This window comes from Epinephelus fuscoguttatus, linkage group LG23 (assembly GCF_011397635.1).
Source record: "Epinephelus fuscoguttatus linkage group LG23, E.fuscoguttatus.final_Chr_v1".
NCBI lineage: Eukaryota > Metazoa > Chordata > Actinopteri > Perciformes > Serranidae > Epinephelus > Epinephelus fuscoguttatus.
In genome coordinates this window covers 17,844,099-18,420,814 of record NC_064774.1, presented here as the reverse complement: position 1 = coordinate 18,420,814, position 576,716 = coordinate 17,844,099, and the positions used below count along the sequence as shown (strand labels likewise).

Sequence of the window (576,716 nt, the reverse complement as noted above, 5' to 3'; positions counted from 1 at the left end):
ATTGTACTGGTTGTGGTAGTGGGCATTGTACTGGTCGTTGTGGTGGTGGGTGTTGAGCTGGTTGTGGTAGTGAGCCTTGTGCTGGTTAATGTGGTAGTGGGCATTGTGCTGGTTTTGGAACTGGGCGTTGTGCTGCTTGTTGTGGTAGTGGACTTTGTGCTGGTTGTGGTGGTGGTGGGTGATGTGCTGGTTGTTGTGGTTGTTGTGCTGGTTGTGGTGGTGGGCGTTGTGCTGGTTGTGGTAGTGAGCTTTGTGCTGCTCAATGTGGTAGTGGGCATTGTGCTGGTTGTGGAAGTTGGCGTTGTGCTGGTTGTGGTAGTGGGTGTTTTGCTGGTTGTGGTAGTGGGCTTTGTGCTGGTTGTGGTGGTAATGGGTGTTTTGCTGGTTGTGGTAGTGGGCTTTGTGCTGGTTGTGGTGGTGGGCTTTGTGCTGGTTGTGGTAGTGGGCTTTGTGCTGGTTATGGTGGTGGGTGTTGTGCCGGTAGTTGTGCTGGATGTTGTCATGGTGGGTGTTGTCATGGTGGGTGTTGTGCTGGTTGTGGTAGTGGGCATTGTACTGGTTGCTGTGTTGGTAGGTGTTGTGCTGGTTGTGGTAGTCAGCCTTGTGCTTGTTAATGTGGTAGTGGGCATTGTGCTGGTTGTTGTAATGGGTGCTGTGCTGGTTGTTATGGTTGTGGGCATTGTCCTGGTTTTGGTGGTAGCGGGCATTGTGCTGGTCATTGTGGTGGTGGGTGTTGTGCTGGTTGTGGTAGCGGGCGTTGTGCTGGTTGTTGTGGTAGTGGGCGTCGCGGTGGTTGTTGTGGTGGTGGGCGTTGTGCTGGTCATTGTGGTGGTGGGTGTTGAGATGGTTGTGGTAGTGGGCGCTGTGCTGGTTTTAATGGTGGTGGGCATTGTGCTGGTTGTTGTAGTGGGCTTTATGCTGGTTTTGGTAGTGGGCATTGTGCTGGTTGTTGTGGTAGTGGGCACTGTCCTGGTTTTGATGGTAGCGGGCATTGTTCTGGTTACTGTGGTAGTGGGTGTTGTGCTGGTTATTGTTGTGGTGGGTGTTGTGCTGGTTGTGGTAGTGGGTGATGTACTGGTTGCTGTGTTGGTAGGTGTTGTGCTGGTTGTGGTAGTGAGCCTTGTGCTGGTTAATGTGGTTGTGGGCATTGTCCTGGTTTTGGTTGTAGTGGGCATTGTCCTGGTTGTTGTTGTTGTAGTAGGCCTTGTCCTGGAAGTTATGGTAGTGGGTTTTGTGCTGGTTTCGGCGGCCACGGGCATTGTTCTAGTTGTTGTGGTAGTGCTGGTCATTGTGGTGGTGGGAGTTGAGCTGGTTGTGGTAGTGGGTGCTGTGCTGGTCGTTGTGGTGGTGGGTATTGTGCCGGTTGTGGTGGTCGGCGTTGTTCTGGTCATTGTGGTAGCGGCCATTGTTCTAGTTAGTGTGGTAGTGGGTGTTGTGCTGGTTGTGGTAGTGGGTGCTGTGCTGGTCATTGTGGTGGTGGGTATTGTGCTGGTTGTGGTGGTGGGCGCTGTGCTGGTCATTGCGGTAGTGGGTGTTGTGCTGGTTGTGGTAGAGGGTGTTGTCCTGGTTTTGGCGGTCGCGGGCATTGTTCTAGTTGTTGTAGTAGCTGACATTGTCCTAGTTACTATGGTAGTGGGTGTTGTGATGGTTGTTGTGGTGGCGGATGTTGTACTGGTTGTTGTAGTGGGTGTTGTGCTGGTCATTGTGGTGGTGGGTGTTGAGCTGGTTGTGGTAGTGGGCACTGTGCTGGTCGTTGTGGTGGTGGGTATTGTGCTGGTTGTGGTGGTGGGTGCTGTGCTGGTTGTGGTAGTGGGCATTGTCCTGGTTTTGGTGGTAGCGGGCATTGTTGTAGTTGTTGTGAGCATTGTGCTGGTCGTTGTGGTGGTGGGTGTTGTGCTGGTTGTGATAGTGGGTGTTGTGCTGGTTGTTGTGGTGGTAGGTTTTGTGCTGGTTGTGGGCATTGTGCTGGTTGTTGTGGTAGTGGGCGTCATGTTGGACTTGGTGGTAGTAGGCATTGTGCTTGTTGTTGTGGTAGTAGGCGTCGCAGTGGTGGTTGTTGTGGTGGTGGGTGCTTTGCTGGTTTTGGTAGTGGGCGTTGTGCTGGTTGTTGTGGTAGTGGGTGTTGTTCTGGTTGTTGTAGTACTGGGCATTGTGGTGGTTGCGGCAATGCCTGATGGTGATGTAGGACAGTTAAAGTTTAAGTCACTGTCCACTCCTGAGGAGATGTAGGTAACAAAGCCAGGTTCGCTGCTGCCAATGATGTTTCTGATCCAGTCTTGGTACCGGGACACACGTGTGTAACCTCCAGGACTCATAGGCCTAGCGCAGCCCTCACCAAAACTCACAACTCCAATCTGGATCCACATTGAATCTTTTTTGGTCACCAGTGGCCCCCCTGAGTCTCCCTGTGGAAAGAAACAGATAGTTGCAGAGATAGCATAGAGTATCTTTTAGCCTCAGTTCCATCATGAATCCTGTAATGATGTTTGGCAACTGTGAAAGTCTGATCTCCTTGGAAATGATTTCATAGAATACCATTTAAACCAATAAAGCACCCAGCTGGCCACCTATGTGGCTGGACATGGATATGTGGTTAAATTAAGGTTGTGACGTCGGGTGACCAAAATTCAATGTAAAGACAATGCCTAATGCCAACGTCAATTTGATGTAAAGAATTGACAACAGACAACATTGATATTTTGTTGGTTTTTAGGTTGTGCTGTTAGGTAACCAAAATCTAGCGTCTTGCAAACATCTCATGCCAACAACATCTTGATGTAGCATTATAACATTTAGTCATGAGGTATGGAAAACAAAACTCAACATCTGCAAAACTTCATAATGGTAGGGTTCAAACATTGTGAAATTCTAAACATTGTTAGACATTTAAAATATAATCAGTCTAATATTCAGTGCAACCAAAATTAATATACACCGATCAGCCAAAACATTAAAACCACTGGCGGGTGAAGTGAATAACATTGATCATCCTGTTATAGTGTAGTGTTCCATTGGGAAACCCTGGGACATGGCATTCATGTAAATGCTATCTGATGCGCTCCGCCCACCAAAACACTTTTGCAGACCAAGTAAACCCCCTTATGATAATGGCACTTGTTGATGGCAGTACCCCCCCAGCAGGACAATGCACCATGCCACACCACAAAAGCTGCTCAGGAATGACCCCAGAAATGGGACAAAGGGTCAAGGTGTTGACCTGGCCTCCAAATACCCCAGATCTCAATCTGATCAAACTTTTTAGGGACGTGCTTGTATCCCATAGGTACCCCCAATCCATGGTGGGTTCTTCTTGGACCGGACTTGGCTCTGACCTGTCAAGGCATGAACACCGGACCTCTGGGGGGTGTCCTATAGTGTCTGGCACTAACGCGTTGGCTTCAGATCTTTTGGGTCCTGTGGGTTGTGGAGTAACAGCATGTCCCACAGATGTTTGATCAGACTGGGATTTGGGGAATTTGGAGGCAAGGTCAATGCCTTGAGGTCTTTGTCATTTTCCTCAGGCTACTCCTGAGCAGTTTTTTTTTGTCATAGCCAGAAATTTTAGCTAACAGTTCTTACAACAAAGAATCAGCAACAAAACAACGGTACAGTCCATGAAAGCTAAGGTAAGCTAATGCTAACATAACTAAAAGTATCCAAAGACTCAAGTGAGACTAAAATTGATACACATTTTGGTTTCAGTTGGATAAAGACAAGCTAGTAAAGAGGTGCAGCATGTGCCCTGAAACTGAAACTGGAATTACATATTCTTAAGACATTGTTCTGCACCTTGCTGTAAAACTAATTTCACCCCTGGCTGTCGTCAAGGCATTACATAACAAGTGCACAAACAGTGGTGGTCACCTGACATGCATCCTTCTCTCCAGCTTTGAGCCCAGCACAGATCATGTTGTCTGTGAGGTGGCGATGGGTGCACTGGCACTCATTGTTTCCCACCACTGGTAAATTCACCTCCTGCAGGATGTCGGCTTGGGTAAATGAATCTAATGGGAGATATTTCAAAGGTACACTTGAAATTGGTGTGCAATAAACGACATGACGCATCTGTCTGCGTCCTTATGTGATAAAATTGTTCAGTGTGTGAGCTTACCAGCCTGAGTAGAACCAAAACCAGTGACCCAGCTGCTAACCCCCGTGTGGAAAGTGCTCTCTGCGGAGGCCAAGCAGACCGGTTGTATGTAGTCTGTAAAATTCACTGGCACCGACAGCCTCAGAAGACATATGTCGTTGTTTTTGGTCAGAAATTCATATGATTGATGGCACTGGATCCTGTCAAGTCGCCGTGACACTTCATTCAAGTTTGGACCTGACTGGCTGTGACGGCCCAGGAACACTTCTGTAGTTCGAAGGTCATCTCTTCAGGACAACAAAGAAAAAGACTCAATTTTTTTACTGTTTGGCATCCAGAGTGCCTGTTCAGTATTACAAATTGGGGAGTGTTAGTACTTTAGGCCCCATAATGGCTGTGTGATACTAACAATATCAGTATCCTAATATGTCTGATCAAATACCTCAATATCTGTTTTGTAGGGTTGACTATTGGAGCTTTCACAGAATATTTACATAATGACATTTTTTTTTATAAAGAATCATCAATAATGTGGAAATAATGACTGACAGCTAGATCGGTCTTGTGAGTTCAGAAGATTACATCACGTTATTGTAATGCAAACTTTAAAACCAGGAAAAGACAACAATATTACGATATCTAAAATCTAAGGCGTTATCAAGTCTCATATCAGGATATTGATAAAATATTGATTTTATTTTGCCTCATCAGTTGATTTTGTTTGGTTATAGGCACAGTGGTAGGATTTAGAGGCATCTATTGGCAGAAATATTATATGATATTTATAATTATGTTTTCAGTAGTTTACTGTAAAACTTATTTAATATCTCTGACCATTATTTGGTTAAATCATTGAAATCAACAGGCCTAGTTTTGGGACAGGGCTTTAATTCCTTTCACACAAAACTGTTGCCCAGCAAAGATCAGGAAAAACAATCAAATTGTTTATCTAAAGCAGTGTCAATACTGTTGTGACTTGTTTAAAAATCAGGTTTCAGATAACATATCTCATGAATTATTCATTTGATCTATCTCCGACAGACAGCACATCAGAGTGTCAGTTATGGCACTCGAGGATTACTGCACCCGCCATACCGACAAAACACCACTTTGTCTTGTTAAAATAATACTCACAACTTTAATTTTTATGAAATACTCTTTTGATTGTTTTGATCTGAGGACTCTTACTGACAAGAGGAATATGAATAACTTATCGGGTAATCAAGGAATGGACACATAATTTGAGGTAGCCAACAACCCGGTTTTATACATCTGAAGAACTTAAATTAAAAAAACAAACAAACAAACAAAAAAAACTGCTTGGCAACCAGACCAGGGGTCTAATTGAGATAAGTGTTTTTTTTTTTTTTTGTCAGAAATTGCTGATAGCATGTTAATCTTCAAATACTTTAATCACATAGATGTTAATCAAATCATTCTGTCCCTGATGTATGTATGTAAAATAATGTACCTGTGTGAAGTAATGCTTGAAAATGTTTCTTGACTTATGTTGTGTATTGCATATCTCTGTTAAAAGCTAACAAACCAAATTCATAAAATCTATAAAAGAAAACTTGCAACAGTGATCCCTTACACTGTCAAGCAGTGAGCAGCCGTCAACACCCATTGGTTGTTAATCAGGGACCCTGAACAGTAGAGAGTGCCATTCGAGATTAAACTGACTTGCCAGGGCCAACTTCCCGGAGATGCATTTTCACCTCCCACAATTCTGGAGTTTCTTACAGCTCGGCCACAAACTGACAGAAGAGAAGAGAGGGGAGTTAAACATGGAGTATAGGCAAGAAGTCGTGCATAGCTGACGGGCAGAAACAAAACTTGTAATGCTCTTGGATGCTTACCTGGCCCATGCTGTGACTGACATCCTGAAATTTAAAACACAAAGAGACATGTTAAGTAAACTCAGTCAAGGTGAATCACATGATGACGGCTTGCATTTGTGAGCACATACCAAAACCCAACAGGATATGCGGAAATTTAACTGGGGCCTACTTCTAAAATTTTTGTGGGATCATCCCAAAATCGTGTTTTGTGTCGTGTTTTAATCGTGTGATTCAACTTTTTTCATCATACATATGTCAGGATAAGAGGCCATGAGTATGCAAGATTTTGCATTGGGCTCCCTAATCTCCGTCATTAGTATTGGGGGGGGGGGGGGGCATTTTACATTGTATAAATCAGCTTAGCAGCTAGGGGACTTTCCCTCTACTCGTATAAAACCAGGGACAACAGCAACAGTTACAAAATTCGACTCCATTACAACTCACAAGGTTCACTGACAAAACAACAAAACAACTGTCTTATACTAAAGTTTTCCAAACAAATGTAACATGCTAACGTTATTAGCACAAGCCTATGGGATTTTACATTGTATGAATTAGCCTAGCCATGAGCGGAGATTTCCTCTGGTCATATGAAGCCAGGATGAATCCTGAAGTATAAATCCCTAAAGGATAAATGACACACAAGACTTAAAATGCTTTTTTGTGGAGGCTTTATTGTCTCCACAATTTATTGTTTATCTGTGAAATGACAGTAAATAAATGCTTCGTTTCCACTGAGGGAAATGGTTTCAGCTTACAAAAATAGACAGGAGGTCTGCGTCGCTGCGACATGTAGTTACATTTCTGGGGAGGTGCACGTCAGGTTGGGAACAAGATGTGGGACCTGTATCTGAGGACCTATTCTTTCAACAATACATACATTGTCACTTTGCGCAAGACATTGCTTATAGCAATTTAAGGTGGTCCATAGGGCCTACATGAGAGAGAGAGGTTGAGAGTGAGGTTGAGAGTGAAGTCAGATGTGGAAAGACAGGGATATATATATAATGATGTTAATATTTCTAAAACTTTTCAGAATACTTGACTACACATAGTGCTACGGTTGAAAGGCCTTGTTTTGCTGCCCCACAAGGCCGTGAAACAACGGCTGATAGAAGATCATTGGAGAAAATCTGATTCAGAATAATTTGGCTCTGCACTCTACTGATGTTCCACTTGCAGGTAACATTTCCAAACAGTAACTTGCATAATTATTCTCTTTAATTAATCATAGTTTAATTTAGAGGAGTGGAAAAGACAGAGAGGGTTTTTGAAATGAAGCACAGCTGATTACCAGCACTCTACTGACACTTTAGGGACTTTAATTGATTAGCTTTCACATTTCACACTGGAGCTTTTATGAAGATTTTTTACAAAAGAAATTAGAGACTTATCTTGTTAATTTGGCTTTTAATTTGGGTTAATTTTACTGGTATTAAATTTTGTTGTATTGTGACCAAGTTTTATTTATTTTTCTCTCACTTATTGCTATAACTATAACTAACTTTTTTTTCTCCTTTTTTTTTTAATTATTAATGTTTATTTTCATCTTATGCTGCATCTTCTCATGAAATGTGCTACATAAATACAGTTATCATTTAAGTTAGTATTTTTGATTACATTATAAAATCAGGAATTTTGCGCTTTTTACTTGAAGTATTTGCTCTGTAATTTGATGGACATATTTAGATCAGCTATTAAAGTCCCCCTTTTTTCCCTCATACAACAAACTGTGGAAAAGCGTTTCCGATATGAAAAAGATGGTCATCGCTTTGAGGTACATGGCTGAGCTGGAGAGTGAGTGGTTAGTGTAATGTATTCATATTACAGGGAGGGTGCCACAGGGGGCCTTACACAGTAACCACATGGAAAAATCTTACTTTAGAGCCCTTTAAAGGAGACCTATTATGCTTTTTGGGATTTTTATTCTTCTTTAGTGTGTTATATAGCATTTTCTGCCTCTATAAGATCTGCTAAGTAAAACAAAAAAAGTCCAGGCTAAAGGGAATTCTGTCTCCCCACATACACACAGTTCCTGAGCTGCCTGAAACAGCTCATTTGAATTTCCCGCATTTATTTCCGCGAAGGCATTTACTACAATGTGCAATTTGCATGGCACACAGTGCCCGCCTGCTGCCCACTGAGCTGCACCCCCCAAGCCAGGGTTGCCAGGTCCGCTTTATTAGCAGCTTCTTTTGGGCTTGTTGCCATAGCCCTGGTTGCTTGTTTCTCTCCCAATATCTGGCAACACTGCCCCAAACACACCTGTTCCAAGCAGAGGCTGAGGAACAAGGAAGTGGTTGGAATTTATTTTTGATACAATTCCTCCACAGTACAACCCAGACATTTTATTCTTTTCCCTTTATTTCTGATGGATTTTCACTGCAGTTACTCCTTAAAGATGGGGACGTTCACTTTGTTGGACAAATCTGGAGATTCAGGATCACAACCTGTAAGTATGCTTTATGAGTTGTGAATTTGGTGTGTAAAAACAAACTGGGAAACTGCTACCAAGTGTGGAGTAGATGGCTGTAGGAGCTAACGTTAGGCTGTAGGCTGTTTTAAAATGCTTTTGCTACTCGGCGTACAGTAAGTTACACTGCTAGTCTCAGTAAGATGAATTTAACGATTAAATTGTGGAGAATCTAACAGAGCTAACAATGTGTAGCATGTCCATATTGACAGAAGTTTCAACATGTCTATCTGTGATGCCCGATCTGAGTAGCTAACTGCTGCTAGCTCGAACGATTAGCCGACAGGCAGCAATCAGACCTCCATTTATTTGTCAAAATGTGTGGCTGTACTCGGAGTTTGATTGTGAATCAGCTTTTATCGTGCATTTTATGGAAAATGTGCAACATGTTTTTTTACTTAGAGCTCTGTTACATGGAGGCCGTTCACAGTAGTGTTACTAAACATTGTAGTTAGTCTGAGTTATACAGCTGAGGAGGTATTTGCGTGATGAAAGGACGTTGTGTGTGTCTGTCTCTACTGCTAACGGTATTGGTTCTTTTATCATACAGTTTTTACTATAACATCAGATAAGTTAGTTATTATGTTACAGCTGAAATATAAGATGACTACAAAATAAAAACTTAACCCTGTGAAACGTCCTGCTCCAGTGTTCGTCGCAAAGCTGCCTCAGAGTTTATCGGTTCGTGTTTCTTCACTCAAATTGATAATGGTGGACGGTCGCCGTCGTTAGCTTAGCCTCTGTTGTTTTGCGGTAGCCTCCGGAGGTGAAGTCAGGTAAGGTAAGGGGAGTGAAGTTTTTGAGATACGTTTTAAGTGCTGCACCAATCACAACAGACTGAGTGAGCTGACCAATCAGAGCAGACTGGGTTGCTGGGGAGGCGGGACATAAGCCCAAACACAACGTTTCAGATGGAGGTGCTGCAGCAATGAGCAGTGCAATTTTACATATTTATATCAATATGACCCTGTAAATAAGCACAATGATCTCCTTTAAGACCCACAAAAGTAGCATGATAGTCTCATCCACCTTTAATATGAGCCAAGAAATTAGAAAAGGAAAAGTTATATTATAAAGAAAAATTAAACTGGCTTTCTTACCTTTTGACGACAGAATGATCATCACAGTTAGACCACACAGAAGCCGGTAAAGAGACATTTTCACTGTGCCTCCTTGTCTTTGTCCTCACATTAAATACTATGGTCATTACACTCAGCTCCACCCACTGTGTCATACCTGCCATTAAAGCATCATTTGTTCTTCCCGTGGATTGACTTCCATGACATATAATAAGTCATGCTTTAGGAGGCTCTGCAGGAGACAATAAGACAAAGTATCAAGTTAAACATGTTTGTCTTAATATTCAGTAAAAACTAAACAAAAACAGTCTCTCGTTTCTTTAGTTTGTAAACAACAACAGTAACTCCGAGTGAGATTCAGATTCTGTATACAATATTAATAGTTCAACAAAATAAAATCTACCACAAATTACACATTTAAACAGTTTCCAAATACAAAAAAATGTACCCTGGGATCTATATATATAAATCAACAGGTGAATTCCTTCTTTTAGTAAAATCCTAAATGATTGAGCTCTGCCATTTCTCCTCTAATCATCACGCAGTAACCTGCGACGAGTCGCGAGCATCACATAGGTTTACATTACCAAAGGTTTATGACAAAATCACTTGACCACACCAACTCCCATGCGCGCATGGCGAGGGAGAAGAGGGAGAGATGCTGTGCTGCTGCCAGAGGAGCCGCTGAATGAGTTCCCTTTGAGCAGTAACTCACTAAAAGAGTCTGAGAAGTCCGGGGCTGTTCACAAAACATTCAGGATGCCACAGTTTATTCCACACTACTGAAGCTGCTCCTCTTTTTGGAACCACTGGGGAGTCTGTGATAATTTCGCTTTCAGCCATGCTCGTTGTTGCCGTGGGTAACAGTATGATGTCAATACGTTAACAAGTCGAAATATTGTGAGTGTCTTTCTATCTTTCTTTATTTTTCATATGATATTAAAAATTATACCAGCATTATCGTGAACAATATGGTATGGTACACCTCTAATTAGTGCAGCAAAATAATTTGCGGGGTTCATTGTATTTATTTTCTACTTGCCATCAGCAACTCCAAGATAAATAGATGGCTTCCGGTTCAATTAATGTAAGAGGCTAAAAGATTCACACATAAACACTTTAATGGCTGTGTTACATTATCCAGTGATGGAAGAAGTACTCAGATCTTGTACTTAAGTAAAAGTCCTGCAGTAAAAGTTTTACTTAAGTACAGAAGTATAAACATCAAAGTAAGGAACTAAGTATAAGTACTTAGTATGTTAAACGGCTCATTTCGGAATAACCTAAATAATGTATTATTGAATCATGATTATGGATGCATTAATGTGATAGTCACTTGAATGTTGTGGCTGGTAAAGTGGAGCTTATTTTTTACTTCATATCCTGCCAGGTAGATTGTGAATTTAATGAAGGGATCGATAAAGTTTTATCTTAATTCATAGTAATGTATCATTATTTATGTACTGAATATATTTTGGAGGCGGCATGGTGTTGGAGTGGTTAGCATTGTTGCCTCACAGCAAGAGGGTTCCCGGTTTAAACCCCAGGTGGAATCCCTTCTATGCAGAGCTTGCATGGTCCTCTCGTGTCAGCACTGGTTTTCTCTGGGTACTCCAGCTTCCTCCCACAGTCCAAAGATATGTAAGTTAACTGGTGACTCTAAATTGTCCGTAGGTGTGAATGTGAGCGTGAATGGTTGTCTGTCTCTATGTGTCAGCCCTGTGATAGTCTGGTGACCTGTCCAGGGTGTACCCTGCCTCTCACCCAATGTCAGCTGGGATAGACTCCAGCCTCCCCATGACCCCCTATGGGATAAGCGGTGACGGAAAATGAATGACTATATTTTGTATTTAATCTGAATCTGCAGAGTAACTAAAGGTATTAAATAGACGTGGTGGAGTAAAAAGTACATTGTTCCCCTCTGAGATGTAGTCGAGTAGTGAATTATTAAGTAGCTGGAAATGGAAATACTTAAGTACCAGTATCTCAAAATACTACAGTACAGTACTCAAGTATATCTCCATTATCAAGGTTATATAAGTAATTAATTCTTCTGTTTTGACCTAAGTGATAATAATTTCTTGAAAATGAATAAATAAAACCAAAATCTGACTTCATATTTGCTCATATAAAAATATGGCTGTGTTCTTCAAGCTTTAAGTCCGAGAAGCTACAATTATGGTCATCTGTCTTAGGAGTTGTCAGCATAGTGACCTAATAATGCTAAATCAAATCAGTAAGCCTTCTCTAAAAAATGCAGCCATTGTGAAAAACACCACAAAAATACGCATATTATGTGCAGGATTTGGTAGTTAAAACAGATATTTGAGCATTTACTGTAGATTTAGTCACCTTTGTGGTAACTACTGTAGTTGTAATGGTTTCCAACAGGACATTCAATGCCTCACTGTTTCAGCTTAATAAAACATTTTACTGTGCTTTGGCAGAGCTATACCTGACCCCCATTTAATCATAGTACTTTCTAGGATACAAGCCACAAGATAAATTTGAAGTTGTCTTATATAAAGCTAAAAAAAAAATACAAAGGTAGAATCACACAGGAACTTGGCTTGTTGTTTTCAGTGTAGTATTTTGTATGCTGCTTTTGAGCTCCAGATGACTCATGCTTTCTTTGTATGAGAAACAAAATGTAGGATCCAACTTTGAGAATGTTCACTTCTGAGGCGCAGAAAAACACCTTGTCACCACAGCTTTTCCCTCTGCTATCCACGTTTTATTTATTTATTTTTTTCTTTAGCTACCTTATGGCCCCAGCTGTTTTCATTACCTGCGCCTGCTACATGATTGACAGTAGCCCATTCTGTGGCTGCCAAACAGAAGTAAAATGTTTCTTGCTCTGCTGCCTGTGCAGACTTCAAAGTAAAGAGCAGTGCACCTTGTGTTTAAGACTACGGAGTGTGTCCAGTGTTACGTTTAATTCTCACAAAGGAAAAGTTCTCAGTTAGAAGATACTGTTGTTCTGAAAAGGTAACACTAAAGTAGTCAATTAAAGGTGACTTTGTCTTCTGTGACACCCTTCCCAGAGTCCAGAGGGTGCCACACTTTCAAAACTAACTCTCCGTTGTCTCTATTGTTATTTATTTATTTTGAATGCTGCTCCAGTTTAGTAGATTTAAGTCTTACATAATGTTCGTCAAGCTGCCAACATGTCTGTCTGCCTATCTGTCTGAGACCTCTTTTTAGGACTGTGTGCACATTTGTGTAATGATTTTGGCTAATTGACAAATTACAGACTCCTGGACTCAGTTTATTGTTATATAATTGCCACGATTAGAGGTTCTGCTCAGGGATGAGAAATTAATCTGCACAAATGCTTCGCATCAAGTTTGACCTTGTTGAACTTTGACATGTAGGCTATAGCAAGCTGTCTTGACAGTGCTGACCTTTGAGAGCTGGGGAGTGCAAGACACAGGACGCTACTGTAGCCATGGATTCATAAAGAATTAAAGGAATTCCTTTTAATATACGCCCTTAAAAAGGCAAACCCATCTCCATCTTGGTTTTTGTAAAAGAGTATTAAAACCGGTGCTATAAAACGTTAAAAAAACCATTTGGTTAAACTAACAATTTCCTGTTTTCTTTAGTAGTTTTTGTCATATACAGATATATAATGATGTTTGCTGGGTAATATGTATGCTGAAGTTGTCCAATATTGAGTCTCTGTTTAATCTTGTAATGAGACGATACGATTTCCAGTAGCTAGTTTAGATGCAAAATCTTTCAAGTCTTACAAGCTGGGCACATCTGCAAGTGGATATAACAAAGCGGCAGTAAGACACCCTGTTGATAAAATATACACCTAAAACTCTGTATGTGTGTGTGTGTGTGTGTGTGTGTGTGTGCACTTCATACCTAGTAACTGAGCGCACAAGGGCCCGTCATCATAACGTGCACTTTGGCCCATCATACCTACCCTACGCCACTGACTCTGCTTACTTGAATGGGCATAAAATGATTTAATTGTACAGCTTTTCCAGACTTTCTGAATGTTATTGGACTGAGTAAATCCAATCATTTTTCAAGGGTTGTGTGAAGTCTTTTTGGACCACATGGCATAATCTGATGGATGTAATTCCACTGTTTGGCCACTATGAAAATTGGCATCAAAGCCTGGCACACTTCCTGAGAGCTTGATCGTAGCCTATTAGCTAACCTCCTTTGCTAACGTAAAGACTGCTCCACAAAAGAGGAATCATTTGAGACTGTTATGAGGCGAGGGATATAATACAAAAACAGATTTGTAAATTTTAAGTTATTTTAAATAGTAAAATATTGTCTGTTAGCGACCAAATAAAGCTAACAGGTTTGGTAACTGATGGCTAGCAAGCTCATTAGCATAGAGAGTTTTATTTTCTCTATTAAATAGCTTTTTGTTGAACAAAATGGTTTGCAGTAGTGAACAAAGTGCCAAGGGGAAGTCAATGAAATGGTGGAGAGAAAAAAGATATTGTGACTGACTAGCGTTAGCTTGGAAAGGCCAGCTAGCAAGTTAACAGTTAGCTTCCCAGCCACCAGTGCCAAGCCTCATTTATTTTGCGTGGACGACTGAATGTCTCTGTCGCTTTATATAATTTTTAAACAACCTCTTGTAACCTCAAATATTTTGTCCCAGCTTCAGGGTGAGCCAGAAGAGAGAACATCTGTGTGAGGTGTGTAGGGCTTCAAAAATATTTTATACTTCTAAAGGAATAGCAACTCAAGTGTCAAGGCAGTTGCCCCTAGGCAGGCCTCAGGAATTTGGATTCTCAGTGATTTCTCACAAAGTCAAGAAAGTCTTAAAAACCAATCAGACTAGAAAACTCAGTGGTTATGCCAAGGATTAGGCCTTTTTAAAGTGTCTTCTTATTGCCTGCTTGTAATGTGTGACTTGTCACCCATTTACTGGATTGCATCCAGATATGCCTGCCTATTGTTCTAATCTTTTGGCCTCCGCACCTGAAACTAAACACACCCACATAAAAAAAGCAGTGATGCGTGAAGTTGTTTTTGCCTCTTAACGCTGAACTTGCTTTTCATTGTTGGGTCACCAGCAGTAGCCATCAGCTCTTTGGCTCCGCATGTCATAAAGTAGGCTGCTACTGTTAGGATAACAACTGAATACAACAGGAGGGATTTGTTTTCACATCCAGCAGCGACCTCATTGCTAAAATCAGCAAATAATAATAGCGTGCATTGCAGATCCACCCGTCGCTGCCATTTATCAGAGGTTTACAATTATGACGCACACAAATTTGGCAGCAGGTGTAGTGAGTTGGCAGCTTTCCTACTACTGCATGTTGCAGTCTTCTGTTAGTATGCAGGTACAAAATAAAACCAGCTTTAATTTCATGTGAACATTTTAGGCACAAACTGAAAAAACCGACAGACAGAAATACAACATAAGATAATTGTTGTGTTGACCTGATGGGTGGTGTTTGAATGAAGAACAACATGTTCCAGAAAGTTGTGAAGGAATGAGGAAGATACTGGTTACGCCCTTCAATGTTGCATGACACTGAAGGCCTTGTTTTTAGTGCAGATGTAGAGCACAACTCTGCGCCAGTGAAAAGGTCAACCCTGGCTTATGTGTGGCACACCTGAGGTCCAACACATTTTAATCACCTTAGTTGGCGGAGTGCCGTAAACATGGAGCTCCAGAAAATTACATGGATACTTTTCATGGATATTTTGCTTTTCTATTTTAAATGATTATACATGTCACTGGCAAAAAGTAAAGATCAATGTCTAATTCTTTGGAAGAGGGACCAAGGGTGCACCCATCCAGGCATAAACACTTAGGTGCAAGACAAAGATTACTTCACTGCAGGTCTGAACACTGTAGGCTCTGAATAAATAGTTAATTTCTTTTTTCTTTGAAGGCATTAACATTTCGATCGATAAGATCCTTCTCATGCCCATGGATCGAATTTTTGCCTTAAAAGAAATGAGGAATAAACCACTCGGGGTCTACAGTGCGCAGACCTCCTTTGTGACCTGCAGTAATGTCTCTTCTTCGAGTCATCTAAAAGCAGCAGGTAATACACGTTTCATCTGAACGCTCTTATTTAAGTCAGGCTGATTGTCAAACCACAGCCACGCATTGCAAATCTAAGTGTTAAATCTTTCGTAACAGCCATCAAGGTATTGCAGAATAACTGGATGAACCTTTGTGCTCTGTGCATACCAGACTGATTAGTCATTCTTTACTGATCTGCACAGTTTCTTGAGTTATGAAGTGCAAATCAGCTGGAAAAGTTTTAATGCACTGGTTTCTAGAGGAATGGCTACATGCCTTCACTTCTGTTTTAGTCTGGCAGAGTCTTGCCAGAAGTAACACCTGGGGCATCACATTTTTTATGACAATAGTCACCAACATTTGGCGGCAATCACTGGTGTTCAAGTGTCTACAAGTGTAGTTATGTTTTGTCCAAAATTAGGTAGGTAGGGTCATACATCATATTATGGATCTTTACCATAGACTGTATAAAATAATGGACAGAGCTACGGTAACCACACCCATTGGTTTGCGGACTCCTGTTTCAAAGACTCGAGTTCGGCATCTTGTTTTTTTGGAACCAGAAGTGACCAAATTTTGATGAGAAGGTGGAGCTGTGGAGGAGCAAGGGGTGGATCTCACTCAGACTGTTGTGACACTCGCAGACTGCCTGTCAGTCAAAGTGGCCTGCCCTTAATTAGTCGTAACTTTAAGCTTTACTAAAATGCAAACGACAGAATTACATAAATACCATCCTTTGTACAGTTGTCACGAAGGAGGAAATTAGCTCTAGCGACCGAAACCATTCTTGTACCAGGGTGTAAACATGTTTATTTCTCCTGTGAAGTTGGGCATTTTAACATGGGGGTGTATGGGGACTTACTCACCTCTGGAGCCAGCCCCAAGTGGCCATTAGAGGAACTGCAGTTTTTTGCACCTCCACGTTGGCCACATTTTTCAGCCCTGGCAGTTGCTAGCTGATCATGACATACACTTTTAAGACCAGATTAAAAACTCAGTATCACATTAAAAAAGGTTTACTAATCGTCATGGTGTAGCTTACATTAGATGTTGTTGTGAAAAATCATTGTCAAGGAAAAAGGGAAGAATAAAAGTGTCCTAGTGTCAATATGGATAAACACAGGTATATCAAAGGCAAAGAAAAGAGTAAAAGTATGGGTATGTTAATGAAGGTAAGAAAAGATTGACAGGTGGAGGGTGTGACGGGTGAGGGGAGGTTGATTGTGCCACGATATGCAGCAGCCGGACTCGTCTGATACTGATACTGATTAACTGATGCAATCACATGAAACCTTCTCATCCCTCTCAATCAGACGGACAGGAACAGAGGGAGGAATATTGATCGGAGGTGAGGAATGAATAGGGCAGGTCTCTCTCTATATGTGTGTGTGTGTGGATTTGTGTGTGTGAGAGAGAGAGAGTTGGAGGCAAAGTTAAGTGGACTGTGGTGTGGATCCCTGTTATTATTTTCACCTTCTTTTTTGCATCATGTTATTTCTGTCATACTTAGTGACGGAAACAAAGGTCAGCAACATCCACTCATCATCCAGCTGCATTTATTATGAAGCTTAGTCTTTGACTGGTGACGCATGATGACATGTGATGAGTTCTCCCGGCTTAATGGCCACGTATGACTCAAGAATTATACTAACCAAGCTGTCATGCAGCTTGGACCATTAATGTTTAATGAGACACTTTTAAAAGCCTGTTGGTGCACGTGTTGAACTAATCGAGCCGGTCACACAGCTGGGGAAATTTTCATATTCGACTAGTTGAGAATTTAGACCGGCTGCTGCAGTTACATCCCCCTTTTAGACTTTTGTCGAAAAAGTTTTCAGCTCTTGAGATTTTTTAATAAAATAATAAACCCCCCCAAAAAACTTAAGGATGATCTCTTAGTACAATCATTCATACTGTTTGGCTGCCTCCAAAATTGCATACTATGCACTGCATAGCCAATGTGTACTATTGCTAATACTTTCGTGTCTATGTCAGTAGTATGTATGTTTTTGGATGCATTAGTGCAGTTATCACGTCGCTTCCTGAGAACCACCTCAACTCTATAGGCATCTGCAATACCTGACAGCGGGCCTGCCTGCTTCTTGTTTTTTTGTGTCTTGTGTGTAAACACCAAGGACCATGCTGGAAATAAGTATTTTACTTTAGCATGTCATCCTTAGGATTACTGTCTTATCGTCTTCCAGAAATCAATCAATCAATCAATCAATCAATCAATCAACCAAACCACCCCCTACACCCTCACCCGACCCACTTTTGCTCTATTTCTGCGTTCGCGCGGAGGGTTGGCCACATTAAGTGCTGTCCCAAACCAACTACTGAGGAGTTGAAGGGAGATATAAACCCTCCAAGAGTGAGTCCGCATTGATGCTGACTTACTAACCATGTGCAGTGCCGTATTGTGTTCGCCATAGAAAACACTCAAATACAAATAAAGTACACGTACAAATAAAGCTCTGCAACTGTCCATACAAACATAACCTGCTGTAACTAAGATAAACATTTATAGGTGTATGGATGTCATATAGACGTTAAATCTTAAAGGTTACATTGTATAAAAGATGAAATATATTTTTCTCTCAACAGCAGCAGCACATACAGCTTACATGTAAGTGCTACAAATGCATATGAAGAACACAAAATTGGATTAAGTTTTTTTTTTCTCCATGGTTACAAAAATTTACGACAATTTCTCTTTCCACCTCAGAGAGGGAAGTTTGTCCCAAAGTTTGCCGCTGTGTTTATCCCCTACACCTCTATGGTGGAGGCTTAGTTCAGCTGTGAAGGTGACTACTAATGGATAGGGTTGGGTCTGTTCTCGGTAATACCAATTCGGTTCGGTACTCCGTCTTGGACCGGGTTTTTTTTTTTTTGAGACCGACCGGACCGCATACTCGGGCAGAATGTACGTGGAGTGGACTCTGCGGAGGTCCGCCCGGTAAAAGTGGACTCCGCTCCGCACACCAGTGTCACACAAAAGACTGTTCGGCATGTATTTTTTATTTTTTTTATTTTTTTTATTTTTTTTTTTTTTTACAAAAACCAGACCATTTTTTTTTTCTCATAGCGACCCAACCCTACTAACGGAGAGAGAGTAGGATCTAGTTTTGGAAAGGCCTGGTGAGCATGATGCTAGCTACTTCCCTGGTCCCCTCTCATTTATGTCACATAACGTTACCAATGCTTGCCTTTTAATTAGCATTAGCTAGCTCCTTAGTTGCTTAATTACCATTACAGCTTAGTTGCAACATTAAATTATGACCATTGCCCCGTCATTGATCTGATTTTCCTTTTCATTATACACATATGATTATTATCACACATGTATACTGCCAGATAATAATATATACTTTCAACATATTGTACCACAGTAGCCAGAACTATAACGATAATGTTATTACTTTCATTAATGTTGTTGTAAGCTACTGTAATTACCGTCTGTCCTGCATCTCTCTCTCTCTCTCTCTCTGTCTCTCTTTCTGTCTCATTGTGTTATACGGATTACTGTTTTACTGTTAATTTATTATGCTGATCTGTTCTGTACGACATCTATTGCACGTCTGTCCGTCCTGGAAGAGGGATTCCTCCTCAGTTGCTCTTCCTGAGGTTTCTACCATTTTTTTTCCCCGTTAAAGGGTTTTTTTGGGGAGTTTTTCCTTATCCACTGCGAGGGTCATAAGGACAGAGGGATGTCGTATGCTGTAAAGCCCTGTGAGGCAAATTGTGATTTGTGATATTGGGCTTTATAAATAAAACTGATTGATTGATTGATTGATTCATCTAGCACCATAATAAACTCAAAGATTCAGTTTGTCCAACACTTTATTTCAGAATAAGTGTCTGCAAAACTGATGACATGAAAATGATGACTCATGACTAAACTAAGAGTTTTTTTGCATGCTGACAATTGTTTTTAAAATGTCCTACCTTCAGACCAGTTTTTGGCAGGCAGAACTTTATTTATCATGATGGTAGAATTATTCATAAAACCTTAAATGACACTGCTGTCATCTATTATTGGATATCAAAGGTGAGTATTGCTCTTTCCTCTACGAGTTGATGACATCTCAACGCTTGTAGACAGATTTTTAATGGTTATTCTGCTTCCCACAGTAACAAAAACATCAGGCCATCTATTGTAATTGTTTACTGTAATTCCAATTCAGTTACACAATTCCCTAAAACTATTTGGCAAAGCATCCTACATACACCCGTCATCAGAGCAGAGCATGCAGCCAAGTTTTAATCACATACATTGCCCAGTTCTTGAATAGTCTGTACCTTAGGCAGACATCAGCCTGTCGGTGCTGATGAAACGCATCCACTGCCAATTTCTCTCCCCCTCTAGTTTCACTCAGAACAGCATCATCATGATTGAATCATTTTTCAAATGCAAATGCTGTCTTTGCTGTTCAGTAAATGAGGAAATCATAAAGGATGCGAATTACTGCAAAACATTAGCTGCTCTTTAGAGGTTCTGGACTGTAACGCGTGAGAAACTGACAGGGTAGTGCAATCTGAGCAGCTGGTGCAAATTACATCATGTGATTAAGACTAAAAAAGAGCACACGTGCATGATGACCGCTCTATTGAACTAAAGCTGAAAACAGACTGGTGCTGTAGCAGCAAATGACACATCAAGTGCCACCCCAGCACACACTGTATGCGTCACACTGCAGCTTGTCAACCGACGACCACACCAAATTTTTGTCACTGAAAGATCTGTACCTCTTCGATCTCTGCATTAGCTCAAGATCACGTTTCACTTATTAAAGTTGATTTCTCACCTGAAGAGTTAATCTCTACAGCTATGACTTACCAGGATGTATCTTTTTGGCCATTGTCTTTATAATGACATGATTGTGAGTAGTTAAGCTTGGGATATTTTTCAACCTCAGCAACAGCTCTCCTCATTCATTCTTCATCACATACAAATCACAGCAACAGAGTTCTCTTTATACATCCATGGTGTGGAGAGGGGTCGAACTGCTATGGGAGCAGAGAAAAAGAGCTGCTACAGGAGATGATATGTACAACCAGAGAGCAAGTAGGGGTAAAATGCATTTAATTCCGGGGGTGGCGAGGCTAGAAATAGGACAGTGGTGTGAAGGGCTGAAAGGAGGTGCATCCAGCTGCTGCTGGTGTGCTGTTGTACATCGAAAATAATAGTAGCATATGTTTTGAAGTCTGTCATTCCCCGCTGATGTGTTTTGGCCTTTAGGGTGTTCTCACACCTTCCTTGTTTACTTCGGTCGAATTGAACACTGGAGCGTTTACCCACTTGGTGTGGCTTGTTTGGGCAGTTGTGAACACATTAACCCACTTGGGTATGGAAACAACCAGACTGAGACCTCATTGAAGAGTTGGTCTTGTTTTGGTGGCAAATTAATTCTGGCACAGTTAGTTTGTGGTGAGAACATTCGACCTCGATCCAACCCAATTGGAGGAAGCATTGCACCTTTTTCTTGGATTAAACCAGCTCCTGAACTGTCTTGACATGATTCTTTGGCGACTTGAGTGCAATAACACATTACTTCCTTTGCCTCCATCGTCACATAGAAATGTGGTACGTAAATCTGTTTCTGGAACAGAAATTCTTTTACTCTTTATTTAAGAAGGTGGAGTACCCGAGGAAAGTCACGCTAACAAGTGGAGAACATGCAAACTCCAAACAGAAGGACTCCCCACCCTGGGTTCAAACCAGGAATCCTCTTGCCGTGAAGCAACAATGCTAACCACTGCTCTTCCTGCTATGGCAAGTCAAAATGTTCTGCCATCAGAAAGGTCTGTAGGGCATTGCAAGTTGTATACTGTATACAAATTTCCAAGTATCAAATCTTTGATCTCTGGTCACTCTCTCTGTTTGTCGCTGCTGAAATCAGCTCACAGTAACCCAGACTTTAAATATGGTTTTGCTAGTTTTTTAACTATAACTTGAAACTTGTATTAAAGTTTTTGAAATAATGCAACACTGCAGTTCAGATTATTGAAAAAAAATCAACTCAACCTCCTTCTCTACCCTGATGAAACAGCACCAAGATCACTTTGTTCTCCTGTGACACACCATACTTGAATATCCGCCTTCATTTCCAGTGCTCGTGCAGCCTCAGTAATGTAATGGAGAGCGCACAGCCGCAGCTGTTGGCTCATTTATCTCAGCTTGTACATTTGTCTGGTCAATATATTGACAGCGTCTTTACCCATGCAAACAGCGGCCATGCTGATAATCCCCAGGCTAACACCCGTATTCAGAGTGCAGTGCTGACTCTGAGTGTGTGTCTGAGTCTGTGAATGAGATAGAGGAGGAGGGAGAGAGAAGGTACACGTGTGTCTGTTTCATCGCTTGGCATCTGATTGCTTTTTTTCACTGAAATGAAAATGTATGCATCAGGAACTGACAGTCAGAATCTGCTGTAAGAAATGCAGGGGCACTTAAAAAATATACTCCCCAGATAAAGATACCTCTTTGCTCTGCCTACAGGGAAGGTGACCGCCAATGTCTGTAGGCTGCAGGGGCCGGTCGGTTGTTTCTCTCCTCACCAGATAAAGCTTGTTTAAAATACCTGTTTATTGTGACTTTACCAGGGGCTCTAAAAGACTGTCGCAGAGGCTTAGTGGCTTGATTTGGTTGTAATACCTTAAGACTACAGATTGTTTCTTGTTTTTCCATCGGCAAGGGCTTCTTTTCAACCTTCCAGCTTGTCCGCGGTCATTTCCTAACCTTAGCCACCTTGTTTTGTGCCCAAACTGAACCAGACCTTCACCATAGTAATGGAAGATCATAAAACAGTCATATTAATCCTTTGTTTTAGCAATCATTGGTAATGATGTCCTAATGATAGCAGCCTCTGGAGCAGCAAACCCATTAGCTACAGCTAAATAAGGAGAGATTCATAACAATATTTATGGCCGTTAGCAACAGGAAAAGACTTTGGCAACAATTAGGGCTGTCGCAGATACCAGTTTTGGGCATCACTGCTTAAGTTTCCTTTGATGTTTCAGGCACTCAACTTTTGGGGGTCGTCTTCACAAATTTTGAACCTATTCCATACAGCTTAAGTTTTTGACATCTTGCTTGTGTATCTGTAAGGGCCCAGACACACCAAACTGACTTCAGAGAACTAGCGCCGACGAAGGCCCCCTGCTGTGTTGCCTGACGTTGCCGTGCCTTGGCCAAAAAGTGGCACATGAGCACACCGTACAGACCAGCACATACGCCTGTGTGAGAGGAAATAATTCTCCACCAGCAGACAGCGGTGGTCTTTAATCGTCATACAAAAAGGAAAACTGGAAACTGGTCTCAAATCTAGTTAGCCAGTAGCACATTACCAACACAATCCAGCGCTGAAGGAATGAAGCATATTTACCGTACACCAATGAGCAAAAACACAGACCATCATGAAATGTTTCTGTTGAAGAGCTCAGTGGCTGAAGTAAAATAATCGTACGTTTTTTTTTTTGGTTTCACTTCCTCTTGTCTTTGGCTCTGTTTAATTTTCTCACTTCTGTCTCTTGTCTGGCATGCTGAGCTGAACTGCCAGTCAGAGTGATTTCATTCACAGACGAGCTCTGCAGTGGCCACCACAGACTCAGCAATGGAAAAAAAGCTGACTAGCGCAGACAAGGGCGTAAGGTCTGTCACGTGGTCAAACTGTCCCAGTTTCAGAAGTGCTGGACTTCCAGTGACTGACATTAGATGGGAATGAATCAGAGTCACGAAACTATCACAGAGTTTCAATGTCTTTGTCTGATGTCTCTAAATGTCTTTGTCATTTCTACAATTGATTGATCACAGAAAAAAGAAGGCGTTAAAAAATTGAGTTCTCAGCGCCCTTTGACCTGGTCATTGAAGACCACAGTTACTTTGTCACGATGGAGGGTCGATGCTGCTTGGCCAGCCTCATCAAGCCTCACTCGACCATGCGATGAGACGCAAATTGAGTAAGTCTACCTGTGACCAAATGACCTACTCCCTTGCAAAATGGATTGCAAATGGGCTGCAGACCAGTTTTGGTGGTGAAGGACAGGGGGACAATTGTGTCCAAAATTTTGCTTTACTATGACACATCTGCCAAAATTCATTTGAACTGACTTTTAAAAAATGATTTCACAGCAAATATTGATGTATTTAGATGAATTAATCACAAAGCACGTATTTAATGAGATTAATTATTTTAATCACTTGACAGCCCTAGTATATATATATATATATATATATCATTGATTGCTAAATTCTGATTTGGGTCACCCCTAGCAACAGACATCTTGATAAAGTGTAGGCCTATATGGTGAAAAGGGGAATTAATCTCCTGAGTCCAGATGGTGGTGGTGGAGTAAAGCCAGCCGGTGGACATTATGGGGGGAGGTGATGGGTTACATAATGTTTGACAGACAGGATTGCAGTGATATTGGAACAACAGCAAGGACCCAGGAGAACGGAGGCAGAATATGTGATTGGCCAGATATGGTGATGTCAGAATTGTGAATGGGGGGAACATGAAGGATAAGATCTTCCTTGCCAAAGCCTCATGTTATATTAATCATCACTGTGTCTTTCTGTTAAGAAGAAGAAGAAGAAGAAGATATACTTCATTATTCCTCAAGGGGAAATTCAATTTTTTTCCAGTCTTTTGTCATATCGAAGGACCTATACATGCATTTAATGGAGGGATGTCAGACCAGGGGGCTGCCTTGGACAGGCGCCCTAGGCAGTTGGGGTCTAGTACCTCGCCAAGAGGTGAACTAGCACCATACAAGCTACCAGTCAACACTCCATACTTGGTCCTTACAAGGACTTGAACCGGTGACCCTCCAGTTCCCAAGCCAAGTCCCTATGGACTGAGCTACTGCTGCCCTTATTTATTATTTATATTCACAAGATACAGACTAGGACATTAAAAGGGGAAACCCGAATAAATGAGTGGAGAAACATCAAGAATGCACATATGAGGGAATGACAGGTCACTAATAAAAACGGTGTGAATCATATGCTGTGTCCTTCAGTCACCAGATCTGAACCTAACTGAATACCAATGGGACTAAATCAATTAATTATGACAAGGGACATTTAAATTATTCTAGAGGCACAGAAGCTTTAGTGTGCCCCCACATATTTTTCTTTACAAGAAGACAAAGTTTTCTTAGGATGCTTTATGCAAAATAAAGCTAGCTCAAAAAAAAAATAAACAGGAAGGCGAAGTAAGAATCACAGCGAGCCTTTTCTTGTTATTACCTGATGAGGCAGCTATATATTTCACAGTTTGCTTCGTCAATAACATTTATAACAGTCAAATGAAAATTAATGACAAACCTTCTCACCGATGATCGTTTAAGGGGCATTGTGTGTGTGTGTGTGTGTGTGTGTGAGTGTGCGTCTGCTGCCGAAGGAGCGTAGTACGATATGTTGCAGTTGTTATGCCCCCTCCACAGCTTCCTCTTCACATCTGCTGGCTAAAGCTTCCTGTATTTGAAACGCCCCGACAAGAACAGAAAGCAAAAAGAGCTGAAAAAGCTTGGTGAAAGTTATTTCTGGATCAGTTTGTTTTTGGCCTTTTGAGGCGGAATGCAATCAGATTAGCAGCTAACAAGCTATTTCATGCTGATTAGAAAGTACAAATGGAGAAACCTTTGCCTTCATGCCGGCTGTACAGGCTCAGCCTTCTGAGGAAGACATTTACATAAACAGTGGAATAACGGAAGTGAGTGTGTGGGAGAGTTGGTGGGTAAGACTGTGTGATTCGTTTGAAGGTGTGAGTCAATGAGTGTGTCTGTGAGTGTGCATGTACTGGAAGTGAGCTGATGAAAATTTGTGAATATGAGAGAAAAGATATGAATATGATGTGTGTGTGTGACCAGAGGTTGTTTTTCTCAAGTTTATCTGTTTGTTTGTTTCAATGTCTGGTGAGTCATGTAAGCATGCAACACGCCTCAGAGACTGGTCCAAGTACGCATGTGATTGTAAATGTACGGGTGCACTTGCATCACTTGATGGTCTGTTACAAGGAAGCTGAAATAGTTCAGTTTAAGACGTTAAAATCTGCCACAATTTGCCACAAAGGTCAAGGTTATTGTGACCCTGTCTCTCTCATTCTCGTGAACTCGATATCTCAAGAAGGCCTTGAGGGAATTTCTGTAAATTTGGCACAAATATCCATTTGGATTTAAGGATTAACTGAGTAGAATTTGGTGGTCAAAGGTCAAGGTAGCTGTGACCTTGCATCCATCTCATTCTTTTGAACACGATATCTCAAGAACACCTTAATTGAATTTCTTCAGATTTGGCACAAATGTCCACATGGACTTATAGATGAACTGGTAGTTAAAGATCGAGGTCACTGTGACCTTGTTTACTTCAGTGTCTGGTGAGTATCTGAATAGCTAAAATAGTTCAGTTTAAGATGTTCAAATCGTCAAATTTGCCACGAATGTGCACTTGGCATTAATGATAAACTAATTAGATGTTGGTGATCATAGGTCAAAGGTCAAGGTTACTGTGACCTCAGCTGTCTCATCTTTGTGAATGCGATATCTCGAAAACACCTCAATGGAATTTCTTCAGATTTGGCACAACAGTCCACCTGGACTCACCAATGAACTGATTCGATTTTGGTAGTCAGAGATGAAGGTCACTGTGACCTCATTCACGTGAATGCAATATTTCAAGATGATCTTGAGATAATTTTCTCTAATTTGGCACAAACGTCCACTTGGACTTAAAAATGAACTGATTAGAATTTGTTTGTTTCAGTGTCTGGTGAGTCATGTAAGCATGCAACACGCCTCAGAGACTGGTGCAAGTACGCTTGCATCACTTGATGGCCTGTTCCAAGGTTGCTGAAATAGTTCAGTTGAAGACGTTAAAATCAGAGCACACAAAGGCAAATCTCAAATATTGGTTTTACTTCTTCTGACAGATCAGAATTTCTGTTTAACTCTGAAACACACACACACACACACACACATACACACACACACACATACAAACATAATTTCATTCCTGGGAGCACGCGGTTACGTGATAGAAGCTGGAGCGATCACTACCAATTATGAGTCTCCCCTTTCTTTCTCTGTAGCCCTGTGACTCCTAGTGAAAGTTGGTATGTTCAAATTTGGATTTAACAGCGGGGAAGCATTTGGATGGCAGCCTCACAGAGACACATGCACACCAAAGTGCATTGACATTCTACTCTTTTCACGGCTAATTAATAATGTTCAATATAATCTTTTTTAAGACTGTTCTGCCCGTTCGCTGCTGCAAAAAAAGCCTAACAAGTTACCCGCACGAGGGATTCAATGACACTTTTTCTTTTTTCTTCCGTTTGTAGCCTCTCTAGTGTGATTACCCCCTCTCTTTGCCTCTCCTTCTCTCACCCGCTGTCTCTTCAGGCTTGAAGTGTGAATGAAGTGTTCACATATATTACAGTTTCCAGATTGATATTTGTATCAAATTTTTAAAGGGAATATGTGGAGCCAAAAAGTTTTTAGCTTGCTCTTTTGTGGGATGTATGCTAAAGAAAATAGCATTATAATAACTTAAAATGACCTTAAGAAGCCAAATAAGGTACGTAATGTAAGTGAGATGTGTCATAACCTGGAGCTTACACCTCTTCAGCCTGTAAGAAAATAGTTTATGATTTTGGTGATCATAGGTCAAAGGTCAAGGTAACTGTGACCTCATCTGTCTCATCCTCGCAAATGTGATATCTCAGGAAAGGCCTTGAGGGATTTTTTGTAAATTTGGCACGAATGCCCACTTGGTGTTACAGCTGATGAACCAGGTGAGAGTGGAATCAAATGCACGACTCTGGAGACAGTTAGGGTAAAGTAACATAGTCTTTACTGGTCAAAAGGCAGGTTCGGTACACAGGAAAATCAGTGGAGGCAAACAAATCAAATAGGGATGAGGCAAAAGCAGAGGCAATCAACAAGCTAATTCCAAAAAACCAAGAAAAGGACACTGGGAAACAAAAGGCTGGAACGGCAAACACAAGGAGCTATGACAAACTGGCACTAAGAAAAAACAAGACACACACTAAATACTTTGGCGAGAGGAAGGATAACGAGATACAGGTAAGGCTGATCAGGGCGGGTCTGACAATCAGACACATCAAAAGGGCTGGAAAACGCGCATGGGCAGGAAGTGATATGATCAAGAGGAAATGTGCATTTCAAGGTAAAACAGGACACAACATAAATGAATGAAATAAAAAACATAACTTAAAGTTGAGCTGTGACACTTGGGCTCAAGGATAAATTGATTAGAATTTGGTGGTCAAGGTCGCTGTGACCTTGCCTCCATCTCATGCTTGTGAATGCAATGTCTGAAGAACACCTCAATCAAATTTCTTCGGATTTAGAACAAATGTACACTTGGACTCATTGATGTACTGATTAGCTTTTGGTAGTCAAAGATCAAAGTCACTGTGACCTTGCGTACATCTCACTCTCGTGAACGTGATATTGCAAGTTGACCTTGAGGGAATTTCCTAAAATTTGACACTAACGTCTACTTGGACTTAATAATGAACTGATTTAGAATTAGGTGGTCAAAGGTCACTGTGACTTCACAAAACATGTTTTTGGCCTCAACCCAAGAACTTTTACATTGATTATGACAAAATTTCAAACAAAATACTAATCGCATAAAATGAAGAGATGACATTATATATCCAAAAGGTCAAAGGTCAGCTTCACTGTGACATCATAATGTTATACAAAAATGTCATATCTCAGCAACAGAAGTGCATATTAGGTGCATTGGTGACACTGTGCTGCCCAGGTAAAGATGTGCGTGACGCATCTGTGTTTTCACAGACATGGATGTAAACTGTTAGTGCAGCTTGACGAGTTCACAGAGGCATACAACCGCAAAGCGGTGATTCTAGTTTTGGTAGTAATTGAATTAGTTTGTAATAATTTGTTGACAAAAAAGCAACAGAAGCAGTTTGGAACATACAGAGGCTGTTCCTTTAAAGTGGAGCTCCACCATTTCTTCACATCAGTCTGTTTAGAGGTTTTGTGGGAGTAAAACTGCATATGTGAAACAAAGTTGTATAAAGCCTTTAGTGTCTCCAGAGGGAACTGCCTGAAATCTGATAAATTGCCTGAGGTGATTTCACTTGAGTCAGCATTGGCTGGGGCTGAAAACTACAAGTTTGAAAATTGAAAATTTGGAGGTATGGAGTTGGAGAGGAGCGCCCTGACCAGACCTCTGTTGCTCGCTCCTCATCTGTGCTGCAGGCTACAGGCTTGAGGCTACATTAGCCACTACAAGCATAACAAACCTGACTTTGACTGAACTGTCAGCAGTTTAACCACATAGTGGGTAGTGTTGGGAGCATGTTTTGATAAGGAATAAAAAGGTGACGTATTTCCTGCTGAGTCTAATAATGTTGCAGAAGTGCAGTGCTAAATTAGTACTACTACTCCTTTAAGATTTCTCTTTGTAGTCTACAGTGGAATACCAACACAATCACCAGAATAAATGTTGGCATTTAAGCAAACCAAGGATATGCAACATTTGTAAGTTTTATATGCAGCAGATCTGTGAAACGTTCAATTCAATTCAATTCAATTCAATTCAATTCAATTTTATTTATAAAGCCCAATATCACAAATCACAATTTGCCTCACAGGGCTTTACAGCATACGACATCCCTCTGTACTTATGACCCTTGCAGCGGATAAGGAAAAACTCCCCAAAAAAACCCCTTTAACGGGGGAAAAAACGGTAGAAACCTCAGGAAGAGCAACTGAGGAGGGATCCCTCTTCCAGGATGGACAGACGTGCAATAGATGTCTTACAGAACAGATCAGCATAATAAATTAACAGTAATCCACATGACACAATGAGACAGAGAAAGAGAGAGAGAGAGAGAGAGAGAGATGCAGGTAATGACAGTAGCTTACAACAACATTATTGAAAGTAATAATATTATAGTTATAGTTCTGGCTACTGCGGTACAATATGTTGAAAGTATGTATTAATATCTGGCAGTATACAAGTGTGACAATAGTCATATGTGTATAATAACAGTAGAAGTATGACTAATGACTAATGATGGCAGCAGCAGCAGGAGGCATCTGGCAGGACCACGGCAGCAGCACGACCACACACGTCATGCTGTCCAGGCACAGCTGCGATATGAGTTAATCTGAGAGACAGTGGAGCACAAAGGCTCCGGAGAAGAAACTGAGTTAGTGACATCCAGAATGGCTGAGTTAGCAAGATGCAGTAATAGAATACGAGAGAGAGAGAGAGAGAGAGAGAGAGAGAGAGAGAAGGTGCCCGGTGTATTATAGGGGGGTCCTCCGGCAGACTAGGCCTAAGTCAGCCTAACTAGGGGCTGGTACAGGGCAAGCCTGAGCCAGCCCTAACTATAAGCTTTATCAAAGAGGAAAGTCTTAAGTCTAGTCTTAAATGTGAAGACGGTGTCTGCCTCCCGGACCGTAGCAGGAAGATGATTCCACAGGAGAGGAGCCTGACAGCTAAAGGCTCTGGCTCCTGATCTACTTTTGGAGACTTTAGGGACCACGAGTAACCCTGCGTTCTCAGAGCGCAGTGTTCTGGTGGGATAATATGGCACTATGAGCTCTCTAAGATATGACGGAGCTTGACCATTTAGAGCTTTATAAGTTAACAGTAGGATTTTAAATTCAATTCTGGATTTTACAGGGAGCCAGTGCAAAGAAGCTAAAACAGGAGAAATATGATCTCGTTTCTTAGTTCCTGTTAGTAGACGTGCTGCTGCATTCTGAATTAGCTGGAGAGTTTTTAAGGACTTACTAGAGCTACCTGATAATAGAGAGTTACAGTAATCCAGCCTTGAGGTAACAAAAGCGTGGACCAATTTTTCTGCATCTTCTCGGGTCAGGATAGGCCTAATTTTCGAAATATTACGCAGATGAAAAAATGCAGTCCGTGAGGTTTGTTTTAAATGAGAATTAAAAGACAAATCTTGATCAAATATTACTCCGAGGTTTCTTACGTTAGTGCTAGAGGCCAGAGCAATGACATCTAGAGAAACTATGTCATCAGATAAAGAGTCTCTGAGTTGTTTGGGGCGTTTAGTTAATTGATTACTTTCTTCTGGCTTCATCGATAAATACAACTGAGTATCATTTTTAGAGTTTTTATAGAGTGATTTCTAATGATGTTACCTAAAGGAAGCATATATAGAGTAAATAGGATTGGTCCGAGCACAGAACCTTGCGGAACTCCAAAACAAACTTTGGTACGTAAGGACGATTCATTATGAACGTGAACAAACTGAAAATGATCAGATAAATAAGATTTAAACCAGCTTAGTGCAGAACCTTTTAGGCCAATTAAGTGATCCAGTCTCTGCAGTAGAATTTGATGGTCAATTGTGTCAAAGCACTAAGATCTAATAAAACAAGTACAGAGACAAGTCCTTTGTCTGAAGCAATCAGAAGATCATTTGTAATTTTAACTAGTGCTGTCTCAGTGCTATGATGCACTCTAAATCCTGACTGAAATTCCTCAAATAAATTATTATCATGGAGAAAATCACACAGCTGGTCTGCGACTACTTTCTCAAGGATCTTTGACATAAAGGGAAGATTAGATATTGGTCTATAGTTGGCTAACACCTCTGGATCCAGGGTGGGCTTTTTTAGTAGAAGTTTAATTACAGCTACCTTAAAAGACTGTGGTACATAGCCTGTTAATAAGGATATATTGATCATATCTAATATATGAGTGTTAACTAAAGGAAAGACCTCCTTAAGTAGCCTAGTTGGGATGGGGTCTAAGAGACACGTTGATGATTTAGATGAAGAAATCAATGCGGTCAGTTCTTGAAGAGAAATTGGGGAGAAGCAATCTAAATATATATTAGGTTTTACAGCTGTGTTTGAGGTTAGATAGGTACTATCTGAGGACAGGAGGTCATGAATTTTGCCTCTAATAGTTAGAATTTTGTCATTAAAAAAGCTCATAAAATCATTACTGCTAAGGGCTAAAGGAATACAAGGCTCAATAGAGCTTTGACTCTGAGTCAGCCTGGCTACAGTGCTGAAAAGAAACCTGGGGTTGTTCTTATTGTCTTCTATTAATGCTGAGTAATAGTTTGCTCTGGCATTGCGGAGGCCCCTCTTATAAGTTTTGAGACTGTCTGTCCAGATTAAACGAGATTCTTCGAGTTTGGTTAATCGCCAATTCCTTTCAAATTTTCGCGGTATTTGTTTTAACTTACGGGTTTGAGAGTTATACCAAGGAGCGAACTTTCTTTGCTTTTTTTAACTTCTTTTTAAGAGGAGCTACAGAGTCAAGTGTTGTTCGCAGCGAGCCTACAGCGCTATCGACAAAATGATCAAAGTCGATGAAACCTCTGTTACTGAGGGACTTGGTATTGAATTTAATGACGGAGTAATCTTTTCCTTAAGTTTTGCGACAGCACTATCTGATAAACATCTAGTATAGTAACTGTTGCTGAGTGGCGTGTAATCGAGTAAAAAGAAATCAAAAATAATCAGATAATGATCCGATAGCGAGGGATTCTGTGGAAAGACTTTTAGATTATCAATTTCAATTCCATACGTCAGAACTAGATCGAGGGTATGGTTAAAACAGTGAGTGGGTTCATGTACACCCTGACTGAAGCCAATGGAGTCTAATAATGAGATAAACGCAGTAGCCAGGGAGTCATTATCAACGTCAACATGAATGTTAAAATCGCCTACAATAATAACTTTATCTGATTTAAGAACTAAACTGGATAAAAACTCTGAGAATTCAGATACAAATTCAGAATACGGGCCAGGAGCACGGTACACTATAACAAATAAAAGTGGCTGCGAGGTTTTCCAGGTCGGATGTAAAAGACTAAGAACGAGGCTTTCAAATGAATTATAATCTAGTTTAGGTTTAGGGCTGATTAACAGGCTAGAGTTAAAAATGGCTGCAACTCCCCCTCCTCGGCCGCTGCCTCGAGGAATGTGGGTATTATTATGACTGGGAGGAGTGGAGACTAACATTTAGACTAACATATTCATCTGGACACAGCCAGGTTTCAGTGAGACTGAGTAAATCAATATGATTATCTGATATTAATTCGTTTACTAACACTGCTTTAGACGATAGAGACCTGATATTTAACAGTCCGCATTTAATTCTCCTGTTTTGTCTTTCTGTCACAGAAGAGGTTTTAATTTTTATGAGGTTGTTATGCACAACTCCTCTTTGTTTAATTTTAGATTTAAATAATTTAGGTGGTCGGGGGACAGACACCGTTTGTATAAAACTATGAAAACTATGGCTGGGTAACTGCACTAGAAGCTCAGAGAGGCGTATAGGACTGCGACTCTGAGTCCTGGTCTCAACTCTGGGTTGTCAGGGATTTAAATTACTAATAAAGTTTGCCAGGTTCCTAGAAATGAGAGCAGCTCCATCCAAAGTGGGATGAATGCCGTCTCTCCTAATAAGAACAGGTTTTCCCCAGAAAGTTTGCCAATTAATGAAACCCATCGCGTTTGCTGGACACCACCTGGACAGCCAGCGATTAAATGATGACATGCAGCATGTCATCACTGGTCAGGAGGAGTCCAGAGAAAACTACGAGTCCGACATCGCTTTTGCATATTCACACACCGAGGCAATATTAATTTTAGTGACCTCCGATTGGCATAACTGGGTGTCATTCCCGCCGACGTGAATAACAATCTTACTGAATCTACGTTTAGCTTTAGCCAGCAGTTTTAAATTAGATTCAGTGTTGCCCGCTCTGGCCCCAGGGATACATTTGACTATGGTCGCTGGTGTTGCTAACTTCACGTTTCTCAGAATAGAGCTGCCAATAACCAGAGTTTTATCCTCAGCGGGTGTGTCGCTGAGTGGGGAAAAGCGGTTGGAAACGTGAACAGGCTGGTGGTGAGCCGTGGGCTTCGGCTTGGAGCTGTGCTTCTGGCGAACCGTAACCCAACCTCCCGGCTGAACGGGAGTTACCGGAGGACAGTTAGCAGAGGCTAAGTCTATGCTATGTGGCTCCGCACCGCTACAGGGGGCTGGCTAACTACCGCAGCTACAGAATGGTTTTTTATGGTGCAGAGCCGCGCTTCTAATTCACTAAGCCTCGCCTCCAACGCAGCAAATAAGCTACACTTGTTACAATTACCACTGTCGTTAAAGGAGGCAGAGGCATAACTGAACATTTGGCACACCGAGCAAGAAAGAGCAGAAGGAGAAGCCATCGCTAACTTTAAAGCTAATGTAGCTACCAAGGCTAGTAACGTGCAAACAACAGCTAAGAGATTAGCGAGAAAGTCGTAAAAAGGGGGAGAGCTATAAGTGCTTAAACAGAACTAGTGTGGGTTAAGACTTGAAGTAGACGTTAAAGCAACGTTAAAGCAACTGAAGTGAGAAAACAGGCTACTAGAATTCACCAGAGCAGTACAGAGATGCTGTCACAGAAGCACCGGAAATGACACAACTCGCTTACCGCTAATACGTCAGCACGTCAGGCAAGGACCACGTTATGTTTCTCTATGTTTTAGTTTCATATTTTATGTTGTGACAATGCTGTGGTAAACATGTGGTAAGGTTTAAGCACGAAACAGACTTGGTTAGGGTTAGAACATAGAATGTATTAAATAATAGATGTAGCTACCATGACGCCAATCATTGGTCTGTGGACTCCCGATTTGAATCCTGGAGTTCAGCAGTTTTTCAGCCTTGAGTTCAGCCTTCGAAGCCAGCCTCAAGTCACCTTTCACAGAAATTAAGCATGGCGTTAGTTCAGGCAGAACACAATGTCAAGCTCAGCTCACATCCCAGCTACATCAGCTGATCTCAAACAGCCAATCAGCTGATGGAGCAGCTGATTGATGGAAGGGAGTGAGCTGATAGATCACACGGTTCCTTTCTATGCAACCAGTTGGCAAATCTCATTCAGGGCGCCCTATTTAAACTGCTCTGGCCTGCCTACTGTTGCTGCTTCCTCTGCAAGCCGCTTTCCAACCCGCCTCCACCCCAGCTCCTCCTTTTCATGCTGATCAATGTCATTTCTGTTTGTCATTGATGCTGCTCTGTTCTGTTTCTTGGGGGGTCTTTGCTGCTGCTCTCCCTTCTTTAGGCTTTCCATGTAGGTGCATGGAAGGGCAGATAGGTTTGGTCTCTTTACCTCAGGCTTTCCTTGTTTGCACGTAGAAGGGCAGAGAGGTGTGCTCTCTCTGCCTTAAGGCTTTCCATGTTGGCGCATGGAAGGGTAGAGAGATGTGCTCTTTCCACCTTAGGCTTTCTGTGTAGACCGAGGAAAGGCAGAGAGGCCCCAGAAGAGCCATACTGCCAAATATAACACTGCAAATGGAAATAAATTTTCCTTTCACTGAAGTGGTCCTGACTGAACTGCAGTTTCTAACACTCCTGTGTTTGCTTTATATTTCAGGCCTGCGTTGTTACTTGGGTTTGAAAAAAATCATGTTTTGGGCTAAAATATCTTGTTTAGTTGTCACAAACTCAGCTACAAAACAGAGCTGGGAATGCCCCTGCATGCTGTTAAAAATACCCGCTTTTGTTGTTTGTTGGTCTCAAACAGTGGTCTGCTGCTGTCTGCTGCTTGGGTGCCATCTTGTCTAGGTGCCACAGCCATCTACTACCCCCTCCACTACCCCCTCCACCTCCTGATGAGAAACTCAGCTCATGTACATGCAATCTGAATTACTATTTTAGAAATGTTCATATGATACGTATGATGTCCTTCCATTATACAACATTGGTTGTACTTATGCCAGGAAACATGAAACATACAATTGTAAAGTATCTGTGGTTTGCAGAAATGTACTACACCAACATTTATTCTGGTGACTGGGATATGGAAGACGTTTCTAAACATAATATTTGTGTGTCCAAAGCCATAATAAACCATGTCAGCTTTGGTTTTGTATCTGCTTCAGCAGGTTTGGAGTAAGAGTCCCAGTATCATGCAGGTGAGTTGGAGGATCGTTTATTGAATCAGCACATCAAACTAACATTTCAGACTGTGCAGCACCTGGGAGAGTTCTCTCTGAAAATTGGTTAAAAAATATGATATAAGGATTGCATTATGTATCCTCCCCTGTGCAGCTACATTCACTGGTAGGTTTCACAGTGTTCATCTGAAGGCAGTGATTGCATTGAGAGAGCACTGATTACATCAAAACATTCACTTTAAATCAGGCTGCTCATTTTTTACTAGACATATCATGAAGGAACCTATTTTAGAAACGAATCACCAGCCTCTGCAACCAAAGGGAAACTAATGACGTTGGATGGATTTCATGTGTGGAATAAAGATGAAGCTCCCTGACTTTTGTGGCTAAGGTGACCCCTCTACATAGCATCTGTCTCTGGTCCACCTCAGGGTTGGTACCAGCAGTTTTGGCCTTTCAACAGTGCACTCACTCCTTCATAATTCCTCCTCAACTGTCATCTGTTCAGTTCGTCATGCAGCCTTGTTTGTCTCTCTGACATTCTCTCTGATTTGATAAGGGCTGACAATTCATGCGTGGCTCTGTGGGAGAGAGGACTGAGGTTTTTGGAGTGAACTCGGTGACGTCAAGCAGCCTTTAGAAAACTTCTTCCAGTTTCAGTATGAGCCCACATGCAGACAGACGCACGGGCGCAAACTTATTCCCTCTTCCTCGGAACTCTTTGTTGCAGCCGTTGAATGACTGACTCGCCGACTTCCTGTTGTTGTATTTTGCGTTGTATTCTTCTCTTACTTTCTCCCTTGATATTTTTTGTCTAATTTGTCACTCAGCATCTGCTCTTTTTGTCTGACAAATGTCAACACATACAGACATCAGAGCTGGGAACTTTTTCGGTGTGGTTTCAGTCTGCAAAGAAGCTTCTCCGTGTGTGCGTGTGTGTGTCTGGGTGTGTTTCTACGACTGGGTGTTGAACAAGGGTGTTACTTAGGCGTTTGTATTTAGTAGCTATTTTCTCTATGTGCTGTTGTGGGCTGATTGTGTGTGTGTGTTTGTGTGTGTGTGTGTGTGTGTTAAAATCCATTGGCTCAAATCCACTTTTCAATCCATCTCTCTGCATTAATCAGGTGTTGAGTCTCTGGTGGTCCTAATCCCTTCTTTAAATAACATACGCATGCTTGCACACACACACACACACACACACACACACACACACACAGCAACTCCATGTCAGAAAATTACATGCAGCACCACGAGGAATGAAATTTCATTCACAGAGACATGCACACACAGTCCCTCATTATGCAACATTATGCAAACACAGTACACACACACACACACACACACACACAAATAGTGGACTGAAAAATTGAGAAAACCCTTGTGTCTTACATATTTTCACCGAGGAATACACACACACACACACACACACACACACACACACACACACACACACCTGTACAGCACAAAAAAAATGCAAAATGAAGCTTGTACTCCTCCAGACATTATGCAAACTTATTCAAACACACACACACACACACACACCGGCTCTGCCAGACGGGTCCTCTCCTGACCTCTTTAGTCGACCTGAGAGAGTACAGCACTGTTTGCAAGCTGTGAGTGTGTGTGAGTGTGTGTGCTGCATCTGTGTCAAAGCCAGCAGTGTTTTCTGACCCTTGATCTGCTTATCTCTTAATAACCCACAGCTGTTGTCAGCCACAGTGTGCACTCCTGAGTGTGTGTGTGCTTGTGTATACAGTAGGAGAAGCTCTTGCTGGGGTTCATTTGTCAATTTCGCTCGTGTGCTTGACGTCTCACTGACTCTGCTGTTTTAGTCCACCTGTTAGAGCAGCACAGTGTGCCTTTTTCACAGTGGACGTTTAGACATGTCACAGGAAGAGAAGCACAGGTTTTACATATGAATGGAGTTCTGTTTAGCTGCTTCAGTTTCAGGGTTCTGGTATTTACACACTGGCTCACTGTCCCAGCATTGCGGCTTATGCGGTGGCCACACCACAAGGTGATATTCGTTTATCCCAATGTGTCAGCCTCCAAGGCTGAAAAATGAAGCCGATGCAAAAGTTCCAAAAACTGCAGTTCATCAGATGGCAACTTGTGGCTGGCTCCCAAACAGAGTCATCGACCCTCATGTTAAAATGCCCAACTTTACAGCAGAATAAACATGTTTACAGCCTGGTACAAAAAACGGTTTTGGTTTTTGGGGAGAATTGCTATATAACTCACTTGTTCTAATGTTATTCAGGCTTAAATGTATGCATAATTAAAGGCATGGCTGCTTTAATTGATAGGTGGGTGCCGTCCGTTGACAAGTCGCAAGCAAGGCAGCAATGTTGGTTAGGTAACGTAAACATGGCTAACTACAGAGTTCAGAGTTTAGCTGTAGCGTTTTCTTTTTCAGTGTGTTTGTAGTTAATGGAAGTTAACTATGACATTTTGATCGCCAAAAGTATTTAATTGTATTGAGAGACCCTCTAAGGAGCTGTATATTTAGCCTGTCCAATAAGTACTTTGGTTTTAATGGTTAAAAGCCTGTTTTTCGTGACCAAAAACTAGCATTAGCATTATTATTGTTGGCACGGTGGTTTAGTGGTTAGCACTGTCGCCTCACAGCAAGAGTGTTCCTGGTTCGATCCCAGGAGGGAGCCCTTCTGTGTGAAGTTTGCATGTTCTCCCTGTGTCAGCGTTCTCCGGGTACTCCGGCTTCCTCCTACAGTCCAAAGACATGCAGGTTAATTGGTGACTCTAAATTGCCCATAGGTGTGAATGTGAACGTCAGTGGTTAATGGTCTATGTGTCAGCCCTGCGATAGTCTGAGGGTGTACCCTGCGTCTCACCCAATGTCAGCTGGGATAGGCTCAAGCACCCCCGTGACCCTCAAGAGGATGAAATGGTTATGGAATTGTTTTAATTATTATTATCACAGTTAACCATAGCTGTAAATGCACTGTGCCAACGAAGCTAGAGCTAGCAGCTAGCATTTAGGTTACCTCCGTCATCTCATCCAAATATTGCCACTTCTGGCTCCAAAAACCCAAGATGGCAACGGCCGAAATGTGAACTCGAGGCTTCAAAACGGCAGTCTATAAACCAATGGGTGACATTGGGGTAGCTACGTACATTATTTTACAAAGTCTATGGTTCGTCCAAACAAAATAAGTGGTGGCAAGAAGCTTGGCAACAGTGACTTCTCGCAGTACTAGTGCTGAACTGCTGTATCTAACCATTAGCTGTTGAATATAGCTCTTGAGCTTCTCTCTTTTTTCTCTCTGCTGCACTGTTTATTTTCCCCTGGCATTTTTCTCACCATTGTGTTTAATAAAAAGTTATTGGTGAGGGGAAGTAAAGTTCTAATGGTCAGTTAGCTTAGCTGCTAATTGGATAATAATTTCAGTTGAAAAGTAGTTGCACTATTGATGCCCATCTTATAACTTCTGTCTGCTCTTTTGTGAAGCAGTTTTTACTCTGACAGAGGAGGTTAGATAAAAGTGAATGGTGCAACACAGCTATAAGCCACAATAGCTTTTTTGTATTGGACTCACGGTTTCTTAAAAGATCAGCTCTGTGAAGACAACTTACTATTGGTCATTGTTGGTATACGGAACATTCACACAGATTAATTTTGCCTTCTTGAATGGCTCCTCTTATCGAGCACAGTCCATTGAAATCAATTGATTTTAACTTTTTTTTTTTTGCAGTTTTAGGTTCTTTTTTAGGACATACTGTACATAATAAGAAATTAAACATTTTTGGGATGTTTATTGGGCAATACAAGATATTTGAAGTTGTTACTTTTGTCTGGAAACCTGTGAGCAACATTTTCCTCTGTTATCCGATTTTTGGAATCAGAAAAATAGAAGAAAACTAAGAATTTAAGTAATAAATTGTGATTTGTAGCACTGATATTGATAATATTGATGATCTTTACATGGACATAAACTCATTTATCATCGCGTTTTTGGAGTATCCTGTTTATGTTTTTGACCATGTCAGCTACATCATTTAGCTTCAGCTAAGTGTGTGCATGGTTAAGAGAGAGACAGTGGTTCAGAGCAGACAGCTGACTGGCCTTTGGAGCAGAAAAGTAATTATCAGTTAAGTTGTCAAGTTGGTTTGTTTTTGTAAATTGATTCAGTAATTAGTAACCAGGTTACGAGTAATTTTGATCGTTACCATGAGCCTCATAAATGGGTCATTCATGCCCATTTAAATGCAGTCATTGTTTCTGTGTCAGGCTTTTGTTATATATTTTAATGATTTTCCAGGTTTTTAGGCACAAGGGACGCTCATCAAAAGCCTAAACCTGAGGACAAAACTAAATCAAAGGCAGGTTTAAAAGCAAGAAAAGACTAGTTGAGACTTCCTCATCAAAGCAATGTACTGTAGAACAGAATTCGATCAAGTCGTCTGAGTGAAATCAATAGAGAAAGCGAGGAGGGAGAAACAGTACGTCTGTGGGAAACAATGAAAGAATCATAATTACCTCCGAAGGCTGCAGGGGAGAATTATAGCTGTGAATTTTGCAATTCTGGGACATGATTGTCTTTCTGCAGATGCCACGCTGTCACAAAACAAATTACTCTTACAATAGTTAGAAGTTAAGGTCATTTTTTTTCTTTAGCAGCAGTAATGAATCAAATGGTGGTGTTGGAAAATTGAAATAAACGTGTGACTCAACAGAACATTTCACCTGTTGTTCTCAAAGTTGTCACATACAGAGCGAATACACCTGCCACATAATTACAGTCTTGGTTGGACAAAGCTTTTATGCCAGCAGCTCATTTATTTTCTGCCTCATGATAATCACTTAAATGAATTACAAAGTTTCTTTGTTAATGTATGTCAGAGTTTACACAGCTGGAAACTTGTTTTTTAATTCACACAACAAATGATAGTTACACAGCTTCTAACACAACGTGTCCACTGCACCGAAGACGACGGAAACAGAATGTAAAGCTGTATAATTGTATTCTGAATGCAGTAGTAGTGATGTATGGAAGGGCTCACGGGTTATTTAGGAAACAGTAACTTACACGTTCAGAATTGCAAACGTTACTAGAATTTTGATCCTCCAGATTAGTTAAATTGTAGTTAAAATTACGACATATTTAAGGCTAAAAGAAATCAGTAGTTTCATTATCGATCTGTTGATTAATTTTTTGATAAATTGCTTTTAAAGAGGAGTGAAATGTCTTGCTGCTCTACACAGGTGTTTTCACCTGGCAGCTTTGGTTGAACTTAAGGTCTTTGCACACTGAGTCCGTTTTTTCGTCCGAAATTGTTACATGCCTAAAAATGAATATGACCTCATGTTGTGTCAATCACGTTTGCACACTGAGTCCAAAACTTTCATCCGTCATAAAAAAAATCTTGGAGTTTCTCTGAAAGAAGGACTGAACCCTCTGTCGGCTGTTTGAGGATCCTCTCTTGACTTTGAGAAGCACTCCCAGAATGTGGAGACTAGTGCAGGAAAACTAACAGGAGAGTTCAGGTGTTGTCAGTCAAACAAATGTGTACACTCCCACACAGTCATGAGAAGAGGTGTAATCAGGCAAAATATGTAAAATCACTTCTGGGGGAGGCCTTCTAGAAATGCAATAAAATAAATTAAACACTACACACATAAATAAGAAAATAATTCACACCTGCCCTGTTTGGTTCGGTTAAATCGAACTCAAGTTTGTTTGCCCCCTAAGTGCGGTTCGTTTGGGCAGGTGTGAACACAGCAATCACACTCAGGTGTGCACCAAAACAACCGGACTGAGAGAACCTCTTCAAGAAGGTCGTTGTTTTTACAAATGAACTCTGATGTGGTTTGCTTCGTTTTGATCCGAACCAACTGCGGTCACATGACACATTGTTTGGGTTAAACATGAGCATGTCACAGTCCTGGAGGATTATTAATGTACACCTCCTCCTGTACTGCCTTAATGTGCACATTCAGCACATCCAATGCATCAAAACATTGTTTTCTAGTTGGAGCTGCGCCTCGTTTTCAAACTGTATGGTTTGCCTAAAATGAACAATGACAGCAATATAGTCCACGATGAGCAGCGCTAAAATCAACCTGCGTAGTTGTCCCTCCATTGTGACATTAGAAAGTGTCACATTTATCTTGCAAGTGTACTCTTCTTCAACATGTTGTTTACTTCCTCGTGGAATTCCTGACCAGTCAAGAGCAGCTTTCTTGCACAAAGCATTTGATCTGGTCCACTTATAAATGCTGCCGTGAGAACACGAACCAACTCTAGGCAATTATGTAACTTTGTACCAAAATTAGTCCCTGATTCAGACCAAAGCAAGACAACTCTAGGTCTGAAAGCACCCTAAGATACCATATGAACACTGATTTTTTTTTTTTTTTTTTTTTTTTGTGGACACTAAACTGGACACTTTTACTCGCTTATTCAGGTACATTTTGTCTCAAATTAAAGAACGATCAAAATGGTGAAAAGTATGAGAAAAATGTTCAATAACTGTGTTAAACAGCAAAAGACCAAAAAAGCTCTCCCTGAGTAAAAGTGACTATTTTTACTCTCTCAGACTTTTTTTTTTTTTATGTTTACTCAACTGTTTAACAACTTTTTTTTTTTTTTACATCCAGCACTTGTGTGCTTTCCATTACTTTTAATGACTCTCTACTCCTGGAAACAGAATTAGGAAACAGATTGAAGTCTTTTTCAAATGTGTCCTTACTTTTTGGTTTTTTTTTTTTTTTTTTTTTTTTTTTTTCCAGACACGCATACACAGACCGAGAAGTCTTGAATTCCCCGCAAAGTGAAATGGCAGGAAATAGTACACTGACAGCTGGCAAATCACACACATGGTGAGTGAGTGGATGTCACAGTGAACGAGCGCTGAGCAGAGTGAATGGATTTGTTAGCGTGTGCACACGGCGGGATATTGGCTGTCATATTTTAGTCTGGCATTCATAGATGTCACCCATCTGTTACACAGCAATGCCAGGTGGGTACAGTGAGCGGCATGTGAGTGTATGTGTGTGTGTGTGTGTGTGTGTGTGTGCAAATATTTCTCTGAGCCTTTGTGTGTGTTAGTATGAGTGCCTCTGTGGGTAATAAATAACCTCAGTGGGGAACTTGAGGCAATGTTGAGAGAACGCTTGTCAGATTAGCTGATTTAATTCAAAGGTTTTCACCAACATGATGGGGTCCTCAGAGGGGGTTTCCTACAGGAAGCACCCAGTAGACACCCACAAACACTTATTGCTGAAAATCTTGTATCTCTAACGTGTTTGTTCTTTGCCAGATTGTTAGAGAAACTGGGCTTCCCATAACTTTAATTAATATAACCCAAATTCCAGTACAAGCTTTTCATCTGACAATGGCAATATGCTGCCAAGGGAGTGAAAAGGACTGGAGCACACTGATAGATTTGCAGCCTTTAGATGTGCAAACCATGGTTTCTGTTTTTAGTTAATTGCAGTTTTTTTGACTGTGAAAATCTGATGAGGTTCGACATATTTAAATCTCTCCGCTCATGTCTGGTGAAATGATTCCTTCTGAGAGTATGTAGGGTTAACATCGTGTCCTGACAGCAAGCGAGGGTTGGTGTCTGTCAACTGTGATTCAGCTGATTATGCACTTCTGTTATGTCATATAAACAAACCACGTACCTATCAGCTGTGTGCCTGAGCTCAGACTGGAGACGTAACCGCTTGAAAGATTGGCATGTACTTGCTATCTTCCTACGTTTGTACTTTTAAACAGAGAACATGTTTTATGTGGCGATATTTACTGGAAATGACGCAAGTAGGTTGTTGTGAGCGATGGTCATTTACCAGAAACTTTCAGCTCCATGGTGATCTCCCTTCATCCAGCTGCCATGTTATGTAGGTTTATGTAGTGAAATAGGGATATAGCAGCTGATAAAAGTTCAGCTCAAATCAGCAGTGTTGCATTGCTCAAGACCAGTTAGGAAATTCCAGTAAAATATGTATCCACAGTCATGGTAACAGATTTTCCCTCTGCCTCCCTGCACTCATATTTTGAGTGTAAGTTATTTGCCAGAAAAGAGACCAAACACAAGATAAACATGATTAAAAAGGTACTTTGCCAATTTAAACCAACTTTGTGTCAAAGCAATGTGGGTAGCCTGTGTCAGTGAACTGTGGTAAAGTTCCCTCCATCTAACCAGTGCTTAGATGTCCCTCCTCACTCCCTGGTGAAACTTGGGTGGATGGCATAATTTATGTCTGTTCAAACTACGGCCTGTACCTCCCCATTTTGGTACTGTCTGCCACCCATGCCGATACTAGTGTTGTGTCAGTCGCGAACGAATCATTCAAAAGAACGAATCTGTTGAGTCAACATACTGAACTGAATCACTTCCGGAACTGATTTGTTCATTTCTCAGTTCAGTTGAGCTCAGCAGCGAGCGTGCAGGCCGGGAGTGGAACTGCCGATTTGGTCCGTGCAAACGATGAATCTCTCGCGAGTCGCGAGGCAGCCAGGATGCAGGGAGGGACTGTCTACCATGTGAATGCTAATGTAGCCCCCCCCCCCCCCCCCCAGCATCTCCTGTTTCTCACCTACAATGTTCTTTGAAACATATTTCAGTGCAATGTTTAGCTGTAGTAGCAAGAAATTGTGAACAGGAAGTGGGCGCCATACTGTTTCCTGTGAAAACAGAGGCCGAAAAACTGAGATCGGACAGTAAAAGTAGGCAGCGCTGATCAAATATAACCTACCACCTTCCTGTGATTCGAGCATACCACGTAATTGTCGTGTTTCATTGACTTATAACATCTCTGAAAATAATCCAGGCAGCCATTATGTTGTCACTACTATGCAATTATAAAAACAATCTAGTGATATACAAACGTAATGTCTCGGAGACAGGGCTGGTTAAAAAGGTTGTCACAAAGACTCGTTGCACACAGTAAGCAGAAGACCTTCAGACTGCAGCAGCAGATAGTTAATGTGCCTGTCATGTCACTGTCAGTGTACTTGTTCAACTTGTTCAAGATAAGTTGTGTTTTATCCTGTTAGAGTGTCATTTCTCCAGATTGCTGATTTGTGGTCACATAAATGTTGATTTATTTATTTTTTTTTGCTGTCATGTGCGTCAAGATAAGCAGCCGGAGGGTTGGTTCAGCAAATAAACTAAAATTAGATGATGCACAAGATGTTCTTCTGTCTCGCTCTGGCTGATTATGTCAGTACAAGCTTTTTACTGGCATTATTCAAGGCTGTAACAGATATCTTTGCTGTTTGTTGTTCATACCTCAGAGCCAACAGCCAGCTCTCAGAGGTCCCAGAGAGTCCCCGAATCTTAGATCTTTGAGGAATTGATTATTTGATTGAAAACAGGGCTCAGGAGCTTTTGCTTCGCTGATTCATTCGATGTCCTTCCCCATTCAAGATCCGCAGGATACACACATGAAGGAGTCTCTTCTTTGTGTTAGAGTGTGGAAAAACTCTGTTAAAGATAAAGCTTATCAGAATATTGGAAGGGAATCTCGCAGGAACTGAAAGAGGGAGGACTGCACTGCAGCAACCTGGTGATGTGCAGAAAAACCCACGAAACAAAATAACAACGACAAAAACATATTTTTCCCTGAGATTTTTTTACCATTAGGTATGCACCGATTTTGAAATTCTGGGCCGATACTGATACCAACCTTTTTATTTTGTTGTGTATTTTGTTTTTGTTGTTATTTATTCCCCTTTTGTGCTCAGGAAACAAAGAAATTGAGTTTGTTAGTTGCAGCGGTGGCTGTTAGCAGTTAGCTCCGCTTGTTAGCCGCTGAATGGCAGCAGAGCAAGCAGCCACCAGCCGCTGGACTTCACAGCTGATCCCTGCAGGACTCAGGAAGGTTTATGGGTTGATGGTGTTTGACAGTCAGGTAGGAGGCTTAGTTGTCTGTGAGTGTTGCTGTGCTGTAAGTAAACGGTCTGAACTCAGATCAGTTTTCTCTGACAGAGATGAAACTTTAGTTTTAAATCCCAACTGTGAGACATGAGTTTAAACCTCCAGACTAAAATGGATCAACTGGATTAGTATCAAGATAAAATAATGTATAGAAAACATATTGATCAAATTTTTTTGAGTTTTCGTTGACTAAAACTAGAGTAAAAGTATGAAGAATAAAAATGATGAAAATGTGAATTAAAGTAATGCACATTTTTGTTTCAAGACTAAGACTAAATCTAAAATAGCTGTCAAAATTAACACTGCTTTGCCTAATAGTAATTTTATTGACTAGAGCTTGAACGCATCATTATGTCACTGCAGCCTCTGTGAGCTGTTAGTTGCGGCCACCAGCTGCGTAGAGCTAGTGTTAATCAGCTCTCCTCTTGCCAATGTCAACATGGATTTGTTGCTCCTAATGTAGCAAAATCAGTGAAACAACCACATCCATAGTAAGTTTACTGTAAACGTTTGTCCAGAATGGGAAGATCTCTGTTCGTCCCAAACACATTTTCTGTTGTCCCCAGTCCCAGGATGACTGGAGGCCGGCTGCTGCTCACCATCTCGTCACGCAAGAGAGAGATCTAAGAGTCCAACTGCCTAACAGCCACTCTTTTCTTCTTGTACCCGCTCATTAATTTAAGTTTGTGGCCGTTTGCAGCCTTAAGTGCTGCTTCTTAGCTCGCAAAATTGATGTGACACAGCAGAAAAGCATCGGCCACTGCCGTTGTTGAATGTCACCTTATTTGCAGATAGGCCGATGGCAGTCAACAAGGACAATATCAGCTGATGGTGATGTTTAGACGATACACTGGCGCATCCCTATTTGCCATTAAAGATAAAACTCCCTTAGTGCTTTCTGAATGAATGTAAATGGCGGTCATGATGGACAGGAAATCTCTGGTTGATCAGCTGAGTGATGCAGGGAACCTTATGATCCGTATAGCAAGACTTTTTAATGCAAAATCTCATAGCATTTCTGTGGAGGATTGTTTTATGTTTTAGTTTTACTTTACTAGTTTTGAAAGATATCAGTGGTGTGGTATTATAGTATTATGATACAAGGCCCTCGTTAGTCTTAAACACTTAATTTTGCAGAGAGCCCCTTTAGATGAACACTTAATGCCAAAATTACTGTAATATTAAAATGATATTGCAATTTAGATACACTTTAATTTGGTGATATTTATGAGTTTTATTCTAATTTTTCGTAATTACAAAAAAGATGAAAACATCACAGAGACAATTAAAAAACACACAAGAAGAAAAGAGAAGAAACAGAAACAAACAGTGGTCAAGGTCCACTAATTTCATGCATGAATTACTTAATCACAAAGTAATATTTGTTTATTTCTTTCTTTTTTTTTTTTTTTACTTTTACTCAAGTGAAAAACCATGTGCATAATAATTCCCCCCAATTTTACATGTTAACAGGACTTATGTATCTGTTCTCCGCAGTACACACCATGCATTAATGGTATAAAAAGAGAATCAATAGAGCTCAATATTGAGAAAAAATGTATGTTTTTAAAGCATTTACTCAGAACAAATGATATGAGTACACAAAAGAACATTTGGATAAAAGTATTTGTAACATCTTATTTAGATTAGAAACATTTTGTTTTGCCTGTCGAGTTTTCTGAGTGACTGAATAAATGGATAACAGTTATTCATGAGGTGCACGGTGCATCTCCTCTTTACCCCGCCATTTTGAATTTATGATGCAATATCTTAAAACAGCAGAGAGATATACAGATAACCAGAAGGGCATTTGGAGAGTGGATACCTCCGCCAGAGCCTACCACTTCTATGTTTGCTTTTGATGTCCGAATTTAGAGTTGCATGCAGGCAATCCTGCATGGTGCATGGATGTCATTATTTACAGCACTATCACAACTGATATATGACACAGGGAATTCATTTCAGTAGTTCAATTGAATTCTATGTTCCACATTCTCCACTTCAAGACAATGGGACACAACCAAACCTGATGCGCACACATCACTTGGATCACTTAAAAAAAAAAAAAGTTTACAATATGAAATTCTTACCTCCCCTGTGGGACAGATTGGGACTTGTTTTTGAGTTAAAAAATGGATCTGCATTGCAAATAAACACTCAAAAAGTCAATAGGCTTTTTGTTGTTATTCCACCAATTAAATGAATTCATTACATTTTTTACAGCTCTTTATCTCAAAGTCTGAGTGCTTTTTTCATTTTTGGCATTTAATTGGTGGAATAACTGCTTTTCGATATGCAGAACTACCTGGAAATACAAAATGCAAATCTTGTTGTCATTATAATAAGATGCAATATGCTTGCTTTGAAAAAGCCAGAAAAGAACTGTCCACTTATTCACAATTTTAATGTACCAAAGAAAGAGCAGTTAAGAATTACTGAAGCAGAAAAATAAATTTGAAGCAAAAAAATTATTCAAAACATTCACTATTTATTAAAAAGCATCAGACACAAGGATTTGAGCAGTAATCAAAAAATATGTTTGGAAAAACTAACATTTTGGAGACTCTACTTGAGTTTTCATAATGTATCAGAACCAAGAGGGAAACTACCACAACATCGTCACAGTATCAATATTTTACACATTTGTGTTTGTGTGTTTTCTCCTGGGTCCACTCATGTCTGCATCTCTGTCACAATCTGCCCGAGATCCTGCCAGAGGCAAAGCTTAGTGCCAGTGACAAAATATGACCTGATTGAATAATTGATTTACAACTGTGGCATAAGCAGCCAATGATATTTGGTCCATCACCAACTCTTGCAGAACTAATTGGTTTACACTTAACACCGAGGCTGTGCAAGGGCGTCTTCTCTCTCTGTCTGCTTCTTTCTCTCTTGCTCCAAAAGTCAATGAAGGAGAAAGAGACAAACAACCCACTTCCCTGATGAAATAAAAATAATTTAAACAAATGCTTCACCTTGAAAGCGCTTTGTCATGGCACAGCCAATTTGGAAACTGCCATGTTGGAGCGCAAGTGGCCTCTTGTGTGTGTACAAGTGTGCACGCAAGCTAAGTATGTTTTATCCGTGTTTTGTGTGGTTTGTGTCCCCTGCTGCCGCTGCGCCATTGCATCCCATTTTCTTATGAATGAATTATCCTCCACTTTCCCCTTGACTCAGCCACTTCCGCTCCGTTTGACCAGCAGGGACAACCTCAGGGACAGCCGACTAGGAAGTGAGGGATCAGAACCGTTGACCTGATTAGTTTGATGAAACCTGGACTGGAATGGTAAATTAGACAAGAGCAGAGTAGAGGTGACAGCCGGGGAATAGGAATGAAATGGATCAGTGTTTGGGTTAAGATCTTGGATCGGCAACAGTCATGGTCTGGGGACGTGGTGGCTTTGGAAAGTGTTGCCTCAGCCATGCAGAGAGATCATGGAGAAATAATCGAAGGAAACAGGAACAGTTGTGTGACTTCTGCATGTGTGTGTGATTTCACCCCAGAGATGTCATGGGGTGTTCTGCTTCCAAACTGATCGCTGCCCCCTCGCTGCGAGGAGCCCCATTCGGATGAGTCATACTCTGCTGTTTGCACCTTGCAGCGCGAATCGGGTCCATTGTTAATATTCTTCCTCCAGCCTGCAGACAAACAGTGGCAGTGTCTAATCTAGAGTTGAGGCACATGGAGGCAGAGTGTGTGTTCTTGAGTTGTTAGTCCTCACTTGAGTTAAGACTTGTTTTTAAAATTTAGGTTAGAGATATTGTTGTTAGGTTAGGATTCAGTCGAACTACATCCCAAGGATGTTGGTAAAATTCAATACAACACTCCTCCAATGATAAAAAAAAAATCTATTAAGAGGGTATTTAAATGATGGCAGTTAGACCTTAGAGGTGGAGAAATAAAACAGTAATTCCAGCCTGTTATGCTGTATATTTTTCTGCAGTCTCCCCTCCAGGCAAAAGGGTTGGGATGCATTTACTTTAAGAGGTGGGGATATGGATGAGTTATGGTTGTTGGGCACTGGAAATGGGTAGGGTTGCCCCCGACGAAGAATTTTCCTAGTCAACCAATAGTTGTCATTTAGGGCCATTAGTCGACTAGTCGCCTGCATGTTTTTGATATTGATTTAATTATCGAATGATATATTTTTGAGTTGAAGGTGTGAGAAAGAATAGTATCAGTAACACTGTTAACACTGTGCTACATTACAGAGAAATACAAAACCGTACTAATGAACCGTCATTAATATAGGCCTATATTTTATCTACAAGTGCACGTCACACACTGAGCGAGCTGCCTGTTAATGACGCTGTGGGCTAATGGGCATGTAGCTACTTCCATGTTTCAGATGATACGTCATGTTTGTAGTCGACCAATGAAGATGAGTTTACATATCACCTTGGGTTCGTCCTTCACCTTCTCAAAATGATCCCACACTTTGGATTTCCTGCCCGACATGTTATTAACTAGCCTGTGGAATAACCGCAGGTACCAGCCCTGGAAATTAACCTGACTCCTGTCTGACTGCTGAGTGTGGCCACTTCCTGTGTCTGTCCTTTCAAATTAAATTCCCACATGGTCCAGTCATATAGGGTTTGATTTATTGTGACAAGGCGCAGCTCCTATTTGTTTCACGTTTGTTTTTTTTGTATTTTTTTTCTGCGACTAAGCGACCAATAAAATCTTGTGGACTAGCGTTTGGTCGACTATTTGGCCCTACTGACCTCCTATACACCTTGCATTATAATGCCAGATTGCTTTTGGATAGTGCTTGATCATATGAAAGTAATTTGATTTCTTCCAATGAGGCCGGCATGAAAATTATTTTGGTTCAGTGAATATCTGCTGTCAGTCACCCTGGCGAAGGCAGATTAGCGCTGTCCATTAAGTGCCCCAGGAGCTGCTGCTGACAGACGGCTTAGATGTTTATGGAAGACGGAGTCAGCGTGGATTAGATGAAAGCTTGCATACCACTTATGTCTCACTTACATCTTGCTTATGTCTCATTTCTAGTGGGGATTTCCAGATAAGGTAATTGATGGGTAGAGTTTATAATGTACAGTATAGGTGAGCAGGAAGGAAAAGCCAGGGAGCCCAAGGTCCAGAGACGCAGGTCACACCAAAGCATCAAACCCAAATCATTAATGCCGTGACTTCCGGTAAACATCCGATTACTAATCAATTTCAAAAAGAAATAATTATCAAGGAGCATTACTACTTGTAAAAAGACACTCCCAGAGTCACACCCAAGCATTCATAAAGGTGAACTCACCCTAACTAGTTGCCGGATCAGTAACCCTGTTCGTTGGTGCTTGATTGTTGTTGTTACAGGACTGCAGCAAACTCTCAGGAGCGCTGCTTGTCTAACGTTTCAAATGTTTGGCAGAGTTTACTAAGAATGAAGGCAACAGTAGAATTAAATTCAATTCCTCCACCGCAACAGACAATCAATAGCAAGAGGTGAACAGGTCAGAGAGCCTTATTGACCTGCCGTTATTGCTTTGACCCTTGAGTGATCGTGACAAAGACCAGCACCAGGACAAGAAATAAGAGCAATAAGAGCTCAGAGTAGAGGTAGAAAGGATTATTCTTTTTCATGATAAGAGCTTATTAGAGTGAGTCCATGTGGACGGTTATGGGCGAGGGGATATGACTCATAGGGGAGAGGATAACGTGAGCTTTTTCTCAAATAGATGGGTTTTCAGACTGCAGTAGAGACAGAGGGAGACCCCGCTGTTCAGACTGCAGATAGCAGGTCATTCAACCAGCAAAGGAAGAAGAGTCACGACCAGTTTCACATCTGGTATAATGAGGGAAGTAATCTGAAGCTTATGTTGGGGAGAGTTTCTGAAAGAGAACAGTACAGTCACCTATAACACAGCTTCCCTGGCTGCAGCTGGCACACACTCAGATACAAACTCAGTTTTTGCAAGGGTAAATTGTACATTGTTTCCTCAGCTCAGTGGTTTGACCCTCAGTGTGCAGAGTTTAAATGCTGTTTATCCAGTGTTATGATGCAAATGTGGTCCTTACTTCAAGCTACAGATTTTGGAATGACCAACCAAGGCTAGTATATGATTTCTATAGTAATTTATATCATGTTTTGACAAGGGGGGAGTTTTCGTTTCAACACTGGGAGGGACATATGAAATGGTGGCTGTAGAATATTTTAAGCATCAAACCAAGGAGCAATGTTCGGGGCTGAAAAATGAAGCCAACACGGAAATGCCATGAACTGCAGTTCTTCAAATGGCCACTTGAGGCTGACTCCTGAAGCCAGTTAATCCCCATAGACCTACATCAGAGCTTCAGACTACAACCAAATGGTCACATTTTGCGACCATTTTCGAGTCAGTGCGAGTATTTTTTTTTTTTACAACTACTCACTCATGTGCTACTTGCAAATTTGAGAGAGGGGGAGGGTCCTGGAGTGAGTGATTAGTTAATGCAAGGATCACGTTATCTCCCCTCATCAGTGTTTCTAGCTGTGGTCACGTCCAGCGTCATATTTAAGCATGGCGAAACAAACTGTACGTGTTCTTCAACCCTGTGTCAGAGCCAGGCCCTGCACAGTGAAAAGTTGCTGAGGAAAACTCGGATATAGACTCGGAATAAACCATACAAAAAAAAGCCCAAACTCCACTTGTGCATCAGACCCTAGGCCATAGTCTACGCATGTGGCCTACGCTGTTAGTCTGGAGCCCTGTACATGTTTAAATGTCTAACTGTACCGCAGAAATAAACATGTTTACAGCCAAAAAAACACACACACAAAAATGGTTTTGGTCTTGATAGCTAATTTCCCCTTTCACCTAGGGTATGTTTTTATATAGCTCACCCTTTTACATTTTATTAAGATTTAAAGTTATGCATGATTGAAGGTGGACCACTTTGAGTGTCAGGCTGTCTGTAGATGGTGTTTGGCTTCCTAGTCAGATCCACCCTGTGCTCCTCCACAGCACCAGCCTATCGCCCAAATATGGTCACTTCTGGGTCCAAAAACCAAGATGGTGATAGCCGAAATGCCGAACTCGAGTCTTCAGGGCTTCAGAACGAGAGTCCACAACCAATGGGCAACTTTATGATAGCTATGTCCATTATTTTTTACAGTTTATGCATCAAACACATAATTTCCTGTAGAAAAATTGCTGATAGATTTTTATGCACCACTTAATCCCCTAAATCTAGACCTGTGTGTTTTGAAATGTTTGCTTCTGGAGCTTCTGCCACCACGAACGTATAGTTTCCTGTTTACTCATAAGAAGTATTTCTTTTGTGCAAAGTAGTCCTGTGAAAGCTTTCACAGTGAGGTCAGAGGAATATTGGGAATAGGTGTGTCAGTAGGTGTTGACTGCAATTACTTGGTGATGACTTGTCCGACTATTGCAAGTGGATCCGCCTTCAGCCATAGACTGACAGATAATTGACACATGCTTTTTCCTTTGGTGTATGATAAACATCCTTGTTGCCTGGGCATCACTGGGGTTTCCCTCAGATATTCAAACTGGTAAAACATGTTTCTTTTTTTGGGGAAGTGTAAAGAACAAATTATAAATCTGCATCGCCCAGGTTAATCTTTTTACAATGGATGACCCACAGACGGCTGCAGGAGATTGTTGTTTGCATAATCCTGTGTATACCAATGTAAAATAAAAACCACAATAGCGAAAACATTCAATCTTTTTGCCGCAGAAAGCTAAAACATACGTCTTCCATGTCATCGTGTTGTACGCATGTGATGATGTCATTAGGCTACATTATATGTGGTGCAAACACGCAGTGGTGCCAAGGGAATGAATGATGAAACTATCACAATGCCTTTGCTTTCTTTTTTAAAAAAACAAAATAATGTACATATTTCAAATAACTTACTGAGCGTTAAAAATATTTGGCTTTTGTTTCTACATTAGCAAATTTTTGGGATCATAGAGTTCTGTGTTTATTTTTTTTAAGTCTGATGAAAAAACATTTCCAACTTTTGCATTTAATTTTACCATTTAATTTGGTTTATTAACTTGTATTACTGTTTAGCTCAGGTTGTACAGATTTTAGGGATATGAAGCATTTAAAGATACTCTGAGAAATGACATCACAATTAACAAACATACCAATAAAGGCACTGGCAGACCATTTCTATTGCAGAGTTTAAAGGGTTAAAGACCCTATGGCTTTGATAGTGTGGTTGATATTGATGTCACACTTGTATCATTTTCTGTTGATATAAAATGATAAGATACGTTAATATTTTTGCACACTAAAGGCTAAAACACCGTACCAGGGCGATTAGTATGTAGAACATACACACTGTACAGGATTAGCCTATTTGGCACCACCTAGTGGCAGCATCAAAAGGAGCACACAGCACATTTTTGATACCCTTCACTTTGTGGCTTTAAGAAATTATTCAGGAGTTTTGGGAGTCAAACTTGACTTTGAATTTAAAATGTATGAGCATTGCCTGTCGTCATTATCATTTAAACAACCCCCATAATTAGCCAATTGGTTCAGGATCTGACTGCCAGACTCAATCAATTTTCAGTCAGTGCCTCCCAGATAAATATCTTGTAGCAGAATCTGATCTTGTGAGATTCAGTCTGGCTTTACCAGATAAAAATGACTTGGCAGCAAGGTTAGAACCACATATACTGCAGACTGACTGCATGAGGGGAACAGGAGCAAACACAAAGGCTACTTTTATGATGTTACATCTGTATAAAAGCTGAACAGTAACCTTATTTTTATAAACAATAACTCCAGGTGATGACAAGACCTCTTTATTCTTTCCCTTGAGATTTTTAACTCCAGGTATCTCTTTAGTCCTGTTCTTTGCTGCGTCCCTTTTCGTTTGTGGGAATAAGCAGGGGTGACTCATCTGTTTTAAAGATGCTACATGAATAGCCTCATTGTCTTCTCTCACTGGGTCTCAATTGGTCCCCCAAGTCTCTGTCTTCCCTCCTTCCTCTCTGCACTTTTTGTCTTAAGATGATCCAGGAGATAGAGTGCTTTATTTTTAGCCACCCAACCTGCGTAGAAAGAGTTTCACTCCAAAATAAGGTGCCCACAGTTTGAAAGTGGTAACACCTACGTCTGCAGCGATCACTGTTATCATTGCTATTTCAGTTATGAGTCATCTTTTGATTTTTGGTTTTAGAGAGGGAACCATCATCATCATCATCATCATCATCATCTGTATGTCAGACTTATTATGTCTCCCTCAAAGGTCACACACATTCCTCCACTGGGAGATGCTTCAAATCTTTGATCCACCATTTAAATCTAAATAACATTTTACTTTGTGAAATGTCAATTTTGTTGTTTTTAATTCGTCCTCCACGCCAGTGAGGCTGGAGGTTATGTTTTCTGATTGTCCGTCAGTCCCATTCTCAGGGATGTAACATAAACATACAACATTTATGGTTGCTTTCATAATTACGTTATTTAACTGTTTCAGATAGTTTTTGTTTCTGTTTTTGGGTTGTCCGTCTGTCCGTCCCATTCTCGTGAATGCAATATCACAACACCTTGAGGGAATTTCTTCAAATTTGGCACAAACGTCTACTGAGGCTCAAGGATGAACTGATTGGATTTTGGTGGTCAAACATCAAGGTCACTGTAACCTCATAGAACATTGGTGATAACCCAAGAATCCAGGGACTGTTCTTTATGTATCAGAGGAGGGGGGTTGTATGGGTGTGACCGCTTTATTTATTTTTTATTTTGACCCTCCGCAAAGCTACAAATATGCTTCCTGACTTGGGGAAATTTCATAAGCCTTACTTCACCATAAATTAGTTGTTAGATTTTAAAAACGTACCTTTTTGATGTTTGAAAGTCAAAAGTTAACACTTTCCTCACCAGGGTATTGTTTTTAAGTTGCCAGCCGCCACCAGCATTTTTGATCATATTCACTAATATTTCAAGACCCACAGAACAATTTGTTCTATAAATATATAAACAGTATATACATGAAACTAAAGAAGAGACCTTCTGTTTTTAAACCCCCCAAAAACATTTAATTTTATCTTATTCCATTTCTTTTTTATCAACACTTGAACGAAAACAACAACAACAACAACAACAACAATATTTTAGACAAAAAGCTGAGAAAATGCATTTTTGTCAAATTCCATCAACATTTTCACAGCTTGCACAATCTTAAACTTTTCTGTCATGCAATTTACAAGCTGCTGCATTTCTGTACACAACATCTGCTTCCAGTTTCCGGCGGATCTCCTTCGTTTGTTTTCAAACACGGCGATGCTGTTCTATCTCACAAAATGTGTAACGGTGCCCCCCATCTTATAACGGGGAAAACATAGATTGCCGGAAAATCTCGTCAATTGCGGGGACAGAGTTAAAAGTTGAACAAGAATTACTGGAGTTAAAAGGGCCTTGGTTTTTCACTCTTGCTATGCATGCTTATTATTTAGCACAAACTGTTTATTTCTGGCCAAATTTGAAATAAAAGTACAAGTTAGTGAATGTGATAAAATATCATGATTCTAAGCTCAGATGCTTAGAAGTGTTTTTCGCAGGTAATGTGTTCGAGGACCATCGAAAATTTGAAATTCCAATGAGGATTTTTGTGTTTACAGTTTCTGGCTATGATAAATAGTGTAATTCTAAAAATAAATAATAAATAAATACAAAATACAACAGTTTAAAGTTCTATGTCCCTCTCCCAGTGCGTAAATTTTTTTAATGTGCCTTCCCCTTTTTGCACCTTCCTCTCCCCTCTTATAAATAACCAACAGTCCCTAATTATGACAAATTTGCACATAAATGTCTGATAGAATGAAATAACGGAGTGATGACATTGTAGATCCAAAATCGGCTTTGGTAGTATCTTGTTTTTCATACCTTGAAGCTGTAATTGCCTAATAACTGGCCCCGCTAGTGAGCTCCCACCAGATCTGGGTGGTGTGCATTACAGTAAACTAAAGAGTATCAAGTTGACCCATAGGCCGACATGCAAAGCCAGTCAAAATATTTTTGGTGGTTAACCATTGACATCCCTAGTACTAATAGTATATTAGTCAACACTTGTAATGGTAAGGTGTTTGTGTTATGAAGTAGAATGCTAAATATTCATTGGTTTCAGCTTCTTGTATGAGATGATTTCCTGCTTTTTTTTTTTAAATGAACTGAACGTTTCATTGAGCAAAAAAAGCAAATTGTCTGCCTCCGAAATTGTAATGGCCATTTCCCATTATTTTGTGTCAGTTGCAGCTATAATTTATTGCACGTTCAAAACTCTCCCTAAATAAAAGGCAGGAAACAAAACATAATGCTCGTTAATGCACCCACGCACACACTGACAGGCCAAAGAGAGGTTTCACAACAAATAAAGACACAAACAGACAAAAGTGATTAGAGGATGCCGTCATGCTGCAAAACCCTCCAAGAGCTGCACTGGCTCGCCCCTTCTCCCTCACACACATACACCCCACCCACCCACACACACACACACACACACACACACACAGACTCCAAAAAGATAAGCGAGCCATTTCAATTGTGTGAGTCCAGTCTTCCCTGTGAACTCACACACATTCCACAGGACAGTCAATTTTCTGGACATGGTGACACAGATTGTAATCATCCACAGACATGACACGCATTTTAATAGAAATATGGCTGAACACAAAGCAGTGCTTACACCAAACACCTTAGGATATGTGTTCGTGTGTGTGTGTGTGTGTGTGTGGGTGTGTGTGTGTGTGGGGGGGGGTGGGTGCGGGTGTATCTCGATGTGTGATTCTCTATCTCATTCAGTAGCCGCTCGGGGAAAATGTGACTTGAATTCTGATGCGTTTAATTGAAACCTGTTTTATCCTCCATTTACCACACTCATCTATGGAGGATTATAGATGAAGACGGGGGGTGGAGGAGGAGGAGGAGGGAGGGAGGGAGATAAGAAGATAGGAGGGAGGAGAAAGAGAGGGAAGGGGATAAGACAAAATAAAAAAATCTCATGTCAAATCATTATTAGTATTAGAAGTTGTATTTGTAGAAATCCACAATTATATATGTGTCATTTTTGTATTCTTTGGACAAACATAATGTTTTACTTAATATTTAAAGTGCTGTAGAGCTTTGAAGTACAGTAGCATATCCAGCCTATCTGTACTCTTTCCCAGTGCCAGACCTAGCACCTTCGGGTGCCTTGGCAAGCTTCCTCTCGTTTCCACCAAGCAGTCTGTTTCTATTTTGAAAAGTTGTGGATGGTTCCAAAAGAACCGTCCCCATTTTTGGTCCCCCCTCTGTTGGGGTACCTAGCACACAGATCTGGTACTAAAAGGTAGAGCTGTGAACACTGCAGTCTGTTGATTGGTCAGTAGAGGACGGTCACTCTGCTCAGGGCCGAGTTGATGGCAAGCAGCAACCTCGGAGGCTGGTTAGAGAGAAGGTAATGTGGAAATGCCAAAAACTGCAGTTCATCAAATGGCCACTTGAGGCTGATTCCAAAACAGAATAAAACCCCCCAAATGCCAAACTTTACAGCAGAAACTAGAAAAGCACTCGAAGAGCGCAGACCTCCGCCAAGAAGCTCGGATTTCCCGCCATTTTATCATCTGTTCCTTGTCCCATTATCAACCTTTCCTGAAAATTTCATCAAAATCCGTCAAGAACTTTTTGAGTTATTTTGCAGACAAACAAACAGACAAACAGACCAACGCCGGTGAAAACATAACCTCCTTGGCGGAGGTAATAAACATGTTTGCAGCCTGGTAAAAGAAAACGATCTTTTGTCCCTAAAACATATGTTGTTTTTTTTAAACTTCCCCATTCACATGTCATTAAGGCCCAAATATACTCATATTTAAAGGCGGGGCCACCTGAGTGACAGGCTGTCTGTAAGGCCTGACCACTGTATTTCTCGGGACAATACCAAAAGTTAAGGTGGCGCAAGTCTTAATGTCTTTATGCTTCTGTGTACACTCGACACAAAGTGCACACAGTTGCTCCACAGTTGCTGTGTGCCTATCATGGTTCTGCATCCTGTTGGTCTATGTTGCTATGCAATTCCCCGTCAAAGCGCTTGGTGGTGTGCTGTTCTTTTATATATACCTACCTAGACTCTGTGATGTCTATGGTCGTTGCTCATTCACTGTTTGTTCATCTTCCAGCTTTGCTCTAGTCGCAGTGAAGGTGGTGACCAAGAGAGCAAGATGGTTGCTGGAGCTCAAATGATCGACATTGAACAACAAATGCTCTTATTACAAATGTTACAATGACAACAAAGAGAGAGGCGACTACGCCGATGGTCTGTACGCCCGTTAAATGGCTCGAGGCCAGGGGCGGACTGGCCATCTGGAGGTTCTGGAGAATCACAGAACGGCCGGTACTCCAGGACAGCCGGCGGCCGCCATGCAATCATCACCCTTTTTTGTTGTTGTTGTTGTTGTTGTTGTTGTTTTTTCCTTTTTCTCCCTGATAATCTACTATTCCACATCCAGTCCGCTAGGTGGCAGCCTTTAAATTGGATGCCAGCCGGCCCATAGATACCTATGAGCCGGCCGGCCGCCAATCAAATTGAGGAAGAAGGAAGCGCATACCGTATGCGCTTGTTGTGGGCTGGGCCGAGTCAAAGTCCAGGGCTGTTTTTTAGTCCCAGTCTGCCCCTGCTCAAGGCAGATGACACGTGATTATGTGACGTTGCAGCAGGAAGTGAAACCTTGCCTTTTTGGAGGTGCACGTCACGTCTCTGCATCGGTTGCAGAGGGATGCAACGCCTCCGCAAAGCCCTCTGCATCGTAGGTACACAGAAGCATAAACCTTGCTTCAGTAGGGTGGGCAGAAGGGGTGGTGGGTGGGTCCAACAACCACTGACTTTCACCCGGGCTTGTTGTAAGATTGTAAGCCAGAGACTGTATTGTATTAACTTGCTGTGAGCTATAGATTCACCACTTCTAAGCAGAAGGCAGAAGATAATGTTATCTCAAAGCCTGGCTGGGCAAAGCAGGTCAACAGCTGCCTGTACCGGAGAGCAGCATCAAAGCAAGGAACGACTCAAGGGACCTAAACATCCCCAGAAGTACACTACACACTGCTGACCAAAAAAACAACTGCTCGACTTGAATCTTTGTCGACTGAGGGACCTCCAACTGATCATTTGAATCCTCAACTTCCAGGGGACAACCCTAAGTAATATAATCATGTAAATATTACTTGAAAAGCTAACATCATCTAAAGGAAATGATCGCTTATGTCAAAAGATTGTCCTTTGCAACATGTCAGGCAACCAGCAAAACTTGAATTGCCCAAATGATGGCTTCCCTTTGACGTACACTGGACTAAAAATCTGAGACAAACAAATGAAAGGAGCTGAATATCTCAAAAAGCACACATTTCTTGCAGAAGCTGAATATTTTCAAAGCAGCACAATATAATGTTTTTGTTTCTGTATGTGACAGAATCAGATGATTTCTTCTTTCCATCCAGACACATCAAGAACTAAGCGTCTACAGTGATACACTGAGCCAACTCCAGGAAGTAGTCAATGTTGCATCATTACATTTACGTTTCATCTTTCTTTGTGATATCCTGTTTCCTTTGTGTTGAAAGAACCCTTATTTCTCCAAGTTTCAAATACTTTGATGTCATCCGAACAACAATTAGAGAAGCTGTAACAATGAAAATCTCAGGCTTCCTCCAACAAAGCTCAAGACAAGACATAAAATAGTGCAGTAGTTAATGTTTATACAGTTTAAAATAAAATAATATAAATGTGTATATATCCGTAGTGAACAGTGTTGGGAAATGAATAAACTGAGGATCCTCCTTGAACCTTGAACCATGAGGATTATTCACCTGTAGTCGCTTATAAATAAATGAATGTTTGAGAGAGCAAAACAGAAACAGGTCGACAGTTAATGAGACGGACATAGTGTGTTAACAGATGCTGTCAGAACAGGTACTGCTGTGTCTCCATGTGTGTCTGCATGACTCAACATGCGAGTACGTCTGAGTCACCGGAGATCAATCTCAATTATGGCTGCTGGCATTCTCATGGACTGCGTGCGCTCATGTCGCCTTTCCAGTTTGCACTAGATTCTCAAGAGTTATTAGCACCGTGAGCATGCAGTTGTGTACGTGCTTGACACCTCCGACTAATTACATTAACGGCAATTATCAATGCAGGGAGCTGACAAATACTCCGCTTCACACATCAATTAACTCCAACCTGTGTGCGTCACACATAATTAGAAAAAAAAGAGAAGGGAGATTAACAGCAATAGTAATACTTGCAAAACTGGGGTATTACTTTATTTGCATTGACGCTGTGTGTTGGGTTTGTTTATCAGGCTCCATATCAGGTACACACATGTGCAGGTGTAACGTGCCTTCAGCTGGCTCAAGGAAACTCTTTTTACAAGCATGTATTTTAAATTGATTGGGCTTTGCATAGCCTCATCCAGTTTTCATGTCAAAGAAGTTTTATTGGCAGTGGAAACATACTTAATGTTGCCAAAGCAAATGTGAAATAAAAACAAAATGTATGTACATAAGTAAATGTGTAAACAGAGCTTTGCCATGTTGCAACAATGCAATCAAATATATAGTCTATATATTCTACATTCTCCGTGTCTTCTCCACACTTTGACCCTACGGTCATCCCTGAGCATAACGTTCCGCCACATGTTCGGGTTCCAGTGCACGTGTTGCCGACTCCAGCGCAAATGGGCCTGATGGTGAAGGGCAGTCATGACGGCCTCCTGGCAGCCCTATGAGACCAGAGATTGGCTGCGTGCAGTCTGTTCCGGATTGTATGGGCGGAGAGCCTTCAGCCATATCGTCCGGCAAACCTTGACTGCAAATCTGTAGAAGACTGCCTACGGTTCCTAAGTGCTGACAGGTTGAGGAAACGGTCATCTTGGGGTGCCGTCTTCTCGGCCTTCTTGGCCTTCAGTTTGCAGATGGTACTAGGGCTCACTCCAAGTAATACCGCAACTTGGTTTTGCGGAACACCATTTTGAAGTTGCCCTTTCGCATGGGCCCTATCCAAATCAGTCAAACGTGGCATGCCGATTCTTGGAGCAGACACCAACTGACCACTGTAGCAGGGCCCATGCTCACAGGTGGGGGGTACCAGAAGCTCAAAACAAGAGTCAATAGCATTTGATTTGGCAAATTTTTCATGGGTGCAACCCACATACTCAACTCTGCTGCTCATCCCACAAATGCATGTTCCTTATAAATGTGGCACCATTTAAAAAGTAAACAAACAGGCTTTCCACCGGCATAAGATTTATTGCCAAGAAGCATTGTTACAACAAAGAAATAATCTACCAGACACAGATTTCTTTACTTTTTGTGCCATGTGTCATGTATTGTAATGCACTAATATTACGTTTTACAAATGTCTGTTTGAACTGTACTGATTGAGAGGGAGAAAGTTCCAAAAAAAAAATTATTTCCTTATGTTTCACCACTAGAAATAGTTTCACAATCCAGTTGCCTGAAAAAATGCTGGCATTGAACGTTTCTGCAAACCACCCATGTTACGATAAGATAAGATAAGATAAGATAAGATAAGATAAGATACACCTTTATTGATCCCACAATTGAGAAATTCCAGTGTTACAGCAGTCAAGGAGAAAGAGTCAGATTAAAGATTTCAAAATTTAAATACGTAAAACAAACTAGGCATGCAAAAAGAGTACAAAAATACAAGAAACAGCAATAAATAATAATAATGATCAGTGAATAAAAACTGAGCAATGGATTAAAGTGAACATATTTAGTGCAAAGTGGATATTGTATGTGCAAATAAACAACAACAACATGGGGGACAGTTATGCTTATTATGGTGTCCATAAGGTGTCCATAGTGTCCCTAAAGTGTCCATGGTGCAGTTTACTGTGAGCAGTGCTGGTTATGTAGCCTGACAGCAGCAGGCAGGAAGGACCTGCTATAGCGTTCCTTCATACACTTTGGGTGAATCAGTCTATCGCTGAAGGAGCTCTCCAGAGCTTTTATCTCCTCTTGCAGAGGATGGGAGTCATTAGTCCTCAGAGATGACAGCCTGGCTGTCATCCTCCTTTCTCCCCCCACCTGCACAGAATTCAGAGAGCATCCCAGGACAGAGCTGGCCTTCTTGATCAGCTTGTCCAGTCTCTTCCTATCTGCAGCTGAGATGCTGCTGCCCCAGCAGACCACTCCGTAAAAGATGGCTGATGCCACCACGGTGTCAAAGAAGGTCTTCAGGAGCGCCCCCTGCACTCCAAAAGACCTGAACTGCCTCAGCAGGTAGAGTCTGCTTTGGCCTTTCCTGTACAGTGCTGTTATGTGATTAGTCCAGTCCAGTTTATTGTTAAGATGAACACCCAGGTACTTATAAGATGTCACCATCTCAATGTCCTTTCCCTGGATGTTCACCGGTGTTGGGGGGAGGAGTCTGCGCCTGCGGAAATCCACCATCAGCTCTTTGGTTTTCCCCGCGTTGATCTGAAGGTGGTTCCTCAGGCACCAGTTCACAAAGTCCTGGTTCAGTTCTCTGTACTCCCTGTCATCTTCATCTGTGATGAGGCCGACTATGGCAGAGTCGTCAGAGAACTTCTGCAGATGACAAGTGGGGGTGTCGTATGAAATGTCTGCAGTGTAGAGGGTGAAGAGGAACGGTGCCAGCACTGTCCCCTGCGGGGCCCCCATACTGCAACACAACCAAGTCTGATACACAATCCTGGGTCCTGACATACTGTGGCCGGTCCGTGAGGTAGTCCAGGATCCAGGACGTGAGGTGATTAGCCACCCCTATGTGCTCCAGTTTGTCCCTCAGAAGTGCAGGCTGTATGGTGTTGAAAGCGCTGGAGAAATCAAAGAACATGATTCTCACAGAGCTTCCAAGCTTCTCCAGGTGAGAAAGAGCTCTATGCAGGAGGAAGATGACGGCGTCGTCCACCCCAGTGCCAGGCTGGTAGGCAAACTGCAGCGGGTCCATTGAAGGGCCTACTGCGAGGCTTAGACGAGACAGGACCAGGCGCTCCAGAGTCTTCATGAGGTGCGATGTTAATGCCAGCGGTCTGAAGCTGCTGAAGTCCTTGGGGTGCGGAGTCCTGGGCACAGGTACCACGCGGGATGTCTTCCACAGCTGTGGTACTCTCCCCAGCTTCAGGCTCAGGTTGAAGAAGGTTTCAACTATCCCGCACAGTTGGTCTGCGCAGGACTTCAGGAGCCTGGAGCTGATGCCGTCTGGACCCGCAGCCTTCCTCGTCTTTATCCTCCTCAGCTGATCTCTCACCTGACAGGTAGTGAAGGACAAGCTGGAGCAGGGGGGCTGTGTGCTGGGGGGGTGAGAGGTGGTGAGATGTCCGGGGGAGCGGGGGTGGGGGAGGTGTCGAAGCAGTGTGCCAGGAGTGTAGGTGGGGGGAAAGGTGAAGGTGAGGATGAGGGGGGTTGCAGCTGTGATGTCTGGGCCAGGGGAGGGGCAGACTGATCAAATCTATTGAAGAACAGATTCAGATCATTCACCCACTGCCGGTCGCCTCTGGCCTGGGAGTCTGGTTGTTTGTGCCCTGAGATGGTTTTCAGACCTCTCCAGACTCCGCTGACATCGTTCTGCTGCAGCTGTTCCTACATCTTCTTTTTATATTCTTCCTTTCCCCGCCTGATGTTTCTCCTTAGCTCCTTCTGCACGGCCTTCAGCTCCTCCTTATTTCCAGAGTTAAAAGCTCTCCACTTCTCCTTCAGGAGAGCTTTTAACTCTGGACTAATCCAGGGTTTGGTGTTGGAGAAGCAGCGTACAGTCCTGGTGGGTACGGTGCTTTCCACACAGAAGTTTATGCAGTCCGTAATGCATGATGTCATACTGTCAGTGACCTCTCCATGGGAATCGCTGAGTACCTCCCACACACTGGCCTCGAAGCAGTCTTTCAGGGCCTCCTCGGCCTCCTCAGACCATCTTTTCACGGTGCGGGTGGTTGCTGGTTCTCTCTGCACCAGAGGTTTGTAGACAGGCATAAGATGAACCAGGTTGTGATCAGCTTTTTCCAGGGGGGGCAGGGGGGATGAGTGGTATGCCTTCTTGGTGTTGGCATAAAATAAATCCAGTGTTTTATTGTCTCTGGTGTGGCAGGAAACATACTGGGTGAAGGTGGGCAGGGTGGTGGATGGACAGATATTATGTTACATTTGCATGTAATGTTGCAGATTTATTAAAACTGTATGCTTCAACAGCGCTGTTGTTATTTTGATTAGTTTTAGGCACAAAAGTCACCAGTTGACTGAACTGGTTGAAAACCAGCTTTGTAATACCTGGCCTCTGGTCATGGCTTGTAAAAGATTAATGTTATTTACAGCCTAAAAAGCCAAAGGAAACACAATGGTGGGTGTCACTTTTCTTCCTCTTTGGTCCTTTGGCAGAGCCTTTCCCAGTGCACTGAGCTGATTGTGAAATGCCACTACATCTATGAAATGCAGCAATGGCAGTTACAAATAACAGAAAGTCGCCAAATGAAATGCTTGTTATAAAATATTGTTTTCCATTATGACACTGAGTTTTGTAGAGAGCTGGAGGGCGGGGCGAAATGTGAAGGAGGCGGCTGCGTCGTAATTCTCTATGCAGGAAAACCCTATTTATTGTCAATGTGTAAACATTATTTATGGCAGTACATTTCATCACAGTGTGTGCTGGATTTTTACCAATCGTGCCTGTAAAACTAGTTAAAGAGGCACGACACGCAGCCTTCACAGCTTCTGGTTGCAAAGTTTGTTGATCTAATCTGTTATCATTGGCCTGACTTTGATAATTTGGCTTGATCAAATTAGCACTGAAGTTTGTAGTCACAGCTTGTAGCTGTGCTTTTATGACAGTTTTGGGTCACAACTCCTTTTTTTTTTTTTTTTTTTTTTTTAAACTGCAACACATTATGACATTATGACACATTGTGACATGAAATCAGCTTGAATGTGTTTATTCTGTCATGCTTCTGTTTTAACCCTGAAGCAGTTTAAACATCCAGTTGAGTGGATCAGACTTTCATGAACTCTTACCCCATAAACTTAAAACATTTACAGTTGATTTGATAGTTTACGTTGAATTGAACTTTGTCAGGTAGTTTCTGTGCCTCTGCACCAGCGATAGCTGTCGAATTATATTTTCGGGTTATCCATCCATGTGTTTGTCCCATTCTTGTGATTGTGATACCTCAAGAATGCTGTGAGAGAATTTCTTCAAATTTGGCACGAACGTCCACTTGCACTTAGAATATGGTGGTCAAAGGTCACTGTGACTTCACAAAACATTTTTGGCCACAACTCGAGAATTTATATGCTAATTATGACAAAGCTTAACACAGCTGTCTAATAGGATAAAATAATTAAGTGATGACATAACATATTTGAAAGGTCAAATGTCAGCTTCACTGTGACATCATAATGTTTTGCAAAAACACTTTTCTGGCCATTATTCATCACCATAACTCATGAACAGAAGGGTGGACATTCGGTCAGATACTGAATTGGTGACCCTAATCTTGTGTGTCCACCTTGAGATCTTTTGTGCTGCCAGGGAAAAGATGTGTGTTTTCACAGACATGGAAGTAAACTGTAACTGCACTTTGACAGGTTCGTGAAGGCATACAACCATGAGGCGGTAATTATAGCTCTTATTATTTTATTTTATTATCATTATCATCATCGGCAAAGCAGTAATGATTGTGCTAAGTGGTTAATGGGCATGTAGCTACTTCCATGTTTCAGATGATACGCCATGTTTGTAGTCGACCAATGAAGATGAGTTTACATATCACCTTGGGTTCGTCCTTCACCTTCTCAAAATGATCCCACACTTTGGATTTCCTGCCCGACATGTTATTAACTAGCCTGCGGAATAACCACAGGTAGCAGCCCTGCCCTAAGCAACCTTAACAAGCATTGTATAGCTGATTTACCTGAAATCCTGAGTGCAGAGCTGATCTTCTTCCAGGAGCTGTTTATAAGTGTGTAGGCCTATCGTCCGTGGGACAGATGCAAAGCTCTGGGTATCTGTCGGCTGTGATTGGTTTGTACCGTGACTTCTGTCTGACCGCTGAACATGGCCACTTCCTGAGTCGGTCCTTTCAAATTAAATTCCTACATGGTCCAGTCATATAGGTTTTGATTTATTTTGATGAGGTGCAGCTCCTAATAGAGTTTCACATTTGTTTTTTTTAATTTGTGCAACTAAGCGACCAATGAAAGCTTGCTGACCAATAACCTTTCTGGTCAACAAATGTTTGGTTGACTAGGGGGCAGCCCTGATTCTGGGGTGTTTTATGCACCGATTTTTTTCTGCATTATTTTGTGGTATAAATGTCATAAATGTCATGTAAGTGTCATTTATGTGTGTTCATTCATGTTGGACATTGAAGATAATTATATCTATGGAAAGTGAGCTTGTATATCATGTATGTACAGTACGTTCTAATTTGACTTACAGACCATAGACAATGGTTTTTCTTCCATGTGGCAGCAGTCAACATTGATTTCTTTTACCATCTTTTATCATTCTCTAACCTTTACCTTCTCATCCACACTGCAACTATACCTACAGTGAAATAGCTGCACCTGCTGTGAAATTAAAACTCACTTTTTCTCTTATCCTATCATGTCATTCAAGTCATAGTCCTCACTCACTTGTCTGTGAGTCACTCGGCTGAATGGCAACAGTGTTATTGAAGCTTATATAACACACCTGAAAATGTCATCCTCATAGTGTGAGACTATAATCATAGCTAACCACAGGACACTGTCCCAAAAGCAGTAGTTCATTGTTATAAATGACGAAGACGTTGATGTCATATTATAAATGCCTGCAAATGCTGTGACCACACTGTTAGTGAATACTTAGTGACATTTTAGCAGATGAGTCTCTTTTTCTCTCTCACTCACCGAGGAGATCTCACAAGGACTTTGACAATGAAACCCAGAAATATTGATTCGGAGCGAAAATGCATCTTAGCACTGTGATTTTCTCTCTGCTGTATTGAACCTCTTTCTTTGAGCTAGATAGCAACTGACTCATCCATTCTTTATACCCACTTTCTTTATATGCTCTGGACACTGCAGACGCACACAGAAATACACAACTCGCACTCAAACACAGATCCTTTCTGTTCTCTCAGGATGTATCAGCGGTGATTGTTTGACAGGCTGGAGAGACATGGCAGCGAGCCATTCTCCTTGGTAAGGGCCGCAATGAAATTTTTCTCTTTTCACGTTTTATTATCTTAGTGGTTTTTCTATCCTGCATTCTGTATTGAAAGGCCTTAGGATATGAAGGATATTATATTGGAACGACAAGGCTAGTCACTTAATGAACTGCGAAACTTAAAAGAATCTCATTAATCTGTGTTTCAGTTGACAGGTGTGAGACTGTTTCTGATTAACACTATTTTGTATGAAGTGTAACTGAAACAATGTGTACTACTCAGTCTGCAAAGTACGTGCGTACCGTTTTTCAGAGTCAGGTCTACAAAAGTCAACAATCAACAGTTTGAGATGTATTTTGCTTTTTCAATTTCCTCAGACCTCATAAAAAATCTCAATCAACCTTTTCACGCGTAACAAATCACAGACAAGGCGTCTTTTTGTCACAGACACTTTATTTGAAACATTATAAAAATCCACCTTTCCTTCCTTAATAGTTACATATAAACCCTTCAACCTGATGCTTGTGTTCACTGTATACATAAAGTATATACACTGAGTTGTTACAATACAACAGATTTTTGAAATCCTTTTTTGTAAAGATGATGTGTTAGTTTTTGAGTAACACTGTGTCTGACAACAGTGAAATCAGGCTGTCTGATGGGTGGGGCAAAAATATAAAAAAGGGCACCAGTGCACAGAAACATTTGTAGAATGTAGGGCCACCTGTATGGCACTGTATTGTATTTTCTCCACTGGATGGGCACCCTAAAGCAGTGGTTCCCAACTGGTGGGTCGCGGTCCAAGTTTGTAAGAAAACACACTTTATTTCTGACTAGAGTAAATTTCCAGCACAGAGCTTTTATTTTGAAGTGTTTCCTGCTGCCGAGTGAGTGACTAACCGACAGGTACGTGACAGAGGCAGTAAACTAGCTTCGTGATATGACCGGGCACACTATGATGCTGAATGTATTAAACTGTGGGACCTCAAACTAATAACCAAGGTGAAATCAGGCTGCACTAGTTTGGACAGTAAAGGGCACTGCATCACATTTTCTCCATTGGAAGGGCAACCCAGAGGACACACATAGCGTTTTCTCAACTGGACGGCCACCTTATAGAGGACACTGGATCACGTTTTCTCCAATGGAAGGGCAACCTCAAGGACACTGCATCACGTTTACTCCACGAGGAAGGCACCCTAAAGGACACAGCATTGCATTTTCTCCACTGGAAGGGCACCCTATAGAGAACACTAAATTGTGTTTTCTCCACTGGAAGGGCAACCTCAAGGACACTGCATCACGTTTACTCCACGAGGAAGGCATCCTAAAGGACACGGCATTGCATTTTCTCCACTGGAAGGGGACCTTATCGGGAACACTACATTGTGTTTTCTCCGCTGGAAGGGCACCCTATAGAGAACACTGGATCACGTTTTCTCTGCTGGAAGAGCACTTTGAGGACACTGCACTGCATTTTCTCCACTGGAAGGGCACCCTCTAGAGAACATTATATTACATTTTCTACACTCAAAGGGCACAGTTAAGGGCACTCCATCACATTTTCTCAACTGGAAAGGCGCCCTAAAATACACTGCGTTGCTTTTTCTCCACTGGAAGGGCACCCTATAGGGCACTGCATCACGTTTTCTCCACTCAAAGGGCACACTAAAAACACTGCATCACATTTTCTTCATTCAAAAAGCACTCTAAAGGGGACACTGCATAGCTCTCTTCTCCACTGAAAGGGCACCCTAAAGGACACTGCATTGCATTTTCTCCACCAGGAGGGCACCCTATAAAGAACACTAAATTGCATTTTCTCCACTCAAAGGGCACAGTAAAGGGCACTGCATCATGCTTTCTCCACTGGAAGGGCAACCTAGCTTGGACACTAAGTTGTGTTTTCTTTACACGAAGTGCAACTTAAAGACTGGTGCAACTGCACCATGTTTTCTCCACTAGAGGTGCATCCTAGAGGACACAGCATCACATTTTCTCAGTTTCAACATTTTAAGGGCGCCCATTAGCGCACTGCATCACATTTTCTCCACAGGAATGGCACCCTAAAGAGTAGTGGTTCCCAACTGGTCCAGCCACGGGGTCCAGATTTCTCCTTGGTCATTAGTTCAAGGTCCACACAGGGTCATACACTCGGCATTATACTTGCTTTTGGCCATGTTGTTGAGCTAGTTTGCTGTCTCTGCCATGTAGCTTTTCATTAGTCACTCACTCTGCAGCAGGAAACAGCACTTCAAAATAAAAACTCAAATGCTGGAAATTCACTGTACTTCAAAATAGAATTTTTTTTTGTTTGTTTGTTTGTTTTTTACAAACTTGTTACGTTTGTGAGTCCCTTGTGGTCCATTCACAATGGACCTGCGACCCACTTTTAGATCATGACCCACCAGTTGGGAGCCACTACTATAAAAAACACTGCATCACATTTTCTCCACTGGAAGGGCACCCTCGAGGAAACTGTGTCACATTTTCTCCTTTCAGAGGACAACCATTAGTGCACTACATTAGACATTCTCCACTGGAAAGCACCCTAGAGGGGGCTTAATCAATTTTTTGTTTGCATTTTTGGCCACTGTAGTGGGCACTTTATTATGTTTTATTTACCACAGGGGCATCCAAGATTGTACTTGTGCAGCATTTGTACAAACATGGGTGCACTGGGGAACCCTTGTGTTTACATGCACATCCTAACCCAGCAAGATGAATCAGTTTGTTCATGAGACCACATCAATCACATTTGAGTCTTTGGACATGTCACTCCTTCATGTTTGCATGTGTGCTTGAATGATTCATGTGAAGCACATGATCGAAAACATGCATCTAAATCAAATCTCCTGCTGACATGTAATAATGTGAAAGTAGATGTGAGTCAGTCATGTGTCATGATCTGACGGCCGACTGACGCTGTTCTCCGCACGTTCTTATTTTCTTCACTACGGGACCCCTCTGTCTTCTCATATTCCCACAGGGTGTGTGTGATACAGAGGTTAGTGTGTTTGATTGAAAAGACGGCTTGTACGAATCGCCTCCTTTATTGGAAAATTATCTTTTGGCGCTGTATGATACCAAAGATGTAGTTTTAGCTCCCTTTCAAAGAGACAATTCACTTTTGGGGTCTAATATTTTCATTTTCCAGCATGCTTATCTTGCTATGACTTAATAAACTGGTGACATCTGATCCTCGCAGTGTCTGGAATGTGCAATTGCCACACTCGCTTTTTGTTCTCAATACCAGAGCTGAAAATAATAATTCCACAATGCCCGGAGATAGTCTGTGTCAGGGTAATTTGCTCTATAACCACGTCCACTTCTCCCTGCTTTCCTTCAGCACATAGTTTCCTGTTTGTCACTTAAACCACTGAAGGTTAATGGACTGCCTGCTGCTGCTTTTACATGTCTTAGCCCATTACCTATAAATTATATGCACCACTACAGACCGTTTCCCAAGGCATACAGTATGCTTCTTATGATTTATTTATTATTTATTCATGGTAACAGACAGTCATCCCAGACTGCAGGGGAACAGATCAGCGGTCCATTACAGGATGAAAAAAAATGCATGTTTGTCATACACCAGCCACTTTGTTAGGTACACCTTGCTAGTACCAGGTGGGACTCCTTTTACCTTCAGAACTGCCTTAGTTCTTGGTGTCATAGACTCAACAAGGTGCTGGAAACATTCCTCAGAGATTTTGGTCCATATTGACATGATAGCATCACACAGTTGCTGCAGATTTGAATCTCCCGTTCCACCACATCCCAAAGAAGCTCTACTGGATTGAGATCTGGTGACTGTGGAGGCCATTGGAGTACAGTGAACTCATTGTCATGACCAGACCAGGCAATGTTTTCCAATCTTCTATTGTCCAGTTTTGGTGAGCCTGTGTGAACTGTAGCCTCAGTTTCCTGTTGTTAGCTGACAGGAGTGGCACCTGGTGTGGTCTTCTGCTGCTGTAGCCCATCTGCTTCAAGGTTGGACGTGTTGTTGGTTCAGAGATGGTCTTCTGCAGACCTTGGTTGTAACCAGTGGTTATTGTTCGTTACTGTTGCCTTTCTATCATCTTGAACCAGTCTGGCCATTCTCCTCTGACCTCTGGCATCAATGAGGCATTTTCACCCAGTGAACTGCTGCTCACTGGATATTGTCTCTTGTTCGGATCATCCTCTGTAAACCCTAGAGATGGTTGTGTGTGAAAATCCCAGTAGATCAGCAGTTTCTGAAATACTCAAACCAGCCCGTCTGGCACCAACAACCATGCCACGTTCAAAGTCTCTTAAATCACCTTTCTTCCTCATTTTGATGCTTGGTTTGAACTTCAATAGCTCGTCATGACCATGTCTACATGCCTAAATGCATTGAGTTGCTACCACATGTTTTGCTGAATAGCTATTTGCATTAACAAGTAGTTGAAAAGGTGTACCTGATAAAGGGACCGGTGAGTGTATGCGTCTTTGGGCCGAGGAAACAGAAACTTTGTGGGCAACTCCAATCAGCAAGTTGCAAAGTATACATATTCCCAGAATTGTCTCATTTTGCGAAGGCTATTAGAACCATCATTCATTCACCCACAGTCCCCCAAATGTTGAATTATTTTTCTAGGAAGTGTTTTATTACTAAAGGAGGCAGACTAAATGTGACATTTCCATTGCTGACTAAGTCTGTATGTGTGTGTTTGTTTGAAAATTGGGCCCTTTCAGTCCATTACAGCAAATCAAAACAAAACACCAGTAATGTCCAATCATTTTTCTGCCATCATTCATTTTCATTTTGGATGCTCAAACATACACACATGCTCCACACCTACGCCATTTATCCACCATCATGCATCCTAATTTATTCTATCCTTTCTTGAGTCCAGACAGGACAGAAACAAATCTATGAGTCCAGACAGAAACAACTCAAAATCAATGGATTTTACAAATTCAGTCACCCACAGCATCTCTCCTCCGTCTGTACCAAAAATGACTTTTCTGCTGTTGTGAGTTGAAAAGACAGGGTTGATTTATGGCAAAACCACAAAAACTGCAGCGACAAAAATATAAACAAATACATATGTTTGCATGCAGTAGTTACTAGATGCCTTGAATTAGAAGAAAAATAAAGGTTTACTGCTAGAATTAACTTAACTTTTCAATCAAGAGAGACTTTATTGGAGAGAGAGATAAAGAATACAAAATGTAAAGTTGAATTCTTAAGCAATTGGACCCAATTGTGACATCATATTTTGAGGGGATAGAGATGCCATGAGCTGTGCAGAAATACCCTCCTGATGTAGTCTAGACAGTGATGGATGACATGTTGGGCAGGACTTCTGATGAGCTCACTGCAAGGACCAAATGGGAAAACTAGCTGTAATGTAGACTGAAGACAAATGGGGCGGAGGTGGGTTGCATCGATGGAAAGGCGCAGACACACCATAATGACATCAAAGAACTAAAGGTGGCGAAAGCCAACCGTTGCCTTGCTTCACATTGTCTGTGTCTCAGCCAGAAATTTACATATGAAGACCCTGCAAACACTACAGCTGACCACCAACCAGTGCATACATTTTGTGGGAAAGGAAATGACTTTAAATTTAACTTTAGTCATTCGTGTTTGACGTAGATGGCCTCTTTCAGGCCTCTTTCAGGCCTCTTTCAAACCATCCGTCTTCTCTGGCCAAGATGTGACACTCCTTCGTCCTCGAGGAAGTGTCCCTTCTCCTTCAGATGTAAATGGACTGCTGAGTCTTGACCATTGTGCCATGCACTTCTGGAGCAGCTGTTTTGTTTCCCCAATGTACAAATCTCTGAATTCCTGGCTGTGGATATTCTCATTTATCCAGGTCAATTCCATTTTGGCAACAATTAAATCGTAGGCAACTGGACTTTGATTTTGTCTAGAAGACGTTTCGCCTCTTATCCAAGCGTCAGACTAGTGAGGACTAGTCAGACTGATGCGTTGAGAACTGATGAAGCCGCTTGGATAAGAGGCGAAACGTCTTCTAGACAAAATCAAAGTCCAGTTGCCTACGATTTAATTGTTGCCAAAATGAATTCCTGGCTGCACTGAACTGCATACACTACATTACTCTGCTTTTGCCTGGGTGTTTTGTCCTTAGGGTGGACAAGCTTCTGCCTTGGTGTGTTTCTGGGTTTGAAGTGCACAGGGATGTGGTGTCACCACAGAGTGTTACCACATCCCTGTGGTTTGAAAGAAGCCATCTATGTCAAACTGAAGCAACCATCTTTAACCAGAGGAGGTGGCCTATGATTCCACTTATCACCCACCTACAATGCAGTTGACAACTTGATGTTACCTTAACGACTCTGTAAGGGTTCACTCCCACGCAGAGTTTAAAGCCTGTGACTCTGCACCAGTCTGTCAGAACTGAAGAAGCCTCTTGGATTAGAGGTGAAACGTCCTCAAGAAACTCAAGCAAGTCCAGTTGCAGAAGATTTAGCACTTAGGGTTACCATGACCATACCATTGTAACCCTATCATGAATATAGTCAGTATTGAACTATAAAATGTCGCCCCTTCTACTTATCGCGGAAATTCACAGCTGTTGTGATCACTGCTGTTGACATACCCCCTCAAGCTAACACTGTTACAGCCTTGAGCTTTCTGCCAACTGCCATTAACAAAGAGTGCCCACCTGAACGGGGTGTTTGTAATAGCTGGTGACTTCAACCAAGCAAACCTGAAGACTGTGCTTCCCAAATTCTACCACCATGTCCACTGCCCCACAAAGGAAGATAAAATGCTCGACCACATGCACAGCAAATTAAGCATGGTTGTAAAACATCATCTCTCCCCCACCTGGGCCAGTTGGACCACATCTCTCTGTTTTTTTATATCCAGCATACAGACTGCTCATCAACTTGGTGAAACTGGTTGCTCGAATGATACGAGTGTGGTCGGAGGGTGTAGCTTCAGGACTGTTTCGACCACACTGACTAGTCCATATTCAAGGACAATAACATTGACACCTACACCTCTACCATGCTCTTTTATATGAGAAGCTGTATGGACACTGTCACCACCACAAAGCAAATCTGTATCTTTCCCAACAACACGCCATAGATGACCAAAGACGTGTGACTCCTACTCAAGGCCAGAAACGTGGCTTTCAGGTCTGGCGATGCACAACAGTACATTGTTGCCAGAACGGAATTGAAGAGGGGCATCAGGAACGCTAAGGCGGCCTACAGGAGGAGGATTGAGGGTCACTTGGACAACTCAGAGCCACGAGACAAGGCAAGGGATACGGCACGTCACAAACCTAAACAAGAACATCACCTCACCCACCAGCAACAATGCTGCCCTGGCTGAGGAGCTTAACCTCTTCTTTATGGCCTGAGCACCAGCTACGAACAACCAGGCACTCATCTTGCAGATTGCCGAGGTACAACGCATACTCCGAAATATTAACATAAGGAAGGCAGCTGGCCGGATGGTGTCCTGGGACGGGTCTTTAGAGACTGTGCCGTGGAGCTGGCTGAGGTTTTCACAGACATCTTAAATACGTCTCTGTCACAGTGCTCTGGCCTCACCTGCCTAAAAACTAGGGATTAGTAACTGATTAAACATCCGCCCCCTCGCTTTTCGGCACCAGAAATATTAGTTTGTTAAACCAATTAGTGTTTTATTCATGTACAAGCCCGCTACTAGTGGGTGCTACAGAGCCGTGTTGAAGATTGTGATTAAAGGCTTCAAAGGGCTCTTAATGCACACAATATGTTTTTGGGACAATGTTTTAAATACTTAACAGTAAACTTTGCTAAATTTTGACTGTTTTCTGAGTGCTTTCCTTTTTTTAGACTGGTCGACTAGTCTAAATTAAAACTTTAGTTTAGACGACAGGGAAATTAGTCACCAGGAACATCCCTACTTTTTACAATGACAGTAAAAAAGAATTGAATTCCTGATTGAAACTTCAATTGCACATTGCACACATAATGTCACAGCAGTACTTCGGTACTATCTGCCAACCTATGAAGTGTTTGATAACGTCCCATCTACAACACTGTTGGGTCCTTTGGTCAGCAGAATCATATCCAACTAACATTTCCTCCATATACATCCTAGTTAAAGTAAGAATGTTTCCTTTTATAAGATCTGATCTGTCCACAGAATGACGCAAAACACTTTGATCTTTTAATTAGCCGACAACTTTTCTACAAGTTTCTTCACCAGTGCATGAGGCTGATATACTGCAGAGCTGCAGGGTGCTTTGTACAGAGGGTTGTGGTTTTCCAAAAATTCACAACATGAAGTAGTTCACTCCCACAACTGTCACGCTGAGCCAAAGAGGGTATTAATTATGAATTAATGTAAAGTATTAATTCAGCAAACCCGCTGAGGAGCCGTCCTTACATGTGGTCTGTGAGCTGTGAGTACACACACAAACACACACACACACACACACACACACACACTGAAAAATGTGTTTATCCCCCCTATTCTTTATGATATAAAGAAAGAAAAACTTCCTTGTTTTTTTACAGTTGGTGTGTCTGGTTATTAGTGATAAAACACTGGATACTGTTGTTTTGGAAGGAGCGAATAAATCCCATTGTTTGGAAAGACAGACATGATTAATTATGTACAATGTAAAGTACCTGTGGCTGCCTCTCAGCTTATTAAGAATTACTGAAGACTCATTGTCATATTGTACGTCCAAAAAAAGGTTTAACAATTGTAAACACACTCACAAACAAACACTATTACAAATTAATTCATCCTCTTAATCCAGTGCCAGGAGCTGGTGTCCAATCAAAGTTTGATGTCTTCATGAGTCTCCTTCTTTGTCGCAGGTGCTTCTTTTTCTACTTGGCTTTATGGGATTTACATCACCATTTAGGGATTAAATTGGAGGATTTTAGGATTGTAGTGATATTAGAATTATGATACCCCTCTTACTATACCAAGAGAATTAATCTGGTGAAAGGAAGAGGGAATAATGAGGTCGGTGTGCGTATTTGAGTGAGTAAGAGAGTTAGGAAATGATGAAGTGATTAGCTGTTATGGCGCCAAAAAGACACTTAGCAGGGTAGGGGGGGAAAAAATGTGCAAATGCCTTCACTCAGAGCTGGTGAGGCAGCCAGACTGTTACACACACTCTTGCATGCACAAGTAGCATCAGATAGGCTTATCAGTTAATGGCTGAATTTGAAAGTAATGACATTTTGCTCCCCGTACTTTCTCCCCATTACAACTGTTACCAGCTAGTGTCAACTAATTATGTTCACGAGCGCTCAACCAACTGTAAAAGTCTTATCATATTTTGTTATTTTCATCATGTGTATTAGTGTTTTAGTGTGCATGTTTTCCTGACAACTTTGCCACGTCCCTATTTGCCTGGAACAATGTTAGCGCCACTGTAAAAATAATGCCTCGGTGATACTCGGCTCTCTCAAGTGTCTCGGTTGTGTTATTCTAGATATCAGAATTCCCTGCTTCATTATTCACAGTGAGAACAGAAATGGGTGTTTAAAAAATTCAGAGGTTTTTTAGTGCATCTCATCAGCCTGAACAAACACAGATGAAACAACACTGCTGATATCACACAGTGTAGGGTTTAGTATATTCTCTCTCAAGATATAAAATGGAAATGCTAAAAAATAAAGTGGCTAGGAATGACCATAGGACCAATAGAAATCAAAGGTTTATCGTCTTTGGAGCATGACTTTTCTCAGTATACACCAGCAACTTGCTCATTTAGAGTTCATAAAAAGTATTATAATTATTCATCTACTATTTTCCTGACCTTGACTAATGAACTGCCTACAGTGGCAAAAGGTTCATCCTCTGGGGATCATGAATGTGCTCAATTAACTTTTATCACAATGGTGGTGCTACAGGATATGACCATCATTTAAAGGACACTGCGCAGGAGGTTTTGACCTGAAGCTCTGGTCCTCTACCAGAGGTCTGGGAGTTTGAGGGTTCTGTGCAGTATCTCAGCTGTTCCTAGGACTGCCCTCTTCTGAACAGAGACCCCAGATGTTGTACCAGGAATCTGCTGGAGCCACTTTCCCAGTTTGGGGGTCACAGCCCCGAGTGCTCTGATTACCACTGGCACCACTGTTGCCTTTACTCCCCACATCTTTTCTAGCTCCTCTTTCAGCCCTTGGTATTTGTCGAGCTTCTCGTGTTCCTTCTTCCTGATGTTGCTCTTGCTCGGGATTGCTACATCTATCATCTGGCTTCTTCTGTTGTTTGTCCATCAACACGATGTCCGGTTGGTTAGCCATCACCAGTTTGCTAGTCCGGATCTGGAAGTCCCACAGGATCTTAGCTCAGTAATTCTCAACCACCTTAGGAGGTGTCTTCCATTCTGACCTTGGGAATTCCAGCCCATACTCAGTGCAGATGTTCCTGTACACTAGGTGATGGTGTTCCATGTGCGTCGTTCCTGCTTGCATCTTACACCCTGCTATCATGTGCTCAACTGACTCAGAAGCATCTTTGCCTGGCCTGCACCTGATCTCTGCTCTAGTCCATGTATGTCTTGATCCAGTAGCCCATTACTCATCAGGTTGCCCTTGTTCCCCAAAACACCTGGCGCAGACCTTGTTGACAGGGGCGACGTCCGAGCTGGTATGACTCTTGCGTTTGTGGTTTAAGTCATCCTGAGGTAGGCTAGCAGCATTAAGAACCTTGCCTAAAGGTCCAGACTGGATATGTGTTGCCCCTCCCTGACCAGAAATCAAACCCCCAATCTTCCGCTGCACATAATATATATATATATATATATATATATATATATATATATGTATATATGTATATATATATATACACTATGTGTGTGTTTAATATGTGATGTCAGACTTCTGACCGTTGTGAATACTGTTTACAACAGTTTTTTCCTACTTTCGTGACATGCTGACATCAGCTTGTGATGGATTGCTTTATATGGCCATCTGCTTTAGGCACGGTACTGCAAGTATTATGTAGCCTACACTGTTGCATGTAGCTATATGCTAACATCAAGGAAAGATGTAATCTTGGTTGCCAATTTGTTAATTTCACCCTGATCTGAGACCATATTATTGCTGGAACATGTCCGCTTGTGTTTAGAAGCTTTGATTTTCAACAGGAGAAAGTGAAACCATACCCAATCAGTCCCCGGCTGCATGTACACTGCTACATGTAGCTACATGCTTACATCAGGGAAACCTGTAATCCAGTGATGGTGCAGCGCAGAGACAGAGCGATGTGGAAGACCCCAAAATGGCTTTTTCGATAGAGGGGCTTAAAGAGACAGGTGCTAAAATGAAGCATCTCAGATAGGGAATGAATACAGGTGTTTCAGCAGACGGAGTTTTTAGACCATCAAAGCACGTTTAGATGTTATAGTAGAAACCCAAAATACAAATATGAACCTGAAAATGGGCATGAAAGGTTCCATTTAAGACACTGTAATGTGAAAAAGATGCTGGTACCAACTAAAACCAGTAATTTAATAGCCAAAGCAGATGTTTTGGCTCTTGTGGGGTGGGCAGCTGTGGTTTAGGAAGTAGAGCGTGTAATTGTTCCGGCCAGGCCAGTGCCTGGCATTGCAGCTGTGTTGCCATTGGTTTGTGAGTGAGTGTGTGTGTGTGTGTGTGTGTGTGTGATACAGTAACTGCAACCTATTTATAGTTTTATGCAGTTTTTGTTTTTGGTTCATTTTGATGTTCGTCTCATGGTGGATGTTGTCACCACTTCCTTTTTCCAAACCAGCCACTTTTTGATCATTCATCCTCCAACCGCTCAACCAATTGTTATGAGTGCTATTGCACCAGTTGTTTACCAGTTTGGTCAGTGGTTAGCGCTGTTGCCTCACAGTAAGAAGATTCTTGGTTCAAGTTGCCAGTTCATACATTTAAATCAGCCTGTTCTGTAATACACCATTCAGGTAAGGATGTCATGTGAAGTGGTAAAGGCATATATGTTGCATATGCTTTATTCACACACAGGAATCCCATTAAGAACACGCTGCTCTCATTAGTGAAGACTATGGTAGCAGCTTGAGCTGTTACCAGTAGATGTCTTCCCTGAAGTTGAAGTGAAAATGACAGTCTTGCATCATGGCGCTGAACAAAGCAGCAGGGTGCTCAGTGGAGCTCTGCTGCTGAAATGATTGGAGAAGAAAGGTGTAGACGCGTGGGCCAAGTCCAAGGAATTGTTTGAAATACTGGCTCGCTGTTACCTAAGCACTGTTTTGACTTGGTAAAGCCTATTGAGTGTATATGTGCCTCATGGAGACCACTTTTGATTTGACAGCTGCGAGCCTGAGTCATCGGTTTATTTCACTGACTCTTTGAATGGCAATGCGGCGCCTCCCTTCTGCTGCTGTTTGAAATTTTATCAGATGTTTAACACTAAAGTGTCCCAATCATCCTGAGAGTCTAAACAAAAGGCTTAAGCATTATGCTCTATGGATATTCAGGGTTAGGACAAAGTCAAACTATTTCCAGCTGCAGAGCCTTTGCAGTGGAGGAAATGTAAATCTGGGCGAACTAAAAATTGGTTTGTTTAGTCTTAAACTCTGTTTGCACAGCACTAACATTACCTGACTTTCTTCTACATAAAAATGCTTTTTTTCCCCTTCTGTCAAGAGCAGCAGTAGAAGCAGTGGTGGAGGATATACAGGAGGGTTTTGAATATGTTCTGGTCCAAACTTTTCTTCAAGTTGTATCCATGCCACCAGTGATTCCAGCTGATTTAATCTATGTACTTCAGGAAGTCAAAGTCTTGGAGATACTTCTCACAAACCCTAAAGTTCAAAAATCATTGGTGGAAGACTTATTCAGATCCTTTAGGTCAGGGGTAGGCAAACTGTGGCTATTTAGCCCCTCTCCAGTGGCTCCCTTTGGCTGTCACAGGAAATGATATGGAAATGAATAACATTTTAATTTTCATTTATTGTTGTAGGCCTAAATGATTCTTACATTCTTCAACTGTAAAAATGCATAGCCTATGCATCGATTTAAAAGAAGATTGTAATGTTTCGTCAACTAAAACGTGCGTCATACATCTGGCCTGGCGCCTTTACCCTAAAAACATCACTAGCGATGGCTATAGTCCTCTTGAGTCTCCCTTGCTGGGCTAGCTGTGGAGTCCGAATCGAAAAAGGGACAAGTCTCAGAGGAAATAGAGGATTTAATAGTGCGTGAACAAATTTGTTAGCTTTCATTGACATTGCTACAAAGTTAAAGTACCAAATAATCAAAGTGGTTCACTGCAGAGTAGCCACCTTGTGCTAAAACATATTAATGAGTGCTCATTTAGATCTGTGAGTAATGTTGATAGGCTGAATTTGACTTAAAGGGGAACTAACGTTTTTTTCAACCTGGGCCCTATTTTCTGATCTACTTTTGTCTAAATGAGTGATAGGATGTTCAATATGTGACATTTCTCCAGTACGAAGCCTGGGCTGACCTGCCTGCAGCTCGTGAGCGTGCGCTATATTAAATAATAGGTCACTCAGACAGCGTCAAACAACGTCAAAATACGTCCACTAAAAGTGCATTTTTTTCACACAGTTAGGCTCGGATTGTTAGTATAATTATCCGACAACATAATGGAAAGGAGAAATGAACGTCTGTGTTTGCCTTTAGCTGGAATCGGACATATTTGTTGTGGCAAGTCAAAACACTTCCTCTGCCTGCTCCCTGTTTCTCCTCATCCCTCTTCAATGAGCTCTGCCTCCGTAAATGTCCGTGTACTCCGTGTTCAAATAAATACAGGTGGTCATCAAATTCAAACGGCTCATCCAGATCCAGCTGGTCAAAATGGAGTAAAAATTCGGACATGTTTGTTGTGGCAAGTCAAAACACTCACTCAGAGAGTGAAAGTCTGGCTCTGAAATCTCACATCTCGCGAGATTCTTCTTCTTGTTTGGTGTTTTACTATACTGCGAGACTTGAGTTGTTGCAGGAAGTTACCGCTGGAGCGAGCTTACAAATGTGACTTTTTGCAGTAGTCATGGCTGAATTTTTACCTGATTTTGTTTTGAATTGTCACAACAAATATGTCCGATTCCAGCTAAAGGTAAACACAGACGTTCATTTCTCCTTCCCGTTATGTTGTTGGATAATTATCCTAACAATCCGAGCCTATCTGTGTGGAAAAAAAAGCACTTTTAGTGGACGTATTTTGACGTTGTTTGACGCTGTCTGAGTGCCCTATTATTTAATATAGCGCCCGAGCTTCGTACTGGAGAAATGTCACATATTGAACATTCTATCACTCATTTAGACAAAAGTAGATGGGAAAATAGGGCCCCAGTTGAAAAAAAAAAAAAAAGTTAGTTCCCCTTTAAAAGGCTGTGTTACCTTTATTATAAGGCTTAAGTATGTTTTGCTGCTCCAGACAGATTTTTTCAAACTTTTTTTAACTTATTTTATATGTCACTGTCATCTGTCAACAGTAGTTCCCAACTGGTGGCCTGTGGTCCAAAAGTAGGTGGCTGGTCCAGTCTGAATGGACCACAAGTGACTTGCAAACATGTCAATGCAAAAAACACTTCATTTTAAGTACAATGAATATCCAGCACAGAGCTTTTATCCTGAAGTGCTGTTTCCTGCTGTGGAGTGAGTGAATAACAGACAGCTAGTTAACAGGAATGACTAACTAGCGTGATGACATGGCCAAATGCAAGTACGACACTGGATGTATTAAACTGTGTGGACCTTGAAAAAAATGACTAAGGAAAAATCGGGATCCCATGGCTGGACCGTTTTGGAACCACTGGTCTACAGCGTCATATTCTGTCAGATCAGTACAAGTTTGTAGTGTTGCTGTCCTGGGAGAACCACACATCTCCTTAAAGTCAACTTTTCATGGTGTCAGAAAAACAGCCCTGTTTTTAGCTTTGTGACACTTGATGCTTAAGTTCACCAGAAAATAAGAAAACTGAATAGTTTTTACTGGACAAGAAGGGTATGAAAAAATTGTAATCTGAAAAGTGACTAAAGATGTCAGACTGGGGTAAAAATTACAGTGGTTTGCCTTTCAGATGTAGTCGAGCAGCAGTAACATAAATTGGAAATACTCCAGCAAAGTACAAGTACCTTTGATTTTTACTTAAATAAAGTACTTAAGGCGCATCCAAACTCTGCTAAACATATTCCAAAACAGAATAAGCAGGGAGAGTGTCTCACCAGGCTTCGCCAAGCACAACCACCCGAAACAAAAACACACAGCAGAATGAATGTGTGGACTCAGTTTCCCCGGGTGATTTTCTGAGGATATGAAAGAGCTCAGATTTTCTCAGCTACAATGCCTCTGCGCGCCATGATGAAATTAATCTCATTTGTGTGTAAAAACTTTATGCGTCGGAAATGTAAGCTTCTTATCCGTTGCCGGTGGAGCAGGCCCAAAGTGATTCCTGCTGTCTGGCCTGTGGAAAACTCCTTTCTCACAGTAATACGCTGAATGCTCAGGATGTCTTAAGAAAGTTTCCTAATTGCTTTATTGTGAATATGAGCGGGATAATATGTAATCTGCAAAGTTCTGCACACGTAAATAAAATTACAAGATGCTTGTTTAAACTCACAAGCATAATTGAACTGAAGTATTTTCACACACACTCCAATATAACTTACATACTGGCTTTTGTTACACATCCACACCATATTTTCCCATTAGAAAAAAAAGAAGCAAAATTGCAGCTCATTATTTCAACTCATTAATGCTTAGAGCAGCGACATTCAGTTGCACTGCAGGTAACTAATAATGATGTGATTAAAGCTCTGAGTAGAGTGAGGTGGAGCAATTACAACACTCTGATTGCTATGCAAAAGTTCGCATTGCCGGCAATAGCTCTGGCTGGAAGCATTATGTTTTTGGGTTGTCCATCTATCCAGCCAGTTCTCGTGGACTTAGTATCTCAAGAACACCAAGAGGGAATTTCTTCAAAGCTTGCACAAACATTCACTTGAAGTGATTAGATTTTGGTGGTGATAGGTCAAAGGTCAAGGTTACTGTGACCTTGCATCAGTCTTATTTTTGTGAATGTGATATCTTAAGAATGCCTTGAGGGAAGTTCTTCAACTTTGGCACAAACATCTACTTTGAGTCACAGATGAACTGATTAGAATTTTATGGTCAGAGGTCAATGTCACTGTGACCTTGCAGCTGTCTCTTTTCATGAATACAATAGCTCAAGAATAACTTGAGAACATTTTTCCAAAGTTGGCACAATCATTTACTTGGGCTCAATGATGAACTGATGAAAATTTGGTGGTTGAAGGTCAAAGGTCAAGGTCACTGTGACCCAGAAAAATATGTTTTTGGCTATTAATCAGGAATTCATACTCTAATTATAACAAAATTTTTTACACAAATGTCTAACAGGATAACATAATAAAGTGATTACATATTTGAAAGGTCAAAGGTCAGCCTGTTTTTGTATCCATGTAGTATCCATGTTTTTACAGACATGGATAGAAACTGTAACTGCAACTTGACTGGTTTGCAGAGTCATTCAACTGCGAGGTGGTAATTATAGTCTTTTTTTTTTTTTTTTTCCCCATCAGGAAGAATGCTACAGTGCCCGTACCACCTGTTCCCTGCCCTGGAAATGCCCAGACCTGACATAATCAGTGGAGGTAACCGCTCCACCTCCTGTCTCCCCTGTCCCTGGTAAGATCCCTAATCCTCACCCAACATTGTCTGCATTTACAACAGGGCTGTACAGTGCGACATATAAGCTAGATCCCACGTGCACCACAGAACTGGTCTGTGGATAAATGAAATTACCGCTGTAGCACATGTGCCAAACAGCTCTGCATTGTGTGTGTGAGAAAGACCAGCTGGTTTTGTTGAGGTGAGGGTTTGTGTGCTTGTTTGTGTGAGATAGTCTCAAACTACAGTGGACTTGTTTGATGGTTTTATTCTCTTGCTACAATTTTGTGGCCTGTGCTGCAAAACCTTCTAGCTTTGTAGCATCAATGCTGTGTGAAAATAAGTTAATGTACAGCCCTGTTCAAGTCATTTACATAATGTGTTCAGAAATGTGTGAGAACTGACAAAAAAGGTAATGCTTGTGTGTATTATAGTGGGAAAAAAGGTTTGGTAAAAACAAAATAGGTGCACCTAAATGATGTGCTGGGCCACCAAAGTGAATTGGCTACATGTACTAGTGCAACAAATGTAAAAATGTAGCTCTGGTTAGTGGTGGGGACAATCCAGTTTCACAACAGAGTCGTTGAAATACAGCGTTTGGGCAGTGACTTTAGGCATCAGACATTGACGAAAAAAGCCGTCCTTTAACGATGGCATCATACGCTGCTGGTTGCTGTTATAGCCTAAAGGTGCTCGATGGCGTCGGGGGGAAACGTGACGAGACAACAATGAAACTTAAGGCGGTGAAAGTCCAAATACAGTAGGGAGAGGGGTGGTGGATGGGTCCAATTAACACTGACGTTCACCTGGGGAGCGGTGTTCTCATCCTGTGAGATTATAAAGCCAAACCCTTCTTCTTCCCTAAACCTTACCACGTGTAAAAAGTGGTCATTTTCAAAGAGACTGTATGTAAACGGTAAATTTCCTGTGAAAATGGAAGTGTGCACTGGAAGAAGACAAAGCATGTAACAGGCAGAACTTGACACAGTATGTCAACAACCAATGCACCCAGGGTATCTTGCACATCGTATGCGGACTTGGAAGGTCCATGACCAAGCTTTGCTTTGTGATGAGGTCGGAGTGAGAATGTTGGATGTTCAGTAGACCAAAACATTTTTTGTGCCAGGCTGTGAATATGTTTATTTCTGCTTTAAAGTCGGGCATTTTAATGTGGGTGTCTATAGGAACTGACTCACCTCTGAAGCCAGCCTCAAGTGGCCATTCAAGGAACTGCAGTTTGGTTTTATTGTTTATTGTTTATTAGGATCCCCATTAGCTACATCAAGGTTGCAGCTATTCTTCCTGGGGTCTGCCAACATTTTAAAATAACAGTACAAATCATAACACAATAAAAGTGAACCAAAAAGGCTCCAATAAATAAAAGAAAATACCAAATGCAAAAATACTCAGCAAATCACGAAAGCAGAGAATTACAAATAAATAAAAAAAAAAACAAAACAGAACACAAAAACACAACTTAAACAGGAGCACTGCAACAGTTTAGAAACTAACTGAGGTCATTGTCAGACACAATAAATCTGAGAAGCAGTCCACAATTCATATATATATTATTATGTTCAAATATTAATATTATTCCAGCACATCAAACAATCAATTACAGCAACCTGCTTGTTTAAGTATGTTGTTTAAGTATACCCTATTATGTTCAACAGTTGTCATTTATACTGATTAAAGAGATGTTTGACTAACAGTTTGAATGTTCTTTTGCTGTTTGTTTGTGTGATGTGCCTGTGAAACAAGTTCCACTCATACATGCCTCTGTACACAACAGTTCTTTTACCCGAATTAGATTTCACAGTTGGCAATGCAAAATATCCGCCAGCCGCATGTCTAATGATGGTTATCAGCGCTGTAGCATAGCTCTTGGTATAATACATGAGGAGTCTTTATTATGGTCACATTTCTAATGAATAATAATAATGAATAAATTAATCTGTCGCTAATTATTAACCAGCCAAGATTCATATGCATTTTAATGACACACTGCAGCTCTGTTTTGTATTTTTTGTAGTTTTGCAATCATATCTGCAGTTGCATTTGCCCAAACTGTGTGGCAGTAGTCAAGATTTGATATAATTAAGGCTTGAATTACTAGTCTTGTTGATGGAGTTAGGCATGCCCTGTGTCTTCGTATTATAGAAATACCATGTCCCATTTTATTAACTTATCTTATTTATATGTGTTTTCCATGATAATTTTTCATCAATGACTATTCCCAGCCGCTTGGTCTCCTGCACCTGCTTGATACTGCCTTGTTTTATTTTAAGATTTAACTGTGGGTTATTCCTGATGTTGAAATTTGAAATTTCTAATATCATGCAGTTAGTTTTTGATACATTCAAAACTAATTTATTACAATTTATCCAATCTTCAACTGTTTTTAACTCCTCGATTAAAACTGTATTTAGCTGTAAATGCAGAGACATATATGGTCGAACCATCAGCGTACATGTCTAAAGTGGCTCTGTTCAAAATTTGTGGCAGATCATTCGTAAAAATAGTAAATAGTAATGGACCCAAGCAACTACCCTGTGGCACCCCACATGTCACAGCTTGCACATCAGAAAAGCAACCGTTGTAGAAAACTGTTTGCATCCTGTCTGTAAGACAGCTTTTAATCCATGTCAAGGGTAACAAATCAAACCCATAACATTCTATTTTTTTCAGCACTATGTTGTGGTCAATTATGTCAAAGGCTGCAGAAAAATCCAGCACCAACCATGTTCTTCTTATCAATTTCTCTGAGCCAGTCATCCGTCATCTGAGCTAAAGCTGTGGCAGTGGAGTGCCCCTCTCTATATATGCATGCTGAAAATCTGTTATTATATTATTGCCTAACATGTAACTCATAATTTGTTCGTATATAATACTTTCCATACATTTACATAATACTGGCAGTATACTTATTGGTCATGTTTGAGAATGTGTTGGAGGGGAAAATAACAAATGGCTGACTGTGAGCAACAACGACCACTGAAGCCATGACAGCACGGTGTGAGTGTTCTTTGACTGACAGCATAGCAAAATAAAATTCGAAGTTTACCTCAATGATTTGAGCTGGTTTGCAGAAAACACAGTCAGAGTCTGTTGTCTGCAGCTTTTCATCTAAAGCAGCGTTCACAAAGCTACGTACATGGCATCAGAAACTTGGTGATGGACTTATGAAATAATATGAAAATACTAAATACTATAGCCAGGATAATATGAAATACTGGCTATAGTATTTGGTGAACTGCTTTAAGGCTTTCTTTGCCTCAACTTAAGATATGTATACGGAAATGGATGGAGCCTTCTGTCTGTGCTCTGCGTTCATTTCGTCTGTATTTGTGCACGATTTCTGACAGTTTACAGAAACGAATAAAATGGAGCAGTATTACCAGAAATCGTGGAGGCAGTGTAGTGTAGTTAAAGCGAGACACAACCGTAAGACATAAAGAAGACTTTTAAACAATGGTGAAACAGAACAAATCGGTAACCTAGTGAAAATAATTCTCCGTCCAGTTGTCATGAGTATTTAATGGCCTCAATGCTGCCTCCATTAGAAGGTACATTATTACGACTTCCTCCACTGTTGCCCTGTTTGCTGTTGTCAGAAACTTCTGACTCCCCTCTGGTGCCACCTTGTGGATCTATCTGTGCCAACATGAAGGACACGTGGGCAGTGACGGTTACGTTTGAAATGAAGGGATCTATTTTTGTGCATAAAGGGAGGATAAATGAGCCCTTAAAGCCAACTGCTGACATGCTAGTCGACCTGAGCTCACACTCGTCAGCCACTGTAGCTCCCAGAGCTAATTTCCTCTCTGTTTACTCCCCCTGGCATTTTGTTCACTGTTGCACATTGTGTTCAATAAAAAAGTTACTGAAGAGGGGAAATAAAGCTTTCAGAGCTAATGAGCGTGCTAACCATCACCATATTTGTGAATTCTAATTTGGGGTGTTATTTTTTTTGTACGGCTCACACAAGGGTAGAGCTCATTACAATTACATTTACTCATGTGACATAATGAAGCAACTTTTTGGTTGCACTTTTGAAAGTGTTTCTTAAAGTCAGTGACAAACAGCACCCTATTTTTTAACTCAAAAGAAATGACAGCAATTACTTTACTCACATACTGTACGTAATGGACAGCTGCGGAGCTTTGAAGAAACACTGAAATTGCTGTGTAGTGGAAAATTGGAAGCTTTCCAGATATGAGTGTTTTTGCAGAAGTGGTGTTTTTGGTTTAATGTACTACATTTCTGCTGAATCCAAAAAGCAATTTGGTCTTACACTGAGGGAAGTTGTGTGCAATAAAAACTCTAAATGAAGGAAACACACACACACACACACACACACACAAACCTCTGTTCTGTGACATCTACGATGAGTGCACAATCTGTTCAAACCTAACAAGCAGGTTTCTGGTGCACGTGGGATTTTGTTTTTCCCCTTCGTCAGACTGCACTGTTCCGGCTCACTTTTCTCTTTTCGGGGAGTTTTGCTGAGTGAGCGTGCTGCATATCAGTGACACTCTGATTCACATTCACGCTGCTGGACTCATTCACACCTGCCAGCTGCTGTACAAACACAGTCTGCATCACACTGGGCTGATGTAATGAAGCAGTTGAAGGTTAGGTCTGCTGCTCAAAGTCACCAACTTTTACTTACAGTCGTGAGGAGTCATCTATTAATATTCTGCGTCCATTGTTTGGCTGTTGAAGGAATGTAGCGCCTGGAAATTTCAATTTTGATGATAATATACGAGCTGTGATCTCCAGTGACATTTACAGTGAAAAACAATTAACAATTCTGTCTAGCTTGAAACTTTCACAATAGTTCTTATGCTGTAAGGATGGTTGGTTTTCGTGATAACTTGAGTGATGGACATCATTTATTAATCTGTTTCTATAGTTACAGTTAGTTTTCACAAGATACAAAAAAAAAAAGCTAATGACAGGGCAGTAAACACCACTTGCATATGGACGGTAGTGCATGTAAAATTTGTGCTGTGCACGTAATTCTCAGCTTTACATGCATTGCTGCAGGTATCTTGATACAGCTGGTAACCGATGCATTGACTGCAAGTGACATGCTTTTCACACTTCCATTTTCTCACACAGTGAAAACACATTTACAACTGATAACATCATGCTGCAAAAGAGGACACCAGTGGCATCTTGCATTTTGCATTATATAAATTAGCCTAGCAGCTAGCAGACTTTTCCTCTACTCATATGAAGCCAGGGACAACAGCAACATTAACAAAGGTAACGTTACAAAATTCGGCTCCATTACAACTCACAAGGTTCACTGACAAAACAACTGTCTTATACTGAACACGTTTTCCAAACAAATATAGCATGCTAACGTTATTAGCACAAGCCTATGGCATTTTACATTGTATAAATTAGCCTAGCAGCTAGCAGACTTTTCCTCTACTCATATGAAGCCAGGGACAACAGCAACATTAACAAAGGTAACGTTACAAAATTCGGCTCTATTATAACTCACAAGGTTCAGCGACAAAACAACTGTCTTATACCAAACACGTTTTCCACACAAATACAACATGCTAACGTTATTAGCACAAGCCTATGGCATTTTACATTGTATAAATTAGCCTGGCAACGAGTGGAAATTTGCTCTGCTCATATGAAGCCAGGATAAATCACACACAAGACTTAAAACGCTATTTTTGTGAAGGCTTTATTGTCTTCACAATTTATTGTTTCTTATTTGTGAAATTAAAGTAAATAAAAGATTAGTTTCCACTGAGGGAAATGGTTTCAGCTTATAAAAATTGACAGGAGGTCTGCGTTGCCGCGACTGGTAGTTGCATTTCTGGAGAGGTGCATGTCAGGCATGAGGTACGGCATTGATTCGATGCAGAAGTATGAATTGCGCATAACATGAACCAGTGCACAAGAAGTATTCTTAGTCCCTGTAATAACTATAATAACTCCCTACTTTCATGAGAACTAATGGAATGAAACTAATCCAGAACCAACCCTTCAGCAAAATATAGATCTGCATGTCTGTTTACACGGAACAGTTGTGGGTCACAGCTGGAATACACTAATAATTCTTCGGTTGTATTATGCATGATACACAACGATTAAGACCTCCAGCTGCGTGAATCATGTGACAGAGGAACAAATAAACAACACAAATAACAACATGCAACTGCTCAGCCAAACAAACTATGAAACAGTGGGAACAACCAAATCCTAATTTGCTCTTTTGTTTACATGGAGCATTTGTACAATGCATATTAATTACATGTTTATTCAAAGAAGCTGGGATGCATGTGTCTGCGAAGGCAGCCAGGATTATACTTGTTTTTACTGTTTCCTGTGAAATCACACAAAGTACAAGAAAGTTTTCTTTAACGTGGAGTATTTTGTGGATGTCTGCTCAACTTTTCTGTCAGGATACTGAGACATTATTCTGATCTGTTTGGCAAAAAAATAAAAGAAGAGAGAAAAAAGTAGAAGAAAAGAAAACTAGGTGTTGGCTTTGTGCGTAACTTTCCCTTCAGATTATTATTTTTTTTTTTCAAAATCATGTCACTCATTCTACAACAGTGGTTCTTTGTGATAACATACATTATTCTTGCAGTATTCAATAGGGTCTATACAAAAAGTTAGGAATAAATTTTGAATTGACTGTATCAGTATGTTGTGGCACCCATTTCCTAATAAAGAGGCAAATTCTTCCTTAAAAAAATAATTCAATTCAATTCAATTTGTCTTAATTTAATTTAATTTAATTTAATTTAATTTAGTTTAATCGAAGTGAATAAAATAAAATAAAATTAAATTAAATATTTACGGGGAACATATTTTTTGCTGTTCACACGTGGGAATAATAAGTGTGTGTCATGTAACATTATCTTACATTATTTCCTATTTAAATGGATGTGTTATTGGTGCTTTGATGTAATTTTAAATAGTTTAAAATTCTTTTTTTTTAATCATTTTGTTAAATATTTATTGAGTTATAACTGGTTGTCAATTGTTATTTGATATTAAGAAGTCAGATTAAGTAAGATTTTAAAAGAGTTGCAGCAGCGTGAAGCGTAAACAAAGAGTGTCAGACCTGCATCAGGAAAGTCAGAGCTGGTTAAAGGCTGAAGTGAACAGATACGTTTTTAGCTTTCTTTAAAAAAAATATTTAGCAAGCTAGCTTCCCTGATATCTGTAAGTAGTGTGATCCTAGCTTTGGGGTGTAACTGACAAAAGCCGCATCCCTGATCTTCTTCCGGCTGTTGCAGGGAACCTCCAAGAAACCAGCAGCAGATGATCATAGTGTTCTTGGAGGCAAATGGTTAACAAGTGAGTTAGCAGTGTAGCTCGGTCCCAGCCCATGTAGGGCTTTGTATACACATAGGAGGACCTTAAAATCAATTCTAAATGTAACAGGAAGTCAGTGCAGAGCAGCTCACACTGGCCTGATGTGCTCTCTCCTCTTGGTTCTGGTTCATAGCCGAGCTGCAGAGTTTGGAATGAGCTGAAGTCTGTCAGTGGTGTTTCTGGGAGGCCAGTAAAAAGTGTGTTAGAGAGAGTGTGTTGAAATAAAGGCATAAATGGTCGTACCTTGGTGATGTTTCCGAGGTAGAAAAGTGATGTTTTCATCACCTTGTTAATGTGGGACTGGAAGCTGAGATCTGAATCTAAGATAACACCAAGACTTGTAACCTCAGATTTTCCCAAATGTGTGCCTTGAAATTTTGGCTTGCCCTTTGGTGTGCCTTGGGCAATAAAAGTTTGAAAACCACTGTTAAAACCACCTCGGCAATGTTCAAAATCTGATGTAAGGCATAAACCAACTATAAAAAACATCCTGTCGCGTCATGTGACGTCAGTAAATGACACACAGCGTGCTTGTATTAACCAGCCTGACCTGCCAGTAATGCTTTCCATCAAAGAAACTACAGGGACAAAAGGAGAAGCAGATTTAACGATATTGAGCTCAGATTTCTCTGCAAACAAGAGGCGAGGAGTCACAAATTCAGTCCGTCCTTGGCTTAAGGATTTATTTTGAGCATATACATTAGTAGGATTGTGATGCTCACAGAGATTACAGCTCTGTTTTGTGATTCCTGATAAGACAGGTGCATACATTTACAAAAAAAACCTTCCCTGGAGCAGCGTTTATTCAGTGCATGCAAATATAACAGGAGTGCGTCTGAGAGGCAGGGAGACAGCGTGATAGTGAGGGAGGGAGATGAGATGAGATGTGAAGGGGATACAGGTGCAGAAATGCCTCACTCTGATCTCTAATACTCTATCTGGAACAAACACAGACCCTCCAATCCAAAAGCAGAGAGCACGCCAAGCTCCAGTATGAACAAAAGCCCCCAAAAACTTGTGATGAATTTACAGCCGGGCTGCCTGACAGATATGAAGACGGGACAATCGCTCAATGTCAGAGTGGTGCCGGCTCGATATTTAAACCGTGGCAGCAGGCGCACATAGGAGTGTGTAAACAAGCTGGGAGACAAAGGTGTGGGGGAAAAACATAATTACACATATGTGCATTAACATAAGAATGCAACATTTGGTGGATATTTTTGATTCAAAGCTGCTCTCAATGTTTTATTTATAGTACGGGAGACCACAGGGGGACTCACTGTGGGAGAAAAACTGAGTATGACACAAAGATATTGGCAACAGCTCAGTTAGTTTATTACCACAAACAATGGTGGCGAGTTTGAAGAAATCTCAAGGGTCTTTTTTTGAGTCAGTGTTGAAACAATTAGTTTTGATGAATACCATTAATCGCTTTCATGCTCAGAGTTGAAAGGATCGATAACACTCTCATTTTGAGAAGGTGAAGGACGAACCCAAGGTGATATGTAAACTCATCTTCATTGGTCGACTACAAACATGACGTATCATCTGAAACATGGAAGTAGCTACATGCCCATTAGCCCACAGCGTCATTAACAGGTGGCTCGCTCAGTGTGTGACGTGCACTTGTAGATAAAATATAGGCCTATATTAATGAAGGTTCATTAGTACGGTTTTGTATTTCTCTGTAATGTAGCACAGTGTTAACAATGTTACTGATACTATTCTTTCTCACACCTTCAACTCAAACCATTGTGTTGCCCTGCCCAAAATATACAATATAATAATTAAATTAATAGCGTAAACATGCGGGCAATTAGTCGACTAATGGGCCTAAATGATGACTATTGGTCGACTAGGAAAATTCTTACTTCGGGGGCAGCCCTACACATTTGTATGCTAGATATGTAGCAGCAGCCAGTTAGTGCAGCTTAGCACAAAGACTGGAAACAGAGGGAAACAGCTAGCCTGTCTCTGTCCACATTGTATCTTGTTGTACAAAAACCAAAGTGTAAAAATGAAAATAAAAATAAATAAATATCTTACTATATAATGACGAAAACTCTGTCTGTGCGTGCGTGTGTGTCTGTTCCATGTTTTTCTCCTCACTGACTTGGTCAATCCATGTGAAATTTGGCACAGTGGTAGAGGGTCATGGGAGGATGAGAATGAAGCAATATTACATCAATTGGCCAAAGGGGGGCGCTATAGCAACCCACTGAAATTGCAAACTTTGAATGGGCATATCTCATGCCCCGTATGTCGTAGAGACATGAAACTTTGCACAGAGATGCCTCTCCTCATGAGGAACAAATTTGCCTCAAGAACCCATAACTTCTGGTTTATAGATTTTCCGCCATTTTGAATTTTTTGAAAAACACTTAAAATCGATCTCTTCCTAGGCAGTTTGAGCGATCTGCATGGAACTGGGTGAACATAATCTAGGGACCAATATCTAAAGTTCCCTCTTGGCAAAAGTTGGAAAACTTAATAAAACTGAGCTTCTATAAGGCAATGAATATTGTGGAGGGCGTGGCGCTAGAGAGCTCGTTTCTTATCTAGGCCTAACCACCATATCGATTTTTACTAATCTTGGTATGTAGAACAGGACGCCTCAGGTGACTGGAGAAATTTAACTCTAATTGGCAACTGGGTGGCGCTATAACAACAGAAAAATGCTTAAAAATGGCTAAAATGTGACCGATCGCTGTGGCTCCCCCTGTGGCCCAATGTTGTTGTTGTTTTCTAATTTTTGGTATGACTAAGTCATGGTATGGTATGCTGTACATAATCACGGAAACTGTCAGTGTGTCATTCTGTCAGTCAGTCCACCTGGATGCGTGTGAAGCTTTAACCCCTTTAGTCACTAAATTATTAACGACCGCAGTCTTGAGAAGCTAGACTGATTCAGTAAATCAGTGGTGATACCCAGCACTATCATATTAACCAAACACTCATGGCTCCATCTTCTAAATGTGAGGATCTGCTGTTGTACTTTAGTTAGTATTATTTTAAATTCTGTTGCTTTTTTCAACCTATGGTCCAACAGATATTTAATGTTAAGACGTCACCAACTGCTGAGGCATTTCTTAAACCATTTAAAAGTGAATAAATATATACATTATACATGTTTTAGTCTAAAGGTGTGGTTTCCTAATGGCACCTACACACTATGCAACTTCAGACAGCTGCACTGATCACATTAAATGGCTGTCTTCTGACTGGGTAACCTCTATAAACAGATATCAGCATATGAATGCAAAATCTTTTGGTATCTGAGCGTTCTGGTTTCTGTTTGTAGTTCGTTAGCAGATAGCTGATGGGTTCCGAGATTGATCTTGAAGTTGTTGTGGTGTGCACATTATAGAAGTGATCAAAAACAGGCGGTCAAACAGTACAATACATTTAATAAGGAGGAATCTGTGACTAGTCAAAGCTCATAGGAGAAGTGATTCAGGAGAAGAAGAAAAAATGATATGAAAGACAGGAGTTCTTTCCTACAAAAATTGATGTTTGCAAGAAACTAGTGATGCAAGGTGTTTGTGTGCTGATTTCCAGGGGAAAAAATATTAAGAAAAAGAGAAGAATACAGGAGAGAATGGCTTGGGGGGTACATGGGCAACAAGGATTGTTAGACGTGCTTTGGCTCCTCCCATTCTTAGTTTACCTAGCCCTGTATCTTGGGCTTTCATTGCTGCTCAAAACATATTTCACACTTAAGGGTTTGGACTGGATATCTAACATGCTGCATATCTCTTGGGCGTCTATGAGTCATTGGTGCGCCTCTCAGATCCCGCCTTTGAATATTGACACATAGTGATTGTTGCTCATCAGAGTAAGCGCCTATTTGCCTCTGGTCTTGGGCTTTTGTCTGCAAGCTCCTAAAAGTGGTGGTGAGTGGAAAATCAGGGCTAAGACCATGTAGTGTTGGCTCTTGTTGACTTGTGACTCCTCAAATTAAGGTCATGTCTACTTGTGACTTGAAATAAGTCTGAAAAAAGGAGAAAAATGTTTTTCTTTAGCCATGTTTTGACCCCCTCAGATTTATCTTAGGGCCTCTTGGAGCCCATGACCCTGACGTTAAACCCTAGTTGAAATGACTAATCTAAAAAATGACAGTCAGTGTCCAGAAAGAAAACAATCGTTAGCACAGTGTTCTCCGGGTGAATCCATATTCATTTATTTTCATGAGCGTGGCTGTCTCAAGTGCGTGGCTTTGTAATTGTCTGTGGAGGCAGACGGTCTGTGACACTGTGGAAAACAGATTCTTCTTGGTCAAAAGGCTGGTTTAATGAACTGCTGTGGCTGTTTAATCAGAGTCAGGTGCAGGGGGCTGAATGAAGCAGGTGCACGGGCTGATTGAGGCAGCAAATGAGGGCTGTGAGAGATGCAGTCATGCTCTTCCTGTGACTTTGTCCCATATGTAAATCATATTTTCATATAGCACACACACACACACACACACACACACACACACACTGTTGCACCTTCTCCTCCACAAGATTGCAGGGACTTGATTCTGAATGAATATCAGGGATGAAAGAAAGCTCACGTTTCACTGAATGAAATTAATCATGAAAGCAGCTGTAATCAGTATTTTATGTTAATGATGGGTCAGATGATTACGTTAATTGAGCGTCTTTCAGCTCGTTGTTTTCTGCATAAAAAGCTCTCATACACCCACTGATACTACCTGCCCAGCACCAACTGGTAAAAAGACAACGGTAGCAAGCTGGTGATAATAGTAGACCATTGCACTTGTGAGTTACCTTCCTGCACAGTCCCCAGGTTGCTCATAAGTGGTCGATGGCGTTTTCCTAACCAAACACCAAAATGCAACAAGTTAAACTTTTTCATTTCAGTTTGGACTGACGTGTGATTGCACCATTATTCGTTCTTTTTCCAAGCCCAGATTCCCCAAACAGGTCCAATAAAGATAATATATCACAGTATCAACGTGTGTTTTGTAGCTGAAGGTATTTCGAGCAACATTTAAGGTGTTTTCATCGGAAGATATAATGTTCTGACAGATAAACAGGTTTGTCAGATAGCTTATCAGAGCAAAAAACGCATCTACTGTAATTGAGAAAGATCCCTTGCCGCAGGTATTCCTTCCAGTCATACACCCACCAAACAAGCCTGAATGAAAACAGGAGCAGAGGCACACACAGAGACATGGGCACACACACTCACACATATACACAAACAGGGTTATCAAGCAGTTTTATACCACCCAGAGCAGTTTTAGTCTGCAGTTGACTAAATGCAGCACTGAAGTCACTGGAGTGATGCCTGGCCCACTCAGCTCTATTTTAACGCCTGTAGACATCTGGTGGTGTGTGTGTGTGTGTGTGTGTGTGTGTGTGTTAGTGGCACAGGAATAGAAAGGTATTAAAAATCCTCCAAAGTGAGTCCCCCCTCTCCCGCCTGAGGGAGTTAAGGTGCATTGCTGTTCATTTGAGCTCTGATGACTGAAATTCGTTAATCCCTTAAAACAATAAACTGAAGTTGTCTTCCTGAACACTGAAGCCCTTGTGCTATTTCTGTAAGTCTTGGTTGCAGTGAAAGTGATGGCTTGGGTAAAAATAAGTGTGAAGGTACAATTAAAGCCCCTTTACACTTTAAAGCTTTGGGCTGTCCAAGTCGACAACCACGAGAGAAACGTAGTAAAAGATTTGGTCCAAAATCCCACAGTGTGACTGCTGTGCTGCTATGATCCACATCTACAAACCAAACAATCAGAATATGACATAAAGTGACACTGGCGAGCTAGCAGAATGCCAAAATAAAATACATAAACCCGTTTCACATTGTACTTAGCCCCAGGCTAACTGCACCGTTAGCTTGGGGCTAAGAAAGCTTTCACACTGGCACAATCCTGGCATATTCCATAGTGGGCTAGCACAGATTTTAGCCTCGGGCTCACTGGCCCTGTTCTGAGCAGGGTTAAGCAGGATTTATACCTGTCTGTCAGCTCTATGCAGAGCCTACGCCGTTGTGAGCATGTTGTTGGAATTTTTGTGAAGTGCCGTAAAATTTAGTTGATTCAAAACACACATTAAACACTCATCAAACATGGCTGAAGAGAGACAGTTTCACACAAGTACACAAATCAGCTTCACTATAACTCGCAGCATTCACAGACAAACACTTGTCTTTATCTGGACACATTTTCCCCACAAATACAACATGCTAATGTTTTTAGCACAAGCCTATGGCATTTTACATTGTATAAATTAGCTTAGCGAATAGCAGCGGTTTCCTCTGCTTAGCTATATGAAGCCAGGATAAATCACACACAAGACATGAAATGCTGTTTTTGTGGAGGCTTTATTGTCTTCACAATTTATTGTTTCTTATCTGTGAAATTAAAGTAAATAAAAGCTTTGTTTCCACTGAGGGAAATCATTTCAGCTTACAAAATAGGAGGTCTGTGTCGCCATGATGTCTACTTATATTACGGGGGAGGTCAAGCTAAGGTGTAGGGTACAGCATAGGCTCTACGAAGACGCAGAGCCCACGTCAATTCGACGCAGAAGTATAAATCTGGCTTTAGCCTTGAGTTTGCGGGCTTATCCCCTGAAAATCAACTTAACATGAAGCTAAAATTTGCCGGTTTGAAAAAATGGAGCTATAGAGTGTGCCAGGGCTGACGTCAAAACACGGAAGTTTAGCATTGCGCTGGTTCCCAGAAGAGAAAGTGAATGTGATTTTTGCGTTGTTTTTTGGATTATGTCAGAAAATAAGCTCTGTGGCTAACACAAGTTTATGATACTTACAGGTTTTGTTCAGCGAGATAATCTTCACATATGAACACCTTTCATGCCGCATTTGAAGCTTAAATGCAATCGCCAGAAGTAAAAAGCTAACATTAGGCTTTAATGGACTACATGATTACTCCACGTCGCATGACTCTTGACGTCACCGCCACTAAGCTTTCAACTGATTTTGGCCGCTTTATTTTAAAACATTGTATGATGGGGAAATCGGACTGTTTAAGCTAAATAAGAAGCTGTAATGGCGGACTGCCAGCACTCTCGCCTGTTTGGGGGTGATGACGTTTAATGTCCCCGACAGAGTTTGTAGTCGTATTGAGCAACTTGTTAGCAACCGCCTTTTTTACGACACGTAAAAGCTTCAACATTCACAAGTAGGGTATTTACTGACGTGTTTTATGTCGTAGAATAAAACCTTAAAAACTCGCTTAAGCTTTTGTTAACCACAGACCTTATTTGAGGCATTTTACCAAAATCCCATTCAAAAAACGTATTGACTTTTAGACGAGAGAACTGGAAGTGCTAAAAGCGCTAACAGAGTTCCGGGTTTACTGGCACACTCGATTAGAACTTGCAACATGTTATCTTTGTTGTCCAATCACATAACTTCTTCATCACATCATCTCATCAGTATGCATGTGCTGTATATTTAAGTTGTAGCCATGGTAATTACTATTACTACTGAAGCTAAGGATGGCCCTGGGCTAACAATATGCAATCTGGAAAGCCCATTATTTACGTCAAACTCTCTCTACAAAGTTGGCCTTCACCCTTGTCTTGTCTTCCTGGCTGTGACTGGCTTCACAATCCTCTATTGTGGTTTTGCATGCATGCATACAGTTATGCATATAACTATGATCTAAGCTTGTTTAGCATTTTGCTACATATTCAAAGCATGAGAGCAGCACAGATGGGCGAGGAGAGCTGATGACATACCTCTGCTTTTCTCTCCAGTTTACATTGTGGTATAACAATTCACCAGACTTTCGCACCATCTGGATTGTGCACAGTCTTACAGTGGGACACTGATTATGACTAAGACTTTATTATACCCTATCATACCCATCAAATTCATTGGAGCCATCATGCACAGTGTGACATGCAGCTAGCTTGTAAAATAGTTAGAGCACTAAACCACGACTTGACTGCAAACGACACAAACAAGCAAAGGATGCATTTCTGATGTTTGTTAGATTCAGTACACTATCATAAATGAGTGAAAAATGAGGACTGAAACTGCATATAATCTAATACCTGATGAAGTCGTATGGCTTTTGATTTCTGAATCAATGGCAAAACTGCATATGATCCCATACTTGATTGAGGTGTGTGACTGAAGCTGCCACTTGTAATTAATTGATAGCACAGTTAATCTTAATAATCTTCCATTTATGCCCTCTAACATTGCTACTCCTTGACATAATGTACACATTAATGAGGTCATATGAAGAAATGCCTGCCAACTTTCAGTTTCACTTCTTGGCCCAGTCTATGCATTAATTATGTTCTTATCAAAAATTCTTAACGTCCAATTAATAGACATTATAATCCACAGTTTTTCAGAACTGTCCAGGTCCAACACTTTGTTTGGCAAGTGGTTTCCATTTCTACATGCAAAATACTCACACACACAGATTAGTAAAGCAGAACTGGTACTTTGGACACATCCAACTGCCTTGGTGCCAGCACTTTGCTTAGTAAGCACCCATAGTGTCTGAGGAATTCATCAAAGTTAATGAAGTGACTGAAAAGTGTTTTCTGATTTCATTCCAAGTGCTGGAAGACAAAATCCTACAGTATCAATCTATCGATGCATTCACATATCCAATGTAATGAAAGAGAACACCTATACTTCTTTTCCTCAGAGAATTTCTGATTTTCACTGGATCTCTATGTTGTTTTTCTGTCCAAACCACCCAACATGAACTTTTTTAATCCAGCCAACACTTTTGTCCAAAGATACTTTTGTCCTCCATATCAGGACCAATTTGGGTTTGGTGTCTTGCTATAGGACCCTTTGACATCTTGACATAAAGGACATAATTATATCTTTTACAATAATTTTATCTTTCAATACAGCACTCTACTTGAGGCCCTGATACACCAAGTCAACAAGCCACTGTAAGTCGTGGTTGCAGTGAAAGTGATGGTTTAGATAAGGATAAGCCCCTTCACACTTAAACATTTTGGGCTGTCCAAGTGGACAATCATGACAGAAACATGGTGAAATATTTGGTCTAATGTGTCTAAAGTGCACTGGTGGCACTAGTTGGCCCTTTTCAGCTTTTCTTTGGAGCCCGTCTGTTAATGAAATCACTCTGATTGGCAGTTCAGCTCAGTAGACAAGAAGAGAAAGTGAGGAAAGTAAACAAAGCTTAAGTCAAGTTGGCGTGAAATCGAAACAAACTTGTCATGTTAGGTAAGATTATGTTTTTAGCCATCAAGCCCTTTAGCAGAAAATGTTTGTAATTGTTTGTTATTGATTGCTAGTGCACTGTAAATAATCCTTGTTCTTTCAACACTGGCTAGTGTTAACGTGCCAACTTGCTAATTAGCGTCTCAAATCCATCCCTTTGGTCTTCTGGTTTTCCTTTGTTAATGACCAAAATGCTGCCCGCTGGGATGGAGTTATAATCTCTCACACAGGTTAAGAAGGTATGTACAGTACAAGTTGGCTGTAGTCTTTGCACTTTGTTCAGGTGTAACCTTGTGGCTGAGACATGGGTGGTATGAGGCAACACAACAGTTGTCCTTCGTCGCCATCAGCTCTGTTGGTGTCTGTTTGGTGTGTCTCGGCCTTTAGACAACAACTTCAGCTATATACACTCAGCAACCACTGTTCAACTGCTCATTAATGCAAACAGCTAATCAGCCAATCACTTGGGAGCAACTCAATGCATTTAGGCATGTAGACATGGTCAAGATGACCTGCTGAAGTTCAAACCAAGCATCAGAATGAGGAAGAAAGGTGATTTAAGTGACTTTGAATGTGGCATGGTTGTTGGTGGGACGGGCTGGTCTGTCAGAAACAGCTGATCTACTGGGATTTTCACACACAACCATCTCTAGGGTTTACAGAGGATGGTCCGAAGAAGAGAAAATATCCAGTGAGCAGCAGTTCTCTGGGTGAAAATGCCTTGTTGATGCCAGAGGTCAGAGGAGAATGGCCAGACTGGTTCAAGATGATAGAAAGGCAACAGTAACTCAAATAACCACTGGTTACAACCAAGGTCTGCAGAAGACCATCTCTGAACCAACAACACGTCCAACCTTGAAGCAGATGGGCTACAGCAGCAGAAGACCACACCAGGTGCCACTCCTGTCAGCTAACAACAGGAAACTGAGGCTACAGTTCACACAGGCTCACCAAAACTGGACAATAGAAGATTGGAAAAACATTGCCTGGTCTGATGAGTCTGGATTTCTGCTGCCACATTCAGATGGTAGGGTCAGAATTTGGTGTAAACAACATGAAAGCATGGATCCATCCTGCCTTGTATCAACGGTTCAGGCTGCTGGTGGTGGTGTAATGGTGTGGGGGATATTTTCTTGGCCAATGGAGTACCAACTGAGCATGGTTTAAACACCACAGCCTACCTGAGTATTGTTGCTGACCGTGTCCATCCCTTTATGACCACAATATACCCATCTTCTGATGGCTACTTCCAGCAGGAAGTGGATGTGCAGCCGACAAATCTTCAGCAACTGTGTGATGCTATCATGTCAATATGGACCAAAATCTCTAAGGAATGTTTCCAGCACCTTGTTGAATCTATGACACCAAGAATTAAGGCTGTTCTGAAGGCAAAAAGGGGTCCCACCTGGTACTAGCAAGGTGGCCAGTGAGTGTATATTCATTTTCCCATACCAAGAGCAAGCTGGCAACCATTTTGTCAAAATATATGTCAGATGTGGTGATGAAATGGTGGATATTAACATGCAAGCACTCCTTTCTGTCTGCCTCGGCTTTAGTTTTTGTTGTTTGCCTCTCTACCCTCGTCTTTGTCTGTGTCAGCTTAAGCCATGTCTTACAGTTCCTATGGGGTAAAAGTGCCTGCAGCAAGAAAGCAGCTAAAGGCATTTGTCGCATAAATATTCGGCTAAATAAATCATTTTTAAGTCATCTTCGTAATCATCCAGTACATCACAGATTCAGCTGAGCTGAAGATGAAAGATAAAGTGGGAAGTGTGAAAATGTACAGTAAAGAGCAGATGAAGGAGAGGAAAAAAAACAGGATGATGCAGGTAGATAAAAAAGTGGCAGAGCGAGATGGAGAAGAGAGAGGGGGAAGCTGAAATCAAAAAAGAGGAGCAGAAAAAAGATCGATAAAAAGGTAAAAAAAGAATGAGTCAGAAAGCGAGGGATGATGAGGAGGAGAGAAGAGAAAGAGGGAGGAAGAGAGTGAAAAGCATGTAACATGCTTTGTTAGCATAACAAGTGTATACATGACAGGGTGTGTCTAATAGAGTAAGATTTCAAGTACTACATTCTTTAAAACATTAAATCCGTAAACACAGGCTTGGTGGAGGATTGTTTGAGGTAAAGCTGCAAGAATAAAGATGGAAAACACAATTCTGCATCATCATTAGACTGAGAATGAGAGCGGGAGAGCTCGCAGAGATATGAATCTTCTTTAGCTATCCGGAGCATCTGGAAGCTGATAGGCTTTAAAAAGGTTAATGTGATTTAGTCTGGCCATATTCATTACAGAGTAGCATAAAAATGATTCATAACGATTTGGTCTAATGTATCTGCAGTTACTTCATTATAATGGGTTTGATAAGACTGGGAAGAGGGGAGACAGAGAAAATAAGACTAGAGGAAGGGGACTGAAGAGAGATGGGAAGACGTTGAAGGAAAGACAAGAGAGGGTAAGTCTCTTGAAGTTTGATGACAATAAAGGTCATGAAATGTAAATACATACTCACTAAATTACATTAAAACTCTGGGGACATTTCTTTATATTCACAAGGTGCTAATAGAGTCTTAGGCTGTGGTGTATTCTGGTACAAAAACTACTGACAAACCCTCAGATCGATCACTTATGACTGTGCAAATGGTCAATGTGCAGCTTTGTCATTTTTCAAAACATTTCATTCTAAAGTTTGCAGCCATCTTTTGGTGCCAGAGGATGTCAGAGCATGATAGATTGGGAAACTGAGTAGTGTTGCTGTTCCAAACTTGTACAACTGGAACAACTACTGTGCTGGAGCACCAGGGCTTTGAGTCTGGGGGAGGAGAGGAGTGAATGTGACAGTGCACCTGCAGTGATCATGGCTTAAGATCCAACTTATACCAGGGGTGGGCCAGGTACTTGTGTTATCCAAGCGTGGTACTTGTAAAAGGTAATTTGCTTTAGTAATGTCGGACCATTATCTGTTTTATTCAAACCAAACTATGTATTGCATTTAACCTTTATTTAACCAGGTACGTCCCACTGAGGTCAGGGACCCTTCTTGCAAAGAATACCAGGCCAAATTTGTAATTGAATAAACATGTATGATATCAAGAGTCTACAGATATGAAGCACAAAGATACAGCAGGCCTTTCAGCTACTTGATAACAGCAGCGATGGCACCATAATTTAGTGTGTTAGCATGCTAACATGTGCTAATTAGTACTCAACATGAAGCTAAAGCTGTCGGTCATTTGGTTTACATTTGTTGGACAATCTGAAATTTTTCCATAATGGCGGCTGTAATCATAGCTTCATTGGTAGTTAAATGAATGTCTTGTAGATGTGGGTGCGGTTTAGGCAGGTGGTAGGAGACAGGGTCAGCCCTGACGTCACATTTGGGGGTTGGTGGTGCTGACTCATTAGCTGCAATTAGCTGCAATTGGAGGGAGAGCTGGAGAGGCCTTTACGCTGAACCAGAGGGAGATGCTGGAGGCAAGATATTATGAAGACAAAAGAGACTGAGAAAGTGAGTTACACGCCACCCCGAATTAGATACACATTTACTCTGAACAACCAAGAAGAAGAGTGAGCTGACTGACTTGTCCGACAGAACGGCACCCGAAGGGTATCTAGCGTCCAGTCTGAGTGAGCTGTGAGGCGTTATTCACCCTCTGTCTGAAACAGTCGGTTTTAGCGCATGTCTCTCTAAACCTCTCTCCGGAAAAAACCCAGTCTGCTTTGATTGGCCAGTGTTTCTGGGTCATCTGTATCTGTGCTCTCGGCATCTCCGCACTGTCATTGCAGCTGGGGAATGAATGTAACAGAGTGTAGTAGCATTCTCTAACATTAAAAATAACTAATAAAAGCTTCTAAACCAAAATCTTCACTACTATAATTAGAATTAACAACACTGGCAACTAAGATTACATCACTTCTCCTGACGTTACCATGTAGCTACAGGTGAAAAATCACCATTAAAAGCTTCTAAACCAAAATCTTCACAACTATAGTGAATGTGAGTGTGAATGGTTGTCTGTCTCTGTGTGTCAGCCCTGTGATAGGCTGGCGACCTGTCCAGGGTGTACCCTGCCTCTCGCCCAATGGCTGGGATATGCTCCAGCCCCCTCGTGACCCTCAAGAGGATAAGCAGTTACGAAAATTGATGGATGGATAACAACTTTGGCAACCAGGATTACATCTTTTCCTGACGTTGGCATGTAGCTACATGGAGCAGTGTACTTGCAGCTGAGGAATGACTGTAACAGAGTGTAACGGCACTTCTGTGGTAAACAAAAATTTTCATAACTGGACAGGTACCAGCAGGAATATGATCTGAAATCAGGGAGACATTAACAACATCTGCAACCAAGATTACGTGTTTCCTTGCTGTAGCATGTAGCTACAAGTAGCAACGTAGGTTATGTAATGTAAATGGTTGCAATAGTGTGCCTGGAGCAGATGACCATATAAAGAAAGTGCTGGGAGCTGATGTCAGCTCAGGACATAAAGCTTGAGGTTTTTGCTCACAGGTGTTACTCCTGTGTGTACCTCATTATTTAAAACTTTGGCCACATTTCATATGAACATCTGACATTGTGACAGAAAATAAGGAAAAGCCTGGTAGATAGACTTTCAGGGATCGGGGGTAATTAAGGGGGAATCAAATTTTCATAACAATCCCTTCATTAGTTGTTATATTAATCTGGAACAAAATGGCAGATCGACCAACATGACCATTCATAAAGCCATGACACTGGTGTGGCTAAAAGAAAAAGCAACCCACAGCATCCCTTCCCTCCCCTCTTGCTGCTTTTGCGTCTTCTTTTTTGTTTTCTTATGTTTTTTTTTCTATCTGTAAGGTAGTAATAATGCCACTGTGGCACCTACTTTGTTTTTATGGTTGTGTGATGGATTTTAATACGTCACCAATAGTGAGGCATGGTCTCCAAATATAGCTCCAGAGACAAGCATCTTTTATATTGTACTCATGGCTCTCCCGACTTGCCACCACAGTCCCAGTAACCAGAAAAGTTATCATCCAAACAACACTTTGGTTCTCACTGCTCTGAAGGTCAAACCCCACACATAATTCTTTCTCAGGTTCTGTAGCCTGTGTTAAACCCCAGTTTTCCCTGTTGCAGTTTCATACGTCTGTCAGTGTCAGTCACAGTCACAGGACTTGTTAAGGATTAAGCATGGCTAATGTGTATGATTAGGGCTGTGGGCTTTATTAATAATTGAATTGAGAAAAATAAGCATTATGTTGAATTCCCTCCATAAACACAGATTAACAGCTTTTCCTTTAATGGCCACCTATTATGGTGCTCCAGGCTCATTGGACTATGTCTGCCAACTGTAACTGCCAACATCATCCTGCTGAAAATATCCATTCATTTAGGAATTAAGATTTCTCAGCCAACCGGAAATCTAAAGCAATTTTCATTGGCGATGAGGTCATGGACTGATCCAAAATGGGAAGATTTGCTGCTTTTCTCTTTTATACATTACTGTAAATTGAATCTTTGGGTTTTGGACTCATGGTTTGATGTCATCAGCTTGGGCACCAAGAAATGATGTCATCATTGTCAACATTTTTAAAGAGTAAAAGACCAATTACTGTTTTTATCTTGTTGTTTCGTACAGAAGACAGATTTCACCCTGATGGACAAGATTCAGTAGAATATCAGAGATACATGCTAATATTGGCACATCATCGGTATTGGCCAATTATGGCTTTCAAATGAACTATTAGAATGGGCCAAGATGCTATGTAGAGTAGTAAACAGTATGATGTTTTTTGGTGGGCGGGGCTTAGCTCGAAGCAAAAATAATTCTCCGCAGACATTAGCTACTGCTAGCTAGCAAGTTCTGTTGGCTTGTTTTAGACAGTGGAGGAACATGGTACGAGTGGTGTTTTCGGAAATATTCATTATTGTCGGAGCACACACTGGGGAGATGGAGCAGCAGAGCGTCGAGCAGAATGTATTACATACATTGACAAACAATGGAATTTCATGTCTCCATCGCGATAGAAGTATGTATGATGGTCATTCCACTACAGAAGAGACTTGATGATCATTAAAATTCGGTGGGGAAAAAGTGGATATATCGATATCAGTATTGGTCATCTGTCAAGGAGGTTGTTATATATCAGCATTATATCAGCAAGAGTAGTGTGATGAGCCAGAGAGAAACCAAAGAGACGCAATGATGGGGCCATCCTGTGCATGGGTATTTTGAGGTCCTGTTGATGGTGAAATTACAGTATGCTGAACTCCACCCCTCCCCAGATCGTGTGTCTCTTTCTTGTCCTTGCTGCAGTTCAAGTGCACAGGTCACTTCCCATGCATCATGTCTCCTGACCACCATTACCTGAAACCTTGAACCCACTTTCAAAGAAAAATTGTGTCTTGCCTCTCAGTAGAAATTAATCCTCCCAAAGCACCACAAAGCTCTAAGCATCATCAGGTAAACCCTGTTTATCGCCCATACGGCATGCTATGTGTACTGTGCTGGCAAAGTAAAGCCAATGTTGCTGCTTTTAATTGTAAAATATTCAGAACACAGTACTTGGTTAACTTTAAGGGAGGGAGGTACTTTTAAGGCGAAGGAAAGGGGGCAGACATGCACTATGGGGAGGAGGGAGAGATTAAATTAGGATGAATTAATTGTGAAAGAAAACAAAGAGAGCAGAGACAAGAATGAGATGGAAAGATCTGCTAATGGATGAGACAGAGGGATGGAGTTGATGGAAAAAGATACAGCCTGGGAGTGGCTGCAGTCATCTCAGATATAAATAGTGGGGCAGATAAGTGGTTGGAGGCAAAGCAGCGGTTTCAGCACAGACACATGACAAAGGATGATGTTGGACCAGTGTAGACGTAATGCCTCGAGGAATACTGCAGGCAAAAGTTGGGTTTTGTGCAGTTTCTCTGTGCGATGGCAGGGAGTCAGAATGCAGTACGTTGGAAATGCACAGCTTTTTTAATTTCCCATGATGAATTTTGGGAAGTCTCTCAGATTCTGCTGATCAAAATGTAATTAAAGTTGGAGGACTGATGCCTCTCACCACTCTGTTTGGCATTTCAGAACTGAGAAAGTGCTTCAAATCCACTTTCATACCAGTAACCTGGCAGTCTCCTACACTAGAACTGTTCAGGTACCTTGTTCATCCTTTTTGATTAGTTTGTATTTGCATTGTTTGTGATTAATTGTCACAATTGTCAGCTTTCACTGAGAAAACAAGGTGCATTTAGCCGCTTTTTTTTGGAGCTTTCAGTCATGTCACATGATGTTCGTTAGCAGATGGAGTTGGTCCAGTTGTCGTGGAGTTGTAGATGTTAAAACTTTCATGCTGTTGGTTATAAAGATCATGTGATATGAGCGAAAGCTGATGATGCAGAACAGCTACTAAATGGATCTTGTGATCTTCCTGTGGTGTTTCAAAGGTCAAGAATAAAACTTCAGGCTCATCATAGAGTTTATTTTGTACTCTTTTACACTTCCAACCATGTATAGTCATTTTACTGGCCCTCTATGTTTCATATGGCTTTTTAGTGTGAACACTTTATGCTGGTTAATTAATCTTGGCCTTTATTTTCATTTCTGGCTGATGTAGCAGACAATTTCTCCAGTGGAATAGATGATCAGTCAGTTAATCTGCCATCTACCTGACTGCCACTCATTCTGACCACATACTATCCCAGCCAGTCTGGGAATTCAAAACAACAATCATCCTGCACAGAGAAAATGTTTTACACCTACTGACTTAGAATCACATATTTGTCATTGTTTTGTTTCCAATAAACAGATGATATACACTCATTAGCCACTTTATTAGGTACACCTTGCTAGTACCAGGTGGGACCCCTTTTTGCCTTCAGAACTGCCTTAACTCTTGGTGGCATAGATTCAACAAGGTGCTGGAAACATTCCTCAGAGATTTTGGTCCATATTGACATGATAGCATCACACAGTTGCTGCAGATTTGTCAGCTGCACATCCATGATGTGAATCTCCCGTTCCACCACATCCCAAAGGTGCTCTATTGGATTGAGATCTGGTGACTGTGGAGGCCATTGGAGTACAGTGAACTCACTGTCATGTTCAGGAAACCAGTTTGAGATGATTTGAGCTTTGTGACATGGTGCGTTATCCTGCTGGAAGTAGCCATCAGAAGATGGGTACACTGTGGTCATAAAGGGATGGACACGGTCAGCAACAATACTCAGGTAGGCTGTGGTGTTTAAACCATGCTCAGTTGGTACTAAGGGGCCCAAAGTGTGCCAAGAAAATATCCCCCACACCATTACACCACCACCAGCAGCCTGAACCACTGATACAAGGCAGGATGGATCCATGCTTTCATGTTGTTTACACCAAATTCCGACCCTATTAAAGTGGCCATTGAGTGTATATTGTGTTGCTTTCTGGCGCAACTCTAACACACTCTAAATCTGAAATACTTCTAAACAACGGATGAAGATCTGTTTAGAGGCACAAGCTCTTCACCCTCTGCTCCAGACATTTGTTTTTCATTTTGCCAGTCTGTTTTCTGCTGTGTAGTCTTCTACTCTGGACTGCAGTCACACCATTCAGGAACGTTTTCTGCAGGCTGCTGCAGTAGGATGCTGCTGCACGCAGTGGCATGACAGTTTAGGTGGTGCTTGATTTGATACGCAGCAGCGTTTTCTATGAGCGGAACACACATTTTAAACATCAGTATTGCAGTCAGTCATGTTTGTTTTACTGTGAGAAGTTTAATATTTGATTAATTGTGCAGTCTTACTTTAACTTCAGTCGAGACTTTAGATGGAAAAGAAACTTTTCAATTCAGTGAGAATGCTATTACAGCATTTCTTCCCCTTCTAATGATTATTGTAAGAAGAGCTGTCAGGACAAAATTCTTCACAGAATTGCTGCAGCATTCTTAGCTTGTGTTTAAAGCTGCTCACAGGAGGCCTTGTCATATTTTCTTCCTGTTTTCATACCCTCACTCTGTAACCTTCCTCTTTTCATCTCTCACTCTATTCAGTCTCTTGGTTTTTTTCCCCGTCCAAAAAGGTAAAATAAAAAAGTTCAAACTTGTGTCAAAACACTGAAGCAAGCAGCTCTCCAATGGCCAAAGACATGCATGATTTCTGTCTCGCACATTCCTCCACACACACTCACTCCCATTAGGTGTACAGGCAGAGTACCATGTCGGGAGAGCTGCCATACAAAGTGTCATCGCCTGCTTGGAACTGATCCCGCTGCTCACCAGTGGACTCTATGTTTAGACTGCTTATATTCATGTGTGCATTGACCCGTCACCGTGGGGTGGCTGATCATGTGTGTGTTTACATTTGCTTTTCTTTTTAAAGAAACTTTCCATTTGCCTCTCTGTGTGTCGCCTCTGTGACAGAAGAGAACAATGATGAATGTGTTCTTCAGGGCTGCTTAGCCAAATGCTACTAACTGTGTGTGTGTGTGTGTGTGTGTGTGTGTGTGTGTGTGTGTGTGTGAGAGAGAGAGAGAGAGCTCTTATCAATCTTGCACCCTTAATGATTGTTTTGCCTCCACTGGGCACATATAATGATTGGTATTCAGTTTGGCCTCAGGCTAATGATTATGTGCATCTGTGTGTGTGTGTGTGTGTGTGTGTGTGAGCAAGCATATCGTTGTGTATTGTTGCATAATATGTGCAAATTTATGTACATTTATATTCATCTTGCATGCATACCTGTTGTTAGGTCACAAGTAAGTAAGACATATTAATGTGGGGGTGCACTGTATGTTAAGCAGTTGTGGTGTATTATTGTGTTGTGTGTATTGTCTGTGTTTCCTCAGGGTTTAAGTACATATTTTTCTAACTGACGGTTTGCAAAAGAATAGAACAATATGATATTTAACTTTTATTAGGATCTATATCTGGGTATTGAATTTTGATACTTTTATGGGTTGGATACTGTCAAGTAGCAGAAAATGCCTTCTTATTTGGTGCCAAATTTTGATACCTAAAGCCTAGTTCACATTACACGAGCGCATTTTGCGTTGCGGAGACTATCGTAATCTTTGGAGTGTTCATACCTGGCGACGTGTGTTTCTGTCAGCGGGAGTCTCGCCAGCTGTGTTACGACCTGTGTGTGCACAACACAAGATTTCTGCACCAAGCTCTCGCCGACAGAGCCCCAGATAACGCGGTGATGTCACCAAACTTGGAGGCGACACATCCTAAAGGCATGGATATTCTTGCCAGTGTTGAATCAGATCTGCCTCCAGGGCCTGGGTCCAAACACAACGTTCTCCCCGTGATCCTGTGGACGCTGCCATTGTTGTTGTTGCTTGCCGGCCGGCTTGTAAGTGTTGCCAGATCTTGGGAGAGAAACAAGCAACCAGGGCTATGGAAACAAGCCCAAAAGAAGCGACTGCAGTCCGACATACTATCATGCGTTTAAATAACTTATTAGACGGAAATATATAGAGGAAGGTGACGTTTAGAAACAAGCCCGAAGTCGCGGCTAATAATGGGACCTGGCAAGTAGCAACCCTGCAGCTTGTCCTTCTCACATTTCTTCCGTCCTCCTGCGTGCTGACGTGGGATGTATCCCGCCTCTCATTGGTTGATGCTCTTTGTCAGTCGTGTCAGTCTTCTCCAGTTTTCTAGCACACAGATATCCAGTCCCAGTGACAGACAAGGGGGCGACTTGCTCGTAGGCTTGTTCACACATGAGGACTCTCCGTGGCAGACTATCTGCCGACCCACCCAAGGTGGCTCCTCTTGACATTTTCCCCCTGCAAGATCCTCTGCAACGTCAAAATCGCGGTGAAAATCCTGTAATGTGAACTAGGCTTAAGGAGTAAATCTTATCAGAGCCAGTGAGCCAATAAGCATGCAGTGTGCGTGTACCAAGACTGGTGCAGGAATGAGTCCTAAAACCCAGAAGTGAGTTGCATTTTTGCACTTCTGCTTCCCTCGTCTTGAGGTCGGTCGATTGGTTAGATGCCTGAATTTGGAAGCTTTTACGTGTCTTAGGAAGGGTGGTTGCTAACAAGTAGCTAAACGAAACTACAGAACATAATCATGCCAACCACAGCTTTGCAGCCTTGTTGTGGTGGCAATGTTTAAGTCACATGTGGAGTTGGTTTATAGCAGCTATACGTCAAAAATCATAAAAGTGGTGTTCATCTATAAAGACTGTATTGCTGAACAAAATGTGTATGTGTCATACATGTTTTGTTTGTCACAGATCCTATATTCTGCAATAATCCAAAATCCAATCAAAAAATCTCTTTGGCTTTTTGTCGAGGGAACCAGGGCAATGCTAACTTTTGGGTTGACCTACAACAAAACATCATCCATGCACCACTCTGCACTGTAGATGACTGGCTTTCTGATGCTACACACTTTCAAACACTACATTGTGCCTAGAGACAGGGCATACTTTTGTGTGTGTCCTTGAATTACGAGAGGCTATAGGTGCAAAAAATGTCGAAGAAAACATTGAGTGTGGCTCTGTTTTATCAGGCCTGATGACAATAGCGTGTGAAGAAGGCTTTAGCATGTCAAACCGATAGCAGAAGATTTCTGAGATTGATATGTGCTTTTCCATTGGGTCCTATCTTTTGTCTCTCTTCACATTAGCTTCTGCCAATGTCCACTCTGGTGTCAGGATATGTCAGTAAGTGTCAATCCATTCACAGTGGCAGAAAAGAAAAGAAAAGAAAAAAATGTCCAAGGTCTTCAGTGGAGGCTCCACGTTGAGGTAAGTAGGCTGTAAAGGTGTTGTTTTAACTTAAAGGTAGCTGGCCAGTACAGCCTAGGTCAACTGGTGGGTTGTTGGTCGATTCTGAATGGACCGCAAATGACTCGCAAACAGTGTTGGCCTTGTTTCTCTAAAAATGCAATGCAATACTCATTACTCTTTCAAAAGTAAAAAAATTACTTCACTTATTCCTCCCTTCCAGCATTTATTACACTACTCATTATATTACTTTTCAGTGACACCCAGTAAAATTGTTAATTGCATATCTCCCCACAGTTCAGATGTGTGCTCTGTGTTAATGTCTGGGTAATTGGCAATAGGCCTGTTTCCACCGCAGGAACTTCAGGGTAATTTTATGGGGCCGGGGCCGTTGGTGTGTGTCTCCACCGCAGGAATCACCCCCAAAGGACAGAGTTCCGGAACTTTTACAGAGGCTAAACTAGTCCCTGCCTCGGGGTAGGTACTCCAGTACGGCCCCGAGAGACTCCTGGCTGGGGCTTGGGATTTACTTGGTGCTGATTGGATGTACTCAAGGAGGGATGTGATGTCAACAGAAAGCAACAAAATAGCCGGCATTTTTAAAACTCAGCAGACGAGGGTTAGCTCATTCATATAGCTTCCGCCGCCATCTAAAAAAACCTCACTAAATGGCCCGTGAAAAAAATATTTTTTCCAGCGGATATCTTAGTTACAACATGATTGAGCTAGCAAAGCAGTTTTGTGTTGATATGTGTGGTATTTATTCAGTTTTGGGAAGTCACGATGTCTAGAAATCATCAGCTAACAGCAGCAGCAAAGCTAACATCAGTTATATCATCTGTTAAAAGCCTCCCGTTGTCGGATACGACATGAAACTACTCCAGTTAGCTCAATCATGTTGTAACTAAGACATCTGCTTGAAAAAAATATTTTTTTCACAGGCCATTTAGTGAGTTATTACAGACACCGCTATCGGCTAACGGCGTCCTTATGTCGCCCCGGTCAAAATGGTCGTGCAACGATTACGTCACATCCACAGCCTGTAACTTTACAGGAACCTTCCTCCTACTCCGCTCTCTCAGTGGAGACACAGCGGTTGAGAGGGCTGAGCGAGAGGACGTTCCTGTAGTAGTTCCTGCCCCCCAAATAGTACCAGGAACTTCTTCAGTGGAAACGGGCCTAATGAGTGTTGTTAAGGCTAGATAACTTTTTTTTTTTTTTTTACCTGGCGGTCTTCAGTTGCCTGTGGTGGGTATTTTCCCAAAGATATGCCTGAAAGACAGAGAGTCACTCATGGAGCAACATTTCATCCACCAAATATCGAGCCAGAAGCTTCATTACTTCTTTGTAGCTGGAGCTGTCCACAGTTGATATCCAGCTTTGGTTGTTGAGCCAGTGTAGAGCTGCAGTCAACCTCTGCGGTCGAGGAGGCTATACCTTCGGTGAGGTGTATTTCCTGGAGCTTCACTTTGTTGTTCTATTGCTCATAGTAGCTGAAGTGTTTCAGACTGTAGGTTTGAGGACGTGTTTTTCGCAGTAGAAAGAGTTTTAGTCTGACGACCTGTAGCAACAGTGCTCTTGTCATCTTTCCGCCCCAACAAAATCAAAGTAATGGGAATATTTCAAGGGGCTAAGGTAAGCATTGCCATCTTTCAAACTAACTTCCTCCTTTGTGATGTGCCTGCGCAACAAAGATTACGAAAATGAGTCTGCTGATGTGATTGTTGTATTTCAAGTCAGTAGTGATGTGATAACAAAAGTAATGTTGTAACGAGTTGTTTGGTTTTGGAGTAAGTGTAATATTATAACTGAAATTTTACTAGTCATTAGTTACATTACTTGTTACTAGAAAAGGAATAGCACTAGTAACGTGTTACAGTTACCCAACACTGCTGCCCAACAGTGATCACAAATGTGTCAAGTTTGTAAAAATCATACTTAATTTTTAAGTACAGGCAATTTCTGGCTCAGCCATGGGTGCAGATCTGATGACAAGTTTGGGGGGGACACAATCAGTTATGATTTTTTTTTAATTGCACTCGTGCAAATCATGCCCACAGAGTGCTTGAGATTGCCAGCATATTTCACGATTTCATAGAGGCTCATCACCATCACCAAGTCATTCAAAAGCACTACAAAGAGAATCATATGCTTACCTTTACTGTTTATTTCTCTTAAATAGCCAGTAGTACACGGAACCAGCCATCACCCTCCTTTTCACTGCTTCGCTGTTAGTTAATGCTACTTCTAGTTTCAGGGTCTCAGGCATGTTATGTCCACTCACGTTCTCATCTCTCACCTCTCACAGATTCCCATTTCTCCTCATCATCTTCCCTTTCTCCCAGTATATAGGACTACTGTCTACATTTGTTCAATTTCAATCATTTAAGCTATTTAGAATTGGGGGGGACAATTTGTGTTTTTCAGAATTTGGGGGGGACATGTCCCCCCCATCCCTCCCGGGATGTGCACCCATGGGCTCAGCACTTTTATTCTGAGAGTGAGTAGTCTTTAAGCTTATATCATTCATTCATTCATCTTCTAACTGCTTCATCCTCTTGAGGGTCGCGGGGGGGCTGGAGCCTATCCCAGCTGACATCGGGTGAGAGGCAGGGTACACCCTGGACAGGTCGCCAGACTATCACAGGGCTTAAGCTTATATCAGCTTTGTTGTATTTATAGTAAGCAATAATAAGACAACCATGGTATTGCTGATGTTTCCTGTTCTAATGTCAATTATAGAGAGATGATAAGAACCCTATACTCCAAGTATAAGTCCCCGGCAAAGACATATTGTCAGATAAACTTGTACCTGTGTGGTAGGCAGTAGAGATGGAAAATGTCAAGAGAGAGTTGCTAGACGTGAGGGCCTGTGGCAGTGACTGCTGATAGGTGGACCACTGTGGTACAGGTCCGCTACTTGACAGTTTTAGTCCATTGTGTTAGAGAGGGTTTCATGGAGGAGAAAATCCTTCACACAAGGGCAGTGAACACATCACAGTCAGAGGATGTTATAGCAAAGGACGTACTCTATTTGAATTCAGTGTGAAGGACAAAGTCGTTACCATAGCAGTATGTGGCAATAAAAAAATGATGAGCCTATGAAGAGAAGTTTTATCTAATCTTTTAGAGTGTGTGAATGCAAGTACATCTTTAAAATCTTGAAAATGTTCAAGTGTAATAACAGAACATAACTTTAATAAAAAAGTTTTTGAAGCCATGTTTTTTAATGCAACCAAAGGTTACTGGGCAGTTTTGGCAGCCTTATAAATAAACTACATACAATGCTGCTGCCCTCTGTTTGTTAATGAGGACCAGTCCACATGTTCATATAAGGTGCAACAGTGAGTGTGAAATGTATCACCCATGATGAAGCGGTGCACACTGTAATAAACCAAGTCAAAAGGCTTTGAAATTCACAAGGCAGCAGGCAGTCACAAGATGGGCAGGAAGAATCAGAGCAATGGTGGTGTGGTTGAAGAGGTCCAGCCTGGTTAAAGCATGGTTTATGCCTGCTGTGGTCTCCCAGGTGCAAAGTTAGCATGCCAGAAAAGGATGAATTTTTGTAACAAGGCACCCACTGGATGCACTGTGCTTTTCAGTTCAGCGGGGAAGACCGGCCAAGCGGGTTCACCTGTACAGTCATCTCTCTGACTCCTCATTGAGAGACCACAGGGACAGTCAAATAGCCTCAAATTTTTGTGAAGAAATAGCCCACCATGTCGGGGGAAAGAAGAGGCTATTTGTCACAGGGTGTGGGAGAGCATGGGAGATTGCTGTAAAAGCCCCCCCAAAAAACAGTCATGGGAAGAATGGTGACCCGAGGGGAAACAGAGAGTTTGAGGTTAACAGCTATAATTACCCTACACAAATGCAACGGTTGGCAGTACGTTGGTGGTCACTACTGTTGCCATGCAGCCTACTTTTCAGGTAATGTTCTTCCCGTAATATGTGTTGACCATTTGCTTATCCACAGAATATTTTTTTTGCATGTGCTGGTGTATCAGAGTATAATGCAACTAGGGCTGGGTGATATAATGGCTATGTACGATATATTAATATATTTTCAAGCAAGATATAGATTTAGAGCACTGGTTGCCAACTGGTCCAACCACAGGGTCCAGATTTCACTTTGATTGTTGGTTAAAGGTCAACGCAGTTTAATACATTCAGCATCATACTTGCGTTTGGCCATGTTGTCAAGCTAGTTTGCCAACCTGGTCTCACTTCGAAGTCATCGGAAATCAGTGCGTGGTCGGTGACTTTCGGCGTTAGACACCGATGAAAAAAGATGTCCTTTCACTTCAGCATGATACACAGCTGGTTGCTGTCATTGTGCCAGAAATCCACTGTACTTACAATTAAAGTGTGTTTTTGACAAACTTCACATGCTTGTGAGTCACTTGTGGACCATTTAGACCCCGACCCGCCAGCTGGGAACCACCGATTTAAACAATCCCGTTTTTATCAATATAGGGTCAAGTTTCATCGCTCCTCTTCACACTTTCCGCACAGCTCCACCAACTCATTCACTCACTCTCAAGTGCAAACGAACAAACAATGCATTAGGAATAAAAACCTCTGTGCATGCTTGTAGCTTGCGCGCAATCTATGGAGGCCTGCGCCATGCAAGTATAAGCAAAGCTTAAACTTGTCCGACGAGAGAAGCAGCGTATTCTCGGAAAGTAGAAGTCATGATAGACTAAACTTAGTGCAGATTTCCTTGGCTAAATCATTTCGTAAACTTTCACTGCAAATGGACAACCAGTTTGACAACTGCTCACACAAAACTTGGTGATGCCCCAAGACCAAAACTGACTCTGTATTGTTCTCCTCCTGACACACACACTAAGGGTAGCCCAGGCCAGTTGTCAGGCAAACATTAGTGGAGACATACCATTTCCTCAGTCCATCTCTCTCACTCTCTAGGGTGTCCAGAGCATGCCGTCACATCCAGCAGTTATCCTGGATGTGAAGAACAGGTGGGACAGTTCCTAATGGTGGAACACTTCCTGGAGCAGTTCCCTGTCATCCAGGTAGCCTCCATGGACCCTCGGTTCACAAAATCAGTGGAGGAGGACAGGTATCCAAAAGCTTATTCTGTTACCAGTGTGAAGTATTATGCTTATAAGACTGCAGTCCTGCCAATAAAACAATGGCTGGACAGACTTTCGAATGTGGATTTCAGAAAAGTGGAACAGTCTGTCAGAGTTATTAAGATTATTTATACTTAAACCATCTGACTCTCTGCTGACAGGAGTCCAACCCTGGGTTTTTCTGCCCATCATCGGGAGACTATGCTTCACAGTTACTGATGAAGACTCCTCCTTTACACAGATTATCATTAACAACATCTGGGGTGACCTTACTAAACGATACCAAGTGTGTAAGTTAATCCTTTTGATCTCTCAGTTGTTTTCATTAGGTATACTCAAAGACCTGGAGTCGGTTGCCAAAAACACCTTAAGTTAAGATTTTCCTTAAAGTAAGATTGCACTAAACACCCTTAAGTCTTTTCCTTAAGGCTTCCTTAAAAGGTTCACTTATGTATGTATGTTTTTCTCCTTGTTTTGGTCTTATACTTAAGGAATCCCTAGACCGTTGCATGAAAGGCCTTAGCAACCAAAGGAAGGTAAAAAAAAAGAAGAAGAAATATACACCATAGAGACACATATTGGTGCATAAAAATTCACTAGAATGCAGGAAATGAAGTGTTTTAGGCTCAAAATTTCTGGTAAAAGACCCACAAACCCACTGTTTTATGTGTGTCCCCCTCTGTGAAACAAAATCTACACACTTGAATGACAGTAGTTAATGAAGGAGGGCTCAACCTTGGATACAAGATTCAAGATGAAAGTGGCAGACGCAGTGTGATCCAGACTAGAAAACTGGCTGATGCGTACCACCCCATATCAGAAGTTTATTGTCATTGGTAATCTTTACTGTCGTCCATTTTAGATCAGTTTATATGATACCCATAATCTACTGAATACAGAATAAAGGTGAAATGACTCAGGCCCAGCAGGTGGAACAGGACCTTGAAGAGACAGCTGGTGATGATGACTCATCTGATGAAGGCAGTGCAGCAGCAGTAGCAACACTGATAAAAATGTATACAGGCATGATTTTTTCCTGCTACATTTTCAGGAGAACCTGATACTTTGTTATTGTTATTTTTTTCTTAGATTTTTTTGTTTGGTGAAGCTGGCGAGCTCTGTGCCCTCGAGGGGCTATTTGCTGAGAAGGACATGGCAATTGAAATAAGAGCAGAGGACATTGTTAGCACTACAGAAAAGGTTCAGGAATAGATACTGCTCGACAGAGGTCTACCATCTACCCTAACCTCAGACTCAGTTCACATTTGGTTTTAAAATGTGATTCGGGGAATCAGGTCTCAAGTGGACAGCGCTAAATACAAGTTTACACCACCACCAAGATGCATTATTATCCAATCACTTAAACCACTTGCATAGGTGGTCTGGGACGCATTTGACCACATACTTTTGGTCGTGCAAATGTAAATGCATATATTTCATCAGTGCATTATGTGGCGCCAAATTTATACAATGTAAAATACCATAGGCTTGTGCTAATAATGTTAGCATGTCATATTTGTTTGGAAAACGTGTTTAGTATAAGACAGTTGTCTTGTCAGTGAACCTTGTGAGTTGTAATGGAGCGAAATTTTGTAACATTACCTTTGTTAAATGTTGCTGTTGTCCCTGGTTTCATATGAGTAGAGGAAAAGTTCCCTAGCCACGAGGCCAATTTATACGTAAAATGCCATAGGCTTGTGCTAATAACATCAGCATGTTGTATTTGTGTGGAAAATGTGTCCAGATAAAGACAAGTGTTTGTCTGTGAATGCTGTGAGTTATAGTGGAGCTGATTTGTGTACTTGTGTTTGAAATTGTCTCTACTAAGCCATGTTTAATGTGTGTTTAATGTGTGTTTTGAATCAACTAGACTTTACAGAATGTCACAGAAACCCCACTGCCAACTTGTGTTTTGGAGGTGTAACTGCAGAGTGACACCACACACAAGTATAAATGCTCACAACGTCGTAGGCTAGGGCGTGGGTTCTGCATAGAGCTGATGCACAAGTAAAAATCCCGCTAGGTGTAAAGGTCTTAAGGATGCAGCTGTGAGCATTTGACACTGACTTGCAACTGTCTGTTTTGCACTGATTCATTCCATCTTTTCAATTTGTCTTTTGTAATCAGTGTTTATTATTATTTATTTTTTTTTATAAGGCAACAGTGACTCGGGACGTAGAGCAGTCGTCTAGTATCTGAAGGTTCCCTGTTCAATTTTGGCATTTATACATTGTTATTTTATTGATATTACAGACAACTTCAAATTGTGGTAAATGGGTTTATTATTTATGTTGTTAAACTGCCCAGAGTGGAAAAATGCCGAGGTGCTGAAACATAAAACTAAAAGAGTTGAAAGGAACATCTTCAGTTAAAACAAGTTGTGGTAAAAAGGTTTATATTTTTCATGTTATGAAACTGCTTTTTGTCTGTAAAGGTGCAAAGGAGCTGAAATGTAAAACTAAATATTTGTACCGTAGTACCGTTTAAATGTTTTTTTAAACTTCTTTTTATCGTTTTTTAAAAAGAAATATATTCATAAATGTACACCTATATAAATATACATGCTTAAATTTAGTAAAAAATAAATACTATTAATGAATAATAATAGATTAATAATAATAATAATAATAATAATAATAATAATGAAAATCCATACATAAAATACAATTAAATTAATTAAAAAATGTTGGATGTTTAAAAAAAAAAAAAGAATTTAGTATTATGTTTATATTATTTTTATAAATTGTATTTTATAAAAAAAATTAATAACTGGTATCGAAGTTAAGGTACAGAAATTGTTAATTTTTGAGCAATACCCAGCCCTACTAGTGTATGCATGTATTTGCTTCTGTTTCTCATAAATATGTCTAATTAGCATGCATACCTGTAACTTGTTTGTGTGTCTGCGCTCACCTTGTCCCCAACTTGTCGGAAACCTCTTACTCAGGTCATTCAGGTTAATTATAATTGGAGTCTATTAACATCAGTGAAATGAGAGATATAAGCAGATGCCGTCTGCTGGGAGCTCGATTGGGTATCTCTGCCTGCAAGAAAAACATAAAGGAAACTCAAAATTTGAGTCTAGTATCGGTCCATTATCTCGCACTCTGCCACGTTCTGTCTTTTCTCTCCATTTCCACTCGTTCTCTTATCTTTTCATTTCACTCTAATGTAACCTTTGTTTCTCATTATTTCTCCTTCTCCCCTCTCTCTTTCACACACACACACACACACACACACACACACACACACACACACACACACATTTATCCTTTTATCCTTTTCAGGCCGGCTCAGTCACCCACCTCTCATACAAATCCTTCTCAGACACAGTTTGCACTCACTCACCCTCACTTTCTCACTCTCTTTAACACACACACACACACACACACACACGAAAAAGTCTCTCAAACATGCTCCACGTTCCACACACATATCACTCTCACCTTTGGTGCTTTCACACTCCGGTCCTCTTCTCATTCTCCAAACTGAATTAGTCTGGAAGTGAGGCCAGAGCAGACCCATTACCAACACATAATTACATTCATTTAAGCTTCAGCTTCAACTAAATCTTCTGCTTCTGGTCTCTCCTTGTGTCTCCCTTTCGACCCTGTGACTTTATCCTTTGTGCTTTTCCTTAACACTTGATGTCCTTCGCTAATTGAATTTCCTGTTTGTTGGGATGGACATAGCAATATGTGAATGTCTGCTTGTTTGCCAGCTTCACTTCTGAAACTGTCTACGTGGTGTTAATGGACAGTGAATAAAACGTAATGGTGACATAATGCAATGTTGTAACTCAAGACCCATTCAGCTGGTTTCAGAATCTGTGATAAGCAAGACTGGATTGTCATGAAGTATTCAAAAAGCTTGTCTAACCATAAAGAGGATTAGAAGAGACGACACTGCAGCAGCCACTTCAGGAAAAAGAATAGAGTAAGAGTGGCAAACCATCAGATGGTCCAGTGAATCACAGTCTCTGCTGGAGATGGCTCAGTGAACCTGACTCTAACAGTTACTGCAGAGGGCTGTGGGCTGCGGAGATGAGGTGTTACAGGATGTGTGCTGCATCACTGTACAGCTGGGAAACCAACATGAATTGAGAAACAAGTTAGTATAGGTTGAAATACATGTGGAACATTCAGCACCTTAAAGAAGGCAATTATCGACGATTGTACAACAGTAACAGTGAAAAGCGTTGGGACAGAGTCACATACTGACAGAGTGTTTTTAGCATGTAACAAAAGCCTTCGTTTTCAACAACGCTGTGTGGACACAGATCTTTGCACATGAAGTAGGTGATGGACTGTGTTATTTTCTTAGCTCTCTCAGAGTTGGACTGTAGTTTTGTCAAGCTAAGTGTGTCAGGTGTTGGTTGATATTTCAGTGGAGCGGGTTTAGCGTTAGCTTGGCCATCAGCAGCTAGGTTAGCCCTCATGTTTATAGTATTCCCAGAGTATTCTATTTTCATTTGACACTGCTTGCAAATTGTACATATCATAACCAAGTCCTCCTTTCCTTTCTTGTTAAAAAAAAAATCCCAAATAAGTACAGAGGTTTGATTTCAACGCCGACGGCATGTTTCTGTTTTCTTTCTCTGGTGTCTCCATTATTGTTTTGATGACTGAGACCTCTGGTGACCTCACCAGGAAAAATAACATCAGCACCATCTAGTGGACTGAAAAAGCAATTGATTTCATTATTCTAGTACCAAAAGTTGTATTAAAAAGTGTATTTGCAAAAATTAATGATAAAAGATCGATACTTGGCATCAGTGCATTGGTATAATATCGCCACACAAAATATCGCAGTACTATGTTGTATCAATCTTGTCTCCCATCCCTAGTAGAAAAATGGCCAAGTTTCAACTAAGTGCATGTGATAATTAGGGATGAACTGATATGCCAGATTGCTGTTACACTTATAAGTAGATTGCGTGTTGGCCATGGGGTTAATTATTCAGTCTGTAGTACCACAACAATCCCTGGCCTCGTGTGACCATACATTAAAAGTAGTCTAGTCCATGAAATGAGGTCTAAACTACAAAACACATCCCATAACAGAATAAGCAGTTGTGGGAAATGAGTGAATGAATGACAATGCTGGTGTTCGGGGAAAAATTCTGGGTAAAATTTTGGCTACGTTGTTTGACCAAACTGACTTTTTGGTACTTTCTCAATCACTGACGGTCATTGGGAATGTCCTTGTCCTTTTTGTCTTGGCTGCTAGTGACTGATTGAACGAATGAGCGTAGAGGTGATTGCAGGAAGCTGATTGGTGCCAGCTTGACAGCTACCGGCTTAAAGGCCAGCTTCTGTGGGCTCTCCTGTCTCCTTCCTCCCTATGTCAACTATAGGCTCTGCTTTGCCCTTTATGCCTACAGTGCCCTCTCTGTATGGACTCTGCTGCTAATGACCCTGTCTATCATACCAGTTCTAGTCCCGACTGCCCCCAAGTGCCAAATGCCCTTTTAGTGTTTTCCTTTTACAGATGTTGGATTTTGGGCTGAATCTCACCGACCTATTATGGCCTTTAATCAGCCCTAAAACAGTAGTTGAAAATTAAAGGAGCAGTATGCAGTTCAGGAGAAAGATAGCTGATTGTTGACTCTCATTTTCAGGTTGTCAAATACCGACACTTTTGGTGGGTAGTCCGACCACATCACCAAAAGCGATGGTATTTGATGACCTGGGAATCCATCCATCCATCCATCCATCCATCCATCCATTTTCATCCTCTTGTCCGGGTCTGGGTTGTGGTGGCAGCAGGCCAAGCAAAGCACCCCAGATGTCCCTCTCTCCAGTGACGTTTTCCAACTCCTCCTGGGGTACCCCAAAGTGTTCCCAGGCCAGATAAGATATGTAATCCCTCCAGCATGTTCTGGGTCTGCCTCCGGCGCATCCTACCGGTGGGACATGCACAGCACACCTCCAACAGGAGGCATCCTGATCAGATGACCGAACCACCTCAACTGACTCCTTTCGAAACGAATGAGCAGCAGCTGTACTCGAAGCTTCATCCAGATGTTCAAGCTCCTTACCCTATCTGTAAGGCTGAGCCCAGCCACCCCACTTACAAAATTCATTTCGGCTGCTTGAACCCACAATCTCGTTCTTTCGGTCACTAACCAAAGCTCATGACCATAGGTGAGGGTTGAAGTGTAGATGGACCAGTAAATCAAAAGCCTTGCCATCCAGCTCAGCTCCCTCTTCACCACGACAGTCCAGCAGCGCCTGCATCACTGCAGAAACCGCACCAAATCGCTGATCCATCTCATGCTCCATTCTACCCTCACTCGTGAACAAGTCCACGAGATACTTCAATACCCTTACTTGAGGCACTGACTCTGGTGCTGACTGTCATCCCAGCTACTTCACACTTGGCTGCAAACCGCCCCAGAGCATGCTGGAGGTCACGTTGTAATGAAGGCAACAGAATCATATCAGCTTCAGACAAGTCAAACATGTTCTTGGTGGGTGTTCGCCTCTGCAAGGGTTGTCCCTTGTCACCGACCTAGGAATGAGAGTTAATAATCAACTATCTTTCTCCAGAATTGCATACTGCTCCTTTAAACTGTGTCTAGTCCATCTCATGGGGTCCAAATTAAGCCCAAGATGGACTTCTGTTTTGGACCACATAGCCCTAACATAGCCATGAAAATGAGATTTGCACATTTGCAGCACCCTAGCAAACACTGAGAAGTTGAATGACCATTGTTTGAACATCCAATCAAAACATCTCATTGTGGTTTAAAGATAGTATTTCAAGTGGTCTGAAAAAGATGTTTTTCACCTTTCACTTTTCAACCAAAAGATGCCGGCAAAATTTTCTTTTCGATGTCTTTTCAACAACAGTTTGCGTGGTGGGTACGGCCCCAAAGAGTGTCTGAGGATGCCACATGTTAAAATTTATCTCATCTTCTTTAGGTGTTGTCATTTATGCAGATTTTATAGAAAAGATATGAAACCATGTAGTCCTTGTGCCAAAAGTTCAAGAAGAAAATCAGTCAAGACAATTTTCTTCCAATAGCTGTGTTTAAGTTGAGCCAGGTGCAAGAGCTTCCTGCATTTGTAGGTGCATACAAAGCACATATTTGCATTTTATGTATGCATGTCATGTTGCTTCAGGCCACTGCTGAAAATCAGAATGTATTCTTAGTCAACCTGCCTGGTTAAAAAGGTTGAGAACAATGTCACTTGTCCTTTGCAGAAATGTAGAAACATGGTCATTTCCCACATTTTCTAGCAGGTATTATTCAGTACAATTCAGCTGTTAGAGCAAAATGACACACAGAAGAGCAACCTCTTGTGCAGCTATCCCACACAAATAGCTCCCCTCTTGTCTTCTCTCTGCATCCTGTTTCCACTCCACACCTCTCTCCCACCAGTCCTCCCCTCCATGCTGTAATAATAGCACAGTTACCTTCAAGAGAACAATTACACCAATTACCTCGAGAGGAGAAATTAGCATTATTCACTAATATAGCTGCACATACACAATGGTATAGTTATAGTTAGAAGAGCTATATATAGTGATTGTCAGATGGCAGATAAGGCTTGAAAACTGCCAATAGACCAATAGACAGGTGAAATTACATATTATCAGTTACATAAGTAGTGAGACAGTGCTGAGAAAAAGTGTTCACATTCTTTAAGTGCAAGTAGTTTACAAAATACCGTTTACAAGAAAAGGTTTAGGGAAAAACACTCACTTTTTATAGCCAGTAGCCTGTTAGCTTTGCTTAGCATAAAGACTGAAAACAGGTGAAAAACGTTGTCTGGCTCTGTCCAAAGGTTTAAAAAATGCTGCCTACCAGCACCTCTAAAGTTCACTTGATTGGCAGATTATCTCATTTGTTCACTCCAGTTCAAGTGTAACAACATGTTGTGTTGAGCCATACTGGCTGTTTCCCCTGCAGAGGTAAACCCGGAAGCTAGAAAACTTTTTTTTTGGCATCAGTGCTCGGCAAGCAACTCCATTGGAATGAAAATGTTCCATCTTGCACTTGCAATGTTCCGGCGTGCACTATCTAGGTATTATTATAATTCTTTGCTCTATCTCTTCCTCTCTACTCTCTCTTTTCCTGATCATAACATCACAGATTAACATACACATAAAAAATAATATATGCAAGTATGCAACTTAAGGCAGATTTATACTTGTGCATCAGCTCTAAACAGAGCCTATGCCGTAGTCTACACATGTCGCCTACACCGTTGTGAGCATTTATACTTGTGCGGTGGTGTGTCTGTGTCACTCTGCAGGGGTCTCTGTGAAGTGCTGTAAAGTTTAGTTGATTCAAAACACACATTAAACACACATTAAACATGGTTTAATAGAGACAATTTCGAACACAAGTACACAAATCAGCTTCATTATAACTCGCAGCATTCACAGACAAACACTTGTCTTTATCTGGACACATTTTCCCCACAAATACAACATGCTAACGTTATTAGCACAAGCCTATGGCATTTTACGTTGTATAAATTAGCTTAAGGGCTAGCGGACTTTTCCTCTACTCTTATGAAGCCAGGGACAACAGCAACATTTAACAAAGGTAACATTACAAAATTCAGCTCCATTACAACTCACAAGTTTCACTGACAAAACAACTGTCTTATACTAAACATGTTTTCCAAACAAATATAACATGCTAATGTTATTAGCACAAGCCTATGGCATTTTACATTGTATAGAGTAGCCTAGCAACCAGCAGAGATTTCCTCTACTCGTTTGAAGCCAGTGTAAGTTACATGCAAGACTTAAAATGATATTTTGCGGAGGCTTTATTGTCTTCACAATTTATTGTTTCAGTAAAAGTAGATAAAAGCTTTGTTTCCTCTGAGGGACATGGTTTCAGCTTACAAAAATAGACAAGAGGTCTGCGTCACTGCGATATGTAGTTACATTTCTGGGGCTGTGCATGTCAGGCTACAGCATTTGGTATGATGTAGGCTCTACGTCGATGCAGAACTTATGCTGTAGGTATGGCCTTGATTTGACACAGAAGTATAACTCCTGCTTTAGTACAAGTTCCTTAGAAATGACTTTTTTTAGCCATGTGCCTTACTTACAATGCCCCCCAGATTTTAGATTGTCTTTATGATTGTGCTACAGCTCATTTTAAGTACTCCATAAAGAGTTGGGCAGTTCATTTGTAATAAGGGAGTCATTTGAAATTCAAAGAGGTCCAGTTATTAAAATTTCCTCCCAGAAAAGGCACAAACCTTATAATGTCTAAACTGTGATCTATAGCTTACCCCTACATCTAGCAAATAAAATCAACATACATTTCCATATCATTACAACAAAATTTAATGTCAATTTTATAAGGAGGACACTTTTAATATAGACACATAGAGCCTGTATGGAACTTACATGGAAAACAAATACCTATCTTTACCATAAATAAGATTAGCCCCAGCACAATGAACTTAAGGTCATTGTGCTGGGACAGAAGTTACTCTTTTAGCAAAAGTGCAAACAAGCTTTGAGCAGCAGCTTTACTCTTCATTTTCTGTTTGTTTTTCTACTTTATTTCTTAATGAGAGAAATGAGTGTTTGCTGCCCTGCCAGGAGTTTGAGTATTGGCTTGAATGGAGTTAGTGCCAATCTCATTTAATGGGCTTTATGTCCAATACTTGAGTAAGTGTACTTAATTTCCACCACTAATAAGGCAGGTATATTGTTGTTGCACCCTTTAAATCTGCTGCACTCATTATGAAAAGGCCAAGAAAACATACTCAACATTTGGAATTGCTGAAATTATTTCTACTGTATGAGTAGCCCGAGTCTTTGAAGGTGTAGTTTTTCTCACTCTAATGATGTCATAGAAGTGCGTAAAAACACAACAAATATGTCTTGACATCATCATCTCTATTCTATTTTTGCTCTTTATGTAGAAAACTGATGAAGACTGAGGCCTGAGTGAAACATTTACACCGTCTCCCAGATGTATTGCTGATGGACAAATCAGAAATATACATACAACATCCTAAAATTTTTCCACAGGGTGAAAGAAAACACTTTCATGCCTATTTCAGGGATGTTTGAATGTGAGCATGTGCTTGTGATCTAAAGATAGCTCCTGTGTGTTTTGTGAACAGGTGAAGTGTTCCAGTAAGTTACTGGCTCATGTCCTCTCTGTCTCTGCGGGGCAATATATCTTCCACCTCCCACCAAAATTCCTAATTACTCCGAGCCACATGGGAGGTACAAGACATCGGGCAGACACACACACACGCACAAACACAAGACTGGACACCAAACACTGATAAGTAAGATCCACATGGCTTCTAGAGAGGTGGTGAAATCAGCTCAGGAAACGGTCGGATGATTGTAAGAGCTGGAGAGATGAAAAAAAGAGGCGGCATTATTACGACTTTGACATTGTACTGATAAAGCACTTAAATGTTTCAAACAGCTGGTACTTAATTTACCTCCTGGATGAAAGCTACCATCCAAGCAGCCAAACAGACCATAGTTTCAACTCTAGGAAGGTTGCCATGGCAACAGCAGCATCCCCTGTGTCTCATATTCCGGACCATTGTCAGTCAGAGTAGCCCTTTTCAAAAGGAAAGAAAAAAATCAATCCATCCTTGGCATCCTGTCTTTCCTCTTTGTTTTGTATTCATGGAAAAATGTGGAGAGTGATTTCTTTTTTTAGCCAAGGTTTCTTTTTATCGGAGGCATCAAATTCTTTTGTCCCAGGTGACTCTTGACTTTATTTGGACTTGACGGACTGAGAGGGATTAGTTGTTTGAGTGTTCCAAGTATCACTTTGTTATTTTCTGGAGGCTTAAGCAAGTTGTCACTCTGGCTGCATGGCTAAGCTGCCCATGACAAGCTCTGAATAATGATGGAGGGGGTGGTATTTGAGAAAGGACAGGAAGAGGAAAAGAGAGGAGAGTCGGGGATAAGTCACAGCAAGTAGGAACTATTTGGTACTGTAAGAACTGAAGTTGCACATAGAGTCAGTGCAGGTGGTGCTGTTGGGGGTAAATTATCTGACCTGCTGACATTGAAACACTGACAACAATGAAATCTTTATCTATAGAGTACTGCTTTAATGTCCAACACTGTGAAAATATGTGACTTTGATGTTGTTAATTAATGAATATATATCACATCTGAACAAATATGTGTTGTCTAGCTAATTAATGACATAAAAGAATTATACATCTGGAAATGAATTGAATGAAAATTTAACCTCAGTGTGTTGGGCTTTACGTAACATTAGTCAGCATTCACATATTGTCTTTTGTGATATTTAGATAAGACTAATGACGGGTAGACACTACATGATATCAACTCGATTATAACCTGACGCAACACTGTGCGGTGTCAGCTCGGATCTTGAACGTCAATGAGTGTTGTACACAGTAATCCATCCTTTTATCTCCTGTAGTGTGTCATCGTAGACGACAACCGATGCCACATCTAGGGTGCCTCATGAAAGCAAGTCTAGAATGTTTGGTTTCTTATTGTCGTTCGCGACTTCTCCTGTCATAAGCCCTATTCGGACGGGAGTAGTTTAACGTGGAGACGTGGGGTAAAGTAATTATTACCAGGGATTTTAGTCCTGTCCAAACGCGCCATGTCTATAATCATTACAGATAATGTCAGTAAAAATTATGGTGACTTTTACCTTCTGTAAAACGGAAAATACCTCGGGTAATATTAATTCCGTGAGAACGCGATTCTCTGTAAAAATGTATGTAAAGATTTTGTCACGTCTTGTTTACAACCATTTTTCCACGTTTACAAGTAGTTTTCCGCGTTTTTCCGAAGATGGAGGCGCTTGAAGAAGCATTCGGTGTTGGCAGTCATGATAGTGGACATTCTGCTAATGATCGCATAGCCCTACATGGGAGACCGATCAAAAAGGTCGAGAAGAAAGCACTTTTCAGAGCCAAGAGACTTCTGGTTGTGTTAGGTAGGCCTAATATAAATCCATATTGCTAATCGTTGTGTACACACAATCCTGATCATGGGCAATATTTCATATAAATGGAACACATACAGGAAGCAACATAGCACGCACATGCTGACAGGGAGGTGACGCCAGGGCGCAAACCGAGTTACCACTCCTATCTCTGGTAGAATTACGGAGGTAAACTGACAATAGTCCACATCCCTATGTAAAACTAATCCCGTCCGAATAGTACTATGGCTGTCACTTCGACCAATAGGAACACACAGCAAAGTTAATGCATTGCGCCGTCATTTCAAACTCAACACTTCCTGTACCCATTTAAAATTAAAAGCCCCTTATAATTTCAGTTGAGAGAATCCCTTCATTTTGTAAAAAGGCTTTTATTGTGAAACATTCGCAGGAACTAGTTGTGGAGGATTCAGTGACTGTCGTAGTTTGCGTGCGGAAATTCAAATGTAGCTCCTGCCATCTGGTGGCGCTTTTTAAGTTACTACAACAACATTTCGGCTGGTAGCATGACCATCCACAGTGACTGAAATAATAGTAATAATAATAAAAATAGGACAAGAATAATCCAATGACATCACACATGTCGTGAAAGACGACCAGGGATGATTGGTGTGGACCATCGTGTAGTCTGTCATGTTTGTCGGCCAAGTCACGGAACGATTTTATGACTCCACAATCGCCTGATCTGTTAGAACAGACAAAAATGTTGTGTGGTGTGAACCAGACATAAAGCCTGATTCATGGTTGGGTGCTCGACACTTCTGATAAGTGTCATTCAACAGTCTCCATGATAACCAGATACACCTTGGGATTTTTTACGATCTGAGTCCTTGTCTGTCACATTTTATGAAGAGTAATCTGCTCAGGCAGCTATTGAAATCGCACATATATCCTACTGTATGTGTTTTGTAATTTATTAATCATATCTACGTTGATTGATCAGCTCCCAGTCTGTCTATGAGCTGTAGATTTCCCTCACTTACTATGTGGGAAAGGAAATAAATTGATTTCTATTGATTTCTTCCCATGGAACTGACAAGAAAACTGCTGTGGTTCAATGTATGTCTGCTGTCAGTCAAACTGGCGACGGCAGTTTAGCCACCCACTGTCCTCTCAACTCCCCCAGAGGCTGCTGCTCCTGTGGATAGAGATGCTGAATGCAGGTTGGAGTCAGTGCAGATTGAAAACTACTATCTCCCTGGTGACGTTAGTGACCTCAACTCACAATCGCAGTGCTCAACAAAATATGACATTGTCCTCAACATTACCACAATTCTCCATTTGTGCGACATTAAAGTGTTTAGCGTCACTTTTTTCACTGAAAATATGTAATTTCTGTCAAGCAACACTCATCAAAAGTGTCGAGTGCCCTACCATAAGTCAAGCTTAAAGAAGCAGTGTGTAGGAAATTATAGGATTCAGTGGCATCTAACAATGAGGATTGCAGATTGCAACCAGTTGAAACTACTCCCTTGTTCCAATCTATAACTTCTGATTAGGATTCCTTCAGTGTTCATTGTTCAGAGGGTTTTTACCAGGAGCCAAATTATCCACAGAGGTCTCTTACTCTCTAAAACAAATGGACCAAGTGATTGAAACTGGTAAAAATACAAAACAAAGCAGTTTCAGGTTCATCTGTGTTTCTGCAAAGCTGTTCAGGGTGTCACAGAAGGGCTGCTAGCCCAGCACCTGCTAATGTGTGCTCACCTTTTTCCTCTGAGAACTTTAGATCCAGATGTTAAGCAGCTTTTAATCAGGTGTCAAATTATCTGCAGAGGTTTTTTCTTTTCCAAAACAAACAAATGCACTCGGTGCTTCAAATCAGTAAAAACGCTGTATAAAGCAGTTTCACATAAGAAAAAAAATAGTGTTTTTCTGATGCTGCTTGTCATGGAGGTGGCTGCTAAATATTGAGGTGGATGCAAAAACGTGAACGGCCTTAAGCAGAGTTAGTGTTTAGTTCGTTCTGGGGTACTGTAGAAACATGGTGGTGCAACATGGCGCACTCTGGACAAGGACCCGCTCCCTATGTAGATATAAAAGGCTCATTTTAACTTAACAAAAACATGATGATGGTTATTTTCAGTTGATTATACACTAAAGAAGAAACACTTACTATATTCCATTTCTGCCAATATATCCCCCTAAATCCTACACACTGGAATTTCAAGAGTTTACAAACATGCAAGTGGCTCTATGAGGCTGCTAAATGCTAACGTTAGCATGCTTACATGCTCACAGTGACAATACTGATATGATAAGATTAGCATGTTTGCATGCTAATAAGCTAATTAGCAAGAAACACAAAGTACAGCTGAGTCTGATATGTCACTAGTTTGATGGTATTTGGCGATGATTAAAACTTAACCTGATGATGGCGTAAAAGGAAAAGCAAAGTCATAAGGATTTATGATGTGGGCATCGTTGATATTCGTACCGACTTTCATCGCAATCCTTGGAATTTTGGTTGCAACATTTCAGTAACAAGCAAAGATGTCATCCTCAAAATGGTGCAAGAAAATAAGCCAGGGTGTCCCCAAAGTAATTAGGATTCACCCACTGGAAACCACTAGTATCTGTACAAAATGTTGTGGTAATTCTTTCAATAGTTGTCGAGATATTTCTGGCCAAGTTAGCTGTTTAGCTTAGCACTTCAAAATAACTGCACTAACATATTGCTGCTGTATCAAGGGAAAGTAGGCAGTCGTAATTGACTGTGTATTCTCTAATAGCACTTTGTCCAGAGACCCTTTTGACAGTCAGTCATGTTTGTAAGTTAGATAACTTGTGCTCCAAATATCTGCCCACTGGATTTTAATTAAAGATTTACGCCTACATGTCTTTGCCTTAAGAGCAGCTCTGGTTTAATTTAGCAACTTCAGTCTGCAGAGACAGCAAGAGTTGAATGAACTAAAGTGAAAGACTTAACACTGAATCACAGAGGAGATTAAACAATTGACACTGAAAAGATGGCACACAAAACAAAGTGAAGCTGACTATGGAGGTGAGGAAGAGCAGCAAACACCACGAGGAAGATCTCAGTGCAACTTGGAGAAAAACAGGGTAGATGTCAAGCTTCAGATGGCCTTTCTTCTCCTTGATTTACCGAACCAGATAAGTGCTACTCATGCTTTGTCAGTCGAATTTAATTAACACACGCACGGCCACAAGGAAGCTTTTGAGAAACTGAGCCAAGATTTAGAGTTTGCAGTGTCAGATGGACACCACTGATCACAGCAGCTCTATATCACACTGACCCAAGTCAGCATGATCCAAGTTCTCCATTAATGTCGAGTTGAATTCACTCAGTCAGTAATTCTGAACCCTCAACCCATCCGATACACAGAGCAAGAGGAGATGCTGAGGTTGCAGTGAAATAAACGTAACAGCTGGAGCATAAAAATGGTAAAAGAGACTCACCCCCAGTATTGAATATGATTGCCTAAATTAACCATGTTTGTCCTTAAAGTTGCAGTGAAGTAAAACTGTGAAGTTGGTTTATCCAAATCCCCAGTAAGACTATATTTGGGGAAAGTAACCTTTGATAATCTTAAGACCTAATATATGTTTAAATGTAGTCTTGAGCTTTTTTAATCAGTCATTTTTATTTTTTAAAAAAAGGTCTTAACCTTCTCCTTATATTTTAGAGATTATACCACTAATCATTTGTGCTAATTAGGCCTCAGTTGGATCCAGATATGTGTTGAACTCACTCTCACAGGACAAAAATAAAGTTTGTCAGGAAACTTTATGTAACAGCCAAACATAGTGAGGCTGGTGGAAATGTTATTTCTTCTATAGGTGATCTGTAATGAACAAAATAAATGTACGATTCATCCTGTAGGGAACATGACAGTCTGTATTCAACTTCATGACAATCTAGACGTGTCACTTTAAACCACATATGTCAACCTCATGGTGATGCTACAGGAAAAACAGATTGGGATTTATCCTCTGGGGACCATGAATGTCTGAACCACACTTTGTGCCAATTCATAGGTAAATGTTCAGATATTTCCCCTGGAAATATATATAAAAATGTTGACTTGCCAGTGGCACTAGAAGAATAGACAGGAAGTCACCAGAGTCAGTAGGATGTATTCTGTGGAAACCAGCTCCATAAATTTCAGAGCATTAACATAGCAGCAAACCATTACTTGCCTTGTAATAATAAAGTGGTATAATCCTGCCCTAAGCAGGAGGTAAAGTTATGCTACCTCTGTGTGTTGTGATCCAAGCTTCTCTGTTGGTTCTTGTGGTAGATAGTATGGCCTTGCATGGATATTGGTACAGGTTAATCCATTCAACACATTCGGACTCCGACCCTGTCACATATTGATTTTTGGTCATGGAGTTTCCATGTCCAGATACGGCATGCAAGGTACCCTGAGTGTGTTGGTTGTTGACACTCTGGGACGCTTTGTCAAGTTCTGCCTGTTACATACATTGTCATTTTTCAAAATACACTTCAGTTTCCACAGGAAATTTACATTTACGTACAGTCTCTTTCAAAATAAAGGCACTACGTTGGTACAACACTGCAGATTGAAGTTTTTTTTTGCCTTGGATAAGTGGTTGGGTTTAGGAAAAAAGAACAGGGTTTGGCTTTATAATCATACGGGACGCAAACACTGCTCTCCTAGGTAAAAAGTCAGTGTTTGTTGGATCCACCCACCATACTTGGACATTCTGTGCCTTAATGTTCTTCTCCCACCACGTTAAAATATACCAGCAACTGGCCAAGTGTCATGTAGATGTTAAAGGATGTCTTTCTTGTCTGTCTGATGCCGAAAGTCACTGCCAGTGCACCAAATTTCGATGACTTCAGAGTGAGTCCAGGTTGGTCCAGTGTGTGAACACCAGTGGCTCGCTAATTACACTCTGCATTGTGCTCATACGGCAGCTACCACTAATATCAGGACGGCGTGCTCTATCAGCTCTATTACTGTTAGCACTGTTAGCTGCTAAGTGCCGGCTCAGCCACCTCCATGTTGAGTGCTATGTGCAGACATTCTCTGAATAATAGATACACTCTGAATATCATTTAGAGTTCCTTTAAATGTCTGTGCAAAATTTAATTGGAATCCATCCAAAAAGCTGTGGAGGTATTTTACCCTGGATCAAAGTTGTTCGGTCGGCACACTCCTTTGAACTTAGCATGAAACCAAGTAAAGTAGGTTGTGATCACTACCACTTTAAGCATACACTGCCTGATTTTGTTATGACTCCCAAAATCCCCCAGTTTTCTTGCAGGGTTTCAAAAACACCAGCAGTGGGTTTTTGGGATTTAGGGCACTCGAACTGAATTAGGCAGTGTACCTTAATGCAAGAGGAGACGACTTTGCCTAGAAGCAGTTTTGAAATTCGGCATCGACTGAACTTTTTAACACAGGTTTGCTCCTTCCATCATGAAGTATTTCACTGTTTCAAACTAACAATAAGAAAAAAAGACAGCAGTCAGAAGCGACCTTACTTAGCTGGTTTCAGGGAGGTAATTACCAGCAGAGCCTTGGAGTGCAACATTATCCAAAACATTCACCCTCTCCATGCAGTCTGGAGAAGAGAGCAAATCAGACTCAAAGCACTCACACAAGCTCTCAGAGGTACACACACCAAAAACATAGGTCCACACACACGGTTGTGATTATTCTTAAACTCTTTTTTGAGTACAGGCAAGAAGCAGAAGCTGCTGGGACTGGACACTGATACCCTCTATGTTAACACTATTAGACTCAAAATATTAAAATATGTCTCGGTCTTGTTGGAAGGACTTGATTAAACCCATTTTTTGAATATAAACGTTTGCAATTAGAGTAATGATTAGGTTTAACTTGCAATGAGATTTATTGTTTCAATGGAAAGCGTCATATTTTTAATTTCAACTGGATGTTTTGGAAAATAAAAACGTGTTTGAAGGGGTAAAATCATTTACCCTTTAAAACCTAATTAAAAAATACACTGGTGACTATTTGGAGCTCTTATTGCAGATTTGATTTAATCTAGCAGGCATTCTGACAGCCCTGAGAAATAATACTAATATTTGCAAATCAAGATTAATTGAAGAGATGAATCAAACAAATGCCCCTGTTCAATTTGAGCAATATTTGATTATTTAGCTGGAGTCCAGAGGATCTATTAATCTCTGCAGGTAAAAATGTAACAGTGGAAACAGTTGGCACTCGCTGCAGTAAGAAAAGACTATAAGGGCCCATTTAAATGATATATAATGCATGCTGTAAAGTGCATGGCGCCAGTGCATTTAGGGCGTGTTGAACTCTGCTTTTGGTACTAAAGCGGCACATAATCTAGACGCAAAGTTAATGTCAGGGGCAAAGGGGTTGTATTTAATCCTTTAATTAATTGTAGTTTGGTTTTTGGTGTAACAGAGTGCCATCTTCCATTCCCTTTATAATCCAGGTGGGCCTGCACCTGGCACACTGCTATTTACATGGCGGATTCTGCAGATTGGAGAACTGAGCGGTTTTCTGCTGAGAGTAATGCAGTAAGAGCAGTGTTGTCACTGCAGGAAATATTGTGGGACATTTAAACAACAAAACTTTAAACTACACTTATAAACTTGACAGAAGAAAACCAAACAAAACTTTTAGCCCCTGAGATAATCAATGACATCACACTGCTCCTAGTGGGTAAATGTGCACAGCATCTCTTTTAATGGGGAGTTGGATAGCAGCTCTGCTCTGATCTCTGCTATGTTCATATTTTAGAGAATGTAAGTAATATTTTCCTCATTAATGATGTATTATTGCACCCACCCACAACGTATCTGTGCATCCCTATATGTGTAACAAGAGTGTAATGTTGCAGTCACACCTAACCCAATGCTAATTTTCACGTCGGGTTTGAATGCTAAAATATTTTGTGTTGACTCGCTTCATACGAGTGATTAACTTGTGTCATATGTCCGTGAAATTGCTGAATCAATGAATGAACTTCTACTGCTATATCCTCAGCGTCATACATAGACAGAGGATCTCAATGCTAATTGGCTATCGCAGTTCGAATTGGTTGCTGAAGTTAAGATTTTTCAACTTTTGCACACGGAATCATACTACTCGCTTTATTCCTGCTGCTTAATTCGCATATTTCGCATCATTCGCATTGTGTCCATCGTGCCACGTGGCAGGAATTTGTGTCTAAATACATCTTTACATGTCTTTACATGACTTTACGTGACTGTACATGTAATTAACTCACGGGAATTGTTTTATTCGCAACACACTATTAGTGGGTTGTGAACCTATGTAGGCGCATCTTAATCCGAAAAAATGTGCCCTTTAAATAGCAGGAAAATACAGTGCCAATAACTTGAAACTAGGTTTTTGTTGTGAAATGGCGCATTCACTTTCTGCTGACTCAAAAAAGCAGTGCATCTACAATGCATCTGACCACACTGCATTTCAAGACCTACACGCTCACAGGAAGGCGCTCAGAGAGATGCAAGTTCATTTGCTACTTACACGACATGGACACTGGCTGTGAAAGTGACAACTGCTTTGGTCTGAAACTAGCAATGACAGTTGCACTTGCATTGTATGATAGGGACCTAAAGCAGTTCTTTCCTCAAATAAAGAATTACTATACAGTATTAACAATAACGTAGATGATTAATTCTAAATATTTGCCAACCTTAAATGTGCATGTGTCAGATATTGTCTCCCAAAGCTTGACAGAATTAAGTATAACCAAAGTTGTTTTCAGTGTAATGTTCACAGAATGCATTGTTCCACAGTGCATTGCAAAATCGAAATGGAGGCACTACACACTGAGGGAAATAAATAATAGAAATAGTCAACAGTGGTGAGTTAGTTCAAGGACAAAAGCAGGACTTTATAAGATCAAATCTTGTATCATTTCCTTTGAGTGCAGAACAAGTAAAGTAACTTTATTGGATGCAAACTGCCAGTCTGTTGGAGGATAGTATATGTATATTTTATATGATGAACAATGGTCTTTTTGGTTTCTGGCTTTAGCTGAAAGGCATTGACCTATGTAGTAAATTATTTCTGCTATCTGCGAATAAAACTTGACATTTATGGTCATTTCCATTTTGAATTTGTAATTGTGAAGGTTTTCTGAAACCCTTTCAAACCTGGGAAATGCCTGGAAACATGGGTGCTTTTTCTAGTTTCTAAAGGACTCACATATTAGCATTATAATGTCTTTGCATGTCCACAGCACATCCTCTACTTGATATGCATGTGAAGATTCAATAACCTTGTATACTGTGTTTCAACATACAGCTCCACTAAGAATTCTTTCCATGCATCAGTGTTTGTGAACTACTCTTCTTAAAATGACATGTCTACTAGCTTCATTACAGTATAAATGCCTCTGATCTATAAGCACATGCAAACATCAAACTACATTTAGTGGCAAATCTTATTTTAAATACTGTATTTAGTTAATGTCGTTTAAGGCCACTTTGTATAGATGGATGTGGAACCTCAGCATGAGGTGTAAATGAGGACAAAGCCCACACTGATAACCCATTGGGACAGACGCATCTCTTCTGTCTGCCCACTAGCCCACTGATTCAGATAGCACAGGGATAAAGAGACAAACAGGAAACTATTTTGTTCAAAGAGGATAAGAGCCGCTGTCCTATTATGCTGAAATGGGAAAGCTATTTGGCCCTTAAGAGCTCTGCAGTGTGGTCGTCTGCAACAACAATTTTCAGCTGAATTCAAAAACATAACCATATCTATATCCAGATAACTACCGTGGAGTAGATGAGTGCACCAAGTTAAATGTTAGGAGTTCTTTTCATGTCTGAAATTGTTACTAATGATACTAATACAGGTGCAGTTATAGAAACTGCAGAGGTAAGAGTGAAAGGTTCATTTTAAGGGCAAGAGGGACTGTTACAAAAGTAGGATCTTGTCAGGTTGACTGTCAATTAGCAGCATCTGTCAGCTATAAAAGTGTTTCGGCAATTAGCTCTTTGACAAGTCTTTAAAAGCTCACTTATGAGACAGCTTAGAGTTCCAGAGAGGCCAAGAAAGTCCCACACTGCAAGCAGGCCCAAAGAGAACGAGGCAGGTGAAAAGTCAAAGGGTGTTTATTTGAGAGTCACTTAGTGGAGTGGAGGGATTGGAGGTAAATGGAGAAGGTCAGCAGGAGTGGGATGCGCAGGAGACCAGAGTGAGCTTGCCGAGCGAAGACTAGAGGCAGCTGAAGAGTAATGGAAGGAGACGGCTGAATACAGACTGGTTGTGGACAACAGGAGAAAAGACTGGCAGGCTGAGTGAGATTCTTCAGGAAACTGGTGGGCTAAGGCAGGATGTTGGCACAGTACAGCATGTGAACTGGAGAGGACTGGGTAACCGGATGCACAATTGACTTGTCAGGAGGAAGAAAAAAAAAGGAAATGTTGTTGTGTTTTTTTTGGCTAGAAAGCTCACGGTTGAGACAGCAGAGAGACTTGATGAAGAGGTGGGTGAAGATGCTGTCTTAAAAATGTGGAGGAACAGGGAGCAGCTGGGGAGTGATGAAGACGTTGGACATCAGTTGGTGTCATCCAGGTAGAGGCCACACTGTACGGGAAACAGCTTGAATGATATAGATCCAATCTGATCGGCTTGCAGGGACTAGATAAATCACAGTCGACCAGTGGAGCTTATTCACAACTGACTCATCTTTTGACTCGTCATAGTGGGGAAAGCACAGATGAAACTGATAACTTAAATGATAACTCAGTTCCAATAATATATCCCAGTAAGCTATGCCAGTGAGCCAGTATGCCCAATACTAGGGCATCCGCTAAACTTGGACATACACACTCTCACACAGCTAAAGCAGAGCCACAAGTCTTTTTTTCTCACTCTGCCTGCATGAAATGGCAAACAAAACTGAGAGTGCCATGGTGACATGAAGCATCATGAACAAAAGCATAGTGGCCAGGTTGGTTGAGCTGTTGCTACAGCATACATGCCTCATTGATGTTTCCTCTTCCTCCAGTCATGGCCGTTATGAACGAGAGAAACGTTGGCATTAAAGCATATTGTGAACTGTACTGGTGAAGTGTTCCAGACCTCTGCTCTGGAAATCTGTACTTCCTCCACCTGTGCATTAGCTTAAAATCATGTGTTAAAATCAAGTCCCTAATTAATCTCAATTTCTCACCTGAAGAGCCGATCTCCAGAGCTATGACTCGCCAGGCAATATCTTTTTGGTCATTGTCTTTATAATGACGGGACTGCGGGTCTTTTAGCTCAGGATATTAATCAGCCTCAACAACGAGTGTCTCTTCATGCAGTCTTTGTCAATTATGAGACAGCAACAGAGTTCTCTTAAAACGTCAACGGTGAGGAAAGGAGTCGAGCTGCCATAGGAGCAGACAAAAAGAGCTGCCACAGGAGCTGGTATGTACAAGCAGAGAGTGAGTGGGTGGGGAAATGTATTTAATTCTGGGTGTGGAAAGGCTAGGGAGAGCAGTGGCATGAAGTGGCACAGGACAGTGCGTCCAGGAGTGCCGATGTGCGTCTAGGTGCCGGCAGTGTGGGGTTGTACATTGAAAATAACAGGGGCATATCTTTTGATGTGAGGTGTTCGCTGCTGATGTGTTTTGGCCTTAACTCCTACCTGCCTTGGAGCTTTCAAATTCTGTTAAGCATCCCGTGCAAGTCCAACTGGCCTTAGAAGATCAACTGGAGGAGAAAGTAAAGAGAGTCAGAGAGAAACAAGTCTTAATAAAAGATAAAAATAACAGTAAAAAATGCTACAATTGCCCACATGGGTGGATTTATCCAAGTGGGCCCCACATGGGTCATGCTATGGCCACCTGGGCATCACACATTCTTATCTTTGGCCCACTTGAGTGAAACCACCCAGGCAGTTGGCATGGCAACATTATGGAACCCTTGGACAGTACCACACAGGGCCCATTTTTTGGCTCATTTACTGCCCACATGGGCCCCACATACAGATGCTGGATGGGTCAGGCGCAATATAAGCAATATTTTCTCTATTTACTAATTTCTTGCTAATTTTTTGAGGCATTTCATTGCTCATTGCCCTCTTCCCATGTATTGAAAAGAAATCAAGCCACTTTGCTCAGGTTTCAAAGGGTCAGATAACAGCATTTCTAAAACTGTACAGTGTAGGTTATACCCAGCTCAAGAGAAATGTTGTTATCCTTATGGTTATTAAATTCACTTGAGCTTTTTGTACTATGACATATCAAAGTGCCTGCTGTGAAAAAGATCTATAGAAAGCCATCTTAGCAGTGCTGACTTTTAAAGTTATGATCCAACATTTAAACCTGAATGGTTCAAAATGCTTTAAATGCAGCTGCTGCGAGGAATAGTTTCCTTTCATAATGGATGGCCCATTGTACCCTATACTAAGATAAGAAAGGAAGCACTGAAGCGCCTTTTCTTTGCATGTGGAGAACTGGAACAGCTCTTTTTTAGATACTTCCAGGTCATTTCACTCAGTCAGGAACCTACTAAGCAATAAAGACTAATGTGTGGGATGCAATATATGCAAAGGCTAAAACTATCAATACTGGACTGAGATTATTACAATATAATTGGGTAATGAGAACATACATCACACCGAGAGCACAACTACAGCACAACAAAGTCCCACTCTTTGAGCATAATGCAGGATCATGCATATGCAACATCACGGGAGACGGAATCCTCGTCGCCAAGAAAGCGCAAAAGGGAATCAAAAAGGCAGCTAGCCGGCAAATTCAAAAAACGAGGGTCAACATCGGGATAGCTTTTCCCAGGTGGAAAGAGCTGCTGAAAGAGAAAGGTTTTAAAAGGGACGCTGTGATTAGCTTGCTGGCCTGCTTGTCATTTTTTCCCAACAGACAGGCTAGGCCAATGCAATCACAGGCCAGCGCCACTGCGAGGAGAGGGATGAGGTGTGTGAGGTTGAGCCACTTGTCAGTTGTCACAAGACAAGACATGATTGGTTTGTCTAGAGTTACACCCGCTCCATATAAGTTTTGTGAAACTTGTGAAATGTTTTAACAATAAACATATGTTTACAACAACAACAAAAAAGACTATGTGACTGCAGCCTTGTAGTTAGAAAACTAGGACGTGATGCACAAGTTTCCTGCTTACCCACCCGTAATTCTGGTCTGTATGATATCACATCACACCATGTCACAGACACACAAGGAAAATATTACTCAGAATCCCAATGGGAGCAGAGCAAAGCCAAGCATACACCAAAACAATGACGTTGTTTCAAAAGAGTAGCAATGATAAGAAATAGAAACTAATAATATCACATGTAAGCTTATTTAATCCTGGTATTTGCAGTGAAGATGAAGGTGCACTATAATGTTGTAGCTTTATTATAATTTGCTGCATCACATTTTATTGGGACCACAACAGCAGTGAGCAATTCACAACACAGTACAGGCCATGAAGTTGTAGCCAGCTTGGCGTCCACATGTAGCAGTTGTGTCGACTTTATGACTGCAATATTTGTGCTGAGAAAGTGCCATAAACCAGCAAGACTGTGGCATAAGAGTGATTAAGTCGGCTCCATTCTGAAATGATGTGGAGGCCACGTCAAAACTGTTTTATCAACCCCGAAGAAATGATTACTGCCATTTAAAGTATTCATCAGCTGTGAAGAAGTCTTTCATATAAAATATCTACATTTTAAGAGGTTTAACCAAATGTGTTCCTCCAATAAACACCCGACCTGTTCCCATATGGCTTCACAGCAATCAGGCTTTCAATTTCCTTTATTGCCATGTAGTGGAGAGTGTGTGATGCGAGAGAACTTGTTTTGGGTTGTACAGTGGCCTGTTAGCGTGAAACTGTTCAGTTTAGTTTGCAGTATGAGTTTAATGGAGCCCCTGGTGTATCATAATGTCTGGTGTAGCTCGATTGTAAAATGACTTTGGGGATAACAGAGAGCAGATGAGATGGAGTGACACTGAGTAAGGAGAGAGTCCTTTGTTTATTAGTCCTGCAACCCTCAATACCTTTTTATAAAGGTAATTTCAGCTGGGATGAGTTTATATGTGCAGCTCTTTCCCTTTTTGACATCAGCATGAACCCGTCCTCCAAAATACGCAGATCAGCGACCATGCGGTACATTGTACAGATCATTGACGCTTCTGATGGCCATTACACTTTTCCTCCAGGTATCACCTCATTCATACAATGGCACGCCAAAGTTTGGGCACCCATGGCCAAAACTTCGTTCACAGTGAGTAGTTAAGTAAGTAGAAGATAAACTGATCTCTAAAAGACATTTTAAGCCACCACTGCCAACAGACACAGAGTGACATTAGCACTCATTTGGAGTCATGTTTCTAGCCACCTGACAAAGCCCGTCCAATATCCATTGTCATTTTTATCTCAGTTTAGGTCTCCACCAACTCTTGAGAAAAATATCTCTTCAGCCGCCAAAAATTTTAGAAAGTAACCATTTCTGTCTTGACCTCTGTTCAGTGTGCCATGTTTAGAAAGGGATAGGACTTCCAGTGTGGCTGCACAGGGAGGAAAACCTGTTATCCAGACAGGCAGAGGGAGAGGAGTCGAGGAGGGTACTCAGGAGAGAGATATAGAAAGGGAGAGAAAAGACAGTCAGGGAGAGGGACAGGAGACGAGTGCAACAAGACACAGTGGAGCAGGTGAGAGGGAGAGGAGGTGGAGGGAGGGACGGCATTTGATTTTAATGAAGCCCTCAGTGCATCACACAATCTGATAAGGTGACACTCCAGAGCCAGGAAAATGGCGGGGATGTTAGACAGAGAGTGTGTGTATATGTTTGTGTGTGTGTGTGTGTGTGTGTGTGTGAGGGATGGAGTGAGCAGCAGATGTGATGTGCACCCCGGGCCTCATATTGCTGCCCAACAACCTGTATGCCACCGCAGTGCAGGTATTCTAGTCACTCACATGCAAGCTGCTGCTACAGCCATGACCCTGAGGGTGTGTGTGTGTGTGTTTTTTGTGTCCGAACATGTTTGTGTGAATGTCTCTGCGTGTGTTCTCCAAAAAACAATTGAGATTCATGATTCATGAACAGCTGACTCTGGGCAAGGGTGAGTGGCTGATGCCTGACCCGGGAGGCAACAGTCTCACACACACTGCACATCTCCGCCATATAACTAATTAGGAAAGTAATATCTATGAATAAGGACGACAGCAGCACAATAATATTGGAGCAGCATGTAATTAAAGAAAATATGAATAATGGTGTAGGGGAGCAGTGTTTTGTCCCTCCTTTACAAAATAGGTGAGTTAGCTCTCGCAGCCTGGGGTTTGGTTACACAGGCCTGATGCTAGATCACTGTAGGGAGGTCAGTTTAGTTTGCTTTTGCTTTTGATAGCCCGACAGCCATTAACCAGGAACTAACTGGTTAAATGTGAAGAATTGTGAAGTAAAAGGCCTTCCCTTCTATTCTGGCACTACATTGACTTGGAGAGCTTTGGCAGCACATTTTAAATCCTTATCTATTCAGAGGTGTTGAAATTTTAATGTTTTGTGTCTTAAATCTCTTGCCTTTTATTATTTATTGTTGGCTTTGCTGACAGAGAGCTGGCGAGCTGTGTTAACATGTGGAAACATCATGCCTACTGCCCACCCACTGGTCTCCACTGGTTAGCTAGCCTTGGCTAGCCTAGGCACCACCTGGGCTGGATGGGAGCAAGCTAGCGGGGCTGCTCATTTGCAGTTAACGCTGGTATCGCCACCCTGCCACCGGCACAGCATTGCTTTACCCTCTAGACCCCATCAAGGTGCCCCAGTGAGTCAGCAGCTTCATTTTGAGCCACAAAATTAGCGAGCAGCTAGTAGGAAGAGGGAAACACAAACCTGACAGACACTGTAAAGATGAGCAACTGGGGAGACAAGGAGTAGCGCGCCCTCCTTGTCCTCGCAAACGAAGAGGGCATTAACCGTCAGGTAATGGGAACAGTGAAGGACAGGCCGACTTACGAGAGAATCACCGAAGGACTGACCAGCCGCGGCTTCCCTCGGAGCACGTCACTGTTTACGTCACATGCTGAGCTACACGTTTGTTACTTGCTCACGCCTCCCATTGCCCCATTTGCTTTTTCCCTGCCAATGCTGAAAAAAGACTGATTGGGCTTTCCTGCAAATTTGCACAATTCCTGTATTAAAAAGGCTTTAGTAACAAAACTAACATAACTGACCCGCATACTCATCTGAGCAACGTGGGGTTAGACTGGTGGGTAAGCACAATGTTTCCACGGCAACAGTTTTGGGTCAAAATGGCGTTATTAGTGGTAACTGGCGCCGCTAGCTATTACATGACTGTTAAAGGTCAAAAATGTTTTTGGTGGTTAACCCATTAACAGTTAATCATTGATAGTAAGTGTGTAGTGTGTAGTGCTAATTGTTTAAGTAGCGGAACGCACCTGTAACTCAAGTGCATGCTTTCACTCCCACAGTTAAGTTGTGGCTGGTTTTGAAGTCAGTTAGAAGCCTAGTCCCAATTTAATATCTAGTCCCTTTTACTAGCCTGATGTGGCTACACATTTTGCCAAAAAATGCCCGTCTTAATTAGGTCTGGTTGCCAAGCAGTTCATTTTTTTTTTAATTTATTTATTTTTTTTTTTATAGAAGTTCTTTGGACGTATAAAATCAGGTTGTTGGCTACCTCAGATTATGTGTCCATTCCTTGATTACCCTGTAAATTATTCATATTCCTTTAGTCGGGATCAAAAGAATCAAAAGAGTTTTTCATAAAAATACCAGCAACTTTTAAGGTCAATTGTTTTCTTTCCTCTTACTCACTGCATGAGTTGACATCATGAATCGCTCAACAACACACCTTAAATGTCATTACGACAGCTTTCACTATTCAAGAAATTAAATATACTTTAGAGATGATGGGATCTATAAGCGCTTAAAATGTCTATGAAGTAAAACAAAAAATATTCTCTCCTCACTCGGAAAAGTAAAAAGGTGGCAGAATGTCGTTGTGGTGTGCTTTGGCAGCACTACACCCCTGGTTGACATCCCTGGACCTTATTTTTTCTTTTGGATTATTTTCAGGGTGAACAGACATCAATAGACAGGGAAGATGGAAGAGGGGATGTCATGCAGCAAAGGGCTGTGGGTCTGGATCGAACCCTTCCACGGCAAAGTACTCTGTTTATATGGGGCGCAGCAGTCTCCACCAGGTGAGCTAGAGATGGCCCCTTTAGAGACCATTTGAGCGACTAACATGAAATCTGTGATACATCTGAGCTGACATGTTGTAAAGTCTGGTGCAAGGAAGTTACTTTCGTTATAAGGGTTCCATCAGTTATTGTAGTGCACTTTGTCTTCCTAAACGTGTGTGCAAAAACAACAAAATCTAGAAGTCTTTGTCCTGGTGTCCAGCGTTTATGTCCTTCTGACTTATTTGACTATTAAAATGAAGGCAACAGGCATTTCACTTTGAACTTGTGCTTTTAATGGGATTCTCAAACATTAAATTTAAAGACACTGACATGGTGCTATTAAGGAGCACAAACAGAAATGCTCAGATCATATAAACAGAGCATAATGTCACCATGAATATATGCAAACAACAAGTGGTGATAGCTGCAGACATCTTAAAGATCCTATTAAACGCTGTCACATGTCAGACGACAATGCGGCTTAGCTCTTGCATGTAATACTGACCAAAAATACATTTAACCACTGTCACCACTGTCTTTTGCAAACAAGCAAATGTGGGCAATAAGATCTTCATGATGTGACAGCTGGCATAAAAGAATCCGCTCTCGTACCCGGGGATGACGGGCTGTCTCCGAATTGTGTTTAGAAAAATGAGTTGCGTAGAACAAAGTGGGAAACAGGAGGGTATGTTGGATCCTGAGTCACCACGTTTGACAGCAGCGTCATTAGAAAAATAGCAGGAGGGGAGGCTGTAAAATGCACTGCTGTGAAACCATTAAGGGCTCAGAGATATGATGGTGAGACGCACCGGGAGATGAGAGGCTATTTGAAGGAAGGAACAGTGACAAGACGAAAAGAACGAGTTTTGACAGTGATGGGTGTCGACAACTCTCGGAGTGTTGACAAACACGTAGACACAAACGCATGCATATTCGTGATGACAAGACACACATACATGCAAATCCCACACAGAGCTGAGTTCCTTGCTGGGAACATGGCCGTCAATGCTGTGTCTAAAAACAGTGAATGTGGCAGCAAGAAAACAAAAAAATGCCCAAAGCAAAACAGAAGAAGAGAGGAAGGAAAGAGGATGAGTGGAGAGTGGAAAGTGGGATTTTAAGGTTTTGTGGTGAAGAGATAAAGCGACAGAAAACCTCTTGTAAGCAGCAGATCCAAGCAAAAGTGCACAAATATTATCAGCTATACGGATGACTTACATATCCTATGTGCAACAAATGGGTTCCATCCTAGGCTTGGGCCCCTCCAGAACTTCTGCTGCACAAATTTGTCTTCATTTTTTGAACTCCTCTGTGTAAAATGTTGGATAATTTAACCTCTTTAGGCCTCAAACCATATTTAAAACAATTATAATCAATGGGTACAAAAATCAATGGTACTAAAATCCTACACCGGACTCATGGACGCTGAGGAAGACTCAAATTTGATCGTAGATGTGTGTATGTTCATGAATGTCAATCAATTGTACACTTCCGTGAGTCAGCAATTGGCAAACATTCCCGCCTATAAGGCCAGTGACCACCATATATAGAGGTGATAATAACTATGGAAAGATACATCCTGTTGACATGTGAACATGGAGCAAACAAAGAAACAGAGAGAGAAAAAAAAACCTTCTCTGATGCTGAGATTGAAGTTTTTCTTAGGTGAGGTGGGGTTAAGAAATACATTTTATTTTCCTCAGTTTGTAGAGGTGTGACTTTTTCTTTTAAATAATTTTATATTTTAGTTTTTAAATTTGGCCTGTGCTCAATTAACGTGAGCTGTTTGCTCGACAGATGCATTTGAGTCGAGCCCTTGCCCCTCCCTCTTCAGTTTTTCTTGTGGCAACCACATGAAAATCAAGCGCCCTCCAGAGCAGCATGACGTCTCCGTCATCTGTCATCACAAACAGCCACGTAACCATATTGTTTGCCCTGAGTCTCGGCATTCTTTGTCTCTGTTGTGAAATGAAAACACTATTAAAACATTTTAATGCAGGCAGTCTAATGTGGGCAATAACCCACCGTTAAGTTTAACAACAAGTAAGATAGTCTGGTGTAAAACTACACTGTCCCCCTCCAGCTTTATGCCAGATTTGGATTTCAGATTTGGATTTGGAAACTGTGGGCTGCACATGGGGATCCTTGTGGACATAGGGGGACAAAGACATTTAAGTCACATGGTTCCATGCCTGCTCTCACTCCAAAGTCCACCGGTGCTTGGGCAGTGACTTCCAGCATCAGACACTAATGAAAAAAAGCCAACCTTTATCACTGGCATGGTGCACAGCTGGTCGCCATTACAGTTTAACAGTGCTCGGCGGCGTCAGGGGGAAATGTGGTTTGACAAAAATGAAAGTTAAGGCAGTGAAAGTCAGAGTAGGGTGGGTTGGAGTATGGTGGATGGGTCAAACAACCATTGACTTTCAACCGAGAGAGCGGTGTTTGCTTCCCCTGAGATTATAAAGCCAAACCCTGTTCTTTTTTCCTAAACCTAAACACATACTTTTGTTGCCTAAACCCAACCAAGTACATTTGTTGTTGTGTTATTTTGAAAGAGACTACATGTAAACTTTCCTGAAGTGTATTTTGAAAGAAGACAATGCATGTAAGAGGCAGAACTTGACACGGCATCTTGACATGTCCATCAACAACCAACACACTCAGGGTACCTTTCACATTGTATCTGGACATGGAAAGTCCATGACCAAATGTTACTATGTGACAAGGTCGGAGTGAGAATGTGTTGTCCGCGCAGACAGTGTGACGCTAGCTTTTTCTGGTGAACACAGTGGAACATTTAGCAGCTAAAATGCCAGATATTTCAATCAGTAGAAGGTAGAGACCAAAAACCGAGCTAAAAGAGAGTGAATATTGAGCTTACATCCTTCAGGTCTACACAGCTACAATGAATTATAATATTGCTGCATATATCTGCTGGATGTTTAAATTGGCAACTGTTTGCTATCAATTTCCTAAAATAAACTCAAAAGATGTTATGTGATGTGTGTTCACACTCTCTAATAATCTAGAAGTAGAAAGCAGAAGAAAATGAAAATATTCAAGTTCAAGTGCTTCAAAGTTGCTCTTAAGTACAGTACTTGAAGGAAAATCTACAGCTTACTTTCCCCAACTGCTGTGTGGTTGAGATCTGCTCAGGGTGAAACACAGAACATTGATGCACATACCTCATTAAAACTTAATCTATATGAACAGCAGGAGCCATGCTTTTTTGGAGGAAACTGTGGGGAAGAAAAAATAACATTTCTCTCAAACCAAATTCCACATCTTCCACACACGCTGAATAATGAGTAATTTTAAAAACCACATCAACATCTGCAGCAAATTCACATCTTGTCTGTGGAGCATGGGATGCCTGGTAGTTTGTCAAGCCCAGAACTTTCCTCGGCCCACTGGGAGGAAACTTTTGCAGACGGGAAATGAGGCAAAGCTCCATGTAATGAAGGGCAGTATGGTAAAATTGACATTTAGCCTAAATGGCTAAATGTAGGGGAGTCAGATCCCTCGGTAGAGTAAAGCTATGCGTGATTCTTCGCTTAACGCTCTCAGAGACTTGAACTTTAGCTTCATTTGGTGGTTATTATTCAGTTATTTACATGTGTGTTGACGGAATAAGATCTCGAAGATTGAGGTTTTTTTTGTAAGATAATGACTTATTTTCTCCCTCGTTTTCAATTACAGTGCACACATATGTACACACACGCACACTCTTTCCCCGTGGGTGAGATATTTCTGGAGGCGAGGTGTCACTAGAAGGGCGTTAAATGGCAAGGATGTGTTCTTGAGCTGACACTTTCACTTTAGCGATGGACTGACAGGAAACAGGACAATCGTTTAGGGGCATCTGATAAAACCACACACACACACACACACACACACAAATACACACACACACAGGTTGAGAAACACACACTGACACACAAACTCACCGAAAAGGCCATGTCAGCCAACATATGGCGCGTCATCCATCTGCATCGCGTGTGTTCGTAGGTTTGACGCGTGCATCACATTTACAGTGCTGTGTGCCATATGGCGCCGCTAATCATGACACCTGAAGTCATGAAGGACGCATGGGGGGGTGGGGGGGCACAGTAAGTGAGGGAGACAGTGAGAAAGATAAAGCGAGGAGGAAATGGAGGGAAACATTTAGAGAAAGACAGAGGAGGTGATAATGTGGTAGCCGGCTGTTTGTATGAAGGGGATGAAGGGCGAGTATTGACTTTTAGCCGAGAGGAGGTGAGTGGGAGTCAGAGGGAACCAGGGATAATGGATGGAGGGAATGGGCTCTCTGGGATGTTCGCAGACACGCATGAATGCTTGAGAATGTGTTGTGCTTTCCTACCAGCCGACGCCAAACGTCTTGAAGGTTGGAAAGTTGGTGAGGTGGGGGGTGTCCTGCATCCAGAAACCATCTGGATCCCATGATATTATGAAGTTTTTGGACGTCTAAAACATTAAATGACCTTTAATTGGACTTCTCCGACCTTCACCCAGCTGGCCACCAACGTTTTCAGACACTGATATTTGGTCGGATTAAGGTTGTGACGTCGGGTGACCAAAATTTAACGTCAGGAGAACGTCGAATGCCAAAGTCAATTTGACATTGAATACTGACGAAAGATGGCGTTGATTTTTAGTTTTAAGAAACCCAAATCCAACATCTTCCAATCGTCTCGTGCCGAAAAAGCAGCGACTGTGGTATTTGTAAAAAGGTTCACAGCTGTGGTTTCCAACTGGTGGGCTGGGGTCTAAAAGTGGGTCGTGGGTCCATTCTGAATGGACTGCAAGAGTTTGTAAAAAAAACCCACACTTTACTTTGAAGTACAGTGAATTTCCGGCACAGAGCTTATATTTTAAAGTGCCATTTCCTGCTGTAGAGTGAGTGAATAACACACAGCTACTTAACAGAGCCACAAACACAGTCTGTTCATCTATAAAGAGAAATGATTACCTTAGAACCTACATACTTCCTAAAAATACAGATAACTGCCCTCTGCTTTTAGATTATCTGCAAGCAATATCTAACAACAGAATGTTTTTTTTGCTCAAGAAAATAAGAAAATAAATTTTAGTTTGATTATAAATCCATAGTTCTACATTTTTTACATTAAAAATGTACCTTAAAGGGACAGTCCACCCCATAATCCAAAATAAACATTTTCCACTCCTCCCTGTAGTGCTATTTATCAGTCTAGATTGTTTTGGTGTGAGTTGCGAAGTGTTGGAAATATCGACCACGGAGGTGTCTGCCTTCTCTTCAATATAATAGAACTAGATGGCACTCAGCTTGTGGTGCTCATAGTGCCAAAAATACATTTGAAAAACTCGACAGCCATGTCTCTTTATAGAAATCATGATCCGGTTACTCAAGATAATCCACAGACCTTGTTGTGAGCAGTTTTATAGTTTTCCAAATGTATTTTTTGGAGCTCTGAGCACCACAGGTCGAGTGCCATCTAGTTCCATTATAATGGAGAGAAGGCAGACATCTCTACGGCTGATATCCCCAACACTCAGCAACTCACACCAAAACAATCTAGACTGATAAATAGCACTACAGGTAAGAGGGGAAAGATATGTAAGGGATAATGCTCTGCTATGCTATGGCTATGGCGGTCATCAAAAACTAATTGACACCTGGAAGGATATTATCCTGCTCATACCACAGTCACTTACAAAAGAAATAAAAGATAAGAATATTCATTTATACTATTATTCTTTTTAACAAGCAGTAACCTGGTTTCCTTGGTAACACCTGAGGGTTTACCTAATAACTACTGGAAACATTATTCACATGTCCATGTCCATATTTCTAGTCCACTCAGCTTATAGAACCCTTTGGCCCAGCTGTTAGCCAGAAAGCTAACATTATACTAGTGAGGTTGGAAGTCAATAACATTGAGTACAGTTGACGAAAAGTAAACATAATTTGACGATATGTTAACAACAAGACTAGCTAGCTATCCAGCCATGTCAGTGTCAGTGGCATTAATTTAGAACTGTGAACAGACAGTTACCAGAACTACTTAGCAGGTGTCCGTCACCAGTTTCTAACAGATACCCTGCAGCAAATCAGAATCGAGTAGTCACCTAGACCATGATGTAAGTATTTTTCAGGTGACCTGCCCCTTTAAAGGTAGCACAACCACACCAAATTACGTGGTTTTCAAAAACTAAGATGGCAGTTACGGCTCCTCTGCTCAGCTAGTTACCTTTTAAGGAGTTTTAGTGGAGCTGACTGCACACTAGGTATGAAATTAAAGTTTCACAAAGTTTATAACTCAGTGACATATGAAAAGACACGCACTCTATGTTGTGATATTATCAGTGAATGAAAAGGAGAAACTTTCAGCAAAATATTGACAACGGAAAAGCACAAGGTCGGGCTGACATTTCCGTACAATGCTGCTGTTCATGTGTTTGATCTTCTACATGACGAGAGCAGGAGCACAGACCAAAGCCTTTCATTGTGAGGACATGTCGGGTTATACAGTCTCTTGCTGAACATTCTAGTGTCTTCAGAGACAGGAAGAGTAATCCCTGGTACTCTTCATATTTCATATTCGGTTTCTGATAACTTCCTGCATATCTTTTTAGAGCACTCTTAGATTACTCTTTACCTTCAGAGCTGCCAGTTTACTTGTTTGCTATCTGCATGCAGAACTGTAGGATAACGCTGCACTAAATTGGCAATCTAGCTTTCATATAACTATTAAAGTCATTTCGAAGCCCGGGTTATGTAACTGATGTTTCGACAGCATTTAACTTGTCATAATTTAGTCATTTAAATGCTGTCGAAACAACAGTTATATAACGCGGACATCTGAAAAACTTGAAGTGAGTTTTAACCCAGGCACTTAGTATTCAGAACGGTTTTTTTTTTCCTATGCATGTGGTTATTTTTTTTGTGCCAGCAAGATTGCCAAGTTAGTTCTTTTCCCTGCCATTCAGGAAGCGTATTTATACACTTCAACCCACCTGATCAAAATAATCACTTTATTTTTTGCATGTCATTAAATTTGCATAAAATTCACTTGACACTAAAATGGAAACACAACTACAGTTTGTCAGCCATAGTCAGCGTGTGTGCGTGTGTGTGTGTGTGTGTGTGTGTGTGCGTGTGTGTGGGAGGATGGGTGTTTGGCATGTTAGCGAACCAAACATAATTTCCAAAGGCTAAAAGGAATTGACGTGTGTGTTTGTAATGAGAGGGCAAAGGAGGCTGCACCATGCTACCTCACGCTGTCTCCACATTTAGGTAACTGACACTGGAGGTGTCAGCACACACAGGTTGAACACCGGGGAGGGCACATCCACACAGGGAAAGGGTGTGTGTGTGTTTGGCTGTGTTTTTCCAGGGAGCAGATTGCTTAGCATATCTTCTGTATGTCAGTAGTGTTGCGCACATTGTTGACTGGGAGCTACCACAACCCAAACCAAGCATTAGTGGAAACATGCCTTACTCAGTGGTACTTTAAAATCAAATATTCAGGACAGTGTCCAGCTCACTTCCCTTGTGTAATAAATGACTACAAAAATTTAGTAAGTATGATTATACATTGATGATACATTCACAGGCCACTTTATTAGGTACACCTTGCTAGTACCAGGTGGGACACCTTTTGCCTTCAGAGCTGCCTTAATTCTTGGTGTCATAGATTCAACAAGGTGCTGGAATCATTCCTCAGAGATTTTGGTCCATATTGACATGATAGCATCACACAGTTGCTACAGATTTGTCGGCTGCACATCCATGATGGGGGCTGGATTGGGCACACCTTGAGGAAACCTCCCTCCAACACGACCAGACAGTCCTTATCCTGGAACCCACAGGGGAAAAGAAAGCCGGGAAGACCAAAGAACACCTGGAGAAGGCAGAACTCAAGGAATCAAGAACATCCTGGAAGGAAGCAGAGAAGATCGCCTAACACCGAACCAGCTGGAGAAAGTTCGTGAATGACCCATGCTCCCCAAGGAGCAAAAGGGTTTCAGTCAAGACATCCATGATGAGAATCTCCCGTTCCACCACATCCCAAAGGTGCTCTATTGGATTGAGATCTGGTGACTGTGGAGGCCATTGGAGTACAGTGAACTCATTGTCATGTTCAAGAAACCAGTTTGAGATGATTTGAGCTTTGTGACATGGTGCGTTATCCTGCTGGAAGTAGCCATCAGAAGATGGGTACACTGTGGTCATAAAGGGATGGACACGGTCAGCAACAATACTCAGGTAGGCTGTGGTGTTTAAACCATGCTCAGTTGGTACTAAGGGGCCCAAAGTGTGCCAAGAAAATATCCCCCACACCATTACACCACCACCAGCAGCCTGAACTGTTGATACAAGGCAGGATGGATCCATGCTTTCATGTTGTTTACACCAAATTCTGACCCTACCATCTGAATGTGGCAGCAGAAATCCAGACTCATCAGACCAGGCAACGTTTTTCCAGTCTTCTATTGTCCAGTTTTGGTGAGCCTGTGTGAACTGTAGCCTCAGTTTCCTGTTGTTAGCTGACAGGAGTGGCACCTGGTGTGGTCTTCTGCTGCTGTAGCCCATCTGCTTCAAGGTTGGACGTGTTGTTGGTTCAGAGATGGTCTTCTGCAGACCTTGGTTGTAACCAGTGGTTATTTGAGTTACTGTTGCCTTTCTGTCATCTTGAACCAGTCTGGCCATTCTCCTCTGACCTCTGGCATCAACAAGGCATTTTCACCCAGAGAACTGCTGCTCACTGGATATTTTCTCTTCTTCAGACCATCCTCTGTAAACCCTAGAGATGGTTGTGTGTGTGAAAATCCCAGTAGATCAGCTGTTTCTGGAACAACCATGCCACGTTCAAAGTCACTTAAATCACCTTTCTTCCCCATTCTGATGCTCAGTTTGAACTTCTGCAGGTCGTCTTGACCATGTCTACATGCCTAAAATCATCAGCAAATCTAACCCATTTATGCTTGTGGAGAACATGTTAGCTCCACACAGAGAGGCCTGTCCTGACCTCCATGCTGTGAGATGACAGTGCTGCTGGTAAAGAAGATGAATTTCTTGAATAAACGTAGGAAGAGAGAGGACGGAAATGATGAATGAATCCAAAAAGCAAAGATGCGTGTGAACATGTTTTCTCATTTTGTGGAGATGTCTCTCCTCTCTCCTGCTCTCTTGTCTATTTCCCTCCTCTCCTCTTGTCCTCTGCTCTTTTTCGCCTCCTCTCCTACTATTTCCTGGCCCACACAAACACACCAGCTCTGTTGATATTCACAACAGAATTCTACTCTGTTGTTTTATGTGCTCTCTAAACTACTTAGTGACAAATGTGCTTCTTTTTTTTTTTTTTTTTTTTACATCACTCTCCCCTCTGTCACGTGTAATTTCTCTCCCTCTGGGCGACACCAGATGCCTGAACTTGAATTTAAATGATTTGCAGACCGATTTCTTGCCATACAACTCAGGTTTGCATCTGAAGTGAGGGATCAAAGTCTTTCTGGATAAACCCTGCTGTTAGAATAGTTTAAGCCCTCTCTCCTACTGCCTTTCCTCAGCCCTTTGCTCCCTCTGCTTCTCCCCTTTGCTGCCCTTCGTTAGTCTGATCCCGTCTGAGGGAGGGCTGCAGCGGTCACAACTGCTTTCTCCTGTTTGCATCACACAGAGGAAAATGGATTAGATAAAGAAGGAAAGGATACATTTTCACACAAGCTGCAAACTCAAACCTTAAAATCTCATCCCAACAAACCTGATTTTATAAAAGTTGCTTCATGAATAACTCACTGACTTAAAGATCCTGCTGATTAAAAAGACGCGACGCTCAGCTGAATGATTTTAATCTTGGGAAATAATGAAAGAATACAATAGATTACAGTTGATGAGATCTTGTGGGGGATTTGTTTTAAAAATCAAGCAAGGAAAAAGCCTCACAGTGTCAATGTTGTCACTGTAATTGTGCCAATTCGTTCTCTCCATAATGTAGATTTGTTTCAATTACAGTGACAGTATTACACACTTAATTTACATATTTTCATTAAATCTGGGCTCGTAATCAGCACGACATCAACTTGTGATTTACTGGAGCTGGAGCTAATTACACAGGGATTGAGTGGGAATGCTCAAAATGCTTGTTAAGTAAGTCGACAGTAAGGGAGAGCTCCAAGAGATCAGAAGAGCTCAGACAAGAAATGAAAATGGACAAACGTCTAATGCAGTGATTGATGAATCAAATATGTCTCACTGAAACTGAAAAAAGTCAAAAGGAATAGTTCAATGACCTGACGATATCTGACCTGAAGTTGTTTTGTGGTGCATCGTCATGACTTTGTGTCTCTTTGTGGTTGCTTTGCCCATTGTTGTATGTATTCTGTGTCTCTTTACAGTTATTTTGCATCTTTTTGGGGTCTTTTTATGTCACTTTTTATGTCTCCATCTGGCCACTAAGTTTAAATTTGACATTTGGCATTTTGCAAGTGAAGGCCAGGGCCCCCACTGACACTTCAGACCCCTGGACCTGTGTCCAGTAGGCCTGTTCAGTAATCCATCCATTGCTGAATCAGCCAAGGTTTGTTGGGGTTCGTCAGAGTTGTTCAGGCAAAACAAGCAGAGGTTAAGAGGAAGTAACAGTTAGTGCTCAATCAGTTGTTGGGTAATAATTGGTAACTGTGAACTCAAGAAAAAAAATGGTTGTTTAATCGATTTATTCACAGATATTAATAGATTAACCCTTTGAAACCTGAGCAAGTTGGCTTTATTTCTTTCAAAAACACAGGAAGAAGGCAACGAAAGAAGAAGTGACCCAAAATATTGCAAGAAATGAGTAAAAAATAAAATAAAAAGTAATTTATTATAAAAAAAGAAACAAACAAACAAGGAAATGACTTGGACAAAAAGTGCTTAAAAATTCTAACAATTCTTTAACATTCATTCATTCATTCATCTTCTAATCGCTTCATCCTCTTGAGGGTCGCGGGGGGGCTGGAGCCTATCCCAGCTACATCGGGTGAGAGGCAGGGTACACCCTGGACAGGTCACCAGACTATCGCAGGGCTGACACATAGAGACAAACAACCATTCACGCTCACATTCACACCTACGGACAATTTAGAGTTACCAATTAACCTAGTCCCCAATCTGCATGTCTTTGGACTGTGGGAGGAAGCCGGAGTGCCCGGAGAGAACCCACGCTGACACGGGGAGAACATGCAAACTCCACACAGAAGGGCTCCCACGCCCGGGATCGAACCGGCAACCCTCTTGCTGTGAGGCGAGAGTGCTAACCACCACACCACCGTGCCGCCCCAATTCTTTAACATAATTTTTTTTATTATTTTCTTTAAATATATTTTTATTTTATTATTTTATTTTATTTATCTATTTTATTTATTTTTATTATTATTTTTTATCTTTACCATAATTTTAAATATGTAATAATAATAATGATTATAAATATAGTTTTTCCCTATTTTTTTAAAAAATAATTTTCTAAATCTATTCATTTAAAATTTGTGTGACATTTCTGGCCAAGTTGCTCATTGCCTTTTCCCCCCATGCTTTTGAAAGAAATAGCACCAATTTGCTCGGATCGGAGTTCAAAGGTTTATATATTTGTGAAAGGCGTCTGAAAGCAGCACTATAAAAGTAATGTGACGTCAGGTTTCAGTGGGTTAATGGTTACCTGATGATTGATTAAAGGAGCTGTGTGTGACATTCAGATTTTGTCTTTGATTCAGAGTCTGAGCCAAGAGTGTCTGCGCACAGCTCTTGACATGGAGGTGTCTTAGCATGCGGCTTACAGAGCGAACTGTGCTAACAACGACAACAGTGGTGACTAGGGTTGTCTTAAAAAGAAGCCTACATCAGCAACCTGTGCTGATGGTGTCACAGCTGTAAATCTGAGTCATTGGATTGTATTAGTAATAAGCAATATCACAACATAATTAATATAATATTTTATTGATAAATGGACTAATGGAGCCATCAAATATCAGTACAGGTGGGAGCGGGGGAAGGGCAGCACACGCTGTGTTTGTTTACTTGAAAGTTCACGTGTTTTTTTTGGGTGACGAGAGGAGATAGGAGTTAGTCTCTCAAGAAAACCCTCTTTGAAAGTGCTGCAGTGGACGAGGAATTGCTGATTCATGAAGTTGAAATGAAAAAATATCTTTATGATACCTTTTTATTTCACTACAAAAACCTAAAAAAGGTGGCAGCTGGCTGGAGGGAGATCGGGGGGAAGCTAAAAGTTTCTGGTAAGGTAAATGACCATCACTGATAATGAGCTAGGCTACTTGCTGTTGGCTATATTGTTTGTAATTTTTGGTCCATGTTTATTGTTTAAAAACAAACAAACAAAAAATAAATCTTGAGCGCACAGCTGATAGCTATGTGGTTTGTGTATATGATATAACAGAGGTGCATATTTAATGGAATTAATGTGGAAAGAGAGATTGGACGACTCTCAGATGCCGTTGTCAGTAGTAACTGCCATGTGAGCACAGTGCAGAGCGGTGGCGATTTGCTAGACAGTGGGAAACACACAGGGACCACCATGCACTCACATGCACATCCTGCCGGACTGCTCAGATTACAACATACCAACCCAGTCTTACTCCGAAGTTGTCAAAATCCAGTGCTTTGGCAGTGTTTGCAGTATCAGACACTGACGAAGAAAGTCATCCTTTCAACATCAGCATGATATATGGCCGGACGCCGTTATAGTTTAACGTCGGCCGGCAGCGTCAGACAGTAGTGATGAAAAGTAAAAAGTCCAAGTAGTGTGGGTGGGTCTATCAAACACTGACTTTCACCCGGTAGAGCAGTCTTTGCATCCCGAAAGATTCTAAAGCCAAACCGTGTTCTTTTTTCCGAAACCCAACCACATGTTTTTGTTGCCTAAACTCAATCGTGTGCATCTGTTGTTAAAGGAAAAAATAAACGTCAATTTGCGTTGTTGTACTAACGTAGTGCGTTTATTTTGAGAGAGACGACGAAATGAAATTTCCTGTGAAAATGAAATGTATTGTGAAAGAAGACAATGCATGTAACAGGTGCAACTTGACACAGTGTTCCAGAACATTACCCAGGGTACCTTTCACTTTGTATCTGGTTGTGAATGGTCCATGACCAAACCTCGATATGTGATGAGGTTGGAGTGAGAATGTGTTGAACATACACCAAGAAATTAGTGACTCTGCTCAGGACACCATTACTCCACTATATCTTTACATAGCAGATAGTTGTTTGCAGCTTTATTAATGTTCTAAATGTTGCATACAGTACCTTTAATATAGCATGCCCCGTCAGTTCCCCAGTAACTCATCATTTTTTTGAGTTCTTTGGCAACTACCCAGATTTTTGTGCACCATATTATAAATTATTATCAAATAAATGATAACGAAAGCTGCATAAAAGACAAGAATCTGTACTGAATCCTTCAACCAACTGCAACTTTTCAGAGGAAATCAAGTTGACCCAGAGGGAGAGATGGTGCTCCAGATGCTCAGAATGTAAATGGTGTTGAAATGATTGATGTCTGCCTGAAATCTCCAGACACTAACTGAAGCCACATGCAGCCTGGGAATGCCTTCTCAGAGGAGTTCAGTTATAGCATGTTAGCTACTCTGTGAAAGTCAAGTCAAGGTTAATGAGCACACAAGCACAACTGTTTCTGTGCTCTTTGTTTAGTCTGGTCACATTTCGTTCTTGTATTTCTGGCTACTGCTGTTTTTGTCATTGCTAGGCTCTGGAAACATGATGAATGTGGGGCTCCATGCGGCATAGTTCAATTTCCCTAACTTGCACCTGGTAGCAGAAAAGTGTTGGGGAATTATAAATACAAGACAAAGACCCTCACAAGTACGAAAATGCAGTTTCTCAATTATATATTTCAGTACAGGGAAGAACCCGATTATCAAAAAGGTTTTGGGCGCATGAAACCTTTTTCCCTCCATTACAGGTCACTTTTAGGGTACATCATGCATGACTCATCTCACTGGTTGTGTATTAAAAGAGCACCAACAAAGGTGCAAATCAAAGCGGTGTGCAATACCAAAGGTAGCACTGCAACCATCTGATGTTTTTGCTGCCACCAATGGAAAACAATGGATCGCGCTGGCTAAAAGCACTTCTGACACTGATCATTTGTGGAGAGCTCAAGAAGTTGTTAAGTTTGAACTAGAAGCACTGCATGTTTCTCAATGCATACTTAAATCATCTCCAATTCTCGACGAACTCTCTTTCGCATACATGTGAAAATTTTAGGCTAGGTAGTCTCTCAGACATTGTATGAACGTAAGAAGATCAACCACATTTATCTACTGTCATGTGTGCAGTACCCTCTAAAATATAATATACATGCTAGTGGTTGTATGTTAGCTAGGGTTGGGTAACAGTACTCAATACCTTTAAGGTATTGACTGAAATAACCTTGAAACTTCTCCAAATGATACCTGTATTCAATCCTTTTTAAACCCAGATTTAGATAAAAACCCATACTGTCTTTGGTGTGGTGAAGTCAAGGGTAGTGTATTTGACGGGGTTGGCAGGTCATCAATACAACACGCTGGCAACTAACACTTATTTTCATTACTGATTAATCTGCTTAATACTTTCTTGATTAACAGATGAATCATTTGGTCTATAGAATGTTAGAAAATAGTAAAAAATGTCAATTTCTAGTTCTCAAAGTCCAAAGTGATGACTGTAAAGGTCTTGTTATGTCAGCCCAAAACCCAAAGATATTCAGTTAAATGTGATATAAAACAGAGAAAAGCAGAAAATCTCTGTTTTAGAGGCTGAAAACAGCATTTTCCGCCATTTTTGCATGAAAAATTACTTACATGATTAATCGACTAGCAAAAATAATTGGCAATTTTTTTCCGTTGATCAACTAATAATTGCAGCTCTGTATGATTGTGACGTTTAGTGGCCTTCTACTCAAGGTTTCAAATCAAGTCATTTTTGGTACTGGTATCACTTTAATGGTACTGGTATTGACACTGGTATCATAATTTCTTGAATGATACACAGACCTAATATTAGCTAGTTGTAGCCGCTACTGACTTTTATTTATTCCACTATGACCTCTTTAGGAGGTATGTGAACATTTACACATTAAAAAACTAAACAGACAGAACTAAAATAAGTGAGCAGACACACTTGTTGCCTTGTAATTGGCAAAATACAATAAAATAATGGGAGGCGCCCAGGAGGCATCCTGATCAGATGCCTGAACCACCTCAACTGACCCCTTTTGACGCAAAGGAGCAGCGTCTCGACTGCGAGCTCTCTGTGGATATCCGAGTTCCTCACCCTATCTCTAAGGCTGAGCCAAACCACCCTTCAGAGGAAACTCATTTTGGCCGCTTGTATCCACAACCTCATTCTTTCAGTCACTACCCAGAGCTCATGACCATAGGTGAGGGTTGGGACATATGTGGACCTGTAAATCGAAAGCTTTGCCTTCCGACTCACCTCCTTTTTCACCATGATGGTCCGGTGCAGCACCCGCATCACTGCAGACGCTGCGCCAAACTCCCGATCCATCTCGTGCTCCATTCTACCCTCACTGGTGACCAAGACCCTGAGACACTTAAAATCCCTCGCTTGAGGCAGTAACTCTCCCCCAACCCAGAGGAAGCAATCCACCGTTTTCTGGCAGAGAACCTTGGCCTCAGATTGGGAGATGCTGACTCTCATCTCAGCCGCTTCACACTCAGCTGCAGACCGCCCCAGTGCCTACTGAATGTCATGATGTGATGATGCCAACAGAGCCACAACATCTGCGAAAAGCTGAGATGCAATTCTGGTGTGTCGCACTGGTAGGAGGCCCCGGGGCAGACCCAGAACACGCTGGAGGGATTACATATCTCATCTGGCCTGGGAACACCCTGGGATCCCTCAGGGGGAGCTGGAAAGCGTTGCTGGGGAGAGGGACGACTGGGGTGCTGGCCTGCTGCCCCCGCAACTGAGCCCCGGATAACGGGATGAAAATGGATGGATGGACAACAGAATAAATGACAATACAATAATTACAACTAATTAGCCTCATTGTCCAAATCAAAAGCAGCGCTGTAAACCACCTTATCTGTTCTGGTGTGATGCCTGCATTGTATGTTTATTAGGCTGAACACAGTCAGCTATTCACGGCAGCTGTTGACCAAAATCAGAGAAGCTCCAATATGGCTGCCAGGCAGTGTGTTGTGTTATACAGAACCCCTGTAGGATAGTATTCTTTATTTGCTCGAGTAAATCACATCTGCTTCCTCTGTGGCTTTTTTTTTTATTTCAAGTACGAGTCTGTGTCCCAAATCATATCTGTTTTCACATCCTCATTTTTTCATCTCCCAGGGGCTTAAGTGGTGCAGTACCCGACATGTTTCACTAACACTGAGCGGAGTACATGGTTTGAAGGCATGTCTATGGAAATTTGCTGTGGTCAACTAGGGAGACGAAGGCAGGAAGAGGAAGAATGCGGGGTGTTTTAGAGCTGTAAAAAGCACACAAACACACAAATATACACTTGTGTATCATTTATTCACTCATACACATGTTACCGCACTGACATGCATCACATACCAAACACGCAACCCAAAACACACAATCTTTTCTTTACACACTTCCATGACAGACATCACCAAAAAATACACGCACTCAATGCTGCCCATGCCCACTCACATTCGAGCACAGATGGAAAGCTGAATATGCCCAGCACGCGCACACACACACACACACACACACACACACACACACACACAAAGTGAATTGAGTGTGTGGGCAGTGACAGGCGTGCTGCAACACACAGGGACAAGGAGAAGGAAAGGGAAGGGGTGTGCTCCAAAAGCCAATGAGAGCTGACAAGTCTCCCCACAGGCTTACAACAGCCCAGCAGTCTGCTCTGAGTGTGTGTATGTATATATCTATATATGTGTGTGTGTGTGTGTGTGTGTGTGTGTTCAAGTGTGTCAGAAAGACAGAGAGACAGAAATCGCCAAAAGAGAGAGGAAGAGGGGAGAAACTGGAAGTCAGACAGAGTTTAAGGCAAAAGAAAAATGAAAATGCAACAAAGATTGTCTTTTGATTGATATCTTTTAAGAAAATTGCACAAAAATCTTTTACATGTCACAATTTAAAGTTATAATCCACAAGATTTTCATGAAATCAGACCCCATCTTGATAATATTGTCAGCGTTTTTTCTGCCATTCATTCACATAGTTTTTATTGGTAGTGGTGGAGTCCGCCACTCCTGCTCTGGATGAACATTGCTTTGACAGGCACAAGGGATTCAGGAAAACCATGTGTGCATGTAATCCTTCTCCGAGTCCCACTGTTTACTGTTCACTGTCTTTACACCGTGTCAGAGCTGCATTTAGTTCCTGCTGTGTGAACGTCCCACTGCCACTGCTTCTTAGAAAAAGAGTTAAATTGCCGAAACCAGGTTGGCTTTCACCGTGAACCAGCCACACAATGTGTTTGTTGCTGAATTAGCATGGGCCGCAATTGTTCATCAAAATGCAAAACGTTCATTCACAGCGTATAATTTTTAATGTCTTGCAGGGGAGTAATGGAACCAGAAGGAGCAGCGTCAGTGAGCTGTTAGATCAAGAGCTGCAGGCTGCGCATCTCCAGCTCCTCAGCAAGGTAACAAACTCCACAGTAGCCTGCTGTTGTGCATAAAACTAATAGTGACTAACATTAATTCATTCATTTTCCGAAATCGCTTATCCTGTTGAGGTGTTCACCAGACTATCACAGGGCTGACACATAGAGATGGGCAACCATTCATGCTCACATTCACACCTATGGACAATTTAGAGTCACCAGTTAATCTAATTTGCATGTTTTTGGACTGTGGGAGGAAGCTGGAGTACCCTGAGAAAACCCACGCTGACAACCCCCCACCCTGGGTCCGAACCAGGAACCTTGATGCTGTGAGATGACAATGTTAACCCCTGAACCACAGTGCCGCCCAGTCTGTAATAAAGAATTACATTTAATTTACTTCCGTGGACTTTTTTACAAACTAGCTGCTCAATTAGTGTGGGACCTGTAGTTTTATACTTTCACCCTCTGTCTGAATCTCCGTTTTTGTGCCTGTCCCTTTAAGCCCAGTCTGCTCTAATTGGTCAGCATTTCCGGGTCTTCTGTATTGTGGCATCTCTGTACTTTCATTCATTCAGTGGAACTGTAACAGAGTGTAGCAGCACTTTTACCATAAAAAAATAACCAATAAAACCTTCTTTTTTATTGACAATATTTTTATATTAAATTTTAATAGGTTTACACATTGCAAATTCACAACAGGTATCAAAATTAAAGCATATATATGATGAGGAACAAGGCATGAAATCCAGTCACAATCCTCCCCATTCCCACCAACCCCAAATAACAGCTGGAATGTCGTCAATAGGACGGTTCTCCGTCTCCTGAATAGTACAAAAAATGATAGATAGGCTGAAAGTCAGGCTTAATGTTAAAAGAGAGGGGGAGAGATGCCTATGTAAAAGGCAGGGTCAGAATAATGGGGTACTTTATCAGAGTATACACTGACAGAAAGCAACAACAACAAGAAACAAACACAAAATCTTCAAAAGTATTTCAGAAACAGTCCCCACACCTTTTGGAATTTTTCATCTGACGTACAAATTGCGTAGCATGGCTTTTCAAGATTAATGTCACTCAGTCACGCAGCATGGGTGGGCGGGGCAACATCCCCCGATCTGATTACAACTGCCCATCTGGCCAGCAGAGAGGCGAAAGACAGTGTACACTGTTGGACCAGAGTCAGACATACATCATCCTCTCCAGTGGTGCCAAAGAGGGCTACCAGAGGGTGGGGTTGCAGGTCAGAGTTGAGGATTAATGATGAGGTTTGGAAAATGCCCTTCCAGTATTTTTCAAGGCTTGGACACGTCCAATACGTATGAATAAGAGAAAACTCACCTCTTGAGCATTTGTCACAGCTGGGGTTCACATCTGGATAAATGCTTGAAAGTCTGACTTCATGGTGCGTTCCAGGCAGGCTTTTGAACTCGTAAGTCACGACTTCAAGTCACGAGTTATGACTTTGTAGCGTTCCAGGAAAGTTATGGCAAACTGCCAGTTACTTCCTGTTTAACACTGAACATGGCGAACCGTATGTTTGTGCTTCCCCAATATTTCTGTCGCCAAAGGTGCCTGCTCCTTGCTCATTTGAGCGAAACGGAGGAGGAAAAACAGCGCACAAGGTCACAGATGCTATTATACTTTTCATTTTACGTTATCTGTGTGTTTGGAAACGTATTTTGTATTGATTATTCTTGCACTGGAAACCAGCTGTTAGAGCGGCTGCCAATAATGCGTTAACATTAGGGTTATTTTATGTCTATTTCTCACCATGTATCACCTGCATCAACACCGCACCCATAGGGCTGCCATTGTTATTTAGAGGAGTAAGGTAATTGGTTTAGAGGGCTGGGTGACATCAGACAGCGTAACTGGGAGTACATCAATCTGGTACGAGTTCACGGGTGGGACGTTACGGGTTTGACTGCCGTTCCAGTGCACTTTCATGGGTTACAGGTTGTGAAAGCACAAGTTACGGGTTGCCTGGAACGCACCATAAGACAAATGGGCTGTGTACACGACCTTAAACTCAATAAAGGCTTCTCAACCAAAATCTTTACAACTGGACATGTTCCAACAGGAATATGACCCAAAATTGTGGATATAAACAACATTGGCAACCAAGATAACATTTCCCTGACATTAGCATGTAGCTACATGTAGCAGTTGAAGCTGGGGAATGACCATGAGTATAGCGGGACTTTCTACCCTGAAATATCACCAATAAAAGCTTCTGAACCAAAATCTTTACAACTAGACATGTTCCAGCAGGAATGTGACCCAAAATTGTGGCTATAAATAACAGCGGGACCAAGATAACGTTTCCCTGACGTTAGGATGTAGCTACATGTAGCAGTTGAAGCTGGGGAATGATTGTGAGTATGGTGGCACTTTCTACCCTGAAAAATCACCAATAAAAGGTTCTTAACCAAAATCTTTACAACCGGACATGTTCCAATAGGAATATGATCCGAAATTGTGGATAGAAACAACGCCGGCAACCACGATTGCATGTTTCCCTGATGTTAGCATGTAGCTACATGTAGCAGTTGAAGCTGGGGAATGACCGTGAGTGTGGTAGCACTTTCTACCCTGAACAATCACCAATTAAAGCTTTTAAACCCAAAAACTACACAACCTGACATGCTCCAGCAGGAATATAATCCAAAATGGGGGAGAAATTAACAAAATCTGCAACCAAGATTACATGTTTTCCTTACGTTAGCATGAAGCTACATGTAGCAATGTAGCTCATGTAATATAAACGCTAGCAGTAGTGTGCCTGGTGCAGATGACTATATAAAGAGTGTTGACATCAGCTTACCTCATTATTTAAAACTTTGGCCACTTTAAGTATGACCATCCAACATTGTAACATATGACAGAAAATAAGGAAAAGCATTGCAGGTACCCTTCAAGGACTGTTACGTTAACCTGCACAGATAAAACATTTGTTTATGTTTATCACAATTATTTTAGAAACAACCACCTGATTCTAAATGACAGAAAGCACCTCACTGTACAAGACTCCCTTAGGTCATAAATATGTTGTACAAAATCAAGTTGGGGTCAAGAAACATGCAACTTTTGGGGTGAAATATATAAAACTTTGGAAGAAGTTTAGGAGCTGTCTTGACATTAGTTGTTGCACTCCTGCATTGTCAAGTAGTTATTTCTGCCCACACATCCTTCATTTATTCATACAGATACCTTACATGTGACATCACGCTGATGCCTGCGTCTGATCCGTGTGTGTTGCGTGTTCACTGAAAAAACCCAAGCCTCCTAAAAATAAACACAAGGTTAAAGTGACATCTTTTGAAAGCGAGTGCACATAATTCCCCCAAATAAATCCAGCAGCATGTGTGAGATTCCATGTGGAGGCCAATAAAAACCTGCCAAGATATATAGCTCCATAAATATAAAACTAGCTGCAGAAATCCAGACCTAATTCAGGAGTTGCTTGCACTGCATTCACTGTATGCACTAAATAATGACAGCAGGAGGCTGTGGTGCTGGACGGAGTCGGCAGTGACCTGGGTCACCAGCAGCAGTGTCATGGATGATCAGCAGAATGAGAGAGTGAAGTGTCAGATAAAAAATAGACTATACTTGCACAGTTGGAAGTCAAAAATCCAAATGTAAGCAAAGTGGTCTACCTGTTACCAAAAATGAAAACACAAGAATATAATCTACTGTCACTCCTCAGTTGATTGACAGGTCTTTTAAATGCACAAACTAGTCAGTGATGAAATCTAAAGTGAGATCTTCTCTGTTCATGAGCTTGCTGTTTTTACTTTAGGCGTATAAAGCTGCAGTGGGCAGAGGAAATAAAATAAATGAATCAATAATTATAATTTTCTTACCATACACTCCTCTATGGAGCCTACTCAAAAATCAGTGTTATGTATTGAATTTCTGATATTAGTCAGCCTGGTGAAGAAAGTTTGTACAGATGTCCTGTCAGCTCCCTGTAGCTGTGCTGCTGAAAAGACACTGATTGCTTTGCTGCCTTTAGACAAAACAGGGTACCTATCATGCCTCTCCTTGTTTTCTTTCCTACAGTACAAATACAATCTTACAGTATCGGATATTCTTATTAATTTAGTGTAGATGACCTGACATGACTCTGACCAAATATGAGTAGGTGAGGAGAAGCAATTGTTCCCAGAACTGGTAATCAGAATTGGGAAACAGCAGCTTAAGTGACTGGAAACCCCCTTTAATGTGTATTGAAAAGCTTGTAGGTGTGTCAACTGATACCGTTTGTTTGTCAGACACTTTAAATTCTCATGATGTACCAATTGTTTGGCTTTCTCGTGAGTAAACCCTCAAATGTCCAATCCTGTGTTTTGAGTGTCTTTATTTCACAACATTAAATGTGGCTAAAGTTTCAAATAATGAGGTAAATGTTTTTCTGCTGTGGAGACAAGCTGATGTCAGCTCAAGACAAATTTCTTTTTGTAAAATGTTACCATTATGCAGCCTACACAGCTGACATCAGGGAAACGTGTAATTTTGGTTGCTGTTAATTGCTTGTTAATTTAAATTCCAAAACAACATCTGGTTGAGTATAGAAGCTTTTACTGGATATTTTCACAGTAGAAAGTGATGCTATACTCTGTTTGCTGAGAGCTAGGGGTATGCCATATCATCTCGTTCACTATAATATCGATATAATTTTTACTAGTTTTTCATATTGTCAAGAATATCATCATCACAAAAATACCCTCAAATATTGTGATATTATTTTAGGGCCATATCACCCACCCCTACTGAGAGCGCAGATATGGAAGACCCGGAAACCGATCCGAGCAGACCTGGCTTTTTAAGGAGGGCGGCTTAGAGGTGGAATCTAACATTCTGGAGAGAGATTGTTGATGTTTAGCTCAACACCCATATAAATACACCCATCCAGTCAGTGCTCATTCAGAAGCTCCGGTAATATCTCCAATGGTGTTAACGTTTCATTGCTGTCATGGTGTAGCGCCTCATGGACGAGGGTGTGGAAGAGGGAGAATAGTGTTGTGTAGCTCAGTCTGAGTCACTTTGTTTTCCATCCAGAACGTTTTTTTTTTCAGGCACACACAGTTAGAGGAAGAAATATTGAATGAATTTGAAAAAAAAAGTGTGTTAAATTAGAATCGCAGACTCCACATTTAAAGAGACAGGTGCTCTCAGACAGAGGGGGAATACAGGTGTTCCAACACAGACAGTATGAGACAAATTAAGTTGTTTTTTTTTTTAATTAAAACATGTAAACATGTTCAAATAGAAACCAAAAATACAAGTATGACCCTGGAAGTTAGAATAATCGGTCCCCTTCTCTGGAGCAGTAGCAAAACAATGTGGCACTACTCTACTGGTTCTACAGAACAAAATGCTCTTGACCAGCATGTTATTATGTAACATAATGATCAATAAAAATTACAAAATAGATTGCTTATACATACAACTACCTTTATATACAGTTAGTTTTGTCCAGTGGTTCTGAATTTGGGTGTCTGGCCCCCTCTACAGAGCTGCAAGGTGAATCTGAGAATCTGAAGGGGTCATGAAATGATTAATGAAAGAGGAAAAGATCTCCTTGGTAACTTTTTCTAATCTAATCCCTGTTGGCCTCAAACAGTTACAGAAATGAAACTATGGTAAAGTTCAGAGGGGATAAGTGTCTTTAGTGGCACTGCAAACAATTTATACTAGATATTAGGGCTGTACCAGCTCAGAATTATGTCAACTGAATCAGATTTGACTGTTAGATATGAACATTCCACTATTTGTTCCTTTTTTTCCCAAAAAGAGTTTCAGAGTTTGAATACGGTTCAGTTTTGACAGTGACATTCATGTAAAGGAGTAAACAAGCTAACCACGCTAATGACGGATTGAAAATGTGCAACAACATTTTTTTGCCGACTCTAGTTATCAAACAAAAAACAGTGTATGTGTTACATTAAGTTGCTGTGAGCTGTAAATTCACCACTTCTAAGCAGAGGGTAGAAGTTAATGTCCTCTTAGAGCCTGACCGAGTAAATCCTCTGCTCCTCTGGGCAGCTTCTTCCATGTACGCAGCGACCTGTACAGAAAAGCAGCATGAAAGGGAGGAGTGCTCACTCTGCAGCAAAGTCTGGGGACGGACACATCTGATTGGTTCAAATGATCAATTATCCACCCTAGGACTCAAACTCCACAAACTGCTGCTGAGGAAAAAAATCCGGTGCTGCGTCCATGGCCCTGCAATAACCTCCGAATTTAGATAAGGGACACAGAATGATACAAAGCGTCACTGCCGGTGTGAATTGTTTTGACACGAAACATTCTCAGAGGAGTATTTTGCATTTTCTTGTTGGTAATCCACAGTAAATTATCAGTGATATTGGATGTAAACAATATTGTGTTGTAATTTTATAACGGAAAATGTAGAAATATTGAAAATGCTATCCAAAAATCACAAACTCCAAGTCCTGCTTTGCAGAACAGGCCTCTGGTGTGTAAAAGCCTTTAGACAGATTATGGGTAAGAAGACAGTTTTAATGTGAGTATGCCTGTTAATCACATGGTAAAACATGTACAGACGAGGCCTTTAACCTGTCATACTTACTGTAGTTGCGCCCACATGCTGTTTTACACCACATATGATGATTATAACGGATATGGTTTCAGTGGAATTCCATATGTAGGAATGTTTAGAAACGTAATGCACGCAGCAGCGTTGAGTCTGCTGTGACAGTTTTCATTGTTTCTCTTTCATCTCTTCTGACTGAACTGACAGCCTGATCAAACACAAATCTGTATCTATTGTTTCTCTCTCACTGTCTATTTATATTTGTGTACCCGTGGCTCCCTCTGTTTCTTCCTCTCTGTCTTTCTCTCATAATTACAGTTCCATGGGTGTGTTGTCCATTATTTATGGGGATGTCGTCCTTTACCCCCCCCCCCCCTCCCACACACACACACACACAGACACATCTGTCTCTAACCCTTGTTTGCTCCCTCCATCTGCTTCCGCCTGTGGCTTAACTCAGGGCTTAGACACACGCACACCTATTTATTTATATTCATGTTTATCTCAATTAGGACACATAACTCTGATGTGTCTTTGTGCGAGTCTGACCAGAACCAGCACCATCTGATCTGCGGCCTCTCTGTCCTGCTGCTGTTATTTTTACCTGCGGTCACACCAGACTTCCTGAACTTTCAGTAATTAATTACAGACATCAGAGCAAATCAAAATTGCTTTTACTTTGTGCAAAATTATAGGCCAGATGGTGACTCTACAGCAGTGTACAGGGGGTCCATGTTTGAAAAGAAGTTTGACCAAGTGGCACTTGTCTTTCATTCAGTAATTTAGAAGTTGAGGAAAAATAATTTATCACCTCCCACGACCGTCATGTAATATACAGTGCCGTTTTAAGGAAAGACAATGGTTTGTTTTGGGGATTCAGGTCATCACAGAGTATTAGATATAAAGACAGTTGTTATATAAACATTTGTAGCTCATCTTAAACATAGACTCAGAGTAGCATTGTGTTATATTACTGTATTTAAATGCCAACATAACTTCTTAAGGCTTAAGATGAAAACGCACCAGCGCCGCCGCAGTGCAGCACATCTGTTGCGCCTCAAGTGCTGCCCCTAGCACACAATAGATGCGTTGCCCTTTAGCTCCTTAACAGATGACCACGCAAAGTTAATACGACTTTTACCGATCTGTACTTCCTCCACCACCTGCATTAGCTCAAAATCATGTGTGGACAGCCCCTAATTAAACTTGAGATCTCATCTGAAGAGCACATCTCCAGAGCTATGACTCGCCAGGCAATATTGGAATATATAAGGATTGTGGGTCATTTAGCTCGGGATATTTCTCGACCTCAACAACGTGTCTCTCCACATCCATTCTTAGTCCCACATGAAACACAGTAACAGTTCTCTTTTCATCCCTGGTGAGCAGAGAAAATGAGCTGCTTCAGAAGCTGGTATGTACTAACAGAAAGCGAGTGAGGGAAAATGCATTTAATTCCAGAGGTGACGAGGCTGGAGATAGGACGATGGCATTAAGTGCTGCAGGGCGGCACATCCAGGAGAACCAAAGCATGTCTTGCCACCACTGGTGTGGGGTTGTACGCCGGTGTTTGCAGCCAGTGTGTTCTGGCTTTTACGTAGCTTTCTGAAACCAACATAAGAGCAGCATTATCATTCTATTGGAGTTGTGTTTTTGGCTAGTTGGTGAATCCAGTGCCAATATTCTCTCTCTTTTTACCTCTGTTTTGGTCTCCACTAAGTCCTTAGGGATATTTCTGGCTCCTAAAGGGATAGTGCACCCAAAAATGAAAATTCAGCCATTATCTACTCACCCATATGCCGATGGAGGTTCAGGTGAAGTAAAAACAGAATTCAAATGACGTTTTTCCAAACAACTTTTTATGTCGGGGCTTCAGGACACTTGGATCACTACGGACGAGCAGTATGGAGATATTTTGTTGTTTCAATTATGTGTTTTTGGGCGTTTGAATCTGGGGCGCCGTAAGCCTCCATTAGGTGGAGTGGTGTTGCTACCCCCTCTCCCCTGGGATCTCCGCAAGGGATGTGAGGACTCTAAAACTTCACCAGGGCCTCCCTCGGCATATGGGTGAGTAGACAATGGCTGAATTTTCATTTTTGGGTGCACTATGTGTTCAACAGCTAATTGATAACTTTGTCTGTTTGCTGTCTGCTTCTGAACAGGTAGCTTACAATTGGTTTGTCAGAGTTCTGGGATGAAAACAGCTGCTGTGTGATGAAAACTTTTTCCTTTTTTTTTTCAATGAAGTAGAGCAGGTAGGCTTATTTAACAAATATGGATAGCCTATACAATTGAGATATGAACAATCTCCGACTCTATCTTTTCCTCTTCCTCTCTTCATTCTCATAACATCAAAGATTATCATTACACATGAAAAGTAAACACACTAACATTAGCTTGCTAACACCATTTCCAGTTATGGTATGTGCATCTTGCAACACTGTGCTTAAAGAGGTTAAAAGAGAAGTTTTTGAAAATGGGAATCTCTGTTTTGCAGGAGGCACACCAAGCACTTCATAACAGTTGCCTTTTTAAGATTTTGGATTTCACAAAGTGTGACCAGATGTGGCCAGGGATTGTTGCTGGAAGCTGCCTCTTATTCTTGGTTTTGCTCCGTCATCACTGTATCCTGTTCATAAGACAGGTGGTGCCTTTTTTTTTTATTATTTTTTTTATTCCAGACAGCTGACAATTTGGCATATGTGGCAGAGGTGCTCTTCACGCCCTGCCCCCACTCTCAGTTCCTGGAACTAGACAGTTGTAATGAAGGTATGAATAGCAAATGTAGTGGAGTAAAAGTAGATTAATGGCTCAAAAATACACAAGGGTAGAAGTACAGTCTAAAAAGAGGAACATGAAAAGTACTTGCTCCATGTGCGTTACCTTAAACACGTTACTACCCACTCCTGTAATACAGATGGTCCACACTGCTCTTACAAGTGTAATTAGTGTTGTCTTGATTTTTAGCACAAGCCTAATTTGTCACATTAAGTAGTTCTTGTCCAGTTTTAGAACAAAAGTCTCAGGTAGTTCTGCTCAAATTGCACAGTATATTAATAAATCAGCATTAGGCAGTTCGATTTACACCAGCATTTCTCTAAACTGTAAATTTATCGAACACAATCTCCCTGAATGTCTGTCATCAAGCTGAAATAATCATGAATAACTGCTTTTTCACACGCTTGTACATAACGCCTGTAATTTTCTCCAACACTGGCTCTGGCTTCGATCACAAACACTGTAATCATCTTCCAGCAGGATGGAGGAACATAGGCTCCTCTGTGCTCCAATAACTCATTTACTGTAGATTACTATCACTTGTATAATGTCATACGGTGAGATGTCACACAGTCCTGGCCCTCTGACTGATGAAGGTAATTGTCATCGTGGTTCTCATTCGTATTCTGAAAATCACTCCGTCCGCATTCGAATGGCTCTGCGTCTTGTTCAGATAATCGTAGTGGTAAATTACAAGAGATGAGGCGACTGCTTCGCCACCGCAGAGCCAGGATCATGACTCATTCAGATTTGGTGTCTGGAAGTCTGATTTTGATTGATGATTGCCTGGTTTACTCGAAATTGGCTGTAGCTGGTCAAAGGGTTTTCTGATTAGAGCAGCATCGACCATCGAGGGTCCTCTTTGGATTTACAGCAGACATTTTAACACCGCATAGATCAGTGATTTTCAATCCCATCAATAGTACACAGGACTTTGTTGAGAGTCTTAGCAGGCGTTCCAGTGAGAATAATACACCAGAATCAAGGCCAAAGCAAAACATATTAGTAAAGTAAATGTTTCTCTTAAGAAGAGGCTTTGTGGGTAAGTTGTGACAAAGCTCGAAAGTCCACTTACCACATGAGCTTATGAAATTTGAAAGTAAAGCTGAAATCTGTGAAAGCTAGTTCTGAGGTTGGTGATTTGATTTTACACTATTTCTAATTTTTCTAATCCTTACAAGGAGATTCAGGTGCTTTTTTATTTTTTTCTTGTTCTAAAACAAACAGGTATCTATTCTTTCATACCCTCCTGGCGAGTGTATGGTATGACTACAGCTCTCTAAGATAAGATAAGATAAGATAAGATAAGATAAGATAAGATAAGATAAGATACGATAATAAGCTCCTCAGTTTAAGACATGAACAAAATAAACTCACAAAATGTCATATAATGTAGAAGCATTCTTACTGTTTGCCCTATTATGCAGAGGAATACAACCGCACACCTTCTGAATCCAAGTTTTTCCCTTTCACCTAAACAAGACTAACACAATCGCATTGTTAACTCAATGTAAAACACACTTCATTTAAACTCGACAGAAATAAAATAAATTCTACCCCAACTATCTCAGTTAGTCTTTCCACTATCAATCACCAACTGGTTGAAAGAAAGATGCTAGATGTGAAAATATACCGACCTGCCATTGCTGGCTGGCGATTTGCTAGTCGTGGAACACTGGGCGAATCCAAATGTCCACCCCCTGGACTTGCAGACTGAGCCCACACAGACTTCAGTTCTAGTACTGTGACAAGTTCCCAAGCAGGTTAATGGTCAGGATCATAAAAATATAAACTGGTTAACGCTTAACGCTTAAATCTAAAGTCGAAATGCACACAGTATGTTCTTCTTTAATTTCTTAATAATGGAAATTACCACTTTCATCTAGTCTTAAGTGCTGTATCGTAGGACTTGCTTGCGTTTCTTGAAGACATTTCGCCTGTCATCCAAGAAGCTTCTTCAGTTCTTCTTGGATGAAAGGCGAAATGTCTTCAGGAAACACAAGCAAGTCCAGTTGCCTACGATATAGCACTTACAATTACCATGACCTGGATGACTGAGAATCTTCACCGACACTTTCGTCTAGCTTCACCTTTTTGCACTTAGCTACACAAAAAGCATTGTCGACTAATCCCTTTGCTATCAGTCAATCAATCAATTTATTTGTAACATGAATGCACCTTTGGGTAAGATGGCAAACAAGTGTAATCCTCACAATATACTGCTTTAACAACTGAGTCTCACTCTGAAGTCGTCGAATTCCGGTGCTTGGGCAGTGACTTGCGTCATGTAAGACACAGACCAAAAAAAAGCCGTCCTTTAATGTTGGCATGATACGCTGCTGGTCGCTGTTATAGTTTAATGGCGCTTGGTGGCGTCAGGGGGAAACGCAGCGGGACAGGAATTAAAGTTAAAAGTGGTGAAAGTCTGAGTAGGATTGGTGGGAGGGGTGGTGGATGGGTCCAACAACAAATTTCACCTGGGAGAACCTTGTTCCCATCTCATAAGATTATAAAGCCAAACCCTGTTATTTTTCCCAAAATGCAGCCATGCGCTTTTGGTGCCTAAACCCTAAATGGTAAATTTCCTGTGACAATGGAAGTGCATTTTGAAAGAGAACAATGTAACAGGCAGAACTTGACATGGTGTCCCAGAACGTCAGCAACCAACACACCCAGGGTACCTTGCACGTCATATCTGGACGTGGAAAGTCCATGACCAAATGTCGATATGTGACAAGGTCGGAGTGAGAATGCGTCGGCTTTAAATTTAGATGATATTTACACTCAAGGTGTTAAGCAACTGGCCATATTGCTGTGAAGGTTAGAAAAAGGGCTTGCAGTGACGGTGTGCAATGACCATATTTTAAAAATCTCATCATCTCCAACAAGAGAAATCCCAGGGTCATTTTTGACACTATAAGTAGCATTACTGGTGCGCAACCGCGTGCTCTACCTGTGTCCTCTGATGAGGACTGTAGCAATTTTTTAATGTATTTTGTGAATAAGGTTGTCAGTGTCAAGGCCAGTATAACACCCTCCTCCTCTTCCCTTCCTGATCCTCCCAAACAACCGTCAATTATTGACAATTTCTCACCTGTCTCCTTACAAGACTTAGCAGGTCTTGTGTGCACTATGAAGATCTCTTCTAGTCCACTGGATATCCTGCCCACAACTTTGCTGAAAAATGTTTTCAGCACTATTGGTCCATCTCTGCTCTCCATAATCAATAGCTCACTGGTTTCTGGTCGTGTCCCATCCCATTTCAAGCAAGCGGTTGTTCAGCCGCTTCTCAAAAAGCCCAATCTGGACCCCTATGTTCTTAGTAACTACCGGCCCATTTCCAAGTTGCCCTTTGTATCTAAGATTCTAGAAAAAGCAGTTGCAAACCAGTTAGTCAGCAGTTACAGTATCTTAGATAAATTTCAGTCTGGTTATCGTCAGTTACATTCCACAGAAACTGCTCTTCTCAGGGTCTCCATTGACGTCATGATGGCCTCCGATGCCGGTAAATCCACTATCCTGGTTCTGCTTGATCTCATTGCAGCCTCTGACACTGTTGATCACCACATCCTTTTAGACAGGCTGAGGGACAAGGTAGGAATCTCAGGGACTGCTCTTCATTGGTTTAAATCCTATCTGTCTGATCGATCCTTTTCTGTGGCTGTTGGCCCTCATAAATCAGAGTCTGCCCCCCTTTCTTGCGGGGTGCCCCAAGGTTCAGTGCTTGGGCCTATCCTCTTTACACTATACATGCTCCCTCTCAGAGATGTCATCAGCAATTTTGAAGGTATCTCATACCATATGTATGCAGATGACCTCCAGTTATATTTTTCTTTGAACCCTGATAGGACCCATGGAATTGACTCACTGTACGATTGTATGAATGTAATTAAGGACTGGATGTCTTCTAACTCCCTTCAGTTGAACGCAGCTAAAACTGAGATTTTAATTATTGCACCTGACGCCTCAGCATCTAAAGTGGCCAGCTGCTTAGGGTCCCTCAGTGCAAATGTGCGCCCCAAGTTGAGAAGCCTTGGGGTCACATTTGAACAGGCCATGCTCTTCGATGACCACATCAAAACTGTCACTCGCTCCTGCTTTTTCCACCTCAAAAACATTTCCAAACTCAGATCCATGTTAACTTATTCCGAGCTAGAAATGATCATCCATGCTTTTATTTCCTCACGTCTGGATTACTATAATTCTCTTTTTACCTGTCTCAATAAAACTTCATTAGACCGCCTCCAACTAGTCCAGAACGCTGCCGCCAGGCTTCTGTCCAGATCTCATAAGTTCACTCACATCACTCCAGTCCTGGCATCCTTGCACTGGCTCCCTGTTAATTTCAGGATCCAGCACAAGATTCTAACCATCACTTACAGAGCCCTCCATGGTCAAGCACCTGCATACTTGACGGATCTGGTGTCCTTTCACTGTCCTGTCAGGTCACTGCGGTCCACTGAAGGCCACCTACTTACTGTCTCTCACACAAGATTAAAGACGAAAGGTGATGGAGCCTTTAAGGCTGTTGCACCGAAATGGTGGAATGCACTACCTCATGAGCTGAGAGCGGCGTCTTCTGTGGACATTTTTAAAAAGCAGTTAAAAACACATCTGTTTAGGCTTGCGTTCCATTAATTGTCCATTGTATCATCTCTGTATTTCGCTGCACTTTACTTTTTATTTGTATTTGTGTATTTTGCATTGTTTCTGTTATTGTATTTTTTGTATTTTATCTTGTGAAGCACTTTGTGAGTCCTCTCTGTGAGAAGTGCTATATAAATAAAATTTACTTACTTACTTACTTAACATTGCCCTCATGCACTGAGCTGAACTGTACAGGTTTAAAAAAGCAAATGCGTTTTGTTCCCTGGAGTTCTCCACCAGCCTCAGGCTGTGGGTGCTCCTACCCAGTCTGCTCAGCTGTACGCAGCTGGAATGAGAGATGGTAAAAGCACATCTGTACTCTCTTGTGGGCTGCACACCTGGGTGGTAAAAAGACAAATTCAGGGTTTATGTTGTGGTACAGAAAAATATACTAATTCATCACTCTCCTTTTACCTGCTCACACTAATAGTAACGGCCCTGACTCTGATACAAAGCAAATTAATAAACAGAATGCACCTGCTGCATGCTCCCCTCAAGCTGCATGCAAATTATACTTCCCATGCTAGGAACAGCTTAAATTCTCAGAACTCAGGATTTATCATGGTGATGGGTGGTAATGTAGGGCCCTCTTGCAATATATTTTGAATTTTGTTTTGGTTTTTATTTTTGATACTGCAATTGAGCAGGCTGCTCTTATGCACTGATTGTATGTTTTCCTACGAAAAGTAATGCACCAAAATTCATACATTCCACTTAATCATTAGCAAGTAATTTGTGCATATATTTTGGGCTGTGATCAAGTGACCAATGCACTGTAAGGAATAAAGAGGGAAGCAGTCCTGAGCGGTCCCTGTAAAGCAGGATTTATACTTGTGCATCAGCTCTATGCAGAGTCTACGCCGTAGCCTACGCACATGGCCTACACCATTGTGAGCATTTATACTTGTGCAGTGGTGTGTTGGTGTCACTCTGCAGTTACACCCCGCAAACAGGTTTCTGTGAACTGACGTAATTTCAAACACAAGTACACAAATCAGCATTCACAAACAAACTCTTTATCTGGACACATTTTCCCCACAAATACAACATGCTAATGTTTTTAGCACAAGTATATGGCATTTTACATTGTATAAATTAGCCTAGCAGCTAGTGGACTTTTCCTCTACTCATATGAAGCCAGGGACAACAGCAACATTTAACAAAGGTAATGTTGCAAAACTAGGCTCTATTACAACTCACAAGGTTCACTGACAAAACAACTGTCTTATACTAAACACGTTTTCCAAACAAATTCAACATGCTAACGTTATTAGCACAAGCCTATGGTGTTTTACACTGTATAAATTAGCCTAGTGATGAGCTAAGATTTCATCTGCTCATATGAAGCCAGGGTAAATCACACACGAGACTTAAAATGCTATTTTGTGGTGGCTTTATTGCCTTCACAATTTATTTATTGAATTTAAGTAAATAAAAGCATAATTTCCAATGAGGGAAATGATTTCAGCTTACAAAAAAGACGTCAGGCTATGGGGTATAGGCTCTGTGTCGACGCAGAGCCTACAATGTATGAGACCGGTGTTCAGAACCATGTGAACCTTAAGTAAACTTTGAGTTATTCTAAGGTACATCTGCACCATGTTTCTTTCCCCTACACCTAACCACAGTCACCTTACATTAAGTACAGAATGTCATTTATGAGGTGCTAATTGGTGGGATATCATGCAAACCTTTGGATAGGTTGAACTAAGATATCTCTCTCAGTTACAACACAGTGGAGGTGAGTGGAGCATCATTTGTTATATCTACATGCAAGAAAAATGACCTTTAAAAAATTCAGCAGCAACATTTCCAAAAACAATTTCCTCATAACTGTAGATAAGAACCTCCATCGGAAAAATGTATTTATTCTCCTTTTTGTAGTGTGGGTTGGTTGATCCCTTAGGTTTGGTCAATCCTTGCACTATGTTGTCTGTGGAAAGCATGGTGAGTCAGGATAACTCCTTCCCCATTGGTGTTCCTGCTATCAATCGAGCTCGCTCAATTCAGCCATTGGAAAACAATGTGGCGAAGTGGCTGTTAACACCCTGAACACAAAGACTTGAAGATAAATCCTCCCAGGACACTGCAGAGATTTACTGCGGTAAAGAGAGATTTTCCTCCTCATTAAATCGATCCATTGTTGAGTGTGTGTGAGAGAGGCGGAGAGTGCACTTTCATGTACAAGTGTGTATGTGTTTGCAGAGGGGTTTGACTGTGTGGGCAGGTGTGTTAGCGTGTTACTCGGCCCAGGTGAGTATTTCATTCTTCTGTTGCCAGTATAATTAAAATCTACTGTTTTCCACGAGGGCGAAAATCATTATTGTATTAAGAGAGGGGATGAAACAAACAATTAGCCCAACAATTCATTTGTGAGTCGATGAAAGGCTCTTTATTGCCTTTAATGAGTAAGGTGGCGTCCTTGAAAGAACACTAAAAAAGATTTATTGACCTGGGACTCAAACTTTCAGAGGCAAGGGGAAGAAAGACACAGAGGGAAAAACAAAAAGAAGAAAAAGACAGAAAAGGAGAGATAAGAAAACACATGGTGGGGGGAAAAGAGGAAGAAAATAAAGGGACCAAAGAAAGGAAATAACTATGGATTGTTTTGGGACGAAAGGAAAATTAGGTCGTCATTTCTTTATTAAAGTATATGTAGGTTAAAGGAAGCTCAGGTGGCAGAGTCGGGGTAGAAAATGTCAGGCAATAAAGGAATAGTTTGACATTTTGCTCTCTTCGAGGGTTAGCTGAGGAGACTGATACCACCCTTATGTCAGTACAATAAATATGAAGCTATAGCCAGCAGCTGGTTAGCTTAGCTTAGCTTAGCTTAGCTTAGATAAAGACCTGACGCAGAGGGGAGGGAAACGGCTTACCTGCCCTGGTCTGAAAGTAACAAATCATCAACTGCCTATGTATTGTTTGTGTAAATCATACAAAATGGAAACGTGAATATGACACATTTGGGGGTTATGCAACCCAGTCTCCAGACAAAAGATGGCATGAATGTTTCTGCACACCATGAATATGTTACATTTGCAAGTTATAATGTAGCGGATACCTTGAAATGTCACATTTCAACAGTGCTGTGGTTAACTTGTGGTTAGGTTTAGGCACAAAAACAACTTAGTTATGGTTAGGAAAAGATCATGTCTGGCTCAAAATACCCCATTTGGGAGGGGCATAATCACAGCAGGAAAAGCAGTGATGTCCCTGTGAAAAAGCAATCGAACAAAACAAAACAAAAAAACTGCTTTCCGAACCACAGTCCCAGCCAGAAAAGCAGTTAGGTCTTCGTAAAAAAACAACTGCTTTTTGGGCCAAAATCACAGCTGGAAAAACAGTCATTTCTTGATAAAATACAGTTGATTCTCTGGCCGCTATCCTGGCTGAAAAGGCAGTGATGTCTCGGTAAAAAACATATGCTTTTTAGGTCCAAATTCCCAGCTGTAAAAGCAGCAATGTCTTCATAAAGAAAACAGTTGCTTTTACAGCCACTATCCTGGCAGGAAAAGCAGTGATGTCTTGGTAAAAAAACAACAACTTCATTTTGGGCCTCTTTTGTGGCTGGAAAAGCAGCACTGTCAGGGTAAAAAAACAACTGTTTTCGGGCCCCAATCCCAGCTGTAAAAACAGGGATGTCTTGGTAAAAAACAGTTGCTTGTCCAGCTACTATCCTGGTTGGAGAAGCAGTGATAACTGTAAAAAATGACTGCATTTGAGCCTCTATTGTGGATGGAACAGCAAGACTGTCTGGGTAAAAAGCAACTGCTTTTCAGGTGCATATCCAGGGAGAAAAAGCAGTGATTTCTTGGTAAACAACAGATGATTTCCTGACCACTATCGTGTCTGGAAAAGCAGCGATGTCTCAGCAAAAGACAATTGGTTTGTGGTCTAAGATCCAGAGAGGAAAAGCATCAATGTCTTGTTAAAAACAACTAATTTTGGACCAGAATCCCAGCTGGAAAAGTAGCGATGTGGACAAAGTCAGCCCATATACTACATCACTTTAGAAACATTATAAGATACATATGAAATAAGCAAATGTAATATTTTTGTTGTTTGTATAAACGTACATGACAACCATTTTCATGAGGTGACTCGGCTGTGTTCTGTGTCGGACAAGGCTATTTCTTGGCAGGAGGGCCATCAAAAAACTTTCACATGTCAGTTTTACACCGTGTGAATTAATCAAATAAAATATAACATGTTCATCAGTGAACTTAAGAGATGCTGTTAGATGGAATTTGTTGCCATCAGACTGAGCCAGGCAAGCTGTTTTTTAGTACAATGACAAGCTTATTCCCAAATACACATTAGTGCACTCACACATCAAATGTAAAGCGCTGCATTACTCCTGCTCTAAATGAACAATTAAATCCAACAAAGCAGTTGTTGCATAAGAGGCCGAAGGGCATTTGAAGGCAATAAAAACAACAATAAAACAACAGTTGCATTAAAGACATGATTAAAATAACAATAAAAATCAGCAGCAACAGCAGCAAGACAGTTCTGCTGCGTGGTTTGTGTGAGTGGGTGGACTGTACATCTTGTTTCTGACAACCTGAGGGTAAATGCTGTCTCTGAAGCACCTGATCTGGTTTGTGATGCTCACCCAATGCTTTCAAGATGAAAGAGCTGTGAATAAACCACACACAGGACATTTGGCGTGCCCAGCGCTGCTTGCTGCGCACAACACTTACAGAAAGAGTTGTGCAGCTCATAGAGTCGTGGTTTTTCTTGACCACTGGTCTCTGATGCTAATTGCAGTTTTACTGATAAAATGTGGTGCTTGTCATTGATTTAAAAAACATGTCCAGCTTTGCTTTGGTTGATCAGAAAAAGTAGGTCCGAGAGCAAAAAGTATTTGTTGAACGTTTCTCACTCTAAAGCTAAGGGTCTAGATTTAGTGGCATCTAGCGGTGAGGTTGCATAACTGAAACTTCACTCGTGAGCCAAGCATGTAAAAGAGCTACGGTGGCCGCAAACGTTCATATCTAGAGCCAGTGTTTGATTTGTCCGTTCCTGGGTTATTGTAGAAACAACATGGTAGACTCCATGGTAGAGGTCCCACTGTGTACGTAGATAGAAACGGCCCTTTCTAAGGTAACGACAACAGAATTCTTAGTTTCAGGTGATAATAAACTAATTAAAACATAGTTTAGAATATTATACTCCATTCCTGCCAATATATGCCCCTGAATCCTACACACTGGAGCTTTAAAGTTAGGCAAATTTAAATGCAATATCTTCGGTAGCACCAACATTCTTGCGCACATTGGCGTGGATCCCAGACTAAAAGACCAGGTCAGAGAGGCAGCCCAAGTGGCCTGCTCACCTTAAACGAAAGCAGTGACTTACATGTTGAAATTCAGCCATGGCACACTGAAATACAAGTTTAAGGACATTAGTTCAACAATCTGTTGATGGATAAAACACCATGGTCCTTTTGTGCTACTATCTATGCTTCAAACTAACTGTGCTAGTATACAATAAGCTAGTTAGCTAACCTGCTGATCAGAGGTAGGAACGAAAATCCAAATAATTTCATCCAGTTCAGTCAAAAAAAAAATCGTGACTATGTAGTTTGTTCACCTTCTTTGTAAGCTCTTGCTTCTGACTGTCTTCGGCTCAGTAGTGAGTTCAGTTTAGTTGATGTTTCAGGCTGTCACACTCAACAAAGTTTGGTCTAGTCGCAGTAAGACTATCCTGTTAGTAGCCTACAACAGCAGCCAACTTTTATTTGCTTTGTATTTACTTACATAACTCTCTCTAAAGCCTAGTTCACATTATGCGATTTTCATCCTGATTTTGCGTCGCGGAGACTATCGTAATCTTTCGAGTGTTCATACCTGGTGACGTGTGTTTCTGTCAGTAGGAGTCTTGTCAACTGCTTGTGCACACCACAAGATTTCTCCACCGAGCCCTCGCCGACAGAGCCCCAGATAATGCGGTGACGTCACCAAACTTGGAGGCGACACATCGTAAAGGCATAGATATTCTTTATTGTCCAGGGTCCAAACACAACGCTCTCCCCGTGATTCCATGGACGCCACCATTGTTGTTGTTGCTTGCCGTCCGGCTTGTCAGTGTTGCCAGATCTTGGGAGAGAAACAAGAAACCAGGGCTGTGGAAACAAGCCCAAAAGATGCAACTATCATGTCTTTAAATAACTTATTAGACGGATATATATAGAGAAAGGTGATGTTTAGAGAGCAAGCCCAAATAAGCAACTCCACTTTAGAAACATGCCCAAAGTCGTGGCTAATAAGTGGACCTGGCAACCCTGCGACTTGTCCTCCTCACATTTCTTCTGTCCTCCTGCGGGCTGACGTGGGACGTATCCCACCTCTCATTGGCTGATGCTCTTTGTCAGTCGTGTCACACTTCTCCAGTTTTCTAGCACACAGATATCCAGTCCCAGTCACAGATGAGGGGGCGACTTGCCTGTAGGCTTGTTCACACACGAGGACTCGTCGTGGCAGACTATCTGCCGACTCACCTCTGACCCAAGGTAGCTGTCAAGATCCTCTGCAACGTCAAAATTGCAATGAAAATCATGTAATGTGAACTAGGCTTTAACTGTAGTTGACCCATAGGTTGGTCCTCCAGCTCTGGCGTTTTAGTTGCAGTCGCCATATCTTGACTTTTTTGCATGTCAATCTCGTCATTGCGTTAACCTCAGCATTTGTGTATTGTGTTTCATATCATAGGCCTAGAAATACAATTTATCAGACTTGGATCCTCAGGTCACACTGTAAATTAACTTACTGTATTATTATTGTAGGCTACATTACTGAACACCTCTGCTGCTGCTGCTACTGCTGTCCATCTGGGATCATTAAAACCAGTGGTTTCTCACTTTTTAGTCCATTCGTGACACATCTCTTATACCTAACATCCCATCTGTCCACTTCACCAAGCATCCATTGGCTCCCATTAATTTTTGACAACCTACCAACAATGAACAGGAAGTCTGCTCTAATTTTTTTGTCAGATACATTGCTGTTAAGTTGATAAAAAAAACTCACAAGCCTGCTTTGTAAAGGTTCAGACAAAAGATAACGCTTAGATCAGTTGTAGGAGCTAAAGATGCAAACATACAGGTATGGGTTTAAAAAATATATATTTTCCATGTCTATTTATGTTCAGCTCTAAAGTTTCTTCAAGTTTGCTGGTTATTTTTTGGCTCTGCCCGGAGATTTATTTCTATCCATCAAATTCCTTCTGGCTCCTGAACAGGCTTTGCAAGGCTTAGAGAAATGTTTGGATACATAAAACTATAATGTGGTGGGTAGGGGGGTAAGGGAGGAAGGAAGGATAGTGGGGAGATGGCTGAAAGGGAAAGTCAAGAGTGAGAAGAAAAGGCAAGCGGAAAGGAGGAGCGGGAAGAGCACAATGAATCACTGGCGACTCATTCATCCTTTTGGGGGAATAGCGATCGATAGGCGGTTGGGCAGATTAATGGGAGAGAAAGACAAGTACGGCCGGGGAGGAAGCCCACACACACCTGCAGGGCCATTGATTGGTGCACTGTAAGTGGCTCTCGGCATGCGATTGGTTCCGCTGAGCCAGAGGTACCGCGTTTACCTTGACAAGAGGTGTGTGCGTGGGTGTACGAGCGTGTCTCCATGTGTGGTTGCAAACACTTTTCGGCGTTGTTAGGGCACGCTGTGTGTGCAGATAGCAGCCAAAGCTTGATAAGCACCCAGTGAAGGAGAGCGCCGCAGAGCAATTATTCCGAATGACTCAAAGGCGAGACGGGGAGAGGGAGGACGGAAGGAGGAGAAACAGAGGGGGGTAAAATAGCAAAAAGAGAGGATGGAGAGGAAGAGGGAAATGGTAGTGGGTGAGAAAGAAAGAAAATGGACAAAGTGGAGGAGACATGTTGAAATGGAATAAATGGCAGAGGTAAGAGACAAAGGGAGGATGAGGGAGGACGAGGGGGAGTCAAACAGACAGAAAGCATGTCAGACAAAGAGAAGAGACATTAGTATGACTGTCAGTTAAAATGATGAACTCCTCTTCTGTCTAGATCTTCTCTATTTCTTAGATCTCTCCATGTCTGCATCTCACCCTCCATCTGTTGTCTTCTGCTAATGTCTCCAGTCTCCTTTCCCGAGCCCTTTCTATCATTTTCGCTCCCCTCTGTCAGTCCCCCCTGATAGGGAGGTGAATCAGACCGTGAAGAAGGCCGTCGCTGCACTGTTGAAAAGAGCCAGGATCAGAACTTTGGAGGAAACTTGATTCTTTTCTTTTGGCAATTTGAAACTGCCAAGATCGGAAGTGTCACGAGGTTGTTTGAGTAGCGATGAGAGTATTTCATTACAGTCATGATGCCTTCTGTCAGTTTCACTTTCCAAAGAAAGACTTGAGAGTGATGAACCACAAAAGCCACTACTTGAATTGTTTTAAAAGGATCCATCTTGAAAAATGACTGTGGACAACATACATTAGTCTTTTAAAGTAACCCCAGGAGGGACATTTGTTTAAGTGAGTTGCACAAAAACCATTAGTTGATTGATCATATATTATTTATATCAATGATTGTGATTGATTCATTGTCTCGGTCATTCATCAAGCAAAAAGACTTCCCAGCTTCTAGTATCATATCTGCTGTCTGCTCTGCCACATGCTAACTCCCACTTATTCCCGCCATTTCCATCATCTGACCTTCCCCGCCCACCTGCTCACCTGCTTTCCATTTCCCTCATTAGTCTTGCAGTATATACACCGACCCCTTTGCACTCATTCCCTGCCAGATCGTCTTGTTAGCGCTCACCCTAGCTTTCCAGCCTTTGTTCTGCCTGACCTGCTGCTCAATTGGATTGATGATGCTATGCCTAACCCCTTTTTGGATAAGTTTGCCTGATCTATCTGCCTGCCTGGTGTTGACCCTGCAATCCATCCAATAGTACTTAGAATATTTCAGTCTAGGCTAAAGTGGTGGGCCGACCCTCAGGCTGACATTTCCGTGCCTAATATTGGCAAACGTCCACTAGTTCACCTCTAAAATTGGGAGGATTTTTTGCTTTTCTCTTCCCACAAACTTAAATGTATTTTATTGGGATTTTATGTGATAGACCAACACAAAGTAGCGCATAATTGTGAAGTGGAAGGAAAATTATACGTGGTGTTCAAGATTTTTTACACATAAAAATCTGAAAAGTGTGGCCTGCATATATATTCAGCCCCCTTTATTCCGATACCCCTAAATAAAACCCAGTGCAACCACCTGCCTTCAGAATTCACCTAATTAGTAAACAGAGTCCACCTGTGTGTACTTCAATCTCAGTACAAATGCAGCTGTTCTGTGAAGGCCTCAGAGGTTTGTTAGAGGACATTAGTGAACAATCACCATCATGAAGACTAAGGAACACACCAGATGGGTCAGGGATAAAGTTGTGGAGAAGTTTAAAGCAGGGTTAGGTTATAAAAACTTATCCCAGGCTTTGAACATCTCACGGAACACTGTTCAATCCATCATCCGAAAATGGAAAGCGTATGGCACAACTACAAATCTACCAAGACATGGCCATCCACCTAAACTGACAGGCCGGGCAAGGAGAGGACAACTATTAGTCGTGCACTCCATAAATCTGGCTTTTATGGAAGAGTGGCAAGAAGAAAGCCATTGTTGAAAGAAAGCAAAAAGAAGTCGCGTTTGCTGTTTGCCACAAGCCATGTAAGGGACACAGCAAAGAAGAAGGTGCTCTGGTCAGATGAGACCTAAATTGAACTTTGCCTACATGCAAAACGCTATGCTACACCATCCCCACCGTGAAACATGGTGGTGGCAGCATTATGCTGTGGGTAGACTCACAAGTCAGTCTTTAGACGCTTTGCTTAACTAAAGACTGATGTCTTTCTCCCTGATTTTGTGTTTAGATGGGCGGATACAATTTCAGAGTTTAAAAAAACTCCCTACGTTTCAGAACCAATAGTAAATCCGCAGGGCGGTCCTTTGGTGGCTCGCTGAACTCTTGTGCTCGTAAACATAGTCCGACTAGAAACACGTGTAGCGGTACAAAATGGCTCAAGTCGCTGTAAGTCCTTCATTTCCACAATCTTGTGGACTGAGCACACTTTTGATAAAACGGAGTTAAATCTCTCGGCATCCATTTTCAAGCTCTCTGTGTGTTTGTTTCCTTGCGGACGAGAAAAGGGGGAGCGCACATTTCCAGGAGGGCGTGTCCTTTTAAAAAATACAAGAGGCGTTGCTTTGTTGCCGGCCGTTTTCGCCGGTGTGTTAAACACACTTTAGAAAGGAGTGTCCCCAGACTATCAGAAGCCGGAGATCTTTGATTGTCTGGTGGCGAGACTATGCTGTGGGATGCTTTTCTTCAGCAGGGACAGGGAAGCTGGTCAGAGTTGATGGGAAGATGGATGGAGCTAAATACAGGGCAATCCTGGAAGAAAACCTGTTAGAAGCTGCAGTAGACTTGAGACCGGGGCGGAGGTTCACTTTCCAGCAGGACAACGACCCTAAACATACAGCCAGAGCTGCAATGGAATGTTTTAGATCAAAGCATATTCAGGTGTTAGAATGGCCCAGTCAAAGTCCAGACCTAAATCCTGTTCAGAATCTGTGGCAAGACTTGAAGATTGCTGTTCATGGACGCTCTCCATCTAGTCTGACTGAACTGGAGCTATTTTGCAAAGAACAATGGGCAAAGATTGCAGTCTCTAGATGTGCAAAGCTGGTAGAGACATACGTTAAAGCATGTAGACATGTTGCAGGAGAAATCCAAAATAAAATTTTGAACCTGAAAATCAGCAAAATGTAGTTAGTTACATTTTTTGTGGAGGAAGAGGTGACCCAGTACTCTTTTTTTCCACCATTGTCCTCTTGTGTATTCACTACTGGAAGGTATTTAACTGCTGGCCACTTAGCACCCTCAGAGGAATGTGTTTCAGATCATTGCTCAAGAGTATTTTATCAGTGAAATTGATTTTTTTTTACTTCTGCCACTCAGTCTTTCCCAGTTTTCTTTGAATTGTCTGCCAAGAAATTTATCTAATTCAAGTACCCAAAAACTTCCCAAAAATCTAAAGTGCTGCTGAGTGTCTTTGAGGTACCTTTTGCATCTCTGAGGCCCCCAAGGAATACTGAAAGGGTAAGGCACTGTACTTTCAAAGGTTTCAGTCCTGTTAAGCGTACTATATTTTGACACAATTGCTTCAAGGACAAAGAGTTCAATTCCCACCGGGGCATCCAAAGTTAATGTATGCGCTCATGGTGCTGGAAGGCGGTTTGGATATAAAAAAAGTGCCACCGAAGCTTATTTTTTGCCTTTGACTTGCCCTGAAGAAAACTGAGACATACTCCAAAGAATTTGTCACTTTCAGCCCGTTTCAGTGGCCATTCACTTCACAGACTTTAGCCGTTCTCTTCTCCACTTGCTTTGTTGCGGAGGTTTCCCCATCTTGCCTCTGCCTCCCAGCTTGCTCCCCGCAACCTGCTCATTCCTATCTTTTTCCAGGACTGTCTCTCTTATCCATTTTTGTTTTTACTTCATTTGCTCTCAATGTGTCTGGCAGCATCTTTTCATTCAGTGCATATTCTGTTTCCTTTAGCCCAAATCTCTCTCCCGCTCTCTCCTCATCTCACATGAGTTCGGTGTTCTTGTTTCAACCCTGTTTTTTTCACCTTGCTTTGTTTTGTTTATTCTCTTCATGTCTCTTTCTGTGTCCCTGGGTCCAGAACTCTCTGCTAATCTGAGCGTTATTTTCAACCAGACCCTAAAAGCAGTCCAGCCATTCCCTTTGAGACTGAGGACCTTTCAACTCGAAAAGGAATGCACACAGAAATCTGCACACAAACACGTACATACCTCAGCCTGTGCACACACAAACACAAATATATCCCAAAATACACAGAGTATACCTCAGAGCATGAGGAAATTTCCTCGAATCTGCAAAAGTTATGCTTATAACAAGTGTAAAATATTGAATTACTGAATTATAGGTTGTCCATTTGCAGAAATACTAATCTTTCCATTAGTACTGTGACATGTAAAGTCCAGTTACATACAGTAAACTGCACTACACTGCATGTTATCCCTTATTACTCCCCTGCCCCTCCCCGTTCCACTTCTTCTTGCCTTGTATGCCATATTTAATAAAGCAGACATGCCATTAATATGTAGTCCTTATCTTGTCCTGATAAATCTGACTCATTTACATGGACTGCGGTATTGCAATTTTAAACATGACATCACCATGACCACAGCATTTCCTGATAAGCTTAACCCATATGTAGAGTATGCATCATTGGATCAAGTACTGTGGAGTATTTCAGCTTCAGTCACGTTCCAAAGGACATCGTAAACTGTAGTGTTTGCTTTAAGATGTTTAAAATATGCAAAGACAAGGCTCTAATTAGTGTTATAGATAGACTGGTATAATGGGTTAACACGGCAGGAGGACAAGGTACACGGCACTTAAATACTTAAAGGATGAGGGTGTTTGTATTCTGTGCTTTTCTTACTATTAACAAATCCCACAAAAAGACCCAAACCAACAATGTGTTAGCTCGTTTAGTTTGTTCGTTTTCCATAGGTTCCAATGTTGATGTAAAGCCCCTTTCGACAATCATGGGCTGGCTTGGCTTGGCTTGGCTTGGTTTGGTTTGGGCTGTCAGCTCAGCTCAGCACAGCAGGCATCTGCATTTACATTACGACAGGGCTACTTTCCTGAACACGTGTCTTCATCTATTGATGGCTTGTCTTGAGTGATGACGTTTAATAGCAGCGGGCTGATCCATGGCTGAAGTCTCCTGTTATTTTTGCTGCATGTGTTTTCCACAGCAGGGCAGGTAAAAGAAATTTACCTGTTGGAGGTGAGCTGTTTGCAGAGGTGCAGTAAGAGCCTGTTGTCTGTAGCTCTTCATCAACATCTCACTGTGACTGTTTCTGCTTTCACTCTTCCTCCTTGCCGTGTTGTTACACTCGTCTTTATTGGTGAAAAGCGCCAACAAAGTTCTGCTAATTCAGTGATGCACATTTCATTGCCCTCCTATTCCCTTTCCTTCCCCGCTTTATTTTTGTTATGTATAAACTTGTGTTGTGAAGCAGCAAAATAAGGAAATGTTGAGTTTTCAAGCAGCAACTTCACACAACTTCTAATACGGCAGATAGTGAATGCCATTGTCTGGGGTTGGCTGCAGTCAGCGAGATGTCACTGCTACCTGCATGAGGGCGGGCAACCCGGTTTTTGGACCTACTCCACAGAAGGTCCATCTCCGGTGTGGCTTGGCATGGCATGGTGTGTCCAAACTGACAATGGAAGCACAGTCGGCGTGGCATGGCTTTACATGGCGCAGCCAAGAGTGACAATGGAAAAAGGGGATAAATCAGGGGTATTAATCTAGTCTAGTCTAGTCTTAATCAACCACCCTAACCAAACCCAACCTACAAACCGCAAACTTTATGCGTTATAGTAGCACAGTTGCCAGGACTAAGGACAGAGATGCAGACTGAGCGTCACAGTGTTTGTGTAGGCCTTGTGTATGTGTATGTGAGAGAAAGAGTAACAGAGAGGGGAAAAGAAGGTGGGAGCTGAACTACTGCACGCAGTGTTTCTTTAAATCATTAATAACCCAATCAGGAGGCTGCTTTGTTTCTTTTTGACATTGGATATTTTTCTAGTAAGCTTACTGAACCTGGGGCATAGCTACCGCTAATAATAAGCTGATGGATTTATAAAGTCTACTTACAGGTCAAACGCACATAGTTGGGGTTGGTGAATCAATCCAAATAGAATTATTTCCGTCTCAGATGTTTTGAGGGTTCCTTCAATATAAGAAGAAAAAATACTAGACATCCTAAAGACTGTTATGTATTCCTTTCCCGCCTCATATTCTCTGAATTAATTAATATTCTGCGGGTCAGATGTGGCCTGTAGGCTGCTGGTTGATGATCACTGATGTAAAACAGGTTTCTAATAAATGCTTAATTTCTCAAAAAGGCTCAGACCTTACTTAAAACAGCTGGGCACTGTAGTTTTCAGGAAATGTTACTCAAACTGGAGTAAAAAGAGAATTAGTTGGGGACTATTTTCACCTGCAGATTAATACACATTTGTCACAGTAATGAGTATTTACGGCACCAGGATTGTTAATGTGGAACTGACTCATGGTACAGGTGAATGAGCTACTGTAGGGTTTGGTTGAAAGCAAGTTTTACATCTGTTGCTCCTCTGGCCACACCCCAACAGTGACATCACAGTGTACTGAAACAACCTGTTGTACAACTCTTCATCATTACAGTAAGATCAGAAGTCAAACTATTGAAGGTCAGCACAAACAAGAGTCACAGCTGGTATGTTGCTTTTTAAAAAGCCTCATGTGGCTCTACTTTGCAGAGTGGAAACTAGGACAGGAACCTGTGTAAACAGCTTGATCAAAAATAGGACTATAGTCTAGGAATTATCGGGTTTTCAAGATGAGATATAGATTTTTAAGGTATTGAATCGAATCCAAGTTTTGGTTTTTTTTTTTGTCATTTTCCAACTTTACAACTCAAATACGCAGGGAAAAAAACAACAAGAATAAGGCATTATGTTTAAAGCAGTGACAAGCATTGTCGCCTTACAGCAAGGGGTTCCTGCTTCTAATTCCAGGGTGAGGGAGCCCTTCTGTGCGGAGCTTACATGTTCTCCCTGTGTCAGGGTACTCCAGCTTCCTCTCACAGTCCAAAGACATGCAGGTTAATTGGTGACTCTAAATTGTAAACCTGTCCAGGTTGTACCCCACCTTTTGCCCAATGTCAGCTGAGATAGGCTCCAGGCTGTAGTTTCTTTTAAAAGCCAGTGAAAGACACACCTGTTCAGACAGGTTTTTGGGTAATTTGTATGCATCAGAGCTGTATTTATTCAAATTTTGCATATTGTTGTTGTGTAGAGTGAATTCTCCTTCGTTTCTTGTGTGTGTGCAAATAGTTTTGCTCGTTCAAGCAGGAGAGACAGAAGAATAAATTAGAGATAATATTTGACACAGATTATGAGTGTACAGATTAACAGATGATTTGTGCTGATAAGATTTAACAGAAGTCTTTGGCGCTTGGACACCAGAGGGAGATATTTTTTGATCGAGGGACATCTGAGCGGCAGCAGGATAAATCCCCCCATGGAGTCCAGACACTGGTGGTGGTGGCTGATGACTCTGAGGCTGATGAGGTGGATGAGGCTGATGAACTTGGAGACTAGGTTGTGATGGGGAGGTGGAGGGACTGGAAAGAACTACGGTTGATTGTGAATCAGTTGATGACTTAATTGACCTACCCAGACAAGAGACAGTGAGCATAAGTTCAAGGAGTGAATGGCAGGGTGAGGGAGACACTTACAGCCTGAGCATGAGAGGTATCGTCTTCCTGACTGAACTTTCGCTAGAGCTTCATTTGTGCACTTTACACGATGTGGCTAACGTAGTCCCTTGGTCTCTATGGTGTAGAGTTTAGATCGGGCCCAAAAAATCCAGCATGACCCCACCCGAGCCTGTGCATGTTCTGTCCGAGCCCGAGCCCGGTTTAAACCTGACATTTTTTTAAGGATACGAACGTGGACGTTGAAGGCTGACTCTCGTTTTTCTTTCCATGGCAAGCCTTCGTCATGTGCCTGAAGTTTGGAGGTCCCCATCTTTTTGCTGTCATATACCATCATCGTGCTCCACTTGGTACACCTGGTCGGGTCACGGGTTGGGTTCGGGTCGAGTTCAGGCAGAGAATGTTAGCTCTACTATGATGTTTTCCCTGTTGTATTTTTCCCTTGTGAAGCACTTTGTAACCTACAGTACAGGCCAAAAGTTTGGACACACCTTCTCATTCAATGCGCTTTCTTTATTTTCATGACTATTTACATTGTAGATTCTCACTGAAGGCATCAGAACTATGAATGAACACATGTGGAGTTATGTACTTAACAAAAAAAGGTGAAATAACTGAAAACATGTTTTATATTCTAGTTTCTTCAAAATAGCCACCCTTTGCTCTGATTACTGCTTTGCACACTCTTGGCATTCTCTCCATGAGCTTCAAGAGGTAGTCACCTGAAATGGTTTCCACTTCACAGGTGTGCCTTATAAGGGTTAATTAGTGGAATTTCTTGCTTTATCAATGGGGTTGGGACCATCAGTTGTGTTGTGCAGAAGTCAGGTTAATACACAGCCGACAGCCCTATTGGACAACTGTTAAAATTCATATTATGGCAAGAACCAATCAGCTAACTAAAGAAAAACGAGTGGCCATCATTACTTTAAGAAATGAAGGTCAGTCAGTCTGGAAAATTGCAAAAACTTTAAATGTGTCCCCAAGTGGAGTCGCAAAAACCATCAAGCGCTACAACGAAACTGGCACACATGAGGACCGACCCAGGAAAGGAAGACCAAGAGTCACCTCTGCTTCTGAGGATAAGTTCATCCGAGTCACCAGCCTCAGAAATCGCAAGTTAACAGCGGCTCAGATCAGAGACCAGATGAATGCCACACAGAGTTCTAGCAGCAGACCCATCTCTAGAACAACTGTTAAGAGGAGACTGTGCGAATCAGGCCTTCATGGTCAAATAGCTGCTAGGAAACCACTGCTAAGGAGAGGCAACAAGCAGAAGAGATTTGTTTGGGCCAAGAAACACAAGGAATGGACATTAGACCAGTGGAAATCTGTGCTTTGGTCTGATGAGTCCAAATTTGAGATCTTTGGTTCCAACCGCCGTGTCTTTGTGAGACGCAGAAAAGGTGAACGGATGGATTCCACATGCCTGGTTCCCACTGTGAAGCATGGAGGAGGAGGTGTGATGGTGTGGGGTGTTTTGCTGGTGACACTGTTGGGGATTTATTCAAAATTGAAGGCACACTGAACCAGCATGGCTACCACAGCATCCTGCGCGACATGCCATCCCATCCGGTTTGCGTTTAGTTGGACGATCATTTATTTTTCAACAGGACAATGACCCCAAACACACCTCCAGGCTGTGTAAGGGCTATTTGACCAAGAAGGAGAGTGATGGAGTGCTGCGGCAGATGACCTGGCCTCCACAGTCACCGGACCTGAACCCAATCGAGATGGTTTGGGGTGAGCTGGACCGCAGAGTGAAGGCAAAGGGGCCAACAAGTGCTAAACACCTCTGGGAACTCCTTCAAGACTGTTGGAAAACCATTTCAGGTGACTACCTCTTGAAGCTCATGGAGAGAATGCCAAGAGTGTGCAAAGCAGTAATCAGAGCAAAGGGTGGCTATTTTGAAGAAACTAGAATATAAAACATGTTTTCAGTTATTTCACCTTTTTTTCTTAAGTACATAACTCCACATGTGTTCATTCATAGTTTTGATGCCTTCAGTGAGAATCTACAATGTAAATAGTCATGAAAATAAAGAAAACGCATTGAATGAGAAGGTGTGTCCAAACTTTTGGCCTGTACTGTATGTCTGTGAAAAGTGCTAAAGGTATAAATTTTACTTACTTACTTTTTTACTTATTTAATGTGCAGTTTTTAAAGTTGACCAAAGTTATAAATAATTTGTTAGTTGGTTCAGGAAAATCAGCTGTTTACAGTTCTAACAGCTCCCTTCTGTGGCATAGAAATTGGATTTAAGATTGTGTTGTATGTGTTTTCCCACACCCCGGCACAGTGGGTAATTTATGGAAACTATAAAAGAAAGTGTTGTCGTTCATTAAAATTGTTCTTTGATATTGCATATTTTTTAATTTAAACAAGGCTTAACAGTATGATTCTTTTACCCATTGGATAAACAGAGTTTCAGTTTCCTTCCATTCTTTGTTTACCTCTGTGTGGGGTCGAGCCAGGTGCGCCTGTGTGCTTGTTGCGCAACCACAATACTTCACATTGCACCTGCAAAGTTTACAATGAGTCTTAAATTGTGAAATGCAGCACAGTGCCAGACTGTGTTGGTGTTGTGTGGTCCTCTCTTGTTTTTGCTTTTCGGTTTAGTAATTGGTCCCACTTGTGAATGCTCATAAACAATATCGTGTGAGGCTGTTGTTTCAGCCGAGCACTCTCAGCATCTTCTTATTTCATTGGAGCATATCTAAAAACATTTTTATGCATCAGATTTGCCAGCTAGAAATATTGATACCCCATCCTGTGTGGGGAAACTCCACTCCTTCTCTATTCTGAAACAAAGACTGATAGAAGAATAAATCCCTGCTGTGCTCCTTTCAACTTTAAACAAGTTCTTCATTAGAAAGCAGAACGGTGCTGGAGGACAGTGTAACCACTTATAACCACACCTTAACACTTGAATAAAAAAGTACTTGTGATTCATATTTCATCACCTTCAAGAGGCTTGCAGCTGGGTCAGTGTAACTTAATGAGACATCAGGATGGTATGGGAATTAATATGTAATAATCCTGTCACACTTAGTGGCCATAAAAGCTTTGATCACTGTCGAGCCCAGGAAGAGAGAGAAAGTGTGGTAGAGAGACTGCAAGTGAGAGGGGCAACGATTCGTGTTCTCTGTCTTACACACAAATTGAATGTAATGTGGTATGAATACGTGTGTGTTTTGAGAACCCATGAGGCCAAAAGTTATTTTTGTGATTTTTGATCCAATCAATTAAAGAACACATGAAGTGAAAAATACATTAGTATCGCTGAATTCATCTCATCTTCTTTCAGATCTTAAAAAAAACTGATGTGCTGCAGTCATTTGTTTTTGTGACCTCAGCACTTCATATGTCACTCTTTGATTCATTCAGAGTTCTTCCCACAATCCTACCAGGAAAAATCAAAACATTATTGTTATTCATTTTTACCTATTATTCAGCAGAGGGTTACATCATCAAAGCTATTTTCTTACAGATGGTACAATCTGCATTCAAACTCCAAAGACTATTTCCAAAGACTGTGCTGCTCCTTTCTAGCTATGACAGGCTGAGGTAGTGGGCAGTGTAGTGAGTGGAATGTTGACTTAAAACAATGATTTCAGTTTCAGTCATTATAACCAAATCACTGTGATGTCATGCTATCAGCAACTTTGCTAGCATCTTTGATAAACCACATCTACCTGCACAGAAGCTAAGCAATGTACTGCTGGAGGCTGCAGAGACCAACCTAAAAAAATCAGTGTCAGTTTAAGTGTATGGTATATGTGGAATATTTTCACCTCTTTACCCTACACATTAAAAGGTATGGGTTACAACAGACCAACAACTTGTGTTGTGCAAAGTAAGGGCAGGCGCTGGGTGCTACTCTTGTGCCTTTTCTGTGCCAGCTTTCAAGAGTGCAGCGACAGGTTGCGTCTGAGGTTGCTAAGTAACCTTAACAAGCACTGTATCATAGCCTATGTACCTGAAATCCTGAGTGCAGAGCTGACCTTCTTCCAGGTGCTTTTTGGTCTGTGGTTTGTGGGGCAGATGTAAAGCTCTGGGTGGCTCTGCACCAAAATGATCAACTTTTCCATATTTATTACAGACTGATATTTATGGGAGAAGGGGAAAATATCTGTTGGTTGTGACTGGTTGTTCCTCATCACATGACATGCACACTGGTGCGTGCTGCTGCATTCCAAAAGTTGAACTCGGTTTTTCCCAGGGTGTAAAAACAGGCATTCAGGAACACAAGTGCACCGTGATGAAACGCTCTGGTGTTTGAGCATGCCTGCTGCGTGTCTACATTGGACACAATGAATTTGAGGCCTTAAAAAACATGGCATGTGTACAGCCCCTAATAGAATTGAAGGTACTATAAAACTATAACAATATTCTAAATATAGTGAACACTAATACTGATATTTATTTATTTAGGTGGCCAAAAACTAAGCAATTGAGGCAGTGCTTCTTCTGTGCTGTGTCATTATATGTGTGTGATGCAGTTTCCTACCTGGAAGTTAGCGTAAACCAACATTGTGATTGGGTCTATAGGCTTGGGTCACATTTTCTTCAAGATTTTTTTTTTCTTGAGCCTCATGGTTAGCCTGGAAATCCAAACTCAAATCTAGAAAGATTTTGAGTCTGGCCCTCACCCATACACCCTTCCTACCCAAGGGGCGGCACTAACTGAGGCATTTCAAATGCTGCCGTATGCAGTTGGATGGCACGATAGCCAATCAGAGCAAATAACAAGGTGACGTATTCATTGCAGTAAGCCCCATTGGTTTGCTGACCAGTGGGGCTAACTGATATATTATGCTTTTGCCGTATCCCGTTGGCAAAACAGCAAAAAGTCCTTCCTGGAAGCGAAGGCTTCTAGGGCAGTCTTCTGTTCCTCTCTCAAGGAAAAAGATAAGTGTAGTTGGCTTAGTGTTTCTTCCAAAGCTAAACTGAATGGATGCAATCCTTCGGCAGCTGCCATCTTGGCTGTTTACTTTTCGACTCCTACGACACAGCGCTGTCCTCATCATGTTACGCCCGTCCAGAGCCCGCCTCTGTCAGATAGACTGATCAGATTGGTCCGATGGCGATTCAGCAGGCTCTGCTCGTCGGGGCCAGATCCCCGTGCAGAGCAAATTCGAATTTGCTAGGGGCAGGGCTTCTGGATTTCCAGGTTACCTCATGGTAGAAATGCTATCAACATGCCTGCTCATGCCCGGTAAATTCTATGGACAACTGCCTGCATTATTCACATGTGGGCTCAATCAGACACTACATGGACTTTGCACAAGGGAGCTGGCAGGGTACAGTCTGTTAATGTCCGATCCAACTGATTCAGACGTTGGCGTTCTCACATAGAGCTCCTCTGGGTGATGTCTAGATAAAATCAGGTTTGCTGTGCATGTGTGAAAGGGGGTCTAGTCCCTAGCTTTGTCTTTCTGTTGGGCACATAGTGTACAGTGTCTTTTTAGAGCTTTTTATTTTAGCTGAAAATGCCTGCTGCTGGTCTAAAAGCAATGCTGTGAGACTGAGCCAAAACAGGAAGTTGCAGGCCAGGGAACCGCAATGAGCTGAAACAATCTATAGAGCTTAAGATAACTACACAGATGGGTGATAATCCTCTTATATATACTTATATTATTCAATTTTATTATAAAAGATATTAATTATAGCAATTTTAATGAAGCACTAATAAGAAGCTTTTTATTATTTAAGTGTTACATTAAAGTTTCACCAATAAAACTGTACCATCTAAAAGGCTCTATACCATTACAGGTAGGTGAGAAAATACATTTGGGACCGAGGTGCACTACTGCATTAAAGCTTTACACTGGTGCATTATTTATGTCACTGTTCAATCTTTAAAGGCAATTTACACATTCACTTCCCTATCAAGTATACTTTGGTCTGCACTTTACCTCGCACAAACTGTGTTGTGTTGCCTCTGCTGCACTGCTGCGGTGTTGTTTACCTGTGTGCTTCAGGGGAACTCCTCGCCCACTGGAGTGTGATTTTTGTCAAAGCTACTGCAGCCGCTGAGATGAACTGCCTGGTCCTCTGAAGCAACCAAAAGCACACGCAGCAGCAGCAGCAGCAGCGGCAGCAGAGTTTTTATTTGAATGGAGACTCTGTCGAGAGAGATTACTCGCAAAGAAACTAGGGCAGTTGCTTTCGGTCAAGGATTGCGTCTGGCAGTCTGACCCGGGTTTCATTCTGAAGCTTCTTGTGTGACACGCATACACACACACAGTCTCCCTTGCATCCTCTGCACTCCTCTCCTTTCCGCCCACTCTCTCAGCCTGTGGATTAGCGGTTGTTACTTCATCGCATATACAAGAGAGAGGGAGAGAAGGATCCAGAGATTGACAGTGATTGAAGAGACACAGGGGGAGAGTAACCGGGAGAGGGAAAACCGAGAAACACCTTTTCCCAATGTCAAACCAGGTTATTGTTTAATCCACTCAACACGAAGATAAGGCAGCAAACACACACACACACAAGGGAACATAAGAAGAGATGAAACAGCATATTCCTGGAAATCACTTTCTCTCTTGACCCCCGTGTTGGATTAGATAGGACTACACACAACCATAATTCCTTTTTATTTTTTTTAAATCTGTGATCCAATCCCAATGCATGGCAAACACCAATTACATATGGTCTCCTAAACCATGTCCTTGAGAGACATCCATGTATAGAAATATCATTTCATTTCCCTGTGGTATAGGTTACTAAGGAGATTGCTCGAGAGATCCAACTATATGTCTTGTCACTTGGATAATTGAAGTTTCCATCCCAGGGGGTTCCTTAAAGCTCACTGCATTCCAAAACTGGGACTGATGACAGATTTAATTTGATGCTCTTTCTTTGTTTTTGTGAATTTATTTTTAATTGAGCATTGCTGACGTCTTTAAGTTTGGGGAATCACTCTTGAATCCAGCACATCAGTGCAACAGCGACCTGACTCTGGATACGCGGCCGAATAAGGATGGATAGATGATTACATTGGTCGTAGATTAGAAGAAGTGTTAATGATCCCCAAGAGAAAACTGGGCATAATTCTAAAAGAACTGCAATAAAGGCTGGTTACAGTGATAATCTCTCTTGCCCGAAAAGAGGTCGTTTGTCATTGTCTCAGATGAAGCGGAGATCATTATTAGAAGGGGAGCAGGAGGCTCTTAAATTCTCTGCTCACAGGGTTGTGGAAATTTGGGCTTAAATTGAAATTTAGTATGACATTTCATGATGGAGCCTCCTTGCAGAGGGATTCACCTTGTGTCTCTGGGGACTCAGCAAATCCAGTGCTGGAAAAGAAGCAGCGAACTCAGGGATTCTTCTGAAAATGAATTATCCCTCATTATAGGACTGGTGTGTAGGATTTAGGGGGATATTTTGGCAGAAATGGAACATAATAGAAGAAGTATGTTTTCTTAAGTGTAAGATCAGTCTATTTTATATCTACATTCGAAGCAGATCCTCGCCTATGGAGATCACAATGTTGCACCACCATGTTTCGACAGTAACCCAGAACAGACAAACCAAACACTGGCTATAGATAGGACCATTTGTGTTTAGGCATCTGCCAGTATAGTAAGCAGCCCCTCTGCAACAAGTTGAACAGTGTTGGAACACTTTGCTTTTGAAACTGCTTTATTCAGTGTTTTGGAGAGGGAGGGACCTTTACGGATAATTCCTCTCTAGGGAAAAACCTCCAGAATGTGTGGATTTGAGATTATCGCTGGAAAAAAAAAGTGAGCACACATGAATGAACTGATGCTGTACCCTACGCCGTAGCCTGACGTGCACCTCCCAGAAATGTAACTACACATCGTGGCGGGGCAGACCTCTTGTCAATTTTTTAAGCTGAAACCATTTCCCTCAGTGGAAACGAAACTTTTATTTATTTTCATTTCACAGATAAGATACAATAAATTGTGAAGACAAAATAACCTCCACAAAATAGCATTTTAAGTTTTGTGTGTGTGATTTATCCTGGCTTCATATGAGCAAAGGAAATCTCTGCTCAACGCTAGGCTAATTTATACAATGTAAAATGCCATAGGCTTCTGCTAATAACGTTAGCATGTTGTATTTGTTTTGAAAACGTGTGTAGTATAAGACAGTTGTTTTGTCAGTGAACCTTGTGAGTTGTAATGGAGCCAAATTTTGTGACATTACCTTTGTTAAATGCTGCTGTTGTCCCTGGCTTCATATGAGCAGAGGAAAAGTCTGCTAGCTGCTTGGCTAATTTATACAATGTAAAATGCCATAGGCTTGTGCTAATAACATTAGCATGTTGTATTTGTGGGAAAAATGTGTCCAGATAAAGACAAGTGTTTGTCTGTGAATGCTGCGAGTTATAGTGAAGCTGATTTGTGTACTTGTGTTTGAAATTGTCTCTATTAAGCCATGTTTAATGTGTGTTTAATGTATGCTTAGGATGTGTTTCGAATTAACTACATTTTACAGCACAGAAACCCCACCGCTTACTAGTATTTTGGAGGTGTACTGCAACTCCAGAGTGACACAGACACATTGCTGCACAGGTTTAAATGCTCACAACGGTGTAGGCCATGTGCGTAGGCTGCGGCGTAGGCTCTGCATAGAGCTGACGCACAAGTATAAATCCCGCTTAACTGGAAGTTCACACTTAGCACACTGGAAAAGTTTAAACCAGTTGTAATCTGCAATCATCACCACTAAATCCAACACCATCTTAAGAAAAACAAACAATCTTAAACAGTTGTTCAGTTGAACAGTTGTTTTCTTTATTCTGCTGCTTGTTCCATCTTTGCTTTTGCTTTATTTGTCCTTTCCTGGCTTTTTCCTCTCAGTTACTTGCCTTTAGTAAGTGTGACAGTTTCAAAAAGCAAAACTGGACTGGTGCCATGTCGGAATAAAAGCCGTACATAATCGATGACTTCACCAACCTGATTTTGCAAACTCAAGTATTTCAGCAACTTTAGTGGAGCTTATCTCGACCTGGGCAAGTTGTAGGCACACTGCCAGTGAGTTTAGAAAAGCCAGAAGTTTTGGCACGTGACAAAGCAATTGTTGTGTCAATTGTTATTGATCTATGACCCTATCAGTCACTGGAGACACAGTTTAATTATTATATGCCTTAGGAAAGTATAAATCTTTACTGCAGACTCTTTAAAGTCCCACTCTGCACATTTACTATGCGAGTAAAGATGGGAGCCTTCTCAGTGAATGATGATGTTGAGACTTCAGGGTAGAGAGTGGCTATTGAACACTGGATGGATGCCACAGTGTGTCTGCCACGCTGCTTCACTATTTAGAAATGATTTATACGGACTGTCAGGTCAGATCTTTGCAGTCAAAGTTTGCAGAGGGTGGAATCTTGGATCTTTAAAGATGGAGTCTGTCCTGGGCAGTATTGTCAATCGCAAGCGCTGCACCAGGTTCTATCTGTCATTCTTCCGTTTATATCTTTTTCTGCAATATCTCTGGTCTTTGAGCTCATTTGCATGACATTAGCTGTGGAGTCATAGACTGAGCTAATTCCCATCCATCAATGTCACCATCAGGGAATAACTAAAACAGCCACATATCAGTTATCTCTATGAACTATTCCTTTAAGAAAAGACATACAACCGTGTCTGTAATATGTATAAATGTCTAAATTGCTAAGTTTTTGACGTCTTCCTTTCAATTAAATGACATGGTGATGAATGTTGTGCATTAAAGGAATACTTCACCCACAGAATTTGCGTATCAAGTTCTAACCCTGTGTTGCATTGATTAGTGATTAGTGATCGTATGCCTCTACTGTGAACGAAGAATCCAAAAACAGAGGAAATTGTTGATGAATTTTGGAGCAAAGGGGTCTATGTTTAAAAACAGCCAAACTATGTCAGAATTTCTGTTTACAAACTCTCAAACAACTTGTGCAGTATAATCCAAATGTCATTTATCCAGGTATGCACAGAATTTACCAAACACATGCATTTTTGCTAAAACCTAACTATTTAGAACAAGTAGCATAACTGGGTAAGCGTGTGTGTGGGACTGTTTTGAAGTGTTTTTAAAGGTTAAGGTATGTGTTTGGGAAGTACAGAGCACATGACTGGAAAACTGAGACTTGGATTATATTGCATGAGTTTTGTGAGGGTTTGTAAATGGATGTTTTGTTATAGTTTAGCTGTTGTAAAGCTCGGCTCATTTTCACTCCTATTCATCAAGAATTTTCTTTTTTTGGATTCTTCGCTCACTGAGGAGGCATGTGGGAAAAAAACAAAGTCAACATAACACGCTGTGAGTAATTAATATACAATTGATCATTTTGTTGATGAAGTATTCCTTTAACAACAGGCCTATTTTTTAAGCCACACAGCATTACCAGCAACAACTACACTTCTGTGAAGAGTTTTCAGGTTTTTGAACTGCCAGAACATTACGACAATCAAAGTCAACAACTCTTTACTTTAAATAAATAGATTTTATACTTTATAGGACTTTCCACATTGTTTAATCTAACTTAGCCTTATTCCCCTTACACTGTTAACCTAAGCCCACTATACAATTCACACTGCGTTTCTACTCTCCCTGGGTTAAATGTCTGTTTGAACATGTGAATCATCTTTACACTCTAGAATGATGCATGACTACTCTTTAATACCAAGCAGCATCATTAAAATGTTGCCAGTAGCATGGCTTTATGTGAGAGTGTTGCTAAAACATCAAAACAGAGAGAACAGCAGTGAAAGGAAAGACTGAAAATATTTTGTGTGTTAACATACCAGACATGTTTTTTTTTGTTTGTTTTTTGTTTTTTTTTTAGTTAGCTAGCTCGCTTACTATATTGAGCATAGCGTTAGTTCAGGCAGGACATGATGTCAAGCTCAGCTCACATCCCAGCTACATCAGCTGATCTCAAACAGCCCAATCAACTGATGGAGCAGCTGATTGATGGAAGGGAGTCAGCTGATAGATCACATGATTCTCTTCTATGCAACAATTGGCAAATCTCATTCAGGCTGCCCTATTTAAACTGCTCTGGCCTGCCTACTGTTGCTGCTTCCTCTGCAAGCTGCTTTGCAACCCGCCTCCACCCCAGCTCTTCCTTCCCAAGCTGTGTCTGACTTATCATGGTCATTTCTGTTTGTCATTGATGCTGCTCTGTTCTGTTCCTGGGGGGTCTTTGCTGCTGCTCTCCCTTCCTTAGGCTTTCCATGTAGGCGCATGGAAGGGCAGATAGGTTTCCTTTGTCTGTCTCAGGCTTTCTTCATTTGCACATGGAAGGGCAGACAGGTGTGCTCTCTTTGCTTTTATTCTTTCCACACAGGTGTGTGAAAGGGCAGAGAGGTGTGCTCTTTCCGCACTGGGCTTTCCACATAGGCGTGTGGAAGAGGCTTTCTGTGTAGGCTCGAAGGAAGGCGGAGAGGCACCAGATCAGCGCCATACTGCCAAATATGATACTGCAAATGGAAATAAAGTGCTCTTTGACTAAAGTGTTCCTGATGGAACTCTGGCTTTGGTTAGCATGGTTACAACGTAAACATGAGGCACATGTGCCCTAATGACTTGACAAAGAAATAGTGTGATTAGACAACAAAAACTGGCAACATCCACCCCCCAGTTCAGTTGATATTCATGGTGATAACTAAGTAATCTCATGGCTAACCATGCTCTGGAGAAGGGCCAGCAAGTCCTAGGCTAAAGTCAGGGTAAACCCACTTTGGGATGTGCCTGGATTGTGCCAGTATGAAAGCCTTTGTAGCCCCAGGCTTCCTCAGTCAGGGGCCAAGAGCACTGTGAAAATGGCTATATGTTGACTTGAAGACAACCTGTACTAATAAAGCTGACTTAAGTAGAACACATGATTGGCATATTGCATTTCGAAATGCTTTAATACCAAAGAATGCCACTTACTGAAACAGAATAAATCAAAACCATTTCATTATACACTTACATATAATCCTTTTAGTGATGAGAGGACCTATTCTTGAGTAAGACTTACATCTTTATGTCTGACAAGGGTTTGAAATTTCTCAGAGTGGCTTTTTATGTTTTCACATGAATGTGCCAAAATGTGTTAAATTCAACCTGAAACAAGCTGATGTGGCACTAAATAGACCTGCATCCTTGCAGTGACTGTACAAACTGTCATTATATCATACCCACACTTGACAAACTGGTAGGAGGTGTTACATAAACTCAACAGGAGCAGGATATCGACAAACTGACGTTGGTGTGAGGTGCAAAGTGTTTTTCACAATGGAAACAATTTAACTCTTTTTCTGTCAATCTATTTGCCTCGCTTGGTTAGCAGAGCAGGTACAAAAGCATCTGCAGTTTCATGTTAAAACACGTATCACAATTTCACTTTGTAAACACAACCTCCTCTGGAGCCATGGAATTACTGAACAGGTGCGAATGTACAAAAAAATCACTTGTGCCTGACGGAAATGGCATTGTGAGTGTGATAATGATGCTGCCAGTGTTGATCTGGCAGGAAATGAGAAGCTAGAGTGGTCGGCCAGAAAAAAACAATATGATGATGAATGATATAATCATCTATGTGTCGGTAAAAGCAAAAACCTGACAGCAATCAAAGTGCAGATTAAGTTGAGTACTGACTCATAACATGGGTGCTCTGGGTTATAATGCATAGATAAATATATCTTATTGGTAAAACAAGATAAAAACTCTGATGATAGATTTTCCATGACTCAGTAATAGTTCACATGACCTTCAGTTTGGCTTTTGTCCTGGATATGGGTATGTCTGTTGACAATGACGTGCTCAATTCTTTATCAAATGCTCCAGACATCTGTTGAGAACAACAATATTTCTTAAGTTTGCCAGATGTGAGCTCTAAAAGGTTTGAATGCTGTACTTCTTTTGCTTCAGAGATGACTCCCCCGTCCACTTGAAATGCCAGTAAATTCATCAGGAGTATAAAAGAGAGTCATGTATTAGCATTTTCAAAGAGTACAAATAAGAACAGTCAGTGTCTTGTGCTTTTTTTTTTACTCGAGAATGATGCACGAAACTGTCAGATTTCTTTTTTAATTGTGTTCTAATCATGTGAAATTAACCTCAGTAGAACAGATAAATCACAAATTAGGTCTAAATGTTCTGTCTCAAGTTACTGGGTGAATAACACCTAATTTCCGTGTGATTTCAGCTGAGAGATGGATGCATTTACACCTTTCAAACCTCTGGCTCGAATCACATTTCAATCCGTCTCGAATGCTTCCTGGGCCTTGTTCAGACTGCCAGGCCAAGTATATCTTTTGGCATATCCAGATTGATTTTGTAATAGCTGCACCACATGAAATGCTATTTTTTGCAAATCAGATCCAAACCAAACTCAGAGGTTGTTTGGAATGTGATACCAATGGGGTTTCGACAGTCTGGCTATCTACTAAAATTGGATTTTAAAGCATTCTTTGCATGATTAGCAACATGGCATGTTGATAACATGAATCAAGAGTGATGAGCAGAATCCATGCTGCCACTAGCAGAGTGCTGTGGGGGACCAGTTAAAGAACAACAGTCTGTAGACAGATGCTGAAACAAATAGTCTGCTGGCACGCATAGACTGTAGAAATATTGGACATTGCTACCATGATGTCACCCATTGGTTGTGGACTCCAGTTTTGAAGCCATTTTGGCATTTTGGCCATTGCCGTCTTTAGTTTTTTGGAGCCAGTAGTGACTTTATTTGGGCAAGAGGCTGGCATTGTGGAGGAGTGCGGTGGCAAGGACACTGTTGCCAAACAACATGTCACTCAAAGTGCCCTACTTTAAGTAACTTTAAGCTTTGATGAATTGTAAACTGTTGAATTATATTAAAATGAACCCCTTGTACAGTTGTCATGAAGGGGAAATTTGCTGTACTGTAGAGACCAAAACAAGTTCTTTGTACCAGGCCGTAATCATATTTATTTCTGCTGTAAAGTTAGACATTTTAACAGGGGGGGTCTATGGGGATTGACTCGAGTTGCCATTCAAAGAACTTCAGTTTTTGGCACATCAGTGTTGGTCCCAAAGGTTGTTGCTGGCAGTGCAACTAGACCTCCATTTCTCATGCCTCTGTGTTGGAAAGCCACGTCACCAGGTTAGTGACACTATGTTGTTACCACAGCAACCCATGCAGATAGGTTGGTAATATCTGGTCACGTAAATTTGATATGATATGCAGTTAACAGTATGGACAATCTGTCTTCAAGGTCTGACTTGAGAAACAAACCTAGTTTGCCTGCAGTCTCAACGTAGTCTTGGAAGCTTTCATAGCTGGTGGATTGGCACAGGACACATTAAGTGACAAATTTGTTCAAAAGCAGGAAAAAGGTGGCACACCATCAAAGAAAAAAAGGCTTGTAGAGCTTTACATTTGCCGAAAGGACACTGCTGCTGCATGTAGAGTATTGAAGTCAGTTGCTGGCTCGAGCATCAGCGAACCCGGTCTCATTCCGAAGTCGTTGAATACTGACACATCAGATACCAACGAAAAAGAGGTCCTTTCATGTTGGCATGATACACGGCCGGGTGCCATCAGTGTGTAGCGGCACCTAACAGCATCAGGGGGAAACATGGCAGAGCAACCAAATAGGGTTAAGGGATGAAAAGTCAGAGATGGGGTCGGTGGGAGTGGTGGTGGTGGTGAGAAGGTCCAACAATCATTGACCTTTACCCGGGAGGCCGATGTTCGCTTCCTGTATGAACGTAACCACATGCGTTTGTTCTAGAAGGAAAAAAGTGTCATCTGGCAGTGTTGTACCAACTTATTACCTTTATTTTGAAAGAGACTGTATGCAACCTGTGCATTTCCTGTGACCACAGAGGTAGATTTTGAAATGACACAATGCATATGACAGGCTGATGCTGACGCAGCGTTCCAGAACTATGACAGTGGACATGTCCAGGTTACCTTCTATGTCATATGTAGACATGGAAAGTCCATGACCAAGTATGTGATGAGGTTAGAGTCAGAATGTGTTGTCTCAGCATGTCCAACCTTTTGGACAAACCTTTCGATAAAGATACTTCTGTCACCACCCCATGCCGAAGCACTGTCCTGACAGTTTTTGATCCTCCACACAGTTGCCTGTTGGTAGGCTAATTGCACCTGATAGTATAATGAAGCAAAGAAAGTAGTGTCTCTGGTTCAAACCCCTCTCCATACAGAAGGCATGTTGATTTATAAAGACAACCATTGGCCTCACAATTGTGAGTGATAAGGGTTTTTTTAGGCTCTGTGATATGCATTGAAGCACTGTTGAACTTGTTTTGTGCAAATGATTTTGATGTCTGGCTTCTATCCTTTTACAGTATTTAATCAACACTAAGTGATTGCCTGCATTGTAACCACTCTCAGAACGTGTCCTGATAAGACTACTAATTATCTTCTACATTACAAAAAAAAGGGCTTTTCTAAAAACCTTGGAGCCAGTTTTTTGATGTTTTCATCGAAAAGTCAAACTGAATCCTGTGGTTTGACACTAAACAAAAGCTCCCTGCTGTCAAATGAAGAGGAGAACAGTGATATTATGAACTGCTGGTCCTGAGCCATTTTTCATTTGCTGTCCTGAACAAAAAAGTGTCCAAGCCCGTGTAATTTAAATAAGGGCGATCGAAGGCAGGAAGTGTTGGTGACACTGTGGAAACTGGCCAGACACAGTAAAGGAGTTTGTGTGTGTATGCTTGTGTGTGTGTGACAGTAGTATCAAAGTGAGGTCATGAGAGACAACTTCTTAGTATTCATGAGGATAACTGCAGTCCTTGGTATCTGATGTACCTGTCATCCTTCTCTCCTTCTATCAATCATACACATCTGTTATGCTTTTTTTTTTTATATTCTGTCCACTATGTGCAGAAGAAAAGTATCTCTGTTTCAATGCCCAGATGGCAGTGGTTATCTATAATGCATATAAGCTCTCTAATTTTATGGAAAGCAAGGGCTGCTGTGAGGGAATGTTTGCCCTAAAAGGCAATGAAGGTAGGATATTACAAATGTAGATATCTGAGGCTCCTCTAAGAGAAGGATTGTAACCAAAAATGGTGTGCCTATACGGTGTATATTTAAAATTAGCTGGTGAATCACCTCTTGTAACTGTGTTGCTCTGATATTTCTATGTTCCAGACATTCTGTGTTTTCAGCGTTCCGTACCTTCCCCTTCATCCTGTCTCAGGAAAACTGTCTACGCATGGAAAAGAGGAATACACAGTAAGTCTATCCACACATAAATACAAAAGTAATGGTCCAGAAATGTTTATATGTGTGTATATGTGTGCATATGTGTGTGTGTGGTACATGTCAAGTCAAATCAGGTGTATTTGTACGGCTGAAAGTGATATTCAGTGTCCCAAAGTAATGGTTCTTGACCTTTTTTAAGGTCTTCAGGTAGACAAGGAAAAACTCTCGAAAATTTAAAAACTTGTGGACAAAGACGGAAGACACAACTATAATCCAACAATGAGATTAGAAGAGACCCCATACTAAGGAGGTCAATCCAATAATAGCAAGTCAAGTGAAGGGGTCTACCTTATGAATAACTACAAGATCAGTTCTTTGTCTGTCCTTCTTGGTCCAGTCCACCAGTTCAGCCATGCTGGCTATCACCAGTCATCCAGTTCTTCTTCTGGTTATACAAAACTTTCACACCTGCCCTGTTTGGTTGGGTCAAGATCTGAAAGCACCCTAGAATATACCCCATACCAAGGAGGTATATCCAATAATAGCAAATCAAGTGAATGGGTCTCGCTTATGAATTACTACAAGATTAGTTCTTTGTTTATCCTTCTTGGTCCAGTCTGCCAGGTGTCTTTCTCGGTTCAGCCCTGCTGGCTATCAGCAATCATGCTTCTTCCGGTTATTCCAAACTAACCATAAGTGTATTATGCATGAGACAGAGGTTTAGGGGGAGGGTCAGCTGATAAGGAAGCATGGAGGATGTGAAGTATGACAGATAATGTCAGCGTGGTGGAGTAACATAATGGGCTCAGCTCCCCCAGGACACATGACAGACAGTGGCAGACTACATGGTCCTGAATTACAAGACTGTGACACATACATGATGGGGGATGTGTGGTGCAGCACGTGTGTAGAAACCCAGTCACTGTAGATGTAAAGTTAACTGGCAAATTGTAGTGTACTAGAGTGTTAATTCTAACTGTTATAGCATATGATGATAACATACACTGTATGAAAAATAATAGATGTAACTACCCTGATATCACCTATCAATTTGTAGACTCCAGTTTTTAAGTCTTGAGTTTGGCATTTTGACTGTGGCCATCTTGGTTCTTTGGAACCAGATGGGACTTGAGAGTCCTGTTTCCACCAAGCAGTTCAGTCTGGTACACTTTTTTTTCCCATTTCCACTGTGAAAAGTTGTGGATGGTACCAATGAAACTGTTCCGTACCGGCCCCCTTTGGTCCCCCCTCTGTTGGGGTACCTAGCACACAGATCTGGTACTAAAAGGTGGAGCTGTGAACACTGCAGTCTGTTGATTGGTCAATAGAGGACGGTCACTCTGCTCAGGGCTGCGTTGTGGCTGGTTTTGAGGCTCATGTGACCACTGTTCATACTGTAGATTTCCTACATTTTAGGTGCCTCTGTGTGACGCCCAGTATTGTTCCCAACATTAATGGTGCCCCTAGGTGAGGCCTAATATTGTTCCTAACAATACCGTGGAAAGTCTTATTATAATATCCCATGGAGAGTAGGGCTGCCACGATTAGTCGACTAATTGATGACTAATCGATTATTAAAATAATCAGTGACTATTTTAGTAGTCGACTTATCGGTTTGAGTCATTTTTCATAGAACAGTACTATAACAGTACCCCAAAATACTCTTACTGCAGCTTCTTACGTATATTGGCAGCTTTACACACTCTCCCGTGACAGTGAACTAAAACCCTTTGGCGTGAGTATGAAACAAGACATTAGATGACGTAATTTTGGGGTTTGGGCGAGACAGACCGACATTTTTCAACATTTTAACACATTTTTCGATGAAATGATTAGTCGACTAATCGAAGAAATAATCGACAGATTAGTCGACAATGAAAATAATCGTTAGTGGCAGCCCTAATGGAGAGAGACTCTCACTGCAGCCTGTTTTATGTTGTTCTGATAATGTTGGTGTGCAGCCTCATTCTGTGGACGATGAACGAGGTGCAGACTGTGTCACCAGCAATTTACATTGCTTTTCTTATGTTAGACTTTTTTTTATGAGTACTGTAATATGGACATTACTTTAAATGCCCAGGAGGAGGTGGATGAGAGGGTGGAGCTGGGGAAAAGTGAGGGGTGGTTCTGGCTCATAGACTGTGGTGACGCCTCAACTTTAAGCCTCACAAAATGAAAACGGTTGTTATGAATGTTGGCAGTTGTAGAGACCAAAACTGTTTTGCACTAGGCTGTAGACATTTTTATTTCTGCTGTAAAGTTGGGCATTTTAACATGGGCGTCTATGGGCTTGACCTGCTTTTGGAGCCAGCCCCAAGTGGTCATTCAAGGCACTTGCCACTTGGATAATACACACATTTTTTGTCCCTTGATTGGTGTTTATTAACCACACAAAGAGTCTACAAATATGCTAAGGGTTCTGTTAGGCTGTACTTGTCTTCATGACAGCACTAGATAAAAGGTCAGGTAATAACTATAATAAATAACTCATTCCCAGGGTAACATGAATGTCTCTATCAAATTTCACAGTAAAAATCCAACAGCTGGTGTGGCATTTCACTCCAATTCACAAATGTCAGGCACTAGAGGACAAGTCAGACGATCACCAATGTTACTGAGATTCATCCTCTGGGGACCAAGAATGTCTCATGGCAATTTATCCAATTATAGTTTTTTGAGATACTTCAGTCTAGCCCAAAGTAGTGGACTGACCGACAGCCTCCCTGGAGTTTCCCCACTTCTGTGGCTAACGAAAAGAGATACAAACTAAAACACAGTCAAACTTAAGGACGACAGAAGAAGAGAGAACAAGGAAAAAGCCTGGCTCAAGGTCACTGAAGGCTGCTTGATTGGTTACTCTTCAGACACTTTTCTAGTTTCTACTTAAAATGTGCCCAATTATGATCAATTTTGATAAGAAGCTCCATTGCTGCCTGCCCAAAGCTGTCCGTCCAAAGTAGATTTCGTGATAAGGCACTTTATAATTTCCCACAGTAAGCTTCAAAGTGCACTTAGAGTTTGCAAATGTATCAAAATTTGAAACGTTAAGTTCCTTTAAAACAATCAGGATTCAGCTTCCCGTCCAAAACACATTTTATGTATAGCTTTAGAAGGGTTTGCTTGAGTTTATGGAAGAACTTAATCAGGATAAGATCATTCTGTACTTAAATATTTGCATAATGAACAGTTTCCAGTAATTTGGACCCTATATCGAGCTGTTCTGCTGCTCAACACGTTTTTTACTCAAATGTTTGGTTGGAATCTAATGCAGTGCCTTGGCTGGCTTTGTAGCAGGACCATTTGTGCAGCTATCACACCAATTATCTATATTTTCTACCTGCCTGATCAGGTCTCAGCTAGAAAATATCTTTCCCAGCAACTGATTGTCACATTCATAGCTTCCGTTTTTTAAATTCTCTGTAGAGTTGTTACATTTGTCTGAAATCACAGATCCAAGAAGTCAAGGTCAATTTACAGGAGATGGTTCTTTGAAAGTCCGCTCACATCTGACTAATGTTTGGGCCCATAAACCCGACCATGATAAACTACCAGCTGTAATAAACTCTGTCAAGAATCCACTGGCACATCAGTCACTTCCGTTACGATGCAGCGCATAAAGATCATTTGCCACACATCACCGCACGTCATTCATTAAGATCCCCATGTTACCGAGTCTGTCGTCATTCCAGGAGGGTAATTCTCTGTCTGGCGTCATCCACCCCATTCTCGCTGTTATTACCATAATTCTCTGTGACACAATGAAGCCTGTTACCCGGCTCACAGCACTGGTATAAAAGCCCATTACACTATTAATCAGCCCCTGCACACTCCTCGTGTAGGAGTGTGTGTGTGTGTGTGTGTGTGTGTGTGAATGAGTATCACTGCTTTCGCTGCCACTCTCTGTGTGACTTGCTGCAAATGTGTCACATCTGTGTCTCTAATCTGTGTGTGAGAGATTGCACGGGGTCAGCATGTGTTTAATTTTGCATATTGTGTGTGTGCTGCAGTTTTTAAAGTCAAACGAGATAGATAAGAGGGTGGAAGGTTTTTCTGTGGGTCGAATAGATGTCAGCAGAATTTATTACTGGAATATCCTATCATGCTTCAAGGATATGTGTTGGTGTGGCAATGACAAAAATAATGCAATGGAAGAAAAACACTTAGAATAATGAGTGAAGTATTGTCTGATATTCAGACAGAATTGTCAACTTGTTACTCTTTTCTTCTTCAATCTGACATTGCCTTCGCCAGCATACCTGTTTTTCCTGGGAGAGGAGTGAAGTAAAACAAACTACAATGTTTTGGAAGACATTGAGAATACATGCCGATTTAGAGCAGCCTCAGTACTGTAGTAGTGCTGCAAATGAGGATTGTTTCCATCGTCAATTGATTTTTCAATTATTTTCTCAATTAAGCGAATAGTTGTTGCTTGGTATTAAGTGTCAGAAAATAGTGAGAAATGTTGTTCAGTGTTTCTCAAAGCCTAAGACGATGTCCTCAAACGTCTTGTTTTGCCCACAACTCAAAGATATTCAGCTTACTGTCAAAGAGGTGGAAAGAAATTACTCAAACTGACTAATCTATAATCAAATTAGTTGGCCATTAATTTAATAGTTGACAACTAATCAATTAATTGTTGCATCTCTACTCAACAGTAGTGTCTATCCTGTCTATAGTGGTCGCCATTGTTGTTATTATAAGACTTGACAACAGAACAAATGGCCTCTGGCATAGACTTTGGACAGATTCAAAGGTCTGGACCTATGCAGCATGAATAATTGAGAGCTATGCACATGATGGATTTTTAGCTCTTGTAGCTCTGTTTTGGCCTCCACCATCTCCTGAGAAAAATATTTAGATGCATTTTAGCTGCTAAATGCTACGGTATGGTCACCAAGACCTTTTGTTTTCGAGAGGAGAGACCTCTGTGGATAAGAGGGCTCCTGGTAAACACCTCCTGGACAGTGAACACAAAAGGAATTCTGATCGGGAGTTCACACTTGGCACTCTGGAGAAGTTTCAATCTGCAGTTCTCATCACTCAATGCCACTAAATCATACACACTGGGTGCGGTTACATGATGGCTTCTCATTCGGAATGAAATAAATCTGAATGATATCATTCAGAATAAAAGTCTTTCCAGGTAGTTTACATGGGAAATATTCATTCTGAATGAGGGTTTACATGGGAGATCAGTTTAGTCGTCTTTATTCGGGTCTGCACAAGGTTTGGGGCAGGGAAGGTTTCTGATTGGATGGGGGCGGGGCGGATGTTAGGTGTTTATGCTTACTGGAAGAAAACACTGTAGTCCTCGCTCCGGATAACAAGATGCTTGACGACGCCGTTATTAGTGCCTTTTTCGGGCTTGTTTTGCTTATATTCTTGGAGCAGCAGTACGACAACAACCTTGTTCTGCTAATGCTTCGTCTGTTGAGGAGGAGAAGAGCGGTAGAAGGTCGAAGAAGGGAGAAAGAAGACCGTGCTTTGGCGAATGGAAACTGGTGAGTGCAACGAGTCCGACTGCTCTATCTTGGCCCGTTGCTATGCGCGCTAGAGGGGCAAGGAAACGAGCATGCGCTAGAAAGACCGGAATGAACTTAAAGAGGAATGAGTGTATACAAGTGCGAGAAATTCTTTCATTTGGAATTAGAAACAGAATATTCCAGCCCCTTACATCGAATTGATTTTTCAATCGCATTGGCCATTTTCATTCCAAATTAGGTGTTTACAAGATCACCTTTAATAGGAATGAACTTTCATTCCGAATGAAAAGGGACTTAAACTGTCCATGTAAACGTACTCATTGTTCCTTTAAAATATCTGGTTTGGTCATCACAAACACGGCTGGAAATGTCCCAAACTCTTGTTAAAAGATACCTGATCTGGAGCTGTGGTCTGTTGCTTAGACAGTGGGGGCTTCAAAATCTAAACATGGAGCTGAAAGATGCTAAAATGGTCTGTAGAGCTGAGGTGAACTGCAGAGTCTGGTGATAATTCTCTATGACTTTATCACTACAAGCAGCACTTTACACATTACACATAGTTGTTTGATACATTGTTAATATAAACTCATTGATTAGTGCAGCTTTGAAGTAGGTTATTATCATAGTGTTTGGCTTGTCCAATTGCTGTCACCTGAATATCAATAGATGGTTGTAGAATTGAACAGCTTATATACCTGCCATAAGATCTGATTGAATTTAAACACCTCCACATTAAATACAAACAGATTTAGCTGTATTAAATCCATGTAAATATGTTATTAATAGCATTTAAATGTGGCATATATCCAGTTTGTTTCACACTCTGCTCTCACTGGCTTGAAACTAAAACCCTTCTTGATGACAGAGGTCGAGGACTAAAGAAAGAAAGAGACAAGAAAATGAGATATGTAGAGGGAGAAAAGAAAAAGTGTCAACAGTTAGGACTCATCCCTTTTCTTGCAGGTTTGGAAACAAAACACATCAGAAGCTCTTATTTTCTGTGACAAGTGCTCAACCTCCCTCTCTACCTTCTCACTGTTCCAGTAAATAGAACCTCCTGAGGGAAGTGGACTGCCACAAGTTGTGTTCTTGTGTCTGAGAGAGCTAAGGTACTTAAACACCTGTGTTTGTGTGCGTCTGTGTGTGTTTCCTCCCCCCCGTGTCACCAATGAAACGCCAGATTTTCTTCAGAGATGGACCCGGTTGATTTCCAGGAGGGGAAATCTTGTGTTATTTTCCATAGATAAACACAGAGTAGCAGATCTGAGCTGGATAAAAGACACACCAGACTGCACCCACTGTTTATATTCTGGCAAACCACATATTTTTACGTTGTTGGCAACCCAAGTTTAAACATCTTTTCCCTTCACAGCCTGTAGTGATTATTATCTCCACTGGATTTTTATGCAGGGCAAACATGACAGTGGCTCCAGCCTTGCTAATCAGATGGTGACCTTTCTGTCTTTTTCCGAATCCCGAATAAAGGACGTGTCATTGAACCTAACTGCACTAAGAGTAAAGTGTATTAACACATGGTCAGACCACCGGCCCACTTCACTGCTCCCCGACTGCTGTGCAGATGGGATGGAGCAGTGGATGGATGGACTGATGGAAAATCATCCATCTCTTCCAGCTGAGACAGTAATTCCATTTCTTTGTCTCCTCTCTGCTTCAGTCTGGGTTTAATTAAACTTTGGCTGGACTGCTGACAAAAGGATGCAGCAACAGTGAGTAATAAAGGGCTAATTTAACAACAGTTTCTAACCAACATTAGTTCTCATGACTATATGAAGGGAGCCTTTTAAACAGCTAGTTTTGAGGGGACGACAATGTCCGTCTTTAAGATTTCTGGGAAAAGACACTGCTGTTGAGTTTGATATCTCCAACATTAGACATCTTACACCAAAACAATCCATCCATCCATTTTCATCCACTTATCCGGGGCCAGATCGCGGGGCCAGCAGGCCAAGCAAAGCACCCCAAACGTCCCTCTCCCCAGTGACACTTTCCAGCTTCTCCTGGGGGACCCCAAGGCGTTCCCAGGCCAGATGACATATGTAATCCCTCCAGTGTGTTCCGGGTCTGCCCCGGGGCCTCCTACCAGTGGGACGTGCCTGAAACACCTCCAACATGAGTCACCCAGGAGGCATCTTGATCAAATTTCCGCTCTACTCCGAGCTCCCTCCACATGTCGAGCGTCTTACCCTATCTCTAAGGCTGAGCCCGGCAAACCCCTCTGAAGATACTCATTTTGGCCCCTTGTATCCACAATCTTATTCTTTCGGTCACTACCTCGAGCTCATGACCATAGATGACGGCTGGGACGTAGATGGACCTGCAAATCAAAAGCTTAACCTTCCAGCTCAGCTCCCTCTTCACCACGATGGTCCGGCGCAGTGCCCACATCACTGCAGAGGCTGCACCGAACCCCCGTTTCATCACACGCTCCAGTCTATCCTCACTCGTGAACAAGACCCTAAGATACTTGAACTCCTCTCTTGAGGCAGTAACTCTCTCATAACCGGGAGGGGGAAATTCTCCGGTTTCCAGCAGAGAACCCTGGCCTCAGATTTGGAGGTGCTGACTCTCATCCCGACCAAAATAATCTAGACTGATAAAAATAGCACTACAGGTAAGGGGAAACATCTGTATTTTTGATTTTGGGGTGAACTGTGTCTTTAAGGACAGTAAACCAAAGTAGCACACTAGCCAGTTTAACTCCTACTGGGGCTTAATAGATGGGCAGTGGATATCGGTGTGTGTTTGTGCTGAGCTGCAGACACTTGCTGCAATGACTCACCCATTGATTTCAAGTACAAGGCCTGAGGTTTTCCACAGTGCTGGCCCTAGGATAGTGCAGAAATGGAACATCAGACAGGTTCAGTAGAGTTAAGCAAGACACTACTAATAGTATCACAGCTGAAGGTTAAATCTCCAATGGAAGCAGCATAGTTCAGACACTACCAAGGCCATGCTCAAGAAAGGACGCACTCAAATGGTGTTCTTTGGATGAAAGTGTCTGCCAGATGCCCCTTTCCAAAGAATTTGCACCTGAATTCAAAGACTCATTTTGTTTACTATGTTTGGTAGTTTCTTGATGGTCCACATTCCTTAAGGCTGTCTGACAGACTGTACTTTGTAGAAGGTTGTTGTCATAGTTATTTTTTGAACTTGAGCAAATCATTTTGCTGATATCTTCATCTTTGGTTATGTGACAAAAAAGAAAAAAAAAGAAAGCAACTGACTGCATGTCACACATTTTATAGGTCCAGTGTGTAGGATTCAGGAGGATATATTGGCAGAAATTAAATGTAATGTGGTAAGTATGTTTCTTAAGTATATTATCACCTGAAAATAAGAATACCTGTGCTCTCTTTACCTTACAATGAGCTGCTTATATCTACATAGGGAGTGGATCCTCATCCATGGGGTTGGCCATGTTTCTACAGTAGCCCAGAACAGTCAAACCAAATAGTCTAGATAGGGCCATTTGTGTTTTTGCGTTGGCCACCTTTGATAGCAGCTTGTCCATGATGAGCAGCATTGATTATTAAATCAGTTGGCCATTCATTTCTTTTTAAACTTTTTATTTAGTGTTCAATTTTCTCATTACATAGGACCTCTTCAAAATTATGTATTTAAAAAACAAACAAAGCAAAGCAAAGCAAAACAATAAGAGGTAAACAATATACTTAAGTGTATAATAATGAAAAAAATTGTACTAAATAAAAACAAAACTAAGAATTACAAAAAGAGACTGCATTTACAACATAGCAGGTTTAGTTACAGAGGAACACAACACTGTAATTTTGAATGATATTCCCTTATCCTACAATCTATAACAACCCATTCTATTCGATAAGATCCCCAGATGAAGTGTAACTCGAGTCCACCTTTGTATAAAGGTGTCCATTTTTAGTTGCAGTCTCTGCATCCACTGGGTTATAGTTGGTCGTTTTGTGTCTATCCAGTTGATTGTTATCATTTTCTTGGTAATAAGTAAGAGTATCCTCATTATACTGCAAACCCCTGATCCATGCCATATCTTATTGTATAACTCCTTACAAATATATTAATGGGTCTAGCATGACATCTACCTCCATAATTTTGTCAATTTCTTTTTTAACGCTTCTCCAGAACCCTTGAATTATTGGACAGTCCCAAAACATAAGCGTATGATCCGCAATTTTTCCACAGTTTTCAGCAATGTTGGCCATAAATTTCAAAGCTCACAGCTTTATAGTTATTCATTGCAACTCTCCTCAATAGTCATAACAAGGCTTCACAATAGCTTGACAATGGCGTTGGCACTGATCAGCTCATCATTAGTCCCTCTTGCGGCAGCACTTGGATCGTCTTTATTTTAACTGGAAATACGCTGTTTCATGTCACGATGCCAGAGGAATCAACTCAAACATAGTGGAACTTACACACTGGACCTTTTAAGCAAAGTTAACTAGAGTAGCATCAGCTGTTTTTATAGTAATAATGTTTCTTGTGTGCAGTCAGATTAAAACGTTCATTAGAAACCTGCCAGGTGGTTAATTGTATCCACCAGGTGCAGATCAGTCTGTGATTAGATAGCACAAAGGAGAAGCAGGGCTGAAGATTGACACTGATTAGAGGTAGGAAATCAAAACTGTTTTATTTACAAGCTCCGTGCAAACATGGACTCTTACATGAAAGCATTTGGCTAAAGCTATGGCTGAAATTCCTGCATATAAAATCTGACTCAAAGAAATACGCCACCCACCAAATTACTGTTTGTACATCAGTTAGTCTCTCCATGCTACGGTTAATACAGGAAGATAACTCTGTCTTTACCTCCATGGTGAATGAATTATCAAAAAATGGAGACAATTCTTAATAATGGAAGGCATAGAGGGTTTCTATTTTACAACAGCAGCTCTCACATGATTAATGCAGTATGGTCTAAAGCCCCATTTCCACCAAGCAGTACAGTTTGTTACAGTTCAGTTCAGTACCCTTTTTTTTCCGTTTCCACTGTGAAAAGCTGTGGATGGTACCAATGGAACCGTTCCATACCGTCCCCATTTTTGGTTTCCTCTCTGTTGGGGTACCTGGCACACAGAACTGGTACTAAAAGGTGGAGCTGTGAACACTGCAGTCTGTTGATTGGTCAATTGACCTATGGCTAAGCCACGCCCCCCTCCACTCATTTGGACAAACTATCAGCATTCAGTGACCGGCGTTATGGCAGGTGTCACAGTACACGGCATTTCGCAGGAGGCAATTGATGTTTTTTGGAGACGTAACGATCAGATGTCATTGAGAAGTAACCAAAAGGGCCTGAACTACGCATTGGAGGGATATATTAATCATTTTATTGTTGAGAAGGTCGATGAAGAGCTTAAATTACAAGCTAGAATTTACAGGTCACAGTGTACGCTTGTGAACCACATCTCGTTGCCGTCGCCATCAAAGACAACAAGTTAAAGTGCCACTGAAGTTAAGGTTTTTGGCTCAGAATATGAGAAAAGGATAACGGATAGACAAGAGTGTCTCTCCGTTAGTTTGGTGCTACAGTATTTACACTGAATCATTCAGCATAACGTTTGCCAACCTTTGTTATCTCTGCGATTACAGATAAGTTAATGAAGCTAAGCTCCAGAAGTTAACGTTAGCTTAACTAGAGCCCTTTGGACAACAGCTAACAATGATGTACGATCACCAAAGTACAAAACTAGAACAAAATAGGCTAATGAACTCCCAGCAAACAAGGTGACATGATGAACAACACAGCTAGGAGTTAACGTTAGGCTAACTTTAGCTAACGTTAGCTAGAGATGTTAAAGATAACTTTATGTTTCTTTACAACAAAGTGACAATATGTTGCCTCAAACACAATGTTGACTTACCTTAGAACAGATGTAGACATCATTGTTAATCTTATTCACGTTGAGTTGATGTTGTGGTCTAACGTTACCACACAACTTTAGCCAAAGGAGACACTTTTCTCGGTTGAGATGTGGTTTAGGAAAGTGTAAAAAATATACCTCGTCGCCCAGCCTCTCAGGATACCTTGTGTCGGAGTTGCATGTACCGCATGGACACCGTTTGACCATTTTTAAACTTCAAATCTCAGAAAAAGCTCATAAAACCGAACAAAACTGACTTTCTGTGATGCAATTCAATGAACGTCCAGGCAGAGAATGTCCGAGTGTATGGGAATAGCTATAAGCTGTGTGACTGGCTCATTGCGTTTGAGGGCGGGGCTTAACCATAGGTCAATAGAGGACGGTCACTCTGCTCAGGGCTGAGTTGTGGCTGGTTTTGAGGCTCATGTAACCACTGTTCATACTGTGGAGAGTTTTATTACTGTAACTAAGAAATGAAAGGATGTTTTGTTGCCTCTTGCAGCAGCTGGAGACAGAGAAAAAAATAATTCAGTTCAGTGGGCCAACTGTCAGTGACTTTTAAGGTAAAACGTTTACTTGTGATATTACCCAATGTATGAGTTGACGACGTGAATCCATCAACACACCTTAAATTCCACTGTGACAGCTTTGACCATTCCATTAGTTTTTATATGGAAAACACTTTTAGTAAGAGTGGCTCTTCAAGAGTTTATATATATTTATTTCGATTGGGGCCAACATATATTCTAATCCTTACTTGGGGAAAAAAAGCGTAGTGGAGTGTTGTTCCTGTGGGCTACAGCAACACTAAACCCCTGAGCTTGCATTAGAAGGACTAAATGCACAAACCCACTATTTTTAAATATCTCATCGAGAGAGACTCACTGCAGCTTATTTTATTTTGTTCAGAAAATGTTGTCATGTAACCTCGGTCTGTGGACGATAAGCGAGGTGCAGACTTCCCTCTGTGTCACCGGTGATGAGGAAATACAGTGAGTGCTGGACAGAGCAGTGAGTGACAACAACCTCGCCTTCATTTAAGGGTACTGTTTGTGGTGGAAGCCCTAGGGTCTAGGTAGTCGGGGCCGTTAGTGGCCGTTTTGGTAAGGAAACGGAACCATGGCGAGTGAGACGGGATCCGGAATTCGATGGATGCGCCTTTCCGTCAAAATAAAAGCACCAAGCTAATAAAAATACGGTGAAACTTTAATTTAAAGAATATAATTTACAAGAAAAGCCCCAAGCCATTAAGTTAATCGATTTTCTTACACCCTCATCACCCCAAATCGATGGTGCGCCAGAATTTAAAGTTTTACTTTGGTGAATTTGGTGAATTCGGCATCCGCTCTCTAGACCGAAACCAGAATCCAGACAAAATTCAGAGTGAATAGAAACCACATAAAGTGAAGAGCCTGGTGACACGAGGCTAGGGTCTAGGTACCATGTCTGAAGGGTTACTTCTGGTTCCAAAGGTACCATACTGAAACTGTTTAGTGGAAATGGGGCTAAGTCTCATTTATCCAGTCATATGCTCAGTGCTCCCAAACACATGGATTTTCACTAAAATGTTGAAAACACTTGAATTCAAAATACAGTGAAACAACAACTACCAAATCAATGACTTTAAATAAAATACCAGCCATATTCATCACATTTTAGGCAGGCAACACTGATCAGGTTTTAATTACAGACCCATATCAGGGCAGTGTATCAGCAGCTCAATATAGCAGGCTGACTCTAGGCTTGATCTGATGATATAGCCAGTGGGTTACTTATTACGTTTAATTTCTGCAGTAATATCAAACCACGTGATTCACCAGAATAAATTAGATTAAATTTGAACCGGGGAGAAAATGCTTTAAAAAATGATGTTGTTACCAAGTAGGTATGGCAGACATGGTTCACAGCAGCTTCATAGTGAAAACATGTCTCAGTTCAGATGATGGGAAGAATCAAAATTTATTTTCCTTTAAAAGTCAGAGGTCAGACACTTTCCAGATATCCTGCGCAGCTTCTGTGACTCAACTTCAGCTGAGTCACTCGCCCTCTGCTCATCTCTTTACAGGGTGTTTTACCTATGCGCCGAGACAAGGGACCGTGGGTGCTGCAAGAGACGGTTAATGGGATGGCTTATTCACTGTCTGAGATGACGCAGCCATAGAAACAGAATCCCCCTTTTCAAAATAGAGGCTGTAATGAGAGACTTTGTTTTGAAAGTTCTAAGTTCAATTTTGAAAATCTCCCAAATGAGAAACATTTGGCCTTTATTCTGAGGGAAAGTCAGAATCTGATGAGTTAGATGCTCATTAAAAACCCTTCTGCCATGACCGCGGGGACAGCAAGTGGCACAATAAACAAGTCAGGCAAATAAATACAACATGAATAAAAAGTTAAAGTTGCCATCTCATTCTTTATAAATACCATCTCTCCTCATTTTACCATTATGGCTACGGCTATGGCTATGTCAGGCTACATTTTTCTGATGCTTGAAGGGGCTAGGAGACACTAGGACTTGTCATTAGATTCTCACTCTGCTATGTGTGACTTGCCGCTGACGGTGACCTTTTGCAAGCCGGCTGATGGATGTAAACTTCCACTGCTGCCTTTTTTCACCACAGCAACATTGAAAGATTGAGTTTCACACTTATCTACAGTTCTCAAAATGTTCCACCAGCGAGTTTGAGGGATTCAGCCTAAGCTCTTGTTGCTGCCTTTATCAGTGTGCCTCAACACATCCCCTCACCCCCGTTGAGACGAGATTTGTTCCGTGTTGGAATGAGCAATGGTGATAAATCTTATCCGCCCACGAGAAATGACAATTCAAAATGAGAGCACAAAATCCCAAATGTCTCTTAAACAGCAAGGAGCGAGCACCGCGTCAGCTTATCAACACCCGTGAGGCTGCTGTGATCGGTTTTCCATTCTCTGTATCTTTAATTTGACCTGTGTCAGTGTGTGAGTCGCCTGCTCCAATCCTGTCACGCAACAATGTTGTGGTGACGGGTAATATCTATCAACAGTATCTATGACTGAGAGAAATGAGACCCAGTACTCATGACAAACATGTTTTATGATCAGCAACTGAAAACTAAATCCACCAATAGGGCTGAGCGATGTGGGTAAAAATATATATATATTTTTTTTATCATAAATGTTACAATTTCAATTTTATTTTTCAATTTTAATTATCACAATAAATATGAAATAATTATTTCTTTCAAGTTACAAACCATACGGTTAATTGTGGTTTAAACTATTATATATTGTCAGAATAAGACAAATACTTGCCAAACAGCAGAACATTGAAAAAATCTGAGGTAGATTTAAAACAATTAAATAATGTCAGTTAAAGAAAATGAAAATTTTAAATGCTTTATCAGATTGTATCAAAAGAAATAGACAAAAGAAAAACCTCAGCTGTGATCGGTATTTTACGAACAAGTTTTAAGCCCAGTTCAGACCAAAGATTCATAACAAGACGAAACCATTTTAGAACGTTGCACACAAAAACTGCAGTGGTGGACTCAAGCCGGCTGATGGTGTCACCTGCAACTTCACTTGTCAAATCCCTGGCAGCTTGTTTTAGAACCTAAAGCACGTCACCTGTTTCTACAGCCAGTTGGCTTCCAGTGAAGTCTTGGTCAAGTCAAAATGACTGCAGACGGCGTATTTGCCTGCTGTGGCAGGTGCTGGTGTCGGACAGTGGGTGGCTGCTGCTCCTTGCTGTGTGTGTTTATGCCCCCTCACACACACACACATTCTCATTGACTGATAAATTGGCGCTGCTTACTGATATAATTGTGGTGTATCAATCATGAAAACAGTCCAATACTGGTTTTGTTTCTGTTTTTCGTCCGTTTCATCACTACTACAAATGCAGCTGTAGCCAGTATCTCACTATCACTATCCTCATTCATATTTTAAGATGCTACAAATTATATTCAGCCACAAAATAAGCCTGTAAAGCTGGAAATCAAAACAGAAGACCGACGAGATGTTGCATAGCGGTGATACACCATCTCATCTTGTTGCATTGGTGTTTCTTTCCATACTGGTTTGTTTGTTTGTATGGATTCCAACAGAATAATGGCTGATGCTTTCCATTGTATCACATCAATGTTGTGCAGGCTAAAAAGCAGCTTGAAACCAACGTCCCATTGTCCCGAGGACAATAGAAAATGCGTCTAGGGCAAACAGAGACATTGTCAGGATGAAAGATGCATTAAACTCACCATTGAACACACTGTTTCCCCCAGTTATGCTACACTGTGAACCAACTGCTAACGTTTCATTCCATTGGTTACATTATGATGCGTTCAAGCTCTATTTGGTAAAAATTAGCATTTGGCAAAGCTTAATTGTAATACTGTTATAATGTGTTGAAATATAAGATTTAAAAACTGTTTTTTGGCAGAAAAATAAATACAGTTGTTTGAGGCAGTGTTCATTTTGACAGCTGTTTTAGATTTAGTCTTCAAAACTCAAAACATTTTAGTAGATGAAAATTGATGACATTTTAGTCACTACTTTTAGTCGATATGTGTTCTATTTGTTTGTTTTTTATCTTTAAACTAATCCAGTTAGGATAATTCATGTATCAGAAATTAGAGTCAAGGTGACAGGTTGTGTAAAACTTTCATTAAGACAGTTTTTCTACAACACAAATAATTTCTGCACACTCACAAACTGTCATTTCTCCAGCAGTGTTTGACGGGTAAGGGAGGATTTACAAGCACACACTTACTGATTATCATCTGAAAAGCTCAACATCTCTGTATTCATGCTCTCAAAAACTTTGACACCACCAATAACTAATCTGGGACAACTACGATTTGTACACTGGTTAATGTGCAACATGATAGTCTTGAGGTTTAAACTCATGTCCTTAAAACTAAACTTTTATGTCTGTCAGAGAATACTGATCTGAGTTCACACTGTTTACTTACAGCACAGCTACACTCACAGATAACTGAGTCTCCTACCTGCCTGTCAAACACCATCAAACCATAAACAGGCTCAAGACAGTCCAGACTGAGGAGAGTTCCACATGGATCAGTTATGAAGTCCGGCGGCCGGTGGCTGCTTGCTCCACTGCCATTCACTGGCTAACAAGCAGAGCTAACTGCCAACAGCCACCACTGCAACTAAAAAGCTGATTATCTACTGCTGTATTACAGCTCACAACTCACACCAACTGCTGACGCTGCTCCAGTGTGAGTGTTTTTGCTGGCTAGTGAAACATCCCGGCAGCGCAGACTATTTACTGGAGTTAACCAGCCTGTCGCTTATGTGGCATTTGAAGATTATTACAAGTAGGGCCATTCTGAGCCTTTAATGTCTAATCGTCGTCCACAAACTTTTTTGTATCATCTCCTCTTGTCAGTGAAAATCATCTTAATTTTTAATATCAAGATCTATTTTTCGTCATGGAAAACAGATTGTTGACAAGAAATTGTCGTCATAGTTTTTAACCAATGAAATTTACACTGGTTTGAAGGAGACATTTGTTGTTGTCTTCAGAGCACTATAAAATAGATATTAAAGAGGGAACTGTAATATTTTATATGCAGTAAAAAGGCTTTTGAAGCAGTTATTTTAAGGTTGTTTCATGAATTTAATTGATAAATGAAATTCATGAAACAAAAGGGTGATAAATGACAACAATATTGAAACTTAAAATAAGTGGAATTGGCTGTCGGCCAAATTGTTATTTCAAACATCAGTATCAGTATTGGCCCAGAATTTCACAATCAGTGCATCCCTAAACCAATCCAGACTAAGGCTATTTTTTCCTTCTCCAAGCAAACAATGTCACTGAGAATAAGTAGTTGTTAAAACAAAGGTTCTCTTGTAATAGGGACAGTCTGTTTCAAACAATAGAAAATAAAAAGAACAAGATGCTGATAATGTGCCATTAACAAGAGAGTACAAACAGCCAAAATTAACACAAACAGCATTCTAAAAAAAACAGCATTTTTTTTATCCAATATTCACAATAAATATGGATAAAATTGTTTTTTTTCTCAACAACAATACAGAGCCCTAACAAATACATCACTCTCAATCTCATATCTGTCTCTTCCTCAGCGTTTCCATCTCTATCTCATAAATATGGATTATTCGTACCCTTGAGCTACACTAACTGAAAGAGTAGATGGTGCAGTGACAGTCGGGTGGACAATTGCTGCACGGGTGGATGGATTGGTGGAAAATCCCATCTCCACCCCCCCCCCCCACCCAAGAGGGCCACATAATAGAAAAGATCCCTCTCCTCATCTTTCTCTCCGTTACATCCCCCGCTCATCTCTTCTCCATGTTCACTGATGCACGTATGTTGTTGTGACCAGAGGGAAGCTATATGGCAGGAAGTCAGCAACACCTCCGTCTCTGTTTACCTGTTGACAGCATGGTTGACTCAGCTGGAAGAATAAAGGAAAGTCTAAAGCTTTGTGAGGACAAATTTGAGTTATGTAGACCTTGAGGGGAATGACATTTTTGCAGAGTCCTCACAAGGGCAAAAGTCTTGCAAAGATAGAACACTTTGGTCAGTACTTGCTTTATCACAGGGCTGTTTAAGGGTTTAGACTTGGCTTCACTGTTGAGGTTAGATTTGACTTGAGGTAAAGGTAAGGGTTGAGGGTCTTTCCGAGAAATATGTTTGTGCTAGCATGTTAGGAAAAATGTTCTTCTAGGTATGATAAGATGGGACTTGTCTCCAAAATCCAATAGCATCCCACTGCGGAGCTCCAGGCTCAGGCCCACCTCCCTCGCTAGGACCCACGGTTTAAGGTGGAATATCTTGTCGTTATCGCAGCCTTTTATAAATATATCACTGTCACCTATGCTGTTGTTTAAGTAGGCATATTAAGAGCTGACTGAAACATTTGTTTTTGTGTTTTGGCTACATATTAGGGTTGAGCTGAATACTCAGATGAAACAATTGTCCAGTACAGGTAATGTACTTTTTACAAGCACGAGTATTCTACGAGTAAAATATCTGTATTTGTGATGTGAAAATTCTCATTTTGGTAGCTGTGTTCATTCTCTTGCTCTTGTGATCAAACATGAGGTGAAGCCTAATTTTGAGATTGTTCTGGAAATACTTTTCTAATAAATACTATTTCCGATGAACCCATTTTTGGTTTAAAATGACAGCTTCTGGTTAGGGCCCACCCACTTCAGATTTAGACCCCACCCACTTCCATCCCAAACCCCTGCCCACTCTAAGTACAGATACGGATACAGATAATCAAGTCAGTTCAACAGATACCGACACAGTTAAAGCTACTACACACAGAAATAACGGGTTTAGATGCCACTGTGTATTATATATTTAGTAGACGATCATCAGCATACAATAGCATGCCTTTGTTTGAAAAAGCCACACGACCTCCATCAGCAACAGCAAGGTAAACGATACAACTTTAATATCTCCACTTTTTTGTGCTGAAGGACAATAATCCCTTTTTTAATTGTTGACCCTGAGGCCTGAAACTTTCATAACATACAAGGCCCTGAAATGTTTTTTTAAACCCCCAAGGGATCATACAGTCCTTGTGTGCAAATGAAACCACTGCAAAATGCCAACATCGGACTTTGGAGGTTTAAACAGAAAAAAAATCCAAACGGAGTGCCACATAATGCAACAAGTACAATTATTTAAGATGTGCCAGAATATGCACCGTTCTTACTGCTATCAACCCAACAAATGCTGATCTAATGAGAGCCCACTTTACCCTGTTGATTTGTATAATTTGTGTCTGTTTTTGTGAAACTAAAAGACCATAGGAAATTGAAATTCATCTTCATCCTCTTGAGGGTCGCGGGGGCTGGAGCCTATCCCAGCTGACACTGGGTGAGAGGCAGGGTACACCCTGGACAGGTTGCCAGACTATCGCAGGGCTGACACATAGAGACAAACAACCATTCAAACTCACATTCACACCTACGGGCAATTTAGAGTCACCAATTAACCTAGTCCCCAATCTGCATGTCTTTGGACTGTGGGAGGAAGCCGGAGTGCCCGGAGAGAACCCACGCTGACATGGGGAGAACATGCAAACTCCACACAGAAGGGCTCCCACGCCCGGGATCGAACCGGCAACCCTCTTGCTGTGAGGCGAGAGTGCTAACCACCACACCACCTTGCCGCCCAGGAAATTGAAATGTTTATCTGAAATTAAGAATATACAATAGGTGGTGTGTACAGACACAGAAGTACCAGTGCACTGGCAATTGGATATTCATTTAGTACAACATTTCTTTCTTTCTTTCTTTCTTTCTTTCTTTAACAATAATTAAGTATAAAGTACAAACTTTTCTTTCATCAGTCCTCATTATGACAGAAAATGTATAACTGTAATAAAACACACATTGAGAGACACAATGTAGAAAAATTAAATTTTATGCGCTCACGCTGGCAATAGCTGTGGCCAGAGGCATTATGTTTTGTGATTTTCCATTCTAACAGACAGTCATACGAGATGTTTTCAGATTATCCATCTGTACAATGTCCACCTGTCCATCTGTTCATCCACTAGTCCACTGCACTCCGTGCATCCCATTCTCATGAGCAAAATATCTCAAGAGCGCCTTGTGGGAATTTTCTCAACTTTGGCACAAACGTCCACGTGGATTCAAGGATAAACTTAATTGATTTTAGTGGTCACAGGTTAAAGGTTAATGTCATTGTGATCTCATCAGTCTCATTCTCGTTATTGCAATATTTCCTTGAGGGAATAATTGCAAATTTGGCAAAAATGTCCACATGGACTCAGCGATGAACTGATTAGATAATGGTAGTCAAAGGTCAAGGTCACTGTAACCTAGTGTTTGTCTCATTCTAGTCAATGGGATGTCTCAAGACTGCGCTAAGGGAATTTCTTCAAATTTGGCAAATGTCCACTTGGTCTCAGTGATAACCTGATTAGATTTTGGTGGTCAAAAGTCAGAGGTCAAGGTCACTGTGACCTCACAAAACATTTTTTTGGCCAAAACTCAAGAATTCATACCCTAATTGTAACAAATTATTTAATAAAATTATGAAGTGGTGGCATTTTATATCCAAAAGGTCAAAGGTTAGTTTCAATGTTACATCATAATGTTCTGCAACAACACTTTTATGACCATTGTTCAAGCCCATAACCCAGACATTTAGTCAGATACTGAATTGGTGACACTAACCTTGGGTGTCCATCTTGAAACTGTGCTCATTGTAACGATATTCTGTGCTGCCAGGGGGACAATGAGAGTGGAGCATCTGTGTTTTTCAATCTGTAGCTTCTTTGCAGCAACATCCATAGCCTGTGTGAGATACTACTCTAAATTATCTCAATGACAAACACCGCATGAAGCCCTATGTGCCCTAAAGCTGCCTCTCACACACTGTCATAGCACATACAGAGAAAGAGACTCTGACAAAAACAGAAGAAGAGAGGGAGCCAGTGAGGTGAGGGTGACATTTTAGCATTAGCCACACATAATGTGACATCTGTGAGTCCCTCTTAATTTTTCATCCAGTTCCTGCCGCACTCATGCTGAGTTACTTCAACTCTCGTAAAAAGTACAAGGACCCTTAAGTGACCTGCTGTATTGTGTCACAGGTGATGAGTGATGGTGATGGGCTGAGCTCCGACAAAGTTGAACATCAGCATCAGGAGGTTCGTTTTGTCAGTTTGGCACAGCCATGCATGACAGAGCAGCTCACAGCCTCTGCTGACCTGTGCTGCCTCATCTCCCTTGCACCTGCGCCTTGTTTTATGGTGTTTACAAGGTCTGTTTTCTCATGTAAGACAAATGTTCCCAGAAAAGACTTCACATGGTTCAGCACCTGACCCAAAGTCATTCTGACTTCAGGTTTTTTTAGATACTGTGCTGTGAAACAAAGGGAAAGGCATTTAAAAACAGGACTTTTTGGCAAAGTTTTCTCTGTCCTCTCCTACTAGATATCACCTGCCAATGAGCTTGTTCAGGTAATGTAACAGAATCGTAAAATTGTAACCGTTTGTGGTGATTTTCTGGTGGAAAGATGATGTACGATGTACGCTGAAATTTGGCTTTCTCTTGTTTGAGGGCATTCAGGGGCTCTACAACTTTTCAGAAGTTTGGTATCAATGGTTGTACACACTTTACCACTTGGACTACTTTAAGCTTGGTTGGCACTGGGTGCTTCTCTACCGTCTGTATTTTCTCTTCATCTTTACTGCAGCTACAGAGATGATGTGACCCAGAAATTTTAGGGTGGTTCGGAAGAAGTTGCACTTTTTTATATTGACAGTCACCGTGGCTTCTCTGAACTTTCATCAAAACAGCTTCAAGGTCATGGAAATGCTTTTCCCAAGACAGCAATGAGATGATAATTTCATCCATGTAGATTAAGCCAATGTTGCCTGTCAAGTCACCCAGGGTCATCTCCATAAACCTCAGAAAGGTTGCCTATGCGTCTTTAAGGCCAAAAGGCATGACCCTAAACTAATAGAGGCCAAAGGGGAGAGTTTGTCCTTGCTGTCTTTATCCATCATGCACTGCCAATAGTCCCTGTTGGGGTTAATAGTAGAGAAAACCAGCCATGACTCTAAAATTACCTGTATGGTTAGAAATGGATTAGCGCCAGTGTAGGTCACAGCATTAGGTTTAGTTTAATTTAGTGCACACAGAACCTTGGCCTCCCTTTCCTTTTTGGGGAGAGGGTAGATTGACTCCTCTAGCTTCTTATTCTCCTTTCCGGGGAGACTTGGTATGACTTCTGTTTAATTGGAAATCAGCCCAATGTAACAAAGATTTTATGTCAAGACATTTGTATGGCCCATGGTTGAAGTGCACACGTCAGCATTTTCCTGAAGTGGGTTGCAGAACTGTGTTTCCCTGCTCCATCCTGCTGTGCTCTTTCCACTGCTTCGCAATACTGCTCAGTGTTGATGTTGGAGACGTCAGCATGAGCTGCAGGTCTTGAGCTGATGGCTTAATCAATGGAAAGCAGACCCTTTTCACTCCACACTGTAAGGTTAGTAGTGTCCCCTTGATGGTTGCTTGGAAACCTACACATTCTTTTACCCAGTTCGTCAAATACTGACATTTGGTCAGTGGCCCTACAAGTCAAACTATGACGCTCTAGGTACCACTCTAGTGTTACTTTTGGATGCTCAAGGGCAGCATTTAAATTTCTGGGTAGCTTACACACATTATGCACAAACAGCAGTCTCCTGGGTGAAAGTCCTGTTTTCGTTTTACCTATCCATCACCAGTCCCACCCACCCTACTCATAGCTTCTTGCTCTTTATACTACAGCAGTTGCTCAGAGCGTCAGATAATGATGCTTCCAGTGCATCATTATCCGACACATTGTGCATGAAGGGTGCCTCAGAGTGTCCATATCTGAGGCCAAGGGCCACTGACAGATCACTGGTATTTGATGAGCTAGGAGTGAGGAAATGGGAACTACACAATAGCCCCCTCCTTTCCAATTTGACCTTGCTTCTACTATACAAGGACTTTATCACTCTATAGCCCTTTTTACACAAAGATCACACTACAGGGCTGCTATGAAGTCTCTTGCTGCCTTTGCATTTTGACACAGAATCAAACAAAGAGGGCATCATGCTGCTTTAGTGTGTGATTTCAGACATCATGTCACACAGGCGTGACATGCAACAGAACAGTGTCTGCCTCTGGTGTGACATATAGCATGCATCAGCAGCACTGTCATAACAATAATAGTGGCAACAACATGACAATAACAATCATTTACTCCCCCTGCTATATGGCGGCTGATCTCATCCTCCGCTCAGAGGGTAAGGAGCTCCCTGACCTCATTGTTTTCTGAATTTGCAGACATTTTCAGCCGCTCCTCTTTTTCTTTGAGTTAGCTGCTAACTGCTATCAGCTACTTTTTAAATTTCCCACAGTGGGTCTCATGCATGACACGCTGTCAAAACATCAGACCTATGGCACCCATGTACACGTCCTGCTGGCTGTCCCATTTATACAGAGGTCGTTTTAATGTTGTCACCACTTCTGATGCTGCCTTAAAGGTGAGACAACTGTGTCCCCCAATTCTGCGATAGTACCTTTTGCACAGAATGGCGAGACCGAATGACGAGACCTTGAAGAGGCAGTGTATAAAGGGCTTATAATACTGTCATCCCTTCCTCCTTTGCTCTTGGCAGACTAGAATTGAAATTCCTGCTGCTGCTGCTGGAGGACTAAATGTAAAAATATTTTGTTTTAGAGTGCTTGCTGAAACAACTGATTCTGTTCTTTTCTCGGGAACACGGTTTTGTTTTTGTTGTGTTTTTTTTTTGCTGAATGCAAACTTTTGATGTCTTTGACCTTTAGAACTTTGAATTCACCTGCTTTGAGTTGCTGTTTGTACTCTCTGTTTACTTCGACCCAACTTTCTTTTCTGCTGCTTGAAATGTAAAGAGACGCCTTCCCTGGCTGACACACCATGACAAGAGCAAATGTGATGAAAAAGATGGCAATCGTACAGTCATAGCCTTGATGCTGTAATTCAACAGTAGGGCCAAGGTCAAACCACAAGACCTTGGTCTTGGCAATAAAGTATATCATCAAAGGTACAGGTGTGAGATTGCTGTCTGATGCATATAAATGCTTTTCGGCTAGTACCTCCTCAACAAAGAGCAAAATCGATCATATATTTAAATGTCACACATTAGTATTTCAAAAGAAAGCTGCTAAAGTTTTGAGATCCTGGCCCACATTTATGTGCCAAAGTCTGAAATCCTTTCAGCATATAAAAGAGACAAATCAAATCAACCTTTCCAGAAGTGAATAAAAATGTCTCAGAATCAATCTGATGTTGCGTCAGATATCCTCTGATGAAGTGCTGCCTGCCCACCTTAAACATAAAAGATTGGAGATATTAGCATTCGGGGGCTTGATAAATTCTCTGCGTGATAAGTTAAACTTCTCTTACTCTTCCATTAGTGAACACGTGGTTGCTGAAGGGAGGATATGCTGCAACCCACCAGTACGGCACATAAGGTATCTGCTCTTGGCCATTAATTATAATGTAGAAATACAGATGGCACATTCAGTGATGTGTCAAGAAACAAATAAAGAAAAAATATTAACTCTGCCAGTGGCTCTTTATGACATACCCCTCAATATGAAAGTGCTGCACAGAATGAATACAGATACTTTTCTTTTTTAGGCCCTGCCCTGTTTGGTAAAGTTCAATCTAACTCAAGTTCGTTTTCCCCCGAAGTGTGTTTCGTTTGGGCAGGTGTCAAGACAGCAATTGCACTCAGGTGTGCATCAAAACAACCGGACCGAGACCACCTCTTCAAGAAGGTCTTGGTCCGGTTACAGATGAACTCTGGTGCGGTTTCTTTGTGGTGAAAACAGGTTCCGTCCTCAATCCGTGCCAACTGCAGTCCCATTAGGCATTGTTTGGGTTAAACGAGCATGAGCATGTTACAGTCCCAGAGGATTATTAATGTGTGCCATCAATATAGTATACGATGACCAGCGCTAAAATCAACCTGCATAGTTGTCCCTCCATTGTGACATTAGAAAGTGTCACATTTATCTTGCAAGTGTACTCTTCTTCAATGTTTTGTTTACTTCCTGGATTTTTCCCGTATGGAAATTCTGAACAATCAAGAGCAGCTTTCTCGCACAAGGCATTTGATCTGGTCCGCTTGTAAATGCTGCCGTGAGAACACGAACCAACTCTAGGCAATTATGCAACTTTACAACAAAATTAGTGCCTGATTCAGACCAAAGCAAGCAATCTTTAAGTATTTAAACACCCTTCAAGAGCATCCAGTTGTGGACTAGATAGTTGAAATCTGTTTGAGAGGTTTGTTAACAAGGTGAAAAACATATATGCTTCCCTGTGTGTGAGTAAATCACACTAACAGGAAGGAAAAATTGTAAACCAGGTATCATGTGAGATATATATTACCTTGATAGCACATCTCATTCCATCTCCATTCTTTTCATCTTTCTGATGCTCTCATATGTCTCCACCAACAAAGCCAGCCTCCTCCATTACATTAGCTGCCTCTGGACTGCACATTGACCTCCGGCGTTGCAGCTTTTAGTCCGCGTCTCCTTTGTCAAATTTACTTTCAGAGAGGTTTTATGAAGCTGCTTTTAATGCAACAGGCTGGTCACAAAGTCACAGAGCGACAAAGGATACCTTCACATTTAGATGGAAACAAGAAAGAATGCTTGACACTTTTGAGGCATGATGCATACGCATTTATGTGTTTGCATTTAAATGTATCTAAATGTAAATATGCACCATGAGTGCATCTCTGAGTGGGTTTGAGAGCTCTCCAGCAATGCAGATTGTGCTTGTGCAGGTTATTCCTTTCTTTCCTCTCTGCTTATGAAACCTTTGTGTGACTGAAGGAGGATATCTTTTGTTCTTCTTTTGTTCACATGGAGTCTTTGGTTATCACATTTCCCCAGATCACTTTGGTGCTGACCTTTGTTTTGACACAGCTCTGTGCTCTTGCCTTTGTTCCTGGGCGACTTTCTTCAGTGTCTTGTATAGTCTTGCTGCACAGTACTCTCTTTGTGAACTACTTAGTGGTCAATTATTCCTTGTGCATGTCAGAAAGGCCTTGCCAACACATTGCAGTATATAGCTCGTGCAGAATCTTCTCAAGTCAGTTGTATTTGGAAGAAACAATTCTATAGTAACTATACTTTTTTAGTCATGGAATAAATTCCATGGCAAACTCTTTGTTGATGACTGTACACAACATAACTTTGGGATGATGATTATAAAACTGTTCTGTTGGTCCACCTTTCGGTCCAAACTGAAATCTCTCAACTATTGGATTAATTGCCATGAAATTTTCATGGTCCCCAGAAGATGAATTCCAGTAACTTTGGTGATCCCCTGACTTTTCATCTAACACAACCATGAAGTCGATAGTTTTGTTTGATTGTGAAATATCACAACCTGCTGCTGCACTCTTGAAAGCTGGCACAAAAAAGGCACAAGAGTAGCGTCCAGTGTCTCACCTCGGTTTTCCAGGCGGTAAAAGACATGACATGTGTACGGCCCCTGATTTCCAGGGCTGGTACCTGCGGTTATTCCACAGGCTAGTTAATAACATGTTGGGCAGGAAATCCAAAGTGTGGGATCATTTTGAGAAGGTGAAGGACGAACCCAAGGTGATATGTAAACTCATCTTCATTGGTCGACTACAAACATGACGTATCATCTGAAACATGGAAGTAGCTACATGCCCATTAGCCCACAGCGTCATTAACAGGTGGCTCGCTCAGTGTGTGACGTGCACTTGTAGATAAAATATAGGCCTATATTAATGAAGGTTCATTAGTACCGTTTTGTATTTCTCTGTAATGTAGCACAGTGTTAACAATGTTACTGATACTATTCTTTCTCACACCTTCAACTCAAACCATTGTGTTGCCCCGCCCAAAATATATAATTCAATAATCAAATTAATATCATAAACATGCGGGCAACTGGTTGACTAATGGCCCTAAATGATGACTATTGGTCGACTAGGAAAAATACTTAGTCAGGGACAGCCCTAATTTGATGAGCTCTTACGTTTTTGTCTAGTGTGGGTCAGTACTTCTCGTTTGGCAGAAGGTAAAACATTCCTCGAAAAAAAAATATTGCACCTTAAAAGGTCCAGTTTGTGGCATCTAGCAGTGAGGTTGCAGATTGCATGCAGGAGAACTTAGGTGGCCATGTGAAAACACAAACAAATGGTCCCATCTGAGCCAATTTTGTTTTATCCAGTCTGGGCTACATGGGAACAACATGGTGGACCCCTTGCAAGAGGACGCACTCCATATGTAGATATAAATGCTCATTCTTGGGTAATGAAAATACAATAGTTCTTGTTTTTTCAGGTGGTTAGAAACTTGTGAAAACTTAGTCATGAATATATATCATTTCTGCCAATAGATGTCCCTAAATCCAGAATCTAGAATCCAAAATTTGACCCATGGGATTGAAGTCAGTACCCTCTGCTTTATCAAAATACTTCAGATATAAAGAGCAAGAAAACTGACTGGATGCAGTAAGAAAAAAGGCTCACTGAAGGTGTCATGAGCAGGCAGGCTACCCACCAGCCTCCAGAGTCGAGGCGAAATCATTATTAAAGGATGTGTATGGAGTGGTTGCGGGGTGATAGAGCTGATATTGAAGCCAAAGACTCAGCCAGGGTTCTCGATTAAGACTGGAAAAAGCAAAAACAAAACAGTGCCATGGAAAATATACAGTACTGCACTGAGACCGGCAATAGATATGAGTCCTTTTGACCTGTCTGCAGAGCAGATAGAAAGCTCTGAGATTAGATGTAGATGTATAGAAGCAGTGCATAGATATGCATAAAAATAGATCAGCCAAGGCGATTTAAAGCAAAAGAAAAAAGTGATTCTGTAACTAATCCTGAGGGAAAGAGAGCCAGGCTGACTGACCGGACAAGATGATAACGCCTCAGTCGCATCAGGCTTTGCAAAAGACCACTTGGTGTTATCCCAGTAGGTGGACTAATATATGTGGAAGCAGGCCTTGCATTTGAACTCTACAGGCTCAGATATGACTCACACCAGGCATTCAGCCATCCTCCCTCTCTGTGCCTCTACCAACCTCCATCTCTATCCACCCTTTCCCCCCTTGTGTACTCTACCCCTCTGTCCTCTCATCTGCCTACAGATAAGCTCCTAATAAGGTGTCACGGAAGTGGAGGGTTTTACCTCCTGCCCACTCTCCTCATAAAAGATGAAATGAAAAGAAAATCAAAAACGCCCTGAGTTTCTTTGAAGGTTGTAAACTGACTCTTGGTTGAACTGCATCTAAGGGTGACTTAATTAGATTAATAGAAGGGTGAATGAAAGGATGGAGAACCTACACTTGAGATGCGTCTGTACTGTAACAAGCAGTGGAAATGTTGGCATGGAGGCTTGTTTGGGGTGAAAATTTCAAACCCATCCGTGGCACGGTCATGAGTAGAAGTTCACGGCGCAGTCGTGGCTCCATAGGTTTCTTTTAAGTCCTCTATAGTGACCTACCGATATGTTATTTGTGTCTCTGTACAGGGGGATCTTCTGCAAGCTATGAGATGTGACATGCTGCTGTGGTTTAAAAAATCCAAACCAGAGGATGTTATTTTTCAGTTATTCTTTGCCAGCTACTAGCAAGCCATACAAGAAATTCTTTGGTTTCCAGTCAACAAGAAAAGGATGCAGGTCTTAACAGAATCCTAATGAGCTTGACTCACTTTCTTTCACTTTTCTTTCACCCATTCCCCCCACTCACTACAAAATCTGACAGCGAGAGTTAGTTACTGTGATCCATCAACAATCTCCTTATCAAGTCATTTTAGTATTAACACACTATTACCTCAAACATCTTAGCACAGATCCATAGTTTCCTTTCCAAATCAAAGGTTTTTAAGTATTGTCTGAAATCAGATTTACTGTTATTTTATTCTGTAGAGCCATGACACACCTCATAACTTTTTATTTTAAGATATAGTCAGTTTTTTGACAGGTTCTTTTGCGTTAAAAACAGGTTGGAATTCTGTTAGTGCACTGATGCTGCCTTCAAATGGAACTTGTAAGGTCATGGTTACGGCATAGGAAATACAAGATATGTTTGGCATTCAATTGATTAAAGGGCACACATGCCTCGTCTTTAACCGCCTCAAAAATGCGAGGTCGGGCTCTAGGTGCTACTCTTGTGCCTTCTCTGTGCCAGCTTTCAATAGCCTCTGAGGTTGCTAAGCAACCTTAACAAGTGCTGTATCATAGCCCATTTACCTGAGATCCTGAGTGCAGAGCCAATCTTCTTCAGGTGCTGTTTATGTATGGTCCTTTTGTCCATGGGACAGATGTGAAGCTGGCAGCCCTGCATTAAAATGGTCAGCGTCTTCTTCTTATTTAAAGGGATAGTGCACCCAAAAATGAAAATTCAGCCACTATCTACTCACCCATATGCCGACGGAGGCTCAGGTGAAGTCCTCACATCCCTTGCGGAGATCGGCAGGGGCAGTGGCTAGCACACCTAATGGCAGACGGCGCCCCAGACTAACGTCCAAGAACACAAAATTGAATCCACAAAATATCTCCAACATGCTCATCCGTAGTGATCCACGTGTGCTGCAGCCTGACATAAAAAGTCACAGAGAAGCAGTCAGAGCTACAGGCTACAGTGAGGCTAAAAACAGAGTTCATATGACATTTTTTCGAAACATCTTTTTATGTCGCGGCTGCAGGACACTTGGATCACTACGGATGAGCAGTGTGGAGATACTTTGTGGTTTCAGTTTTGTGTTCTTGGACGTTAGTCTGGGCGCTGTCAGCCATTAGGTGTGCTAGCTGCTCCCCTCACCGATCTCCGCAAGGGATGTGAGGACTCTAAAACTTCACCAGGGCCTCCATCGGCATATGGGTGAGTAGATAATGGCTGAATTTTCATTTTTGGGTGCACTATCCCTTTAAAACAGACTGGGCGGCAAGGTGGTGCAGTGGTTAGCACTGTCGCCTCACCGCAAGAGGGTTCCTAGTTCGAACCCTGGGTGGGGGAGCCCTTCTGTGTGGAGTATGTTCTCCCTGTCAGCGTGGGTTCTCTCCGGGTGCTCCAGCTTCCTCCCACAGTCCAAAGACATGCAGGTTAATTGGTGACTCTAAATTGTCTGTAGGTGTGAATGTGAGTGTGAATGGTTGTCTATCTCTATGTGTCAGCCCTGTGATAGTCTGGTGACCTGTCCAGGGTGCACCCTGCCTCTCGCCCATTGTCAGCTGGGATAGGCTCCAGCACCCCGCGACCCTCAAGAGGATAAGCAGTTATGGAAAATGAATGAAATTTACAGAAGAAGGGAAAGGTGTCTGTCAGCTGTGATTGGCTGCTCCTCGCCACATGACAAGCAGTGTGCGCTGCTGCATTCCAAAAGTTGAACCTTGTTTATCTCAGGGCGCAGCCGTCGCGTCCTGAAAAACAGGCACTGGGGATTCCGCATCTACATTGAAAACAATTAATTTGAGGGTGCAAAAAACTCGGCAAGTGTTCAGCCCCTTAGTCAGAGAAGACAGCTGCTAGGCAATGGCAACATGGACACATAGTGGTGATGAGTGTTTTTTCTTTGGATGGTGGCATGACCCGCTCCACTCTGCCTTATTCATCTTCAAATTGGCTTATGGATATTCTTACCCTAACCAGTCTCATTCCTCATGCCTAAACCTAACCAATTCAATCAAAAAAGGCAACAAGTACAAGCCAATCAAAGGGATAGTAGGGCAGGTTACGCCCTTGCCATCCTAGGAAAAAAAAAAGTCATACTGTTGGCATTTAGAAGCCACCGAGGCTAACAGTTTAGCAAACTACCAAGCGGGTAATGTTATGTACGAAATGCAAATGCATAATGATAGTAGAGAAAGGTGAGGCCATTGCAAATATCAACATTTTCCCCAGGCATATATTAAAATTACAAAGAACTTCTGAAAATGTCAGTAAACACATCACAACTCGTGAAAACTTCCACTACCAAGGTTGTGAGTAGCACAAGAGGAGGCGTTCACATGGACTCCTCTTGTAAACACCGTAACACAAACCCATGTGAAGGCAGCACAACTTGAATTCATTACACACACTCGCAAAACCAAGTCAGTCCTCATCCTTGAATTATTTTCTATTGTAAAACCCAAACACACTGAATAAAAAATATTCCAGTAAAGCGTACATCACACTGTGCAGCTTGTCCAAGTAAGTTTTTGATTGTCTCTTCCTCACCACTTATAATTGAGCCCAGCACTGAGACACCCCCAAAGGTTGTTTTTTTTTTTCACTTAAATCTTTATTAAAACAAGTTTTGTGACATTGACATGTCAGTTACGAGAGCATAATAAAATTATTGAAAGAAAATAATAAGAGCTAACAAAACAAAAAGTGGTTGGGTAAATACACATTTTTACAGCCCTAAGGATTAGTGTATCTGTTGATTGTTATTCCAGTCCAGTGTCGTCTTTTTGAGTCTTGTATAGAGTCCATTTTCCACATTTTCTCTCTAGTTGTGCTTCTTTTAGTCCCATAATGTGTGTCAGTTTCTCCATTAAAAAGATTTCTTCCCCTTTGTTGGTGGTGTTTCATAACCCTCGTTCCTGGTGATAGCTTTCTTGCTTGCTACTAGCAATATTTTGATCAAATATTTATCACTAGCAATATCATATTCTTCAGAATTATTACATAGATAAAGCACCAAACAACAATTTTGCTGACATTTCCAAAAAACTTGAGAGTGGTTTCTGTCAAAAGACTTGCCAACATTTCTGGCAACTATGGAGATGTCTACTGTTCAGTTTTGGTGTAATTGATTGATTATTTTGAACACATAAATAGTTAAAAAAAGAAAAAAAGAACCCAACAGCAAAACAGAAAACAAGACAAAAGGATAAACAAAAGGAAACCAAATAGCTTAGATCTATCAGTAATAAAGAAACAAATCACATTCTTCCATGAGAATTCCCTCCAGGTTCGCAAATTAGTGGTTGAATGGTGTAACTTCCACATATTGTGCCAATATCCATCTGAAATTTCTACACTGACTTCTTTCTCCCATTTCACCTTGATATATATAGTTGAATGTTTGTCATTTGTATTCAGTCCTTGACGTAATGCCAAAATTATTCTTCTGTAACTTTCCTGATATGCTTTAATTATGATTTGGATAACACCATTTACCTCCTTGGAAGAATCTGATTTGATTTCCCTTTTGTAATAGTTTAGTAATTGACGGTATCTCTAAAATCCATACCTTCCCAATTCATATTTTCCTCCCAGGTTTTCAAAACTCTCCAGCCCCCCAGACCTTCTCAAAACATACCAAGGTATTTGGTTTGGTTTGAAATTTCTATCATAAGCTACCCATTTTAATATGTTTGTCTCATTTTCAATATTTCAAACCACAGATCTAATGTCTGCACTGTTATTGGATCCCTATAAAAGTTTAGTTTCTTTTATAGTTTATTATCTCCCAAACGTTTTCAATGGGAAGCATCCAGGACTTCCACATTCAGGATGAGAATCATATACTTGACTCCCTATGTAACCTGACAAGTTCCTGTTTAGTTTAAGGGCAGCATATGAGTATGTTGTAAGGAAAAATCATAAGCCTGAGGCCATAATCATAGGAAAATGGAATTCCTATGACACAGTGGAGAAAATGTCTGAAAATAATTGGTCAAGAATTACTTGACTTTTAATGCCATGCTGCCTTTTTTCTCGCAGCCTCTCAGTCATTGTTTTACATAAGAAGTATGAATGCATCAAGATAGTAAATGTGCTCTATATGAAAAATTCAATATGCATGGTCAACCCACTCTCTCATGTATAATGCAAAGTGTCTGTAAATATTGATTGGACTGTATGAATTTGTAATGCTCATATTGCATTTTTATTAAATGTTATTTGTAAGTCGTGATGGAGCTCCCCGCCTGATTGCAGCTATATATAACCAGCTCTATATAACCTGCTGCATGGAATTAATCTTTGCTTGCACATTAGCTTTTATGCATTTGATTGTGTAGGAATGAGTCCTGACAGTATTTTAAAGGCAATAATGTATCCCAAAGCTTACCCTATTATTATGGTATTATGGGGGCCTATAAGAGCTTTTAGCCCTAAAATAATTACACTAGTCTGGGCTTTAATGGTGGGTTTTACCTGTCACACAATCTTAATGCCATGTCAGTGGTAATTTCACCCCCGCTAGATGTGATGCTCAGGAAAATGTCACTTTTTCGCACATGAATGGGAAAAAGTACTGGCATTGGTTTTTCACCACTACATATAAAAAGACAAGAACATAGACTGTGCTTTTTATAATATCAGATGGCTATCATTCGGGGACAGCCAGTCAGAACATTTTGTTAAGGAAGAAGCATGAAAAGATTTAAAAGGGGAAAGGTCATCCAGGGTCCATTGGGAAATCAAACTGAGCAGAGACGAGGGCTAAATGGGGTCACACTGCTTTGCTGATTGAGATACACCTGATCAATTGGTACCAAGGTCACACACAGGCCACATATCTGGATAACCAATCAACATAACAAAATGTTATGTTTTTATAAAAAAAGATAGACTGCAGGTCCTACTTCTGTCCCTCTACACTGTTAAGGCCCGTTTCCACTGAAGTTCCTGGTACTATTTGGGGGGCAGGAACTACTACAGGAACGTCCTCTCACTCGGCCCTCTCAACCGCCGTGTTTCCACTGAGAGAGCGGGGTAGGAGGAAGGTTCCTGTAAAGTTACTGGGCTCTGCATGGGGCTCTGTATGTGACATAATCGTTGCGCGACCATTTTGACCGGGGCGACGTAGGGGCATAGGGACACCATTAGCCGTTAGCGGTACCTGTAATAACTCCAGCCACCATCCGTGAAAAAAATATTTTTTTCCAGCGGATGTCTTAGTTACAACATGATTGAGCTAACTGGAGTAGTTTCATGTCGTATCCAACAACGGGAGGCTTTTAACAGATGACGTCCTGATGTTAGCTTTGCTGCTGCCATTAGCTGTCCCTGTCAGCTGACGCTTTCATCAAATCACATTGTGATTTCCCAAAACTGAATAAATACCACACATAGCAACACAAAACTGCTTTGCTAGCTCAATCATGTTGTAACTAAGATATCCGCTGGAAAAAATATTTTATTCACGGACCGTTTATTGAGTTATTACAGACACCACTAACAGCTAACGGTTAGCCCAGCTAATCTATGATAACCATGTTGTTATTTACAAAACGTCACATCCCGCCTTGAGTATATCCAATCAGCACCAAGTAATCCCCAAGCCCCAGCCAGGAGTTTCTCAGGGCCGTTCTGAGTACCTACTCCGAGGCAGGGACTAGTTTAGCCTCTGTAAAAGTTCCGGAACTCTGTCCTTCGGGGGTGGTTCCTGTGGTGGAGACAGGCACCAACGGCCCCGGCCCCGTAAAATTACCCCGAAGTTCCTGCGGTGGGAATGGGCCTTTAGACAGAAAAGGGAAGTGACAAAGGATCTAGTGGCTCATCTATACCTATGGATCCAAATTACCTGTGGAGGGAGCCATACGTTAATATTATGTCACAGAAAAGGACTCAAATCCTGTGTTTCATTAGGTCCATATGGCTCAAGCGTATTCAATTCATGGATCCACAATGCTTCCCTTCTTAAAAGTTTGATCAAATTACCCCCTCTTGGATTAGGCTGTCCTTTTTGAATGCCAACAAATTTAAGGGAAGTGACTGACCCCTGGTTTTTCTCCTTGTAGTGTCAAGCAACGGCATGATCTATGTTATCACTTCTAATGGCAGCCGTATGCTCAGCATACAGCTCAGTTTTGTTTGGCCCACATACATTAAACCACAAGGACATTTAAAAATGTAATTGACATGTGTAGAAAGACAATTAATAAAATCTTTGATGCCATATTTCTTTCCTGAGTGGGGGTGATTGAATGTTTTGGTGTCAAATGTATTTGAACAGTGTGCAAATTTTTCACAGCTATAATTTCCATACACATGTTGAGGAAGCCAATTAGTTTATGAGGGTTTCTTGTTCCATTTCTAGCTCTTTTGAAATAAAAACGATGTTTAGAGGATGACATATGGTCCAAACTTGGATCACATTCTAGGATTGTTTATAATCCTTTTGACTTGCATAGCTGCTGTACAGTATTCAGATACAAAAGTAACACTGTCTTTAGTGTGTCTAGGGGAATGATTAAGTAATTCTTCCCTCTTTTTTCAATAGCTTTTTTAATAGCTTGCTCAACAAATGTCTGGTCATTTCTTTAGTTTAGCCTTAGTTTGGTAAACATCGTCTTCACTGCATATTCTTCTCAGTCTTACGAACTGACCATATGGGATGTTGCTGATACTATGATATAGGATGGAAACTAATAGAATGCAAGATGGTATTTTATCAGTTTTATTTATTTATATATAACCACAAATCAGTCTGTAAGATTGTGAAGAGGTGAAACCAACACAAATTATTGGCTGTACACTGAATAATTAGGATGACTATTCAAGGAGTCTGAAGTGCTAAATGGAGATGTTCAAAATACTTGCAACTACTATTTGAAATTATACTTTTGTAGGACTTTGGTGGTATTAATTGTGTTGCATGCTGTGCTGTGAATATTTCACTCTATTAAAACAGCCACTCTGCAGGCATCTTTATGATCACATCTTTATGTTTCCAGTGGAGCTTAACAAAATGTAGATTATACTTTTAGTTATGCAAACATTTCTTGAGGGCAAAGCTGCTCTGGAGTCAGAAATGTTAAACTTTTATGGGAAGAGCTAAAGAAGCAGAGATTTTATGGCTGAGCAGTTTTAGTCTGAGGCCCAGTGATAAGGAAACACAAAGTATCTGTGAAGCTGAGACATCTTGCCTATGCAGTCTCATACAGAGTTATCAGTGTTAAGAGGCTTTCCAAGTTCAAACTCACCATCCTAGCCTATAGCTATCTCCACACGTTAGCTAGCCAGCTATACCTTTGATGAATGCCATGGTCATGAACAAGTACTGCAGAATTCCAGGAAGTTTGCCAGTTAGCAAACTTGTGCTTAGAAAAAGTGTTTTTGGCCATGTTCACTGAGATTAAATGTGATCAATGAGCTTTCTCAGCCTCAGAGAAACATTTGCAGAGCGACCACTTCAATTTGTTGGCATAGATGCTCATGTCCAACTTCACAACATCACAAGTCACCAACAAACCAGAAGTTAGTGGAGATTCAGACCAAAAACAGTTCTTGGTTAAAACCATAGACTGTTTAAAATAAAGTATGTTGCCACTCTGATGTCACATATGGTCAAGGACTTTGATTGTTGAAGCCAGAAATGACACAAGGTGACATTTATTTAGATGAATGTAAACAATTGAGTTATATAAAACTCCTCGTACAACTGTCGTGAACAAGTAAATTAGCTATGGAGACCAAAATTGTTTTTGTACCAGGCTGTAAACATGTTAAGTTCTGCTGTAAAATGGGGCATGTTAACACAGGGGTCTATGGATATTGGCTCACTTTTGGAGCCAGCCTCAAGTGGTCATACGAGGAACTGCACTTTTTTTTGGCACTACCACTTTTGCTTTATTTTTTAAGCCCTGAAGGTTGCTTCTTGATTGAAACTCCCCCCCTGCCATGAATGGGGGAATGCCTTGGTTGGAGCATGTTAAAGAGAAAAATAAATATGATCCAGACAGTCCAACTACGTATGTGTAATACTCAGTGACATGGCTTTACAACTGCAAGTATTTCACTGGGCAATGCAGCGCCTTGCCAGATTATGTTGTTTTGCCAGAGCCCACTGCATTGTCACCCTCAATGTGCCAACAGTCTGGCCTCATTGAAATGAAAGAGAGGGCTTTTTTTAATGCAGCTCTCAAATTGGTCTTTTTTTGTGTGCGTTTCTGCAATAAATTCACACGTCAGTATATTTTTTCAAATTACTTTTGTCAAGAGTACTTTCACACTGAATGTTTTGCATTGAAAAAGCAGCATAATTTTTCTGATTTTAGACACCACAATTAATGGCCACCAATCACACTGTGCTGCATGCACATTAGGGGACAGTGTCACAACACTGGTGGACCTCGATTCTCAGCACCCGGCGTTAAAGTTATGAGGATTATAAAACAACAACAGAGGCTGCACAATCTGAACCATGGTCCCAACCAAAACTTTATTACTCTTTTGAACCTTGGCAAACACAAGCATAACAGATCCACTCCTTCCATTCTTACCTTTTACAGTAAAAGCCATAGACATATGCACCACGCAACTGTTTACAGGAGGGAATTCAAAATCACTCACAGCATTCTGTGAAATGCAAACTTAATAAAATAAATGTAGCGCCTCTCTGGATGATGTTGAATCAGCCTTTTTTTCTGAGGTACAAGCTTGCACAAATCTATTTGAACCTTTTATTGAACAAGTGTTGACACTGTCACAAATCCGCTCTCAGTATTAATAGTTTTGATGCTAAATATTCACAGGCGAGTGTTTTGCATTTTCATATTGTTTATTTGTTACGTCCCTGGTGTGCGGATGCCTTTAGGTGCATTGCAGAAACACTGCAGTCACATTTTCTGAACTGCTTTGACTGCACTTCGATGCCAACTTCACCAACACACACCAAATGTCTCTCATCCCATCATGTCCATCCTTTGGCGATGAGGTTTCTCGGAACAGCTGTTGTGGATGCTGGGTTTCTGGGTATTGAAGAAAACAGTGTAAAAAACTGTCATGCAGTTAAAACAGGAAACATTAGAGAAATCCTTTTAGAATGAATGCATCTTTTTTTTACTTTGTGTAGTACTACAAGCAAGTCTTTTCTGTTGCCCATAAATTACAAGCAGTCCTTTGAATTTAACCTCTGTATCGTTACTGTCTTTGCCTTTGGCAACAAAAGCATATTGATTTTTCCAAATAACTTACTGTTCCAAATAGAGAAGACGCTCAGCGTTTAATCAAAAACAGCACTTCTGCAGCAGCTGTATCTGTATTCATCTTGGGTTTTTGTTCACGGTGCTTTAGTATATATGGAGTGATTCTCACGCTGTCTTCTTATGGTCCTCAGGAGTCAGACACCAGCTGCATCTAATAGGGGACTGATTTACACCTCAGGCAGCAGGTGAGTACAATTAACTGCACAGCACAAGCCGTCAGGAGAGACAACAGCAGTTCTTCGACCCAATAGGACCAGAGTTTAAAACAACTGCATTAGATCATATCTTTCTGTTGCATAACTAGGTTTTAAACAGCAGTAAATAATGCATGTATGCAGTAATATCCCAGGGCTTTGCAATGTGAGATAAATGCAATATGAGTAGCATGTGACAGAGACATCGGGACTCTATTATCCCAGAGGAAGCCAGCGCAGTGTGATGTATTATACAGCATGTGTTTGACATGAAACATGAAAAAATCAAGTTGCTGTGACGCTGCTTGAGTTATTATTCTTTGCAGTGTGATGCTGACGTTTTGCCCAATGGTTATGGGACAAGTATAAGGTACGTGTGTGTGACTTTTGTTGAATTTAAAAATGGCACAAGAGGCCAGATGCAAAAATAATAACCAGGGTAGTGACTTAAAGTTGCTTTCAAATGGTTATGTTAACATCTGCTTGTGCTATATATTAAGACAAAATGTGTTTCAGATGAAGAGCTATAAAACATGATGCCATCATTTTCTTCTGCAGTAGTCAGACCGCTCCAGTGAAGCAAACCTCGGCAGTGTGTGACAGCGTTTACCTAAAGTTATGAACTGCATGCACTGATGAAGTGAAGCTTCAGTGCAAACCCATATACTGCTGCGATGCACTGCTTCCTTTCGACACGTGTAGTAATGAAGTGAATTTCATTATAGGCCTATAGAGTATACGTGTGTCTGTAACATAATGTAAGGTAACAGGATAAAGAGTTGAACCCAAGCAGCGTGACAGAGGGTTTAAGACGCAGGATTTGATCCATCGCGGTGGTTAGAGAGTAGAATGCGTCAGTGCACACAGTGAGACATGGAGGGAAAGGTGACTGAGCTGTGAGAGTGGTAAGAAAGCAAATCCTCTTTTCGGCATGGGTGTGTGTGTAATGTACAGTATAAATAGAGGGATAATTCATTTTAAAGCTATAGGGGTGGGAGGCTAATTCCTATTCAAATAGACATATTACAATTCATTGTTGAAATGTGTGTGTGTGTGTGTGTGTGTGTGTGTACGTGTTCTCACACTACCTTTGTGGGGACTAATTCAAATTTAGAACTTGTGAAGACATTTCACTTTTTTCATTAAAGGGCTGTTTCAGGTTTTAACACCCTGCACACCTACACCATTTTTACGGTTATTTTGGATGATTAGACCACTGCTGCTCAGAGTGATGTTGGGTGAGGTTATTATGTATGATGGTCGACAAGGGCAGGCGGACTACAACAACCTAAAATGTCCCAGTTACAAGAAATGTGCTGCATGTTTAGGAACAATGGCAATTTAAAAAATGCGAAAATAAATACAACAAAAACATGCCACAAATGAAAAAAACAATCATGCTGCAGAGAGCCAAAACCAAAACTTTTACAGCAAACATGCTGCAAATTCGAAACGATGAATAATCAAAAACATGCAAACCCCCAAAACAAATACAAGAAAGCGCTGCAACACAACAGAAGTTCTCCAGACCTCTTTGTGGAGGTATGTGGAACAGCTTGGTTCTCAACCTGAGGGGGACTAGACAAGACAGTGTGTGTGTTTTTGGAGCAGGAAGACAAGTGAAGTAAAGAAGTGGCCCCCTGAGGGCCAAGAGAACCTCCGCTGTGACTGTGACAGCACTTTTTTGTTGGATTTGTTTTAGGGGTTTTGTGTGTTTTTCACTTAGCACCATTTCTGTGTTTGCTGGTCATGTATTTGTTTTGGCTCTCAGCACATTTTTTAATAGCAGTACATTTCCATTGTTGTGCCTGTTTTGAATTTTTGTATGTGTTTTTGAAGTAGCATTGTTTCTAAAGCTGCAGCACATGTCACCTAATGGAAATGCTTTAGCTCCTTGTTGCACGTTTGCCAGCCACCGTAATTATGAAAATGACGTGCTGTAAGTTGTGACTGTGTCAGGTGCAGGTTTTGCCGCCCTTATGGATGCAACGGATGCAACAAAACCAATATGTATGCAAATAAACGTACTGACAAAGCTCAGGTGCACACTGTAAAATTAATGATGGCTGAATTCCACTTAGAAGGTGGTGCAGTGGTTAGCATTGTCGCCTCACAGCAAGAGGATTCCTGCTTTGAACCTGGGGTGGGGGATCCCTTCTGTGCGGAGTTTGTATGTTCTCCCTGTGTGTTACTGTCTTGTGTTGTTTCTTGTAAATATCTTGGAAAAAGCCTTAAAAAGCATTCAGTTTAAATGTCTGATACTGTCAGACATCCAGGTGACTCTAAATTGCCCGTAGGTGTGAATGTGAGTGTGAATGTCAGCGCTGTGATGTACCCTGCCTCTTGTCCAGTGTCAGCTGGGACAGGCTGTAGCTTATGGAAAATGAATGAATGAATGAATGAATGAATGAATGAAGTCCATATAGCTACTTCAGTTTCAGGGTCTTGGTATTGTGCGTACTGTCACATTGCCACACTGTCTATCCATGTCTTGAATAGAAAGGAGCTACTGTTAGTGTTATAAATAACACCTGCTTTTTCTGTTATGACAAATCAAAATACCTGCTGTGTGAAACACCTGTAGAGTAAGAAATATGCCAGTCATACACAGTGTGCACACGCTCATACAGCCCTTGGAAGAGGTCTGATCTGACAGGATAAATGATAGTGACAGCAACTGCTGTGAGGGGTAGAAAAAGTGACATATTAGTTTTAGGGTTAAGACTGGAATTCAGTGTAGGTTAAATTAGCTTTAGGGTTGGTCTTAGGCATGTTGATGGTCAACGACAACCTGGTCTCACTCTGAAGTCGTCGATATCCGGCAGTTGGACAGTGACTTGCAGCGTCAGACACTGATGAAAAAAGCAGGCCTTTAACGTCGGCATGATAGGGCTGGTCGCCCTTATAGTTTAAGGGCACTGGGTGGCATCAGGGGGAAACACACCGGGACAAAAAAGGTGGCGAAATTCCAAGTAGGGCAGGTGGGAGTGGTGGTGGATGGGTCCAACAACCAATGACTTTCACCCAGGAGAGCGGTGTTCACATCCTGCAAGATTCCAAAGCCAAACCCTGTTCTTTTTTCCTAAACCTGACCAGATGCTATTGTTGCCTAAACCCAACCACCTGAATTAATTGTTGGAAGAAAAAAGATGTCAATTTCAACCTACCTGTTACTCTGCATTTGGGTCCTCCCTGAACTGATACATGACACCAGGGTACCTTTCACATGGTAGCTGGATGTGGAAAGTCCACGACTAAATGTTGGTATGTGACGAGGTCGGACTGAGAATGTGTTGTCAAGTACTAGGGGGTGCATTATGTCAATGGTGGTCCAATTACAACAACAATAAATAAAGTGGGTGGACAACCATGTGCCATGTAGAGCCAACTGTCTCCTGGTTGTCATGCTAATCAGAGGCTCAATGCACTAATTGGTACTCCTTTAAGTGAGTGGAAGAACTCACCAGTAAATTACTTGCGGGGGCGACAGAATGAACCTGCACACTGTTTGCCCTTTGTGGCACATTGTCGACCACCCCTGTAATACATAAATGATAAACCCTTTTTTCTTGATGTAAAAAAAAAAAAAAAAAAAAAAAGCTATATACACTCACTGGCCACTTTGTTAGGTACACCTTGCTAGTACCAGGTGGGACTCCTTTCACCTTCAGAACTGTCTTAATTCTTGGTGTCATAGATTCAACAAGGTGCTGGAAACATTCCTCAGAGATTTTGGTCCATATTGACATGATAGCATCACACAGTTGCTGCAGATTTGAATCTCCCGTTCCTCCACATCCCAAAGGTGCTCTATTGGATTGAGATCTGGTGACTGTGGAGGCCATTGGAGTACAGTGAACTCATTGTCATGTTCAAGAAACCAGTTTGAGACCAGACCAGGCAACGTTTTTCCAATCTTCTATTGTCCAGTTTTGGTGAGCCTGTGTGAACTGTAGCCTCAGTTTCCTGTTGTTAGCTGACAGGAGTGGCACCTGGTGTGGTCTTCTGCTGCTGTAGCCCATCTGCTTCAAGGTTGGACGTGTTGTTGGTTCAGAGATGGTCTTCTGCAGACCTTGGTTGTAACCAGTGGTTATTTGAGTTACTGTTGCCTTTCTATCATCTTGAACCAGTCTGGCCATTCTCCTCTGACCTCTGGCATCAACAAGGCATTTTCACCCAGAGAACTGCTGCTCACTGGATATTTTCTCTTGTTCGGATCATCCTCTGTAAACCCTAGAGATGGTTGTGTGTGTAAATCCCAGTAGATCAGCAGTTTCTGACAGACCAACCCGTCTGGCACCAAAAACCATGCCACGTTCAGAGTAACTTAAATCACTTTTCCTCCTCATTCTGATGCTCAGTTTGAACTTCAGCAGGTCGTCTTGACCAGGTGGACATGCCTAAATGCACTGAGTTGCTGCAATGCCATTGACTGATAAGCTGTTTGTGTTAAGGAGCAGTTGAACAGGTGTACCTAATAATGTGGCTGGTGAGAGAATACACTATATTTATACACCACAGCAATGATTTGACTCTACATGCAACCACCAAAGCTCCTGCTGCAAATCTAATCTGCAGGTGACACCATCCTTGAACAGCATAACTAAATATATAAGAAGAAGAATCCCAGATATTGCCTCTGGGTGCTGCGCAGCTTGTTTGAATTTCCACACAGTAGAGGGGCTTTAGAATTCAAAAAATCTGCAAGAGCTTGTTTGAATTTCAGACCTTGTTGCGGCGTCACAATGTGTGGGACCAGGAGTCAACTTGTGTTCGGTGAAGCGAGTCGGAGTCTGCAGTCTCTCTCTGTCTCTCCGCCCCTCCCTCCCTCCCTGTCTCTCAGCTCCAGTCAGTAAGGACTCCTTTATCGCTCTGTCTTGCTCATCCTCTCCGCGCGCAGCTCTCCGGTGTTAAAACTTTCCTAAAGGAGACTGCTCTTTCAGCATCCTACTAAATCAATTAACCAATTTAATTTGTTTTTGCTGGAACCTAAAGAGGGATTTATTGACATTTCTTTGCCTCTTGTTTTGGCGCAGGACGCGTCTCGGTGCGCACCGGACCAAAATGGACCGCAGAACGTGTCCGGTGCGTCCGCACTGGTCCTCTGCCGCTCTGTCCGGGACACACTGAAAGAAATCCTGGACTGAACTTAACACTCACTGTACGTTTTCTTATCTCCTGTAGTTGACGGGCTGCGTGCCTCCGCTCAGAAGGCACAACAAGACGCGGAGATTCATTCCTCAACTCGAGGAGAGGACATGGACATACTGTAGCCAGCGCTGACAGAAAAGGAGGATGTAGCTCGGAAACAAGAGGGACATCACAAACTGCAAGGACGCAAAGGGAACAATCGGATGTCTCCACGGGTGAGTGAACTTGTCTCTTTCTCTGTATTTACTCCAACGAATTTTGGTGCGCCCTTGCATCTTTGACGGTCAGCGGATGGAGGTCAGAGCTGTTGTCGGAGTTATGTGTGGAGAAATTTGAGGGTGAAAGTTGGTGATAGTGTAGCGACAACAAATGCATGAGGCTGGACACATTTGGGTGAGATGAAACTTTTAGGAAATTAAGAATTTAGGCAGCAAAGACGCGCTGAGCGAGCAGTCGCAGCATCAAGGTGCGCAAATGCGCAACATTATCGTGAAGAAATATACGAAATGTGGCTTAGTGTGACTGAATAGCGTTTGGAACTTGGCTGTATGGTCAGATGTACAGGTGGATGAAGCAGCTGGGTTGTTCTGAAGCTTCTGAGTGCTGCGTTTTTACGCAGCGCCCAATGCGCAGCAAAAACGCCCCTGTGAAGTAATTTAAGCTGGTTAAAATATGCTTTTTCTTTATTTTTTGGAATGTCACAGTTAATAAAAATCAGCAAATGGTGTAGATTTTGTATCATGGGGAAAACCAATCCTCAATGAGGAAGGAGTCGGGTTTATCTGCGCTGAAAGCAAGTCGGATTTTTATTGTCATCCACATTTGTCGCTGTGGTTTAAGATTTTGAGGCTCAACACTCTACTGGATGACTTGTTGAGATGCTGTAGATTTTCAAAGGGTGTGTTAAGTGTGAACGTGTGTCGCCGGGTTTCATTCAGAGAGGGTGTGGCTGTTCGCGTGTCCATCCCTGCTGCTGAAGGTTTTCTGCGCCTCGACCAAGCTCAGTGGGGAATTCGGCAGCAAATACCTGCACCAAACTGGAAATTAAATCATCTAGCTGTACGTGTGTGTGTGTGTGTGTGTGTGTGTGTGTGTGTGTGTGCCTCTGTGTGTGTGTGTGTGTATGCGCGTGTTTTTTTCAATGAACGTCCCGCTAATCCACCTGTCTCCAGGGAGGATTAGAGCGCTTGGGACATTTTGGGACCTGCTTTTTATTTATTTTTTTCTTTCTTTCTCCTCCGCCTTTCAACGATACAATCTGCGGCAAAAGGCTGATTCCTTCACTTACACCCCAGAGATATGGAGCCACAAGTGCCATTTTATGCACTCTCAACATTTGGTGGAGGCGTTTATCCAAAGCGCCTGGCTCTGCCTTCAGTGCAAATATTTTTAGCAGCCAATGGTGGTTGGCCCCACTGATGGGATGTCAAAGTCTGACATGTGTCAGCTTGGAAGCATTGTGGAAAAACAATTAGTGTGTTAGCAGCTCATCAGGAAATGCGTAACAAATCTGAAACACTTAACACGACTCAAAGCAGATTTTGGAAACCTTAAAGGGACAGTTCACCCCAAAATCAAAATGATATATTTTACCTCTTACCTGTAGTGCTATTTATCAGTGTAAGTTGTTTTGCTGTGAGATGCAGAGTGTTGGAGATATCGGCTGTAGAGATGTCTGCCTTCTCCTGAATATAATGGAACTAGATAGCACTCAGCTTGTGGTGCTCAAAGTGCTAAAAAGATACCTTTACAAAACTTGACAGGAATATCTCTTTCCAGAAATCATGACCCGCTTACTCAAGATAATCCACAGACCTCGTTGTTAGCAGTTTCAGGAAACATTTTTTTTCTACTGCTAGCTCACCTAGCACCACTGAGCTAGCTAACGTTACAGCTCAGCTGAGGAGCATGCCACAAATGTTTATGTTACAGTCCTCACACCATTTAACCATGCTATATCTCATATTACTTCACTCAAACAACTGTAGTAACATACACATGTCGAGGAGCTTGAGTAGCAAAAGAGGACAATATTGAAAGTAAGACAGACACGTTGTTAGATTGTTTACAGGGGAGCTAGTGAAACCCGCCATTGCAATGGGCTGGAAACGTGACCAAAAGTGCTATTTTCCACATCAAACCTCATCAAAATGAAACAAGGAAGGATTTAAGAGTCCTTAGGCCTGTTTTGTGAACACACATTACTAACCTGTTTTACACAGGAAAAGCAGAGACAGGAAAAGCTAGTTGTGTTAGTTCAACAGGTGGAGCAGTCTTACTAAAACTAGCTCTCATCTGGGTGGACACTCCCCCTGGTGTTGCAAGTAAACAACTGCACCTCTAAAAGAGCTTCTTCAAAACCATTGTGAAAACATGTTCACATGTTGCCTCTTTTCAAATGAATACCTAAAACTTTACAATTGTGACCATACATTTGTCGGTGTGGCATTTACATCTTGTGCTGGCACGAGCATGAGTAGATGCTTCCTTCTGCACGGTGATTTGGTTGGCTGGTGTAGTTCAGGGAAGGATAATAGTCTCTACATGAAACTGCTCACTAAAGGTCTGTGGACTATCTTGAGTAACCGGGTCATGATCTCCGTAAAGAGACGTTGCTGTTGAGTTTTTTGCTATTTTTTGGGCACTTTGAGCACCACAAGTTGAGTGACATCAAGTTCCGTTGTATTCAAGAGAAGTCAGACATCTCAACGGCCAATATCTCCAATTGGCAAGTCAAACCCAAACAATCTAGACTGATGTATAGCGCTACAGGTAAGAGGAACTATATGTTTTCTTGATTTTGGTATGGTCTATGCCTTTCAAATTAAAACTAATTTGTATTCTGGTTGTTCATCACGTCCGAAAGCCTCATTTGAATTCCTGATAAGACTCAGGTTTGTCATTTATCATAGCCTGGAAGCTCTCTTTCTCTTTGTCTTGCTTTCAGCTCCTCTCAGTCTATCTCCGTCTCTCTATCTTCCTCTTGGTCTCTGGTTGAATAACATTCCTCAATTCAGCATGCTTTATTGGCACTGAAATGGAAAGAAAAATCAAGAAGTATCTTTCTTGCTCCATGTTGATGTTTAGTGTGGATGTGACACTGAAGATGAGGCTCGCCATCAAAGGGTTACTCTACAAAATTCCAGGTCCATGTTTCTATCTTTTCAGGAACACACTCTGATGCTCAGTGATTGATATTCTCAATATGAAGCTGACTTATTTTGCAGAATATATTTGTTGTTTCAGGCAGAGGTAGGATTCTGCTCAGCAAATCATTTCACTCATCACCAGTTTTCTATTATGATCATGCTCATAACCATTCACTGAAAGTTGGAATTATTGACAATCATGGATATGTGAAATAATTTAACAACAATTTCTCACCCCTATCTTTCTCTTTTCAATCTCTCCACTCTCAATTTTCATGCTCATGTTGCCAGAACGTGAGCATGAAAAGACAGATGCCCACAAACTGGATAATGGTTAAAAACTGCAGGTTGATTTATAATGGCTGTTTGTTTTTCAAGCAAATGGAAAGGTCTATGGCCTGAGGGGATGGGGGGATGTTAGATGAGACTTTGACACGCCAGCCACAGACATACAGCCACAGAGACACAGATGGTCAGACATGTATACACAAACATGCGTCTTTGTCTCGCACACAGAGACATACTTCATTTTGCCTCAGGATGGCCCTTTGAAAATGCCACATCTATCCATCCCACAACCTCATTTGATTTGCAGAATTGATCAATGGATCAGCAAGCTTCACTGACGCCGCTAACTGTATTTTTTTCAATAAATGAAAAAAAAAAAAAACAACCTATAGAAAAGACTCGCTCTGAATGGTCGCACAAGAAAGGACAATAACTGAAGGCGGATGAGATCAGAGTGCCGGAATCCAGGAGGAAAGTAGATTTCGAGGGCGGGTTGGTAATTCAGGGAGTGAAATGAAATGTGATTGTGTGCTGGGCTTGTGGAGGTGTGTGAGTGCATGTGTGTACATCCAACCTGTTCTCATTCACAGGTCTTTAAATGCAAACACTTTGTCACATCCCCTCTGCATCTGATAGGGACACACAAGGCACCGTTTCTTGTCTGTTTGAGGTGGACGGCTGTTTCCAATGCATTGTAATATGTGGTTATGTTGTGAAATGGTCGTGGTTAGGTTTACGCAATCAAATTACTCGGTTTGGTGTAGAAAAATGGTTAGGGGTATGTTATGGTTTAGGGTGAGACATGACATAACATGATGTAATTTTGGGATGTATGTCAGTAACTTACATCACGTTGCGTTAAAAATATGGGACACAAATGGGACACAAACAGCGGTCTCCTAGGTGATAGTCCCGTGTCCTTACAGTGTAACAAGTGGTTAACGTTGTGGAATGATCGTGGTCAGGTTTACATCCAACAGAAGTACTTGGTTAGGTATAGAAAAAATTAAGGTTTGGGTTAAAATAAGTATGTTCGTTTTGGCTTTAAGGTAAGATGTGATGTGACGTAAAGACATGATGTTATGTAACTTAGAAAATGTAATGTTAAAATAACTCAACGTTGGCTTACGTTGGCTTTTGGTTTCACACGGGACACAATCAGCAGTCTCCTGGGTGAAAGTCCTATGTCCTTACAGTAGAACATGTGGTTAACATTGTGTGATGATTAAGTTTAGGTTTAAGACAATGAAAGTACTTGGTTAGGTTTAGAAAAAAAATCATGGTTTGGGTTAAATTAAGAACGTTTGTTTTGGTTTTAGGGTTCACATGATGTGACATAATTTACAAAATGTAATGTTAAAATAACTCAACATTGGCTTTTGGGTTCACATGGGACACAAACAGTGGTCTCCTGGGTGAAAGTCCTGTTTGTTTGACCCATCCACCACCCCTTCCTACCACCGTGAGTGGACTTTCTCGGTCTTTATGCTACATCATTTGTTGTAAGCACCCAATATTGCCAGACATAGGTCAGTCCCTCTATGATGTTGCGATGTTGCTACCTCAACAATTAATTCAAATTCAGCTAATCCCGTGACTTCTGTGCATTTCATTTCACAGCTGTGTGCAACATATTGAGTCGTTTCAGCTGTCAGTGTTGCAGCTGTTTTTGCAATTTTCACCTGCCTCTGCAATTTCATCACAACGTGCACCATAATTTTTTGGAAAAGCTGTTGTGAAATCAGCCATTTCAGGCTGCAACAATCCAAAAAACAGCCAGCAAAATCCTGAAGGTACTGATAGGTTTACATTAGAGTTAGCAGAAAGCCCATTGCATCTTATACAGACGCTAAAGGGAGCCTTATGTGTTGATATCAGACACATGAGGGGTGTGATAAGGCGTCAATATTTGACAAAATGACAGTGAGACCAGGCCAATGCATTACTGCATGCATGCATCCATAGAGTGTACCCTGTTCATGTGTTAGCGTGCAGTGATGTTTTTGTGTCTATGCAAGAATGTGCATTTCTGCTTGCAGGTACAGGTGTGCCTCTTTTTGTTCTTGTGTCTTTGTGAGGACCAGTATGACTTTTAGAACTCGTGGGGACACTTTTCTGGTCCTGGATTTTCTAAAGGGTTGTTGGAGGCTTAGGTTTTGTTTTTAGGTTGAGGTTAAAATTACGTAAAGGTTATGGTTGGGGCTTGGATAGCGGTTCTCAAGATATCAGTATTCTTCAAAGTGCTTGTCAGATCATTGATCAGTGTCTGACCCTACTACCTGCACACCGTTCCAGCACTGGAATTGGGTGGACTTAGTTCCTCTACTTTTGTAAGTTTCAGACACTCAGCCCATGGACAGGTGTGCAGAGGTGTAGACATAGGCAGGGTTTGACCTTCTCTCAAGATCTTTTTACTTATTACTTATGCAACTACTGCTGTTGGTTGCCGTGACTGCCTTTGACTGTCCAAAAGTTTGTGTTTGTATCCTTATTTGTACGATTCACCATGTTTCAACCCTCTTTGTGTTCGCAGGCTTTTTGCTTCACCTTCAAGTATGGACAACTTGTAAACTAAGGTCTTGAGATGTGGTTGGACATCAGTTTGTACAAATGAGTTTGTTTCAAGCATCCCCTTGCCTTCAGACTTTTTTCTCATGTCGAAACGTTTCTATGAAATGCTCTTTGAAGCATGTAAACATTTCTATTGAACATTTGTTTTTAGGTCATTATTATAATGTTGCTGCTGTTTTTGAATTTGGCCATGGTTGTTTGTTAATTGATAGCACGTCATGCTGCTGCTGCGGGTGCTGCTGTTCTCTCTATGGTAGAGTTTATTTGGGTTGACAGCATTTTGGACTGGATCTACTTGTCCTTGGGTCCCCTTCCAATCGGCTCTGATTGTGCTCTTGAATAATTTATCCATGCTGGATTGATGTAGGTTTTCCACAGGTCCTTTTTGGATCAGATCCAACATTTTGAACCTGTGAAGACCTCTAACTGAGGAAAGGTTGAATGTTATATTCTTGAGGTGGCATAACGTCCATCCTTCGGTTCCCCCCACGTTAACACTGTTAGCCCTTTTGCTGTTGTTAGAACTGTTGGCACCGTTTGGGCTAACAGCTCAGCCACTTCCATGTTTGTTTGTGATGTCAGAGGTGAGAGCAGCGTGCAGGCAATCCTGGCCCATGTCTGATTGTCATATATAGCTCCTTTGACCTTTGAATGAGTATTGCTAGTTAAACTTGGCTCAAGATGGAGTTTTAAAGCACAGAAGTCATGGCTCTCCACAATACTGAGAGAGTGAACCTGAGAGCAAGATAGGCTCCTTAATATTTTCTTGACTTCAGTTTACTTAGAAGTGATGAAGATCATCTGCTTTTCTTTTCATCTCTGTCGAAACTCCCTCCCTGTCTGTCTGAATAAATCTTCCTCACCTGTATCTTGATTGTGGGAAAGCACTCTTGCATTGTTCCTGTACAAATCAGGTTCATTCAGCTTTATCCCTGCTCCACGTGTTTTCCCACAGCCACGCATCCTCTTCAGAGGCACAAACCCCGGTGTGTTTGTGTGTGTTCAGCCACGATTGCAGCGTTTGATTCAGTCGTTCAGCGGAAGAGGATTTCACTTGGCTGAATTGCCTCAATCTCTCCTGGCCCGAGACCCACAAGATAAAAGTGACAGTCATGTGAAACAACAACAACTGCCGCCTCTGCCGCCGCCCCCTCTTTGCGGGCCTGAGATCTGTCTGGGCAGGGGGGGGGCCACTGATCGCAGATCGGTGCATTAACCTACAGTGTTAGGTTGGCGGTAGACAAACCTCATCAACTGCAAATCAATCCCTCTGGCTACAGCTGCTGCATTGCTTCCCTCCCTCCAAATGGAAGACAGAGATAAATATAGAGGCTTCTTGGGTCTGATTACATCTTTCTCGTAATGGTGAAAGGGACGGTTTTGTGTGTGAGTGTGTATGCAAATTGGGATTTTCCAGCTGTGACTGCCTCCAGAAGACTGACTGGAATTCTAAATGAGCAACTTAACAAGGTGACGTCCATCTTCAGAGTCTCTCAGAATTCTAGCGACTTTAACTCTCCCTCTGGCATTTAAACGTCATTTTGTAACAGAAAACTCCACAGTTCTCAAACCGTCTATCTATTTTGTGCTCCTTTTTGAAATTTAAAAGAAGATCTTGATTGGTGTAAAGTATCTTGCTTTTATGAGTCGGCCTGCAGTAAAAAAAAATTGGGAACTGCAGTGAATGCAGTCCTTAAGAGAGTTTTGTTTCAAAATGAGATATTAACCTCTGGAAAATTGAGATACCTACTTTACCAAATGTTCAATTTTAATTAAACTCCATAGTTAAACTACCCAGGTGCTCTTAGAAAAGTAGTATTTTGCAAGGTGTAGTCATCTCTGCTCTTTAAATATTGATCAGTGAACATGAGGGAATGATGTTCTTTTTTATTCTTTTCGGAAATGGAAACTGCCTGTAGTGCTTTGTAATGAAACCTATTACTTGTCAAGTGAGGATGGGCTGTTTGAACAAAAAAAGCAAGAGTGCTAGAATGGGTTTCCTGCTCCATGAAGCCATTAAACTTTAGATTTATAGGATCCAGAGGGGGATTTAGGACTGGGTTAGTGTAAGATGGTAATGGATGATTGATATACATATATGGAAGATGGAATTATGGGAGGATAGCATAATGATTAAGGATTTATAGAGCTGAACATCTGATACAGGGATGTTGTATCAGCCCTTTCACATATATGATGTGGTTTCAGGGGTCTAGTGGTTAGATTTAAGCCTTCAGGAACCTCTCTATAGAGAGACAGAAAACAAATGGAGATCCTCGGCACTGTAATCAAATAATCCCACACTATTCCGGAGAGCAGACAACCATCTGTTATGACTCCATAGACATTAAAACCCATTTGTGTAATCAAAAAGCCTTTAATAAAGGCTCAGCCATGCTAAATGTCTTACAAAATTGAATGACCAAATGAAGTCTTCCAGGGATGTAAGGAAGTATCATGCCCTGAGGCTTTTATAAGGGATTGTCTGAAGAATGCATTAATGTATTCATCCCGCGTACACTGGTTGTATAATTGATGCTGTTTTGTTGTACAAACAACGAGGCACTTAGGGGTTTTTCCTTTCTCTGATCCTTCCCCAGGTGGTTTTTCTCATTAAATATTTCATAGTACGTTTTTTTTGGTGCCCATTTGGGGGATGACATCTTTGTTTTCTATTCATTGTGGTTGTGTAAAGCTATGTGAAACATTACGACTGAATTTGTTGGTAGAAGCCCCTTATGATATATTTATTCTGTAAAAACAGTAAAACAAGTTATTCTTTTCAGTCGCAGAAAGGATTTGAATCTGAATATTTTATTTACAAATCAAGTTTGAAAGTGTTCAAATTTCCTAACGCGTCTGACAGATGAACAGACAAAGAGACAGTGATGCAGCTAGGTACACTTTTTGCATCTCTGACATAAATTTGTAAATCCTAGGATAGTGAAGTAATATTCTGCCTCTGATTGACCTTCCCTAACATTCTTACCCTAACCTTAACCAATCCCACTCCTCTTGCCTAACCTAACCAATCCAGCCAATGCATTTAATGAGTATTAGGCAATCATAGGGAGAGTATGGCAGGTCATTCGTTCACTATCCAAGGATTCTTGGACGTTGCATCCTTGGCACATTGAAATATAAAGGGACACGATGAACTGACTATTGATTCGTCCAGGGGACAAAGCCTGTTTTCCCTGATAATGCTACATTGGTAAGAACACATCTGTGGAATCACTTAAATTAATACATAATAATAACTTTATTTATATTGCACAATTACTGCATAAAATGCAACACAAAGTGCTGAACATAAAAGACAATCAAAACATTGTGATGCAGAAAAAAGATGACAAAACATATGGCTAAAAGAAATAAATTGATAAACCAAAAATCAAAGACAAAGTAAAACTGAGTTAAAATTACAGACTAAGATAAGATAAAACAACCATCAGGCAAAGATTCATTTCAGGAGAAAGCAATAAAAGGTTTTAAGATTATGTTTGAAAGTTTCAACAGATTTAGAGCCGCTAAGACCCTCAGGCAGACTGTTCCAGAGTTTAGGAGCATATTTAACAAAGGCTTTACTTATTCTGAAAGTATGTCTCATATAACAGAAACCACTGAGAGTGAACTTGTGTTTTGGGTGTTGTTATTATATTGTCAGTGATGTGTCTGTGTTTTTGTTCTGTTCTGATCGGTACTGTATTCTCTCATTTTTCTACTGTCTGTGGATACCTCATGCAAGACAACAATATCCCATTTTGTTCATAGTTTTAATGAGTGAAAGGAAACATATAAACTCTTCCTAGAAAGGAGATTGGCATCTTTCGTAAAATGTTGAACTATAACATTTATACAATATCTTCTTTAAATTTCCCTCTCATGATCACATATTACAATCATTTTATTTACTTGATAGTGAGTAGATGATATTGATGTTCTCTATACTCAACTGAAGATGTGACATTTGTATCATCGATTTTACCCAGGCTATTATAAAAATAAACGCACAGTTTGTGGTTTTGTCAAACAAATTTAGATTTCGGATTTTAGTTCCAGACATACTCTCAACATACAAGAATAAAAGCATAATTATAGCCATACAGTATAATATCAAACAGTTTAACACAACAGTTTGACAAGAAACTCAAATTTTATTGGAGGACCCCACTGAATTTCTCTGAAACCAACACAAATGACAACCTGGTCTTACTCTGAAATCGTCGAAATGCAGCGCTTGGGTGGTGACTTCTGGCATCAGACACCAACGAACAAAGCTGTCCTTTCACATCAGCATGATATATGGCCAGTTGCCATTATAGTTTAATGGCGCCTGACGGTGTCGGGGGAAACATGGCAGGATAAGAATGAAAGTAAAGGTGGCGAAAGTCCAAAGAGGGAGAGCGGGAACGGTGGTGGATGGGTCCAACAACCATTGACTTTCACTTGGGAGGGCAATGCTTGCTTGTCAATTCATGGTGTTGTACCAACATAGTACATGGCATGCAAGAGGCAGAACTTGATACGACAACAACCAATGCACCCAGGGTATCTTACATGTCATATCTGGACGTGAAAAGTCCATGACCAAACACTGATATGTTACGAGGTCGGAGTGGGAATATTTTGCAAATGACCACCTGCTGGACTCACTACATTGAAAACCTATCCATATCGCTGCAGGAGTCTTCATTTTTAAACATTCTCTTTAGGTAACAGAGTAGAACTGAGTCAAGCATTTATCAAAACCTGACTGTTGTGACTGAATTTATAGCTATCCATCTCCTTGCCTTGATCCTTCTACTTCAACCCTTCCTTTATTCCAAGTCGCCCTTGTCTTCTTTGGTTTTTATCAGACTTGTTCACACTTTTGCGTCAGCGCGGTGCACTTTAATGATTCTGAATAGTCACAGGTGAATGTTTGCAAATAAAAGGCTCCCTCAGTGCTGCGTAGACCTCAGACCACAGGAATGTTAAGCCACGTATCTGCAGTACATACAGTCTCCGTTTTACGGCTTTATCGCAGAGACCTTGAATGGCTTTATACTCTGTAAACCACTTGAGATCTAAAAAGGTTTATCTGTGTGACAGAACAGTAAATATGAGGCGGCATGATTAGGAAAGTTGAAATGAGGGAACAGAGAGAGGGAAAAGGAGGGTGGCAAGGAGTAAGAAAGGAAAGAGAAAATTAGCGAGAATAGAAAAGTTCAGAGAAAACAAAAGAGAGCAGGTGGTGTTTGTGTTGACCTTTGTTTTGCTGATGATGTACAGCTGTCTGTCAATCCAGCAATTAAATCATGAGGTCACCAGAGGCAGCTATAATCCACTATAATCCAAATATCCAATCTCTATGTATAGATGTAATAACTCCAGTTTTTTGTTTTTTTGCTCAGCCCACTTTTCATTGGCTGATATTCAACCCAACAGCCAATGGGGACCAACTGGAGAGTGTATGTTACCACCTGCTGCATTAAAACCCCCAAGAGGCCTCTGTACAGTAGATACATCAGACACGTCATCCACGTGTCTGAGTTTAAGGCTTAAACTACCTATTACATAATGTTTTAATCACCCTATACATGTCAAGCAATGTTTTATGAAAACACAATTCTGTGCTGTTTTTGGACAAAACTGTGCCATGACAGCAACTTTCAAAGTTACGAGAGGGGAGGAAAAAAAATTGGAAACTTTTCAGGAATTTTCTCACTCTCTGCTTTTTGATCATCTAAGCGCTGGGTTTTTCTTGGATGGCGATAGATCTAGGCAACCGATTTTTTCTCTTACATTTAAGTCCAAGTTAAGGGTGCAGCTGGCCAACACAAACTATGGGACAATCCGATGAGCTATTAAACCAGTACATCAGACAGAAAAAGAAGAAAAACAGCATTTGGAAATGTTCAGTGGCTATATTTGGTCCTTAAAGGGAAGCTGTTGTGCTCATTTTCAGGTTCATACTTGTATTTGATGTTTCTCTAAGAACATGTTTCCATGTTTTAATGGTCAAAAAACATTTTCCCTATACTGTCTGTGCTGATCACCTGTATTCACCCTAATTTTAGTTTTAGTGCTTGTCTTTTTAAGACCTCCACCCACTTTCTCATCGGCATCATTGTTAGAAACTCTGTGACATCATCTTTTGTATGAGATGCTTCCAGTACACAATTGGAAGACAGTAAAGTATTCTGTCAGCCCAGCTGCCAGAGGAAAATGCTGGCAAACCAAGAATTTCATACATTACATCAATGTTTCTGAAGTGACGTAGTATATAAGCTGATTTTCTCACTGAGAAGCAGAGGGAATGATGGATGGTGTCACTTAGGCAAGACGCCTGCCAAGCTGCAGACCACTGTTGGAGTTCAACAAACAACAAATCTGGTTGTTTTTTAAATTAGTCATTGCTGTGTTTTCAGCAGATTTTCCAAACATGGTTGTTTTGTTTCGTGGCAACCCCTCGCTGTTTTTCTGTCGGCTTTTAAGACATCAGTGTGGGTGTGTTTTAGGGACCTGTAGCTGTTTTTCCAGCAGGTAAAGTGGCATGAAAAGGGGTAGACAAGCTGTGGCTCCAGAGCCACATATGGCTCTGTAGACCCTCTCCATTGGCTCCCTGTGGCTTTGACAAAAAATTATATGGAAATGAATAACGCTTATTTTTAACATTCAGATTTTCATTTGTCATTGTTGTAGGCCTAGAGTCATTATTGCATTCTACAACTGTAAAAATGTGTAGACTAAACATCAAAGTAAAAAATGTTCTAACATTTTTTTCAGCTAAAATGTGCGTCACGTGTCTACAACCTGGTGCCTTTTCCTGTAAATTTTGCCAAACTTCTGTAGTGGTGGCCTGGAGTCTCTCTCTAGTAAGGCTAACTGTAGATTACAAATCCAGAAAAAAAAGAAAGTCTTAAGAAGAATAGAGGATTTAAGAGTGTGTGGACAGATACGTTTGCTTTCACCACCAACGCTGCAAAGTTAAGGTTCTAAATAATTATTAAGAGCCCACTGTGAAATAACCACTTTGTAGTAAACCATATTAATGAATGCTCATTAAGACCTATTTGTAATGCTGATGGACAATTTAGACTTTATGTTGCTGTTACTTTTACTCAAGTTTGTTTTGCAGCTCCAGAGATTTTTTTTTTTCATTTAGTTGTCCAAAAATGGCTCCTGATTGCTAAAGTTGCTGACCGCTGTTCTATACCAAGACTTTGTTGCTTTTCCAGTGAGAAATGTGCCACCAAAACTGAGTATTGTAAGCCAAAACTTGATCTTTTTCCAACTAGGAAAAAGTCATTTACAGTTGATTTTACTTTCAAAAGGCCGACATCCATTATCCATTATCCATTAAAAAAGGAAAATGAAGGAAATGAAGATGAAATGAAAGTGGCTCTTCCTTATACTCCAGCACTCCTTTGACTCAGTGAATTTTACGGCTGCTTTTCAAAGCACTGTCAATGAAGAGGTTGTGAAATTGTAAGGATTCGTGTAGTAAATGTTTTGCCTTTGATTTTAGTTTCTGTTGGCTTTGCTGACGTACAGCCAGCCAGCTGTGTTAATGTGTGGAAACGTGCCCACTGCTCAAACTCTGGCCTTTACCGGTTTCTTTGCACTTCTGCACCTCGGTTCCTTAATGGGACTAATGTTAATCGGCTAGCTATGCTGCTCATTTGGTGATTACAGCTGTTAATACCATTCCGGTGGTGAAAGACGTTCCTGTGGAAACATTGTGCCCACCCTCTGGTCCCCCTCTAGGTCTCTCCGGTGAGTAAACAGCTTCATTTTGAGCCACAAAACCCTTTCAGCATTGTTAGCACCACTAGCCGTGCTGACACTACTGGTTAGCTCTGATAGCACTGTAACAGGGATAACATAGTCAACGATGCTAAAGGAGTTTTACAGTTCACAATTGAGCTGCTTCTTTAATGGGGTGAGCTTTAGGGAGAACGAAGGGTGGGCACAATGTTTCCACAGTAACGCTGCTGGGTCATTAAATGTTAATAGGTTAACCATTGAGGATATTTTTGACATTCCTATTTCCTACCCATAACCAAGTTGGTTTTGTGTCTGTGATTGGGTTGATGCTGTGTGAATTACAGTATTTAAAACCTTTGTTCCAGTAACATCTTACAGATTGCAGATCGCATGCGATGTAACTGTCTCTACTGTTAGATCTGGACTGTGAGATTAATTTCTCTACGTTAAATCAATATGAACTTTCAAAGACTCTCAACACGTTAGTATTCTCACCCAATGTTAGACTTGTTAATGTACTGAATATATACAACTACGTCTCTTACACACTTCAGCAGTGGAACAACTCAATTATCTGGAATGACTGAGCAAACAAGATCAGCTCATTTAAATTCCAGTCTTAGCTCGAGCTCTGCATTTTTATCCTGTTACATCTGGAGGCATTATGCAACAGTGAATGCAGTTCAATAAAAGATGTAAAATTCATCTGAGGAATTGATTGAATGTCCTCAAAGTGATATGGACATCAAAAAGTAAAGGAAAAAGAGTATAATTTGGTCATATCTAATCAGTTGACTCTGTAAGTTATGGATGATGAAAAGTTGTTTTTATATTTCTTCCTGCAGTTCAACAGTTCTGTAAACTCTTACATTACACTGTGCTTCAATTATTATTGCCATGTAAGTTTTCACATACAAGGAATTTGCCTAGCTTCAGTTGTTGTTGTTGTTATTGCTGTTGTTTTGTGCAAGAGTACATACAAATAAAGCAAATACTACGCTAGCAACTGCGCTCTGTTTGAATCCAGTCAGCGATGTTGTCGTGCAAATTAACAGGAATAATAAGAGAAGGTGGGAAGTCAACATGGTTTTTATAAAGCAGTGTTTATTAAACAGATAAATTGACAAAGGAACTAAGTAGGTTTGAAGTTCAGTATTACTCTCTATACAGACAGTATTTTTGCTATATTTTTATGGTTGTTTTTGATTAAGAAATAATGGTAAATGATAAAGAAATATATGGAATATCAAAAGTGTGACCTGAACTGTTTCAAAATAAGGTTTTAATAACCCAAAAATGCAGGTAAAAATGAAACCTTAAAATGCCCCTTTCATGCAAAACACTCAGCAGTCTCAGGGGAATACATAATCACTTGAATGAAGTTGAGTCTTTTGGCGGTAAAAGATGCTTGAGTCTGTTCCAAGCTTAATAAAACAATGACACTGGACACTCCGTTTGATCCTCCAGCCTCTGAGAACAAGATACTTCAGTACAAGCCCATCTTAATAGAATATGATACTTGAGTTTATTGCAGCTTTACAGGAACAAGATTATTTATTCCACCCTCTTAAAACAAGATGTTTTAATACACTCAGTTGCCAGTTTATTAGGTACCACCTGTGGTATCACTTAGTACTCCTGTAATAAATCCTACCTTCATGAAGACTCTATTTCAGAGAGGTGTTAAAAACTTAATTTCATTCATTTAATTTTTTTTAAAATTTTTTTATGTAATTTATTAATCCTCAAGGGGAAATTCAATTGTTTCACTCCATTGTCAGTTACACACAGGTCCGAACACACAGTGGAGAGATGTCAGAGTGACTGACTGCCCATGACAGGCGCCCCAAGCTGTTAGAGGCGACCCTCCGGTTCCCAACCCTAATCCCTATGGACTGAGCTGAGCATTTTACAGAGAGATGTTTCTAATATGTTGTTCAAGATCACTCGATATGTTATGACCTCTTTTAGTCTATGCACAGTCAGTCTTAATGAAACAAGTCAAGTTCAGTCTTTTGGCTGCAAAGGATACTTCAGTTACGATGTTTACATGCACACTAATATTACACCATTATTCCAAATTTGAAAATATGTTGATTTTGATACTGGACATATAAACTGTATACTGTAAAACTTCAGTTAAAAGCCCGGTTCCAGTTAAATGCCCAGTCCCTTTTACTAGCCTGGTGTGGCTTTACATTTCAGGAAATAAATGCCTGTCTCAATTAGTGGCCTGGTCTGGTTGCCAAGCAGTTAATTTGTTTTAATAGAAGATCTCTGGATGTATAAAGCAGGTTGTTGGCCATGTGAGCACACGTTACTTAGCTGTTTAGATTGTGCATACAATTAAAATGTTTAAAATTATGTCAGTATGAAGATGCTACACATAGATAGCTTGGTTAGATTCTCCACAAGTCAATCATTTAGTTAATTTTACCAAAAACCACGAGCACTAGAGAAGACTGTCACTAATTCACATTTAGTGACACACAGTTGTGGTGTCTTCTTAACTCTGAAGCAAGTCAGAATATGTGTTTATTTCTTGATAACCCTGTGAGTTATTCATATTCCCTCTGTCCGTGAGGGTCCAATTATTACAAGAATCAATTGCTTTTTTCATAAAAATGAATACAACTTGCAAATATTAACATAAATTAACAGGATAAGGTGTTGTGTTGGTATGTCGGTTGCCGTGATCCTCGGGTGCTATAAAACAAGTGACATAATGCTCTCTGATGTGCTGTCTGTTGGAGCGAAAACAAATGATTCATAATTGATATGTTATTCAAAGCCTATTTTTTACACAAGTTATATTCATAATGGATCAAATAAATGCAGTCTTTGCTGAGCAACAGTTTTGTGTGAAAGGACTTAAAGAGTAACTAAACCCTAAAACCATTTTTTTCAGCTGATAATCATTGTTTCTGGTTGTACAGTAGTGTTACTGACTGATCCTGCTCAAAATCTTGACAGTTTAGTGCAAACTGTGGAAAATCTACATTTTATTTTAAAAATGTGGTATGGAGTGCCCTCTACAGCTTGAAACCTGGTTACTACATTTGAATTTACATTACATTACATTGGAGGCGAATGACTCTTTTTCGGGGCGAATGACGTCACTAACCGTCCACGCTAAAGCCTGCCCTCCTCCCTTTACTCCTCCCCTTACTATAAAACCATTCTGTCCACAGAGAGAGCCGAAACCCTCTGCCACCACCAGCACCATCAATGGATAGAGAAGGGCACAAGCCCTGAACTATCCCACCAGGTACAAGCCATCGTATCAAGAGCCGAGCCTCGGGGGTGTATGTGCGGCCGGGCCGCGAGGGAGGGAGGGGTGGATGGGTGGATGGATGGATGGATGGATGCGGTGGGCTGCTGCGCGGTGAGGCCAGGCTCTCAGAGAGGGAGAAATAGAATCGGCCGCCTTGCCTTCTGACCGTGTGACACAGTTAGGGGCAGTTTTCCAAGCCACCATCAGCACACGAATATAAGCGCCACTGTTGGCAGGGTGAAAAAAAGTCTAAGCGTGCAGATGGGGAGAAGGGTGAACAAGGGGAAAGAGGCCGAGCTGCAGCCACCTTTCCTTCTGCCTGTGTAACACAGTTAGGAGCGGTTTTCCAAGCCACCGTCGGCACAAGGAAAATAAGTCGAAGTGTGGAGGAGAGGGACCCCCCCCCCACACCCCCCCCTGTCCCCCCCACCCCAGCTCCGCCTATCTTTTCTGAACTTCTTGAAATCAAGCTGTGGGCGGAGTAATGCCCAGAGAGGGGGGTTTAATTCCCCTTTAAAGGCCTGTCCCAAATATAAGCCTGTTGAGTTGGGTGATTTAAGCAAATAATGGCCCAGGCTACTAATTGAAGTTTTACAGTATTCTGTTTGGCTCTTCCAAATTAGGCCTTCTTCTGAATTACGCATTTTCCGATTAAGACGTGGGATATGCTGGTATTATTCTGGTTCAGAGGCATTCTTTGGACATATATGCAGCATATTCAGAATATGCATCCCAATTGGGATTCATTTTTACCACAGTTTCCAACGGATTACCTCTTGCTGTTCACGGTCAGCTCAATGCGTTGTACACAAGTCAACTAGTAGACAGTTTTCAAGGCTGTGAGGTAGAGATACATGCCCAAAAGAAAAGCTCACATTTCTAGTCAGAAAAGAGAAACACACAGACTTTTTAACATTATCAAAGACTTCTTATATTTTGATGTGATAAACAACATGCACGGCTGCATGTAAGTGGGAATAATAGTGAAATATTCAGTTTCATTAGCCACGTAAACAACTTAATAGGAATATTGTCTTTTTCAGAATAAGGGAGAAAAATTGAATATTTTCTTCATGTATTCATCGTCAGTGTATTCCATCATTACAGGAAGAGATATTTCAATGTATGCAGCCTTACTGGAACAAAATCATTTGATATACATCCATCCTTTAAGAACAAGAGGCTCAGATGAAAGGCAGCCTTATCAGAAAACCATACATAGGTATATTCCAACCTTATCGAAACAAGATACTTCAGTTCATTCCAGCCTTACTGGAACAAGAGCCTTTGAAATAATTCACCCTTTTGGAACTGGATACAACAATCTGCGCCAGCTTTACACTCACATATATCCAAGCCTGTATTAGAAAAAGACACTTCAAGATACTGTGATATATGCCCCCCTTTTTTCCAGAACAACACATTCCATTATTTTATAGCCTTATTTCAACCAGATCTTTTGATTTATTCCAACCTTTTTAGAACAAGATACTTCCATATATTTCAGCCTTATTGGAACAAGGTGCTTCACTATGTTTCAGCCTTTTGGGAATAAGACAGTCCTCATGAGAGCTTGTTATAGTTTAAACTTGTGGGAACAGGATACTTTATTATACCCTAGTCTTAATATTTTGTTGTTCTTTAATTTGTCAACCAAAGAAATTCTGGTCCTGTTGTGAAAACATGTAAAGGAAATACTGTTACATCGGTTTTCTTTATTGTTACACTGCAAAAGAAAAGAAGCCCAGAATCACATGAGATCCTCGCAAAGATGTTTTCCAATATGAAATTCGAGGTGATACTCTGGCATCACATTGTGCTGTTACAACTCCCCGGAGCGTCCTTTGAAATAATATGTAAGTGCGAGGTAAAGTGTGAATTACATCCCGTATGGCTCCTTGTAGATTTCTCTCGCCCTTCGCTGTGGCTACCACTATCTCCTCCTCATTCATATGCACCTCTCTGACTGCAGTTATTTTACAATTTTCTTCCTGTTTGATCTCCTTTCAGTCCTCCACTGTGGGACTATCACCGGAGACAGGGAGAGTGGAGAGTGGAGACGACACACAGAGCAGGGGGACAGAGAGTGTGCGGAATAAAGAGGGACAGGTGAGAGTAAGATAGACGTATGGAGGTGAAAGTCAAGGACGTCAATAAGTCAGAAGACCCAATGGGCACTTACGACCAAGTGTTTAGCTAAGAGCTGTAGCTATTAATAGGTAAAACACAAGTGTGTCCCGGTGTGGGGGGGTCAAGATTGTCGCCAATGGTTGCTTAAGATAAACATGTGGGTTTAAGATTACTGGTGTGTGTGCAATATGGTATGTGCAACAGAGATTTAAAAAGAAAATCCCATAGCATTCTCGTGATAACTGAATGTGTGCTACCTGCTAAAAATTCATGAAATCCAGGCAGTCAAATCACAGCCAGGCTTAGATGCAAAACACCTGTACACACTGTCAGAGGCATATTAGCAATTAAATGCAAATGCTTTGCACCATCTATCCAAAGCTAAGAGGAACGGCATTATGTAAACTGAAAGCTCCACACAACTCAAACTGGGACTAATAAAACTAATCTGTCAGATATATCAACACCGACTCACTGTGCAGCAGGTTTGAGAGAGGCAACATCACCAGAGGAAGCTACATACTGGAAACAATAATCTGATTTTGCAGAGTAAATGTTGGCTTTCAGTGTGAACAGTAGGGTTGAGCCGAGTACTCTGATGAAACATGTATCCAGTGGAGCAATGGTTCCCAACTGAGTCATTAGTTCAAGGTCCACACAGTTTAATACATGTGCCTTCCAACCGGGTCTCACTCCAGCGTCGACGAAATCCAGCACTTAACGTTGCATGATACGCAGCCGGTAGCCATCATAGTTTAACGGCACTCGGCAGTCCAAGTCAGGTGGGCGTGAGGGGTGGTGGATGGGTCCAACAAACACCGACTTTCACTTGTGAGAGTGGCGTTTGTGTCCCATAAGATTCTAAAGCCAAACTCTGTTTTTTTTTTCTTCAACCCAACCACATGTTTTTGTTGTCGAAACCCAACCACATGCGTTTCTTGTTGGAGAAACGTTAAATTTCATGTGAAAACTGTAGTGTATTTTGAAAGAAGACAATGCATGTAACAGGCAGAACTTGACACGGCATCCCAGAACGTCAACAACTAACACACCCAGGGTACCTTTCACAATGTATCTGGACATGGAAGGTCCATGACCAAACATCAATATGTGACGAGGTTGAAGCGAGAATGTCTTGTATCTTTCCATTAGCCACTCACTCTGCAGCAGGAAACAGAACTTCAAAGTAAAAGCTGTGTGCCAAAACTCAGTGTACTTAAAAATAAAGTGTGTTTTTTACAAACTTGACACGTTTGCAAGTCTTGCAGTCCATTCAGAATGGGCCTGTGACCCACTTTTGGACCATGACCCACCAGATGGGAACCACTGCAGTAGGGATAATGGTCATTTTACGAATACATGTATCATCCAAGTAAAATGTCTCAATATCCATACACTCAAATCCTCAGTTGGCTAGCTTGTGTTCAGTCTGTTGCCCTTGTGATCAGAAATTATCTTAATTTCAATTCTGAGATTATTCCATAAATAGTTTTTTGAATAAATAATAAGTATAGCAAATTCTGATCAACCCGCATCAATATCAGTGTTAAAATAACAACTTCTAGTTAGGCTCCACCCATTTTCTTTCCATGTACCACCCACCTTTAGCTGAAAACCCACCTGTTTCTAGTACAGATACAGATACAAATACAGATACCAGTGCACTTGCTCATCCCTAGTGCACGGACATGACACATGTATTTTAAAAGATGAAAATTGTATTTGGGTGTTGGACACAACTGGAGCTGAAGGCAGGTGTATCTAGAAGTCCATCACTAAACACATCTACATGCTTACTCTGTGTTAATAATCAGGTAGTGCCTGCTTCAGGTGGATAAACTGAGCCTCCTTGTTCACTCTGTTCATATAAAATCAGGTTGAATTCCTTCTGATGACTTTAAAGGATCATATCAGTGAGACTTCACAGATTAGAGTGTCTTTTTTATCTTGATCCTCCTTTTCAAGGCAGCTTTCAGCTGCATTTAAATTAAGAATGTTACACAGACTTGCTCAGGACGCCATTTGTCCGCTGTATTATTTACATAACAACTAGTCGTTTGCTGCTGTGTTATTGTTCTGATGTCATATACAGCTGCTTTAATCTCAGTGAGACCACTCAGTATAAAAAGAAAATTAAAACTTTAAATTAGAGATTGATTGAATTTGGTGGGCCGGATAAATTCATAGACGCACCTTTGCTGCTGTTATTGGAGGGAAATTATAGGACATCCAGCACAGCAGTTACACACTCGTGTATGTGATATGAGAACAGGGTGGTAGATAAAAACCCAGGTGCAGTATAAGAGATTGATCCAAGATCCCATTCTCTGATGTGCTATTAAAGACCTGCGATGCAGAGAGGTAATAACACAACAGCCACAGTGTCTGCAGTCACACAGGCGGTTCATGTTTATCTATACAGTGCTGTGATCACGACAGCAGCACCTGCAAACAACCACTCTGTATTCATATTTCCCTCAGATGTTCATTACTCTACACTACCGGGGTTAGCAAACGCCCCTTTGAGTTTAAAATCACAGCCTGTGTTTAACATGCTGCTGCAGCACACAACACCTGTACGTATGTTTGTGTCTGCCCTCCAAGAAAGTTGCAAGATTGTCATTGAACAAGGCAGCCATGGCAGAAGCTGTCATGCACCTGTGCACATGTAGACAAACACACATAATTGTTATTCTCGCTGTCAGCCTTTGAGTTCGGCTGGCTAACAGCAGCACGCACACACACGTTTTTGCCACATGACACATTTCCCGTTCGTCCCAAGGGTTCCCGGGGAGTTTCCATCACACGGAAGGATTTGCTTCACACCTGTCACTTTGTGTGTGTTTGCCTGTGTGTGCGTGTGTCGCGGCTAAGCAGCGCCGAGACTTCCCAGAATTCCCTGATGTCATTTGTCAAATGTTGGAGGAGCTTGAAATATAGATTAGTGAGAGCAAACACACAGACTGTAAGCACATTGCGTGGATTCAATTAAATGGCGGGATAAAACATTTATAATGTTGAAAAAACAACAAAATCGTGCCAGTTTCTCCTCTTCTGTGTTTATTTGTCTCTGTCTCTCGCTCCCTGATTATAGCTTGTTTGGATGTGGTTAACATGATGGAGACAAAGCCATTGTGTTTGCTAACCTGTGGGCTCGGGGAAATCATGTAGAACAGTTTTTTTAGCGCTGCATAAATTCCTCCAGCCTCCACAGCCCCCCTGCTGGCAACTCATCTTTCTCCCCCTTCAGTTTTCCCATCAGTCCTCAGTCTGCTCTCTTGTGGTTCTTTGACCATCCTCTTGCCCTTTTCCCTTTTTCCTCCAGTCCTTCGATTGCATCCCATTGTATCCCTCTTGCTATTCTTTCATCTATCCCCCGCTGTCTTCTTTCTTTTGTCCCTTATTCTGTCCATAATTTTCTCCCATCTCTTGCTGCTTCCTCCTCCTTTCAACCTCTGCTCCTCCATTCCCTTGTCCACCCCCCCGCCCTCCCCGCATCCCCTCCATCATCCTTCTTCCATCATTTTATCCATGGGTAGTCTAGTCTTTGAATAGAATTACATTATTTATAGGCTATATGGCAATACACTATATATATTAATATTTTGAAATGCAGATACGTACAGTACCAATATTTATTCTGGCACCTGGTTTGCTTATGCAGGATGGAAAGCGATGGGTTAATATTGACTCTTTATATGTTTAGGATTCTGGGCAGAGCACTGGATTGTCATGTGTGACTGTGGTCACCATTTGTAATGTCTCTCACTACAAAATGAAGAACAAATGCAACTCTGCATGTTCACATCTCCCCAACCTCAAATAAAATGGGGCAAAAGAAACCAGAACCAACATGCAAACCACAGATATGTAGCGTTTGTAGCAATTTGTACTATGTAGCATACATTGAAACCTTATGTTTACTGAAGTTTCAAAAAGTCTGTGTTAACGTGGTTATGTTTAGGCTCAAAAACCACTTGGTTATGATTCGGAAAAGATCATGTTTTGGCTTAACATATCAGATTTTGGTGGCAAAATCACCACTGGAAATGCAGAAATGTCTTACTAAAAAATAACTAACGTCAAAGAAATCTTTATTTCTATTTGCAGCATTATATTTAGAGATATGGCTCTGTTCTGGGGCCTCTTTGCCTTTCCAAGGCCAATGCAAAAAGCCTAAGGCAGAGAGAGCAAACCTCCCTGCCCTTCCATGCGCCTACATGGAAAGCCCAAAGGGATAGTGCACCCAAAAATGAAAATTCAGACATTATCTACTCACCCATATGCCGAGGGAGGCTCAGGTGAAGTTTTAGAGTCCTCACATCCCTTGCGGAGATGGGGCTAGCAACACAGCTCCACCTAATGGAGGCTGGGCACCCCAGATTAAAACGTCCAAAAAACACATAATTGAAGCAACAGAATATCTCCATACTGCTCGTCAGTAGTGATCCAATTGTCCTGAAGCCCCGACATAAAAAGTTGTTTGGAAAAACGTCATTTGCGCCATTGTTTTTAGCCTCGTTGTAGCCTGTAGCTCTAACTGCTTCTGTGTACACTACGCTCACAAGTGTGCACTTGCATAAGACCGTGAGACATCGGCACCGCCTTCATGTGTGTTCACGTGCTTTCGCTGGTCTCTCACGCAAGCAGTACGGAGATATTCTGTTGTTTCAATGATGTGTTTTTTGGACACACCTCTCTGCCCTTCCATGCGCCTACATGGAGAGCCTAAGGCAGGGAGAGCAGCAGCAAAGACCCCCTGAAAACAGATCCAGCATCAATGACAAACAGAAATGACATGTCATTGAAATGAGTGTCATTTCATGTATTAGTGCATGTTCATATGCGATCTTTTTGCAAGTTGTTGTTTATAAATACAGCTGCCCATTGGCATATATCAAACGTAATAAATAGCTGTATTTCACTCTCACTCTGTAAGTCATAGAGCACAACCTAGAAGTGGCTGGCAAGCAAGCGAGACACAGACAGACCAAGAGATCCACTGCACAGCTAACGTTAGCACATCAGTCTAATGTTACTGTTGTTTAGTGATGGAGAGAAGAGAAGACAATTTTTCCGGATTGCTGTGTCCGCAGTTCACTCTTCCTCTCTTTTTCATCAGAAGGATAGTTCTGCTTCATCCTCTCATAGAAATTGTAAACACTGATATTTTGACACAAGGGGAAGACGCTCTGTTAGCGTAATTTGATGCATGTATGCAGCTTAAAACATTAACGTGGCAATTTGTACTCGACGTTTTGAGATATAGTTTACTATATACCACATACAACAAGCCGCAATACAATGAGTATTTTCAGAATACGTCACCCACTCCTGGTTTTGCCTTTCTCTCCCTTTCCCCCCTTTGTCTTCTTGTCCCTTTTCCCCATCTCCTCTTCCTTTACTTCGTCTCTCGCTCTGTATTCAGCCTGCCTCTCCTCTGAACTCTTAAGGAACGATCCTGCAGTATGACTGTGTCTGATACAGTGGCTACACACACATCACGTCACTCTTTCCCTCTCTCTCACACACACGCGCTCTGTCACGTTCACACCGTCTCTGGATAGTCTTCTCTTTGAAGGTGATGTGCTTTGGGGATTTGTCTGTTCCACTGCTTTTTGACAGTTTGAGACACACACACACACACACACACACACACACACACACACACACACTTCGACTACCATACATGCTGCCAAGCTCAGTTTACCAGCTAAAATACTCGTTCGCTTGTCAGTTTACCAACTCCACAACTACTTCACCATCTCCTTCTCGTCTTCTTTCACACAGACATCTACACACACACACACACACACACACACACACCTATTAATGTGTGTATGGCTGAATGTGTTGAGACCGAAGCTAAGCCTGCCAGGGTTATAGGGCTACAACTCCGAGTGAAAGTGCCAGCCAGACAGTATGCAACACCCCCTCCTGCGGCGTTAAACCGTAATATAAAAACTCCATTAAGCCAGCTTAGGTGGGCCCATTAATCACAGGTACTTAACCTTTGATGATGTCACTCACACACACACATTCTCATTCACAGATTTATTGGTCGAGGCCACTTCCGTCTTGGTACACCGTACAGTGTAATTAGCCTTTGCATTGATTCCCTTGTCACAGCCAAGTGCGCCTGTCTGCGACAGAAAAAATCAAAAAGAGGAAGACAGTGTTGCTGTTTGATGCTGTGCTAAGATTTTAAGACGTCATTAGTGCTGGCTTGTTGGTTTTAGGGCACAGAAATAGAGAGTTACTTGTCTGAAGTAGCAGGTGAAGTCCAGATTAACTGTGAACTTGCAACCAGGGGAGTCAAAGGGCACAGAAGACTACGGCCCAAGGCCAATGGGGGGCCCATGAAAAGGTCTGTTGTTGACCGTTGAATGGGAAGTAATGTCAAGTACAGTTTACTTACTGACTTAAACCACTGGCAATACAAGTTATATGTACTAACATGATAAATAAATAGGTGCACAGTGCTCAAAACTCACAAGTGTCTCTAATATAGACATGCGAGGTGGACTGCAGCCTGACTACCACAGTCAGAATACCTCACCATAAATCAATGACCGCTAAAGGAAAAGCGAGGGTAGGGAGAGAACAAGACAATGAAAGGAGCAGAGAGGCAATGGTCAAATAAATGGCAAAAAAATGTGAAGAAGCAGCGGGTATGGCAGGCAAAGCTGAAGTTGAGGAGTGAGCCTGCCGTATCCAGCACAGTATCACGGGTATCATATTAAACTAGAGGACCTGAGGCATCCATTGGTACCAACTATGTTGGGGCTATCTTGTCGGAAAGGGGACAAAATACCTCTCCAAATTTACGCTAAATTTTGGAGAGGGAAAAAGGAATTTTTTCATTTTGCAAAATTTAAATATTTTTGCATACTGTGGTCCCTGAACAGTCTTTGCTCATTTGTAGTCAGTTTGTCAGTGAACCGTGTGAGCTGTAATGGAGCTGAATTTTGTGACGTTGCCTTTGTTAAATGTTGCTGTTGTCCCTGGCTTCATATGAGTAGAGGAAAAGTCCGCTAGCAGCTAGGCTAATTCATACAATGTAAAATGCCATAGGTTTGTGCTAATAACATTAGCATGTTGCATTTGTGGGGAAAATGTGTCCAGATAAAGACAAGTGCTTTGTCTGTGAATGCAGCGAGTTATAGTGAAGCTGATTTGTGTACTTGTGTTTTGAAACTGTTGCTTTTAAGCCATGTTTAATGTGTGTTTAATGTGTGTTTTGAATCAGTATGAATGCTGCACAAACAGCAGGTATAAGCCCAGACATAATCTTTTCCTCACCATAACCAACTGGTTTTTGTGCCTTAACCTAAACACACATTTCACAGCTTTGTTGAAACATTAAGGAACTTAACTTCAACATATCTGCAACAATATAATGTACATATATAACACATCTGTGGTTTGCAGAAACAAACAATGCGAACATTTATTCTGGCAAAATTCAAAAGATTCTCTTTCTTCCCCCAAAATTGTGATGAGCTGCTCTAGTTAATAATAATCCATAAAGAGAATGCACAATTTGATTGATCAATAGCTGTCATTTTTTGAACTGATTCTGACAGATCCCTACGCATTTTGTGTATTAAAAGTTTCTGGTGGTTAATTTTAGGTTGTGGCAGCACAATGATTTATTTCAATATCAGCAGAGGCAGTCTTTATTTCAGCCTCAACTATTATCTGAAGAAACAAAAAAAAAACCAAAACAACTGATTATGTAATTCTTTTTTCTCTCTCTCTCAACTTGACTTATTTCTCTTACATCTTACGTCTACTACATATCTGTTCAAGTCTCACAAATTGAATTTCTGAATTAACCAGTTGCTTATACATAGAGAAAACTTGCAAAAGCATCTATGAAATTGCTTAAAAACAAGCAAAAAAAAGCCATATAAGTTGTAGCTGCAACACCAACACATTCTCACATGGACCTTCCATGACATATGACATGAAAGGCACCTTGGGTGCATTGGTTGTTGACGTTCTGGGACACTGTGTCAAGTTCTGCCTGTTTCACGCATCGTCTGCACTTCCGTTTTCACAGGAAGTTAACGCACTACATCAGTACAACAATGCAAATCAACGTTTTTTTTCCTCCAACAACTAAACACATGTGGTTGGCTTTTGGACAAAAGGAATAGGGTTTCGCTTTAGAATCTTTACGGGACGCAAACACAGCTCTCTTGAGTAAAAGTTGTTGAACCCATCCACCACCCCTCCCGCCTGCATTGCTCAGAGTTTCACCACCTTAACTTTAGTTCTTGACCCACTGCGTTTCCCCCTGACACCACCAGGCACCGTTAAAGTATAATGGCAAACGGCAGCATATCATGCCGAAGTTAAAAGGTGGCTTTTTTCGTCAGTGTTTGACACCACAGATCACTGCCCGAGGGTCGAATTTCGACGACCTTGGAGTGAGACCGGATTGGCAACACATCGTGCATCCACATTTCTGAGCCAAGATGTAAAAGCACACCAAAAAACAACAAAACCATACAGACCAAATGCTACATTTTACATCAGCAGTGCTTGTCCTTCATGGTGGATTTCCCCCTCAGTTCACTGTTGTTCATGTTGAGCTGCCAAACAGTTGAGCCAAGTTTTGCTGCTGCAACTCATGGAATTGCAGGGAGTGTTTGTGTTCAGGCAACTGTAGTTGAATAAAGTTTCAAAAAGGCTAAACCCCCAAGATTAGCATGTAGCATTGCAATCGTTCAAGCTTGAATGTTGGATCAAGGGCTTTATCTTGCTATCTATCTATACTCTGTCTCGTCTTAAACATCTGAGAAACAGCTCAAAACTCTCTGAAATGTTTCCTTTTTTTGGTCCAGTTTTTGTGAGTGTGCCCAGCAAAGCAGAGCTGGCTAATATTCCCCAAGTCAAATCCCCTCTACATCTGGCCCCCAGCCAGACCAAAGCGAACGCTCAGACGGTGTCTGGAAGGGCTTAGGAAGATTTCAGCTCTTGCTTTAGATCTTCAGCAGTCTGCTACACAAGTTTATGCTTTTTGGTTTGTGATGCGTGAAGATAAAGGGGACATCCTCTTGCAACGGCCTGATTTGGGTGTATAAGGCGAGAGATATAAACTCCAAATACAAACAGTAGATAGTTTTTTATTTGTCTTTTGAGGCTATTTCACTTGATTTGTTATTCATACAAGAGTTAGAGAGGCTGGAAATATTCATCTGCAGCTAATACAAAACTGTCTTGAATATGTATTTGTTTTGCAAATTGATAACTGTACATGTGCGGTACAGGAAGTCATGCAGTACTATTTACCATCCAGTCAAGAAAAATGACTCCACACACACACGCACGCACGCACGCACGCACGCATGCACGCACGCACGCACGCACACACACACACACACACACACTTTATATTAATCTTTGCAATTCTGTGAATTCATGCGTCTGTGTGAGTTTATTAGATAAATTAGATGCGGGTAACAAATTATATTAATGCTGCTTAAACAAATCTCACTGTAATTAATATAACAAATTGCTTTTCACTTTTTCTCTCTCATGTTATGAACCATTCACGCCTGAGCAGCTCATGATTGCCTTAATTTGTACAGTATGGATGTGCACATACGTTGACTGCATAATATGCTGTATATATGCAGCACAGAGAAGAGGAAGGAGGAAAAAGCGAGAGTAAGAAAGCAAATTACAAGAAAAAAAGGAACTAAGCCAACAAAAAGACAAAGTAAAATCCACACAATTTTGTTTTTCAGCTGCAAATCAAAGTCTTATGTAATTGACTATTTTGGAATTACAAAAAGACACAAGGGCAATCACTGACAGAGAAAGAAAACAACAGACGGTGAGAAGAGAGTGACTGCGAGAGAATGCCAAGGGCAATAAATCAAAGAAATAGACAATCAGTAACAGAAAATAAAAAGGAAATTGAGACAGACAAATAAACATCAGCCAAGGTCTTCTCAAAGTAGCATCTCTCAAACAGTGAGTGAATCAGCCACTCTAAACCAAGACCACACTACAAATTCTTACTGGTAGATTAGTGTAAGCAGTGGTGCAAATTCACTGAGTACACAAGTACTGTTCAGATTTGAGGCACTTAATTTGATATGTTCATATTCATTTCATAGTAATTAATACTTCTACTCAACTGAAGTTTTGGAGTGACACTGGATATAATTTATTCTCCACCATTCATGTGTCTTCTTTGGCTGCTAGTTACTTTGCAGATTGATTTTTTTTTTTTTTTTTTTTTTACAAACAAAACATGAATAATGTAGATTAGGTTACCTTAAACTGAGTAAACAACCCAACCCTAGCTTGGTTTGTTGAAGAAGGTATACTTTGACTCAACCCTGTTTGAAGTTCAGAGTGGGGAGTTAATGGGGAGCTATGTTAGCCCGTTAGCTAGTGTAATTTTTGTTTATACAGTTCATTATTTACCTTTTTACATGTTTAATATTTTAATCAGTGATGTACAATAATTTGTTGAATAAACTTCTGTGGTTTTCTGGACATTTACCTCAGTGTCAGTCCTCCTGGCTTCGGATTGGTTGGTTCAGTAATGTGTGAGTCAGGAATCAAGGCTATTCAATAACGGCTGGGACACGGCCTCTTACCCAAAAGGAGCTATAGGTATAACGCATGCGCAGTGTAATTGAAATAAGATGAAATGTTTGAGGGTTATAGTGGACAATGCAAAAGATAAAGCGATGGTGTATGCTCATGTGCTCTTTGGGTGCACTCTTTTAAGCTACTTTGGGAGCACTCGGCCTGACAGAACTTTTTGGGTACACTTGAATGGGTAGCAACTGATTTGTTATCATATAGAAAGCATTTATTTATGGTCTTTTATCAAGGATCTTTTCAGTTCAATTGCAGAATTGCCATTCTTAGAAATATCTTTCAAAGCAATGCTAGCATTGATTTTGAATCACTTTTCTGTCCATGTATTGAATAATAGTCTAATATTCACTGCCCTTTTAGCTCTGTTTTTGGTCTCCACCAACTGCTCCACTGAGGGAAATATCTGGTTCTCTTTCATAATATTTGTTTCGATGTCTCACTATGTGCATCCCATAGTGAGACATCTCACTCATATTACTCAGAGAACCGGGGTTATGTAAATAACCTAAAGTTCTCTTTCATAATATTTGTTTCGATGTCTCACTATGGGATGCACATAGTGAGACATCGAAACGAATATTATGAAAGAGAACTGGGGTTATGAAAATGACCCAAAGTTCTTTAGCTGCTAATCTCCACGTTGTTCACCAGCTAGGAGCTAACTTTGCTTGCCCTAAAACTTCAATTAAAAACCCAGTCCCAATTACATGCCTAGTCCCTATTACCGGCCTGGTGTGACTACACATTGTGACAAACAAACACCTGTCTCAATTAAAGGCCTGGTCTGGTTGCCAAGCACCTCATTTTTTTTATAGAGGTTCTTTGGATGTATAAAACCAGGTTGTTGGCTATCTTGAATTATGTGTCCATTCATCGATTACCCTGTAAGTTTTTCATATTCCTTTAGTCAGTAAGGGTCCTCAGTTCAAAAGGATCTAAAGGGTTTTTCATATGCCAGGTGCTGTAATCCTTGAGTGCCATAACTCACTAGCTCTTTGATGCTTATAATTGATATATTAGCCGAAGCCTAATTTTTTTTAAATATACATCAGTCTGATTGTATTTCCTGATCTTTGCTGAGCAGCAGTTTTGTGTGAAATGAATTAAAGGCCTGTCCCAGATATAGGGCTGTTGACTTACTGATTCACGCATATAATAGACCAGGCTATCAATTGATGTTTTACAGTATTTGCTGTTTGGTGTTGGGCAGGTAGTGTACAATGAGCTTTTCACCGTAAACTACCACTGAGTGTGAGTTAGTGAAACCATCTTGTAGAGTCAGCTAATTGGCATTCTTGGAACCCATCAGCTGTATTTGGCGTCTGACTTCCAGCAGATGGCGATACAGCCTCTGGGGGCAGACCCCCGATTTTTTGGCATTCCGGTTTGAGGAAGCGAATTTCCGTTTCCGACTTCCGTTTATATATAAGTAAATATGATGAACCATTGCGATGGATTCAGAGTTTGCAGTGACGCCAATTATGTTCCGCCTCGTTAGTTCACTGCACGGAGCATTTAACCTGGCAACAACTGCAGCCGGCTTAAACGTGATTGATCAATATCATGCGGACTACAAACAGCCTAGCACCGGAAACCAGGGCTCTTCCGCTCTTCAAGATCAGGGGTTTGCCTACAGACTCTACATTCACTGAATGTAGAGTCTGTTTATAGAGACTAGCTAATTGGTAGCTAAAGGCTGCTATAGGTAGCGTGAAATTGAGAAGGTCAAGTTGGCTGATGAGCGAAGAGTCCGGCATGGGTTTTATGATGCATTACATTTAATTATGGACTAAATTGTGAATACTAAATGATTTCATGGACTATAAGAAGATGAAAAAAACAAAAAACGTGAGTAATTATTTGTGTCAATGTTTTCCATTTTTTGTGTTAAAGTGACGTTAGTGATATGTTCTCTATTAGTAGACCTTTTATGTCTTTAGGCAGTGTTCTAATTAACATGGCGATCAATGCACAGTGACAGTTCCTCAATATATCCAGTCATTGCAGCTGCTGGTAGAAACTATATTGCTAAGAAGCAACAGCCGTGGGTGTGCACAGGTAAAGCTTTTGTGGGTTCAATTGTGATGATATCGTCTGGTGTTAGGGAGTAGAAGAATAAAGATGTATTGATTTAAAATTGGCACATACTAGCCTTTACTTCCTTTTCTGCTTTCTCTGCCATTGATTTTTCTCTCAACAACGCTCCTCATCTTCATTCAACTTCCCACTTTGGACTCAAGCTCCTTTCTTTGTCTCTACACTTCTTCCCTTATTGTCTTCCTCTGTCATTCCCTGTCCTTACCCCCCTATAAATCCTAACGTGGTGTCTGTGAGGGAATAAGAGACCAGGTGTTGAAAGCCAGCTGGCTGAATCATTCTTTTCATTCCCCTCACTCTGGGATTGTCTACTTTAGCTCGCCCGCAGGCACAGACAGCTCAGGAGGAGGGGGGAGAAGGAGAAAAGAAATTGGTCTACTGTTTGTCAGATTCTTATTCACACTCGTTTGTCTTCCCCTAACAAAATTATCTGTCTGATCCTATCAGTTGCTATCAGTCTGTCCCATCCCACTGCTGCGAATTTGTTGCTGTATTACACTGGATAACAACAACAGAGATTATTGGCTGAGTTAAAGGGACTGAACTCAATGTAAACTACATCAAAACCTACAGGGAGTTTTTATGTGTTGACATTTTGTTTGAAATCAGTCAAAATAATTCACACATTGGCTAAACATAAATGAGTCTCGGCAATAGTGATGGAAACTCTGCTATTTCCTTTCAAAATGAATTGTGTGGTTCAGGCATCTGAACAATTGAGCTAAACTGCAGCAGGGGGGCTTCAATTTGGGTTGACTGATAAAGGCAAGCCTGTTGTTGCTCAACGAGAAGAAGTGGGCATGGATTTCCCTCAATCCCTCAATATCAATTGTACTCGATGTATTGTCGCTTGTTCCACGTAGGGTGGAAAAATGACGATTGCAAAAATCAAATATAGATTGTCACTTCCTTTTTTTTCTTTTTTTTCCTTATATATAAGCCACCTGCACAAACATGATATGTCAAACACACTCCTCTGCCTATCCAGATCACACTCTCCTGGTCGATAGGCATACATTGTTATATCTGCATGGCTTCACAACGTGGCCATTTCATCACATTTTGTGACCATGGAGCACCAGTGTGACTTGCAGATATTATTAATATTTAAACTGGAGAGCTGTTAGCATTTTAGCAAAACTTCTGCCAATTAGCACTGAACACAATATATAGCTGAGGCTGATTTGAACGTCATATGTTTTGTACAGATTTGATCATCCGTCAACCAAAGTATTCATCCTATCCAGTAGTTGGTGTGAGAATGTAGTTTGACTGATGTGCCATCCTTGGAGCTCAGGTTCTACTAAATGCTGCTCTTTGTTACGCCCCACCATTAGGCGGCCCTATGGGGCAAACAAAACTCCAAACACTGACCCAGCAATAACCACATAAACACCTTTAAAACACTCAAATCCATGGGATTTGTTACAGGTAAAACAGGCAAACAAGACAACAAAAATCCCATGCTGAGAGGCAGCAGGACCAGCAGTCCCCACACCAGAGCCTCTCCCCTCTGCTGCTGGCACAGGAGCTCTTCAGCACCTCCTCCATGCATTACCTAATGAGGTGCAGTACATCTGGGCAGATCTACAAGGAGGGAAAAGGGACAGCCCCCCCCCCCCCCCCCCACTCTCTCTCTCACCCCGTTTCAGTCTGTCGTGTCCATTAAAGGCAAAAAAGCCCGAAAAAATAATCTTTAAAAAAAAAAAAAAAGAATGAAAGAAAGAAAATCATCCAAAGATCATAGCATCAGTGTCAGAATAAATTACCATTTGAACAAGTCGGCCTAAATTGATCAAAGAAAGCAACACTCCTATTCAATTACTGAGGAATCCTTTGCCCACAGTAAAATTAGAACGGTATCCAATATGTTGTTTGGAGGAGTCCATGTTAACTCAATTGCTTCCCATTGTATTCTACGGATTGACGGTGCCAGTGGAAAGTCAGTACACCAAACGTCAGTATACTAAGTAACGCTGTCTGGGGTTGATCGATGGGTTTGGCTCGGAGTCAAAGTCACATCCTCAGCAATCTCCTGTCTGTCCCGGTCCTGGTGCCAAGTTCCAACTATGACCCTGGGCGCTGTTCGCTTCGCCTCCGCCGCTGAAATACAAAAGTTTATGTGTGGCTGTTTGTGTGTGCGCGCTGATGGTTGATGCATCTGTCTTCCTGTCTGTTTTGTCTAGACACTTTTATCCTGTGACATTAGCTAAAAAAAGCAGCTTCGAGAGAACGTGGCCAGAATGCAGGTTTTGTTTTCACCTTACACACACACACACAAAAATACACAGTGCAGCTAATGTCAGAAGACCGGTGTGGATAACCACATGACCAGTTTGGTGTAATTGTTCTTGCTGTCACCCCCTGGCCACGGCAGAGTAATGTCAACCTATACCAACACACACACATGCACACGCACACATGCACATGCAGGGAAGGTCTTAGCCTGTCAGATTCACCCTGTCAAACAGGACAGTGGGGTTCATCTGGGGTTTTGGTGTGTGTGTGTGTGGGTTTATGTCCACATGACCCTTGTATTGTGTGTCCCACTCTGTCAATCGTTGTGTGTGTGGTTGTGTGTGTGTCTCAGCAGGCTGACTGTGTGAGCAGATGCCTGCTGCCAGCCCCCCACTGCCACTGTGAAGGTGCCACTGGTACACATGTGCGCAACAACACACACAAACCACACATACACAGCAGTGCAGGGACACACATCTTTAGACACACTCGCATTAAGCCAGAGAGAAAAACAGAAAAGTTGGACTGACTTCCAGTTGATGTGCATACATTTCCCAGCATTCCAAACATTCTGGGTGGTCTGTGTGTTTTCCAGCATTACTCATCTGTTGATACTACTGCTGAATTCATCTTGAGGTGGATTTGAAGGAGCATTTCTCTTAAAGGCGTAGACACACCAACTTATGAAATGGCTAACTCCATTCATTTCAAGAAGCACTTTGGTGAACTTTGACATGCGTTTGTGCTGTCAACCAGTTGCCAGTGCTGACCTTTGAGCAAACAGGGAGCCAGACAGTGGAGGATGCTTTCTTAGCCTCATTGCATCATCCACTTTTATATAAAGACATGAGTCAATGGTACAAATATGTCCTTGTGAATAAATGGTGTGAACTTATTCGCCTGTTAGCGACCAAACTCACTGAAAGCTGGCAGGCTGAGAGAGAGTCATGATTTTAAATTTGGAATTTATGAAATAGCTTAGGCAGACATTAAAACAACTGATGAAGACATAGCCATCATAAAGTCAGTCGTTTTAAGTACAAGTAGCCCATCAATACCTAGTACAGTGAGCAAACAAAGGTAACCACCAGTAACTGTGTTCAAAGTACAGTTTTGTCCACAGACCAAACAACCTAGGTAGATCAGTTTAATCAACAAGAAGGACATAAACCCTTCAAGAGGAGTTTTAAAACCTTAGAAGACAGAAATGGGGAGCGATCTAATCACAATAGATGGTATAAATGGGTGTGGTATACTCTGACATGAATGAGGTGGCACGAATCAAGCAAGTAGCACAATTTCGCATCATATGCTTGTTTACGTGAGTTTAAAAATTGGAACCAATTCGGGCCACGATAGTCAATCAGCATTGAGATCCCCCATGGACATATGAGACAGAGGACCTGCCCGCAGGAGTACATTCATTGACTCAACAATTTCACATGCCTATGATATATTAACTTTAGCTTATATTGTAGTTATGCTATGTAGCATATGAAATAGAGTATGGTGAATGTGCTAGGAAAGGTAGTATCGGCACTGTCTCTACCTGGAGCTCGCATGCACGGAGCCTGGGTTTGGTTGAAGGTGGCAGTGCTGTTTGGGCTGAGAAAGCCATGTGTAAGTAAGGTAAAGGAGGTTGTTGGGTTGGTGTGGGGAGCAGTGAGAGCTGGCATTAGGGGAGTGTCTCTGGGACGCCAGAGATCACTGTCTAGCCTCCTGGAGGTGTTGTGGGACCAACTAGACGAAACACTAGTGAAAGGAGGTTCCCACCTGATGACCCCAAAGACATGTTAGTTATCACTGTTCACTGGTCTGTATAGTTAAGCCTTGCCATAATAGCTTATCATAGGGCTTAGGAGGTTATTCACTGAGTGCTGATCCTTTTCTAGAGCACAAACTTCCACTTATTTGAACTAGTGTTCAAACTTGGTGTCACGTTTGTGTTAACACCACATGAAAATGATGTTGATCAACGTTTTGACATTGCATCAGTGATGTTGGATCATTGGTCACTGATTTGATACATCAATCCAGATCAATGGATCTTCACACCTCTACCTGTGAGTAGTCACTGTATCAGCAAGCCTCTACAACCTTATTTTTTAGCATGAGCATCTTGGGACAGCTCTTGCAGAGCAAAGTGTTTCTCTGCTCATCTTGCCTCCTTAGCCCACATAAACAATACAAAGCAAACAGGAAACTGTTTTGTCTTTATCCTGTTTTACAGAAGCTAATTTCCACATTAATTTTTCTGATTGCAACAAGCTGACTCATGACCTTTTGACAGCAGGTTTACAAAAACATATATGATGTATGATAGACAAGAGCACGGGTGGGTGACTATTTACAAAGTTTCCACAAAAGGAATGCTCCGCTAAATCCTTAAAGCCTTGTAGTCCCTTTTCCATTTTTTTTCCCTCCAATGTTTTCGCCTCATGCCAAAAATACAGATGGTATAGCTAACTTCATCATAATTAGCCCAGCCATTTCAGCTTGAATGTCAATTAGCAGCTTTTGTCAGCTCTGAAAAAGTCTGGCAGTCGTCGCAATTTGGCAATCATCCCTTTGAGGTGTGGGATTTTAAAGCAACAACTGAGAGAGCTCCACCAAGGCAAAATCATCTGTGGCCAAACGGCAGGTGGATTAAAGGAAATGCATCTAAAATGCCAAGTAAAAACATATGGAAACACTTAAACCTTATGCCAACAGAGAAATGTTGTTGTCACAGCTACTGTAGCAGTGTTAGTTACTTTTAGTTACTTATTATATCTACACACACTAAGATATCTGTTACTTCACTTCCCCCCGCAGTGAACCAGTCAGTCACCCACGCCGTGTCTCTGTGTGTGTGCGATTGTGTGTTTGTCCATCTGTCTAGGTGAGAAACACTTACTCACATTTGCTCTGCTCTGCTGTTGATAAGCACAGTCAAATCCACTCCCTCACTCTAATCTGAGAGATTTAGGAATGTGTTTGCTCTGCTCTCTCGCTGGAGAAGTGAAATGCACACAAACACACACAATACGTTGCCGCATACTTGGCCACAGAAGAATTAAGTCGTCAGTGTGCCGTATGACCTCCATCTTGGTTTGCGTCCAACACAGTCATTCTTTCTTCCTCTCATATACACAAACACACACACAGAGTAGGGTTTTGTCCAGTCCAGTGGTCAAAGGAAAATGTTGAATGGACATTCCTTTTGTGTTAAATATTGCATTGATTTCAAGGTGCTGCTTCTCACCTTTAAGGCCCTTCATAATCAAGCCCCTTCCTACCTGTCCGAACTCCTTCATATGTACACACCCTCTCGTACTCTTAGATCCTCTTCTGCAATCCAACTCACATCACCATCTGCCCTCTTGACTACCATGGGTTCTAGCACCTTCAGCCGTTCTGCCCCCCACCTCTGGAATTCTCTTCCACACAACATTCACAATATTGACTCCCTTTCCACTTTGAAATCCCATCTAAAACCACATCTTTTCAAACTGGAATATTCGGTCTGATTTAATGGTGACACACATATATTGAGACTTTATTCTAGCAATTGGGTTGACTTTGTCAGATTTATTTACTGAAGGCAAGGATCCATATTCTGATTGTTGAGCTGGGTATAGTTATGATTTGGGCGTGATGAGTAACAGGATCAAGTTGGACCAAGTTGTTTTAGCTGGGGCCGGTTTAGTGTTAAAGCTGGTTAATGATAAACTCATTCAGCATTTGGACAGTCAAGGATTCTGAAGCCCAGTTCAGACCAAAGATTTGCAATGAGAAGAAACCGTTTTTTTGCAGAGAAAAGTTGCAGCTGTGTGAACTGGCCAGTCTGAGTTCGACTTAAGCCAGCTGATCCTAACCCTTTCTTGGACATTCTAACTCTGTAAACTACATTGCCGTAGATGGGTTTACATTGGAGTTAGCTGAAAGCCCAACAAGATGCTTAACCCCCAAATTCCACCAGATGCGTGTGGGTTGCGTCTGCACTCTGGAACAGCAGCGGAGCCGATACGTTTCAATTCTAGTCAATGTGTGTGCTTCCACCGGCTGCGGCTGTGCTGCGTTCCGGCTCTGTCACAGCTCTGGCACTCCGGAGCCCTCCGCAACAGATACGCAGGACTTCTATTTTTGCTGTACGCTGGAGCACAACGCAGCAACTCAGCACGGAGCAGATCATGCGGGGCAGGAAGTCGTGCACAGAAACAAAACATCCGGTTTGTTTTCAAAATAAAATACACAGTGTTCACAGTGGATCATATTTCCCTGCACTACACCTTGAAAACGTCATAATGGGCGGAGGCAGGCCTGAAGTCAACAGGTCAGAGGTTTTCAGATGTCATTTCACCCCGTTGACAACATGGACGAGGAGATATTAATCATGGAGGTGCACCGAGATGTCTTCCTACTACTCCTCTGGTTTTGTGGTTCTGTTTATAGAAACTACATCTTGCTATATTGCGCGATTATGCGTGAATTCGTGAGATCTCATGGGTCCTCGTGACTCCTGCTGTCCGGCGGAGCTGCACCACTTCGCACAGCAAACACAGCTGGCGGGTGTTGACCTACGGCTGAGCACACAGTGAAAAACCAGCGCAGCCGTTCCGCAATGGACACGCATCCAGTGGAATTCCGGCGTAAGGGTCGTACACATGCTGCGTCTTTAACCGCCTGGAAAACATGAAGCTCTACTCTTATGCCTTTTCTGTGCCAGCTTTCAAGAGCATGGTGGCAGGTTGCGTCTGAGGTTGCTAAGCAACCTTAACAAGAACCAAATCATAGCCCATTTACCTGAAATCCTGAGTGCAAAGCTAAACTTCTTCCAGGCACTGTTTTTAAGTGTGTAGGCCTATCGTCAGCGGAACAGATTTAAAGCTCTGGGCAGCCCTGCACTGAAATGATCAACTTCTTCTCCATATTTATCACAGACTGATATTTATGGAAGAAGGGAAAAATATCCGTCGGCAGTGATTGGTTGGTCCTCATCACGTGACATGCGGTGCACGCTGCTGTGTTCCAAAAGTTGAACTTTCTCAGGGTGCAGCTGTTGCGCCCTGAGAAAGAAGCCGTCTGGAATGTATGAGCACCGCAACAGCGTCGCTTTGGCTTTGCTCTGGAATTTGAGCGTGTCTGCTGCACATCTACATTTAAAACAATGAATTCGAGGGCACAAGGAAAGTAGCATGTGTGTGGCCTCTGCATTAGTTGCAGACACCAACAGCCACTGACCAAGCTTCCGTTTTTGTCGCCATGAGAATGTGAACGGTTTGCCCATTCATTGTAACAGTCATTGTAACGCCATCCTGATACCATAATCACTCCAGCACCAAATGTGTTAATCCACTGCTAAAAATAGTCCCCAGTAAATGCATTGTTTACACCACTTTGAGTAACTTTTGCTGAACTCTACAGTGCCCAGCTTTTTGAGGATTTTACTGAGCCTTTTTAAAAAATGAAACTATATATTTGTTCATCACTGAAAGATCTATGTCTCCAGACGGAAAACTAGGGGCTGAGTGCAACAGAAAGGGTACAGACACCAGGAAGTACTGAGAGACTGTTTATTCCTGGGATTAGAGAGCAGAAATAGAAAATATGACGAGTTTGTTTTCTTAAAAATATGTGTTAAAGTCTCTACCTATCCTAGGAAATACGAACAAAGAGCATCATTTGTCATAGTGACTTAATGTGAGCATGTCCTTTATACGAGTCTCTTCTTTTCTCTTTACCTCTTTTTCACCTGTTCTCCTTTGATCTCCTCAGATATTTGCCCAGCAGGGGAACGCTTTGATACCGCCAGACACGGTTGCAGAAAATTGCGATAAAAGTGAACATTGTGATAATAAATGACGTTACAGTAGTGTCTTGGACAGGTCGACATCACTTCAAAGTCATTTCCTGTATTTCATTTAGATTTTTTCTAGCGTTCCTTTCATCTAAGAGCCGCAGTGGACAGTCTCTCGTCACTGCCTGCTTCTTGGTTTGTCTCGCTTCACCTGCGTGTCTTCTAGCTGTCTCTCCACCCTGGGTGTTCCTCTCTAACTTGAGTTCTCAGCACAAGGACATCTTTGATACACTTTAGTACAGCAAGCTCTGTCCTACAGTGTGCACACACCCACGCTCACTCATACACCTACTGGCACAAGGACACCTCTGATAGTGCTCCTTCTGTATTGATGTTATCCACAGCAGTCCAAATTGAAAAAGAACCAGGTATTAAAACAAAAACATTGAATTTGACATGATGAGCAGTAAATACATGGATTTACATTCTCAATCTCTTATCGTGCATGCTCATACCCACATTTGTTTCACTTCTGCACTCTGGTTTGTTTTGAAGGATTAGCGTTATCTGTTGTTTGTCCCCACGTTCCTACACCGCCCACCTTCACACTGTAGAGGCAGATAACTTTATTAGCAATTTTACACGAGGTAATTGGATCCCGGCTTTTCACATTTGCGTTCAGCACAAACAAATCTCTGCCTCTGGATGAGTCAAAGCGAGCTGTAGGGCAGCACCTGAATACACGGTGGAGAGGTCACTGATTTGTTGAAGGGCACTTCAGTAACTCCCGAGCATTGCAGAGGACAAAATGACAGTTAATTTAAAAAGAGAAGTAATCAAATCACTGTGACAAGCAGCATGCTCAGATTAGGTTTTGTGCCGTATAGCTGCCATATGCTAATTGTCAGTCTCTGTGATATGACCAGCTTTGCAGGAGTATTAGTGTTTGAGTCTACTAAATAGTCTTTAGTATTTACTTGCATTTGTTGCCTTTTGTGACATAATGTGCCAGTGTTGGGTCTCTTTTCCTTTAACATATGCTTTACTTGAAGATGGCTGGTGCTAGAATGGATAGTCCAGAGGGACGGGGGAGGGACCTGACAGTATCGGCTAGACTGTGCAACATTGTTCATTCAATCATAACGAACAATCGATCAGAGAGCAGGGGCACAAAATCCCCAGGAATAATAAAGTACAAAGTCCACAGCTCCTCTTGCCAAAACCCATCAGAGGGCCCTCAGCCATGGGCAACTCCCTGCTGTCCTCCCTGTGGTTGTCCAGCAGAGGAGCACAGCACAGCCTGGGTCAGTAGGGCTTGCTGGAGGCTGCTTAAAGGGTATGGCATACAGCCAGCCGGCTGCGAGTCAAGCCAGGCCCCGCAGAGCGTGCTGGACAGCTTTACTGGGGGCTGGAGAGGCAGCCATAGCGGGTGAGAGGAGAGGAGAGCAAGGGCCGCAGAGCGTGTTGGAGAACCAGAGGAAGGGCGGGAATCCTGTGGGGACTGTTCCCACGGCTGAGTGCCCACTGTCGGCTGTCCTCCAGTGTCCACACGCCCCTGGATGTGGAGCGTCCAACATGCTCTGCAGGCCTTGGCTCTGCTTTACCCGCTATGACTGCCTCTCCAGCTCCAGTACGGCCTCCAGATTATTACAAACAAAACATATATTAAAAGTTTTTTGTTTTTTTTCAGATGGTTTGTGATAAGTTATACTACCTGAAATGATGGCAGTAAAAGCTTTGTGGTGTCTGTGGTCAAAATCAAGATGCTCTTGCATTGCCTTGTGCAAGCATGGACAACTGATGACATAACAGCCAGTCACAGCAGAGCGTCCCTCCCCCGTCCTTCCTGGCCATCCATTCTAGCATCAACCCTTTCTGTTTTCATGTGTGTGAAGCACTTGTTTGTGTGTCCATTTTTCACTTTTTGATAACATAAGATGGTAATTCTCGACCGACTTGAATGACAGCTTGAAATTTTTGCTTTTTTAAACACTGCCTTTTAAATTAGAAAAATCCTTTTCCACTTAAGTGAAACATTTTTCATTTCTACTTTGTGTGAACTGCCTGTAAAAAAAAGAACTGTGTGAGTTAGCATGTAGTGCTAATCTTGCTGCACCACTTACAGAAACTTTAAGGAATAGCTCGATATTTTGGGAAATAGGCTACAGTTTTTATCTGTCTTACTGAGAGTTAGACAAAAAGATTGATACCACTCTCAAATCTGTCCATTAAACATAAGACTACAGTTAGCACGCAGTTAGCTTACCCTAGCTTAAAGTGCAGATTCATTTCATGGTAGATGACAGCTCCTCAAGAGTGAAACGGAAACAAAAGGTCATAAAGTCAGTCCCCTACACATTAGTGGATGGCACATGGGTCAAACAAAAAACTTAGGTACACATTAAAGAAGTTTTTTTCTAAAGATGGTTTCTGTTATTTGAGATAGTTTTAATCACACTGCTGTTTGTTCAAGTGTTCATTTTTCTTCTAAGTTGGTTTTAATTGGCTATTTGATGCCATAAAATGGGGATTTTACAACATGATTGACAACTGTGTGAGCCAATCGGTGGGCTCGTGTTCAGTGGTGCTGCATGCAATTGGTGGGACGGGTGTATGGGCAGGGAAAAAAAAGATTGATACTGTAAAGACTCTGGCTCCAAATGATGTCACCATAGCAAGATGGCAGCAGCTGTATCCGGGATATTTTAGCTTCAATTCTGTACAGTAGGGCAGCAGTTCTGAAATGGTGTTCCACAGCACACGCATATCCAGGTGTGCCGTGGGCTTTAGTGATAAAGTCACATTATTGTTGCAATATTTAACTGGACCTATACAAAAAGTTATGAATTAATTTTTAACACTTGACCTAAAAAATGTTATTTAATTTAGTTTAATTTCATGTAAAAAACGTTCACGAGGAAGCTATTCGTCACTGTTCGTGTGAGGGAATCTTAAATGTGTGACACATCACATTATCTTAACTTTATTTCCTGTTTAAATGGATGTGTTATTGGTGCTTTAATGTAATTTTAAAATGTCTAGAATAAATTCTTCAATCATTTTGTTATAAATATTTTCATGAGCAATCCATGAGTTTTCAGTTGTTATTTGATATCAGTAAATAAAAACAAACATTTGTGTTGTGATAAGAGTGATAACGCACATTATAGAGACTATTGTGCACAGATATAAATACAGGTGTGCCTTGAGATTTTAGCTTGCCCTTTGGTGTGCCTTGACCACTGCAGTAGGGTAAGTGAGGATGTGTCGTCCATTGTAATATACAGTCTAGGTTTGTACAAGTAAAAAGCTTAAGGTGTGCTGGTAGGACAAGTCTATTACTTACAAACAGAGCCATGCTAGCTGTTGCCCCCCCTTTTCCAGTCTTTACGCTAAGCTAAGTTAACTTCCTACTGTAGTCTTGTAGTCAACAGACAGATATGAGAGTGGTATTGATCTTTTTTTCATCTAACATTACAGATCTTATTCATGGTTCAAGAAAAGCCAACATTATCATGAATGAGCAACTCACATTTAGTCAGCCGCGCTCTCGTTTTGATGATCGGACCAGAGCATGTGCGAGGAGCGGCTATTTTTTGAAAAGGTGGAGCCTTATCTCCCGCTCCAATTTTGTTCCAGTCACTCATGCCCCACGCAGAATGCATCTTTGCACCTGCGCACACCCACACTATTTTCTTTCAAAACTATGGAGTTTACTGTGTACTTCAGAAAAGAAACTGAGAAGAGAAGCAGCAGTACCTTGTAGAACAGTCCCTAACTGCGGGGAGAGGCGAGAGGGCTTCGGAGGTCGGCCGCTTAACCTGTCCGTCTCCTCTACACGACTTATTTCCACCCTGCCAGCGGTACCATGTAGAACGGTCCCTAACTGCGGGGAGAGGGCTTCCCCAGAGAATCTACCAAGCTCATGTTTTATTGGTGCCGTAGCACTGTTCCGACCTCTCATTGTTCCGACCTCTCATTAGTCCGACGTCCCGTTGTTCCGATATGTGATTATTACTGTATTTGTGTACCATAGAGGATCAGCAACGCAACAAAAGTAGGCTACTGGTCGAGATACAAGTGCCATAGAGAGAAGAGAGTGAAACACCATAACCTCCTGTTATTAACTCTGGGGTTGGGGTTTTGTGGGGAGCTCTCCGCGGTGCTGAACGGCTCCTGGCGGGCGTATTTCTGCCTTGATGGTGCGCCACGACCGGCTCTGGGTCAGCTGGGAAAGGCTTGAGGCGAAGCAGGCTCACAGCTTATGTGTTTGCCACTTTCTTTTTCATTTTAACCCACACCATGATCTTTTCCTGACCCTAACCAAGTGGTTTTTTGTGCCTAAACCTAACCAGACCTTAACCACAGGGCATCATGATGATTTCAGAGCAAAGGGACTTTGGAACAATGGGTTTAATATGGTCGGAACAATGGGATGTCGAACCAATGGGCTGTTGGAAAAATGGGCAGACCCCGTTTTATTTGTGAATAGAAGATCACAGGTTAGTGTAGAACCAAGCGGAGCGGACGAACGGCACAAAGTGTCGGAAATTTTCACCCGCTCCACTCATGCTCTGGTTCGGACCACATGATAACATCACCATTTCCCACACCTAAGACATTTTAACAACATATGCTTACTCTCCGTCAGGCTGGCATGTCTGATGTTGCTTTTTCCTTTCATGAGATATGCAGACTTCCTCCCCAGCTTCCCCTGCTTGAATCTGCTTATATGTTGCATAGATGTTCTTATGATCAAAGCCTGAAGTGTAGCCAGTGCAGCAGCGAGCTACATAAGCAAATGGATGCTAATCTGCAAGGAGCAAACCAGTCATATTGTCAGAATTATTAATGAACAAAACGGCCAGTTCCCTAGACTGAAGCACTGTGCTGGAGAGCACATTCTGTAGGGCTGAGCAAATATCAAACTGGGGCTTTAAATGGAAAGACTATGGGAAAATAAAGTCAACAATGTGAGTGATTACTTTTAGAGGAGCGTAAGAGGGAATGGCAGAATGATCGGATGAATTGAAGGCAGCAAATAAAAATGACAAATTAAAGAAAGGGAGAGGCAAACATGTGAGATGTGAGAGATACAGAGACAGCTGAAGGTTTGTAGAGAAAGAGGAATTAATGATGCAAATGGATGGACGGAGGATGACAGAGTGAGAGATGGATGGTGTAAATAGCAGCCTGCTGTCCACTGTGTCCTTTCCTCATTGGCCTTCACTGAATACATCAAATGTTCCACCTTATATTTCGTCATTATGCCACCAAGACAAATTCCTGTTCTTTTATTGTCCTGTGTGAGCAAAGTGACTCTAATTCTGCTGGTGATGGAAAAACAAAACAATAGCGTGACAGTGAGAGCGGAGGGAGCAGAGACAGAACGAGGGAGCGAGACGGCATAAAGCTCATGAATGAAGTGAGTAACGACAGCTGGGCCGAGAAACGACTGATCGAGGAGGGACGCGGCAAATGAAGGATGAGCGCGGGGAGGGAATAACAATGAAGCTATGATTCAAAGAGGAGTGAATGAACGAGGGAGGGAATGAACGGCTCAAGTGATGGAGGTGCGGACGGGTGGAGAGATAAATTGAGCGATGACGAGGTGGAGAAGGGAGAGGAGGCGATGACGGATGGGGGAGAGATGAAGGAGACTGATGGGAGGGACAAAAGAGTTGATGGAAGTATTGAGTGGAATTTAAGTCGTGGAGCGCCCTTTGAAGAAATTATTGAAAATCAATGTTTTCAGTATCAAAAAAGTGTCACAACTAGTGATTTATTAACAATGGTGGTTTGGAACAATATGACAGTGGTGGAATTTAAGTAAGCATGTTTACTCTCGTACAGCTTTGACATACTTGTACTTTACTTGAGTATTTCCATTTCATGCTACTTTATACTTTCACTCCGATTCATTTCAAAGGGAAATATTGTATCTTTTTACTGCTCTACATTTATTTTACACTTATAATTACTTTTTACAAATAAAAAAAGGGGTGTAACAATACACGTATTTGTGTTGAACCATTCGGTACCAGGCTTTTGGTTTTGTACCTATTACAAGCCGAACAATATGTTGAACTAATGCTACTACATTTGGAAAATAAATGTACAGCCTGCGGTTAACAAGGCAGCACACACAACATAACAGGCCCTTCCACCCCAGACCCAACACATTCTCACTCCGACCTCGTCACATACTGATGTTTTGGTCAAGGATTTTCCACGTCCACATACGGCATGTAAGGTACCCTGGGTTTGTTGGTTGTTGACGTTCTGGGACACTGTATCAAGTTCTCATATTTCAAGATACATGTCTGTTTTCACAGGAACGTATACATACAGTCTCTTTCAAAATAAACGCACTACATTGGTACAACACTGCAAATTGAGGTTTTTTTTTCCATCAACAACAAACATACATGGTTGGGTTTCGGAAAAAAAAAATAGGGTTTTGCCTTAAGGCCCGAACATACTCGGGCGGTACGTACGCGGAGCGGACTCCGCGGAGGTCCGCCCGGACCAAAAGCGGACGTCCGCAGGCCCTGTGCGCGCAAAACTCAGATTTTACAACCGTGCGAACTCCACTCCACGCACCAGTGACTGCTCAGCATGTATTTTTCACATCGACACGCAAGAATTGTGGGTAACGTAGTGTGTGTCACGGACATTTTTACAGTAAACTACAACGCGGAAGTGCGCTCGACTATGGAAGGCCGAATGACTGTGGACAGTCCTCGCGGAGTCCGCTCCGCTTATAGTACGTCCAAGTATGTTTGGGCCTTTAGAGTTTCATGGGACGCGAACCCCTCTCTCTTGAGGCTGAAAGTCGGTGTTTGTTGGACCCATGCACCCCCTCCGCGGGCCCCACTAGGACATTTGCTGCCTTAACTTTCGTCCTTGTCCTGCCACGTTTCCCACTGACACTGCCGGGTGTTGTTAAACTATAATAGCAACTGACCACGTATCATGCCGACGTTAAAGGACGCTTTTTTTGGTTGGTTTCTGCCCAAGCGCCGGATTTTGACAACTTCGGAGTGAGATTGAGCTCCCAGACCAACACATTCTACTCCAGTGAGACACGCCGGGAGGCACGCTATGCTAAGCTAGCTCATTACAATTTGGTTGCCATTATCAGATCAAGTAGAGGATCGTCCAATAAATTGAGTATAGCATTAGTTCGGAGCAAACCTCCCTGCCCTTCCGTGCGCCTACATGGAAAGCCTTAGGCAGGGGGAGCAGCAGCAAAGACCCCCCTGGGAACAGAACAGAGAAAACCTCAACAACAACAGCAACAACAAGTAATGGAGCTGCTCTTGAAGTACATTTTGTTGATAATACTTCTGCACTTCTACTGAAGCAACAATTTGAATTCAGGATGTGGACCTGTAATGGAGTATATTTACACTGCTGTATATCTCCTTTTACCGAAGTAAAGGATCTGAGTTCTTCTTCCACCACTGTTTACTGAACATATCACTCAGTGGTGAAGGATCAGGCATGAGTCTTGTTTACCTGGCCATGTTTACTGACCGACCCCCGACTCTTGTTCTCCCTGCTCTCCCAACATGCAAACGTGACCTTACACAATATTGAAAGCATCAGTTTAGCAGCTGCTGCTGTGCCCTCTGACCTCTCCCCATACATCTCTCGGGATAACATGTTCCTGAGCTCTGTACACACCAAACGCATTACCTCCTCGCTGTCTAATAAAAGATGTTCTCTCTTCATGGGAGGTGACTCTCACTCCCCGCAGAGACATGAAGGTGCACATTGTTTTTCTTCCGCCGTCTTTTCTGCATAAACAAAATGCAAATCAGCAGCTGAGGCCCGCTCGGCACCGCAGAGTTTCTTAATTACTTTTGCTCTTTTGGCTTCGTTTCCAACAACAAAAAAGTGTCAGCAGTGCAAGATGAATGCTGGAATCTCTGCGGTGATTACGACTGTCTTCTGTACTGATGCACAATACAGACAGGAGGACTTCATCAGGAAGTACGTTTATGTGTTCATCAATACTCTCTCCAAGGGGAGTAATCAGCTTGAGGCGAAATTTCGATTAGAACGTTAAGTTTGTATAAAAACCAAGTTAAGAAGGATTTATCTACAGCTTTATAGCTCTACAGAAACTGATGTAAGAATTACATTTCAACTGCATATCTATAGTTTAACTATTTTAACTGAAAAATGATTAAATCAGTTTGAACAAATTATCATCCAGTGCTCCTTTGCATTATAAAATATATACTGTTTAATGGAGTTTTAAGTGAACGCAATGTTTGCACTAAAGATAGTTATCTGATGACCCAGTTTTCAACCAATTTATTGTATTTTTAGCTCTCCAAAATCCAAGGTGTCGATGACCAAAATTCCAAACTTCAAAAGTCCACAAGTTAATGACTGATGCCATGGTGGCTACATACAATATTTATACACACAAATGCAAAAAGTTGGTGGCCATGGTTTAAACAAAACAACACCAATTGTTGGTCTGAGTTTGGACACAGACTCTGATCTCTGGCATTAATGTTTGATGAATTGAATGCCCATCCACCAAACCATCGTACACCCTTCCGTGCCAGGACAGTAAAATGCATCATTACTTCCTGCTTTTGCAGTGAACATTACATTATGCTCACGTCCTTCACAATCATCCATTAAGAGAATAATTCCAGGGAAGACTGGGCTGTTTTACAGAAATGTCTTAAGAGCAGTCATAAAAACAAATAATGTTCAAAATGTGCTTGTCAAGAGTAAAGTGCATAGGGTTCCTGCCAACGTATCACTATTAGACCTGCTGACTTCGCTGAAGAGCTCCAACATCTCTGCTTGAGTCCATGCCAAGTTGTTCACACAGCTGGTAGAGTGCCTGTTAGGGCCTAGACAGCATGAGACTGGGCAGCAGTGCTCATGGACCGTCCATACATTGTCCGTGTACCTGCACAGATGCTCGACTAGCACAAAGCACAAGCGCTGCTTGTTTGCGAGCGCTGAACCGTTGAGTATAACTTGCCAGGTACAGTATGCATTCATGCGTCCGACACTTCCAGTCTGCGATGATTGATTGCGAACATTCAGATGAATGACTTCTGCACTGACCTGGTGAAACTCGTCCAGCTGTGAAGAATTAAAAACAGGTTAGAGGCCTCTGTCCCCTGCAGATTGTCAGCAGCTGCCATCCACCCACTGATGGAAATTAGAACCTGACAGTCAGGTTTCAACTCAGTGTTTGAAATTCATACTTAATTGTACTATTTTTAGTAGGACTCTGAAATGAGCTTAAAAATACTTGTAGTTTTGAGTGTAAGATTTAGTTCATCAAGATTTTTCAGGCTCATACATTCATGTATCTTACATGTACCTAAGAAAAGTCATGCACCACACTTCGTATGTAACCATTGTAATAATGAGTCTGTAATTTGTGTGTATACCAGGCTGCTGTCACGTGACCAATGCGTTGACAGGACAAATGAAGGAGGTAGTTCAAAGACCGAACTTCCGTGTAACGAGACAGGTTAAGGTGATGGATGGGTCAAACAAATGCAGGACCAGGACCAGGAGACTGGTGCCTGTGTCCCATTTGAAACCAGGTGATCTTAGACTTATTTCACGGTTCAGCATCACCATGTTTCTTTTCCTAAATTTAACCAAAGCAACGTTATTTACCTAAACGTAACCTATGTAACTTCACTCCTTCCACCCCAGACCCAACACATTCTCACTCTGACCTCGTCACATACTGATGTTTTGGTCAAGGATTTTCCACGTCCACATACGGCATGTAAGGTACCCTGGGTTTGTTGGTTGTTGACGTTCTGGGACACTGTATCAAGTTCTCATATTTCAAGATACATGTCTGTTTTCACAGGAACGTATACATACAGTCTCTTTCAAAATAAACGCACTACATTGGTACAACACTGCAAATTGAGGTTTTTTTTTCCATCAACAACAAACATACATGGTTGGGTTTCGGAAAAAAAAAATAGGGTTTTGCCTTAAGGCCCGAACATACTCGGGCGGTACGTACGCGGAGCGGACTCCGCGGAGGTCCGCCCGGACCAAAAGCGGACGTCCGCAGGCCCTGTGCACGCAAAACTCAGATTTTACAACCGTGCGAACTCCACTCCACGCACCAGTGACTGCTCAGCATGTATTTTTCACATCGACACGCAAGAATTGTGGGTAACGTAGTGTGTGTGTGTGGAAGTGCGCTCGACTATGGAAGGCCGAATGACTGTGGACAGTCCTCGCGGAGTCCGCTCCGCTTATAGTACGTCCAAGTATGTTTGGGCCTTTAGAGTTTCATGGGACGCGAACCCCTCTCTCTTGAGGCTGAAAGTCGGTGTTTGTTGGACCCATGCACCACCCCTCCCGCTGGCCCCACTAGGACATTTGCTGCCTTAACTTTCGTCCTTGTCCTGCCACGTTTCCCACTGACACTGCCGGGTGTTGTTAAACTATAATAGCAACTGACCACGTATCATGCCGACGTTAAAGGACGCTTTTTTTGGTTGGTTTCTGCCCAAGCGCCGGATTTTGACAACTTCGGAGTGAGATTGAGCTCCCAGACCAACACATTCTACTCCAGTGAGACACGCCGGGAGGCACGCTATGCTAAGCTAGCTCATTACAATTTGGTTGCCATTATCAGATCAAGTAGAGGATCGTCCAATAAATTGAGTATAGCATTAGTTCGGAGCAAACCTCCCTGCCCTTCCATGCGCCTACATGGAAAGCCTTAGGCAGGGGGAGCAGCAGCAAAGACCCCCCTGGGAACAGAACAGAGAAAACCTCAACAACAACAGCAACAACAACAAGTAATGGAGCTGCTCTTGAAGTACATTTTGTTGATAATACTTCTGCACTTCTACTGAAGCAACAATTTGAATTCAGGATGTGGACCTGTAATGGAGTATATTTACACTGCTGTATATCTCCTTTTACCGAAGTAAAGGATCTGAGTTCTTCTTCCACCACTGTTTACTGAACATATCACTCAGTGGTGAAGGATCAGGCATGAGTCTTGTTTACCTGGCCATGTTTACTGACCGACCCCCGACTCTTGTTCTCCCTGCTCTCCCAACATGCAAACGTGACCTTACACAATATTGAAAGCATCAGTTTAGCAGCTGCTGTGCCCTCTGACCTCTCCCCATACATCTCTCGGGATAACATGTTCCTGAGCTCTGTACACACCAAACGCATTACCTCCTCGCTGTCTAATAAAAGATGTTCTCTCTTCATGGGAGGTGACTCTCACTCCCCGCAGAGACATGAAGGTGCACATTGTTTTTCTTCCGCCGTCTTTTCTGCATAAACAAAATGCAAATCAGCAGCTGAGGCCGCTCGGCACCGCAGAGTTTCTTAATTACTTTTGCTCTTTTGGCTTCGTTTCCAACAACAAAAAAGTGTCAGCAGTGCAAGATGAATGCTGGAATCTCTGCGGTGATTACGACTGTCTTCTGTACTGATGCACAATACAGACAGGAGGACTTCATCAGGAAGTATGTTTATGTGTTCATCAATACTCTCTCCAAGGGGAGTAATCAGCTTGAGGCGAAATTTCGATTAGAACGTTAAGTTTGTATAAAAACCAAGTTAAGAAGGATTTATCTACAGCTTTATAGCTCTACAGAAACTGATGTAAGAATTACATTTCAGCTGCATATCTGTAGTTTAACTATTTTAACTGAAAAATGATTAAATCAGTTTGAACAAATTATCATCCAGTGCTCCTTTGCATTATAAAATATACACTGTTTAATGGAGCTTTAAGTGAACGCAATGTTTGCACTAAAGATAGTTATCTGATGACCCAGTTTTCAACCAATTTATTGTATTTTTAGCTCTCCAAAATCCAAGGTGTCGATGACCAAAATTCCAAACTTCAAAAGTCCACAAGTTAATGACTGATGCCATGGTGGCTACATACAATATTTATACACACAAATGCAAAAAGTTGGTGGCCATGGTTTAAACAAAACAACACCAATTGTTGGTCTGAGTTTGGACACAGACTCTGATCTCTGGCATTAATGTTTGATGAATTGAATGCCCATCCACCAACCATCGTGCACACCCTTCCTTGCCAGGACAGTAAAATGCATCATTACTTCCTGCTTTTGCAGTGAACATTACATTATGCTCACGTCCTTCACAATCATCCATTAAGAGAATAATTCCAGGGAAGACTGGGCTGTTTTACAGAAATGTCTTAAGAGCAGTCATAAAAACAAAATGTTCAAAATGTGCTTGTCAAGAGTAAAGTGCATAGGGTTCCTGCCAACGTATCACTATTAGACCTGCTGACTTTGCTGAAGAGCTCCAACATCTCTGCTTGAGTCCATGCCAAGTTGTTCACACAGCTGGTAGAGTGCCTGTTAGGGCCTAGACAGCATGAGACTGGGCAGCAGTGCTCATGGACCGTCCATACATTGTCCGTGTACCTGCACAGATGCTCGACTAGCACAAAGCACAAGCGCTGCTTGTTTGCGAGCGCTGAACCGTTGAGTATAACTTGCCAGGTACAGTATGCATTCATGCGTCCGACACTTCCAGTCTGCGATGATTGATTGCGAACATTCAGATGAATGACTTCTGCACTGACCTGGTGAAACTCGTCCAGCTGTGAAGAATTAAAAACAGGTTAGAGGCCTCTGTCCCCTGCAGATTGTCAGCAGCTGCCATCCACCCACTGATGGAAATTAGAACCTGACAGTCAGGTTTCAACTCAGTGTTTGAAATTCATACTTAATTGTACTATTTTTAGTAGGACTCTGAAATGAGCTTAAAAATACTTGTAGTTTTGAGTGTAAGATTTAGTTCATCAAGATTTTTCAGGCTCATACATTCATGTATCTTACATGTACCTAAGAAAAGTCATGCACCACACTTCGTATGTAACCATTGTAATAATGAGTCTGTAATTTGTGTGTATACCAGGCTGCTGTCACGTGACCAATGCGTTGACAGGACAAATGAAGGAGGTAGTTCAAAGACCGAACTTCCGTGTAACGAGACAGGTTAAGGTGATGGATGGGTCAAACAAATGCAGGACCAGGACCAGGAGACTGGTGCCTGTGTCCCATTTGAAACCAGGTGATCTTAGACTTATTTCACGGTTCAGCATCACCATGTTTCTTTTCCTAAATTTAACCAAAGCAACGTTATTTACCTAAACCTAACCTATGTAACTTCACTTGCCTAAACCTAAACAACACATTCTAAGTCTGAGTTGTCACATATCATCATTTGGTCATTGACTTGCTGGCTTTAAAGGACATCTTTTTTTCATCGGTATCTGACACCGCAAGTCACTGCCCACAAACAGACTTTTGACAATTTCGGAGTGTGACGGGGGTCGACCTAAAGATGTCCAACCATGTTTCTTTGTCTAAGCCTAACCAAAGTAACTTTACTTAAAATACATAACTTCATTTAAGTGAATAATGTTATTCACGGGATGCTGATTTGTTAGATATCATATAAACCGTTTAATGAGAATACGTTGTAGTTTTACCCTTCTGTTTGATGCAACATTTGTTCTCCCTCATGTAAAAGAGCTTCAAATCCTCTAATATACCAGCTGCAACAGATGCTTCAGCTTCACCAGAGCTGAACAGCTGCTGGAGAAAGAAAGATTAGTGTAGAAAAAGGCAGGGTTAGGGTTGGAAATAATGAGGAGAAAGATTCAGAACTCAATGAAGGAATAAATGATGGACAGTAGCAGAGAGAAGGAGCATGGAGCGTGAATTGAATGCATGAGAGGGGAAGAATAGGAGAAGATCAGAGGGTAGACTAGAGAGGCGAAGAAGAGGAGGGAAGTGGAGAGGTTTGGATGTGAAGCTCAGGGAAGCAGCTCGGGAAATAGAAGATGATGAAAGCAGAGATGGAGATGGATGGAAAATACGCATAAAAGAGGTTAAAGTGTAAGAGTGAAGGTAATGGAAACTGGAGTTTCCATGCAGCTGATATGACGTGTGGTGAAAAGAGGCTTTAATGTTGAAAAATTACAGAAAATTATAGACAGACTTTTATCTCAGTTTTGTTTTGGCTGTGTTTCGGCGACAGAGGTGGCCAGAGGTATCAATTTTCGACTTGTCTGTCTGTGTCAGTCTTGTGAACATGATTGCCCAAGATTGCCTTGAGGGAATTTTTAAAATTTGGCACAAACGTCCACTTGGACTCAAGGATAAAGTGATTGGATTTTGGCAATCAAAGGTTAAGGTCAGTGTGACCACATTTCAATTTAATTTTTGTGAACCCAATATCTCAAGAATGCCTTGAGGGGATTTCTTGTAGTCAAAGGTCAAGGTCACTATGACCACATTTGCATCTCATTCTTGTGAACCCAAGAAAGAGGTTCTTTAAATTTTGCACAAATGTCCACATGGACTCAGCAATGAACTGGTTAGATTTTGGTAGACAAAGGTCAAGGTCATTGTGACCATGTGTCGATTACATTCTTGTGAGCCCAGTATCTTAAGAATGCCCTGTGGGAATTCCTTCAAATTTGACACAAACGTTCACTTGACCTCAAGGATGAAGTGATTAGAATTTGGTTGTCAAAGGTCAAGGTCACAGATCACATGTCTTTCTCATTCTTGTGAATCCAATATCTTAAGAGAAGCCTCAGTGCCTTGAGGGAATTTCTTAAAATTTGGTACAAACATGCCACTTGGACTCAACAGTGATGACCTGATAAGATTTTGGTAGTCAAAGGTCAAGGTCATTGTTCACCATGTGTCCATGTAATCCTTGTGAATCCAATATCTCAAGAATGCCTTGAGCGAGTTTCTTTAAATTTGGCACAAACTTCCACTTGGACTCAAAGATTAACTGATTTGATTTTGGTAGTCAAAGGTCAAGGTCACAGATCACATGTCTTTCTCATTCTTGTGAACCCAATATCTTAAGAGAAGCCTCAATGCCTTGAGGGAATTTCTTAAAATTTGGTACAAACATGCACTTGGACTCAGTGATGAACTGTTTAGATTTTGTTTGTCAAAGGTCAAGGTCACTGTAACCACATGTCCATCTCAGTCTTCTGAACCCAATATCTCAAGAATGCCTTGAGAGAATTTCTTTAAATTTGGCACAAATGTCCACCTGGACTCAAGGATGAAGTGATTCGGTGTTGGTAATCAAAGGTTAAGGCCACTATGACTTCACAAAACATGTTTTTGACCATAACTCAAGAATTCATATGCTAATTGTGACAAAATTTCATTGTCAAGCGATGACATTTTATATCCAAAATGTCAAAAGTCAACTTCATTGTGACATCATAATGTTTGTGGTCATTATTCAAGGCTGTACTAAAGTGTGCCGATTGTATAAATATTCTGTGCTGCCAGGTTGAAGATGTGTTTGAAGCATCCAATTTTTAGCTTCCTTGTAGCAACATCCATATTTGAAGCATTGTCAACTGTCATGGCTACATGTGAGTCTGGGCAGACATGAATGTATACTGCTACTGCTACTTGACTGGTCCGTGGAAGCATACAACTGCAAGGCAGTAATTCTAGCTTTTTTCTGACAACTCAAAAAATGTGTCAGAACACACATGCACAAAAATTGGAAGGAAATGTACCTGTTGACAGAGTGTAGGCAGGGAAGATAAGGTTGATGCAAAAGGAGTAGGAACAGAAATAAACTGGAAGGAAATGGAAATCAAAAGGAAAAGAGCAGAAGCACAGAGAGTCTGACAGCGTACATGGCAGAAGCTGCTGAAAAGATCAAAAGAAGAAAAAACAGACACTCGAGGAAAACCACTGTCATAAGAAATAAACCAAAAGATAGGAACGCTCACTTGAAGACGTAAATCACTACACGCTGTTCTGGTATTTGAATATTCTCTGGCTCATTTTGTCACAGTTTATCATTAATGCCACTACAGTGTTCCACTGAGAGAGATGTTACAGAGGAGGGGAGGTATGTCTGATAGCAGGTGATGAGCTCTGCTTAGACAATCAGTCGAGGGGAACAAATCTGACCTTTCACCCCAGCATGTTGCCGCAGAGATAGCTGCAGCCTCTCGGACTGACAGAGCGTAGAGCCATCCACCCACCCCTCCTCCTCACCCACTTTAGTGAGCGTGTATGTGTGTCTGTTTTTGCAGATGACAGCACTTTCTCCGTCTCACTCTGCCTGTGTTTATATATCTGTCCCTCTATTTGCCATATGGACGTCCCCCGCTGTGTATCTTTCTCTCTTTCATTCAATGTGTAATGTGCTGTAGCGGACTAGCAGGCTGCGCTGGTGGCACGCGATGAGGAGGGAGGAGGTGTGACTCTGAGCCGCAGATTTTATTTTCCTTCTTCGACCTCCCACGGAGTTTCAAAAGAACTATTTTCTCTTGTTTATTTTCTGGCCCATACCTTTCTTCTGGTCATCTCCCTATTTCAAAAAGTTTATTTAGGTGTAGGTTGAGTTTTTTATTTGGACTTAAAATGTAGATTATGATTAAACAAATTCAAATTTGTCTGATCTTTCTTTCCAATTTCTGTCTCATTCACCAATCTCTCTATTTTCCTTAATTTTCTCTCTAACCCTAACCTCCTCAACCATCCCCTCCTCCATCATCAAAATGAACACCAACTATGTGTGTGTGTGTGTGTGTGTGTGTGTGTGTGCTGGTTATCATCACTATGACAAGGTAAATGGGTCTTTCTGTCTGTGTGATCCGCTGTGCACATGCTCATAAGACCTGTATACATGCATGAGTGATCATACAGAGAAACACGCACATGAACACGACAGGTTTCCCTGAGGTATTTTTAGTCATGCAAATCTCCGCTGTTTGTTTAGCCTTGCTATCACGCAATGTTGTATGTGTATGTATAATTATGTGTATGAGACTGTAATGTCTGTGTGACCTGAGATGCATTAGGCAGTTTGCATTTGGTAGGTCCACTGTGCGTGTGGTTTTGGTCATAGACCTCTTTAATGTGATGTAACTCCTGTTGAAATCAGATGGGATGGTGAACATAACAAGGATGGCAGGATTATTTTAATGGGTAAGCCAACGCAATGTCTGTTAAAGAGCAAATTGTTGTAAGGGCAGCGCAGTTGGATGTCTTGAAAAATTTTTAGTGGCTTTGTATGTTTTTGTCACCACCATTTTTATCACCATTGTAGTCTGAGGCCAATAAAGCAAATCAACAGAGCCGGGCTCTCTTTGCCTGAGCCGGCTTGACAAACCCTAAACCCCAAACAGAGATAGCAGGTACTACAAAGGTGGTTATCAGCTTGCTCTGTTAAGCAGGATTCATACGATAGCGTCTAATTGTACTTACGCCGTAGCTTGACGCACACCTCTCCAGAAATATAACAACACATTTCAGTGACTCAGACCTCCTGTCAATTTGTGTAAGCTGAAACCATTTCCCTCAGTGGAAACAAAGCTTTTGTTTACTTTAATTTCACAGATAAGAAACAATAAATTGTGAAGACAATAAAGCCTCCACAAAATAGCATTTTAAGTCCTATGTGTGTGATTTATCCTGGCTTCATATGAGCAGAGGAAATCTCCACTTGTTGCTAGGCTAATTTATACAGTGTAAAATGCCATAGGCTTGTGCTAATGACGTTAGCATGTTGTATTTGTTTGGAAAATGTGTTTAGTACAAGACAGTTGTTTTGTCAGTGAACCTTGTGAGTTGTAATGGAGCCGAATTTTGTAACGTTACCTTTGTTAAATGTTGCTGTTGTCTCTGGCTTCATATGAGTAGAGGAAAAGTCTGCTAGCCACTAGGCTAATTTTTACAATGTGAAATAGGCTTGTGCTAATAACGTTAGCATGTTGTATTTGTGGGGAAAATGTGTCCAGATAAAGACAAGTGTTTGTCTGTGAATGCTGCGAGTTATAGTGAAGCTGATTTGTGTACTTGTGTTTGAAATTGTCTCTATTAATAATAATAATAATAATACATTTTATTTATACAGCGCTTTTACAGCTCTCAAAGACACTTTACATTTAAAACCAAAGAAAAGAAGTACATACATGTAAGTGCAAAGACATAAACAGAAGACAAGGACAATATAAAACAACAAGGTGCAAAAGCATAGTGCAAAACAAAGAAAAGGAGGGCACATGAGGAACCGAGAACGAGAAGCTAATGTTAAAGGTTAAAGGCGGATTTGAAAAGGTGGGTTTTGAGGAGTGATTTGAAGGTGGATGGATGTGGACAGTCACAGATGTGTATAGGGAGGGTGTTCCAGAGGGAGGGGGTGGCTATGGAGAAGGCTCTGTCGCCCCAGGTTCTGTGCTTGGTCCTGTGTGGGGGTGAGAGGAGGTTTTTGTCGGATGATCGAAGGTTGCGGGAGGGAGTGTGGTGGTGGAGCATGTCCGTGAGGTAGGAGGGGGCCTGGCTGTGGAGGGCTTTGTGGGTGAGGAGGAGGATCTTGAAATTGATTCTGTACGGGACAGGGAGCCAGTGAAGGTTTTGCAGGACAGGGGTTATATGTTCACGGGAGCTGGTGTGGGTGAGGAGGCGGGCGGCAGAGTTTTGGATGTACTGAAGTTTGTTGAGGACTTTGGATGATGAGCCGTAGAGGATGCTGTTGCAGTAGTCCAGTCTTGAGGTGATGAAAGCATGGATGAGAGTTTCAGCGGCAGAGAAGGAGAGTAATGGACGGAGACAGGCAATGTTTCTAAGGTGAAAGAAGGCAGTTTGGGCGAGGCGGCTGATGTGATGTTCAAATGAGAGGTTATTGTCGAAGATGATACCAAGGTTGTGGATGAATGGGGAGGGAGAGAGGGTGGTGTTGTCAATGCTGAGGGTGAAGTTTTGTGTTGCTGTAGAGAAGGATTTTGGGCCAATGAGTATTATTTCAGATTTGTCACAGTTGAGTTTAAGGAAGTTGGCTTGCAACCATGATTGGAGTTCATTAAGCCATGTTTAATATGTTTTTAATGTGTGTTTTGAATCAACTAATCTTTGCAGCACTTCACAGAAACCCTGACGTTTTGGAGGTGTAACTGCAAAGTGACACAGACACACCATCGCACAAGTATAAATGCTCGCAATGGCATAGGCCTTGTGCGTAGGCTCTTCATAGAGCTGATACACAAATATAAATCCAACTTTATTCTTAGCATTGTACTATATAGTTTTGTTAATGTGCATTTGTTTTAAAGCTAATTGAACTTCATCAGATGCTGTTTAAGTACAGCTTGAACTGATTCAGATCAGAAAACACTCTGGACACATTTCTAATAGAGAATTTTGTATCTGTAGTGTATTTCTATCCAGAGGTTTTGAATTTGAGCACTGTGAAAGAAAAGCTGAACTTTTGTGTGTGAGGTAAAGTGGTCTATGCCTCCAGTAGTTTCATCAATACATGAGGTCGGTCTAAGAGTCTTTATCGATTTCGCACCATTTACCCAGTGAGTTACAGGGAGAAATCACTGTTTAAAGGTGCGACGATTAACTGAAACTGTGATAACAGCTATTTATTACAATCACAAAAGGTGTGAGAGACAAAGACACACAGACAAAAGGAGGGAGCAGACTGTAAAGTAGCAGTCAGCGCATATTGAGGCTCATTAGCTGGTACGCTTCCACTGAGGCCAGCTACCGTGAGTGGAATCCAATACTTCATCTCTAATAGCCATGCACACACACACACACACACACACAATGGTTATTGACATCTGCCCACTCAGCCTATCGATACATACGCTATTGCTGGCTTTTCCCTCTGAAAAGGACACCACAGCTACTCTGTCACCATTTTTCCTTGGTTTAATGTACATGACACTGAATCTGAATGTCACCCCTGAGCATCCAGCACCAACATGCTTCGCTTCTTCAATTAATTAATTACAATTAACTGGAGCTCGATAGGCCATAACCATTTTCATTTTAGGAAATGGCTGTTTTCCTCTACAGATAGCTAAAGAATACAATTGTGCACAGTAAAATATAATTAACTGTTAAAATCATCTTTGAATGCCAAATTCAATCAAACTGAGTGCAGACAGAAAGACGGTTTTCAGAGGAGCAAAACCCATTTTATAACCTGCTCCAGACAGGAAAATGACAGCGTTCTCAGCTGCCTTTAAACTGACATTTCTTCATATTTCTGTGCAAAGCAGAAGCGATTGGTCATTAAATGGCAATTTAAACAGCTGATGATCTTTTAGCCTTTGAATCCAAACTGTAGACGTGTTTCCAAATATCTCCTGGCTACATCAGCAGATGGAGAGAAAGCAAACCTGGCTCAGTGAGGCAAAGAAAACTAATGTGTACATCACAGTCAGTTAAAGAAATCCAATGCACTTGTTATGAACTTTGAAAGAGCGGCGAGCATTTGATTGGGGGGAATAAAATATTAAGACGTATGAGAAGTCAATGAAACGTACAGATGTTATTGACGGGGGGTTTTTTAAAGCAGGAATATTTCTTTGTCACCTTGTAACATGCAAATGTGTGTTAATGTGCATCCTAACAGGCTTATTGATGGATTCTGTAGGAAACAGATCAATGTCTGTATCTTTGTACAGAGACCAGTGAGTGATGCTAACTAGCTCACTTTGACAGATGGCCTGTCTTTGCTTTATTTTATCAGGAAAGTAGATTAATAGTGCAGAATAGCATTATGTGCTTTGCTGGAGTCTTTTCTAAATTCACTGTATGTGATAAAAGATGTATAGTTTCAGAGAGGCGGGGGGCAGAAGCAGGTGGTTAGATAAATACTGTGGAGTCATATGAATCACTGGAAATGAGAAAGAGTGAGGTTTATTACTATTCTGCAACTGAAAATGTATAAATTCAGTTATCTAGTCTTGGGGGAACCTTTTAGCATGTGAAAACAGTTAATGTAATGCCCTCTGTAGCTCTGGAGAAGGGTGTCAAGTCTGAAAAAATGAACCCAAGTGATGTCATTGGTAGACATGCCACGATAACAGAAATTTAGTAATTGCAGATACCAAAATCAGTTGAATCAGGAGATTGTTCTGAGAGAAAAGAATATGTATTTCCATGTGCACATAAGTATGAGAAATGTAAAAAGTCTTATGCCGGGTACACACTACACAATATCAGTCCAAATCCAGCCCGACGCAGTGACGTACAGTGTCTGCATGGATCGGGGGCGACAATGAGTGTCGTACACGATAATCCATCATTTGATCTCGTGTAGTGTGTCATGGTAAATGACAACCGACGCCACGTCTGGGACGCCTCATGACGTTCCGACAGAAAGTGTAGCATGTTTGATTTTCTGTTTGTCGTTTACGACTGCTTGTCACCAGTGTTACCACAGTAACTTTGAAAAAGTAATCTGATTAATGATTACTGATTACTCATCTAAAAAATAATCTAGTCGCTGTAATGATTACTTTTTTATAAGTAACTAGGTTAGATTACTAGTTACTTAATTAGTCACTTACGGCTGCTGGCACCGCTGCCTCAACATAAAAATGACAACCGGTTTTGCTTACACGCACAGTGTTCAGCGGCAGCATTTCCTCGACAATATACCGCCCAACCAGCCTCTTCAACTCTCCCTCACTCACTGGCTGTGGTTTTGCAGCACTAAAGTCCAGCTGAAGTTGAGGTCGAGGCATTGCTCGCAGCTCTCTGAGGTACTTTCTCTGTGAGCTTGACTGTGCTGTGCCACGAACCCAAATGTTTCTTCAAATTGGATTTGAATTGTGTTTTTGAGGCAGGATAGCATTTTGTTGCCAGCACAGAGTGTACAAGGAACATTAATATTCTTGTCGTCCTTAACTGAAACAAACTCAAAATAATGCCAGTATTTCCAGCTAGAAAACGCTTACCTCTCATCTTGCTCCATTGCTCTGGTTGTTTACGTTTGGTCTGGGGTCGCGTGTTAAATGTGAGCTCTGTCGCTATCGACAAGCTCGTTGTCGCGATGCATGCGTGAGCTGTCGCAGTCACACACGTGACATCACTCCCCGAGACAGAAGAAAACAGCAAATAAATATATTTTACTATCGAAAATGACCAAAAAAAACCTGCATTTTGTCTACGTTATGAGGTGGCATAGTACCACAATAGTAACGCACAATCAGTCATTTTTATCTCATTACTGGTTTGGAAATATTAATGCATTAGATTACTCGCTGGTAACGCGTTACTTAAAGCGTGTTACTTAACGTGTTACCGCCGAGTAATCTAGAGTAATCACTACTCGTCACTTTACGTTGCTAACTCCCTTGTTAACTGTTTGCCTCCAAGAACACTGCGATCATCTGCTGCTGGTTTATTGGAGGTTCACAGCAACAGCCAGAAGATCAGGGATGTAGCATTTGTCAGTTACACCTCAAAGCTATTGTACGCACTACCTATAGATATCAAGGAAGCTAGCTCGCTAAATATTTTTTAAAAGAAAGCTAAAAACGCATCTGTTCACTTTCGCCTTTTACTAGCTCTGACTTTCTTAAAGTATTTCTATTTTTGTCGTTATCACGAGGTGTAGCAATGTGAATCCTCCATAGCTCCTCACTCTCATCCAAATATGGTCACTTCTAGCTCCAAAAAATCCCCCAAAAGAAAACAATATGGCGACGGCTAAAATGCCAAACCTGAGGCTTCAAAACAGGATTCCACAAACCAATGTCTGACATCACCGTCCACTTCTTTTACAGTCACTTACCAAGCATGGTGAGTCTATGCTATTGAACTGCATCGTGGGAAGTGTAGGTTCTTGTATTTTCTTCTTTTTGTGAGCTCCTTCTCTTTTAATGTTGTTTATGTTCTAGTGTTCAGCAGGGCTCTATTTATTCATGCTGAAGCGTTTGGCACAGGTCATTAGGTTTTTGACTCGTTTTGGTCCTGCGTGCACTGTTAACCAATCTATTAGTCTTATGCAAGATGAGTCTAATGCAGTCTAATTAAAATAATGTGGAATATAAATTTAATAGTCCAAGCTAGAAAATGTTTGGTACGAATTGTAATCATATAATCTGTAGTAAAAGTACAGGTTTTTTGCAACTTCTATCCCCCTCTGCCTACGGCACAAAAGGGTGCCATCGTATTTTACCTTTTTGCTGTCAACACAGCATCATCTTAAAATGAAACTCCTGAGCTGCCTCAGTGATCAAAGGCAGCACAAATACCTGCTCGCGTGTGAATGTGTATGTATGTGCGTGTCAGAGACATGTTTGATATTCTTCACGGGTAACTGGATCAATTAGTGATTCTCGAACATGCACACATTCCCCCGAAAATTCTCAACCACAGGTGCAACAAAGAGAATTCGAGTGTTTGATCTTTTTGCTGCAAAAAAAGGAACATTTTTCTCTGGCTACCACACACACACACACACACACACATGCACAAACAGGTCATCTCTACAAATGTATTGAGAACACTCCACCTCACAACCTCCACCCACTCACACAAACAAAAACACACACCTACATACAGCTCTTACCAGTCAGGGTGTTAAATTGGGTTGTCAGAGAAGCCCATAAGGCTTGCTGGTTCTTGCACCCTTTCAGCATGTCTCTTCGCTTTTGCACCAACCAGTGACACCAGTTTGCTCAAACCGACGTCTTCAGATGCAGAGAGAAGGTGTCAAGGAGATGACAGAAACTTCCAGACCTGCTTAGTCAGATTAGAGAAGGACCGGGGCCGTCTGGAACACCAGAATCAGAGAGGCGCCATTAATATACTTGAAGGTTCTTGAACGGTGCCTCGGTGACAGGCAGACTCTTGCCAAGATTTATACATATCTGAGGGGTGACTTAGAGGGTGAACGTGTGTGTGTGTTTGTTCGTGTGTTTGCCAGTCCTTCCTTATATCATCCACCATCTCAGCCTTTTGACAACAGAGCTCCTTCAGACCTGGATGATCAAAAGCTAAACACCTTTAATTAGTGTTTTAAGTGTCTCTAGCTGCGGTTAGAGTGTGTTAATTACTGTACAGGGCATCAAGTTAACATAAAGTTTCCACTTTATAGTTAATATACAGATCATCTTTGAGCTTTTATAGCATTGAACCTCTAAGTGAAATAAGATGATGATAAACCAACTTCCTGGTTCTATTTTAACCTACTGTTAGTGCTGCAACATATGACTATTTTCATTTATCAGTTCTCTTTTTTTGATGATCTGATTCATGTCTTAGTCTATGAGATGCAATTTTTCCTTGGGGGTGTGTTTGAATTGCTTTATATTCTTGCCAGAACACCATATAGACAGAACAAGCCAAGTAGGACTTTCACCCAGGATACTTGAGTTTGTGTCCCATGTGAAACCAATATTAACGCCAAACCATGATCATTTTCTAAACCTAACCGCATCATTTCAGAGCCTAATGCCTCGTTTTCACTTACGTATGTGACTCTACAGTGTGCCTTGGATTGTTCTTGAAGGAGACTTGCATTTTATATTATTTGATTGACAGTATACTTTTCACAAGATGGAATAAACACAGTACACCTTAAGTGTCCAAAGAGCACATGTATGTGACTGCTACTTAGACCCAGAAGCGCTTCTACTCCTTTGTCTTCACAAGCTTAAAAGACTTTCACGTTTTGTTCTACACATTACAACACCCCTCAATTTTGAAGCTATTAGGTGTCCTAAAACAGGTGGTTTCTAACAAGTGGCTAAATGAGACTCAGAACATCATCATGCCTTTACAGCTTTGCTGTGGTGGCAACATTGAAAGCATGTGATCATGGTGTAGTTCTTTGGTAGTCTAACATTAGCTTTTTACTTTTGGCGCTTACATTTACTCTACAAAAATCATAAAAGTGGTGTTCATTGGTAAAAACTATCTTGCTGAACAAAAGGTCCACGTATCATAAACTTCTGTTTGCCCCAGAGCTTACTGTCTGCAATAATCCTAAATGGCTTTTTGACGAGCCAACCAGAGTGACTCTAACACATCTTCTGTGGGCAGCTGTAGCTAAGGAGGTGGAGCGGGTAGTCCACTAACTGGAAGATTGACAGTCCGTTTCCCGACGCCTCCAGTCTGCATGTTGAAGTACTCTTGGACAAGATACTGAATCCCGAATTGCTCCCAATGGCTGTACCTTCATTTGTAGCAGGTGGTACCTTGTATGTTCACCTCGGCCACCAGTGTGTGAATGTGACAAGTGGTGTTATTGGCTTTGAGTGGTTGCAAGACTAGAAAGGGGCTATACAAGTGCAGGTCCTTTTACCATTGTTGGGGATCCTTGATTCGTAAATTGAGCAGCCCAGATTATTATGGTATAGATTCAGGGGTGTGTGGGAGGGGATGGGGGTGGGGCTGGGAGTCAGCAAACTTCCTGTTGTTTTAGTCTTGAACATGAGGGTGTCACATGTCTAAATTCAGATGTATTGGCGGTCCATAAACACAAGGTCTAATCCAGTAGCGCTAGTAGTGAACGGTCCAGCTCCAGCTTCTAACGCTTGGCTTATGGCTTATGTGTGATTATGTGTAAGATTATAATGGACACAGGAGATGTATCCCACTGCCACTGTGTGCCATATAATTCTGTTGTTATAACCAGCCATTTAATAGGCCGATAACATCCCGATCAGGTGTAGAAAATAACCCTTGATTTTCCTTTAAATCTTTGTGCTACCCTTTGTGCCATCTTCACACCTGAACAGCTGTGCAAGATCGCACCTGCAACATGAAAACTTAGGCACTGACTCAGTCGTTCCCGGTGCGATTTGAGAAGTACATCAAACGAGACAAGAAACTTCTGCCATGACGCAGCTTTTAATATAATTGCAAATTACTGTAGGGATGCCACACAAACCCGGAGGTGGAGAATGACTCACACACGTCTTACTAGCGTGTTGCTATTAGCCTTCTGACCCTGTAGGTCAGATGGGAGAATTGTCTCTTACACACACATACACACACCTGCATGTGCACATCCTGTCACACTTTCAGGCTTATTTCTTATTCCTTCACATTCGACTTTTATTCCGTTTGACGTGCCACTTCCTCGACAGCACACACACACACATAACTTGCCTAGTTTTATATTCATATATTCAAAACTGCTTGTTTGCTTTCATTTGATGATGTTGCCCCGAAGGCCTGATTGTGCAGGTCTGTTAGGAAAGCCTCTCTGCTCTATACACTCGCCACACGTACAGTATATACACTTATTTATTACACAGATGTAAAGTTTACGACACAACACACATACACTAAATGATATGGTGCCTGTGTGTTTCCTCCAGCACATGCCAAATCTAATTAAGAAAACTGGTGAAGTGAGTCTGAGGTTGCCCAGAGGTCTATAAATGTACTACAAGTGTGTTTCTCTGAACTTGAAGTGGGAATAAAAGGGATTAGATGAGGTCAGTTTAAACAGAAAGGCTTTTTGATGGAATATTCAACATGAACGCAGAGAGCTGTGTCAGCTTTGGTCCTTCAGGGTGAAGCACTTTTGTTTTTATTTTTATTATAATTACCATAAATGCAGTTCAAAGTAACGATGTATTAGTACAAATGAGGACTGGCACAGTTGTTTTATATGCAGCGGACACTGTTTTATCCGATTGTAGCTGCTGCTGCCGCATAATTAAAGTCTAGCAACGGCAGCAACACCCACAGTGCTGCTCCCTCAGCACTGCTGGATTCATCATCCACCTCCGCTAAAGGTTAGGGAGATGCTCCTGAACCTGTATTCAAAGATTCAGAGGTCTGACTGATGAAACCGTATGAGCAATATATGCTCACAGTCTATAGTCCCGTTTAGTTTCTGTGTCTGTGAGTCATAGATATGGGAGTCAGTTTCAATTTACTTTATTTCAGTGGAACAATCCGCTCTGTGTCAAATGTACAAACTCAACACAGGACACAAACACAAGACAGAAGTGAGTAATGATGGTCTAATGCCTCGAATGCAGATGTGCTGTAATTCTTTTTTAATTGTAACCAGAACAAGAAAAGGTGACAAATAATTCTGTCCCAGTATTTCTTGCTCTTCTACCTGACAGGATATTTTTGTCAATATCAAGAAAACCTAGAGGTTCAAAAGAGGCAGAAACAGCTTATGTGTTATAAAGAAAAGGCTGTTTCATGTGGATAGGTAGCTGACAGTGACATGAGGCTGCACTCAGGAAGAGTGTTGCTTTGACCTACAGTTTACATTTGCTAAATTAGCTAATTTCCACTAAACAAAGTACAGCTGAAGCTGATGAGAATGTCATTTGGAGTCATTAATATCTGCTGACTTTTCATCTAGCATAATTTGGTGAAAATTCTAAATCGTCCAATACTTTACCAAAGCTGCATATATGACTATTGGAGAGTACTAGTGACAGGCACTTTTTAATGTTGTGAATTGTCACAGTTTTAAAACATTTAATATTTAGGCTTAAGCAGGATTTATACTTGTGTGTCAGCTCAATGCAGAGCCTATGCACATGGCCTACGTCATTGTGAGCATTCATAATTATGTGGTGGTGTGTTTGTGTCACTCTGCAGTTACACCTCCAGAACAGTAGTCAGTGGCAAGTTTACTTGATTCAAAACACACATTAAACACACATTAAACATGGTTTAACAGAAACAATTTCAAACACAAGTACACAAATCGGCTTCACTGTAACTCGCAGCATTCACAGACAAACACTTGTCTTTATCTGGACACATTTTCCCCACAAATACAACATGCTAATGTTTTTAGCACAAGCCTATGGCATTTTACATTGTATAAATTAGCCTAGCAGCTAGCGGACTTTTCCTCTACTCATGAAGCCAGGGACAACAGCAACATTTAACAAAGGTAATGTCACAAAATTCGGCTCCATTACAACTCACAAGGTTCACTGACAAAACAACTGTCTTTTACATTTTCCAAACAAATATAAAATGCTAACGTTATTAGCACAAGCCTATGGCATTTCATATTGTATAAATTAGCCTAGCGATGAGCAGGGATTTCCTCTGCTCATATGAAGCCAGGATAAATCACACACAAGACTTAAAACGCTGTTTTGTGGAGGCTTTATTGTCTTCACAATTTATTGTTTCCACTGAGGGAAATGGTTTCAGCTTACAATAATAGACAGGAGGTCTGTGTCGCTGCAACATTTAGTTACATTTCTGGAGAGGTGCACATCAGGCTATGGCGTAGGGTACGATGTAGGTTTGATGTTGACGCAGAGCCTATGGCGTAGGTACGGCGTCGATTAGGTGCAGAAGTATACATCACACATTAGGCAATAAAACAACCTGGTGAGGTTCAGGAAAAGATCACGCTTTGGGTTACAATAAGTATGTTTGTTACTTACCTTAAGTTATGCACACATGTGCATAAGATATTGTGGTATGTAACCATGTCACATACATAAGTTTGAAGTTGGTTGGTTTCACACAGGATACATACAGTGATCTCCTGGATCAAAGTCCTGTGTTTGTTTGACCTACCCACCCACCCAAGCCTCCTCCCTATGCGTATCATGTCACCTCACTTCCTCCTTTGCTCCCATCATAAATACTACGACCACTGGAGGTCGACGCCTAACAGTAAACATAAATATGGGTCCTGAGAAGTTGCTTGCACAGACGATCTACTGTGGATTATTTGAGAGGATGGTCTCATTATTACAATGCATCCTGAAGGGAACAGGGATGTGTGTAAAGAATCCATGGTAATCCATCAAATACTGTAGTAATGGAGACATATTAATAAAAAACACAAATGTTAACTTCATGGTGGCCCTAAAGGGATCACCAAGTCATTAGAGTACATCATCTGGGAACCATGAATGTTTGCACCAAAATCATGTTCCAGTCTTTCCAGTTAAGATATTTTACTGGACACATGAAAACCTTCACCTGCTGCTGGCACTAGAGGAAAAGTCAGAGGATGACTTAAGTCAGTGGAACTCATCTTCTGGGGACCATGAGTGTGTGTTCAATCCAATCACCAGAATAATTGTTGGCATTGAACGTATCTGGAAAACACAGATATGTTAAACTTGTACATTTCATGTGTAACGAATATGTTTCAGTTGCTTTATTTTATGTTGTGCAACACTGCAGTTAACCTGTTGTTAGGTTTAAACACAAAAACCACTAGGAAAACATGTTTAGACTTGAAATACCACAACACATCTGGACATGTCCATTTGAAAAATATCTGCTTTTGTTGGTCTGAAACAGTTGTCTGCTGCTGTTTTCTGCTTGCCTTGGTGTCACGCCATCTGCTTTTCCCTCCTCCTACTAATAATAAACTCAACTCATATACATGTAACATGAACTGCATCATACGTAGAACGACACGCATAATGTCAACATTTTAGTCTTGCGACTGAGAGGTATATTTCAGTCTGAATCAAAGTGGTGAGTGTTTCTACCAGCTGACATCACCATCCTTAGTGCCACACTGCCAACGTGGCTGAAAATGCACAGAGTAACGATGAAACAGTTGGCAGCTCTCGCTATTCTGATCATAAAAGTAAGCATTAAGCTTCCTGGCTGTGCTGTGGGAGTGTTTGAGAGTTGGACACAAGTACTCTTTGTTGGCAGGTGGTTGTTATGGAAATGAAGTGAGCAGATCATCGTTTCTTTGTTGATAAAACTCTTGAGGTTTCTACAAAACAGTTACGATCCCAGAGAATGTTACAGACATCTTTCTTCATTCATTTGTCTGTTTATTCGCCCAGGGGTTACACTCTGCATCTTCATTTTGCCTAAATGGCCCGATTTTTCAGAATTACACTGATTGGCCCGAGGGAAATTAGAGATATAACTTTTGAGATAGAGAAGTCCTCACCACGCTATGCAAAGGATGCAAAATGATTTTTTGAACACAGTTATGATGCTGACTCAGACTCCCTAGCCCACACGATCTTCGTCTAGAGCAGAACCTCGGCGGGCGTGCTTTACAGGAAAGCGTCTAGGATGATTGAGTCATCGGGTGGAAGGAGAAGCGGGGAGGGCAGAGGGCAGCTGCGAGATGAGCAGCAGACAGAGAAAGGAAGTAAGCGAGTTCATGAATGAGAGAAAGATTTAGAAATTGATACTCTTATTGGATGAATAAGATGTGAAGGAAAACGGGCATGGCATCATTTTTGTGTCAATTCTGTGCATGCATAGAGACATTTTGGCATCACAGGATATATATTTTTTCAGACTTACTACAACACAAAATATAATTCATGTACTTGCAGAGTATTTTTATTCAAAATGTCCTGTTGTGCGCTCAAAGTTGAGTCACAAACATAACTCCATAGCCAAGGAGACAGAGAGACTCTGGCACTGATATATAGTCTTTCATCTTTGCACTTAAGTAATATAATCCACGTCAAAAATATTAATAACCTGTCAGCCGAATTCATTTGAGAAGGTCCACTGAGTACCTGCACCTGTTCAGTTAGTCTCTCAACCAATAAAGTGGAACGAGTGCAAGGTGTTTGCAGACAGGCCCATGGGGGCAATACATTATGTGCAGGGAGCAACATGTTCACTGTTGCATCCTTTGACTGCTTTTATAAAGTGAGGAGACAATAGACGTGTCAATACTAATATGTGCTGATAAAGCACTTCTATATGCTTTGCACTATGTGTCCAATCTAAACAAACTGCTGATCTACTGGGATTTTCACACACAACCATCTCTAGGGTTTACAGAGGATGGTCCCAAAAAGAGACAATATCCAGTATCTCTGGGTGAAAATGCCTTGTTGATGCCAGAGGTCAGAGGAGAATGGCCAGACTGGTTCAAGATGATAGAAAGGCAACAGTAACTCAAATAACCACTGGTTACAACCAAGGTCTGCAGAAGACCATCTCTGAACCAACAACACGTCCAACCTTGAAGCAGATGGGCTACAGCAGCAGAAGACCACACCAGGTGCCACTCCTGTCAGCTAACAACAGGAAACTGAGGCTACAGTTCACACAGGCTCACCAAAACTGGACAATAGAAGATTGGAAAAACATTGCCTGGTCTGATGAGTCTGGATTTCTGCTGCCATATTCAGATGGTAGGGTCAGAATTTGGTGTAAACAACATGAAAGCATGGATCCATCCTGCCTTGTATCAACGGTTCAGGCTGCTGGTGGTGGTGTAATGGTGTGGGGGATATTTTCTTGGCACACTTTGGGCCCCTTAGTACCAACTGAGCATGGTTCAAACACCACAGCCTACCTGAGTATTGTTGCTGACCGTGTCCATCCCTTTATGACCACAGTGTACCCATCTTCTGATGGCTGCTTCCAGCAGGATAACGCACCATGTCACAAAGCTCAGATCATCTCAAACTGGTTTCTTGAACATGACAATGAGTTCACTGTACTCCAGAGGCCTCCACAGTCACCAGATCTCAATCCAATAGAGCACCTTTGGTGGTGGAATGGGAGATTCAAATCATGGATGTGCAGCCGACAAATCTGCAACAACTGTGTGATGCTATCATGTCAATATGGACCAAAATCTCTGAGGAATGTTTCCAACACCTTGTTGAATCTATGACACCAAGAATTAAGGCAGTTCTGAAAGCAAAAAGGGTCCCACCTGGTACTAGCAAGGTGTACCTGATAAAGTGGCTAATGAGTGTGTGTATTACAGACAAACCCTGCTGTGACTTCTGCAGTGCAAACAAAGCCACAAATATTCGGTTTCAAACTGAGTACATGGCCATAAGTGACAAAATATGCCTTTCTTTAATGATTCCTGCACAGCATACATTCTTCCTCGGTCTAACTGCATCTCCTTACACCACATCCACCTACACTTTCTATAGGTTTGATCATCAGGATCTTGGCCATTACAGATAGAAAATGAGAAGGACCACTGGAAGTTTTAACAAGGGTGCCCTGTCCTTGACTGTCACAATAAAGTGAATGTTCCTTTTCTTTTCTCACCAATTAGTCTGAAAGTGTTTCTCCTCAGCTCAGGACATGGAGGGAGATTTATCTCTCCACCTGTCACAGGTTGTTAGCGGGGAGCTGACACGCGGGTGGTGGTCGCAGGAAGAGAGGGTGTAAGTGTGCATCTATATATTTAATTTGTGTGGTGTGCAGTGTGTGTATAGCAGGTATGTAGGTTAATTCACATGGGACAGTTTTCACCACAGAGGCGTCAACGTGACATCAGTTTCAAGGACAAATGTGCATTATTGCTTTTTCTTAATGCTTTAAAATATGCTATCACTGTCATATGCAGAGTTTGAAACTCTTAATTTGGTATTGTTATAGGTTAAACTTAAATTGCATAACCCTCTAATTAAAACTTTTTAAACCAGCGCCCCAAAAATAAAACTTTAAAACAATGCATCTTAACACTTTTCTCATTAGTTATTGAATATTAAATCAAATGTATAACCCAATTTTTGTAGCTTTCTGCTGGATATCTGCTGCATTTTAATTTAAGATCTTTATTAAATGCCAGAGAGAAATTTCAGAATGTGTTTGAAAAAAAAGCGTTAAGGACAGTATATTAAGGACAAGTCCGCAGAGCTCAACATATATCTTAACAGGTCATACTCAAAGTGAAACCCAAACGAGTCCAGGCTCACACTGTGGGACATGCGGCTCATTAAGGGTATATGAGAAGCTATTGTCACAGGCCTTATTAAAAAAATAAGTACAGCGTAACTCTTGCCCCTTTTGTAGTCTCATTTTTTATTATAAAAGATGAAGCCGGTGGAGAGGGCACTGATTAGTCTACATGCACTTTTTAAAGTAATTTAAAGTTCAGGGAGTTCGGAGATCCAAAGTCACTGAGAAGAAAATGCCACGGTGAAGTTTAAAATTAATGTATGCAGAGAGAATGTATATTATTTGATTTTATAGATGGTTTCTCTCAGTGATCAGCCACTCTCATTCAGATCATTCTGAACCAGAATGAGTTATGTATCAGTAACATATTGGCCACAGGGCTGTAGGCTACATAGGAGTCTTAAAATGTCATCTTGTTGTGTTATTGGGAGCCAGAATAGAAGGAGTCATGGCTCAAAACTTACATTTTATTGTATCAGCCGCCACTGCCCGTCAACAAAAACAAAGACAACTGTGGTTAAATCCGATAAGACAAAAGAACTGGACGATAGTTTGATCATTCTACTTTTTGAGCTGTGCTCTTCGTTGCAGTTTCCTCCCACATTTGTTGTTTTGTCTTTACTTTTTAGTGTGAGCTTTCCTTTATTATATTCTCCCAGAGGTATAATCTTCTTCTTCTTCTTCTTCTTCTTCTTCTTCTTCTTCTTCTTCTCTGTAGGGATTTTTTTACTATATATGGCAGAACTTCGTGAGCCGGTAACGGGTGAGGCAGGTGTCACAAGCCTGAGTGTAAGCGTACAAACGGTATCCATGGAAACTGTACAATTTTACCCCTGTAAAATCTCTTTCGATGCAGCAAATACTTTAACCTTTTTTCTGTGTTCCTTGTAATCAATCTACCATTTATTTTATTTCACAGTAATTAGTATCTAGTTCCTTAAATGTTGAGGCAGAGGGTACTTGCTGTAGCTCTGGTTGAGGGTGGGAGGCTGTCAGTAAACAGTTTGTTGGGCACAGGGAAACAGAGATCTGTGTGGATACATGAGACCCTAAAAAAGAGGATGGGTCATGGGGAGTACCACCAGTTGGTCCAGGAGCTTCTCCTCCATGATGGCAGTTTCCAGGCATATTTTAGGATGACTCAGGGGCAGTTTGACAACCTGCTGTCTATCGTAGGGCTATATAGCTCTGGGTATCCAGCAACCACTACCACCAGTTTCTCCTCCATTGTTTACCAACTGTAAATTCATTGTGGTGACCACCACAGAAGGCCCGCCACCTCTCAAATCGTCCAAATGGATGATTTGTCTTTGTCTTTTGATTCAGTCTGGAGTGCCAAATTGAGGAGAAAACGCAGGGTGTTTGGTACAACTGGCAACACATACTTATCTAGTATTTACTAGATACTACAGCGTCGGTTTCTCACTCGATACTTGTCCTAGCACATAGTAGATAGTTCCTAGTATGCACCAGATAGCTTTTAGGGCCTGTCCCAATACCCACACTTCCCCTAGAAATACCCACTTGCACTTGGTTGTGCATGATCATGTGTAGGCTAGTGGTGTCCCAAAACAGAATTGAGTTAGTGGAAGTGGTTTCCAACACTTAAAATCCGCCCTAGATTCCAAGGGAGCCCGGACCCACACTTTCAACAAAGTGAAGTGGAACATGAAATTTCCCAGAACACCTTGCAAAGTCATATAGGCTACAATTTGTTACTGTACGATCGTAATGTTGGCTATACAAACAACAGGTGGCTGGACTAGCGTAAACTTATCAGCAACTCGGTTGAACAGCGTCAAAATATTTAAACAAATTGACTTACCCGAACAAAATCGATCGGAACTAGAAGACGTTGTAGGAGCCTCCTGTTTTCAGCATTTCTCCTCCGTTGATTCATCAGACGGAGAAGAATAAACATAGCACACGCCACAGAACAAGTGCTGGAGCCGGCATTTTCATTACGTTGCTATTATGCGTGACGTATGCCTGCACATTGGCCACGCCGATTTGCATGAAGTGGTGTCTCATTTCTTAGGGAAAGATCTCTACCGTAATATTACTCACTTCCCTCATCAAAGGTTATCTCGCAAACGAGGGCACTCAATACCAAGTGGAAGATTTAAGGGGTAGAAATGGGACAGGCCCTTTGTGTGCGTGAGTAAACTTCTAGTGTAGACCACATAGTTTACAGTGTGCAGGTGATAGTTTGGAATGTGCACCATGTACTTTTGGTATGCATCACACATACTCTGCATTACATATTTTCTAACGTGCACCAGAAACCATTGTTTCCAGTGCAGAAATCTGCAGGGTGTATTGTGAGGGTTAAGGTAATGACCATGAACCACAACATCTCCAGTTTGCTTGTCATTTTCTTTCTCTCTCCTGTCGTCTCTACTTTCAGCTATATATTAAAAGCACAACATGCCCAAAAGCAAAACTATAAAGTATTTCTGGGGGTCCGTACAGAGGAAAAGTTGAAAACATTTTCACTTCACTTAAGCAGATTTAACTTAGAAAGATGTGAAGTATGACATCAGTGCAGCAGGCAGTCAGTGAAACAGATCCTGCAGCATACTGTTCTATGGCCTCTCTGCTTCCTTTCAAAGAGGCTGCTCCTTTTTTTTGTTTCATTGACCAGCAGGTCAGTCTAATTTGTTTGTCCATCAGGCCTCTGATCAGCCTGTTGTTCCACCAAAGACACAGCGTGTTGAGGCCTCCTCATTGTGCATGCTGTGTGTATTTCTAAGTACCACACAGCGCCTGCAATGTGGAGGCTGAGACACGCAGAGACGTCTCGCACACACTTGACACACACATGTTTGGCTCTCAAGGACGAGTGACACAAGGAAAATAACAAGCTGTTTTTTTATGTTCATGTATTCTTAGCACTCATACTGCATGTGTATGAATGGAAGCAAATGAGACAAAAGTATTTGGAATTTAACAGCTACTGAATGCTTGATATTGAAATTTAAACACCACTGAATTCATATCTTTGAAGTACTTTTCTTTGTTCTTAATTTACCTCTTTGGAATTGAAATATAAATCCAAAATGATCCAAATATTCAAATTTCAGATTTTTTTTTTTTTTTTTTTTTTTTTTTTTAGAGAGAGAAAAAAAGAAAAAAAACTACAAATCGATTCAAGTTGCTTAAATTTGATTAGTCAAGTTCATGTCTAAAAATTCACGTTGAAATAAAAAATTCAAATAGCATCATCCAGGCTACCAAGGACAGTGTTTGGCAGTCGAGTCTGAATGTTTCGACCAATCAAATTTGACTAATCTTCTCTTTGATTTTTTTTTTCTTGTCAACTAGATTTTTTTTTAGATCTTACTTTAACCAATCAAATTTGAGCAACCTGAATCTTTTCTTTCTTTTTTTTTTTAATTAAAGTTAAATTTTTGGATTTGAACATTGAAAACATTGAACACACACTGAAAAAAAATCCAATTTAGCTTTTGAAATTGCAAATCAAGAAATTTCATGTCATAATTTCAAAGAGATAAATTCAGAACTCAAATTCTAACATATAGTTTTCAAAGTATATTTCAGGGTTCAATATTCAGTGGCTGTTAGCATTTAAACATTTATGTCTCTTATCTGCTTCCATAGATATTCACACACCAGTGGCGCAAGGTAGTTACAATGGCCTCCAGTGCGTGCTATTATGACAAGCCCTAGTGCACGCTATGGACCCTTTTACTATTAGTAAATAGTATGATGTTTTTTGGTGGGCGGGGCTTAGTTGGAGGCAAAACAATTCTCCACAGACATTAGCCAGCGCTAGCTAGCATGATCTGTTGGCTTGATTTAGACAATGGAGGAAGATGATGCATTCAGAAAAAAACTCATTCATTCAGGGTTTCTCTGTGAACACAGGCATAATTTCAAGGTGACACATAAGGGCCCACTCTCTCTCTCTGGGCCCCCCCACATCTATATTTACACCCCTGGAACACACATTTCCAAGGCTTTTATAACATTTCAGTCCATAATCACACACAGGCACACACAGGTACACCCTATAAGTTGCCATATTGACTGACCACAGAGCACGAACTGCTTCACATGACTTCCCCCATGAGTCAAGTAGCTTTTATTTTGTCTATAGGTCAACTGTGTTCCTTTCCACTTGCAATCCATACACAAGTGGGTGGTCTCAGTGACAGGCCTGTTCCTCTGTGGCAACACGGAAAAGTGAAGCTATCTTTGGTCGTGCTTATTATCTACTGCAGCACTCCTGCACTGCAGAGGCACCATGGAGCTCTAGCAGCATAATGACCCGTGTAGATCCCACTTTAGTGCGACACAGATGACAAGCTATACAAAGCTATGGTTCTGCTTTGGTTAATGAACAAAAAACCACATTATCCAATGTAGCATAAACCAGAATTATGCTACCAATTTCTTGCCTGGTCCCACTGGGTTGTTAATGCTAACAGCCACCAAAATCTTTAAGCCTTTCCTTGATGTCCTATTTAAGAGATTGCCAAACATCTTGCACAATGTTTCCTCTCCCAGTTGACTCAAATGCTAATGTAGCAGAGTAGCTGAGTGTTTCACCTCGCCGGCTGCCATACAATCACCTTCCCACATTTTTCTAATTTTACTTCTGCTTCCATGTCTGTCATTCTTAGTTCCACTTGCTCAGTCCTCAGCCCTGCCCGTTCAATCAGGTGCATGCTAATTAGCTTACTGTGGGACCAGCCAATCCCACGGGGAGTGCCACTAGATAATTAGCTCGTGGCTAATAGGCGTAGCAGTGGCACAGGGGAGGCAGAATGGGGACCTGCAGTCAGTTCCAGACAGTTGTTTGTCTCTGGTGGGTCTTGCTGCGATGTTGTCACAGTATGCGAGAGGATACATTAAAGATTGGAGGGAGGGAGGAAATAGAGAGGAGAGCTGAAGAGGATAAGAGTTGAAGGAATGGGAAGATTGGAGGAGAAAAATTCAGTTTAAGGGCCAAATATGTAATTTAATGTATAGTGGTCAGGAGCAACATGCAATAGTTACCATATGCATTAATTTTCAAGCCATTTGAGATAATAGACTGCCTAAAAATCTGACTAATCCTGTCATATATACATCCTATTTTGTATCTTATTGCTTTTCAACTGTCTCCACCATTCTGAAACTACAACACAACACATGTTAAGGATGACTAATTCATCTCAGAATGGCGCATTGCAAGTAGTTTCCTGCTTCAACTCGTCCTGTCACGAATCCTTGGTCTGAACTGAGCTCTTCACTACATGCCACATTCACGCATTCACACGCTGGTGGCCGAGGCTGCCATACATGGAGCCACCTGCTAGTCAGTAACCATTCACACGCTCTCACACACAGATGGAGGAGCCATCGGGAGCAATCTGGGGTTCAGCATCTTGCCCGAGGATACTTCGACATGCGGACCGGAGGAGCCGGGGGCTGAGCAGCCGATCATCTGATTAGCGGATGACCCACTCTACCTCTGAGCCACAGCCGCCCACTGCCAAGTAAATGTGGTCTTTTTTCAATTCTACTCAATTATATTGGACTTCTGTAGGGAATAGCATAATAGGATAACCAACATCAGCATATATTTTTATCTGAATTACCTAAACATAAAAGACTCAGGGCTTCTGCGAAAACATTTGGGGCTAGAGCCCTTAAAGCCTTGAAGTATGACACTACTGGGAGTTCAGCAAGGGATAGGTGCTTGTATTATACACCTCTCTGTATCCTGTTACACAGTTCACCAGCAGCAGAATGTACATTACATCCTCCTGAATGACCATAAAAATAATTCAACAACTCCCTAAAACAATTACAACACAAACTGAACATTACAACCTTCATGAAGGGAGGATTTATTGCAGGACTGTTGAGTTAGACTGCATCAGTTTCTGCTACGTGTATGTAATAAACTGGCAATTTAGTGTAGGCGAAGAGTTTCCTGCCAGGGTATAATAAATAATCTATCTTGTAATGTTCTTTAGAGCAGGGTTAGGGTATTTTTTTTTAAACTGCACACCAAATGGTGTCATGCTTCAGTGGGGTTGTCCGGCAGAAACAGTGTGACATCCCTAAAAGCGTAACCTGCTGGGAGTTGCTGGCTATAACCCTCAGAGAAAGAGGAACCCGACATGCTGGATGCATGTGGTATATGTTGGATATATTTGGATGTGCACAGTGGTTTCCAGACTTCCCGATAGTAAAAGCCTTCTTTTCCGAGACATTCTTTGCTTAGTGGAGGGTCTGACGTGGTCCAAACGACTGGGTTCATTTCCCTGATGAATCAGTTAGGATACAAACATTTGTTCGGACGATTGCAAAAGGAATGTGGGAGGGAAAATGTATAGCCACTGATGAGAAGAGGACTGTTAAAAACCCAGGAGTAGTTGCTCCTCCTGTATGTAGGATGGTCAAGTAGGAAGCAGCTGTCTTTGAAGCAGCACATTTAGAGAGGGAGAGGAATAGGTAACGAGGCAGCCAGGCTGATTTTGTATCTCTCAAAAGCATGAGGCAATGCATTCTGTGTGAGGACCGATATACTGACGGACGACAGAGAGGACGGTTGGCTGTCTGTTTTACAGATTTTTTACATGCACCAGAAGTTGAAAGCCTTTGAAGAATCTTTTTGAGATGAATTAATCATAAATATCCCCTGAATGTTCTTCAGAGAGAGTAAAGGTTGAGCAATGATACCGTAGGAGCAGATTTAATTTACCTGAAATTCAAGTGGCACATGGTTTGAAAAATAATGATACGAGCCTCATCCATTACATGTGGTTTTGCCTGGCACCTCTCAAATGCATTTTCATGTAACCTGTTTAAGTACAGAGAGGGAGGAAGCAAGGGAGAGAGGAGAAAACCTATTGGGGACTCACTTAGTCATTTTAGCTCGGGGCAAGTCCGAACTTGGCCTTCTGTGAGGAGGGCGTGCACACAGACACATCTCTCGCCCACATTTCAGGCATTCACATCCAAACATCAAACAAATAGATACATGAAAACACACATGCAAATATGCACTTCTGCCAACAGACACACAATCACTCACATACAAACACACACCCAAATTATTCATTTATTCAGAGGAGGCTGACTCAGGTTGCGGAAATACTCTTGCACCGGTCCGGCCCACGCTCCATTTAACACATCTGAGTGAGTTATTGGGTGTGTAAATGGACAGTGCAGTCACCTTTTAAACAGACTGTGGACAATGTTTCACAGAGGAGGATGCACTGCATTACACACCGGTCCAACAGCTATTAGACTTCATTAGAACCACGTCCCAAGCAAGTCACACATCATGTCAGCTCTTGTTCCTCAACTGCGTATTTCAAATTGTGACTGTTATTTAAAGGTCAGTACATTTTAACTGAAGCACTTGTCGGATGGTCAAACAGAGCCTGAACCCCCCCCACAACCCCTCCACATCTCTCGGAAGTTGTAATTGGGGAGGCTGCGTCCAACAATTTATATTACTTTCCAAAAGGCAACAATCTGACAAGCATGTTTTTCCCCGATTTGTACTCCACCCCCATTTTGTAGCAAAAATGCCTAAAATGACATAGTCAAATTAAAATGACTGTAGCGTCTGAACCGCTCTGACTACATGCATGCATGAGGTCTTGCCAGAAAGAAAACTCCCTGAAGTTTCTTGTGAAAGTGTCAGAAACACTCTAGGTAATACAGGGACAGAGTAATAGGCTACTGAATCAGTAAAAAATTGAGTAAGTATGACCATTCTACAGTGTTTTTTCCATGAAAAGATCCAGGCAGAGCTCCAAATGACAGGAGCGCTTACTCGTCTTCAAAACAGTACTATCAATGATCAAACAACACTCAGCCAGCTTCAGACATTGTACCTTATTGAAATCAGGTGTGCTTATGATAGCTGATGTTGTTTTTGACACAGAAACACCATAAAATATCACCAAATAAAGCCATATGAAATGTAAAAGTTATGATCCCACTTTCTAGACGGTATATCTCAGCCAAAAATAGGGGTAGGCGTGAGACTTTTACCTTTTATAAAAGGTAAGACGGCTCCACATAAGATCGCGAGTAATCCTTTAACTTTTCTTGTCGAAAAATGGCATGACATGACTTGTCACCACTCATCGCGATTTTGGACTTTGTGTGTTTAGGTTGCTCTGGTGCGAAATACATAATAAATAAAAGAAAAACAATGTTATTTTTGAAAAGTCGAGAGCTTTCCGAATCCGGCAATACCAAACATCACATGGTTTGATGATGAAATACACTGCCATGAGGAGCAATCACATAGTTTTAAGCAGAGAGGTCTGAGGAGGGAGCGAGGACTACATCATGAGCCTGGCTATTTTAAATGTTTCTTAACTGTTGTTTGCCTTCATCTACAATTCCATGGTATGTGCTCCTGTAACTATGGAGAAAAAGCCAGTAGAAGGCACAAATCAAGTGATAGTGGATTCAAACAGGCTGTTCTCGTAATGGTTCGTAAACCTATACGTATACCTATGAAAAGTAATGCACCACAATTCGTATATAACCCACATAATCATGCGCCAGTTATTCGTATATAACTCATGTAATCGGGAAGGGTGATCACATGACCCAGGCACTGATGGGGTTAAAGAAGGACGTAGTATAATGACCAAAAGTCTACGTAAGGATCCAGATTGGGGTGGTGGCTGGGTAAAACAAACACAGGACTTTCCCCCAGGGGACCGATGTTCATGTCCTGTGTGAAACCAAGTGAGCATGAGTAATGAGAAAAATAAAATCCTGCTGTTTTTTTTAACACACTGTTTGAATGGAAAAATATAAATATACATTTCTGCTTTAACAGTTTTACTCAATTAAAATAAAAAGTATAGTGCAGCTGGTCAGCTTTAAAGCCTGCTCAGATTCAGTTTTACTAGGAACTTACTTAGCTTTCCCACTTTGTTAAAGTGTAGTAAACAAAACATGCTTATATCTAAAGTGCAGCTTAAACAATTTTACTCAACTCCAGTGGCGTTGGTTATTTCTTTAGCGTGATGGTCAGGGAAACGCTTTTTCTTTTTAAACGACGACGATATCGTAGTTTGCACCAGATTGCTTTTTCTAGTCGTGCCGGTTAACGTTCAAACTCGGGTGGTGTCGCTTTAGATGCGTTAGCATGTTAGACGTGTTTCCAAGTACATACCCGACCGCTGTTCTGCAGTGTCAGCACACTGCTTTTGTCTTGTCAGCTTGTTTATTTCCATCTTCATATTTTACCCTGAAACCAAAGTGTTCCCAAACGGAGGACTAAGGTTTGCAGGTGGGTTTTCAGGTTTGTCAGGCTCACTTGCCATGTTGTCAAAATGCGAGAATGTGCCGCACAAAGTGAAAGTGGAGATTTACGGTCGGACTCGGTCTGTCACTCAATTATGTCCGTCAGGGAACTAGATATTTTAAATGGTTCGGCTTGCAAGAACGGAATTAAAATAAAACAAAATAAAATAAAATAAAATAATATCCTGCGCCCGAAAGTCGCGTACCGAACGGTTCGACACAAATACATGTACCGTTACGGCCCTAATATTTGGTATGGATCCTATGCATTTTTATATAAATGAGACCCCAGGTCACCATGTTTCTTTTCCTGAACCTAATGTGCGCAACTTTAAAGTTATGTACATAACTTTACGTTAAGTAGATAAGACATGATGCTATTTGTTGGGTGCTAGTACGTTAAATATCATATAAACCATCGTATGTGCATGTTCCTAATTTATCCTACGAACCATTGTATGAGCATACGTAGATTTAGAACGTTCACCAAAGTGAATTCCTTTGAGCTGCAGATAATGTTACAAGCTTTCTCAACAACAAAATCTATATCCTTCTCCTGCCCTTAGCGGTGTGTGTACAGTAACAGAATTTCAAGCTTGTCTGTTGCTCAGTGCCTAAGCCATGTTATTGACTATATTGACTGTGTGTGTGTGTGTGTGTGTGTGTGTGTGCGTGTGTGTTTATATGTGGGAGTGGGAGGGGCGGGTTTTCAATATGTATGTACTATTTTTGTTTGTTTTTATTCTGTGAAGCACTTTGTGCTGCATTTTTAATGTATGAAAAGTGCTATACAAATAAAGTTTGATTGATTGATTGATTGATTGATTGATTGATTGATTGATTGGTTATGTGTTGCCAAAATACACCTAGGGAGTTGTAATTACCATCTCCTTCTACATGTTTATGTGCTCAGACATGTACCTTCAACTTTTTTATCAAAAACAGGACTTTTTCTAATGCTGTTGGATTTGTATTGATGATTGAATTTAAATGCCACAGAAAAGACTCATCTAGAAGTCACGTAAAATTGTCTAGGGAAAACATGAATGGTAATTTTAGCTCCTGAACCCGGGCAAACCCAGAGTTGCTCTCGAGCTCTTTTCTTTTCATTTCCTTTACTTTTTGTATGTACCATTGTGTGCAATGCCTTTGAGGAAAGACTGTATAAAAGTGTCCCCATTGTCCCCATTTGTATCCTCATCATGTCTCACCCCTCTCTATGATGGCAGGCTTTTCACCCTGCCTTAGAGTATGACCATTCAGAGCTGTTAACACTTACCAATGCCCAATCTGCTCAGCCTGGTGATTGCTTAGGGAGATGAAGGTGTTTGAAATCCCTAGCAACCGTATACTCCTTCTGTCTAACCTCTATGCACTGTTGTAAAGTTGGGTATTTCTCATTGACTTCCAATCAGTCTTTGTGTAGCCAGAATTTTGGCCACAAAGGAAGGTGTGTCTTGCAGTCTATCTCCACGTCGGTTTTAATCATTCATCCATTTCATACTGTAAGTAAATCACTGTATATCATCATCCTTCACTTTGCATATTCATGATTCGAAATCTAACAAAGACGGCACAGCTGTCAGTATCTCAGAGAACTAGCAAGCTGTCTGATTTCCATTTCTCTGATGCTCCGTTGTCAATGATACCAAATGCAGAAAAGTAGATATTTTCAAGACTTAGAATTACTACTTTATATGTCGGTTGGCTGATTTTGTTCAACCTTACAACAGAGCCTGTGAGTTTACACTGCAGACGGCCCAGTGGGAAATTAAGCCCCAACCCTGGCTGTGTTCATGTTTTGACCTACTGTCCAAGGCTGCGCAGCACCAAAAGACAGAACTGATCGGCCAAAATATTTCCCATCCTCTCACCCTTGGCTCTGTTTCTTGACCTCGGATCTTTTGTTAGCTGAGGATGTTGCCAGGGGAATATAATGAAGGGGACGGGAGAAGAAGAGGGCAGGGTCTATCGATCTGGCGCTATAGAAACTAGAAAGACAAAGTCAGTGAAACAAGAGAGAAGATGTCCTCCATGGTTAAGTTGAAGGTAGTCCGGTCTGTGGAACAGTCTTGTTTTGAATTGGACATGTGTTATATTTGTTTCATTCTACCTTCCATCATATTTTTTCCAAACTTTCTGAGGAGCTTTGGTTCAGCTGGCTCTGACCTGGTTGGGTTGGGTTCCAACAAACAGTCAGATCCATTTTGGGTTCAGTTCCAAGCTGGTATTACCTGGATTTGTTCAGCTCTTAGTGTAACAAATCCTTTCTCTAATCTTTCACCTCCTCTCTTTTTATTAGCAAACACCAATGCATGAATCATTCAGGCAGTTCTGTAGTTAAATGGAGAATATGTTACCTATTTGGGGAAACTTCAGGTGCAGTTCTTTGGATGTCTGGGCTCTTTAAAGTCATTTATAAGTTACTGAAAACTGAAAGTTAAACCTGGATCGATTTGATAAGAGGTTTGAAAGGTTGCTGATTACACAGTAAGACTTGACTGAACCCCAAAGCTACTGTAAGTTTCGCTTTGTGGAGTCTGGACTTCTCTTCGAGCTTGCACTATTAACACATTTGCCACAGTTTGAGACAGTGTGAAAGCTGACAGGAAGGATGTTACTATCTTTGCCCAAATCTAATTAAATCTGACTTCCATGCTCGTGGTCCAGTCATATTCGCCATCAGTCATGTCTCCTGTTTCACGTCGCCTCATAATCAGATTGAATTTTTACTTCAGTCACTCAGGAAGGGAGGAAATGTGCAGTCTTTATGTATTGTGGTGCAGTGTGGTGATGTTTTGCTCTAACTTATCAGTAGTGAGTGATGCATCCACTCAGCTGATGTGCAGTTGATACTGAAGGCTGTAGCAGTTACTAGTAGTAGTAAACACTTTCGAACATTGTTCAAAGAAGTATGTCACTCATCATAATTCTGACTGTCTGAGTGGTCAGTTGATTCCACAAACAAGGCAATCAACCATCAATGGACACAACAGCAGACCTACGTGAGGGGGTGTTTCCTTATTGGCATGATCGATTTGTACCATGCCCGAGTAAGTTTGCCACCGCTCAGCTTTCACATTATGTTGTTCAGTACTCGAGGACACTTGTGCCATTATCTAGGAGACATTTGTTTATCTTGTTGCTACAGTGTAGAAAAGAGTGGCAATTGCAAGATCCCAAAGCCCATACAATGAAGTCGACCTTCACATTATGCCTGTTGTGTTGTGTGGTTTAGAGACAGTGTCAACCACGACTGTCTCACCTGCCTTCTGACTTTATCACCCCTGGGATCTCATTAGAGTTCTCAGTCAAGATAGATAGATAGATAGATAGATAGATAGATAGATGGAGGTGGTGATAATTGACTCTTCGCCAAGCCCTGCCCCCAGATGCAGACTGGCCAATCATAACGTAGTATCGGGCCAGCTCACACCAGGGTCCGACAACAACACATTGTGCTCCATTCACTCTAATGCGTCGTTTCAGAGTTCCTTCATTTTCAGGCTGGTTTTGTGGATTTGGAGCTAAATGTTGTGCCTGGGACACGTCGTGTATTAATGATACTTGTTACCTGGAGAGGTTGGAAAAAGATATACATTTCGTCCCTGTTCCAAAACCAAAATCAAACCCTGAAAAGTGTAGGGTTAGCTAGCTAGCTACTGAAGATATAGCCTACTGAATGTATACACATGCTGCTTTTGCTTTTTAATGATTATAACAGTGAAACAAAGGCCGACCCTGCTGTACAGGAACCAGTGAAGGGAAGCAGGGAGACTTTGCTGATATTCAACCAGCTCTGTGTCATCGCAGTGTGTGCAGATGAACGTTGTCTGACTTGCCGGTCCGGGTACAAACAGCGGCACAGAGGCAAAGCCAAACACTGTTCATCTGCACACACTGCGATGCCACACAACTGGTTCAATATCAGCAAAGTTTCCCTTTATATTCATTGTCTTGTGTGGCGATCAGCAGTGATGTGGTGGTTCACTTTCACACTGTGATCTGTAGCCTATAGTTCGGCTTTAGCTTCTAACTATCTTTGTCTTTTTAACCTGTTGTTGCTGCTGAGTCAGTTTGACATCCTGGATATATGGCTCCTTCACATGCGTCAATGGGTTTCAGGGCGATATTGGAGCTCTATGGCACAGAGGAATCACAGCAGCATCTTTGCTTTTTAGTCTGACCCCATGACCTCTGCCATGTGTCGCCCCCTCATCACTGATAACTACTGAATAAAGATCGTCATGGTCTTATAACCCATAAACAAAGTGACGCATGGGGGGGCAACATGTTTCCATGAGTCATCCACCTCCCGTCTTCTCTCATACACACACACACACACGCACAAACACACACACTGTGATAGACCCTGCCGAGATTAGTTAGCGATGCTGTTTGGAGATGTAGAGCTCAAACAATGTGGAATCTCACCCGACTGTAACACACACAGCTTCCATCTGTTTCTCTGACCACACACACACACACACACACACACTCGCGCACACACACTGCCTGTGTTGAATGTTATATTGGTATGCAGAACCAGTAAGGCTGGCAGAGTTATTACGCCTCAGTCCATTAATGCATGTTATCTCGCTGGTTCTCTTTATTTTTTAATCATTTTTCTGTCTCCTCTTTCAGTTCTGGACATTTTCTGTATCTCCTCCCTGAGTGTTTGGATATTTGCTTTTTATCTCTCTGCGTGGTTTCTGTCTTGGTCCTCCTGTCTCCTTCTTGTCTCCCTCTTAGCCTCTCATTAGATCTGAAAGCCCTAATGAAAAACAAACAGGATGGAAAACACCTCCTCCTCCTCCTTCAGCCTCCATTTTCTCTTTCTTTCTCTCCTCCTCACCTCACCCTTTTATTTCCTCTGCCTCTTTTCCTCCCGCCTCCTCTCGTCTCCCTGTCTCCCTCCTACGCCCCTCTCACCTCTTCAGCTGCTCTGTCCATTTTTTTTTTTCACTGCGAGATCCACCATTTGGGGAAGAAGAGAAAAAAAGAGATACAAAACAAAATAGAAAGTCTGCAGCACCTGCGCTTACAAAATGGCTGCAGACGTGACGGTAAAAAAAAAAAAATAATGTCATTTTGGAAGCGCAGGTGACATCGAACATCAGGTTGTAAAATTGCTGTATTTGAGAGAGCTGTTGTAAGGAGAGTGGAGACATCTGTTTAGACAGTTGAAGCATGAATGAAAATTATAACCTCTTGTCAAAAACACCCTTTATCTTTTTTATTTGTTGCTCTTAAGTATGTTCTTTTCTCTCCTTTCTCTTTGTCATACTTGCATCTCATTTCTCTCTTCCTTTCTTCCTCCTTCTTTCCGTCTCCTCCTCTCCCTCTCTTTCCCGTCTCTCCGTGGCAATGAATACAGAATCAGTCAGAGACAGACGGTGCGTGGGGTCTCCCCGGAGGAGGGATAAAAACACTCTCAAAGCGCACACATACGAGCGCACACATGGACGCCGACATATGCCCGAGCAAGAAAACCCTCTGTCTCCAACCAATATGAACGCACACATGGGATGATTTTCGCGCTGATAAATTCTGACAGAGTAATTTTCCTTATCGGTAATCTGCAGTCACCGAGTCTCAAATAGCTTCTTCAAACATTAAGATGCCATTGGGAGGCACCGAGGAGGAGATTAATGGAAAAACACACCCATGTTAAAGAACACACACACGTAGCTGCACACATTAAAAGGCACATTTTGCAGGGGGAGTTGGGATACGTGGTGCATTTCAACGGTGCGTCTGCCTTTGATCATATCTTTGTTTTGCATGATCTCCCTGTTATCTAGCAAACAATAATCACGCTCCTCTTCCTCTCTCCTTATGTGTCTTCCTCTGTCTTTGTCTCTCTCCACGTGTCCTTTCATCTTTGTCTCTCCTTGCTCCTTGGTAAGCATCTTTTCCCCTTCTGTGGCTTCGCTTTGATTTGGATTAACATTAACTTAACTCTGTGTGTGTGAGTGCGTAATCTCCTTTGCTGGGCGCCGAGGCCCCACGCCACCAGATTAAAAGTTTACACTTGGCAAAGATGCAGATAGTGATGTTGCATAACAATTAAGATACTGTTAAGACACGCACAGTTCTAATAGTCAAGATATGGGTGGATGGACTTTACTCCTTTTTGTCCCTTAGAGCAGTGGTTCCCAACTGGTCCAGCTACAGGGACCAGATTTCTCCTTAGTCATTGTTCAACGTCTACACAGTTTAACACATTCATTGTCATACTTGCGTTTGACCATGTCATCGAGCTAGTTTGCTGTCTCTCTCAAGTAGCTTTCCGTTAGTCACTCACTCTACAGCAAGAAACTGCACTTAAAAAAAACAACTCTGTGCTGGGAATTCAGTGTACTTAAAAAGAAAGGAGATTTTTGACAAACTTGACACCTTTGTGAGTCACTTGAGGTCCTTTCTGTATGGACTCGTGGCCTGCTTATGGAACCAGTTGGGAACCACTGCCTTAAAGGACATTTAAGCCACAGACACACCAAAGCAACATCAAATAACTGGTGGTGGCAAAGGCCAACTGTTGCATCGCTTCATGTCGCCTATCTGGGCCAAGAAGTTGCCCTTGAACACACCACAAAGACAATAGCCAATGGCCATCTGGCACATGGGCTCTGCATCTGCATTAGACGAAATAACCCTCCATACCAGCAGGCGATAATAGTCTGTATTTGTCATTAAAGAAGAGAAACTAGAAGACCAACAGGACAGATTCAAGATGCTAGTTAGACAGTTAGCACTTTAAAAACACAGCCTGATGCTGACTAATATGATATTTACCAGGAGCTAGCAAACAATACACAAGCAACTATGAACCGTTTTTGTGTAAGGGCTCAGTGACTTGTACAGCAAGTTCGTTTTGATCTCACGGCCTTTGACTTTAGCCTTTTGTTTACTTTCCTCACTTCTGTTTCTCTTCTCGTGTGCTGAGCTGAACCGCCAGTTAGGGTGATTTCATTCAAGGACTTTCTCTGCCAGTGACTCAACAAGTCAGTCAGCCAAAAAAACCCTACAAGGACTGACTATTGCCAGTGGTCGAGGACACACTGCAAAAACTAGGTGACAGACGCTCACTGCCAGCCTGGCATTCACCAAGGCGGACTGTCAGCTTTGTATGTCAGGGCCCTTAGTCTTTATGATGAGAGAATGACCTTTTCGAACACATTCTCGCTCCGACCTCGTCACATATTGATGCTTGGTCATGGACTTTTCACATCACGATATGATGTGCAGGGTACCCTGGGTGCCTTGGTTGTTGACGTTCTGGCATGCCTTCTTAACTTAAGTCTGTTACATGCACAGGAAATGTACAGTTTGCACACAGTCTCTTTAAAAAATAAACACACTACATCAGCACAACACCACAAATTGAAAATTTTTTACCTTCAGCAACTAACACATGTGGTTGGGTTTTGGAAAAAAGGAAAAGGGTTTGGCTTTACTATCTTGTGGGAAGCAAACACCAGCCTCCTGGGTGAAAGTTGTTGGACCCGTCCATTACCACTCCCGCCTGACCGATTTGGTATACCACCGCCTTAACTTTTGTTGTCCTGCCACGTTTTCCCCTCTTGCCATCAGGCACTGTTAAACAATAATGGTGACTAGCCTTGTACCATGGTGATGTGAAGGGACAGGCTTTTTGCCGGTGTCCAAAGCTGGAAATCAAAAACTTCATAGTGAGACAAGGTTGCCTTTTCAAGTCCCCACTCTAGATACATCTTTAGTGTTCAACAAGGTTGATTTTATATGTTTTAGGGCTCCAGTATCATGTGGGGTATCATTTTATGTTTCCAAGGTCAAGAATAAACTTTAAAAGTCAAGGTCTGACCTTTTCCAAAGTTTTCACGAGATGAAATTGAAAAATTCAGTCATATTTTGCCTGAATTAAGAGGAAACTCAGGCACCTTTAAACTTGCCCCAGTTGACCACTAGAGTTTATGCTTTTTTGGTTCTTTGAGGGCAATTTCCTGGTGATAAAAATGGAAATGTTTGACTTCATAGGTTGAGGAGGAGCACCTGAATGCACCATTCATTTGGATCTCTGTGCGGCTGAACAGTTTTATTTGTAGAAGAGGTGCGTGTTCAGCCTGACCTTGAGATACCAGCCTCTGAACACATTCAAATGTCATTTTAGCCTTTTAATTTTTTGGCTCAAATGATTGCAGTGTTGACCTGTCTGCCGGTCGTTCCACTGCTTTGATCCAGACTGAAATATCTCAGCAAATACTGGATAGATAGCCATGAATTTTGGCACAGATATTCGTGCCTCACTCAGGATGAATTCTGACAACTTTGATGATCCTTTAACTTTTCATCTTTAGATTTGTCTATGTGCTAACATGCTAAACTAAGATGGTCACTGTGAGCATGTTTGCACGCTGGTAGCATTTAGTTCTGAGCATTGTTGAGGCCAGATTTGCTCCGACAGCAGTTCATTATGCAGTCAGCCCCTGGCCTGAAACTGATCTATGCCCTGATGCCTTGCTCTGCCGATTGACCCACACTGGAAACGGCACAGAGCCTTGGCTGTGTGTAGTAATTATAGAAGTGCTATGTTTTTTGTCTAATCTGCCAATTCAGTCTATATGCATTCAGGTGCGGGGGCTGGTGCCCAAAGTAGCTGCCTATGTTGCCAATAGGAAGATCTGCCACTGATTATCCATGTATTTTATGTATGATTGCGTCCCCCAAGAAGCACAAAGAGTCAGATAAATCTACAGAAACGGTTCTGATCAAATTTAATCCTGACAAAATGTCCTTATTAACTGGAACACAATTAGCTCCAGAGTGCAAAGTGTGAACCTTTCTCCGTCAATGCCAGCATTCGTTTTAGCAAATGGCAGATTGCCACTGTATTACTCATTACAAAACTCTGCAAAGTGTTTGGACTCATTTTTCAGACAAAGATGCAGTGAGGATAGAGCAGATATTTGTGTGGAGAGGAAATAAAGTTAGACAAGTCTTGGCATGCCAAAGCGCAAAAAACAAAGCTGTGATGTACGGCAGAGTGCGCTTGACTTATTAGACAAAATCAAAGACGTGTTGGTTCACATTCACATCTTTCTTACGAAGAACAAGTGTCGGGGAAGAAATATGACTGCGGAAAACTCTCTGAAATGAAACTATGTGATATGAGATTACTGCTGAGGCTGTGCATTGGTGATAAGACAAGAGGAGGACGAGTCAGCATATAAAAAATACATTTCATGCATTCCTTGAAATAAGCACCAAGCGCTTTATGTGTATTATTTACTGTTATGATTACTAGATTCTGATCCCATTTCACTTGGACACAAAAGATGAACCTAAGCTTCAAGCACCACTGTTTGCTCACCCGGGGAAGTGGAGAAGGTGGCACGAGGAAGATGCGGCGATAAACAGAAAAGGACAGGCAATGCGGCGGAGAAATGACAAGGCGATTTTTAGGAGGAGGGAGATATAGGGCTTTACAGGAAGATGGGGAAGAAACAGAGCGAATGGACCAAACAGAGGGAGAGCGGGCCTGAGGAAGATTTAAGGACAGCGAGAGATTAATGGCAGAAAAGTGGCTTGCCAGAAATTAGAAAAGGGAGAATAAGGAGGAGGGGGTAGAGAGATTTATTGGTGTCAAGTGTAAGAGAAAGTGAGAGTAAAATAATAAAGGGATTCATGGATGAAGGACTAAGGAGCAGGAAGGTAGAGGCGGAGAAGAAAAGGAGTGATTTAAAGATGTTTTTTCAGAACTTCTTGCCCGCCCTCATACATCCTCCACCCAAAGTATAGAAAGACGGCTCAAGGCAGTGAGGAGGAGAGACAAAAAGAAGAAAAATGGCAGTCCAGTCGCCACATTAAAATATTGGCGTTGTCATTACTTTGGCATTACCTTTCTGCACAAGGACATGTTGCAAGAATGAATAAACCTCATATATATGATTACATGTATATGAGGTGAGCTGCTCATCAGGAGGAGTAGGCAGTGGATTGTGACACCTAGAAAAAATGGCTGCCAAGCAGTTGACAGCAGGAGACCACTGTTTGAGACCAGCAACAGTGGTTGTTTTAAAGCAAGAAAAGCAAGTGTTTTTTAACAAGAGTTAGGGACATTTTTCCAGCCATGTTTGTAGCAACAAAGCAGGTACTTCTTAACAAGAGTTGACATTTCCAGCCTTGTTTACCGAGTTAAATGCAGGTATTTTTTAACAGTCTGGGACATTGCCAGTCATGTCTGTAGCAACAAAAAGAAGTATTTTTTTAACGATTGTTGGTGACATTTCCAGCCATATTTGTGTCAACAAAAGTAGGTATTTTTTAATGATAGTTGTGGACATTTCCAGCCATGTTTATAACAAGAATTGCTGGTTATGTTTTTTTAACGAGAGATTGGGACATAACCAGCTGTCCAGCTGTGTTTGTAACAAGATTCCAGGTATTTTTTTAAACAAAATTTGGGACATGTCCAGCCGTTTTTGTGGAGAGAAATGCAAGTATTTTTTTAAACAAAAGTTTGAGATATTTAAGCTGTGTTGATAGCAGAAAAGCAAGTATTTTTTTGATAATAGTTCAGGACATTTCCAGCCATATTTGTAGCAAAAACAGGTGGTTTTTTTAACGATAGTTTGGGACATTATTTGTAACAAGAATTGCTACTTTTTCTTTTTTTTAATTAAAGTTAAAAAAGTATGATTGTGATTGTCAAGATTGTGTGAAATTTGTTCTCCGCATTTGACCCATCCCCTGAGGGAGCGGTGAGCAGCAGCGGTGCCGTGCTCGGGAATCATGTGGTGATCTAACCCCCCAATTCCAACCCCTGATGCTGAGTGCCAAGCAGGGAGGCAATGGGTCCCATTTTTATAGTCTTTGGTATGACCCGGCCAGGGATTGAACCCACGACCTCCCAGTCTCAGGGCGACACTCTACCACTAGGCCACTGAGCTGGCGCGGGATATTCCAACCATGTCTATAGCAGCAACAAAACAGGTATAGGGTAGTATAAGACATTGCCAACCATCTTTGCAGCTACAAAAGCAGGTATTGCTTTTCACAAGATTTCATTAGATTTCCAGCTGTACTTGTAGCAGTAAAAGCCGGTAATTTCTTTTTAAAAAAGTGCAGAACATTTCCAGCCATGTTTACAGCAGCAATAATGGGTAATTTTTAATCAGAGTCTGGGACATTTCCAAACATGTATGTAAGGACAATAGCTGGTATTTTTTAAGACATTTCCAGCTGTGTTTGTAGCAATAAAAGCAGGTATTTGTCGATACATGTTTGAAGTAACCGAACCAGGTATTAAGCAGAAACATGATGTTTTCCTAACCCTAACCAAGTGTTTTTGTGCCTAAACCCAACGCGTCATTAATCAAAGTGTTGTTCCAACATAAAATTGAAAATTTGAAGTTTTAACATATCTGCTACATCTGAAAGGTTCACATGTAACATATTTGTGGTTTTCAGAAACATACAATGCTAATATTAAGTCTGTCAGATTGGGTTGAAAATGGATATTAGACAGAGGGGATAGATTGGTACATGCATACATACATATTCTACATCTATACAAAGAGAAATGTAGATAACTAGATGCAAGACTGGTTGAGGAAGCAGTGGCGAGGAGAGAGAATTAATCTCCCTCTGCAACCCCTGAGGGAACAAAGTAGAGCAAGTGAAGTCAAGAAGGGTGAAATGCAAGAGACCAAAAAAATAGAAAGAATGAAAGAAAGAAAAGGAATAAATTAATGCTGTAGTCAAAGAGAAATGGAAAAACTGAAACTCAAAAGTGGGGGTTGAAGGATCTAGTGGTCCGGACAAATAATTTACTAAAGACAGCAAGTTCTACTTTATTTCCTAGACTTATCTATTTCCTGCATGACCTTTCTTTAATATCTTTCTCTCTGTCTCTTTCAGTCTCTTTTACTCTCAAACCCTGCCTCTCTTTATCATTTTGGCTGTATTAGATATAGCACACAAAGGATGGGGATGATAAAGAAGATAGAGTAAGATGAGGGAAAGCTGTTTTTATATTCTATAGGCAGTACTGTATCTCATTATGACTTGTCGCTGCAGTGGTGCAATGTCCCCACATGTATTAAAGTTTAATCGGACTGCAGTGCTGTCAATCCCAGTATGCTGTTTTATTTATTTACTGCTAATATGCACCATTTTGCCTTAAGGTAGATTTGCCCTCCTCCTCCTCACGTGGGAGTTTAGGTTCTTATAACTTGTCTCTTGAATCAATCAGGTAGAGGACCATCTTTCACTTACTCTATGTCCCTCTTTTGAAATGGATATAATCTTCATCAACCTTTAAGTGCCCAAACCTTTAGACATACAGGACACACAGTTCTTCCTCTACTTTACATGTTGTTTATCTGAGTATATCTTGATAACCTGAATTGTGACAGCCTTGTCCAGATTAATCAGATTCAGCAGTAAACTGGGAAGACACTGTGTAATTGTATTAATCTTGTACTTTGTAATGCTAAACGCTTTAATTAGCCTTCCTTATGGCCAAAACGTACAACTTCTACACAGTGTTCACTTTGGCAGCTATTTTGGATTTAGTCATAATTTAAAGATTAATACTTATAGTTTTTGTAATTTTTATCCCTTAAAGTTGTAACATTAGGACTTATCAGTTAACGTTAGTTAGCTACTTTACTGGGGCATAAATAGCTGGATGGTGACCTGGCCTCCTCAGGTTGGTTGTATTCTTCCAACCTAATTTGTAGCCACAGGGCGTCTCTCCATCTCCAGTATTGCGTCAAAACCATCACGCTGTTGTCATTAACTGGCTGTAAACATGTGATGTCATCATCATCCATATGACTCTAGGAATCTGCAGACATCCCTCAGCCAATTCAACCAAAAACACATTTTGACAGAAAGACTAGATGTACAGTTAAGGGGAAAACATGCAGCTACATCAGCTGATCTCAAACAGCCCAATCAACTGATGGAGCAGCTGATTGATGGAAGGGAGTCAGCTGATAGATCACATGATTCCTTCCTATGCAACCAATTGGCAAATCTCATTCAGGGCGCCCTGTTTAAACTGCTCTGGCCTGCCTACTGTTGCTGCTTCATCTGCAAGCCGCTTGGCAACTTGCCTCCACCCCAGCTCCTCCTTTTCATGCTGTGTCTGACTTATCAATGTCATTTCTGTTCCTGGGGAGGTCTTTGCTGTTGCTCTTCTTGCCTTAGGCTTTCCATGTAGGCGCATGGAAGGGCAGGGAGGTTTGTTCTCTCTGCCTTAAGGCTTTCCACGTAGGCGCGTGGAAGGGCAGAGAGGTGTGCTCTCTGCACCTTAGGCTTCCTGCATAGGCCTAGGAAAAGCAGAGAGGCCCCAGAACAGAGCCATACCGCCAAATATAATACTGCTAATGGCAATAAAGTTTTCTTTGACTAAAGTTGTCCTGACTGAACTAGCGGTAATCACTAAATAAGTTGCTCAGCTAGCTAGTTCCCACCCAACACAGGTGGTGTGCAGGGCCAATGTTAGCTAACCAGTGGAGACTGGAGGGTGGGCAGTGGGTACTATGTATGAACATTAAAATGTAAAAACCTTAAACTTTGACCCCCTTTTAATAGATACCCCTTTGTAATACAGGTGCTAAAGCTCATTGAGTCAATGGAACACCAGACCAAGAGATGTAAAATATTATTCCACTAATTTAAAAAACAAGCTTACTGCTATTTGTAGCAGAGTCTTCGATAGCAGCCATGTGCAAAGTCCAATTGTGGAACCTCTCCAAGTATGAGACAGCTGACCGAGATTTTTCAAAATGACCCGAATCCATCTGGTCATCAAAAAATCAGGCGTAACCCCCTCAAAGAAATCCCTGATATAGCCCTTCTTGCTATTTAGAGAATCCAGCCAAATGACCAGCTTGCTAGAAGCTGTATGAGCCAGTTCTGCATGGCTTCTAAGCAGAGGACTGTCTGCTTTAAATGGAGCCAGCAATTCAAAAGCAATGCTGGACATCATTTGGGGTTTTCAAGTTGTTCCTTTAGTGCATTTTGAGCTTTGCTGTGGTTGCTGTTCTTCCTGTTTTCATTTTGCATAAATGCAGTTCTCAAGTGCAGACAAACTGGGGGGTTTGGACATGCACACACATAATATAGCATTTTTATTTGTTACTTGTCACCTGCACACAATCGATCCTCATGGAGGAGACACGTTATGTGAATCTATTGGAGCTCATTTGGTGCAAGAATGAAACATTCATAAAACTAGATATTGAACTCTGGTTTATAGCAGCATCAATGCAACACTGATATTTTGATCACTGCAACAAGACTGCAGTGAATGTATCCAAGCCGTCCCCATCCTATATAACCTCTGACTGTCTTTTTCTTTGCATCCTGCTCAGGATAAACACGACTGTGTAGCTACTGTATGTGCTCTGAATTTTTAAGTCATTCCTCGATGCTTCGCCTACCTTCAGTTTCATTTTACGCCCAGTGTTCAACCCTGGCCTTTGAGAAATCAAAGAGAAAGCTTTTTTGACATGCATGATTGCGTGCGTTTGAGCCACTGAATCAATATATGAACATCTATATAGCGTAGGACCTGTCTGTTTGACAAAATTCCTCCCACCCCCTCTTCTTTCATTTATAGTCGATGCTCGCTGCTCTTTTCTTCGTTTCATTTTCTCCCTCGCGCACATGCGCGTACACTCCCACATGTGGTACGCATGAATGCTTTCTCTTCTGTCATCAACTGACTCACACGGGCGCTTTGGACTTCATATTTATGCATGTCTATGAATGCAATTTGAGTCACACAATCGCACACACAGCAGGGTTAAAAGGGTGGAACAAGGGGTCTGGGAGAATATTATCTGCATCGGTCAGGGCTGCAGCAGATTGGCACACACACACAGATACTAGTTAAAAGGGTGTAACAGGCAGGTCTGACAGAGAATATTATCTGCTTTGGTCATGGCCCGGCAGCTTGACATGCAGAGACGCACACACACAGCCTCACACAAACGCCGTCTCGCCACTAATGCAATGTGTTTTTTTCATTAGGACCCAGTCATTGGAGGCAATTACACGGGTCATCCTGGATTTTAATGGAGAAATAATGGAGTTGGAGGAAGACAGAGAGAGATAGGGACAGTGAGGAGGGGAGGAGATAGGAGGAGAAAAGAGAAACCACGATGAAGAGGAGAGGGGAGAGGAGAGAGGAATAATGGGCTGACATGAAATGACTGTCACACTCGTGCTGCATGCCAGTCTGAATCTCGACAAAGAAGAGTGTGAGTGTTTCACACAAGATTCAGTAGAAGCAGGTTCCATAGTCCCCACCTTTGAGTTGTCATTTTTGTGCAGTATTTACTCGTATTGTAGCAGTATACAATGTGCAGGAAGGTGTGAGCTGAGACATTTGTGCTTGTTACTCTCCTGTATGCCCTAAGATGTAAAATAGTTGCAGTACTTCAATGAAAAACAACCCCTGCTGCTGAGCTTACCACATTACTTCCAGTGGAGCTTAAGAGCTATAACAGTGCATGCATAACTTTAATGATGCCCAGGAGGAACTCTGGTTTGGTCACCATTACACAAACACCATGGGCTTTTCTCATATGTTTCCTACATGCATCCTCGTCTCCTCCGTCCTCCTGCCCCTGACCCAGAAATCGTTCTCAGCGTGCTATCTTGAAGGGTGCCTCAATTCCTTAAATGTATCTTGAGGAGAGATGGTAAATGGACTGACTTGTATTGCGCTTTTCTAGTCTTCCAACCACTTAAAGTGCTTTTACACTTCATGTCAGATTCACACATACACACACTGGTGGGCTACCATACATGATGCCACCTGCGACTCAGTAACCATTTACACACTCTCACAAGCTGATGGAACAGCCACTGGGAGCAATTTAGGGTTTGGTGTCTTGCCAAAGGATACTTTGACATATGTACTGGAGGAGCCAGGGATCGAATCACCGATCCTCAGATTAGTCGAAGACCCGCTCTACTTCACAGAGATAGAACGATTTCTGTAAGAATTGCATTTTTCGGCAATTTGATGGTGAAGACTTATGTTCTAGAAATTGCTCAGAAACCCCCTATAGTTAATACACTTCGGAAAACCATCCTCTAAATGCCCTAGGTCTTGCCCAAAGATATTCTGACATGCGAACTGGAGGAGCCAGGGATCGAATCACCGATCCTCAGATTAGTCGAAGACCCGCTCTACTTCACAGAGATAGAACGATTTCTGTAAGAATTGCATTTTTCGGCAATTGGATGGCAAGGACTTATGTTCTAGAAATTGCTCAGAAACAATCTATAGTTAATACACTTGGGAAAACCATCCTCTAAATGGCCTAGGTCTTGCAGAAGGATACTCTAACATGTGGACTGAAGGTGCCACGGATTGAACCGCTGATCTTCTGATAGGTGGAAGACCCACTCTACCTCTGAGCCACAGCCGCCCAAAGAGAGGAGGCTTGCTGAGGGCTATCCTTTGCGTTAAGTCTTTTCGGCACCAATAATGTATAAAAGAGCTGTGACACAGCTGGAATATACTATGGCGAACTGAATTAAAAGTAAAAATAGAAGTTGTCATGGGTGTTGTTTTACTCATCTGACAGATATAAAATGAAACAATAAAAATAAAGCTGGAACAAAACAATGAACAGATGATGCAGCTGTGCCACATGTCATCTTTTATTGACTTTTAAATAGCAGCTCCAAAGCACAGATGTCTCATTTCTTCAAATGCCTGTTGCCTCGACTCCTCTCTCCTTGTGTCTCTTCCTCACTTCCTCTGCTTGCATCTCAGGTGGGGGGGACAAAGACACGAGAAGAGGAGGTGAGGAAAGGAATCACGGATGTACAAACTGAGAACTACAGAAAAAGCTTTAGAGAAAAGGTCCTTGACCAGTGATCCTTGTCTGGATCTGGATAAAGAAATTTTAAGCAGGGTTTATGCATTTACCGCTGGTATCAATAGGTGCTGTTATTATCCTGATTATCTGTCTGGATTGTGATAACATCTCAGTATGCAAATGCAAAAAGGCAGGGCTGGCAGGCTCATCAACAAGCATAGCATGCCCCAGGTCAAGGAAAACAATGCTGTGGATTGGCGTCATTCATTTCTAAGGGTGCTTTCAGACCTAGAGTTGTCTTGCTTTGGTCCGAAGTGAGGACTGATTTTGTTAGAGTTGTATAATTGCCTAGAGTTGGTTCGTGCTCTCACAACAGCATTTACAAGCGGGCCAGATAAAATGCCTTGTGTGACGAAGCTGCTCTTGATTGGTCAGAATTTCCATGATAAAAAAATCCAGGAAGTAAACAAAACGTTGAAGAAGAGTACACTTGCAAGATAAATGTGACACTTTCTAATGTCACAATGGAGGGACAACTACGCAGGTTGATTTTAGCGCTGGTCATCGTGGACTATATTGCTGTCATTGTTCATTTTAGTCAAACCATACAGTTTGAAAACGAGGCGCGGCTCCAACTAGAAAACAATGTTTTGATGCATTGGATGTGCTGAATGTGCATATTAAGGCAGTACAGGAGGAGGTGCACATTAATAATCCTCCAGGACTATTAACGTGTGCTGGTTACAAACTGCACCAGGGTTTGTTTGTAACCTAGACCACCTCTTTAAGAAGGCCTTGGTCTGGTTGTTTTGGTGCGCAACTTAGTGCGATTGCTGTGTTCACACCTGCCCAAACGAACCGCACTTAGAGGGCAAATGGACTTGAGTTCTATTGAACCAAACCAAACAGGACAGATGTGAAAGCACCCTAAGTCACTTTTTGTAAGGCAAGACTTGATAGCTACTTCTACTGCTTGTAGCCTTTGCTTTTGTCATTTAAGCTACATCTCCATTTTGTGTATTGTCTTATTCATCGTAGTTGTCAAGCCTGAGAAATATGCATAGTTCAGTCTCACAGCGATCATTGTGTGGATTTTCTTACAACTGTCTCGTTTCTAGAGTCTCACCTAAAAGGAAAATTAGATAAGTGCAAGCTGTCAAATGAGTCTCAATATGATACTAACAATTGGATGCACCGCCTCAGTTATGTCACATTTTTAGAGAAACTATGAGTATTCAGAATACACTGAACGTGTACAACTCAGTGGTGGACCTGTGAATAGCGCTGCAGGAGTGTTTTGAGAAGATTCTACTCACCATTAAACTCCATTGTAACTGAAACAGAACAGAAAGGAGCAGCTACAAAACTTGCAGAGCCACTGACTAAGCCAACAGGTACCCAAGAGGTAGATCTTTGGTGGAATTTTCTTTTAATATTGATATTCAGTATTTGTGTATGTAGAGGGTGTAGCCTCTATAAAATTCCTTGAAGCCAAGCCAGGCCCATTATTCATTATCCGATATATTGAATAGGTTAAGTGATGTCTTTATTGACCCCACATGCACAGTAAAATCATTGATCTCTTTTTTTCCCTGGAAGCCAAACTGAGACATGGGATGCCAAGTCCCAACGGAACAGTCACAGTACTTTGTTTGCTTATAAAAATGATAATGGCGACCGGATCTGACCTTTTCCATTTTAATACTTGGGCCCAACATCAAAATGGGCTGTTTGTGCATGGAAGATCACACACAAGTTTTTTTATTTCTTTATCTTTGCGCTCAAGTTCCAAGTCAAGTCCCAAGTCCAAAACTTTTAGTTCAGCTTATCCTGTTGGGGGTTGTGGGTGTGCTCCAGCCTATCCCAGCTGACACTGGGAAGGAGGTGGGGAACACCCCAGACAGGTCGCCAGACTATCACAGGGCTAACATATAAAGACCATTCAAGCTCACATTCACACCTACGGCCGATTTAGAGTCACCAGTTAACCTGCATGTCTTTGGACTGTGGGAGGAAGCTGGAGTACCCAGAGAAAACCCACGCTGACACTGGGAGAACATGCAAACTCTGCACAGAAGGGCTCCCCCATCCCCCTGAAAAACTCTTAAGTTATACATCATTTTATGAGTTATATAAGAGACAGTTCTTCTATGGACAAAATGCAGAACTTTCTATGTGTTATCGTTTTAATTCAAGCGGTATAACTGCCAACCAACTGTTACCCACCATACAACCAAGCTGTCAGCGCAACAGATTAACAATGCTGTGTATCCAAACGCTTTCTCACTAAACTGGCCCGTATTCATACTGGATGAGATAAATCATCAGTGATGGACTGTTTTCAGATCAGCTCGGAAGTGACCAGGTTGCCAAAAACTTTAAAACCATATGAATGTAATTGCTCTTGTTGGCACAGGAAGTGGCAGGTCGTTAGCGGTGAGGTCTTGCTCAGTCACTAATGAAGCCCTTTCTATAGATCACCTTGAGTGCTTCATATTTATGTGGCTGTAAAACTGGAGTGGTTTTCTGCTTAGTCACCTTTACTTAAAGCTTTTTAGATCATGACTTAACGTTTCAGTGAGGGCGCTCAGTGAAATTGATGTGTTTTGGTCATTTAAGTGGAGTGAGTTCAATGCCTGATCTCATAGAGGATCAAATCATGACTCAGCATTTGGTGGAAATTAAAGCATGTAAAGGGGATGTCCATGTATGGATTGGTTGAACGTGATTTAATGCCACTAATGCTCTCGGATGGAAATTATGATTGCTGTATTTGAGCTTCTCATCAGCAAACACTGGTCTGTAAGGTTAACTGGGATGTCAGTATTGATTGTCAGCAAAGCAGAGAACATTCCCTCTTCCGTGTGTGTGTGTGTGTGTGTGTGTGTATGAGCACACTTGTGTGCATTGCCATTGTGTATGTAAATTGTATTGATTGTACATTAATGACTTAAACGAAGAGAAGAGATCCCTGAAGAGAGAGCATGCAATCAGCAGAAAGCTACTTGAGCGGAATAAAGTGTTTGCATGATGAGCGCTCTGTGTGTGTGTGTGTGTGTGTGTGTGTGTGTGTTAGGTCCACTGTATATGGAGACTCTATTTAGTTTATTATGCCTCCATGCTGGCGATAGCTGTGGCCAGAGGCACTATGGTTTTGGGTTGTCTGTTCGTACGTACGTCTGTCCATTTCCCCCTTTCTTGCAAATGCGTTATCTCAAGAATGCAGTGAAGGAATTTAGTTAAATTTGGCACAAACGTCCACTTAAACTTAAGAATGGACTGATTAGATTTTGGTGGTCTAAAGTCGAACTGTGACCTGGTCTGTCTTATTCTCCTGAATACAATGTCTCAAGAACACCTAAAGGGAATTCACTCAGATTTGGCACAAACTTCCACTTTGACATAAGGATAAACAAATTCGATTATGTTTGGTTGAAGGTCAAGGTCACTGTGATCTTGTGACCATCTCATTCTAGTGAGGCAACATCTCAAGAATGCCAGGAGGAAATTTGCTCAGGTTTGGCACAAATGTTCACTATAACTCAAGGAAAAACTGATTAGGTTTTGTTGGTTAAAGGTCAAGGTCACTGCGACTTTGTGTCTGTCTTATTCTGGTGAAGCAATATCTCAAGAATGCTGTCAGTAAATTCCCTGAAATTAAGCACAAATGTCCACTCGAACCAAAGGATAAAGTGATTCGATTTTGTGGAGGTCAAGGTCACTGTGACCTAAACAAACATGTTTTTGGCCATAACTCAAGAATTCATGCACTAATTATGACAAAATTTTGCACAAATGTCTAATAGCATAAAATGTTGAAGTCATGACAATGTCAGTCCAAAAGGTGCCAATAGTCAGCTTCACTGTGACTTCATATTTTTTTCTGGCCATTATTGAGCATCATAACTCAGGAACAGAAGGGGAGACATTTGGTCAGATACTGAATTAGTGATTAATCTCAGGTGCCAATCTTGAAACTGTGATGACTGTATAGATCTTTGCTGCCTGGTTGAAGATGTGTGTGAAGCATCCACGTTTCTCTGCAACAACATCCATATTTTAAGCATTGTCTACATGGATATAAACTGTCACTGCAACTTGGCTGCTTCTAATTTGTTTTAAACTGTGCCTTTATATTTAAAAAACTATCTCTTTGGTCCAAGTGTATGATCAGTAAAAAAGTATTCCTGCATGCGTGTAGTACAGCATCCGTGTGTGTGTGTGTGTGTGTGTGTGTGTGTGTGTGTGTGTGTGTGTGTGTGTGTGTGTGTGTGGTGGGGGGGATGTCCCATCTGTTTTTCAGGCTTCCATCTCTTCTCGTCTGTCTGCTCTTGGCTACAGTCTATCTTCCTTCCCATCTGATGTTGCGGCATATCATTACAAAATTCACCAAACTGCTTTTCTTCTCTCTCCGTCGACCTCTTCCTGTTCTGTTTCAGTCTTTCTCCATCTCCATCTCAGTCTCATGTATTCCTCTTCCACAGTCTCCACTGCAATGCTGCAATCTGTCTTATTCTTTCTTTCTGCCTGTTCCTCTCTTACTCGCAGGTAAAACAGAAACCCTCCCAGTGCCCACAGCAGCCAGCATTTGCATTGTGCCCTGTGTGTCATATTTGTGTGTGACGCTTTATGAGATGCACTCTAACTCTGATCGTCACTTCTGCTGCACATATTGTGAATGGCTGTAACACTTAAGTGGCTCTATACTGCACAACATGACTGTATTGTTGATTTAATTGCTGCTGCTGTCAGAGAGGTGTTACCTAGAGATGTAATTATGCACAAACATTCCCCCCGTGACGCCTGGACGGTTTAATATCCCTCGCAATCTGTTCCGTACCATCTTTAATACCACTGATGTTATTTCTGTAGATAAGAGCAGAAGTGATAGCAAGTTTTAGACCTTTAGCCACGTTAGCAGCATGGCTCTTTGGATGTCCTTCACTTTGGTCCAGACTGAAATATCTTTACAACTACTGGATGGATTGACATTAAATTGTACATGTATGGTTTCCAAAGGATGAATCCTAATGACTTTCATGACCCCATGACTTTTTCTTTACTGCTCCCAGGCCATAAGTGTAAAAGAATGTTTTTAGACAACGTCTATAAATATTGGATTGGACTGATGGATTTCATAAAGCATTTAAAAAATGTTGCTTTATCACATCTACTCCCCTGTCCTCAAAGTCCTCCCGGTTTAAATAATGAGTTCTACTAGTAGCTGCACTTTGGCCTCACTTATTGAAAAGGGAACCTGGAGCTTTTTCTTTGCGGAGAACATTCAACCCAGACAGATGCAGTATGTGACTACTGCTGTAGAAAAACACACGGCAAGTACAAAGCATGTTGAACCTCATAAGTTCACTGAAAGCCACTAAAGTTATACAATTTCTGAAGAGAATATTTTCATAGGTGCACGTCAGTCAGTCTTTAGTCATGAGAATGTAAAGACAAGACTAAAACACTACATTACAAGGACTGCACCCACTGACACATGAATGCACCACACTGCCTGACTTTTCAATTCAGTCACTCTTTTCATCTGCACTACCACACAGTGATAAGGTAGCCTTGAGTGAAAAGCAAATGTCATTTAAATGTTCATTATGATGGATTACCTTCCCACAAGCTTTAAGCTGATTTTCTATTGAATTAAAAGAGAAGCTATGTAAAGATATACAAAATAATAATACTTTATTAAAGTTGCAAAACACTTGAATTCTTCTTTAATTTCCTAAAAACCAACCACACAGCACTAACATATTCAAGTTATCTATTATGCATCTAATGCGACCTCAAATTGAACTTAAGTTTCTATAATTAAATAATGCCATATATTAGATCAATTAAACTGTTATTTTTCTCCCAAAGGGCATCGAGGCTGCAGGCCAAGTGTTTTCCCCACTGCAATAAATGCTGAGTTTTGACTTCAGACTCCATAATAGCATCTCAATGATTTTCAGAAACAAAATTAAGTTAGATAATTTACAGATTGAGAGCTCTCTACCCTCAGAGCTGTTACATCAGAGGCTGAGTGTCGCTTCTTGAGAGCTTATGTAACAACTCTGAAGGCGTTAAAGCTGTTTAAAGATGGAGGGGAAGCCAATGGAGAGCACACAGCGTTTATTGTTTATTATTGTTTCAACAGAGCTTTTTGATTGGTTCGAGGCACGCTCCATTCCCAAAAAGAGCAGCCTTGCCAACTCTGGCAGTAACAGGGGATCTAATTAGTGAATTAGCAAACTTTATTTGTTCCTCCTGTTCCCTTCTTTTATGCATTTGCAGTAAAGTTTGTCAGCACCCAGGCATGTTACTGTATGAATGTTAAGCAGGCTGTTTATTTCCCCAGATAGATAAAGGTTAAAAAGTTTATCTGGAAATCTATACTGAGAACTTCTCCGCTGTCCATGAATGTGAAAGTGTTACAACACAAATTTAATTCCTGCTCTCCGCTGTTACGGCTTTGACCCTTGTACTCCTTGTTGTGGCGGCTTGTGATAATAGTGCAGGTCCAAGGTGGCTGCCATGGGGGATCTTAGCTGGACTCAGTTTCAGTGTTGCTTTCAACAATTAACTGTAAAAAAGAGGGAAAGACGACAGGGAATCAATATCTGGTGGGGGTTTTTTAGAAGTCAATACAAGTATAGAGTTTTCCAGCTATATGGGACACACATGAATGCACAAAATCCCAAATAGGACCAACTCAGCTTTGAGTTTTCTTTAAATAATGAGATGGAAGTCTTTTCTATGGTTGTTAAAATCTTTGTTCAGACAGGCATACACACAGTGAAGTGTGTTTGTGGGGGATTGTAAGGGTATTTGACCATTTAGGTACTGGTTCTTCAAAGGACAAGGAAATTCAAAGTGGTACTTTTTACAGTGGCCCGAATATTACAAACCAACAACATCTAAAAGACTACTGAATAGTTGGGATCTTTTGAAGTGGGGTTGTATGAGGTACATATCCAATGCATTACCTACAATAGATGGCGGTCAGCACGCCTCCAGTATGAAGAAGTAGGCTGGAGTCCAACAAGCAAGTTAAGGAATGTGCTGCTGTGGCTGGGGTCACCAAGAAAACATATTTTAGCCACCTAAAAAAGTACCATCTGAAACAATCAATTCAAGTGTAGGCTATATTGAGAGTATTTCCACTGTTCTCCTTATGGAAGGGGAACTGAAGCTGTTATATCGCTCTCTTCAAAGCCAGACTCTACTGAGAAAAACAATGATTTAACATTACTGAACACAGGAGCTGCTGGTCTACCGCTGCTTGGGAGTGTGGACTTTGGCGTTCAAGGCAATTAGTTCGATAGTTAGATTTGCCAAAGTCTCACAATGACACAAACTAACTGATCAATGAATTGGTAGACCAGCAGCTACTGTGTTCAGCGAGCCAAAATTACTGTTTTTGTCAACGGATTCTGTTGGCTTTGAAGAGAGCGTAGATCAGGAGCTGAATCCGTTAATGGCGTCACCATTGGAACAGGATGAAAGGTAAAGTGGTTAAAATACTCGCAGTATAGCATACACTCGTCGGTGGAGATTCTCAGTCATCCAGGTCATGGTAATCGTAAGTGCTATATCGTAGGCAACGCAAGCAAGTCCAGTTGCCTACGATATAGCACGTACGAATTGCACACGCTCGAACTATTGTAGATTTTTTTAAGTTGGACATTAGCTAGGTGGTTAAAAATATGTTCTGGGGACATGCCAACCACCATCCACTATAGGTAATACACTGACTGTTGATAAGTGCCTCATACAACCCTTCTTCAAAAAGTCAGAACTATTCCTTTAACTGGTCTGAAGCTGGTAAATGTTTTGTATTAGCCAAGCAAGTGGACTGGATCCAGGGATAGCAATGTTGGTGTATTGGTTGGTCTGCAGTTTTGATCCAGACTGAAATCTCAACAAACCAATCAGAAGGTCGATGGTCAATCCGTTGGCCGATATCTGATCCCTGCAGTGTACATGTTGGAAGTGTCCTTGGGCAACCCTGTGTGAGTGTGCGTGAATAATTAAATGAGTAGCAGGTGGCACCTTGTTTGGTAGCCTCGGCCACTGGTGTGTGGATGTGTGTGTGAATGTGTGAATGGTGCCTGGAGCATAAAGCACTTTGAGTGGTTGCTATGACCAGAAAAGTGCTATATTTAACTTTGTGTATACAGAAATTCATGTTCCTGTCAGGATGAATTGGTGAGCATACTGATGTTCTTAAAGCACAGCTGTTCCTAAGTAAAGCCTCACACAGCTGCTGGTATGGCTGTAGCCTCGTTACATTATATACAGGAGTAAAACAAACCCATAGTCTTAGATCATGTGGATGCCACTTGACACACACCACCCACTCAGACACTGTTGCGGACCACATTACCCCTCACCCCCCACCAGAACATGACAGAGAGCTCAAGGCATCAACCTGGCCTCTAACTTCCCCTTATCCAAATCTGATCGACCATCCATGGGATGTGACGGTATCCCAGAGCCAAGTTTGATCCTCTTTGGGGCCTCCTTGGATCGGACTTGGCTCTGACCTGTCGAGGCATGGACACAAGACCTCTGGGGGGTTTTCTGTAGTGTCTGGCTCTGGGGCCTTGGCGGAAGATCCTTTGAGTCTTGTGGGTTGCGAGGTAAGGTACCAGTATGTCCCACAAATGTTTGATTGGGTTGGGACCTGGGGAATTCGGAGGTCAGTTTGACAGCTCGAGCACTTGTTCCTTGGACCATTGCTGTACAATTTTTGTGGGGTGGCAGGTGCATTGTCCTGGCCATCAGGAAGTGCCAGTGCAATGAGGAGGGGGGTTGGTAATTGGTCTGCAAGGGTGTTTGGGTGGGTGGTGTGTGTCAGGTGGCATCCACATGAATGCCAGGATCCAAGGTTTCCCAGCAAGACATTGCATTAAAACAAGATGATACGTCACCTGTCAGTGGTTTGAATGTTGTGGCTGATTGGTGTATACATTCAAGCATGTTTATATCTCCCTTAAAAGGTAACACTACCTAAATTAAGAATTCCAGTATATTGCATGGCTGAGAGAAGAAGAGAAGAAGATAAGAACATGACCTATGCTCTCTCAATGCCAGAAATCAGAGCAGAATGTCTTTAACTTGTGATGTCATCAGCAATAAAGTCTGAGGCTGCTCTCCATAATGAACAGGAGCCTGATATAGTGGACCCACAGACTGTTTTTCTTTTTCTTTCCACCCACAATGAGCTTTACTCTACTGTAGCTCTGAAACAGGAAATACCCATATACTTAAAACATTCCTCTGGGTGCGCTCAGCATCATCTATGACATATTGCCCAATTCATCGTCTACGGAGCAGCTCCAGATTTTTTACTTACTAACATCACAAAGTTGAGTTTTAGCCCTCTAGTTTTTGGAATTTGGGGAGAGTTGTTCATGTTTTGTAATATTTTTGGACAACATGAGACCACAGGAAGTAAATTTATGAATTTGAAGCTGGGTGTAGTTCCCTTTAATCACTCTGAAATGAATGTAATGTGTACATGCACTATTAATATTTATATTAGTGTCCTTTTCGAGACACAAACTTTACAGTGCCAAACCTTGCTTGAAATTGCTTGAACTGCTGACCAGACTGACAAAGACACCATGTATAAAGAGACAATAAAGTTTGTGAGGCGACATGTTTGTGATGGATTGTTTCCTCTCAGACTCTTTCACCTCTTCCTCTGAGTGTCAGGTGATTGACTGTAAGCGGAGTGTGAAATAACGTGCACACACCTAAGAAAACATTCAACTCAGGCATAATGAAGTAACAATGAAACCAGCACTTTGACAAAACTAAATGAAGGCTTCAGGTTTACGGTGATGGATTAGCCCGGTGTGCTGAGGCTGTTTATCGTCCTGAATGAGAATGGATGACTGCAAATGGTTCCTCTCAAGGGAGGAAAATGAGTTGTTAATGTAAAGGAGGGCAATGTACACTATTAATATACAGTATAGTGCTGGCCTAATGCAGCCTTATTCATTTAACCCTGACAACCAATAAAAATCTTTCAACCAGAACACTGCCCAATGGCCAAAGCTAATATTTTAATGTCAGCGCCCTTTCTCATATACATAGCTATACACACATGCTGGTACACATTTCACATTGGCCTAATCTGCTGCTCTAAGTCATCAGCCTTTCCATTATGTAGCATTAATCAATAGTAGACCAGCTGTAAATGTGAAGACATTAATGTTAGGTAGGATAGCTCTCGTTACTTAGCATTAGTCACTGACAAACATACAAAGTCAGCAAGCAACTGCTGAATAAGGCAATACAAATTTATCAGTTTACCTTAACCCCTTTGTTACCTGAGCAGATTGGCTTGGTTTCATTCAAAAACAAGGGAACAATGGGGACAGTGAGCAATGAAAGAAAAAATGACCCAAAAAATTAGCAAGAAACTAGTAATAAAAGAAAATTAGAAACAAATTAAATCAATTTTCTCAGGTTACAAAGGTTTGAATACTTGCGAAAGGCGTCTGAAAATAGCACAAGAAAAGTGACGTTGCTCAAGATTTCAAAGGGTTAAAGAACTACTTTAAACTTAACCACCAGCTGAAGACCACATCATCACCACCACTAAAACAACAAGATGACAAAAAGCAGAAAATGTCTCCAAACCTTTTGCCAAGATGGCGTCATGTCCAGTGACCACATCCCGATAACTCACTATTAAAGTTCCCCCTTCAATTTTTGACTTCTTACAAAAATTCTCCATGAATAACTGTATAATACACAGTTAATTATTGTAATTTCAATATAGTGAAAGTAACACTTAATGGTAACATTGAATATGTGATTGTAGTATATGTATTTAAGGCCTGAACCCAAGCTGCAAATATCAACTTTACCAAACCTTGTTGGATTCGAGATGGCTTGCAGAACTTAGATTTAGAGTAAAAATACTTGAACAAAATTACATAGCAAACTATCATGTTGAAACATTTCAGTCTGGAGCAAAGTGGTGGACCGGCTGACATTACTATCCATAGAACATGCCATTAGTGTAATGAATATTTTTGGTGCTTTTGTGCTTTGTATTGTAAGAGTGGTTCTTGTCCTTACTACCTCCACCAAGGAGCTTATGTTTACAGTGGGTTTGTTTGTCTGTTTGCAAGCAGGATGACCGAAAAACTGCTTGCTTGATTTTTATGAAACTTAGTGGAAGAGTGTACCATGGGCCAAGGAAGAACCTATTGAATTTTGGAGTGTATACACATCACAGGGCAGATACAGAAGTCATTTTTTCACTTTCGTTAATATGGCCAGACAGGGCCTTCAGGTGTTTCTTGTTAATTTTTTGGTTGGCTCATTGTCTTCTTCCCTTGTTTTTGAATGAAACCAAGCCAATGGGATGGTCTGCACCATCCAATTGTGCTTCTAGTTCCAATATAGATGAGGTTTGTTCACTGCTTATGCGGGATTGCAAGGGAAGAGCTGACTTCAAGGACTGTTCAGTGTTAAGTGTGGAAATTTGTCATATAACAATACCTGACACTTCAGTTTAAGGTCATTCATTGCTTGCATTTCTCCAAGGCCAAATTAAACAGAATATTACCCTCTTTGTCTGCTACATGTGACAGGTGTAAATCAGATGTGGGGAACTTAGGAACTTAGTCTTGCCCAAAACTCAGGAATTTCTGGGCAGCCACATCTCAATTATATAGTAACATATATAGCATACAGTTAGTCCCTGATTTTCTCACTGTGATACTGGGCTTTTCTGATTACTCTTTGACTCTTTCCCCTGCGTTACACGCAAGCTCTTATGTTTGGTATGGTCATAGCAAGAAGGGTTATTTTGCAAGAATGGAAATCAGCCTCCCCTCCTTGCTTAACTAAATGGCTAAATTACATGGTTTCTTGTCTACATCTTGAAGAAATCAGGGACACTTTGTCTAACTCCCTCATCAAGTTTTTAAAATCTGGGGACCCTTTATCGAACATATTAAAAGGGTGAGGAGTCAAGCTGACTAATCACATTGGACTGCCTCTTTGCATTTGACTGTGCGCTATACTTCGATACGCCAGAACACTGGATCTCTGTTGGACCTTCCCTGACTACCCATGGCCTTTACTCCATGGATGCTATCTTTCTGCCTCAACCGTCCGGTTGACATAATACGAACTGGCGTATAATTGTACTGTTGAAGTGTTACTTGACACTGAATATTAGTTTAGTAGCATGCCACAACACCTTTGGATACATATTCTGTTAAACTCAAGAGCTTTGTCTTTCTGTTTCAGACACAAAAGCATACGTCAGATGTTCAGAGCCTTTATTCTGAAGAAAGTCCAAACAATACTCCCGTGAATGCAACAGCAGACTAAGACAGCTGATCCGAGGGGACTTGTTCCACATTAAGATCAAACCAGCATTCGGCAATGGTGAGTACATACAGCTTCTCCTTTTGAGGTAAAATTAGGTTCAGCTGTTCGTAAGAATTCAGTTTCGGATACTGTGCTCCAACACACACACACACACACACACACACACACACACACACACATAAATGAGCTCTCCTGCTCTCAGACGAGCACACACAGTCCAATGTCATGCAGTAGCTCTGCTCCTGAGAGCTCAGAGGTGCTGTGGGCTTGTTTAATGCTGAATCCAGACATCAGCATTCAGCTTTGTGTGGCACCAACTGTCCCTGAGCTCGAAAACTCCCACATAAGGGCACATACACACACAAAACACACGCAAGCAGACATACAATATACTCACATGCTCCCCCTCTCACACACACTCAGAGTTTGTAATTATCCCTCTCCGGTGGATGCTTTATTTCCCCTTTCTTCCTTTGTCTTTTTCACCTCTGTCTTCTCTGAATCTCCCACTGAATCTGCCGGTGTCTATTTAAGGGGGATGCCCCATGCACACAGACCTCCTCTCTTCTCTCTCTTTGTTTGTCTCTCTCTCATTTGAAGTTGCAGCTTCCAACCAACTTTGACGACTTCACATTAATTAGCTCAGTTGTTTGTTCTCCAGCCCGTGTGCTAGTTAGCAAAGTGGTGTCTGCTGATATTTGATAAGTGAGAGTTCATTGCATTTTCTCACGGCCCACTCACTGACATTTTGGGTGAACTTGTCTGACACTCACAAATACGCGCACACACACACAAACACACACGCACACACACACACACAGGTTTGTATGCCAGTGCTTGTGAGGACCATTGCTGACAGAGTGCATGTCAGGTCAGACAGTGACACAGTGAAATTAATTTGGACGCCTCTGCAAAATAGGTGGTGCTGGATGATTAGCAATGGTGTGAGTAGTTGTCAGGGTGGAAGCATGGGTCATCAAAACATCTTTAACACAAGATCGCTCTTTGTTTCCTGTTCACTGCTGACAGTCAACGTCGGTTTCTTTTAACCATGACCGCAGCCATTCTCTAACCTTAACCTTGAGTGTCCCTATTTGTTACCATGGCTTGGTTTGCTGATATATCCTAGTGTTATGAGGCTTATCTCATGCTAACCCACAACCTTAACATCTACATGTCTCCATGTGCTGTAGTTGTGAAGGGTTAAGCAAGTTAGGTTAAGCCTCACCAACAAAATCGTAAGGACTTCAGCTCTTTCTCACTTTGCCAAACATTTCACTTTTTATTAGAGACTGCATTATCTATGCAATGATAGCAAGTCGTTTGGGTCTGAAATTAGCACCCGCCAGCTGCCAAATGGGGGTAAATTTTTGGCAGTGTCTGGTAAAATCAACAGGCCATCCATCACTTTAGGGGACAGAGAAAACACACAACAGAAAGACACGTTTAGTAAGGTTAGCAGATGATCGGATAGAGCAGGTGTGTCAAACTCATTTTAGTTCAGGGGCAACATACAGACCTGTAAGGTCATCAACCACCTCATATGGTCTATCTATCTAAAATTTGATGCTGTAAAGAGGCTTGATTTGCAGGATGAGTGTTCGTATTAATACAAAGTCACTGTGTTTATAAAGTATCTGTTCAGAACATGGTGGCTTATGTTAGTAATTGTCTTTTTTGTGTGCTGGTGTATAGGTTCAACCATTCGTGATGTGGCTTTTACATTTCTTGAGACCAGCTGTATTTTCCTTCATAGTTGAGAAAGTACGCAGTGTTGGTACTTGTAATGAACTATTGCAACAAGTACCAAATAAAGGTCTATGAGTATATATATAGTAGTGTAGAGATGGCTGATGAAATTGATGGACAACAATATCATAGCGCGATCATCTCTTAAGTACAGTCATCGGAAGGGCTGGATGAGATTCTCTGGTGGGCTGGTTCTGGCCTGCGGGCCATATGTTTGACACCACTGAGATAGAGGTACACGTTTGGAAGTTGCTCACCGCTGCTACATAAAAGCAATGCTATTGACTGGAGACCTTCATTTGTTTAACTGACAGTCGAAGTTTACCAAATTCTCACCATTAATCTTCAATCAAAGTAGCACACAAATTTATACATACTGACTTGTTACTGTATTGACTTCACTGGCTACCTCACATATCAAACTCATCTGAAGGAATAGCTCAGTGCATAGCAAGTGTACAGTCAAGGAAGATGTTGTTCCTTCTATTAGCACATAGATTACAATGTGGCAGATAAAATCCGAAGTGGTAGACAAAAAAATTGCCTGCCACAGTAGCAGACAGTGAAAAAAAAAAAAAAAAAATTCAGAGCTAGCAGCTTTTGCTTTCCAAAACGGTTCTGGAGGCCCATGTTTTAAAATTAGGGATGCATGATGTTGGATTTTTTTGCCTATATCCAATATGCTGATATGTAACAACTTATTTGACAGATAACTGATACCGATATCAATATATCCACTTTTTCTCTACCTTATTTTAGTGATCATCAGGTCTCTTCTGTAGTGGAATTAACATCATATTATTCTCTTATTGTAATGGCCAATAAGCAGATGGAGACATTAAATAGAATGTTTATCAGTGTATTTAATTATTCATTGGGCAAAATAAGAAGAACCATGTTGGAACTAACCCATCCGGGTTGGTAGAGAGTTACTGCCTCAGGCGAGGAATTTCAAGTATCTGGGGGTCTTGTTCATGAACATGAATTGGATCAGTAGTTTGGTGCGGCTTCTGCAGTGATGCAGGTGCTGCACCAGACTGTCATGGTGAAGAGGGAGCTGAGCCAGAAGGTGAAGCTTTTAATTTACTGGTCCATCTATGTCCAGACCCTCACCTATGGTCATGAGCAATGGGTAGTGACCAAAAGAGTGAGCCAGCGGATACAAGCTTGGAGATCCAGAGGGAGCTCAGAGTAGAGCCACTGCTTCTTCACATCAAAAGGGGTTAGTTTAGGTGGTTTGGGCATCTGATCAGGATGCCTTCTGGGCGCTTCCCATTGGAGGTGTTCCGGGCATGTCCCACTGGTAGGAGGCCCTGGGGCAGACCCAGAAGACGCTGGAAGGATGACATAACTCATCTGGCCTGGGAACGCCTTGGGGCTCCTGAGGAGGAGCTGGAGAGCATTGCTAGGGAAAGAGACATCAGGGGCGCTTTGCTTGGCCTGTTGTCCCCACAACCCGGCTTCAGATAAGCAGTCAAAAATAGATGGATGGATAGATGTTGGCCAATACTAATAGTTCATTTTAAAGCCGATATTGGAAGATACCAATGACGTGCCAATATTACTGTGCATCCCTAGTTACAATACATTCTTATATACTGCTGCAGTGCTCTAGTTTGTTGTTCCTGGTTCCTGGAAGCCACAGCAAACTGTGGAGGGTTTTAAAGCCTTGAAAAAGAAATGATCAAGTCTTGACTGTTTTTTAAACGATCTTGCTGGACTTGAAGACCTATAACTTACTGTTTTATTGAAGCTTTTAGCTCTGTTGTGTATTTTAATCCTCTGCAATCTCAATTGTATGTCAAGACTGGCCTTTTATAGTCTTGTTTTGTCACATAACTCTATTTTTCTGCCTAACCCCATTACCTACAACCTCATAACGCTAACCCAAAAACCTAGTTTTAAGCATGTCTCAAACAGCCCTGTGAAGAAGTTAGACTGGCTAAAAGTGCCCTAATTCTCAAGGTCTAACACCCTATGTAAATTAGTCCTCAAAAAAGGTACAAGTACATTCGAACACAAACACACATCCATCCTCTGACATGTTTTTGGTGTGTCGTTTAAGCCAGTCAGGGTTTCAAATGGTATTCTGGGAATTCTCTCTTACCCTCTCACTCTCTAGCTCTCACGTGATGATGAGACATGATGTACTTAGTCCATCTGGCTGTGATGACTATGCCCTTGTATTGATTCAAAATACACGCACACACATGTTCTCTCTCAGGGAGGTGGAAAGAAAGGTCACGTCTCTCAAGTTAATTAGTCTCTGTAGCCCTCAGGTCTGGAGGAGCTTTCCTTTTCACTTCTTGCTTCGCCTTCCTCTATATCGCTCCCTCCCTCGCTCGTTCTTTCTCTCTACAGTCTGCCACCAGAGCGTGAAGGTCAGATAACCTCTCTCAGCATTTCTTTGCATGTGTTTACTGTATGTCCTTCCCCCGCATTCTAACTGTACATACACACATAAACACAATCTTTGGGCATATTCATAGCATCTTTGATCCTAAAGCTAGAATCAATTTGTTTTGTCGGTGCAGCGGAGCCACTAAGTTTAATTACTTCTTCACTGTAGCTGATGGGGCAAGATGTGTGTGTTTGGGTGTGTTTGGCTGAAGGGATCAGCCATATTAAAGTGTAACTCTATCTGATAAAAAAAGCCTGTGAGTCAGTGAACTGTCCTGAGGGACAAACACACTACTTTAACACACATTACCTCTGTATGAGTGGTTTCTGATTCTGTTCTCCTTCAGCTACTTATTTACTGTGGGATCATTTTGATATATTTGGAGATGTGCGGAGTGCAGAGGGTAGCTGAACACGTTCTGACCTACTGTTGATTTATTTTATATTCATTTTGTAATGGTCTATAGCTAGGATTTTAAAAATTGGGCTTTTGCACATCCTGACACTAGGGGTGTGCCATATCATCACCAGTTGAATTTTCAATATATGAAAAATTGATATCGTGATACTTGCGATATTTCAACTATTTTATTTATTTTATTTTATTGTTTATTTGAAGAGGAGCATATTAATGAACAATCGGTACAGATACATGACGTCATGTAAATATGCCAGATTTAGCTAGAAGCTAATTTCCATCCATAGTCCTCACATTAAAAGACAGACAGACATACCATAAATAACAGTTAATTCAACAACATATAAAGTGCACAACAATATTAACAGCAGTTATGAGAGGGCTGATCAATGTTTCATTAATGGGTGCAGATTTGATGAGTCAATAGCCATCCTTTAAGCTGTTTTTTGAAAGTAGTGAGAGTGGGACTGTCTCTGATTGAGGTTGGGAAACCGTTCCAACCTGCACTGCCCTTTACAGTGAGGGAATTTTGGCCTATAAAGGTTTGTCTGACCTGCACCTCGCAATCCCCTCTGGAGGTAGATCTGGTCCTGAGCGTGTTGTCTCTCCATTTAAAAAAATCCTGCAGGGGAAGAGCCAGCCCGTTGAGGGTTTTATGGATGAGGCAGCTGTATTTAAAAGTTTTAAAATGTTCAAAACTCAAGAAATTGTACCTTGCAAGAATTGGACAGTGATGTGAGGAATATGGTTTTTTGGCGAATACCTTGATGGCTTTTTTGTAGAGTTGTTCCATAGGTTTCAGTGTGGTGGCTCCAGCAAACGACAGGCTGCAGGCTGAATCTTATCTTGTTGGCCACTTTTTTGATGTGTTTCTTAAATGTGAGATTCGTGTCTAATATGATACCAAGGAACTTGAACTGGGTTACCAATTCAAGTTCCTCTTCTCCGATGAATATGTTGGATCTGTTCTGCTCTACTGGTCGCTTTGTGAGTGTCATACACACCATTTTTTTGTGTTGAGCATAAGGCAGTTTTTACTAAGCCAGTCTTGTTGAAATATTGACATCACACTGTTACCCATGGCAACAACAAGCATGACTGAAGCGAAATTTACCGACTCTGCGGTGGTTCCTAAAAGAGGAATAGCTTCAGTAGTGTGGAATAAACTGTGGTATCCTGAATGTTTTATGAACAGCCCCGGACTTCTCAGACTCTTTTAGTGAGTTACTGCTCAGAGGGAACTCATTCAGCGGCTCCTCTGGCAGCAGCACAGCGTCTCTCCCTCTCCTCTCTCATCGTGCTCACACAGGAGTCAGTGTTGTGATTTTGTCATAAACCTTTGGTAATGTAAACCTATGTGACGCTCACAACTCAACAAAAAACTACATATATGTGAATGTGCACTAGTTCTCATAGCAATAGCAAACCACCTGTTGTTTTATATATATAGATCCCAGAGTATATTTTTTGTATTTGGGAGCTGTTTAAATGTGTAATTTGTGGTAGATTTTATTTTGTTGAACTATTAATATTGTATACAGAATCTGAATCTCACTCTGAGTTACTGTTGTTGTTTACAAACTAAAGAAATGAGAGACTGTTTTTGTTTAGTTTTTTCTGAATATCTGAAGGCAACCTGTTAGGTATATTGTTGCAATTCTATGTTTTTCTATTAATAATACAGTTTGTTTTTCACTAATTTGTCATCTCCTCAAGAATATCGTTATCACAAAAAATACCCTGAAATATCATGTTTTATTATTTAAGGGCCATTTCACCCACCCCTACCTGACACTCCTCTAGAAATCAACAGTTTATAAACTCAACCCAACGAACCATCTATCTCAGAGCATTGTACAGAATCTAATGTACCTCTGTTCAGTACCTGATTACTTACTGTAGTTTGCTCCAGGAAAACTGCTACGAAATTACAGCAAAGTGATGGACCTATAAAAAAAGTTATGTTTTTTCTCAGCGTGAAGGTCTCTGTGCCTTTTCAAAGTTTTCTCCATGCTGCCAGGAATAACATTTGAATGGAATATTATTGAATCCGTCTTTATTTGGCCTAAAATTAGTCACATTCACAGTCTAAAAATAATGTCGAAGAATCAGCTTGAATAAATGAATACATTTTTAGTTGCACAGTTAATTAAGTAATAAAAAAACCTCCCTCTAGGATGCTTAAAAATCCAAAATTTCATGAAAAATCCCAACAACATCGCCTTACTGTTCTCAACAGTAGCAGATATTCAGTTCTATCAATGCGCTCCACTCAAGCTCCGCTCAAGGTTGTTTTTTTTTTTGTTGTTGTTTTTTTTTTTTGCAGAGGTCCATTCAAGGTTATTGTTTGACGTATATTGTTGTAATGAATTCATGTGCTATACAGAGAGATCGGAACAATTAGGGACTCTCTGGGGACCACAAATGAAATAGAGTTGCTAACACTGAAAGATAGCTTTATGAAAAGAGGGCTGTATTTGGGCACGTGTTGTACAGTACGTATGTCTCAATCAATATGAGCATGTTTTTAAGTACAGCATGTACATGAGAGTAGATGTGTGTGTGTTTATATGCATGCAGACGAGGGTTTTGTTTGAATATTGAGGAGGACCTGTGAAACAAGAGGTTTGAGCATCAAACACTTAATTTCCTCCATTCTGGGGATTTTTTTATGCAACAATTTTTGCCGTCTCTGCATCACTTTATGGTGCTAATGTCTTTCATTTTGTCAGTGGAAAAACTCCTCTGCTACTGCAGGTTTTTCTTGGGATGACAAATGGACATGTGCTAAATTCTGTTTTGCTGTCGTGGTTGCTGTTCTTCGATCTTCCCAGAATGAAATGAATAGTCCTGTTCCATCCTGGGCGTATTTTACCACTAACGCTCAGAGATCTCTTGTTGAAGGGCCACTTTAAACTGAATCAGCTGCCAAACGAGGGGAAAGGCTAAGAGGGAGACTTGAAGTTGGGACAGACCACTCTATTGCTTTCCCTGTCTCAGCACACTGATCATTTTATTTCCTCAATACATCTTTGAAGCCGATAGGGACCACCTCAGGGCTTCTGCAGAGTGCTTGCAATATCTGAAGACACAGGGGATACAGTAACTTACCTCGCAGCGGCTGTTTTTTTGTGGGGAGTAGGTTTCGTTGATCTAAGCGTTTTCCAAATAGTCTATCTTAGAGTAAGGGTGTCCTCCAGTCCATTTACACTGACTTTATGGGGGTGTATTTTTCCCTAACAGCAGATATTGGTAGCAGAAGCAGAGGAACACTACTGCTTTTCACGTATTATCTCAGACGATCAAAGCTTCAGTCTTCGGTTGACAGTGGCACCTCAAAATCTTGACCACACTGCACTTCACTTTCCTGTTGCCAGGTAACGGAGACCTTTTGTTTGTTTTTGGGAGCAAAAACTTTTAAATTATCATTCAAATATGAATGAAGTTATATTTATACTCCTTGTGCAGTACTTTTATTTGAGCTTTACTTCTCTCTCTATCTCTCCGCCTCTTTGTGTTAACTTGTTTTGCCCATGCGGTGCGGTGCCAAAGCGACAGCTTCACGGTCATCAAGAAGCCAATTCAATCAGTTAGCACAGAGACACTTCACTCCTCTTCACTCACTCAGCTTAATTATAGTTTACAGCTCTCCAGATAGTTATTTTCTAGAAATTGTGCCTACTCCTTTGTAGAGCAGCATCTAATGTACAGATTCTTAATGGCTGGTCCATGACTCGTCTGTCTGAAGAGTGCTTGTTCTAAGATTGCATTTGTGGAGTCAGGATGTATGCTTAGCTATGGCCTTAGAATTAGCTATAAAGGTATAATCTCTCCAGCAGTTAGCATACATTATTCGAGGATCAAAGCCTGTGACATAACTGCACTTCAACGACTTTTAATGTTGTGTAATAGCCTCTTTTTCATAAATAGCTTGATGGAAAGCTCTTTTTTGACATGATGTGAGATATGAAATAGCCTTTTTAGGTATCTCTTATGTCTCCCACTCAGCTTTTCAACACTGCTTTTATGCTATGTATAGAATTTCTATATTAATTGCGAGAGGTGTCGTTTTTTGCAGAGATGGGTCCGTCCCAGTACCCAAACTTATGGTACTTGCAAGTCAGGTCAAGTGCCCACTTCTGTGATGTATTTCTGGCAACTGCCACAAGTGCCAATTAAGGTAGAAAGCATGTGGAGGTTTATCAGAGGTCACTGGGACATGCTTGATTAATGAGGACTTTCTGTGGCTCGCGCATCTGGCTCGATCAAGCTCAAATGATTTGTTGTGCCATGTGTCAGTTGGGATACTTTGGGTGGTACACTTTCATGTAGTACACTGTGTACACAATCAATCAATCAATCAATCAATCAATCAATCAATCATTTGTCACATTGAATTATAAAAGGTATAACTCCAGATTTCAGAGACAGACATTTTGCACTTAAATCCTTTCTTTTTGCATCTTCTTACATTGTTGGCTACTGCTTTATAATTTACCAGGTTTCCAGATGGTTCTGGTAATCCATGGCTTATACTGTCAGATCGGCATATAGAAAAAGAGTCACCCAGTTGAATGGTATTGTCCAGGATTTAGCCAAGTTTTGGTGAATCCAATCCAATGTATCTATGTACTTATTGTCATAGTGTGTTAATTTTTAAATTTTGTAGTGTTGCCTCAAATCAAACATGGCTGTTGGGCTCTTACTGGAAATGACGATCACAATATTTGACTGCTTCTTCTTCTTTTTAATAGCAAACTGCAGCCGAACTGAGCATTATCACAGAGTATTTGACCTCAGGGTGCTTTCAGATCTAGAGTTGTCTTTCTTTGGCCCAAATCAGGGACTAATTTGTTCACAAAGTTGTATAATTGCCTAGAGTTGTTTCGTGTTCTCATGGCAGCATTTACAAGCGGACCAGATAAAATGCCTTGCGTGAGAAAGCTGCTCTTGATTGGTCAGAATTTCCATTTGGGAAAAATCCAGGAAGTAAACAAAATGTTGAAGAAGAGAACACTTGCAAAATAAATGCAACCAAGTGCAAAAGCGGTGTTCACACCTGCCCAAAGAAACCGCAATTAGGGGGCAACAAACTTGAGTTCGATTGAACCGAACCAAACAGGGCAGGTGTGAAAGCACCCTTGATTGTCACCTGCCAAAACCTATGCCAGCGTCCTTTCCTTGGCTGACATAGTTACAAGTTTGTCGGCCACTTTGCTTCTTCTAAGTAGCCACAATGGCGACCATTGAGGTTGAGAGGTGTCACATGTTTTACACTCAAGTTTTTGATCGATTTGAGTGCACCATCCAGTAAAGGCCTAGTAGTCCCCAATAAATGCCTAGTCCCTTTCACTAGCCTGATATAGCAACGCATTTTGACAAATAAATGCCTGTCTTAATTGGCGCCTAGCCTGGTTGCCAAGCAGTTCATTTTTATAGAAGTTCTTTGGATGTATACAACTAGGTTGAACTTTGTAGTAAACAAACACAATGTCCGCTCTTCTCCCCTCCCTTCCACCTCCACTGAAATTTGATCTTCTTCATGTTGCCAGGGCTGGGCAGTAAATTGTTTGCAGCCTGTCAGACACAAGCAGCTCCTGAAGTCTCTTTATAGACATGCTATTATATTAATCACATTGTCATATTGCTTATTACAAATGCAATACGAGTTGGATTTAGTGCTGTGACGCTGTCAGCACAAGTTGCTGATGTAGGCTACTTTTTATCATGTCATAATGACGAATGCCAGTTCAGCTTGTGTACAAAAAAATCAAACAGGCTTAAGCTCGGACTGGAGGGGCAAAACTGTAAATCAAGCTGATACTCTCACTGCAAAAGACGTATTTCTCTGCAACTTTATGATACTGTTTATGGCGCCGATATACTGACCACAGCAGGTCTATCACCTTACCTGACGTGAAAAAGAAGCAATCTTTTATTTATCTTGCGGTCCCTTTCTTTGTACTTTGCCTTTTGCTGTCCGTGGTGCATTGTGGAAGTTGTACTTGTGTTTTTCCGCCACACTCCAGTAAACAGCACCCATGTTGCTAATACACTTAACCCAGCAGGTTTATCGCCTCACTAAATACTCTGACCGAGCAGTGGACTTTTATGTTGCCCTCATAAGATACCCTGACAAAGCATTACATTTCAGGCTGAGTCCAGGCCATTTGTATTACAAGTGCTTATGCAGTGGAAAAGAAGAGAGTAACCAATGCACTGCATCAGCCTGATGAGCTAATGGTCAGTATAATATAGTCAGGTTGGGTTGTGTTAAAGATAGTGGGACTCAGTTTCAGGCCTTGTAGCGTTACATTGAATCAGCACAACTTCCTGTGTCTTTTTTGTCTTTGTCATGACTCTCCATGGTACTGACATGCTCATTGGAACAGGGGTAATTCTCTGCAGTGCTATGACATCTTCATTTATGACATATTGGCAATCATGCAAATTACCATTTTTCCAGTATCTGCCTGAATTCCGAGCCTCTTCATGCAATCATTCTTTTAGCCTTCACTGAATTTCTAAATAAAGACAGCATAACAGCAATTATTTGCCACTCTACCAAAAAAAACACTATCCATCTTTACCTAATTTGACTGCGCTGAAACTCATTCCCATTAATTTCAGTGAGGGGAATATAACATTAGCTTACTTGTTCCTGACAGGGCTGCAGACCAAGGACGATTGCATTGCCTGGATTTTTAAAAGCATTTCTTCTGCCAATAAAGGGTTGTGCTCTAAGTCAGCAATGAAGTTTTCATTAGCAGCTCCCATAGCCACAACAATCATTCCTCGCAGGCTTTTGATTGCCAAGAATAAATGTAATCAGCATATATGGGCTTTTTGACTTTGGGAGACACAGCTGTCAACCCATCACCATGCCCACACTGGGTGCATAAACCCAAATTAGCTCTCCTCGCACCCTCTACGTCTGCCCGCTATTTATAGGCAGAGGGCAGACATGTGTCACCAAGTAGTCGAGACAATCAGCATGGTTATTCTTGGTGAACATAGCCAATTATCCAAAATTCTCTGTTCTCTTGGCAAATTCCAGGAGTACAAGGTCACCAGTGTGTACTGTGTTAAAATATCTGATTAGAGAATGAGAAACTAGAAGCACTCTCCACTCTGATCATAAAATCTGTCAATGTGCCCTTGAGCAAAGCACCAAAACTCCTTCATGATTAAACCCACTGTAGCTGTGTGAATGAAAATCACAAGATGTTGGAGGAAAAGGCCTCTGAAACAGCTATTAAAGGCAACCCACAAAGATGCATCCATAGATAGTCACACCTTCTTCTTAATATGTAGTCAACAAAATAATAGCATAACATGTACACGCACATATACACACAAAATAATTGCTTTGCCTCCAGGCTGTCTATCAAATGCCGTCTGGCTTTATAATGACATGCTAATAAGGCACTAACGACAGAGAAAAAGGCTAACAAGCTTTGCAATTAAAATGACCGAAAATTCCTCTCCTCCTCTTCACTCCTGCATCTCTTCCGCTCCTCCCCAGGGGGGACCGGGTGTTTTGTCAGCCTTACTTGGCTTAAGTAGTTTTCATAATGGAGGCAGGCACATCAAGAAAGTGTCAGTTAGGAAGTGTGTGTGCACGGCAGGAAGAAAGTATGTCGAGTGTGTCTTTTTTTTTTTTTGTTTAATCTCCAATAATGTTCCTGTTTAAGAGTGGAGGGCTGTGTCAGACTGTTGAGTATAACTCCCCCGAGGGCTTTGTACACACACAATGGAGGCACGCACACATAGCCACTCACTTTTGTACATTGACACACACAAAGCTGCACACCGTTCTCCTACTCTTTCCTCTTTCTTCTCTTCCTCAAAGTCTTTTTTTGTGATAATGCAAAAGGACATGGTCTGAAAAATTCAAATCAAGCAGAGTCGGAGCAGTCGAGGACAAGAGGAGAGGGAGAAATGGTCCTGTTCAAGTGGGACAAAGGGGTTTAGCGTCTCACCGTCATTTGCATAAATTATCGAACGCGTCTTCCCTGCTGACAGTCCAATCGATCGAAACAGCAATCTACCTACTCAACGTCCATCATTAAATATGAACAAGAAGCCCTTGCGATGCGTCAAAGTGTCAGTGACTTATTTTTGTCACTTGTGTTGAATTATATTTTACACAGACAAAAACAGCCCAGGCCAGCTGACAGTGAAGGCAGCCTAAGCATGAAGAGACCTTATTGCCCGCTAGTTCTTATAAATCTGAATGAAAAGCAATGACGTGGAGTTCCCCAAGGGTCCATTCTAGGTCCAGCTTTGTTCAACCTCTTTATGCTCCCACCAGCTTGAAAAACAAGAGAATATCTTACCATAATCATGTGGACAACCCACAGATTTGCATTATAGTAAACCCAGGTGATTATCAAACGAAAGGATGAAACTGAAACAACTATTTCAGTCAGGAACCCTTTTGTCAAAGAAAACTTTATTTCCATTTGCAGTATTATATTTGGTGGTACGGCTCTGTTCAGGCGCCTTTCTGCCTTCCTACGCCTACGCAGAAAGAATAAGGTGGAGAGACCACACCTCCCTGCCCTTCCATGTGCCTCCACGGAAAACCAAAGGCAGAGAGAGCACACCTCCCTGCCCTTCCATGTGCCTACATGGAAAACCTAAGGCAGAAAGAGCAGCGGCAAAGACCCCCGGGGAACAGAACAGAGCAGTATCAATGACAAACAAACATGGCATTGATAAGTCAGACACAACATGAAAAGGAAGAGCTGGGGTGGAGGCGGGTTGCAAAGCAGCTCGCAGAGGAAGCAGCAACAGTAGGCAGGCCAGAGCAGTTTAGGGCGCCCTGAATGAGATTTGCCAATTGGTTGCATAGAAATGAATCATGGGTGGGCGGATGGATGGACGGACGGGCAGACGGATAGATGGACGTCCAGAAGGCTTCTGTAGACGTACTGCTGCTGGGGACTGCCCATTGTTCTGACAGCTCATAATCCGAAAGCCCCAGTAGTCTGAAAAACACCCCACTGGACCAAAAGCCCATTTTTACAACAGCCCATTTTCCTAAAAACAAACACCTATTCTTCTTAAGGGATGTTTCCCCAAAGACACTCTCTCAAACAGAAGCATGTGGCGAATGATTATACAGAATGATGTCATCGTACCCTCTAACCGTTGCAAAGGTATGACCCACCGTACCCTGCATCTGACTGTCGAGCATTGGCTTTTTGTTTTGTTTCCTTTGTCTTCTCACCCTCAACCTCAATACATGACAAGTTGTCAACCAATTTCCACAAGATTCATCATCATCATTCCAGGGTCATTACAGGTCCAGGTTTTGTTGTTCCAATGCGCATGTGTGTGATGTAATTGGTTGCATGTGAGGCCTTTCAGGGCAGAGATCCATTTGCACTGATGTCCGATATGGGTCATTTCAAATATGGATGTAAACGGTCTAGGCACAGAGATCAGATCTGGGGAAAACTTGAGATTGAGCATGCCCTTGTCTTTAGTAAACTTGATTATTTAAACAGTGTCTTTACAGGTCTCTGTGAATAACAAACAGTCCCATAACTGCAGCATATTCAGAGTGCTGCTGGCCGAGTCCTCACTGAAACCAAGAAAGTGGAACACATCTCCCTAGGTCATAGATCTTTTCACTGGCTTCCTATGAATCTTGCTCACTGTCCCCATGGTCCAAAGCAAACCTACAGTGGCAGCTTTGAGTTTCTGTGCACCACAAATCTGGAATAAACTTCCAGAACCCTTGACATCTGCCCCAACTCTTAAAACTTCTTTTAGCCACTGCTTTTCCAGAGGTCATTTTAACGATTTTACAGTGTTATACTTCTGTGCCACTTAAATCCTTTGAATCTATTTTTTTTTCATGAATTGTCTTATTTTCTGTTTTATTTGTTTTGTATGTTATGTAAAGAGCTTTGAATTGCCTCAGTGTCTGAAATGCACTATATAAGTAAACCTGCCTTGCTGTGTGTGTGTGTGCCACTCTGTTTTCGAGAAAGCTGCAATGTCTGTATAAGGCAACAACTCCTTTCTCTACTTTTGTCTGCTGAGTGTGTCACACACAGGAAGGCACAATGCCTTGTAGAGTCATCACAGTCCCCTCCGACCACTGGCCACTGCATTTTTCAGTGGCAGCTTTATTGTTCCATCTTTAATAGACTAAAAAGTCGAATCTTACAGGTTTTTTGTTTGTTGAGTTTTGGCTCCAAATCACTCAGCCGAGGAAAAGAGGCAAAGCTGTCAGGAGGAGATTTACAGCCAAACTCTCAGCTCTTAATCTGCCTCGCTGGCAAAGTTGTAAGGGCAGCGGCAGCATTAAAAGAATTACATTTATGAGCGCTCTACACTTTTAGGGTTTCCAAAACTAAATCCTGAAAAATGTTATTTGTACTAAGTTCATGAATTGAATCAAGTCAAAGCTCAAGGAAAACTTCAACCGGAAGATAAATACTGTATTTTCTAGATTAAATATTGGGTTGTAAATTTTGTAGCAACTGTCAAAAAGCACTCTCAAGTTTTCCACTATAATTTATGTCCTTCACTTTAAATTTGGAGTTTAAATATTTTACCATTTGGTGAATCTGTATTTCCCAAATGTCCTCCAGTGCTGTGAGAGGTGAAAAATTACCAGTAAATGCAGCAGTTTACCTGTTAAAGCTCATTTTTACTCCCCTCACATACAAAACTAGATACATCCATTTCAAATGTTGTAAACGTCACTGCCCCCATACTCCGTGCGTCCTTTATGATGGCACAGGCTCAGCCAACAGATGGTGCTAGAGGGCATAGTCAAAAGTTTCACACAACAACAAACAAGGTGACGATGTATGAGGTCGCAATATTGTACTATAGATGGTAGTGGTCTGTGCGGCCGTTATATACATCCTGACATGCGAACAGAGAATTCTTTTAACCATTTCATTATTTGTAGCAGTTACTTGTCACAGTGGTTAGCATTGTTGCCTTACAACAAGAGGGTTCCTAGTGCAAACCCTGGGTGGGGGGGTTTAAATCCTGGTGTGGGGGAGCCCTTCTGTGTGTTTGCATATTCTCCCCATGTCAGCGTAGGTTTTCTCCAGGTGCTCCAGTTTCCCTTCCACAGTCAAAAGACAGGTTGTCCGTAGATGTGATTGTCAGTGTGAATGGTTGTCTGGCAGCCTGTCCAGGGTGTACCCTGCCTCTCACCCAGTGTCAGCTGGGATAGTCTCCAGCCGCACAGTGTTGTTTGTTGGTCTTGAACTGTGGTCTGCAGTGGTCTCGGCTTAGCAGGCATTTCACCCCTGGTGACCTGCCAACCACCATTCCATCCTCCTCTTGATGACAAAGTAAGCTCATATATTAGAGCCTGGTCTCACTCTGAAGCCATTGAAATCCAGCGCTTGGGCAGTGACTTGCAGTGTCAGAAACCAACGAAAAAGCCATCCTTTAACGCCGGTATGATACGTGGCCGGCTGCTGTTATAGTTTATCAGCGCCTGACGGCTTCAGGGGGAAATGCAGCAGGACAAGGACGAAAGTTAAGGTGATGAAAGTCCAAGGAGGCAGGCAGGAGGGGTGGTGGATGGGTCCAACAAACACTGACTTTCACCCTGGAGAGCGGTGTTCTTGTCCAGAAAGATTCTAAAGCCAAATACTGTTCTTTTTTCCTAAACCCAACCACGTGTTTGTTGTTGATGGAGAAAAAAAGTCACTTTGTGGTGTTGTACCAACGTAGTGCATTTATTTTGAAAGAGACTGTATGTAAACGTTAAATTTCCTGTGAAAACAGAAGTGTATCTTGAAAGAAGACAATGCATGTAACAGGGAGAACTTGACACAGTGTCCCAGAACATCAACAACCAACACACCCAGGGTACCTTGCGTGTCATATGTGGACGTGGAAGGTCCATGACCAGAACGTCAATATGTGACGAGGTCGTAGTGAGAATGTGTTGTGTATTACATCACATATTTGTGGTTTACAGAAATGTACAATTGCCAACATTTTCTTCTCGAGACTAGGCTGAAAAATCTGTAGCTGAATTGTAGAAAACAGGAAAAGCATAGTGTTAAAGGAGCATAGAGGTTAGGCTTAAAGTCAATATGAAGCTTTAGCAGATTCAGAGTTAGCCAGATCAAGTGGGTATCTACTTCAGGCAGTCGCTACTTGGTTCAATTCAGGTTCAATGCTGGTGTTTTGGCCTGAAGCTACATGTGACTACTGGACTGGATCTCTTTGCCAGGGGTGGCATAACTGCAAACAAAAGAGCAAATTATACAAAACGTACTTCCATACTTCAGGGGTTTTCGTTTCCTTTTACAGAAATTTTATCCTCCTTTCCTTTGCTTTCCAACCACAGCTCTTTCTCAGAGGCAGCATTAGACAGCAAGGTCGCAAAGTTATTCATCTTTGCTCTCCCCTCCTCCTCTGTCTCCGCCTCTCCTCCTCCTCTCATCATCGTCTCATCCCCTCTCCTCCCTGACGTGACTGGTGACAGAAACCCAACACAATAAAACTTCACACGTCACCGGAGCCATCAAGTGCCACCTACACTGGCATGCATTGTGTGTGTGAGGGAGTATAACAGCATTAAGGAGGTGGATTGAAGGTGAAGGCTCCAGTGTTGTCGTGCTCATCACTACAGAGACACACTTCTCTTTTTTATGTCACCCACTGCCCTTTAGATGGAAGGAGAAAGAGGGGAAGAGAGTGTGGTGGGTGCAAAAGCAAAGACGTTGACAGTCGAACTCCTCACACTGTTACATGTGACATGCACGTGAAGTTAATTCAATCAAACACATATAGGCATCTATATACATTCACATTCTTAACCTGCTCTCACTGTTCTTTGAGTGCTTCAATAACCTCTTAGTATTTTATCAACGTACACAGGACACAAATTCTCCTCGGATATGACGGTAACACCCGTGACTTATCCACAGCAGCATAATCGAAGAAAGCATTCGGAACAATGGCACCCACGAAGGACAATGCAAGTCCTTCAAGTGAACAAAGCCTCCCGGCATTGTTCATTGTTTTGTGGAAAACAGATTTGAAGTTTGAATGAGCTCCAGCGATTCTCCATGTGAAGTTTATTGTGATGGAATGAAAGCTTGTTTGGCCAGATTTGTTGGAGCCAACTCCAACTGTTTTAAGGCGGATTTTTCCTTCACTTTATTAAGGCAGCTGAAAGCGAGCAATAACAGACGAGACAGATTTCCAAATTGTGCCTTGGTGGCTTAATATATATATGAATATGTGATTTTTTTTAATGTAAAAGCTGTTAGTAGTCACCTTGATCGTTATCCATATGAAAAGACATGAAATATGCAGCCCACTCTCACCGAAGAAATGACCCCACATACAGTAGATTGACTGTGCAAGCAACTAATTACGGCCCATACTTATGTTTATTGTTAGTTGATGCCATCTAGTGGCTGCAGTAATTATTACAAGAGCAGAGGAGGAAGTGACACAACATAGCATAAAGACCAAAAAATGTCCAGTGGAGTCCAGTGGATGGGTCAAACAAGCACAGGACTTCATCCAGGAGACCGGTACTGGCATCCAGAAGTCAACGTTGACTTCTCTTAAGAACAACATAGCCTACTATGTTAGTATGTGTAGCATGCACACTGGTGACATGTCATATGTGTTACGTTAGTGACAAAGTACTTATTTAATGTTAAACCATGAGGTTTTTTCTCAGCCTAGTGAGTCCCGGCCTGTGGCATAGGCAGTGCAGGTGAATGCTAAGGGCGCCGTTAACCACAGGGGAGCGCCACAAAATACTATTTTTACGAATACTATTACTATTATTTTGAAATATGACATAAAGCCACAACAATAGAACTACGAAGCCTACTAGATAATAGAGAAGCCTTTTTTTCTGGGTTTGTGTCGCCCCCATGTTATAATGAGCAAGTTCATTTGTAATTTTTTTTTTTAAATGATTATTGGTTTATATGATTATTATAACACATGTACAACATGTTACTGATATTTTTATTTTACTTTTCTTGTTTGCTAGGTTGTTTAGTTGCATTTTGGTGAATAACATGCAGTATTTTAGTATAGTATTTCGCCTAGGACACCAGATGTGCTAGGGCCACCAGTGAACGTAGCCATGTTGTTTTGTTGCCTAAATCTAACCAGGTAGTTTTGGAGTAGAACTGTGACCATTTCATGACGTTGAGGATGTGTTGCCACCGTGTGTGCCGACCTGTCATAGGTCATTTTGGAAGTCAAGGGAAATTGATCTTCTCTGTCGTTTATGTAGTAGTGAGTATTGAAAAAATGCAACGTATCCTCGGACACGGGTCATACCATATTTTACAAAATGAACATACAACTGTTTGTATGATACCTAACGAGTTAGCGTCCCATGAATGACCTTACGTACTTACCTTAATCTTATCTCAAATGTGGATAACTAACTCCTTTGTCCCCATCAGTGCAACACGTTCTCAGTCCGACCTTGTTACATATCAACGTTTCGTCAAGGAGCTTCCACGCCCAGATACATTGCGAAAGGTACCCTGGGTGCATTGGTTCTTGATGTTCTGGGATGCCGTGTCAAGTTATGCCTGTTACATGCATTGTCTTCTTTCAAAATATGCTTCTGTTTTCACAGGAAATAAACGCACTACTTCGGTACAATAATGCGAATTGACGTTTTTTTTTCCTCCAACAACTAATGCACGTGGGTCGGTTGAGGAAACAAGAACATGGTTTGGCTCTCTAATCTTACCAGATGCGAACACCGCTCTCCAGGGTGAAAATCAGTGTTTGTTGGACCCATCCACCACCTCTCCCATCCACCCTACTCGGACTTTCGGCGCCTTAACTTTTGTCCTTGCCCCATCGTGTTTCCCCCTGACACCACCGGCAACCAATAACTATAACACTGAAAGTCACTGCCCAAGTGCCAGATTTTTATGACTTCGGAGTGACACCAGGTTGATCAGTGTATTGATCATGAGATTGCAACCTTTCCAAATACGTGGGCTGTACACAAATTCCTGGCTCTTTATTGTGCGGGATATATAAATATTATATAAGAGTGAGGCATTTACAGCCACATTGAAGATAACTTTTGTCACTTTGCTGTGTTGGGAAAATATCCCATTTAAATTGAACAATCTTGACTTCACCTCACCTCAGTCTCCTTTTGCAGAGATTTACACCATTTCTTATTTAGTCTGAACCACTGGGTAAATCTCCCTGGATATCAGCCAAAGCTAAGGCGTGTAAATGTTGATAGATATAGATAGATGAGGGCGGATAAAGGGCAGAAATTCAGCTGCTGTAAGACAGGACGGAGACCCTCATCAGCACTAATGGATGCCTCTGAAAACTGCTCTGTAATGAACGTTTTTATTGCTTAGTCGTCCCTGTGTGACTTGTGCGTGTGATATGAACATTATGCTGGTCATCACCTCATCTATCTCCTCTCATTCTGTGTCAAGGGGGTCACCTCTATCTTTTGTGTGTGTGTAACAGGGAGAGCGTGTCTGACTGTTTGGTATAACTCATGTCTGACTCTGTGACACTTTCTTGGCAGCACACACGTTTGTGGATATTGAAGTTGATGATACTACGGTGGAGTGGTTTGTGTGTCTGTGTGTCTGTGTGTGTGCGTGAGAGATAGAGAGAGACAGCAATTTGTACTGTTCATGTTTGCCAACCATAAATCGTTTGCATTCTATAATCGCATTTACAGGAATTTATCTATGCATGCTTTCTGGAAAATGATCCACTGTGTTTGTGCGTGTGCGTGTGGGAGTATTTGTGTGTGAATCACTGATGCATATTCTGTTTGATGTGGTCAGCTCGCTTATGGTTTCACAGATAATGCCATTCTCTTTTTGCTTGGAAGTTTATTCAGTTATGAACAGCGATTTGCACAAAACATGCCCTCTGGTCAAATATATTTCCTTTGTTTTCAGCTGTTGAAAGTACCACAAATGATCTTTTAGGGGGAAATGAATCAACTTAAAATGCATACAGTAGTCTCTCCCCTCAGGATAAAGAGACAGAAAAAAAGAACAGAGTCTGAATATTGTATTACATTTAGTGCTTTTTACTGCTTCTCTGTAGAGTTGATGAATAGAATAAGCACCGAACAGATGAACCAACTGTGATAAAAGCTGTACAATTAATCATGTTAAACATAAAGTAAATCCAAATTAGAAGTCTTCCCGGACCACGTGCATTGGGGCCCCAGGTGGGCCTTAATGTAGGCTATAATGTATTTTTGGCCTGCTATAACTTGAGAATGTCATCTGCAGTTAAATAGCAGCTTCTAGTGGAGCATTATTACTGGGCACAAAGCTGACATAAAATTTAAACTCAACTTCTAATCATAGACTGTATAAAATTAATGGATGTAGCCACAGTGACATTACCCATTGGTTTGTGGACTCCCATTTTTAAGACTTGAGTTTGGCCTTTTGGCTGTCGCCATCTTGGGGTTTTTTTTAGAGCCAGAGGTGACCATATTTGAACAAGTGGGTGGAGCTGTGGACAAACCAGGAGTGGATTTGACTGAGAGCCCAAGGTCACTATCAGCAGACAACCCGTCACTCAAAGTGGTCTGCTCTTAATTATGCGTAACTTTAAGCCTAAAAAAAAAATGAGCTGGTGAGTTCTATAAAAATACACCCCCGTATTGTTGTCATGAACAGGGAAATTAGCTATAGAGACCAAACTCTTTTTTTTTTTGTATCAGGCATGTTAATGGTTGACTTGCTTTTGGAGCCAGTCTCAAGTGGTCATTCAAGAAACTGAGAGAGATTTTTCCATTGAATTTGGGATTATTGCAGAAAATGTGAGCTCTGTGGAAAACAAAAGTTTATCATACTTACACATGTTGCTCAGCAAGATAATTTTCACAAATGACCACCACTACATCATGGATGACTTCAATGTCAACAGCACGACAAGGTTGTGAAGCCATGTTTGGCGTGATGACGCCCTGTAGTCTCATTTAGCCACTTGTTAGCAACCCCCTTTTTAACGACATGTAAAACTTTCAAAATTCAGGAGTGGGGTGTTTACTGTCATGTTTTATGTCATAGAAGAAAGCATGAAAATCTCTTAAGCTTGTGTTAACCACAGACCTTATTTCAGGCAGCTATCCAAAAACCCATTGACTTTGAAATGACACAGCTGGAAGTGCCCTGCATTGCTCTATTGGAATGTAACAACTGGGCAAACTGAAATCTTGAAAAAGATCACGTAATATGATCAAAATCTTCAGAACAGCTACTAGGTGGACAGTAGGCTACTTTCCAAGGTCAAGAATGAACTTTGAAACTTAAGCTCCTCACATTTCTAACATCAGCTAACAGGGCACAAAGCTAGCATAAAATTAGCACAGCTGAGCCCACTGCAAAATGCTGGACTTTCAGTTGTCTTGGCACATTAATAAAGGACAAATTAGTAAAATTGTACTTAAGCCATCAATTAGATGCTTGTTTTAAGATGTTGATGTAAATATTCTTACCATTCCCAGCCAACATTTGTATGTGGGGTCCATGTGGGCAGTAAAAGGGCTGAAAAATGGGCCCTATATGGGATGGTTCATGGATTCTATATTGGTCTCATTCCAGTTGCCCACATGTATGGGTTTAGGCAAGTAGGCCCCAAATGAAATGGTCATTTTGGGCCCATACCCATTTGGTACCTAGGTAGCGCTAGCATAACCGTGTGGGGCCCACTTGGGTAAAGCCATCAATGTCTGCAATTGGCATGGAGCCATTATGGAACCCATGGATAATCCCATGTAGGGCCCATTTTTCAACCTGTTTACTACGTACATGGGCCCCACATATGAATGTTAGCTGGGTAAGCTTCTATTAATTTCATGTTTGCGCTCGTCTTGGTTTTTTGTCTTCATGCCAAATAAGTAGTCTAACATTTTAAGCTTGCATTCAGTGTAGCCTACTCCATAAACTCATGACATCTGCTCACAGGACAGAAAGCTAGCGCGTTATTAACGTGATTAAGCTCCTTGCAATTTACCGTTAGCTAACAGGCAAGAATGTTGACACAATATTAGCATGACTAAGCTAACAAGTCAGCTAACAAGATACGAGGCTAACATAACATTAGCACAACTAAGCTACTTGCAATTTAATGTCAGCTAACATAGCACAAAGCTAACACAATATTATCATGGCTAAGCTACCAACAGTTCAACATTAGCAAAAAGAACAAACACAACTAGCAAAATCATTGACACCATTGTTTTGTTAACTTGGTTCAAAGAAGCATTTCACCAAGCTAACGTAGCTGACTGTTTAAAGAAAAGGACCCGAACATATCAGATAGATAAGTTAATGTTCAATGATCAAGCTAGCTGCAGTTTCACACCAGCGAGCAAACCTAATTGCTAGATTTACAGGTTGGGGCCTTGACATGATCGCCAGTTGAATTTCTCTTGTCCCAATTAAAAGTTCTCCATGATCCCAGTAATAGTTTCTAAAAAAAACATATGTGTGTGAAATTGCTGATCATCATGACATGATTATAGTATCTGATAATTGATATTATAGTCTCAGCCATAATTGTGCAGCCCTAACTCTAATTGCAGCAGTGCGTGTGTGTTTGTATATCTCACTCAGGGTGAATTATGCAGACAACATACTGCCAGTAATCCATCACAGCCGACCTGCTGTTTACTTACCTCAGGCGCTTACACACAACTGCCATAATTGATTTATCCGCATTCTTTAATCACTATTGCAGCTCTTCCTTATCCCTCCCCATTTAGCACCTTTTATGTGTATGACAGCATTAATAAATACATTCAAGGAGGTGATTTTCTCTCCATCTCCCTCTTTCAATACCAATCTAACTCTCATTTAAAGTTTTTAACTAGGTGGGTCACCTTAAAAATGCCACAGTCGTGTCCAATCTCTTCAAAGGCTTCTGACAGGAATTTAAATTTTAAGGACGCTTCATCTAAAATTCTGGATCTTTGCCCCCTTTTCCCCTTGTGATGCTACTCCTTGCTTCTTGTCCTGCCTATGAGTAATAGATATTGAATTTTGCGGTGGGTTTTTTTGGACTCAGTAGACCTTCCCTGCTCCCTTTGTCCCATCTTATTCCCTCTACAACCCTCAATTTCTGAATAAAAGTCGAAACATGAGGAGGAAGAGGGAATTCTTTAAATATTAATGCCAACTTTTTCAGACTTCTCAATTGACAGTGACCTGCAGTCCATGGACGACTTAAATGTCCAAAAAAGAGGAAGAGAGTAGCATAAACAAATATAGACTTCTGCAACTGCACACAAAGTGACAGCGCTCTGACTGATTAAAAAGCCTTCACCAAAACCCTGCTGCTTATTTCATTTCATGGTGCATTACCCCCCCACCTCTGTGTGTGTTTGTTTGTTGCTGTGTGTCATGTGTGCATACAAACCTTTATCCTTATGCTTCCCTGTCTGCAGAGTGTATATCTTCTGTCTGTGATGAAGGTAAATTAAGAGACAAACAGACGCGCCAACAGATCGGCCTCAGATGTGGATTTGCCATTAGTATTCGACTTGTCCCACTCCGCGCTTTGTCGGCTAGATTGCGTGTTGTTGTGTGTTTTGTGCCAATAAAGGCCAATTAAACCGAATCTGCCAAGACGCAGATAGACGGCGATAAGACGGAGCGAGGCTGACAAAGCAATCACTGGGAGGCAGAAAATGAAATCCATGAAAACAAAAAAATGAAGAAAAAAAAAGCCATAAGAGAGAGATGTGACAGCTGACAGTGAGTTTGCATTATGGTATGATTTTGAAAATGCTGTCAAAGTAACCTTTGGTGGCAAAGCAGTGGTGGTGGCAGTTCATATGATGCAATGAGCTGCAATATTGCAAATATTAAACATGAAAATATGTGACATTTCAGTGTAAAGTATATCACTGACAACAAATAAAGATTTTAAATGGGCAATGTATGTAGTTGCTAATTTATTTGCTGATAAAGAAAGCAGATGAATAGTTTAGTCAACAGTTAGAGCCCTGACTTGTCTTGAAAGTTAATTCTTGACCTTGAAATATGAAGTCTTGAAGTCTTATTCAAGCTCCACGTACTTGGTTTTTCTTGTTTTTTTTTTTATGTGAGCAAAAAAACCTAACTCTAGAAACACAAGATAAAAGCCGTCATATGTTGACAGTATTCTTGTCAATTCAGCATCAGTATAATCCTTGAAGATAAAATATATTTGTGTCCCAACTTTATATTTGGATTAACCTGCTACCAGCCTTTGTTGGTTAGCTGTGTAGTTTTGGTGGGAGGAGACAGTGGGAGTGAGAAGTGACATGTTTTAAAAGTTAAGATATCTCACTAAAATATGTGCCAGTTCAGTCAGGAACATTTTAGTCAAAGAAAACTTTATTTCCATTTGCAGTATTATATTTGGTGGTATGGCTCTTATCTGGGGCCCCTCTGCCTTTTCTCAGGCCTATGCAGAAAGCCTCTTCTATGGACCTACGTGTAAAGGCTAAGGTGGAGAGAGCACATCTCTCTGCCCTTCTGTGTGCCTACATGGAAAGACTGAGGGCAGAGAGAGCACACCTCTCTGCCCTTCCACATGCAAACAAGCAAAGCATGAGGCAGAGAGAACAAACCTTCCTGCCCTTCCATGTGCCTACATGGAAAGCAGAGAACAGCAGCAAAAATCCTCCTGGGAACAGAACAGAGCAGCATCAATGAGAAACAGAAATGACATTGATAAGTCAGACACAGCATGAAAAGGAGGAGCTGGGGTGGAGGCAGGTTCCAAAGAGGCTTGCGGAAGGAAGCAGCAACAGTAGGCAGGCCAGAACAGTTTAAATAGAGCGCCCTGAATGAGACTCGCCTATTGGTTGCATAGAAAGGAATCATGTGATCTATCAGCTGACTCTCTTCCATCAATCAGCTGCTCCATCAGTTGATTGGGCTGTTTAAGATCAGCTGATGTAGCTGAGATGTGAGCTGAGCTTGACATTGTGTCCTGCCTGAACTAACACTATGCTCAGTTTGGTGGATCAGATATACGCCAAATTAAAGACAGACTTGTCTTCACTCCACAGCTCCACCAACTGCCAAGACGTTGTTGACATTGTTAACATCATTGAACGTCATTATTTGCATGAGTCTAGACTTAAAACCTACAATGATTCATTCATTCATTCATCTTCTAACCGCTTCATCCTCTTGAGGGTCGCGGGGGGGCTGGAGCCTATCCCAGCTACATCGGGCGAGAGGCGGGGTACACCCTGGACAGGTCGCCAGACTATCGCAGGGCTGACACATAGAGACAAACAACCATTCACGCTCACATTCACACCTACGGACAATTTAGAGTTACCAATTAACCTAGTCCCCAATCTGCATGTCTTTGGACTGTGGGAGGAAGCCGGAGTGCCCGGAGAGAACCCACGCTGACACGGGGAGAACATGCAAACTCAGCACAGAAGGGCTCCCACGCCCGGGATCGAACCGGCAACCCTCTTGCTGTGAGGCGAGAGTGCTAACCACCACACCACCGTGCCGCCCCCTACAATGATATTAAACATATTTAATTTTGTCAGAACGTAAAAGTCTTATGATTTTATGCAGATGTTGGAAATTTGTCTGCAACAGTTAAATTGTTTAACTGGGGTTCAGAGGTAGAGCGGCTCATCCACTAATCCGAAGATTGGCTGTTCGATCAGTCTGGATGTCAAAGTATCCTTGGGCAAAGAGTGAGAGTAAGAGTAATAAACATGTCAATATCTAAAGGAATAATAAATAAATAATGGGCATTTTTATATGAAAAATGGAAGGTACCTGTCGAAACATGTCAAGGTAAAACAAACCTTATCTTGTCTGATATAAAAGAAAAGAAAAACACAATATGAGAAACAGTTACAAAGAATTCTACAATAAAAAAATCAAAGTAAAATAGAGGTCAGTCAGGTTCTTCCACAGAAAACTGGGGAAAAAATACCCTGTAGCTGTGGCATTAATATTTCCCTTTAGGAGTCAAAGGGATTTGCCCAAACCATGAAAAACAACCATGGATCAAATGCAAAAACTGGACAGCAGGTGTCCGCCAACTTTTGACCACACACACACACACCTGTAGGGTGAATATATTTGATGCATTTTTTTTTCAGAAACTGACATGCAATGTGATCAGAAACCCTTCAAAAGCCACCGTAATCTCGTCACGCCTTCATCTCTCTCGAGCTCAGTCTAAATACGGTTGTGTGCTGCTCTTCCCTTTTTTTTTCTCCATCTGAGTCATCTTTCATTTCTTCCAAGCGTCTCCTTTCTACTCTCTGACTTTCCATCACTGCTGATTGCAGCTTGCGACCTGATTTCCACCCACCTGTGTGTGTGTATGTGTGTGTGTCAGTCTGGTCTTTTAATTATGTTTGTTTGTATCTGTCCTTTTCTTCAGTTTGTGTGTGTGTTAATCCACTTCTTTGCTTGTGTGTTTTCTTCTACCATTGTTTCATTATTTATAGCCTCATATATATTTGTGTATGAGTCAGTCTTGAGATATTGTTTGTGTGTGTGTCTTTCTCTACTTGTGTGTGTATTGTATGCATTTAAGGCCCTTAGCCAAACGTCTTAATAACATTCAGCACGAGGACCCTTCAGCGCTGTCAGACATCTTTCTTGCCGCCTGATTAGTGGGAGTTGAAGCTGCAGAGGGATTTCAGGTCGAGTACAGTCAAGGGCAATCAGAGGGGTCTGGAGGGTCTTGATGGTCAAAGACCTCCAGGACACCAATTAGAGAAAGGGATGGAGGGAGGAGTGATGGATACACGGAGGAAAAGGAGGGAAGGGGTTGATGAATTGAGGGGAGACGAACAGCAAATGGGATAAAATTAGGAGATGGCAGGAAGGAGGAAATTATGAAGAGGGAAGGAAGGATGGACTGATACAGGGAGAGACTGAGAGAGGTGGTAGATGGTTTAGAACTGAAGATGGAGAGAGGATGAAGAGATGTGAGCAAAAAGGAAAGGATGTGAAGGGTGCAAGAGAAGTCTTTACCAATTTGTGCAGAGACGACAGGGAGGACGTAGCAATAGCAGCTGTGCTTGGAGCTAAATGCTAACCATTGGTGTAATGTTTGTTTTAATCATCGTCTTAATTTAGCATGTTAGCATGTAAGCATTGCATGCCTGAGGCTGAAGGGTGATGCCATTAGTTTTTCAGGCATTAGGTCATTAAACAATGTATTTGACAAATGACCAGATTTGTGGTACTAAATGAAAGTTAAATAGAACTTTATTGACACTCGATGGCCAGTGTGTAAAAAGTATCAAAATTGATGCAGCAGAACCAGATATATATATATATTTTTTACTTCACATATGTTTCGTCTTTGCCAATACTGGTGCCTGCATTACCCACAATGCAACACAGACAACAACCCTTCAATCTCAAGGTTAGCTGTGTTATGCTAGATCTGGAAACTGTCTTTCTAACTCCACACATCCAGACATGTGCCATTCCCAAACCTGTAGGCCTCAGACCCAAACGATGCTTTATCAGACCTTTTTTTGGTGGGCAGAGCTTAGCTGGAGGCAAAACAATTCTCCACAGACATTAGCTAACCCTAGCTAGCAAGTTCTATTGGTTTGTTTTAGACAATGGAGAAAGATGATGTGAGTGGTGCATTCAGAAATACTCATTCCGAGTGCCGGAGTGACACAAACTGGATCATTCGCAAATTTGGAGCATTACCGGAATGTGCCATTCAGTTATTCAGAGCACCGCACTGTTGGAGTGGCAGAGCGCTCCCTGGACACTATGTCTAGGTAGACGGAGTAGCAGAGCGCCGAGCGGAGTGAATGTGTGATTACCTTAACTGTGCATTAATTCATGTAGAAATATAACACTCTATTTCTTCAACCAACAGGGCTCTCATTTTAGTGTAGAGCGTCAGACGAATGCACCATGTCAGGTCACTCACTCTCCAGGGCTGCAAGTGTTATTAAGTAGAAAAGTAAACACTGACCAACGGGACCAGACTGGCCGACCTGTATGCTCTCACTCAGTGGATGGATGATGTCACAGGAAGCTTTGTGGTTGGTTACTATGCCAATCTTACAAAGGAGGACAACACTTGAACGGTTTCCTCCAGTTTGTTTTGCTATTGAAGCTAATGTTAGCTAATGCGCTAAAAAGTTAGTATTACAGAGAAATCCAATATTCCTCTTAATGCCTCCCCAATCTCTGATGAGGTGGACATGATAACATTTAATACACATAACGTTATTCATCCCTACAACAGCCTCCGTCCAGTCCTTTTGTCTTATCACATTTAACCATTGATTTTTAAGTTTTTGTTGACGAGCAGTGGCAGCTGGTATGTGTTCAAATTTAAGTTTTGAGCCATGACTCCTTCTATTCTGGCTCCCAATGACACAGAAGACGACATTTTAAGACTCCTGTGTAAAGAGAATAAAGAGAGAGCTGAAGAGAGAAGAGGAAAAGCTGTAAGAGAGGAAAGGGGAGAGTGGGGAAGAGGAATATAAGGGATAAAGGAAGGTGTCAGATGAAATGAGGCACACAGACAGGGAAAGAAAAGTTGAGGCAAAGAGAAAGAAGTCAAGTGATAAAAGACATAGATAGGTGAATAGGCCAATTAGATAGTGACACTGCGAATGAATAAAAGTTTAAAAAAAAGAAGCTTGGACTGTAAAACCTGACACAGTAATGAATAATGATAGCAGGAGAATATTAAATTGGCCTGAAAGCGTACTGCAGGCAATAAGAAGGAGGTTAAAGAGGTAAGAATGCAGTGGAGAAGAGGAAAAGAGTTGCCGAATAAGGGGAAACGAGGGAGAGATGAAATAAGCAATTGGTTTTGGAGTTATGGCTGAATGGAGGTTAAATGTGTCTGTGCATGTGTGGCTATGACCAATCCCCTCTACTATTAACGTCAGCATCCATCAGCAGGGACCTGACCTCCACACCAGTGTGTTTAGATATATAGTACCTGTACGTCTGTGTGTGTGTGTGTGTGTGTGTGTGTGTGTGTGTGTGTGTGTGTGTGTGTTAAGGCCAATGTAAATCAATCACACACTCCTTTGGTACAGTAAGTCCTTGTGAAAAATATTACGTCCTTCTGCAGTTGAAGTTAAAAGCCTCAGTGATGTATGCGATTCACTGTAAAATGCTGTAAAACTGAATATCCTCAATAACACCACAACCATTATGGGCCAATCTTTTTTTCTTTTTCTTCCATTTTTTTTTTTGTTGGATTGACCACCTCTCTGTGAGTTGTGAGTGTGGTAAATAACTGTAGCACTTCGACACTAGGGAATGTAATCCAGAACCAATTAGCAGTAAGTTGTATTTCTAGAAGACAGGGTTACACCATAGTAATAACTACTGTCACTTTGATTGGCAATTACTATCCCACTACCCAGGATTAACGTAAACAGCATTTATCTCATCTCATCCGTGGAGCGGCAACACCCAGGCCACCATAATTTACGTGTTGCCTCTAATTTCAGCGAAACAGGGTCATCCTTCCGCCTCTATTTATAAATTATTAATGCTTCCTTTGTATGCAAAAGCTTGGTTTTATTCACTTTTTTAAATAACCAAAAGTTAGTTAGTTATTCGTTACTGTTTACTACATTATTAATGCAAGGTCAGTGTATGAATTTCAGGATTAAGAAGATTCTTAATTTAATGGAATATCACACATGATAATTTTTTGAGGTTACGTGTGAATTAACAATTCTTTTTCTGAATTTGTGCAACTGATTTAAAGGGACAGTGAAATAGAATATACACTCACCACCCACCTTATGAAGTACACCTGTTCAACTGCTGGTTGGCAAATACCTAATCAGCCAATCACGTGGCAGTAACTCAATGCATTTAGGCATGTATGGTCAAGACGACCTGCTGAAGTTCAAACTGAGCATCAGAATGGGGAAGAAAGGTGATTTAAGTGACTTTGAACGTGGCATGGTTGTTGGTGCCAGACGGGCTGGTCTGAGTGTTTCTGAAACTGCTAATCTACTGGGATTTTCACATACAACCATCTCTAGGGTTTACAGAGGATGGTCCCAAAAAGAGACAATATCCAGTGAGCAGCAGTTCTCTGGGTGAAAATGCCTCGTTGATGCCAGAGGTCAGAGGAGAATGGCCAGACTGGTTCAAGATGATAGAAAGGCAACAGTAACGAACAATAACCACTGGTTACAACCAAGGTCTGCAGAAGACCATCTCTGAAGCAACAACACGTCCAACCTTGAAGCAGATGGGCTACAGCAGCAGAAGACCACACCAGGTGCCACTCCTGTCAGCTAACAACAGGAAACTGAGGCTACAGTTCACACAGGCTCACCAAAACTGGACAATAGAAGATTGGAAAAACGTTGCCTGGTCTGATGAGTCTGGATTTCTGCTGCCACATTCAGATGGTAGGGTCAGAATTTGGTGTAAACAACATGAAAGCATGGTTGGTCTTTAAACAGCAAATTATAGTCTGAACATAGTCAATGAAGTGGTCAGGGTATGACAACAGGAAGTAAACAGATGCTTCAAGTGCCTCTTTTCCTGTTCCATGCACATTCTGCATGTACATGTCAGAACATGGTTCAAATCTTTGACCTACCTGAATATTTCAGAAGTGTCAAAATATTTGACTTCTATCCTCCAGACACCTCGTGTGTGCTCTCTGTGCGTCTTCTATATAAAGTACATATGAGGCAGGTGGAGGGCAAAGGATGAAAGTGAGAGAGGTTGAAGAGAAAGAGGGAAGTGGGGGGTTGGAGATATAAATATCTGAGCAAGAGGGAGAGAGCAAGATGTGTCACTCCCCCTCAAGTGTCTGCTTTTCAGTTCTTCTCCTCCACTTAAAATGTACTGGGAGGCATGGGGAGAGATGGATGGATCTAGGAGAGGGAGAAAGCAGGAGAGATGGAGGAGTGTGTCGCTGCCCACTCAAGGGCAAAGAGCACCTTGACAGCCTTTCTCGCAGAAAGACGAGTCATGTCAGCCTCTTCTTTTCTCTCCATTTCTGTCTTTCTATATATTCCTATTTCTCGTTTACACTTTTCATTTCCTGTCAGTTTTTTTCTTACCTCTCCCCTGGCGGCTCCTCTTCCTTCTCGTATTCATATACAAGGATATAACAAGGAAACTACTGAAAATTAATCATGTAGAAATCAAGTCTGACTCACACCCACACATTCAGAAAACATGACATAATAATGAATTATAACATTTTTCAATGATAAAATACATTCATTCAATCAAACTCTGTAGCCTGTTGAAGAAACTAAAAGTAAACTAATCATACAAAACGGAGATTCCACCTTACCTCAATGCAAATTTTTCTAATGACTCTTTTTCCTAATATATATTTACAGACTTTTATTTTGTCATTTAACCTCTCTGTTATAGCTGAGGATCAGTATTGATTCTTGACCTTGGAAAAGAAAGCTCCATTAAGGAAATGAAAAATGTTAATGAATAAGGACTAGAAGTCAAAAACAGATATTTGAGCAAATTCAATTACAACCAGGCAAACACTGTGCTGATCAAGCTCATATGATAGGACCAAAAGCTCCAGAACAGCTACTAAATGGACCTTGTGTTGAGATTTTTTTCTCAACTTTTTGTAATACATTTTTGAGAAGAATCCGAGTTTCTGAGTGAATTTTTGTGACAGCCACATTTCTTCACTTTACTCTGGCTCTTTGGTGTTCTGCTCAGTAGCTTGGTATTCACACACATTGTTGGATTCTGATGCCAGCTGGCTCAGGAAATGAGAGAGCTTGATATTTCAATGACTGCTGTTTGATAGGTTTGAATGTTGCCAGAAATCATGAGCCTTCTCCTAAATCTGAATGTTGAGTCACAGCTCAACTGCGCAACTTCCCAGCTGTTTTTTTTTTATTTAATTATTAAATAAAAGTAAAATTGCCATCATGCTTTATGCTCCTCTATAATCAATGTACTCTACCAGCAATGCAGTGGTTAGCACTGTCCCCTTACAGCAAGAGGGTTCCCAGGCAGAATGTCCAAGTAGTATTGGGGTGTAGGTAAAGGTTAGGGTAAATCGTGTCTGATTTTGATGGTTTTTAGTAGGGTTTTTTTATATTAAAATAAAAGACTACAGGTCCACTTGCAGATTAGGAATATTTTCTTTTGCTGTTTTTCAGAATTAACAATTGTGTGTCAAATTGAACAACAGTTGGCTGTTGCTGAGAGGGTGATAGAAAAGAAAAAAAATGACCAGAAAAGAGAGACTGAAAGAGTACAAAAGAGAAGCAAGAGAAAAGGAAGGACGAATGGAAGTACAAAATGATACCAAAGGGAGCTAGACAAATGGGGAGTAAGACACTGAGAAAAGATGGTAAATGGACTCGCACTTGTATAGCACCTCTCTAGTCTTTTGACCTCTCAAAGTGCTTTTTACACTAAGACTCACATTCACACACACATATTCGCACACTGGTGGCCGAGGCTACTGTACAAGATGCCACTTGCTACACAGCTTTAACACACTCGTACACTGATGGAACAACCGTCGGGAGCAATTTACAGTTCAGTATCTTACTCAGGGATACTTCAACATGTGGACTGGAGGTGCTGGGGATTGAATCACTGATCCTGGGATTAGTGGACGACCCACTCTACGTCTGAGCCACCCGAAAAGAGAAGGAGCCTGACAAAATAAAGAGCAACAGAGAGACGAAAAGACGCAACCAACCTGTGGAGAAACCACATGCAGAATATAAATCAAATAATTAACAGTTAGGATTCCTGTTAGCGATACACGCGTATGCATTTCAGTACAGGCACAAGTTAGTGCAGGGGGGCACACATACACACACACACACACACACACACACACACACACACACACACACACACACACACAGAGTTGTAATCCATCTTAATACCTCAGGGTATGAGTGGAGGGATAGAGGATAACAGATCGTCTTATAGCTCGACATAATCACAGCAACTAGGGATGATGTTCTTACTGTGTTACTTAAAGACCGTGTGTGTGTGTGTGTGTGTGTGTGTGTTACTATCAAAATCTCATTTAAATTTAAACAAAGTGCATATGTGTCTGCTGTGATCGTGGCTGTTTATTGCTGCACTGCCATTTCAATTCACACAGCACTGTGTGTGTTTGTGTCGTAAAGGTAAACCACATAAATCTATATAACATTCTGGCACATTCACTGCACACACACACGCACACACTCATGCAGTCAATATTCTGCCTGTGAAAACACATGGATTGATATTTACAGTAGAATTAGTATGAAAAAACATTAACCTTACAGCTTGTAATGTAAGCAAATGAGCTTTCTCTGCACAGTCTACATGACATACACTCCTATTTGCACACATGCTAGTCTTATAAAAGTATTTAAGTCAAAGAGCCTTAATCCTTGTGGTTTGTTTGGCAGAAGAAAAGCTCTCTTTGGATTCGGAACAAATTGTACAAAAAACAAGCTCGCACACACACATATTTTGCTTCCTTTCTCTCACTCACTGTTGATTACGTTATCACTGAATAAAAGCCAAGGACTTCTCGTCTCACCTTGTGTTGAATTGAAGGTTGTGTAAGCCAAGATGTGCGTCATCTGTAGATTGTGTTGAGCTGTGTAACTTCAGCTGCAGCAGGCATCTGTGTGATTCGGTTCCATCTCAAAATGCATCATGTTCTCACAGGATCAGTCACAACTTGGGTTTTATTTTTGTACTATTTTAGGGGCCCTAACTTTTTGTTTTACCTTCAAATAAAGCAGTTTTGATAATCTGGCTAAACCGTCTGATCATGTGACAGAACATTTAAAAAGGTGACAATGCCACCATGTTCCCACAACAAAACAATTATCCAAAAGAGACTTAAAGGCTTCATAGCCACTGAATGCCCTTTACACAATAGACCTTTAATATGTGTCTGTGCTGTGGATGTAGGACCCTGTGATTTAATTGACAGTGGAATTTGAAAATAAAAATCTCTCGACCTCATCACATATCAACGTTTGGTCATGGATTTTCCACGTCCAAATATGACATGAAAGGTACCCTGGGTGCGTCAGTTGACGTTCTGGGATGCCGTGTCAAGTTCTGCCTGTTACATGCATTGTCTTCTTTCAAGATACACTTCCGTTTGTACAGGAAATGTAGCGTTCACATACAGTCTCTTTCAAAATAAACGCACTACGTCTGTACAACACCACACATTGACGTTTTTTTTCTTTAAACCACTAACACACATGGTTGGGTTTATGCAACAAATATATACGTGGTTGGGTTTAGGAAAAAAGGACAGGGTTTGGCTTTTGAATCTGAATCTTGGATTGGAAGGCACACAGCGCTCTCAGGGTGAAAGTCTGTAGCCCCTTTTACACTGCCAGATTTTCCGTGAATGTTGGGCCGATTTGCCGGCCAGCTGTGAGTGTTTAGACACACAGAGGCATAAAGGCGAGTTGATCCGGGGTGCCCAATTTTCCGCCTCGTAGGGTAGTCATATTGGCGGAACCCTTTTAGTTTAAACAGAACGGGAGGGGCTGTTGAAGACTTGTGGGAGGAGCTGTTGATGACGCCGCACATGCGACCCACTGGCAGTGGATAAACAGGAAACAGCTGATAGCAGGAATTAGCGAGCAGCTAGTAGCAAGAGGGAAACGCAAACCTGACAGACACTGTAAAGATGTGCAACTGGGGAGACAAGGAATTGTGCGCCCTCCTTGTCCTCGCAAATGAAGAGGCCATTAACCGTCAGATGACGGGGACGGTGAAGAACTGGCCGACTTACGAGACTTACTTACTTCGTAGTCTGATTACCGCTGCCTGACTAGCCTCGGCTTCCCTCCCACGTCACTGTTCATGTCACACGCTGAGCTACACGTTTTGTTACTTGCTCACGCCCCCCAGTGCCCCGAAAAAGGTGCATTCTGCATAAACAAAAGAAGGTAGGCGGCATTTTGCCGCACTCCCCGATTTTGTTTTTATACTGCCAATGCTGAAAAAAGACTGATTGGGCTTTCCTGCAAATTTGCACAATTCCTATCTAAAAAGGGCTTTATTTGTTGGACCCATCCACCACCACTCCTGCCCACCCTACTTGGACTTTCACCGCCTTAACTTTTGTTCTTGTCCCTCCGTGTTTCCCCCTGACACCACTGAGTGCCATTAATCTATAACAGCAACCAGCCGCGTATCATCATTTTAACCCTAATTTGTGTACAACCCATCACCCTTAACGGCAGTTGGTTTATCTGTGCCATGCAGGAGAGTAGCCAGATGGAACGACAAATAGATAAGAATGATGGATGGTTTGAAAAGTCAATTTTAGCACTCTTTTTTTCTTTGGCTTCAAAGAATTGGATTTTTTTCTTGTTTTACAGTCTGTTGTCCAAACTCACCCACTGTGAAATGTAATTCAGTCTGGTTTGCTTTCAAGCAGAAATGTTCAATATTTCATTTGGCTTTCAGTGGCCGTGTTATTAGACAGTTTGAGCTGCCCGCGAGGTTTAATCACAGCTCATGTTTATGTGACTGGATCAGCATTGGAGCTGTGAGTGTATGAGTATGTACTTAATAGTCAAGTCACAAATTGTTAGATTATGGGAAAAGTAGTATAAGATTATCTCCGACGTCCAGCGCAATTAAATATGTACAGTGGGGCTTATGAATCATTGATCCAAACAAGAATTCAAACTTATATTCAGAGTTTCAGTTCCTTTGTGTTCGCTAAGGGGACGTCATCACTTCATCATGCCACAGCAACCAAACTGAGAAACATGATATAAGTGCTTTCAGCTGGACTTCTTTGGGTACCTGGATCCACCAAATAACAGTCTTGGTACAAGAAACTGTCAATTTTACATCATTTCCTGTCAGTACAAAACCAAAAAGTACAGTGATTCCTTAAATGATACCTGCAAAAATGCCACTGCTGTTATGGAAAGAAAAAAGGGAGAATGGAGGGAGGCAAGGGAAGTGAAGGGCAAGAGGATTTCTGGAGTGAATGAAAAGCTCGTTGGAATAAAACCACCTCTGACACTTTAAGATGTAAAGTATAAGCCAGCCAAGTAAAGGGTCAGGGGACTCACACACACAGAGACACACACACACACACACACACACACACACACACACACACACACACACAGTTGGCAAGATATACATACACTCAAAGGAAAAAGGGACATAATACAACAAAAAGGTTGGCAATGTGTGATGACAACAAAAATACTTTTCAAAAACTGTTATAAGACAGTAGAAATCAAGAACACCAGTAAGAGCTTACAGAATAGCCAATAAAATCCAACTAGCCGTGCATTTCGGGCATTAGCAGCACATCTGGGACGTGCATGAGACCAATCAGATTGCTCTGATGAAAACTCCCAGTTGTGTAAACACCTACACACACACACACACACACACACACACACACACACACACACAGCATTACGTATGCATGTATGTAAGTAAGCCACAACTGGCCACCATCTGGTGTGCTGTACATAGTCCAGTAGGAAATGTACTGTGTTTACATTCCAGGATGGAAAGCCGTGCTTTATGGGAATTATGGGAATTATGGGAATTACAGGCACAGCTGGAACACGTCTTTGACAAATCACATTGCTCGGACAAAACCACATTTTATTTGCTTTGGTTTGGTTTTACAGAGTAATATTCACAATTCATTCTCAGCTGTAGCTGTTTATGCATGTGTGTGTGAGTGTGTGCTTTAGTCCATGTGGTGTTTTATGGGCTAAAATCTTTTTCTCTATATAAGTTTCAGGCAACATATACTGATGGAAGTTTCACTTGAATGTTGCAAGAGGCCTGAAATGTGTTGCCAACTGATTTCCAAAAAGGTACACACATCTAAAATTCTCACCAGGTGGTGATCAGAAGTAGATCAAAGAAAGACTTGCCCTCTACACTGTCAGAGACGCTTGCACCAGATGTTCCTACGTACATAACCTAGTTATTACATACTGTAAGGTGCTCCTTTTTGAGAAGTCACCCTTTATTGTAAGTTTAAGCAGTTATAAATGTAATGGAGTGATTAAGGGTGTTGAGTTTTTCAACTTCTAATGAGCCAATGTCTGTCAGTCAACTGCAATCATAGATGCTTATAAGTGATTGATAAATTACTCTTATAGTCATCCATCAAGTCTGAAGTTGTAAGTGTTTAGTGTTTATTTTGGTCTAGGTCAGTGGTTTCCAACTGGTCCAGCCACAAGTTCCAGATTTCTTCCTAGTCACTAGTGTGAGGTCCAATAGTTTAATGCATTCAGCGTCATGCTTGTGTTTGGCCATGTTGTAGAGCTAGTTTGTCAAATGGCTCTCGGTTAGTCACTCACTCTACAGCAGGAAACGGCACTTCAAAATAAAAACTCAGTGCTGGAAATGTACTGTACTTAAAAATGTTTTTTATCAGCTTGATATCTTTCGGAGTCAGTTGTGGTCCATTCAGAATAGACCCGCGATCCACTTTTGGACTGAGACCCACCAGTTGGGAACAAGTGGTCTAGGTGACAAAATGATTAGCCATTAGAAACACAATGTGGTTTACTGCAGACGCCCCCAAAGGGGCAAGAATAATTGGAGGCTGATATTACTGTCTTTAAGAGGCCGTCACTTTATAAGTTAGAAAAAGTTAATGCCACTAGTGGAAAACAAGGCTTGCTGTATCTCACGTTCTTACACTAACCTTCCCATGTAATCAACTCACTGTTTTTTTTTCCACAGTAATTAGTATCTAGTTCCTCAAATGTTGAGGCAGAAGGTACTTGCTGTAGCTCTGGTTGAGGGTGGGAGGCTGTCAGTAAACAGTTTGTTGGGCACAGGGAAACAGAGATCTGTGTGGATACATGAGACCCTAAAAAAGAGGGTGGGTCATGGGGAGTACCACCAGTTGGTCCAGGAGCTTCTCCTCCATGATGGTCGTTTTCAGGCATATTTAGGATGACTCAGGGGCAGTTTGACAACCTGCTGTCTGTTGTTGTGCTGTATAGCTCTGGGTATCCTGCAACTGCTACCACCAGTTTCTCCTCCATTGTTTACCAACTGTAAATGAGATGAGTTTGGCTTCAGAGTTCAGAGCACTCTGGCAAAAACACCAGGCACTGAGAGCGCAGAAATGTGAGGTGCATTGCAACACAAAAAATGCGAGCAAAAAGCTTCATTTTCATTGAAAACAATTACTAAAAGCTGCCTTCAGCTGCTTAAACGATTTCTGTGTGATCAGGACCTAAGGCATCCATTGGTACCAACCACATCAGCAAAGCTTGCATGGAAGGGGGCAAAATAATCCTCTAAAGTTGGGTTAAATTTTGGCACCCCATTAACACAAAGTAGTCAGTTCAATATTCGCACCAGTAACTGCCAACTGCAACAGTTACATATCCAGCTGAACCACCTGACAAAACTAACGATAGCTTTGGTGACAGCATGCATTTGTTCATTGAGTGTATTGACAGTGGTTTGCAATTCCTGATTTGTTTTTTGCAGTGCTACGATGTTGTGGTGTGTGAATTCCAGGATGATAAGCATGTCTTTTATTTCTTCTCGGTGTAGTGAAACTAGGAGATCAAGATTTTGGTTCATGCTGGCCAGTTGACTAACCTCAGTGTCAGTGGTTCCGAGGTCATTCATGTCCGTTGAAGAGTTCAGGTCTCGCTCCATGTTGTTTTGCCGATGGTAATAGTGGTCGATGAATCCCTCAGTTCTCCACTGTAAGGTTATTTTGCTTTGGACTGCTTGTAGAATGTGTGCTGTGGTTGTGATCTGACCAAAAATGTAGTTTTATTTCTTTTTCATTCGTCTTATTGTTGGTGTGTATCTCAGTAGTTGCGCACCGCCATGTCGAATCTCGCCTTGACGTCCAAACTCTCACAATATTCGCACTCATACTGCCATACTCCCAACTAATGATAGCTTGATATAACATGATGCATTTAGACTGAGGAATGAAAGACATAATTGCATATGGTCAGTATGCCCTGATACTTGATCCTAATGCTGTTTAATAAAGTGTACCAGCATACCAATCATGTCAGATTAAATGACGGACTATAGACAAACAATGTATTGTGGGCCTCGTCCTTTGTTTTACTACCTATCACAGACATTTCATTGACGACCACAACAAACCCAGATGGCTCAACAGCAAGTTATGGCATCCTCGTTCCTCTTGGAGCATCTAACCACCAGTAAAACCTCTCACTGACACGAGCCCTCAAGCCCCAGTTAGCTTCTATTACCTGCTGCTGGAAACATCTTTTCAAACTGAATCTAATTCAACAAAATCAAGCTGACGAAACAGGTTCTAATCTTGTATATGCATGCAATATGTTTATTTTCCCTGATGTGTTAAAATCCAATTGTCAACCACCAGTAGGAGTAGGAGGAGTTGACATCTTGTTGATGGAAACGCTACAAAAAAAAGTGTGTATCAAAATTCACACTGTAGTAATATAATAGTGCTATTCACTGGAGTCATCAAACATACACTTACGCACACACACCACACTTGAGCATAGTTTACCTTCATTCTCACATCCTCAATCTATTTCTTTCCCTCTCCTTCTCTCTTCTTTGCACATGTTCCCTGTGGTGTGAAATCAACTCATCCGACAGTCTCTTTCATTTTCCACAGTGTTAGTCACAATATAGTTCCCACAGGGGCACCGATGCCTTTACTGCTTTCACAATACAGAACAGGAAATGTCTGATTGCTTTGGTGAAAAAATTAGCCGGGGGTGTTCCTCTGGGTGAATTTGATAAATTACCTCAGATTAGAAAAGGAAAACCGTCTTCCTATATAAATGATAACCTAAAGATGTAAATGCCCCGTGCACCCACACAGTCCTGAGAAGACATTTTATCAGAAAAACACCTGTGTGGGTTTGCTGTGAGACTCTAGGGGCTTTAAATAAATTCTAAGTAGCCAGTTTATTAATTCGGTAACACTTTACTTGAAGGTATCTACATAAGGGTGACATGACACTGTCATAACTATGACATGACACTGTCATGAACATTATGTACATGTCATAAACTTTTATGACTGCTGTCATTAAGTGTCATTCGGTTCTTGTAATGACAAGTTGCCATTGTTTGGGTTGTCTTGATTATGACAAGTTGACATTAATCAAAATGACATTACCAGAAGTTGTCTTTGTCATGACAAGCTGACATTAACCAGGATGACATTACCAGAAGATGTCTTTGTCATAACAATAATAATCATTATGTCAACTTGTCATAAACACAAAAAGAGGTGCATTTCTTGTTAATGTCAAGTTGTCATTATGAGGACATCCCAAACAAATTTAATGTCAACATGTCATGACAAAGACAACTTCTGATTAATGTCAAGTTGTCATAATCAAGACAACCCAAACAATGCCAACTTGTCATTACAAAAACTGAATGACACTTAATGACAGCAGTCATAAACGTTTATGACATGTACATAATGTTCATGACAGGTTCATGACAGTGTCATGTCACTCTTATGTAGATACCTTCAAGTAAAATGTTACCATTAATTCCTACTAACATTTACATTGAAACACATAAAATTCAACTTAAAAACTGTATTGTTTTTTTTTTTTTTTGTTATTGTTGTTGTGAGTCTGACTTGAGTCACAAATTTGAGGACTTGAGACTTGACAGACACTGATGAAAGACTCAACCTGACTTTCATGTAGTAATTATGACTTGAGACGTGACTTTGACGTGAGACAGATGAGTTGAAAGGACTTGACTTTTTTAATTTGATATCTGTACTTTTCTTGATATTGAGAAGTTACATTTTGTTTTTAAAATATGATGATGATGTCACAGCAGGGGAGGACCTGGCTGATATTCGTGCTCACGCTACCACTCCTTCCTATCTGCAGCTCTCCTTAGAGGATAAGCAGTATATGCTGTGGCACCATGAGGTTCACCATGTGGTTTTACCAAGAGAAAACTCATGTTGACATGAGGAGAGCATGCAAATTCCATACAGAAGGGCCCCAGCGGGCCAGCGGGTTCAAACCTGAAACCCTCTTCCTGTGAGGCAACAGTGCCGCACCATGCCACCCTACATAAGTTATACTAAGGTGTAATCATGCAACACCTCTCTGAGGAAGGATTAATTAAATTTTTCAAATCTAAAATTCAGAAGCCTCAAGCAACCAGTTATCAGAAATATGCTGACCCAAGTTTGGTGGACCAGCAACTCCAATATGCTCTCGCTTCTTCAGGACTCTGTAGTTAAGAGGATCATTGGTTGAGCAGAACATAAATCAAGGAGAAAACCTATTTCTAAAACCTCTTCTGAGAGGGTTAAACTTCTCTCTGATTGCCTGTATTTCACCCGGCCGCTCAGCTCACTGCGTCCAGAGCACCAATTGTTGTTGCGCTTATGGTCTTTGCTGTTGACACATCAAGTGCACTTTAATGGAATTTCTGACAGCAGCACGGAGGGAAACATGGACACACACACAAAACATAAATACACACACACATATACAAGAAATGTCGACGTGGAACAAAAAGTGGTTTGTACACACACTCCAAAGTGGCACACACAAAGTCACAGAGGCGCTGTCCTCCCTTTCCCTCTCTCCCTTCAGCGCTGCAGTGTTATAACTTTTAATCAAAGCAGAAATAAAACTCAGTATCAGAGGCTGGTTTATTGGCAAAGAAAGGGAGGGATAAAGAAGAAGATACAGTGAGAGGCAGGCTGAGACAGTGACCGACAGATACAGTCAAGGTATGCACAAACCGAAAGACCTAAAATAATAATAAACTACAGTACAACACCTGTCCTGTAACTCCCTTCCATCAATCAGCTGATCCATCAGTTGATTGACTGTTTGAGATCAGCTGATGTAACTGGGATGTGAGCTGAGCTTGACATCATGTCCTGCCTGAACTAACACTATGCTCAATTTTTAATTTCAGGTTAACAAAATCATATGGCTAAGGTCAATGAAAGATGCTCTACTTTCTAATTTTAAAAAGTTAAATTGATTGTTGTCAGAAGACAGGATATTAAAGTCCCTGACCACCTCCATTTTTGTGTCATAAAAATACATCATGCTCGTTCACCACTGACTGTACACGTTGTCATTTATCAGGAGGTGACAGTCATTACTCGCCCAACTGCAGGAGTTTATAAATCTAATTGCTAATTGTTAATTTACCTCCACCAGCATTTGTAAACATCCTCAGGCTTCAATGTTTTTTCATCTATTTCATCTGTGAATCATAATAACAATTTAAATTAGAAAAGCTGGGCGACAGAAATTCTGTTCCAGTTTCCTCAAACACTGCAAAAGCAGCATTTACATTCACTCGTGGCGCAACTTGTTTTTGTCAATGAATAAATTATATGATAAATGCAGATGGAAGTGCGAGTGTTAAATAAATTATGATGATGGCTCAGAGCATGAATGAATCAGACTAATTGTATAACAGCTTAAAAATGGTTGAAATTCCTTCTGAAACACTGGACCACCACAACGACCTCCAGAAATGTTTAGCCCGCCGCTCCATGTGTGTTTCACCAAGGCCTTCAGGTAGCAGATTAGCATGTATTCTCTACTTTTTCCTCTTTAAACATTAGCTGACCTTTACACAATAAAAATACAAGTTACAACTACGGATAATTAAAATGTTTGGTCAGTCTGTTTTTAATCCAGCTAATGGAAACAAACCTGATTTGCATTTTCTTTCTTGACATTTTTAAAGTTAAGTCGTAATCCGTCTTCTGTCTCATTCTATTCATGGCTTAATTAATCTCTTTTGGCAGGAAGGTGCCTCTAAGATTTCTATTTCATGCTCACTTAAAACCTCCTCCTTTTGTGTTTCCCTCACTCTTTACAGTACACGTCTCTCATGCTCTCGCAGTTGAGTGATACTGGCTGATAAACGTATGTGGGGGGGGGGTCTGCGTCTGATTAATAGCCAAGAGGCCTTTCAGGAAACATAATGAGTTTCTCCTGCTGGAGCGTGCACGTGTGACACATGGTTGAGTGGTTATATTCCTGTTTGCGAGTGTGTATTTCCTTCTATTCGTACAAGTGGTGCTGATAGCAATAGAAAAATGCTCCATTTTCATTACCTCACTTATCGACTCTGAGTGACATTTTCCCATTTCTCCTTCCATCCCTCCTTTTCTCCCTGTGGAGTTAAGAATTCAAATTGCACAGTGGGACTCCAGCTTTATGAACTTAAAAGCACTAATTAAACATCAATATGTCTTTGTCAAATTAACTCGGGGACCACAGTTGAAGTAATTTGTTGTCTGTTTCTCACTGCAGTGGTGGTGATATAAATCTGTTTTAAATCTCCTATAATTTAGATCCTTTTCTGTTTGTTCTGAGTATAAAATCTCACCACAAGATCCATTTACTCAGCCTGACCTCATTCATTGTTCCTACTTACACCAACAGAAAGGAATGCACTGTCATTCCTAAATAACCTATCAGCCCGTTCTCACTTCCAGGTCGTCAAAATCCAATGCTTTGTCACACCCCTTCAGTGCCGGCCCGTGGCATAGGCAGTATAGGCAAATGCCAAGATCGCTGTCATCCCCTGGGGCAGCCACAAACAGGGAAAGGTAATAAAATCGAAATGGTTGTGAAACATGTGGTCTCTATTCAGTAAAAATGGCTGAGGGCACTGGGGCCATCACTGCACCCTTTAGTGCCTGTCCCAATACCCCCCTTGGCCCTACCCCTACATTTGCGCGTTCCCACGAGGGGTAGGGGTGTCCCAATTCCTTTTTGCGTGTAGGGGTAGGGGGCATAACGAGGGGTAGTGGGTATGAAACTAGCCCTTCGGAGGGATTTCAGATGTTGACTTGCCAGCGGGGCCATGGCTACAACTGAGCAAGAGACGGGGAAAAAAGTTCATACATAGCTAACGTTACCGTCATCAGGTTGCTTGTTAGCTAGCTAGCTAGCTCGCACTATCTGGCATCTGTCATCTGTCCTGTTCTGCAAAATTGTTGGATTTTTCACATTACGATAACACAGCAGCTAGTATAACTATGCTGCCTCGTAATGTTAGCTGTTTAGCTAGCTAGCAGAAGTCCCCTGTCGTCTGTCGTTCATCAAACGAAGCATGATGAATGCGGCAAACGCGATTGGTAGGATGAACTCAACCAGAGACTCCACTGTAGATGCCGGTTGGTAATGTAGATGGCTCGCAGCTTCCTGTTTAAAATAGTTACGTATGCGTGAACGTAATCGACGAAGTGCTGTAGTGAGTGGTGTCTCAATTCCTAGGGAAAGATTTCTACCCCTACCCCTTGTTGCTTCATTTGGAAGGCCAAGGGATAGTGGGCAATGGCTAGGGGTAGGGCCAAGGGCTAAGGGGTAGTGGACAAGGGGGGTAGTATTGGGATTGGACCTTAGTGTGATGTCGATACTGAAGTCATTCTTTGGTGTCTCTATTATCAGGCTGTTCTCATGCATTGTTTGTGCGTTTCCCCACAAAAAGAAATGCACAGAAATTAGTCTATAACCCACATGATTGATCATGTGATCATGTGACCAATGTGCTGACGGGAGAAAAAATAAAGTAGTATGAAGAGCGTAAGTCCACGTAAGTAGGCAGGTTGGGGTGATGGATTAGTCAAACATACACAGGACTTTTTCCAGGAGACTGGTGTTGAAACTGTGAAAAACCAAGTGAACTTTGAGTTAAGGCACATCACCACTTTAAGTTAAGTTCAGAACTTCACATTGAGTAAATTGCGTGCCGACACCCAACCATGTTTCTTTTCCTAAACCTAACCTATGTAACTTTACTTTCCTAAACCTACACTATGTAACCCTATGTTAAGTATGTCCTATAACAAAATCCAACCATGTTTCTTTTCTTACTTTTTTTCTAAACCCCTTTTTTTTTAAAGGGTGTTTGTCCCATAGAGACGGCAGAAGGGTGCCTTTGGTGTCTTTATCGCGCACGTGGGGTGTGTGCATGAGAGCACACTGAGCCTACAAAATCGTGAGCCAGGAGGCTGTTATCACATCACCTACATGCTGCAGGCTGTCCACACTCATGACTGGAGAAAAACAGGAAGTCACTTGACGCTGTATAAAGAGTGACAAAGCTAGTGCATAAGAGGCAGTTAGGGAGGATTGATGGATGGATGGGTCAAACAAACACAGGACTTTGACCCTGGAGACTGCTCGTCATGTCCCATGTGAAACGAAATGTCAATGTTGAGTAGTTTTAAGTGTATGTCACATTGTCACGTTACGTTAAGTCACCCAACCATGACTCTTTTCCTAAACCTAACCTAAACAGTAAGGGGTGCTAATTTAGGAACTGCTTGGAGGACTTGTGCATAAATTTTCATCAGATATCAAACAAACCACTGTATGAGGACACCTTGATTTATTAGAGGCTCTGGTGTTTCTGTTGAATAACATGATCTTTGAAGCAGATGGAGTTGGCCTGGTTGTCATGGAAATGAAGATGTTTATTTTCTCTGAGCGTTTTATAGACCTCTTGCCGATGCTGGTTTAAAAGCTGTTCGTTGACCTTGGAAACAGCATGAGAGAAGAAATCTCACCACATCTCTGCTGTAGGGTAAAAAAACTGGACTGAAAGGACTTAAAGAGCTCAGGAAAAAAAAACCCAAACAGCTACTAAATGGACCTCATGGTGGGATTGTTTCCTCTACTGCTGCTGCCATGAATGAACTGTTTCGATGGATTTGGTGCCCGTGGTAACTGTTTGTCACATCAAGCGCATTTCACAAGTAGCAAAGTATAGTGAGCTGGTCTTACTGTAGCATGCAAGGTTCCAGATGTAAATGTCCAGTGCATTTTCTGCTTATTTTCCCTCCTCCTTCTTCCCTTTCATCCCTCCCTGGATGCTTCACTGGTTCCTCCTTTCTGTCCTTCCTCCTTCTTTATCCCCCTTCTCCTATATTACTCCTTTCTCCTCCTTTCTTGTTCCTCTTATTCCTTCCTTCCTTGCTCCTTTCCTGCTTCTGTCTTTTGTTACTTTCTTACTTACTTTTCCTCCCTTTCTGTCTTTCTTCCCTTCATCCCCTCCTTTTCTTTTTCCTGTCTTCCATGCTTCTCTCCTCCCTTCTTTCTTTCTTTTTAAAGCTCAAATACATGGATGTTTTTTAAGTCACATATTTCTTGTGCTGATCGTCACCTATACACCATAGATGGCCCAACGATGATTAAAAAGTCATCTTATAGGTATTCTTTGTAGGTATTTTAGAGTTTGTCATTTTCTGGAAAATGATAAAAAGTTCTGATGACTCATCCTGCACTTGGGGCATACTTGCAAACCCTCCCACTTTTCCTGGGAGACCTTTGTCTTTTATTGCCCTCTCATGGTCGTCTTCTGGGGTCACAATTATCCCATATTTCTCCCAATTTATGACAAAATTTCCACCTTTCCAGGGCTTTTTTTTCATCATCACAACCTGTCCACTGTACAGCATGGATAAGCTAAGTTGTAAGACTTGTAGGGTGCTTTCACACCTTCCCATGTTTGGTTTGGTTCAATCAAACTCAAGTTCGTTTGCACCCTAAATGCAGTTCGTTTGGGCAGGTGTGAACACAGCAATCACACTCAGGTGTGCACCAAAACAACCAGACCGAGACCTTCTTGAAGAGGTGGTCTCGGTCTGGTTACAAACAAATTCTGGTGGTCTGCTGGTTTGTTTGTGGTGAGAATGTGCTCCGTCCTTGATCCAAACCAACTGCAGTCACATGACACATTGTTTGGGTTAAACATGAGCATGTTATAGTCCTGGAGGATTATTAATGTGCACTTCCTCCTGTACTGCCTTAATATGCACATTCAGCACATCCAATGCATCAAAACATTGTTTTCTAGTTGGAGCCGCGCCTCGTTTTCAAACTGTATGGTTTGACTAAAATGAACAATGACAGCAATATAGTCCACGATGACCAGCGCTAAAATCAACCTGCGTAGTTGTCCCTCCATTGTGACATTAGAAAGTGTCACATTTATCTTGCAAGTGTACTCTTCTTCAACATGTTGTTTACTCCCTGGATTTTTCACGCATCGAAATTCTGACCAATCAAGAGCAGCTTTCTCACACAAGGCATTTGATCTGGTCCGCTTGTAAATGCTGCCGTGAGAACACGAACCGACTCTAGGCAATTATACAACATTGTAACAAAATAAGTCCCTGATTCAGACCAAAGCAAGACAACTCTAGGTCTGAAAGAACCCTTTAAGTCTATTTTTTTTTTTACTCGCACAACAATACACTTACACCCAGCACGTTCAGGACGCTAATTTTTGTGCCCAATGAAACGCTAGTAACATGGACACATGCCTACCATTGGGATGCATTGGCTTCATCGTGGGAACAAGCCTGCTTCTCTGTTTCATCAGCAGCACTACTGACTTTAGATTTCGGCTTGAACATGTGTGGCCTCACTCCAAAAACAGTGTCATCGAGGTTGTCATCTCCCTCCATGCTGGTTTGGAGTGAGTTACTGCCTCAAGCAAGGGAGTTCAAGTATCTCTGGGTCTTGTTCACGAGTGAGGGTAGAATGGAGCGTGAGATGGATCTGCGATTTGGTTCGACATCTGCAGTGATGCGGGCGCTGTGTTGAAAAGTTGTGGTGAAGAGGGAGCTGAGCTGGAAGGCAAAGCTTTCGATTGACTGGTCCATTTATGTCCCAAGCCTCACCTGGTCATGAGCTAAGGGTAGTGGCCGAAAGAATGAGGTTGTGGGTACAAGCAGTTGAAATAAGTTTCCTCTGTAGGGTGGCTGGGCTCAGCCTTAGAGATAGGGAAAGGAGCTCAGACATCCAGAGGGAGCTCGAGTAGCGCCGCTGCTCCTTTGCATGGAAAGGGGTCAGTTGAAGTGGTTCGAGCATCTGATCAGGATCCTCCTGGGCGCCTCCTGTTAGAGGTGTTCCAGTCACATCCCACTGGTAGGAGGCCCCGGGGCAGACCCAGGACATGCTGGAGGGATTACATATCTCATCTGGTCTGGTGACGCCTTGGGGTTCCCCAGGAGGAGCTGGAAAGCGTTGCTGGGGAGAGGGACGCCTGGAATACTTCATGGGAACTCAAACCTCCCTCCCTGCTTTATTCACTAAACTTGTCTTCTTAATCATTTATATCTCTCCTCCTGTGTCCTAACTTTCTGTGCTTCCTCCTATACCACTTATTCTTTCCCTTTTATAAAATGTAGTAGTAGTAAAACCCTGTTTCCCTCTGTCTCTCTGGCTTTGTCATCATCTATCATTTGTATGCTTTGAATCTTTGACTTCTACACTCCTTTCTCTCTCTGTTTTCTCTCTGTCTCTCTGCAGCGCCCGCAGGCTCGTCTTTCTCCTCCTCTCTGGCTGTGTATGCGTCTGAGTGTGTACTGTGTATAATCTCGAGTCTCTCGACTGATTTAGGGAATGCTCTGCTCTGTTCTCTATTGTGTCTCAGAGCGAACACGCTGGGATCTGTTATCTGTCTGCCCAATTTTTACACGCTGCATTGTAATGCCTTTGACTCGTCAACGTGGCCCTCCTCCCCTACTCACACACACACACACTCACACACACAAACATGGAAACATTCATATACACTAGAGCTGCATCCTTTTCACTGTGCTGCACATTGTCCTTCAACTTGTTTATTTCCTCACAGTCCTTCACAGCAGTTGACAGACACAATATCTTTGTGTTACAGTATCACTCATGCACCCATCCCCCTCTGCGTCTCGTACACACACACAAACAAACAAACACACACACAGATGGAGGGATTATGTGGTATCACATTAGCAGCGCAGCTCTGTGTTAATGGCCTTTACATCATACAGCAGAGAATAAACTTTGCCGTTCTGACTCTTTGAACACATCCAGCCTCCTGTCTCTCTTTTCTCTCTCACACACACACTGTACATCTCTTGTCTTGTATTTTTCCATTATACTGTTGCATAAGTTAGTTTCTGAGCCAAACGAAATGTGAATAGTCCATCCAGTACCTCACCATATTCAAGAGGATGTTCCAGGATTAATAACTGTTGCATTTCATTGCTTCGTGCCACTGAATATATTTTTGATTTTTCTTGCTTTTTAATGGGTAAAGCTACAAGCTACTCTTGACTAGTAATGAGAATACAGCAACAGTTCACTTTTACTGAAAACTACAAGTTAAAAAACGAAGCTGAAATGAATAGTTCATCCAAAAACTACATAAATTGTATATTGTACTCATCTTCCTGGCTCTCTGTGGTCCCCCAGAAAAGTATTTTATTGAATGGCGAGTGGAGCTCCTGAAAAGTTAAAGCACATCTGTGCAAACTGACTTTAATAAAGGCAGAATGAAAGACAGTAAAATAAGGTCTGAAAAATCCTATTCCTCAGTTCATGCCTTTATTCCTACTAGCACCTCTTGAATGTATATATTTATTCCAACATGAGACCAGCAAACACCATAAGGGGAATTTATAACATACCAGGACATTTCCAGCCATGTTTGTTGCAACAAAACAGGATCTTTTAAGCCAAAACACAAGCTTCTCCTGTGAACCCTGTGGGCTCAAACCTGACCACATTAACCAAAGTGTTGTCACAGCATAAATTTGAAAACTGAACTGTGATGAAACATGAAGATTCAACATATCCACCACATATGAAGTGTGTAAAGTCAACAAAAATAAAAGTACAAGTGTAACATATTCGTGGTTTGCAGAAATGTACAATGCCACCATGTATTCTAGCAGCTGTCTTTTGTTCAGGTTCAGTCGAAGTCTGTGTGCACTGATAAGCTCTCATTTTTTGGGCGCTCTGCTCTCCTTAATACCGTGGAGAGCCCAGTGAGGCGATTACTATACAATTTATTTTTGGTGATCAGTTCCTTTATTACATTCATATCGTCCACATCAAGAAACATCGACTGTTAAAAAGAATAGTTTGAGAGTTAGGAAGTAGTTAGGAAACAGGCTTATTAGCTTATTGATTACTTTAGTTTATTAGTCTAGTCTAGTCTAGTTTACTTTAGTCTAGTTTACTTTACTTTACTTTAGGCTAGTTTAGTTTAGTTTAATTTACTTTAGGCTAGTTTAGTTTAGTTTAGTTTAATTAACTTTAGTCTAGTTTAGTTTAGTTTAGTTTAGTGTAGTTTAGCTAAGTCTGGTCTAGTCTATTTTAGTTTACTTAAGTCTAGTTTAGTTTAGTTTACTTTAGTCTAGTCTAGTTTTGTCTCATCTTGTCTCGTTTAGTTTAGTTTACTTTAGTCTAGTTTAGTTTAATTTACTTAAGTCTAGTTTAGTTTAATGTAGTTTAGCTAAGTCTAGTCTAGTCTAGTTTAGTTTACCTAAGTCTAGTTTAGTCTAGTCTAGTTTGGTTTAGTTTAGTTAACTTTAGTCTAGTTTAGTTTAGTGTAGTTTAGCTAAGTCTAGTCTAGTCTAGTTTAGTCTAGTTTAGTTTAGTTTACTTTAGTCTAGTTTAGTTTAGTCTAGTCTAGTTTAGTTTAGTTTAGTTAATTTTAGTCTAATTTAGTTTACTTAAGTCTAGTCTAGTTTAGTTTACTTAAGTCTAGTTTAGTCTAGTTTAGTTTAGTTAACTTTAGTCTAGTTTAGTTTAGTTTAGTGTAGTTTAGCTAAGTCTGGTCTAGTCTAGTTTAGTATACTTAAGTCTAGTTTAGTTTAGTTTAATTTAGTCTAGTCTAGTCTAGTCTTGTCTCATCTCGCCTCATTTAGTTTAGTCTAGTCTAGTCTTGTCTCATCTCGTTTAGTCTAGTCTAGTCTAGTCTAGTTTAGTTGACTTAAGTCTAGTTTAGTTTAGTTTACTTTAGTCTAGTCTAGTCTAGTCTAGTCTTGTCTCATCTCGTCTCGTTTAGTCTAGTCTCGTCTCGTCTCTTCTAGTTTAGTTCAGTTCAGTTGAGTCTAGTCTTATCTTATCTCATCTTTTGTCATCTTATCTTATCTTAGCCTGGTTTAGTTTAGTTTAGTTTAGTAGGATCCCCATTAGTTAATACCCTGGCATCAGCTAGTCTTCCTGGGGTCCGGCACATAAATCATACTATATAACAAACAAGCACGTACATTATATACATTCAAACATCACATTACATACAAAAAACAGAACAAAAAGAATCATATAGAAAAGAAGTATCAGCTTTATAGAGGCAAAGGTAGACACAATTTGTTACCTTTGGACAGATTCTGTTCAACCTCTTTCCAGTTTTTGTGCTAAGCCAACTGAACTGGCTCTTGGCAGTAGAATTCGTAAAGACTTGTGGTGATGCGGAGGTGGGGGGCACGCATGACTGCAGCAAGAAAGAACTACAGCAGAGAAAGAACCATATTTAAAATGAGGAGCAATAGGCTGACAGAGAAGGTGTGTCACTGGGCTGGGTGGGAGAGGAAACTTACAGCCTGAGCATTCATTTCTTTTAATATCTTTTTTCTTCTTGATGTAGTAAACATATTAGTTTGCCCATTCAATGAATACATAGTTGCATAAAAAAAAAATCCTCTCTCTGTTTCCTCTTCTCATACTATGAGCACAATAAATCTGCTGTTGACTCTCCCTTCCCGGTCTAATGAAAAGTTATGACACTGCAGCACTCCAACATTTACTCGCCTTGTTTCTCAACTCACAATCCCTCTTCTCATTAACTCCGAGTTTGTTTCTCTCCCCTACTTGCTGCTCACTTACTCTCATCTGAACATCTCTGTCGTTGATCTGTAGTTCAACTTTTCAAATCTCTGATTAATAGGTGAGGTCTAAAGAGGCTAAATTATCTGAAGGATGTCTGCATTGAAGCTCAAAATTAGACAGCTGCTACGAGAAAGTTCAAACGTGCCGTTTGCCGTCTGAGGTTTTGAGTTATCGTACAACAACCACCAGTCTTTAGAGGCTGTTGTAAATACACAAATTGCCCAATTAAACTGCAAGCAATCAACTCTAGTTGCAGTAATGTAAGGCTTACAAGCCCCTGAATACCTTTGTACAGTATAATGAATCGTTAGTTTAGGATTTTAGCATTTTCAAAGTATATTTTACTACTACTACTAATGACGTTCTGTCTCCCTACTGTAATGCTTTGGGCTAAGTAGCTTAATCTATAAATATAATTTTATACAGTATCCCTCCTTCTCCATCATCCCTCCATCCCCAAACCCCTCCCAGTCCATCCCTCTTGTCCCTGTAATGGCGCTCCATCTGTGCAGTCCATTAGGTGGCCTCATGGCTTAGTGCCTTCACTGATGAAAATGACCCCTGTGACAGAGCAACACAATCCATACTCTGAACCTGCTCTGGTGGGCATCGTTTGCTACCAGGGCGCAAAGTGTGTGGTTTTTTTTTTTTTTTCTATCAGACTGTGTCACAATGACTCACCCGGGTACTTTCTGTACACGAGTATCACCTTCTGGGGGCTTGTTAAATGATATTGCGGTGAAATCCCTCATGACAGTGTGTTTGTTTGACACTTTATGAAAGGAGAACACAGAGTAGATGCCTGAGACGAAATTGCCAGAGGTGAATGAATAAACAGGACTACAGAGCCAGGTCTGTGTCACATTAAGATACCTCCTGTGTCACTCATGTAACCTGCAGTTGCTCTTTTTCAAAGTCACACAAATATGAAATGTTACCTTTGGTAACTTTAGAAACTAATTCAATCAAAGAACACGCTCCATATCAGGTAATTTCAGACTTAATCAAAGGTATGATCGTTTCACTGTACTTAAGTTTCATACACATTTATACAATTCTGATTGGCTGCAGAGTGTCAGAGTGTAAAAACTGATAATGGTAAGTAGTTCTGGTGAAACTGTCTGTTCACCGTTGGAAATAAATGCACCAGCTACAAAATGTATTACAGTGTACAGTTGCAAATTGTATCAGCCTGTAATATGAGTACGTGGACACAGTCAAATCAGTGAGAGTAGTCCTTCAGTGCCTCATCATCTGAACGCCACAGGATGGAGACTGTGACACGCTGCAGGTACTACACCGCCCCTCTGAATTTAAGTAATCATCTCACATCCCACTCATCGTTTCACGCGCTATTTTGGACTGCAGCCGTAACATTACACATGTGGCTTTTTTGTTTTGTTTTGTTTTTTGTGGCTGAATATAATTCGTAGCTTCTTAAAATATGAATGAGGATAGTGATAGTGAGATACTGGCTACGGCTGCATTTATAGTGGTGATGAAACAGCGAAAAACAGAAACAAAACGAGTATCAGATGGACTGTTTTCATTACAAATATGCCAAAATAATATAAAATAAGCAGCACCAATTAAGTGAGAATGTATGTATGGGGGTATAACCACATGCAGCGAGCAGCAGCAGCAGCAGCAGCAACAACCCACCATCCGATGCCGGCATATCATAGGGATGGAAACAGAGGGCTCAGCAAGGGCGGAGCACCTGCCACAGCAAGCGAACACACCATCTGCAGTCATATTGACTTGACCAGTGGACTTCACTACAAGCTGATTGGCTATTAAAACGGGCAATGTGCCTTACGTTCTAAAACCAGCCGCTGGTGATTTGACCAGCTGAGTTGCAGGTGACACCATCAGCTGGCTTGAGTGGAGCTCAGATGGTCAGTTCACACAGCTGCAACTTTTCTCTGCAAGGTTCTAAAATGGTTTCGTGATGTCATGAATCTTTGGTCTGAACTGTGCTTAAGATTTCAGCTTTGTTTGATTGGCAGCAACTATAGTTACCATGGCAACAGCAAGTGTATTTTGATACTATAGCAAACACTCCTTTAGTGGCTACTTTGTCAGAAAAACAACAAAATAACTGATTTGTCTGTTTACAGTGCAGCCAAACAAACTCACATTACAGGTATGTGTAAGTGGGCAATTTAAAGGTGAAGGAGAACTACAGTGGCTAACATGAAAATGCAAATGACCCTATTTAAAGCCAGTGTTTCATTGGTTCATTCTGGGCGACCCTAGAAACAACATGGCCAACTCTGTTAACGAATGAAATTGCCTTTCACAAACAGTGAAAGGCAATCACAGAATGTTAATACATTTAAAAGGCACTGCAGGAAAATGGCAACCATAAATAGTGTTAGAAATTAGGTTTCATTTCAGAGAAATGTGTCTACGTGCTAACATACCATTCAACATATATGAGGAATAAAGTGTTAAGACCAGGACAGCGCTCCAGATTGAATTTCTAATATTGCCTCATGGACATTTCTGGCAAGATGCTCTTCTCTTTCAAGGACATTGATATTTTCCCTATTATTGATATCCAGCAAACTTGTAGAAAATTATGGGCTCCGATTTTAACGATTCAACACTTCTCACCATATTTGTCATTTATATATTCCACATAATGAGCTCAATTCATCATCTTTGATTTAGTTTTTCCTGCTGTGTCCTTGTTTTCTTGCTGCTACAAACAGGGATAATTTATCTAATCCAACCATATGATGTGGCGGGGTTTGTGTTGTTGTGTTGCTTGTGTTGGATGAAAGGACTAAAGATTAATGACACATTCAGTTGTGTTGTTGTTGTTCCCGGTGTGTGGGAGTGTGTAGGAGCCACTGTGGCTACAGGAGGCTTTCAGTCACTTTTAACCTCAGTTTTGATCTGAAATGTTTCACAAAAGAGCTTCAAAAGTCTCTTTTTCCTCTCTCCCTCCCTCTTTCTCTGTAGGCAGATGGATGATGCTGATCCCTCACTCCGGAGGTGTGGAGTGACAGATGACAGAGGGATTGATACGGCGAGAGAGAGGCAGAAAGAGAGAGGTAACGTCGGAAAGGGTCACCGCCGCCGGTAATGGAAAACAGCTGCAAAGGTCAGGCACATCGATCGGGAGGCGTGAAGAAGTAAGTGACCAGATTTACTGATACTGGGATGACAGTGTTTCTCACTCAGCCTCTATCTCTCTATCTTTACATTCTGCCTCAGCGGTTTCTCTTTCAGCACCTTCATCACTTTGTAAAACACTCACATTTTGTATGTGACACCTACAGTGTGTAACATTCTCAATATTTCTGACCAAAGGAGCTTCAAAGTTGCACTTGCGATGCAGCACAGCACTTTCTGTAAAGCCTTTTTGTGCCATTTCTCACAGTATTGTTGTCTTGCCTTTAAACCGTATGGCTGAAGAAGATGTGTCTCTACAGTATTTCGCTCCACCACAACAGTGACTCAACACATTCGTTCAGCTTTTTCTGTTTTAAATTTCTGCTATGTGTTGGCTCTTTCTAGGAAAAAGCCTCTCATGCATTTGAGGTGATGTATTTTACTTTTCATTCAGGTGCAACAGCCATTTTTTGTTTGGAGTAGGAGGGAAAAAACAAACAGTAAGCAACCAGAGTCAGATTTTATGATCCTGTTGTTTTATGATCCAGTAAACCTACATTTATCAAGGGGCTGCTTCCTGAAAGGTGCAGCTCACCCGACACAGACAGAGAAAAGCAGATAGCTAGAAAGGCTAATACTGTAGGAAGGTAATCAGTGGAGGAGTAAACAATGTGAAACGATTGTAAAACTTGCAGCAGTCGACTAGTTACCCGCATGTTTACAATATTAATGTAATTATTAAATGATATAATTTTGGGCGGGGCAACACAATGGTTTGAGTTGAAGGTGTGAGAAAGAATAGTATCAGTAACATTGTTAACACTGTGCTACATTACAGAGAAATACAAAACCGTACTAATGAACCTTCATTAATATAGGCCTATATTTTATCTACAAGTGCACGTCACACACTGAGCGAGCCACCTGTTAATGACGCTGTGGGCTAATGGGCATGTAGCTACTTCCATGTTTCAGATGATACGTCATGTTTGTAGTCGACCAATGAAGATGAGTTTACATATCACCTTGGGTTCATCCTTCACCTTCTCAAAATGATCCCACACTTTGGATTTCCTGCCCGACATCTTATTAACTACTTATTATACTTATTAACTGCTGAGCATGGCCACTTCCTGTGTCTGTCCTTTCAAATTAAATTCCCACATGGTCCAGTCATATAGGTTTTGATTTAGTTTGATGAGGCGCAGCTCCATAGAGTTTAATGTTGTTGTTTTCTCTTTGTTTTTCTTTGTAACTAAGGGACCAGTGAAACTGTGCTGACTATGACCTCTGGCCACCAAAATCCAGTCAGTTCATTTTTGAGTCCAAGTGAACATTTGTGTCAGATTTAAAGACATTCCCTCACAGTGTTCTTGAGATATTACATTCATAAGAATGGAACAGACAAGGTCACAGTGACCTTGACCTTTGACAACCAAAATCTAATCACTTATTGCTTGAGTCCATGTGAACGTTTGTACCAAATTTGAAGAAATTCCCTCAAGCTGTTCTTGAAATAGTGTATTCATGAGAACAAGATGGATGCAAGGTCATGGTGACCTTGACCTTCGACCCTTGACCCCTAAAATCTAATCAGTTCATCCTTAAGCCCAAGTGAATGTTTGTGCCAAATTTGAAGAATTCTCTCAAGGTTTTCTTGAGATACTGTGTTCACAAGAATGAGACAGACAAGGTCACAGTGTTGTTGACCTTTGACCTATGACCACCAAGACAACCATGCACACTCACATTCACACCTACGGACAATTTATAGTCACCAGTTAACCTGCATGTCTTTGGACTGTGGGAGGAAGCTGGAGTACGCACAGAATGTTAGTGATAGTTGCCTGACAGTGAAATGCTAACAGATTAGCACTACTGCCAGTCACCTTGCTGGTTGTGGCGGTCATTCAAGAGCCTCTTGGTTCACATCGGACTCTTCTTTTACACCACATTGTTACCGACACAGTAGCAGCAGGTCGGAGGTGCAATTAACCCGAGGCAAGAATGGGCAACTTTTAAAATCTGAGTTACATTTCTACCTTGACATTCACTTACTACTAACCTTAACGCTGCAAGAGTCGTAATTAAATAAAGGGATTTGTTCCGACTAACAAAACTGAATGTACCACAGGGTATTATTGTACAGCTTAATTACAAAATAAATGTAAACATAAGTACTAAGGCAAAGCAATAAGTAATAGGAATCATAATTAAAGTTTAAAGCAAAACAAGCGAGTGTGTGAGTAGTGAAATTAAGAAAACGATCATCTCTTGCCCCAGTGCAAAGTATTACTGTCACAGGATTCGGTATTTAATCATGTACCAATGTTAGTAGGTGGTGGTGTGTATTGATATGGAATGTAAACCCTTGAACATTAAGCTTTAAACCACACATTAAAAAAACAGTTAGTGCTGTTTGCCTTTGTGGGGCAGTTTAATAAGAAGAAAATCCCTCCATCCCCATCCTCTGCTGTTTTATCTCACACAGCAGAAATGGCTTAAACAAACGTAAGTGCGGCAGCAATTTGTCCCCGCAGTGAAAAGCAAAGCGACGCGCGGCGACATCTGTGCCTTAACTAGGCTTCTGCTGCGTGATCCTTTGTGAGTCTCCAGCTGTATCCGTGTTACTCTCTCCAAGAAGCGCTTTACAGTCGCAACACCAATTATAATCTACATATGATGTGACTGGTTAGCTGCGTGCGGAGACACTCGGCGGGCCGCGTGTAATCTTTGGTTTGAAACTAGTCAACTGTGTGTTTTCATGCCAGGTTTAAAAATACGTGATTAAAAGGGAAAGAAATGGGAGCATGACAAGTTGCCATCCTGTGGAGTCGAGGGATTTTTACATTCTGGGTTACACCTCCTTTTTTCTTTCCTGTTTCCTCTCCTCTCGATCACTTTTCCTTTATCTCTCTAGTTCTGTCTTTGTCTAACCTTCCTCCTCTCTTTCTCTCCGCCCCCCCCCCCCATCCTCCTCTCTCCTCCTCTCCCTCGCAGTCTGTGATGTATCGCTGCTTTATCAGACTGGTTAAATGGCTCGCCTGCAGTGCTGTTTAGTTTCCTGTGAACTATGCTGATACTCTCCCTGAGAGGAGAAGATAGGAAGCAGACTGTCTATTACACACCGAGCAGTGCAGAGGTGAGAAACACACATTCCTGCACATGCATACACACACATTATTCCTCATCTCCTGTTCTTATTTAAAGTCATTTACACTGTTTCTTTATGCTTTGCTGATCTCCAGCCCCAGACCTAATTCTAACGTTGTTTACCATTATTTAGAATCATGCATACAGCAACCTCATTATTGGCTTAACTTTTAAAACAACCACTCTACTGTTTTATTGACTGTATCTTGCACAAAGACTTGTTTTTGTCTAGTGTAGACGCAGCCAAGACAAATAATCAATAAAGCCTGACAGAGAGTGGGGTTTGCAGCCTTGTTTTAATCATCTGAAGATATAGACGTTGACTGTACGCTGAGCTTCCTGTTTTAAAAAAAGGTTCATTCGACTGGACTGAGATCAAGCCCAGTGAGAAGCTGTGGCAGAATAAAATGATTGATTAAATAAATGATTTAAAAATGATGAGTAACAATACTTCACCCACGAAGCTGCCATTTGTTCACACTAGGGCTGCCCCCTAATAGTCGACCAAACTTTCGCCGACCAGAAAGGTCATTAGTCGGCAAGATTTCATTGGTCGCTTAATCACAGAAAAAGAAAACCAAAAAAACAACAACCCGAAATTCTATAAGGAGCTGCCCCTTGTCAAAATAAATCAAAACCTATGTGACTGGACCATGTGGGACTTTATTTTGAAAGGCGCAGACACAGGAAGTGGCCACGCTCAGCAGTCAGACAGGAGTCAGGTTAATTTCCAGAGCTGGTACCTGTGGTGGGCGGCACGGTGGTGTGGTGGTTAGCACTCTCGCCTCACAGCAAGAGGGTTGCCGGTTCGATCCCGGGTGTGGGAGCCCTTCTGTGCGGAGTTTGCATGTTCTCCCCGTGTCAGCGTGGGTTCTCTCCGGGCACTCCGGCTTCCTCCCACAGTCCAAAGACATGCAGATTGGGGACTAGGTTAATTGGTAACTCTAAATTGTCCATAGGTGTGAATGTGAACGTGAATGGTTGTTTGTCTCTGTCCCTGTCTCTGTCCCTGGTGTCTCTGTCCCTGGTGTACCCTGCCTCTCACCCGATGTAGCTGGGATAGGCTCCAGCCCCCCCGCAACCCTCAAGAGGATGAAGCAGTTAGAAGATGAATGAATGAATGGTACCTGCGGTTATTCCACAGGCTAGTTAACAACATGTCGGGCAGGAAATCCAAAGTGTGGGATCATTTTGAGAAGGTGAAGGACGAACCCAAGGTGATATGCAAACTCATCTTCATTGGTCGACTACAAACATGACGTATCATCTGAAACATGGAAGTAGCTACATGCCCATTGGCCCACAGCATCATTAACAGGCGGCTCGCTCAGTGTGTGACGTGCACTTGTAGATAAAATATAGGCCTATATTAATGAAGGTTCATTAGTCTGTAAGTCTCTGTAATGTAGCACAGTGTTAACAATGTTACTGATACTATTCTTTCTCACACCTTCAACTCAAACCATTGTGTTGCCCCGCCCAAATTATATCATTTAATAATTGAATTAATATCATAAACATGCCGGCGACTAGTCGACTAATGGCCCTAAATGATGACTGCTGGTCGACTAGGAAGAGTCTTAGTCGGGGGCAGCCCTACTGCGCACTCATGTTACCTAGAAGTTTTCTAGCATGACTTCACAGTGAACGAACAAAGGCCAAAAAAGGCCAACATTCTTTAAGAACTGAGGTAAACAGGGACTGTGTTTAACAACAACAAAACTATATCAGAACAGCCCTAACCAAATGAACTGAAACCAGGAACACTATTGCTAACACAACAAAAACAAACAACAGTTCTGACTCTTCATACTTGTCAACATTTGGCTGTGGAAAAGAGACTATCGTCAAAGGCTTACCCTCAATACCCTTGCCCCCATATAACCCACTACAGATAATAATAAAATAAAATAAGGATGTGAAAGAAGAATGACTTTTAATCAGTGTTAAATTTATAGTTAACAGTGAGAGAGAGGGAGGTGATGAAGCCCAGTGTTACTGTGTAATTCTCTGGTGTATCAGTAAAGTGTATAAACTACACTGCAGAGTCTCTGCTAACAGAGACAAACACTGACAGCTGACTCATATGAACATTGGCAGGTCCACGTTACACCTGGTGTTTGAAATGTTTATATTGTCACGCTGCATTTTTATAAACACACCCAGGCACCGTCGCACTGTCCCATGATAGATAAGCTTGGTGATGGATGTTAGCTGCTGCTGCTAATTAGCTTGTGCTAACACTCTGGAGACGATCGTTCAGCACTGTGTCTAACCTGTATCAGGCAGTCAGAGATCAGACCCTTGACGCAATCCTGTTGTCTTCCTCTGGAACTGTGAAAGACGTCCACCCCGCGACATGTTTTGCCCTCTAGATGGCATGCTGCAGTTGTTGTTCTTCTTCTCTGTGTTTATTGGCAGCTCTCAAACCAAGTTTAAAGGTACATGTATCGCCACCCTCTGTGTCGGGTGTGTAGATGCTGCCCTTGTTAAGTCCATGAAAGCAGTCTGGCTTCGTAATATTGGCACTATTTATCGGCTATAATTTTAATTTTTGGAATAATGCATAATTATAAAAATGCCCCATTATCAGCCTGATATATACGGTCTATCCCAAGTCAAAATGCGTTGCTTTACAAGGGGGTATGTGTTATTTTTCTAGCAGAAAGTTTTTGGAAATTATTTGACTTGCTTGAGTTTTTTTTTGGAAACTAACAATTTGAATGAAATAAAATTTTACATTTAATTTTGTTTAATTGCCTAAAAGAGAAGCTGGAACTCGTATGGGTTTCTGTTGTCGTCCGATGTGGCTTCCATGCACCTGTGAAGACGTGTCTTGTGGTAATAAATGAGCAGATGGCAGAGGAACACTATTGTTGTTTTACTGTTCCATCTAAATGCAAGAATAGTCTCCCATCCATCCAACGGACACTGTTTTTAGTATAAATAAGTAAAGAACAATAAAAGAACAGGATGAACTGCTGGTGGCCACGGTACGTGCTGTACTAGTTCTTGACAAACAACAGCTGGCCACAGTGACTTCCTAAAGTCTTGCCATCACAGATGCTGTGGATTTCTCCCAACATACCAACCTGTTCCTTCAATCGAGGTTCCACATCAGAAAACAGTCATATGAATCATTTTTGTAGAGGTCACATGGGTCGTTTTGAGAGAAGCTGCGTGTTTTATGTTGTCCTTTAGGTATGAGGACTACCAACGTATCTGCCCACACACACACGAATAATTGGCATAACTTATTGTATTTGCACACAATCCCACCTCGACAGTGAATTTATGCACACACGGTCATTCACACAAACAAAAGGAGGAACCCACAATGAGATACAATAGATTCACATTAAACAATACAAACGTTAACATGCCCACACAGCCCCAAAAAAATGCAGAGCAGGGCTTTCATTGTTGTGCTTATAGCACCGAATAAAATATGTACACACACACACTCAGAGTGTCTTTTGTATGCCGCTTGATTTTATCGTAGACTCACCGCCCACTAAACTATCTCAGCTGGAGGCCTGAGTCTGTCTGGAGATGTGCTGGCTTTTTATCTCAAACCACACTCACACACACACACACACACACACATACACACACACACACACGGACACAGAGGAGATGGAAACACATTCACTTTTCATTCTTAAACATGTGCCCACACATTCTAAAAAACATCTCAGTAGTTCACACTCTGTCTTACTGTTTCATACATGCAAAGACATATGTGCACACACACTTTCTTCCTCTCACACACACACGCACATGCAGTACACTCCGACTCCTCCACATCTCCTTGAAGACGGTTATGAGGTGCTAAATCACTAAGCCGTCTGAGAGCTAAGGGTAAACAGAGAGGACAGCCAGTACTTCTGCGTGCACACTGCGATGTGAGGGTGTGAACATCAAAGCTTCCGTTTCAGTTTATCTCCTTCGGTTTGTTTTAAATGACTGTAGTGTTTGACACCGACAGTCTTTCTCTCTGCCTAACTTTTATTGGGAGTGCAGACACTCATAAATTAGTCTAGTAAAAGGGAGGATCGCTGTGAGGAAGGAAGAAACAAAGAAGCAAAAGATGAAGTGGTTGCGCTGATGGATGGATGAAGGTGGAGGAAGTAATATAAGGAGAGATGGAAGGCAAGACGCATGATAGGGAGGTTAGGGAGAAGGAATGAAGGAGAGTGATGGAAAAATGCAATAAAATTGGAGTAGGGATCCAAAGAAGTAATAAAGTAAGGGTGAGGAAGGAAGGAATCACTTGAAACAACAAAAGAAACTAAACAGAAGGAAAGAAGGGATGTTGGAATGATGAGTTCATTCATCAGAAGATGGACCGACAGATGTTGAGATAGTAGGGAGGATGCAAGAGATTCATGCAGAGAGTTATAACTACCCCAGGCAAGATTATTTCCAAAGTGTTTTTTCCTCTTGAGGCATGAAAAACAAAAATTTGAAGTTCTTTTTTTTTTTTTTTTTTTTACAAACATGCCTTTTTCCAGGAGTTTTTTTACACATCCATTCAGGTGGACAGCATGTGTTAAAGTTGTAGCTGAAATATAATAATAATAGCCAGTGCTGCACGATGTATAGTTCAGTAGACTAATTGTAATTTCTTACCAACATAAAATCAATACTTGGACATTTTAACAACTGTATTTCTTCTTAGATGTTACTTGATGTTTACAAATTTCATTTACCTGCAAGGGTCTCCTATTATAGTAGGATTGGTGATAAATTACCTTAGCTGCACAACATGTCTTGCATTTCGTTGGCCATCTTGGTTTTCAGAGATTTGTGTTGCACTTACAATACCTGGCCAGTGGGTGGCAGTGTATGGCACTTGGATACACTGTAGTTGCTTACGTGCAACTATAGCATGAAAACCCATGCATATACACCAATCAGCCAACACATTAAAACCACTAACGGTGAAGTGAATAACATTGATCATCTTGTTACAATGCAATGTTCTGCTGGGAAACCTTGAGTGGTGGCATTTGTGTGGATGCTACTTGACATTGCAGACTAAATAAACCCCCTCATGGCAACAGCACTTGTCAGTGGCAGTGGCCCAGCAGGACAGTGCATCGTGCCACGCCACAAAAGCTGCTCAGGAATGACCTGAGGGATGGGAAGAGCTCAAGGTGTTGACCTGGCCTCCAAATACCCCAGATCTCAATCTGATCAAACGTTTGAGGGATGTGCTGGTACCCCAGAGGTACCCCTGATCCATAGTGGGTCCTTCTTGGACCGGACTTGGCTCTGACCTGTCAAGGCATGGACACAGGACCTCTGGAGGATGTCCCATTGTGTCTGGCACTAATGCATTGGCTTCAGATCTTTTGGGTCTTAAGGGTTGTGAGGTTAGGTAACAGCATGCCCCACAGATGTTTGATCAGACTGGGATTTGGGGGATTCGGAGAACAGGTTGTTGCCTTGAGCACTTCGTCACATTCCTTATGTCATTCCTGAGCAGTTTTTGGGCATTTGGTACATTGTCCTGCTGGAGGGCCACTGCTACTGGGGAGTGTTGTTGCCATGAGGAGGGTACCTGGTCTGCACTGCTGTTTAGGGCAGGGAGCATGTCAGGTGGCATCCATATGAATGTCAGAACCCAAAGTTTCCCAACAGAACATTGCATTGTAACAAGATGATCAATGTTGTTCACGTCACCTGTCAGTGGTTTTAGTGTTTTGGCTTATCCTTATCGGTGTACATGGCTTTTAAGTAACTGTCCCCTGTAGTGACCACTGTGGGTGAAAACCGATAATGAATGGCTAGGTGGATACAAATGGTGCAGTCAGGAAGTTCAAAAGCAATGATCTGATCTCTTTTATTTCTGTTGCCTTCACAGATCAACCTGATCATCTACTCTGACCTGAAGGAAGAAACTTGCAACACCTTGGATACAACAGCAAAAGGATTCACAGCTGAATGAAGACATTGAAACTGGTCAGTACTCATCGGCAAACTAACTGGCAGCGGGAGCAGACAGCAGCCATGGATATGACTAAACCAATTTTCAGCTCTAAATTTGAAACTCTGAAACTCTTACTTCCATCAAGAGGTGGATGTGACTGAACACCACGAAGCAACAAGGGACTTTTGACTCAGCATACACCTTGAGAACTTGTCGCCAATGACTTACTGGCAAGACATGGGAGATTCAAACCTCAGGGAACAACTGGAGGCTGTTTGCAGCTAGCAAGACTATTGAAATACGATATAAACTGAAGAGTACTTGTAGCTAGGTCCTCCCAATCCCTTCTCCCCTCCCTGTCACTCCCCATCCCCAAAGTTGCTTGTTCCCTGTTTTCCCCTTCCCCCAGATCCTTGTTAATGGTGTTCTGTCGGTATTAAGAAGTCGATTTTGGTAGACGCTTCAGAACTCTGTAAAGAAGTCAATGCTGAGCACATCTGTCTCACCACCTTCTTCCCTCTGCTGGTGAAGAAGGTGAATTAAAACCAGCCTCCAATAGAGTAAGGGTCTCTGTTTGGGATGGGCGGCCCAGCGAGGGCTCTTCTTGGTGGGTTCAGCACCACCACCTCCTCCCTGGAGGTTGGAGGTCAGATGGCTTGGCCAAGCATTAACCCCCTGGACCTCAACCAAACCCTGTCATGGGGGTTAGGGCTTGGAGGCAGCGGTGGAGGTGCGGCAGCCATGAGTGCAGGTCTGGATAATTTCACCCAGGAGTCTGTCACCAGGGCGGTGATGAAAGAGAAGAACTGGCCGGCGCTGCTCATACTCGTCATCATCGCGCTGACGATCGGTGGCAACATCCTAGTGATCCTGGCAGTGTCGCTGGAGAAGAAGCTTCAGAACGCCACCAACTTCTTCCTGAGGTCGCTGGCCGTGGCGGACATGCTCGTAGGCATCCTGGTCATGCCGATCTCCCTCATCAACATCCTCTACGGTGAGTTTTGAGTACCCACAAAGCACACCTGCCTTTGCTGAAATGTAAGGGAGGCAAGGACAGTTGCCAGAGGGAAATGTTGGCATTGTACAAGTCTGCAAACCACAAATACATTCCATTTGCATGTTTTATACATGACATATCAACATTTCTACAGAATATATGAGCTGACTTTTTTAGCTGGAGGGGGAGGGGACTTTGGATGGCGTGTCACCCAGGTGAGACACCTGCCAGTTACCTGCCAACTAATCGGTTTTTTAGCAAGTCTTCGCTGTGTTTCCATCACCTTTTTAGGCTCCAAACTTGGGTGTTTTGTCACAACCCATGAGTGTTTTTCCATCTGCTTTTAGGTAAAAAAAAAAACAGTTGTTTTGTAGAAACCTGTCAGTTTTTTTCAATCAGCTTTAAGGCTCCACACTTTGGTGTTTTTTAGCAACCGTTGATGTGGTTTTTTTTACATTGGCTTTTAGGCTCCAATCTTGAGTGTTTTGTAGCAACCTATGGGTGTGTTTCCACTGGCTTGTCAGGCGCCAAATTTGGGTGTTTTGTAGCGACCTACTGGAGTCTTACTGTCAGCTTTTAGGTTTCCACTTAGGTTCCAGTCTTAACTGTTTTGTAGCAACCTGTTGGTGTGTTTCCGTTTGCTTTTTAGGCTTCAAACTTGGGTGTTTTGTAGTGACCTGTAAGTGTTTTTCCATCAGCTTGTAGTTACCAAAACTGGGTGTTTTGTAGCGACCTGTCACTGTCTTTCTATCAGCTTTTAGGCTTCAAACTTCTGTTTTTTAGCAACCACTGGTGTTATTTACATTGGCTTTTAGGCTTCAATCTTGAGTGTTTTGTAGCAACCTGTTGGTGTGTTTCCATCAGCTTTTCAGGCTCCAAATGTGGTGTTTTGTATTGACCCATAGTGTTTTTTCATCAGCTTTTAGTTGCCAAAACCGAGTGTTTTGTAGCATCCAGCTTTTAGGCTTTGAATTTTGGTGTTTCGTAGCAACTTGTTGGTGTGTGTCCATCAGCTTTTCAGGCTCCAAATTTGGGTGTTTGGTAGCGACCTATCTGTGTCTTTCTATCAGCTTTTAGGCTTTGCATTTTGGTGTTTTTTTTTTTTTTTTAGCAACTTTTGGTTTTTTTTACATTGGCTTTATGGCTCCAATCTTGAGTGGTTTGTAGCAACCTGTTTGTGTGTTTCCATCTGCTTTTTTGTCTCCAAACGTGTGTGTTTTTTAGCAACTTGATGATGTGTTTCCATTGGCTTTTAGGCTCCAAATGTGGGTGTTTTGTAGCAACCAGTCAGCGGGGATAACAGGGAAGTTGTCCCTTTGTTACTGATGCCTCAAGGTCCTCAAATGAAGTATCTTGAGCCAAAACATCATCTTTTCCTGAACAAAACCAAGTAGTTTTTGTGCCTAAACCCAACCACACGTTAACCACAGCATTGTTGCAACAGCAATATTCCTGCCGGTAACTGGATTGAGGATGTTGCATTCAATGTCAAACATAGGAACAATTTACATTCTGTCCCTGAGTTTGCTCTGAAAGTATCTAGTTTTAAATAGGCAGATACATAAATATTCATCATTCAGGAACACACACTGCACAGAGTCATCTAATTGGCTAACAGGTGCTGTCCAATACAATGAGACAACAGATGCTCCAACCTGTTATAGGTGCTTTCAAGTATTAAATTTGCTGTTTACAGCTTCTTACTTTCATCATAAAAAGACAGATACATGTCTGTAAATCTCACCCAATATTTAAACAATCTTCCCTGTAGATTTCTACCCCTGATCTCAGGCACCCACCCACTCACCAGCTGTTGCCAGCACACTGTGACATGTGCACTGTCATTATTTCAAAACATTTTTCAGTGCAATTGTTGAAATGATTATTACCTCTCTGAGCCATTGCTCACTGTTATATTGCAAATGATTGGAGAGCCGGAGAATACCAACTTGATAATTGCAATATCATACCAGCTATCAGCTGCTGTTCCTGCTTACAGTATCTGTGCCAGGATTCTGCATGAACGCCCACATTAGCTTAATAGGATGGCAGGTTGTTATATGGTGGGCTGTCTGTTGGATTTCTTTTCCAATGTTGAGTAAAAACATTAAATAAAAGGAAGGCTGACTTCCTGTAACATTTTTGAGCTGAAAGTGAGTACGAAAATCTTCTGCAGATCTGGAGATTAATATAAACTGTGCTTTGTAGTTGTCAGTGACAGTAATCTTTGTCCGTACCCACATTTTAGCCCTCAAACCTTCCTTTATTCTTCTGTTGTCAAGTTTCAGCTTGGGTCCAGTCTTCGGGGAGTCATGTCTCAGTATATCAGGTCTTTATTTTTGTGATTTAAAGCTGCATTAGTTCTTTTTTGTTGTTTCTATTAAATCTCTAAATATCTGCGTTGGCATTTGGGTGGAATGCTTATGTCAATGACCTGAAAAATATCATTTATTTTCAGCCACTATCACATGTAGTTCATTTGCTCTAGCATTTTTTAAATTCTCTGGGACTGCACAGGAGAGATGTGAAAGAACATTATGGCAACGGATGACAGAGCACACGCTGTTCGATCAGCCAAATATGAATATGTTGACGCAGCTATTATCGTGACAGGCCAACAAATTTGCAAAATAGATGTTTAGGCTCAGTTGGTGCCAAATGATCCGTGATTTGATTTAGATTTTTGTGCATCTGACAGTGACGTTGATGCAAGAGGTCTCCTCTGTTATCAGCCAGTGTTACATGTGGTCATTTGGTGTCTGTCTGGGAAAACTTTAATTGATTAACTGAGTTTGGGTGCAAACAGTGATGGCGTACGAGCCAAACAGCAACGGCTGGGAGGAAAGCATGTGCCGTTTTAACAGTGTGACAGTAGAGAGAGACAGATTAGAAAAAGTCAACATAGATGATATCTTGACAGGCTGAAAATGCATTCAGTTTTGAGAGTTTTGTGCACATTACATTTGTTACACCAGTCAACACTCAGACACTCTGCCTTATTTGTTTGAGCTTATCAACACAGTGTATTTTACCTGGACCTTTTGCTAAGAGGGTATATCATATTAAACTGCTTGCAAGCATAAAAAGTTCCAACTCAGCTTATCATGGCTGCTGGTTTATCAACATTTATTTACAACATTGTGCTGAAAATGGACGGATAAAGATTCAAGGATAAGAGGATAAATTACATCAGCCATTTGGCATCATGTTAAGACCGTGTTGAGTTGCATCATGGGAAATGTAATATTGCGAGTTTTTGGAGCCTGACAAATACTAAGGATTAAAAGTCAAGATGTGTCTGCAGTTTGTGAGTCCCCCAAATTTGTGAAAGAGCAATACTTAAAAGTAACCCTTCAGACATGGTACCTAGACCCTAGGGTTTCCACTGCAAACAATACTCTTTCATGTGGGCAGGGTTGTTGTCACTCCAGCACTCACAGTATGTCCTTCGTCATCAGTCTTCACCTCGTTTATCGTCCACAGAACGAGGTTGCACGCCAACATTTTCAGAACACATTAGAACAGGCTGCAATGAGAGTCTCTCTTGATTGGATATTTAAAAATAGTGGGTTTGTGCGTTTAGTCCTTCTCAGGCAAGAGCAAGGGTTTAGTGTTGCCCACAGGAACAATGATCCACAACGCTTTTTTTTTCTCCAAGTGAGGATTAGAATATACACAGTTCCCATAATCCGGTCAAAATGAATATATATTTTTAAAATCTTGAATATCCACTCATTACTGAAAGTGTTTTCATCCAAGAGAGACAAAAAAAATTAAATAATGGTCAAAGTTGTCACATTGAAATTTAAGTTGTGTTGACTGATTCACATCGTCAACTCAAAACTCGCCACAGTATGAGCAGTAGTTACGATACCAGCCACAACTCAGCCCTGAGCAGAGCAACCATCTGCTGTTGACCAATCAACAGACTGCAGTTTTCCACCTTTTAGTACCAGATCTGTGTGCTAGGTACCCCAACAGAGGGGCGACCAAAAACGGGGACGGTACAGGAAACAAAAGAAAAAGCCTACCGAACTGAACTGAACCGTACTGCTCGGTGGAAACTAAAGATGTCTGCATTCTCTTCACTGGAATGGAACGAGATGGCACTATAAACTCAACAGTAATGTCTCTTTCCAGAAATCATGACCTGGTTACTCAAGATGATCAGCAGATCTTGTTATGAGCAGTGTCATGTAAGAACTACTTTCTTTCTACCAAACTACACCCATCAACTGTATTACCATGTGGGATGAAACATGCATCATCTCAAGCCTAGAATATACAGCTGTTGATCTGCCCATATGGGAAGGGTGCCTATATTAAATGTCTTCATCCCATCTTCCATTTTGCACTGCAGCTCGTTTGCATCCTCGGCCACACTTATTATATTCATGCCTGTGCTTTGTAGCTGGAATCCTTCAGGAATACTAAACAGGACAGGGAAGGTTGATTGCTGCTTAATGGGCCACGTATGGTCAATGGACACACTCGCGCGCTCGCTTTGTGTTTGTCTGTTGGTTGGAGCTGCTGCTGCTGCTGATTGCTCACTGCAGTAATCAATGTTTCGCACAAACAAACTCCGGGAAAAAAAAACAAAAAACGCTGACATGTCAGTCTGTTCTTTGTCTTGGTTTCACAAACAGATGCACACACACACATACCGAGGAAGATAGACAGTGTGTAATTTATATACACACCTTCAAAAGAGCACTAGTCCCCCCCAACACATAGCCTACACAAAGAGCCTGAATCTATACTAGCAGTGTTATCCATCAGGCTGGTACTTGACTGCATTGATCCCCATGGCTGGCTGAGTGATAGACACACACACACACACACACACACACACACACACACACACACACACACACACACACACACACACCAAACACACAGGCACGTCACAGAATGTTCTCACACACTGATTATGATGATGATGATGATGATGATGACAATAAAAAGATAAAAGATGATGCGGATGGTAATTTAGCAACTTTTTATCAGTTGTGCACACACATGTATGCACACACATACACACACTGTGTCTGCTGTCACACACACACACGCCACAGCTTTTGGCAAACATGTTTGAATATCTTTAATTGGAATTACCAGAATGATGATTAAATATAATTGACAGAGTCTAAGCTTCCAAAATAACCAGCGCGTACACATACACACACACACACACACACACACACACACACACACTGGCTGGCTATTTATAATGGCCCCAGAACAAAACAAAAATGAGGTAAATGTTCTTTGGACAGGAAGAATTATTCCAATCATCCTGATCAAATCACGCTCGTCCATTAAGTCTCTGCAAATGTCACAATTTCAGTCAACCTCAGCTGGGTTCACACTGCCGTCCTCTCTGCAATGACCTCATTGTGTCTTGCATTACATGTTAATGGTTGAAAATGTCTGTGTAAAGTGTGTATGGTAGGGGCACATCATGCAAGAGTGGGAGAAATAAGATAAACCAATCCATTCTCATTCCCAGCTTGTCAAATACAGAGGCATGGGGCAGCCTTTAGTGTCTGTATGAGATGCACTGGGCTTTTGGATAACTCCAATGTGAATCCATCTGTGGCAATATTTGATGCTCAAAGCAATTGATGCAGTATAAAGAGCAAAAAAAAAAAGTCCATGTGGGGAGGTGGATGGGGCAAACACAGGACGTTCACAGCACTGTTTGTATCCCGTGTCAAACCAATAGTCAGTCATTTTAACCCTAACCCATGATCTTTCTCTAAATCTAACAAAGTGGTTTTGTTGCCTAAACCTAAAAGAGTAATTTCTGTGCTAAAAACTGTTTCCCAAAAACATTAAAGCTTAATTGGAAAAAAGACAGTGTGCATGTTACCAGTGGAAGTTGTACTTTTCCTGTGAACACAGGACTTTCACCCAGGAGATTGCTGTTGGTCTCCTATGTGAAACCAAAAGTCAATGGGTCTAATTCAGGAAATGTTAGGAAATCTGTGAGTAGATTTGCATATATAAAAAAACTTAAAATTGACTAAAAATATACTCCAGATTAATGAAAGCCGCGGAAAACTCAGATTTGATCGAGAGACCTCTCTGTCAGTTTGCCCTGAGCCTCAGCTTTGTTTGGCACCATTGTAAAATTAAGCCACTATTAAAACATGTTAATACAGGCTGTCTAATCTAGGCAATAACACACAATTAAGTGTTAACCTCTCCCTCCAACTTCTCTGCCAGATTCAGGTTCACCAGCTGCCTGGTGTGAGCGGAAACAGATGCCGAACTGCTTTCCCACGTCCACAGGTCTTATTAAACCAAAACTCAATTTGAAATTGTATTGATGAATGCTGAAATACACGTAAATTTCCTCCTGCGAACAGTGTACGCACAAATTCGTTCTGCTCACATTTGATTAATGAGACTCACTGTATGCACATAATGAGCAGAGACTGACACGTCCAAAACTGATGCTAGAGGGGTACCTAGAGCTTCATAGTTTGAAGCGTAGGGCTAGTGACCAAGCTGCCGTATTTGACATGTTGGAAGTGAAAATGTGTTGGAAAAAACAAAAAAATGCAGCTGTATTCAACCCATCCTCCTCCTGACGCTGACTTTGTCGCTCCATAACAACCTCACCTTACTTCCTCCTTTGCGCCATAATTCCCATGGCCACTAGAGGGGCTTTGTCACTTGGATGTAAACGTGTTGTTTTGGGGCTTTTGCTGAAAGTACTTATGTTGTTGTATTTGGGCGGACAGTCTCTTTAAACCAAATGTGGCCAGGAAGTCTTTTGTGCTTGGGGGCATTCATTCAAATAATATGTAGCTTAATTTCAAATGCAGACTGTATTCTAAGGGACAGGACATCCAGGCAAGGTGTTAGTGTTAAAATATTCAGCTCATTAAATGGATTTCTGCTGCTTCACTCCTCAGAAAAACTAACTTGTAAAACCCATTTCATTTTGAATCCTTCATGAAGAGCAGAGACTGTGCTGCTGCTGCTGCTGCTGCTGCTGCTGCTGCTGCAGAGTGGTGTTTTCTTTTTCCTACACTTACATTTCTCCTTACAGACAAAAAGAAATTGCAGTTTGATCTTCCATAAGGGGAGACGAGGGGTCTGGAAAATAAGTTTTATCGAGAAGATAATGTCTTAACTTTCCTCATTTGTTTATATTATTCAGTCTAATCTACAGTCTTCCATTCATTCAGAATGTGGCCAAATAGGGAGAGGGATAAGGCAACATTATCAGATGAACGTAATTTAGATTCATTGGCTTGTTTCCTCCCTTGGTTCTTTCTTTGCACAGCAGTAAAATAGGGAAGTGGTAATTAAACACTGATAATACATGAAGTGAGGAAATCGCTTGTATTTGCAGGTGCGTGATACAAACAACTAGAATTACTGCCTTGTGGTTGTTTGCCTCTGAAAACCAGTCAACTTGCAGTTTGACAGTTGTCTGTGAAAACATGGATGCTACATACACATCTTCCACCTGACAGCACAGGAGATCTATACAATCAACACAGTTTCAAGGTGGACACCCAAGATTAGTGTCACCACTTCAGTATCTGACCACCCTTCTATTCCTGAAATAGGACGTTGAGCAGTGGCCAGAAAAGCGCTTTATGCAGACAGTTATAATGTCACAATGAAGTTGACCTTTGACCTTTTGGATATAAAATGTCATCACTACATCATTATATCCTGTTAGACATATGTGTGAAGTTTGGGCATATTTGGCACATGAATTATTATATTATGGCCAAAAATATGTTTTACAAGGTCAGTCTCCTTTGACTCAAGTCCAAGTGGATAGATGCAAGGTCATAGCAACCTTGACCTGTGACTACCAAATTCTAATCAGTTCATGATTGAGTCCAAGAGGACATATGTGCCAAATTTGAAGAAATGCCCTCAAGCTCCTCTTGGGACATCGCGCTCTTGAGAATGAGATGGATGGGGTCACAGTGACCTTGACCTTTGACCTCCAAGTTTGAATCATTTCATCCTTGACTCAAAGTGGATGGTTGTGCCAAATTTGAAGAAATTCCCTTCAAGGAGTTCTTGAGACATTGCGTTCATGAGAGTGCGATGGATGGGGTCACAGTGACCTTGACCTTTGACCATCAAATTCTAATTAATTTATGGTTTAGTCCAAGAGGACATTTGTACCACATTTGAAGAAATTCCCTCAGGCTGTTATTGAGAAATTGTGTTCACGAACACTGAAACAGATGGTTTCACAGCTTCCTGGACCTTTGACCATCAAGTTCTGATCATTTCATTCTTGACTCAAAGTGGACGTTTGTGCCATATTTGAAGAAACACGCTCAAGGCATGCCCCCAAACATAAAGTAAACAAATATATATGAATGTTATGCAGGTGCAGATCAGAAGACAGAGAACAGGATGGATAAGTGATGAAGAAAATGAGATGGAGCAATAGTAGCAGAGAGGGAGATGAGATCTTATAGACTCAATTACAACGGAAGTAGATCACACAAACAAACACACACACACACCTTTAAGTGTATGACCTTCAAGGCCAACTTAATCAAAGCTATCAATGAGAGCGATCTCTCAGCATGGGACCCAAATTGGAAACACCTGCTGACACAACACACATGTACAAAAAACATACACACACATTGATTCTGGATTTTTTCCCACTGACGGCAGATGAATATTAGATGTGTCATCTTTGCTTTAATGGATTGGAAAGAGGAATGAGAGGGACTTTAATATGAAGTACAATGACAAAGTGAGGGATCATTTAGTTGGAATACTGCAGTGAATTGCTCAGGTCGATTGTTTGCTGCCACGTTGCCCACAAACATATTAGAGCAGTCTGGAATCATTTAACACCAATGATGATGCCTTTAAAAATGCAAAACCTTTAATCAAAAAAGTGTATATGAGCTCCTGCCTCTATGACATGTATTAATTCTAAAGGGTAAAGCTTCTCACCTGGAATACATTAAAGCCCGTAAACTCATCTCTGTTATTGAAGTTATATATTTAGAAGGGTTTTTTTCCCATTGAAAATCCCTTCATGGTTTAAAATGGCACAGATGTAACCCTACACTTTTGCTTCATTTAGTATGTACAGATCTATTAATATGTAAATCAGTCCCCGACTCTATCTCCACCAGCCGCTTACCTGCAGCTTGAGCATACCTGCTCACCTTTGACTCTGCTCATCACTGTCTATGCTGGAAATTTAATGTAATATATAACATGAACCTTCAGTTTGGCTACATTATCAAACCGCTAAAAATGTGTTGTTATGTTGATATGTTAGATGTTAGATATACCTTGTTCCTGATCACCAGCTCTGAGGAGTTGACAGGTGAACCTCAACTTGCAAAATACGATGCACAGCTACACCTGGCATCTTCTCTGATATATCCCTCATTTCGCAAGTCAACATGATTGACTCCTTATATATGTTGAGTGTGAAACTGTGGCTGTCTGAATCCATGTTTTGAGACTGTCATTGGTAAACAGCACTTCCAAGGTGGAAATGCAGCCATGGTATTGACTGATTATTTGGGGCGACAGTAGCTCAGTCCATAGGGTCTTGGTTTGGGAACCACAGGTTTGAAGGAACAAGTCCCCATATAGACCATGGGGACTTGACGTATGGAGTGTAGACGGACAGCTGCAGAGCTACCAGTTCACCCTCTGGGCATAGCTGAGGTGCAATTGCCCAAACTGCAAAATGGGTGCCATTCTGCACTAACACCTTGTTGCATGTATCAGGTGTGTGTTTAGCGGGACTTTGCAAATAATGTGTTTGGCAATCCTAAGTGCTGTATTGTTGGCAACTGGACTTGCTTGAGTTTCTTGAAAATGTTTCACCTCTCATGCAAGAGGCTTCTTCAGGTCTAACGGACTGGTGCGGAGTCGCAGGCTTTAAACCCTGTGTGGGTATGAACCCTTACAGAGTCGTTACGGTCGCATGTGAGTCATTGACCCACCTGGCCATCATGTGTGTCATTAGGGTTAGATGGGTCCAGGGGAGAAAGGGTGTTAATTCGTCTGGGGAGGGATCCCAAGACTGCATTGTAGGTGGGTCATGTAGATGGCTTCTTTCAGGCCTCTTTCAAACCATCCGTCTTCTCTGGCCAAGATGTGAACATGGCTGTCTTCGAAGGAGTGTTCCTTCTCCTTTAGATATAAATGAACAGCTCAGTCTTGACCTGAGGAGCTGGCTCTCCTGTACTGTGCCATGTACCATGTGCCACGCACCATGCAACTCTGCACCAGTCCATTAGAACTGAAGAAGCCTCTTGAATGAGAGGTGATCAAGAAACTCAAGCAAGTCCAGTTGCCAACGATAAAGCACTTAAGGTTACCATGACCTGGATGACCGAGAATCTTCATCAACTACATGTTTGGCACATATTGCCAACTGTCTGAAAAGTTGTATAGATTGACAATAATGTAGCATATAAAACAGCAATGGACAAGTTAACAAGGTCAAAAAACTATTTTTATGGGAAGGAGTCTGTAATAATCCTCCGTGATTCACAAAACTCTACATCACAGTGTTAAGTTTCCTGCCAAAGTTATTTCTGTGCTCTGGCTTATTAGCATTTCAAACTGCTGCATTATGCATCGCATTCATGTTTTTTGCAGTCCAGTCTCCCTAGGAATTACATTCATATTAGACAAATCAGACAGTGTTTCAACATTCAGGGCCAATGCAGGAAGCGGTGTGCTCTTATAAATTTGTCCTTGTTAACCTGCCATTCCTCTCCATCGCCCCCAAGGTCAGCAGTTGGGTTTCCATCCAAATGTAGCACAAATTTTGACAAAACTTTTTAGAAATTTGGCAACAGAAAATGCTAATTTATGTGCTTTTCTGTCCACTACTGTTATGCAAATATTAGGAGTTGGTGCATCGAGATGAGCAGTAGGTCGTGCTAATTTTCCAGTCAGGTGGAGGAAGAGTGGCAATCGAACCTCAGACAAAAGAAAACAATGGATTTATAATAATGGAGAGCACACCGGACAATGGAAGCAGAGAGTTTTGAACAACTAATATTACAGCTTTGTGCTCTTAGAAGAGTTCAGGTAACAGTCATGCATAACATGTTCAAGCCAGCCAGAGGCAAAGAAGAGAGCTTGCAGTGGCCTCTGCAATGACTGTACATCATGGTGGTACATCATCATTTATTCGCTTGTTGTGTGTTTAAGTTGCACTTAGTAAGATTTAACCTATATTGTTACACCAACTTTTCAACCCCATAAAAACCTGGTTGGAAATACACCTTCTAACAGGTGGACTGTGACCAATACATTTTTGAGAACTATCACATCTTGACAGTGTTTCTATTTTAACCGGCGCAGCATTTGAAGTGCCGCTGTAGTGTCCAGAAAACTCACAGACCAATTGCACACATTGAATCATATCATGTGATGCGACACAGCCAATAAAATCTTTGCAGTCTGATAAGCATTGTGACTTGAATGAGTGAATAAGATACACTGACAGAGCAGAGACGAGACAAGAGACAACAGTTGGAATGACTAGAGAGTCAGAGAAAAGTCATTTCACCCGAGCTTTTCATCAAGATTGGACTGATTCTTACATGTTTATTGTTCCTATGGGCAGTTCACAAGATGGGAGATGCCACCAAAATGCATATCCCTTGTTAACCTGAATTCCCACTTCTCCATCCCCTGGGGCCTGTACTACGAAGCCAGCTCAGCTTACCCAGGATATCTTTTTGACGTCTGGTTTAACTAACCCACCACATAGGCAATCTGGATAACCAGGAGGGGGTCATCCCTCCTGTTAATAATTAACATATGTCCTGCTGGTGAAGTGGGAAGTAAAACAATGGGTTTTAGGGTAAAGATGGGTGTTTAGTGTATCCGACCTTTCCTAATCTTCACGAAGCATCCACCCCACCCTAAGTCTAGTTTATTGGTCATAACAACATTCTTTCCATAGCCTTATCTATAGAGTAGTTGCAATGCACAGGTATTGTAGAAAAGGAATTTTAAAAGGTCGGCCTTCAGTGTAATCTTTGGTTTTGCAGAATGGTTTTACCATCATTTTGGATAATGTTATTCGCTCTCTGAATATAGCAATTGTGGTTCGAGAATGAGAGATGCAAAGATCATTTTGGTAACAATATATATTCGTTTTTAATAGTATTTAACATGAAATTTTCTTATCAAAACCAGCACTGTCCAGGTATCATTGGATAACTTGTAATTCATTCGTAATTAAAAACAAACTAAACCAAATTAGCACAGTTCTCTGATTTTTTGTTTTAAACCAAAAGTGAAAAACAAGAAAACAGAGTTGTTTTTCCTTTTTTGTTTTGCAGAATCGAAAAGCCAAAATTCAATCCAAAGCCTTGAATTCCATTTTTCCTTTTTTTGTTTTAAGATGAAAAATGGAAGTCATGTGGGGTTTTTTTATTGTTTCATGTTAAAGCAAAAAAACAAAATCACATTGTCTATTTGTTTTTTGTTGCCAAACAAAAAATGAAATCATAAAATGCCCATTTTGGTTTTTGCTAATTCTTGCTAATTGCTAATCCTTTTTTGCCATTTCTCAATTGGAACAAAGACGGTGGACAGACAGGAAGTGGAAGTGAAGTGTAAAAAGTCAAAATAAAAGTCATATGACATTATCAGTACAGATCACAGTATTAAGTAGGCCTATGTAACATGTTGGCAAAAAGGAATGAGAGAACGGCTGAATTTTGGTTTGGTTTGTTTTTAGATTACAAAGGAATTATGAACTATCCAATGATACCTGGACCCAGCACTGACAATTATGCAAAACTTCAACTTTTCCCATGTGCCAAACTTGTAGATGAATTACATGGGGGAAAGTGAAATTGCAAAAACACAAATGGCTCTATCTAAAGCCAGTGTTTGATTTGTCTGTTCTGGGCTACAGTAGAAACAACCCTGTGGACTCCTTGGAAGAGAACCTGCTCTGTATGTAGATATGAACAGCTCATTGTGAGGTAACGAAAACACAATGATTCTTATTTGTAGGTGATTATGAACCAATGAAATTCCTCTTATTCCTCTCATGATGCCTCTAAATCCTACACGCTGGACCTTTAATATCTGATTTGTTGATATGGTTGAATCATAATCTGACAGTGGTTGAACTGAAAACACAGTACATCTGATTAAAGAAACAAACGATCCCAAAACACTGTCAAATATTTCATAAACAGTGTTTAGCTGTAGACTTGAGTCTCTCAGTGTATTTACCAGAAAATCCAACGCACCCGCGAGCCAGCTGAGTAACACCTTGTGTGTGAGTGTGTGTCATGCAGTGCCCCCAATAAGTGTTTGACCTCCGGAAAGTTATGCAAGCTGCCTCCCACTCAGCACACACACAAGCAGGCGCGTGATTCACTCTGCATGCATCACATACGTGCTGCTCATCCTCCGACTAAGAGATGAAATTAGGGAGTGTGTGTGTTTGTGTGTGCATGTGTGTGTGTGTGTGTGTGTGTGTGTGTGTGTGTGTGTGGCCACAGGTCTTGTCCTCTGTGAAGAAAGGACTGTTTATATAAATAGCTGCAGGCGCAGAAAGACACAGAGAGACGGACTCTGCATTGTATGTCCTCTTTAGAGAGCTGACACAGCTGGAAATGAAACAGGAGCATGATCGCTTTCACCTGATGTTCTTCAGCTGCATGTTACATTTCATTTTGTCATCTGAACAGGACAACCTTCTGGGAGGATACATCTCTAAGGAACAAAAGGAAAAATGTATTTCAGAAGATTTTGAGTCACTTTTAAACCGTTTTGATTCAGTTTTTGACAATTCATTCAGCTGCTGTTTGGAAACACTGACATGAATTTATAATTTTGAGAAGAGAGTGTCAGAAAACATGTGACCTAGACTAAGAAACAGAGGTTGAGGGGGTGTTTCACACAAGCTCTGGTCCTCTACCAGAGGCCTGGGAGTTTGAGGGTTCTGCGCAGTATCTCAGCTGTTCCTAGGACTGCCCTCTTCTGGACAGAGACCCCAGATGTTGTACCAGGAATTTGCTGGAGCCACTTTCCCAGTTTGGGGGTTTCCAGCCCATACTCAGATGCAGATGTTCCCGTACACTATGCCAGCCACTTGGTGCTTCTTCTACTGTTCTTGTGCTACCATGATTAGTGCTTCTGTGCTGTCTTTCAGTCCAGCCTTTTCCAGCCACTGGAAGAATTTCTTGATATTGGCCACTTCTTCAATCTGTCGGAGGTACATGCCGTGCAGGGGCTTGTCCTTCCACGATGGTTCGTCCTCCTCTTCTGCTGCCTGAGGTAGTCACTTAGCAGCTCATCTTTGGGAGGCATCTTCCTGATGTATTCCTGGATCTTGGTTGTTTTGTCCTGGACAGTGGCTCTGACGCTCACCAGTCCTTGGCCCCCCTTGTTCCTCTTAGTGTACAGTCTCAGGGTGCTGGACTTGGGATGAAACCCTCCATGCATTGTGAGAAGCTTCCTTGTCTTTATCAGTGGCCTCTATCTCCTCCTTTGGCTGGCTTATTATACCTTATTACTCTACTTTGCTCCAGGCACTCTACTGCAAGTGTTTACATTATGTAGCCTACACTGCTACATGTAGCTACATGCTAATGTCAGGGAAACTCTTCATAATCTTCGTTGCCAATGTTGAACATGTCTGATTGTAAAGATTTTGGTTTAGAGACCTTTATTGGTGAGTTTTCACCCTAGAAAGTGCCGTTATACTCAGTGAAAGCCATTCCCTGACTGCAACTACACTGCTACATGTAGCTACATGCTAATGTCAGGGAAACAGGTAGTCTTGGTTGCCAGATCATGTTCCTCCTGAAGCATGTTTTGTTGTATTTAGAAGCTCTTATTGGTTATTTCTAACAGGAGAAAGTGATGCTATACAGAGTTGTTTCCCAGCTCAACTATACTGCACTATATACGCTACATGTAGCTACATACTAACATCTGGGAGACATGTAGTCTTTTCGCAGTAGAAAATATCACTATTCCTTGTTATAGTTAAATCTCTGGCTGCAATGTTGGCCAAAGAATGCTGAGATACAGAAGACCCTAAAAGCAGAGCAGACTGGCATCTTTGGGGAGGGGGGCTCAAAGAGATCGATGGTGAATACAGGTGTTCCAGCACAGACAGTATGAGGAAGTGTTTTTTGAACATTAAAGCATGTGAATATGTCCAAGTAGAAATCGTAAATACAAGTACAAAGCTGAAAATGAGCATAGAGTCTCTTTTCAGTATATTTTTTGTCCTCTGTGTACACTTCCTGCTGTTGGCTGTGGTGGTGCCAGGATATCATTTTAGCCTGCTGAGCAGCCAGCTCGCCAATCAAGCTGTTTAATTTACCCCAGTTTAAGCAAAGGTTAACCCGCTGATTTAATTCCCCGCCAAAATGCTCCCAGTTGTATTTCTGTTAGTTACATCAGCTGCCGTGTCCTCGTCCCAGGCGGCATGCTGGCCCATGTGCTGAGATAATTGAGGCTGATTTTTTTCCCCATGACCCAAACTGTTTCCCCCTACAGAGCAGTGAGCCAAGACACTGACTCACTACCCGCTCAACATGGTATCACACTATCACTGGTTGTGACCTTTGACCTCCCTGTGGAAGAGGGAAGGATTTTCCCCCCAGGTATCAACAGAGCATCACCGAAAAAATGGCTAGTCATTGCTAGCATCACAAATGGTTTATTAGATAACAGTTTTACTTACAGCTGATGAACAAGTGTAACACTCACTGTGGTTCCTTAAATATAACTAACAGTTTGCTTATTTTAACTCTAAAGCGACAGTTTGCCCTCTGTCTTTCCTCTTACCTCTAGTGTCATGCACAATTCCTTCTGCGCTTTGATATAGTTGGTGGGTGTAGTTCGGTAGAAAGGAAATTGTGCTTACTTGACACTGCTCACAACAAGATCTGTGGATCATCTTGAGTAACCAGGTCATGATTTCTGGAAAGAGACATTGCTGTTGAGTTTTTCAGGTGCTTTTTTTAGTGCTTTGAGCACCACAAGCTGAGTGTCATCTAGTTCCATTATATTCAAGTGAAGGCAGACATCTCTATGGCCAACAGTGTTGGGCTTGTTACTCTAAAAATTAAGCATAGTGTTAGTTCAGGCAGAACACGATGCGAAGCTCAGCTCACATCCCAACTACATCAGCTGATCTCAAACAGCCTAATCAACTGATGGAGCAGCTGATTGATGGAAGGGAGTCAGCTGATAGATCACATGATTCCTTTCTATGCAACCAATTTCTGAGTTTCATTCAGAGCGCCCTATTTAAACTTCTCTGGCCTGCCGACTGTTGCTGCTTCCTCTGCAAGCTGCTTTGCAACCCGCCTCCACCCCAGCTCCTCCTTTTCATGCTGTGTCTGACTTATCAGTGTCATTTCTGTTTGTCATTGATGCTGCTCTGTTCTGTTCCCATGGGTTCTTTGCTGCTGCTCTCCCTGCCTTGGGCTTTCCATGTATGCACATGGAAGGGCAGGGTGGTTTGCTCTCTCTGCCTTGGGCTTTCTTTGTTTGTGCGTGGAAGGGCAGAGAGGTGTGCTCTCTCTGCTTCATGCTTTCCACATAGGTGCATGGAAGGCAGAGAGGCCCCAGAACAGAGCCATACTGCCAAATATAATACTACAAATGGAAATTTAAAAATTTTTTGACTGAAGTGGTCCTGACTAAAATGTATTATATTAGTTGTTAATCTTTTCAGAAGTAATGATATTACTTTACTTTTTATTTTTTACTCCCTGCCAACAGTAATTTGTTACACTACTCATTATATTACTTTTTAGTTACACCCCATAAAACTGGTAATTGTGTATCTCCCCAAAATTCAGATTTGTGCCTCTGTGTGAATGTCTGGGTAATCAGTGTTGAGTGCAGCTAAGGCTTGATCACTTCTATTTACCTGGGGGTCTTCGGTTGCATGTGCCAGGTATTTCCTCAAAGACCTGCCTGAAAGATGGAGAGTCACTCATGGAGCAACATTTTATCTACCACATATCCAGCCACAAGCTTCATCCCTTCTTTGTAAATCGAGTTTTGGTTGTTTAGCCAGTGCAGGGCTACAGCCGACGTCCGCAGCTGAGATGGCGCATGACGTGTCTGCACAGTGCGACGATTAAAAAAAATGAGTCCGCTGGTGGGATTGTTGTATTTCGAGTCAGTAGTGATGTGATAACAAACTGAGACATACTGAGACATGTCACTGCCCAACACTGAGGGCTGATATCTTCAACACTCAGCAACTCTCATCAAAAAATCTAGATTGATAAAAAGCACTGCAAGTATGAGGGAAAGTGTGTACTTTTGATTTGGGTGTTGACTGTCCCTTTAAGTCCTTGTTCGACAATTGAAAAACTTTTACAGACTGCATCCCATATATTGCACATTTCTCACAAACATGATTAAATGACTCCCATTTTCCCAGCGGGGCTGCGGTATTCTGCCCGTCTTTATCTTTATCATCAGCCTTAATCAACACTGTTATTCATTATCTCCCTTTTGACGTGTCCTTTTCTATTCTCTTCTCAGTAGGTTGCATCAAACCTTGACAAGCCACAACCACTTACTTTACACAAACACACACATACGACAAAGCTTTATTCTCGTGTTTATCATACCTTACCACACTTGCACTGTGTTAATCCACTGTTTACTGGCCCATGTAAACAACATCTGTGTTGAACAATAACTTCACATCTTCGCTGTCAGCAATTAAAACTAATGATCTACTCTTAACCTCTTTTCTGCAACTCTAGAATTCTCCATGTAAACATCTTTTTATCCAATGATCTTAATCATTATAATCAGAGTAATACTTGTAAATCAAACTATTGCTTTAACCTGATTCCTCATGGGAACCGGGGAATTTAGTGCACGCAAAGTACGCTGTGCTTTGATGTACTCCAATTAATTAAAGTTTAGTCAACCTGCATCTTAAGCCTTCACACTCCACTGACCCTGATGACATTCACTCAGCAAGGCCCTCAGAACAGATTGAATATATCTACATCACTGCTTATCAAACACAGCGATGTATTATCAGTCATATAACGTTGCCCTTAACCCTCGCACCTTCTCACCTTTTGTCCCGTCTTTTCTCTCTCCAGACTACGCCTGGCCTCTCCCCAGCGCCCTGTGTCCAATCTGGATCTACCTGGATGTGCTGTTCTCCACCGCCTCCATCATGCACCTGTGTGCCATCTCTCTGGACCGATACGTCGCCATCCGCAACCCCATAGAGCACAGCCGCTTCAACTCCAGAACCAAAGCCATGATGAAGATCGCCGCCGTCTGGACCATATCTATAGGTCAGAGTCATGATATTTTACAGTTTATTGATAAAAGGTTTTTCTCAACGATTGCATGCCTTGTGGCATTAAAAGGGAAATCTTACCTATAAAAATGTGTTTTAAGCAATGACTTAAAGACGGGTAATGTGTTAGCTTGCCTTATCCTCTCAGGCGGAGAATTCCAGAGCATCGGGGCCTTGATGGCAAAAGCCTGGTCACTTTTAGTTACCAACCTTGGTCTAGGAACGACTAGCGAGGGTAGGCTTGATGATCTCAGGTCACGACTTGGAGCATAGGTAGTAAGAAACTCAGCTATATTTAAAATCTTAAAATCAATCATAATTGCCTAGAGTTGGTTCGTGTTCTCACAGCAGCATTTACAAGTGGACCAGATCAAATGCCTTGCGCGAGAAAGCTGCTCTTGATTGGTCAGAATTTCCATGCAGGAAGAAGAAGAACAAGAAGAAGAGTACACTTGCAAGATAAATATGACACTTTCTAATGTCACAATGGAGGGACAACTACGCAGGTTGATTTTAGCGCTGCTCATCGTGGACTATATTGCTGTCATTGTTCATTTTAGTCAAACCATACAGTTTGAAAACGAGGCACGGCTCCAACTAGAAAAAATGTTTTGATGCATTGGATGTGCTGAATGTGCATATTAAGGCAGTACAGGAGGAGGTGCACATTAATAATCCTCCAGGACTGTAACATGCTCATGTTTAACCCAAACAATGTGTCATGTGACTGCAGTTGGTTCAGATTGAGGTCGTAACCGCACCAGAGTTCGTCTGTAAGTGGACCGAGACCACCTCTTCAAGAAGGTCTCAGTCCGGTTGTTTTGGTGCTCACCTGAGTGTGATTGCTGTGTTCACACCTGCCTTAATGAACTGTACTTAGGGGGCAAAATAAACCTGAGTACGACTGAACTGAACCAAACAGGGCAGGTGTGAAATCCCCCTAAGACATGATGGAGGCTTAAAAGTTCAGTTCATCCAAATCACAAAAAGGTATACTCTGTCTTTTATCTCGTTTGGTCTCTAGTCATGCAGATGGTTTTGCTTTTCTATCAGACTTTAAGACTTTAAAAAACTTGTCTCTCGAAAACAGCGTACTTTTTACTTTAAATAATTTAGTGAATACTTTTTAAACTACTACTGTTTTCTATACTATTACTATCGGGTAAATGGCTGTGTATTCAGAAAGTTTTGAATCAATTGCTGTTTTTAATGTACTTCTTTTAACAGGTAAAATGTTTTGGTTTTGAGCTGCTCATTTACTTTTACTGATAACTTCACAGCCAGCCACACTCAGTTGGAGTTAGTGAGCCTGTGGGCATTTGTATGCCTCGGCACCAGCTACAGCCATGGCTGGAGGCATTGTGTTTTTGGCTTGTCCGTCTGTCCCATTTGCATGAATGCAAAATCTCAAGAACACCTTGAGGGCATGTCTTCAAATTTGGCACAAACGTCCACTTGGACTCAAAGATGAACTAAGATGATTAGATTTTGGTGGTCAAAGGTCAATGTGACCTCATAAAACATATTTTGGGCCATAATTCAACTATGTATACATTATGTATGACAACATTTTACCAAAATGTCTAATAGGATGATATGATGAAGTGATGACATTTTATATCCAAAAGATCAAAGGTCAGCTTCACTGTGACATCATAGTGTTCTGCATAAAACACTTTCTTGGCCATTATTCAGTGCTGTAACTTAGGAACAGAAGGGGAGACATATAATCAGATATTGACTATATAGATCTTCTGTGCTGCAAGGTAAAAAGTGTGTGAAGCATTCATGTTTAAGAATATGTTTAAGAATCATCATAGTAAATTCTTTGCAGCAAGATCCATAATTGAAGCATTGTCCCATGCCTTGACTACATATGAGTCTGAACCAACATAGATGTAAACTAACTGCAACTTGACTGGTTTGCTGAGGCGTACAACCATGGGGCGGTAATTCTAGTTTCTGAATGAGTTGAAGCGATATGATAGTAAGACTTTTGAGTTGAGCTACCTCTGAAGATTTATTTCCTGTCAGATTTGATGCTTTTCCACAGACTCTTGCTCAGTAATTTGGGGAGCAGAAAAGAGATGGAAGTTGTTCACAAATGAGGTCTGAGGGTTGTTCAGAGTGATTTGGACATTTACATCCATGCACTGGTGTGGATACACCTTTTATAATTGAGTGATCTGGCCCTTTAATATTTTTGTGACATCATAAGTCTACACGCTCCACTGTAGTGGTTAAATACAGTCTGTGTCAGAGAGGTGTGGAGTCAGCTTGATGGTCATTTCTTACAGCGGAATTGAGGCGTTTAATTGAATTTCCTTTACTTGTACAGTGTCCCTATTAATATGTCCACCCCCCTGTAGACCAACAGAGAGTTGGCAGATTGATGGCTGTTATTAAATTTAATGACTTTTTAAGGATCTCCTGGCAGTTTCTCCAAAGGTCCTGCCAGCACACCTACTGACTTTCCAAATCACTGGGAACGTCGTGGGCTTGTTGACGCTCAGAGCGTCTGACAGCTTATTGTTACAGTTGGAGCTGATTTGCATCACATACTTCTCTAATCCCCAGAGGTGATCGCACCACTTTTCATTTTCATCTTTATCAGTCACACAAACAATGGTATGCAAATTAATGAATTATGTTATCTAGAAATTAATGGCAACCATTAGCTATAGCCAAGAGTTATAGTACTGCACACATACAGACAGTGAACATAGGGCAAATATACTATAGCCCATATGTGTAATGGTAATGGGATTTTTTGATTTAGGAACCAATACTGTAAATCAGAATGGAAAGTCAGATTAATGAAGTTGAATAAGAACACTCAGACACGCTTAGTGGCTTCACATTTTAGTTGAATCTCATAGGAAGTAGTGTAAAATGAACTGGCCCTGCCCTGCAGCTCTTCAGGTACATGTAGGAAAATTATTCATCCATGTCTTATGATTTATTTGATAGCTTTCTGGTGATATTTTAAGTATATTCAAAGCAAAATGTTGATATTTTTCAACATTTTTCAACAGTTTTTGAAATTGGTCCAGTATTGAGAGAGAGGACTGCAGCCATCACCGTCACATTATTATTTTGAGTCTCACTAAAGGAGAAGTCTTGCTCTATAATTTTGCACGTTTCCACATTGTCGAACTTGCACACATGGGGCATAGCAGAGTCACCAACATGCCCACTGTGTTCCAAGTGAGGAACCCTGGAGCACATCCTTAGCTGCTGTACAAGGGCACTCGGAGATGGACGGTACCGATGGAGACATGACCAGGTCCTGAAGTCCATCGCTGAAGCCATCAGCATAGGACTGGAGTGGGCAAAGCGGCACCTACCCTCCAAGAAATCCATCGCCTTCATCAGGGCAGGGGAGCAGCCAGCTCCCACCAAAACAACATCTGCAGGCATTCTGACCTCGGCAAGGGACTGGCAGTCGTTGGTCGATCTCGAGCGTCAGCTGAAGTTCCCCAGCCATACAGCAGTTACCACCCTGCGACCAGACATTGTCCTTGTGTCTGGGTCCACCAAGCAGGCTGTGCAACTGGAGTTGACAGTCCCATAGGAAGACCGCTTGGAAGAGGCCTTTGAAAGGAAGCTCTCCAAGTACGCGGGACTGGTCAGAGGGCTGGATGGAGAGCAAGGTGTGTGCCGGTGGAGGTTGGATTCAGGGGATTTGTGGCCCGATCCTTAGCCAGAGCCTACAGCAGTTTGGGCATCGAGGGAGAGAGGACAAGGAGAGCTATCCGCAATACCACCAATGCAGCAGAGAGAGCCTCAAGATGGCTAGAGCTTAAGAGAGGAAACCCATGGAGTCATGGTAGCTAGCCATCTGGACACAAGCTGGAGTCTGATCAGCCCTGGCTGGGTTACCTGGAGGAGGGTATATGATGTTGAAAGACCCGAAACACCCGATGACACACCCCAGGAACATCACTGATGATGTGTCCAGATTAGGCATCTGCAGATGTATGGACACAACGAAATAAGCGAAATATTCAGCCATGACATTATAAGTCTTTTAGATAAGAGTAAGATACGCTTTTTGTCCCCCAACCAACAATTACTGGCACTTCTCTCCCCAACTCTCTCCAGTGTTTCCACCCTTTTTTATTTCTGCACCTTTTGCGAGATTTCATAACAAGACTTCTCTTATGTGAAACTTTAACACAAAACAGAACAGAACAAGCAAAAGGTACAGAAAAATGTTTCATTTCTTTGTAGGGATCTTACCCATAATGTTTGAAGTTGCTCATAATAACTAACTGAGCCTTTGTGGCAAAAACAAACACTTCTAATTGATGTTGATTGAAGAAGCAAGATGCCACAGAAGATATGAAATCCCTCTAGTGTGTTCTGGGTCTGCCCTGGGAACGTGTCTAGAACACCTGTAATGGAAGGTGCCCAAGAGGCATCCTGATCAGGTGCCCGAACCACCTCAACATACCCTTTTCAACACAAAGGAGCAGCGGCTCTACTCCGAGCTCTCTCTGGATGTCCGAGCTCCTTACCCTATCTCTAAGGCTGAGCCCAGCAACCCCACGGATGAAACTCATTTCGACTGCTTGTATCCGCAACCACATTGTCTTGGTCACTACCCAGAGCTCATGACCATAGGTGAGGGTTGGGACGTAGATGGACCAGTAAATCGAAAGCTTTGCCTTTTGGCTCAGCTCCCTCTTCACCATGACAATCTGGCGCAGCGCCTGCATCACTGCAGATGGCACGCCAAATGCTCTATTCTACCCTCACTCGTGAACAAGACCCCCGAGACACTTGAACTCCCTCGCTTGGGGCAGTAACCCACTCCGAACCTGGAGTGGGGGCTTTAGTTGTTAAAAGTTACTTCGATATAATTTCCTTTATGTCCTGCCTGATCACTTGGTGTCCCTGTCCTCCCCCTTATCCCTTGTTAGAGCAATCTTTTCAGCCGTATAATAGCCTGGGGTAATCAGTTTGTGTGTGTGTGTGTGTGTGTGTGTGTGTGTGTGTGTGTGTGTGTGTGTTCTGTGGGTTAGCGTAGTGCCTCCCTCCGGGGAAAGTGTTGAGGGATCAGATGACTTTTAAAACTTTCCTCTCAGACCTCCCTCTGTCTGTCTGACCTCCGGCTCCTGTTGATGTTGTTTTGTGCCCTTTAAGACCCAGGAGGGCTTCCATGTTTTGACACATACCACCACACACACACACACACACACACACACACACACACACACACACAGACACAGGCACACACACGCATCAACACGCAGTGTATGTGAGCATATCATTAGCCTGACGTCCTCTGACCCTGTAAATGCTCTAAGTCATTCCATTAGCACATAAACCCTTCGGCGATGCAGTAGATTGTTCCTGTATGTAATGCCTCAATCCAAATGGTGTTCTGGAACACATTCTATATTTAGGATGCAGTGTATGTATTTAATCTGATCCCCATGTGAGGTTTAACACAAGTGCACTCACTGACCTAGGAGTTGCATCACAGAAATATTTACGTTGTTGCTGATAGCATGTCATATATAAACACAGTAAACGTTCTCTTTTGACGTCTTTCTAAATATCACAGCTCTGAATAAAAAAGCAAGCTGGTGTCTTTAATTAAAGACAAAAGTTAATTATCATTTGTGTCGGCGGAGAGAAAAAAAGCCAAAATTCCAGACACATGCCACCATGTCTTTAACTGCCTGGAAAACACGAGGTCAGGCACTGGGTGCTACTCTTGTACCTTCTCTGTGTCAGCTTTTAAGAGCGCGGGTAAGCAACCCTAACAAGCATCATATATCCTATTTACCTGAAATCCTGAGTGCAGAGCTGATCTTCTTCCAGGCGCTGTTTATAAGTGTGTAGACCTATCGTCCTCGGGACAGGACAATAGTGGTTTCGAACACTCGTCTTCCATGCAGAAGGTCCAGGGTTCGAATCCTATTGGGGTCGACGTCAGCAAAGGCATGCGGTCGCAAGAGATTCCCACTGCCGAATCAAACAGGATCAGATTCCTTAAGGAGGGGTCAGGATAAAAGAGTAACTCCGGACTCTGAGCCAAGTCCTCAACTAGGGCGAGTGTCAAGCCCGTTGTAGACGGGAGGTTCCAGATGTAAAAACGGATTCATAGTCCTATTGTCCTTGGGACAGATGTAACACTCTGACAGCCCTGCTCTAACATGACTAACTTCTTCTCCATATTAATCATAGACTGATACTTAGGAAGGGAAAGATATCTGTCGGCTGTGATTGGTTGGTTGTCATCACATTACATGTGGTGTGCACTACACTGCGCTGCCTTCCAAAAGTTGAACTCAATTTATCTCAGGGTGCAACCAGCGCGCCCTGAAAAATAGGCATTCGGGAATGAGTGACGTCATCCCTCTGGCGCATATCTACATTAAAGACAATTCATTTGAGGGTGCAAAAAATGTGGCATGTGTACAGCCCCTACCACAACAGCGTCAGCCTCTAGTGTGACATATAACAGATGTGTCAGCAGCGCTTTCTATACAATAACAATGGCATTAACATAGCAGTAACAATCATTTACCCACCCTGTTAAATGAGAAATGATTTCATCCTCCGCTTGGAAGGTAAGGACCTCATTGTTTTCCAAATCTGGCTGCTGTTCTTCTTTGAGTTAGCTGCTAACTGCTTCTTGCTGCTTTTTAAATCCCCTAGGGTGGGTTGTACATATAACACATCGTCAGAACGTCACACCCACCCTATCCATGATCCCATTCTGCCGGCTGTCCCTTTAACAGAGTAATGATTCGGCACTGTTACGACCTCTGCGGCACGCTTAAAGGCGATTATACATTTTATACAGAATGGTGAGGTGGCAAACAGTTCCTGCCTGGAACAGGCAGTGTCAAAGGGACTTGTGTCTCAGTGTCATACTATGTAGCTTTTGAGTATGTGGTATGTTCACACACTAGAATGTGGCTGTATATTGATTGTACGTGACTTGATTCCAATAGAATATTCAAGGCCCCTTATACTGTGTAGCGCCTCCAGTCATGTTTATATGCTGTGTTCAAAACCGCATACTACATACTACATACTGCCATACTACATACTACATATTCAATCAACAGACAGTATGCAGACTGTTTACACTGTAGCATACTACACGATAACCCACAATGCATTTCGCTCCTGCGCGAGCCGAAATCAGCCGGCCTTAAGCTGATTTCGCTTAAGCTCTAAACTCTGTAAATATATAACTTTAGCAACATTTGAAACATTTTTAGGCGAGAAAGTAGCCGTTTAGATCCACAACGTGTTGAAAATATGACCAAATACAAGCTGTTTACAATTTTGTTCGGACGATTTCGGAGATTTCGGTGCTACTCAAGCTAGCCGTAGTGAGCAACGCACTTCCGGTTATTTTCACAAAATAAAACACCCGTTGCCCTTTCTTATACAGAAAACCATAACGATAAAATTTGTGCTTTTACTTTGAAAACGGGAGGTGAACCTACCCTTGATGTAGCTAGCGTGAAACCGCCGTTTTGACCGATCTCGTCCCGTTAACGGAATTTGACCGTTCAAAATGCCTCACCGGAGAGTCTTGTCAGCTCTGAGACGAAGATCGGCCTGCCGTCTTCGGTACATCATGCTCGCAATCGACTTGGGATTGTTCTCAGATGTAAGTTTCCTTTTTAATCAACTATAAATCTAATCATAATATACAACGCAATATAACATACCTCACAGCCTGAAAATAGGAGGGAAAAATGTACATCAGTGAACAACAAAATCGTTGTGAATTGAATTATTTCATAAAGTTTCATAAATTATAATATACAGTAGTAATAAATATAAATAAATAAATAACTTTTTCTTCTTTTTTCTTTTGTCCTGTTCGCGGCAAGGAAGTGACAATAGATGATGTCACGTTACGTTGCATCTTGGGTAATTTGAGTGTGAGTAGTAAGCTCATGATGTATACTCAACATTTCTGGCGAATCTAGTATGCATCCAGGAACTTCTCGCATACTCAAAATCGCATACTGCGCAGTGTAAACAGACTACATACTCAAAGAGTTAGTATGAGTAGTAGGTAAGTATGCGGTTTCGAACAGAGCCAGACTATTCATTTCATTTGTTTGGATAAACATTCTATGTTGCTATGGCAATGCCTTTTGTGTACTAATGTGCATAACAGAGCAGCCTCATATATCATATGCTAACCCTTCACTATGGATGAGATACAGAGATTTTTGAATGTACATTAGGCAGTAGACTTTTTCAACCCAAGAGTACTATTATATTAAATGTTTATTATTCTGATTTTATTCTGTTTTATACAACTGACAAAACTATAGTAAGCATAGTCGCAAAAAGTAAGTTTGCATAACAATAAAACAACCGTTGGGGTTTTATTCATTAGATTAATTCACAAAAATGTCACTAGTTCAAGCTGAGTGAATTTTAAGAACACTTGACAAACTACTTCAAATTGTCTCTGCACTTAGAGACTGTAAATTTTAATTTAAACAGGCCATTGCAGTTCCCATATTTAATTTTGCCCCACATTCAAATAACGGTTCGACTTTGAAATGAAAAAGCAACTACTACAGCAGCCAATTTCCAGTGCGTTTAGCCAACAATTTTAGATGGAAACTTTTCTGCTTGCTTGCTTACTACATGTATTTTACAAGACTTGTTTCACTGCACACAGACACTTTCTGTTAAGCTATTAAGACAGACTCATGTCGGAGAGAAACTTGTCATCTGCAGTCAGCAGTCTGGAATCTTACTGTTACTGTGACAGTAAATATACTTAAAATCAACGTCACACCCATAAGCTAAGCTAACTTTCTTAAGTACCCCCTGGTGATTGCAGATGTACCCCCTGGGGCACAATTATAATGGAAATTTGCGGTGTCTCTTCTGTATGCTTTTCCCAAACAATGAGCACACCATCTTAGGAAAGCTGGACTCAGCAACACAGAGATTTTCCTCTGAAGTCCATTTTCTCCATCTGTTGTGAAATTGTTTTGCTGTGAGAGATTACTTCAGCAGCATTGACAGATGGAGATGATTGACACCTCAACATACCACAGCGCTCACCACAGGCTGCTTTTAAATCATAAGAAATCCCTATTTTCCTGTTGGCATTTCCTTGACCCCTCAATACCGCAACATTCGGCAATGATTGAGGTCTGAGAGGGCTTACAGTGATCAATGCTAAAGGATTAGCAAGGAAACATCCAACAGAAGATGTGCTGTGCGGTATTAACATACCATGAAGAGATTCCTACGCTTCTTTTGAATATCTAGTTGTGAGCTGTTTCCCTCCCTTTTCCTCTTCAGACCACTTAGAACTGATGCATCTGCTCTCAACTGAACTGAAGTACCAATCTAGACACAACAGTTTCCTCTTTGGTGACATATTTGAAATGCAGAGTGGCGATCATGCACAAATTACCTCAGCGTGTTTTGGCCGCATATTTACAGGCATATGTTGTACTTGTCAGTGGAGCTGTTTTTATGTCTTTTGGAACGAGTCCAAGTCAGGGTGCATCTTTCAGTGATGTGCAGCTGAAACAGGTGCTCCTCAAATCAAGAACGGATGATACTGCAGCAAACTGATGACTTTGCAGCTCTTTTAAAGGGAACCTATTGTGCTCTCTTTATTTTCTGTCTTATATATGTCATGTTCTAATGTTGGATATACTGCAAGTGTTTCAGTATGTAGCCTACACTGCTACATGTAGCTACATGCTAACACCATGGACGCATGTAATCTTGGTTGCCGATGTTGTTAATTTCTCCCCAATTCGAGATCATACTCCTTCTGGAACATGTCCGATTGTGAAGATTTTGGTTTGGAAGCTTTTATTGGTGAGCTTTCTCAATAGAAAGTCATTTCCCGGCTGCAAGTACACTGCTACATTTAGCTACATGCTAACGCTAGGGAAACATGTAATCTTGGTGGCCAATGTTGTATATTTCTCCCTGTTTTCAGGTCATACTAAGATTTTGGTTTCTATTGGAGTTTTTTCACAGTGAAAAATGTCAATTTCTAACTTAAATAGAGGTGCTAAAACAGAGTGTCTCAGACAGAAGGTGAATACAGGTGTTCCAGCACAGACAGTAAAAGGAAATAAAGTGTTTTCTGACCATTAAAGTGTGTAAACATGTTCTAATAGAAACCCAGAACACAAGCATGAGCCTGAGAATTGGCATAATAGGTCCCCTTTAATCTTTCTTCATCAGAGTCAAAATTTCACTAAAACTTGAGTCTTAAATGTTTTTGCTTTCAAAACTTTATGGAGTCAAATCTTAAGTAAACAAGTCTTGATTTCTTAATTTGTATGATTTATTTCTGACTCAACTTTTGATTTTCCACAGCTCTGCTCATCAGTGCCTGAATTAACCACAGTGACAGTTGGCAGGCCTTGTGTGCCCACGCCATGTCTCAGTGGAGTCAGCACCGGAAATAATCTTAATTTCCTCACTTTTCCAGTAATTTATTCACACCTCCCCTTAACGACCCAAATGGCTTTAAGGGGATGAAATCAGTGAGGTGGATTGTAGCCTTCATTTAGATTCACCTGGCTGGGCTAAATTAGAAAAACAGCAGATGGATGTAATTATTTATTCTCTTTGTGTTATGCATTTTAAAATGTATAATTACTCTCTTCATCATTATCACACCCTGCAGACATCTTTATTAGCTTGACAACATCTGTCAGCAAACCTCTGTAAAACTGCCTTAAAGAGATTATGCAACTGTTGAAAGAGGAAATGACACAGACCTCCACTTAAAAGTTGCATTTACAAGCAATAAAACTTGCTGTTGCTCAGTTCGGCACACTGAGGTGTTTTACTGCTACAGCCTTATTTGGTCCGGTATGACCAGCAGCTTATGTTACCTAATGTTAGCTAATGTTAGCAAACTTTAGACACTACTGCAGCTGACTTTTTTAGGCTATTGTTACACGTTGTTGTAGCTGTGACCATTGTTCCTGTTACATATAGCCACAGTGGCTATTGTGCAAAAGTTGCAAAGACCAGCTTTAACAATGTAGTATGTAAATTTTCCGCATTCAAATGTCACATAACTACGAGACCAGTGTTATATATTTTATTAAGTTGTCTATTTCATTTCCCCAGATGTTTCCTACAATGTTTAATCAACGACACGGTTTGTGTCATTTCTCAGTGAACGTTTTGTGCATAAGTTAGGGTTGTGCTTATCTGCCAGAAACTGTCACTTTCTTGACTTTTTATCCAGTTTTAAGCCACATTTTTATCATACACTGTTTAGATCTTGGTTATTTTTCAATTAGAGTCTTAACCGATGAAGAATTTTAGTCATTGGATGCCTGGATCTTAAGTTATCAGTAAAACAAACTGAGCAAGTGTGAGCGGCAGCTCGGCTCCTGCTGTGCTGAACAGCCTTGGAAAAACACATATAAACTGCTTTATACAGTGTTATAACCAGTTCAAATCACTGGGTCGGTTTGTTTTTGAGAGAAGGAGACCTCTGTGAATAATTCGTCTCTGAGTAAAAACCTCCATAACATCTGGATTTTGAGATAAGAATGAAAAAATGGGAGCACACATTTACTGGAACTGGGCTAGCAGCCCCTTTGCGATGAACCAAACAGCATTGAGAAAACAAATCTTTTTAGCATGAAACTGCTTTATTCAGAGATTTAACCAGTTCAAATCACTGGGTCGGTTTGTTTTAGAGAGAAGGAGACCTCTGTGAATAATTCGTCTCTGAGTAAAAACCTCCTTAACATCTGGATTTTGAGATAATAAAGAAAAAACCAGAGCAGACATTAACAGGAACTGGGCTAGCAGCCTCTTTGCAATGAGCCCGACAGCATTGGGAAAACAGAGATTTTTAACATGAAACTGCTGTATTTAGTATTTTGACTAATTTTATTCACCTGGTCCATTTGGTTTGAGGAATAAGAAACCTTTGCAGATAATTCGGCTCCTGGTAAAAACCTCCTGAACAATAAACACTGAAGGAATCCTTGCTGGTAGGGACTAACGGCAATAACAGTCAATCTGTCTTTTGTTATTGTTTTAATTGAGAGAGCCCGAGTGGCAGAAAATAACATATTATACATTTAAATGAAAATGCATGGAGTTTGAATTGGAAGACAAATACTGTATGTTAGAGGTGTCAGGTATTAAATATGTTTCCTGTCAGAAAAATCACCCAATTAATCTTCTAGGAGAAAAGGAGAATTAGCCTACTATAGGTAAAATGATCACATCCTGACTCATCGAGACTCATTTATCTATCATTCTGTTTGCCTAAATTAAAATCTGCTGTGCAGTTTGATCCCTTTTCATCTCACTTTTGAACTCTGGTGTTTGAGCTGCTAAGGGACTGTATAAGCATTATTGGCGTAGGAAGTATTAATATTGTATTTGAGACCTAACCTTGACTATGCAAACCTGATATGGACCCTCCCTAGCATTATTAATATTTTATTTGGATCCTAACCTTGACTTTAAAAAAGAAAAAAGGACTGCAGTCCAAGTACCGTCCCCTCTTACTATCACTACTCCATTTTCTGACGACCCCCTCCCTTTAATAATTTGTGTACAGTCCCTATCCTGTAGCTTTAATTTAATATTTACAGCGGCTATCTCCCCACAACATCACATTTACTCTGTTGACCATGTGTAGTAAGTGTAGAGGAATTCATCCTGCTGTTATCAGCACTGAAACAAACAGAAAATGTGTGTGGGCAAGACAGAACAACAGGCATGTGATACATATCAATCCAAAGACATATAGTCTTTGTACTGAACCGAAACAACAAAGCAAAGCACTTTCAAAGTTGTCGTGCTGTGAAACTTTCAAACAGTACAGTCGGATCAAGTTGATTGACACCTCCAGAAACCAGGTGGTGTTTTACATTCCTCCCTCTCTCTCAGCAGGCCTTCACAACCGTCTGCTTTTGAATTATAAACAATCCTGTGTTTCCCCTGTTGGTGTTTCCTTGACCCCTCTAAAGGTTCTACACAGCTACATGCTGCTTTGATTGAGGTCTGAGAAGGCTTACAGCGATCAGTGCTGAAGGATTAGCAACAAAACATCCAGCAGAAGATCCTTGCAGCCATTCTCTGGTGTAATAACACACTCTGTTTGACTCAGAGCTGGTTTCAATCCATCCAGGCGTGTAGGTCCGGCAGGATTGCATCTTATTTTGTTATTTATTTAATCACTGTATAGTTCCTGATTTTGTTCATCCAGATCTCTCTGCCCTGTCCACTGTTGGTCTTTTGACATTTAAATTTGAAACAGCACTTAAAATAATTTAATTTTACTTTACTTTATATAAGAGAAAGAAACAAGAAGAGAGAAAAGGAAACAAGAAGGGCGCATGGGAATCCAGAAGAGTGAGAAGGAAAAAAGGAGCAAAGGAGGAAAATAGAGTGAGAGAAGGAAACAAGAAGAGAGTGAACAAGGACGGAAGAAGGAAACATGAAGAAAGGAAGGAAATGGGGGTGGGTGAAGAAACAAGGAGGAAGGAAAGAAAATGAGGACAAGAAGGAAACAAATAGAGGGAAATGAAACAAGTAAGGAGGGAAGTAAACAGGAAGAGCGTGAAGGGAATAAGGGGGGAGAAAGAAACAAAAAGGGAGGAAAGAAAAAGGGGACGAGAAGAAAACAAAATTTGGGACAGGAAACAAGAAGAATGGGAAGGAAACAGGAGAAGAGTGAAGGATATAAGGAGGGAGGGGAATGAACAAGGAGGGAAGAAGGAAACAAGAAGAAACGAGGGGGGAGAAAGAAACAAGAAGGGAGGAAAGAAAATGAGGGAAAGGAAACAAGATAGGAGGAAAGGAAACAGGAAGAGTGAAGAAAATAAGGAGGGAGGGTAATGAACAAGGAGGGGAGGAGGAAACAAGAAGAAAGGAAGGAAACGGGGGCAAGGGGGGTGAAAAGGAAACAAGAAGGGTGGGAAGGAAACAAGGAGCAAATGAAGGAAACGGGACAGAAGGACACAAGTTCGGAGCAAAGGAAACAAGAAGGGAGGGAAGGAAATAAGGAACAAATGAAGGAAACAGAGAGAAAGAAGAGAGTGGAGGAAACAAGCAGTGAGGGGAGTAAACAAGGAGGCAAGAAGGAAAACAGGAAATCACAATAATGAGAAGGAAGGAAAGGAAACAGGAGGAAGGAAACAAGAAGGGTAGGAAGGAAACAAGAAGGAAATGGAGTGGAAAAAAAGAAACAGGAAGAGAGTAAAGGAATTAAGCAGGGAGGGGAGTGAACAAGGTGTGAAGAAGGACACAAGAAAGGAGGGAAGGAACATAGGAACAAAGAGAGGAAACAGAGCTAGAGAAGGAAACAAGAAGAGAGTGAAGGAAACAAGGACGACAGGGAGTTTAAAAGGAGGGAAGAAGGAAACGAGAAGAAAGAAAGGAAACGGGGAGGGAGGGGGCAAGAAGGGAGGAAAGAAGGAAACAAAATGGGGGAGAAGTAAACCTGAAATGAGGGAAGGAAAAAGGAAGATTTAAGGAAATAAGGAGGAAGGGAATGAACAAAGAGGGAAGAAGGAAGGAAAGAAACGAGGAAGGAGAGAAGGTAGCAAAAAGAGAGCAAAAGAAACAAGAAGGGAGGGAAGAAAACAAGGAGCAAAGGAAACAAGGAGGTTGTCTCAATCAGAGAAGCCACTGATGGACATACATGTGATATCCGAGGAGTCAGACTTCTTTGTGGCACTTTTTATGTTTTAATTCTGATGTCTCCGTTGTCTCTAAAGTAGCTGAAGTAAAACTTTACTCCCTCTGTTCTTGTCTCCTTATTCCTTTTCTCATTCCCTCCATCACTTCTCCACGAGCTTCAAAGCGTGAGCGTATGAAACAACTTCCTCCGTTCTCCTGTCATATCTGTGACGCCTCACACTTTATTTACTGGTGTCGGCTCTCGGGTTCACAGAGGTGTGCGGCGCTCACGAGGGAGCAACGTTTTTACGAGCAGCTCACACCCTGATGGGTCTGCAGATCCCCCTCTGCTGGTACAATAATCTTCGTCCAGCAGCACCGGCCCTCCAGCCGGGCCGCGCTGCGACCTGCCACAGAGCCAGCGTGTCTGCTTACCACATCATTGTGTCAGATGTGTGCTGGCTGGATTTACAGAGGGGGGAGAGGCGCTTTGGCTTCAGCAGATAACTATTATCACCAGAGGGAATGGAATCTGCTGCATTTTAAAATTTAAACAGCGCAGCGTGAAGTACAACCTGTGTGTGGCTGCCAAAAGGCACATTGTGAATTATGTCACAAGAAGTTACCCATCAGGCACTGCTCCACCTCCAAGGGCTGGTCCATGGTAATTACAAAAACATATATTTTCTCACTTACAAATGGTGGCATTCAGCCATGTAGGTGGCTCCAGCTTCATTTCTGATTACTGCCTCCAATATATTAGAGGAGTGTTCATTAAAAAATGTGCAACAGTTGCAGTACTCCAGTGATCCACAGACATCATTAAGAACATCATTAGAACTACTTTCTACCAAAGAAATAGTCCCAGTGGCAACAAGGTCTGTTCATCTGGATAGAGATATTGCGACTGAATGTTTTAAATTTAACTCCTGACTGCATCAACTTGAAATCCCAGAGAGAGATTACTCAGTGCTGCTTGAACATTGGAAGTGTCTCACATCAGATACTTCTGGACTTATGGACCCTTTTAGTGTTAGTGAACAATATGATGTTTTCTGGTGGGCGGGGCTTAGCTGGAGGCAAAACAATTCTCCACGGACATTAGCTAGCACTAGCTAGCAAGTTCTCTTGGCTTGTTTTAGACAATGGAGGAAGACGATGTGAGTTGTGCATTCAGAAATACTCATTCCGAGTGCCGGAGCACACTCTGGCAGACTGGACCGTTTGGAAATTTGGAGAGTTGTCTGAATGCACCGTTCGTTATCAAGAGCACCGCACTCTTAGAGTGGTCATTTCATCTTATCACATTTAACCATAGTTGTCTCCATTTTTGTTGACGGGCAGTGTTTTGAGCCATGACTCCTTCTATTCTGGCTCCCAATAACACGACAACACATTGACTCTTGAGGTGATGCTTTCAATGGGCGTGTCATATTCTACAGGTTGGAAAGACAGGAAGGAAGGCAACAAGAGAGACTTTGAGAAATCATTTTTTAAAAAAAGAGCATGCAGTGGTTAATAATTGGTCCATGCTTGTTTTGTATGTTTGTATCGAACAAACATCTGTAATTTAATCAGAACTACTTTAGTCAAAATAAACTGGTATGGCTCTGTTTTGGGGCCTCTCTGCCTTTCCTAGGCCTACGCAGAAATCCACATGCCTACGTGGAAAGCCAAATGGGAGAGAGCACACCTCCCTGCCCTTCCATGCGCCTACATGGAAAGCCCAAGGCAGGGAGAGCAGCAGCAAAGACCCCCCCAGGAACAGAACAGAGCAGCATCAATGCCAAACAGAAATGACACTGATAAGTCAGACAAAGCATACAAAAGGAGGGGCTGGGGTGGAGGCAGGTTGCAAAGCAGACTGCAGAGTAAGCAGCAACAGTAGGCAGGCCAGAGCAGTTTAAATAGGGCAGAAGTCATAATTCCATGGTTTGGCTACTATGAAAATTGGCTTCAAAACTCAATAGTGGGAAGTAAGACACAGCACTATACTTTCTGCAATTTGGATGAACCAGCCCTTTAAAGTTTCCTCCACGCACTATTAAAGACAGTATGAATGAATCATGATTCAACCCAGACCGCCGGACAGTCTCATTAGTCACAACGATTTCCACATCACAGGTTATTTAGACATCCACAGAGGTAAAATGTTTACAATCTATACAAACAAATTCATCCTCCTGGGCAGCGTCTGTGCAGTCGATTGCAACGATTACATTAAGGGAGCTGCCACCACTCCAAATTGCGTTTTGATGTCGACCTGGTCACCAGCTGCGCGGGAGAAAATGATGTACCTTGCACTTAAATGAATTACGGCAGCTCACACTGTGGGCATGACACAGCTCAGAGATGTCCCGACTGTGAAACGCTCCTGTTGCCAGGAGCTTGAGAGCTGGGAAAAACCTGGAGTCGCTTTTCTCCTCGGTGTCTGCTGCACTGAAACAGATCCCAGGTCAGCCGACACTTTGAACAGAAAAGCTCTTTGAAATCAGAAGCGGCACATTACTGGGTGTTATTATCATAGGCCACAAAATCAGCTCCGTCCTCCAAAGGCTTGCTCTCACCTCAGTCTTTTGTCAGGCAGTGTCCTCTAACAGCACCAGAGCAACTATCATAACACCGTGAGCGTCCATTACACACTGATAGATTTTAACAATTTGGATTCATAACAGCTGTAGCTCTCATTTCCTATCTAATATGTGTTATTCCACAAATCATTGTTTACGCTCATGATAATACAAAAAGATTGAGTCTTCACAGGATGCCCATTTTTTCAAAATTGGTGGATAATGGAATGTTTCTGAAATGTGTTTGGGGTCGGTCATGGGGAAATGATTAAGTCTTTTCCAGCCATGATTTTCAGACTATTACACTAAAATGACCCGCTTTGTTTGCAGGAATTTAACCATAAAATTAAGTAGAAACAGGTGGTTTCCCCCTCCCTGATTCATGGTTATTACCTTCATGCTTCATGATTTAATCACTCTGTTACCAGGCAAGAAATGACACTATTTCAAACTTCTTTTTTAATATTACCATAAAACAAAAGAGGGGATGTTTTGGATGGTGACTGAATGAGTTAAGCCTTGTTTTCTTGTCATTATTGATGTTTACTTCTCTGCATTTTCTTGCAGTAGTAAAGATATTAAATTGATTTTATGCCAGACAACCATAACCATAATATTGACTCATCACTATTAGCAAATTGCCCTGTTATTAACTCATTATTCTATTTTTTTTTTTTCTTAATAGCATTCTAGCATCTTTATGTTACCACCATGAATTAAGTATTCCTGGGCAGTTGTGCACAAGAGGATGTGAGAAAGACACATGCAGTAAAGGTTCCCTTGGCAGTGTCAATGCAAATATAAAATGATTATTCAACATTTACTGGGAACAAGCCCTCCCAAGTTTAGGGGAGACTCCTGGGTACAAGAACCCATTTTCATTTAGATATCTTGAGGTGAGAGTCCAAGCGAGGGACCGATTATGGCCTTGCCAATTGTTGCCTCGACAAAATGAAGCCTTAGTTTGGAGCGTTATTTAGGCCCTGATCACACAGGATGCATTTTAGCAGCTGGAGGCAGCTTTTTCTAATTGTTTTTAATGAGAATTAAGCTTTTTGCTTGCTTCAACTCAAAGCAGAACAATGCCCCACGACCTCTCAGCCTTTTCCCCATTGTCCAATCAGATGATTTGAGAAGTGGGCCTTCTGTGGCGGTCACCACAACAAGTTTACAGTTGGTAAACAATGGAGGAGAAACTGGTGGTAGCAGCTGCTGGATACCCAGAGCTACACGGCCCGACAATAGACAGCAGGTTGTCAAAGTGCCCCTGATTCATCCTAAAATATGCCTGGAAATGGCCATCAGCAAGGAGAAGCTCCTGGACCAACTGGTGGTACTCCCCATGACCCACCCTCTTTATTAGGGTCTCATGTACCCACACAGATCTCTGTTTCCCTGTGCCCAACAAGCTCTTTATTGACAGCCTCCCACCCTCAACCAGAGCTACAGCAAGTACCCTCTGCCTCAACATTTGAGGAACTAGATACTAATTACTGTCAAATAAACAAAATAAACAGTACACTGATTGTGACCTGTGTGATCAGGGCCTTAGGTTGCCTTCTTCCACAAGATATCACTATGTAGGAGAGATGGGACCAAGTCACACATGTGCAAGTCTCAAGTAAGTCTCAAGTCTTAACTTTCAAGTCTCAAGTAAGTCCCAAGTCATTTTTTCTTGGGCAAGTCAAGTCAAGTCAAGTCCTGTAATAGGTCAAGTCACCTTATTATTGTAATTTTACCTGCAGAATCTGATCTTAATAAAGTGAAAAGACAAGATATAAGTAACTGTCAGTAAACACTGACTTCATCGCTGCAATGTTTACTTTGCAGGGACGACCCCCATGCGTGCACGCACACACACACGCACCCATTTAGCTCATTTAACCCTGTGTTGCTCATTCATAAAACGTACAGCCGGTCTTGTGATGAACCGCTCACGTTTTCTGGGGTTAATGTTAGCAAATAAATTAAAAAACAAGTTCCACCAAACCGACCCGCCCCCCCACCCCACCCCCAAATCATATCAAGCTAACGTTAGCTAACTACCGACTAACCAGATAATATTAGCTAATTGACAAGCACTTACTGGGCAGAATGGCTCATCAAATGACAAACAAAGTTTGAAGTTGTCGCCTGGCTGTCCAAGATATTTGTGCCGCATGTCTTGCACTGTGCTGTTCGTCTTTTGCCGTAATAATGGTAATTCCGAAAGCCGAAGACGATGACTCTCGGTACCCCTCCCGCTGACATGTTGATGCCTATCTGATATAAGAGGGTCTGTTTCTCCAATAAACATGTAAGGTACGTAGAGAGGGCATGACTGATTGAGAGGATCATGATCCAATCATGACGCCATTCTCAGCCTGCACTCCTACTGGGTAATCAACATTATTTTTTAAATTAATTTATTAATTTTATATTCTAACCAAAAACATGATGTGAATAACACTCAAGTCATTCAAGTCAAGTCATCGCGTCTCAAGTCAAGTCCCGAGTCTTTAACTTCCAAGTCCGAGTCAAGTCTCAAGTCTTTTATTTTTTGTCAATTCAAGTCACAAGTCATCAAAACAGCAACTCGAGTCGACTCGAGTCCAAGTCACAATGACTCGAGTCCCCATCTCTTTGCTCTGGGCTTTGTCATATTGTACCCCTTTTTTATTTTTTTTTATTTATTTTTTTTTTTGCACACATCATAGTCCATATAGTGAAAATTTGAAAAAAATTTAAAAAAAAGTGTCAGGAGAGGTAAAGAAGCCACAAGCTTATATGAATGAACCTCAACTTAAGGAGAAAAATGGACATTGACAAAAAAAGGGGGAAGTAGACAAAAGAACTAAACTAACATTATAAGGAAAAATACAACAAATGACAACAGGAAGCAGTGAAAAATAATAATAAATCTAATAAAAACCTAGAAATTCTTGAAATACAATGTGGAGAAAAAATAATACAAGGGAAAAAATATATTATAAAAAAGGGGGAAAAATATATATATCCTATTGTTGAGCATTTGCTGATATGTTTACCCTATGATTGTCTTCATGTTTATGCCCTGTTGTTATTCATTATATTTCCATTGTTTTTTGGCATAGTACCTGATTATTATCTTGTATTTGCATAATGATGAGCATCAACATCAGTCTATCAGAAGAAACTCTGGATCCAAACAAAAACGGCAAATTGATAGAGAAAAGTTCTCAACAAAATAATATAAATAAAACACATTAATTTCTTTTACTCTCTCTCCGTCTCTAGGCGTGTCGATGCCTATTCCAGTGATCGGCCTCCACAACGAGGACAAGGTCTTTGTCAACGGCAGCTGTGTCCTCAACGAGGAGCGCTTCATGCTCATTGGCTCCTTCGTGGCCTTCTTCATCCCACTGGTCATCATGGTGGTGACATACTGCCTCACCATACAGGTAGTCATGTCTGAGTGTGCCTTCCGAAACTCTTTATGTCCTCACTCCACAACCCCCTGCCTCTTTCACCTCATCCTTTATTCACTTCCTGTCCTCTCCAGGTGCTCCAGAGGCAGGCCACCGTCTTCCTGTACGAGGCAAAGACTTCCTCCCAGCAGCCTTTGCACACACCAGCAATGACAAACACATTGCAGCCTCCACCCAGCACCTTCCACCTTCCTCAGATCAACACACTCTCTCCTTCAGACTCACAAGGTAAGAACTGAGCAGGCTTTTAGCTGATGAGAATTGGTTCATTTCAACAGAACAGTCACCCATAAAATATTTTTAATCGAGGAATTTATGTGAATTTATTCAGTCTGAACCCATCAGCAGCACCCATATGTTTTATCACTATTAAATGAAGGATGAAAACAACTGTTGGTGGTGGTTATAACCTTTGACGAGCCTTATGTTGATATTTTATCTTGTTTTCCTCCACTGGAGATTGTAACCACTCCACACACACACTCGTATAAATCCACAAATGAAACCACGCAGAAGCAGTTTGTGTCCAAAAATCGCTGCATATTTTTATTTCCATTTAAATAAAGAAAGATGGTCCCACCGCAACCCAGCACCAACAATATGCTCTGTGTATACATCGTATCAGCTAATTCACCAGCAGCATATTGTGGTTGTGGCGCTGACTGAGCAGACAGCAGCTATCTGTCCGATCAGTCTGGACAGCACATGGACAGCTGGCTCCTGATTCGGAGTCGAGCCTCAGCTTCAACAGTTGAGATCAAATTGCATGATGAGGCACCTCATCCTCTGGCACAGGGGAGGTTCTCAAAGTTTTGATGACTTGGTGCCAAATTGAGGAGCCACCATATGATTAAGGGCCGCAGAGGTCAGGACATGCGGTGTCTGCTACTTTCGCCAAGCCATCCCACATAAACTCTCCATCACTGAGCTGCTTACTGCGACTAGCAACTTGGTGAGCTACCCAGAGGCTAGATTGGGCCACTGAAAATACAAGAACCATGATTGAATTTCAGGAATTCTATTATGCTATTGCAGAAAATAGGGTAATTGACATCTATGTCAATGTGAAAGGTTAAGGAATTGCATACCAATATTCATTTAAGACATCAAGACTATTTTTGCATTGATCTCAGTCTCTGGACCTTTTTCTGGCTTTCTAGCCCAGTAACATTTGTGTGCGGGTATCTCCTCTGCCATCCCTACCCTGATATTCTCACCCTAACTCTTACCAGACTAAGGGCCTGTCCCAATACCAGGGGCGGCTGGCCAATAGAGGGCAATAGGGCGCCGCCCCTCCTTGAGCCACAAAAGAAAAGAAAGATGATGATAATAAATGTATGATTATCATCATCATTATTGTCATATATACACACAATATATTAATTATTCTGATCATTTTCACTTGAAACAGTTCGTCCTGCCTCTGAATATCCAATCAGAGGCAGTGTGAAGTCACGTTCCGGCCCTTTGGGGCGATATCAGCCTTACCACGTCTAAGGCTTGCGTGTGTTTCTCCCTGTCTATCCACATTTGTAGTCCGGCTTTCAAGATGCAAATATCTCCATATTGTCCAGTTGACAAGCCATCAAACTTGGTATGACAGGACCAGCACACTTCACCTTTGCGCACCCAGACAACTGCAGCCTAATTATGCATGCTGACAGGGCCGTAGTCACCATATACATTGAAGGGGACACGTGCCCCAATGCCCAAAATGCCCCCCCCGCAATATATAACTGAAACTGAAAAACAACAACAAAAAAAATGTTCAGGTCAGGTCAAAGAGCAGTGATACTATGTGATGTGCATTGTATTAAGTTGTAGGGTATGCCCGCATTTAATCAGAACACAAAATGAATTTCCACTTAGCTATAATAAAATGTTTTCTGATTAAGACTGACAGTGACTCAGTGAATACCTTACTCAGTTTTATTTGATTAATGGTAAAACAGGTCTCTGTTTACATTCAAAGGTATTTATGTGGGCAAACTGATGAAAAGTAGTCTGTTGATGACCACAGTGGATTGTTCAGTCATTGTAGAGCCAAATTAATTCAAATTTACCCACTGAGCGGGTCACCTCAGCCATCATCAACAGCGTCAAAATATTAAACAAATTGACTTACCCGAACAAAATAGATCAGAACTAGAAGACATTGTAGGGGCCTCCTGTTTAGCATTTCTCCTCCGTTGATTCATCAGACGAAAAAGAATAAACATAGCACCTGCCACAAAACAAGTGCTGGAGCTGGCATTTTCAAACCTGAATGACTACCAGTATCTTGCATCGCTACTACGCGTGACGAATGCCTGCACGTTGGCCACACCGATTTGCATGAAGTGGTGTCCCATTTCTTAGGGAAAGATCTCTACCCTAATATTTCTCACTTCCCTCATCAAGGGTTATCTCACAAACGAGGGCACTCGATACCAAGTGGAAGATTTAAGGGGTAGAAATGGGATTGGGCCTAGTTCCTCTTGTCATGCAGGTATCTCCTCTTCCATCCTTTCGTGTTTGTCGACTGTACCAATGCTTCGACAACAAACTTTTTTGTTGCCCCAAGTAGGCACAGTTTCACAGCAGCTGAAAGAATATCAGGGTAAGCCAGTCAGAGGTAGAGTGAGGCAGAGTAGGGCTGGTAGTGCCTTGTCCATCCTAGGAGTCCCCCGAGGTCTGATGTTGTACGAGTTAATCCATTTTTCCTGAAACCTCCTTTTCTTCTCAACCATACAGCAGTTTTTCCATGGTGGCTTTTCCATTACACTTCGACATTAAACTGCTGAGTTTTTCTCTGAAAGCTTTAACTTAAGCTTACAGCACTAGCATTGATGACCGAACATAATTCCCCCAACACTTCCAAGGTGCGACAAGTTGTCATTCCTATCCTGATAGATGCTTGTTAAGGGGGCGCAGTTTGACGCAGTAGCCAAGTAGTGTATAAAATGTAAGATATTGAAAGTGAAAGTAGTGAAATGACCCCAGAGGACTAAACTATAATGGATGCATTTCATCTCAGGTTTGAGAGCACAAAAGGGCTGCCATTGACCCAAGGGTCACACTTTGAGCACCTACGGCATCCCGAACAGAGAAAATTGTAACTGAAACATTCCTCTCATGTTTAACCTTTTCCTCTCTACAAGATGCCAGCAGCCTTGTTAACAAAAAATGTGACATGCATTCACTGGTTTGCTGTCCTAAGTGAAATCGGCAGCAGTTTTCTTGGTAGCTAAGCTGGAAGGTGTCATGGTGATAACTCCCATCCTTCAGATTTGGGGCTGACAAACTTTTGGCAAAAGCAGAATTTTGCATTTACAGTCTTTTTCTGTTAGTGAATCAAATTGTTTTCTTTTTCATGCAATCACATTTGCTCAACCACAAACCATTTCTGGTAACATAGATCCTTGACCTCTTACCCCTCCCACAGAGCTGAAGCCCCCGCCTCCTCAGAGCAGACGGAACACCTTGAGCTGTCTGAAAGGAGCAGAGCCCAGCATACTGCTCACCACGCCAGACAGCATAAGCATCATTCCCAGCTCGGAGGTGGCGTCTCAGCTCAGCTCGCCGGCCGCGGGGCCAGGGCGGAGCGACACGTCGGGGTGCCACGGGCGACGGGGGATGATGCAGGCCATAAAGAACGAGAGGCGGGCCTCCAAGGTGAGAACGAAGAGTGGAGCTGAGGGCTTGTCAGGTGATTTTAGGTGTTTCAGGGGTCGCAGACACGTAATGTAACGGCTAGGTGATAAACAGATAAATACACTCAGTGGAAGAAGTAGGTACTGAACCTCAATATTTGTGTGGATATCTGTTGGCTTTGATTGGTTGGTCCCTGTCACATGACATGCGGTGCGGCTGCGTTCCAAAAGTTGAACTCAGCAGCCACAGCCTTAAAAATAGCCACTTGGGAACAATGGTGTTTGAGTGTGCCTGCCGCACATCTACATTTAAAATCAGTGAATTCCAGGATGCAGAAAATGCGGCATCATTTGTTGGGTTTTGTACACAAACAAGGTATTGAAAACATTTCTGGTATCAGTCCCAAGCCTCAGGTATAATTAATGTTACTATCAAAAATTTAAACACTACTCAGCCCTTCTTGGAGGAGGTGCAGAGATGGTTATTAAAGGAATACTTCACCTGCAAAATGACCATGTGCGCATCAGTTACTCACTGTGTGTTGCCTTTAAATTCATGATGAAAACTTTATTTTTCTTGCATGCCTCCATGGTGGACTGAGAATCCAAAATGGCAAACTTTCTTCATGAATTGAAGCCATTGGGGTCCATGTTTAACAACAGCAAAACTATATCAAAACATCTGTTTACACACTCTCACACAACTCGTGCAGTATAATCTAAGTCTCATTTATCCAGTCATATGCTCAGTACTTCCCTGACACATGCAATGTCCCTAAAATGTTACTATTTAAAACACTCAAATGCATGTGTGCGCCCAGGCACGCTGCTCGGCCATGCATGAAACTGTTTGTACTCATGTATTTTAAATCCTAATGGTTTAGTGAGTCATGTTTTTGGTGACCTGAGGAATTAATCTGGAAATGAGTTAGATGACAGTGGATCAAAGCAGTGAAGTTGTGGGCCATTATACTAAAACAAGGAGCTAAGAGTTGCTGTAGAGCTGCAGCTTTTTGGTGGTAATTCTCTGAGGGTTTGTCAGAACAAGCGACTTCTGTCACATTATATACTGTCATTTGAGCCACAGTTTACATATCTTACTATATAAATTGATCTGTTCCTAGGAAGTTTGACCGATCTGCATGAAACTGGGTGAACATAATCTAGGGACCAATATCTAAAGTTCCCTCTTGGCAAAAGTTGGAAAACTTACTAAAACTGAGCTTCTATAAGGCAATGAATATTGCGGAGGGCGTGGCTCATCACATAAAGGTGTATAACATCTCAAGGGTTTCACCCATCACCACGCAACTTTGTAGGCATATGACCACACAAAATCTGAGGGGACCCCTCCATTACTGACCCCATCAAACAAAATGGGGGCGCTAGAGAGCTAATGTCTTATCTAGGCCTAACCGCCATATTGATTTTTACTAACTTGGTAGATACGTAGAACAGGACGCCTCAAGGTGTCTGGAGAAATTTAACGGTAATTGGCCACTGGGTGGCGCTATAACAACAGAAAAATGCTTGCACAGAAAAATGCGACCGATCGCTGTGGCTCCCCCTGTGGACCAATGTTGTTGTTGTTGTTTTCTAATTTTTGGTATGACTAAGTCATGGTATGGTATGCTGTACATAATCATGGAAACTGTCAGTCAGTCATTCTGTCTGTCCCACGTTTTTCTACTCACTGACGTGGTCAATCTATGTGAAACTGCACATAGGCATTGAGGATTGGCATAGGTAGAAGGTGACAAAGGTACCAATGGGTATGGACTAGTGAAATATTATTAATGCGGTTTTAAAACTATATTTCTTGCTTGCAGTGTACAAACACCTTGTATATTGAAACAAACCAATCAAAATCTGCAAAACATATTCGCATAAAATTGCTGACCCGTAGATATTGTGAGATTATGATCCTCTTTGTCCTAATGTTCACACTGACGGCTTGCACCTACATTTAATGCTCTGTGTGCAGCTGCTGAATTTGTCTGTCTTTGAAGACCAAGACAGATGTCTCTACACAGGAAGTTTCATACCTCTCCTCTGAGATGGTTAGAAGAGCTCATGTTATCAAATCCAGCCAGACGCTTAGAGCAACGTCAAAAAGCTTGAAGCATTGCTGGAGTCACAGAGTGCTCAGAGGGTGCTCTGCTGTGGCTTTGCTGAATTCAAATTCATGTTGGATGAAAACCAAAGCACTTTTACACCTGTATCAAAAATCCAAGTCCCTGTAGAAGTGGCACACTGAAAATGATATTGAAGGGGACTTACTGTGATCATTTTCAGGTTTATACTTGTATTTTGGGTTTCTACTAGATCATGTTTTACATTCAAAACACATGTATTCACCCTCTGTCTGAAACATTCCATTTTAGCGCCTGTCTTTGGCCACCTTTAATATGAACATCTGGCATTTTAATATTGTGTTAACACCAAACATGATGCGATACTCACGCAAGTTTGAATGCTAATTTTTTTATTTTGTGTTCATTTGCTTCATACACGCGAATAACTGGTGTCATATGCATGTGAAATCGCTGAATTGATGGATGAACTTCTGCCCCTTTGCTTCTCTTTACTTTTCTTTTCTCCTCTCTCTTTCCCCAGGTCCTTGGAATCGTCTTCTTCCTCTTCCTCATCATGTGGTGTCCCTTCTTCATCACCAATGTTACCTTCGTCCTGTGCCGCGGCTCCTGCAACGAGTCGCTGCTCAATGACCTCCTCAACGTCTTCGTCTGGGTGGGCTACATCTCCTCCGGGGTGAACCCTCTCGTCTACACCCTCTTCAATAAGACCTACAGGAGAGCATTCTCCAGCTACATCAGGTGCCAGTACAAAGTCGGGGCCAACGCAGCTGGACAGAGTTGCAAAACCCTCCTGGTCCCCCCGCCGTGCCCGTCGCACGCCGTGACCCCTCTTCTGATGGGCAGTCACGGGAAAGACGGCATGGACCGCAATAGTAACTGTCGCAACGGCGGCAGGGGGGATAACGGGAGGCTGACGGTGGACCCGGAGGACATGACAGATGATGAAACACAAATCGGAATAGTGTCACAGAGCCTCTCCGAATGCCACAACATCGGCATGCTTTCGGAAACAGAGCCGGAAACGGAGGTGGAGCAGGAGCTGTCGCTCATCAGCTACAGCCCCGCCTCCAGAGAACACACCAGCAGCGTGTGATTGCGTGCTTTTACTTTGTTGTCTTCTGTTTTTTTTAACCTGCAGACGCTGGGCCGTTTCGAAGCCCACAGCGATTCTATAGGCTGTAAACCTGCAGTGGGTGCTTTAATTGTGGAGGGACTAGTCTCGGTTGAGGAGCCTTATCCACCACACTGAAGTGCACGACTTACCGCAGTGTGTGAGAGAAATCAGCGTACCAGAGAAGTTAACCTCTAAGATGAAAAAGTTTTGGAATGAAAGCCAATATTTCACACGTGTTCGTTTTTTATTTGGTGTGAAAATGTTGGTTTTCAGACCATAAATGGAGGGTAAAAGCATGAAGATGCGCTCTGCAGTCACAAAATGAGGTGTACTTCATGGGGACGAAGGTACCAGACAGGGACAAAGTGACAAGAGGCAGCCAGTGAAGAGCTTATCCTCATTGTCAACCTGGTATGAAGTCAGGCGGCCCTCGATGGAGTCCCACTGATGCAGGTTACAGAGTCGAGCGCCGACCTCTGGGGTCAAACGACGACTTCAAGCCTTCACACAGAGTCCAAATGCAGTCCGAGCTCTGGTTTGTGTGGATTCTCTCCACACCAAGCAAACTACACCAAATCTATTTTTGTGCCGGTCAAGCTTGACAACAGTCATAGAATATATCCGAATGAACCTTTCCAGCATGTATAATCAAACCATTCAGCCGACAGAAATTTGATTTTTTCTGCAAAGGAAACTTTCTCCAGGCTGCAGCAGTCAAAAGTTTGTCTTTGAGGACCGAGATGAAGGAATGTACAATGGCCACTGGTCTCTGGTGGACTCACAGTGCCATCTGGTGGTCGCACAACACAGAGAGGTCACTTCCCTTGGATTGAACAAGGGGGCTAAAAGAGCTAAAAACATAGCGCAGGCCTTTGGTCCAACACAACTGTCAGGCCCTTGCTTCTGTTGACCAATGCACCAACTTTGGAAATAATTAAAGCCCCAACTTCTAAAGATTTTACTGACAAGAATTTAAAATAAAAAGGAACAATCTAAAATTAAACATGATTTTTTTAATATAAGAGTGCACAAGTGTTCCTCAGATGTCATCCTTAAAAGGAACAGAATATATAGATTTTATTTATCAGCTAAAGCTTACTATCGTTACTGTCATCAATTAGCCAGCGTTACCACAGATTCACCTTCATATAATAATATAACATTAACGTTCCAAGATCTTCCTCAGTTGCGATTACACTTACCCAAAATAGTGGATATTCATGCATCAGCAGTCACATTAATAAAGGAAATCTCTCTATGTTTCGCACATCTAATGATGCAAATTCAGCACATGCATCTTGAAATTGTTGTCCTACACGAGTAGCCAACAATCAGCCACCTACTTAATATACATATCATATTATCAGAGTACATATCAGAGTATGGGCATCATCTGCGGGCATAAATCCAGGCTGTTTGTGATTCAGAGCACCATCTCTGAAGGAGACATTATTCAATGAACAGGAGGTTTACCTCTTAGATAATGAAGGATTTTTATTCAGCCGTTGCATCAGTGCTTTTCTCTCCAAAAACCACACCAGCCAAAATTTGCTCAGACAGTACAGTGAAAGCCAAAGAGGACAGAAAGAACATTTATGCTTAAATTTAGGCATTAAGCTCTGGGTTTAAATAAGGTCCATCGGAGCATTACTGTCACATGTACGCTCCGATGACGGTTTTCAGGGTGAACGCGTGCCAATATCTCCCAAGAACTGCAGTTCTGACCCCATAACTCGATGGTCACAAACTCTTAAATCAGACTCTTTGATCTCTGGCTGCTTTACAGTCTGTTCCGCCCACATTACCGGAGTGTGACTCAAAGACCAAATAGCTTAAGATTTCATCTGTCGCATAAAATGGACAGAAAGTCAATACACTAAAAGACAGACCCCTGACTCAATCAAGACAGGTCGCCGGCCCTCACAGCTCTGTCACGCTGATTTTCTCGCCCTCCCTCCTGTTGCGTTTTATCGACGTCTGACAGACGGCAAGATTCCTCCACCTCCATCAGCTGAAATGTCTGCAATATACTGCCTTAGAAAAGGATTCAATGTTGTTCGGGTTTTAAAGTTGGCAAACTTAGATTTCTTTGTAACAGGAGATGATGTAGGAGATTAAACCTAAAACTCGTATGCATATAGCGATTAGTTAAATAGAGCTTAATGGCTGTGTGGAAAAGGACATACATTGAGAAAATTAAGAGATCACTTAAAGGGGCACTTCACCAGTTTTACACATCAGGTTCAGTTGACCCGTCTTCTGTGGCTCTGGAGAGCATTTCCAAATTAATGAAATTACATGGTGGCGGCACGGTTGGGTTTAAGCGCCAAAACTACGTATATGGGCTTAGAAAAATATCATGTTTCAATTAAGTAACTTCACTTGTTACATATGGGGAATAAATACATTGTAAAGTGACCCAAGTAGGTCACATAACTTGAAGTAACTATGTACCAAAAATGAAAAGAAGTCAACATCGCACCAACAGCATCCAACAAATTAGCACCCCAAAAGTGATGTTAGCGTAGCATCACGTACTCTGCAAAGTTAGGCTTAGGCAAGTAAAGTGACACAGGTTAGATTAGGTAAAGAAACATTGTGACAACATACCTTAAAGTGTCACGTGGTTCCAAACATGGTTCTCCTGTCATAGCGATGTCCAGTGTGATCGCACAGAAATACGTGAAATGACCAAAACTGTATCACGTATTGTGTTAAAATTACCTGGTGGCAGCACGGTTGGGTTTAAGCACCAAAACTACATGTTTAGGTTCAGAAAAGTATACGTTTTGGTTAAATAACTGCATTTGTTACGTTTGGAAAATAAGAACTTTGTAAGGTGATACAAGTACGACACGTAACCAAAAATCAAAAGACGTCAGTGGTTCTTACGACATCCAATAAATTAGCACCCCAAAAATGATGTTAGCGTAAAGTTACGTACTAAATGTAAAGTCACGTAGGTTAGGTTTAGGCAAGTAAAGTTACGTAGGTTAGATTAGATAAAGAAACATGGTGATGACGTACCTTAAAATACCCCACTGGACATCACTATGACAGGATCGTGTTGTTAAAAGGTTGTTAAAATAGATCTAAATGAACATTCAATAATATGTTTTACCACAAGATGGCTGCTCTGCAGTGAGCTATGTATGATTATTTGGTACTTTGCAGCATACGCGGTGAACGCAAACCAATCTGTCCAGGCACTATTAAACTCTGTGTTTACCTCTGAGTCGGAGTCGCAGGTTGCCCACCGCTGACCTGGGTCTTGACATTAATCACCGCCCATTGCATGACATCATTGAACATGGTCATGGTCTTGTATTTCTATGAGACCAGGTTGTGATGTCATCTTGGTTATCTCAGCTTTTCACAGAAAGCCTTTCTTAAAGCTGAAGATCTGAGGTTTGAAAGATGTGGGCATTTAGGTGACAGAGAGATAATATTGTGTTGCATGATGGGAATTGTAGTTTCCGGGTGCCTGAGTCAAGAAGTCAAGATATCTCAGCCTCTGTTGCTTCAGTTTTGACCAATCTTTGTTTAATTTGTCTGTTTTTAGTCCCTCAACTTTATGGAAGTGTGATACTAAATTGCTGGAGTACCCCTTTAAATGCCAAAATACCACTGACTGACACACAGTTAATGACTGAGTTATCCTCCCAGCCTAGCTATTACCTTATTAAAGTAGATGTCACTTTTCCCAGTGATCAGTATTTCATTTTGGTCATTCTCCCCTCAGGCACGAGACAGCCAAATTACAAACATCTGAATGTAAACCCTTTTTTTCTCCCATAATCCCCTCCTCAAGGTCAAAGAGCAAAGGTCAAAGCCTGCAGTGGACCAATCAAATCCAGAGCCTGAGGTCTGCAGCCACCTCTGCATACAATTAGAATGAAACATAAGAACTGGGAGTCACTTCATTCTAATTCTGTGCATCTCTGTATAATTTATCCACTATTTGTACGCTACAGACTTACACAGTGGTCATTCGCACCACTTCTCTCTTCACAAGGAGAGGTCTACATGAGCTAATGTTGGCAAGCCGGCAACAACTGAGGTTTGGCCTACAAATATTGTGCATGTTTGAAGTAATGTTCAAAAGGTCCTCTCTGCCTCACTCAGTTTTGTTTTTGTTAATACTCGGAAGGAACGAACCAGCGCAGGAAGGAAAGAAAGAACAAACAAAGAGCAATCAACAAAATGCAAATTGCAAACGGCTTGCAGTTCCTGCAGGCATTGTGTCTTTATCAAAATGCAAAATACCAACATTGACAACAAAAGAATAAAACGGAGAAGAGAGGACTCTCTGAACGAAGTCGAATGTTTGATCCGTCCAGGTGTGAGAAAGCAAAGAGCTACAGCCAGGCCAGCCAACTCAGTATGTCGCAATGTAATAACTATATGTTTCCCGTGTACCTGTGTGTGTACCAGGCCTGGCTCAAATTGCTATCTGAGATTGATTCAGTAACTTTTCTGGGTTTGTATCGATTGTGTCGGGCACAAGGGTTGTTCCAGCAGATGCCAATCCTGTCCGGCTCGCGGTCCAGACAGATGAAAGCAATCACTCGGAGAAAGTATCTGGAGGGATTTCAACTAATAATTCGATCCAGGTTTGGTGTGTATAGAAATAGTTGGAGCCATTTATTGACAGAGTTTAATATCCATACATTTTAGGAGGGCTGATTTAGGCTTTTACCCTCTCCAGGAATTTGTGCAAGAACTACGTCAGAAAATTAGTGTTCGAAAAATCATCTGGCTCTATGAATAAGATGAGTCATGCTCAAATATTAAGATATACACAAGCTTAAAGGAAAAATCCACCCAGATATGCTTCAGCACAATATTGAAAAGCAGATTGTTTTAAATAAAGCTGGAGCCAGGAGATGGTTAACCTAGCTTAGCATAACCACTAGAAGTAGAAGGAAGTGTTAGCCTGGCTGTGTCCGAGTTAAACTAATACTTACTAACACAAATTACTAAAGGCATTCTATCTTGTTTTTTTAAAGCACACAACGACTGACAAGTTGTGGTTTCATGGGGAGTTATTTTGCTGGAACAATTCCTTTGCCAGGAGCAGTGACTCCCAGTATAACCACAACTTGTCAACAAGCTATAACCATAGGCGCAGTTTGAACTTTACATTGGGGCTTCACTAAAACAAGGGAAATGTAGTATGCACAGTTGAGGTATGGGTTACACTATCAGCCAGTGCATTTTCATATCCCAACTACTACACCCAAACGAGTAATGGAATATTGCAAGAATTACCGTCATAAATCCCTTCAAACTTCAGAGCGCACTCTAACACAAACTGTATTGTTTGTAAATTCAGAGCACTGTTGAAATTTAGGCTACCATTCCGTTATTCAGAGCACCACACCCCCGAATAAAAAAAGGAACAGACCAGGTAAAAAAAAACAAAAAAAAAAAGGACGCCAAATTAAGCAGTTTCATGTTACAAGTCAGTGTTTTTTCTTCGCTTTTCAGCTTGTTGCGGAGGGGCCTCTAACTATGGTGGTAGACACGAAAATGTGAATAGCCCCGTCTAGAGCCAGTGTTTAGTTTGTCCATTCTGGGCTACTGTGGAAACATGGTGGTGCAATGTGGTGATCTCTGTAAGCGAAAACTCTCTTAAAACTATAAATATATGTACAATATATCTTCATTAAAATGAAAGAGCTTTGCAGTTTTTGATAGTGGTAGTTTGTGTAGAAATGTGCAAAACTGTCCAAGAAATGTGCAGAGGTTCACAGTAGGAGATATGAAATTCATCAAAACTTATCAAAATTCATCAATAGGCCACCACCTGTAACTGCACCATAACTTTCCTGTTTTGCTGCTAATCGGATGGATTCAGAGCGCTGTTGAAATTTAGTCTACTGTTGCGTTATTCAGAGCACCACATCCTTGGAGTGGCTGAGCATTTTCTGGGCTCTCTGTCTGGGGTGATGTAGCAGCAGAGTGCCAAGGACAGTAAATGTGTTTAATTTAACTTTTAGTTAATTCATATAGACATAGAATTCTCTATTTTTTTGAACAGCAGCACTAGAGCGTCAGATTTACGAATGCACCCATGGCCACCAGCTAGAGCAGTTGAGGTTGTCTGTCCCAATTTAACAACTTATTAAGCAAATAAAAAGACCACAAAAACGTATCTTGTTGGTTTCTTATTGTGTCAACAAGAAGATGCAAAGTCAATATTATTATTTATTTATTATCTGTGTTAAAATAAAAAATAAATCCCTACATGCATATTTGGCTATGGCCACTAGGGGGTGAAGTGAGCCCCCTGAACCAACGCAAACTGCGCCTGTGGATCTAATGTTAATAAGTAAGCTTTAGAGGTTCTGGTGGGTAGATTTTTTATCTCTGGACTGAGCAAAACCAGCCGTTTCCCTCTGTTTCCTGTCTTTATGCTAAGCTAAGCAAACTGACGGCTCCTGTTTACTGCACAAACATGAGAGTGGTATCGATCTTTCATTAAACTAACAGGCAAATAAATGTATTTCCCACAGTGGCAAACTATTCCTTTAATTTTTACTGTTCTGTCAGTGGGAAAGTAGTAAAATTGATAACAGAAGTAGCAGGAAATTGCAGCAGCTAATCACGAAATAAGTCGTGTACTGTAATGCACTAATAATATATAGCAATATTAAAGAATGTACAAGAATCCAAGGGTGGATTTTTCCTTTAAATGTGAGATCTGGAGGTGAAGGCTGGTCCAGCGCTTCTTCTCTTCACTCACAAGATCTTATAGTTTTGAAATCTAAATGTAGAAATACCTCATAAGGCATGACAAACCAGCTTTTCCATGCCAACTTGGGGGACCTTAATACCCTATCATCCAAACTTAACCTCACAGCTGTCTCGCCAATCTTCCCAAACATATAACTCTGTCACTAAACAGCTCTGAGAATAGCCAGAGCTGCAGGTTGTTCAAGAGTTTGGCAAACCCAACTTCCCCAGCGCACCCTCCCCTTGCATTAAACCTTGACTCTTGAACCCTCGAGGTGTCAGCACCCTTTGATGCTGGTTTGCATTGACACACACCCAGTTGTCTGGTTTGTCTCGCTCTTGTATGATCCGGCGCTCGTGGGTTAGCTATCTTTTTATGTGTTGAACCTTCTTCTGTTATGCAGTGGCTGTTTTTTATACCATTTTAATTGTGAATGTTTGTCTACGACACATTTTGAGTTTATACAATGATTGCGCCATCATCCACACAATGTATATTTTCTTTTTTTTCTGTGTGATGCTGCTATTTATTTATTAAAATATTATTCTAATGTGTGGACAATTGTCTTGTTATTATTATTATTATTGTTTGCTTTAAGCCTTATCTTGCTGAAGTCTCCAGTGGACCAGACTCTCTTCTGAACTTATAAACAAGTTATGGAACAGTCTCAAGACTTGAAAAACAAAACAGTATTTTGAACGTAGAAGCTTTTAAATTGGATTTAGCTCCCCCTGACTGAGCATTTCTTTCAACCCACCATGGAGCAGCGGTACAACAACCCTCCTGGTATAAGTTACAGAACTGCTTAGCATTCCTCCCCATTGATGATTAGCAGCTACACACCTAGCTGTGAAATTTGGGGAATTTAATAATAACAGTACAGTATAGGCCCCAGCTCCCCGCGCTGGCCACCCAGTCCGCTCTACTATTATGTTCTTTTATTCTGCCAATCAGTGGGAGCTTTTATTCCAAAGTGCTTCACGGTGCCATGAAAAGAGCTGAACCTGGAGCTCATTAAACCCTTAGCCTCGGCTGTGTTTCAGTGCCATGCTCTATCCACTGAGCCGTGCAGGAAGTCCTCATGATATGAGTACCATACCCACTCTGGCAAACTGAGGTATGCTTTTTTTTTTAATTATTTTTTTTATTTTTAAGCATATGAGACAGTCAGTTTGACGCTAATTGCACAAAATGACCACAAAAACTCCACATGCATTTCCAGCTGTTCAACACTGAACGATGGTAGCAGGATAAGAAGGCCTTCAAGCCCAACAGGTAATGATTAAATGTACTATGTTACATTTTTGCATCATGATATACAGTTCAGTGATGCCTCTTCAGTTGATTTTTCTGCTAGATCTCTGCTGTGATTCGGATAGCCTACACAAAACACTCTCAGAGAGCTCCTAACTGAGCCTAAAAACTTTCAGTAAGTAGTCCTAGTCTAGGAAGTTCTCAGAGCAAGGAAGGGATAGAAACTTTTAACTTCGTGAGGAGATGTGGTTGACCCTGTTGCTAGGTGTGATGCATTCTTTTAACAGATGTGATTGGTTGTCACAGACACACCCTTTTGAGAGGTGTGTGGACACCCAGTGGAAATGAAATGAACTCAAGACTGTGAAAGTGTTGTCATTGTCAGTGTGATCACTCTGCTGATGGAAGGTTGAGACAGACTCAAGTCATCACTGCTGCACTGTTGCATTTTACAGTTTGCCAAATATCTTAGTGCTGATCACTTTATTTCTGGTGTTATAGGTGGGAAATGTGTGCATATCCCTAATGACATCAGTGTTATCCCTGCACCATCTAATCTTTAGCATTTCATTTACTCACTGTCTGTCATTGTTTGGAGAGTATTCCTCCAACTTTTTTGTCTTTCCACCATTTTCTCCTCTGATTAAGAAACTCTTAAATCACTTAAAAGTCCTCCTCTGCTCCTGACAGTTTTTCACCTTAGGAGCTCTTTTAAGGTCTAAGATTCTCTGTGAATAACTTTATCCTTATAAGGACCTAGTGTTAACTTAAAGGGGAAATTCTGAGAAAACGTCACAATTTTAAGAAGTTTATTCGAATTTCGTCACCAGGAGCAGCTCTTCGTACTAGGATGCTTTGTGAATACGGCCCCAGGTGAATAAATCAGCAGCTTCATGTTACAAACCAGCGTTTCTCTGACACTGTTGGGCTCATCGCAGACGGGCCGTCAGCCCAGCACCTGTTAATGTGTGCTCACCTTTTTTCTTCGATAAGTTGAGATCCAGAAGTTTAAGAGGTTTTTATTGAGAGTCGAATTTTCTGCAAAGGTCTCTTCCTCTCCAGAACAAACAGACTCGGTAATAGAAACCAGTAAAATCAATGAATAAAGCAGAATAATGTGAAAAATCAGTGTGTGTTTCTTTTTTTTTTTTCTTGTTGCAGAGGGGCCTCTAACTATCATGAATAGCCCTCTCTGGAGCAGGTGTTTAGTTTGTCCATTCTAGGCTACTGTAGAAACATGGTGTTGCAGCATGGCAATCTCTGTAAGCAAGGACTAAAAGGCTCATTCTAAGGTAACAAAAACACAATTCTGTTTTTCAGGTGATTTTATACACTAAAGAAAACAAATTTCTCAGATAATATTCCATTACTGTCAGTTTATCCCCCTAAATCCTTCACACGGGACCTTTAAAAGACATAAATATAGGATAGAATAAAGATATAATTGAGTATAATAAATACTATAGAAATATGTACATATATCTGAATTAAAATGGAAGAGCTGTGCAGTTTTTAATATTTGTAGCTGGTGCAGAAATGTGTAAAACTGTCCAAGAAATGTGCAGAGGTTCACAGTAGGAGGTATAAGATTCATCAACAGGCCACCAGTAACTGTGCCATACATTTACTGTTGTGCTGCTGATCCGGTGGAAGTGCCAAAAGGTCGATATGGGTCATAAATGACTGACTGCACCTTTGGAAAAAAGCAGAGATCCTGTGCTATGCAGGCTACAGCCAGGTGTGATTACCACGTAAAGCCACAAGATGGCGCCACAGTAAGCCAAAGCTTACAACCACAGTCAATACACCACTATAAAGCATCTCAGGAAGTCTCATAAAGTACTGCAGATAACAAGAAACACTATGTGACAGTTTCCAGCACTACTTTGTCTCCGTTTTGGTTTTCTATGCATGCTTAGTTTTTAAAATCAGCTTGTTTCCTGCTCAGTGCTGGTTTGCAGCATCTTCTAAATCAGCACCATGGACAGCGACAGAGGAGTCAGCAACCTGCAGGAGGAGAGTCCTGTCTCAAACAGAAGGCAACAGCGCCGCTGAGTGGTGGAAGTGGAAAATGGCAGGACTCTGTGAGACAGCCTATAGTGTCTGCACAGCACTGTCAAATGCATTTGTAGTTTCTCCCAAGGTGTTAATAGACCAAACAGCAACTACTGTATTTACTGTACACCAGGGACACTCAACTTTCTCTGCCTGGGGGCCACTTTTGCAAAATGTCAAGAAGCCAGGAGCCAGTCAATAAACAAAAATGAATACTATTTATCAGTATACCACCTGGCACCCTATCTTGGGCCAGATTTGGCCCCTGGGCCCTAAGTTGAGTGTTACTGCTGTACACTATAGTCTACAATGCCTGTTGGTAACAAAAAATATTATGCAGGTGGAATACAAATTAATACTTTTTATAGAATATGCAGATATATTTGCATCAAGTGCAATAATATTTTTATTGTACTGTATGTTTGTGATACACTAAATGTCTTTAATGTAAGCTTCAGTTATTATAAGATATTTAGAGTGATTCCATACTTTTACAGTTGAATATGTCCACGAAAACACCGTTTATATTAAAGAATAGCATGTTTTATTTTGTTATCTATCTGTATTTGGCACAGGTGGAATGACGTCAGTGAAATTACATTGTTTATCTAGACTGAAAAAAAAAACGCCAGGTGATTATTTTTCGTTCCCATGTGTTTACATGATGTACGTGTGTTATATTCCCACAGGCCCGCAGCGGCTGCTCTGCTCTGCCCGCTCCGCTCCGCTCACCCATGCTGCTCGAAGGAGTGGGTGGTGGCCTCGGCTATCATCGGCGAAAGCCGCCGCGCTTCGGATGCGCATGCGCCGCCGATTTGCTGCAGCTCCCTGATTCGTTTCAGCTGCGTCAAGCTGGCGAGAGCTACCACGACAGACAGCAGCATTTAAGACATTTAACGTTCAACATAAAGTCACTTTAAATTATTTTTACGCTATTGTGCAACTGTATTTGTGTATTAACGTATGTAGTGACAGTTTCGTTGTCATTTGGAGAGATGCTTCGTCGTATTTGTAGCATTTATGTGTAACGTCAGCGCTGTATGGGTGGTCTAGTTAACGTTACTAACGTTTCTGTTAAACGTTAGCTCACTTCTTTGACAGCATTGCGACCAAAAGGCAAACATTTACAGGCAGAAGGTAAGAAAATTAGGTGAGATTAAGGGTAAAAAAATAAACTGGACAAAACTAAGTGACTGTTCTTTGGTAAAACTTTGACTTTTAAACTTTTAAAGTTCATCTGTATTTGACTCTAATGTCAACTTTACATATAGTCCATCTTTGACACTCGTTGACCATATATTATGTATAGCCTTCACTTAAAAAGGTTACTGCCATCAAATGCTTACTTGCAGACCTTTACAGATTTCATTTAATATGTATTTAATATTTGACTTGACCAGGAAAATCCTCATTGAGATTAAAAAATGTCATTTCTAAAATTGTCCTGGCCAAGCCTGGCAGCAGCACATTTGAACAAACCTGCAGACAGCATGTAATAATAAATCAGGTCAACAGATCCTGGATCAGATAGAGGCAGATATACAGTCAAAGGATCTACATTCTCGTGTACTTTCCTTCAGCTTCTTCAACCTACATCTAAAAACAAAGACAAGCCTTCCAACACCAAATTCAGTCTGCAGCAGCTGTGTACGTAAAAGCCCCTTTCCCCATTTTAGCAGAAACTATGGGAGCAGATGGCAAGACTCGGTCTAGTGATTATGTCACAGCACAGACTGTAGCTTCCAGTATTTTCCAGATGGTTATAGTTAGAAGACAAGAAGGATACAAGATAAGGATTGCCTTATAAATGCAGGGTGTCTGCAGGTCCTAAAAAGTCTTAAAATGTCATAAATGCAATGTTTCAAGGTCTTAAAAGTCATTAAATAGTCTTAAATTTAAATTTGTGAGGTAACTACTACAAACATTTTATCTACTTTCATTGATCCATTTTTAAATGTTAATGTTACAAATCTTATAAAACTATAATACTGTCATTTTACTTAGTACTTGTGCTGATCTGTTGGCAAATAACACCTATCGCTGCACAAGAACACGTATAAACTACTTACCTGGAATGCTTAAACAAGTAAAACATGATTTGTCCAAGAATCTGTCCTAAATTTAGTTAAAGTGTAGGTAAATAAATGTAACTGTGTGATACCTGTAGACACCCTGAAATGGGGACATACCAGTGATACAGTCTACAGTCAACCCTAGCATACAGGAAGCAATGCTGATTGAGGGCCTTGAGATTTGTGATGTACTTCAATGCTCCATGATATACAGTATGTAAGAAGAGAAGGCATTTATATACACTCAGGTGCCAGTTTATTAGGTACACATAGCCAAGGCGAAAATAACAATCTTGCAGTAAGTCCTACGTTCCCATTTTAGAGAGATGTTGATTCAGTTTTATGGTTATTAAATGATGTTGCTTCTGGCTGAGAGGAGTTTCCAATATTAAAAATGAGGGTAGAGTCTTTAATAGAAACATCTGACAGTGTTTTTGCATTTCAGTTCAACAGCACCACAAACTACAGCCTCCAAATTCCCATACAGTTGAAGCAACACCTCCAAAGAAGTTCCATCAAAATGTGAACATTATAACCTTCATGAATTTGGAGTTATTACAGTGCTGGTGTACTAAACCCCATTAGTTTTACCAATTTAGAATTGGATTGTAGGCTGTATTTGCAACTGAACCAAAATAGAATAATTACACAAACCTGTAGTGGCATAACTGAGATGAATAGCTTAAACATGAATGCAAGTAGTAGAAACCAATGGTTTCTATCAGAATATCTTTCTACAAATGAGAGGGATTTTTAGTTTGACTTCCTGTCGAAAAGAGACATCTGCACTTGTAAATAAAAAAGCTTTTCCCTTGATTTATTTTAGTGTATTTAAAAGTAGTAATAAGCAATAAGGGAGATGGCCATTGTAGAGGAAAGATTCAAGTGTTATTTATATTGTATATGCAGTTTATTTATATAAATTCATCAGTTCTAATATTTATGTTATGTGTTATTTTGACAGAGACAATAAATGTAAACATGCAAAAAGATGAAGTGTTTATAGGATATAGCAGAAGATAATTTAATAGGCTTTAAAATTATGTTTTTAAAAAATACACAATTATAAGACAAATTCAGGATAAAAACAACACAACAGTTAGAACAAAAAAAAAAAAATGTAATGTGAAAAACGTTTGAAAACACCTTATTCAAAGAATATTACTATCTTGTGTTTCCCCAGCCGAGGCTTTTATTTTAAAACGTAAAGCGGAAGTGCTTTGTGTTCGCGACAGGCAGCAGCTTGACGCTCGTCAGGTCGACGGACGCTGCCTTGGAAACGACATAAATCCAGTCCACGCAGCTGGGTCGCGAGCAGGGACCCAGATTTCCTCACTTCAAAGGCTTCCGCTCCTCTTCCTCCTCCTCCTCCACCTCCTCTTCCTCCTCCTCCTCCACCTCCACCTCTCTCCATCCATCCATCGAACTGCGAACATGGGCGAGCTGAAATGAAACGCAGAGCCGGAGAGAAGCAGCGGGGAGGAGCATTTAAATAAGCCAGAGAAGAAGAAGACCGCAGCCAGGTAAATCTGATTTTAAATCCGGCTTTGCATGTGACAGCAGCGGTGTGCACCCATGCCTCCTGTGGGAGCACGTAGAGTGGAGGGAGGGCGCGTTTGTTATTGTTGTTGCATCGCGCACACACACGCAGAAAACACAATGCACACGCACTTATACAGAGGAAGCTGCATACTTACTAATTAGCGCCCATTTATTTATCTGCAGCCTTCAACACCCCTATGTGCCTCCCGTTTTTTCTTTTTACTCCATTTTAATCGTGACCGTCGTTTCCAACGCTCTGGTCAGGTGTGTCTCTGTAACCGCCCGCAACAAAATGTCACCAGTTGGTTGGATGTGTCACAGGATTTGGCAGGGAACATGCTTGTGGCGGGGTGTAGGCTAGGAAGAGAGCAGTGGGGCTTATACGGGAGGTGTGTGGAGGATTAGTCTGTGCCAGGGACCCATTCTGTCTGCCTGTCAATGTGCTGCTAGAATAGCATGTTTAGAGATGTGTCCTGAACTACAGCATGTATAGCCTCGAATGCACCTTATTCTGTGGTAGAAATTCCGATATCGGGCATTCATTGCATTGAATTAAATAACATATATATACATTTATTGTGAATTATATGTTAAATGTTTTATTTTTGATCATGGATATGTAATAATAGCAGGCCCTCTGGATTTTTGTTCTTGCCCGTCTCTCTATTGTGGCACATTTTAATGTTGTCGCTCCTGTTGCTGTTGCTCTACTCTGCTAGTTGATTCCTTGTCCTCAGCTTGTAAACGGCTAGCTAACATCTGAATCCAGGTAACCTCTTATTGTCCAGTCCATCTGTGGTTTGACCCAGGGAAAAATTGCAATAGTAGTCATTAAGTCAAGGTTTTTTTGTGATCTCTTGAGCGAACAACGTGTTTCGCCTGTGGCTTTTTCACATTCACTCAACAGAATCATTTGAGCACTCACAGGTTGGTCACATGACTAATTATCAATTATTTCATTTTACTTTTTCAGTACTTTTTCTTTCACATTCTTCAAAGACATTTTTCAAAAGATAATTAAGTCAGGGCTACATAGGTCAAAGAAAACTTTATTTCCATTTGCAGTATAATATTTAGCAGTATGGCTCTGTTCTGGGGCCCTTCTGCCTTTCCTCAGGCCTATGGAGAAAGCCTCTTCCATGCACCTACGTGGAAAGCCTAAGGCGGAGAGAGCTCACCTCTCTGCCCTTTCATGTGCTAATGGAGAAAGCCTGAGGCAGAGAGAGCAAACCTCCCTGCCCTTCCATGCGCCTACATGGAAAGCCTTAGGCAGAGAGAGCAGCAGCAAAGATGCAGTCTATCTTTCTTTATAAAATCTTTGTCTTGGTCATCTAAAAATATGGAAAAAGAAAAGTGAAATAACTGTGATAATTAGTCATGTGAGAGCTCGTGATTTTGTTGAGCAAACCTGAGGAAGCCGCGGGCGAAACATGCTGTTCACTCCTAATAAAATCACAGAAATTCATTTCAGTGTGTGGTGGTTTATGTTGATGATCCTTGAGACTGGCTGTGCAGAGGGAGTTCTGATTATTTATATTTTCATTCTTTGGTTTAACTGTAGGTGCCATTGAAGGTTGATATCTATGACTAAGCTGCCACTTGGAGTTTTGTTGAAATATCATCTAGAGATAAAGAGTTTTAAAATAATACCAAACCAAACTAGAATTTGCCGCCGTGGGTGGTACCAGTTAGTGGAAATTCTGACCTGGATCCATAAAACAGGATCACCATTGACTCCCATAATGTTTTTGACTGTAACGAGTTTCCACTATTGCGCCGTATGTGTTTCCTATCCCATCACATCTAAGACGTACAGGATGCCTAATCTGGTACATCATTGTGAGGCACAGCGTTTCATATTGCTTTTGCAATTTATTCAGATTTAAATATAAATTGTTTTAAGTGAATGAAAAAATAAGATGAAGATAATAGCTGCGTTTGAGTTCAGGATCGGAAGGCTGCATTTTAAGACTGATTGCAACCAAGGCAACGAAGGCTCCTTCAAATGCAGCCGAGAAATGCAGCCTTCTATCCCAAGATGCATTGCACTCCAGTGATGATTATATACTACGTTAACTAGCAGTTGTTAACTAGCTAACAGTTAACTGTTGTTAACAATACTCTTACCTGAAAACAGTCTTTCATCAGCCTGAAATATATCAAATTGCGGTGACATTGGTGTGTTTATATGCAGGAATGAAATTTTACAACAGAGCCCATTCGTCAAATTTGATCATTCCGACTCATTTAGTCCATCAAAAGAAGATGAATCAGCAACCATTTTGATAACTGTTCAAGATATTTATCAAGCAAGAATGCCTGATTTCATTTTCAAATGTCAGCATCTGCTCATAATAGTCATGTAAATTGAATATCTTTGGGATGTAGACCCTTGATCAGACAAAACAAGCAATTTCAATATGTTGCCTTGGGCCATGGGATATTAGGTCCAGTATTTTTTGACATTTTGATGGCAAAGTAATCAATTACCCAAGATTATTAGCAGATTTACCAGTTTATATCCTTGGTGTCAGCTCAAATTTAGACATCAGAGCAGGACGGCAAAGTCTTTCACTCTGTCATTATGTCATATTTCTTAACCTCCTCCACTGATCTGAAACTCTGTTAGAGTAAGGTTGAGATATGCAGGAAGAAACTGAGAGTATCACTAAAATGAGGGTTAACACAATGTATGTTGTTGTCCAGCGCTGCTAAGTTTCCCTGAAGCCTCTCTGATTCCAGATAAACTGCCTACAGAACTGTGAATATTTCGATTTTTTACATAACTGACACGTTAGACAGCTTTGGGATTTAAATAGAACATCATCATTTGTTGAATACTTGCGTGGCAGGTTAAAGGCTCATTTATACTCCCTTTACATTGTAACCATCATCGTCTCATGTGTTCTTTACGCTGGCATGGATATATCGACCAGAGGGCACTAGAGGGGCAGCAGTCCAGCACAGGCCTCCATTTTTCCTTCGCTACTGCCAAACTAACATTTAACTACCGGCCAGTCTCCTCCCAGCTGCTGTAGTTGGTGTTTGTCCCTGTGCCCTCGGCGAAGTGACATCATATAACCTGGATGTTTGAAATATCTGACCAACCTTTTATAACCTCTCAAATGTACCACAGTTTTTAAGATGTCTTTGTCATGCCCTTTGGTCGTGTTTTGTTCCCACAATTTCGGACAGGGGGCTCCGTCCGTGTCCATATATGTACCTAAAGGCTTTGACACACCAAGCCAACAGTTGGTTGTCGATCAATGAGGGGCCGTTGGTGAACGTCTGTTGCCCTGGTTTTTGCAGTGTGTCCTGCACCACTGGCGCTAGTTGGCCCTAGTTTGCTTTTCTCCGGCTGAATCAGTTGCAGAGACGGCGCAGCCCATCAGTGAATGAAGTCACTCTGATGGGCAGTTCAGCTCAGCACATGAGAAGAGAAACAGAAGTGAGAAAGTTATTGTCTCTCACGCAGGTGCAGAACGTTCATGTGAGTTGGCCGTTGGCTGTAGTCTTTGCGATGTGTTCGAGTGCAACTTTTTAGCTGAGATAAAGGCGACATGAGGCAACACATTGGTCGGCCTTCGTCGCTGCTAGTTCGTGGTTGGTTTGGTTTGGTTTGTCCTGGGCTTTGATGTTGAGCGTAAATGAGGGTAAATCATTCAGCAGGGTGAGAGTTCAGACCCCTTTCGGTATTCTTACTCTATTATTGTTCTTGACTTTTGACCCTTAGGCTCTTCTTATTTTAGCTTTAAAACCAATGACCTGTTTGCAAAGCCCATCTGGGACTCATTAGTCATTAAATGTTTTATTTCTCAGGTGTTACCACTGTACTTGGATGTACAAGCCACACATTGAGTCTGACCCAACACAAATGTTCTAACTGGATAAACTGGATAGTTAATGTGAGGCTCTGTGAGTTTAGACCGTTTATAACCACTGAAAATAACAACCCTGTCATTAACAAAATATACTGAGTCCAATTCTGTGAACAGCAACTGAGTCCTTTCAAGTCTAGACTCCAGCTTGGGCGAACAGTGATTAGATAATAGGTTTTCTTTGTGTGTGTGTGTGTGTGTGTGTGTGCGCGTGTGTGTGTGTGTGTGTGAGTGTGTGTGTGCGTACGAGAAGCTGCTGTACAGTACAGAGTTGTATTCATAAGACACAGTGCTCAGACAAGCTTGTGCTGATTCCTTACGTAAGCGAATCATCGAGGAAAGAGGGCAAAGACGGCTGAGCGCTAAACAAGCGTAAACGCTCAAACACACATATGATGTATAACTACACACACACATTCAGACACACAGTAACTTAATGTCAGGAAGTGAAGCAGAGACAAAGGAGGGGTGATGCTGTGCTGGTGGACAGAAACTTCTCTGTTCTCTGCTGAGGGCATAAAGGGCATTTTTGTGTTTTTTCAAGCGCTTTTGAGATGCACACTTCCCACTTTTTTTCCCAAAGACATTCCTAGTTTGCTTACATTTACAGATATTTTTTCCTGCCCTTTCTCCAATCTTCTATACAGTGGAGCTCAGTAGTGACAATGCATTTTTAATGTGTAAATAAACTGAAATAAGGACTTTGTTTTGAGGAAGTTTGTTTCAAAATAAGATCAAATTTGCAAAGTACTTGGAAGCATAAATCCCTGCAGCTTATGTTTATTCACTTACTGCCAAAGTTATATGAGAAGATGGACTGTGTAGATTAAACAGCCAACACAAGTTAATTGTTAAAGTTTAGAGTTGCTTGTAGTTGAAGTTAGCCAGGCTAACTGTTTCCCCTTACTTCCAGTCTTTATGCTAGGCTAAGCTAATTGCCTGCTAGCTGTAGCTTCATATGTAGTAGGTGTTGTTCAAATACTGATACCAGCATCATAAAGGCCTCTGATACTGCCTAAAAGCTGGATCGGGAATCGTGAGCACACAAGTCTATGCACCGACCTGATACCACAAAAATGATTGATAACTTTAAAGTAGTTTCACACCTTGATAAAACAGCAGTTATCTCGGAAATCAATTCTTCTTTGCAGTAGAAAAAAGTAGTCTACAGAGCAGTTTGTGCTCTGCTGTCTCTGGCAACTACTGGTTTCAAACGGCGGAGAAAAATTGACAAAATGAATATTCAGTTAAAAGTATAACGTTAGCCATTAGCAAAACTAGATACTAGATAACTAGATAATAAAAAAAAGTTCTATGGTGTTCATTCTCTGTATGTGTTTATGTATTTCAAAGTAACGCAATATATATCTCTATTTTTCTACAAAATGGGCTACATGTTTTCAGCAGCAAGTTAAAGCCCCATTTGAGATGTCACAAGCACTTTTATAAAAACAGACTGTGTTCAAAATAAAATACAAAGACAGGGATTTTTCCCCCTGTTTGAAAATATACAGCTGCACAACTTGTAAATGAATATACAGTGTGTAAACTAAACAGCAAGGCTGGATGTTAACTTTTTGCCTATAGCACTGAAGCTACAGAAGTTTGTAGAACATGAGTATATAAATACCAAGTTTTCCATGGCCTTTCAAATGAACCTAGTGCTGGAAAATGATTTAAATGTTCGTTCTTTATTTATGCACCTAGCATCAACAGAGGCCGAGGGAGGGAAGGAGTCAGAGACGCTTTGTCTTCGTTATATACATTGTATAAAATGTCTATTTTGTTGCTGCATTTTTTAAAAACACAACTGTCGCCTGCATTCAGGCGCTGTCACACTGTCACACAGTACACTACAACTACCAAGAAGAACAGTGATGCACTTTGATCCACCTCACACACAAACAACCAAACTAACGCTCACCTGGCACAATCAAGCAGCTCTGTCTCACACACATGTAGTGCAGTGCTGTGCTGCACGTGTGCCATTGCAGTCATTTCATTCATCTCACAGACTGATTCGCGTAGCACGTGTACATATAGACTGATGTCACACTGTAGACTCATCAACAGATTAAACAGAGGAGCAGCTCTGTGTCTCTCTGAGTGTTGCTGGAGAACTTGTGAGTGAGTGGGGCGGAGCTGTGCGGAGAGCGTGAGAGAGGAGAGATGAACACTGGCATGGCTTTTTGGAAGAATGGCATTATGTAACGCAGCTTGACCCTATATCGATATAAAGGATATTGGCTAAATCTCTATCTTCTTTGAAAATATATTGATATATTGTACATACATTTACTTTCAGGGCTTGTGTCCTTTTTTTTTTTTGGTTTTGTTTCTATGACAAAAATATCTTGACACCAGCTTTAGCCAGGTAGCTAACATAACGCTACATCCACAGAGGGTTGACACAGTTAACTTCAAGCTTGCAAAGCACATGGTGAAAAGTTCAGAGATTTTCAGCTGAAAGAGCTCAAAGCGGCCGCACAAAAGGCAGAGCTCTCTGAACAAAGATTCTTTCCCCAAACTAATTTTACTCATTTAAAAATGGCATCACCATAAAATGAACAACTTACTCATTTAAATAACAAAAGAGGAGCATACTTAATACTATTTGATTCACATTCCTCCACCAATAAAACCATTAATAAAATATGTATTATCCATTTAAAAAAATTACACTGACAGCCTACTAACATAAGCTGTGATTTTCTAACAAACACAGTGTGTTTGTTAGAAAATCACAGCTTTTCAAAATCACCCAGAGACAAAGCAAATGCCTCTTTGTAAATGATCAAAAATTGGAATCTATTGATTACCTGTTGCTCAAGTAAAGGAATGGAAGTTTCAGCATTCTGTTTTAGAGCTACTTTGGGGTATTTTATACAGTCATATCTTAGAGGACATAATCTGCTCTGCTTTTAAATAAATGATCATCAGGTGATATCTGTCCTTAGGTTTTCCTATTAATGAGTCCTCAAGTGAGGAACACTCTGTGTGTATGTTTAATTTAGAGTATCAACCCAGCTGGATCACTTTGGTCTTCCTCTCTTTGCTTCACATCTCTCTGTCTTTATTTATATATTTATTTATTTATTTATTTTGTGAGTCTTTTCTGATGCAAGACTTGTTTTGAAGCTCGGGTGTAAACAGAGTGTATTGCCTTTGTGCGGCACATTGAATTTTGAATATTGCCTCATAAAGTGAAGGTTGATGGAATATTGGAGTAACTTTAGTGATTTTATGATTGTACTAAAGGTTTAGGCTCTTAGTTTCATGGCTAAAGGAGAAAGTACATAAAATGTCCACTGTGTGATTTGAGAAATGGACGGCCGCCAACCTGAAAACAACCGTCCATCTTGCTCTGTATGTTTTTGTCTGCCAGCACCTTTCAGAGTCTTTGGTAGAGATTTAAAGCTGCAGCTTTATCCTGAGCTGTGTCTCTGCTGAAGCACTGAGGATGATTAGGATTCCAGAGGTGTGTTTTCACAGTAATCTGTATTTCAGGAGTCGTCCGCACTCTTTCCCCGGGTAGAGCGCACATTATGCTCATACGTTTTCCAGATGCACGGACGTTTTCTGCTTTCCCTCCCCGAGGAGCTTGTTCTGTTACTGAGCCTCCAGTCTGTTCCTCGGCCTCCTCTTTGAACCAGATCTGCTGGATTTTAAACGGTTCCAGGTGAAAGGAAGTGGGATTTGACTGTGTTATTCAAACAGATCTCTGCCTGCCTTTTTGATTTTCCCTCAGACACATGTTCAGCACGTCTGGTTGTGGCTAATGGTTTGAATTAACTCTGAAGATACACAGCAGCCTCTTCAGGGTGCACTCAGACTGAGTGATGTGGCCACTTAGAGATCCACTCAGGGGCTATTCATAGTTTGAATAACCATCTGACACATTGAATAGGATCTGTCTGTCATGACTCTTCTGTACAGGATATTTCACTCTGTTCCCATTGAGAGATGGGATAGTTGTAGAATAATGGCTGCAGTGAAAGTCACTAAAAATAGAATCTGAGCATTTCTGTTCTGTGATGAATGAGATGAAAACAACACATATACCTCACCAGTGTTCATCAGCATTATAGTTTCTACAAACTAAAACTTGAGCCACAGAATAACTTGAAAGATGCTATAAAATATATACACATAATGGGTCATGAAATGTGAGCAGAACGAATTTGTGTGCCAACTGGGCGCTGAAGGAAATTTCTGTGTATTTTGGCATTTATTAAAATGTTAGTGGCTCCAATCCTTTTGTAGGTACTAACGAAATCTTCATTTAGCAGATTTAAGCTTCGGATTAAGTCTCTTAAAAATGTGAATGAGTTATTTAAGTCGACTGAGTACATGTGTTTTCTACATTTCTGGCATCCCACTCCCACTCGATTCAATCAGGAGATCGCACTCCACAAATTTATCTTCTGTTTGAGACTATGAGAACCACCTTACTGACCAAACACTAAGCTATCAGTGATGGTTGTCAGAATGTGCAGCGATTTAACACTTCATATGACACGTACGTCACCGTACCTTCTGAGTTTGCTGTTGAGTGTTCCAGGGGAAGCATGTCGCTGTCTCCGTCAGGAATAATTCCTGACGGAGAGGTCGCTCCGATGATGCAAGAAATGCGCTCATCTGCAGAAGAGGGCTGTGACTGGGAAGAGCTTCCTGTAGGTGTTTTTTTTTTTTTTTATTGTTTGTTTGTTTTTAGTGTACTTGTGTGTCATATCTAGGGCTGTAGTCTCCTGGTCAACTAGTTGATTATTTGGTCGCTGTGCTCTCGTCCAACCAAATTCTCATTGGTTGAATAATCACCGTGTTACTTTCATAAGGAGAAAAGTGCTACATCAATAGCTTTCCAGGATTAATCCATTATTTCCTGCGGCAGGGGGAACAGGCTAAGTTACCTGTGAAAATGGGGGTGATTTCACTCTGGCCTCTCCTTTAAGCTTATATTCAACATAATACTGAATTATCTCAATGAGAAGTACTGAAACAAATGTGTATGTGACAGAAAAAGTCAATGCATTATTTTGGCTGGTAAAAAGTATGCTTAGCCGGTGGATTTTTTCATCTACCAGTCCCCTTGGCCGGTGAGCCAAAAAGTTCATTTTCAGCCCTGATTGTGAACAACAAATTTGTGTTGAAATCAGCAGGAGGAGACAGTAACAAAGTCCCATTGTCCTCAAAAGAGACGATCTTAAAGTCCCAATGTCCTCAAACGAGACAATAATAAAGTCCCAATGTCTTTCAATGAGCTGATGATAATTTCCCAATGTCTTTAAACAAGTACTTTCTAATTAACAGTGTTTGATCATGTTACTGTTGCTAAAATTGGTCAAATTTGTTCCCATATCAAACTACAAACATTATTAATCATAAATGAACAAGTTTCAACCATTAAATTCGATCAGGTTTCGTATCTTGTCCACTATCTGTGTCGGGGTCAGCTGCAGGCTGACTTGGCAGAGGTGGCGGCCATCTTGATTTTACATGTGTTAGTGTATTGTGGTCTTACTACCACTAGATGGCACAAAAAAGGGACAATTGCCAGAGTTCTAAGTTGTGAATTCAGTATAAGGTCCAGTAAACCCAAATATCATGTTCACATATGAGGACACAGGGTCTCAGGAGGATATTATTATCAAAGCAAAAAGAATTCACGATACTGATAGTGTCACAAACTCGATGATTTAAGATGTTTCTAAGATATTATTATGTATGTATCAATAACATGTCACTGTGTGTGTGTTTTTATCATCAGTACTGGTTTATTGTGACAACAGTAACTCAAGAGGGTACACGAACAGTAGGGGATAGCATCATTCTCTCAGACAGATAAAAAAAAATAAATAAAAAATGCAAATGCAGAACTGTACCACCAAATATACTTTGGTCATTTTTATACCTGGACAGCCCGCTTAATAAAGTCCATTTGTGGGAAACACTGCAGCTCGGATCAGAAAATGTTTGGCCATTTTGCTTAAGAATTACTGAAACAATGACTCGATTACATATTGTAGTAAAGTGATACGACAAACATTTTTCTGTCAGCCTGGAAATTAACTAATCATTTAAGCTGTAATACCATGTAAAGATCATATCATATAAACATCAAAACCAGCATTAGACTCAAACTTGGGATACTCTTTCACTGTCAGTCAACAGAGTCAAAGTTTAAAAAAAAATCTGCATTGCAATGATGCCACATTTTAGATTTAGTATTCGGAGTATAGCATTCACAGATGTCATTGTTAATGCAGTGATGCAAAAAGCAGCATTACACAGGTAATACTGCAGCCCCAGAATACATTTTGGAGAAAACGTTTTATAGCAGCAGTTGAATTGCATGTTATGGATGATAAAGACACAACCAGTCTTTCTCATATCTTTCTGCTGATAGTCCAAGTGCGTGAACTCTATCATGATGTCCATTTCGTCTTTTATATTTCCTGCTGGCTGCGCTGCCCAAGTCTATTTATCATAAAGTTAGTTCTGCATCACAAGTCCTAAAGTACAGACAGGGAGGGGAAACTGTTCAGCATTATCGCTGTCAGGAAATATATATTTTTCTAAAAGACTTTGTCTCTTGCTGCTGGGAACATTGCCAGGCCGTGTTTGCCCCAGAACTGTGTATCATCGTTCTTCCACCTGGTCTTCTGACCTCGCTGCTTTAACCGCGTCGGCTTTTGTTGTGTTATTCTCAGTGGGATGATGCAAAGTGCAAGCAAGGCCAGTCTATTGACGACACATCAGCGTGGGTGTTACATTGTACAATGACACTGATCGGCTGGCTGTGTACCTCAGTCTGCTGCTGTTGTGTGTGTGTATGTGTGTTTCCTTTTGTGCCCGTCTGTGCTCTGCGTGTGTGTCTCTAAGCCAAAAAGAATTCTGTAATGCAGCGGTGTGAGATTTACTTTAAAAATACGCACGCACACTAAATTCTCCCTCTCAACATCCATGTTATGATCCGTTATTTCTACCCCACTCGAGGAAGCCAGCCTTACTCAGCAATTTCCAGGCTCGTTCATTGTTGGAGCAGCCTCGTCAAGGCAACGGTTGCTAGAAGCAGTGTTTGGGTGTTCACATACGGGTGTTGCTGGTGGTTTTATCCCAAGAAGCTATCGATCCAGCGTTGACCCCAAGCTTCAATCTTGGGCCACAGGCCTCGGAGTGAGTGGGTGAGTGTGTGTGCTGTGTTAACTGGTGGGAGTAAAATGACGGAAATGTAGGTGGTAGCTGGTGTGACCACATCCTCAACATGATACTTTATCAGTTCCTGTGGTGAAAGCAGAGTCTTTCTTTCCTCCATCCACAGGGACGCTAGAAGTAAGGTCCAGTCTTTCTGGTTCACTGCCTTGCTCAGAGGTGCTTCAATAGAGTAGATGCTTACAGATGTGAGGGCTTTTACCCTAGGGCTGGGTGATATGGCCAAAAATGTTGTAACAATATATTTTTTCATATTGATCGATCTCAATTTTTATCATGATATGTAGTTTTTGCTGATTCTGCCATTTCAGGGAGCATCCTGATTGGCGCTTGAAGAAACAAGAGATTCATTGAAACTTAATAAAAGTTTATTAATATAAAACACTAAATAAAATGCTTTTCCAACATTAAGAACAAAATGTTTTTACAGGGTATATGCAGGAATCCTGAGGTTAATTTCAATACCTTTTTAAGACTTTTTAAGCGATGCTAACAGCAGATGAAGAGGTCTTGGTAGGCTGTGTGTGTGTGGAGTTGGGGCAACTTGAGGCCGCATAGTTAGACTCTGTGTGGTCACTGGGATGGTGCCGTCTCAGGTGATTGAAAAGGTTTGTGGTGTTTCCCGACCTGGTTGGTACCAACCGCTGGCATATTTTGCAGACCGGCTTCATCTGCTCCTCGTCACTTTTGAGGTAACGTTATCCAAACCACTTCCACACAACTGATGTCACGTTATCTCTTTTTTCCAACAGTATCTTCGGTTCAGGATGATACAGTGATGTTGCTTTCACGTTGTGCATTATTTTTGCCGTCCTCGACTTCAGTTTCACTCATTTTTTCTCCTTTTTCCAACTTCTCTCTTTCTCTGTTTACCTCCCGTCACGACTGTAGCCACGCTTACAATGAGAAGTGGGCTTATCCTGCCTGCATGGCATACGGTAGCCGGCAGACTCTGATATGCTGTTGTTGCGCTTAGTTTTGTTATATGATATCAATTCAAAACGTCCCATGCTGATAATTGAGATTGATCAAAATTTTATTGCGATCCCGAATTGAGATCGTATGATCGCCCAGCCCTATTTTACTCTTAAAGGAATACTTCACTCCCCTAAATGATTACTTGTGTATCAGTTACTCACCCTGTGTTACGCTTAATTTCAAAGAGTTGTTCTTGCATGTCTCCGTGATGAACGAAGAATCCAAAAACGGATGAAAATCTTGATGAATTGAAGTCAAAGGGTTCCGCTTTTAGCAGCATTCACACAATTCGAGCAGTATAATCCAAGTCTCATTTATCCATTCATATGCTCAGTACTTCCCAACACATGCATCTTTTGCTTGAACTTTAATATTTAAAATTAAACTAAGAGTGAAACTTGTCTGTGCTCCATTCAAAACCAGACTCCAATGACAAAAACAGTATTTTTACTTTACCTCTTTGAACACAAGATCTGCTGGTCTGCCACTGCGTAGATCAGTTTGTTTGTGTTATTGTAGGACTTTGATGAATCCAAACTAATCTTTTAAAACACCAAAGTCACATTTAACACAAATAAAATAACAGGTCGAGGAAGCGGTAGACCAACAGCTCCCACATTTAGCAAAGGGAAATTACAGTTTTTGTCAATGGAATCTGGCTTTGAAGAGAGCATAGAAAAAATAAATTCAGTGTCAAATAGGAAGGTTTTAGTAAAAATGCATGTGTTCAGTGAGCATTTGAGTGAGTACTGACCATACGACTGGATAAATGAGCCTTGTATTATAGTACACGAGCTCTTTGAGAGTTTGTAGGCAGATGTTTTGATAGAGAAAGAAAGAATTTTCTCAGTTTTTGGATTCTTCGTTCACCGTGAAGGCATGTGAGAAAAACAGTTTTCTTCCTGAATTTAATGCTGCACAGTTGGTTGAAAGATTGTCTCTCTATATTCTAGCCCAGGGGTAGGCGACCTGCGGCTCCGGAGCCACATGTGGCACTAAAGACACATGTGGCTCCTTATATGGAAACGACTGAAGTTTTTTTTTAATATTTTAATTTTCATTTATCATTGTTGTAGGCCTGAAGAAATTCTTACATTCCCCAATTTAAAAATGCTAGGGCTCTGTATCAGTAACTAAAATGTGCGTAATACATCTACTGCCTGGCACCTTCTCCACAAAATTTTGCCGAGCCTCAATAGCAGTGGCTAGTCTTGAATCTCCCTATCTGCTGGGCGCTGGAGGGAAACAGAACCGACCACAAATGCAGATTGAACGAGCACTGGCTACTAAAAATTTATGACCGAACAGCCTGCATTTCAAACTGGACATGTTGAGTTTGAGAAATGAGGGCCTGGGTTTAACAAAAGATGCTGCTGAGTTGCATCATGGGCAATGTAGGATATAGGGTTTTGTAGCTTGAGCCATAGAGTCTAAAAGTCCTTATATCTTCTACTGTGCTTTTTCTGATTGTGACCGTTCCTCAGCTTAATAAACGTACATTACTTCCATTTTTTCTAGCTCCTGAAATGTGAGGATTGTCTGTATTTACCTGTGTTGTATTATCATAAACAGGCTATTTTCAGGTTTCAGACTGCCGGAACAAAACAAGCAACCCTCAGATTTTGGAGCTTGTAATGGACATTATATAGACAGTCAGTTAACTGAAGAAAAACAGATTAGTTCATGAGGAAAATAGTCCTTAATTATAGCCCTGCATCCAATCTAAATAGCTTTATTAACCAGAAATCTTGCAACATGATGTCAGTAAACTCGGTCAGTCTGTGGTGCTCGACACCACAGGGGCCAGAAAAGTGGAAGATGTATCGTTGGCGAGTGAAGCTTCCTCTGGACAGAGCCTCCCTCACTGCTGCTCAGCAGACAGCTTGGATATTACTCAAGTTTCAGTTCCTCGCTTCCTGTGAGCAGAGGAGTGTGTGCCTACTCTGCAGCAGGATTTCATTTGGACTAAAGGAGCAGATCTGTGTGGTTTCTGTTGTTCAGGGTTGGTCAGTCTCCGTTGTTGCTGCAGAGATTTTTGTATTTTTAAATACAGAGATTACTCAGTGCAGATTTGAGTCGTCTCACACAACATGTTCAGAGGGAAACACAAAGTTGTTGTGTGTCTTTGAGCCTGTCGCACAGAATGAAGTGATGGGACACCAGTTGGGGAAGTACACTTTGGAATAGTCAGTAAAGCTGAAATCATGGGCCGCCTGGAGGCAAGACACAAATGCTTAACACACACCCGTACTCTCCTTTGTGATAACTGGCACTGTTTTATCTGTAGCTCCTGAAGTTGTGATAAGTAAGAATAAAATAAATGACAGTTAAAATTATATCTACTTTTGAATTTGAGGTCCTCAAAGGCAACGTAGCCTCCTGTGTCCGAGCTATTCTGAGTAACCATACTCGCTAAGGAACATCCAGTGTGGCTACCTGTGTAGATTTCTTGCTGCAAAGAGTTAAACCTAGTTGTCACATTTTAGAAAACTATCTTTGCACTGTGTCAGCACAGGAGGAAGATCTGCAAATGACCTGCAGTTGTAAAACGTGAAGCGCGACGCACCACCTTTTTCTCCACTGAATGCCACTAGTAAAAAAAACGCTTACTGCGTCTTTTTAGTGTTGCCAGGCAACCACCACATCACATCCTCACACTAACCTTCCTGTGTAATCAATCTAGCTTTTTCTAGTTTTTTTTCCACAGTAATTAGTATCTAGTTCCTCAAATGTTGAGGCAGAGGGTACTTGCTGTAGCTCTGGTTGAGGGTGGGAGGCTGTCAGTAAACAGTTTGTTGGGCACAGGGAAACAGAGATCTGTGTGGGTACATGAGACCCTAAAAAAGAGGATGGGTCATGGGGAGTACCACCAGTTGGTCCAGGAGCTTCTCCTCCATGATGGCAGTTTCCAGGCATATTTTAGGATGACTCAGGGGCAGCCAACCTGCTGTCTATCGCCGGGCCGTATAGCCCTGGGTATCCAGCAGCAGCTACCACCAGTTTCTCCTCCATTGTTTACCAACTGTAAACCGTGACCACCACAGAAGGCCCGCCTCAAAATCATCCGATTGGACAATGGGAAAAGAGATGATGTGGGGTGCTTTTCCACTCTGAGGTGAAGTTTTTCAGCTCAAGGAGTTAAGAGCGCTCTGGCAAAAACACCAGGCACCTCGAACGCAGAAACGCAATCTCCTCGCAATGCAAAAACTGCAAGCAAAAAGCTTCATTCTCATTAAAAACAATTACAAAACGCCACCTCCAGCAGCTGAAACGCTTTCTGTGTGATCAGGGCCTTAGGCAGCAGCTTTCCTCACATTTTTTGTAAAAATATAGACTGTTTCAAGGGGCCTTTAGGTTGTTAGGAAAACAAGTGTTTCATTTAGCTTCAAGCAAACAGTGACTATGAATGAAATGATGAGACATTTCTGTGTCTGTCTTGTTATTTGTGTTCTCCAGAATCACTGCGAGTTTCCAGACTGTGTCCAGTTTTCTTTTGCCTGCTGAAATCTAGGCTTTGTGCCGCTTCTTTTCTTTAGGGAAGAAGCGGAAACATTTCTAAAATTACATTTTTAGGCAAATGGATGGAATTGTCCAAAACAAAGCATTATTCATTTTGGCGTCGTTATCAGCCAACGAGCCAGCCTTTGACCAGATCCAGTCCTATACTATATGTATCTCACTGGTTTCTGTGTCAATTCTCTGTCCTTTTCCACCTCACCAGTTTAAACTGGGAGCAGGGAAACTGGGACAATGTGACACATCACATCACAGCTTTAATGTGACCTGTCTCTCCCTGCCTTCATCCCAGTGCCCAGACCCTACTGTCCCCTAACCCCACACCAGTAGATCCAGTTTGAAGTACATGTGTGTGTTTGTGTGTCAGGTCACATGGTTCTGCCGGATGACTTGTTGCAATCGTGCTGAGGTCGACACATTTAATTGTGAGAGACGGGGTCGCTGAGGGGCACGAGGGGAGTTCTCACAACACACACACAGAGCGGAGGGCTGAATGCAGTTCAGAAACATTGCACTCATTCTGTGGCTGACCTGTTTACCAACCACGTTAGCAGAGAACAGAATAGAGTGGAGTAGATCAAGTTCAAGGTCTTTATCTGTTATTTGCACAATTACAGAGAAGCAGTCCTTCTCAAGTCTTAGACTCCCTTCAACAATGCTAATTAAATATGTAAAAAGCAAAAAAAGATCACGCAAGTAAAAATAAAATGAGTCTAAACAGGAAATAGTGCAAGTTAAAATATAACTAAAAAGTGTAAAAGAAATAATAATTGCAAATGAATAAATTGAATGCTACTAGTGTTAGCAGCTAACGCTACAGAGGGGTTTGGGGGTCCTCCCCTAGCAAATTGTGAGCGTCAGATGTTGATGCTGAAAGGCTGATCATTTTCTGTAGTATTTCTGAGTATTTAAAATACAAACCAAGGAACTATTTTATTTATTTTAGTCCCACCTTTATTATCAAAAAAGTAAAATATGGAAGCATTTCTTTTCCAACCTACAGACAACTATTGCTTTCTGTTTTTAAACAGTAAAATTATGAAAATCACCTTGCAGACTCAGCCTGACACTCTGTAGGACGTTCATCACAGCAAACAGCTCGGCATATTTATTTTAGAGTTTGTGCAATGTTTTCCCCCAACATATCAGCTCAGATATCAGACTGTCCTTGAACACATCATCAGGGAGAGTTTTAAAAAACGGTCGCTGCACACCACATTATTACTACATAACCATAAAATTACAAAAAGAGATAAAGGGATATAGACACAACATGCTCACTGATGGATTACCAACTGGGTTTTTTTTGCATTTAATTAAAACAGATGACTCGGAAAAATGGTCGGCACTGATATAAAGTACACACACCAATGTGCAGTTAATGAGCTGAAACAAGGAAAAGTTATGCAGGTTTAAATCCAGGTTTTATGGACCAACAGCTCTCAGGCTGTTGAGTAAAAACAGATCCTCAATGCTATCGTAACAGCTGGGTGACACTCACTGACTGTTATTTAATATGAGAAGTGCAGAAGCACACAGGATTCACTTACATTTAGTTTTAAAGCCTTATCTGAATACTTGAAGAACATTTTTCTCTATTTCTCTTTGCCTGGAACTCTGTATTTGTTGTAAACGCCGCCCCTCTGACACACCAAGTAGTTAAAATCAAATACCACTAATGAATTGCAAATACCATTCGACTACCAGAACAGCAGCAGAGTTAGTGTGTGTGTGCGTGTCATTTTGCCTTTGGCTCCTTTGTCTCACATGTTTTATTCACCGTTCATTAAAGTGGCTGTTTCATAACACTTCATCTGCATTCACCCTCAGTTAAGAGGTACTGTAGACACAGACACACACACTCTCACACACACTGGTAGACAATGAAGTGACTGAGATCTCTTGCAGAACTTCATCGCCCAGATCTAAACTCTCTTCTGTCTCTCTCCGTCCTGCTCTGATCGCTTCATTATTCAGCCAAAAAATGAAAATACTTCCAAAGAAACCATGACAACAACTCCTCAGAGCTCGCTGAAGCTTCTTCCAAAAAAAAAAGAAGAAAGAGAGGATGAGAGTGAAAATCTCTCGTCTCCTCTCTTGCTCCGTTTTGCATAATTTGTTTTTAGGGAGGATTAGCGCAAAAGTGGGGGGAAGTGCCGTCGTAATTGTGATCATTTTGTACAATGGCTCCTCACCCAAGAGCATCAACAAATGCAGACATCAAAGAGAAAGAAGCTGGAGTTGGGCGGGGGCACGAGGGAGACGGAGAGTTTAGGATGGAGGTTTCAAGAGGAGAAAGGAGGCCAGAAGGAAGCAGGAGTCAGCAGCATGGTGGGGGGTTGGGGTGAAGATGAAGCTGTAACTGAAATGGTAGCGGTTTAAATTTGAATGATCAGTCTGGTTCGAGGGACATCAAACAAAATGGGTTCTCTGACATCAAACGAAGCAAGGCAGCTTTTTTTTAAAAATGTGTTTTTCACACAGCTGAGTGCTCTTTGCAGTTTTTATTCTTTATATCTGCTCCGTTCTGTTCTTCACTCGCTGATGCCTTTTGTTAGCTGACATTTGGCGCACGACCAAGCAGAGAGCTTCCCGGGCCTGCAGAGCGAAACCAGAGTAATCCTGACTCCGAATAAAACATTAGCTCTGTTTCACTGTGTTGGCTCACTCTCCTGTTTTCATAGCTGCGTGCTCACCGACTGTCAGTCAGGCCTGGATTTACAATCCGCACTGTTCTATTACATGGATTTCAAAGTGTTTGTTATTAACTCTGCGGGGTGCCACAGAAGTGGGGTTTACCTGATCCAGGAAAGCAGTGATGCATAAAAAATATCAGTCAAGACTTTACAAATATTTTCCTGCGGCTTTTAGAATATTCAGGTTTGACAAGGCTGAAATCTAAGAGAATGAAAACAAACCTTATTTTGCAAATTCTCATACATTAATACAAAATATCTCACCTGCCACTTTGTTAGGTACACCTTGCTAGTACCAGGTGGGACCCCTTTTTGCTTTCAGAACTGCCTTAATTCTTGGTGTCATAGATTCAACGAGGTGCTGGAAACATTCCTCAGAGATTTTGGTCCATATTGACATGATAGCATCACACAGTTGCTGCAGATTTGTCGGCTGCACATCCATGATGTGAATCTCCCATTCCACCACCAAAGGTGCGCTATTTGCTTGAGATCTGGTGACTGTGGAGGCCATTGGAGTACAGTGAACTCATTGTCATGTTCAAGAAACCAGTTTGAGATGATCTGAGCTTTGTGACATGGAGCGTTATCCTGCTGGAAGTAGCCATCAGAAGATGGGTACACTGTGGTCATAAAGGGATGGACACGGTCAGCAACAATACTCAGGTAGGCTGTGGTGTTTAAACCATGCTCAGTTGGTACTAAGGGGCCCAAAGTGTGCCAAGAAAATACCCCCCACACCATTACACCACCACCAGCCTGAACTGTTGATACAAGGCAGGATGGATCCATGCTTTCATGTTGTTTACACCAAATTCTGACCCTACCATCTGAATGTGGCAGCAGAAATCCAGACTCATCAGACCAGGCAACGTTTTTCCAATCTTCTATTGTCCAGTTTTGGTGAGCCTGTGTGAACTGTAGCCTCAGTTTCCTGTTGTTAGCTGACAGGAGTGGCACCTGGTGTGGTCTTCTGCTGCTGTAGCCCATCTGCTTCAAGGTTGGACGTGTTGTTGCTTCAGAGATGGTCTTCTGCAGACCTTGGTTGTAACCAGTGGTTATTTGAGTTACTGTTGCCTTTCTGTCATCTTGAACCAGTCTGGCCATTCTCCTCTGACCTCTGGCATCAACGAGGCATTTTCACCCAGTGAACTGCTGCTCACTGGATATTGTCTCTTTTTGGGACCATCCTCTGTAAACCCTAGAGATGGTTGTGTGTGAAAATCCCAGTAGATCAGCAGTTTCAGAAACACTCAGACCAGCCCGTCTGGCACCAACAACCATGCCAGGTTCAAAGTCACTTAAATCACCTTTCTTCCCTATTCTGATGCTCGGTTTGAACTTCAGCAGGTCGTCTTGACCATGTCTATGTGCCTAAACGCACTGAGTTGCTGCCACGTGATTGGCTGATTAGCTGGTTGCATTAATGAGCAGTTGAATAGATGTACCTAACAATTAACAAGGGCACTGCAACAGTTTGACACACGACAGTTCAGGTTACTCATCGAGTGCTACTAGGGATGTCCTAATCTAATCTTGAAGTTCAGGATCGGGGCCAATCAAGGCGTTCTTTGACCGATCAGGATTGGCTATATTGAGCTAAATAGAAGATCCAACTCTCTCTTCACTACTCACTACTATGAGCTCCCATGCAAAAGCAGGTGCTGCACCCCGCCTGCGTCGAAATACAATACACCATAAACGAAAGCAAAATGCGGACTGAGGCTGTAATCAGGTTATTTACTTGAGTTAGGAGCACTCGTTTCATTTCAGCTCAGTGTGAAAAAGTACTGGTTAGTCGTCCATGGCACATGGTGTTTCACCGCCTTAATCAGGGGAGAGATAGGAGAGGCAGGCAGTGTAGAGCCGGCGACAACCACACTAACCACACCACTGCAAACTCAGATGGGAGTCATTTCTTAATTAAATCACATAAATGAAGTCTGGACGATGAAAGCAAACACAGGTGATTCAGGTGACTCAGACAGAGGCTGCACTGAAGCAACAAACACTGAAGACTACTGTCTGAAAAGGGACACAGACATTTCCTTGAGACAGCGACAAGGCCAAAAAGATGAAGTTATTTTAGACTTTATTTTCTGAAGAAATAAGAAATAGCTTGGATGCATGGCCTTTTTCTTTCTTTTCAACTGTCAGACATATAGACCTTCATTGGACTGAGTATAATAGCTTTTATGTACTTAAAGTTAACACTGTGCAGATGTATTATCTAGGAAAAGAGAAGTATCAGATCAGGACTCAGTATCAGCAGACTCTCAATAATAAATGACTCAGATCGAGATCAGGGGCAAAAAAAACTTGCTTGGGACTTCCCTAAGTACAACTACTGCACTTGTGTAATGTCATCTGTGTCTCTGGAGGAGCTCGCCAAAGTTTGAAAAACATAACTTGAATGATGTTATAGTGATGTCACCAGGGTTATGTTTGTTTGGCTTGGGACTTTTACTGTTTATGCATACAAAGATCTTTAGATTACTGTATTTCTTAGGGATTTATTGACCAAACATGGGTATAGACTGATATTCACCTTAAATATCAACAACCAAAAAAAAAGAACAACAAAACAAAAAACATTGGTTTTGGCTTTCAGTCAAATTGCTATTTTAAACATCAGTATTATCCCAAAATTTCACAGTGGGTGCATTTGTAGTATATTTAACGTGTTTTTTTATGTTCTTCATAATACAGTTCATTTCACCACAAAAAATATCCCCCATATTCTCCAAGCATATAATTTAACTGCTGCAGTGCATTGTCTTGCACAAATGAACAAAGTGAACTAATGAGAGATGTGCTGAAAATAACACACTTCTTTTAAGCCTTTGTGGAAAACAATAGTCCAATCTTCACAAGGTGTCACAGCACACACAGTAGAACCCTCCATTAAGCCTCTATTGTACTGCTGCCTTTAATTCATTTACATTAACAAGTGACCTGATAACCCTCTTAATTATACGTTCTTCTTCCAGTGTTATTCTTAGCATCCATAAGCTTCACTTTTTCTTTCACACATGAGCTGCGCTGCTTGTGCTAATTAGCCTGCATGTTTTACATAGCACTGTCAGAGCATTATAGAGAGAACACAGGATGTGGGGATGTACAGGATCTGTTGGTTGATGTGCCCCCGTGGCCCAGAAGTTGAGACACCAGCCATGAATCTTAATATCCCAGGCCCTGATTTTCTTTTCATCTCTCTACTGTTATAAAAGTAAAATAAATATTGGCAGAAAATTCACCCTGAGTGAATAAGTGAAGTAGTTATGAAGGTATGAAATTGTACACAAAATGAAAAAGCTATGATTTTGAAGAGGTACCACGCCAGTGGTGACTCATTTTGTACCTTCAAATTAAAACATAATTCAGTGACACTGAACTGTAACTATCTGATGTTTGATCTTGAACTGCAGGAAAACCTTTACTAGGTTTTACATTGTATTTTGGCATGTTTATGATATTTCATATTTTTCTTAGTGTCCTGGCGGTGTTGTTTAGCCAAACTCTTAGCAAAATATTTATTAACAAATAACTTAATTTTGTGCTCAGAGTTAGAAAAAGAAAGTTGTTGCTGAAATGGGAAGATGGCGTATGACTATTGTAAAATCTGCAAGTCGTGTCATCCTCCAAGCTTGGGCAGTTGTACTGATAAAAACATCATGAACATCGTTGTAAGCTAGCTAGTCCACGTATCTTGTTTTTATCATAAGTGTAGCATCATAACCTTAGCTGTACCTCTCTGTGTAGTTGCATCCACCTTTGTTTTATTGTGTTGTTTATTTCCATAAGGGCATTCGTAGGCTATGTGCAGTGAATGCACAGAACACTTTGTGTGGGGAAAATGTGCCCACATCTTTATCTGGACACATTTTCCCCACAAATACAACATGCTAATGGTTTTAGCACAAGCCTATGGCATTTTACATTGTATAAATTAGCCTAGGGGCTAGGGGACTTTTCTTCTCTTCATATGAAGCCAGGGACAACAGCAAAATTTAACAAAGGTAACAAAGCCACAAAATGCACATTCACTGACAAAACAACTGTCTTATACTAAACATGTTTTCCAAACAGGTACATGTTAATGTTATTAGCACAAGCCTATGGCATTTTACATTGTACGACCGTATATTGATGTAAACGGTGTTTATATCTTGCTTAGAAATATATCGATGTATCATAAATAGTCGTTATATCGCCCAGCCCTGCGTTAACCTTTAAGCAGGAAGTAAAACTGGCTCGAGTGGTATTTTAAATAACGGGTTAGGAAATTTCAGAAGACAGTCTCTTAACCTCATGAAACCCCTTAAAGCCCACATTGGATTAGCTCTTAAATGCAGGGTTGAATCTTAAAACAAGGCTGTTTTTCATCTTTGTCCCTAAAAGCTGAGATTTTGTCAATATCTTTGCATTCAGGTTTACTTTCAGCAGCTTTGGTTACCCTTCAGAAGTCTACTGTACTATGCAAATCATCTCCCATCTGCTGCACATTACCCCTTCAAATATACATGGTTGCATACAGCGAGTCACATTAACTATCATTCTCATTTATGCAGTAAACTGCAGCATCCAGCTGAGGGAGTATGACCCAGTCCCTAATGCTGTATGTTATCTAATTATACCATCTTAAAGAATCAGTACTTGTCATTTCCATTAGTTACTTTAGAACGCTAATTAACTGTGATTATACAGGTCCCTCCTATGGAGCAGGAGAGGAGGGGATGAGGACTGTGAGAGGGCGGATAGTGGGGGGGCAGGTTGCTAACCTTTTCCAAGACAGACGGAGGCAGGCTTTGCACGGTGTAGCGCAGTAGGAGAGGTGCATGTGTGTGTACTTATGTCTATGTGGTCGAGCAGACGGAGCAGTAATAGCATTAGCTGATGCTTCCCTGACGGCCTGCAGGAATGATGAGTTTGAATAAGGACAGCAAGTAATACTGTCTTTATCCATGTGTGTCTCACAAACACACAGTTCTGTACATAAATATGTCCACAGGAAAATAAAGTAGAAAGTATTCGACTTTATGTGCTCAAAATACATTAAATATAGTACTAAGTGCATTGCTGTGTTTCTGCACAGTTTCAGAGCAGACAGAGTCTACCAGCAGGCCTCCCAAGGGAGACGTTTGGCTGCAGCACCCAGTCTGGGGGGTGTTTGGCCTCAGCACCTCCTCACAAACAGGCTCCAGCCAGCTTTGGATCAGAGGGATAAAGTCAGATCTGATTACAACTGTTATTATACTCACAGCCATCAAAACATGATCAGAAGGAGTGGAGGATGTTGAAGGCGAGGAAGAGGTGGTAAATGTAGAAACAGAGGGAGTAGTGTGACAAACAGCCATGACCAAGAGGGGAAATCTGGGTGGTTTCCCAGGCAAGCACATAAGTCGTGTCGTGGCGTAACCTATCTGCAGTGGGTGTTAGAGCATCCTTGTGGTTAGGAAGTTGATCCTGTGATGAAAAGATCACAAGTTGGATGCCTTGTCCGTTTGCAGCTCAGTTCTTCAGTTTTTCTTAACTGCATTTGACAAAACTTATTCCTGGTGCAGGACTGTATATTATGATGCCACTTGTATTTGAACAATTTTCAAGGACTACAGAACACAGCTTTGTATTGCGTTTGCATCATTTGAAAGACTTTAATTGGCCTGACATTCATATAACCTTTTAGCGGACCATGTAATTGGTATAAATGTTGGTTTTTACCCAGAGTATTTTGGAAAAAAAATCTCTGCACACCTGAATGTGTGACAGATGCATCGAAGGAGATGCAATCCTGCAAACAAAGAAGAACTCTCGCACACTGTCTTGCTTACTGCTAAAATATTTAAAGGAGCTATATGTAAGAAATCTCAAGCAAATAGTCGTAAAATCATCCTAATATGTCACAGAGACTGAGGAATAATGTTCATATAACATACTGATCTCACCGACAACAATAGTACAGCCAGAATATTCGCATTAAAAAAAATATTTTATGGTCCGCAAATCATGTTTTATGTTTTGAATTTGTGTTTTGGCCTGTTGCACCACCCACCGCCGTCTACCAGTCACGCATTCAGTAGAGTCTCAGCATCAGTAACAGTTACGACTGAGCTACAGCAGCACGGCAAGCAGCATTAGCAGTGTCCCAGTACATAGCATTAGCAGTCTCCTCCGCTGTATCCTGGCAGCAGCGTTAGCAGCAGAGAAGCCGGACTTGCTCGAACGGTCCGCTGGAAAACCAAAGATCAAGGACGCGGTGACGCAACCCTGCCACAGCAGCCGCCTGTGTGCAAACAAACCAGTCTCCAGCGCGCCGCTGTCCAGCAACCTCGAATCTGTTGGGGAGGTATTTTGAATTTGAGTGCAGTAACCGTTTTGGCCACATTCTTACATTTGATTAATTGATTACATTAACAACGTTTAGGTTTGTCAGACCGTCATCAGGTGTATGCATACGACCATGGATGTATTAAGACAGTGGCTCCCAACTGGTGGGTCGTGGTCTAAAAGTGGGTCCCAGGTCCATTCTGAAGGGCCCACAAATGACTTGCAAATGTGTAAAGTTTGTAAAACACACTTTATTTTTAGGTACAGTGAATTTCCAGCACAGAGCTTTTATTTTGAAGTGCTAGCTAGCCTGACGTTATGGCCAACCACAAGTATGAGTAAACTGTGTGGACCTTGAACTAATGACGAAGGAGAAATCTGGACCCTGTGGCTGGACCAGTTGGGAACCACTGTATAATGAGGCCTGGATACAGCATTGGCAGTGGGCCGCGTTCATTCTATGAAAATTGCTTAGTGGTGCATGAAACCAAAATCGATCTTTGTCCGTGGTATGAAATTACCTGGGTGATCGGCGCTGCTCCCCCATCATTTGACCCATGGAGCAGGCGCACGAGAGACTTAAAGCCTCCAAGTATGGACAAGTACAGTCAGGTGGCCAAGCACTTGTGGTTTAGTACTCTACTAACTTCAATGGGGATAAAATAATTTAATCTTGCAGCTCTTTTAGACTTTTCAAATGTTATCGAATGAATGGATCAAATCTTGATATTGGAGGAAGTCATTTTGCAGGGGTTGTGACACTCAAAAACTGTATCCCCAGATTTATAGATGTCTCTTTTCCATTGTAAGTCTATGGGAAAAAGTCTTTTTGGGCCCAATGGCGTCACATGACAAACCCCAGGAATTGCAGTACCACTGTTTGGCCATTATGAAAATTGGTTTCAAAGCCTGGCCCACTTCCTGGGGGCCTGCATGCAACTTCATATACCTGATGAAGGTTGGACAGACCAAAATGCTGTTATTTTTCTTCATACTTGGGCAAGTAGCGTGGGTTTAGACAAAAAAAAAAGGGAGAATCATTGCACCCAAGTCTTGCTGTTTGTTCTGGCGTGATGTTCGCGAAAATGTTGGTGACATGCATATGTAAAACTCAACGGGCAATATCAAGGCCAGCAAAATGGTCAATGTTGTGTTCATATATCATACGATAAGTCTGTAACATAACTATCTTGACAGTTTCTCTTGGCTGGGAGCAGTGACTTCCTGGATCCTTATCGCTAAGATAACCATCGTGTGGCTGCAGCTTCATGTTTAATGGACAGATATGAGAGTGATATCAATCGTAGCTTATTTTCTAACAGGTCAAACTGTTCCCTCAAGAAAGAACTGAACTGGCAGATACCTTGGAAAAGAAACTCAAAAAGACATTTTGAAAATTACCAATCAGAGTCAAAGCACTGAGCAGATTACACAGTTTGAACCACCTTGGCGGACTGTGCGATGAAGTGACAGAGATGCAACAAATTCTGTAAGTGCAGAATGGTGACTTGATGTATGCTACCTTCTAAAAGTCGACGGCTAACAACCTCTGACAGAGTGATTCATGTGGCTGTAACTTTTTTCTGCAGTGTCCTTAAACAATTTAATCTTGTCATGAATCTTTGATCTGAAGTGGCCTTTCAGAGTTTGACTCCTCAGACTGTTAGAAAAGATCCTCTGTTGCTATTTCCAGCGCTGCGCCCTAAACTCTCCTGTGTTGTATAAGTGGAGGTGTCAGACTGCAATAAATCCTCTGGAGACCTACTTTAAATTTAAAGTTTCTACTTGAAGTTTTCACGGGGGTGTCCACCCTCCTCCCTTTACCTTACTGTCATCTCTTCCCTGCTCCCCTTCTCTCCGTTTCTCTTTCATACTATTTTCAGAGTAGTGCCGAGTGCCACTTTTGAGAAGCGGAGCGGATTCCTGAGCGCCGTTGCCATGACAGCGTTCCCATGGCTCAACGACACACTTTTTGGCTCCTCTCGTCCCTGTCATCCCGTTAATTTTCTCCTATCTTTGGTGTCTTCTGGTCCTAAAACAGTCTTAAGAAGACTGAATATATGTAAACCAAACTACATCATCAAATACAAATCAAAGTACAAATACATTATCTCAAGACTTACAATAACTTCTCTTTCCGAGGTCTTAAATACCATGGTTGCTTGTTTTCATTCGTATAGGTCTGCAGTTTCTTATTTACCTTTCATTTAATGTGATAATTATTATATATTTATTATAAAATAAGTCAGATGAGACATTCGTCATCATCCCAGCCTGAACCACATCACATGTAGTTACTGTGCAGTGAGTTGGATTTAAAGATGACAAGGTGTCGGTACTCAAGGCCAAAGGAAACAACAGTAAAGATCATGTCAGTTGATCATTGTTGTCTGCTTGGTCCTGCTGCATTTGGTCCTATGAATGAATCATTTAGGTGAACGCAGGGAACTGCTCTGAGGTGTTTTACCTGTCAACAAAACATAATACATGATGTCGGCGTATAAATGGCCCGATCCGACAGACGAGAGGTGTTGGGAATGGAAATGACTACCGGGCATGACAGTTTGAGGCTTGTGGTGTGTCTCACAGTGGTAGACAACTGATTCTTTATGTACAGTGTGATTCATGACACAATTGCTGTTGTACAGCTCGTGGGAGGTGTGTAGATTACAAAACACACACATTTATGTGCATAATATAATAGTTCTTGCTCTCGATTTAATAGCGTGTCATATATTTTGCCTCCTCCTCAGCAAATCACTTTTGCCCAGCACATTCAGTCAGCTGGCAGTTCAGAGACTCTGAAAATTAGATTTTATGGTCTGGATGATGTATGCAGTATTATCAACATTCTTATGTCTGTTATCCTGTGAAGTGCAGTTTAGGGATCTCGAAGATAACTGCATTTCGTTCAACCCAAAGTAAAGCCAAATAAAAAGTCAAAGTTTGAAATAAAACTGTATTAGATCCAGGTGGTCCACAGTGAGAGTGTGAAGGGTACTTGCAGGACAAGACTAAAGGCATGAAGGGAATAAATTATGCTAAATCAAAAGCACTCGTTTTTACCTGTAGGTTTTCTCCATGACACTTCCACAGTTCCGCACTGCTGACACCTTTGAGGTTGTGAAAGACTGCAAGCTGATTTTGGTCAGGGTACAACTTATTCTGGCATAGTGACCATCTGGAATGACATGGATGTTTTGTAGTCTGGTCCTTTAACAACTATGAACTGTTTTTTCCTGGATAGTACCCGATTCAGAATTATGTCAGTCGAAATTTAAACAGGGTTAAGCCTGACAGCGACATTAACAAAATATAGTGAAGAAGTCAAGCTAGCCCTCCAAGCTAAAGCGTGCTAACTATGCTAACAACTGACCTAAATGTGCACCAACTTTTTTGTTGACACCAGATGTCAAGCAAAAGCCAGAGACTGCATCGTATGAAGTTGCTGTGAGCTGTAAATTCACCACTTCTAAGCAGAAGGCAGATGATAACGTTATCTCAAAGCCTAACTGACAAAGCCTCTCTTCCTCCAGGCAGCTGCCTCTGTCTCACTCAGACTCACCCTGGGTCTGAGTCTGCAGCTGCCTGTACTGCAGAGCAGCATGAAAGCGTGGAGTCCTCTCACTGTGCAGCTAAATCTGGGGTCCGAAACGTCCCTAGAAGTTACCAAACACAACAAAAAACACTTGACTTGAAGAATGGCAGTCAACAAAGGGCTCTCCGAGTGACTATTCAAATTTTCATCTTTAAGGAGACAGCCGTAAATAGAGCTTTGTGTAGTGTCCCTGATGGATCTATCCATTAGAGTTCATTGACTTTAATGAGTTTACAATGTAGCCCTTAGATTCAGACATATTGTGACCACCAGGATCATTACTGACCAGGATTTTTATATTTAAAACATGACTAAGAAATGTACCAGAGCTCATGAAATTCAAATAAAACAAAATACCTACAGGAGACATTAAAGCATTGTAGGTATTTCCTTGGTCCCCCTTGTTAATCCTTTGTCTCCAGTATCTTCAAATCAGAGGTGTAGCACACCAGGCTGATGTCACTTTGCCCTGCAGCTGACCTGAATGGGCTTGTGAGTAGAGTAAGTGCCTTGGGGTCAAAATGCAGTCTGTGTGTGTGTGTGTGTGTGTGTGTGTGTGTGTGTGTGTGTGTGTGTGTCAGAGAGGAGAAAGATTAACATCATGTCATGCATGTAGTAAATCTACATCACAAACCCAGATTAAGGCTTTGTCAGGCTGCTAGCCCCAGTCTTTTTGGTATATTCAAATTGATTTTACAAAGTCTAGACAGCAAAGAAAAACACATGAAATGCGATCTTTGCAAATTGGATCCAGATCACATTTGGAGGTGATTTGAAATGAAAGTCCTATCAGTTTTCTACGGATGTGTCTCAGTCTGCACGCTCTGGATACATGCAAATCAGGTGACCAGACTGCAACAGACTAAATGTGGGACATAGAGTGTGTTCGTGTGGGACAATGTGGGCCTTTCTATCCTGCCCCACATGTACACCTGCTTCACCCAGTTATAAGCAGTCCTCCAGCCTTTGTTGTAGCTGCATTTCCTTTTCATTGTGGTAGTTTCCATCATATTCGGCCTAAATCTGCATAGCTTTTGACTTGCAATTTTCCCCGTGGGTATAGCGTATACAACGGTGACAGGTTCACCTGCACTTGACCCACATGTGCATAGTTTGATTGACAACAAGCACAGCCCCGTGATGACAGCTTTTCCTGCTTTGTTCACAGATATTGGATAAAATCCAGATTATAAAAAAGTCTATCCTGCAGTGGTTTGACTTTTAAAATCAAAATGCAGGATGTCGTCTCAATATGTGGGACACGGGACAAGGGCAGAATTCCAGACGACATTTCAGACAACATACCATAGACAGATCTGGAAATAAATTAAAACAAGTAGCCTCTGCTTGACAGCGCAGTTGTTTGAAGGGCGAAATGGGGGACCTCCATTTGTCATTCTCCTGCACTGGAATGCTGTGTAGCTCCATAGTTACTCACAACTACATTGTTGCCACAGCAACCGAAGAGGATAGGTTGGTGATGTCTGGACACACAAGTCCAGCCGGATCACTTGCAAATAACAGTGCAGAGATGGTCCATCTTAAAGACGTGATTTGAGAAACAAATCTGATTTGCCTGCAGTCTGAACGCAGCCTAAGTGGGCCTCAACATCTGTTAAACACACAAGCATCCCTTCACACACAATCCCCGTTATCTTGCACACATTCACCGATGAAAACACACACCCTCTCAGATCAAAACAGAGATGGGGGAATACCCGCTCTGTGATGGGCACTGGGGAGTCAGAGGAAGAGATATTCACCCTCACTGATTTATTAATGAAACTGGGCTGAGATGGAGAGAAGATCTAGAGCGAGGAGGAGAAGAAAAAAAAGACGAGAGGGGAGGGGTCGGACAGATGAGACAAATAAGAGATGAAGAGCAAGCTATTGAGGCGGCGGTGGAGGATGAGGAGGAACGTGTATGCATTATTAAACAGCCGTGGTGTTAGATTATTTACAACAGCTGGAGGAGGGGGTCGACATTGGCTCGCACTCATGCATACACACACTTTGGGTAAAGCTCAATCACACGCTTAAGACAGGTCGGCGCAATCTGAGGTAGTTTGTGTAATTGAATGTCAGGAGCTATTAGAGGACGGGAGAGCAGGAGGGTGCGAGGGAAGGAGACGTAAAGAGGACAAAGTAGTCACTTTTTATTAAAGTTGGCATGTGTGGTTCAGTCTGGACAAACAAATTAAGGAGCACGTGAGCACACACACACTTATTGTGTCTGAGAAGTGTGTGAAACATGAGGTATTAGCATGTCTTTTATCATAACTATTCAGTTCCTAACATACACACTCACATTTTGGCAGTAAATCCATGTGTTTACCTCCATTGTCTCGACGTTGCTCCTCTCATCCCGCAAATATTAATTGTGCCAAAGATGATATTAGAAGCGTGGGATAGAGTGCGAGAATGGCACGTTTCCAGAGCACTGACCTGGGAACACACACACCTCCCACATGCACATATGCACACTCATTCACGTGCACACAGTGAGAACACACACACACACACACACACACACAGACTGTAATTCTGAAGCACACAGGCATGAACAGTCACACACACTTTCACACAAAATCATGGCCCAAAAATAACAAGCGTGTCCCACATAGAGAGTTCACTCCAAACTGAGAAGAGTTTCCTCTCACGTGTTCGGCTCTCACTCACTTTTATCCAACTTCTCTTCCTCACTTTTTCTCTTTGTGTGTCGGTCATGATGATTTACTTCAAAGAGCACGGGGAAATTACAGTCTTCAGTTGCAGTTAATGCTGAATCTACATTCATCGCCTGTTTCTGGGCAGTAGTTTGATGATCACTCGCCACGAATTACATAACTGGCAACTATTCCGTTTTTCCTATGTTTCTGTTTGACGGTCAGAGTTTTTCCAGCCTGTAAAGTAATCCCACTTCGACTCAGTAGTTACACATTTCAGCCTTAAAGTTGCAAACTTAGACTCAGTTACATAGTTCAACAGGTTCATGCACACACACACACACAAAAAAAACAAGGTATAGACTCATACAGAAATAATTGCTCTCAATCCTTCACTTATGACCCACTGGAAATGTGCGGTGTTGCATTTTTCTGCAGAGACTCTGCCCTCTGCCTGTATTTCCTTTCCTTTCTTTTTCCTTTTCTGTGCTTGAGATGTTGATGGGTACAGGAGCTCAGGAGAGGTAAAAAGGTGAAGACCGACTGCCAGACCATAAACAGCAGGCATCCAAGAGACATAGCGCTGAAAAAACACAAATATAGCAAGGTGAAATGCCAGAAGATTTTGGGGTTGGCTTTTACCTTGGCACTTACGTTGGCAAGTGTTTTTGCAAGCAGTAACTGACAAGTCTGCATAGTATACCTTTAAACAGTGCACACGTCAGTTCAGGTTAAGGTTAAGTCGAGTTTAGTTCATTTATTTGCACATACATTTAAAGAAAAGTTAAAAAAGAAGGGAAAAATGTTAAATTAAATAACAACAAACATATAAAAAAGAAAAAGATAAAAGGTAAGGTTGCATAATCAGACAAGAGTGCTGTTAAATTGCACCCTTCAACCTAAAAAGTGCACTCTTTTGCCCAAAAGCTGCACATTTCAACCCAAAACCACACCCGTCAAATAAACGTTCCACATTTCAACGTAAAAACTGCTCAGTTCAGCCCAAAAATGGCATCAATCCACCAAAAAATTGCACACTTCAACCAAAAACAACACAATTTGCACATTAGTTGCTCTTCATCTCCAAAGATGCATTTGTCAAGACAGATACCAGAGGAGAAAGACGGAAAAAGTGAACTATTTCTTGAGCTTTTCGGGGAGGATGAAAGGTTCTTTTATTTGTCCTGTGGGCACCATTTAGGACTGATAAAAGTGTCTCAATCAACCAGTATGTTCCGATAAATATGTGGGTCATAAAACCAAAACAACGAGCTAAAAGCCTCGTAGAGAGACAGAGGTTAGTTATAAAGCTGTTGTTGGTACCTTTAATAAAAATAACTATGTCAAAACTGTCACTATATGCATAGAAGTATGTAATTCAGGTAACCTGTAAAAAAAAAAAAAAAAAAAAAATCAATCATGTTCCTTTGCCTACTTTAATTGCGTATAATGGCATTAATGCGGCTAAAGGAATACAAAAGCCAAGCCAAGTCTCTAATACAGCTGTCAATCATGTCAAACCCTGTTCATGAACTGCAATCAAACTGTCGAACTAGTAGGGCTGCCCCCGACTAAGAATTTTCCTCGTCGACCAGCAGTCATCATTTAAGGCCATTAGTCGACCAGTCACCTGCATGTTTTCGATATTGATTTAATTATCAAATGATATATTTTGGGCGGGGCAACACAATGGTTTGAGTTGAAGGTGTGAGAAAGAATAGTATCAGTAACATTGTTAACACTGTGCTACATTACAGAGAAATACAAAACTGTACTAATGAACCTTCATTAATATAGGCCTATATTTTATCTACAAGTGCACGTCACACACTGAGCGAGCCGCCTGTTAATGACGCTGTCGGCAAAGCAGCAATGATTGTGCTAAGTGGCTAATGGGCATGTAGCTACTTCCATGTTTCAGATGATACGTCATGTTTGTAGTCGACCAATGAAGATGAGTTTACATATCACCTTGGGTTCGTCCTTCACCTTCTCAAAATGATCCCACACTTTGGATTTCCTGCCCGACATGTTATTAACTAGCCTGTGGAATAACCGCAGGTACCAGCCCTGGAAATTAACCTGACTCCTGTCTGACTGCTGAGCGAGAAAGCTTGTGACCCAGCCACCATGTTGAAAACAGTTGAGCCAAAAACAAGCACTGCCCTTTGGCTGGAGCAGTCTTTCTTATTCTACAGCTAAACAGTACACTAAAATATATTTCTGAAAACACTTGAGGTGAGAAATAGTCGATGCAGTAATAGCAATTTGATTCATATTTGATCACCGCTGCCTAGTTTGACACTTTGACCACAGTTCAAGAGCAGTGACTGACATGACTAACAGTTGCGTTAGAGACTCTACTGCTGTGATTGGTTTCTCTGACTTGACTCCTGCCTGACTGCCGAGCGTGGCCTCTTCTGTTTCTGTCCTTTCAAATTAAATTTCCACATGGTTTTGATTTATTTTAACAAGATGCAGCTCTTAATAGAGATGCACGTTTTTTGTTTTTTTTTTCTGCAGCTGAGTGACTGATGAAAATTTGCAGTCTAATGACCTTTCTGGTCAACTAATGCTTGGTCGACTATTAGGGGCAAGCCCTGCAAACTAGGCAGCACTAATCAAATTTTAATCAAGATTCTGCTAGTGCATTCCCTGTTTCTCACCTCAGATGTGTTCAGGAACAGATTTTAGTGTTGACCAACCATGTTGAAAACCACTGAGCAAAAAACAAGAGCCACCCCTTGACTTGAGCAAACGTTCTCATTTAACAGCTAAACAGTACATTTAAATATATTTTTGCAAGCACCTGAGTCAAGAAATAGGCAATGCAGTAACAGAATCTTCCTTCATATTTGGTCAGCGCTGCTTAGTTTGACAGTTTGATCACAGTTCACAAGCAGTGGCTGACATGATTGGCAGCTACCTTAGAGACTCCTCAGCTGTGATTGGCTGCTTTTCAACAGCAGCAGTTGACTCTAGCAAATGCCATCAGAAGCACTACAAAGAGGTTTACATGAGACAGATTATCAGTCTCTTATAAAACTGTGTGGATAAAGTGTCATATATAGAATTTAGCAACTGCAGCTTTGACTCGCTTCAAGATTACGTCGACTTATTTGCTTTAAGATTAGAATAAAAAAAAAGATGAGGTAATGAAATGGTTTCTTGGTCACGTATCTCATTTTGTCTCTGCTGCTCTGATAACTGAAGCTCTCCTTTCACCCAGCACAAGGACGCCTGGCTCACATCATATGACATACTGCATCTATATGTAGCTCTTCCCTCGTGGCCGCTCACACACACACACACACACACACACACACACACACACACACACAGTCTTTCTTCTCTCACACAGTCTGTCAGATGCTCTTGCATCCTCTCATTCTGTCTGTCTATCCTTTACTCCGTCTCTCTCTCATCTTCTAACCCTTCACTTTGTCTCTCTTTGTCTCCCTCTCTCTGCCCCTCATGGTTTCTCTGGCTACAGTTGCGGCTCGTTAGCACCATTTAGAAACTTCTTTCCGGCTCATTTGGCTGTTGGCTCATCCCAGCCGCATTGACATTAAGCAGTGTGATGAGCGACTGCACCCCACGGCGGACATGACACCTCCGTCTCCATCAGGACTCACAGCTGAACACCAACCCATTTATTCCTCGGCTTTCTTCTTTCTGTCTTATCTGTCAGTGCGGAGCTGTAATGTTGTTAATGTTCGTATTTTTCCTACGGGGAATTTGAATAATGAGCCACAGCATGTTCACAAATGTCAGGAGAAAACGAGCAGTTTCAGTCAAGCACCTTGAGACAGTTTTGGGGGTGTCGAAACATATTTCGGTTATTATGTTGTCACAGAACGATACTGGTAGCAGGGCTGGATGACTAATTCTTACCCTCACTAATGATGTCTCTTTCCTCTCTGTCATTTCCTCAGGTGTAGAGCAGCATGCCGTTGGTGAAGAGGAACATTGAGCCCAGGCACCTGTGCCGTGGGGCGTTGCCGGATGGGGTGACCAGTGAGCTGGAGTGTGTCACCAACAGCACCCTGGCAGCCATCATCAAACAGCTGGGCAGTCTGAGTGAGTATCCTGTGGTTCAGTATAGGATTAATGTTCCTCTTGATGATTTGCACATATAATACAGTCGTTAAAATCATATCTAATGAATGAATTTGTTAAAGAATTTTCTTCAGCCTGCTGGTCTCCCTGTTTTGAATGATGCTGCTGCTGATGTGTGACTATGAAAAATTCACTGTGATTTCAATTCATACCAATGTAATCGCAGCAATTTGTGGATTTGCTTGCGAGGGTGCAATACGTCAGCACGAATTTTTGCATCAAGTTCAGCTTACCCTTGACAGATAGCGAGACATCTTGACAGTGCTGAACTTTAAAGAGGATGGAGAGCCAGAGCAGCACAGGGGTGCAAATCACCATTTTGAATCCAAAATAGGTCATTTGTGAGATTCATGTGGGGGGCTCTGGATGTGCGAGGAGGACAGAGTCAAGGGGAATTAAATGAGGTCAGTTCTGCCGGCATGGCTTAATTGGTCCGATAAAATGTGATTGTTTTTATTTAGCGAAAGCTAGCCTTAACAATTTGCATGTAACTTTTGGCGTGTCACCTCTAGTTTGCACCCCTGGCAGCATCAAGTTTTATTGAAGTTCTTCTCTGGGAGTATGAATTGCACCACTAAAGAGCAATGGTTTACAGACAGAATGAGATGGGAGTCGATAGGTCAGTTACCTATTTTGAGTGAAGTGTGTGAACTTGTAATCTTGTCCCAGGTTAGCTAACGGACTTTTAGCAAGCTTGTTAGTTGGAGAGCTTTGTTTATCTTCAAATACTTTTTAATTGAACAAAGTAGTGAACAGTAGTGACCAAAATGCCAGCAGGGAGCTAAACATACTGAGAAGATAAAGAGAATCTCCTGAAACTATTATGACTGAGTTGTGCAAGCCTGGCCAGCTTAGCAGTTAGCAGTTAGCAGCTAGCCCTTTAAGTATAGTCTCTGTGTGACCATACTTCTAGAAACAAATATTTCACAAAGACACACAAAGTAATTTTGCTATCCCACTTTATGGCGTGCCCTTGACATTGGTATTTTCTAACCTGGAGCCTTTTTTTTTTCCAAGTTTTTTTGACAAAGTGATGAATGGGAACAACTTATTTTTAAATTGGTCCATTACGAAGCAAAATTGCAGCAGTGGCTGCAATGTAACCTCTGAGGGTATTTGATAAACAGCCCTAAAATCTCTGTTGGCAAACCCACCAGACTCCATTTAAATAAACAGTAATTTTAGCATGTATAAAGCCAGAATATTCTCACGTCTAACTGGGTTAATTAAGGGTTTATTTCAACCAAACCAGAGCTGGTGATTGTCGAACAGTGGAGAGATGAACAAAGATGTTTTTTATGATTTTTAGTTTGTTTGTGTCGACTTTGAATAAAATGTTTTACAATTATAAAAATACAGTTTATTGAAATGGAGTCTGGTGAGTTTTGCAATTGCGGTTTCAGGGCTGTTTCTGAATACATGAAAAGGATCTTACTCTTCAACAAAAGGTCTATATCTGTAGGATCCTTTACAAAATGTTGTCAGACACTGAAAATAACAAGCCTGTCATTGCCAAAACAAGCAGTTTTAGTGGACGTATGTAAAGGTGCACCGTTACGCATTAATGTACCATTGAAGCCTGTTATTTCTCACTCAATACTGGACCAATTTCAAGAATTTTTGCTCCCAGTAGTCACTTAGACACAAAAACAGACACAAAATAGGGTCCAGGTTAAAAAGTACCATAATTACCCCTTAAGAGTCTACAGCAATATCTGTGGCTTTGAGGCTGTACATAGGCACAGTGATGCTTCAAGCTAAATACTAGCATGTGCATGCTAACGTGCTCACAATGACAGTTTAACATTCTGTTGATTAGAAGATAATTTTCACTATCTATGTTTGACGTGTTAAGATTCTAACGTGTGCTTCTGACTAACGAACAATACCATCGCTAGAAACCCAACCAGCACGGTTAAAATTACGCATTTGCAATTAGCCATACAGCTACAGAGCAGGGTTGTCATAACTATCTGCACACTAGATTTAACTACTCACTGTGTTTACACTACACCACAGTAGGTCAACTGCATGCCTGACCCCTCCAAATTAGTCTCAAGCAATCAGAGACAGAGACGTCCCGATGTGTCATCCTCAGCATTTTAAGTGCAATCACACCCAACACTAATGAATTCACAGCACACATAAGTAGTGTTTTTCATGATCTTAAAAACATATCACTTGAGATGTTTTGAATGTGAACAAGGCTGTGTCTGCACATGCAGATTAGATGTATCTCAGCAGTTGCTTGCTGAGAGGATGGAGTCGCCTTAGGGGCAGCTGCTGTGGTGTTTGATGGAGTTTGAAACAGCCTGGTAAAAAAAAAAAACGACAAATCCAAGGTGGATTTTTATGAAATCCAGTAACACATAAATATGTTGCCAAAATGCTGGCTGTGTCCTGCAGTAAAAATGTCTGTGTCCGGGTGCATCATGATCAATATATACACCATTACCTGACTTTCATTAGATATGTGTGTGGTTCATATGGATGCCGTGATATTTGCAGCTGAAGTTATTTCTGGGCTGCACGGTTTCACCCTCAACCAGAACAGAGATCATTCAGTGGAAATGTGGAGGAAAAATAGATCTGTTTAAATTTGATTAACAGTTCGGGGACTAAATTAAATTCAGCGACAGCTCAGTGAGAATGAGTGAGTGCTCTGCCTCTGCTTCATCTGTCATGTCGTGGGCTGTGAGACAGAAAGACAGAGAGAGGAGGTGGAAAGAGACATTCAGGGTATGGAGCAGGTGGGTGTGTGTGTGTGCGTGCGCGCACGCGTTTTATTTGGTTTAGAGGTGGCGGTGTTATTGAGGAAGGCATTTCTGCATCTCAGTAAATATATTTAAATATTTGAACATTTCTGTCACATACACACACACACGTTTAAACTCAGAGAGGCAAACAGAGAGATCTTTGAAAGTATTCAGCCCGACAGGTGCGCAGCAGGAGGACATCTGTCCTACTGAGACAGACAGGGGGAGAAGGAACAGGACGAAAGTATTGACTTACCTCCATCTCTGTGAATTTCTCTTTTCAGATAACTCAGGAGGACAATGTCCTCTGTTAAAAAGCCTCTTATTTTGGACAGCAGACTGCTACCGCACCATTTGTGTCACTTTGCAAATAAAAGTCTTGTCAGTTTTTTTTTTTTTAGCTTGAACCCTGAATATGTCCATAGAAGCTGGGAGCAAGAGCTCAGCTGGCGAACATGAATGTGTGAATGCACTTTCACAGGATGAAAGAATATCGTTAAACTGCATTTTAACCAATGTGCGTGCGTGTCTCCGTGTTTTTCCATCCAGGTCGCCATGCAGAGGACATTTTCGGAGAGCTGTTTAATGAAGCCAACAGCTTCTACCTGAGGATGAGCAGCCTGCAGGAGAGAGTGGACCAGCTGGCCGTGAAAGTCACCCAGCTCGACTCCACTGTGGAGGAAGGTAGGGGGGGGACAGCATGCGTGTGTGTGTTTTAGTGTGAGCACACAATCTTTGTATTCCTGAGTGTGCACCAGTGGGATTTTACATCCATGTGTGTGTGTACGTGTGTGTTGTCGAGTGTGTACTGTGTGTATCTGAGAGCTGTCTGTTCCTGTGTGTTTGTGTGTGTATATGTGTGTGTGTGTGTGTGTGTGTGTTTTTATGTGTAAATGTGTGTATCAGTGCCCAGTTCCCATAAGGCTAGCCTGCAGCATTTTAATGGCTATGCTGATTATTTATTGACAAAACATCTCTGCAGCTGTCATATTAGTGTGTGTGTGTGTGTGTGTGTGTGTGTGTGTGTGTGTGTGTGTGTGTTTATTGAACAGAAGTACACACTCATATTGCGCTCCAGTTGTGTGTAGTTGTGTGTGTACAGTGTGAGTCATGATCATTATCTCCATCATTAAGCTTTTTACTAACTCTGAAGGTCAATTCTAGTAATGCAGTAATTGATAGGCCTGCACACACACACACACACACACACACACACACACACTCAAAGACACACACAGCAGTGGTCAGATGGGGCTGTGATGATCCAGTCAGCACTTACAAAAGGATTTCAGAACTGGGTACAGTGGCCCCAGAGGCTCACACTAAACTTTCATGTGAGATGTGAGAAACCTCGAGTCGAGGGATCTTTTTCTTTTTTCGCTTTTTTGTCAAGTCTCCATTTTTCTCTTTCTTTGCCCTTTTCTTTCAGTCTTTGCTCCTCCTCTGCCTTGTTACTCCTCATCCTTTCTTCCTTCATTCTATTTTCTCCCCTCTTTTTGTCACCCAATCTGATTTTGATTCTTGTATGTCCTCTTCTTGCCTTCTTTTCTTCCTCATCCTTTCCCCCCTTTCTCCACCATCATTTCCTCCATTTCACCCCGTTTCTTTTTCTTCACTCTCTCTGGTTACCTCACCTTCCATTTCTTTTTTTTTATAATCCACACCTCTTTCCCTCCATCACTGTTGCATCATATTTTCCTCAATTCTCCGTATTCTGAAGCCCAGTTCAGACCAAAGATTTGTAACGAGACAAAACCGTTTTAGAACGGTGTGAACTGACTGACTGAGTTCGACTCAAGCCGGCTAATGATGTCACCTGCAACTCAGCTGGTCAAATGGCCAGCGGCTGTTTTTAGAACGTAAAGCATGTCACCTGTTTCTCCAGCCAGTCAACTTGTAGTGAAGTCTGCTGGTCAAGTCAAAATGACCGTAGACGGCGTGTTTGCTTCTTGCAGCAAGTGCTCCGTCCCCGCCAAGCCCTCTGTTTCCATCCTCATGGTGTGCAGGTGTTGGACAGCGGGTCGCTGCTGCTGCTTGCTGTATGTGCTCATAACTAGGGCTGGGCAGTTAATCGAAAATGAATTGAAACTGACATTCAGAACTTCTAACCAATGTAATCCTGCCCTTGTCAGTAATTTCGAGTTGTTGCATACAGATGATACACCATCTCACCTAGTTGAATTGGTGTGAACCAGTAGGCATATTGCAACTAGTTGCCTGTTTCAGCTCGTCTCATCACAAATCTCTGGTCTAATCTTTCTTCCTCCCATTTTTATCTACTTCTACCCCTACTTCTATCTTTCTCCTGTGCCGCCTCCTTCTCTCCCTCTTTCCTGTGTTTCTTATTACTCTTTCCCTCTGTTCTCTAACTCTTTCCTTTTTGGCTTCCTTTGATCTCTTCTTTCTACTTCCATATGTTTACTTATCTTCCTCGCTCCTTTCTCCTTCCCTCTATCCCTTCTTTTCTTCCATTTTTTATTTCCCAAACCCTCTTTTCTTTTTGTAACTCTGTCTTCTCTCCTGTGTATTTCTTCCCTCTCTTTTTCACTCAGCATCAGCCCCCTTTCAGCATCTCTTTTCCTCTCTTTTCTTCCCACTTCTGTTTTCTTTTCCTCCCTTTTTCCCCCTCTCTCCTTCCACTCCTCTCCCTCCCTCTCCTTGCTGATACTGCCTAGTCATTCTGCAGCACGGCGGGCTCAGACAGAGCGTCAGATAGAGCTGCACAGACGGGGATGAAAAGGAAAAGCTCAGCAGTCCTCATGCTTATCCTCCTCCTCCTTTCTTCACCCCCCACTCCTCCTCCTCCTCCTCCCCAACTCACACTCTTTCATCTCCCCTCTCCTCCTCTGTTCATCTCCGTGCCTCTTCCTCCTACGCACAAGCAATTCGTCAGTCCTTCGTTTCCTACCACACATTCATCTGTCGTGTTACTCTCCCGTCTCTCACATTGCAGTCACATCTTCTCACTTTTCTGTCTTCATCCCTCGCTCCTGCCCTCTCCTTCTTCTTTTTCCCACTTTTCACTGACTTGAAACTGACAGCCATGAGTCACATTTAATGTCTTCTGATACATAGTGAGAAGGAAAGGAAGAATTAAACAGACAAACAAAGAGAAAGAAGGAAAAAAGAAGAAAGAAAGAAGAGAAAATTAAAGAATAAAGAAAACAAAGGAAGAATAAGGAAGGAAAGAGGCAGTGCAAGTAAGAAAGAAAGGAGGGAAGAGGCAATTAAAGAAGGAAGGGAAGAAGAAATGAATGAGGTAGGGAAGGAAGGAAAGGTCACTAACAGACAGGAGAGAAGGAAGGATGGAAAAAGGGGCACTGAAAGGAAAAAGGAGCAAAGAAGAAATGAGTGGAGAAGGAAGGGACAATAAAAGGAGAAAGGAAGACAGGAGGGCATATCTTAAAGGTATGTTGGTTTTTGATTTTTAAGTAATAAATGTTTTAAATGAAATAAAATTAAATCAAATTGTTCCAGTACTTTTCATGAATCTCTATTAATCTGGAAAAAAAATAGAATAAATTGCTTGGGAAACAAAATTTGCATAAATATTTGTAGACTTCAGTGTAGCATAAACTGCAGTATATCGTTAAATAAAAGAAATTAAGCTGAAATTATGTTGTTTTTCCTTTTATCAACAGTAGAATATACAGTATAGCCCCGTTTCCACAGAGCAGTACGATACAGTTCACTTCAGTATGCTTTTTTCCCCTTTTCCACTGTGAAAAGTTGTGGATGGTACCAGTGGAACTGTTGCGTACCGTCCCCATTTTTGGTCCCCCCTCTGTTGGGGTACCTAGCACACAGATCTGGTACTAAAAGGTGGAGCTGTGAACACTGCATTCTGTTGATTAGTCAGTAGCGGATGGTCACCCTGGAGAGTTTTATCACTCTAACTATAAAATGAAAGGATGTTTTGCTGCCTCTCGCAGCAGCTGGAGTCAGAGTAAAAAATAATTTAATTCACTGGGCCGACTGCCTGTGACTTTTAAGGTGGAAGGTTTATTTGTAATGTTACTCAGTGCATGAGTTGACGATGTGAATCCATCAGCACACCTCAAATTTCAATTTGACAACTTTGACTATTACTTACATATTTAGCATTACTTAGGGCTGGGCGATATGGACAATAAATTCATATCTCGGTATCTATAGGCTGACTGGTGTCACACAATATATAAATCTCAGTATTTTCAAGGAAATGGGCAACATGTTTTCAGCTGCAAGTTACATTTGAGATGTCACAAGCAGTTTCATAAAACGGACCATTATCAAAATAAAATAAAATGTTCCCATTTGAAAATACGCAGCTGCGCAACAGTCACACCTCCAAAACACTGGTTGGCAGTGGAGTTCCTGTGAAGTGCTGTAAAGTGCAGTTGATTCAAAACACACCTAAAACTCACTTAAAACATGGCTCAATAGCGACAATCTAAACACAAGTACACAAATCAGCTTCTATAACTCGCAGCATTCACAGACAAAGCACTTGTCTTTTGCTGGACCTTGTATAAATTAGCCTAGCAGCTAGCAGACTTTTCCTCTACTCATATGAAGCCAGGGACAACAGCAACATTTAACAAAGGTAACGTTACAAAATTCGGCTCCATTACAACTCACAAGGTTCACCGACAAAACAACTGTCTTATACTAAACACGTTTTCCACACAAATACAACATGCTAGAGTGGGGACTGACATGCAGCAAAGGGCCGCAAGCTGGATTCAAACCTGCGGCCGCTGCAGCTAGGCAATTCCTCTGTACATGAGGCGCCAGCACTATCCACTACGGTACCGACGCCCCGTTATTACCACAAGCCTATGGCATTTCACATAATATGAATTAGCCTAGCGAGAAGTAGAGATTTCCTCCACTCATATGAAGCCAAGATAAATCATACACAAGACTTAAACTCACTTGGAGAAAAAACAGCATCACAGAGCTTCATTCCCATTGACTCCAGCAACACTAAACCCCTGAGCTTGCCTGAGAAGGACTAAATGCACAAACCCGCTATTTTTAAATATCCCATGGAGAGAGACTCACTGCAGCCTGTTCTATTTTGTTCTGAAAATGTCGGCGTGCAGGATGTTCTGTGGATGATAAACGAGGTGCAGACTTCCATCTGTATCATCGGTTATGAGGAACTGTTTGTGATGGAAATGCTACGGTCTAGGTAACATGTCTGAAGGGTTACATTTGGTGTCAAAGGTACCATACCGAAAGTGTTTGGTGGAAACATGCAAATGGTTTTGGGAAGTCAAAGTCAAAGTTAAAATTACCCAGCAACCTTTTTGTGGTTTAAAAAACATCTAATAGCCGTCTACATGAAGACCTGACGTCTAGGCTAAATCACGGCTGAATTTGGGCTGTCAGTGAAAATTTGGTAGACGTCTAACCATAGCCAAAGTGTAGACGTCATCAATTACATGGCTATGTAGAGACCATGTCCAAAAAATGGAGATAAACATATTTTAATTACTGTTGACTTTCTATACATGATAGAATATCATACCGCACGCCATCTGCAATGGCGAAAATTACATTTAATCAATTTCAAAATTAAATCGGCTAGATTTGGGTTACATGTAGCTAGACTAAATCGGAGCTAAATATAGCCAATACGTTTAAATCACAACTATTGCTTGCTGGGTAGCTTCACCAATCTGAGTGAATGGTGAGTCTAATCTCTGCTGCTCAAAAATACAAATAAACTCGCAGAATACAGGTTCACGTGATCGTGCTGCAGCACAAAAGAGAGATTGTACATCTTTCTCCATTTCACATGCAGATGATTGGTGTGAATTTCACGCTCTGTTCACGGGGAAGGAATGACGCGTCAAACCCAAAACACCTCAAGTAACAGAACTTCTCTTTAAAGGGATTATTCATACATCTCATAGGCCTCCTTCTACTTGCATGGCACAAACAAGATGTTCCCTGTTTCCAAAATTTGAAATGACTACTCGTGTAAATGTAAATGTGCAAGTCAGGCCGCTGCAAACCAGACTACTTAATATATTAAGCTGGTTATTAGCAGCAGTCAACACATTTGTGTACACGTACATGTGCAGAGAGGAGGATGAACGTTAAAGTCAGAGTGATGAGAGGCAGAGGACATGGAGCCAGAGGTGACAGAGACAGAGTGTGTGTGTGTGTGTGTGTGTGTGTGTGTGTGTGTGTGTGTGTGTGTGTGTGTGTGTGTGGTTATAGAGAGAGGATACCAGAATAGAGAGAGTGTTAAAAAAGAGAGGGAGAAGCTCGAGGTCTCTTTGAAGATGTGTCTGAATGAAAGTTGCATTAGCTGCTAGTTTTGTGGATTATTCATTTGGCCGCGGGGACAGAAGCTTAGGAAGGAATGATCAAACACGGAGCAGACAGGAACGTGTGTGCTGACTGCAGAATCTGCACACACACACACACACACAGTAATACACAGATCAAACAGCCAATCGCCCTTTAGTTTTTGAGGAATTTGCAGCCAGAGGTTAAAGCTGAAACACTCCTTCTTTCTGACGTTGTTAATAATGCTGCTGATAACTTACACACACACATACACACAGAGTTTACAGTCCAGAAGTCAAGTAAATCACTGGTAGGAACATATGTCGCATTGACACGGTTTAACCTTATTATACAGGCCCGATGTACACTGAACCAGCCAGTGTGTGTGTGTGGTTAGCCATCTGCTAGATCCTGGATAGCATTGCAACAGTGTCGCGTTAAATCTCCTCTGGGGCGGTGGGTTAAGGGATTGACACACATACATGCAGTATTTTCTCTGTCTCTCACTCTCCCTTTCTCTGTGTCACACATATAAAAACACACACACACACATACCGGCTAGACAAATCATATTATCACACCGTCCTACACGCTGCATAGCACAAAGAATTTGGAGTACCATAAACACACACGTATTGCTCCTGCACATCCACGCACCCCTCTCTCACAGCTGCAAAGTGAGTGTGTGTGTTGTGTGTGTGAAATATACTTGTTAAGCTGGTGCAACAAGCTCGGAGACTAATCTGTCCCTGCTGTCCTGTTAGCACCGTCTGTGTTTGTGCGTATGCATATGTATGTGTTTGTGTATATGTCAGAGTGCGTGCAGTGTGTAAGCTATTTGTCATGTGTTTTAGTCTATATGCATTTTGTGATATTACAATTACAGCAAACAATTGTCTGCTTGCACAGTGTAGTGTGATGTTTTAGTGCTACAGCAGCATTATCTGTGAGATCACAGTTGATGATTCAGGGAAAATTTATTTTAATACAACTTTTGGTACTAGAGTAATAAAATCAGTTGCTTTTTTGGTCCACTAGATGGTGCTGATGTTTTTTTTTCCTGGTGAGGTCAGCAGAGGTCTCAGTCAGCAGCATTTGGCAGGAAGTTCATCAAAACAAAGATGGATGCACTGGAGAAAGAAATCAGAAACGCGCCATTGACGTTTAAATCAAACATCTGGACTTGTTTTGGAAAGAAGGACTTAGCACACCCCATCCAGAGGTGACGACTAAGCTAACGCTAAACCCACTTTTGGGAAAAATCAACCAACACTGGACACACTTAGCTCGACAAAACTACCATCCAACTCTGAGGGAGCGAAGAAAATAACACAGTCCATCATGTCCTTCATGTACAAAGATCTGTGTCCACACAGCATTGTTGAAAACAAAGGCTTTTGTTACATGGTAAAAACACTCCGTCAGTATGGGACTCCGTTCTGATGTTTTTTCACCGACACAGTCGTACCCAAGCTCTACAGAGAAGTGAGGCATAAAGTTGAGGAATCTTTGAACACAGCAGGAAGGGTGGTGTTAACTTAAACAGGATTCATGTGTCTATAATGGCACATTATCTCACAGAGGACTGGCGACTGCTGTCTCACGTTCTCTAAACTAGAGCAGAACACGAAAGTCACACTGGAGCAAACACTGCAGACCTCCTGCAAAAAGCAGCACAAGAATGTAACAGACAATGCTTCTAACATGGGTGTGGCCATTCAGTTAGCGAGGTACCTGCATGTGAAGTGTTTTGCTCATGCGCTTAATCTGGCATGTAGTTTGTTCATAAAACAGATATACGTCACACTACATTGTACAAGTAGACAATTCATACTTCAATTCAATACTGTAAATTGTGCTTTTTTTTTTTTGGCCTTACTGTCAGGTTGTTGACTGTACTGTTGACTCAGTTTTCAATCTCTCATTGTCTCCATTCCTTTCTGCTCCTTCCAGTCTCCCTGCAGGATATTAACATGAGGAAGGCCTTCAAGAGTAGCACCATCCAGGACCAGCAGGTGGTGTCGAGGACCTCTGTCCCCAACCCTGTGGTGGAGATGTACCATCGCTGTGACAAACCTCCTCCGCTCAACATTCTCAGCCCCTATAGGTCAGTCATTTAGGGTGCTTTCACACCGGCCCTGTTTGGTTCGGTTCAATCAAACTCAGGTTCATTTGCCCCCTAAGTGCGGTTTGTTTGGGCAGGTGTGAACACAGCAATCACACTCGCACCAAAATAACCGGACCAAGACTAGACATTGGGCATTCATTACATTATTTAACAACATCATTGCATATGGAGTATTTTCCTCATATTATGCAGCCCTACGCTCCACCCCTCCTGTTGTGAGCATTTTTTTTTTATGTCTTTTTTGTTTGTTGGTCGTTCCTTCACGTAGGGATGACAAAAAGGATGCATTGAAGTTCTACACTGACCCCTCCTACTTCTTCAACCTGTGGAAGGAGAAAATGCTGCAGGCCACCGAGGACAAACGCAAGGAGAAGAGACGACAGAAGGTACGGGTGTGTGTACGCGTTAGTGTGTGCTGGTGGAGTCTGCTCGTATTCGAGTGTGTATTTGTGAGTGCAACTCGGGGGCATGCTTATATGTGTGACTGGTACACATGCTGTGTGCTGGATGTGTGTGACTGTGAGAGTGTGACACAACAAGTAAATAAAATCCATCTTCTGCTTTAATTTGCTAATCTGTTTTTTTCCTGCCTAATCGTGCCTTTTTTATGCTGTTATTTCATTTTATGCATTCTTATCTTAGTGTACTCATCATTAAGCTTTGCTTTGTTGTGTAATTGGTTATTGATACAGCAGCAGCTGGGCAGGCTCATTATCCAGAGACAAATAAACGGCCAAAGGGGAATACAGCTTCAAACCGTTTATATGTAACACTGTTCGCATATTCATGGAAAGATGTAGCCTCTGTGTAAGATTACAGCTATTTCAGTACAGTTCTGTGTCATACTAGGCCTTGTTAGTCCTTTTGACTTGTCACAGGAAAATAAAACTGGTGTAATTAATGATGACAATGCTTGTTAGGTTTAGTCACATTTTAGCCATATTTATCCTTCATACACTAAGTTTTAGTCGACGAAAATTCAAAATGTTTAATCAACGAAAATTTGTGACATTTTAATAAACCTTTGGTGTCATTTTGTTTTGAATACGTCTTTTATCTTTATACTAATCCAGTGAGGCTAATTCATGTATCAGAAATTAGAGTCAAGGTGACAGGTTGAATAAAAATTTGATTTAGACATTTTTTCTGCAGCTACAAATAATTTTTGCACACGTACAAACTGTCATTTCTCTAGCAGTGTTTGACAGGTCTAAGGGCTGATTTATGAGCACACACTTACTGATCATCATCTGAAAAGCTTAACATCTCTCTATTTATGCTCTCAAAAACTTTGACAGCATAATTAATTAATCTGTGACAATTACGATTTGTACCCAGGTTCATTGTAAACTCTGATTTATTAGTCTCACGGTTAAGAAGCCAAAAAATAAGTTAATTAAAGCTGAATTCTTTCTTAATCTGCATTATGATAGTCTGGAGGTTTAAACTCATCTCTCACAGAGTTGGTGATTAAAACTAAACTCTCATCTCTGTCAGGGAAAACTGATCTGAGGTCAGACTGTTTTCTTACAGCACAGCTACACTCACAGATAACTGAGCAGCCTCCTACCTGCCTGTCAAACACCATCAACCCATAAACCTTCCTGAGACAGTCCAGACTGAGTGGAGTCCTGCGGAGATCAGCTGTGAAGTCCAGCGGCTGGTGGCTGCTTGCTCTGCTGCCGTTCAGCGGCTAACAAGCGGCGCTAACTGCTAACAGCCACCGCTGCAACTAACAAACTCCACAAATCCATTCAGCAGCTCCACCATCCACACATTTGATTATTTACTGCTGTATTGCAGCTCACAACTCACACCAACTGCTGACGCTGCTCCAGTGTGAGTGTTCTTGCTGCTGGCTAGCAAAACATCCTGGCGCGGACTATTTAATTGAGTTTGCCAGCCCGTCGCTTATGTGACATTGGAAGATAATTAAAGGCGCAGCCGTTTTCGGCTTTTAATGTCCGATAGTCCACCACTAACATTTTCATCACGTCACGTCTCATCAGAGAAAATGAAACATAGATTTTACCTTAGTTTTTATTATCAAGATTTATTTTTAGCTCATCATTTTCATCATGGAAAAAAGGTCGTTGTTGAAAAATTTTCGTTAATGAAATTAACACTGCCCCGTACAGTTGTCATGATTGGGGAAATTAGCTATAGTGACCAAAACGTTTTTCTTACCAGGCTGTAAACATGTACATATCCACTGTAACATGGGGGTCTAAGGGGGTTGACTCGCTCTTGGAGCCAGCCTCAAGTGGCCAGTCAGGGAACTGCAGGTTTTGGCACTTTGCGTTGGCGTCATGTTTCAGCTCTGGAAGTTGTGAAGCATTCATGTTTCGCCAAAAAATACACTTAATACATTTTGTTTAATTCCTTCAAAGTCTTGGATATACATGGATGTAAACTGCAACTTGACTATTTGGCGGAGGCATGCAACTACAACGTGGTAATTCTAGTTTTATTGGAGCTTAGCCAAGTTTGAGCTTCGGATATATTTTTCAGTCCAACAGAAAAAAATTTAACAGTGGAGATGATCATTTTCTGTCTCAGACCAACATAATTGGCAGAGAATTAAATATTTCAGAGCTGAATTTCACTGTTATTCCCCTTTGATTCACTTTAAAATGCTACACCTCTCTCCATCAGCCCTCTCGACAATCACTTTCTAAACCCCTGAACAGCTGCTGCTGTATATGTTTTGCTGCACTATGTCAATATTTCTGTTCAATTTAATGCTGCTCACATTTTTTTCTGTTCCCTCCCTTCAACCTGGAAACCTGGCAGAATAAATTCCCTTTAGAAACAAAGCAGTGGAAGTTTTGAAAGACTAACAGGTTTTGGATACCAGGGGAAGCTCAGCCGCAGGAGGACGGTTCATCTACACGTTCCTCCTTATTCTCTTCCTCCTTTCTTTCTCTAAGTTACCTGGTTTCCAAGACACACACCCAACCCCTCCTCCTCCTCCTCATCCTCCTCCTCCTCCTCCTCCTCCTCCTCTGCTCAGTCTAACGCACCAGCTTGTCTTTCTCCCATGTTTCCATAGGGCTGTCCGGCCCACCCTGACAGGCCCCACTCCAGACAGGCCCCACCCAGGAGCCCCCTGTCCATCTCTGTAAGACAACCCAGACCCCTAACCTGCCCTCTCCTGCCCGCCACTTTACCCCCGCACACCCCACTAACACACATCACACACTCATATGTTATAGAGGAACTCAGGTAAGACACAAAGAGGAGAACACAAGCCAGTTATTGCATATGAGTATTAATAAAAGACACTGAGGCACACACCTTCCCCTCTGTTTGTGTCCGTGTGTGTCACGTTGCGTTAGCTTGCCACCTCACCCTCTCTCTAACCCTCTGTGATTGGTTTGGTTCCCGTCTTGTGTTACCAGAAGTTTTGGCTCCGTTGTCCATTGTCTGCTAGTTTATGTTGGTGTGTTTAATGGTGACTGGGTGATGATGAGTAGCCTAGTGTGTGTGTGTGTGTGTGTGTGTGGGTGAAATTTACCCCATGTTGAAGGAGCTGGTGATGGGGTCCTGTTCTCTTCCTCTGGCCCAGAGAAATCAATAATCAATGACTGAGTTTCTCTCCACTCTTCTATCTGTCTGTCTGCCTCTGTCTCTCCTGCAGGAGCAGCAGAAGCAGGTTGAGGACCCGGGCAGAGAGGTGAAGAAGGTCAGTGAGGATTTGCACACTTTTTTTATTTTTTGCAACACAACTTGTGGACTTACTTTTGAAACTAGCATGAAATTAGCAAAATTGGAAGTTAGCATTAAAATATCCCTGAGATCAGTGGACGACCTAAAACCATCTAGGTCACTCTTGTGCTGACCTTTAATGGAACGGAGAGGCCAAACAATGTTAGCTTTGTCGCACTCACTCTTTTTTCCAAATGTGTATTTCTTGAGTCGCCACTGTTAGCTTATTAGGCTCATTAGAGATGAACTGTGCCTCATTTGGAAAGTGGACAAGATCAGGTGGCAGCAGCAGGTGGCAAAAAGCTGTATTGAATGTTTACAGCAGCCTTGAAAGAATCTACAGGAAGTCGCAAAGATACTTACAGTACAGGCCAAAAGTTTGGACACACCTTCTCATTCAATGCGTTTTCTTTATTTTCATGACTATTTACATTGTAGATTCTCACTGAAGGCATCAAAACTATGAATGAACACATGTGGAGTTATGTACTTAACAAAAAAAGGTGAAATAACTGAAAACATGTTTTATATTCTAGTTTCTTCAAAATAGCCACCCTTTGCTCTGATTACTGCTTTGCACACTCTTGGCATTCTCTCCATGAGCTTCAAGAGGTAGTCACCTGAAATGGTTTTCCAACAGTCTTGAAGGAGTTCCCAGAGGTGTTTAGCATTTGTTGGCCCCTTTGGCTTCACTCTGCGGTCCAGCTCACCCCAAACCATCTCGATTGGGTTCAGGTCCGGTGACTGTGGAGGCCAGGTCATCTGCCGCAGCACTCCATCACTCTCCTTCTTGGTCAAATAGCCCTTACACAGCCTGGAGGTGTGTTTGGGGTCATTGTCCTGTTGAAAAATAAATGATCGTCCAACTAAACGCAAACCGGATGGGATGGCATGTCACTGCAGGATGCTGTGGTAGCCATGCTGGTTCAGTGTGCCTTCAATTTTGAATAAATCCCCAACAGTGTCACCAGCAAAACACCCCCACACCATCACACCTCCTCCTCCATGCTTCACAGTGGGAACCAGGCATGTGGAATCCATCCGTTCACCTTTTCTGCGTCTCACAAAGACACGGCGGTTGGAACCAAAGATCTCAAATTTGGACTCATCAGACCAAAGCACAGATTTCCACTGGTCTAATGTCCATTCCTTGTGTTTCTTGGCCCAAACAAATCTCTTCTGCTTGTTTCCTCTCCTTAGCAGTGGTTTCCTAGCAACTATTTGACCATGAAGGCCTGATTCGCGCAGTCTCCTCTTAACAGTTGTTCTAGAGATGGGTCTGCTGCTAGAACTCTGTGTGGCATTCATCTGCTCTCTGATCTGAGCTGCTGTTAACTTGAGATTTCTGAGGCTGGTGACTCGGATGAACTTATCCTCAGAAGCAGAGGTGACTCTTGGTCTTCCTTTCCTGGGTCGGTCCTCATGTGTGCCAGTTTCGTTGTAGCGCTTGATGGTTTTTGCGACTCCACTTGGGGACACATTTAAAGTTTTTGCAATCTTCCGGACTGACTGACCTTCATTTCTTAAAGTAATGATGTCCACTCGTTTTTCTTTAGTTAGCTGATTGGTTCTTGCCATGATATGAATTTTAACAGTTGTCCAATAGGGCTGTCGGCTGTGTATTAACCTGACTTCTGCACAACACAACTGATGGTCCCAACCCCATTGATAAAGCAAGAAATTCCACTAATTAACCCTGATAAGGCACACCTGTGAAGTGGAAACCATTTCAGGTGACTACCTCTTGAAGCTCATGGAGAGAATGCCAAGAGTATGCAAAGCAGTAATCAGAGCAAAGGGTGGCTATTTTGAAGAAACTAGAATATAAAACATGTTTTCAGTTATTTCACCTTTTTTTGTTAAGTACATAACTCCACATGTGTTCATTCATAGTTTTGATGCCTTCAGTGAGAATCTACAATGTAAATAGTCATGAAAATAAAGAAAACTCATTGAATGAGAAGGTGTGTCCAAACTTTTGGCCTGTACTGTATGTCCTGTTAGATCCATCTGTAGGCTACCTTTAATTTAAAGACCACTTATTACTATTACACAAGGTGTGTTTTTTAAGGGGCTGTATACATGTCGAGAAACGCAAGGTCAGGTGCTGGGCGCTACTCTTGTATCTTTTGTGCCAGCTTTCAAGTTTGCGGGTTGTGTCTGAGGTTGCTAAGCAATCTTAATGCAGCGATGGCATCACTCTAGCATTTGAGCGTGCCTGCAGCACATCTACATTGAAACAATTAATTTGAGGACACAAAAAACGCGGCATAGTTACGGCCCCTAATAGAATAAATCTTCATTGCACAACAAGAGACCAATAACCTACAGTCTAGTGTTACATATTACAATTACACAAAAAAATTAGGATGTTGAACGAAATTTGGTGTTAGTGTTCAAACCTAAAAGCCAGTCAGCTCCTTTATTAGGCGACTGCCAGGTGTATCCCACCATACTGTGGGTCTTGCAGCCGATATAAAGCAGCTGCGGCACCTGACTTTAAAAACTGCAGCTGCTTTGATCTTGTGAAGTTATCATCATCCACGTGTGCATGACATCAGGGCAAGTTGGGATCAAGTCAAATCTAGTGGGTGTGCATTGTGTGGTAATCGACGGTGATCCGTTAAACACAGGCCCGGCGCAACCAAGCCAATAAATATTAAGTGCCAGAATCAACAAATTGCCCAGTACACAGTAGCTGTTGCACAAGTCCCAGTAGTTATTGCCATGTCTAATAAAATATAGTGAGTGTTGTTGTGAGAGTGCACCACAGCTGTTCAGATTGTATGTTGATTGAGAGTGTGAATGGCCTTAGGAAAGAAGCTGTTAATGAGTCTGGTGGTCCCAGTTTTTAATGACCTGTAGTGCCTGCCTGAGGGCAGGGGGTCGAGCTCATGTTGACCAGGGTGAGAGCAGTCCTTAACAATGGACAATTTATTACTCAATATTATTTTATTACTGATTAGCTGATGGCGATGCATGTTATGTATACGTTTATACATGCACCATCTCTGCACCAGTGTGGGTTTGAGAACTGAGTGAATCACAAAGGTGCTTAAGGAGAAACATGTGATGTAGGTATTAGAAGAGCCAACAGTGAAATCAGCAAACTCAGCTTTTTATGAGTACATTTGAAGAGCACGCACCGCTGCCAGTGTGGAGAACACTTCATCACTCCAAAACCATCTTCATAAAAGTACATTAAAGCAGTTTACTAAAGTAAAGACAGTGAGACACTCTTCAGTGCCCATTAACACCGTCCCCAGCGAGGTGTTAGAGAGGGACAGCTGTGCCAATTCTTCAGACCACAGCCAGTGAATGTTAAAGAGCTGCAGCAACACTAGTACCAGATGTAGTTCTTTCAACCATCACTTATATTATTCATAGGGTACATTAAAGATGTGATTTGCAGATTCGATTTTTATTTCTTCAGTAAAAATATGTACCTTTTGCCTTTGAAGGTGCGTAAGGCTCGTAACCGGCGCCAGGAGTGGAACGTCCTGGCCTATGACAAAGAGTTCAGACCAGACGCCAGGCTCACCCCTTCCCCTTACCATGGCATGTCCTCAGAGGGCTCCCTGTCCCCTGATAGCAGGTAAACACACACAAGCTGTCGCTATATATGTGCAGTTTTCCTCCAGGGGCCCTTATTTGTCACAACACATACACATCACTGTTTATAAGTGGAGTCTGCTCCAGGGAGGCGGGATAACAAAACCCAGCATGAGTGGTTGACTGGGAATACGTGCACACACAAGGGGAGTGAGGTTTTCTGCATTAGCATGATAAAATAACTTAAGTTTCCTATTTTCTCAGCCTTAATGAGCTGTAAGTGGTTATTGGTGTACTATAAATAGTATATAGTATATAGTGTGCAGGTGTAGTAACACAACCATTCTGTGTCTCACAGTTACACACATTTAAGCACCTGTGATGGAGATTCAAGCAGAGCCAATCTACCTGCTGTATTGTTTAAAGCTCTTTGCTGCCCTCTCCTGGAGAAAGTAATTTAGAGCATATGAATTTCTTTATATTTTTTACTGAGAATATTACCCCTAGTTATAGATGAGCTATATTTGGTCAGTGCTATTATTAATGTTTTATATTTGTTTTTACATTTAACCAGTATGCTCAAAGTTCTAGGAAATCTGTGCTTGTTGTGAATAACTTCCTCTTGAAAATTAACTGATATGATTATGTGTTATTTGGATACTATTGACTTTTAATTAAAGGAATACTTAACCACCAGTTATTTAACCCGTGTTAGGTTGAATTTGAGAGGAAAACTTCGGCTGTCTCACATGCCTCAATGTTGAAGGAAGAATCCAAAAACGGAAAAAATTCATGATGAATTGAAGTCATTGGGGTCCACGTTAAACATCAGAAAAAACAAAGTCAAAACATCTGTTTATCAACTCTCCTGCAACTCTTGCAGTGTAATTCAAGTCTCTTTTTCTAGTTGTGTGCTCAGTACTTCCCAAACACATGCATTTTTGCTAAGAACTAGTATTTAAAGCTGAACTGAACGGTATCTATGCTCTTTTCAAAGCCAGACTCCATCAACAAAAAACGTAATTTTACCTTGCTGAATATATGAGCTTCTGGTCTACCTCTGCCTTGACCAGTAGTTTATTTGTGTTATGTTGTGACTTTGGTGAATCCAAACTAACCCTTTAAAACACCAAAGTCCCACAATAACACAAACTAATGATCTGATTAAGGAAGCAGTAGACCAGCAGCTCTAGTGTTAAGTTAGGTAAAATTCCTATTTTTGTTAATGGGGTCTGGCTTTGAGGAAAGCACTGAAGGGTTTCTGTTTAAATATTATGGCTTGCATGTTTGGGAAGTACTGAGCATACGACTGGATAAATGAGGCTTGGAATATACTGAATAAGTTGTGTGAGAGTTTGTTAACAGATGTTTTGATGTAGTTTTGCTGTTGAATTACAAAAGCAATAACTGAACAATGTAACAACATGGTGAAAGGCATAAAGAAAATAATTCACTGACTGTAACTGTCGTAATCAAGGAGAGAAACCTATGTTATTATATCTTTAAAAAAAATAAAATAAAATTGACCACCCACTCACGTTCCCTCTACCAGGTCAATGGCGTCCGACTCCTACCCTGCAAGCCCCAACCACCCCTCCACCCAGGCCCCCAGTGCCGTCCACCCCACGGACCACAGCAGGGACCACCTCAGCGCAGCAGCCCAGACTCAGTCGCTGGATCGGGTCCTCAGGCCGGCCAACCAGCCCCCAGGGCCTGCGCCTGGAGGGCGACATGCAGCCTCTCTGGGCAGGACCCCATCAGGACACGGGGTCCAGGCTGGCGGAGATCCAACGGTTAACGGGCCGAGGCAGCAGTCGGTTAAGGAATACCGGGCCGGGCACGGGTAGGTTTACACATCTAAATCTTTACTTTGTGCTGGTGTCATGTGGAGCCCAGCACTAGTGCACACCACATTTCTCTGTCTCATGGCTCTTGGCTTTTCTTAGTCTGATAGCAAAGTGAATAAGTGAGACGTGATGTTTAAACTATAAAGGCCGAGCTAATGTCAACCCACTGCTGCTTTGAATGTTAAAATGGAACATGTCGCCTTTTCAAAATGTCTCTTCATGACTTCTTCAAGACCTGACATTCATAGAAACCAGTTACATCAGACCCTTTACTCTTCAGTTCATTTTTTATTGTCCTACATTTAAAAATATCTGGCTCGCAGCTTTGCAGAAAAGGACACATGAGTGAACAGAGGATAAATACGGCAGCCAGCCCGACGTTGTGTGTCATTTTACACGGAGGTTTTTGCTCAGATTAGAAGACATTTATTCTTACACACTGTCTTCTGTCGTCTCCTCAGCGGCCAGCCCTCCACCATCCCAGAGTACTACATCCCACCCGCTCCTCCTCCCCCTCCCCCAACCATCCCCTCGGCCCAGACCGCCTTCGACTCCACCACGGCCCCGCCCCCCGGCGCCGCATCCGCTGTCCCCCCCACCTCCTCCGCCCTCTCCCGCCCCTACTCCCCTTCCCCTCCTCCTCCCCCGGCCAACTACGTGCCCTCCCCTTCCCACCCACCTTCAGGCGCACCGCCGGCCGCCCCTCCTCCGCCGCCGCCTGGAGCCCCCGCGGGCCACCAGGCTCACCCTTCACCACCGCACGTCGCTGTTGGCCAGTCGGCTGTGGATGCGGCGCCCTCGACCAGGAAGTCCACCATGCTGGGGATGATCCCGATGAGCGACGCCCGCTCCGACCTGCTGGCCGCCATACGTAGAGGTAAGTGTGTCACTAAGGTCAGAGTTCAAGAATGCTTTCATCTTTCGTATCTGTATTTGTCTTAAATACTTAGATGATAATTTTGGACTAGAAAACAAAACTCCATACCTGTATTACCCAAATATATTTGGAAACTGTAGCATGCAAATTAATTGTTTATAAAGAAAACGTTCACAGCCTCTGATGACACACTGACCACACTTAACGCCCGACCGTCATTTTTGAGCTGTTACCAGGGACCCCAGAGTTTCTAGTCACGCCCTTGCTCACTCCTTCCACCCCTCCCCCCTCCATCCATCCTCCCTCCCTCCCCTCCAGGCATCCAGCTGAGGAAGGTGCAGGAGCAGAGGGAGCAGGAGGCCAAGAGGGAGCCAGTTGGCAACGACGTGGCCACCATCCTCTCTCGCCGCATCGCTGTGGAGTACAGCGAGTCCGATGACGACTCCGAGCTTGACGAGAATGAATGGTCTGACTAAAACAATTTTAGAGAGTGTGACGGGTGCACGGTGGGTGGTGTGCACTGGGAGAAGGAGAGGGTGAAACATTGAGACACTGAGGTGAAAATGAAGGGGTTTGGTTAATGTTCATCATTTACATTTTTACAGTAGGAAAAAATGATCAATCACACATACATTCACACTCATACTTGCAGCCTCTGAACATTGAGCACTTCTACAGCAGCAGGTTGGTAATTTCAGCTTGCTCGGTTGCCCCTGACGACGCCTATTCTTGAACTGAAACCCTAGAGGTTTGTGTGTCGAACCACTGAGGGTGTGTGGCGCGACAAACACACTCTACGTTCACACCATTTCAACACCCTCCCGCCCCTGTCTGCTCATTTTTAACCACTAACGCTCAGCTGTGAAAAACAAACGCACCAACGTCTCCCTGCCTACATATTGTGACTGATAATTATCATCAACACTGCAGGTTGAGAGCTTGTAATAACTGAGGGCCCCTGGTGAGTATGGGGGGCAATGTGTTTACAAAGCACATGGTATAGCACAAGAAAAACTCATTGTAGTGCAATCTTAACTTATCTGCCAAATGTTGAGAAAGAATTTATGAAAACAAGTCAGGGAAAAAAAAAAACTCCTCAGAGGAATACTCCGCCTCGCAGGGCCGTGCCTGTTTACGAAACACACGCACTCTCCTGAAGAGGCCTAACTGTCATTTTGAGAGTTTGGCTCATTGGTCACCTTAACCAACACAAGACAACAGAATCAGCTCCAGAATCTTCGTGTTATAAATACTAACAGTAGAGTGTGTAGCATGTAGCTAACTGTATAATTAGTTAGCTTGATTCTTATGTCTGAACGCGCAGGGTCAAAACATATATAAAATTAAGGATAGAAATAGTCTTTGGAGCTACACTGTGGCTCAAACAGGAAGTGAGCAAAGTTAGCCAAACAGCTAAAGACCTTTAACTGTTAATTTATGACACACTTATTTATTTAGAGTGTGTTTAAAGAAATGAATTTATAATAAGACGCTGAATAAAAATCAGTGCCAAGTTTGGTTTGTTTTTTACTCTCCTCCTTCATGTCTGCATAATTATCGTCACTTTAGGAGGTAGCTGGATTCACAAGATCACGCAAGAGTCCAGCCTTGGTAGAGACGGTATTGTCAAATCTCCAAGGGTGGATACATTTCTACCATTGTACAGTATATACCATCATATCGCCCAACTCTAATAGCAATTTTAAGCTTGTGTTTTCAGTTTTGATAGCGGGGCAATGACTCTGTTAACATATTATTTGTGTTTTTAATGTCTCAGATATTGCATTTACATTTTCATAAAATCCTTGGTTGAAACAGGCAGTTTCTTTGACATCAAAATTACTTTTTTAACAGAGACCTGTGCACAAGAAACCATAGCGCTGCCCCCTAAGAGTCGACCACAAGTTAGCCAACTAGAAAGGTCCTTAGCCGGCAAGATTTCATTGGTTACTTAGTCGTAGTGCTTCTGATGGCATTTGTCATTTGAGTCAACCACAGTTGTTAAAGAGAAACCAATCATAGCAGTGGAGTCTCTAACACAGCTGTCAGTCATGTCAGTCACTTCCCGTCAACTGTGGTCAAACTAAGCAGTGCTGATCAAATATCAATCAAGATTTTGTCGCCGCATCGCCTATTTCTCACCTCAAATGCTTTCAGAACACGTTAATTTCCAGGGCTGGTACCTGCGGTTATTCCACAGGCTAGTTAATAACATGTCGGGCAGGAAATCCAAAGTGTGGGATCATTTTGAGAAGGTGAAGGACGAACCCAAGGTGATATGTAAACTCATCTTCATTGGTCGACTACAAACATGACGTATCATCTGAAACATGGAAGTAGCTACATGCCCATTAGCCCACAGCGTCATTAACAGGCGGCTCGCTCAGTGTGTGACGTGCACTTGTAGATAAAATATAGGCCTATATTAATGAAGGTTCATTAGTACGGTTTTGTATTTCTCTGTAATGTAGCACCATGTGGGCGACTATTCGACTAATGGCCCTAAATGAAGACTATTGGTCGAGGAAAATTCTTAGTCTGTTGCAGCCCTAATATCTACACACACATTAAGAAAAACAATTACAAGTAGCATTTAAAATGCCCAAGAACGATATTTTAAAATCTCTCACTGGTAAAAGTGTCTGCAGAGAGAAATGTAAAGCTGGTTCTCTTGTGATGTTTTTGTTCAAGGGATTCAAAGGCCAAACTCTCATAAAGGCAGTGAAGCCTTGACCTCATACCTTTGACATTGTGATATACAGTAGTTCTCCCGTTGTGTATTAGCTGAAACTGTGATGAAAGACGCCACCCACCCATGTTGACGCTGGTTTGGGAAGACAAGTGCCACCAGCTTTGTTGAAGTTTAGTGATAACTCATCATTCAGCCTCCATATCACAGCATCGACCAATAAAGCGAGCGAGCTTTCGCCATTATTTTGTTTTATTTTTCTATTTTTTGGTCTTTTGTAGTCATTCATAACTTGAAGTCTAACATTTCAGCCAATGACTGTGTGCTGTGGTATTGGTCTTATATAAACGCTTCCACACTTAACCACACACCAGAGCCGCACTCACAAAGCTCATCATCCTGACTCCAGGGTCGAAGGTCACGTCCGCTCTTTCATATGACCTTGCTCACCGTCTGCAACCCTGGACCAGCTCGCTGTCCGTGGAGGCTTTGTGAACGCAGCCCATGGACTATAAATACATAAGTGTAAGAGACTTGCAACAGTAATATACAGTATATTATCTATCTCTTTTCAGTATAGGTTTGGCTAATCCTCAGTATGAGCTGATTGGACTGTAGTGTTTTTATAACGTGGTTTTTCTTTTTAAAACGTGCTGCGGTGAGTTGTTCACTTTGGTTTATTTTAGGGGTTTTCTACTCAAGGCCAGGATCGAGGTACCAGATGAAATAGTTGGACTTGTGACAGAGAAGCCAGTTGAAGGATTATTACAACTTCTTTTACCAGATGCACCTGCTCTTTATCTAATCTCGAGCCAAAGCAACATCTAAATATCCCATTATTTAAAAAGGCTTGTAATGCTGGATATATACATTTAGTAAAGGTATACAATGCAGGATTACCCAAAAAACAATGTAAGTAATCCCTCTCGGTCATCACTTACGACCCTCTAGAAGTGTGAACGGTGTCTTTATCTTTATCTCTGCCTGTATTTTCTTCTTATTTTGTTATGCTCGGGACGTTTCTGGGCACAGCGCTCAGGTGGGGCCAGGAATTTATAGAAATTTAGTGACCAGTTAGCAGAGCGTAGGCAGCACGCATCCAAGAACAAGCTGAAAACTGTGGACTCGGCGCCAAAGAACACCAAGCGGACTAAGCTTCGGTTGACTATCACTTTGGCTGGTGATACCCAACACTTTCTGCATAGTATACCTTCAGTACTAAATATGTTTCAATTTCCTATCCAGAACTGATTGAATTTTTGAACTTCTTTTTTTGGTGTCCCTGTGTGGCAGAAAGGCATTCTGGGAAGTGTATAGCTACCCATCAATGGCACAATGAGACACAATTGCCTCCCTTCTTAATGTGAAAGAAATTCATCAATACTGTCCAATTTTTTGGATTTAAGCTGTGGTTTCTATTTATCCGTTTATGTTAACTTAGCCCCTGATCACACAGAAAGTGTTTTAGCAGCTGGAGGCAGCTTTTTGTAATTGTTTAATGAGAATGAAGCTTTTTGCTGGCGGTTTTTGCGTTGCGATGCATCCTGCATTTCTAGGCGCCTCGCTCTGAACTCTGTGTTGAAAAAACAAAATTTTTCACCATCTGTTTTCTCAATGTCCAATCAGATGATTTGAGAGGCGGGCCTTCTGCGGTGGTCATGACAAAAGTTAACAGTTGGTAAACAATGGAGGGGAAACTGGTGGTAGCGATTGCTGGATACCCAGAACTATGCAGCCTGACGATAGACAGCAGGTTATCCTAAAATATGCCTGGAAACAGGCATCACGGATGCAAAGCTCCTGGACCAACTGGTGGTACTCCCCATGATCCACCCTCTTTATGAGGGTCTCATGTACCCACACAGATCTCTGTTTCCCTGTGCCCAACAAACTATTTACTGACAGCCTCCCACCCTCAACCAGAGCTACAGCAAGTACCCTCTGCCTTTTTATTTAAGGCAGTGTGGTGTGCCTCGCGTTTTGCTACCTTTCTGTGTGATCAGGGCCTTAAGATATTCTAATCTCCTTGTGAAGAGGATCTGGGCCATTGTGGAAACCCAGTCCTCCTAAAAAGCTTGACTATAAAATGAATATTAGCACTTAATCATCAAAACAGCAATTAGACGACATCTCAGCGTGTAGGTACAACCTGCTTCTCACTGAAACGTAGACTGTTGAAATCATTTCTATGTAACCATGATGTCGATAAATAACATTTGCAATGAAATTCGGCCCAAATTTAAACTGGACATCAAGATGTCTTTTTACCTGCAAATCACTTTATCACTGTAAACTGGGTAAAACAGCCTGAACCAAACAGAGAGCATATGTCTGAGACAGTTTGACAACAAGGTTGTTGCACAAGTTTTAGGCTTTTTGCCTGTTGGTTGATTACAGAAAACTTTAAGATTTCTGAACAGATATGGCTCAAAAGTAGTTATTTTGTTTTTGTATATAAATACCACACGTTAGTTGAGGTAACAGCTCACTCAGTAGCTGCACTCTGTTGAAGAATACAGATCTATAACTGGATAAAAGACTGGACGATGGGTGGATGTGTTGACGATGGGTTCTCTCTGATTGCTTGGTATAGCATTTACGAACGTTATTGTTGAAGCAACAAAGCACATAGACCTGCGCCAAATTTAACAAGGAAAAAACAATATCTCAGTCCTGAAGTATGGCCAGCATTTTAGGATCCAAGCACTTCATGACCTTTCCTTTCCCCTTTCCTAGAGTTTAAAGCTGTGACTGTAAAAGATTTACAAATGAGAAATACCTACCCACAATCAACAAATCCGGGAGACAAAATGCATTGAAGTCGTATATTTTTGAGCAGAGGCACAAAAGGCCGAGATTTGAAATCAACCGTGTGTATCTGTGGCTACTGGCTTGTGAGAATTCTTCATTATGTGTTTGAAAATGTGAGAAATGAATCATGTTGTATAGACTTTTGGCGAGGCAGCCTGTAAAGTAAAATAAGTACATTTGGGGTTATATAACATAGACAATGAAACAAAATAAAACTGTGTATTGCACACTAAAACCAATTGTAAGCAAGTATGCATGTAACTATAGACAATAAATGGTGAACAAAATTGTTATCCTGTGTGGGGTTTTTTTGTTACATTTACAGGGTTTGATTTATTCTTTGTTTACACATTTTGAATCCGTAAAAAGACCTTTTACAATCAGCGTCTTGCTACAGCAACTGTTCCCTTCATTAACACACTATTTTCTGCCAAATTTGATACTGTTGTGGTTATTTTACTCATATAGGAAATTTTTAAATTTGCACTTTTGTCTATATGCTCCTCCCACTGGTGGAAGTAGGCATTTTCAATTGGAAAAAGGTGAGGTCACGTACTTCCTTGAACGTATCAAAATTTGGCAACATTGGAATGAAAAGCTGGTGTTGTTTGTTCATGTTGCCCGGTGACTGTCAATCAAATATGATCAAACCACACCCACACAGTTTTCCAACTGCGTAGGAGAACTACAGTAGCCGACACAAAACGCTGGTGACCATTTCCGCTGGAGCCAGTGTTTGGTTTGTTCGCTCTGGGCTACCATGGAAACAGGTGTACATAGAAACTGTTCATTCTAAGGTAACGAAAACACAACAGTTCTTAGTTTTAGGTGATTATAACCTAATGAAAACATAGTTATGAATATTAAACATCATTTCTGCCAATAGATTATAATAATTTAAAATAACTTAAGGTAATAACAAAAGGTTGGGTCAGAGGATCTTAGGGACCTAGCAGGTACATATGTCTTGACCATGGCAGACAGATAAGTTGGGTGATTTAAAAACCAATAAAAGAATTTTAAAATTACTTCTGTGACAGGTAATCAATGTAATGATTTTAATTTCATGTATCAAAGTTATCTGTATGGGAGAGTAAAGGTCCAACTCTGGCAGTATTCCTCGAGTGATAAAAGGACATTTCAGTCATGTTTCTAATTTGTTGTTCAAAGTTGAGGTCAGGGTCAACGGTAACACCAAGGTGTTTTACATGATCCTTGGTGTTTGGCGCAAATAATTGTAGTTTTTCTCTCTCTGCTTTTGCGCCATAAAAAGAATCTCAGTTTTTCCTTGGTTCTGATCCATCCACAAACTTATATCAGATATACATGCAGTCAGGTTATTTATCGAACCAGAGACATTTGAGATATATAGCTGCGTATCATCCGCACAGTCATGGTGGTAGTATTTACAGATTGAAGATAATTGGGCCTGAAGTAGAGCCCTGCGGGACACCACATGTAAGGTTAACTTAACCAGAGGAGTGTTCATCCATGCCCCTAAATCCTACACACTAGACCTTTAAATCCCTTGAAAACATGTTTTAACATCAAAAAGTAAATAAGCAAAAATGTAATTCAAGTTTTAAAAAAAATTCTCAGGATTTTCTTTTAATGTCGAATTGGATATGGCCTTTGAAAAAAATGTTAGGGATGTGACATTTCCTTTTAAAGGCATCACGTCAATATCATCATAACTTGGTGCTCATGAGATTATGTGTGTCTGTAGATATTCTTGGAAGAAAAATGTCCAACACTTATTCAGCAGTGTCAGTCATCTCATAGCAGTGACGTAAATCCAGCAATCATCACTCCATTTTCTCAGCGTTGCGACACACCTGCCGGTGTCAACACGGTTTGTTCCAGCGCCGTGCTGTTCTGGGCCTTGGCAGGGAGGAGGAGGAACCGATTGGTGCTGTTTGGGAGAGAGGAGTCATTTTGGGGCACAGATGGTGACACAGCAGAGAGACAGAGAGAGGTCAGTGGAAAATACAGAAAGCTCCACAAACACACACACACATAATGGTGAGAAAATGTCAGTTACCCAAAATTTGTTAGAAAAATGCAGGTGAGTCAGATTTACAAAAACAAAATGTTATAGGTATCAGAGTCCAAAATATTCCTGCATCCTTCTTCTCTGCTTGTGTCTAATATTAGTCTGGATCTAATGTTGGAATCAAAGGCTTCGGGTAAGATGCTGTTGATTCATCTGACGTCGTTAGAATGCACCAGTTTTTTTTAAGATGACTCATACATATTGAGTCCAGATATTTGGTTCCTTTTTCCTGTGGAGAGAGAAATAAAAGATGTCACCTACTTTTATTTATTGATTTGATGACATAAAGTCAGAAACATTAGTCACTGTTGGCAGAATATTTGTAATTTTACAGACTGGATCCGATGTTTGAATAATTATAAGATCATAGCAGTGCTTTGACATGTTTTAACTTATTAAATAAAATGTCTTTTTTTAAATTACTGCTGACCCTTTCACTAAGTACACAAATTTTTTAACTAATTTTCACTCGTTGACATTTCATTTCAGACAGCAACGCTATGAAACAGCATGTAGAGACCTGTAAGTAGCTTGTGGTGTATAATCTATCACTGTGAAGATTTTAACACTTATTTTTTAGTCAAATAATCAGTACACCCCCTTGAATATTGATACTATTTAATCTTAAAGGGCCAGTGTGTAATATTTGGCATGGTTTATTGTCAACCTGAATATTCTACCCATTAATATGTTTATACAAGTGTATGATCGCTATAAACCTTATAAAATTATGCTTATATATATCTATTTATATATATATATATATATATATATATATATATATATATAGCAAGGGCCTTGCTTTAGAGAGATCGCCATCTTGCGCCGCCATGTATGTACGGCAGACCGAGCGGACAATCCAGTCAGCCAGAGAACGCGTTTCGCGTGTATAAATGAACCAACAAAGACAGCGGAAGGAAGGAAGAAGGAGGAGGAAACAGCAGAGAGTGTTAGTAGTTCGTCGATGGAGAGGAGTGAAAAGTTTTTTTAGTTATAAAGTTTGCGAATGGACCACACTTACCATGCAACAGGAGAGAATGAACCCGAACCGTCATCTGCGAGGAAAAGAAGACGTAACTTCACTCCTTGTGATGCACTCTCTGCGGCGCTTTTCCTCCTGGTGATATATCTCCCCAGCGATGGCAGCAGTAGCACCGAATCCCATTCTGTGCATTCAGCCTCTCTCCTCACCCGCTCAGCATCAAACACATGGAGTTCCTCATCTGTATGCTCCGGCTCAAACAGGTATGGCTCTGGGTCTGTGTCCACTACAACAAACTCTTCAAAATCGCGTTCAAAGTCGTCCATTGCAGCTACTATAGTCCGGAGATATTGCTAGGCTAAATAAACAGCTGAGCTCTGTTTACCGGCCACGCTGTCAGTCAGTGTGCGGGCTGGAGATTGGCGGAGCAGAGAGGGGAGGGGGTCCCCACTCGGTGTGGTAAACGAGTATGTGTGCAAAGTTATGAAGTGTGTCTGTTACGCTAGAAGAGTCAGAGTTTGGGACGGAGTGGAGTGTTACCGGAGTTTTTGGAGTGCTCAAATAAACAGGCCTTTTTCCCGAACGCTACTCTGGTCTCCTGCTCGTGAGTGATTCATTACAATATCGTAACATGGTTTAGATTTCTAAATAAACATTCACCTCGTCACTAGATAGACCTACTCCTGAAAAACTTGTGCGCAAGGCTTTTTGTCCCTACGAGGCCACCGTCATTTACCCGATGGGAGGGGTGAGTGAGTGAGCCCTGCAATCTAGAATTTGACCACTGATGTCACTGTTTTCAACCCATTTTACACACTGGCCCTTTAAAGAGATATTTAAATAAAAAAAACACCTTTAAATACTCTAACAGTATTTGAAAAAGCTACTGACCTCTGAACTCTCGCAGATACAAAGGACTATGACCTGTCGAAGATCGCTGCTCAGAGACATACTGTACATACCATCAGCGGATCCACTATTATGACACACCTGCTGAAGTGACCCCTGTCCTCCATCCCCTTTTGTAGTGTAAGTCCAGTGTGACAGTTGTACAAAGAAATAGAAGGTGGCGAACATGTTGCTAAAGCATTATCTGAATGTGCTGTGTCCAGAGGTGAAAGCTTGACCCAGAAACGGCTGCAGACATTTGCAGTATGTGCCAGTTCACAAGGAATCAGGATCCTACCTTTATGCAGAGCAACTCGAGATCACAGGGAGGTAAGTCAAGGTTGACTCAGTTTAGATCAGGGTCTGTTTGTTTTGTTTTGTTTGTTTTTTTTTAAAGACAAACTACTGAGAGGAGTTACCTTTGGTGACAATTACGATTGTAGTGTTGATTCTTCTGTACAACTTGGCTTAATAGAAGCACGTAAAGGCTAAACAATAGAGGCCCAAACACTGAGCCCTGGGGAACTCCAAAGTATGATGATGTGTTGGCTTCCAGAGGTGAAAGCTTGGGTGAAATGATTGAGAGACAGCTGTAAAGGTGACACCCACTGGTGTACATTTGCTGTATGTGGCAACTCAAAAGGAACCAAAAATAACCTTAATGCAGGGCAACTTCAAGGCTCAATCTGAGTATCCCCCTTGCCCCTACCCATTAGCCTTTACCCCTCCCTTTTACTCATTCACGTTTAGGGGTAGGTTGTCCCAAATCCTGTTGGGATTAAGGAGAAGGGCAAAGTGTTCAGACTACAGTGCCCTCCAAACAGAGGTTTTTCAGAGGCACACTTCAAACAGTGTGTTATGAGAAATCATTGGTAAGATGGCTGCGAGCAACAAAAGAAACCCACAACTCTATTTTCTTTGTTAATAAAGATTTAAAAATTATAATAACCATCTTATAGTCTTAGTTTAATGTTGTTACAATGTATTATGGTCCTTTTCTTTATTACGGGCATAACAAAATAAAGTGCTTCACAGAGGCTAGCTAGCTTGCTAATGTTTGATGGCATATGACACCCAAAATTTAACTAAAGACGGCAGCAAAGTTGCTGTGTTTGTAACCGCTCTTTTAGTATAAGTGCAAACTGGCAGGGTAGGAGCATGGGTTGCTAACGTTAGCCTACAGAAAACCGCCAGTGGCCTGGTAATGAAGCATTGTTCATTTTTATTTGATGACTTTTTGATCAATTGATAGTGTACGCTGAAGCTGTGAATGAATCATGGGTATCATGACAACTGCAAAAAGCTGCCTGTAGCCCATGCAAAAGAAATGAACTGGCACGTAGAGGCTAAGCCAATGCTTTAAGCCATTGAGATGCTGCACCGGGATGACCTAATTGATGTGCGGATTGTTACCATGTCTGATGAATCAAAGTCTGAGTCAAACTTGCCAGTTGAAAACTCCATCCATTTAGTTTCCATCACAAACTTGTCAGTGTCCATCAAACTCGAACATGTTTCCAGTAATACTCAAAAACACCCACACATGTAACTGCCGCAGCAACAACCTGCTTCAGTGATCAAAAACTTTTTTTCCTTTTGGATGGAACATCTGACCAGTCATAAGAGAAGTTCCTACCATATATAGTTATGACTGCTAATTACCCAGAGACTTGATACCAAAAACAACATATTTCACAGGAGAGGCTTTCAATCACAACTCTGTTCCAAGAGGCAAGGTGGAACTCGAAAGCAAGGGGTAGGGGCACAAATATGAAATGGGATTGGGCCAAGATCATATTTCTATTAAGACAAACTATCAAGATAAGTTACTCTTGGTGACAGAGCGACATGTCATCTGAATTATTAGGATTGTAGAGTTCATTATTCTGCATAATTTGGCTCAATAGAAACACATAAAGGCTAAATAAAGGAGGCCCAAATATTGAGCCCTGGGGAACTCCATGTCATGTTGCTTCATCCAGTACATATATATTAGAAACCCAGCCAACATTTGTATGTGGGCCCATGTGGGTGGTAAGTGGGCTGAAAATGGGCCATATATGGGATTGTCAATTGGTTACTGGTTATTGGTTATTGGCCCCATCCCAGGTAGCCCTAGCAGAACCACATGGGGCCCACTTGGGTAAACCCATCCATGTGGGCAATCAGCATGGGGCCAGTATGGAACCCATGGACCATCCCATATAGGGCCCAGTTGTCAACCCATTTACTACCCACATGGGCTCCACATATTAATGCTGGCTGGAAGTTACCACAGCTTGCCATCTACTATTATGAAGTCAGCCATGTCAAATATGACTAATATGACGGATATTTTGTGTGAATCAGTTTCTAAACAAATATCATTCAGTACGTGAGTGAGAGCTCTCTCTTTTCAGAGTTATCATTTCAGATATTTTACTTACAAACAGAGGGTTCAGTGTAGGTCTGTATTTGCTTACCACAGATGTTCAGTGAGGCTTGATGGCAGCGCTCCTCCAAACATTAGGGAAATTACATAATGATAGGAGACATGGTTGACTAATTGCAGCAAGTCTGTCGCCAAACAGCTGAAAATGCTTTTAAAGAAGCTTGTTGGCAGAGCATCAAGGCAGCAGGTGGATGGCCAAAGATGCTGTTCCCTGAGAGGCCTGTAGTTGTGTATCTCGGTAGCATTAACCTTGTCATGTGTACTAAATCCATTTTTAAGTGGTTGTGAAGGGGATTTTCTTTGTGTTTGTCGTAGTAGCCTCGATAGACAGGCTTGAATTTCAGCCACATTTTTGATTTTGCACCAGAGATTGGATTCGAGCTCCCAGCTCTCCCCACCTTCAGCTGGCAGTGTCTCAATGGGCTGTGGAGGTTTTCTGCAAAATATAGGACACCACATCGCAGTTACACTGGATTATATTAAAAAATAACTCCTAGAAAGCTTTGCCAGATCTATGATCTGTTCTAATGTCCGGTTCACATTAAGGGCACTCGTGGATCATTTCCTGGCCACGCGGAGAAACTAATCGTCACAGGTTTCAATCAAACCTTCATTAAATTTTAGATCAGGGTGAAGAGGACACAACAGATGCAGGAATATCACCACCTTCTGTGCTCATTTTTTTCATTTTTTTTTGCACATGCACATACATGGAGGTGATTTGCAGCATCCTGCAGCAGATGGTGGAGAGAGCCTTCTGACTCATAGAGAAGGAGGGGAGGGGGGGCAGAGTGATAGAGTGAGTAAATGAGGGTGAGCTAGAGGATGATAGAGACAGTAAGGTTGGAAGACGAAGAGAGGGTTGGCTTCGTGCTTGCTTTGAGAGAGCTGCTGTAGTGACGTAAAAGAAGTGAGATGTGTGTGTGTGTGTGTGTGTGTGAGAGAGAGAGAGTGTGTGGGCGGATGCTGCGTCTTTTCCCCCTCGTCTCCCGTCTTTGCAGCACCTCCCTCTGGCCACATGGTGGAGCTCTTCCCCTCCATGTAGACGCCGCATAGAGGTGATTCAAGGAGTCAAACACGCACCCATGCAGCCTGGCGCTCCTGTAGTTCACACTTTCAGTGACACACAAGCACATTTGATTGATTAAAGGTTAAAATTCTCACACATACACACACACACACACTCACCTGCGTCATAGATTTGGATGACCCAAACCTCCTGCTGCATTGTTAATTATTTATTAAGAAGCTTTAGTGTGTGTCCCAGCACCACGCCCTCACACACACACATAGTGTTGTACCCCTGGGTGTACATACCTGCACACAGAGACATGTATGACATATATGTGTGTGTTTTTAGGCGATACTCACATATACAAACTGTGCATCTTCGCTCTGCCATTTTTTTGCACCTGTCCTTTCCTCTCCTCCTCCCCCTCTGGGCTTCATCCTTTTTCCTATACGTGAATGTCATAGGGATGTGTGTTCATGTGCGTGTGTGTGTGTCGCATCCTCTCCGATCAGATCCTCCCTCTTTCTCTTCTTCTGCATCTTCCCCTCTTCTCACTCCGTGTCGCTTCGCTCTCGCTGTTATGCAAGCAGGGAGTGGTTTAATAATTCAGCGGCATCTTTTTATACTCGCAGGCTTTCCTTAACACTACAGTGACCTGCGATACTGACTCACACACACACACTCGTAATAACACCCACACACAGACAATGTCACGCAAACGCCCACGAACACCACACACACATGCTGACGTCACCGGATTGACTCCATTCCAGCACACAGAAAAACACAAACTTTTCTTTCTTTTGTTGTTCTCAGTTTATTTGGCAAATTATTCTCCACTTTTTTTTTGCAGTCTTTTTTTTTTACTTTCTCTTCTCATTTATGTACAATAATAAAAATAAATCTTTCTCTTCAAGGTTTTACATTCGACATTTACAAGTGCAATGTGTAACATGTCCATCTTATAAAGTGCATTTGTACTTTTTATCGTAACCGACTGTTTCACGACACCAACTTAAGAGGACAAAATCAGAGAGAATACAGTAGAAACAAACCCAAAAAAACATGATTCAAGGACACCATATCAGGTCTGTGACATCACAGTATCGTTACCCAATAACACCCTCACCTTGAGGGTTTAAAACCGGTGATGCTCCCTCATCCAGACCAGCAATATCAATGCATAAAACAATGTTTTTTTTTTCTATGAAGGCCATACTTGGTCCGATAGAAAATTAGCTCTGTAATGGTTTTATTTTTGATTGACAATCTCTGTTTGCCTGAAGTATTGCCAGGTTGTAGGTTACAGAGGGAAAACATAGCCTGACGGACTCTGTATAGGCACTCGCCCCGATCCCTGCATTTTAAAAACCCTTGTGTTGATGCTTGTGCTCAGGAGAAACAAAAAAAGGAAGGAGAGACTCAAAGGAGAGGTGTAAAAATAGAAGATGAACGTGTGCTTGTGCAAAGAAGATGAGACAAGGAAAAACTTAACAGGGAAAGAGAGAAAAAGGAAGATGAGGATGATGGATGCGTCTACGGAGCAAAGCGAAGGCTTGCTTCTGCGCTCAGGGAAGAAGGGTTGATTTCTACTTCTTTACCTCCCACCCCTCCTCTTTTTCCTTTCCTTTTTTCCTGCTGTTCTTTTTTCTTTTGCTCTTTTTATCTGCTTTCAGGGTAACTATTTTTAGACGGAGTCGACCGACTCGCTTCCTGCAGGCCAAGCATAGCAAAATGTTAGACAAGAGAAAGAGACAGAGGGGAGAGGGGGTAAAAAGAGATAGAGGAGATGAAGGTGTGGAGTATTGCAAAAGATGGAGGGAATGAGCAAGAGGGGTGAAAACCATGCAGAAAAGTGACAGGAAGACTGAGGAGGAGAGGGAACAGGAATGAAAAGACGGGGCACATATGAAACAGCAAAGAGGACAGGAGGGAGATGTCTGAGAGAATGGAGAGGAAAAAGAGGGGGTGTAGATAAAAGGATGATGAGGGGGAGAAAGGAGCGAGGGGGACGCTTGTGAAAGGAGGACAGTGGAGAGAGTGGGGATGTCTTTGAAACGACCTGCTCCCTTAGACACGACTCAGACAAAATGACGTCACTGGAAACCTGACTCTGTGACGTACTACGCAGCCACGCACAGTCTCCCTCCCTGACTTTCTCCCTGTCGTTCAGCGCACGTCTTTTTTATGCTGAAACTGTTCAGATTACCGCAATTTAAGTCAAGAAGACGTTTGACAGAGACACTGATATCATCTCTGATGTTGCTGCTGCTGCAACTCTGACGTTACAGGAGGAAATACAAAGTTTGGATTGTTGGAATTGGTCTGTTTGCTCAGTGTAGTGATCAATAACATCAAGGTCAAGTACTTTTAAATAACAGCCTTTTTCTTCTTTCTTTACCCTGCTGCTCGTGAGTTGCTGTTTTTGACCATGTTGAGCTTTTTTTTGTAGTTGTTTACAGATTTACTGACTCCACAATGAGAATCAACCCTCTAATACACAAGAAAAACAAAAAATTAAGACACTATAAAGTCAAAAAATATGGCACTTTTTCAGCATATCCGACACACAACTTCTTTTTTTCCCCAAAGAAACATTTGACATTTGTTTATAGGAAGAACACAGAAGAAGAGGAAGAAAACACACACACACACACACGTACGTACGCACACACTCACAACAAACTCATGCTCACAGCAGCGACCATGTCTTGTAACTCATGCCCTGATGAACATTACAAAAATATACATTTCTGTACAGCATTGCATAATAAAAATAACACACACTCACTTGTACAGTAGGTCTTTTTCTTTTTTTTTTTTAAATTGAGTTATAGTCCTGTATAGCGGCTGACAAAACCATTCTGCGTGTGTTTGTGTTTACAGTGAGAGTTGGTTGAGTTATGGTTCATTACAATTGGCTATGATCCCGGGGGGAGAACACACATACACACACACACACATACACGTTGACACACACTCACACACACACAGTGAGTGGTCGCTCCACTCCTGCCCCAGGAATGGTTGACTGAGTAGTGGTATATTCACAGATGAGTGTTATTAATTGTTAAAACAATCACTAGATGGACATGCCAGATGGGACCATCAGAGACGGTGTTTAAAATACAGCTGTGTGATGCCGCCGGAGTTAACGCTGACTTCAGATCAGCTGTTCGGTCGCTCCAGTTCCAGCTGAGCGATGCTGGATTTAACATTTCAGTCAGCGCGCTCGTGAAACGGCTGATTTGTGGTTTCACTTTGGGGCTCATGATTCCCTCCAGACTTGGATCAAATAGAGTTTGTTTTACTCTGGAAAAATGCCAGATAGTTGACATTTCACTGCCAAAGGACAAAAAACGCCCACCAAAACATATTACCAAAATGTCCAAAAACGTACCCAACATTTATCTTAAAGTTTGTCCATGGCAGGTGTTGAAAGGAAGGCTAGAGGTCAAACAATTTTCTCAACCCACAGAGGAATATATTATCCACTTACAGACATTTACTCCACCTTAAAGGCAATTTCATACCCAAAAGGTTCCAGCGAGATATTCATTTAGTCTGTGGTTCTAGATGCTTGGCAACCTAACTACTAACATGCTAGCAGCCAGCAACATGCTAGCACTAGTTGGTCACAATAACTCCCTGAGCCTCTTTTTATTTTCTCTGTACTTCTCTTACCCCGAAATTTTGTTTGCAAAATCAAAACAAAAAAATAGCGAGCTAGCTAATTGTCAGTTTATACTCGGACAGAGGAGAGTTAAATAAAAGTGTATGATCCAGCGCAGCTATTAAGACACCATACTTTGTCTCTGTCAGATTCTCCAGCTCTCTGACAGCACTGTCAAACCAGCATACCAAAAAATTTGAACTGATTTATTTTGCTCCTATGTATGTAAGTCCATTTCTGTGTTTGGGGAAAAAAAAAGATTGTTAACTATTTATCATGAGAAAACCTTCCAAAAACCTCCAAATAATAACTCGCTATCTCAAAATAATGACTTAATATCTCAAAAAAAATGACAAACAAAACTTAAATTAAAACTTCACTTAAATTATCTTGGGATACTACCTCATTATTTCGGGATACAACCTCGTTATTTTGAGATAGTAACTCATTTTCTTGGGATATCAAGTCATTATTTTAAGATACTTATGTTTTTGAGATACTCGTTATCTTGGGATATCAAATCATTATTTTGAGATACTACCTCATTATTTTGAGATACCAACTTATGTGAGGATGTCAAGTCATTAATTTGAGAAACTATCTCATTATTTTTGACATACCACCTCATTATCTTGGGATTTCAAGTCATTATTTTACAACAAAGCCTCACTATTATGAGAAACTACCTTATTTTGAGATACTACCTCATTATTATGAGAAACTACCACATTATCTTGGGATACGTCCTCATTATGAGATACTAACTTATTATCTTGAGATAGTACCTCATTATTTTTGAGATACTACCTCATTATACCACATTGTCTTTGGGATACTTCCTCATTTTTATGAGATACTACCTCATTATCTTGGGGTATGACCATATTATTTTGACATACTACTCATTTTGAAGAAGTACCTCATTATTTTGAGATACTACCTCTTTATCTTGGTATATCAAGTCATTATTTTGGGATACTACCTCACTTTTTGAGAAACTACCTTATTATTTCAAGATACTACCTCATTATTTTTAAATTCTAACACGCTGTTTTGAGAAACTACCACATTATCTTGGGATGTGTCCTCATTATTATGAGATACTAACTCATTATCTTAGGCTACTAACTCATGATTTTGAGATATTACCTCATTATATTGAGATATGACCACTTGATTTTGGGATACTAACTAATGATCTTAGGATATCAAGATTTTTTGGTATACTACCTCATTATTTTTGAGAAACCAAGTCGTTATTTCAAGAAACTTTCTCATCATTATGACAGGATATTTTCTTCATCAAAGTGGCAGAAATGAGCTTCCATACCAGTGAGCAAATCCACTGATCGCACCAATCCCACTGAAATAACTGACGACACTGAGAAATGTTTGCCATTTAAAGAGTTTTTCAGACTGAGCTGTAACTGGAGCCAAAACAGTTTCAAACATTAGAAAGCTGGCAACTTCCCATGACATTTGTCCTCGTGATATGCTGTAAACCGCAGCCATCTGTCCCAAAACAGAGGCTAAAACAAACCACCAAAACTAATTTCTGTTTAATCCAAGTCTGGTTCATGATCCTAATTGAATCTGAGTTTGATTCATTTTTAACAAAGAGGTAAAACAGAGGCACAGCTTGAAAGCTACATCCGGTGTGTCAGCATCAGCCAAGCTAGTGCAGATTCTCCATGAATGTTACATTTAGGCTGCCAGACGTAACCTGTGCGTCCCATCTAGCATCTCCAAACACAGGTGACTAAGCAAGTCTCACACATCGTTGTGTGTACAGGAGAACTGTGTGCCAATAGGATCTGCATCACATTCCTATGTGAAATGGATTTAATTATCTCTCTGGGATCGATTAGTTTGGTGAGTCGCATCTCTCCCCCTACACACACACACACACACGCATACACACACAGTGCTGCAGTTCACCAAGCTTGCCAAAAGTACCAAACTCCATCCATCTCATGCTTCCAGCTTCAGAGTAATCTAAAGTATTTCACTTAATAATTGATGCAAGTGTTTCACCGTACGGCAGTTCCATCGATGCAGTGATTGAGCAAAAAGAGAGACAGAGAGAGGGAGGTGGTCAGTTTGTTTAACAGCCGTGACCTTCACACAGAGTCGTCCGACATTCGTGAAACGACCGCAAACATGAAAATAAAGCTAATTTTAGAGAGATGGAGAAAACAGCATTGCAAGATCTCCGTCTGCAACACAGCATCTATAAATGGAAATAGAGCATTAGCTTCATATTTAGGTTTGTCCTACTTCCATGATCCACTCCTGCTGAAATGTCTTTATGGAAAACCCCAGCCGGCCCCGGCCATATTCCTCTCACATACAGTACAATGTGCTATTTGTTGCTTTGAAATATTTAATTTGAGTTATTCTGCAAACCATTCAGAGCCCCACCACCTGTCTCTCTGTCTCTCTTTCTCTCCTTTGTGGCTTTTTGTACACAGCAAAATACAGTTGGACATTATTGCGAAGGAGTTTTTTTTTTTTCAGTTCCAATAAGGCCAAAAACAAAAACAAAAACAAAAGACAAACAAAAAAGACACAAGAGATTCTGCCTGTTCAAATAAAGTCATCGACAGAGAAGTGTAGCCGTTGTTCTGCTAACAACTGCTGCAAAAACAACTGATTGTTTGCTGCTGCCAAGAAACAATAAAAAAGACTTCTACACTAAGTTTTAATGTACACTATAGAAAATAATCTTAATACCTGCATCTCCTGAGCGCCATTTTCAAAGTGTTCTTTGCTTGTCGTCTGTCGTCGTGGTTTATTTGGTAGAAAGCGTTTGAATTTGGAAGCGACTCTCTGTCGTTACATGTATGTTTTTATTTCTAGTGTAGAGTTGAGTGAGTTTATAGTTGCAGCCCATACCGTTTCCATGAACTCTTTTCCCAAAGCCAGCACACCTCCCACACATGTATATTAGCAGCATGCCAGGAGCTTAGTCATGGTACCTCTCTGTGAGGTTGTGCAGAGGAACTCCAGTGAAAACTATCTCCGTAGATCATTTAAATGCAGATAGAAGTTGGCAATAAATCCGCTCCCCTGCTCGTCCTCACTACATCCTCTATACATTAGGCGCCATTATTACCCAGATGTTATTAACATTAGCTGGATTTAACTTACATGATGCCCTTTCAGTGGGGAACGACTTCATCCTGATTGGGTGCAAGGTGGACGTGACCTGAGGTTACGTTAAAGCGTGTCTCGCCCGGCGTTTCTATTTCACGCCGCGTCACCTCGCCTCTCTCGCTTCTCATTAACCCGCCGAGCCTTCAGAGGGGCCCCGGGGCAGAGCTGCGCTGCTTCTTCGAGGCGGGGCATTTGTGTGTGTGTGTGTGTGTGTGTGTGTGTGTGCAGCAACTGCTGACAGGGTGCAAGTAGGGAAGTGAAAACAGAAGGCGTACAGCACAGTCCACAGGAATTTAGACCATCTGATGCTCATGTTTACAGTATTATTATAGATTTCTGTGGCCATATTGTTCAGATAGGCGTTTGCCGTTTCCCCTGCATGTATGATTACTTCCTGACCACGTGACTAAGGGCTCATTTATGCTCAGCATTAGATACGGACACGCACAGAGCCTTCTGTGCAGACTCTGCATTCATTTCGTCTGTGCCGTGCACATTTCTGAAAACTTACAGATATGGACGAAATGGAGCAGTACCACAGGAGATCATGGAGGCAGTGTAGCACAGTTCAAGAGCGATACAGCCGTGGGAGATGACAAAAACATTTAATGGTGGAGCAGAACAAATCTTTAAATATAGACCCTTTTACTGCTAGTAAATAGTATGTTGTTTTTTGGTGGGCGGGGCTTAGCTGGAGGCAAAACAGTTCTCCGCAGACATTAGCCAGTTCTAGCTAGCAAGTTATGTCAGCTCGTTTTAGACAATGGAGGAAGATGATGCGAGTGGTGCGTTCAGAAATACTCGCTCAGAGTGTTGGAGCGCATACTGGCACAAACTGGACCGTTCGTAAATTCAGAGCTCTGTCGGAAAGTACTGTTCAGTTATCCAGAGCACCGCACTCTTGGATTGGCGGAGTGCACTCTGGACACTCTGTCTGGGGAGACGGAGCAGCAGAGCGCCAAGTGGAGTAAATTTGTAATTAAATTAAATGTTTGTTAATTCACATAGAATTAGGCTCTCATTTTAGTGTAGAGCGTCAGACTGAATTTACGAACACACCATGTCAGGTCACTCACTCTCTGGGACCGTGAGTGTTACTCGAAAAAAAGTAAACACTGACCAACGGGACCAGACTGGCCGGCCCGTATGCTCTCACTCAGTGGATGGATGATGTCACAGGAAGCTTTGTGGTTGATTACTATGCCAATCTTACAAAGGAGGAAGCTAAGCTAACGTTATCTAACCACTAATAAGTTAGCGTTACAGAGAAATCCGATTTTCCTCTTAATACCTCCCCAGTTTCTGATGGGGTGGACATGATAACCCTTAATACACATAACGTTATTCATCCCTACAACAGTAAATGCCTTTTCTGTAACATGCAAGCATTTTTGATGATGGCCTCCATCCAGTTCTTTCGTCTTACCGCATTTAACCATAGTTGTCTTTGTTTTTGTTGACGGGCAGTGGCGGCTGATACAATAAAATTTAAGTTTTGAGCCAAGACTCCTTCTATTCTGGCTCCCAATAACACAACAAGACGACATTTTTAGACTCCTATGTAGCCTACAGCCCTGTGGTGGAGAGTCGTGTTTTGCCTCCAGCTAACAAAGTGACGTCATCGTGTGTGGTTATTGTTTGTTGGCGAAGTTGTGTATTTGTGTTGAATTGTCATTAGGAATGAATACAGTACAAAAATATACTTACAATAATACTAGGTCTTTTGGTGGGTAGGGGTTGGCTTGCCGAAAGTACCACATGATCTAGGTCTGGCACTGATAGCAGTGATGTGACTGTGGCAACCTGTACAACTTGAATCCACTGTAGCCATCCAAAGCCGTCTCTATGAAAAATGACCCGTTCAGTATGGATTGTGCTCAGCTCTAGCTAATGGATAATCAATCGGGCGATGGAGTTGGAATGCTGTCTCTAAATTTAGAGCCAAAGAGGCGATACGCAGATGTAGATAATCGCCGAGGTCCCGTCTGCCTCTGGAAAACATCAGCTGCTTTCACCTTGCCCGTGTCAGAAGGCGTGCTTTACCGGCACTCATGGGGGCCATACATTGTTTTCCTCATGCATAATTTCTGAGATACAAGAGAGGCCAGAGAACGGCGGAGGGTAGAAAGGACGGGGTCACAGTCGCGCTGTAGGACCTCGAGTGGGTATTTAAGAACAATTTGAGCATGATTGGAGTCATTTTTGTCGGTGCTTGCTTATTTTACTTCACTGACAAAGGGTTTTCAGTGTCTTGGTGTCAGTGTGGCCTTCATTTTAAATGTCTTTATGTAAATATCTTCAAACAAAGGTGGAAATATTAGCTACTACCAGAAGAATTCAGCAAATTAAAGGCATGAATGTGTAAAATGAAGCCTTACCATCTCAGATTTGACACACGTGAGCTGGTGAAAGCTTCTTGTTTGACATTTGCTACTCTTCAAGCACAATATGGGAGTGATTTCAAAATAAAAGCTGCTCTCTGAGTCACAGTGATAGCCTTAATTGGACAAATTCTGTCTTCTCAAGACTGATTCATGCAGATAACCCAGCAGAAATGATTTAAAATACCTTTATCCATCATGTATGTGTGAAAATAATCCATCAGTCAACACTGCATCTGTTGCAAACAAGCACCAAAACTCCAGTCAAGCCGGAATGGCCCTTTAAAGCCCGTCTCACAGTCCCTATCAAGATGGTGTGTAGAGAACAGCGTAGCCTACTTTCCGGCGCTCTCCCCCCCGCAGCAGAGAGCATTCCCAGGGTAGCAGCGCTCTGCAGTGGCGCTGTCCTTGGTGCTGAATTCAGCTCTCTCTACTTCACAGTCACGGCGCAGCGGCTGGCTGAGAAACCCGTTTTTTTTTCTCTCCTCCCTCAGACCGGGAGCAGATTTGATTTCATCACACCAAGGACGACACGCGCTGGACTAAATGTGGAAACCCCTCTCTAGGTTTTGCAAACCAGCCGGGGGTTATCTATGCTTTAGGGAGCCTGGTGGATCAGCTTGTGTGTGAGGAGGAATGCTACATGATTAGGAGGAGCACATTTTTTTTATGCCAGCTTCATGCATTGAAATGTGTTACTGCGTTTGACAAAATGCAGATTGTGCTGTTGGCATTGGGAAAAGTCAAAACGGGCTTGGCTGACGAGCTATGTTAATGATCACGAACACCATCCAATTTCCAATCTCAGCACATAAGAGTTAATTATTGTTGCACTCTCTGTCTATAAACTCACTAATGACTTAATCTGCATCAGATCAAGGGAACATGGTCGTTAAAATGTGTTTCAAGGGAGGAAATATTCTTGTTTTCTCGTCAGGAGAAGACTGCAAAGATAGCTCGTTGAGAATACTCAAGGTCATTCGTTGTGTATATTTAGCTCATTGTATTTTTATCCACTTAATTTCAAACACATCAGTGAAAACACACGCTGTATTTTAAGACTGTTTCACTCCTTCTGATTGCATAACCATGCAGTGCTGCCCAAGCTCGTGTCCTACGGAGATTTTAGGACACTTCCTTCTGAATCCTACTGTCACATATATGCTACTCTGGAGAAGTAGGCCTCACTTCTCGCACCCGGATGGAGGTCAGTTGGAAAAGTCACCCGACACACCCCCTGCCTCTCCCTACCTTAAAAATCAGGTTTTTGCAGTTGGTTTCACGCCACCTCCTTCGCTCTCATGGTTCTCTCCTTTATTAGCTCTATCATTTTTGTTTTTTTTTTGACCATGCACTGTCCTGGCTTCTCCCCATTCCCGTGCCACTTTTACCGTGGCCAGCCGTGTATTCCCCATCAGCCTACCAGCCCTGATATGAAGAGTAGAGGAAATCTCTTTCCTCGGCTGTAACCTTCAACCTCTCACCTCCAGATTTCCTGTTCCCCGTTTCATCCTCGCCCTCCGACAACCCTGACTCAGCGTCAAGCATCATGCCAGACAGAAACCAACCTTCCCTGCTACACGTCACTGGAGGTCCTGGGTCTGAGGGAGAGGTTGGATGGCACGCATCCACAACAGGCCATCCACAGCGACTTCTGGATGTCCGGGTTTCGGAACGCATAGATGATGGGGTTGATCACAGAGCAGCAGGTAGCCGGGAGGACCGTGGCGTAGGTGTATATTACGGGGTAGCTAGAGTCGGCCACTATGGAATACATGGCAAACGGCAGCCAACACGCCCCGAAGGCACACAAGATGGCCGAGAGTGTGGAGACGCCTTTGGTGGTGGAGATGGCCACGAACTGGTGCTGCACGGCAATCTGCTGCGCATGGCGGAAGGCGATCTTGCAGATCTGCAGGTAGAGCTGCATCATCAGAGCGAAGACCAGCAGGAAGGTGACGGCGAGCGCCACGGCGTTGTTTTTGGTGACGGGTCGGCAGATGCTGCACGTGGACTCGTCCCTCAGACAGTTCCAGCCGAGCGCCGGCAGCAAGCCGAGCGTTAGGCATGACACCCAGATGAAGACCACCATCACGTAGGTGAAGGTGACTGTCCGCTCAGTGTGGTAGGTCAGGGCGTTGTACAGCGACAGGTAACGGTCCACTGTGATGGCAAGGATGTTGAGGACGGAGGCAGAGAAGGCCGAGATGAGCAGTCCAACCGACAACAGTGTCACAAACTCCACCGAGCTGTCGACCAAGTAAGTGAAGACAAAGTTCAAGATGAGGCCCAAGCCGGCGAGAAGGTCCGCCACCGCCAGCGATCCAATCAAGATGAACATGGGAGCCCGGAGAGTCGGCGTGTAGAACAGCACGGCGATCACCAGAGCGTTCTCACAGGAGATGAGCGTCCCGGTCACGCAAAGCGCGATATCCCAGGGGCTGACTTCCTGGATGGCTACAGCGGTGGTCGCCGGCTGGAGGTCAGGGGTCAGAGTTCGCACGACTGGTTCAGAGGAGGAGTTGGAAGGGTCCTCAGCCAGGCTCCAGGAGGTGGAGGAGTCGAAGGGGTCGAGGGGGGAGGAGGAGTTGAGGCTGCTGCCGCTACTCATGGCTGCTGCGGCCAGGGAGAGAATCATAGCTGGAGAAACGAGAGGAAGAGGGAGGAAGGAAGGAAGGAAGGAAGGAAGGAAGGAAGGAAAGAGTCAGTAAGTTCAGGAGTGAGAGAAGTTTGTAATGGGGGGAGGAGAGATGGGAAAAAGACAAGAGCGAGATGAAAGGAAATCGGAGATGGGAAAGAGCAGCGAGGAGGGAAGGGGAGGAGAAACGAAGGAGGAAGTTGCAGTCGATAATGTGTAAGAGAACGGGGAAATGTTCAGACAAGGGGGATGATAAAATATGCACAACAGAGAGCCAACGGAGGGAGTTGGGAAGGAGGAATCAGGAGATAAAGAAGTATGAGTGGGTCAGGGGTTGAGTGGAAAGTGAGGAGGGTAGGAGTTCAGAAAAGGGCAGCGATGAAGAGTCGAAAGACAGATAGGAAAGTTTGAAGATGGACGGAGCAGAGAGGAAGAAGAGGTTGTGGAAAGGGGAAGAAGGAAACAGGACGGGAGACAAGAGGTGAGGACAAAACAAAGGAGGGATGCAGGGAAGAGAAGGACAAGGAGAAGAAGGGGGTGTTAACACCTACCCCCTTTGGATCAAGGGAGCAAAAGAGACACCTTTCACCCATCCATCCGCCCATTCATTCATCCATTCATGAAAACAACTCTTGACCCCAAGCACACACGTCACCAGCATCTCCCACGCACCACGCTGACAGGTAATTAGCAGCAGCCGCACAATAGCAGGTGTGGACACGCACACACACAGGAGGGAAAGGGGGAAAGTAATCCGTTACATGACAGAAATAGTCCTTCCATTTTGGCTCCAAAGCAATGTGACAGCACGAGCATTCCACACGCACCAAATAAACAATAAATAAACAGCCAGCAAAGCTTCGGTGTGGTGCATTCCTACCTATAGGGCGCCAGGTACTGGAGACGGTGTTCAGTTTCCTCCCAGTCAAAACCATCATCAACAAATTCTATTTTTAGAGCATCTCTAAAAATGGTGCATGACGTCCTGGGGCACGGCGCGGTGGTAGCTGCTGTCCTATTCACCGGTGGCGTGTATGAGCGCGTGCCCAGACATGCGTGCGTGAGTGCGTGTGCGCCCGCATCTTTTAATTCGGATTCTGATCCACATATGCCGCTGCAGCCGCACGCAGACACGATATAAAAAAAAAATCTGGCACGAGGCTAATTTTAGCTCAGCCAGTCGAGCTGCCAGCGCGCGCGCTCGCGCCAAAAAGGATGTGGAGCTCCATTCACAAAAAAATCTCTCTCCTCTCTCTCTCTCACACACACACACACACACACACACACACACACACACACACCTCCCACCTCAACCTCCCCACACACCCTTCCTCCTTCACCCCCGCCCCCTTTTTTATTTTTCATCTCTGCTCTTTCATGCTCCCGTGCACGCACGCACACACGCACGCGCGCACACACCGTCAATGACTGCAAACGGCCGGGGAAGGTCACCACCATCCCCACCACCTCCTCCACCACCTCCACCTCCACCTCCACCAAAAGCCCCGCAGCTGAGGGGCTCGCATCCCTGCGGTAACGGGAGCTCGTGCAGCTTTCTCAAACCCCGTCACGCGCCCTCACACCGCCGTGAGTGTGTGTTTTAGCCACAGAGAGAACAATAAATACCTGGATCGGTTTCATTCAGCTGCAGCAGTGCAGTCCCTGAGCCAGCGCGAGAGAGGAAGGAGGGAAGGGAGGGAGGGAGGAGGGAAGGAGGGATGGAAGGGAGACCACGCCACAGAGACAAAAAGAGGAGAGAAAATTACCAGCTCCGTGTCTTCGTCTTCCCCCCTGCAGGAAACCAGGACGCCTCGCGTGTCCTCTCTCCTCCACTTTATGTGTGTATAGGTATATTTTTATGGTCTCTTCTTCCAGGGTTTCCCCCCCTCTCGTTCTCCCCAGTCAGCGGCGCGCGCTATATTCCTCGGTTGGCATGGTTATTAGCCTTCTGTCGGCAGCTCCGTCCTCGCGCTGCACATCCTCGGCCCCTCATTGGACGCGCTTGTCATTCTCCTCGTCTGACGTAAGAAGTCTCCGCTCCTCCAGTCACCGTCATCATGGTCGGTGTGTGAATCACGGAGAGGGAGAATGAATTCATAAATTCACCTTCGGGAGAGGAAACTTAGTTTTATTATTATTTCTATTTATATTTCCAGTATGTCGTTAGTGATGTTATTGGGATTATTTTCAGGTTAAGATAAGGATATGTTACTAAATCTGCTCTCAGCACGTGTATTGAATGGCTGTGCTATAGTGAATGACGACCTTTACATAGAACCATTTTAGGGTAAACTCATTTCATTTGTCACTGAAAAATAGAGATATATGTATTTATATGAAGTTATATCTTAAAAGTTTTGGTATATACTAGGGGTGGGAATTGACGATACAATATTATCACCATACTTGAGTCACGATACAGTATTAATGCGATTTAAATATGATGCAATACTTTTTGAGCTTTACACTGATGATGACTTCGCAATGATAATTTATAATTATGACTTTTTATCTAGTCATTTTATCAACTTTTATTGTATATTACAGAATTGTTTGACTTTAAGATCTATGGATACATTGCTGCGAACTTTTGTTTTGCATTTTTAATTTCTCCTAGCTATTTGGGATTGGTAGGACCCCATAAGTATAAAAAAACCGAAACACTGGCGATGATATTAAAGTCTCAATGTCCTCAAACGGGACAACAATAAAATAAAAGTAAAAATAAAAAAAGTACATACATACACTGTGACCACTTTTGTGTTGGGATCAGCTGCAGACTGACTTGGCAGAGATGGCTGCCATTTTGTTTTTACATGGATTAGTGTATTGTGCTCTTACTACCACTAGATGGCACAAAAAGTGTCCATGTACGAGGACAACAGGTCTAAGTAGAATGAAGTATAAGGTCAAGTAAACCCAAAATATGACAAATGAGGACACAGGGTCTCATATAAAAAGTTATATAAAGTTTTGGTATGTACTCAGGGTAGGATCCATGCTATGATATTATCATGATACTTGAGTCATGATACAATATTATTGTGATTTAAAAACCTGTTGCAATATGCTAGCAATAAAATATATGCAATTTATTACCTTTTTTCAACTGTAAATAATGTCAACGGAAAACTCTGTTAAATCTAATACAATAACATTCCTACCTAGTGGACTGAAAAAGCAATTGATTTTATTATTCTAGTAGGCTACCTGAAGTTTAATTTGTATTGTCATATTGATAATTTATATACCAAAAAAATTGATACTTGGCACTGTCTGACGATACTGTAGGCTATTGCTCCACAAAAATATTGCGATACTATGCTGTATCCATTTCCCCCCCCCCACCCATAGTATATACATGATGATGAGGGACATGTGGGGAAAGTCATTCCATTTATTTTGAAAGATAAAAAATATTTTTGCCCTTTACAGTAAAAAGTTCAAATTCGACCTGATGCAGACCCTACACCATCACCTACGCACGTCGCCTACATTGTTGTGAGCATTTATACTTGTGTGGTGGTGTGTCTGTGTCACTCTGCAGTTACACCTCCAAAACACTAGTTGTCAGTGGGGTTTCTGTGACATGCTGTAAAGTTTAGTTGATTCAAAACACACATTAAACACACATTAAACAGACAAATCACTTGTCTTTATCTGGACATATTTTCCCCTCAAATACAACATGCTAATGTTATTAGCACAAGCCTATGGCATTTTCCTTTGTATAAATTAGCCCAGCAGCTAGCGGACTTTTCCTCTACTCATATGAAGCCAGGGACAACAGCAACATTTAAATTAGGCTCCATTACAACTCACAAGTTTAACTAGCAAAACAACTGTCTTATCCTTAACGTGTTTTCTAAACAAATACAGCATACTAACATCATTAGCACAAGTCTATGGCATTTTACATTGTATAAATTAACCTAGCAGCTAGCAGACTTTTCCTCTACTCTAACATTATTAGCAAGTTTGCTGGGGGAAGGCATCCTGAAATAAAAACAATTGTCCTTAAAGGAAAGGCTAGACGGCCTCTAGATAATCCAGTAATGGGTCAGGGTTGGGATTTTAGTTTCTTTTATTTGGTTAGATAGCTCGTTTTGTAGCTCGGAGGCTCGTTGCCCCTTTACAAGAGTTTCATTTCTGTGCTACAATAACAAAATTGGCCACTCTACCAATATATGTCTCCCAACTGTGTGCTGGTTTATGCATCATCATCCTGTACATGCTAAAATCATATCCAAATACTGACTTTGTTCTTAAGTGGGGCATCTTCCCCCGTCTTACCTTATTACTGGTTATATATATGTGAATACATGTGGTGGTGTTCCCATCCACACACACACACACACACAGTGCATCAAACAGTGACTGATCACTCCACAGCAGCTCGTGACTTTTCCCTCCCCCCTAAAATTCCTTGTAGGTGAAACCTCCTATCTCAAACATTGCGTCACCAGGTGTAAAGAAAACCCAGCTGTGAAGCACATTTCCTAAATGTTCTACCAGCTTCTGATGCTGCATCTTGTGTGTGTGTGTGTGTGTGTGTGTGTTTGCTTATGGTCCGCAGCCAGTCCGACCAGCTACACAGCCATACGGATGGTGGTTATGCAATCTCGGAGCGCTGCTGGGTATCCCACTGCATTACTCACGCGGGGCGCACGTGCACGCGCACACACATACGTATAACAGCCATATGTGTCGCCATGCATGAAGGAGGCAGAGCCGGCTGTGCGGTGTGTAGCAGCTTTGCTCAGACAGCAGTGTGTGTGCGTGTGTGCGGGGGGCTGCTGCACATCATCTGGGGCCTGAACACAGAGCTGTGCAGGCTGGATGTTGGAGTTAAGATGATTTAGATTGACTGGACAGAGTGAGCAGTGTGTTAGGTGTTACCAGTTAGTATTCATTTAGTGATCTGTGATTCGGCACAAACCCTCACAAGCCTATTAAATATGTATGATCACATCTAATTGCAACAGTGAAACTAAAATAAAGATATATTTACACTATAAGGATACTATAGACCTACTATATAGTGGTACAATTTCATTTCCTATGTAAATGTTACAACATCTCAGCTGAGAATTACATTGTGACTCATAGTGAGTGGAGATCTTATAGTACTCACATATGACTATACATTTAATTTATGCATCCCTCTGGGAATATTTTTATTTTTTTTTAAAGATATTTTCGGGCATTTTTAGCCTTTAATGGATAGGACAGACAAGCGCGAAAGAGGGAGAGAGAGAGGGAGTGACATGCAGCAAAGGGCCACAGGCTGGAGTCGAACCCGGGCCGCTGCGGCAACAGCCTTGTACATGGGGCGCCTGCTCTACCACTAAGCCACAGACACCCCCCCTCTGGGAATATTAACCCTAAGAGACCCACCATGTAGCGTTTCTTGTGTTTTTAGATCTCCGATTTCTTTATTGTCAAGGACCGGGCTCATACATAGAAATAAGTATATGTATGTAAATAAGTATACATTGATGTTTTCAGCACCTTGCCAAGACTGAGCCGGGTGGAGCGGTAGCTGTCTGTCTTTCACATATAAAAATTGTTTATAGGGACATTTTTATTGCATCATTTACATATACATTTCTTCATCAACAGGGCAGCTGCTGAAGGTCATGTCATTCAGCTGAAAGCTCCAGTACAATTACGGACTGGACCTTGTTGATTTGCCAAGGTAGAGAATGAACTTTTTATCTGTGTAGCAGCACTTTCAGTGGTCGAATATCAAAGTTGCCAGGTACCAGGTTGGACCCTTTTGCCTTCAGAACTGCCTTAGTTCTTGGTGGCACAAACATTCCTCAGAGATTTTGGTCCATATTGACATGATAGCATCACACAGTTGCTACAGATTTGTCGGCTGCACATCCATGATGTGGGGCTGGATTGGGCACACCTTGAGGAAACCTCCCTCCAACACGACCAGACAGTCCTTATCCTGGAACCCACAGGGGAAAAGAAAGCTGGGAAGACCAAAGAACACCTGGAGAAGGCAGAACTCAAGGAATCAAGAACATCCTGGAAGGAAGCAGAGAAGATCGCCTAACACCGAACCAGCTGGAGAAAGTTCGTGAATGACCCATGCTCCCCAAGGAGCAAAAGGGTTTCAGTCAAGACATCCATGATGAGAATCTCCCGTTCCACCACATCCCAAAGGTGCTCTATTGGATTGAGATCTGGTGACTGTGGAGGCCATTGGAGTACAGTGAACTCATTGTCATGTTCAAGAAACCAGTTTGAGATGATTTGAGCTTTGTGACATGGTGCGTTATCCTGCTGGAAGTAGCCATCAGAAGATGGGTACACTGTGGTCATAAAGGGATGGACACGGTCAGCAACAATACTCAGGTAGGCTGTGGTGTTTAAACCATGCTCAGTTGGTACTAAGGGGCCCAAAGTGTGCCAAGAAAATCTCCCCCACACCATTACACCACCACCAGCAGCCTGAACTGTTGATACAAGGCAGGATGGATCCATGCTTTCATGTTGTTTACACCAAATTCTGACCCTACCATCTGAATGTGGCAGCAGAAATCCAGACTCATCAGACCAGGCAACGTTTTTCCAATCTTCTATTGTCCAGTTTTGGTGAGCCTGTGTGAACTGTAGCCTCAGTTTCCTGTTGTTAGCTGACAGGAGTGGCACCTGGTGTGGTCTTCTGCTGCTGTAGCCCATCTGCTTCAAGGTTGGACGTGTTGTTGGTTCAGAGATGGTCTTCTGCAGACCTTGGTTGTAACCAGTGGTTATTTGAATTACTGTTGCCTTTCTGTCATCTTGAACCAGTCTGGCCATTCTCCTCTGACCTCTGGCATCAACAAGGCATTTTCTGTAAACTCTAGAGATGGTTGTGCGTCTGGCACCAACAACCATGCCACGTTCAAAGTCACTTAAATCACCTTTCTTCCTCATTCTGATGCTTGGTTTGAACTTCAGCAGGTCGTCTTGACCATGTCTACATGCCTAAATGCATTGAGTTGCTGCCACGTGATTGGCTGATTAGCTATTTGCGTTAACAAGCAGTTGAACAGGTGTACCTAATAAAGTGGCCAGTGAGTGTATATCATATTCTTATTGATATTAAATGTGGAGGTGGTTAAATTCCACCCTTCAGACTCTTGGGTTGCCCCTGCTGTTAATGAACTGCTGCTCCACTTAGATATGATAATAGCCTCCTTCTTGAGATTCATTTCTTCTCTCAGCTAAATGGATACGTGACACTCTGTTCGCATGATGCGAACCTCCCTTGTGTGAGGAAAAAAAAAAAAGACACAAGCTCATATTTCTCTCCCGGCTCTCTCTCCCTCTCCTCAGCTCCAACTCAATTACATCATCACACCTTTAGTGCAGGAAACTCCCGAGCCAGCCCACACGCTCTGCACTCTGCCAACCTTTCTTTCTTTTCTTTCTTCCTTCTTCTTCATCTCTCTTTACTCATTGTTAAGCCCACGAGCCAGAGGATAAATGGAATAGGAATGAAGCTTGTGGTGTCTTTTGATACACAAGCACACACACATTCACACACACACACACACACACACACACACACACACACACACATACACACACTCCTACTCCCTTCAAGTAAAGCATCTTCCTTATTTTTGTAGACGCCGTGATGTATGAATCACCCCACATGATGTGAATACAGATGAAACGCGAGCACACATGCGCGTGCGTCTTCATTGACGCCCTCTCCCTGTCCGACTTCATTCATCTTTCCAGCAAAGCACCATGGGTAATTGAGAGCTGTTACATCATCTTGCTGTTTTGGTATGCTTTATAGCAGAAAGCTGGACCCGTCTCACTTTTCTGTCTCTCCCTCCTCCTTCTTCTTCTTCTTCTTCTTCTTCGTCTTCTGCATTTCTACTCCACACACACTTTCACTCTCTTTTACACAGTGATGACAAAGCATGCCAAAGTCAAACTGTATTACATCACTGATGCATTTCCAACACGAGGCTCTGTTCGCTTCCTCCTCCGCGGTGAAAGTCACAGGAGGACATTGAGGAGACTGAGTTGTGTAACTCCTTCATATATAGGGCAGTGGCGCATACTTACGCCTTGTGATCACCGTCGTGATGTGGTGTTATCTGATGTGAAAACTGACACCTCATACGGAGAAGAAATCTGCAAGGAAATGAGAAAATATACGAAGGGGTTGATGGTGCTGTAAAAACAGGATAAGCAGGCTTCTGCTGGGTTAAATCCCCGCGCACACATTGGCTGGGAGCGTCTCAGCAGTGAAAGTGGATGACTAATACTACTCTCCCCTCACACTCATACACACCTACACACTCCTTCACGAAACAAC

At 41.6% G+C, this 576,716-nt stretch overlaps 5 protein-coding genes across 10 annotated transcripts in view; 2 read left to right on the top strand and 3 right to left on the bottom strand.

Moving 5' to 3' along the window:
• LOC125884245 (mucin-5AC-like) overlaps nt 1-9,562 on the bottom strand; it is a 9,983-nt gene extending 421 nt beyond the window's left edge. The window contains exons 1-6 of the mRNA XM_049569141.1: nt 9,505-9,562; nt 5,950-5,973; nt 5,685-5,847; nt 4,112-4,377; nt 3,865-4,004; nt 1-2,405 (exon numbers count right to left, since the gene is read on the bottom strand). The exon at nt 1-2,405 is cut by the window's left edge and continues 421 nt beyond it. Coding sequence (XP_049425098.1) covers nt 1-2,405; nt 3,865-4,004; nt 4,112-4,377; nt 5,685-5,847; nt 5,950-5,973; nt 9,505-9,562 — 3,056 coding nt within the window. The remainder of the gene's footprint in view (nt 2,406-3,864; nt 4,005-4,111; nt 4,378-5,684; nt 5,848-5,949; nt 5,974-9,504) is intronic.
• rps4x (ribosomal protein S4 X-linked) overlaps nt 1-48,371 on the bottom strand; it is a 569,691-nt gene extending 521,320 nt beyond the window's left edge. Inside the window, exon 1 of the mRNA XM_049569334.1 lies at nt 48,367-48,371. Coding sequence (XP_049425291.1) covers nt 48,367-48,369 — 3 coding nt within the window. The 5' untranslated portion in view covers nt 48,370-48,371. The remainder of the gene's footprint in view (nt 1-48,366) is intronic.
• Nucleotides 48,372-208,558: 160,187 nt separating this feature from the next.
• Nucleotides 208,559-481,082, top strand: htr2cl1 (5-hydroxytryptamine (serotonin) receptor 2C, G protein-coupled-like 1). 3 transcript variants are annotated; one of them, XM_049569308.1, is made up of 12 exons: nt 208,559-208,640; nt 251,808-251,989; nt 329,484-329,632; nt 362,531-362,671; nt 417,808-417,980; nt 420,961-421,102; nt 426,983-428,042; nt 446,159-446,359; nt 466,833-466,996; nt 467,098-467,251; nt 470,448-470,677; nt 473,272-481,082. In XM_049569308.1, exons 7-12 carry the CDS (start codon nt 427,628-427,630, stop codon nt 473,842-473,844), a joined length of 1,737 nt encoding a protein of 578 aa, XP_049425265.1. In that variant the 5' UTR covers nt 208,559-208,640; nt 251,808-251,989; nt 329,484-329,632; nt 362,531-362,671; nt 417,808-417,980; nt 420,961-421,102; nt 426,983-427,627; the 3' UTR covers nt 473,845-481,082. The 3 variants fall into 3 exon arrangements, with proteins under 3 accessions (XP_049425265.1, XP_049425263.1, XP_049425264.1); XM_049569306.1 differs by lacking the exon at nt 208,559-208,640 and having other exon boundaries at nt 251,516-251,989; XM_049569307.1 differs by lacking the exons at nt 208,559-208,640; nt 420,961-421,102 and having other exon boundaries at nt 251,516-251,989.
• Nucleotides 481,083-484,771: 3,689 nt separating this feature from the next.
• Nucleotides 484,772-549,467, top strand: zgc:109889 (uncharacterized protein LOC553542 homolog). 3 transcript variants are annotated; one of them, XM_049569310.1, is made up of 12 exons: nt 484,772-485,050; nt 487,221-487,508; nt 522,334-522,478; nt 525,823-525,957; nt 533,512-533,665; nt 533,955-534,072; nt 536,739-536,807; nt 537,327-537,371; nt 540,856-540,989; nt 542,499-542,789; nt 543,255-543,670; nt 543,989-549,467. In XM_049569310.1, the coding sequence occupies exons 3-12, from the start codon at nt 522,346-522,348 to the stop codon at nt 544,144-544,146; spliced, it is 1,653 nt and encodes a 550-aa protein (XP_049425267.1). In that variant the 5' UTR covers nt 484,772-485,050; nt 487,221-487,508; nt 522,334-522,345; the 3' UTR covers nt 544,147-549,467. The 3 variants fall into 3 exon arrangements, with proteins under 3 accessions (XP_049425267.1, XP_049425268.1, XP_049425269.1); XM_049569311.1 differs by having other exon boundaries at nt 487,169-487,508; XM_049569312.1 differs by lacking the exon at nt 536,739-536,807.
• Nucleotides 549,468-557,354: 7,887 nt separating this feature from the next.
• On the bottom strand, nt 557,355-570,362 carry gpr185b (G protein-coupled receptor 185 b). 2 transcript variants are annotated; one of them, XM_049569326.1, is made up of 2 exons: nt 570,151-570,362; nt 557,355-568,386 (listed from the first exon to the last, which is right to left on the bottom strand). In XM_049569326.1, the coding sequence occupies exon 2, from the start codon at nt 568,382-568,384 to the stop codon at nt 567,323-567,325; it is 1,062 nt and encodes a 353-aa protein (XP_049425283.1). In that variant the 5' UTR covers nt 568,385-568,386; nt 570,151-570,362; the 3' UTR covers nt 557,355-567,322. The 2 variants fall into 2 exon arrangements, with proteins under 2 accessions (XP_049425283.1, XP_049425282.1); XM_049569325.1 differs by lacking the exon at nt 570,151-570,362 and adding an exon at nt 569,265-569,394.
• Between the last annotated feature and the right edge of the window lie 6,354 nt (nt 570,363-576,716).

Coding starts and splice junctions, on each gene's coding strand:
- zgc:109889 (XM_049569310.1), top strand. CDS start 522,346: ATGCCGTTGGTGAAGAGGAACATTGAGCCCAGGCACCTGTGCCGTGGG. Junction 522,479..525,822: donor CAAACAGCTGGGCAGTCTGA/GTGAGTATCCTG, acceptor TTTTCCATCCAG/GTCGCCATGCAGAGGACATT. Junction 536,808..537,326: donor GGAGCCCCCTGTCCATCTCT/GTAAGACAACCC, acceptor TCTCTCCTGCAG/GAGCAGCAGAAGCAGGTTGA.
- htr2cl1 (XM_049569308.1), top strand. CDS start 427,628: ATGGGCGGCCCAGCGAGGGCTCTTCTTGGTGGGTTCAGCACCACCACC. Junction 446,360..466,832: donor CGTCTGGACCATATCTATAG/GTCAGAGTCATG, acceptor CTCCGTCTCTAG/GCGTGTCGATGCCTATTCCA. Junction 470,678..473,271: donor ACGAGAGGCGGGCCTCCAAG/GTGAGAACGAAG, acceptor CTCTTTCCCCAG/GTCCTTGGAATCGTCTTCTT.
- gpr185b (XM_049569325.1), bottom strand. CDS start 569,322: ATGATGGTTTTGACTGGGAGGAAACTGAACACCGTCTCCAGTACCTGG. Junction 568,387..569,264: donor CAGTACCTGGCGCCCTATAG/GTAGGAATGCAC, acceptor TCGTTTCTCCAG/CTATGATTCTCTCCCTGGCC.